Source organism: Mustela nivalis, assembly GCF_964662115.1.
Source record: "Mustela nivalis genome assembly, chromosome: 2".
NCBI classification, from domain to species: domain Eukaryota; kingdom Metazoa; phylum Chordata; class Mammalia; order Carnivora; family Mustelidae; genus Mustela; species Mustela nivalis.
The window spans coordinates 20,806,964-21,383,679 of NC_139021.1; the positions used below are offsets into that span (position 1 = coordinate 20,806,964).

Here is a 576,716-nt window from a genome sequence, read left to right on the forward strand (position 1 = left end):
AAAGTATCGTAAAGAGCTTTACCCACTTTCGAGCCTCTGTGTATGTATAAGCTTCCTTTATTCTTGTCCTTAGCTTGAGATCTTGTGTTCTCTCAGTTTCCGCTGTTATTTTAAGTATGTTGTCTTTGCCTTATTTGTGACAGCTTTTTAAAAAGATGCCTATTTTTAAATGAGATATTCCTAAAATACAGGTCAGGGACTCTCTACCTGGAGAAGTTTTCCCTAAGAAGAACATAAGGAACTAGTGGCCGTGGCTATTTGTGGGACATGTAGAAATGTGGAAGAGGACATGTTTACTTCTTATTCTGTAACCACATGTGTGGACCATTTTTGTCTCAGAGCCTGTTACTTTTATTACTTATAAATGGATTAGGCATAAAATACCTACATTCATCATGACATATGCCATTCTAGCAGGTGTTAAAAATGTGAACGAAATATTGGTGCAGTTTATATGTTTATTGTAAACGAATCAGCAGTTTCATCATTTTAAGATACAAGGCTTAAGGAGTCCAGGAGTCCAGCATGTGTAGCGTGTCACCGGTGCCTGTAAGTAAATACCAGTCAGTGATTCGTGCTGGGGTGGACAATGGCTGAGCTGCTTTTGAATCCCAGGCTTTTAGCTTTGAATGGCACGCCCCCCACCCGGGGAGCATTTTAATAATATAGAAGGTGTTTCCATCAATGGATCAAGAGAACCACATGCATCAAAGCTTTTTCATGTTGTTATTTCGTGGTTTTTCGTGTTTGTAACACATTTCACATGGTGCGGGGCCGCCGTGATGATTCCAACTTGCTAACTGTCCCCATCTAGTGGTCCCACCACACGGCACTCTCCGCAGCTCCAACTTTTTTCTTTCTCTTGACGATAATGTCGTTTGTGTCCGGTGCCTTATTCCCATGCCAGTCAACCCGAGCGCGCTTCTAATTTGTCATTAGCCTTTCCACACGGGCTTGTTTGTTTTGACTTGCTGCAGATGGCTCAACCATTGTTAGACATCTTTAAATCTTTCAACCTTTAAGTAAATAAATGCTTCGAAATGCATAAAATAGCTGGACTCCACCTAGGAATGCTCAAAAATGCAGTCAGTTCCGCCGAACATCTTTGTGTACTGTATTAAGGTCAAAATTGGTAAAATAGACTTAAGTTGGCCAAGTTTACTTCCTGGTCGAGTAAGTGTATAAACGCTTAAAAACCTATATAGTTTTTACGAACACGCACTACCTGGATGTAATCTGTAGCATTAACACATTAACGAAAAACACATGAAAGAGACGGCCTAAACAGTCCCGTGCCTGTGGGCTTTTTCCAACTTCAGTGGCATCAATCACCTGAAGGGTTTGCGGAAACACTACTGAGCCCCTGACTCAGTCGGTGGTGGAGCCTACTTTTTTTTTTTTTTAAAGATTTTATTTATTTATTTCACAGAGATCACAATAGGCAGAGAAGCAGGCAGAGAGAGGGGAGGAAGCAGGTTCCCTGCTGAGCAGAGAGCCCGATGCGGGGCTTGATCCCAGGACCCTGGGATCATGACGTGAGCTGAAGGCAGAGGCTTTAACCCACTGAACCACCCAGGCACCCCTGGAGCCTATTTTTCTAACAAGATTCCAGATGATTTTGATTCTGTTTTTCCGGGACCACATGGTGAGAACCATTGCTAGCCCAGTTCTGTCCCTGAGCGCACAGAAACACTGCCTTTCCCCACTGCACCCATAGTGACGTGGGGACAGATGGCTGTGTCCAGTCCATAGGCATGCATACACCACTTCCAAGTCTAGACACAAAAACTCCCTGCATTGTCTTCCACCCTCTCTCTCCCCTTTCCTAGACCTTGTGGAGGCTACCTATTAAAGATGGTGGCCTGCCATGGAGGTTCCTCAAAAAGTTGAAAATAGAGCTACCCTATGACCTAGCAATTGCACTACTGGGTATTTACCCTAAAGATAAAACGTAGTGATCCGTAGGGGCATATGCACCGGAATGTTTACAGCAGCAATGTCCATAATACCCGAACTATGGAAAGAACCTAGATGTCCATCCACAGATAAATGGATAAAGAAGATGTGGTATATATACACAATGGAATACTATGTAACCATAAAAAGAAATGAGATCTTGCCATTTGCGACAACGTGGATGGAACTAGAGGGCATTATGCTTAGCGAAATAAGTCAATCGAAGAAAGACAACTATCATATGATCTCCCTGATATGAGGAAGTGGAGATGCAACATGGGGGGGTTGGGGGGTAGGAAAAGAATAAATGAAACAAGATGGGATAGTGAGGGAGACAAGCCGTAAGAGACTCTTAATCTCACAAAACAAACTGAGGGTTGCTTGGGGGAGGGGGGTCGGGAGAGGGTGGTGGGGTTATGGACATTGAGGAGGGTATGTGCTATGGTGAGTGCTGCGAAGTGTGTAAACCTGACAATTCACAGATCTGTACCCTGGGGCTAATAATACATTATATGTTTATTAAAAAATTTTTTTAATTAAAAAAAAAAAAGATGGTGGCCTGCCGAAACAGAAGGTACCTGGATCTGTGAGTCTGTGCATAGAGGAAAGCTGCCCTACTCTCATAAAATTGTCAAGTGAATACACCTTTGTTGTAGCAAGTCGCTGAGATTGGGGGCAGCATTGCCTAACTTACCCCATGTACATGACTTTCCTGTGCTCGGGAGATGAACCATGCCCAACTCTGAGGACACTTTTATTATGTAAATTTGAGTGGAGATTACATTAATCTACCATATACTCTCCCAATCCAATGTATATATATATTTAACTTTGTTTATACATACTTAGCCGGAAACCACATGTCAGTAGGCCACTAAGATATTTTTGCCAGTCCTTCAGGACATCTCTTAAATCTACCTTAATACATTTTGGGTGAGCTTTCATGTGAAATTTCCCACCTGCTTCCGCTTCTGGAACCCCTGTATTCTTGAATTCTCAAAATAGTTACACCCACCAAGTCCTTTGCCTCGAGTTGGATGAGACCAATGCACTTTTCCCTTCAAAGTCCATTACAGGACAGCTCTGCCCTACTCTGTCCTTCTTCCTCCCCTACCTAGCTCTCTGAAAGGGATCATCCCAGAATTTCTAACTCTAAGTTAATTAGAACAGATTTTCTCCTCAGGTATCTTCAGAGTCAGGCCATGGACCCCAAATGACCCACCTCTTTCATCACAGTCCTAAGCCATGAGACCTCCAGAAAAATCGCTTTCATAACTTTACTGCTGGTACTACTTTTGGTGAATGTGATGCACCCCCCTTTCTCTGAACCCTGCCTAGACATGCCTGTCCCCCCTCCTGCACCTGCCAGGTGAATCTGACCACTTGCCTACTTGGGTTTCTGCTGGTCGTTGGTAGCCCATTCGTCAGGTGGTTCTCCTATGTAGACCTCCGCGTACATCACACTGCATGACTAAAGTAGACTGTAATCAAACTCTTTTCCTTCTGTTGTGCAGATGCTATATCATCGCCCTTGTTACTATGTTTTACACACACAGAATTGGACCAACAGCAATGATTTCTCCCAAATATGTCTTATGAAAATATGCACTTCCTTCAACTCTTTTCTCACAAACTGCCCCACCCCGTCCATGACATGAAATCAGAGTCTCAGGATTACAGAAAAGATTCACATTTTATTTTTTTTTAAGATTTTATTTATTTATTTGACAGACAGAGATCACAAGTAGGCAGAGAGGCAGGCAGAGAGAGAGGAGGAAGCAGGCTCCCTGCTGAGCAGAGAGCCTGATGTGGGGCTCGATCCCACGACCCTGGGATCATGACCTGAGCCGAAGGCAGAGGCTTTAACCCACTGAGCCACCCAGGTGTCCCAAGATTCACATTTTAAAGCAGTGTATTATATGTTGGCTGGTTGAATTTAAATAAGGAAACAAGAAATATAAAGTAAAGCTGTGTCCATTTTTCTGATTATAAGAAAACGTACATTTATTGAAGAGAATTTTGAATTGAAAAGAAATTAAGAGAAGTAAACAAAGAAAAATTCATCTTTGATATCAGCCTCTACCCAAAGGTAATCTGTTATGTATTTATGTAATTTATAAGTGTTTTTATTGATTGCCATGCTATTTATAGATAAGTGGATACTGAATATTCAGTTGTATGTTTAGGTCATGATTTATTCAAACAATCCAAACAAACGTTGCTTCTGATTTTTTTTAGTATAAATAATAACAGAATGAACATCCCTGTATCTAAATCTTATAGCCGTTCCTGGTAATATTTCTAGAGTAGATTCTCTGCAAGGAAATACCTTGATAGAAGTGTATGAACAGTTGAGGTACAAAAAAGAGCTAAGATGTCTAAAAGTGATTATGTCTGGTAAGAAGTTTGCAAGGGTGGACAGAAATGGGCAGGTTAATGCTGTTTTCCATTTTAAGTACTACATTTTACTTTTTCTGCTTTTGTATTATGATTAAAAATAAACATCATATTGTGAAAGTTATTTTTTCCCACGTATAACACAATTATGCCTCAAAAAAGAGTATGGCTTTTTTTAAAAGTTCATGTAATATCCCCATATGAACAAGCTGACTTTTTGAAAATTTATAACAATTTATCCTCCCATCAGGAGTGTGAAACAGCGCCCTTCATGTAAAAGTCTCTACAAACTAGATATTTCTTTTTTCTTTTAAATATTTCCTAATTAGGTTTAAAATGACATTCAATTTAAATTTGCATTTATTTTACTGATAAGGCTGAATTGCTTTCCTATCTGATTTACTGGCCATTTAGATTTCTTCCTTTGGCTTTAAAATGAACATACCAAAGCTCATACATTTGATGTATGCGGTTCCAGTGAAATCAGTCACTTTAGAACATGGTATCCTTCTACCAGTGACTAGGCCATGGCTTCAGTATTTGGATAATTCCTTCTTTGAATGACCATCAAAGTCAGAGTGACATTCTTTTGGATCTCCTTAGCATCAGTTACCTTGTCAGGTTAGGGACGCATGACAGAGCCCCTGCGTGATGATAACCTCAGTTTTCTTTGTGTTCCTAAACCATCCGTGAAGATAACTGTCCTTGGAGCCCTGAGAACATGAGCAGAATAAACACCTGGCTGTCGTACAGCACCACAGTCATTTGGATAGACCTTTTATGGAAGGCTTCTCCCCACCTCCACCTCATTTCATAGACTTCATATTTAATAGAGTAATTAAAAGTTGTCCATTAGTAGACATGTCAGTGTGTCATGCAGCCTTATACACATCTCCTGATACATGGCAGACATGTAAAAATTGGATCGAGATTGTAGACTAAGCATATTTTTGACTAGAATGTCATTCATCCTAACAATTTTTGTCTGGTTTATTCAGTGTTCTATCCTAGACAGCTAGGAGAGTTCTTAGCACACACCAGGCAATCAACCAGTATTTCTTTCTTTTCAAGATTTATTTATTTTAGGGGCACCTGGGTGGCTCAATCAGTTAAGTGTCTGCCTTCGACTCAGGTCATGATCTCAGGGTCCTGGGATCGAGCCCCACATCCGGTTCTCTGCTCAGCAGGGAGCCTGCTTTCCCCTCTCTCTCTGCCTGCCTTTCTGTCTACTTGTGATCTCTCTGTCAAATAAATAAATAAAATCTTTAAAAAAAAAAAAAAGATTTATTTAAGAGAATGAGACTAGGGGGAGAAGCAGAGGGAGAGAAAGAAACAGAGGATCTCAAGCAGATTCCTGCTCAGTGCATAGCCCCATGAAGTGCTCAATCTCACAACTGTGAGATCATGACCTGAGCCAAAACTGAGTCAGGCACTCAACTGATTGAGCCACACAGGTACCATCCTCCAACCAGTATTTCTGGAGTAAATGAATACATGATGAGAATATAAGTGAATGGATGAACCAACCAGCACTTAACCACTGGACTTCAAGAGCCAAGCCTCGTTTACCTTATTTTGTAAGATAACACATGATGGCACATTATTCTCTCGAATAATACTGGTGAGAAATACATGACGAAAGCTGAGGGGCCGGACAAAGACCAAGCTTCAGTTCTGACCGTAGCTCCCTCGGGGAGCGGCTGTTAAGTCATTCACTCCATCAGTGTTTATTGAGTACCTACTATGTGCTCTGCACTATTTCTCTTCAGCTTTATTGAGGAATGACTGACAGGTATAACTGCCTGTCCTTAAAGTTGTGCCCGATGATTTGATAGACATTGTCAAGATGAAAACAATTAACACATCCATCATCTTCCCAGGTGACTCCTTGGGGCGGGGGGAAAACGCTTAAGATCTCCTCTCAGCAAATTTCAAGTGCACAGTACAGTATTATTAACTATAATCACCACGCTGTATGTCAGATCCCCAGAAATTATCCTCTTATAATTGAAAGTCTGTTCCCGTTGATCTACATCTTCCCATTTCCACACGCCTCGTCACTGGCATCCACTTTTATACTATTTATATGAGTTGAGCTTTTGTTCGGATTCCACATAAGTGAAACTGTGCAGTTTTTGCCTTTCTCTGATCAGCTTATTTCACTTAGTACTGTGCCCTACCATTCCAGCCACATTGTCACAAATAGCAAAATTTCCTCCGTTTTACAGCTGAGTAGTAGTCCACGCTTTCTTTTTCCATTCACTCATCAGCAGACACTTGGCTGTGTCCATGTCTTAGCGATTGTGCCTGGTGCCGAAATGAGCTTGGGGCACAGTATGTCTTTAGGATACTGATTTCATTTCCTTCAGCTATAGTCCCAGGAGCAGGGTTTCCAGGTCATATGGTAATTCTATTTTAGATTTTTTGAGGAACTGCCACACTTTTCCCTATGACAGTACCAGATACATCCCTGCCAACAGTGCACCACTGTGCTGGGTTACAGCATCTCTGCTCTCGGGAAGAGCACAGAGGCATACTCTCCGTGAGGGTCCATCAAGTTGAGGTTAATTTTGGAAAATACTGGGGGCTCCTCAGTGGCCAAAGCTGCAGGCATCCTGGAGGTGTCTGTGGTCACAATGGCGGGTAGGGCTCTGAAGGTCCCAGGAAGCAGTGGTGGCCGAAAGCTGCACAGGCAGGGGGCAGCAGCAATGGACCCCAGAATGGCAGTCTGACCCTGACCCCGGGCCTCAGGGGACAAGGTGCAGAATAGTAGCAGCTCGGCCCTGGTGATCATGAGTGGGATCTGTGACTCAGGACCCAGAGAGCAGCACACAGCCGCAGCATGGCCAAGTGCTGGGATGTCAAAGCTTTGAAACGGGGCCGCATGGCAGGCAGATCAGTGCTCAGACTCAGGACCAGTGAGTGGGGCTCAGAGCAACAGCCACACATCCAGGTGATGGCAGCTCAAAGCCCTGACCCCAGACTCAGCTCTGGTTCCTGTAGATGGCAAAGTTCTAAGCATCCCAGTCCTCTAGAGGAGGGCACAGTGGTCACTCAGGCCCCTGAGGGCAGGGCTCTCTCCTCAGTGACAGCTCCAGCCTGGGGAGGACTACAGGCAGCTCCATCAGCTGGGTAATCCTCTTCCTTATGGGGTGCAATCCCCTGGGCCCCAGAGATGCCCTCCTGGTGCGGAGGTGCTCGGGTCTGTGGAAGGGAAGACGTGGGGTGAAGTAGCTCCTGCACGTGGCTCCATGCTCTCCTTCAGTCAGTGACCTTCTCGGGACTCTGGGTGCTTCTTCGCTGCAGTCCTTTGCTTTCCCAGAGCTGTTTTCATCCATTTGAAGTTTTGGTTGATTGTTTTCACTGGGGAGGTGCACCTTGGAGCCTCCCCATCCGCCATCTTACTAATGTCAGCTTTGCCATGCACTTGGCGGAGCACCTGCAAAGCAGGATGACCTGCGCGCCCTGCCCCCAGGGAATATACCATCTGCTGAGAGATGGATAGCCATCCGATGTTCTGGAAAGTTGGGAATAAGGGACACTGCTGAGTGCCTGGCCTAGAACAGGCTTGCCTGGACGGAGAGCTCAGGGAAGCCGTCCTTCTCGGGAGAAGGGATATTTGAACTAGACACTAAGGCAGAGGGAACATTTTGAACACAAGTTCAAAGACAAAAAAAAAAAAAAAAAAGAGCTCTGTGCATTGGAGAAATGGAGGAAGAAAGGTTATAGGGAAGCACTGAGAGGGTGGAGAGCATTGAGGGAAGAAGCTGGAGAGAGGGTCTTTACTGCTGTTTGCTGTGGGAGGAGGGAGGGATACCCTGACCTTTGCCAGCAGTGTGGGCTTAGTAGCACCTCCCCACCTGGTCTATCGTGAGTATAAAACATATGTGTACCTCTTTGCTTAATGTCAGGTCCATAGGAAATGCTCAGTTAGGGTCACTTTTTTTTCTTTCTTTTATTACTCATATTCTGAGTTCATGAAAAGCAAGAATTTGGTCTTATATTTCAGTGGCTCCCGTTTGTGCCCATGCTGGCTGCGAACTGCTTGGTGAGTGCTCGGTACGTGACAACTGGGTTTCCAGCAGTTAGGTTTCTAAGCAGTCCTTTGCATGCCAGGATTTTATATATATTTTCTTACATGGGTTTTTACTTAATAAAAAATTACTTTAGATTTGTAGTAATAAATTGAGTTTCCAGCATCTGATACTTCCCTATGTGGAATTATGCATCTTTGTTATCTGCCGCCATTTGGGGTTTGTGTAGTCTGGACATGGTTTTATTTTCCAATAAGTGGAGTATTGGTTATTTCAGAGCTTCAAAGCATCTCTAAGATTTAAGATGATGAAAAATGTAATCTATATATATTGAATTGCAACGTGTTATTTGCATCATAGCATCTTCTGATGGCTATTAGAAAAGCATATAAATACAGAGATTAAATGAATGCATAAAATAAAAATATCCTTTCACCAATAATGTGCCTCTCAGACAACAAAGCAATAATTTAGATCTCTGACCTTGTAATTCAGCTGATTAGAGAAATCTAATTCTCTTTTTATTTCATGTTATATTGTATCTAATTGATGGAGAAGTCTAAGTGGATCAATACTCCAAAAATTGACTTGGACATACTCCATTTCTTTTGTGTCTAGATGACTTGTATGCCCTATTTTCCCAATTTTCAAATGGAGAGAGAGGGAAAAAAGGGTCTTCTTTTTTATAACTGCTAAAACGGCCAAGTAAACTGATTCTTTCTCTTTCTCTCCCACATAAGCACATAGTAAAGTTTCTGCTCTTTACACTTGGCTGACAATTCCAGTGACAATACACAAGCCAGGAGAGAATGCACCCTGACCCCCATCTTCCTTTAGGGGACGAGCCTAAACAGTTGTAAAAACCACCTTGAATCAGATGCACGCTCTTAGACCCAACCCAGCTGCTCAGAGAGCAGATCAGAGGGGAAGGTACAAAGTATCACCTTCTGTTACAAGAGCCTACTTGGGTTTTTTCTTTGCCCCCCCCCCCATTACTGATGGAAGAAACAAGGTAATATTTACACCTCACATTTACCTGCCAGCGCTTATGTTCTTGTCTATTTCATCCTTTGGCCTTTATTAAGAAGTTAAGTTCCTGTCGAGTCCCCCTCTTGGTCCCTCATACAAGTACAGTTCTGCATACTGGCTTGTTCGTAAATTACTAATGTCACAGCATAAAGTCCCATTCGGAAACAGGCCCTCCTGACATGTAGCTACTGGTAATCTGAGCTGAACTACAGGGTGCCGGAAGCAGCCCCGCTCTCCCAGTGAAGCAAGGCTCCAAAGCTCTTCTCGTGCCAGGGAAACAATGAACTTCATGTTCCGTTTGCCCACAATGATGCTTACGTAAGTCAGTCATGTTTGTTAAGCCCATGTCAGTCCGTTCAGCCTGCTCGGCTCGGAGAGAGTCGTAATGTATAGCCGGGCTCCAGAGATTGTGGGCAGAAATGAAAAGATTTGCACTCATCGAACAAGAAAATGGCATTCCTGGCTGTCATTCTGGAAGGAAGAGCTTTTCTCTCCGACGTTGCACAGCAGGCTCTGCTCATGTTCCCGAATGTCAGCTCACGCCTCAATGCTGAGTGAGTCTTTTCCCCACCTAACTTGACAGGCGGATGTGTCTGACATAAAAGCAGGCTACTCTCCAACTGGGAAGCTAGGACACCCCAAATCTGGGGCCAGTTCTGTTCAACTGAGGAGGTTGTACCGAATCTTACTTTGCTGTGGGATCTATGATCAGCTTGGAGAGGTGCCTCTGATGCCAAGGATACCAAGGGTGAGAGTGTTTGGAGAGAGTTGGCTTGTGCCTGCAGACCTGGTGAGGGGCCTGCTGTCTCACCGCACGAGCCCTCCCCTCTCCCTGTGACACCTCACACACGGCTGAGGACCTAAATGTGCCCATCGAGTGTTGGGAGAAGGTGTTTGGATTGCCCGCAGAAATGGCCTCCGAGCCCCAGGGGTCAGAGCTAGCGTCTGTCAGCACCTATGGTCTGACTGCATGTTGGGGGTATTTTGCATTTCACATCTTCAGCTGGTTTCTAGCAGCGCACATCTGGCCCTGATTTTCCCCAAAGTGTTAAAAAAAAAAAAAAAAAAAAAGAGGCAAACTGGCTGTGGTAGTCCTAAGAAGGATATAATTTCCTGAGATAAATCTGCAGAGAACATGTATTTCAAAACCAAACGTAAATTGACTTACATGTTTTCTGTTTTCAGTTTTATATATTGGCTTTTCATTCACAAACATTGATGAAATGCCTAGAGCATGCTACCACTAAAGGTGAGCAAAACAGACATTTTTCTAGCCCACGAGAAGCTCACTGTCACAGTCCCATTCCATTCAAGTATCATGAGTCATCAGACTTGACTGTGTATAAATCTATAGCCTTAACACTTCAAACCCACTATTCTACGTCGTCTGAATACATTTGGGCTCTAAATTTCAGCATCTTGTGTGTCAAAGAAGGGGACTGCATCTGGGAACGCTTAAGGTACCTGGAAGACATTCCACTGGCCTTGGCCATGAGCACCTGTGTGTCTTGTTTGGAAGCTGCTTCCCATTTTTGAGTCACGAATCCTGCCGAAGTCAAACAAAATAGTCCCCAATCTGCAAGGGTTTATGTTTTCACATTTCTTAATGGAATGAAGATTAAAGTCCAGCTTGGCCTAACAGTGTTGCAGAGCAGAAATAGCTATTATTGTACTGTTGCTATTTTTTTTCTGTGAATCTGTAAATACTGCTTTTGATCCAAGGATCGCATAATGTGTTTTATTAGATTTATCAAAATCCACTGATTCTGGCATGCCACAGCTGATAGTAGGCAATAGATTTGGGTTTCATCACCCAGTAGCATTTTTCTTTTTCTATAGGCCCACATGCAAGAGCATAGATAAAAAGAGATGCACATTACTTTTGCGTGGTAGAGCAGGGGCCACTGAGGGTCCATTGCCATGTGCCCAAGTAGCTGTCATCGGAGAGTCAGCTGCTCCGCGTCAACCTGACTGTGTTGCCGGCTCCCTGTTCACAAATTCTGAAGCCACACTGTTGCGGTTTCAAGAAGCAAAAGGCATGACAGTTGGCGTAACATCTTTGATGTTCCTCTAGCATTAGGAAAGTGACCAACATTTTTCTGGGAACTAAATGGGAATAGAGGATAATAAGGAAACTTCGGGAAGTTACTGAATATTTTCTTTCAGAGCCCAAGACACGTGAAAATCAGGCCTTTGAAACATCAAGCCGGAACCTGGAAACTCTCATGATTTGGTTTCATTAACGATACCAAAGAATAATTAGACCATAAGGGGAATTCTGTTTTCCATTCCCCAGAGACCATGATTAGTAGGTGACTTTCCAGGTCATTCTTTTTTCCACTTCCTGTTTTTTTTTTTCCCCCTTTAAGAAAATTGCTCATGATGGGAATGAGTAGGGTGGGGTACTCATGCGTCCTGAGCTGGGCGGCTGACCCCTGGGTGTGCTGCTGGGTTTTTATTTCGATCCAGGAGGCCCCGGCTCTCCTGCACGCCTGGACGGGGACTGTCTGTTCTCTTCATGTAGGCCGCCAAGATGATAGAACCTGGGGATCTTTTCTTTGCATTGTTAATCTGGGAAAGGGAAAAAAAAAAGTTGGGGAAAAAGGAAAAGAGAAGATATATGTTTCTAGATAAAGGAAGTTACTTTATTTGTGAGTGTCTCTAGCAAAGAGACACAGTGAAACACTGTCACAAATGGGGAAGACTTTCAAGGTTTTCATTATACCAGGAACTGTACACAATTAACTTGAGATATAAATATAAGCCAGCATTTCAGTTAAGCTGCTTATTAAAATAATTAGGCCAGTGAAGCGAGGAGCGTGTAAGCCAAGGAAATTGTGAGGTTTGGCTAAAACGCTCTCACTGCAAGCATACACAGAATTGAATGAAAAAGCTGTAAAGCCATGAGTTTAATAGATAAAAACTGTCCTACAGTAAAAGTCAAAAGACAACCAGAAAAGGACCAAATGTGTGTGTGTGTGTGTGTGTGTGTGTGTGTGTGTGTGTGTGTATACACACACACACACTTTTTTTTTTATAGATTCATAGTTATAGAAATCCTGAGCTGGAAGGCATTTTTGAGAAACCATTTCTAAACTGGCCACCACCAAGTCCCCCTTTAAAACTTATTCTTGCCTGTGAGTTTTACTTTTTGAAAGATTCCCTTTACAATTTGTGCTTATTAACTGCCAATTAACTTGATTTCCCACTAAGTAAAAACATGATCCTCCAATTAGAGTATGGATTAGCACGAAATAATGAGTGTTACCTCTTTCAGTTAATATAATTTAAGCAAAAAGCAAATAAATGTGACATTTTGATTATCCTGTATAATCTTATTATGGGTAAATGTGTGATTTCTGTGAGTCTTTTTTCTGAAAAGTAAAAATAGGGCAAGAAGGCCCAAGGCCACCTTTGAGGTGAATGGTTGGAAACCACTGTCTCTTCTGGCCCCTTTATTGCATGGTGGGTTTGATAGCTCAGCCTCAGGCCATGCACTTTTGTACAAGGTCAAGGCAAAAATACAGGTCTCCCAATTTTTCATCGAGCCCTCTCTGCTGAACCGCACCGCCATTTTATAAACTTGTGAGGCTGAGGAGTTTTGAGTACTGTTCATTCCAATTTTAGAAGTGCTACTGCGTTTGAAAGACCATAGAAATAGCCTGGGGGTAACCCATTTTTCTTCTCAGGATTTTTCATTAGGTTTTTCTTAATATCAAATTGGTAACTTTTTTTGAAATTTTTGGACTCCTGTGCCGTGCTGTTACATAAGGGCCATCCTTTCTACTCAGCTGCGCCACTCTAACAGTTTGCAGATCAGCGCATCTTCTCTATTTGAGTCCTTTAGTATGAAAAGCACCACCCCCAAACCCTTCTGTTTGCTCATGTAATCAGGTAAGACCAGAAAGAGTCAGAAGACCCCGCTCTTCAATGACCAAGTGCGTTCAGATTGCTCCTTTCTGCTCATGGTTGAATTTACCATCCAATTCCATGCTCTGTATTGCAAAGCAAGCCGGCCAGTAACTCACATGTGCTCCTCGGGGCTTAATAACAATGATGTGAAATGTATTGAAGTCATGCTAAAGTATGTTTAGAACTGTGTCCTTCCACAACTTTAAGGAGAATAGAGTTGACATTGGAAAAGTCAACACATGAAAAAAAAATTGCCACGCAGCCAAGAATTAGAATAGGTGACAGCAACTTAGTGAAGCGTCCGCAGCCCCTGAGTCTGGTGAGCTCTGCTGTAGGCTGGGACGCCGTGATGGATGGCTGGTCCATCACACCTGGCGACATCCTATTTTTAGACTGCCCGAGCCCACGATGAATGTGTGGAAGGCTGCCATGACTTATTAAAACCCTTCGTGAAATGTGGGCTCGCTGAATGTCACATGAGCCCCCCATATCAGTCAAGTCACATTTGGAAAACAGAATGTTGAGCTGCCTGCCATTTTGAGCTGCCACCGCCAAGGCACCTCGGGTATCCCGAGGCGGCTTCTGGGGGACAGTTGCGAGATCTAGCAGGTGTCTCTCTCAAACTATCAATTAGGAAAAGAGCAGAGTCAGCTGTGATATATTAGATGGCCCTAAGATGGATTGCTCTGAAAAATCTCATATTGGCAAGAGTAATTCAAGTTGCCAGGAATCCAGAGTTTGCCGTGTGACATCTCTAGAAGTCCGATGAGGTTTGACTGGTTTACTCTGCTAAATGAAACTGCTGAGATGGCTGTCGGGAGGTGATTAATAAAGTGCATAAATCTTAACTATGGGAAAAGATGAATCGATGCTTGCATATAGTGGAAATGTAATGAAGCCAAATTGAAGCCACCAGGATTTGCTAATAGATTACAGGAAAACAATATCGTGTTTCGTGTTCCTCACTGGTCGTCTTTGGTTGGTCTCCTTTTGAAGATGACCAGGAAGACGGGTTTGGTTTTATTTTTTATTTATTTCTTTTTTTAACACATGAGACCTGAAGGGGCAACAGAGCAAGAGAGTAATCATGAGTACATACTACTGGTATTTAACATTTGTCATTTATTCCCACCATGCTAATGGAGAGAGAGAGAGAGAAAGGAAGGAAGAAAGAGAGAGAGAGAGGAAAGAGAGAGAGAGAGAGAGAGATTGGTTCATCATCCCTCAAGGCTGCTATTGAATGCTGTTAGTAATCATATACAAAGTTTTGGGAGTTTTCAAAGTAATTAGAACCCCAGAGCAAATGAACTAGATGAGCTCTCATCTTTGAAGTTCTTTTTTTCCAACTAAATAGCTCTGTTCTGCTACAATTATATACTGGTCATTATAAAATTAAAAATTATTTTAAGTGAATGGATTTTTTTTAAAGAAGCATTTGTTTCTTGCTAATTATTGCAAACTAATTGTAGTTTAGGATGGTCTACTAGAAATCTGAAATCACTGCCCTAGAGCCCCAGTCCCTGATAGCTGCAAGTTGAATTCCAGAAGGAAATGCAAATGATGGAAAAGAAGGTCTAAGGCCTTCAAAATCTGAATTTTCATAACTTTGAAAAGATCTGACTTTCTGAAGGTCATTATAGACAGCTGTGCAGGGAGATGGCCTAAAATACCTTTATTGTCACATGGACCTGAATTTCATTCCAGCACTACTAGAACCAAACTATGATCCCTGGAATGTTGGTTAATGTCTCTAACCCTCGACTTTTGCATCTGTAAGTGGGGATGCTATCTACCTTGCAGCCTTATTTTCAGAATGAAAATAATATTTGTGAAATTTTTAGCACAGAAGCTATCATCATAGTAACTGTTGTTATCATTGCTTATCATCATTTCTATTGTTATTTTTGTGATAGGAAAATGTACTACTGCTTAGAGGCTAGAGCTTGGTCTTAGGACAGTTGGTTCCTGGCGTCCTGTTTCAGTGTTGTTTTCAATAGCAAGCTTGGATCTTCCAAGAACAAGGGATTTAAGTTCAACAATCCAGAAAAGCAGAAGTTTTCCATGTTTCTTTCCTATCCTTGTGATCCAAGGCCAGGATAAGCATGGGTAGAAAATATGACTATACAGGCTGTATATCAATTAGGGGCTTTCCCAGAAACCAACAAGTTCTTAAAACCCCACCCATTCATAACTTCATGAAGTTCCACACTTTGCCAATATCTCCCTAAGACAACAGGAAAATAAAAATATAAATAGCAGTAATAGTAAATCAGAACATTGAATAACAAGAAAAACCCCTACCAATGTGCATTGTCTGTGACCCTTTCCCCCTAGTCCTCTTTTTCTCACTGTTTATTACAAATTAATATAATGAGTTATATGGTAAGTAAAAACTGGGCACCAGCTCTTTTTCTTGGGCGGTGGCGATGATGAATGTCAAGGTCGAGGTTTCCTCGGACTCCTTGCTTTATCCCAACTCTTTTCATCGATAAACTATTTCTTCGTACTGTCCTTAACTCTTTTCTCTGGCTGCTCATTTTTTATTTTGTTGTTGGTTTAGAGAACATTCTTCCTCTGTTTCTTGGTTCCAGATACTGAGTTTACCGATCATTTCTTATATTCCAGACACAAGGTGCTTCCCATAAGTCATCTTAATTAGTCTTTAAAACAGCTCCATATTAGAACTGAGGGAAAAAAAACTGTAAGGTCATAGAGATAGTAAATGGTAGAGCAACAGTTTCAGTGAGTAATTTCAGGCTCGTGAAACCAGGCTACCCTCCTGGCCTTATTCAGGAATCTGAATGGTGGTGGGCAGACTGGTGGTTTCAGATGGAATACCCACCAGAGGAACCAAATTTTGATTCTGAATGTAGAGCTTACGATGGATACTGACACTGGGGATCCTTAATCGGACTTATCCAAATCTCTCTTACCATTCTCATAGAATCTACCCAAGTCTTCTGGTACATAGGTTGATCAAGAATCACAAATCTGGCTGACACCCAAGCTTTCTTCCTTCCTCCCTTGACCCATCCCCTTCCTACTCACCACCTTCTGGTCCCATTACCCTGGATTCTAAGTTAAATGGAGCAGGAGAACCCTGCCAGTGCATGACACATTGCCTCAGGGGTAACAGAAGAAAATGTTCTCATCGCTGTAGAGTAAGGGAGTGGTAGGGTTAGCCTTTATTACTTTTGTTAAAGATACTGGAAGGAAGAGGTTGGGTGGATTTCAGAAGAGGGAAGGAAGAGAGATTGATGAGAAACAGGAAACCATATTCAGACACGAACAGGCCCCAACAAAGACAAGAAAATTGCCATCCCTAACTGCATCTTGGACAGAAAAGCCCAACACATCTTTCTAACATATGCTTGCCCCCACCCACCAACCCCAAGCATTACTGTTCTACAACCAGCCATTCCGTGTCTTTCTCCAAGTATCAGACAAGGGTTCTCACAGGGTCATGTTTTTACAATAGAAATTGCTAGCAACTGTCGCGCACCCACCCTGCGCCAGGTACTGGATTAGGTCCCATTCCGTCTCTGCAGTAACTCTGTGAAATTGGTAAATCACTGTTCCCAGCTTACAGACAAGAAAGCCAAGGTGGAACAAATGTAAGCACGTTGTCTGCTGTCACACAATTGGGAAGGAACAGATCTGGTGTTGAAATGACGCCATGTTGTCCCCAAAGCCTGTGTCCATTTCCACGATGCCACATTACCTGTGCCAAGACAGTTTTCCAAACATGCCATTCTAGATTAATAGGTCTTCTGGAGGGCTAGCAGTAGAAATGGGAAAAGGGTTTTAGGGAAGTTTGTTGATGCTGCAGCAACCTGAGAAAATAGCATTGGTTTCTTCTTATTATTTTTTTTAATGGCAGCATTCATAGTTCATTAAATACAACAAAATCTTCAAGCTACTATTTGGATTGTTTGGCTTTTTCTGCTTACCTGTGTCTTTTAAAAAAAATTCCTATGTTCTCCCAAAGTGTATTTGATCACTATTACATGGGTGCTATCAGATTTCTCATGGAAAGATTCAAGACTTATGAATGCCCACTGGGCAGTTTGGGAAAAAAAGATTACAAACCACTCAGAACTGTGAGATGCAGTCCAGAGGTCCACCCATGCAACTCGTAGTCCAGGCTCTTTCTTGCAACCATTTCTATCACCAAGAGAAGATAAATTGAATAGGAAAATCAGGAGAATCCTGCCTAAGTATAAGAGGATAAGCCAGCACATAACCCAGATTTCTGAACTTAAATGAAAATTAGAAGGAACTTCAGCCAGGTCCCTTATCTGCCTGGAATCATGTAGTTTCAGCATCAGATGATTTTTTTATCCACTCCTTCTCCAAGATTCTGCTAATGCCCATTTTCTAGAAAAACAATGATGGTGAGTGTACATCACCTTTGGTAATTGCAAGAGATTTAATGAATTTTACACCACCCTTTCCAGCCAGTCTTGATGCTTCTTTTTATCTAGATAGAAGGGGTAAGGGGAACTATTACACACTTCTCGTGGATGAAGGTTAGAAGGAACAGCGATATGTTGGGCAATCACAAGCATTCACTTGTCAATCTGCTTGCTCAGATGTTCCAAACAGGATATGCAGATTCTTGTCCAATTCAGTGGGAAAATTTATAGAATTCTGTCACTTGGAGTAATGAAGTCATCCTAGCCAGTTCTGCCTCAAGCAAGGTACCCGCCCAAACGGCCAAAGACAGAGGGATTGGCTTCTTTCATCTACCTTTAAACAGTGCAAGAAAGCTAGTGCTTTCCTCATTTTATCATAAAGAAGACAAAAAGTGACTATCAAGGTCACCTCTAATGCATCTAAAGGAATATATTTGGAAAGGCTTCATTGAAAGAGCTGGTAGGAGGAAAAAAAAAGTTTGGTAGGTAGACGATTTGGCAAACTTTTTTTTTAATTTATTTTTTATTTATTTTCAGCATAACAATATTCATTATTTTTGCACCACACCCAGTGCTCCATGCAATCCGTGCCCTCTATAATACCCACCACCTGGTACCCCGACCTCCCACTCCCCGCCCCTTCAAAATCCTCAGATTGTTTTTCGGAGTCCATAGTTTCTCATGGTTCACCTCCCCTTCCAATTTCCCTCAACTCCCTTCTCCTCTCTAATTCCCCATGTCCTCCATGCTATTTGTTATGCTCAAGTCACCTTTATTTTACCCATTTTATTGACATGAAAACTATGACTCAGTCATCTTTGTTCTTTGAAAGTGAGCTAATACATCTTCTAGAATGTGATACATAATGCTTTAGGGTGCCACTGAGCATCTATAGATCAGGAAGCACTAGGTCTCCGTGCTTAGACTTTATGGATCAGAACATAACCACAACAGGGGAAGTTTCTGAATGAAGCTCCTAGATGATGAGACCAGAATGGAACTCTGTAATCCCAAGGCAACCCCTATACCATATTCATTTTCTATATTCATCTCCTCTACCCACACATTTGCTCTCTTGGAGTCTGTTACTTCTGTTCCACTTCATCTCTCTAGGTTCTAGCCATATTGACAAGACCCAGTGGAAACCCTCTGTCTTTACAGAAGGCCCATCACCAGAGTCTAAGATATACCTCCCTTCCCTATGATTCAGTGCTTGGTTTTTCTTACTTTTGTCTTTAGTTTTGTCTCACAGATTCGTGCAGGTATGGCCAGTGGGTTCTTCTTCCCAATCTTGACCAATTCAGATTGGATATAGCTGATTAGATGAAGATTTCAAGACCATCTACCAAGTCTGTGCAAAGGATCCTTGGTGGATTAACAGCATCTTTATTGGGTGTACAAGTGAGGAATAGGACATTTGGGTCATGTGTCTCCCCTTCCAAAAATTAGCCCTTAAGTACCTAAGGAATAAGAATCTCTCTTTCTTGCCTATATCCTCTGCATATCTGGTGTGTTTCTGACCTCATGGTAGGGACTTACATGGTATTTGTTGATCAACATCCCAAAAGTTGCAATCAACACAATAGGGAATAAGTTCCAAATGAGTCTGGAAAGTAATATCTTGTTTTTAACCAAGAGACAACTCTTCCCCTAGAAGGAAAGTGCCAATACTAAGTATTTTTCTTTGTGAGTCCTAGCCAAATATAAAGTGAAACTCCACATGCAACCACACTTAGAACTAGATTTATTTGTAATATGTTTAGGCTTGTTGGAATTTCTATTGTTTGTATATTTAATCCATGGTACTTTTTGTCCAGTTCCTCTCCCTGGTGCTTCATTTTGGCTTAAATGGTATGCTTCAAGGGAAAAGGGAACAAATACAAAATATATCTGACTGATGAAAAAATAAAATGAAAATATGGCGGGGCACCAGGGCTAATGAAAACAGCCTGCCTGATAAAAATAGTCATATTTGCTTTGAAAACTTGCACCTCTTCCTGAGCTTCTAGAGGGAACAACTGGGTGGTGTCCACGGAAGCATCCGAATCCTGATCTCTGTCGATTTTTAGCAAATTCCAGCAACATTCAAGATTCATTCTCATTTCATAAAAAAAAAAAAAAAAAAAACCCTCCCTATAGTTACAGTACTTACTACTGGGGTTAATTGGAATTTCAACTTCAACGATTTCTGAAAGCTTAGAGCAAAATGTATGTTTGAAAAATAAGAGAAACTTGCAGAGGACAGACAGGTTGGGTTTACAGAGGAGTTTCAGGTTCTTTAGATCATAGGAGAAACAGGCAGCAGCAGGAGCCCAGCATTTGACTGCTCAGTGGATACCTGGCACCAAAATTTCTGGGGAGATCAGAGACGGGGGAGTCCTTACCTGGCTCAGACCTCACATCCTTAGGAAAATGGAAAGGACAACGGACATGGAATGAGAAGGCCCAAGTTCAAGTTTCTCCCAGATGTGACATAGCCTTGCTTTTCCCTCTGAAAAAAAAGAAATAGTCATTTTAACATACACTACGGGGGTCATGATGGCCAGATAAGAAGATGGAAGCCAGAGGACGTGATAAACTATAACCACGGCAAATTATGCTGTTACCACCCAGTGTCACTCCAGCCCAGTTGCTTAACCCTTTGTCCCAATAACCTGCTTTCAAAGAGAGATGGTTAAAGTCTTTCTCCAGGGATATGGACCTCATTTCCACCAAGAACACCTGAGGGATACAACTCCTGTGTGAAATAGTGGCTTTCTATACCTAGATGGCGGAATAGGAGATACAGTTTGACAGGACCCCCTGGTGAGAGTCCTAGCCTTTCATGTATTTTAATGGATGTTGAGCAAACTTTAGGGAGGGTAGAGGAGATATGGGTGTAGAAATTGGGAACTGGTTTCTAACCTTCCCTGGAATCCTACTCAGTAGGGGGTCTCCTGAGTGAAACTAAGGGAGTCTATGACTGATTACCCTACTGACATCTCAAGGCCTGAATCAGAGCCCCTCCTCCTTCCAGGGCAGATTCCTAAGCTAGTTCTAGATGTTTTGTGTCATTTACAGAGATGATTGGCATATAGATGAGAAACTGTCTCTGGTCAAGAGATTGTTAGTTTTTACGAAATGTCAGCAATTTATTCTCAAAAATGCCTCGTATCTACTAGAAGACATCCATTTATTCACCTAACATCTCAGAATGCTTTCTGTGCTAGGAATTCACAATAAAGTGGTGAGCAAGACAGAAAGAGTCCCTGCCTCACAGCATTTGTCCCTAGACCCACAACCACTACACACAGGAAAGCCCTTGAACAAGAGGGACCTCCCATCTGGACATGTGTGATGCTGCGTTTTAAAAGAGCACTGGATTCGGAGTCTTTGTGGAGTGTCAGTTCTTTCTCTCTTACTAACTCACCATCGGGACCTTTCTTTCTCATCCTCTGCTTCCTAATCTGTGACACTGGAGGCCGAAATGGAGTTCTCTTAGGACCCTTTCATTTCTCGAATAAGCTAATTGCTTTACCTTAGGAGAATCTCTGCTTTGCTTTCCCATATATTAAAGAGAAATAATGACATTCTCCCCACCATCACCACTAGCTGTTTTCGAAACCGAGTTTAGGTGATAGGTGAATGTGTTTGAACTATGTGGGGGTCAACATCAGGCGCTATGAAGACTCTTAACTAGGATGCGATCACTAAGCTAGGAAGGAGGAGGACAGCCTTGTGATTTCTTGGGGACCCAGAGTGTACACACCTGTCACCTAAACTAAAATCTTGGAGACACCTGCCCTGTACAGGTGGCTGACATAGCCTGCAATTATTAGAAACTCTTCTGTCTAGAGGACCTAGAGTGCTTGAGGCTGAGAAGTCTCTGTTGCCTAATGAGAAAATAGCCTCCTGCCACCATTTATGTGTGTTCCTTAGGAGCTAGGCTCAAACTGGCTTCTTCTTGTTGCTAAAAGAGCACTTGAACCTTTTCTTTCCCTTTTGCTGCTGTTTGGAGCTTGCTTTTAGAAGCCAACCTACGCTGTCTTTATTGTCCCTAAGCTCGAGATTCCAGAAGCATAGCCCTCTCCGCCCAGGTCCTTGAGTACCATCAGCGGCATGCAGACCACCTTTGCCATATTTCTATTGAGGACTGCACTACAGAATCACCCCAGAGGTATCAGTGATGCTAATTTTGTCCTTGGTTCTATCTCAGACTTGAGTTTACCCTGCCCTTGTAGCCTAGAGTGGGTGATGCAGCTGGTTGGACATCCGCTGTATGGGCTCTGAGTAACCGTGCTCCTCTCGGAGTTGCTTGGCTACAAGGTGGCACTGGGGGAAGGCTTTCCATTTGCCCCGACACCATAACAACCAGACTCAGAAGTGTATTTTGACTAAGAATGAAGACCTCGTGCTAGCCTTTACACAGGGATTTGTTTTCGGAATTCCTCGTTCAGCTAAAAAAATGTTATGACTATTGATTTTGTGGTTTATCTAAATGCTTGAAACAGAATAAAGCCTACAAGCATTTATTGTACTTCCCCCACCACCATGGCCCAGTCCCATGTGTGAGTGGAAAGAAAGTACAAGGGTCAGCTCTGAATCTCCACAGTGTCCTTTAGAGGGGAATTATTTGCAGACGAGAAATTTGCCAAAGTAAGTCGTGCGTCCATGTGTTGGAATGCGTGCTGCTGTCTGGGCTCAACTTGTCTGCTTACCCAGCTATCTCTTTGGTAAAGTGAACCTCACAGGGCCAAGCAGTACATCTCCCCTTAGCTGCCCCAGAAAGAGACAAAGCCATCTCAGGGAACAGGGAACAGGGTTGTGCTACACGGAAATCAGCAAAATACATCAAATATGCTTGTCTTAATGAGAGTGTTAAAATAGATTTTTTACATGTTCCCTCTTATGTATATAAAACACTGACGATGTACCCCACAATGTCAGAATGAGGAGATGGTGGGGGATTAACTATTTCAGTTCTGCATCTCACAGCTATAGTCTTCATTACAGTTCAAAGCATAATTCAAATGTGGCAATGGGTGATTAAAATCAAGTTTAGAAAGATACAATGTTTGGTTTTTCTTTAAGGTTTCCCCAAGTCACTCTGGCCCATGGAAATATTCTCTGTCTTTAAATAAGATATTTAAAGAAGATATTTCCATCTTCTTTCTCTGAGCTATTTTATGACCTTCAGTTGGAAATTATGTACTGCTTTAAAATACCTGGATGGGAAGATTAAATTTGCTTAAATGTTAAAAAAAAAAAAAAAAAAAGATAGTGTTTGCATCACTTCGCATGTAACCATTCCCAATTAATGTTAATCACAAACATAGTGTATGATCATTGCCCAATATTAAAATACACAAGGCACACCCAATTTGATCTAGATTTCCTCCCAGTTAGAATCATGGGAAAGTGTTGGGATGTTTTTCTTTTCGTGTGTACTCAATAATAAAAGACTATCAGTCTGATCAGTAAAAAGTCTTAAAAATAATAAAACTAACAGCAGCTGATTGTAGTTTATCTTTCAGAAAAACAGTTGTTCTATTTTCCATTCCAGGAAGGGAAAAAATTGTCAGGGGTGAACTCTTCTGCACGTTTTGATCACTTGGAATTCATCTTCGTTTTTGCATCAGAGGCTGAAGCAGCCCCAGACCCAGATGTGCAATTGATTTTTGTTCAATTTCAACTCTGGGGAAAATTACACAGAAGTGCGTAATTTTTTCCCTGAATGCCCAGATTATGTAAACACACCCATTTCATTTTAATAACAGAACTAAGGACATCCACTGGGAGAGCATCTAATACTTTCCCCCCCTAGAAATCATATTTTGGGGCAAACCTTGCACAAAAAATGATTTAGAACCTTTTATAACCCAGGGAATAACATCTTACGAGCCACATTGCAAACACATATGGCTACATGTAATGGAAACAATGTACCTTTACTTCTTTTCACTTTATACTGCCATGTTGGTCTCTTTGATCATGTATGAAGCCTTGAAATAGAAAACTTGCCTGGCTTGGTTTGCATTTGTGATCACTGACCTCTAAATTAAAGTGATTCAAACTCTAACCCCTTCCCATATGGCTTGAGCATGAGTTGCCTGAGTATGTTGCTTCCAGCCTGATTTTGAGGAGAAATGGTTATGCTGGCGAGGCAGCCCATGACCCATGGTCCGGTGACATGACTGGTGAAAATGGGCCCATGTGCCATCTTTCTGGTTTCTTCTCTAAGCTGCCCAGATGCTGAAGTTCTTCTTGGACCCCCTTTAGACATTTTGAGTTCTGCTGGGGAGAGGGCAACATATAGAAAGACAGGGAGAGAGAGCCTTTTCCTCAATCCTTTGCCTCTGGTGAGTTCCACAGTGATAAAGCAGAGAGAGAAAATAAGATTAGCTTATCTATGGCACTCTTGGGTCATCCATTAGACTTGGCAATGTGGCCTTCAGTAACAGCTTAGGCTTAGCCTGCAGGGCTGTATGGGCTCTTGAATAAACAGATATATATATATTTTATGAGATTGAGTATAGGAACTGACATCTCCAGATTTTATGGAGGGCTTAATTACTCTCAGAGGTTTAAAGAATGCTCAATGGGAGATACTTGGTCATTTTTACTTTTAAAAATGAAAATTAAAAATAAAAATTGCTTGACACTAGGACCCAAACAAAGGCTTGCTTTAAAAGCATTTGTTTGAGTTATCACTGTTTATGTTTTCCCACAATCTGGACTCTTTCTGGAGTCAACAAATACCATGTTTGCTAACAGAATGAGCGCTAGCAATTAGCAGAGTTCTAAGTGATGCAGGGTAAATAGCTGCATTGTTTGCTGTGAAAATTACCAGGGAAAGACTAACCAGGATTGCTTTTACCAGCTCCATAAAAAATCCCCCAGAGCCTTCTGGAGAAATGCAGCATCATTCAGGAAAGGGTACAGACCGTGGAATTAGACAGGCAAGAGTTGGAATCCCAATTCTGTAATTTAATAACCTTAAAATGTGGTCTCAGGTACCTCATCCATAAAATAAGGGTAATAATGACTATTGCATGGAGTCGTTCTAAGGATTAAATAAAGTGAGTATATGAGCTAATACACATAGTGGAAGGAAATCATTTTATTAGGGTTCGTCCCTTTTGTTTCCTTAATTCCCTGAGGAATATCATCTGAGAGTTTATTTCTGCCAATTTGCAGGAGACATACAAATCAAATATAGTACTTTATCCCCTTTGTCCCAGGCTTGCATAAACCTGTCAAAACTACCCAAGGAAATGATTGCACCAGCACCAAAGTGTGGTCTTCCATTTCTAGCAAGATAAATGACCAGATGTTTAGAGAAAACCTTCCCGGTTTGCACTTAAATACACATACACTAGATGATAGATAAATAGGCAGACAGATACAGAGATTGAGAGAACAGTCCATGTCAAGAAACATCCAGAAATCTCTGCTTCACGGGGGTAAGCAAGTCCTACAGCTGCTATCTTGTGGTCTAGGTGTTAGAGCTGTGACCAGTGTGGGAGAGAGCAGGGCAGGAGTTAAAGCATCCCTAAGTGGGATGGGAGGTGGAATGTTTACAAAAAAAAAAAGACCCCAAAAGAAGACATTCTTGGTAGGTGAATTAGGGGAGGGAAAAAAACCCCACACCACCGAAGAGTTGCTGTTCACGACTCCAAGTGATAGAGGGTACCTGTAGTCTATAATTTCTAAACTTGGAGATGAAAAATTGGAAAGAGAGAAAAACTTCAAATACAAAAAACTTCAATAAGAAAGAAAAGTGGTAATAAAAGAAATATTGAAAAGTGGAATAGATACCACAAAATAAAGTTGTAAAAATGAATCCAGATATTTTAGTAACTGAAAATCAATGCAACTGTATTATCCTTCCCTGTTAAAAGACAATGATTATCGAACTAGATTAAAACACACAAACACACAAACACACATGCACACACACACACACACACTCTCACAATCTCACAAAATCCAGCCACATGTTGTTTATAAGAGGCACAAGATGGTTAAAAGTAAAGGTTAGAAAAGGTATTCCAGGCAAACATTAACCTAAAGGAAGCCTTCATTAATATAATAATATCAAACAAAAGCAATATTAAATGCAAAAAATAATACACTAGAGATAAAGAGGTGAATTTTCTCGAAAGTTAACATTTCTCAGGAAATATGTGTTGAGTTTATAGGTAATGAATAGTACAGCTTCATTCTTTTTTTTTTTTTTTTAAAGATTTTATTTATTTATTTTACAGAGAGAGATCACAAGTAGACAGAGAGGCAGGCAGAGAGAGAGAGAGGGAAGCAGGCTCCCCGCTGAGCAGAGAGCCCGATGTGGGACTCGATCCCAGGACCCTGGGATCATGACCTGAGCCGAAGGCAGCGGCTTAACCCACTGAGCCACCCAGGTGCCCCAATAGTACAGCTTCAAATATTAAAAGTAAATTAACAGAATTACAGTGAAAAATATACAACTCCACATCATAATAGGAGATTTTTACTTAACAGTATTCAGTAGAATATGGAAAACTAGAATGACACAAACAATAAGCTTAACCCTAAGGACATACATAAAACACTGTTCCAACACTTACGAGTAGAAATTCCATTGAGGGAGACACAGAAAATTTATAAAAATTTAATCATATTGTAAGTCATAAAGCATGTCTCAACAAATGGTAAAGAACCCATTTTATCATTAGAATATAAACAAATCAGTTATAAAAATAAATGGAGACAGGGAAATTTTAAAATCCACTTTTAAATAACCCATGGGTCAAATAATAAATCATAATAGAAACTATGGGAATGATAAGTACTACTTAACAAAATAGATGAGATGAAGCTAAAGTAGTTCTTAACAAGAAATTTATAGCCTTGAATGTTTATATTTTAAAAAATAGCTATCGACTGAAAAATTTAGAGAAAGAGCAGAATAAACCCAAAGATAATGAGGAAAAATTAAGATAACAAAAACTAATGAGGTAGAACACAAAAATAGAGGATCACCGACATCAAAAGTCCATTTTCTGAAAAGAATAATGAATCAATAAGATTGAAAAGAATGAAATTGCACAAATAGCATAAAGGATGTAAAGGCATCGTTAATTACACATGCACGTGAAGTTAATTAGATAATAAGGCAAAGTTATAAACTAGGCAGATAAATTTGAAAATGTATATACAATGGACATTATAAAAATACATATTTATTGTCAAAACTAATTTGAGAAGAAAACTGAATGATCCTTTAACCATGAAAGAAATGAAATTGGTCATTTTTTTTTTCCTACTGGAAAACACTGGAGCAGAAGGTCTGCCATAGGAATTCTGCCAAATAGTCAATCCAAAATACATAAAGTCCTTTAGACAACAGAAAAAGTGGGAATATTCCCAGACTTACTCTACAAGGCCAATATTAACCTTGGATCCAAAACTTGACAGAGTATGAGAAAATAAAAGTACACACCTTTCAAAAATCTAGAACACTAACAAGTAAAAAGAGCATTAGCAAGCCAAATTAAGCAATGGATTTTAAAATGACATACCATAAATTTTGGTTTATCCCCGGAAACAAGGTTAGTGCATTATTAGAAAATTATTTAATGTAATGTATCGTATCTACTAATTAGAGGAGGAAGCCATTTGTCATCTCAGTATATACTCAGAAAGAAAATCTTTCAGTAAATGATCATTCAGTAAATTTATCCGTGATAAAAATTCTTAGCAAACTAGGAATAAAATGGCACTTTCTTAACCTGATAAAGGAAACCCTCAAAAAACTCACAGCCAACATCGTATTCGATGGTGAAATATTTTTTAAAACCCCTTTAAAATCAGGATCAAACTGAGGATGCTAGCTCATGAGTCCTAAAGACACATGACCTCGAAAATAACTTTGTATGCGAGGAGACAGGCAACCAGCATGTTCATAGCAGCTTTGATTTTAATAGCAGAAAGCTGGAAATTACTCAATTATCCTTTGACTTAGAATGGATAAATCAATTGTGGCATCTTCATACAGTGGCCTTCTATACAGCAGGAAAACAAATGGACCGGCTCTATGTGTGTCCACATGGATGAATAATATTAAGCAGAAAAGCCAATCACAGAATACATGTACAGTATCATTCCACTTATATGAAGTTTATGTAAATTTCATAAGTAGGCATATTTCAAAGTATGTCATATATATATATATATATATATAAAAGAAAAATAAGGGAATGATTTATATATATAAAAGAAAAATAAGGGAATGATTAACGCAAAATTTAAAATCTTGATTACATTGGTGGGGAACAGGGTGGAAAGGATACAGGAAGGGCTTGTGATAATTTTCCATATCTTGAGCTGGTAACAGATGCGTTGTTGATTCCAACAATGAATCATGGCTTCCCAGACTGGTAGGAGAGATGTGATAACTTAACCCTGCTCCATTTGGCTTCAACTTGGAACGCCTGTGACCCCTCCCCACCCCACTTACCCAATAATTATATTCAACTGATGCAGTTACTCATTGGCCTGCTTATAGTATAAATACCTCTTCTTTATCCTTGTTTGTTTTCTGGGTTTTTTGTTTTTGTTTTGTTTCGCTGTGTGTCCTTTCTATAATCCAGGACTTACGTCAGTGTTGTTGTCTTTTGGATTATAAACTCAAGTGTATGATCTAAAGAGAATGACCAAGAATGTACAGAGGAGATTGCAAGGAAAGACTATCTTATATCTGTATCATTTATTTCCCTTTTAATAGCCAGCCTCTAAAAAGTAATAAAATTCAGGACACAGTATGTACTGTGGCTTCCTAACCTCTCAAAAAAAAAAAAAAGAAAGAAAGAAAAAGAAAGAAGAAAGAAACAAATAAAAATGAGGAATGTTTCCATTCGGTGTGCTGCATGTACAATGCAAAAATTGTAATCCAAATAAACATTTAGAAAAGAAAGATGAAAACTCAAACAAGATCATTCTACCCTCTGGGAATTCACCATCTAACTATGACATACACATAGAGTGAGATAGGAGGAAAGAAAGTGGGTGGTAATGGTATTGCTGACACTAATGTCTGTTCAGGAAATAGAAATATATAGAAAGACGAGTCAGCTAGTTCTTGGGCATTGATCAAAGGAAAAAACATAGAGAGGAAGGTCACTTTATTTTATAAAATCCTCCTTCTGACGTTAGGTGGTTACAGCTGGTCCACCTCCACTGCCCCCAGGGTCCTGGGGTATTTTGGCTAAAGCCATGGGCATTGAGTTTGCAGTGCCCATAAACTCAAAGGAGGTTAGTGCTGGAAGGGATACGACAGAACAGTCATGCGAAAAAACTCAAATACATTTAAGAAGTGGAAAAGTCATGGGATTTGGGGAGGTAACCTAGTGATGTAACCAGAGGAGGAAGCAGTGATAACTGCAGAAAACTTTGGAGGACTTTCCCTTTCCCCACTCTTACTAAAGGCAATCGCTTCCAGAAACTTCCTTTATCGTGCCAGCCACACTAAATATGTCTGCTGGCCCATGGAATACCAGTTTGTGAGCTTTAACAACTCCTATTGCACAGATGGGAGATACCAATAGAGATAGTGATTTACCCAAAATCACGCAAAGAGCAGAGGTGAGTCTAGGATCCAGAGCTGTTCAATATGGTGGACAAAGTCTGAAACCATGAGGGAGGAAGCATGTGCATGTGTTTTTATGCGAACAATTTTTGTTAGCTGGAATAAAACAAGAGGAGTATAGAAGTTTTGTAAACAGAGAAGTTTTATATGGGGGGGTTCAATAAAAGAGACCAAAAACTTGATTGAATAAAACATCTTGCTTCCAGCTCATTGCATCCATGTCCATATTGATCAGCTGTAATAGAGCATGACAGAGGTATTGATTGACTGAAGCAATTCTCAGGTATTTGGGACCTGAAAGCAGCCCTAGACTTTTAGGAAGGCAGTGCTCTACAGAAGCCTGCAATTAGGAAAGTGAAGCGGGAAGGGGCCTGGGCATGAAGTGATCTATATTTATATCTATCAAGTGACATATTTGAAGCAGAAAGTGCCTCATTTTCTTCACCTATAAGTTAACAGATAAGCATATGTTGGTGATTGTCTTGTAAAGAGCTGTTGATGAAATGCCTACTTAAAGTATGTGCCTGGGTTTTTTGCTAATATTGATTTCTAAAACACTGTCAAAAACAATGACAGCAGGGGCACCTGGGTGGCTCAGTTGTTAAGCACCTGCCTTCGGCTCAGCTCATGACTCCAAGGTCCTGGGATTGAGCCCCACTTCGGGCTCCCTGCTCAGTGGAAAGCCTGCTTCTCCCTTTCCCACTCCCCCTGCTTGTGCTCCCTCTCTCGCTGTGTGTCTCTCTCTGTCAAATAAATAAATAAAACCTTTCAAACAAACAAACAAAAAACAATGACGGCAGGTTGGATACACACTTCTACATCTGTCGTCCACTTAAAAAAAAGAAAACACCGAAAAACAACAGCAAAAGCAAACGTTAAGGACACAAATCTGTCAAGATCTGGGAAGCAGCAGGGAAGATGGCAGTGCACACATTTTGGAGGCCAGAAAGCAGACAGGCCGGTGGTCAATGCATTAGCAGACCCAAGCTATTTACAGCTGAGCTAAAAAGAAGATCGTTGAAAAGTTAGAGAAACAACCAGATCCCCCAGACCTCGTCTCCCACTCCTTCCACTCAGTTCAGGAGACTGCCATGCTCCCAGCCGAGCGGACGGCTGAAGCTTTATTCCTGAAGAGGATAGAACAGTTTCTGGGAATGGAGTGCATCAGGCACAGATGAGAACAAGGGTCCGGAAGCGACTTCTCTGGGAAGGGGAAATTGACGGAGTACCTAGTAGGAGACGTCCTAGCAGGATATTTACATAAGTGGGAAAGAGTTTGGGCCTAAGGGAGCCATAAGTATTTAGAAAACCAAACACATTAAGAAACAAGATAATTGGGGCGCCTGGGTGGCTCAGTGGATTAAGCCGCTGCCTTCGGCTCAGGTCATGATCTCAGTGTCCTGGGATCGAGCCCCGCATCGGGCTCTTTGCTCAGCGGGAGCCTGCTTCTCTCTCTCTCTGCCTGACTCTCCGCCTACTTGTGATTTCTCTCTCTGTCAAATAAATAAATAAAATCTTTAAAAAAAAAAAAAAAGAAACAAGATAATTTTACCTCCCGGGAAAAGTGGGCAGGCAGGGGAGGAATCGTGATGGTAGTTTACTCCGGGCTCAGTTTTGGGTAACATCTGAATACTATAATAATGTAAACATTGCATCTTGATTTAATGAAAATGACCATCGTGGGGTGAATAGGGGATGGGAAGAACATGTGCCCTAGACGTGGAGAGAGGAAAGAAGTTGTCCCCTTTTCATAGTGTGAAATCAGATTTTTTTAAGTTGGGACATTTTAATTTTTTATTTAAATTTAAGTTAGTTAACATTTACTGCATTATTAGTTTGAGGGGTTAAGATTTAATGATTCATCGGTTTCATATAACACCCAGTGCTCATAACATCACGTGCTCTCCTTCATGCCCATCCCCCAATTACCCCACCCCCCACCCACCTCCCCTCTAGCAACCCTCAGTTTGTTTCCTAGAGTTAAAAGAGTCTCTTATGGTGTGCCTCTATCTCTGTTTTTATCTTGTTTTATTTTTCCTTCGCTTCCCCTATGAACATCTATTTTGTTTCTTAAATTCTACATATGAGTCAGTCCATTTTTTTTTTTTTTAAGTAGGCTCCACACCCAGTGTGGGGCTTGATCTCACAACCTTTGAGGTCAAGAGTCGTGTGCTCTACTGACTGAGCCAGCCAGGCACCCCTTAAAGTTGGACACTTTTTTTTTTTTAAGTAGCAATGTAAGTACGTGATTTAGAGATAAAAGAAGTAAATGCCAAAATAATCAGCTGTGGGAGGAGGGAAGTGGGTGGAGGGCTCTTGGAGGACGTTTCTCATAACAAATCTTGTAGAACAATTCTTTAAAATTAGGCCTAGAAAACTTCGATATAAAATTCACCAAAAAGTAATAAAAATCCATATATTATTTCTTGATTTCAAACTGATTAATAAAAATAAGCTGGACGTATTGCTGAAAAGCCAACTTAGTGTTTGTTCCCACAGCCAGAGGTGAGGAGGAAAGAGAATGATATTCTTTCCATCTTCATGCTTCTCCTAGCAAACCCACTCCGTCCACATGCTGTTCAAGTGATGCCCTTGGTGTGGGGCGGATGAAATGATGGATCCTAGCTTAAGGATAATGGGAACCAGATGGCCTCAGCCTTCTCAAAACATCTCATTTCCAATTGCTTTTATTTATCTTCCACTTTTGATTATACTTCTTTAGGACACTGTTTGGGTCTTACAGATAGTTAAGAATTATTTTCTGAGAATCGTAACATCATTAGACTTGAAACAGTCTCTCTTACCAACTTCCTTCAGAATAAATCGGACATATGCCTTTTTCTTAAGAAGCCCGAGTGGGGAAGGGACCAGTCGCTTCTCACTTTCCCTGGTGTGTCTTACCGCCTTGGATGCGGAGCTCCTAACCTTTTTTCAGTCGGGAGGCTTTTAATCTCATTAAAGTGGTGGGCTGGCTCTTGAGAAAAATTCCTGTAGACAGATTTTACATACACTTGCAGAGAATTACAGAGTCCCTGATGCCCATTCATGGATCACTTAAGTGTTCATGAACTTGTTAGGAGTCTGATCCGTATCACTGGCTATACTAATAGATTCTAAATAAGTGTTGAATCAAATGAATGGACCCAAAGAGAGGAACTCTAGTTCCAGCTGACTTGGTAGGTGAAAACAAGGACACACAATCAATGCAGTGTTTTATTTTATGTCTTTGATTTTCCTCTTGGAATATGGAAAATTGGTTTTGAATCTCTTTCTCGCCTTGCTCTTTGGGCTCTGTCGGTCCTTGTATCCTTCTCCATTTATCCCGAAGCAGTACAGAAAGAATGTCTTCCCTATTACCTAGACTCCCGAATTTCTAGCCTCAACTTGTAAAAACTACTCTCAACCGTACGTGTTGCTATTCTAAAATCAATCAATCAATCAATCAATCAAGCTCCATTATGCCCAGTTTGTCCCACATGTTCAAGGCTGTCATAAGGCTTCAGTGGATGTCTGGTGAAAATGTGTTTCATATCTCATAAAACCTACATCAAGATGTCAGATGCCCATAATTAATGACGAATTCCTCTTCAAGACATTGCTTTACCTATTAGCCACCTGGAGCCGTCTGGCCAAGTCCTAATCCATTAGGCAGTTGCAGACATTTTGAAGATGTACAAGTCCTAAGGAGAGTTGAGAATACTTGGCAAGTTGAGTAGTGATGAGAGCGCTGGGACGACCTGCGCCCCGGATGTTTTCATTAGGAAAAATGTCCATTTCCGCTCCCTCGGGTAATCAGCATTGGAGGGAACGGCAGCCTTACCTGAGCCCTGCCTCGTGCAGGATAATAAAACTTGCCGTGGCCATGGGAAGAGCTATATAGTAGAGGTCATAGGAAGGTACTTGAGGAATTAACCTTACTCTGTTGCTGGTCCTTCCCATTCTCCGAAAGGCGGTCATGTCTCCATTGAAGTCCTCACCTCGCAGTGCTGCCAACCCCATAAAATTTCATCATCATCCCCTTCTTCATCAGCTGGTTCTCCAGCCAGGTAAGAACAGCTGTGGGGAATGTACACTGTCTCATGCCTCGGGTTTGCCCTGGAAAGACTTGGAACGTCAGGCAGACGCCCATGGCACAACCCCAGAGATTCCGGTTGTCACTCCAAATACGTTCAGCTCATTTTCTTCCTCTGGCCTCTGCCTTCACCTGTTTCACCCCCGCGCACAGGGCCACCGTCTGACTTTCATGGTAGTGGTTATCCTAAGCGATCAGCTGTGAGTATCCCAAAGACTGTGATGGGTCACCAAGTTGAGTAGAATGTTCGCTGTTTTTTTTTTTTTAATTTAAATTCAACTAGCCAACACACAGTACATCATTCGTGTCCGATGTCGTATTCAGCAATTTGTCCGTTGTGTGTCACGGCCAGTGCTTATTACATCACACACCCCGCTTGATGCCCACCCCCCTCCGCCCCTCCCCTCCAGCAGGCCTCAGTCTGTTTCCCATAGTTAGGAGTCTCTCATGGTTTGTCTCCCTCTCTGATTTCTACCCATGCAGTATTCCCTCCCTTCCCTTATGGGCCTCTGCCCTGGAATGTTTTCTATAATAACAATTTTGTCTTCCCTTTCTGGTTCTAAAAACCCAAAGACAACTCCAGTACCTGGTTATTGGTGTCATTACATTGAACCACAAGGACACCTGTTAGGGTGGAACATTCTGTAAAGATGGCCTGAAATCCAGGTGTGAGCATATCCTTTAGCGGCTCTCAGGAAGGGCAGGGGGGGCAGGACGTGGCATGAGTGCTGATGTCACCGAGACCCCTCTAAGGGTGGTGGAGGCCCCAATGGAATGAAAGCCAGCCGCCGGGGTGGTCACCCATGAGCCACTTCCCTTAGGGACAGCGAGTTCACTAGGAGATGGTGTTGATTTCTGTAGGGCGTTCTTCAGAAACAGAGCCAGAAAGTTGCACTCACCCCGAAAATAAAACTGAAACTTACGTTCAGAGACAACAGAATGCGGCACTATTTCCACTGCCACGGAATCTAGCTTTAGCTTTCACAAAGTAAAGGAAGTTTCAAATTACATGATTAAAACCATCTTCTTGGGGTTTAGGAGAGGAGGGGTCCATGTGTTTCCATTTCATGCAAGACTTTTAAGGAGTGTTTATGCGTTGGCTGTCAGCGCCTTGACGGAGCATACCCTCTCCTTTCCCACCGCCTCTCGGGCTGGGCCTACTGCTCTCCCCTGTGCCGCACTGCCTCTGGGCAGGACCCGCTACTCAGCATCTCCTAAGCATTTACACGGAAGATCCTTCTGGAATATTCTCAAATGTGCTCCTCTTTCTCTTTGCTGGGGTCTTTCTCGTGAAGGGCTTCTGCTCTGGCTTCAACATAGAAGTCAACTTCCTCTAAGCTAGCAGCCATTTCCCCTCATCTTTTGGTGGCATTTGGGACAATACTACAACTAAAAAGCCAGCCCTAAAACCCGTGGATTTTTTTTTTTTTTTTTTTTGACCTCCAGGCCTCTGCACCTTGGAACGGAATTCCGTTACTTTGCTTAAACGTGTGTCTGAAGAGTTTCACACTTCCCACGAGCCAATGCTTGAAACAATGTCAGAACATAAAAGCATCTAATAGTCCTTCCCTGTTTTGTCCCCACACTTGACAATGAAAGTCTCATCTTTCATACCCTCTGCCATTATGTTCATATATAAGAATTAAGATGAGCATTTTGAGTATTTCCTTTTGCAGAATTTCCTGCTGAACATCTTACAGCCTTTCTCCCCAACATCAACTAGAGGAAGTAGGTACATTTTACAAACAGAGAAACTAAGACAAAGCATTTCATCCAGACTGGTTTAAAATGACCAAGAAAGGGGCATCTGGATGGTTCAGTGGGTTAAAGCCTCTGTCTTCGACTCAGGTCATGGTCCTAGAGTCCTGGGATCGGACCCCACATCAGGCTCTCTGCTCGGCGGGGAGCCTGCTTCCTCCCTCTCTATCTCTGCCTACTTGCGATCTCTGTCAAATAAATGAATAAAATCTTTAAAAAATGAAAATAAAATAAAGTAAAATTACCAAGAAAAATAAGTAGAGAGGGAGTAAAGAAATGAAACAAGAGTGGCAGACGGCGACGGTTGTGGAAACAGAGTGGTGATCTCAGTGTGGTTTCAAAATACTATTCTCGCTACTTTTGTATATGTTTGGAAAGGTCTGTAAAGTAAAAGTGTTAGAATTATAAAAATAAGACTCCTTAAATTTAACCCTTGGGAGAAAGAGCATCTCTTCTGTATCTACCCCACGGTTAAGATTACTGCCCAGCCCACCCCCCGCACTATAGAAAGTGCTCGCAATAGCTGAGCTCTCTGCTAGAAGTCCATTGAAACCCTGGGTCGTGCGTTTCCAATCATTAGCACCTGCCCGTGGCCTTCAGTTGTTCAGATTTCCTCCTGAGCGTTCCATGGAAGCCTGTGTTGTACCCCAGGAAGACATAAGGGGATGTCATTTCGAATGCCATGAAATCATCTTTTTTGCACTGTTCCGTTGTGATAATGTGTGTGTTTCCCCGCAGCTTCTCTCCAGTGTACGCTGCTCCCTTTCCATGTTATCGGTGCCGCCACCTCATTCTCTTGTTGTTAACTGAAGAATTGTTCGTCTCTATGTAGGCTTCAGATCTGCATCTGCTTTATGTGGTTCCATCTGCTCTGCATTGTAGTTTCTTTGTAATATATTAGGTGCTGGGAAACATTTAAAGAGACAGTCAAGTGAGTGTGAGCCTTGAGCTTTCTCCGTCTCTCTCTCTAGCTCTTCTCTCTTAACAGAAATAAAAATGGTGTTTGTCACCGGGTGGAAATCACTTTACCTTTGGAAATTTGTGTACCTGCTTTTTAAATATTCTTTTTTTTCTCTCTCTCTCTCAGTCATTGTAAATTTTTTTTCTCTTTCCCTTCTTCCTTAGCATCATCCCTACCCACTCTCTCAGAACTCTCAGAACTAAGTGATTTGGTCTTCTTGGACAGATTGAAATGAAAGTTAAACACTCCACACCAAAAGGACTGGTATATAGTGGACTGAAAATCCAAGGTGCCCTTGGGTCTGTGTGTCTCTCTTTCATACTCTGGGTGAGCAGCTCCCAATCAGGAAAGGGCAGCATCCAAATTCTGGCTTCTGAGTCAGCAGAGGTGGCTTAAACCCCACCTCTGCAAGTGGCCTTCCCCTGGCTTAGTTGGGTTCCCTGTAGAGCAGCACGATGGTACCCACTTTGGAGTATTGTCGTGAAGATCACCTTCCCGAAGTTTCTAGCACAGAACCCATCATCTATTGCCAAAACTTCAGAAATGGTCAGTAGCTATAATTACTATTAACTCTACAAGTCACTGACAGCATGGGAAAGTGCTAACTATGGACCGTAATAGCTACAAAAAAAATAATGTGTTTTCTTGGTTGCCAAATTAAGTTGAAACCAATTTTCACATTAACAGCAGGCATTTGCTAACTTAGAAAACACAGCTACCAACGAGGCTCCAAAAGAAGGTCTTTGACGCTGATGCTCATTTAATGTGTCATATTTGCTTTGGGTGAAAACTTTTGCTGAAATGTGAGAGGCTTGTTGGATTTTTTTTTTTTTTTTTCCTTTCTTGTCTACCCAACTGTCATCATGTGCATCCTCAGAGGTGGAAGTCTTCTGACCGGGGCTTAGTTAGGACAGGAGTTTCGTGCTTTGATTTTGTTTTGTGTTTGAGGTTCGTAATGAAGAGCTCAGAAGGAGAATTGTTAGATGCTCTAGGGGAAACACGGACGTCACCGTCTTTCTGTTTTCTGAAAGTTGAAAACGACAAAGAACAGCAATGCTAATAAGTGGTACTGTGTCTAGTCGAGTTCAAAAATGTAATTCGCTACTTCTGAGGAAATCAAAGCCTTTGATGAGAGGAGCTCTTTTGACAAATGAAAAATTCTAAGAGTGATGGTAAAAAAAAATTTTTGGTAACATCTGTATTCGTGCATTTGCATTTTTAGCAAACATTTGTTGAACATCTTCCGTGGGCCAGGTATATTGTTAGGTACTGGGATGTTAAAATGAGGAAACTTATTGTAAAAGGAGAGAAGTGGCTTGGTTAAATTCTGTAATTTTAGGAGTGTTTTCAAAAGGAGCTCATTGTGAATGTATGGACTGGGTTTAGATAAAGTCACAGAGGATGGTGCTGTACCCCAGCCATCGTGACAGTGGGGAGCCGTGACCGCCCCTTGGTCTCAATGATCAAGGGGAAGAAGGAGTAAAGCCTGGAGCCTGGAGAGAGGCTGGTAGGCAACCGCCACCTCTAGGGCACACATAGGCCTCATGCAGTGAGATCTAGGCAATCCAGAATGGCCTGCTCTGGAGGCAGCTAAAGAGGATTAAGCCCTCCACCCCCACCCCCACCAGAGGGGAAGAGAGCGCCCTTGTGTGTTTCACAGAGGTCAGCCTCCCCAAGCACAGACCAGAGTGGAGAAGGATCTGGAAAGGGCAGAGGGGAAAATCAGCACAACGGGACCTCCTTCGAGAGACTCAGTGTAACAGTAGAAGGCACAAGCGGATAAATTTACTACCCATAATAATTAACATGGTATGCTATTTACAGAATAATAAGAGAGCGCAGATGACAAAGCTACCAGCTCTGGTCCTAGGGAACATTCAGTCTGGATCTCAAAAAAAAACGAGTCCAAGTTCGCCAGATGACAGAGGAAGAAGGAGGACTAGCACAAGGGGCAGAGGAAAAGGCCAATCTATAAATCACCCAAATATGCAAAGCCTGCCTAGAAATCAGGTGTGACTCCAGCGTGAGGTATACAGGACCCGGGGAAAGATTTGGGATTCTGCAAGGCTTTGTTTGCACGGGTGGAGAACATGGCCCCGAATCCCTGCAACAGGTGATTCTTGTGCCCAGCAGGCTGTTTGAGGGCAGGCGTCTCTGTGCGAGCCGTGCCAGGGACAGCACTTGGCACACGGCCCGTGCTCGAGAGCTCTTTGGAAAATGAAGGAACAAGTGAACCTGAGTCCCAAGACTGCATTTTAATTTATTACAATTAAATTTGATATTGATTAACAGGGACTACTATTTTGAGTCTTCCCTTTTGGTCCTGGAAATAAGTAGATCTAAAGAGCAGCAGTTTTGTGGGGCGGGATGAGGAGTCAGGACGGCTGTTCTTTGCTGGAAACACTGTTTCACCCTCCGCATCTCAGCCACCCAGTCTGGAAAGTGAAAATCGTGCTCACTGCACGATAATCTCACAATAATCGTGAGATTATTGTGGAGATCAAACAGATCAAAGGTGCCTTGACAGGTATAAAGAACTTGACAGGTAAGACGCAGTGATGCCTCCTCCTCCCACATAAGTGAATTTTTCAAATAATGCAGTGATGTTCCATTAACAAGGGTTTCTCATTCTCAGCTCTATCTGCATTTGGGCCCAGAATACCTGGGGGGTGGGAAGCTGTCCTATGCATTTAAAGATATTTTTGCAACAGCCCTGGCTTTTGCCCATCAGCCATCGGTGCCCACACCCCCTCTTCCACCCCAACGACTGGTTGTGATAACCAAAAATGTCTCCAGACGTCCTGATGTCCCCTAGAGGGCAAAATTGTTCCCTGGTTGCGAACCACTGCCTTGAACATTCCTTTTCCTTACCCATTCTAGATGGAAATCTTTCTAAAATATGTTGGTCACATCCTTACCCGTTAAACACAGGCTCCTGAGTCACTACAGGAGAATACTGGCTGCAACCATCATAGAATCTTTAAAATGGCTTAGCAGTATTTGCTCACGCCCCTGGTCTGCTGTGTCGTGTCGTTCCTCGTGCCTGCATTTCATGCATTTTTCTCTTCCCTCCCTCTCTCCCCGTGAGGCTGACAGCTGTCATTTTCCCGTAAGCATTGAAGTGTACGAATTTGCTATTTCTAATCTGCTCAGGATTTAAAAAGCAGTTAGCCAGCTTTCTTAGAACGCATCTAAAATGAGAATCAACAGTCCCTGAGTTAGGGTGTGCAGGAGCCTGCCAGATGGACTTGGTCCGTGGGAGCCTTGCAGAGGCCTTCCTGTTCTCACTTCCCAGCTCCTCTGCCGTCAGGGACGTCTGCCAGGTAAGCCTGGTGTCATCCTGCTTATTAGAATATGACTGGAGGATGTTAGGAACATCAGCTTTCCCATAGCCTCGATTTCGGATGAACTAAGAGGGGGTGGGTGTCTGATAACAGTTGAAACCTGCCTGCCAATTGCAAAGCAACATTTCGAAGAACAATGAGTCTTTGATTTTTCCCACCACCTTCCTCACTCCTGCTTCCGTCTAGAAATTATAGGGAGGGCAGTACATCATTCGGTTGTCTACGAGGCCGCACAGAGCCTGGTATCGCGTACGTCGATAAGACATCGGTGATACCTGAAACAAAATAAGTCTAGGGTCTGAGCCCTGGTCTAGTGGGGTGGTCCTGAGCACACAGTAGGCCGTGTTTGTGGGAGGAACCCCATCCGGGAGGAACAAGAACAGAACCCCACTTTCCAGTTGTCTGTGGGGAAAAAAAAACTCCTGTGAGGTGTGGCAAGCCAAAGATAAGGACTTCAAAACTCCAGATGAGGCAAGCGGTTTGTCGCAAAAGCACAGGCTAATCTTTCATGTCACAGATAAAGAGGGAGCCCTAATAGGCCCAGAGACAGGAAAATAAAATGACTGAATGTCAGCGTGTTTCCTCTTCTGCCACAGCTCTCTTTAAAGAGCACTGATTGGGGATGGCCGCGGGTTCTGGCTCGCAGCACCAGTCCGCCTCGCAGCACCAGTCCGCCTCCCTTGATTTCCTCCTTTGCCAGTGCTCATGTTTTTCACTGGGCGCGAGGGGAGGTTAAGACTCTCCGTGTCTGCCTGACACCAGCGGGTAGCATCTCAGGGGTCTCTGACAGCTCACTCGTCCATGTTGTTAGGCTATTTCTGTCTCCTATAGCACGGAGTGATCCGTCACACCAGCATAAAGCAACCTGTGGGAGAACTTTTACCCGAGTGCTATGCAAGGGCCGAGGAAAGCATTCCGGTTCAGAACGGTTCTGTGCATCACGAGAAAGCGATCAGTGTCCAGTAGGACTCTAAACACCGCCGGAGGAATGACGTTCGACTTGCTACATTTTCTCAAGGTCATGACTGGTCTTAACAGTCCCCAGGGGTGACAGGTTTCCAGATGGTGATTCTGGACCAGCCAGACCCTTGAGAAAGGAGGCCAAAACTGCCCAGTTTCCACCGGAGAATATGAAACCTGAGATCATGCTGATAATGAGATCACCCTCAGAGCTTGTCCCGGGGTCCATGCTAACCCCAGTGTATCTCGTCTCCTGAAGGAATGAACCCAGGGGTGCTGTGACTTTCAGATTTTATCCGTCACTTCTGTAAGGAGTTCCGCTGAAGCCATCCAAACAATCCGACCAGGCCGAAGTCAGGAAAATGGCCAGTCCTCAAAATACAAATCTTACAACAGAGTAACCATCTATTTGTATTTTCAAAAAGGCAATGAAAACATCTCTCTATTTGCCTTGGGTTCTGCAGTCTCGACATTTCAGATAGGTCACTGGTTAATTGGGCTGGGTTAATGGCTCTTTTCATTATGGTGACTTTTGCCCATCTTTCTGGCAGAAGGGGCCTGATTAAATCATGGGCGGCTGTGGGTGAAAGATATTGCTTCTGTGGCATTTAGCCTCCCCAGAGACTATAGAGCTTGGGGGGAGGAGGGACTACATGGAGTGACTTTGGAACATGGCGGAAAACTTAGCTTTGTTTTATCTACGTTCACAAGAAAGAGCAGCAGTTAGTGGTTCTGAGTGCCTTTTCTGAGGAGATGATTACACAGAACCTGCGGCAGTTTCTTGAGGCCAGTGTGTCTAGAGTGGGAGCAGACAGGGGAGTGGTGTGAGGTGAGTTCAGATGAGGCAGGGCTCGTAGTAAACTATCCGGAAATGAGGGATGAGGGCCGATGCGTAGGCCAAGGTGGGAGCAGAGCAGTTGGTAAATTCTGGGTTGAATTCTTGTGATCTGCTCGAATCCAAAGTATCCTTAAATTTACAAAAATTGAAAAAATTAAAATTAAAAAAAAAAAATTGAACAATGAGTCTGTGGCTCAAAAGAGATGCAGAGATCTTAAAGCGATCCTGCTGTCCAATTCATAATCACGTAGAGTCCTTGCTAGGTGCTCACCATTTTTCCATCTGTGATTTAAGAGAATCTCTCCAAGCCTTTGAGATGTGTATTATTATCTTTATTTTGAAGATGGACTGATGAGGGCTTTGTCCATGTTAGCCTTAACCTGCTTTGGGTTGAAACTTGACATGTAGTAGGGCTTTATTTGGGAATGGGAGAACTAAAACTGGAAAAGGGGTTTTCTGATTCTGTTTTGTCCATTTTCTACTACATGAAGTTCTTCTTATCCTGCATAGGTTAAATTAGTTTTTGAGTTCTGGTCTAGGAAACTAACCACCAGGAAGAGGCCTGTTTCAATGAGGGAAAAAAAAGAAAAGAAAAGAAAAGTCTTCTCATAGTAAATGTAAAACATTGTCAACACATAGCCCATTTGTAACTTGTAGGCTAACCACATATGTTTGCACTAGTTATAAAGACTAAGTTCTCTGTATAGTAAGTAAATACGTGTGTATATGTATATGTATATAATTACTTATTTACTTATGTATCCTATAGCCACTAAACCCAGAAAAATTCTGAAAGAATAGATATCAAAACATCAACAAGAGCTATCTCCAGGATTTACGGTCCCTTCCTTTTATTTATGTATGTGTTTGTTTATTCCTAATCTAAAATGTCTTCCTATCATGGGAACGGAACACAAAGTGTATTTCTTAGAGACAAGAAGTAAAGAAGGCACACACCTGGCTCATTCTAGATTCAGGTGTATTTGATCTTCCCGCCTCCAGTTTGCTCCTCCTTTCGTACAGGTTTCATCACGATGATGCAGCTTAAGCGATCAATTTGAAGGTGACTCTTCCCAAAGTTTGAGCAGGTATCAAGATTACAAAAGCATCAACTCAATAAAACTGGGGCCCATTGTGATCCTTAGGATTGAGAGAACCTTTGGGGAAGTCACTGCGGGGAAAATATGAGAAACCAGAGGGAAGGAATAGAAATACCTGATCTTTAAGACCCTCAGTGGGAGGCATCATTTTGAAGGAGGAGATGAGCAAGGGGGAAACTAACACCAGAATTGTCGGTTACAGCCTCTGAAATCAGTCTGGGAGAGGAACAAGGGGCAAATCTCAGAGAAGGGCCCTCGAAAGACAGAAAAACACAGGCCAAGGAGACTAAGTAGACAAGTTCCGAGCTGTGTGGTGGAAAGTTTGAGGAACGGCACCCACATGCCCTGGGCCCTGGTGTGTTCGAAAGGCTCGTCACGTGGTGTGATCACGTAGGAAGCAGAGGGACTCTCGTGACTCATTTGTGATGGGAAGCAAAGGGGTGGGTTGAGGGTGGCGGTTGTGTAGGAGGAAGGAGCAAGGCCCCCAGGACAGAAGGAATGGAAACAATTTAGATACGTGTTATTAATTATTGTCTCCAAAGAGCCTGGTGTGGCAAGACCAATGATGACATAGGGGATATTTCTTAAATCCCTCCCAACATAGCTCACTGTCTCCTTCTATGTGGCATGAATCATCATCTCTGGAACTTTCTTGTTTCCAGCAAGGAGGCTGCAGCACTGATAAAGGCTGTTGGCGGGATGTTACGTCACCGCCATTTCTGTACCTGTGGTTCACCTTCCAGGCAGCCCCGGCCTGAAAGACCCCAGGGTACAGGCATTCGATGCAACCTAATACTTGACATACAGGCGGTTGATGGAAATGATTTTTCAAAACCTGTTATATTCTGAAACGAGTGGTTTCTGGCCCCCTGCTCCCACCATCCTCCTCTACATTTTTTATCTTTTGCCCACAACAGATGTGGCCGATTTTCACATAGATGGAATCTCTTTGACTGGCAAGAGACTATGGTTTTAGCTTTATTATTGTCATGGTGGTGGTTGTCATTATCATTTCAACTTCACCTATTTCTAGAAAGTGAGACAGTTTTCTTTGATACAATGGAAACCTTTCAATGAGATTGAAATGTAAGAACTTTTTAATAGAGGGGACAGTTATAAACTGTAAGCCCAACAGTTGTATTTTCCATTCTGGGTATTGTCTTCTTGGTGCACAGCAGGTACACGATAAATGTTTTAGAATTAAGAATAGTGGAGGGTGCCTGGGGGGCGCCTTTGGCTCAGGTCATGATCTCAGGGTCCTGGGATCAAGCCCCACATCGGGCTCTCTGCTCAGCAGGGAGCCTGCTTCCTCCCTCTCTCTCTGCCTGCTTCTCTGCCTACTTGTGATCTCTGTCTGTCAAATAAATAAGTAAAATCTTTAAAAAAAAAAAAAGAATTAAGAATAGTGGGTCTGATTTCACATACTATACCTCTCTATTTCCTGTTAGTGTCCTATCCATAGGTCAGATTATCTTCCTCTTCTGGGGCCTGGCCTTGGTTGACAAATAGATGAGTTGGTTAATTCATTTATTAATTCAACTAACTGAACACATGCGAAACATCAGAGATTATGTGGGGCTTGGAAAATGTATCCCCAGTCTGAGCACACATCTCAGCCGCAGGAACATAAACATCCCCAGTTCCTGCTGTCACCAGTTATGAGTCCCAAGGCAAACTGGGGACCTACTATGTGCAAGACAACCTGCTAGGCCATGAGATACAAAGACTATATGGGATCGCCTCATAAGTACAAGAAGAAAATGGGGCATTTTCGTTTAAAATAAGAACACATAGCGGAGGGTGGGAGGTAGGGGAACCAGGTGGTGGGTATTGGGGAGGGCACGGATTGCATGCAGCACTGGGTGTGGTGCAAAAACAATGAATACTGTTACGCTGAAAGGAAATAATAAATAAATAAATAAAAGTTATGAGTTTAAAAAAAGAACACATAGCATAGAACTTTATCGTATTTTACCATAGATAATTTACTGAACCATTTGCAGAAAAGTGGCACAAAATATGTCTTGTCATTATTCGCATTTTGGCACTGAGAAAACTGAGTTTTATAAGTTAATGTGTCATTCTGGGTTTTCCAGAGGAATAGAACCTATAGGAGCAGAGGTGGTGGCGGCGGCGGCGGTGGCGGAGGTGGCAGGGAGGGGGGGTGATTTACTATAAGAAATCAACTCACACAATATGAAAGCTGGGAAGGCAAGCTGGAAGCCCAAGAGATCCAGTGGCCTAAGTTCTAGGCCAAGTCAGGAGTCCGAAGGCAGGAAAAGACTGATGTCCCAACTCAAATGGATTGGATGAGCAATACGCTCCCTGGGGAGGGCAGTCTCTTTTACTCAGCCTCCTGATTCGCATGTGAAAATCTCATCCAGGCATACCCTCACTGACATACCCAGAAGGTGTTGAACCAAACATCTGGGCGTCCTGTGACCCAGCCACGTTGACTTACGAAATCAACCAGCACATGGGACTTAACCCGAGATTGCACGCCCATGAAGAGGAAGTGCTAACAGCCCAGTGCCCTTCCACAAGGCTTCTCATGGAGATAGCAGCCATTCCCAAGCACACACAAAAGACTGGCTATGTTTGTGTGTATGTGCGCTTTCTATGATTGGCTCACAAAGAAATATCCAGCCGGCGTCCCATCTCTCGCCAAAGCAGCTGCATTGACCAAGGCAGCTTTCCCACCTCCCTGATACGAACTTCCAGCCTCTCCCCCACCACCATCAGGGCTGCCCGGAGGTGCCTGTACTTGGTTCAGCTTCTCATTCCAGGGAGCTCCTCTTTCTTTCTCTGTGCTCCCCGTCTGCACACCCCAGGGCCACATTCCGTAGCAAGTCCCACAGGCCCAGGCCTGCGGTGGAGACTGGCAGAGCAGCCAGGGTCCCAAAGAGGACAAAGGGTGGGACTTGTCTTACCTCTGAAGGCTTGGCACAGCCTTCAGCTTGCTAGGAGGAGGGGACAGCGTGGGCCGCCCGTGGGTTGCCCGTGCCTGGTACAGTCGCTGGCCCTTAAGAGGTGATCAGTATTTGCTAGATGAAGGGAAGAGGGGGCAGGATGGTGTGGGGGAAGAGAAACTGTGCAAAAGGGAGGAAGACCGAGAAAAGGAAGTAGGAAAAGAGAAGAGGTAAGAGAAAGGAGAGGGAAGGAGAAAGAGAAATGAGAAGAGTCAGAGGGGAGAAAGGAGCAGGAGCCCAGAAAGCAAGCAAGGCAGCAGAAGGGGTGCTGGAACTGGGCGGGGAGGGAGGGTACCTGACCCGAATCCAGATAAAGGAGTAGCCCCCGGGCCCAAAGGAAATGACCCTGGACAAGTCACCAGCCTTTGTGGACCGTAAAGGAAGGAAGGCTTTAATGTGTGTCCGGAGGGGATCGGACCTGAGCCCCTCTCTGCATGAGCTCCCCTGCCTCCACGGTCGGGTCTGGTCGTCCAGGGATCCACAAAACCGCCAGGCAGCCGCCGCCCTGACCCAGCCCCTCTCTCTCTGTTCATCTTCCCTAGTCTTTACCTCTTACCAGGTGCACGAGTGCCCTGAATGCACAACGTAGGGAGGGGAACAGGACGACAGTTTCCATAGGAGCTGAATGGCAGCACTTGGAGAGACGTGGAGGACAGATCTTCATTTAGCCTCTTCTTTAAAGCCAAGATACATGCACACGCGGACATCAGGGTCCGCCCTCTGCAGTGCCCAGGCAGAGCCCGGCTCAGAAACTTCAGAAAGGAGAATGTAAAATGAAATATAGATATTTATAATTGAAGTATCTCTCCCCCTCCTATCTCTCTCTCTCTCTTTAATGAAAATGCAGCCAACTGAATATTTAGTTCCCCAAGGAAGACTCAGCTGTCGATTACACTGTGTGCATGGGGAGACACTCTAACAGAAAATGATGCCGGCTCGTGGCTAATGATCACCTTGCTCAGGATCAGTACAAGACAAGGTCTTTGAGGTCGGCCCCTTTTGAGTTTCGAATTAGGTATTAGGTGCCGAGTAGAGCTAAAAGCATTTCATGTGAGCCTGCAAACGCAGTGGACGCTGGGTCCAATTTTATACATGTACAGGTATATCAAATACACTTAATTTCCCCCATTGAAGGTGCTTGCTTTTAATTCTGCGGCTGGCAGTGCAGAACAGGTTTGAAGACTAAATTTCCATTCCGCCAAAGAAGTAGTTGGGGATAGAACTTCTAAAGCAGGAGTAACCCAAAAAGCAAAGGTTTTTGGCGCTCGCAGAGAAGGTGGGGGTAGTAAGATCCAGGGAGCAGTAGACAGAGGAGACCCCGTAACTCTCAGTAAACAACACAGGGCTGGGGAGCACAGACCTGGTCTTTGACTCTAGAGCTGAGCCCAGCTTAGCAGGAAAGACAGTTGATTGACTGACTTGCTCTCAGTGTTTTGCCTGACCAGCATTCCACACTTCAAGCCCTGGGCTATTTGGGGGGGCACGAGGGGAACTGAGCAAGCTAGGGTGTTCCCGTGCATCGTGCGCCCGCTGCGTGATGCGTGTTGTTCCGGGTCCTTGATATAAAATACTCTACTTCATCCTTATGTAACCCTCTTATTCTTTCCAATCTAAACGTTAGGGAAGTGAGACTCGGAGTTTAAACAGCAGGCTTAAGGTGATGAGCAGGTGTTTAATGAGCCAGGGCTCTAACAGGGCCCTCCAGCTCTGCACTATGCCCCCCTACCCCAGCCTCCTGCACGGACCAGGGACTGGACACTCAGAGGGCGCGCGGGCCTCCCGGCGTGCCCCGCCTCCCGACGCAGACCACTCTCCGTGGGATCGAGGCCATTCCCATTCAGCCTAACTGGCTGTCCCTCCTGCCCCAAAGGCTGGACATGCCACCTAAACTGAGACACAGGGAGGTCTGCGCAGCTTCTCCTGCAGCCTCCCCTCAGGCCTCCCACCCCAACACCAGGAGAACGGAATGGCCTTTGGGCTAACAGGCTCTGGGTCACCCAGTCAGTGATGAGGCCAGCAGCAGGCTGGACCTCAAACCTCTTCCACCCATGACTCCATCAGAAGTTCACAGTGTGGTTGAAAAATCATCCTATTTAAAGTTCGCATTTCATCTGTGATCTCTGTCAGGGACTGGAGCTGCTGCTTCCAGCAAGAGTGAAGAGAGCCTGTGAGCGTCTGAACAGCACCAGAAATCCGGGAATGGCTGCGTGTCTTTTATTAGCGAGAAGCTAGCTGCCATTAGAAGAATCCTTCTTGGGCGCCTGGGTGGCTCAGTGGGTTAAGCCGCTGCCTTCGGCTCAGGTCATGATCTCAGGGTCCTGGGATCGAGTCCCGCATCGGGCTCTCTGCTCAGCAGGGAGCCTGCTTCCCTCTCTCTCTCTCTGCCTGCCTCTCTGCCTACTTGTAATCTCTGTCTGTCAAATAAATAAATAAAATCTTTAAAAAAAAAAAAAAAAAAAAAGAAGAATCCTTCTTGCCTTCAAAAATACAAAATATTTTCAGAGTTGCTGTTGTTATAGGACTTCTAAAATGATTTATGAGAATAGAAAACTGCTGGTGAAGAAAAATATGTGTGTGTATGGATATATATGTATATTCCTTTTCAATAAAATGAAATAACTGTCGATGCAAGTAGTATTTTGACAATAAGAGCAGTTCCATTCAACGGATGGTCCTTGAGCGTGAACAGATTCTCATGTATAAAGAGGTGCTCATAGCTGTATTTATCTTACAATGGATTTGTTTTAGTGAGTTGAGTATTTTAAGGAGAAGCGTATGTTAAAAACTTTAAAGGGTGTTTTAATAAGAGAGATTTCTGGGGCTTTCTGTTAGTACTGATCATATTTTAATTGGCTTCCATTTGTGGAGCTTACATTTCAGAAAAAGGCGTATATCTTCTGATGTTTAAAAAAGCAAAGTCACCTACTAACTAATGGTGTTATCAGATAGCGGTCAAAACAGACACTGGGCTAAGACCAGGTTGGCCGTTATGCAGTCTGATTGCCATCAGATCTGCCTGCGCCCACGGCAGACATCAGAAATCAGTCGGAAGCACCTAACTAACGGGCACCTGGGGGGCTCAGTCGGTTATGCTTCTGCCTTCGGCTCAGGTCATGATCCCAGGCTTTTGGGATCAAGCCCCAAGTTGGGCTCCCTGCTCACTGGGGAGTCTGCTTCTCCCTCTTCTTCTGCCCTTCCCTCCCTTGTGCTCTTTTGTGTGCGCGCGCGCTCTCTCTCTCAAATAAATAAGTAAAATCTTCTAAAAAATCAATCTGAGCAATCTTCACATTCTTCTCAGTCCCACTCCTCATGAAGCCACCAACCCAGTGCTGTTGGCCATCAGTCTGAACCTGGGCTGAGGGTCCTTTTGCCTCTCCGTAGCTGGAGCCAATGTCCATACAAGAGTAGCCAAGAGTAAGAACAGGATTCCATGTAGAATAATAAAGACTGAAATAGTCACTGTGGAAATCATACCGTGTGATCCCTGTATTACGAGCAGAAGTGGCTTTCAGTGTAGGAAAACAATGGTTCATTTGGAGTCAGGCTCTAAATGGGTAAGGTAAGGAAAAGATAGTTCCTACTGTGTATAAATTTCATGTTATCCACTGCTGAAATGCCCTTACCCCATCTATCTGCAGAGACACTGTCCCAGTCGGCCACTTACCATCTTACCTTAACTTCTGTAAGAATCTCAGCCAACAGTAAGCTTGGCAAAGGCAGGGACTGTGTCTGTGTGCCTTGTCATTCATTGTAGTGAGTGCCTAGTACCGTTTGGCGTCGTGAGTGAGTATGAATGAGTTTATCCCCCCAAGGAGCTCCCCATCTCTTCTAATGTTATCGTCTACCTTACAGCTGTATGTAAATCAAGACATCACTCTCCTGCCTAAAACCTTATCTCCTTTTCACCCACTGAGTGAAACCCAAACTGCTGTCCAGCCACAGTGCCAACCAGCCAAGCATTGCACTTTATCATCTAGTAAGACTAAACTTTGACGTTCCCAGCAAAGATCATACAGTTCGTGCTTTTGTGTCTTTGCTTCTAAGATTCCCTCTGCCTGAAACTCTTCCCCACCTAACTCTAGTTCATCCTTCAAAGCTCAGTTAAAATCATCAATTACCTTCATCATTCCCTTTGAAATGCTTCCTTTGGGATGCCTGGGTGGCTTAGTTGGTTGAACATCCAACTCTTGATTTTGGCTTGGGTCATGATCTCGGGGTCATGAGATAGAGCCCCATGTAGGGCTCCCCACTCAGCGGGGAGTCTCCTTCTCTCCCTCAGCCCCCCCCCCCCCGCTAGCACTCTCTCTCCCTCTCTCCCTCTTTCTATAAAATAAATTAATATTTTTTCAAAAAGAAATGCTTCCTTCTATCCCAGAGTTGGAGTCAGTGCCTCTCCTGTAAAATCCCATGTCACTCTCTTCATATTTTAATTGTAGCGCTCACCTTATGATATTGGAATGATCTCTTTTTATATTTCCTTAAATCATAGTGTTTTTGCTGCATGATACAGAAAATCCAACTCAAACTAGAATATATTGGTCCACATACATGAAAAGAGGTAGCAGGCTTCAGGTATAGTTTGATCTAGAGATTTGTAGAATCACTGGGCCTCGTTTTTATATATTTCTTTTGGCCCTGTCTTCCTGGCTTTAACCTCAGATTAGCCCTTTATGGTATCAAAGTGATTGCCAAGTTTTCTCACTGGTATCCAGATGAGAAGAATTTCTGTTCTCCTCCCCAGCCAATGAAAGTTCTGAGGTTTCACCGACTGAGTCTGTGAAAAGACGGGTGCCCATCCTTAAACCGATCATGAGTACAAAAGAGGTGGGAGTCTGCTCACTGGCCAGAACTCTGTGGCTGAGAAGTTCAAGTCCTTGTAAGCAGGGGTAAGGGGAGAAGATACTTTGGAGGCCATCAGCAACATTCAGTGTAATTTCCAATTAGACTAGGCTCCCAATAGTCTTGCATTCCCTGCCATAGTCATCTTTGGGTTCCCAGCATGTAGCACAGTGTTTGCTCTATGCAGCGTAGGTCATCAATCCGTATTCGCTCAGCTAAAGGAAATTGAGCCTTCCTGGAAGTAAAGACACATCTGTATCCATGCCCCTCTTTATCCACGGTCCTCTCTTCCGTCCTGCAGATTCCACCTCCATGCTGACCACCTCCTACAGCTGCTTCCCGCCCTTCCACTAGACGAGCTCCGCTTGAAAATAGTCCCCACTTCCCTTATCCTGGTTAAGTTTTCTTGATCAAATTCACCTTGAACCACACCCACCCCCATCCCAATTGCAAAAAGACCTTCCTGTTTAGAGGCTCTCAGAAGTTTCCCTTACAAGTTGAAGATTCTGTGATAAATGCACAAACATGTCACCCCAAATGAGGGAAATATCAAAAGAGAATGGTTTGTCAGCTGGTCCTTTTTTATTGAATATTCCCCAAAGGTAGCTGCTGTATACCTCCTGATTGTTTCTTCAAAAGAAGGAGGATAGCAGAGTACAAAGAGACTAGACTTTGCAAACAGGCCTGGGTCAAATGCTGGTGCCGTCACTTCTTAACTCTGTGCAATGTTGGGTAAGTGATTCAATCTTCCTGAGTTCAGCCCCCTCCTGTGCAAAATGGGGATAATAATACTCGCCTCCCAGGATTGTAATAAAGGTTAAATCAGATGAGCTGTGTAGTGGGGCTGGGACAGTGCACAGTCAATCGATGGCGCTTTCCTCCTCTGTCTGTGCCATCCAGAGTGCAGTCCTGGTACACCTAACTTCAGCTCCATAATTCTTTCCAGTTTTCACATGATGCAGGCTGTTGAGGAAGCTCATCATTACTGAGGCTTGTTCTGTCCTCCCAATGTCTATGCATGGGAACTGGAGATTCCTTACCAATCTTTGAGAATTTGTCCAGTCCCCCCTTCCCCCAATGGCTGGCATCTGCCTACGTGGGCATGCCCTGGTTTTGTTGTCCTGGAAAAACAGAAAAGAGCTTGCCAGCTGTGGTCACTCTGAAGAAATAGATAGGATGGCATGAACGTCCATCACCCAGGAGTCTGAGGAGCTTTAAGCATCCTCAGGGTTTCTCCATCTCTAGGCTCTGGCTCCCACACATGCTGTCTCCCCGATATAAAACTCAGTGTCGTCTCCTGGGGCCAAAAATAAACTTTACTTAAAACTGTGGCAGGGAAGAGAAGTTCTTTATCGACCTCAGACAATGTCACATTTATCATTAGAGATCCTGTTTCTAGAACCCCACACAGGGCTGTTACCTGGTTATGCCTTCAGAGCTTCTTACTTCCTTTTGGTTCCTGTCTAGATAATCTCTTCCCACTGTTTGCTCCACTTTCCTTTTGGGAACAAAACAAAATCTCATTCAGGGTGTTTTATCATCCGTTTTTTGTGGTTTTGACTACTAATCTCATACCCTGTAGAGCCCATCAAAAAATTTTATTGAACAAAGATTGTTCCCTTCCTCAGAAGAATTCTAATGTCAGCTATTAATAGTCATTATTAATAACATATTCATCTCATATATAAATGTGAGTAGATTTTTTTTTCCTGCAAAATATATAGAAGGAGCCATCCCATGGCAAGGACTGCAAATGTTCTAAAATTCTAGTGACTACAAAACAGAAGCCAGTGGCTTTATTTGATATCCAAAGAGGAGAAGGACAGATATTTTATGTGTTCCTTGCCAGTGGACTTTTCACAGGGAAAAAAGACTTGGCAGCTCATAGACTAAGACAACATTTTCAACACTTGGGTTTCTTGGGGGAACCAAAAAAAAATAAAATAAAAAAAAAATCATTACCCCAGTGCGCCATTTTCTCTCTCTTCCTGCAGAATCCTTTCTTTTAGTAAATATAATTGCCGAATCTCAACTCTTTGAAGTTTTGCACCCTCTCCATTTTCATGAGGACAGCCAGAAGTGAGAAATTTTTAAAATTGTAAGTAATCTCTGCATCCAGCGTAGGGCTCAAATACACAAGCCCAAGATCAAGAGTCACATAATCAACCAACCGAGCCCCCCAGGCACCCTCCTTATCTTTAGGGAGTCTTAAGTCTCTTGCCTTTGTACAAACAGAATGTATCCTCAGAAGTCAAAAAATAGAACTACCCTACAATCCAGCAATTGCACTACTAGGTATTTACCCAAAGGATACAAAAATACTGATTCAAAAAGACACATGCACCCCAAGGTTTATAGCAACATTATCTACAGTGGCCAAATTATGGAGACAGCATAAATGTCCATTGGATGTCGATAAACAATGAAATATTAGTCATAAAAAATCTTACCATTTGCAAAGACGTGGTTGGAACTAGAGTATTATGCTAAGTGAAATAAGTCAGTCTGAGAAAGATCTACCATATGGCTTCACTTATATGTGGAATTTAAGAAACAAAACAAAAGTGAGCATAGGGAAAAAGAGAGAGAGAGGGATACAAACCAAGAAACAGACTCTTGACTGTAGAGAAGAAACCAATGGTTACCAGAGGGGAGGTGGGTGGAGGGCTGGGTTAAACAGGTGAGGGGGATTAAGGAGTGCTCCTGTCTGATGAGCACCATGTGTGCTCATCTATATGGAGAGTTGAATTCCTATATTGTACACCTGTAACTAATATTATGGTGTATCTTATCTAACTGGAATATAGACAGAAACTTTAAAAAAAAAAAAAAGAAAGGAATATATGTCTATTATGGAAAGTGTAGAAGATGCAGATACCAAAAAGAAGAAAGTAATAGTTGAACCCCATTCCAGAAGTATACAGAAGTAACCACTGTGATTATTTTGTTGCCAATGCTTTTAACATTTCGGGTGCATATGTTCACCTAGGTATATAATTTTTATATTATTTAACTATATTACTTGGTTCATGGCATACAGTGTTTTCAGGTCTTTCAAGGGACTCTTGTGGGGTTTACCTCTCCCTTCTTTTTCCAAATTTCATTTCTAATCCTACCCCCCCTCCCACTTAAGGAAAAACTGCAGTGTGTTTGACGTATTATGCATATAGACTGTTGTTTTGTGTGAATGTTTATAATCCATGCAAATGAGATTCTGTTATAGAACTCCTAGTTTCTCTTTTTTTCCATTCACTACTATTTTTGATATCTCTCCATGTTGCTATATCTTCATCTAGTCCCTAGTCCTAAATGCTGCCTAGCATCCCGTCACAGTTTACTTAGCTACAACCCTACATAGGCTTGGGTTGCCTCATGTAAAGACTTGGGAAGAATTTTTCTGCTCTGGACCAAGGATGGAGATTCCTGGGTCATAAGGTACCTTTGTGTCTAACATCAGCAAGTGGAGTCAGATTCCTGAGGCTGAACCAGTGTGATTCCCTCGGGAGTGGTTGTCATAAGCCTGACTTCTAATTGTGGCCAATCTGATGGATGCAAAGTAGTATCTGGCTCTTTTAACTCACATTTTCTGATAAAGATGCTCAAGGAATTTGAGCATAGCCTTCCATACTTCTTAACCAGTTTGATTTCCCCATTCTAAGATTGGACGGTTTGAAGGCTTAGATTATTTAGGATCCTGCCTCTTGTTCTATTTATTTGCCTGACTTTCTTGTAGATTTAAGACAATATACTTTGGGGTGCCTGGGTGCCTCAGTCAGTTAAGCGTCTGACTCTTGATTTTGGCTCAGGTCATGATCTCCGTGTCTCGGGATGAAGCCCTACGTGGGGCTACGCACTTAGTGGGGAGTCTGCTTGAGGTTCTTTCTCTTATCCTCTGCCTCCCCACTCCTGTGCACACACACTCTCTCTCCCTCTCGCTCTCTCTCTTTCTCAAATAAATAAATAAATATTTAAGAAAAAAATGATAATACCTACTTTAAGGTTTTTGACATTGTTTATATTTTTACAGTCTGTCGTCTTTGTGTTAACTTTCTCTCTGTAGTGTTTTTTGCCAAACATAAATTCTTATCTTTTTTTCGTCCTTAGAGCTTGATTTATATATATGGTACATATCTTTCCAATGTCATTATTTTCTGTTGGGTGGAGGTTGCTGGTTAAACCTAGTTAATTTATTGTAGAGTTTCTTGTTATAACTGGAATGTTTATATAAGTGAAAGTCATTTAATTTATTTTCAGAGTACTTTTATTACTATCATCCCATTTGATCTTTCTAAAAACCCTGAAAACTAGGTGAAACAGGGATTATCCTCTCCATTTCATGAACAAGGAAACTGATTTGACTCGGAGACATGGAGTTTTCTGCTCAAGTTCACGTAGCTAATTGGTGAGCAAGTCAAGATCAACAGTCAGACCTCTTATCCCTGAGCAATCTCCCTGTGAAGCTTATTAAGAGCTAGGATTGTTTCCAACAAAATACAGTCATCTTAAACTTCTCCATGAGATAGTCAGTCATTGGCAGCCTGATGAGATCGTCACATCAGAACATATGTTTTTAAAAGATCTGGATTGACCCGTCATTTTGGTCTAAGAAATGAGCTCCATGGTCTTCTCAAAAAAGGTAGAAGTGTCATGTGGGAAGGGGGTCACTCATCTCTTTGAACGCTGTTGCGGGCGATAAGTTGCCTCATTGAGTCCTGTTCCAAAGACGGTGACTGCAGATGAATCACGGTTTTCAGGGGAATCTGTCTTCCTCACCTGCCCTCAACTTAGAGACAGGATCTGCACCCTAGGGCCAAGAAGAGCATAAACATGGGTACGTGGATGGAAGCAGGAAGAGTTTCTAATCACTGTCATGTCAAACAATGTCGTCCCAGAAAATGAGTATGTAGTTCATTTTGACCTCAGTGCAGACCATACAAAGACAGATTCAAGAGAAATGTTGGCTCTGGCCCCTACAATCAATGAATACTGTCCCAGGGACGGGACTGATGAGCTGGAGGTCAGGTGATTGTTTGTAGGGGAAGAGGAAGCCCAGCTCTGGGCTCCTGCGGGTGAAGGGAAAGGTGATAGAGTGAGGGGGTGATGGGGGACTCATTCTTCAGGGCGATCTTAATTACATTACAAAATGCTGTTCATCAGCACTTTGTGGACAAGGAGAAGAAAGTTCAGTTGGCTGCTGCTTGGTTAGAGCTTTTTTAATCTTGGCATGTCCTTCAGCACCACGGGCAATAGCAGGCCAAACCGGGGTTCTCTGAGCATGTCTTCCTCATTAGAAGGTTCCTTCTCTGTAATCCAACTAAGCAAAGCTTATGTAGGTACTTCAAGAAGAATGAGTATTTCAAATATTTGCCAAAATGAGGTCAAAAGATTATAATAGCAATAATAATAATGACTTCCAAATACCGCTTGCCATGTGCCAAGCGCTGTGTTGAATGAGCATCATTTTATGTACTCTGGGGGGGGGGGGCAAACCGTGGGCATCAGTACTTTTACTCTCCCCCTTTTGCAGATGAGGAAATTAAGGCTTAGGGAAATGGACTGAGTCCCCCAAAGTTTCAAAGCTAATAACTGGCAGAACTGGAGTGCAGATCTAGAACTGTCTGAAGGTGAATTTCTGTGCTCTCAAATTTTGTATTCATTATTTCTGCAAAACAATTTGCCCCCCCCCCAAATTTAACTGTTTAAACAAAGGTTATTCTTTCTTGCAAGGGTTACAAATTTCAGAGTGGCTTGGCTGGGCGTGTCTGGGTCAGAATTGCTCATGAGGTTCCAGTAAAGTGTCCACCCAGTTCCTCTCCATGTGGGCCTCTCTGGGGAGCTGCCTGAGTCTCCTCCATAAAATAAAGATATCCTCAGGGTTTCTATGGCGATCAACTGAGACAACCTGTGAGAAAGTGCTGCAGAAGCTGAAGTAGCAATAATAGTGTATGATTTTAACACCATCTTGCACAGTGTATTTAGGGAAGTGGAGCTACCCCCGACTCCTGCAGAAGAATGACCAAGATCAGGCCTCATTCACTCCATGCCTTAGGCAAAAAGCCCAGCCCCTATGAAGGGCACGTTAGAGTGAAGAAGATAAAGAAACCAAGCTTCTGCACACATCCCCCATGAGGCAATTCACAGTGGTCTGCCTGGGATTCCCTGCTTTCCCTTGTAAGGGGCAGAAGAGGGGAAAAAAGATGTTCTCATCTACAGAGACCTGGTAGCTGCTAGAAAGTAAGCAACCCCTTTTGCTTTCTAGCGCAAGATTATTGGGATTTAAACTCAGGTTGGAAGTAACAAGTGGTCTGGATAGAAAATGAAACCAGAGGGACGCCTGGGTGGCTCAGCTGGTTAAGCAGCTGCCTTCGGCTCAGGTCATGATCCCAGCGTCCTGGGATTGAGTCCCACATTGGGCTCCTTGCTCAGCAGGGAGCCTGCTTCTCCCTCTGCCTCTGCCTGCCATTCTGTCTGCCTGTACTCGCTCTCCCCCACCCTCTGATAGATAAATAAAAATCTTTAAAAAAAAAAAAATGAAACCAGAGTTTAGCCTAAGAGAAGAGAATATAGATAGAAAGTCTTCGGTGTAAGACAGACCCATTTATGCCCATTTTTGTGGTGGGGAAACTGATGCTCCTTGGAGTTCTGTAATCTGCAGAATGACATACTTTGTGTGTAAAGTTCCAAGAAGACTGTCCAGCACATAGGAGTTGCTCAAAACAGAAGTTTAGGGGTAGTTTTCGTTAGAACTATCATCATTCTAATCTCATGTTTTTTTAAGGAACTGTCTGAAGATGAATTTCTTCATCTTTGTTGTTTTAAGGATCAAGTGGCTCAGTTGGTTAAGTGGCTGCCTTCTGCTCAAGTCATGATTCCAGGGTTCTGGGATCGAGTTCTACATCAGGCTCCCTGCCCACTGGGGTTTCTGCTTCTCCCTCTCCTCTGCCTGCTGCTCCCTTTGTCATCCGCCTTCTCTCTGTCAAATAAATAAATGAAATCTTAAAAAAAAGATAACATATCCTATTGCTTATTAGATTACAATCTCTGATGAGAATAGTATTTTGTCTATCTTGTGTATCTATCTTAGTAAAGTATTCCCAGCATCTATGAATGGACCTTACACAAACCTGGTATGTAGGAGACACTCATCAACTATGGTGGATAGTAACCAGCATTTTCCGCATCATCAACACCGTCATTATCATCACCACCATCAGCACTCCTGTCCCCAAGACATAAGATAATTCAATAATGTTCTCAGTCTGCGAACATGAGACTTAATTCCTTTTTGCTTTCTGGTAACCTTCATTCACAGAGGAGTCTGTGTCTCTTTCCCATGGTAACAAAAAAGATACTCTGCCATATTGGTATTACGTTGTTATGACTCAAAGCAAAACAAAAACCAAAGCAAAAACAAATCCCTAGGAAACCTTAACAAGCCCTGTCACCAGCTTCATCATCGTATGTTGGAGTTAGAGCCCCTGGTATTGGATCCAATCTCTACTACTTACTTTGTGGCCCTGGGTAAGTTACCAACCTTGTCTCACCCTCCATGGACTCATTTATTAAACTAAAAGATAAAAGCAACCAAATACCAATATGGCTGTTGTAAGGAATAACTGAGATTCTCTTCGCCAGATTTCTTGCATGCATCCTTTCCGTGACAGGTAGATGCCCAGTAAGTGTCTATAGAATAAATGGATTGACTGAGTGAATGCTGTAATTTTATTCCTGACTTCACTACTCATTGCAAAACTTGAGCCTGCATGAGAGGAAGAAGAGATCCTTCCAAACTCTGGGGAATTCTGATGGAGTAGAACATACAGGTTCCAGGACTCGGTATAGCTTTGGGCAGGTCTGATTCAGAGTCTCATGGGTCTTACCCACAAAGTGGGAGAATTGATGACCACACTAAATGTGAACGTACCTAAGGCCCCTGGTCTACACATTGAAGATATAGTTAATCATGCTTAGTGAACAAATCCTTTTAAAAGACCTCTCCCCACTTTTTAGACCCCACTTTCTAGGATCCTAGAGCGAGTCCTTTGAAGTGTAATCATCAAGGGAGATAGTGCCCCCACCCCTAATCCCTGATCTCCTTTTCTGGGAGAGGTAGGAGTCTAACTTCTTTGGGCCCTTGGGCATATTACTCCAAGTTGTAAAACTACCTCTTGTCATGAAAATACTTTTCCTTCCTTTGGGTAAGGACAATTTGCAAACAAAAATGGTCTATGATTCTATACCCAGCTCCTCTGACATTCTAGCTCGTAAAAACTCTCCCATTTTTGTTTCAGTGCAGTTGGTCTCTCCATCCTATTCTGGTCTCTCCATCCTATTCGGATAACCTTGAATAAAGTCATCCTTCCCTAAAAAAAAAAAAAAAAAAAAAAAAAAATATATATATATATATATATATATATATATATATATACATATACACATACACACACACATACATGCATATATATATATATATATATATATATATATATATATAGTTAAGATGGTACATTTTATTGTATGTATACTTTATAACAAAATGTAAAAAAAAAAAAAAGAGGAAAATCGTAACTGGCTGGAGTATTAACTTTCTGAAACTGGTGCCAAAGCTTGAGACAATATTGGCTAGCATATCTGATCCTTTACTATGTGCTAAGCATGGTCCACATGTCAAAAGCATGATCTCATGTCACTCATAGTGCTCCTGTGAGATAGAATTATTACCCCTGTCTTCCAGATGGGAAAGCACAAGCTCAAGCTCATGTTTGCAGAAATGGGGTTTGAACCATTCGTAGATGCAGGCAGCTCAGATACCGCCCACAGAGAACTTTAATAGAGAAGGTAATACCGAGAGCCCTGTCAGAGTTTGAGAAAGGTCTTGGCTCCTTCTCTTCTTTGAAGCTCCAGTATATTGGAAGGGAGGGTGAGGAAGGAATGAGGAAAAGGAAGACTCAGAAAAAAAAACAAGAGGAACACACAGTTACCAATAGTTTTCTGTTTTGTGTTTTTTTTTTTTAATAGTGACTTTTAATTGTTATATTGGCATGATTCTAATGATAACAAAAATAGTTTATGGAACAATGACATCCAAACTCCCAATCAAGCCCCCACACATTTGGGAGGGCTGAGCAGTTTCAGCCTCTGCCTCTTTTTTCCCACCCCCCAGTTTTTCTTGTGGAGAGAGGTTCTAGCGGCACTGTGATGTCGCCTCTGGGGGCTCCTCTTGGCATACCTGTCGATTACAGACAGGACATCTAGGACCCCACAGCTGGAGAGGAACAGCAAGTCCAAGGTGGCCATCATATCACTAGTTTGACAGGATAGAGCTACCAGGACCGCATCTCAGGAAGGGTCGCTCCCCCCAGTCCCGTGGCGTGAACTTGATTGATTCTTAAAATAGCTGCAGTATTAAAATAAATAATTAATAAGTCATAGTCATCATAATAGTAGTAGCCGCTAACACATAGAAGGTTTATCATATGTCTGATGATAAGCACGTTATATCTAGCTCATTCATTCCTCCCAACAAATCAGTCAGATAGGTATATTCATTAATCGTCATGTTCTTAAATATGAGGAAACAGCTGCACATAGAAATTAAAATAATTTGCCCAAGGTCACAGTTTTTAACGTTGCAGAGGCAGAATGGAATTACAGAGAGCGGAGCATTGACAGTGGAGTTGAATGGAATAATTCACGTAAACATTTCACCCAGAGCCTTCCAATAACCCTAGGAAGAAGGTTGGGTCTACCATCTATTTACCAATGGGGAAAGCATGGTTTATGGAAGGAAAGAAGCTGGCTGAAAACACACAGCTCAAAAGTGGCGGGGGGGGGGGGCGGTAGTCTGTCTTAGGACAAAGCACAAATGCGAATTCTGACCTCTTGCCTTCTTGGGAACTGATTAGAAACCGAGAAGGTGAATTTCTGACTCTGTTGTGTGAATCATTTTGCTCGCTTTCTGTGCTGTGAACCAATGTTTTTTGGTTTGGATTTTTCATCCAAGTGAAGCTTAGGGGAGGGTTCCAGTCTTCAAAAAATATGTCTTTTCCTCTTAAGGGTCAGCTTTAATAATGAATTAAACAGTTCTAGTCAGTCCCTCTGTCATATTTCTCATGGAAGATGGTGACTGTTTGTGGAGTCTTTCGTTGTCATGAGTTGTGATTGCTTTTTGATAAGCTTTCCCTGTGGTAAGGCAGAACCACGCCAGGCAGCCCAGGCAGGGTTTTCCCCATAATTGTGCCCATAATAATCCACCATTTTATATTTATTTCATCAGTTTCCACAGTTCACAAGAACACCCATAATCTTAGATGCAGTAATCAACTGTTTCAAAATTGTCCCATCCTAAATTTAGGCCCTGAACTTGGTAATTTAGCTAGAGAGCTTCACTGTTGAGTACCACTCTTTCACGGATGAAGGAAAGTGCTACTATTTGGGCTGTATTTAATTCTTATTATTTCGCAAGTTGAACTGGATACCACGGAGTTTAATAACGCGGGGTATAATTGCTTTAATGCTGGGAAGGCGCAAGGCCGCCTGACTTCCCCAGTCTTTGCTAGGACCCTCTCACAGATGGGATGCTGCCGCCCACTGGGGCTTTTCCGCTTCAATATTTTAATAAAACAAACATGGTTGCAGTGCGGGATTGTGGATGGATCAGCCAAGGGTATAAAGTCGTCACCAAACAGCTTTTCATCTCGGCTAACGTGCAATGGTTGAGCACTTCCCTGGTGTTAAGCCCTGTAGCATCAGCTTATTCAAGCCACAGCAAGCCTCCAAGGCAGATTCTATTCCTGCCACATTTACAGAGGCTCCAAGGGATCCTTTATAGCAGGTCACATCTTCTGTGGCTGGAACATCTGCTCCAGAGTCAAAGTGCACAGTTCCTGCTACGTTGTCTTCCCAGCATCAGCTGCTTTGTTCTTTTTGCAGGACTTAAGGAGAGAGTGAGGGTCAGAGGCAGAAAACACAACACATAAAGCCTTAGGAGGAATGGAGAGTCCCTTGTGAGTCGTGAATGCTGGGTGTCCCTTTGCCTGTCCTTCAGGTGGGCTGTCACAGCACTAACTGCCAGTCAGAGTTTTGTCCTTACCTCTGTGTGTCCCCTCTAATCTACTTTTTCAAAGGATTTATTTATTTGAGAGAGAGAGATGTGCACAGGGTGGGGGGGGGCAGGCAGAGGGAGAGAGAATCTCAAGCAGCCTCCTCACTGAGCGTGGAACCCCACGTAGCTCCCATCCCAGGTCCCTGAGACCGTGACCCAAGCCAAAAATCAAGAGTGGGGTGCTCGACTGACTGAGCCACCCAGGTGCCCCACCTCCAATCTACTTTATTTTTAAATATTTCATTTATGTATTTGACAAAGATCACAAGCAGGCAGAGAGGCAGGCAGAGAGAGGGGAGGAAGCAGGCTCCCTGCTGAGCAGAGAGCCTGATGCGGGGCTCGATCCCAGGACCCTGAGATCATGACCTGAGCCGAAGGCAGAGGCTTAACCCACTGAGCCACCCAGGCGCCCCTCCAGTCTACTTTTTAAATATGACCCCAACACCCAAGAGCAGAATGAATTTTACCCTGAAGTATGAAATGTTTTATGAAGTATCAATTCCAGCTGCCTAGATCCCTTTTGCATTATAGTGAGACTCGCATTGGATTGCCCGATGAAAAGCCACGCTCCCTTTATCAAAACGTTTAAACTGTGTGGACGCCAGTACGCATGTGAAAAAATAGATTTTTGGTAATTGTGTTCATTTAAAACATAATGTGTAGGATTTTTTGCTAGTAGACTGAGAGTGACATCATACTGACCCTAAAATATAAGGCTTATGCTTTTGAGACAATGGAGCCAATTTTAAGATAAATGGTGGTACAAATGACAGCTTATTTGGATAATACCTTCTGATTACCAAGAACTGGGATGAATTCTAAAATGTAAACATATTTATCTAAACATAACTTGGAATTCATTGGCCAAACCTTGAACTTTTTGATGATACTTACATGAGGAAAAGTGGTTAAAAATCAATTCTGCTTCTAAAAGTACTTATCAATCTAGAAAAAATTGGCTGTGTTTTTTGGAAAAGTATTTATAATGTCTTATTTTGTAGCAAAAGTTTTATTTTTACTTAATTGTCCCCCTAACCTCTGAAACTAAAAACAGCAATCACTATACACGGCATATATTATTTTGCTCATTGCTTCCCCGGATACATATTTTCATATCCGGCATCACACACTAGGGATACAGTAGGCCTGCTGGATGAGTGCCTTTCGTTGCAGGTGCATTCCACTAGGGAAGACAAATTATGAACAGAAAGCCAAATCAATATGTGTCATTTTGGATGATGATAAATATTGTGATGAACATAAAACAAGGTAAGGATGTAGCTTCACTGGGGAGAGGAGCAGTCCGCTTGGAAGGCCTTTGACAGAGGTAACATGCCAGCAAAGACTAATGGATGAGAAAGAATGTTCCCAGCCCTTTCATATACAGACTTCTCACCAAAAATAATTGGACAACCACCAGTCCTACCTAAAGAAAAATCTATGTCTCCTACCTTCTTCCCTGCCATTTGTGTTTTGTTTTGTTTTGTTTTTTTCCCTGACTCTGTTTTCTTCAGAAAATATTCATCTATCTAAGATTAAAAGATCTCAGTTCATCTTCCCAAAAGTGAGGCCAGAGCATTTGCACTTGTCCTGCAGCTGAGCCAAATCTGAGTGACCCGGCTGAGGGAGCCAGGTCTAGGAACTAGCTGGAAGCCTGTTTTTAAGGCCCTTATGTGCTTGGGTCCGCCTCGTCCTTGGGACTCTCCCGATGCCTTTCTCCCTGTGGGAGGTACCTCCACATTTAACCAGCCCACAGTATCCCCTGATCTGCCTCTTTTGCCAGGACTGATAGTGATGTCTGAGCTTTTGCATTCACCGGGCTGGCAGTGGAGAGTCCACATGCCATCGGGAGAAACGGTATTTGCGCCGGGCTGCTCTCCGGGGCATCACAACCCTCTGTCTGCCTTAAGGAAGAGAAGGAAGAGAAAGGAAACTCCATTTGATAGGATTCTCCTAAAAGGCAGCCACTATCCTAGATTCTTGATACATCTTACTTTATCTTATCTTACCTATGTACCTAGGAGGCAAGGATCCCAGCACGCTTCAATCTTGTCTTCAGAGTCACCCAGGTCGTAAGAAGTAGATCTGGGATTTGTTCCTATTTCAGGTTCCAGAACCATCTCATGTTCTTAATACTATGTGGATCCAAAGGCTGTCCCTTTCCCTTGCCCCAGAGGGAAATGATGCATGGAATTCTCCTACTACTTGGCACATCCAAAAACCTTCTATCTCCTTCTCAGAGTCCCTGCCTGGGATATCAAATGGGATATCAAAGCTCCAAATTAAGGTTTCAACTAAATAAAATTCCAGTTTCTGGAATACAGTTTCCAGTAAGAAGATATGTCGGGCAGTGAACCAGCTACCTAAACAGTGGGTGCCAAAACCCTATGGGCGATTTATGGAGAAGTTGAAATAAGGAACAAAACAAATACATCTAGACTTTACTGAATTCCTTTCCATTTGGGAGGAAGAAAAATATTATTCTCTGCAAATGGAAAAAATGGATTCATTTCTCTCTGCTATTACATGGGTCCAGCTAAGCAATAATGCACGGCGAAGCCAAATGCTCTGATCGGTTTCTCTGAGCTGTTATTAAAGTTTGCAAAATATTGCTCAGATTCTTCCTGGCAGGCTTTCAATATTGTCTGTTGGAGCTAGAATCAGACTGGTCCTCTTCATTTCTGTTAAGCTTGCCGGGACTGGTGATCCCACTACACTAATCTCCCAGTGCCATGGTCTTCCTCCAGCATAGGCTGGGGACCGCTTCCCCCACCCCCAGAACCAACACCCTCTGTTGCTGCTCTGATATGACTCAGTTCAAAATGACTAAATCAACTTTCTCCCCCCACCCCTTTTTTTTAAACCAATGTACGTGTGCATGGGCACACACACACACACACACACACACACACACACACATACACTCTGGGCTTTCACGCTGGGCCTGAATGAGAATGGGGAACTATATAGAACAGTCTGACTTGTAAAGTATTCCTCAGTGAAGTTGGGGTCTGAGCCCAGGAATCTAGAAGGGACATGCGACTTTTTTCCTCTCCGCTGATCTGGCAGATAATCTGACCCCTACAGCAACATCCCTTACCGCTACCCAGCTTTGTCCCTGACCTCACTCTGGCCCCACTGAGCTTGTTGCATTTCCTCACACACCCAGTGGACTTTCTTGCTGTGGGCTGTGCTCTGATGGAAAGGTCCTTCCTCTCGCCCCTTCTGATGAATTCCAGTTTACCCTCTAGGTCTCAGCTCAGATGGCATTTCTGCGATCCTCTAGGAGGACGGTGTAGAGGCCCCTGTCCTGTGCCGCCGTGGGGAGTTCGTCTTGTCACAGCCTTGATTGTGATTGTTTTCCCCAGGGCAGCTGGAAGCTCTGAGACACAGACAAGGTCTGTCTTATTCACAGACCTGTATGAGAGCAGGCTAACTGCAGTAACACGCAGTGTCATGGGTGAAAGCTCCAATGTGATAGACTTATTTTTTCATAGATCACGGTGTTAGGCAAGTTTGACAGATGGGCAGGATGGCCATCTTCCACGCCGTCATCCAGCTCCCCAGGCCAGCGGAGGCTCTGCCACCATCAACAGGAGGCTCTCAAAGTCTCCCTAGAGGTTTCCACTGTTCGGTCCAGCCAAAAAGAACAAGAGTGTAAGGAGTGCCTCCTGGGAGGCTTTTATGGACCGGGTCTAGAAGTTTGTACATCACTGTTCACGTTCTGTGGGCAAGAACCCAGTCACGTGGCCACACCTAATTGCAAAGGATGCTGGGACCTATGGTCCCCGACTAGGCAGTAACGCCAGTGAAAGTTATACAGAAAAGAGCACAAATGTTAGTGGTTAGGTAGCCATCGAACACACAGTAGCTAGTCAATAAATAGTCTCTAAATCAATCAAGTGATGAGTGAAAAAACTAGGGCAAAAGACACCCCTCACGTATGCTGAGCTGTGGTATAGGACCACCCTCTCTCGTGGCTGCTTCAGATGAAAAAATCTACACACCACCATTGGCCGGAAGGCATGTGGAAATAGGATTGTGTTAGTGGTGTTCTGTGTCCACCAGGAGAATAGAAGGGCCTGGCACAGTACCCAGTGTAGAATTGATGCTGCATGAACACCAGTTGAGTGAATTAATGGTTGGGACTCAAAGACTATTGAGATTAGAAGTGACTTAAGTATCACCATGTTTACACCGTGCTGGCTTCCAGGCCCCACAGCACAGGAAGCCCACTCACTCCCAAAGCAGCACCTGCCCTCTCACTGTTCCAAGCTCCTCTCCTTCACTGACCTGAAACTTGTGTCCCATCACTATCCCCATATTGGTACTGGGTCTGTCCCTCCAGAGCATGCAAAGCCTGTGTCCTCCCAAGGTACTCAAACTTGGATGAACATCAAAACTACCAGCGAAGCTCTTGGGAAACTACATTGTCCCAGATGGCATCCCTAGAATTTCTTTCTTTCTTTCTTTCTTTCTTTTTTTTAAGATTTTCATTTATTTGACAGAGAGAGATCACAAGCAGGCAGAGAGGCAGGCAAAGAGAGAGGAGGAAGCAGGCTCCCCACTAAGCAGAGAGCCCGATGTGGGGCTCGATCCCAGGACCCTGAGATCATGACCCAAGCCCAAGGCAGTGGCCTAACCCACTGAGCCATCCAGGCGCCCCATCCCTAGAATTTCTGACTCAGTATATCCTCTATACTGTTGAGGAATCCATGGTTTGAGTAACTCCCCATAATGATCCTGACATGTATCTAGTCTAGAAGACCATGTGTCTGGGAGTTCTCTCTGTGATGGAATCCTGCTTCCATCTCTGACTAGCTATAGTCCCGAGGGCAAATCATTTAGCCTCTTTATTTGTCATCCCTAAAACTGTAACGAGAATTGTACCTATGTCATGGGGTTGTTGGGTGGACGGTATGAGCGCTCCCAATAAAGCCCTTGGTATCACGCCTGGATCATTGTAGGCCCTTTAGACAGAAATGACCATTACGACTGTCCCTCTCCTGATCCTTGTACTTTCTTCCTCTACCTCCTTAGTGACTTCTTAGGGATATCAAAGCAACCATTACAGAACCCTTCTTCTCCAGGCCACTAGCCCTCTGTTTTCTTTTCTTTTTTAAAAAAATCCCTTCCCACAAGACAAATTCCTACTTCTTCTCTCACTAACAGATTACATCCCAGGAGGAAGTGTGGCATTTCTGCACCCCAGAATTAGCAGATATTGAAGCATCTGATGCAATAAGTGTGATAATTGGGCTTCAGCTCTGAACTTCAAATGACAGTCACCAGTGGTCATAAGAAAGCAGCCGTACACTCTCTCTTCTTCTAGGGAAGTCTTCCCATAGGGGAACCCAAGCTGGGCAAGCATCTGTGATGAAGGGGAAACCAGAGAGAGGAAATGGAAGCTCATTTTCTGAATGCTTTCATCCTCAGATGCTTAGTTGAGAGTCAGAGCCTACCGAGGTAACTCATGAGTTCCCAGAGTTTGTTGTGGATTTTTTGCTGTTAGTCACCATAGTCAACGCCACAGGAGCAGAGGTAATGAAAATGGTGCCTGGGCGGGCCTAAAAGTCCAACGTGAAGTTAGAAACGAGGGGGGAGAACAGGCCAAATGTAAAAAGCAAAAACGAACCCTCGCTAATGACGAGGTGTGGTGTGGACTTTGGGAAGACAGAAGTCAGAGACAAAAAAGTCTGGACTGTGTACAGGAGACACATTTTTCCCAAGTCTTATTAGACCGTCATTGGTCCCTTCCTCTCCCCGCCCCCTGCCTGTGGTTAAAACCTGTCCTTATACAGTTGGGGAATGGAGAGGTGAAATTCATTTATAATTGTAATAGTTCCATTAATGTTCTTTGTAAAGTACAGAAATGTTCACTTCCATCCCTGTGTGTGAGAGGTCACCTAAATATCATATACTTGTCTAATAAATGAGGACAGGAAGTCTCAGAAAGGCAAGTGAGACCCAGTGTCATACTTCTATGTTGTGCCAGGCCTAGGAAGAAAACACGCGTCTTCTGATTCCTGCTCCAGTGTCCTTCATTCCACATGCTGCCAGTGGCTTCTGAAATGTTCCACTCATTCAGCCTCTCACTGTTCCCCAATTTTTGCACACACATTCAAAGCTGCCATGTTTTTCTAAGTAGCTCTCATCCTTAATTTACATGTCAGCCCTTCTGCAAGTTCTTGACTCCAGCATGCTGGACCTACTTGTTTCTCTCTCTGTGCACCCACAGAACTTTGCTTTTTCCTAAGATGGAACACAGATATCACTGGGTCCTTTTTTTTTTTTTTTTTTTTTTTTGCAAGACTCCTCTCGCCACACAATGATGACTTTCTTGAGGGCTGGGACTGTGTATATACTTATCTTTGTATCCCCTGCGTCTTACACAATGCATAGCGTATAGTGGAACCTCCACGAATGTTTGCCTAATGGTTGATAGATAGATAGACGGATGGATGGATAGAAGGTCTTTCAAGGTTGAAACTTAAAGAAATATATGAGAGGCCAGCCTGCTGTCAATAGAGGGTTTTCTTGACTTTCTGATAAAGATAGAATCCTTCTGATGTTCTTGGTTTAGATCTGCTACCATAATTATTTATTCATATTCTGCCAGAATTCCCATTGCTAAAATATTCATTTGATATCAATCTTCGATATGGCCAAAAGGGAAAGAGCTTGTCCCAGGCAACAGTATAGCAGGAATAGCAGTCTTTAGACAATCAGAATTTGAATCCTGACTCATCAAGTTATTGAGTATATGGAATTTTTTTTAAGATTTTATTTATTTATTTGACAAAGAGAGAGATCTCAAGAAGGCAGAGAAGCAGGCAGCGGAGGTGAGGGGGTGGGTGGCGGAAGCAGGCATCCCGCCGAGCAGAGATCCCGATGCAGGGCTCGATCCCAGGACCCTGAGATCATGACCTGAGCCGCAGGCAAAGCCTTAACCCACTGAGCCACCCAGGCACCCTGAATATATGGAATTTTAGTAGTAACTTAGCCTCCCTATACCTCAGTCGCCTCTTCTGTGAAATGGAGACAATCGTGGTCTGCCCCTCCACTCCCCCATCCCCCCGACCTGTACAAATAGTTTGTGAGGATTAAATGAGATAATAAATATAAAACACTTAATATACACCAGCACTTTGGGCAGTGCCTGACACAGAGTAAGCACTCGGTACAAGCAAACTCTTCTATTTTCCTGCTGCATGCATACGAATCCCGTGACCCAGAAAGTTAGCTGAGTAAAGTCTCTATCTGCAGTCCCAGAAAACCCAAAGGGGTGACTGAAGCTGCTCTGGGGAACCGATCAGCTGTAATTCATGGCATCCTTAGCCAACTCCCTGCCCTTCTCCGAGCCTCGGTCCCTTCCTCTGTTCTCTCAGAGCTGCTTTGATGCTACATGAGCCTCCAGATCGAGCTTCCCCCTGACCTTAGCCCATCCTGTGGTATGACTTGGACTGTAAACTCCTTGAATGCAGGGATAGCTTTATACTCCAGGCCCAACATGTTCCCCTGGAGTCCCTTCATAAAGTTCGGCTGAGTTGAAATAAACTTGCCTAAGTTGCTTAACATGCTCTTTTGGGGACCTAGTCAAACTCCTGAGCCCTAAGCTCCGGAAAGGTTCTGGCCCATTACCCCCATTCCCCTGCAAGCGCTTAGTGAACTTAATGATCCTGCTGCCCCGCAACGTGGCACCAAGCCTACCCCCTCCCAGATCGCTCCCGGATCCTCCCTGGGAGCCAGCGGCCTCCGAAAGCCCTGGCAGCGCAGCTTTTCCGGCAGCATTTGGGAAGTGAGGCCAAGTTCTCTGTGAAATTAATGAAATGACTTTCTTTTAGGTTCTGGGCAATCCAGTCTCATGTTCATAGACAGAAGGCTGTCCCTGGAGTCCTGAGCTCTTTAGGTTTTATGTCTGTGCCTCCCAGCCCAGCACCCAAAACATTAACAAACATTCAACATCTGATGAATGAATGAATGAATGAATGAGGCATAGTTTTTTTGATAGCATCAGCCTCATAATGTGTAGTGTTTACCTGAGACAGGAGGAAGACCAGCCAGAGCTGCTTTAAGCTGTTTTCTGATAGCAAGATGCCTTGTCCCATGAGTGAGTTTATGACCTCTATAAGCAAAGGGCAGCGGGGAGGGAGCAACAAAATCTTTTGGGCATTTCAATATATACTCTCTCCAACCCTCTGCCCTTTCCAGAAGTCTCAGTTGAGAAATATCCGTAATAGATGAGCGATGATAATGTCATTGCCTAACAATTGATGGAAACAGATATAAACCCAAAATGTTTTTAGTGCCAGAAATACTGTTTGCTCAACAATAAGTTACATCAAAGGACTTAAACATTTCCCACAGAGGTCAGCAGTTCTGTAAGCGAGGCACTGAAATTCATACCTCAGCCAGACAGGCGCTGTGTCTGGCATGAAAAAGAAAAAGTCAAGTCCGTGAACGGCGATTCCCAGAGGAGGCAATTTTGCCTTTTCTGATCATTGTTCAGGTGTGTCATTCTCCAAAGAGACAGCCTCTGTAGGCTTGTTAGGCCTGTTATAAAATTTAAAAAGCTTTGTTTTAAAATTTATAAATCCTTTTTTTTTTTTTAACTCCTGGAACTAAAGACGCAGCCTGCAGGCGTCCATCCTGTGAATCTTAGAGCCATGACTGCTTCTGCAAGCGTGGCTGTTGCTGTCACTGGCTGTGTCTTAAAGCAAACCACGTGGACTGAACTTTCTCGTTGGCTTTCATTGTGATTTTTCAAGTATTGCCCTTTGTCGTGATAGCACCTGTTAGCTGAGATTCATGATTTTGGAGTCAAAGTATTTGAGATTAGCAAGTATGATAATAAAAAAAAATTTTTTTTAAGGGTCACCTGGCTCCACAAATAAGTGAAACCAGATGATAATTGACTCTCTCTGCTTGACTTATTTCACTCAGCATAATCTCCTCCAGTTCTGTCCATGTTGATACAGAAGTCTGGTATTCATCCTTTCTGATGGAGGTGTAATACTCCATAACAAATAACACGGAGGATATGGGGAGATGGAGAGGAGAAGGGAGTTGAAGGAAATTGGAAGGGGAGGTGAACCATGAGAGACTACAGACTCTGAAAAACAACCTCAGGGTCCTGAAGGGGCGGGGGTTGGGAGGTAGGGGGAACCAGGTGGTGGGTATTAGGGAGGGCACAGATTGCATGGAGCACTGGGTGTGGTGCAAAAACAATGAATACTGTTACGCTGAAAATAAATTTTAAAAAAATTTTTTAAAAAGAAAGTAATAGTAACATTTGAGGGCTGATGCTTTTTCTTCTCCTACTTTGTTGAGTCATTACAACCTATAACCTGTGTATGTTAATGTTGACATGGTATGGATGAGGGAGGCATCAACTCCTGAAATACAAGATAACGTACTTATGTTGTGTATTTTTTATGGTCTCTCCTTTCATTAGAATATGGGTTTTAGGAATGAGAGAAATGTTTTGTTTTTTTTTCTCTAATGTTCATTCACGTATCCCAAGCTCAAGAACAGAGCCTAGCTCATAGTACGCCTTCTATCCATGTTTCACTGGCGGGAAAATGGAGGTCCAGAGCCACACGTTGATTTACTGAAGATGGACGTGGTGTGCACATTGGCAAGAAAGACCAGGTCTCCTGACCGCCCGCCCAGTCCTTTGTCTAAACCCCAATTCAATCTTGGCGCACTTTTATTATGCTATAAAATGAATAACTGTTTATGAGTTCATTCCCAGGCACATTATTGCTTTTATATCACATCAAAGAACTTGAGACAGGGGAAAGATATAGCCCTATCGATTTTTCGCAGAAACTTAACTTTTCCTTCCTCCTTGGAATCCATGCTCAGTGCCTGCTTTGAGGACGGGAGCCAGTCGCTAGCAGAAGACCGTCTCCAACACCTCCACCTCCGCATCAGGCCAGGGCTATCTTAGAGTTTGGCTTCAGAAATGGTGAAATCTGTCATTGGAATTGAGGGCCCTTTTCTGTGCCTATCTGCCAGACTCCCGTGGAACCTTAGAACCACCCGAAGTCAGAAAGCTGAGGGAAAATCCAGATGCTGGAAGAAGTAACAGGGGAGTGACAGACCCCTACCTGAGTCAGGCATTGAGTCCATTGGTCTAGTGTAGGCAGGGAGAGGTCCTGAACGGTGGCTGAAAAAGGAAGTGACAATTTTAGAAGTAAGGGTGTATTAAAATAAAGGGACTTGTGTGTGACTTTCTGAAAACAGGAAAGACTTCCGAACCTGATGGGAGGGTATATTCATTCGAGCACGAACTGTTTTCTTATCACCAGCAACACACCATATATCCTTATCCTCGTATTAATATCTTCTCATTCTGTTAAAACTGGAATATGTCACTTTTGTTAAAACACGTGTAGAGAGATTTTTCTACTTATGATGTGCCTAGACTACCCTGCTGTCCTACCCATCCACAAGGCCGAGGGCCAGAAGGGAAGGGCTTAGCTGAACTTTTACCGAGATAGGTCACCCAGGTACATTAGATCTATGACCTTGAACTGATTAGTACCATACTCTATTCAGGGATGTACCTTGGTCTTTTAGGGTAATGATAATAAGTATGAGTCCTCATAAAGTTCTGTACCCTTTAGAAATAATTTTCTGCTGAAGTTTATATTATTATAAATTCATCCTTTAGTTAGTTATAGCAGAGATTCTTATTTTCACTTTGTAAGTTAGAAATCTGAGTTAAAGTGAGTTAAGCTAAAGACATGCCTTAGGCCACAGAGCTGGTAAATGACAAAGCCCAAATCCAGGGTCCACTGGCTTCTCAGTTCTTTCTACCCAGACACTCTGCCTGCTACCCACACCATACCTCTAGCTGTTTGTCCTGTAGGACAGTCTCAGATATACGTGGAAACCACCAAATTCTCCCCCTCGCAACAACACCCACTTCTCTTCTTCTTGATTTTTTAACAACTGACCTCCCCCCACCCCGTCACCTAACCTAGAAAACTTGGAGTCCCCCTTTCATATCCATCCTGTCTCCTAACCTCTTAGAGCTAACCCAGCACTTTTATTTTAGACGCATGAATCAAAATTCTTCTCTCGTCCCTGTTGTCGAAGAACCAGGCCTTCATCTTCTCTTGGTTTGCCAACGTTAATATTGAATGGTTTGATTCATTCAATGACTCATCATCGAAGCTGTGCTGTGTACCAGGCACCATGCTTGGTGATGGAGAGGCTGTTCTGAGCAAACATGGACCTTGTTTACATGGTGTTCTGTTCTCTAATTAGTAGCAATCAAATAATCACTCCAACATATATAAAGGACAACTGTGGCCATTGCTGCAAAGCAAATCTATGATCATCCTACCAGCAGTGCTGGTACAAAGTGGTATTTGTAATCCACACACAGGATTACGGCACGCCCTCTGCTCTAAGAGCTTCCTGACCACCCATTGTCTACATGATAAAATCCAAACACATTAGCCAGGTTTACGTGCCTCTTCATGATCTGGCTCTGAACTCTAGATTAAGTTGTAAGCCACTGCACCCCATTTCTCTTCCACCCCTCACCCAATTAACTTATCCTATGACTAAGCTGTTCTTCACATCTTGCCATTCCAGAAGCAACTCTGTTCCTCCATTCTTCCACATCGTGTCTGGAGCAAAACTCTCTTCCCAAAATGCTATACACAGTGATAGCCTACTCAGCCACCAGACTCCGTTTAAAGGCCCCTTTCCACTCCCTCGATGTAATTAATTATTCCATATGTTTCTAGCACAGTTTCTGCACCACTCATACAGCCTTATCCCATTGGAATATAGTTAGTTCCTTCCTCTGTTTACCTCTCACCTCACCAGATGGTGAACCACTTGTGGGCAGAGATTGTTTTAATCAATGCACGTCTGAATTTATTGTCATGTGACTGCATGAACCAGACCATAAACACATAATAGGGGAGACAAGGATTCTGTCCGTTACCTCTCTTCACTATGGGTCTTCAGTTTCTCATGAGCACTCCTTTGTCTCCAATTTAGTTTTTTTTTTTTTTAAAGATTTATTTATTTATTTATTTGAGAAAGAGAGAATGAGAGAGCATAAGCAAGGAGAAGGTCAGAGAGAGAAGCAGACTCCCCGTGGAGCTGGGAGCCCGATGTGGGACTCGATCCCGGGACTCCAGGATCATGACCTGAGCCAAAGGCAGTCGTCCAACCAACTGAGCCACCCAGGTGTCCCTCCAATTTAGTTTTGAAAAGTTTTCTCTCCTGTTAGTGATTACAATGTGTGTGTGGTTTGATTTTTGGGTTGTATTGTTTTGTTTTGTTTAGAAATGGTGTGCAAATAATTCCAGAGGGTTTTTCTTAATAGATTTTATTCATTTACTTGATAGAGAGAGAGAGAGAGAAAACGCACACATGTGCAAGCAGGGGGAGGGGCAGAGGGAGAGAGAATCCCAAGCAGACTCCTAGCTAAGTGCAGAGCCCATCATGGGGCTCCATCTCCCAACCATGAGATCACTTTCCCAGCCAAAATCAAGAGATGGCCAATTCCAGAGGTTTTTACATCATCATATTCTACTGTTATCTTTTCCCTATGCGAGTCTCTAACCCCTCCTGCTTTTTAAGCCTCTGGCCCAAGGACAGCATTTGCATTCAAAGGACAGGATTTGCATAATCCTTGGTTACATGATTATAAAGTGACCATATCAAAATACTGAAAAAGTGTTCTATGGGAACACTTTGATCTGTTTGTTTCATGGGGACAAATTATTAGGAAGAGATAAAGTGACTGTCAACTGTTTCTATTACCTTTCCAACCTTAGCAGAGTCTAGATCTTGTCTCTCTGTGCTTGAATCACCATTGTTGCCAATTGGTTCCCAGGGTTTCCAACAGGAAATTGAGAAAAACATGAGAGTAGTTGAGAACAGTTCTTTGATAAACTGATTTTACAACGTGATAAGGATGGCAGAAGAAAAATGTAGTGATTAACTAAGAACAGATTGTTGGGAAGGAGGTAAGCTTTTATCAAAAATGTACACTTCTTTTAAAGACCTACAGATTTCTAGGATCTGGCAACTGAAATGAACCATTTCCTAAAGACTATAAAAGTTTTATTCCACAACCTCACAGTCACAGAAACCAAGTCATAAAATGTAAAATTACGGCCAGATTATTTGTGTGGATCAAAATCATGGTTAGCTATCTTCGTAACTTAGAAAATAAAATTAAAAAAAAAAAAAAAAGAATAGCCCAGCACAATTGCTCTAGAGACCAAGATATGACTTATTTTTCCATTACTGAAGGCTGTGACAGTGGAATTATACATCAGCAAGTATTCACTCGCACCCACATGTGTGCCAAGGGACACTCATTCTCTCATCGGCAAAACTCCAAGGTCAGCCCTTCCCTCCTTGAGCAGCTTCAGCCACTTACCTCCTTGAGCAGCTTCAGCCACTTACCTAGAACACCAGACAGGCATTATCATTTTCATTGGAATGTTGTAACTTTCCAAAGATATGTAAGGACTTGAGTGTTGGTAATAAGGATGCTAGTCTGGGGGTGCCTGGGAGGCTCAGTTGGCTAAGCGTCTACCTTCAGCTCAGGTCATGATCCCAGGGTCCTGGGATCCAGCCCCACATCAGGCTCCCAGCTCAGCGGGAGCCTGTTTCTCCCTCTCCTTCTGCCTGCCATTCTGCCTACTTGTGGACTCACTTGAGCTCTCTCTCTCTCAAATAAATAAAATCTTTTAAAATAAATAAATAAATAAGGATGCTAGTCTGGTAAACCGTGGAAACTCTGACTAAATTCTGCTTCATGTATCCATCCCTGTGTCATGTATCCATTGCTGTGTCGTGTCGTGTATCCATCACTGTGTCGTGTATCCATCTCTGTTTGCATCCACAACTTAGTTGCTCAAGACAATAACCACTTTATTGTATCTCACAGTTTTCAGTGTTAGGGACTGGCTCAGGGCTCAGCTAGGCAACTCTTCAGCTTCACATGGCCTTGACTCTGGTTCCTATGTGGTGTCCTGCTGGTGGCTGGGCTGGCCCATGACAGCTTTCCTTGCTCTTCCTGGTGCCTTGGCAGGGATGGCTGGACAACTTGGCTCCGCTGGGCCCTCCCCCTCTCCACAGAGTCTCAAGGTTGCTCGACACCGTCTCTTCTACCGAGGAGTCAGACTTCTCAAGAGACCATGTAGAAGCTGCCCATCCTTTTCCAGGCTAGTCCTAGAACGGGCAGTCAGAGGCCAGCCTAGATTCGAGGGAAGAGGAAATCGACCCCCATCTGTCACTGGGAGGGAGTGTCGGGGAATTTGTAGCTACCTCTGACCCACCAGAGAGTGTAGGCAAAATTACTGTGTGTGCTTGACATGGGATTTGTACGTTAGATGTATAACCTAGACAATACTGATCATTTGTTCATTTGGTTATTTTTATTTAAAGTTTTTTTTTTAAGATTATATGTATTTATTTGACAGCAAGAGAAAGAGCACAAGCCAGGGGAGCAGCCGAGGGAGAAGCAGGCTCCCTGCTCAGCAGGTGATGTGGGGCTCAACCCTAGGATCCTGAGATCATGACCTGAGCCGAAGACAGACGCCGGGTGGCTCATTCGGTTAAGCGTCTCACTTTGGATGGGGCCATGATTCTGGATCCTGGGATGGAGCCCCGTGAGGCTTCCTGCTCCGCATCTCCCTCTGCCCCTCCCCTCCCACTCATGCTGACCTTCTCACTTGCTCACTCACTCTCTCAAATAAAATATTTAAAAAAAAAAAATGTTTTAAGCTCTTGTTGGTGTGAATAGCACCCTGCTATTTCTTGAAAGAGATTGAGAAGAAGTACAGAGCACGGTCTCTCCCCTCCAGGACTTTGCATCTAGGTGGGAACACAATACACACACACGCAGCAAGCAATTAGAATATGTGAAAATATAATTAAAGTGGCAGAAGGCGCATCACAGAATGCACAATGTGTCCAACACAAATGCCCACGGGGCTCGGGTGAGCACAAAAAAGAGAGAGGTGGGCTATCTCGAGAATTCTAGGAGGTGTGATGGGAACTGGGGAGAACTGGGGAGTTCATGCCATATATAAGGAGCGGTCTGTTCAGCTCTAGCCAGTGACTGTCGTTTGAGAATGTAGGACAACAAGGCCACAACTGCCAATTTTTCAAGGACATATAAATCCAGTTTTTACATCTTGGCAATTAATTCGCATTTGGCCTATGTACCACTAGTTTTTAGCCTCTAAAATGGGTAATAGATGCTATGATGACTTACAAGATGGAAGAGACGGGGTTAGACTAGAGCAGTGCTATTTACTGTGGGTTACAGACCCATGGCAGGCTGTGGACTGTTTATTACTGATTCACCATGGAGTAATTGAGACTTGAGAAAAAGCATTTAGGCTCTCAGGGCAATTTAACATCCAAGCCTGTCATTGGTGCACTTGTCTTGAGCTCTGGTGTTGCAGAACGTGGACTGTGAGCCATGTTTGATGTGAACTGTGTACTAGGCTTGCACAGTACGACCGCAGGGGACCATGTGCTGGAATGCCCCCCCCCCAGATGGAAGCTTAGCCCTCAAGTAATAGGTCGAGTTGGGATAAGCTTGAGGAGACAAAAAGCTTTTCTAGGCATTAGGAATAGCATGCCCAAATATCAGAGTCCAGAAAGCACCAAGGTCTTCAGGGGAGAGGTTACTTGTGAGGAATGTTGAGGAAGGTGGGTTGGTTGGATGGGTAGTGACTACAGAGAGCTTCAGATGAGGAATACAGGTGGCTTTGAACAGAGTCAGGTATCACTTATTTCCTAGACTACCCTTTCCTCTCTAACTCCACCTTCTCCACGACCAATCCACAGAGCAGCCAGCATTTCCTTATATGAAATCCAATAAACCTTTTTTTGCATCATTTAATACCTTATTCTATAAATTATTCTTCTATAAGTATATTGTACTTCCTTCCTTAGATTTTCAACACTTTAGGAACAAAAATTTCCTTATCTCAGCTCTGAATCTCCTTCAGAATCTAGCACAATCTCTTGCCCATAGTGGATAGTTTTGTTTGGTATGTGCTGGTAAACAAAATGGGTAGTTTTTCTGGGGAGGCTCAAGGGATGAGAGTGTTTTGAAGAGATTAGCATAGAAGATTAAACAGTTAGAAACCAGATAGGAAACTACTGCGGGGCCAGAGAGGAATGCTGAGGCCAGGAAGTAGAAAGGACAAACCAACGCAGGGATGTGGGTAGTGAAGGGATATTTACATGCAGTGCACGGGAGCCTTAGCAGTGGGGTCCTGAAGTCTCACACCACGTTCATGTGTGCCTGATACTGTATCAAGAAACAGTTAGAATACACTCCAATACTTGGAAGTTTTCCAGATTATCAAAATTCACTCTTTCAAGTATCTAAATATGTTTTTTAAAATCTCTCATTGTGCAGGTCAGTTTAGTATGTTAGTTACTTGTATGAAAAACTACACAGTAAATATTTTAGGCTTTGTGAGTCATATGATCTCAGGAACAACCACTCCGCTCTCCCATTGCAACGGAAGAGCCATCACAGATGAAACATACATGAATGGGTGTGGCTGGGTCTCCATAAAACTTTATTTACAAGAACAGGGAGGAGGTTGGCTTTGCCTAGGAGGTGCTAGAGTTTGCCAGCTCCTGTTTTAGATTATTAACATTGCCAGAGCTTAACATCTGAAATAGAGGAGTTTGGCTGTAACTTGGCTTGCAAAACAAAATTGTTCCTGGATAGAGAAGTTCGATTCTTCTAGCCCGATCGTTTTTCTGCAGAATTGTTTAAATGCTTCAGGCAAATTCTCCTTGCATGGAAACAGCCAGAACCCCTTGTTGAACCTCTCCTCTGAGTAGTGGTCCCCTACAGCCTCTGGCTCCACCTCCGGCCATTGCTCACCTGCACTTACCACTCCTCTCTATGACGTCCGTGTGCCACAAGGTACTGTCTCCTACGCCTCTGATGTCATTAAGAAATGGGAGCTTTGCCATCAGCCGCAAGCCATGGGGAAGAATTACAATTTCGTAAGTGCTCTAGCTTGAAAGCAAAGATAAGCAACAGCTATTTGTATTGAATTCAGCACGAAATGTATGTTCCCTTCCCCTCTTGATTTCCAGAATAAATTAAATACCGCGTTTCTCACATGCAGACCCATGGTAGATAGCATCCTACAGAGACGCCTGTTGAACGGCTTCCCGCTTCAGTGATACTCAGGGTTTCTCTGACACAAAGAAGATCCATCTTCTTAAGCCCCTTTCGTTGAACGTCGCACTGCAAGATGAAACACTTGACAGCATGGCCTGGTTAGCCATAGCTGTCGCCACCAGGGGCACACACTCTTCCCATGAGCTTTCATGGGCTGTGGAAGCCATAGCCTGCCCATACAGGCTGCGGGATGTGGAAGCAGAAGACTGTGACATCCTGGCATTGAAAGGGCACAACAGTGTGAAATATACTCGGTTCCTGTCTAAAGTGACATTGGATCAACCAGACTTCTCTCCCGATGTGGAGCCTTTCTGTCATAAGGATGTGATGGATTCCACTCCCTGTGTTTTAGTCTGTCCACGAGGTAATCTGTGTCTACTTGAGATTCCATTCTGAACAATCTGTGACCGATAGGAACGAACCCCCTGAGACTCTAGCTTGTTTCCGCTAAGAACAATAGTTCCTTGAGGTCACTACCACATGTGTCAAAGAGCTTGGGAGTACCGCAAGCACATTTGCATCTAATTCATAATGTCCACTTCCAAATTCCAGCTAAGCTTTAAGATTTTGTGTGTGTGTGAGTGTGTGTGTGTGTGTGTGTGTGAGAGAGAGAGAGAGAGAGAGAGATTGAAAGACTGAATGTTTTCCACTCTTGAGTGTTCTTTTTTTTTTTTTTAAGGATTTTATTTATTTATTTAACAGAGATAGAAAGAGACAGCAAGAGAGGGAACACAAGCAGGGGGAGTGGGAGAGGGAGAAGCAGGCTTCCTGCTCCTCAGGGAGCCCAATGTGGGGCTCAATCCCAGGACCCTAGGATCATGACCGGAGCCGAAGGGAGACTCTTAATGACTGAGCCACCCAGGCACCCCATTGAGTGTTCTTTATTTCTTTCCTGAACCCACCAGAATTGGCCTAGACCATTTGGCTCTCATCATATAGTTAGATGAGAGCTAAGGAGTAAGATAGTAAGAGCCCTGTTTGGCCCCTAATTAACTCCATTATGCAGAATAATTATGCAGGGGCCTCTGACCAAGGATCAGAAGATCGAGTTCCACTTCCACATCTTACTCTTTAAGATTCTAGAACAGGTCTTGCTCAGGACATCTGTGAAAATTAACAAGGTAGTGAATTTCAATGATCTGTTGCTATATAACAAACTGTTGCGTATTTTAGAAGCTCAAAACTCAATAGTCATCATTTGGATATGATTTTGCACGTTGGGCAAGGCTCAGCAGGGACCTCCTGTTTTCCCCCACAGGCTCCCAGCTGGGGCTGGAAGATCACATCCAAGATGGTACGCTCAGTTGGCTGGCAACTTAGTCCAAGTAGTTGGTTGGTTGCCCAGCTGGAGCGTCCGTGAAGAGCCTCAGTTCTCCTCCTCGTGGGCCTCTCCATGTAGCAACTTGACTTACGTATAGCATGCTGACAGGTCTTAAGGAGGAGAAGAAAAGTTTCCAGTCCTCCTAAATATTACACCTAACTGGCCCAATGCCATTTCTGTCCTATTCTGTTGACAAAGCAGCTATAAGCCTGGCCGAGATTCATGGGAGTAGGACAAAGACCCCACTTCTCAGTAGGAAGTAGGGAGACGGGATGCAACAAAAAATTTGCAGCCATCGTGTTTGGAAAAATACTTTGATTTCTATATAAATCCTTCATGATTTTGTGTTTCTGGAATGTAAATTGTATCTATCAGGAGTCAGATTTAAATCCAGTATCTAATTTTTTTTGCAAAAAAAAGGAGGTCTAGCCTCCTTGAACCTTTGAGATTCACCACATTCTCCTTCTTTATTTAAAAGGGAAGGTGAGATTTGTTGGGCATCTACTGGTTGTGAGACCCCTATGCTCTTTCATTTACCATGTTTCACTGATTCTCAAATGCACTTTTTCATATCTCCACATTTCTGAATTGTACATTTTACAATCTAGGCAGTCGTATAATCATTATAGGTCAAATGGCGATTGTACATGCATGAATTTGGCTCTGATTGTTCACATTTTCATCACTCACTCAAGTTATATATACTGTTAGTACTTCACCTGTTGAGTTTAATTGCTATTTAAAATGTCTTTAGAAATATTACACTACAATTTGGCACTGAAGTGAAAATTTATCTTGTAGGCTGAACGTCATTGAAATAGGATGCCACTAGGGAGGCAAATGTTTGACATCAGAAAAAATGGCCTTGATTTCATATATTTCTGCAAAGCAGCAATGGTGAGCTCTCACTACCATCTCAGATCAGAGCATATCACAAGTAGATGAAAGCACATTGTGTTTTATTACTGGAATGCATGCAGAAGGATTGCCTATAATACACAAAAGACAGAGAAATTACCAGGTTCTTCAGAATAAATGAAAGAATTTCAAAACAGCAAAAGGCTAATCTTGTTCCTTGTCTAGGGCTATCAAAAATCATTATGTCATAATTTAATAAGCAGGGGTGGGTTCTTTTGTTCTTTTTAGTGGTATGTTAAAAATTGCATCTTGGGACACATGAGTGGCTCAGTAGGCTCAGAGTCTGCCTTTGGCTGAGGTCCTGATCCCAGGGTCCTGGGATCGAGTCGCACATTGGTCTCCTTGCTCAGGGAAGAGCCTGCTTCTTCCTCTGCCTGCTGCTCCCCCTGCTTATTCTCTCCCCTCCCCCAACAAATAAATAAAATATTTTTAAAAATTGTTTATTTTGGGGTGCCTGGCTGGCTCCATCAGGAAAGCACATGACTCTTGATCCTGGAGCCATGAGTTTGAGCTCCTCATTGGGTTAGAGATTCCAAAAAACATAAATAAGCTTTAAAAATAATTGCATCTTGGAGCACATGGATCGCTTAGTTCATGGGGCGTCCAACTCTTGGTATAGGCTCCAGTCATGGTCTCATGGGTTATGAGATAGAGTCCCATACTGGGCTCAGTGGGCCATCTGCTTGGGGATTCTCTTCCTCTGCCCCTCCCCTCCCATGCCTGCAAGCACACTCGCTCACTTGTGTGCACTCTCTCTCTCAAATAAATAAATCTTTAAAAAAATGTATCTTGTATTCGATGAAAAGTAATAGTTCCCACAAAAATGTCTTTTGTTGTTGTTCTTGTTCACTCCTTTTATGGGTGAGGAATACACGAGTTCCCTCCCTTTCCAGATGAAGTAGCTGTGGCTTGGTTCGGTCACCAAAGCTGTGGCTTGGCGAGGTTCAGTAACATGACCCGTCTCAAAACTAGCAAGTGGAAGAAACCATTATTTTTATTATTCTACACTGACTCCTTCAGATTGTTGAGCAACGCAGGTTGATGATTCTGGAAAGAGAGGCTTGTTGGGCCATGACACCCATCCCACCTCCTGTCTCCAACAGATTTCCGGAATATGGATGAAATGCTATTTGCAGTTCCTCAAAACCAGACTTGAACTCTCTCTCGAAAGGGCTTTCATGGGGCTGGGCTCGTGCCCAGGATTCCCTCACATTCCTGCTGAGAGGAGTGAGTAATAAAAATAGCTAATTTGTACAGAGAATTTTAAATGCTAAGTAATAAGAGGAACTGCTCTAAAATGAGAAAAACTTAAAACAAGAACTATTTCCCAACATTGGAAGACAGGAGTTGGTTTCGGGAAGACATGACCACACTCTGGTTTTCAGGCTGTGTGTTAAACATCCTTTGACCCCTTCCTAACGGGCGCCATGGCTTGGGCCCCTGATGCTCGCTGACCCTCTCTCCCTCCCTCCGGGCCAAGCACCCCTGTGAGGTGTGTGCGGGCATCCACAAAGACCTCCCTCCCTCTTCTGCACTTCCACTGGAAAGCGGGGAGGTGGCAAGGCTATGCGCCCCACCATCATGACAGAAACCCCATCACTTCTAGTACAGTCCTAGCATTTGTTGTATATTTGCTCAGGTTCAAGACTGTGCTGAAGGCATTGTACACAGATGCGCAGAATACGAGCCCCGTGAACGTGAAACTTCCCCAACTATTAGGGGAGATGAGGCTTGGGCAGACTTTCCGGCCACATCTGCCAGTGACATGCAGCATGCCCCTTCTTTCTGCTCCCCTGGAATCTTGTATGGCAGCAGAGAGGACATTATATGGCAGTGGTTTGCCTGGGTGCCTATATCCGCGATGTTGCACATCGGGCCAGGAACAGCGGTCCAGAAATGAAGTTGTTTTTCCCATTTGTTCATCCATTCATTCAGCAAAGTCATGTGGAGGTTCCCAATGGAGAGAGATAGGCTTTGTGAGAATATGTGAAGCCTTCCTAAAGTGGCCTGTGAGCTGGCCTTGCCGGAAGGGGAGAATTTGAGCAGGAGGATGGAAGGAAGGAAGGACCCTACAAACCAAGGACAGGCAGTGCAGAACAAAGGCCACCGGTTCCTGTGTCAGGAATGCAGAGTGGATGAGGCTGCAAGGACTAGCTGAAGCATGACTGCAGGGTCTGGAGTAGTGAGCCACGCACGGTTTCCAAATGGGATGCCATGGAACAGGATCTCCCTCCTCCCTCCGAGCATTCTGGAAGTAGCACTGCTCTGGAGAGCAGGGACGGGGAGTCTAGGCCGCTTCTCCTAAGAAAAATCTGCCTGGGGGGTTGTCTTCTCTCTTGGGAATGATGGACCATGAATGGTAGCGACAACAGATGCTAGTCTCCTCTGCGATGCCACTTCCTTAAGGAGGTGGCCGTGCGTCAGAACTGGGAACCAGAGTGCCAGCTTCCAGCCTGGCATCAGTTACTAAGGTGACCCAAATGCCCCAGCCCTTAGTTTGCTGGGTTTCCAAGTGTAGCTGATAATCCTATCTGTCTCAAAGCTATGAGACGGCTTAAAGGAATGAGGTCCAGAAACGCCATGGGAACAGTAGATCTTGGCACATAAGCGTTCCACGACTGTTAGCTATTACTATTCCTTCTTTTCTGTGTACCTTGCTTGGTTTCCTCATCCAAACAGAGATGATAATACCAGTCCCAGCCCATTGCTTCTAGACCCTAACAGAATAAAATGCAATTAAATGTGTGAAAGCAACTTGGAAGTTAAGTGCTGTGCAGTGGCAAGGTGGTGGAAGGGGTGTTAATGACCATAGGCTTGGCTGGAAGGTAATCCCAGGGGCAGGAAGGTAGGCAGGTCGGGTCTCTCGAGGCTGCTGGCGGCAGGTTCGTTTGGTGAATGTCTTTTCTAGGTGCGGTATGCCATAATGAAGGCCTGAGCATTCGACTGGTCCAAGATGACATTAAGATGGGAACAGGAAAATTTACTAAGCAAGAAATAAATAAGGTTTAAGCCCCGAAGCCTTGCAAACGTAATTTCAAACATCATAGTCTTGGACATCTGGGCTCCATTACCTGAAATCCCATTAAACCTCCAGTTTCATAATTCTGTGTAGAACCTAGTCAATTGCAAGATCCTGCTGATGGCCACCAGCCAGTTCAAGCAATTAATCACAAGGGTCCCCGAGCAGGTTTGCGACTCATGCCAAGCGGATTCTTTAAGTGGAAACTGTGTACACAAAAGAAATAGCCCAATCCATGCAGTTTCATAGCAACGCACTTTGTAGCTCTGCCAACACAGAGAAATTATCTATTATCATTAAGACATCCAAGCCTCATAACTTTTTCCTCAATGGAAATTAGTACTCACCAGCCCAGGGAAGATCCCCCAACCTCGTTAGCTGTAATATAGGCTGTAACCTGGTTAGAGCTGATAAATCAGTTTAGACAAAACTAAGCCCTCCTGTTCCCCGACCCTCAACATTTTCTCATCTGGGGGAACTCAACTTGAACTGAGCTCATTTTCTTTTTGAACTTTTCTAGACTCCGTGTCTGTTTCCATATGCTCCGATGTTCCAGACCAAAGGTCCAAAACACACGTAAAGAAATAACCTGGGAGCCTGTATTCAGAATCCTGCTAGGCGTACCCGAGTTGAAAGGACCTGTAACAAAAGAATGATTTCTTATAAGACTCGTTGCTTGGTTTTGCCAACTCAAAAGGGTTTATGTAAACGAGATAATCCTCTACACTTCAGAATGTTTATAAAGTCTTTCCTAATTACACTATTTTGTTTATAGAACGATTCTGGGAAAATGATGGAGAACAGAGAGGAAGCCCTGAGCCCTTGCAACAGAAAGCAGAAAGGAGAGGTGGGGATCAGAATAAATTTACAATATGGGTGAGGGGATCTGTAGTTTCACCTGGTTTCTTAGTTTGGGGTTTTTTTCTTTCCGAAATTTTTACTACATTTCTCAGGCTCTTTTCTACGCTACAAAGCTGCTTTCCAGTAGAGTAGCCACCAGGCACATGTGATCATTTAAATTTAAATGAATTAAAATGAAATAAAATGTAAAATTGGTTTCCTCTAGGCGCTAGCCAGATGTCAAGTGCTCAGTAGCCACATGTGGCTAATGGTTACTATATTGGGCAAAGCGGACACTAAACATCCCCATCCTTGAGGAGAGCTCCGCTGGGCTGAGCTGCTGTAGATTAAGAACTCTATGGTTTGCTGCTCACAATGTGGTCCACAGACCAGCAGCACCGGTATCACCCGAGAGCTTGTTACACCTGCATGATCAGCATTTTAACAAGATACCCAGGTGACTCATACGCACATTAAAATGTGAGAAGTACTGTTGTAAAATACCCTTCCACGCTAAGACTCTGTATGGTGAAATCCATCATTATTATCAGCACTACATGTTAATATTTATTTAGCTTGTATGGTATTAATTCAAAAAGACACTTTTGCCCCCTTGAGACTTGGCATGCAAAAGGAGAAGCACTAAGTATACCTTGTATACGCCTTTAGAAATGTGCTTCTCTCGTCTCTTGTAAAAGCTAAGGATCTGGAGAATTATTTTAAATATGTTTTTTCTGAAGATGTGAATCTTAGCATTTTTCCAGTGAAGAAACTACTGGATTGCTCCACAGAGAAGCCTTTGGGATTAAAATAAGATTAAATAGACAAAGAGGGATATAGATGAACTTCAGAAAAAAAGGAAGGACAAGAAACTTGACTTACTCAGTTGACGTCAGCCTCTGGGAGTGAGGTGGGAAGCAGAAGCAACGGGAGAAATTAGGAGACAGTCCCTCAGAATATAATCTGCCAACCGCTCCTGCCATTGTGGAGATGGAGGGGAATGTCAGTGGCAACTTGGATGGAACCTCAAGGCATATGTTCATGCTCTCGCATGACATTCATTATTGTTTGTGCCAATGGTAGAGTTTTCTTCTGGAAGGTTCTGCGGGCTTTTACAGTGGCTGTTGGAATTTAATGACTTGAAATGCTTACCTCTGTCCAGTGCAAAGAATGGAATCACTGGGCTACCTCCTACTAATTGGCTGTACAAACACATCCCTGCTGAGAGCATCTGGCCTGATGATACTTTTTCCCAGAAAAGCATCAAATCAGATCCCTATGGTGCAAGATGGCAGCCGCTGTTGTCAGCAGTTCTCATTTCAAACGGTCATAAAGTGGGTGAGGTTTTTGTCATTTTCCTGGGGAAATCATGCCCTGAGAGCCTGAAGTTATAGGTGTCCTGGGTTATCACAGAGAATTTGTGGAGTTCAGATGCATGTATATACTGAAATTTCTTTTTCTTTTTAAAGATTTTACTTATTTACTTGACAGAAAGAAAAAGAGAGAGGGCACAAGAAAGAGGAGGGACAGAGGGAGAGGGAGAAGCAGGCAGCCCAACACAGGGCTGGATCCCAGGACCCTGGGGTCAAGACATGAGCTGCAGGCAGATGCTTAACCAACTGATTCCCCCCGCCATGTAACCCTACATGGAAGGTCCTGAACCAGCTCTCATTAGAGAACAGTACTATGGCCCCCAAGCAAATTCTGCCCCTACTTTTAAGTAACTACTAACCTTACTCATGTAGCTTAGACAGTACGTTCATTCAACAAACATTTCAAGAGCCCCTTTGATATTCTAGGCTTTCTTCCACACACTGCAGAAGGAATAGAAGACATATTCTTTGGCTGAAGAAGCTTGGGGTCAGGAGCAGGGGTGCTTAGAGAGTGGTCCTAGCAACATCAGTGTCCCTGCAAGTTTGTTAGAAATGCACATTCATAGACACACTCCAGAGCGACTGAATCGGATTCTTTCCATGTGGGGCTCAAAAATCTATGCCTTACCAAGCTCTCCAGGGGATTTCTTCATAGAATAAAGTGTGACAGAGCGCCTGGGTGGCTCAGTGGGTTAAAGCCTCTGCCTTCAGCTCAGGTCATGGTCCCAGGGTCCTGGGATCGAGCCCCACATCGGGCTCTCTGCTCAGCAGCGAGCCTGCTTCTCCCTCTCTCTCTCTCTGCCTACTTGGGATCTCTGTCAAATAAATAAATAAAATCTTAAAAAAAAAAAAAAAGAATAAAGTGTGACAAGCATTTGTTTATAGACAGACACATCATCAGGTGATTCTAATGCAGTATGATACGTACAGTGATACAGATATGAAACTCCACGAAGCCCAAAGCCCCCCAGGCAACACTGGGTATTTTAATAAATACTCAATGGAATGAATGTTGCTTGCTTGCTTGCTTGCTTGGTGCATGAATCAACCTGTACAGATGAAAGAAGACTGGGACAGTGGAGCATGCCTAGGTTCTGGGACTTTGAGTGGGCTGGATGGCTTGCTCAGGCCTCACGGCTCTTGTCTTGTCCCATTCTAAAATCCGATGTTTGGATCGCTGCCCTGGATTCTAGCCACGATGGTTGGTATTTTATTACATGAACCAAACAAGACTGTAAACCAAATTTCCTCTCGGTCTACACACTTTTCTCTATCTGAAGGACAAGTAACTGCTGTTTTAGTATTGGGGAAAGGACATCGTGCTTCTGTGGAATTGTGCCCGGCGGGCCGCAAGAGAATCATAGAGGTCTGCAGACCTCCCCCTGGACATTCTGAATCCGTGGAAATGGGGAGAGGCTGGACAAGATTACGATTTTAAGAAGCTCCTTAAGATGAATCTGATGCAGGCAGGTTTGAGAACCTGTGGCCGAAATGCCAACGTGGCTAAACCCTGGAATCCAGAGACTCAGTTTAACCCACAGGAACCAGAGTTGACTTCTGTTAGGTTTTCAGCTGTGTAGGGTAGAAGAGCAGCTTTACTTGTAGCAGAGACAAATACAGTGTCTTTGTTTGGCTGAGGAAAAGGAGAAGGACAGCTTGCAGACAAGTGCATTCTTTCACTCGTGTGTGTGTGTGTGTGTGTGTGTGTGTGTGTGGCTTCATCTCTCGGCTTTCTAAAACCCCAGAGAGAGGTGACAGCCCAAGCCAAGGAGGACTGCAAAGCCAGCTGCAGGAAGACTCCTCTTCTGGTATTTGGAGCCACTAGAGGGTGGGGGGGATGGAGGCCAAGGCCTTGCTACCCCATCTAGCTATAAATACTTGCCTGAAAATGTTCCCCTGGGGCCTGGGAACTGCACATTTCCTGCTTAGCACTTCCAGAATCAACAGGCCCTGACATGTCATAACCAGATCAGGGGTCATAGCCTGGCCTAACGCACAGTGTGTGTTCACCGACTTCCTTCATCTGTGGAGTGAGGTCACACAGCATCTACCTGCTTGAGGTGCTACACAGTAGCTGCAGGTCGTTAACATGATGCCAAGCATGTGGTCGGTAGTCGGTTAACCTTGGTGCTTATTATTATGGGCATTGTTGTCTACAGACTCAGTGTTAGTGTTCTCCAGAGAAGCAGAACCCGTAAGAGGTCTTGGTTCTTCAACAGCAGATAATAGCAATCTATTTGTATCTACCTATGTCTCTCATTATTGAGAGATAGACAGATCTATCTCTCAAGTGCACATGGGGAGAGAGAGTTGTTGGATGAATGGATGGATGGATGGTTGGACGGATAAAGGAGTTGTTATAAGGAGCTGGCTCACACAGTTATGGAGGCTCAGAAGGCCCAAGATCTGCAAGCTGGACACCCAAGAAAGCTGATGGTATAAGGTATAGTTCACATCTGACTCTGAGTTCAAAGTAAGAAGACCAGTGTCTCAACTCGAAGACAGAAAGACAGGCATAGAGAGTGAATTCTTCCTTTCTTGGCTTTTTTTTTTTTTTTAAGAATTTTTTTCTTCTTCTTTTTCTTTTTTTATTTTTTTAATTCCAGTATAGTTAACAGTGTTTTATTAGTTTTAGTTATACAGTATAATGATTCAGCAGTTCTATCTGTGACTCGTGACTCAGTGCTCAGAAGGGTAAGTGCACTCTTAATCCCCTTCACCTATTTCACCCATTCCCCCTCCCCCTCTGATAATCATCCGTTCTCTCTAGTTAAGGGTCTGTTTTTTGGTTTGTCTCTTTTTTCTTTGTGCATTTGTTTCATTTCTTAAATTACACATATGAGTGAGATCACACGGTATTTGTCCTTCTCTGACTTACTCACTCAGCGTCATCCTCTCTAGATCCATCCATGTTATTGCAAACAGCAGGAGCTCCTTCTTCCTGGGGAATCCTTACTCAGCCTTTGTGCTCCTCAGGCCTTGCACTGATTGGAGGGGACCACCTTGCACTGATTGCCCTCAGTCTGCTGATTCATATGCTAATCTCATCCTGGAACACCCTCAACAGAGCACACCCAGAATAATGTTTAACCTGATATCAGGGCTCCCTGTGGCCCCGTGGGGTTGACACCTACAGCATCGAGGTAGTTTCCCGGTTACTAGGGTTTACGAGAAGTTACAAGCTAGTTTGTCCGCATCCTCTGTTTTCTCACCCGTAACCCGAGTCCTCTGCCAGGCTGATCCTCATTTTGCCCAAGATTTGGACCTCGATTTTCATGCAGTCAGGGGGTTAGAGTTAATTTCTTAGTCATACTCTCAGGGGTCAAACACTCCCCCCAAACTATGAGGGTGGGGGGGGGCGGGGGCAGGGCTGAGCTTTATTGCCACATAAATCCCCCTTTGCTCTTTTCTCTCCTGACTTCTCCCCCACATGCTTACTCATTAATTGAGCATACCTGTTTAAATCATCCAATCTTGATTCATATAATGGTGTACCTGCAAGGGTTCTAAAAGTTAGAAATGATTTAGTGTTAGAGGTTTTGATTACACTGAATATAAAATTAAATAAAGTGAGCAAATGAAGAGTAGAAGGAGTGAGGTTTGAACTCAGCCTTACATCCTGTGCACACGGCAGGCATGCTTACAGTTGGTTTTATCTTGGCCTATTTTGGGAGTGATATATTTGGCTCACAACCAGGAAGAGAAGATAAACAAGGACCTGTATTCTCTAAACCAGCCACAGCACTATTGGCAGGTTGGGCTGGATAGTTCTTTGATGGGGGTGAGCCAGTTGGGGGAGGTCTGTCCTAACGCAATTCTAGGAGGTTTAGTAGGGTCTGGGGCCTCTACCCACTAGATGCAGTAGTTACCCCCTAGTTGCAACAACCAGAAGTGTCTCTGGACAGTGCAGATGTCCCTTTGGGGTGTAGGAGGGATGGCATCCAGTGGAGAATTACTGCGCTAAACCTGGGAAAGATTTCAGATTGTTAAATAGGAATGCACAAGCTTTCTCGGGGTCAGACCTCTAATTTATGGCATTTTATGTATAGGTTTCCCATTTGATGAGCTTTCCTTTACACACACACCCAACTACTTTCTCTCCAGCATTCCTATTGGGAGTTAAGGAATTTGCTTTCTTATTGAGTCAGGAAAGCGTTGTGGTGAGAGCAGATCTAGGTTCTAGTCTGGGCCCTATACTCTCTAGAGTTAGGACTGGGAAGAGTTAATAAACCTGACCTCATTTTCTCCAGTTGTATTAAGAAGATCTTATAATTCAGGCCTCAAAGATGGTGGTGAAGAGCCAGGAGTGACTGCGTGTAGAACTTTCGTTGGCCCACTGTACCGGCTCAACAAATGTTAGTTCTGCTAACGCAACTGTGGCTCTCACAGCCTTGGAATGTGCCTCTCACACCTGACACATCAGAATGCAGTTTAGGTCCACTCCCAAAGTCCTCTAACTTGAGTCACATAAAAGACGCTTTCAGGTAGAGGAGAGGACCCTTTTATTTATTTATTTGTTTGTTTGTTTGCCTAATTTATGGGTCCTCCTTTTGAACAGAGGACACTAAATAACCCCTTTAAGCAATGGTCTTACTGCTTTCCTTCAGCCCAGGAGAGGTAAGGCTGCCTGTGTACCGCATCTTTTCCTCCCACCAGCCTCTTGCGGCTGGGCTAGGGAAGAGGTGGGGCTGGATACACTCAGTCCCATGTCTGTTCTTGAATCCTCTGCCAGGCTGACCGTTGCCTCTCTGGCCCTTCCTGCCTTTGATGTGAAATCTTATCATGGAACTGTCCGTCAATGTCTGCACTCATTTAGGGGAGAGTGGAAGCCAGGGAATGTTGATTGTGGTCTTGGCAGGCGAGGAGAGTGTTACCCTTCTCCTGAAGGGTGCAAAGGCTTGACATTACCCCCCCACCCCCCACCCCCCCACACCACCCTCCATGGTGTTTCTTTTTCCCAGCCCCCAGCTGTGACGTTGGAACATTGCCTTATTTGTATTTCTTGTCGCTCTAAGGAATTTGGGGAATGTGTGGTGATAATAATAATAAATAGTAGCCATCACTCAGCAGATATTTGCTATTGGCCAAACACCATGCAGAGTGTTTTTTCTGTGAACCCCCGTTATCATTCCAGCAACCCAGAAAGGTGGGGATTCCGATCACCATTTTAAAGGTGAAGAAACTGAGGTCTGGACAAATTCATGTTTTCAACATAGTATGGCTGGAAAACGGTGAGCCAGGGACGTCAACCCAGATCTGCCTGATTCCAGAGCCCGAGCCCTTAATCATTGGACTGAAATGCTTCTCTGCTCATCCCAGACTCTGGAGCCACTGGATTAGGAGGTGATTAGTTCCCAGAATGCCTGAATCGTCACGTTGACCCACCGAACAGAGATCTGAGAAAGAGCCCTTTACCAAGTGTTAGCTGCAGAGCCATACAGAGCCGGCACTGCCACGCACACGTGTCTTCAGTCCTTAGGGGGCAAGAAAGGAACTGAAGTGATCCCCCTCTCCATTACGCAGACCTGAGCTACAGGATGAAATGTCCTATAAAACTAGGCATTGATTTAAGCCAGAAAGAATGAAAAGGGAAAAAAAAACTTGTCTTCTCCAACATCATTCCTTTCTTCATTAATTTCACTATTCATGTAGCACTCTCTATACACCTGCTGCTTTGCCCTGGGAAGACACATGCTCAAAAGACATGGCACCAACTTCAAAAAATTTAGGAGAGATGGATACAGTAAAGTGTTCCTGGTGGGTTTGGTTTCAGATGCCATGCTGGCTGATGGGGGCTGCTGTCAGCTACATGTAGGGGAAAGATGGCTTCATAAAGAATGCGACATGTAAGGTGGTCTCGGAAAATGGAGGGCTAAGTGTTCACTAGTATTAGAGGGTGTGCGAAGAAGGCTCCCTACCCAAGAGGAAAGGCTGAGCAAAGGCTGTGAACGAGTCTGTGTATATGGGGAGCTGGAAGGAATCTGGGATGGCCGAAGCCCAGGGGATGGAACCCAAAAAGTACACCCCTTCCTCCCCTGAAAGAGCCAGAGCCATCAAATGCAATTTGATGTTGCCAATTTGCATGTTGACCTCAGGTTGCTTCCCTATACCTGAAGATACCATTCCAGTTGCAGACCAAAGAAGTCTCGAGCAAAGGGATGACAGCAGAGCCCTTACCTGTCTGTACCTCTGTGATAGGAAGACAGTGGCTCAAGCCTTGCCCCTAGGCAAACACCTTTTTGGTGTTTGAGTCAACAGAGGCCCCTTGCTGCCTCATAAAGCCCAACTCAATGCGGTGACACATTCAAATGAAAGACAACTAAGCACAACAGCATCAAAGAGCACTGAATTCTTTACTGATTCCATGGAAAGATGGTCAAGGGGGCATGATGCCATAGCATGCTCTTCTTCTTGGCCAGCCCTTTTCTGAAGGCCAGACTCACAGGGCAGCCTTCACTTTGAGTCCCCTTTGTCACTCCCAAAACTCCCACTTTGTTTCTCAGTGGCTTCTACTGCTGTGTGTGTCCATGCCTTAGAGGAGTAGCCCTCTGTTCTTCCTATCATCTCTGTCTTTGTCATATAAATTTAAGTCTTCAGTTTTCTTCTGTGTCCAACAAGGCCCTTTATTGTGCTGAGTGGGCTTATGGTTGTGGATAAACACAGAAACCTACTTAGGAGAGAGGAGAATGGGAAAGGTTCTGAATATTTATACTTGACATATGTGTCCCAGTCATTCCTGCATGTCACTAGCATGGGAAATACCTAAGACTGAGTACAGTACTTGGGTACTGAGTACAGTACACAAGCTGTGTGACCGTGGTGAGTAATACCTCTGGGCCTTAATTTCCTTATCCATAAAATGGGACTATTCCTACCTATCCTAAGAAGTGCACAGGGGAACCACAGTTGAAAGAGCTTTGAAATACAATGGGCTCATCTTATGTTCATGTAAGGTTATTAGAGCCTCAAACTAGACACATCCGCTTTCTAAAGGCTATTACAGATTCATGTGAAAAACGTGGTTATTTAGAAAAGCAACAACTATGATAAGCCTCATTATCAACTCCTAATTCAGGATCCAATATAGAGATCCAATATAATTAATGAGGTTCCCTATTATCAGTAATTCACTTCTAAATTTTATGGTTACTCTTAAAAATAATTTTCTAAAGTCACACATTTTACCAGAGCTGATTTTTTAAAATTAGTTTCAGAGGTAGAGCTTAGTGATTCATCAGTTGCCTGTAATACCCACTGCTCATTACATTACGTGTCCTCCTTAATGCCCATCACCCCACCTGCCTCCCCTCCAGCAACCTTCAGTTTGTTTCCTAGAGTTAAGAGTCTCCTATGGTTTGTCTTCCTCTTTGATTTTGTCTTATTTTATTTTTCCATCCTTTCCCCTATGTTCATCTGTTTTGTTTTAAAATTCCACATATGAGTGAAATCATATGATATCTGTCTTTCTCTGACTTATTTTGCTCAACATAATACCCTCTATTTCCATCCACATCTTTGCAAATGGCAAGACTTCATTCTTTTTGATGGCTGAGTAATATTCCATCGTGTATTTATATACCACATCTTCTCTTGGTAGACATCTCGGGCTCTTTCCATAGTTTGGCTATTGTGGATGTTGCTGCTATAAACACTGGGGTGCAGGTGCCCCTTTGAATCATAATGTTTGTATCCTTTGGGTAAATACCTAGTAGTGCAATTGCTAGGCCATAGGGTAGCTCTATTTTTTTTTTTTTTTTTTTTTAGGAACCTCCACACTGTTTTCCAGAGTAGCTGTACCAGTTTGCATTTCCCTCAACAGTGTAAGAGGGTTCCCCTTTATCCACATCCTCGCCAGCATCTGTTGTTTCCTCAGTTACTAATTTTAGCCATTCTGCCAGTATAAGGTGGTATTTTATTGTGGTTTTGATTCGCATTCCCCTGATGCTGAGTGATAGTGAACATTTTTTCATGTGTCTATTGGCCATTTATATGTCTTCTTTGGAGAAATGTCTGTTCATGTCTTCTGCCCATTTCTTGACTGGATTATTTGTTCTTTGGGTGTTGAGTTTGATAAATTCTTTATGGATTTTGGATACTAGCCCTTTATCTGATAAGGCATTTGCAAATATCTCTTCCCATTCTGTAGGTTGTCTTTTAGTTTTGTTGACTGTTTCCTTTGTTGTGCAAAAATTGTTATCTTGATGAAATCCCAATAGTTCATTTTTGCTTTTGTTTCCCTTACTTTTGAAGACGTGTCTAGTAAGAAGTTGCTGCGGCAGAGGTCAAAGAGGTTGCTATCCATGTTCTCCTCTAGGGTCTTGATGGTTTCTTGTCTCACATTTAGGTCTTTCAACCATTTTGAGTTTATTTTTGTGTATGGTATAAGAAAATGGTCCAGTTTCATTCTTCTGCATGTCACTCCCCAATTTTCCCACCACTATTTGTTGAAGAGACTGTCTTTTTTTCCATTGGATATTTTTTCCTGCTTTGGCAAAGATTAGTTGACCATAGAGTTGAGGGTCCATTTCTGGGTTCGCTACTCTAGGGCTGATTTTAGCAAAAATCCCAAAAGGATGCTATCCTGTGTCCGGTTCCCAGAAATCCGTGTGGATCTTCTAGGCTGCACTATTCCCTGGCAGACTGACCTGGACAGATGATTCATATTCATCTTGGTTTCTATTCCCACTTCAGTGTGACTGGAGTGTTATCTCTTAATAGAACTTCAAGGTAGTTATTTTGGAGTTCATATTAGTATTAGTATGGATGCTTAGGCTAGTCAGTGCTCCTTCGTCACATCTGCATTCTTGTGAACCTAATTTTTGTGGTTTTACAAAATATTTAAGGCAACAATAATAAAAATCCTAGTATCTCCATCATTTCACTTAGAGTTCTTTTCTACGCATATGTGTAAGTTTTGCACTGTAGTGTATCGTAACTGTTTACCACATAGCTACGTGGTAGCTAATAGCTAATAAAATCATCATAATTATTACTTTGGTAGTCACACAGGCATCCATCTTGTTAATGCACCGTCATTTACTTAACCTACATTTCAACAATGGGAGACTCATTCTCCAATTTTTCCACTATTACAAATAACCTTTAGGTTATATATCTTTGCATATAGTTTCTCTCATCTTTTTAGATTATTTCCTTAGGATACACTTCTTGAATGAACAGTGACTCAAAGAATGTGAATTTTTAATAGTTTCTAAATAAATTGACATTGTTTTCCCAATTTACAATGCCATCAGCAATATATTAGTATTCTACTTTCATTATAACCTTATCAGTAGCATTATTATTTTTATATTTAGTATGCTTAAATAGTACCTTACTTTTGTGTTTGCATTTTCTCAAAAATAGCAAGTTTTAATCAGACATTTGCTTATAAATTGTACATTCTCTCAAAAAGCCTCAGTAGTTTGTTGTTGTTGTTGTTATCTTTTTTTAACATCAAGAGCTCTTGGCTTTCTTTCTCTGCCATTGCCCAAGAGTTTTGTGTATTAAATAAAGCTGATGTTGGTATGTTTCTAACAAAACATTCAGTGGCACTCCCATATCAATAAATAAGCACTTGTGTATAAGGAACTATGTGGAGACTCAGATAAAATGATAGGAAATTTATAAAATAAAGAGTTGCAAAACCCAGAAGATATATCTGCACCAAAGTCAAATGCAAGGTTGCCATACAGGTCGTTCAATCTCTGGTCAGACTTTGATGACCTTCTCTGGCCCTGACGGGCTGCTCAGCCAGTCTCATTTTTCAGCTAGCAAACTCAGGAGCTCCAGCCATACTGCTTCCAATGTTTCCTTCTAAGTTTTATCCCAGGAAAGCTGCCTGATAAAGAAAACCACTATTATCACCCCACCTCATACACACACACACACACACACACACACAAATGTTTTCATTCCACTCCCAATCTGATCCTGTTCCCAATCAGGTAAATACATGAAACTCCATAATGTGCAAAATGGTTTCCCAAATCACAGACCAGTGAGGGACGAAGCCAGTTCCAGAGATCTGATTTTGCCTTGCCTTCCAGGCACCTTCGCCAGTCCCTGAGACAGATGTCTTCCATGTCCTGCCAAATGGTGGAAGAACATTCCAAGAAGATAGACCACCCTAAATTTGTCCTGGAGTTGAGCAACTATTATCTCTGTTCGAGATCTCTCTTTGACCTGAGGATGTCAGAGTTTGTTTGAGTAGGATAATTGCTACATACCAGTAACTGGGAACATAAAGAAATGACTCACTGTGTTTCTCCCTTTTCCTCTTACAGCCTCAACCGAGGGTTCTCCATAAACGTGGTTAGCCTTCCAAGCTGCTGTCCTGCCAGTTGATATGAACGTGGCCTGTTCCTCACAGAAAGACTAACTCATGGCACTGCCAGAAGATCTCCATGGAGCACTGACAGATTAACCAGATTAACTGAAAAAACTCCCATTCGGTCAAGATCATGGGCTTTGGAAAATCTTAGTTTGCTGTGGATTTTAAAATGAGGTGCATAATACACAGTGCCAACTTGCTCCAAGTGGTCATTGGCAGACCATTAGCTGGAAAATTGCTTCCAGTTTTCATCACTGTGCATAACTCAAGCTCCCTTAGGGGAGCTGTCTGTGCCCTTCACTAGAAGTCCTATTTTAGCATGGCAACTACTGGATTATTTTATTATGTGTGCAGATGGCATGATGTGTTAGACAAAAAAAAATCACAGCAGTTCTGCAATCTCAGTGGAAGCGTTCACGATACTCTGCCCTGGTAGGAATGTAAACATGTCTTGATTATGTTAGTTACGACGTCTAAAGGTATTCTCTCCAACTCTTAAGCACTTTACATGAGAACACGACACCAAAACCAATCAGCACGTCCAGTACATGTGGGAAAACAAGTATTCTCTCTCTCTCTTTTATAAATCTTGTCTTCTTTCTGGCTCAGACTGTCCAAGACAAGCTCCGCTCCCAACGTATCCGCAGTCATCTGCAGTACATTGGGGTAATCATGGCCATGATATCGTTCGACTTGACCTGTTGATACTTTAGGCAACCAGTTGGGTTTCTTGCTGTGCCAAAGGGGAGGAGAAGAGGTCTGGTGGTTGAAGTATCTTAGGTCTTGGTTCCTGGTACCGGGGCCCAACTCAGCACATCTACACTCAGACAAACACAGGAGGCTTCTAGGTGGCCAGGGTACACATTCACTCCCTCTACAGCAGAGTGTTTTCAAAGAACAAAAGGGGGTGGCTCTTTAATCAAAGACTGTGGTAGGTTGAGGGAAAGGGCAGCAGAATACAGTTTACCTGTGTGGTCTGACTTTACAACTTTAGAAAACTTTTTAGGTCAAATTTAAATCACAGCTCTCGGAAGAGGGGAGGAATAGCAAGTGTCCCCCTGCGAGCCTGAAGAAGGAAAAGGGCCCAGTCCACCCCAGGTTGCTGCCTCAGTAGGGAACCTACTAGTCCCCTTTAATCCTTTCTGGGATTATATCCACAATTAATTTTTTTTTTTTTTTTTACTATGTCTTACAACAAAGCACAGTCAACCCAGTTATTGCTTGTCTTTGGGCATTAGAGAGACGCCCATATTGGCCAACCCTACCTAATGCTTTAGCTTTTTTTTTCCCCCTGGAAATAGAAACTTGGCTGAGTGGAAAATTCAGCAGATATGTTCTGCGTACCCACAATCCTAGTCTGGGACTGACAGGTGTCAGAGGCTTTTCTTTAAACATGTACCCACACTGGGATCCTGCTAGCACAAGGAAGTTTGGCATTTGCGGGGGTGGGGGAGCGGCTGTATGCACACTCATGGTCTGCTCTCCCCTTGTGGAGGGGGTTGGATCTCAGGAAATGCACAGCACATTGGAAAATGCCCCCAGCTGAGATCTGGAAAGTTGACAGGAGAAGAGAAAGAGACCCAAATATGCAGGTGAGTCATCCCGTAGGAGTCATCCCTTCAGGCTGTGTTGCCGAAGAAGGGGGCTTCCGAGAGGGAACTCGGAGGAGTGTCAGTCATCATCAAGATCCGGCCTTTCATGGGTCAGCACCAGGACCGTCAGGCTCTCACAAACCATAATTCTTTACAAATCCAGAATCGGGCAGCCAAACCGTGACTGTAAGAGCCCCTGGAGAGAACACTCCGCTCTCTCCTGCACACCCCCTGAGCATCTGTTCCAACAGCAAGGCTTCCTTCTTCTTTCATCCTTTCTTTTATTTAGCAAGGAGCTAAATAAAAGTGTTGAGCACCTACTACGTGCCAAGCGTTGCATTGGGATATCAGTAGAGTACAAGGCCAACTCTCCATGCCCTTCTGAAATGGTATCTGCTCCCCCTAGACAGTGCCCCCATCCTGGCTTTCCCACAGTGCAAACAGAATTGAGACAGGATTCACCCCTCACCAGAGTAGGCTCGCAGAATGCACATGGCAGCAGGCAGCCCTCTTGGCCAAGGAAGGAGACAGTAGAGGAAGAGGTGGTACAGCATCAGGTCACATGTTACCATCCTCGTGTACAGCCAAGCCTTCCTGGGCCCAGCCTTGTCTTCCTAAATCAGCTTTCAGTTGAGCTCCTGGCTGTTCACCCTGGTCATCCGTGTTCCCCTCCTCCATACAGGCACAACCTGCTGGTCATGATGCTGGGTTCTTTGAAGCTCCAGTTCTCAGCAGGGTCCTGGAGACCCAGAAGAGGGCCTCCGGAGTCCAAAAGAACTCTCAGGTGCTGAGGTCCTATAGCTGAGAATTCATTGGTTTATGAGTTCAGGGTCATTCCGAAACTATGACTAACAACCCTGAAAGACTGAACACATCTTATGGTACAGATGGTCATTAAATGATGGAGGTTCATCCTTCCTTCCTTTGGCTTTCGCAAAATATGTTCTGAACAATTAAATAAGGAGAGTTTCCTATGCTTTTTTTTTTTTTTTCAGTCGAAAGTGTACTGACAGATTATTAAAGGGTGATGGGTAAGGGTGGAGATGGGGAAAGGCAAACTTGAAGACCATGAAAGAACCCAGTTGAGGACGGCATCTCTATAAATGCCTTAATTCCTGACGTACCAGGTATTTGTGTATGAGCTGCGACGTGTTTTCCAAACCGTCAACCTCATTTTGAAATCATCTGGTGGGGGTGGGGGGGATGGTTTTGGAAACATGGCGGGATAAGAATCTGAGCGGTCACTTGTTAAACCAGCAAAATGGAGAAATGACCTCCTTCCCAGCCTTCGGGGTCTTAGTACTGTGTTGATCCACAGTTTCCCCGTCATTACTTCCTGCTGTGCTGTCCCTTCTTCCCAAGATATGTGGAGGAAATGTTACCTCCCAGAAGTTCAAGAATGTCTGTGAGGAGTTTTGTTTAAGGAGGCAGCGGGAGACCAGGAGGTAAGGGATAAATATTTTGATGTCTAAGGGCTATAAACTGTTGATGCTTAACTTTTCCTTTTACTTAAACCTCTGCTACACCTTTTATTGAAAGGCTGACTCCCATACCTGTGCAGGAAAGACACTCTTGGGAGTGAACAGAAATGAATAATTATCAGACTCTCTGGGGTGCCAAGGGGATTAGCTTGTTTCAGCTTCAGAACCGAATTTAAAATAAATGCAGAGCATCGGTGGTTCTGCGAGGGCGAAAAGCAAATCACTTCAGTAGTTTAAGACATACCTAGGGGCTAGAGATCCTATAAACTTTCTTATGGGTAATGGCGTCCCTTCAGACCCCTGCTCAGGCTCTATGAGCTGTGTAACTGCACATTTGACTTCTACCTCCAGAACAGGGGAAGCAACCCCAACTTCTCTCCAAAGTCACTCCTCAGCTGTTCAGACAAGGTTAACAGTCCTTATTCTGAGGGAATTCTGCCATTTTTTAACACTCAAGGGGAAAAGGAATATCAACTCTACTGAAGTGTATAACCTGAGGAGAGACTCCTCTAATGGATTTAGCCCAGTGTTGCTTGCGAAGGCTTGCTTTGTCTGCAAATGTCACACGATTGATGTTGGAAAGGAACAATAAAGTCTCTCAGAAAAGCTTCCAAGACCCCCTTAGCATTTTAACTTTACCCAAACCTCCTCTTTTCTGTGCCATAAGCAGCTTCATTCTTTGTGATGTTTTCCTCCACATTCTTTGGAGTAATTTTGTTACTTGACAACTAGACTTAAGATTGCTATAGACTCTTTTTGAAAAATCTAATGTTTGGAAATGACAGAAATTCTTTTACGCCTTAAAGGCTGTTTTTATTCACCTCTCCCACAACCCTCTCCACTCCACTTTTTTGCTTTTTTTTTTCTTGCTTTTTTTTTTCTTTTAATCTTTCCTTTGAAAAAAAATTCCCTGGGTAGATTTTGAGTATTCGCTCAAGAACTCGAACGGAAAAACTTAGCATTCCTCCTTTCCCCCAGTACTGACTAATAATTCCTTCTTCTGCTTGATCTCGGTGAGGGCTTGCTGTCCAAACAGCAGTGGGATGTGCGTTCCCGTCTCTAGGGAATGACCGATCAAAGCTGCTCATCGAAACAGAGCCCATGAGATTATGAGGGAGGATAGACCAAGAGGTGCTTCTGCTCAGGGCACAGCTGGGGACTCTATTTCAAAGACAAGAAGGTCCTGCTTCTCTGTTTCTTTAGCTCTGCATCTCATCCCAGAGCCAGAGAACTGTCTTAGGAATTCTGCTTCATCAGTGTGCGTGATTCCTGGTACCACTGCACACCTTCGGGTCAAATAGAGCCCCATTTCCATTATTTTGCTCGGTGACTTACTCCTGTGGAGAGATAGGGACATTCTTTGGACAGTGAATCAGCTGTGGGAAGCTTGAGGAAAAAGTTGGCCACATGCCCATGAAGGTTCTGCCACACCTTAATGAAAAAACAAAGTAGATCCTTCCCTGGAGATTCTCGTGTGGGAAGGTGTCTAAGAGGGATGGTATCCATTCTGGTTTTCTTCTGGCCATCACCTTGGCCCTGCAGGGAATGTTCTGGGGGTGGGGATAGGGTATGGAGCACCATTTCTAGGATCTAAATTGGAAGAGGAAGTTCACCTATAAGATAAAAGTTAAGGGGAAGTGCCAGTGAGTATGGGACCAGTTTTAGACCTCCTGGCCAACAGCACAAAGATTGACAAATGACTTCCTCGGGATAGCAGAAAATGGGTGTAAAAGGCTTTGTAAGATTAGAGTTTCGAGCACCATGTAGGGCGATTTTACAATCTCAAAGAGCTCCAAGCGTTCTAACTTCAGAGACTCCCTTCCCCAATTACATCAAGCACAAAAAGGCACCCACAACGTACACCTAAAAAAAATTTCAAAGTAACCCTATAACTTGCACCGAATTGCAGTTGACTGGTTGCCATAACGTTAAGTGTTGTAGATACATTCTTTGATTCTACAGTATTCTTTTCATATTTCAGAGCCAATGGTTCTGGGATTTCATTTCTTTAACGGCTTGTCTTGTTGCTGCTGTCATTGTTCCAAACCTCCAACATTTCCAGGAGCCTTGGGAAGGCTCTTAAACCCAGGCCTTTTTGCCTCCAGTGCAGAGTGACACAAACAGCCCTATCGACGTGAATGCCGCTGAGACTCCGACTTTAATCCAGCTGGAGACGCTAACTCCCAGAACCAGGAAGACACTGAAGACCCCACTGGTTGCTTTCTGCGTTACTTAGAACCTTTCACAGTTCCATTGTTTGGATCAAAGGAAATAAACGGGCTGTTCTCCACGTGGCTTTGCCCCGTTAGCACACACAGCACGATCATGGGTGGAATTCTAAGCTGGGTGTACAAGCAAGAGCTTGCAGATCTGTTTTGTGTGATTGCATCTAGACACCACTCTCCCCAAATTCTACAGCAACATATTCACGAGCTTTACTCTGTCAAAACAAACAATTCTAAAACAAGAGATCCTTATTAGGTCATTATTTCTCCCGCAGTGGGAAGACTGGTTTTGTGACATAACTCTGAAGAAATACTTGCCTGCCATTAAACGCGAGGGTCTGGTGGTTGCCCTGTTCCACAGATTGATGGGGTCCTTCTCCCATCCCACAGAGGAAGTTGGCCTGGTCTCCCCCGGAAATAGCACAACGACCATGAAGCTCTGGGTAGTCTCCCTATGCATGCCTAATTTTAAGAGTACAATTTGGACTGAGCCTGGCCATGGTCTTTGATTATGTGACCCCCTAAATCAATTTGAATTCTTCACACAAATATAAATATATATTACATATATTTTTCTTTTTTTTTTTAATTGCCCACCATCCAGTGCATTTAATGCGTCTGCATGGGAGCTGCCTGCTGGCACTGGCAGCTTTGAACAGTTCCCATACCTATTTCCCATACAGGAGAGGACCGAGAACGTTTCCCCACACACCAGCTGCAGAAGTTTGGAAGTGTGTGACCAAGTTCTTTTCACATCAACAGGCCTCGGTTTATAGGAGGTAAACTAAAAAGAGAATGGGATGGGGTGGAGAGGTGGGGCGGGGCTGGAGGGGCACAGTGTGGTGTTCGAACACGGGAATCTTTGTCTTTTCCATTGTGTTGCAACTCTCCTCTCCAGCCACCAGAAAGAGCTGCATTAGCCTCTCCAGTGAGTGTTGCCCCCCCCGCACCGGGGGTGGGAGGTCATTGGGGTTCCACTCCCTTAAACTCACATGTAGGCAATTTGAGGTTCTCTGGGTCTGGGAATGGTTTGTCCACCACTACTTTTCCTCCGCCAATAGAAAAATGCTATCCCTACAAGGGCGTGTTTGACGAGACCGTGGCTTGGCTAATGAAATTCACGGTGCACTGAACTGAGTAACGTTAGGCTCTGGCACTGTAAGTCCCAGTCATGACTGACCCAGAAGCAACCAGTCCGCTGAAAAGCCAAGCCAGCGCCCATGTTTTGAAACTAATTCCACTAAACCTCTTGTGCCGTTAAACCATACTACTGTAGTTCCAATTAATCTAGCTCTTTAATATCATCAGCCACTAAATGAAATAACTGTACCCCAAACTTGAGAAAAGATCAATATTGTAACAAAATCACATTATTAGCAGTAAATCGCACCTGAGAAAAGAAAATATTGACCTGTTGTGGTTTATACTTGAGTTATTCTTAGGCCTTTGTGGATCTGGCACTGCTCTGAGAAAGGGGAAGACGAGGTTTTGAAGTCAAGAATACTAGGATTCCGTGGAAATCAGCCATCTCTCTGGGCTTCTGCTCATCTGTCCTGCATCAGCAGACAAGGTGGTTCGCAGGCTGGAATGAGCTAAGGGAGGGTATCTTGGACCCCTCATAGAAAGCACAGTGAACTGCACTTTAATTGTGAGCTCTTTCTCTTTCTGTTTTCTCCTGGTAGCTGGTATTCCTGAGAGCCCATCCTGGGTTTAGAAAAGAAAGAAGGATAAGAAAGTAACAATCAGCTTATTGCATATGCACACAAGCTTTCTCTAATACAGGGAAACTGGTCTGCAGAGCCCACGGCCTAGGTGCCCGTGTATCTCCACTTCTCTGTTACCGTTGACCTAACCAAGGGAGAGAGTCTCTGGTTCGGCTTAGTGCAGGGGAAAATTGCCAATCTCCAGGTTGGGGAAGACCAATGAAAGTGTGAAGTTGACAAGCTGAGGTTCACAGGAAGCAGAGAGCCTCCTCGAACGTCATTGATGAGCTTCTGTATATTAGTATTTGTCCTAGGCAAGAAAGAGTAAGAAAAATCACACGATGTGAACTGAATGAAAGACCGGTGCTCTCAGTAAGGTGCGAGGGGAGAAAAATCTCATGAAAAAACTGGTTCACGGTTTTACAAACACTAACAAACATGGCTATAAAAGCACATTTCATAATACAAAAGCCTATATAGAGGGTAAATTTTTATAGCTTCCTTAAGTGAGTAGTTAAACCAGCAGTCTGAATTCTCTTGGTCCCCAAACAGTGGTTAATTAAATAAGCATTTTCCTTATCCATTGCCCACATCTGTGGATTTTTTTTTTTTCCCTCTATGCACCCTACAAAAACTCCCAGGACTAGGCTTAGGAGAACTCAAGCAAGTTACATGGTAAAATCAGAGTGCCTTTTTCTGTTGGATGTTCACTTTGGTTCCCTGGGTTCCCGGGGCATACAATGTTTAGAAACTTTTTTCTCTAAACATAAGAATTATTGTGCACCACAATCTTGAACCAACAATTTCCATATCTTAAGCAGCTATCAACTTGCCAATTCCCTCTGGGTCTCCTTTATATTTTCTTATAATGTTTCTTTCTGTTTTGGGTTGTTGTCAAAAAGAGTTGGGGGGCATGTTTCTTTTTAAATTGATAGAAATGAAACTGTACAGATTTTTGCCCCCTTGTATCCGTAAGCATGATCTCTATCGGGCTTGAAAATCTGCTTTATCATTTTGTATATTGGACTATTTTGTATTCAGCATTACTTGATTCCTTATGTGCATGGCAATGTATTAAAATATGGGATTTCTATTACCGTGTAAAAGTGTTTTGATTCTGATTTTCAACATATATCCTTGGAAAAAAATTACATTAAACTTTTTATTTCTGTTTTCTTCAGCTCATCAGCTCTGCAGAAGGAAAAGAAAAGTTAACAGCATTTCACTTTCCCTGTGTTAGCTAATGATGCAATTCATGGTGGAAAATTGTCCTCAATTATGCTGTGTTTCCTGGAGAAATAATATATGTGAAATGAATTGGTGGCCTCCCTCCAGCTCCCAGCACACAGAATCCCCCCAGCAACAAATCCCACCAGCGTGATTACTGTTATTGTTGAAGGCTTTAGTGTTGAGCACAGCCAGGCAAAAGACACAGTTCTCTTGGTCTCCAGATATGGAAAGAGATGGGACAACAGAGCTTGGCCCACCAATTTGCTCTCGCCCCAGAGAGTCTTGAGTGCCTATAAAAGCATGATTGATGGCATTCCCCAGCGCCCCGGTGCCCTCTGTCTCACGGAGTGGCCCACTAGAAGCTCTCTGTATTTTATCAGTAGAAATACTGACCTTCAAGTAACACCCGCCCAAGAGATCTGCGGTCCAAAACTAGTTCTCCGACACAGATGTGGCACGGCCGGATCTCCATTTCAGCACACATCTGGATACACTCCAGTCTTGACCACATAGGGAAAGGATGCCAAATATTTTTTCTCAAATGAAAACAAAAAGATTCACTGAGTAATACAAGCTACCAAGTAAAAACAACAGACGCTTTTACCTAAACTACCACGTTCACCCTTCTTTTTCTCAAGCAGACACCCTAATGCGTACTTAGAGACACTGTGACTTTACAGAATATGACGAATTGCTTCCACTTGTACTATGGAAACACTTCTTTCCCGAAGGAAAAAGCACTTATACGTTGCATGAAGAAGAAAGGAAACACCCATTGCCTCTTTTATTGCATGTTTGCTGCGAATATAGTTTTGGGGGTTTTCATCCCTCCCCCCCGCCCTGCAACACACACACACACACACTCACCCACCAGAAAAGTTCTCTGAAAGCACAACTCGTGATAATCTTTTTGGTTGGCTTGCTGACTCCATGCGTCAACCTTCTAAATCTGGCTGGGCACCTTCTAACTCTAAAGGCACCATCTTCCGCCACTCTTAACTCACACATTAAGAGCATTGGATAAGAACATGGAAAATGGAGCAACACTTTGCCATTTAACCTCTCGAGCAGAGGGGGAACTGGGGCCCCAAACCCGAACGTTCTCTTTGCCTTGACCGCTCTTGGCTCATTTCTGACCATTCCCTCTCTTCTATTTGTCTCTCTTCCCACCGTCATCCTTTTTCTCTGCCTTTAACTTCCTGCCCTCTTTCCATGTCCTTGTCTTGAGTCTTTCTTCTGCCTTACCCTCCTCGCCATCGCATCGCCTTCTCTTTCCCTTCTTTGATCCCATCTCCGTCTCTCCTCCAACCCATTTTCCCCTTCTTGTTTTCCTGCCCCGTAAGTAGGGCTGTCATCTTCTTGATTTGTATCTGCATCTCTTGGTACCTAATAGTTGCTACACAAAGCTTAGATTTTGGTGAATTAAACTTGGTGTCCTGTTCTTCTCAGCTTGCTTCCCTCCTTCCTACTGAGCCCAGCAAGCCATGCTAACACTCCAATAAGCTAACTAACTCAGAGTAATAAGGACTAAAACCAGGTGTCCCTTCTGAGGTAGGAGAAACTTTGGGTAGCAGACCACCTAGGCAGCTTTCAGAAGCCCAAGCCAGGTGTAGATACTCCCCTAGATACCATTTTGCCAATACAAAGGAACATTTCCCTGCCATCTCAGTGTTTTGGGAACTCATACTTGCCCTGGCAAACATGGTGGCCATATTTGGATCAGGTATAGTGATGTCATGAGAAGCTCAGTTGAAGCCACCACAATCATTTATTGCCCTAAGATTATTCAGAATTATCCAATTCCTCCATGAGACCGAGTACATGTATACTGCGGTGTTGGATATTTTATCTCAGACAAAGTTATCCCTGGCTGACGGTTTTATTTCTGGTGATTATGAAACCATAAGGATTATTAGCACTTTCCCCCTTCACATATACGTATTTTTATGGCATATAGCTATACGTATACTGAAAAATAGCTTTCCATTACTTTGCCTGATTTTGTACATATATTGAAAAACCAACTAAAAATAAGCTTTAAGAAAGGCAACCACATTCTCCTGGTTTTGTATGGCACTGGGGAGGTGTAAGGTGGGAGTAGATAGTGAAAACTGCAGACGCTTGTTTCCCAAATGAACATGCCCCCATATTCTCATGAGAAATGGAAAACTTGCTGGGCTTCTATTTTTCTCTTGCATCAATGTCTTTGGGGAATCTGAATATTCTTAGCCTCCCCCCAACCCGCCGCCCCACTGCCCAGTTCCTGCTAGGAATTCCAAGAGAGGAATACAAATATATCTGAAAGCATTTCCAGACTTTAGTAGGTCCTTCATGAAACTTCCAAAGTGGGATGTGTGGGTGTTGGTATGGGTAAGTGTTACACAGAAAATATCTTAAAAGTCCTTCTCCCCGTCTATGCAGCCCTCATCGTCCATCCGTCCGTCCATCCATCCATCCATCCATGCCTCCCTTCCTTACCCCAAATCCTTTTCGCTCTGCCACTCTCAACTCCCAGCCAAGAACTCTCCCAGCTACAGGAAGTTTCTGATTCTCACCTCCTTCTGCACCCTCTTTCCTTCTATTCCCATACTTCTCTTATAATCTCAGCCCTTTTCCATGCGATTTCCCCATTTTGCCTCTCCTGCTCTGTTTTTCTCTATTACCCTGATTCCGCCTCCCAAAAACTAGTAAGCATTGGATCATTTTTTTTTTTAAGTGAACAGGGGAGGGGAAAATGTGATAATACAGTATTTTTCTTTTTAATTTTTTTTATCAGCCATTGATGGCTCAAATTCTACCTCCAGAAAGTAAGTCTGATGGCACTTTAAGGTTTCTTTTGTTTGTTCCTTTAACAAATGTCAGTGGATCTTGTGCTATTTATTTGCCCCATGTGCCAGGAAACGTGTATGGTGCTGGGCTAAGTGTTGGTGACTCAGAGACAAATGTATTTTTTCCTGCCCTTAAAGATTTATACATCCTAAGAGAAATAAAGAGCTCAACATATTATTTCTTCTTTAGGAATCCCTTATTGAAATGCGGCTGTCTCTGGAAGGATAACTTATACCCCACTCATTCTCAGATGCTGGGATTGGGGAAAGATGGAAAGTTCCACAGTCAAGTAAGCGCTAAAAATATGATTTACGACTTCACCCCACTCCTAAAGACATGTGATACACATTAGCATATTAAAGGCTCTGAGAAGTCTTGTAGGAAATAATCATATACCTTTGTTTGGTGCAGTATTTTCCAGATTTGTTCAAGCATCAACATTTTCCCTCAGAGAATACTAACAACCCATAGAACAAGCACTTTTGGAAATGCTGACATGTGCCAACATTAACTTGATAACAATATGTTATTTCAACCAGGTGAGTGTGAAGGCCCTCCAAAAAATAAATGGTACAAGAGATGGGGGCCAGATAGTGGGCTAAAAATGAACTTGCTAATGTGTATCAATAAAAATAATTATAAGGGCACCTGTAATTTTTTTATTATTATTATTTTAACCTGGTGGCTCAGGTTAACCATCTGACTCTTGATCTCAGCTCAGGTCTTGATCTTGGGGTTGTGAGTTCAAGCCCTGCACTGGCTCCACACTGGATGTGGAACCTACTCAAAAATAGTAATTATTATTATTATAGAACAACTTGTGAGCCTATCATATCCTAGCCCTGCCATTACTCATGGATGGGAGAGAGAAAAACAGTGGTGTGACTTGGACCAATACTCACATACCTCTCAATTTTAATACTTTTTTGGAATAATAGGGTTTTGGAATAAGTGAACTCCAACACGGCTTCTACACCATAAAATTTTAAGCCCAACGATAACTTTGCCCTGCCTTATCTCCAATTTTGTTTTTAAAGAGAAATAAGCATACATTTAAAAATCTAAACACTCCTGTCCACTGTAGCTTACTTTCCTTCTCAAGATTGAAAAAGATTTTGGGGGAGGGGGTGCTCCTGGCTGGTTCAGTTAGTGGAGCTTATGACTCTGGATCTGGGGGTTGTGGGTTTGAGCCCCACATTCAGTGTAAGGATTACTTAAAAATAAAATTAAAAGAAAAAACTATTTTTAAAAAGGCCTTTATTTTTGTCTCACAAGCATTATGCAAGATTTTCAAAGGAAACAAGCTGGAACATAATTTGAGTTACTGGGCAAACACACAGGCCCACAGTTGGCAACCTCACCAGCACGAAAAGGTATTGATTTTGATTGGTTAAGCAAAAAAAAAATCTTTAAAAGATATTCTTGGACACAATGGAACTGGGAGGGGGGTAGTCAAAGAACTTGAAAAAAAGAGTAAATGGTATCAAATTTGACACCTTTGTTATTCTTCCTTTTATGACACACTATTCAAAATTAAATTAGAGGAGTTAGAGACTGAATTCAGAACTATATTTTAAATATGGATACAGAAAAACTCCCACTAGCTCCCGAGAGGGATTTCTTGAAAGTTTCTGTATATGAGCGTACATGTGTGTATGCGTGCGCGTGCACGTGTGTGCGTGCGCGGGCGTGCACGTGTGTATGCGTGTGCGCGTGCACGTGCATGTGTGCGTGTCCACATAGTCCATGATGGAGAAAGGAAGTGGAAAGGAAGCGGTAAGGAGGAGGAGATCAGGAGAATTTCCAACAAAGGCCAGATTCTCCTTAGGTCAGATTGACTTCCTCTCTAATCCTGGATAAGACAGGTGAATTCCTGCCCTTATTTTTCCTTTGCATTTGTCTCTATTACATTCCAAAATCATTCGAATAATCTTTTAAGTTTTTAAAATATATTTTGTTTTATTTTGAAAAATAAAAATTGTTAATGAGAATCGGTCCTGATGAGTATGTGATAATTGTGTCAAAATACAGTTTAACTGACAATAACAAAAACAACGGCTGTCTTGACTGAGTCCTCACTACAGGTCAGGCATTCTTTGTCTTACCTCATTTAATCCTTAGTACATTCTCTTAGGTATTATTATTCCATTTTAATTTAACAGTAAAGATCCAAGGCATTAAATTCTCAGACATGACCCTACAGCTAACTTAGCTATTTCTGAGTGGGAAGTGCAGAATCTCAACTGTTAGACATACACACATTTACTGAGCACATACTGTATATGAGGCACCACCCTAGACAATGCCTTGCCCCAGTGGTCCTTGACCTCTTCAAAATCACAAGTGTTTTTTAAAATCTGCTGAGAGTTATAGAGGCTGTCATCAAAAAATGTACCCAACACACAAATCTATACATTCATTTTCAGTAGGGTCAAGGATCTTCTGGACCCCATCCCATTGTAAGAACTGCTTTACCTGAGAATGTTGTTCAGAAGAGGAGACACCTAAGTAAACGGGCATTAGGTGCATTGCCCTCATTTTGCATTTTGAAGCTTCTCCGTGCTTCCAAGGGTGTCCAGAAGGCCAGCTAACTCCATTCTGGATGTACGTAGTAAAGGTACTGCTTTGCCCAGTTTCTGTCCCAGTGTGTGAAGTTGAAAATGTAATGAGCATATCTGTGAACAAAAATATTTTTTGTTATTGTCCTTGGTAAAAAAGGAAGCAAATAGACACACTCTTTCAAATGCTGATTCCAACATCTGTCCTCCAAAATCAGTATTAATGTATTCTCTTCAAATTAGGGACTTTTGATTTTCCATGGATAACAAGAATATTAGCTATGCCTTTTTTGTGCCATTTCTGTTAAAATTTTAAACACCCTTTCGTTCAATGCGTTGTTCAATTCAGCTGAGGTTGGGGGGTGAGATGTCTATTAGTAGGAAACCAAGTACATATCCTGTGTCCTCATATGGTATCATTTCAAGCTTGTCAATTCTTTTTTTTTATGTTTATATGAATGCTTTTACTTATTCATAACCCATTTACTTCCACAAAGTAGTTGAAGCAATTCACAAGAAAATATACCATAAAATAGAAAGCTATAAATAAACTATAATCAGGATCAGAGAAATTGTAGGGCAATTAGAATATCAAGACAAGGATGTAGGTTGTAGTCTATATACTTTGGCCATCATTATTAAAGAGGGATCATAAATTTCACGTCAACCTTGGAGGCAATCAAAGAGATCTGTTGCGGGATTTATAACATCCATAAAAATAAACATGGGTGTCGAGTGGAAAAGAATACAAAAGTTCCGTGAATTTTTAACATAAAACAGAAGAAATTGTACTCACTGCTTAGGGCTATGCCTCCAACCCCCCCAGGAATATGAGTGTCGTCTTTTCTGATGATGAGGGTAAAAAAAGTTGGTCAAGTACCACCTTGGGGGAAGTCAAATTTTCTTTCCCACATAAGTCTGAGAAAATTTTCTTAATGTATTTTTCTAGATGAGACACCGAGTGAAGCAGTAGAAGTAGTAGAGTGAAGCTATACAATAAAGATTTTCAAATAGTTGCTTCTCAGGATGTCCCTCAAAGGCAACAAAGGACACAGCAACTGTGTGCAACTGTGTGCAATCCAGTGGAAGAAATTCTGTGGCCCCAAATCATGTGGTTTCAGTTTATGAGCTCAAATCTTAAAACTGCCCATAGGATTGAGAACAGGGAATGAGCTAGAACCCTTAGCAACCAAACTCCATCAAAACAGAGTCATGGTTGGAACGCTTGTCATGTGGCAGGCATTCCAACCATGATGCTTGTTTGAATGAATTGTTTTACTTTTTACAATGACGCTCTAAGGTATGGGCAGTGGTCACCACTCTTGGTTGCAGGTGACCAAAGTCCAGCTCAAACTACCCTACGGAAAAAGGGAGAAGGAAAGAGAGAGAGAGAGATTTATTAGAGGGTGTGTCTAAAAGCCCTGGGCTAGATGGAGCCTGTGGGTCTATCAGCAACCACAGGGGATACCTTCTTTTCTGAGTGGGAAAACAGCATCCCAGAGTACCAGGTTTCTCTTACACAACCATCAACGCCAGTTTAGAGAGGAGACTCTGATTAGCCATTTGGGGCTCTCTGGCCTTCTCTTGGCTCAGTCAGTGTGTCTACGAGGATGTGGCCCTCTGATTGGGTGGCCTGTTGCGGGGGAGGGTGAGTCCCTCCACTGACAATATCACAAGAATCTCCTGGAGTTGGGGGAGAAGGAGAATTGCAAGAAAGAATGGATGCAGGGCAGACAAAAGTGCCACACAGACTCTGCAGTAGGTGTTATGATCCTCGCTTTACAGACGAGAAGATGGGGGCCAACGACATCAAATGGCAAAGCCCAGATGAGATTGTGAATCCTGCCATAGGCATAATTGGTTAGGTTATGATGTGGTAACCAGAAATAAAACCCCAATGTAATGGCTCAGTGCATCAAAACTTGAGTTCTTACTCCCCTTACAGGCCTGACTCAGACTAAAGTTTGGAGAGGTTCTGCTCCCCACAGTACTCAAGGACCCAGGTCAACAGTGAAGGTTCTAGCATCCAGAAGACCTGGATTCGAGGCTCCTACAGCAAAGGAAAAGAGATACATGAAACACACAGACTGTGCTCACTCCCCAGGATGCGGCACATGCTTCTGCCTAACAGCAAGATGGTTAGGGAATGGGCGGGCGGGGGAAATGGAAAGGCTCATGGGATGTACATGGGTATTTGTGAGTATTAAATATCTCCGCCATTGAGTTCTGTCTGACTCCTTTGCGTCTTATATATCGTACGTCAGTTGTATATTCCTTAAGTGCCACAGAAGCAAATGGGAGTAGGAAGAATTTCTGGGCAGCCTCTCACCCTAGCAACCATGAATGAGAAAGGGACGGATATACTAGACCCTCCTGTGATCCTGCGAGAAAGAATTGAGAACACAGCAGGCTGACAGAGGCTGCCCAGCCCCCTGCCTTCCCTCCAGGAGCCACAGAGAAGGGGGCTGGCGTGGTAACTGATTGCTCTGTGGGACTGGCCAGAGCCAGTCCAGCCAAGAGAGAGCCTCCCTCAGGCTGCCAGGTTCTGGCCTAAATCTCCAAAGCCATTGTGCTTTGAAGCTGCAATTGTGTTTCTGAATTTAGCTTTTTACATGATTTGAATTCCTGTCTTTAGAGACAACAGCAGGCTGTGATGGTAGATGCAGGAATTCAAGGGCATCTGGATTAATCTGGAATAATCTAGATAAATCCTTGCCTTATTAATACCCACTGTTTTTATGCCAAACGCCTACTTAACTCCATATCTGCAAGAGCCAGACAGTGAACCCTGAACACACACTTGGCCTCTTCTGGCCTCAACCAGAATCTGACTGAAGAGGGGGTGGTAGGAGGCCTCTTTCACCTGGACCCCACCTAGGATGGGGTCTTCAGAAGGTTCAGGAGGAAAGCTCAGGCCAAGAGGAAAAAGAAAAAGAAGGTTTCCAGAAGACAGTGCTAAGAGAAAACAGGACTTTTAACTTCTTGGCTTCTCTTACCGTGAACCCTACCCTCAGTCTCATGGCCACCATCTGAGATGTTCCCAGAGGCTTCATTATTGAGCACCTCCTATTTTCACATACGGTATCTGTGGAGAGACTACAGACTCTTACTGACTATTCCAAACACTCCTGGACATTGTGCAGGGTGAGACCGGCTGACATCTAAGAAGTGTCCACAGAAGTGACGATAAGCCCCCGGTGCTTGGGGAAGAGCCAGAAACAGCCAGTGTCTTCTTCCATCCTGCTCTTCCCAGCATCCGAGAGCACTCTGAAGACTACCTGTGCCAGACAGGGAGAGATGTTCCACGTCATCAGACTTTACATGTGCAAGAAATAAAATCTGATTGTGCATGCTGAGACTTTCGGATGTGTCTGCTGTGGCCGTTAGCATTCATGAGCCTAGTGCAATGTGTAAAAAATCTTCATGTTTAAAAAAAAAAAAATACGGTATTCTCTTTGGGAAGGTACTTTGTTCTGAAGAAGCTAATACTTTGTACGTAATTCTTACCTGCCTCTCCCTTTCTCAGGACTCTTCTGTTACCGATTCCCAGCCCGGTGCAGGTGAACTTCAGTTTTCTGCTTTTCCTTCCCCATGGAACATGGCGTCATTTGGCTTAAAAGAAGATGTACCACTTTGACATTGATGATAATGTCAACTCTGGTATGAACGACATTAAACTTACCGCGCTTATGCATCTTCACTCTCATCTCAGCACCCTTGCTGTTTTGTTAATATATACGTATTCATATAAAATAATAAGATAAAAAATAAGAACATATTCATAGGCTTTCCTGAACATACCTGCCCATCCCAAACTCAACCGCCGGTCGACAAAAAGGTTCGATGGCTTCGTGTTTTCTGATTTGTTTGAAAGTCTGACTTCAGCAGAAGTCCGGGGCTCGAGGGGTTTGGAGAAGACTGTCTGGCAGTGTGATGACACCAGATGGAAGCCCATAAACCTGTGAGGATATGCCTCCTGGGCTTCTGCGGGGGCCTTCCCAGCCTCGCTGTTCCGCACGCCTCGCAGGCTCACATAGCACACCATTACCTCACTATCTCTTTCTCAACATTTGGTTTTTTCCTGAAATGTCACATATGTAGAGAAGACTTTTTTCATCACCCAGGTAACTGCTCTCCCACACAAACAACAACGAGAACAAAACAGTGATATAGGATGTCGGGGGGGGACAATTGAGGCAAATTTCAATTTCACATCATATTAAATAATGTTAGTGTCTATTAGTGACTTTTTTGTGTGTCATCATGACATTGTGGTTATAGGGGTACATACCCTGTACTTGGGGAGTATTTGCTGGACTGTTCAGAGATAAAGTTACATGATGTCTATAGCTTCAAAGGTTCCAACAAGAACAAACACGTATGCAAACAAAGACGTGCACACATCTGGAAGAGGGACAGAAGGAAAATGTGGCATAACAGTGTGGACTTAGGCAATGAGAAAAGTGGGTGTTCGTTGCATCTTGTTATTTTAGCTTTTCCACAGATCTGAAATTGTTCGAAAGAAAAAGAAAAAACAAAGAGTCTCCACTCCCATTTTCTATCCTTTGTCACTGTTTTCTGTAGAGCACCTCCAGCTCTCTGAAATTATGTTCTTATTTATTTCATCAGTAAGGATCTTTTTCTTCCACTAGAATGTAAGCCCCTGGGGGCAGATTTTTGTCAGTCTGATCAACCAGTTCACCCCAAGCACCTAGACCAGAGTAGTGCTCCACTAATAGTTGTTAAATGAGTGAATGAATGACCCTCCAGATACGCTTGGCCTATGCCATGTCCCAGCCTCCTTAAGGACAAATCAGGGGAAAGTATCTTAAAACACCTCCAGTCCCCTAACAACCCAAGGACCCCCAAGACAACCAACCCATCAGCAAATCTGACCTGAGTGTCCACACACAGCCCCGAGGAACTACAAGAACAGGGATATTTCAGTCTCAGTGAGAACATCACACAGGCCCACATGCAGCAAAGAGAACTGGGAGGGCCCTTTCACTTTACAAAGACACTTTAGCGACATCACCCACTAAGCCCTCCGGTAAATCCTACAAGACAGGTGGAATTCACAGGGAACCAGAACACAGAAGGGCTTTCATGACTGGCTGGAGGTCTGACAGTTTTCGTTGGCAGAGCTAAGATTTGAACCCTGCTCTCTTGACTTGGAGTAGTTAGCCGTTTTCACTGTATATCAGACCATCTGAAAATAATAGTTACTAACAGGAAGCCATTCTAATTGCCAAATGAGTTATATATATATATATATAGATATATATAGATATATAGATATAGATATAGATATAGATATATAGATATTTATATGCATGTGCATATAGATATACAGATACGTATATCTGTAGATATAGAGAGATAGATGTATGTATATCTATATCTATAGATATGTTTATCTGTATATATAGATAGATATAGATATGTATATCTATACACACATACACACACACACACACACACACACACACACACACACCCCAAAACACATCCCAAATCAGGAGGGAGACAAACCATAAGAGACTCTTAATCTCACGAAACAAATTGAGGGTTGCAGAGGGGTAGGGTATGGATAGGGTGGCTGGGTGATGGCCATTGGGGAGGGTTTGTGCTATGGGGAGTGCTGTGAAATATGTAAGTCTGATGATTTACAGACCTGTACCCCTGGGGCAACTAATAAATTATATGTTAATTTAAAAAATTTTAAAAATCTCATCCCAAAATAGTTCATTACATAAAAGAAAACAGAGATTGCTTGTCTTAAAGGCAGACCCTTGCAATGTACAATAACAGCTGCTTATTTTGTCATTGAAATGGAGGTTCTAGGGACACTAGGGCCCTGGTTTTGAGCTAAGCCTGGGTCCTTTAAGGCAAGTGCTTCAGTTCCTTAATCCACCAGCTTGCCCTTCTGCACTTCCGCCTCCATAAAGGCGGTCAGCCTGTTACAATAGTGGCCTCAGAGCTCTAACATCACACCCAGACAACACCTGACACCTTGTAAGCTACACAGAGCCCTGTCTCAATCAATACTTGAATGGAAAGCAGAGACTGAAAAGAAAATTCAGGCATTGCAGGGAGTAGAGCTGCTCGCTCAGAAGGTTGCACTCTTAACCGTGAGTCAATCTGCCCCACTTGCCTGATAGGAAAGGGTGTCGGGGGTGGGGGGCAGTGTTTAAAAGCATTGTTCTGCCTTATTCAAGGAACGGAGAGCCTGACTCCTAGGAGCCGGCACTTATTAAAAATCCAGTAGGACCTTCTGGTTAGACTAGAATGCCTTTTGATCATGGTTCAACTCAGGTAATTACATTCCCATCCAAACTTCCATGGGTCTCCAATTAGCTCAAACAGACTTGCAGAATTTGCTATAAAATAACGTCAAGCTTAATCAATGCAGTGATCAAATAGATACTTTATATTTTAGAAACCTATGTGGAGGAAACTGACTTATTAGAAAGTCTACATTTAAGGTCTGTTTGGAGTGTTTTCCTTTCTTTCTCTTTTTTAAAACTACCCTATTAAGATATAATTAATATACCGTCATTCACCCATCTGAAGTCCACACTTCAATATTTTTGAATACATTCACCAGACTTTTCAACCATCTACCACAATGTAATTTTAGAACATGTTTTATCACCCACGAAAGGAGCTCTGTAGTTCGCAGTCACTCCACATTCCCTCCAAACTTCCCCTTCCTCCAGGCCCCGACAACCACTAGGCTATTATCTAACTCTGTAGATTTGCCTGTTCTGGACACTTGGTATGTATGAAATTATACAATGTGTGACATTTGTAATGGGCTTCTTTCACTTAATATAAGACTTTGAAGGCTCATCTGTATCACTGTGGGTCTCAATACTTCATTCCTTTTTTATTCTTAGCCAGGGTGCCAGTGGATGGATATGCAACACTGTGTCTAGCCATTCACCAGGGGATAGACACTGAGGTTGTTTCCACTTTGACCATTAAGAGTAACGCTGTTATAAGAATTCATCTACCAGTTGTGCTGACATAGACTTTTGTATACACCAAGGACTGAAACTGCTGGCTTATATGGTATCTCTATGCTCCACTTTCTCAGGACCTGCCACACTGTTTTCCAAAAAGGCTGAAGCTTTTTACATTCCAGTTCCCAGGGTGTGAGAGCTGCGGTCTCCCCACGTCCTTCTCCCTACTTGTTACTATGAGACCTGGTTGCAGCCCTCCTTGGCAGTATGAAGCGGAATCTTAGTGTGGCTTCGACTTGCATTTGCTAGTGACTGATGATGTGAAACATTTTTTCATGTGCCCATTGGTCATCCATGTATCTTCTTTGGAGAAATGTCTGTTCCTATCCTCTGACCACTTTTTAAATTTGGTGGTTTTTTTTTTTTTTTTATTGAGGTATAAGAGTTCTTATTTATTTATTTATTTATTTAAAAGACTTTATTTATTTGAGAGTGGTAGAGAGAGAGCACAAACACGCAGAGCAGCAGGCAGAGGGAGAGGGAGAAGCAGGCTCTCCGCTGAGCAGGGAGCCCGATTCAAGGCCCGATCCCAGGACCTTGAGATCATGACACTAGCTGAAGGCAGACACTTAACCGACTGAGCCACCCAGGCGCCCGGAGGTGTAAGAGTTCTTTTTGTGTCTTGGCTATAAATCCCTTATTGATACATGATTTGTAGATATTTTCTCTCATTCTCTTTGTTGCCTTTACGCTCTCTCGGTGGTATCATTAGCTGCACAAAAATGTTAAAGTTCAGTGTCGTCTAATTTATCTTTTTTCTTTCTTTCATCACTAGTACTGTTGTTGTTCAGAACATTGGAAAAACTCACTTTTTCTCCTGTGTTTTTCTCCTTTACTTTCATATGAATACCACATTCACAGCATTTCTGACATCAGATGTGTGAGTGGGAGGAGCGGTTTCCACAGCAAACATTTCTCTGACTCTAGCTGGCTGTCCTACCATTCAACTCACTTCTGACACTATTGCCCAAGAGATATCATCAGATTCCACAAGCTAAGGGCTCAGGCCCACAAGACTGCCCACTCGTCCAATACCAGTCACAAGTTCATGGTGTTACTTGTACTTCTGACTGACTGACCATAAATTGGAGATTCCCATGATCCCCTCCTTGGGTTCAGTTAATTTGCTAGAGATGCTCACAGAACTCAGAGAAACATCTATTTGCATTTTCCAGTTTATTATAAAAGATTATGATAAATGGAGCAGTTGGTTGAGTGTCTGCCTTCGGCTCAGGTCATGATCTCAGGGTCCTGGGACTGAGCCCTGTGTCCGTCTCCCCACTCAGCGGGGAGTTGGCTTCTCCCTCCCTCTCACTGTTTGTACTTTCTGTGGCTCTCTCTCAAATAAATAAATAAAATATATTTTTAAGAAGATTATGATAAATGATACAGGTCAACAGCCTGATGAAGAGATGCATTAAGTGAAGGCTGTGAGAACCCCAAGTGCAAGGGCACCTGTCTTGTGGGGTTGGTGTGGGTCACCCTCCTGGTACATGGATGTGTCCACCAGCCTGTGTGTCCACCAACCAGCCTGGAAGCTCTCCAAACTCTGTGCTTTGTGGATTTTTCCTTACGCTGGCATGGTTGACCATTAATTCAATTCCCAGCCCCCTCTCCTCTTCCCAGAGGAAAGGGGATATGGTTGAAAGTTCCAAGCTTCTAATCATGGTTTGGTTTCTCTGGTGACCAGCTCTCATTCAGTAGCTTACCAAGCATTTCCTCATTAGAACAATAGATGCTCCTATCACCCTGGAGATTCCAAGGGATTTAAGAGCTCTGTGTGAGGAGCCAGGGTCAAAGACCAACATTAGAACCAAAGATGCTCTTCGTGCTCTTATCACTTAGGAGATTACAAGAAGTTTTAGAAGCTCTGTGTCAGGAATAAGAAGCAGAGACCAATATATTTTTTCCTTTTATTTCATAGCTATCTTATCCAAGAAAATGCTACCTAACTCAAGGTCATGAAGATTTACTCCTGTGTTATTTTTAAAGACTTTTATAGTTTCAGCACTTACATTTAGGTCTACGATCTGTTTTTAGTCCCATCTTTGTGTATGATATGAGGTCAGAATCCAACTTCCTTGTCTTGTGTGCGAATATTTGGTTGTCTCAGAACCAGTTGCTGAAAAGATTACTTTCTCCCATTGAATTGTCTTGACATCTGTGTTGAAATCAATTAACCAAAAATGTAAAGGTTGGGTTTATTTTTACACCAGCAAGCCTTATATACTCCCCTATAAGTTCCAGTCAACTAAGTTGACTTGTTTTACTCTTTGGGAAATATCTGATATGTTCCTAGAAAAGAGAACTTGCAAAGTATACATTGACCCAGAGAGTATGACATCTTAAACTTTAAGCCAACCCCTTCCATATTTTATAGGGGATATTAATTTTCAAATCCCAATATTAAACTACTATGTCTGTAGTAATTATCAGGATAATAAGAGTCAGCCTATGTTGGCCCTGGGACTGTGCTGAGCTCTTTGAGTATCTCTGGCATTTAATCCTCCTGAAAAGATAATGAGTTCAGTGCACACTCATCTCCTCAGACAAGGAAACCTGGGCTTCAAGGGGGTTTGGTTAGGTTTTGGCCTCACACAGCTAGGAAGTCACTTCTGCATTTCCAAATGTCATAAGAGTGGACCACTCTCTGTATAATGGGTATAATTGTAGAGGTTGCCTACAGGTGACAGAAAAAAGTTTCGATGTTCCCTCAGGGTCTGGGGCAAAGACCCACAGTGGCTAACTCAGCCCTGAAATGTCCCTGAAGGTCCCCTGTTTCATCTTTAAAGTCATGCAAAATTTTCCAACTCCGTGATATGGGTATTTATTTAAACTACCTAACACATGTGCCTATTTAAAATAAATCTGGCCGCTGAAGGTAATATATAGAAGTAGGAAATTTCTGTGTTGATGTCTCATCCTCTTTGTTCTTTTAATTACAATCAAAATGTTTTAGAAACTGTACATATTCTGTCTTTGGAAACCTTCTAGAACTATCCTTAGGTTCCTCTGAAAGAGCCCTTAGGGTCACAGGCTTCTGCTGTGACTGATGGACTCCACGTGCTCCTGAAGCTTGTCTATAAAACAATTTCCTTTAAGCAAATCTTATTTTCATACTGACTTGCTTTATACCAGTGAAGATGTATTCCCACAGGAGCAAAGAACTGTAGCCCCAACATGTAATTTTGAAACAATTGCATCTGCAGGAAAAGCTTTCCAAAATCACATATTTTTTTTAAAGTGTATCATTTTTGAAAAATAATAATAAAGCCAAACTAAGTTGCAAGGAGAACGAATCATGTGCTAAAGCTCGAAATACTGTGCCAACATCTGCATTTCCTTGAGGAGTAGCTTCCACAAAAGGAAATCTGTGTAATGTGTTCTCTGGGCTTTTAATCAATCAGTTACTAGTTTTAAAAGATTTTTTAAAAAGTTTAAATGCTGGGGCGCCTGGGTGGCTCAGTGGGTTAAGCCTCTGCCTTCGGCTCAGGTCATGATCTCAGGGTCCTGGGATCAAGCCCCACATCTGGCTCTCTGCTCAGCAGTGAGCCTGCTTCCCCCTCTCTCTGCCTGCCTCTCTGCCTACTTGTGATCTCTCTCTCTCTCTCTGTCAAATAAATAAATAAAATCTTAAAAAAAAAAAAAAGATTAAATGCTGAAAAAATTTTAATGCATTAATTAAGGGTGATCTCTTCGGTAATCCATGGTTAGAGCCATTGATGTGTTTGTTTAATATTCCCTGTATTTTCTTCATAGTGAGAATGGGTTTGTTCTGCATACGTACATCTGCATAATCAAATTCTTTTCTCTGGGACTTAATTTCCACAACTGGTGTGCAGTTTTCTGACGCAGAAGAGGAAAGGAAAGACTTCTCAGTCAGCTGATCTTGAAATTTAACGATTTCTGAAGGTCTTTCCTAAACCTACCAATTAAGCTTGCAAGGGCAACGAAAGGGATAACTTGTCGAAGCAGAATTGCCCCCGACCTCGGAGGGGCCTGGCAAGCTAGAGAAGCAAACAAAGCAGCAATCTGTTTGGAAGAGGACTGAAATGTGTCTTAGGAGGAGCACATCCTAAGAGAAAAGAGTCAGAGCGTAATAGGAAGGCTCCATTAAGAAGGTTTGGGCCCAGCAATAAATTGACAGTGCTGGCAAATTAGAGAGCAGAAGAGCTTTTAATATAGTGACTATTAACAAATGTGTCATCAGAATGTCGGAGACCAACAGGGCCTGGTGCAGTGTCTCAGGGCTAACAGCACAGGGGAGCCTGTGTGGTCACTGGAATGTGGACAGAAAGGACAGGGCTTGTGAGAGGGAGATTGATGGCGGCCGTAAATACTATGACCTCATTCTCTTCTCAGCCTCCTTCTTCTCCTGGTTCTTCCCATTGGCGGAACCCAACAAAACACCAGAGGCCAAGGGAGCCCATTGTTGTGTCCACTTGGATGTCGATGCCCTCCAGCCAGAGATGTCCAGGAACACATCTGCTATTCAACAATTAATTGGGTTTATTGCTCGTTACTACAGAGAAGAATGTGGGCCATGGAGGACACTGCTAAGTCTTAGTAAGGGGACATTAGGACTTATTTCTAGGATGGGGGCAGCTAATAGGTAATCTGGGAAAAGAATGAAGAAGGAAGAGGCGTTGCTCTGGGCTGGATGCTAAGTAAGGCAAAAGCAACTCACTTACGAATTACCGTTTCAGATTCCACTCATCGCTTCCTAATTCTAGGTAAGATTTATGCAGATACCCCTTCACAGAATTATCCCCACTTCCTGACAGCATCCCCTTCTTCTAACTAAAATGGTGGGCCATTTTTGTGGCTTAGACAATATTCCGTTTTTGTCTGTTTTTCTGTGTGATCACTGAGTGGACTCGCTGTCTTGGTCCATCCTGGTCCCAGAGGGGCCTTGTCTGATGTCGGGGTCCTATGCTAGTTTCCATGCTCAGCTTCTCCACACCGACCCTGGTGTGTGCTCTGGGAGGCTGATCCATGAGCAAGTCAAGCAGTCCCTATTTATTCTCCAGAACCCAGCCTGCTAACAGTCGACTCGGCCTTGGGGTTCTCTTGTTGAACGTAAAACTTGCACAGAACCTCAACATCAGTTAAGGCCATGGAAGATGCAAAGTTCTGAGTCCACTCTGATACTCGTCATCAGCACACGTCTCTGAGCCCAGCTCTCCATAGGGAAAAGTAGAAAGCGATAGAACTTTGGAAAGAAAAGCCACTTACAAAACAGTAGACCTACAGAGGTTTGCCTGGGACTGTCTTCTACCAGAATATGACACAAAGGGGAAAGGGCCTTCACCCCCTCCTCCCCAGACCCCGGCAGGTCACTGGACATGGTGCAACCAGGCATTTAGAGGGTACAGGTGCCTTTGGGACGGTGTCTTGCAGAAGAGCAGAGGGAACTGCATTCCAGCACATGCTGGGGAATGAAAGCTCAGGAAGCAGAGGAGCCTCAGCAGGGACGGATGGGCCATGAGCATGGAAGGAACGCCCTCTGGGGACACCCAGCTACAAACAGGAGACTTTGCAGGAAGCCAAGGTCTTGAACTATGTAGGAGAGAAGGTCCAGAGGAACTTGGACTCACCACTATCATAACTTTTGTCAGTATCCATGGGCTGGTGAGGCTTAGAGTAGCTTCGTGTACATATTTTTAACCACGAAGCAAACTCATTTTATATGCATTTAATTAGAATGAGCCTCTTCTTGAGTTTGGCAATGATGCACAATGCACTTTTAACAGCTTTGTGCAGCATTCCCAACCTGTAAATGTGAATAATCATGCTTACTTATTTATAAAGTTCTTTGAGGTTTTTGGATGAAAGGCTCTTTTAAAGTACAAAGCATTAATTTTTTGTGACAGAGCATGATACAAGAAACGAACATGAAGCGGTATAAAAATTTTTGTGTTCTTTCTTGCTTTAAGTTTCAGCTGCTTTCTTCATGGGAACACAAAAGCCAGTCTCCAACTGGAGATCTGGTGTTTGAGATAACAGAGCTTATAAAGGACTATACGTATAAAATCCTAGATAGGCTTGAATTGGCTACTCCTTTTGATAATGCAAGAAATAAATGGATAGACAAGGTATTTTGTACAAATGAGCTCATTTCAGTTAAGTTGCACTGATAATCTTGAGTATGTAAATGGCCATCTATTTATAGACTCGTTATATCCATTTTTGACCAGGGCGAGCAAGTGAAGCGGTAGCAATAGTCAATCGTTACAAGTAACTAGACCACAAGAGAAAAATGTTCCAGTTGCTAGGTGATGACTTTCAATCTATCATTTTAGGCAATAAATATAAGATGAAGTTATGAGGAGAGAAGCTATTCATAGCTAAAACTCTAGCTAAAATGGCTATTATTTATTGCACGGAACTGAAATCGGATGAAGTTGAGAAACCCAGCGTATAAACCGAAGCCAAGATGCTACACGAGCGGACATACTTCAAGGACGAATCCAAAGGTAAAGAGAAAGCAAGGATTTAGGGGAGGGTAGAGAGGATAAAAGGTTTAAAATAAAAATGGACTCGGTTCTGTCACGTATTATCATTTTCAACCCCTAAAAATAAAAGTGGAAAAACATTTTTCGAAACTTTCCCATTTCTGAAAAAGAAGAAGTCTTTCATTCCCTCTCAGTGACTTAGCAGGGGGCAGAAATGTCTCTGGCACGATGGCATAGGCAAATGCTCTGTAAGACCCTGTGGGCCTGCCCTCCGAGAGCACAGAAATTGGTATGGAAATAGAGGTAACGCAAACAAAATGGTCAGAGAATAATGCGGGCATTGAAAACATTTGGTTAAAACCTATCTTGCCCTAAGACAAGCATTTAATCAGCAAGGAACTGTGGGCTCTATTGCTGGTTCTAGAAGCCTTCGCTGTCTCAAACACAGCTGAGAATTACAAAGCCGATGAAAAAGCCTCCCTCGTTACCCATTTACTTTAGCAAGCCCAATAATCTAGAACAGCGGTTCTCATACTTCCGTGTGCATCAGAATTACCTGGAGAATTTGGTAAAACACAGCTCGCCGGGTCCCACCCACAGAGTTTCTGACCCAGTAGGTCTGAGCAGGAAAATTTGCATTCGTTGCATATTCCCAGGTGATATCCTGCTGCTGATCCGGGGAGCACATTCTGAGAATTACTGGTCTGAAACATTGTAAGTAAATTTAAAAGCATGAAAGAGGATACTAATAACAGCTAGCATTTACTGTGTACCCACAATACCACCGTGCTTCAGGTCCTCCTGGGTGATGATAGGTAGATAGATAGGGAGGTAGGTAGATTGATAGATGATGGATGGATAGCTAGCTAGCTAGATGGCTAGATGGATGGATGTCTGACGGATGAGACAGAGACCAAGGGAAAGTTTCTCATTTTTATGTGTAAACAAACATAAAGAATAGGCATTATTCTCTCTATTTTATGGCTAAAGAACTAGAAGTAGGCTCCAAGAGGTTAAAACACTTGCCCATAGCCTGTAAGAGGGAGAATACAGACTTGACCCCGGGCTGTCTCAGTCGAAGCCCTTGTTTTTCTGCCATCCCATTCTGCATCTCTCTGCAATCACCGACTCACCAAAAAAATAAATAAATAAAAATTTAAATTTAAAAAGCCAGCTTACAGTGTTCGAGGAGCTTAAAAAGCAACCAAAACCAAAAGGAAAATCACAAAATGCACAGCAGCCTGGGCTCTTTAAAACAAGACGATCCAGGGTGCCTGGGTGGCTCAGTGGGTTAAGCCGCTGCCTTCGGCTCAGGTCATGATCTCAGGGTCCTGGGATCGAGTCCCACATCGGGCTCTCTGCTCAGCAGGGAGTCTGCTTCCCTCTCTCTCTCTCTGCCTGCCTCTCTGTCTACTGTGATCTCTCTCTGTCAAATAAATAAATAAAATCTTTTAAAAAAAAAAAACAATTAAAAAAAAAACAACAACAACAAGACAATCCAGCCTGCCCCTCTTCTGGCTGAAGACAAGGGACCAGTGGTGAGTGGCATGGTTTTATGACTTGGGGTGACCCTTGACAATGGTGCAGGTAGCTGGGCCTCCCGCACGGCTTCCACGGTGTAGCAGCAGAAGCGGAAACTGGCTGGTATGACCTTCCAAGTCCACAGAAGGGACAAGACGACATGCTTCAAAATTACACTTCCTCTTTGAAAGGCTCCCTTTCCCCCCATTGACCTTCACCCCAAATAATAATGGTAAGTGGAAGCTGAAGGGGTAAGAGCCCTAGAAAGTGCCTCCAGACCCTAACAAACACCAAAGAATGGGGGGCACGGGCTCCTCCCTCCCTGCCCTCTCTCCACGTGAAGCGGGGTGCTTGTTTCTTAAGCCAGTCAGTTTCTGCTCTCACCTCTGTAGAACCAACATATCCATCAGTCACCCAGAGCTGGAAGTCAATTCTGATTTCTTTCATTCCTGCCAATAAGAGCACATTCCCTATACCTATGCTAACACCTTTACTGAGGTGAAGTTGACAAACAATAATTGGGCTCCTAGTGTGTATACTTTGATCAATTTTAACACACACACAAACACATATGTATCTCCATGGAACTCCCTAGATAGTGAAAATCCCCATAACCCCTGAAAGTCTTCAAAGTTGTCTCAGAATTGGCTTTCCAGCTGTCCCTGTTCTTGTCATCCCAGGAAACCACTATCTGCTTTCTATTACTAAAGGTTATTTTGCACTTTTTAGAGTGACATAGTCTTTTCCTGTGATAATTGCCATTTATGTTCTTTTGTGAAGCATCTAAGTCTTTTACTAAAAGTACAATTTATTAAATGAACTAGTGACAATAATCATTATTAATCATTTATTATTATTATTGAATTGTCTACATATCCTATATAAGCCCTTGGCCAGATATATGATCTGCAAATGTTTCCCCTCAGTCTGTGTCTTGTCTTTTCATTCTCTTATAGTGTCTTTGAGGAGAGGCTCAAAATTTGGTGGAGTCCGATTTACTTTTTTAATAGATCATGCTTTTGGTGTATCTGAAAGTTTTTTGCCTAACTGAAGATGACAAAAATTTTCTCCAATATTTCCTTCCAGAAGTCATACAGTTACAGTCTTCACATTCAGATCTGTGACTCATCTTCAGTTAACTTATTTTAATTTATTTTTTATTAATATATAATGTATTGTTTGCCTTAGGGGTACAGGTCTGTGAATCACGAGTCTTACACAGTTCACAGCACTCACCATAGCACATACGCTCCCCAGTGTCCATGACCCCAGCCACCCTATCCCTCCCCACCCATCCCCCAGCAACCCTCAGTTTGTTTCATGAGATTAAGAGTCTCTTATGGTTTGTCTCCCTCCCTGGTCCCATCTTGTTTTCATTTTTTTCCATCCTTTCCCCCTGCCTCTCAACTTCCTCATATAGAGAGATCATATGATAATTGTCTCTCTCTTCTGTTTCATTTATCCTAGCAGTAAGAGTCTCCATTTTTATTGCACCTCATTAATAGTTTTTTTTAATTTCAACTTGGTTAGATTTTTGTTCTTTTATTTCTCCAGAAAGGGATTTTATTTCTCCAGGAAGGAATTCTCTAGTATCTTCCATGTTTTTTTCGAGCCCAGCTAGCACCTTGATAATCATCAGTCTGAACTCTAATTCTGACATCTTACTAATGTCCGTATTGATTAGATCCCTAGCCATCAGTATTGCCTCTTGTTCTTTTTTTTTGAGGTGAGTTTTCCCACTTTGTCATTTTATCCAAATGAGAATAGATGAGTGAGAGAACAAAGTGCCAAAATGACCCCAGTGACCTCAGAAAAATATATACTAACCAAATCAGAAGAGACGCAAAGCTGGTAGGGAGAAGAAAGGAGAGGGAAAAAAAAAAAAATATATATATATATATATATATTAGACTAATATATATATATATTAGACTGGTCTATTAGACTGGTGAATAGAACAGAGCCACACACTTGATTTGGGGTGTATTTTGGTCTGTTAGAAGAAACTGCCTCCCGAAATTTAAAGAAAGAAAAACATATATATATATATATATATATATATATATATATATATATATATATACATATATATACACAAAAATAAGGGTAGACACAATGAAGGGATGGAATACTACTTTAAAGATGAAAACTAAAAAAAGATTCTAAAAAAGGAATTGAGAAGATAAGAAGCTGGTTGAAAAAAAGAAAAAAAAAAAAAAAAGGAAAGAATGTGACCAGGTTGGAGACCAGAACAAAGCCATGTGCTAGACTTAGGGTATATTTTGATCTGTTAGAAGAAACTGTATCCCAAAATTTTGAAGAAAGAAAAGGCTATGTGTATACAAAAAATAAGGTTAAATATAATAAAGGGATAGAACATGACTGTAACAATGAAAATTAAAAAGGATTTTTTTCAAAGGTATTGATAAGATAAAATAGTCTAAAAAGGTTAAAATAGGAAGATTTTTAAAAATTTTAAAAAATAGGGATGCCTGGGTGGCTCAGTTGGTTAAGCAGCTGCCTTCAGCTCAGGTCATGATCCCAGCGTCCCGGGATCGAGTCCCACGTTGGGCTCCTTGCTCAGCAGGGAGCCTGCTTCTCTCTCTGCCTCTGCATGTCATTCTGTCTGCCTGTGCTCTCTCTCTCTCTCTGACAATAAATAAAATCTTTTAAAAAAATTAAAAAAAATTTTAAATAGAATAAGAAAAAATTAAAATTTAAATTTAAAAAATTAAAAAATTAAATTAAAGAAATTTAAAAATTAAAATTAAAGAAATTTAACTTTGAAAGACTAAAGAATCACAGGGAAAAAAAGCCATGAATTCTGTATGTTGCATTCCCCTAGCTCTGGAGTGCCACAGTTCTCTTTGAATCAGTGAAGTTGGTCTTGGCAGATGTTCTTGCTGATCTTCTCTGGGGAGGGGCCTGTTGCAGTGATTCTCAAATGTCTTTGCCTGAGGCAGAATTGCACCCCTTGCCAGGGGCCAGACTAAGTAACCTACTTGGTCATGCTTGGGAGTTTTTGTTCCCTGAACGCTTTCTGTAGAGCTTTGGAAGACGGGAGGATGGTGGCCTCCTAGTCTCCATCCTGGAGGAACCAAGAGCTCAGGGGCCCACTCCTCAATGTGCCTTTAAAAAAAGGTGGTCAATCCCTCCCATCTCCTGGTCTCCAACCACACTCTGATCACCTGGCCTGTGACCAAGCATTTCTATCTCTGGAGCACAGCCCTGTTTGAAGTCTCCAAACCCAGCAGATTCCTGCTGCATGTTCCTGCACCACTCCTTCTGGAGGAGGAAGGTGAGTCTCCCTGGATCTGCCACTTGTGGGGTCCCTGCTCAGAGAGCAGTGGTCCAACTGTGCTTTGGATCACAGTTTAAGGTAACCCCAAGCTGAGAGCCCCTCCTTGGCTCCATCTCTACAGCTGGCTTCTCCACTCTGATACCTGGGGTCTCTGCTACACCCAGATGACCCTGGTTTTTTGTGTCTCCATGGGTCCTGAGACCACACTGTCCCCATGAGGATACCACCCACCACTTAACCACTGGAGAGCGATATCCCTCAGTGGAGCAGACTTCTAATTCTGATTTTGTGTTCTGCAGCTCTATCACTTGCCGGGAGCCAGCCCTTCCCCACCCCCACCCCCGCTGTCTATCTTCCTATATATCACCTTGGATTCACTTCTCCGCACATCCTACCTTCCAGAAAGTGGTTGCTTTTCTGTTCTTAGAATTGCTGCTCTTTTTCTCTTCACTCTCTTGTTGAGTTTGTAGGTGTTCAGAATGGTTTGATAACTATATAGCTGAACACTTAGTTCTCCTACTCCTCTACCATCTTTTAGTTAATTTTTGTAATATGGCTCAAGATGGAAATTCCTCCTTTTTTTTCCTTTTGCATATGGTTAGAAAATAATTCCACACCATTTAAGAGAAAATCTGTCTCCACTTTTTTGCTATCAGTTGGCCACAGGTGTGTGTCATTGGTTTCTGGACTCTTCTATTTTGTACCACTGACCAGTTTGTCTATGTTGATGTCATTATGATACTGTCTTGATCACTGACTCCATGATATGTCTTGAGATCAAGAAGTATAATGTTTGTTCTTTACTTTGAAAATTGTATTGGCTATTCTAGGTCCATCATATTTCCAAAGCTTTTGACTGGGATTGCATTGAATATATAAATCAACTTGCAGGAAACTGCTATATTAAAATACCAAGCCTTCAGATCCATGGGGATAGTATATCTCTCCATTTTTCAAGTCTGCTTAAACTGACTTTGGCAACATTTGTGGTTTTCAGCAATAAGTATTATTCCTCTTCTGTTAGATTAATCCTTAAATATTATAAGTTTCACCTTGTTGGGTTCTGTATATTTTTATATGCCTATAAATATTTGGAAACTTTGTTCTGGAATGTAGCTAAGTTACTTGGAAATTGGAAATGGTTTGGTTCTTTTGGAGTTTGCTATAAAGCTTTGTTAGGCAGAACCAGAGCAGCACTCAGTCCAAGATTAATTTTTTCCCTACCAGCAAAGTGAAACCCTTCTAAGCACTCCACATTATGCCTTATGAATTATGACATTTTCTATTCCTTGTATGATCACTCAATCTTCCTGGTCCTAAGTGAGATCTTAAGGGCTTCCAGGTGGTTTTTTCCTGGCTACAGGGAGCTTCCTACATGTACTGGCCATTACTCAGCTCAATACACAGGAGGATCATCTACAAATGCAGAGTCCTCTCTGCCCAGCCCGCTCTTCTTATCTGTGCTCCCATGCAACTCTAGGGGCTTGGGAGACTGGCCCTATTACTGCCATCTTTGTCTCCCCAAGTTACAGATACCACTGGGATCTACCAGAGTTCCCTTCCCTACCTCAAGCCCTAGAAGCTCCTTCCAAGCAATAAGTTGGGGCCATCATAGAGTTCCCCTCATTTGTTTTCCAGCTTTCTGAGAATCCTCCCCTTCATTGTCTGATGTCACCTGTCTTAAAAAAAAAAAAAAAAATGTTTCATGTATTTGTCCATTTTTTCAGTTGTTTTAAGAGGGAAGACCAAACTAGTTCCTGTTATTCCATCTTGGCTGTAAGTGGAAGTCCTCTATGCCCTATAATTTTATTGTGTTTCTCTTTTATCCTGTATTTTCTATTCCACTGCCCCCATTGTTGCATTGTAAAAACAACAATGAAATAGCTTCCCTTTATGAAAACCTGCTATGTGCCAGGGCCTGTATCACACCCTTCATAAACATTATATCCAGCAACCATGACTACAGATTGGGCTTATTTTTTTATTTACAAAATATCCCAAACATTTACACAAGTTGGAAGTGATACAAATATTCTCACCACCTAGAAGTGAAAATGCTAAACTCTTGTGGTATTTGCTTCAGTGAAAGCAAAGTTTCCTTTGTGATCTATTCCCAGGACCGAGCCCCAACCTTCCGTCCCTTGAAGTAGCCAGTGTTCTGGAGTCGGTATTCTTCATGTCCATGGATTTGTACATCCAGTGTGGGTTTTCTATGTCCATTCACTGTTGAGGAAGCTGAGGCGCAGAGAGGTGAAGGGACAAACACAGGGTCGTTCAGTGTGTAGCTGGAGGAGTTAAATTTGGAGCTCGGATCCCTCTGGCCCAAAGCCACATACTTCCCAACAGGTGTGCGTTCGTCTTCCTGAAGGTCTGTTGAATCATAACGGTTCCCAATTTTGATTGCTATCCCTGCATTAAATAGAAGTTTCTCATCTTGACTTTTCAGCCTTGGCAAGGCATGAATCGCCTGTCTCCAAGACACTAATTCCATGTAAACGTCTTCAAATCATACAAAACCATTTTTTTTTTCCCCTGGTAGTAATGTGACTTTTCTTGTGTCATTGTCTGTATTGTCCCCTCCATCTGGAATGTTCTCCTCTCCTCCTTTCTATAGGCGAAAAACCAAGTGGATTCTTCATAGCTCATCTGAAAAAAAACATTGATACGGTCATTTTTCGTATCTGGTATCAATGAGAGAAAGAGCGATGACCAGTGGCTATTCGAGTCTTCGCTCCTTCCCTTCACCTTGGTATTGGTCATTCAGAACCCTATAGCAAAGTATTTTTCAAATCTCTTCTTTCAGCATTTTTCCATATTTGTTAGTATTTTGTATACGTGTCTTACCTCTTATATGTTGTAACTTTATCTCTAATACTATGAATGTCTAGTGTAGAACTTCTATACATAATGGGGCCCAAGAAATGCTTATTAAATTAAATTACACACTCAAAATCTGGATATCCTGGGAATTGACAAATATTGTAGTATTTGTTTTGAATTTATGTCCACCTTTAAAAAAGTGCTGGGTATAAGAGATTTCTTACACGGGTACATACACAGAGTGCTTTTTTTTTTTTTTTTAAGATTTTATTTATTTATTTAACAGAGAAAGATCACAAGTAGGCAGAGAGGCAGACAGAGAGAGAGAAGGGGGGAAGCAGGCTCCCTGATGAGCAGAGAGCCTGATGGGGGACTCGATCCCAGGACCCTGAGATCATGACCTGAGCCGAAGGCAGAGGCTTAACCCACTGAGCCACCCAGGTGCCCCACATAGTGCTTTTTAAACATCCAATGGTTGGGCCCACATGGTGCCTTGATAGCCAATGTTTCTGCAGTGAACCTCAAACACACGAAAGGAAATCTCAGCTCTGTCCTTCCACCCACAGAAAATGGCACAAACATCTTAAAACAAGTTGGCTGAAAGACATTTGGATCCAAGCAAGTGGTGTTCAGCCAAAGTTTCACACTGATGCAATGTGATATTATCTTATACCACAGGTGTCTTGTTCTGGGCTGGCCTGAGTAACTGTATGCTGTTAACATCATTGCCACGGAAAGGGCCACTGAAATGAAAAGGGTTGCCATCCATGGGTCTTTTCCTGGTTACCAAGTTGTGGAGTAAACAGCTGTTTGGGCTGAAATAATGGATACAGTGGATTCCCCAGCTAATTCGGTGAGCATTGACTCCCATTGTATAATTCCCCTGCTGGGATACTGGCTTTGAGATCATTCATTACATAAGACAGAAAATAAGTCTTGTATTAATGCTACATATTATGGGGCAAAAAGTATGCTTTTTGATGCAAAAAGAATTTGGTGCTGGAAAGCAATGCTTGCATTTACTTCTGGGCTTGTGACACAGAATTTCCCTCAGCTAGTGGATTAACGAAAGAATGAGAAGGAAACAAATACCTAAAGCCAGAATAAAAATTCCAGATCGCTTCACCTTATTCAACTGTGTGTGCATGGACACTGCTGATTCGGACATGTATGATTTCCTTTTCATTACTCAGCCTCCTAGAAGCTGGCCGGACTAGAAATGTGCTACAGCATGTTGGGAAAAAGTAATGAACTCTCTGCCTTAAGGACTATCCCCATCCCATGCTCTACGGACTGGGGATAGCCCCCCAGGAGTCCCTTGAGGCCCTAGTCCCAGGAGCAACTTAGTGTCATGCTCCTGGGAGCACATCTGTTTTCAGTCCAGACTGGGGTGTATCGGCGGCATCCTGCGGGTCCCAGGGCTTGTAGATGAGCGAGCACTGGCTGAGGACCCATGGTGGGCCAGAACCGACCTCGCTGGGCTCTACAGTAACTAGAGCAGGATGACTGCTTTGGCAGCTTCACAGCTGAATAGAACTGTGAAGAACTTTAAGATAATCTGTGAGGAACTGTCTTGAGGCGTGGCCCACCCAAAAAAGGAAACACGTTGTTTCAGCCACCCTGTTCCGAAATGATGTATCTGGACTAGGTGCTCTGAATTAGATTGTTATTTTAAATTTAGAGCTGGGTCCGTTCTTTCTTTTTATTTTAATTCATTTCGGAGAGAGAGAGAGGAAGTAAGAGCATGAGCAGGGTGGAGGGTCAGAGGGAGAGGGAGAAGCAGAATCCCCTGAAGGAGGATCCCCAACATTGGGCTCAATCTCAGGACCCCAGGATCATGACCTGAGCCATAAGCAGATGCTTAACCGATTGAGCCACCCAAGTACCTCAGGATGGGACTATTCTAACTTCAGTAAAATGCTCTAGTGTTTTCTATTCAGAACTTGATAAAATTTTTAAAAAATGAAAAGAATTAAATAGCCTTTTTGAACCCATACCTTAAAATAGATTAGATGTAGGGGGCACCTGGGTGGCTCAGTCAGTTAAGCATCTCACTCTTGGTGGTCCTGAGACTGAGCCCTGCATCAGGCTTCCCTCTCAGCAGAGAACCAGCTTGCCCTCTCCCTCTGCCCCTCTTCCTGCTCATGCACACACGTTCTCTCTCTCAAATAGATAAATAAATCTTAAAAAAATAGATTCAATATAATACACAAATAGATACTAATAAGTAAATATATGTGTGTTGATTATTTATGTATATATAGTATTACAGTTTAGTAACTAAGCTATAACTAACACACAGAGCTAACTAAAACCCAATTATAATGTGAGCCATCTGGTTAATGGTGTCACCCAGTGGGATGTCACCATCATGGTGAGGTCTAGCTCTTCTCAGTTTATCTCCAGATTCTAGGTCTGCTTCTCCAGTCCCTTTGGTGATTGGAACTGGCCCCATGCTAGACCATTTGCTTAATCTTTTATTCCAAGGCTGACATATTATTACACAGAATTGTCACTCTCTTTTTCTGTTATTGCTCTTAAGGTTCAGGTTTTAAATTGTCACTAGATAGTTCCCTATACCCCAAGCTATTACTATTCCTAATTTACTATTGCACATATGCGTGCAGAGCTGGACCATAGGATGCTCACTAACCTCCGAGGCCTGCTCTGCACTACTGTCTGTTACACATAGAAACTCTACTGAAAGATAGTGGTATAAGGGATCCTAGAGGACACGCTGGACCTCGAGAAGGGAAAGAGCAGCTTCCAGGCTAAGTGCTCTCTGCAGAGTTTTCTGCATTGTGCAGGAGTTATTGATGCTCTTCTTTCTTCCTGGGGTTTCTGTGAGCAATCAATACATGCACATTTATGTGTGGCCTGCACTATGAGAATGTGATGAAGAAAGCACCATGGAAACATCGAGAGAATGATTAATTCTAAAAGGACAGTGATGTTTGAGGGTAACAATTAGAAATTTTGGTCTCATAAAATAAAGTAAAATGAACAAAATGCATTGTAAAACCTTCAGAAGGAGGGGAAAAAAAGAAATTTTGGTCTGGCAGAGGACATATGAAAGGGCATTCCAAGCATATGGAACAGCAGGGACAAACATATTCAGTTACTGCAGTGAGCGGAATGTTTAAAGAATGTGTGGCCCAGTGTGATTGGGGTAGAGAGGGTTGAAGCTGGAAAGGGAGCAAGATTTCAGAGGTCCTTGAATGCCATGATAAAGATTTGAAGATTGTCCTCAAAACAAAACAGAACCAAACAAACACCTATCCTTCAATTTTTGCTTAAGCAGGGTTGGACATAATCTAATTTGCTTTTTCCAAAGGAATTTGACTGCAGTGTAATAGATAGCCTTGGGAGGTGAGAGACGGGACAGTGACAGGCAGACCAGGTAAGATCACTGTGGTGATCCACTCGAGAAACAAGAAGGTTCTCAAAGAAGGCACCTGAGAGAGTGAAAGAGTATGTCTTTTCAGGTTAGATCACCGAGACTTCAAACAAATGGGATAAAGGGATTAAAATGAAAAGAAGAATCAAGGGTGAAGTTTAGGTTTCTGAATCAGGTAACTGTGTAGGTTGTTGTATCATCAATTCATATTTAAAATAGAAAGGGTGGATACATTTTTGCTTTGGAGGAATATGGAGGAAGGGGAAAGGTAGAGATTCCACTCTTGCTTAGAATCTTTGGCTCATGGCTGGCCTTTGGTCATCATCCTTCTAAAGCAGTAACAAGAGGCAAGGCAAGGTCATTTCTGTGGCCAACATGAAGAATCAAGCATAGTTCAGCCAAAGCAAGGCTCCATGAACCACTCTGGTAACAACCAACACCTTAGTATGAGTCCTTTTAGGTCTAAGCTACCTGAGAGGATTGACCTTTCCTCTCCTGTTAGGAGGGAGATACTGGCCCCAATTCTTCACTCATTTCTGTGTTCATACCCTTTGCCATCTATCTTTGAGTGCCTCCTATAGAAGACAGAGTGTGTCTTCTCATGACTTTGAGTTTGATGAATGAGAGGTTAGTAGACAGGATGCAAGCAAAGACCTGAGATGTGCTTGTGCAATGGGACTTCCTTGCTCTTTTATATTTTACTTTTCACCATTAGAAATACTTTTCCCTGGGTGGATATTTCCCCTTTACCCAGGTTCTGTGAGAAATATTCAAGCAACAGAGCCAATTAGGCCACTGCAGCTTGAAGCCAGACTGCCTAAGCCCACATGAAGAAATAATTACGTTACACCACCATTTTTCAGCGTGTTTTGTTACACAGTGAAAACTAACTAATACAGCTATTGGGTGAACTATACGGTTATGGGTGGTGATCCTCTCAGCTCCTGTACCAACCCTTCAGCCAGCTGGGGTGAGAGTCTGGCAGAGCCCCCAGCACATCAAATCCTGTTCTTCCGAACAGAAGCTGCAGTGGTAACAACTAAAGTTAGATCTATTCACATTTATTTTGTGACCTTTTATGGATTTTCAGCCACCATTTAAAGAGCATCCATTTCTGCAAATGAATGGCATTTTCTTATATTTTACAGATGACTGGAACAGAGCTTCCTCTACCAGGAGTAGATTTTTCCATACCTTTCTTACTTTTGAATCAAGAAATTCTTCCTCATTTGAATCTCCGTTTCTTATTCTATCCTAAGCCTTAAATTCTTTAATTTTGTGTGTTGGTGGGGGGTTGGTAGGGAGGTGGAGCTTGGGCTTGGCTAGTCTTGTTTTCCAAAAATGTAGAATATCTGGTCAGATGCCAACTTTCAATTCTTGAAGAGAAGTATTAAGTAAACTTTGGCCTTTCTTTCTCTGGGTAAACAAGCCAAACTCATTTAACCTTTCCTCAGAGGTTCAATTTGCTGATTATTTGACTGTTTCTTTGCTCTTTTCTGAACCTTTTCTACTTCGTTACATCTCTTCTAAGTTATAAAGACCAAAGTTGGACATGGTCTTTACATCTGAACTGGTGCTTAGTACCTTTACTCTGGCTGGGGTCCTTGAGAACGTGCCAGGTCAGAAACGTCAGGGATTTGCTCTCGCTGTGCTGTAATGGAGGGTCTGTGCTCTCTTTGGGATATCTGGCCACCCCTGGTAGTCCCCAGCTTGTGCTTTTGGCAATGGTTTTTGATACCCAACGTCTTAATCTGTATTTGGTCCTTGCCAAGATCCCTCCAAGTTGTTGATGATTGCTCTTTTTAATTTTTTATTCCTTCTGCTGAGACTGGGATCTGTAATTGAGTTAACAAATGAGAGCCACATTAAATAATTAGAATGAACACACAGCATTTGTATAATACTAGTCAAAGATAGTATCATATTTAGGTAAGCACTAAGTATAAATAACTTACTAAGATACATGAGAATAAATATTGTTAGGTACTAAGTAGAGATACTACACTAAGATAGTTAAATACTACCATAACTTCACAGCCTGCCCAAAGGAAAACTGCAGACTGACATAACTGGTCACTTTCATAAAGGGAGCTTCTCAAAAAATGAGGTGAGGAAAATTAACAGCAACAACAGTATGTAAGAATAACAGCTAACATGTATTGATTGCTAATAGTATTGCAGGCACTATAATATTTGCCTATCTTAAGTTTGGTTCCCCACAAAAAAGACTCATAGACAAGGAATTAGTGTGAATGGTCAATTCAGTTGTGTTCCCAGGACAAACCAAGAAGGGAGAGGAGAAGCAGGACAGAGAAGAAAAAGAAATCAAGTAAATATGCAATTTCTGGCAAATCCCACTGTGGAGCAATGTCACTTATAGTTGAGAATTATTGCTATAAAGTCATCAGGTTGTTGTGGTATTGGTGGCGAAATGGACAGATAGATAAATGGTAAAGAATAAAGAATCCAGAAATATATACACAAATGGCCAACTGATGTTCACCAAAAGGGGAAAGGTGGTTCAGTTAAGAATGATAGTCTCCTTAACAAATGATGCTGAGACAAGTGGCTGTCAATAAGCAAAAAAATAAAATAAATGAAAATAAGGAACTTCAGTACATACTTTTTTGTACAGAAAAATAACTAAAAATGAATTGTAGGTGTAAATGAATAACTGAAAACTATGAAACTTCTTAAAGAAAACAGGAGAAAATCTTTGGAACCTTGGACTGGACAGAGCTTCCTTAGATAAGCACAAAAACACAATCCATAGAAGAAAAAATTATATTGTCCTTCATCAAAATTTAGGACTTATGCTCTTTGGAAGACTCTGCTAAGAGGAAAAATCAAGTTACAAACTGAAGGGAAAATATTTGTAAATCACATATCTGATAAAGGACCTGCACTCACGAGATATAAAGAACTCTCAACATTTAGTTATAAGAAAACAAAATTTTCTTTTGTTTTCTTATAACTAAAAATTGACCAAAGATTTGAAGATATATAGATGGCAGATAAATGTTCAACATTACTAGTCTTCAGATAAATGCCAATTAAAACCAGAAGGAGCTATTGTTTCACATCTACTAGAACAACTGTAAAAAAAAAAATACACACCATCACAGGTATTAGTGGGAATGTGGAGAAAATGTAACTCTCATGAATTACTGGTGGGAATGTAAAATGGGACACCCACTTTTAAAACTGCCTTGTGATTTCTTGAAAAATTAAGCATGCATTTACCATGTTACCTTGCAATTCCATACTGGGACACTGAAAAAAGAAACAGAGGGGGTGGGGGAAGGAAGGAAGGAAGGAAGAGGAAGGAAGGAAGGAAGGAAGGAAGGAAGGAAGGAAGGAAGGAAGGAAGGGGAAGGAAGAGGAAGGAAGAGGAAGGAAGGGAAGGAAGGAAGAGGAAGGAAGGAAGGAAGGAAGGAAGGAAGGAAGGAAGGAAGGAAGGAAGAGGAAGGAAGAGGAAGGAAGGGAAGGAAGGAAGAGGAAGGAAGGAAGGAAGGAAGGAAGGAAGGAAGGAAGGAAGGAAGGAAGGAAGGAAGGAGAAGGAAGGAAGGAAGGAAGAGGAAGGAAGGAAGGAAGGAAGGAAGGAAGAGGAAGGAAGGAAGGAAGGAAGGAAGAGGAAGGAAGGAAGGAAGGAAGGAAGGAAGGAAGGAAGGAAGAGGAAGGAAGGAAGGAAGGAAGGAAGGAAGGAAGGAAGGAAGAGGAAGGAAGGAAGGAAGGGAAGGAAGGAAGAGGAAGGAAGGAAGGAAGGAAGAGGAAGGAAGGAAGGAAGGAAGGAAGAGGAAGGAAGGAAGGAAGGAAGGAAGGAAGGAAGGAAGGGGAAGGAAGGAAGGAAGAGGAAGGAAGAAAGAGGAAGGAAGGAAAGAAGGAAGGAAGGGAGGGAGGAAGGAAGGAAGGAAGGAAGGAAGGTAGGAAAAGGAAAGGAGGAGGGAGCGGAACATATGTCCACACAAAGATTTGCACACAAATGTTCACATCAGCATTATTCATAAGAGCTAAAAAGTAAAAGCAATCCAAATGTCTACCAACTGGTGAAGAGGTAAATAAGATGTTTTATAACATATAATGGAATACTCTCCAGCGCATAAAAACAACAAACTATGATAGATGCTACAGCCTGGATAAATTTCAAAAACATTGCGTTCTGCTAACTGAAAGAAGCCATATGCAAATGGTCACATGATTCCATCTATATAGAATGTACAGAAAAGGCAAATCTGTAGAGAAAAAAAATCTGTTTCATTCAGTCCACTATGGCTGGGGGTGGGGGGTAGGAATAGGAATTAACCACAAATAGCCATGAGAGATTTTTTGGTGGGAGGGGGGTGATGGAAATATTCTAAAACTGGATTGTGGTAATGGTTGCATAGCTGTAGCTTTTCCAAAAAATCATTGAATTGTACAGTTAAAATTGGTACATTTTATGGTATGTAAATTATACATCAGTGAAGTTGTCTTTTAAAAAGATCATACTGTATATATAATTTTGCATTCCATTCTTTTCACTAAAAACCATACCATCAATATTGTTAGTGTCATTAAAGACAATTTCTTGAAACATCTTCCTCATAATCGCTTAGCATTTTTTAAAACACACACACACCCCAAGTTTATGTAATACTTTCCCTTTAGATTGTAATTTTTAAAATAATGTTTTGTTTCTTTTTTTTTTTTTTTTGTGGTGCATATTAACTGTGTGACCTCAGTATGTTAAGCTCTCTCAGCTTTCATTTTCTGATAGGAAAATGGGCATAAATAGTACTATTCCTACTTCTTGGGTACAATATGGTCATTCTAAGCATTGTATAAAGTCAAGTATGAAGCACTTAGCCTGATAATGGCAAACACCAACTAGAAGTTAGCTATCATTACTGCCATCAGCAATCATAAAACCTGAAATTCATGATTATTCTTCAGAATAGAATCATAGAAATGAAACTTCAGGAGTCATTTTTAAAATCACTGTCCTTGGGGGGCACCTGGTTGGCTCAGTTGGTTAAGCATCCACCTCTTGATTTCAGCTCAGGCCATGATCTCTGGATAAATGAGCTTCAGCCCCACCTGGCATCTGCACTCAGTGGGGAGTCTGCTCAAGATTCTCTCTCTCCCCCATGCACCCTTCCATGTTTCGTTTCTCTCCCTCTCTCTGAAATAAATAAATCTTAAAAAAGTAATAATAAAAGCTCTGCTCTCTAAATTAGAAGTAAGCAAACACATTCTTGTTTCTGCCCCCTTTTTTCACGGATACTGGAAACCAAGAAGAGTTCCTTGGATTCTTGCCCTGATGCTTCTGAGAGTTCCATGATTCTAAGTGTCTCAATCTCTCCAACCAAAACCCATCATTGCTGTGATTTCTCTCCCAGTGGGGGTAAACTGGTGACCTTGGATAAAAATATCGGACAAAATGACAATAGTAAATTATATTCTTCCTCATAGGGAACATAGTTGCATTTTCATAAGGATCACTGGTGTCTCAGTAAATACAGAGGGGTCTTTGGGATTCTCTACTGATTGGGAGAAACATTATATATTCCAATCATAGACCATTTTGCATGTGGTTATTGCTGCCCGAATTCCTTAGCGCAGTGTCCAAGACTCTTCATCTTCACCCCTTCTTTATATCTCCAGCTCTCTTTCTTGCTACCACCTCCCTCCAGCGTAACACTAAAATCCAACCATAGGCCCTGTCTTAGCCCAGAATGTGCTGTTTCCTGTCCCACAGAGCTCTGTCCATGAGGTTTCCTCAGCCTGAACCCAACCTAGGCATCTCTGCCCCCTTCGTTTGACTAACTCCTACTTGTAATTCTGGCTCCATCTTAAATACTACATCTTCTTGGAAGCTTTCCTGTCCCCGAGTCTGCATTTGGGGCTCCACCTTGAAAGCTCTGGTGGCACCCTATCATTACGCTTGCTGGATTTAAATTGCCTGTTTATTTGCCTTCTTCCTGATCACATCACATGGCAGCCGTGGGGTTGCCTCACTTTGATCTCCCTTCAAGAAAGAACTTGCTATTTAACTGTGAGGAGAGCAGTTAGCTGAAAGCCTCCAGCTGTTAGTGTCTTCGAGATCCACCTCGACTTTCAAGTTGAGGCTTTGGTGTTTCGGGGCAGCACCAACCAATAACTGAGCATAAGGGGGTACTGGGGCTAACACAGGGCTTCTGGTGGGAAATCTATGGGCTGCCTGAGACTTTGTCAGCTCTACGTTGTGGTCTGAGGCTCTCTCTCCCTCAGCCAGAGGTCAAAGACATTGATTGTAGGAGAGTCTCTGAACTTTCTTCACCCCATTCATGGGGTAGAAAAACCCTGATTTTGAGTCTCATCTTCTCAATCTCTCTCTCTCTCTCTCTTTTTTTTTTTAAAGAATTTTATTCGTTTGACACAGAGAAAGAGAGAGAGCACAAGCAGGAGAGTGGTGGCGGGCAGAGGGACAGGGAGAAGACTCCTCACTGAGCAGGGACCCCAATGAGGGAGCCAGTCCCAGGACCCAGGGATCATGACCTGAGCTGAAGGCAGATGCTTAACTGACTGAGCCACTCAGACACCCCTCTGTTCTCTTTACTCATAACACAACAAGCAGATTCTCCACTGGCTAGAGAGAATTTGCCTCACCATACTTCCTCTCTCCTCCTTCCTTCTACGGTGTCAACATCTGCTTTTGGGGAGAAAGGTTTTCCTCACCCTTTCAGTTCCAGGGTGTTACTGTCCAATACCTCTTGCTCCCCTCACTTTATCACTGCATCTACTCTCTGGTTAACCCAGTTAACACAGACTACAAACACTTTGAAAGTGAGGGCCATATTTTTATGCAAATTTTATCTTCAACTCCCAGAACCATACACAACAGGATCTCAGTAAATAACTATGATCGAATGAATGCTCAAGATAGTGTTCAACACAAGGTAATGTCTTGATCTTGTACAGTTCACACATGCTGATCAACAGTCAAGAATATTCTGATTTGGGGGCTCTTGGGTGGCTCAGCTGGTTAAGCGTCTGACTCTTGATTTCAGCTCAGGTCACGATCTAAGGGTCATGAGATCAAGCCCTGCATTGGGCTCTGCACTGGGTGTGGAACCTGCTAAAGATTCTATCTCCCCCATCCTCTGCCCTGCCTGCTCCCCAATGCACTCTCTCTTTCTCTCAAAACAAAAAAGTCTAAAAACCAAAAAAGAATAATCTGTTTTGAAGACTCAGATTCATATATGAAATGCATTGCTGCAGGAGTGATATAATTGTGCATTTTCAAGTAGGTATTTTCCAATGGTTGGATTTATGCCAAATATGTAATTTACCCTTTAGGATAATCCCATGGGCTAATGTAGCTGAGTATGAGTCATAATAGATATTTGTACTTAAAATTACACAATAGCTATAAAATTGTTATTTATTATCAAAATAGCAAAATTTAAATATTATTGCTTATCCTTGGAAATCTCATCTAAATGTTGTTTTATAGAATAAAATCTAAAGGCATTAAAATCTTTCAAAAGCCAGGCCCTATTCATTTGGTACGTATCACGCTACCATCTGTATGCAGTGTGTAGCTAGCTGGCTCCCCCAGTAGATGGTGAACTCCTTGAGGGCAAGCATACAGTGCACTTCGCTATACCCCGTCCCTCCCACCCTCACCTAGCCCCCCGCATCTACAAGGGCTGTTTGTACTGAATAGCAATGCATTTCACATACAAGCTCCATTACTTGCTGATTGTGACCTTCATCTTCCAAAATTCATCCTTGTTTCTCCCACCTTTACCCCTCTCATAAGAACTAGTAGAGAGATAAGGAGAGATTTCCTCTCTTCTCTGTCTTTGCACTCATTTTGGTCCCTCCTTCTCTCCCCCAACCTTCCTTCTTCCCACCAATCTCCGCCCCCCCTTCCTTCCTTCCTTCCTTCCAATCCCCAAGCATTTATTAAATGTCTACTATGTTCCGCACTATGCTAGGTGCTCTGGAAGCAGCAGTGAATAAAGCAGACCAGGCTTATGTCCTCCTGGACTCTCATAGTATTATCAAAAATAATAACCCAAATATCAAATATGTGCAATAAAGTTAGAAGTGAAGGGGAGTAATGGGCAAAAAAAAAAAAAAAAAAAAAAAAAAGTCTCCTTCCCAGACGATATCCATGTAAATCCCTGAAGCCTGTGAATGTGACCTTATTTGGAAAAAGGGGTCTTTGAAGATGTGATGAAGTTAAGGATCTTGAGGTAAAGAGACAACACTGGGTTATCTGGGTGAGCCCTAAATGTGGCCCTGCCAACATTGTGATTTTGGACTTCTGGTCTCCAGAACTATAAGCAAAATCACTGCTATTGTTTTAAGCCAGAAAATTGGTCATAATTTTTTACAGCAGCCACAGGAAACACACACAAGGGGAGGTATAACCAAGGTCCTCTACTCTAGGCTGGGGGACCCAGGAAAAGATTGAGCATAGACTATCCTGCTAATGTCTTCCTGCCTTCTGCATTCTATAGCACTTTAGAATATTGTCTCATTTTCTGGAAACGACGTTCTTTCTTCTCTGGTTGGCACACTCCCACCTTTCTCTTGTCCAGAAATTTGGAAGTTAATTCTTATAGGCTTGATCTGAACCCCCTTTGCTATAGATTCTCTGAGGTCTACATTCCACATTTCTAGAAAATCAACACAAAACTTCTTTAGCCTGGGTATCTGTAACACAGATAGACGTAAGTTGTTATGGTACACTTCGCCAGCAGGTGCTATTGTGTAACTCAGCATACCATGATATGGTGCAAGGGGCATAGGTATGCATCATGGGTCCTACATTTCAATTCAGCTTCAGATGCCAGTTGGTCATGTGATGAATGGTCAGACAGGTTATTTAGGCTTAAGTGTCCCTGTCTGTGAAACAAGGGCTTGGGAGGGGTTTAACCTTAAAGTTCTCTTCTGGCTTTAAAAATAATCATAATTCTATAGTCAGATCTTTTTACAATTGTGAAAAAATCTTGTAAATTAAGTTAGGAGTCCTATAAAACTAATACTGTAAATAGGAAGTGTACAAAGGGGCACCTGGTGGCTCAGTCAGTTAAGCATCTCAGTTAAGCATCAGAGATCATGACTTTCTCCTCAGCTCATGATCTCAGGGTCATGAAATCAAGCCCCACATCAGGCTCTGCAGCTGAATGTGGAACCTCTTAAGATTCTCTCTCTCTCTGCCCCTGCCCCCTCCCACTGATGCTCTTGAAAGAAAGAAAGAAAGAAAGAAAGAAAGAAAGAAAGAAAGAAAAGAAAAGAAAAGAAAAGAAAAGAAAAGAAAAGAAAAGAAAAGAAAAGAAAAGAAAAGAAAAGAAGTCTGTAAAACATATTACCTAAAAGGAAGAGGACTTGAACTCATAGGTACTGGGTGTTTGTTGGTTTCAGCCAGCCCAAATGATTCCCAATATCAGATATACAGGTAATCACAGGTCTTGGATGTGCCCTCAACACACACGACTCAAAGTCAACCTTAGGGAATTCACTGGTTTTTGTTCTTAATGTCATGAGTTTCCTAGTCTTGTATCCATGGGTAAGCTAAAATGAGTAGTATGAGCTAAGTTATTCAACCAGAAGTGGTTCCATATCACACTTCTTAAATGATATTGGCAAGAAACAGGGCCCAGTCCATGCCTGCTATGGATTATTCATCATTCCAACAAATATCTGTGTCTGTGCTCTAGGCAGACCAAGTCTAAACATGCCTCTTTTTCCTTCACTGTCCTCTCTCTTTGCACCCCCCACACAAGGTATATGACACAGGATAGTATTAGTCACTTATGTGTATTAGTAGAAATTCATCAAGCAACTCACTTCTTTGCCTGACACTGCAGGAATCAGAAATGTACAAGGCATATATGGTCCTTGCCATCAAAGAGCTTCCTTGTGCAAAAGTAGCCAAGCGTTGTATTGTAAGGGCCAATACAGGCATGCTTGGATTTGTCATAGAAGCAGAAAATATGAAATAAATACTCTGGTCTGTTACACTGGAATCTAGCCCAGATAAGCTGTCCAATTTACCATTGTGTTCCTAGTACCTTGTCCAGTTTGCACAATAAAGTAAGCACTCAACAGATGTGAATTTAATAGATAAATGTATGGTCTAAAGTGGGTAGAGATGGTCAGGGAAGGTTCCAGAATAAGAGAGACTTGAGTTAGGGTTTGAAGCATTGAGAGACATTAGATGTTACAAGGCAAGAGGGCTAATCTAGAGGAATAGAAGTGAAGTTGCAGAAGCAGACCCGGCATAGAGATAAAAGTAGGATTTGGCTGCAGAGTTAATGCTGAGATGGGTTCTTCAAAGGTTAGTGTCTTTTCAGTTCATGATTTCTACACAGTTGGAGTCAGAGTCTGTGTCTAACATTTGTTAGTTTGGGCAGTGGAAATGAGAGGTTCAAGGACCTAGGAAAAAATGCATGGCCTCCCACTGTGGCTGACTTGCAAAAACTTTCCAATTAGGTGCCAAAGTTTTTATGTGCTTCTACAATCTCTGAATATATAGTGAAAATCTTTAGTTGGGTGACAAGATTGCTATGGATCTCTGCTATTGCCCCTAAAAAGGTCTTGTTTCATGAGGTTGTCATCCTAGAACATATACCACTAAGAACTGTCCAAGGAGAGGCTTTTTCCCCAAGTTTTCCAGCAACAGTCATAAGGGATGACCTGTACCATGTTCAAGACCATGACTCTTTCTAACCCTCCTTTATTCTTCTCCTTAGATATGGTTCTCTAGATCTGAATGCCCAAATATGGTCTTTCTTCTTTGTTCACATCCTAATAACTTCCATGGAGTCAAGTGGAATCACAAAGATAGATTAAGTATGATGATGCCCCATTTAAGATCCATATGGTTTCCTTTACTCACTGAATTGGAACTAACACTCTTACTCTTCATGCCAAAACTACCAGAGTTTTTTCCTATCTCATTCCTGTCCCCTTAACCTACATCTCCACTTCTGTGTTTGTATTTTTGCCTCATGGAAAGTTAAACAACAGGTTATCTGTTGGAAGGCAGCTTGTTGTACAGGACATTGGCTCAAAAATGAAGACCATGGTTTGCAACTAGTATTATTACTGAGGAGCTATCTGGCCCCCTCCTGCCTAGGCTTTTTCCTAGGTAATAATTTTCTCCCTGGTAATACAGGAATAATAATACCTCACCCATCATCCTCACAGAGTTATGAAGAAGAATCTAATGAGATCATACACCTGACAGCCTTTGCAAAATGTAAGACACATTAGATGTAAAGATGTTTTCATTTTTGAGTCTTCTCTAAGCATATGGCACTCTCAATTTACTATGTATTTCTGTTCCATTATACAAATTGCTACTGAAATCCCAAGACTTTCATAAAACCTTAATCAGGAAATATTGACAATATCTCTTGAGTTTCACAATCTCTTAGAATTTCTAGAACTTATCTTTTATGCCAGTCCCTAAATTTACTCTTGCCCCTGTGATCAATACTCTGGGGAACTCAATAAATGTCTGTGGAATTAATGCATGAATTATTCAGCTTCTGTTAGTCAGGAGTATCTAGGCTGTGCTGCAGTAACAGGTAAGCCCTGAAATCTCACTGGGGTAGTCCATCAAAACTCATGTAAAATCTGATGCAGGTCAGTGGGGCAAGACAATTTCTCTGATGACTCAGAGGTTCAGAGTTCTTCTGTATGTAAATCAAGACAGGGTTTCCAAGGTTTCCTGCAGGGAAGGAAGAGAAAGATGGAGAAATCTCAGTGCTCTCAACCGCCCTGTCCTAGAAGTGACACATGGCATTTCCACTCATAACCTGTTGGCCAGAACTAATCACACAGACCAATCCAAACTGCAAAACAGGCTACAGAATGTAGGGGAGCAAATGTTGTGGGCTGACTTCTCTGTGACACAGTGCCCTCCATCACAATAGGTCATTGCCTACTCCATCCCAGATCCTGTCCTCGGCACAGGGAAACTGCAATACACAAGACAGGGAGACCTCCAGATGCTGCAGAGGGGATGCTGAGGTGGGAGTGTGGGAGAGTGCGAACCCACTGGCTGGGCTCTAGTATTCCAGCACTACGCACTATCTATCCTTCTACTCCCGTTGTTCATTCTTCTACTTCAGCTGTGCTGTTTTGGGGAGTGTCCAAGTTTTTTAAAAGCATAGGACCGGACCATTCTAATAGACCTGTGCTCGTCCCTGGGAAATGGGACTTGCTTCTCTTGCTTTAGCTCATGTCTGTTTGTCATGAGGTTAAGAAGCCTCTGTGGTTTCAGTTGGGAGGAGGAGGGAGGGAAGGCAGCGCCTTCCAGCTGGACTTGTTTGGGTTGGCACAGTCTCTGTAAGCAGCCGCGACTCCAGAATTGCTGGAAAATGTGCTTATCACCCTAGGGGGTTGAGCAGGAAGGGAAAGGCCCCAGCTGATAGAGTCTGAATGAGAACTAATGGAAAAGGGGCCTCAGCCTTTTGGTGGATAAGCAGGAGGAAGACGTGGGGGTCTGGCTTCAGGGTATGAGCAGGCTCTGATATGGTCTTCTCTATCCTTGCCAGCAGAATGGAAGCCATTGTTAGTTTCCATTGGATGAATGGAAGAAGCATGCAGCTATGTTTCCTTCTCCAGTTTCTTGTGACGGTCTTTTTCTTCTATCACTGAAGTTTCCTTCACTTTCAAGGAAATATTTTTTATTATTATTATCTACCAAAACCCTGACACCAGTCTTTGAGCTGACTTCACCCAACATTCCTTGGTCCTCTCATGCAGACCAGTGTTTCCTGAGTCCCTGCACTTGTACTTGATACTTTTACTAGAATACAAGATCATCCATTGCCATTCCTCTCTCTGTCTCCAGTTTTCTTATACCTCACGGACCAGAAAGCTGAAAACTTCACGCCCCAGCCTGTCCTCACTGTTAAGTCTAGATGCAATTTAGGGTTTGCCAATGAGATGTACTCTCCTGAGGCTGGTCAGTGGAAAGGAGGAGGACCAGTCCTCTTCAGTGTGGGTGTTGGCTGAGGCACATTCTCATCAAGTGGGAGCGTTTGCAGGGACCAGGACAGCTGGTCTGGGAGCCAGATTTGACGCTGTGGAGCAGCGGTGACAGCGAGAGTGGTTTTCCTGCAGTTGAGGGGCGGGCGGCTGCAGGAGAAGTCGGAAGCCTCTCCGTGGCCCCAGTTTTTAGTTCCTGCCTTCCTTCCTACAATTTCCTGACCATTTATTTCCCTATTTTAAATCCAGTTCTGCTTGAAATACCCAGAGTGGTTTCTATTGCCTGCACTCATTTCCTACTCTATGCAGTGCTCTTATACACTCTCTCTCTCTTGGATTTGCACCGACAACAGCCTGTCCCAAGTCACCCACTCACAGGTGATCACAATCCCTATTCCAAGACCCATGCTCTTCCCACTACTCCATGCTCCCTTCTCCCTGATTGTTTATATTCCAAATCAAGTTTCCTTCCATTCACTGTGTCCCTGATTCCCGTATCCCAAGCAGATGTCCATTCCATACCTCTTCCTGTTGGCTCATTCTGTCTAACATCGATATTTACATTTTCCCTCTAATCTTATCTCCACGAGAAGAGAGGAAAGAAGTTAGCTTTTATGGTCAAGAGAAATGCTTTCTATACTTTTGCCACCACTGCTCATGTGTATTCTTAATATTTGTTGCGGGGGTCACTGTATTAACCTATAGAGTATAAGATCACAGTAAAGAAGGGAAACCTTTGTTTCTAAATTTAAGCTGATGCTTCTTCTGACACCCTCATAATTCAATAAGGCTATAGGGTAATTATTAAAAGCACTCGTGAGAGATGAGAGGCACATTCTGGTGGAAGAGGAACCACCAAAGAAATGAGGGAGGAAGATGGGAAGAAACCATATAAGAATTTACCCATACAGCAAGCCCTGGGTTTTCTTCCTTGAGACCTTTGCAAAGATCACCCCTTTGTTTTATTTTCTTTTATGAGAGAGAGAGAGAGCACAAGCAGGAGGGAGAAAGAATCACAGGGCTCCATCCTGAGATCCTGAGATCCTGAGATCAGGACTTGAGCGGAAACCAAGAGTCAGACGTTCAGCCGACTGCACCACCCAGGCGCCCCACCCCTTAGCTTTATTTTCCAGGTCTCTAAAGTCTCCTGCCGTTGTTCCCCAGCAGACATAAAAGTGAACTCCCCCGACACACACACACACACACACACACACACACACACACACAATTACACACCTGGAGCCAGGCTAGGGGAGTGAGATCCAGGAGCAAAGATATCAGCTGTGCATACCACCAGTTTTCCTCAAAGGGAAACTTCTAAGTAATTTTCAAAGTTTAAAGGAAACTTGCCAATCTGGAAGCTGCTGGAAAAATCCAACATTACACCTAATTTCTTTTCAGTCTAAGGGGAGAGACTTAAAGGATGGAGAAGCTATGGTTCACTGGATGGAGAACACCAGGGAAATCAGAACTCAGTCTGATCAACAGGAAAAGCTTCTCTAGGTGGCAAAGTCTAGTTTCCCTAACTTTCAGTAGATCTGTTCCCAAGTGCTGGCCCTGGTGCCCCCTTTTCAGTTCATGAGGACTGGTGTGAGGATCCACAACGAAGCCAGGTTCCGACTGGAAGCGGGCAGGTGAACAAAGTGCAGGTCTGGAGGTAGAAGGAAAGGGAGGGAGAGGGTGTTGTGTGGGCGGAAGGAGGGAAGGAGGAGTGAGGTCCCAGGAAGCACAGCGAGAAAGAAAGCAGACGTCAAGCACATTTCTGCCAGGGAGAGGTCCCATCCGAGCCCCTTCAAATCCTGACCTGATAAACACTTCTCCTATTCAGTTCTCAGATCTCTCATTTTTGCACTGATCAACGGGCAAGTCCTTTAGAACTGTTGGCAGTTGTTCCTGTGCCTACTTGGTTTCACGGTTAGGTCCCAGCCCCTCCAGTCTCTGTGTGGTCTCTGGACCAGCAGCAGCCCCTAGGAGCTTGGTAGAAAGGCAGACTCTCGGGCCCCACTCTGGCTACGCTCAATCAGAACCCACACATTAACCAGATGGCCCTCTGATTCCCGGGGGCATGAAAGACCGGGGAGGGGTGCCCTGCAAGTCCGGAAATGAAAGAGGAGAAGCGAGTGACAGTGGGTGGGAGAGGGAGTTTGTGAGCAGGAAGCTGGTATAAAGGAGTGTGCCCTTGCCATAGGCTCTACTTTTCGAGAGCCCAATGGAGGTTAGGCAGTCGATGGGCTGGCGGTGGGCCAGTGCAAACCAGGAACACCTGGTAAGACCCTAAGCCCGTGGGTCTGAAAGTTCAGCGTGCCTCAGAGTCCCGTGGAGAGCCTGAGACAACATAGATCACTAGTCCCTCCCTCCCTCTTCCAGAATTTCCGATTTAATAGTTCTAGGGCGGGCGCAAGAATCTGAATGTTTATCCCATTCCTAGATGATGCTGACCGTGCTGATCCACGGACAACACTTTGAGAAAAACTCCCCTAAGCCATAAAGATAATCATAACAGAATATCCCTTCTACAAATTATTTGGGATAATTATGGTCTCCAACCCCCTATTGAATTTGCCATTGGAGACCAGACCACTTTACAATGACTTCCAGAAAGGGCCCCTCGTGGGAAAGCCCTGATGCATTTCGACCAGCTGTGTTGGGTTGAGAGCTAATGAGGAGGGAAGCTAGCTAGAATGGTCCTACTTTCCCAGCCGTGGTATCCAGCACACCCAGAGACAGTGGGTTGGTAAAGAAAATTACACAGATGCAACCCGGAAACTGCCATTTCACTGGGGAAGGTTTTGCCTTTTCATTACAAGAGAAAGCTAACATTTCTCATCCTTCCTTCCACCCAAAGTAGGCACACATATAAAACCAAAGTCAATTTCTTACAATTTAGTAACCTCAGTACCAGCCAATTATATTCTGGGACATGAGAAACAGCTGTTGTAACATTAGAGCTCGAACAGTTCCATCTCAGCTATTTAAAGGGATAAAAGAGCCAATATTTTCATTCCCCTGTGATATTATGAAGACATGATAAACAACCAAGACTATAGTATTAATTACATTAATTTGGAGAGGAGAGAGACCACTTTAATTGCTCCAAGCTGGAGAATAATTTTTTATGGGCAGACAATCATTCCATAAATTCACATTAGAAAGGGTACTTTGTCTTTTTTCTATCAGCAGCAAAACTTCTGGAGGCAAAAACAACCACCGTCCCCATTTAAGATGGATTTCAATAGGAAAAAAATGCTCACTGTTGCTATGTATTATTTATTGAACTCTGACACATTGAGTTATCTGATAGAAACAACCATAGGGAAGGCATTTGTCTTGAAGTAATTCATAATCTGAAACAGGAAGTAGGATTAACACAGCTAGATTTAAATACTTGTTCACACATAGAATGGGTCTAGAACGTGCCGCCTTTCTGCCAGGGTGGAGAGAACCAAATGAATGAGGGACATCAAAATGCTTTGAAAGCTGTAAGGGCAGAAAAGGAAAGAGAAAGAGCATTTATTGAGTGTCTTCTATGTGAGGCACTGTGCCAGGTGCTTGACTTATATAATCATATTTTCATATTCATAAGAAATCTTAGGAAGAAGAATAAAAACATTAAAAAAGAGACTGTAATAAATAGTTAACAAAAATGCCAGTTTTGTCAGTGTGGAAACCATTCCGATAAATCATATGACTCCGTCTAATTAATGGAATGTGCACTAAAGGTATCCTCTCTCATCCCAAAACACACACTAAATATTTGTTGATTAATAAGTGATCCCCTCCTGAAATCACCCGAACATATGCTGTAGTTTTGGTAATGAAACTATACCTAAGTACATCTGTCTGCTAAGGTTTCTGGGTTAAAACCTACTTTTGGCTCCGGCAGTTGCAATGGAAGGGGAGAATCTGAGATGGTTCCAGGACATGGCTCCTAAGAGCTGTTGAATGTAGCAAGCGTTACTGTAGATTTGGACTAGCCATTTGTAATTTTGTTCCCAGGGGACTCGTTCCCGGTTTCTAGAAGTACTTGTTCTAGAAACTCTCTAAAAACACTGCTAACAGTGTTGCCTTTTGCCAGGCCCCCCCACCCCACCCGCAGTTGCTTCCAGAGTTGCTATGGAGCCGTGGTGGAAAGAGGTCTTCCACTCCTCTGAATGCTCTGGAAATATTTGAGGATAAGAGCAATTCAACACCCCATTAGTAATACACTAAAGAAGAAGGGATCGGAAGAAATTGCAGGAGCACGCTTGGACTGTGCATTCATTCCTCAGTTGCTGGAATTGGGGACACTGCTGTAAATGGGAGCACTCGCTGGAGTGCGAGAATATTACAAAGTTCTGAACCCTAAGATTTCTTTTTATGTAGGAAGATTTTCATAGCTTACATGTGCAAAAAGGGGATTGTTTGGGCCAAACGTGGAGCAACTATCCAAATACAAAAAATCATGCAGTAAAACTGTGTATATCAATATGAAATAATGTGTGAAATAGACGATTTCAGTTGCAAAGCAGTATTATTCAATATCATCTCACTCCTATTCAGAAATGCGAAAACATGAATGGGAAGATGTTTGATGATGGAACTGCCTGCAGGTCATTTGTATCAACTCCTTGCTTATCTACAGTTTCCAAATTTTCTACAGTAACATGTAACTTGTAAAAATAAGCTTTTTTCTGAACAAGTGTTATTTTTCTTAGCATAAGAACAATAAAACATAATATTTTTTGGAAGCTTATGACTGTGCATGGTGCATTATTCTTTTTAGGTCATTTTCCCCTCATAGTGGCATTCTGAGGGAGTTCTTTAATAAGAAGAGGTGTTCCGCCCAACAAAGCAAACGGATTGAGATGCTAATTGCAGAATCCATTTCTTTTTACCATGCTTCGGTCATCTGGAAATTCAACTCTTCCTAACTTCCACCTGTAGCCTCCATTTTGGAAACAGAGAGTAAAATTAGGAAGAATTGTCCAGGAACGTGCTGGTATAGAAAAGATAGTGACTGTAGATATAGATACGACTATGCTTACACCTGCCACAGAGTCCAAGTTACTGAAGCAAACAGCTTTTTCTAAGTGAAAGCAAATGGAAGATCATACAGATAATAGTAACATTGCTTTCCAATAAATACTTTTAATTTTAGTTTAAATATACAAATGGGATGGAATAGGGTATACTCAAAAAGCTAGACACACTGTAGCCCTGAAAAGCAGCTCTACCCCAAACCAATACATCTTCCAGGCATGTCCGTACCCAAATGACTCCTCTCCCCCCACGTACTATTTTCTCTCGCTCTAGGAGACCCCAGGGAGATGACAATATGACCCACATTTCTTTTGGGTTTGTTGTTAACCTGCTTTTAAAATCTTAATTTTCATAAACAGAAAAATAACTGCAGAAGAAACTATCTGAGGCCTATCCACTATCCATTTTTCTTGCCTGCTAACATAATTCCTATCTTGTCTGGGTATTGAGCAGTAACACACTAGAGAAAGTAAGCTCCGCTCGGATAGACTATTCTTAGTCTGAGTCAGTGTGATGGTTCAGTTTGACTGGGCTGCGGGTTGCCCAGATGTTTGAGGAAACTGGGTGTGTCTGTGAGTGAGATTAACATTTGAATCAGTTGATTTAGTAGAGCAGATTGGTCTTCCCAGTGTGGGTGGGCCTCATCCAATTCATGGAAGGACTGACGAGAGGAGCCAGAGGAGGCAGAGTAAAAACAAATTCTCTCTGCAGGACTGTCTTCTCTTGGCGTTCAGAATCAGGCTCGGGGCTGTGACTGGAACATACACCATTGGCTCCCCTGCATCTCCAGCTTGTTGACTGCAGATCTCGGGACTCGTGAGCCTCAGTAATCACACGTAAGCCAATCCTTAGAAGAAATCTCTTTATAAGTAAATATATATTTTAATATAAAAATTATATTTTATATAATAGTATATAAATATAAACAATATAAATATATATTTATATATTAAATAATATTTATTAAAATATAAATATATATTAAAATATATATTTAAATATAAAAATATATCTTCTATCGGTTGTTTTAAAATACACATATGTAATCTTATATATATAATATATTAAAATATATATTTAAATATAAAAATATATCTTCTATTGGTTCTGTTTTAAAATATATATCTATATCTCTATATATAGATATCGTCCATTGGTTCTGTTTCTCTGCAGAACCCGGATAAATACAGCCAACCATGGTCATGGTATTCTCTTTTGCTGGTCACTGGAAACCATGTAACCTGTTTCTGCTCAATGAAATGTAGAGAGAATGCTGGGGAGGAGGGGGATGTTCTGGAATAATTGTCCTCTTTACCAAGAAAGAGAGCAGCAGAGACGGAAGCTGCTGTGGTTCCCCTTGCTTCCTGCTCCTGGTTGAGGTTATGTGAAGACCAAATGCTTAGAGCTGGTGTAGACATACTGTAACATTACTGCAGATTTCATGGACACGTTAAAAATGCCAAAATGGTGGCAGTGGTGGGGCGGGGCCAGACTGGCTCAGTCTGTAGAGCATGCAACTCTAGATCTTAGGGTCATGAGCTTAAGCTCCTCATTGGGTATAGACTTTACCTTTAAAAAAAAAGTCAGAAAAAAAGGAAAATAATGGCAGAGTGGGAAGCCAGAAAACCCTGATTCTTCCTGGTATTGCTGCCCTGCTTCCTCCACCAATGCCAATTTCTAGACTACCTATTAGTGAGAAGCTAGTGGTAAGACTTCCATTCAAGCCCCTTTGAGTTTGAGTGTGCTGTTACTTGAATCAGAAACTAGCCAGGGCACAGAAGAGTGTAATTCTCTACGACTATCATATTTTGTTAGCCTGATTTTTAAAGTTTGCTCTTGATCAATCATTTCAAGCTACAAAATTACAAACTTTAAAAAATATATCATTTATTGATTTGTTTGTAAGACTCTGAAAGTCATCTCTGCAGGAGAATAAGAAATATATAGAAAAGTGGATCCCTTCCACCAGTGAAGATGTGCTCACGTTGTGGTTGGCTAGATACACACCTGTAGTGGGAGAGGGGGCCCCGGGCGAAGGACCAGGAGAAGACTCCCTCTTTTCTGTTGACCGTGGCCCTGTCGGTGCCTCCAGATCGCTCTCAGACTTCAGAGTTATTGAAGGAAACATCCTGTCAGCTTCGAAAGGGTGAAACTGGTTTTCTTTGGAAGTATAGTTTCATAGTAAATTTCATCTTTTCTTGTCCAACAAGAGAAACCTTTATTTTAAAAAGTTTCACGTGGAAAAGCAGTTTATTGATGACATTGGCCATGAAGCCAGGGTAGACAGGCACGCACACCCAGCACCGGGCTGTGGCAGCTTGCTGCGGAGCCCGGCCACCCCAGACTCCTGGAGCAGGGCCAAGAAATGGCAGGATACAGAACTTGGTGACCAGGAGGCCACTTCATTACTGTAGGCATATTCATTCTGGGAGAGTTAATGACCTCTCCTTAGAGCCAAATAAATTGAACACTTGGGTGAAGAACTTACTCTTAAAAATAAGGCCTAGCCAGCAGTAAGCCTAGTGAGAATCAGGCAAATGGGTTCACAGAAAGAATGTAATAATCCTAAGTGCTACCTTCTACTGATTCTAAGCAACTCTGAAAAATGAGCGAAAATCTACTCATTATAAAGAAAATCCCACTCTTTTGGCGGGTGTCATTTCAAAGATGATTATCAGGTTAATTAATTTTCACATGCTATTTGTTTCCAACTCTTTAAAAACATCACTTAAAAAACTATCTTTTCTCAAGACACTTAGCTGGCTCAGTTGGTAGAGCGTGTGACTCTTGATCTTGGGGTTGTGGGTTCGAGCCCTAAGCTGGATGTAGAGATTTCTTTAAAAAAAAAAAAAACAACACTTTTTTTTTAAAAGATTTTATTTATTTATTTGACAGAGAGAAAGATCACAGGTAGGCAGAGAGGCAGACAGAGAGAGAGGGGGAAGCAGGCTCCCCGCTGAGCAGAGAGCCCGATGCGGGGCTCGATCCCAGGACCCTGAGATCATGACCTGAGCCGAAAGCAGAGGCTCAACCCACCGAGCCACCCAGGCGCCCCATTAAAAAAAAAAAAAAAAATCTTTTAAAAAAGTTTTTTTCTCTTCCTAACCCTCTTAGTATATTGGCATTACATTAAATTAGGGATTCACTCCGTTCATTCATTCAGCATGAATTTAAGGAGCACTGAACAGTGTGTCAGGCCCTGTGCTGGGCGTCCAGGAGACAGTGAAAAGTAGATCATTCTTGTCCTTCTGAGGCTTCTAGTGGTAAATCAACAACTGAAATAAGATGGCAGCAGCATTACTACAGCATCTTGGCCAAGCAATGAACTGAGTAACTGACCTTTCTTAACAGAAACATCCCAATCACCATAATGCTAATGATCTGATTTAAGGCCCTAGTTCCGCACACACACAAATGTCATACACATATAATACATGTCATATGTCTATCGTTTTCTGGAAATGGATTTATGATGGAGGCAGGAATGACAGAAGGCACTAACTTGGGGATAACGTGCTTGCATTTTAAAGAGACTCCTTCCCTGGCGGTCTCCGGCACGTTCTCCGCGACGTGCCACCCTAAGAAAGGCGGATGTTGAAAACAAGCCTGGATGTCTAAGGGACTAGGACACTGAGTCGTGTATGTAGTGGGAGTGGTAGAATGCACCAAAAGCTGTCGGAATGTGACAAGAGGGCATTTATTTTAAGGGCGTGGGGAGAAAAATAAATTAGGCTGCAACTGGATTCTTCAGTCAGGGGCAGGAGTTGAGAGGTGCACTGCGTTTGTGTGAGGAGTTTTTTTTTTTTTAAAGAACACCCAAGTGGAGAACAAGGAGATATAATTTTTCTTGACACGCCAGTGTACAATAAGAACATATATTTAGTAACATTCGCCTCCCTGCACCCTGAGCAGCTGTTCAGCTCCGGCAAACACTCCTCCTTCCAGGCTGGGAAGGGGAAGTGTGCTGCTCGAAGTTTCTGGAGTTGCCAGAGAGCTCGAGGCTGTGGCCCTGGAGCTGCCCCCTGCCGCTTGCAGGCAGCAGGGGGTCAAGCACAGCCTTGGGTTGAGAAGCAAGACTAAGTTGTTCCAAGGGAAGGACCAACAGAAGAGGCCAGTTTCACTTGGGCGGGAAAAGCCAGTCCGCTCCATTGGGCAGTCACTCTTTGGTCGGGCTCTTGAAGACCCCGGTGGGGTTAAGGTGCATTCCTGTCATTGCACTTTCTTAAAAGCAGGGATCAGGAAAGAGAATCTCTAAAAACTATCTCTCTCTGCTCTGTGACACTAACTCACTAGGCCAGGTTTTTGGCTGTCAGGGAAATGTTTTCTCTCTCTTGGTGAGGAGACCCTCGGACACGGGAGACGGGCTGTACCCACTTCCGGTCAGGCCATCTTTACCCGAGGAGTGAGAGTGACATCCCGGACATCTGGTTTCCTGGGTTGATAGTCCAGGTCTTGATGCTTTTTGACAGAGCCTGGGGGCGGGGGGCACAGGTGACCATGAGGAGGTCGCATTTGGCAACAAGGACCGGGGTGGAGAGAAGCCTTTTGTAAGTAAATGTGGTATCGGGGATAGGTCATCGCTGGTTTGCTCATTCCCTCCCTGCCTGTATAGCATACTGGCCGCATCATCATGTCTTAAGAGCTTGGTAGAAATACAAGTTCTGGGGTCCCACACCACACTACCGTGGGAGGCAATATCTAAGACAAGGCAAAGTGATGGGATGTCACATCCTAGAGGAGGCTGCAGAAAGACTTGGCTGTAGTCCTGGATGCACTCTCTCCCTCACTTTGACAGAAGCCAGCTGTCTTGTTGCAAATAGCTTTTTGAGGAGGCCCGTGGGGCAAGGAACTGATGTCTTAGGCCAACAGCCGGTGAAGACCTGAGGTCTACCAACAGCCATGCGAGTGAGCATGGCCTTGGACGTTCCCCAGTCAAGCCTGGAAACGGACAGCAGCCTCTGACGTCCCCCAGCAGCCTTGGGAAGGACTCTGAGGCCAAGAACCCAGCTAGGCTGGGCCTGGGTTACTGATTCACGGAAACTAGGAGAGAAGAACCTGGTGGTGTTTTAAGGCTCTCTTTTGGATTCATTCGCTCTGCAGCAACAGACACTAACACAACTACTGAATAGGAAACTCTGGGAGGTGGGGGGGGGGCTGAAATATGTATTTTGACATGTTCTCCAGTTGGTTTTTGTGCCCAGCAGTTTGAGGAGCACGACCGTGACTCAGTGAGGAGTGGAGGCTTTGGCGCCCGCCTGCCGGGGTTCAAATCCGAGCTCGACGACTTCCGGCTGTGAGAGCTCACGTGGGTTACATAACCTCTCTGGGCCTCCATTTCTTCTGCAAAATGCTGTTAACCAGAGTACATATCTTTAGGTAATATAAAGAGGATTAGTTGAGGGCGCCTGGGTGGCTCAGTGGGTTAAGCCGCTGCCTTCGGCTCAGGTCATGATCTCAGAGTCCTGGGATCGAGTCCCGCATCGGGCTCTCTGCTGAGCAGAGAGCCTGCTTCCCTCTCTCTCTCTCTCTCTGCCTGCCTCTCCATCTACTTGTGATTTCTCTCTGTCAAATAAATAAATAAAATCTTTAAAAAAAAAAAAAAGAGGATTAGTTGAGTTAATATATTTAAAGCATTTAGCATATTGCCTGGCAACAGTGAGTACAACATAACCTTAGGGAAGATCCGTTCAACAAACATGTAAAGGCATCAACTAAGGGTCAGGCATAATTCTAGATGTGGGAGTGACAAAGATAGTAAGACATGGTCTACTTCTCCTGGGATTATTGCCCCAGAAGGGACACAGGCATATAAGAGAATAAACACAATAATGGCTTCAAGATGCTGTGCTTGAGTTCCGGAGCCCAGCAGATGTCAGTTCTGTCGTGAATGAGGGCAGGAAAGAGAGGGTTACTAAATGGGGTGCTTGGAGGGTCGGAAAAGAATTAAGGATACAAGCTTCATTCCCCACAGCGCCTAGCCTCAGTGTTTCTGAGTCTCCCCAGCTTCCATTTTATGTGCAAAACTGACAAAGCTGTCATCCAAACAGCTTCCTTTGACAGAAGCTGCTTGAATGCAGGGCACCAAGTTCCAGCAGCCTAGTTGATCTGGCCTTCAGATGTTGGCATCTGCTCTTCATCTCTCTGAAAGCTGCTCTGCTCACCCGCTCCCTCCGCACCCACCAGTCCTGGCAAGTCCTTCATGCATCTGCTTAAATGCCTCCTCAAGGAAGTCTTCCTGGTCACGCTGTTTAAGTCACGCCTCCATTTCAGGGCACTTTGCGTTTCCTGGGCAGCCTGTTTATTTTCCTGTTCACCATCCTTTCCCTGATCAGCTTTTACTCTAAGGGCCAACACGTGGTCTGTTTTCCTCACGTGGTGCATGCCCAGTGCCCACCCTGGGACATAGTAGGCATTCAATAAATATTTATCGAGTGGACAAATGAATGAATGAACATGTCCTTTCCAAGCCACTGGAACACTTCAGCATGATTTGCCGAAATGCCAATCTTAATCATGAAGGACATTAATTCAAATTCTGGGAGACAAAACTGCTGAAAAAACAGAATGTGAAACCAAGTCACTTTTACTCTAAGGGGCTGCTAGGGCATTGGGAAGGGAGGGTGGGGAGGAGGCCATTATACTAGTTAACATTTACTAAGTCCTTTCTCCTAGATGCTGGGCACTGAATTGCTTTAGATAAATTATTTCGTATACATCTGAAATAGTTATTATCATGGGGAGAGGTACAGATGGGGAAACCAAGGTTTAGAACCCTTAATTAATTTGCCCAGAGTCCCAGCCAGTCTGGTGTAGACTGTGATTGAATCCAGGTGGTCAGACTCCAAAGCTCTTGTTTCCAGGCCTCCGTTTCATTCCAACTTCTCTACTGTCCTGCGTCCAATGGAACGTAGCTCATTAAGTAACTGTTTTGCACAAATAGAAGTGTTTACAATTGAACAACTGTGAGACTGACGCTATAACACCAGACAGACAAGGAAATATCAGAAAGATTCTCCAGGTCACAGCCAGGAGACAGTCTTCCATGAGCTCGGGAACTGGACTTGGCCAAGCTGGAAGCTCACTCTCAGTGACCCCTTCCCCCATCCGGGGGTCCCCCATGCCGCTTACGAGAAAGGAGGTCAGGACTGCAGGGGAGGGTCCCACCACCTCCAATTGATGTGAGTGACCTCACCCTCAGAAACAGGTTTGGTGGTCTCTTCTTAGACTCCAAGGGATTAACATTCTCCTTGTCAAGGCAGCATGTAATTTATAGCAATGGCAGTTCCTGTTGCAGGAGTTCCAAGAGCAGACAAGCCAGTGGGGGGGGTGACAGGTCAGATCTGAGCTTAGATGGAGAAGTTCCTGGGGCGGGGACGGAGGGGACCAGAAGTAGCAGGGGAGAGAAGGTTTACAAAGCAGTGAGGCCTGTCAGCAATGTGCCTGGAGCAGTCTTCATCTGGAGGTTCCCAGTAGTAACAAGTCCCCACAGGCCTCAAAGAACAAGAAAGGAACCAGGCTTCTCCAGGCTTAAATGGGACTAAAGTCTGCATTTTTCCCACGTGATAAGGAATTACTGGGCCAGCAGCTAAGGTAGGCTAACCCAGGCTAAAATCCCCAATAGGGGAGAATAATTAGAGAAATCATGAATTATGCTTCTATGGGCAATTCCCTTCTCAAGGCTTACTCAAAGCCAGAATGTATATTTTTAGTCTGCTCTGTGACATTTAAATATTCAGATTTTCAGAGAGACAAAGCTTACGCTGAAATTTACATATAAATATATCAAAATATATTTCAACACGAGTCTTCTTTATACCTTTTTCTGATAGTTCCTGAGCTATCTGCACTTCCACAATGCGATCAATCTTTGGGAAATGAAGAACACAAGAGTGTAAAGAGACAGAAGTTGTGGCAGACTTTCTGGGAAGTTGATGTCTTAGGGTGGACCTAAAGTTGTATAGAGTTTATAATTAGAGGAATGGTTTTGTTGGTTCAGACTGCAAGTTTTTAGAAATCCCCAGTCATGCAGACTTTTGTAGATGCGTGTGTGCATTTTTACTTATTTAGAAAGGTTACAGTCTCCCTGAAATTACTTGGAGACTTCCCCTTAAGAAGACCTCAAGAATCTAGGGTTCATAGATACTGGAGAAATTTGATCAGACTACCTTGGAGTATCCAAGACACCAACCAACCATTCAGACCACTACCTCTAGAGTTCATCTTCTCACCGTGCTAATAACAAGTTACCCCATATACTATACATGGATCACCACCTTTAAATGATTTTTGACAATCATGAAATGCACTTCAATCACTGATATAGGACTGGACATGATTTAACCTCCCTCCAGCGAGTTGGCAATTACCTTAACATCCTACAGGGTCTCACAGTTATCATTGTGGGCATCAGTAATTATTGTATAGTAACCTAGAAGCTCCAGATGATTAAAAAGAAAATCTGCTGACAGAATGTAAGCAAACTTGATTCTACTGCGTTGAAAAAGAAAAAAAAAAAAGGAGTCAAGGGAGCATTGACAGACTATTGCGTAACAAAACGCATTACAGTCTAATGGCAAAAATTGGCTGGAGTCGTGGGTGACTTCCTGATTTCACCATCTTCCTGGGCTGGCATTTCCATCTCTCATTTTCTCTTCGTTGCTCATCTATAAATGGATCTACACGCAGTTAATAGGAACCCACACAAATTTAGCCACTTCTTCCTCTAGTTAATTACACCATGGGGCCATTATATTACGGTCATTTCTGTCCATGTTTGAGTCTGTGGAGGGTTGGGCCCGTGTGGCACATGCGTGGCTAAAGGGATCCAAGTCTTTGGAAGAAGCAGAAGCTACCAAAACCAGGTGGCAGGGCCAGATGTCGGTGTCTTCCACCAGGGGTCAGTAAAACTCCTGTAAGACTCCTGGGATGGCATCCAAACTTTGGCAAGGCCAATGTCTGGGTCACTCTGTCCCTCCAGAAACATTCACAAGAGGATGTCCTATCACTGGGAATAGCAGTTAGTTCCAAGTCGGTAAACACATGCAAAAGGCACAGCTAAATATAAACATCTATGGGTTGGACTCTATCAAGTACTGGAGTAAACATCAGAAAGAGAATTCTCAATTTAAATTTGCTGTTTTGATAAATACGAAGGAAAGCTATCTTGCCCAATGAGAGCTCACAGGCTAATTGTCCAGTGACTAGGGCTTTACAGGCTTGACTCTGTCAGTTTCTTCTTCCCTTCCCGCCTCACTCTGCCGGCATACAGTAGTTGTTATCACAAGGAACAAAGACTTTCAAAAGTCTGACTAGATATATCAGCTTGACTCCGTACCTCCACTTTCGCCTTCCTGTCAGCTAGAGGGAGCTGTGAAAACTGGAAATCACATCATATTCTTTCCCTGTTTCAAATCCTCCAAGGTCTACCCACCCTGCAGAAAATAAAATCCCAATACTTCACCCACCGGCAGGGCCAAGGCCCGCTCAGTTTCCTGCAACTTCTCTGATCTCTTCTCCTGATCCTTTCCCCTGCACTCTGCACACCCCAGAAACAGTAGCCTTTTCTGCGGATGCTCTAACTCAGTGATCCTCAGAGTGTGGTCCCTGGATCTGCGGCATCAGCATCACCTAGGAAGCTGTTGGGAATGCAAAGTCTCGGGTCACGCCGCAGATCTACTGAATCAGAAACTCTGGGTTGGGGGGAGTGGGAAGCCATCTGTGTTTTAACCAACCCATCTGGTCATTCTGATGACTGCTGAGGTTTGAAAACCAGCTCTAATTTTTCAAACTCACTTCCGCCTCCAGACCTTTGTGCTAGCGAGGCCCTTTACCTGGTGCACCCTTCCCAGGGCCCTCGCCTCTTCATTGAGACAGCAGCTGAAATGTTAGCTCCTCGGAGAGACTTTCCGTAGCCTCCCTAGCCTCCTATTCAATGTGTAGCTCCCTGCCCTTCCTCACCCCACTCTATGCCATAATCCTTTGATTCGAACTATCTGAAATTATCTTGCCTATTTCTTTACTTGCTATTTTATTATCTCCCCCATTAGAATGAGAGAAGACACCTTATCTACTTTTATTCCCTGGATCCCAATTGTCTAGAAATGTGCCTTTCACATATGAAATTCTCGATAAAAGTTTCTTAAATTCATGTCTATGAGTTTTTTTTGTTTTGTTTTGGTTTTTTTTTTTTGATCAAGCTGTCTTGAAAAAGGGAGATAGATTAAATTCTCTAAAGGAAGCTGCAGTGTTGTGGCAATACCCAGGGATGGCGTCAGAAGAAAAAAGTCAAATTCTAAATTCTCCACTTGAAAATCAACTGACCTTGGCTAAGTCCTTTAACTCGGTTAGGTTATTAACTGCGGACATTTAGCAATGTCTAGAGATGGTTTTGTGTCAGCTGGAGAAGCTGGTGGGAGTGGAGCGTGCTGTGGGCCCAGAGGGGGAGAGGCCAGGGATGTGTTAAACAGCCCACAGGGCAGGGGCCAGCCTCCTGCAACGAAGAATTATGCTGAGCACAGTGTCGGCCATGCCCAGGCTAAGGGAGACCAAACTAGAGCCCTTCTCATTAGTAAAACATAGATCATTTTCTCTTTCTAATCCATGGCGTGCTCATGATGCTTGAGGATAATAAGTCTTCTCATGAAAGTGTTTTATAAATGACAAAGGACTATAGACAAGTAAGCCTCAGTGTCGAGCCCCATGCCTTATGCAGAATGGATGCTCCAAAAATATTTGTTCCATGAATGAATGAACGAATTGCCAGGAGTCCCTTCCCAAGATTGAGCTTTGGTTTTCTCATTTGTAACTGAGGAAAAGGATAGTACTAGTGCGTTGGGGACCTTATGAGGTCACAGAGACACTGTGTATTGGTCTACGCAGGGCGTCTCAGACTGTTTCAAGTAGTAAGGTATCACGAGGTCCTATCCTGTGTTTTCTGGATGGGACCCTCAAGGCCTGGTGTTCAGAAACAATATGCTCTGGGTTTCCCCAGGTTCTAGCGCCGGTTTCCTGGTCGGGAATCTCTCCAGTCGTCCACAATGTCCCAAATCTTTTTGCCCTGCTTGTCTTTTCTCACCTTCTGCAACCAACATATATCCAGCAGGGTTTCCAGCCTTTTTAGGAGCTGGGAATACCTACTGTCAGAGACCCCACATCACCTACACATGAAAGTGTGTGGACATCAAATGAAAAAAAATTTTTAAAAAGAGTATATAGCTTTATGAAGATTGGATTGTCTCATCAGTCACCCTAAAGTTACATTTTAGATAACTTAAACATGAATTAACTTCAGTATTTTAGTTTGTTTTTCCATTTTGGAGTTAGTTATTTTCTCTGATAGCAAATATAATTATAGGCCTTTAAAAAGCATTTGTGTCTTGGTGCTTTATACACTAAATAAGTCTTCTTCGCTTTTTGTCCATTGGTGGGTTTCTATTCTTCCCTTTTCCTGTTTCCTTGAAATAGTCAGTGACCATTCCGGAGTCTATAAAGCATCTGGAAATAGTAGTGTGTTTGGTGGGTGATAGTTCATGTAATTGAATGTTGTCAACTTACAAACATGATCTTGTATCCGTATTTGTCCAAGAATGTGATGACCAGACCTCACGTTTGCTCTGTGCATTGTGGACTGCAAAGGGCTTTCTCATACATTATCCATTTGTTCTCATTTGATTCTCACAGTGGTCCAGTGAACTGAGCATGACAGATATTAAAGTTACTCTTGATTTTACCAAGAAGAATCCAAAGCTTAGGGAAGTTTAGGGACTCGTTCAAGGTTATAGAGAAAGTGTCAGAGCCAAGATGATAATCCACATCTCCTGAATTTCATGGGTGCTATGCTATTTTCAGGTCTTTAGTTGGCTGTGGGGAAAGAATTATTCCTGGAAAAGGAGATTAAGCAAGACTTGAGCACTGGGATGACTTTGGGTGGTGTGTGTCTGTGTGTGTGTGTGTGTGAGTGTGTATGCATGCACGTATGCGCGTGTGTGTGTTACAATAGAACACTAGCCTCGAATATTCTCTATTTGTTCTATAGACAATGAGATCAAATTAATTAATTAGTTCAACACATACTTATTTAGTGATGAGCACTGTTGCGGGTGCTGGAGGTATAGCAGATAACAAAAAGACCACAGCCTTGACTCATGGAGCTCATGTATAGCAGATAAGTGATAAATTATTAATCAAATATAGCATGATGGGTGTTGATTACTGTTAAGGAAAACAATAATAAAGCAGGGTGGGGGGGTTGAGAAAAAGGGGGAGGGATTGCTATTTTATTTAGGTAGGTCAAAGGTGGCCTCAACAGTAATGTGGCATTTGAAAAGATACTTAAAAGAAGTGAGGGAGTGCTAGTCATGTGGATACTGAGGGCACACTGGGAGAAATGAGGATGTGCAAAGTCCCTGAGGCAGCAACTTGTTTGTACACATGAGAAACAGCAAGGAAACCAACCAGCCTGGGGGAGAAAGAGTAGATTGGGATGGAGGGAGAGTTTTTGGCAAGATATGAGGTGAGAGGCATCTGAAAAGGAGAAGGAGGACAGGGAAGATCCTGAAGGATCTTACAGGTCACTGTGAGGACTTTGGTTCTTATTCTAAGAGAGACAGGGATGCCTTAAGGACTTTGACTAGAGGCCTTACACGATCTGATATACAATCTTGGAGGATTTCTGATGTTTTGATTGGCCCTCTGTTAAGATATTCCTGGTTAGTAATATTTCTACGTTGAGCAAGAGACTCGATCCTGCCATGGGGCTTGGTGGTGGGGTGCGGTTTCTTTTCAGTCATGCTCAAGTGCTGTGGTGAAGTCAAATTTTAGTAATTCATTCATTGTTCTGATCAGTGGTTGAGCTCCACCTAAGTGCTGGGAGCCACCTTGGGCTTTGGGGGTTCAAGAGTGAGACAGGGGCCCTGCTCTCAGGGAGCTTCTCCCACAGTGAAGAAAGACCGACAGTGAACAAGTGAACCAGTAAAAGATTTGAGCTAGTGAAAAGGGCAACGAAGAAAACAGAACAGAGGGAGGTGAAATGATGATGCCATTGTAAGGGTTCCTTTAGATTTCAGTCTGATTTTGAAGCGCAGAACTTAGGCAAAAAAAAAAAAAAAATGTTACACATATGAAACAATTTACAGTTTACAAATTCAAAGGTGGCCAAAAAAAAAAAAAAAGTGTGAGTTATTCTGACTTTTTAAATGAGAAGCTGAGGTTCCATGAGATTAGGCCACATGCCCAAGGCCCTAGTAAATGGCACATTTGGGATCTGAGTCCAAGTGTTCTCTAATTTTCAGTACCAAAACGTTTCTCACAGTGTGCACCACTATGAAATAGACAGTAGGGCCGGGTAACCCTGGGGCATGGGATGAGGGAGTGAATGAGCCGTGGTTAAGCAAGACAAGAAGCATGTGCCAAAGCCGGAAGAGAATGTGAAAGCATAAGGACGGTAGCTGGCTCCCCCTAAGGACACATAGGACCACGGATAGGATGTAGGGAGGGGATGACATCCCCACATGCCCAGCTTCCCCTAGGACCCAGATAATGTGCACCCTGATCTCAACAGAAGGATCCCTGCCTTGGATGGCTGCTCTCAGCGACCCCAGGCTGGGTAGAGCCCAGGGTCTCATGAGGCTTCAATCACTGCATTCAACTGCATCATTGTCATTGCATATGGGAGACGACTGAAACCTCATTTCTGTCCCAGGCCTCTCCAAATTGTGCAGGGGGTGCAAATCAAACCTGGAAAAGCTACCTCATCTTTGGCCATTCAGAAATAGGGAGAGGCTTCAGGAATGTACAGTAATGTCCCACCCATGCCCTTTCTCCCCTTTATTAAAACAATCTAAAACAACAAATGTCTAAAATTTTCCACTGGATCATTTCACCCTGCCTTGTTATAACCATGCCCTTCGTCCACGCCCTACTGGAGTTTTTTTTGCAGCCTGAGGGAGGCTGGGAAGTGTCTGTCCCTAGCTCTCAGTCACTCCCATAATAAACAATCACTAAACAGCTTGCTGCCCTAGGCAACTGTTTGTCCAGCTTGGCCAGACCCTGTGGACTTCAGCTAGGGAAAAGAGGGTGGGAGATGTTCTCTGTAAAGCAAAATTCAGGCTCTGAGGCCAGGGAGCTTGGCTTTGACCAGAAACCTGGTTTGGGAACTGGCGCATCTTTGTGGGACTGGAGGACACCTTTAGGGAGACTGCGGGTCTTTCTCTAAGCTGTCTAATGAAGTTCCCTGGGGGTAGCTGGCGCTTGGGGCTGCAGTGTGGGAGGACAGTTGCAAGGACCAACCATATTGCACTAACTGGAAATAAGGTCATTTCCTGCCTCAAGTTTCCCGTCTACAGCTGGGACAGTTGGCAGTTCTACTAGTCATCCATTCCTAAGAGACATCTCCTTAGAAACCACCACCCCACCACCACAAAAAGAGAAGCACATCACTTTAGGGACTGGGACCAGCTTAACTTAACCTGTTCCTCTCCAGTCATTATAAAAATCTCTTTTTTCTGTGATTGGAACTCTTGGAAGCTTTCTACAGAATAGACGAAGGGGCTTCAGGGGCGAGGAAAGGTTTGCACACAGATGAGGATTTAGAATAGATGTCTCAGGACAGAGACACGAAGACTTGCAACGATTCCTCTTGATTGTAATATTTCCTCTGTATTTGGGGGAGATTGGGGCGTGTCCTTGGGGGCAGAAAAAGCAAAGCTGGGCTTTGTAGGGAACCAGGGACCCGTTTAAACGCTTGATAGGAAATTAAAATACTGATCCTCGGAGGGGCGAGGGTGGGCAGGGAGAGAGGCTGATTCTGGTCGGCGGTCGCGTTCTATGAAGTCTCTCGCCTCCCACCCCTCGGGCTCGCCACGCCGCTCCATTTCGAACATCTTTCCCCAGGAACTCGCACACTCCCTGCTCCGGGAGGCGGTCCAGGTAGGCAGGCAGGCAGGCAGGCAGGCAGGCAGGCGAGGAGATGGCATTCTCGGGGGCGCCCTGGGAGCGCCGGCCGGTCCCCGCTTCCCCAGCCGCCCGGTGCCCGCGGGCGCCTCTGGGCGGCGCTGGCTCCCGGCGCAGCAGCTGCTGGCGGTGCGGCCCAGGCCCGGACCCGGTCCCCGTCCCGGTCCCGGGCCCTGGTGTGGCCGAGCTTCCCAGCCTCTGGGCCGTGGGGCTCGCACCGGGGCGCCCCGCGCTCCGCCCGCCCGCCGAGACGCCCCGGGCTCCCCGCGCCCCCGCGCCCCCGCGCCGCGCCGGCGCCTCGGCCGGCGGCCGGGGGTTATGAATGGGCGCAGCGGAAGCACCGCCCCCCCCGGACGTGACGCTCGGCCAATGGCAGCGCGGGCTGCGTGGATGGATGAGGTCAGCGCTGTCGTGTCGGGAATGGAATGTGTAAGTGTAACATTCAGAACCGGGTAACATTCGGCGACCGAACGCGGCGGTCGGCGGCGATCGCGCGGGGGCCTGCGAAGCGCCGCTCGGGGCCGGCACTGCCCGCGGGGAGGACGCGCCGCCGCCGTCACCCAGCGCCGCCGCCGCCGCCTCCAGCCGGGCCGCCGCGCGTCCCGGGGGCCGGCCCCGCGAGCGCAGGAGTAAACACCGCCGGAGTCTTGGAGCCGCTGCAGAAGGGAATAAAGAGAGATGCAGGGATTTGTGAGGTTACGGCGCCCCAGCTGCAAGATGCACTAGCCGGCTGAACCCGGGGATCGGCTGACTTGTTGGAACCGGCGTGCTCTGCACGGGAGTGTGTGGATGAGTTGAAGTTGCTTTCCCGGGGCTCGTTTTCCACGCTGCCGAGAGGAATCCGAGAGGCAAGGAAATCACTTCGCCTTGCCATTGATTGGGCATCGGGAGCTTTTTTTTTTTTTTTTTTTTTCTCCCCTCTCTTTCTTTTCCTCCGTCTTGTTGCATGCAAGAAAATTACAGTCCGCTGCTCGCCCGCCCTGGGTGAGAAATATTCAGCCCCGCTTTCTCCCGTCCATTGTGCAAGCCAAAGATGAAAGACCGAAGGGGAGAAAGTTAAAGAAATCGCCCACATGCGCTGGATCAGTCCACGGCTTGGGGAAAGGCATCCAGAGAAGGTGGGAGCGGAGAGTTTGAAGTCTTTACAGGCGGGAAGATGGCGGACTGGAGCTGAAAGTGTTGATTGGGAAACTTGGGTGATCCTCGTGTTTATTTACAACCCTCTTGACCCAGGCAGGACACATGCAGGCCAAAAAACGCTATTTCATCCTGCTCTCAGCTGGCTCTTGTCTCGCCCTTTTGTTTTATTTCGGAGGCTTGCAGTTTAGGGCATCAAGGAGCCACAGCCGGAGAGAAGAGCACAGCGGTCGGAATGGCTTGCACCACCCGAGTCCGGATCGTTTCTGGCCCCGCTTCCCGGACGCTCTGCGCCCCTTCGTTCCTTGGGATCAATTGGAAAACGAGGATTCCAGCGTGCACATATCCCCCCGGCAGAAGCGAGACGCCAACTCGAGCATCTACAAAGGCAAGAAGTGCCGCATGGAGTCCTGCTTCGATTTCACCCTTTGCAAGAAAAACGGCTTCAAAGTCTACGTGTACCCGCAGCAGAAAGGGGAGAAAATCGCCGAAAGTTACCAAAACATTCTAGCGGCCATCGAGGGCTCCAGGTTCTACACATCGGACCCCAGCCAGGCGTGCCTCTTTGTCCTGAGTCTGGATACTTTAGACAGAGACCAGTTGTCACCTCAGTACGTGCACAATTTGAGATCCAAAGTGCAGAGTCTCCACTTGTGGAACAATGGTAGGAATCATTTAATTTTTAATTTATATTCCGGCACTTGGCCTGACTACACCGAGGACGTGGGGTTTGACATCGGCCAGGCGATGTTGGCCAAGGCCAGCATCAGTACTGAAAACTTCCGACCCAACTTTGATGTTTCCATTCCCCTCTTTTCTAAGGATCATCCCAGGACAGGAGGGGAGAGGGGGTTTTTGAAGTTTAACACCATCCCTCCTCTCAGGAAGTATATGCTGGTCTTCAAGGGGAAGAGGTACCTGACAGGGATAGGGTCAGACACCAGGAATGCCTTATATCACGTCCATAACGGAGAGGACGTGGTGCTCCTCACCACCTGCAAGCATGGCAAAGACTGGCAAAAGCACAAGGATTCTCGCTGTGACAGAGACAACACCGAGTATGAGAAGTAAGTGGCTTGGCTGTCAGGCCTGCGCTGGTCCGCCCTGGGCCCTGCCCACCTCTGCCAGGTGTGCGGTGGGGGGATGGGGTGGGGCCGAGGGGCCCTCTGGCCTCTTCGCTCCGCTTCCCAGCCTGGGACTGAGCAGCCTGCTTCAGGCCTGTGGCTAGGAGCGGGGGACCGAGAGTTCGAGCTCCTCTGGCAAACCCAGGAGCCCTGTCCTGGGCCAAGTAGGCGACCGTGCCTCCCTCTTGCTTGGAAACCCTTTAGGGCCATGTATCTTCTGTGAAAGGTGTGGGTTTGAGCCGAGTTCGGAAACGGTGCTTCACCAGTGGGTGCGGGAGGGTGTCTGCGAGGGGGTCGGGGGGCCCTGAAGGGTCTCTGAATCCACCCACGGTCTGGAGACCTTCCCCCCTCCAGATCGGTAATTTATTTGCTTTTCTCAGGAGCAGGGGGACTGCTTTCCCGGGAATTTCCCAGCCTCCAGTTGTCAGATTTCTGTACACCTTAAATTTACGTTAGCGGTGGAAGTGTTTTAATGTAAGGGACTTAAACTTTCTGTGCCTGTCTTCTCCCTACCTTCCATGGCATTGACTTTTGCAAAGGGAGACCTTAAGCTGATCCTGGCCTGTGATCTTTCATTCCTTCGTTCGTTCATTCATTCATTCATTCATTCATTCATTCATGTATATGTGTTTGTATGTTTGTATCCTATATCCTACCTAGGGAGAAGCTGTTTTTAAAATCTGGGCCTCAGCCCCGCTTGCTGTAAACTCCAGTTGCTAATTTAGATTTCCCTTTCCCTTTTGTCTTTATTATTTGCATGTCAATCGGAGACTGTTACTCTTTGAATGGGCTGGAGATGCCTCCTTACCCTCTGTACTGAGGCTAGTTTTGTCCAGTTGCTAAGTAACTGAGTCGGATACTTTGTAGCCTTTCTTTCTCTTCCTTTTCCTTCCAGTGGCAGAAAGTGACACATGGGATTTGGGGTCAAAGCTAGTTTCTACAAATCTGCTTTAACCTGAGCTTGGCGGGTCTGCTTCCGAGTGGATGGGGTCGGAGCCCTAGACTCTCACTTATATCTGGCTGTGAAAGAGTTAGTGAGCTCCTACAGTGCATTTCCACGTTACGCCAGTTAAAAACCAGAGCAGCCTTGTGCTACCCAGGGAAGGAAGGGGGAACCTCTCAGCTGAGTACAAGAGGAACTGGCAGAGGTTGGCAGATTTTGCAATTGATTCATGAAATGCAGAATAGGGGAAACGCTTTGCAGACCTGATTGGCACAGGAAGGACTGTAGTGGGAAGGCAACCCTGAAAATGAAAGGTTTGATTGTTGTCTGTGGATTTCCTCAGACACTCGGGCCTCTGTAGGAGTGACTGGAAGGGAAATTAAAGTCCTCCTATACGGGAACATAGACACCAAAGGAGAAAGTATCAAACACTTGGATTCCCCAACCCCCAACACCTCTTGGCCTTCCAAGCGTAAGAGAACCCGAGGCTAGGGTCAATTATGAATTCAGATTTTACTCTTCTTCGGGGGGGGGGGCGGTTATGTGTGAATGTTGAGTGCAGTTGCGGTAGATTAAAATTTTCTCATAAGAGAAACAAACGATGGTTAGTAATAAACCGCTTTGTTTACACGACATTTACATTGACCTATTCCTGTGGGTGCTTGTAAGAAAAAAAAATGCTTATAGCCTTTCAGGAATTCCTTTGTCTGGCTTGTGCTACAGTAACTCGAGATGAAGTCTCACCTTTTGGTGTCTTCTAAAGCAGCCTCACCGAATTTTGTGGAAGGATCGCTGTGGTCCTCATTCTTCTAAAGGAACTGGAACTGAGTTGTCAGTGTAGGAAATCTGAAGGATACTTTTATTTGGGAAACACCCTTGATCCCATAAAACGATCATCTTTTTTTACCCTCGTATTCCCCCCCAATAAATATTTAATCTCTACATTCCCTGTTGAAGCTTTTTCTAGAGCTTGGCAATGGAGGAAGGAGGGGCTGGTTTTGTAGAACCTCTAATTTTTGCCAATTAAATCTAACTAATTTTTGGCCTCTTTGGGATTGGGCTAGGAAATCTGACACCCACGCTCTTGTTTTGGGTTTAAAGACCACAAGGGGTCAGGCCCTTAAGATTGGGGCTCATCGGAAAAGTGGTCTTTAGTTAGCAAGCAAGTTTGGTCTTTTATCCCGAGCAGGGATTTCTTCAGCAGAGTCAATTCTGGATGATTTTTCATGTTTCCCTTTTTTTTTTTTTTTTAAGATTTTATATATTTATTTGACAGACAGAGATCACAAGTAGAGAAGCAGGCACAGAGAGAGGAGGAAGCAGGCTCCCTGCTGAGCAGAGAGCCCAATGTGGGGCTTGATCCCAGGACTCCGAGATCATGACCTGACCCGAAGGCAGAGACTTTAACCCACCGAGCCACCCAGGCATTCCTCATGTTTCCCTTTTGCACACTTTCCAGCTCTAACCTTGTTCAGTGGGTTGGGATGGTGCTGTAGGACGTTCATGTTCATTAGCCTGGTCTACCTGAAGTTTTAACTCATTCCTCTCATTGGGTTATCAGAACCTGTGATCATTGAGAAACGGTGCTTGCAAACATGATTGTCTTTTACTTTTGACTCTGAAGCCCATGAAGATGAAGACTGAGCCTGGAAACAGAGCGGCAACGCTCATGCATCGTGAGCAATGGCGTGCTTTGCTTGGAACCCACAGCAACCCCTTTCCACCCCGTTTGTTGTGTTCTGGAAGTGAGTCTTGCATATATGTGCAATGTAGAGCTCCAGCCTGGCGCTCCTCTCTCTCTTCAGGGTCTTTGAGAAGGGCGTGATAGTGACGTTAGATCTGTGCAAGTCCGGGAAGTCTGACTTCTCATACTTGACTTTTGATTTGTTACCTCGGACGGTAGTTATCCTTTCGTGCAATGAGTTTTCGAGTCCTTCAGGGATGCTCTGTGCTCTCCATTTGGCAATGGCTTTTAAGAACACCATCAGTTTCCATCCGCTTCTCTTCATTAGCAGGTGCCTCTGAGAAGTCTTCAGTGTAATTTGCAGCTACTAGCAGCCCACAGTATAAGTTTGCTTTGGACTTAGGAGGTCTAATAATTAGATTGAAGATTTATGGCATCGTGGCCTAGTTCGGGTGCTACAGAATATACACAGGTGTACCAACTGAAAAAAACTAGTTGCCCTTCATGATTTAGCCTTATGTGATGACGAAGATGTCGCGCTAAGTGGTTGAGGACTTCCATCTCACATGTGCTTTCTTGGAAATCGGACATTTATTACTGAAAGTATAAGAGTGGCATGGAATGAGAGGAAATACTTTTCTCTTGTAATAGCAACAGTTTTGAGCCAGACCTCCAGGATTATATTAAAACATCCATTTTCATGACACCCATAATTAATTTTCATCAGTTGCATATATATATATATATAATTTTTAAAAGATTTTATTTATTTATTTGACAGGCAGAGATCACAAATAGGCAGAGAAGCAGGCAGAGAGAGAGAGAGAGAGGAGGAAACAGGCTCCCTGCTGAGCAGAGAGCCCAACACGGGGCTTGATCCCAGGACCCTGGGATCATGACCTGAGCCAAAGGCAGAGGCTTTAACCCACTGAGCCACCCAGGCACCCCATCAGTTGCATATATTAACAGATGTAGGTGATAGTGGCTAAAAAAAAGTCGCTGCAGTGATTATATGATTTGGAATAAGGCTTTAGAGCAATTCTGTTTTTTCACTCCTTTGAGTTTCTTATGCGTCCTTACGGGAACTACTCTGTTTTTTTATTTTATTATTATTATTATTATTTTTGCATGAACTTCATAGTTCAAATTCCTTCAAGGGGCATTATTGTGAAGCTTCAAATTTGGCTTTCTGAAATAGAAGAAAGAGAAGGAAATGAGAGGTGGCTTCTATCTTTGACCCTCCAAGGAGAGCAGTGGTGAATAATTTAAGCAACTCTTCTGGGAACAGGCAGGATTTTGTGCAGGCCTTTTTGATATCTTTTTCCATGTTTGCTGAAGCTCTGTCTTACAATCTTGGTATTTTTAAGGGTCCTGAAGCTAAGTGATTGATCATTCAGCTTCCAGGATCCTCTTCCAGGATCCTTTACAGTGTGAAAATGGAGGGGTAGAATGTTTGTGGGACTTGCATTAAGGTTAAAAAACTGATTGGTAATAAGGGTGGGTAGCCCTGGGATGCAGGCCGTCCAAATTTTCCGCATTGACATATAGCAGTTCATCGTCAATTACAGATACACTTGAAAGCTCTCCAGCAGCTAGGAGATCCTTTCTATAGTTGCTTCTTGGTGGGGGGGGGGGGGGGCTTCTCTTGGAATACTTTGGGGAGATGAGGAAGACCTTGGACAAACTTTGATAGTAAAAACAAACAAAAATGACATGGATGCACCATTTGTCCTAGAATTTCAGGGGTTGATACACAGCTCCATCCTCAGACTTTCAAATTCTTGCTCTCAGTCCAAGCTTCTGCTCTTCATTGCTGACCAAGGTGTTGGTCCCTGGAGCTGTTGGACCTGTAGTCAAGGAAGGAGGTTTTTAGACCTTTCAGTTTGGCCGTAAGGGACTTAGGGAATAGACTGTGAATTAAGTGAATGATAAGGTGAATACAGGTGTGTTCATAGAAAAAGAAAATGTGAACAAGTGGGAATTGTAAATGATTATTTATTTATTTCCCGCCATCCCAGACTGTATCAGCAGACCCCTCGAGCAAGTTCATGATGCAGCAGTGAACCTTACGGTGAATGTTTTCCTCCTCTAAAATGAAAGGTGGAAATCGTGCTTCTTAGGGTTTAAATGTAAAATATGAGTGCCTCTCCACGCCCCCCACCCCCCAGTTACATGATAGCACAAAAGCCTTTCTAAAATAAACCATACAAGCACAGTTTAAAAATAAAGATAGGGAACATTATGCAGAATTGTGAAATTGGCAAGTGTGTCTTGCGCCCGTGTTCTGGTTCTCTCTGTCACCTCTTTCTTAACCTCTGACTGAACTTGCTTTCTGGAGAGGACCTGGGAGCCTCATTTACAAGGAATCCCCCCAATAAAGGGAGGGGTGCTGGGTGCTACCTCTGGGGACATTTACCTGTTGGTTGAGTCCAGTTCAGCAAACGACTTGGTTTAGAGTAGAATCTGACCTAAACTAGGTCATACAGTGAATGGCTTGCTAATAACGCCTGGACAGGCCCTGCCAAGGGGAGGCCACGTTGGTTCCCCTGACTGTGCCAGCGGGTCTAGGTGGCACACACTTGGCAGAGGGGAAGCTGTCACATCCTTGGTGGTGATTGTTGTCTTTGTCTGAAGGCCTATAACTCTGCCTCCCCAGGATGCTGCCAGAAAATGACCTTGAGTATACTAATACCACACCAAAGGTTGCCCTTGGCTGTCCTGGCCGCTTTGCTCACAGCCACCCTGCAGGGTGTCCTGCCAGGCCATTTTACAGGCGTGGACACTGAGACCAGCTCCGGAGATGTGGTATGTGTCCGGCGACACAGCTTTGGAAGCAGCTGAACTGAGGCTACAAGCTGAGCTTTTTCATGCCGGTTCCCGTGTTCTCACGGAGGCCTGCCGCCCTCAGAGTGAACCAGGTCAGGCTTCGTGGTCACTGGCTTCCCCGGTCTCCCGAGTGTGTTCTGTACTGAAACACCAACAGTGGGCTCGTGTTGCCATGAGCTCGGTGACTAACTGCTTTTGCTTAGAAACTCTTCCACTTGTGACCAAGTTCATGTACGGAACAAGGACGCCCTCAAACCCGGGAGATCTGTTGCGTGCGTGTGATTTGAATTTACCTTCATTAGCTCATCTCAGCCTTTCCACAACAGGGTGAGGTGGGATAAATCCTCTTTTCCCGGATTACAGTGCAGGCCTGGAGAGGGTAAAGGAACGTATGTGCTGAGTGAATCGAGGCGTTGTAACTGGGGGCCTTGGGTTCCCGAGTTTGTTCTTTTTCCCTCTACAAAGTGTTACCACCTTAAAGAATCGAATGAAATTTCCACCTGTTCCCATGTTATTTATTAGTGAGTTTGGTGTGTTTCAGGTGTTTGTGTATCATCTTTTTTTTTCCCCACTGCTTTTTATTATTTTATTTTATTTTAAAAAAGATTTTATTTATGTATTTGACAGAGAGAGAGAGAAGGAATACAAGCAGGGGGAGTGGGAGAGGCAGAGGGAGAAGCAGGCTCCCTGCTCAGCAGGGAGCCTGATGTGGGGCTCAATCTCAGGACCCTGGGATCATGACCTGAGCTGAAGGCAGACGCTTAATGACTGAGCCACCCAGGCGACCCCCCACTGCTTTTAAAATAAATAACATGTTTCTCAAGGAAAAACTTTGGCTCAGAGGTGTGATCAAGGTGGCTTCTAATTTTGAAGCATTGAACTTAAACTCTTCCCGTTATAACTTGGCCTGTGCAGATTCTGATTTTAATTCTCTCCTAGAGCTCCTCTAAGCAAAGTGAGGAAAAGGACTGTGTGTGACCTTTGCCCTCACGCATTATATGAGCCTGCAGTTTGCACCCCCCCCCCCCCCCCCCCCCCCCCCCGGGTTGCAAGTGAGCTGTGAGCCAGGACAGGAGTGACTGTTGCCCTGGGTAGACAGGTAAACAGTGTGTTCCGGTAGCAGTGGGAGACCCAATGGAAGATTCCATTTCTGACAGAATGGGCTGGGATTCTGGAACACACCACACACCACGGCTCCCAGTTCCTCCAACTCAACAGTGCTTCGAAAAGTATAGAAGTTAGTTCCTTTGTGGAAAATTGGGAAAAGAGAGAAGGTACAAATGTTAAAATAATTTTTTTTCTCTAATCCCCTTGATAAGAGCTCCTGTTTTAAAAACTAACCAGTATGATTAAGCTTCCGTGTCGTTGGCCTGTTAGAGCGTACTTCTGTGCCTTCATGATTATATCATTCTGTCTCTGTGTATCCAAGTACCTTGCATAGATGTGATAATTATCATTTAATTAATAGTAAGTAAATAATGAATCCAACACACTTACCTTAAGAGCCTTGTTTGTGTCAGACGCACAGGCATTGGACCTGGGGCTGTAACACTCCTGACCCTTCTTCCCATTCTGGTCTGTCGGGTTTGAAGTCAGACTTCAAATGTATTTTTGCATGTTGCTTTTTTCTTACCATTATCCAAGAACATTTTCCACTTCTACTAAATAGGAAAATCCTATTAAAATATTAAAACAGGATTAAAAAAGTAAAATATTAAAATAGGATTTTAGTGGCTGCATGTTTTTTTCTTTTTTAAACAAACCCATAGCTTGTATCATGGTTTATTTCACCATTTATGTTTTCTTAAGAGATTTGTTGTTTCTTATTTTACCTTTTTGTTATTATATAAATAAGGTTTTTTCATGGTTTTATTATTATAATTCTTTATCTTTTTTATGATTGTAAGTAAGTCTGTGAAGACGCTCCCTTGAGTATTGGGTGTTTGTCTTTGCCCCGAGTTAGGTCACACCCCAGCCCAGTCTTTCTGAGAGAAACAGCTATTTCTGGGGTGAGGCTGAGCACCCATTCAGTGAAGTGCCATCATGAAGTGACTGCTTAGATAAACATTTGTAGGTGTTAATTGGTCCTGCAGGGGGTCTTTGAAGCTCCCACAGTTTCTGTTCCCTTTGAAGTTTTGTTTTTGCCTGAGCCAAAAACCCCCTCAGCCTTCTTTCTCCTCACACCATGTGGCCTTCCCGGGACTGCCGAGTCTGCAGGCCTACCCTGTGGAGATGTTGCTCCCTCAGCCAACTCTTCATCAGAGCCCTGGTGCCATTTTCCCTGTGGTGTTTGACTCCATAGCGCCCCTGAGGTGAGTTGGGGCAGGTCGCTTGAGCTCTGGGCATCCAGTTCAGGTCTGGACTCTTAAGTGAGAACGAGCTCTTCTAAGTAGTTTACACACGGAGACCTAAACCCCAGCAAGCAGTTCATGCCTCCTTGAGTTCTGGGCTTACTTCGCATCTCATTGCTTTGAGCCGCCAGGCCCTGTGTGGGGATACACGTCCCTGTTCTGTCTCTAGTCTTCTTGGAAAACCTCTAGAAGACAGCCTGGGACCCTGGGCCAAGGAAGGAAGGGACCCCCACAGATTCCTGGACGAGGTGCTTAACCTCCGCCTCAGTTTCCACATCTGCAAGTGGAGATCGAGACGCTTGCCTCACGGGGTCGTGAAGGGGCTGCGCTGAGGTGGCCTGGATGAACATTCCTTGTCGATGCCAGTGTATTCGATAGGGTGGTGGTGGTGTTAAAAACCATCTTCTTGCTTTTTTCTAATCAACCACAGTGGTTTGCCTAGTTTCATAACTTGGCTCTTCTTAACGAAGCCACAGAAGTAACTCTGTTCCTCTCTTCCTTGGTGCCTAATCCCTGGGAAACCGTGGTCAGGCCCTGGAAGCATTTGTGTCCTTGGGCCTCGGAAAGACCTCCAAGGGACCTCCTCAGGCTGGAGCTGGCAGGTGGCCTGGAGCAGGGAGAGGGTGGCCTCTGGGGTAGGCAGGCATTTCCTCCGCGAGCCCTGGTCGGCTGCTCTTAACAGCGCAGGCTACCCCGCTCGCAGTGGACTTGGGCACCCTCGCCGAATGAGGGTGACATTGGATGGCCTTGTCATATGAATGGAGCTCAGTTCCTCATTAGCCTCCCTGGGCCCTTTTGGCAGCCCCTTAGGTGGCAAAAAGCAGAAAACTACGCAGGCCACTTTCACAGGATTTATGTGCGGGGACGTGGAGCAGACACCTGATCTGGAACCACTCTAGCAGGTTTCAGAACTCAGCACAATACCTTTCTTCCTGCTCTGGGCCTTTATATCGCCCTTGGCTGGCACCACTGTCCCTGTGTGAGTCTTCCAGCTACTGCCCAGTCTTCTCTGAAAACTCTTGTCCAGGCCCAGGGAGGAACCCAGCCCGGTAGGCTTTACTGACCGGCCAGCTTGACTCCTTCTGGAGGATAGCCATTTTTCCGAGACCACATCTTGGGGATGGTGGTGATCTCACCAGTTAAAAGACTGCCCTGCTACACTGCCACTTGTGATTTCATTGGCCATCCTTTTGCAAAGAACAGCCTAAAGTTGCTTCCTGGAACGGGGGACTGTGGTTAGGGGAAGTTGGCTGTGGCAGGCACTGTTGAAGCCATATCCTGTTGGCATGACAGAGTTGAGCCCGGTTGATGATCATGATAATAGCAGTAGCAACTAATACTGCTTCAGAGCGTTCGGTGTGCCTGGTCCTGGGCAGTATCTTCTTCAGGCTTCCTTCCCCTCCTAGCAGCAAGGTACGCATTTTAGAGGCATACCCGAGACGCAGGATCTTTGCAAGTGACTTACCTAAGAGCGCACAGCTGGGCTTAGGAACCGGGCCCAGCCTGGCTGCTGAACCTGAATTTCTTCCCATATCAGGTGCCTGATGGTCTCTGCGCAGCCGGACTGGATGTCCCAAAGGCCCCACACTCACAAGCAATAGTAGGTTGGACCGAGGAGCACTTGGAATTCTCCCCTAGGATTTATTGAATCTTACTGTAAAGGGACAATTCTTTCTATTTCTTTCTTCTTCTTCTTTTTTTTTTTTTTTTTTTTTAAAGATTTTATTTATGTATTTGACAGAGAGAAATCACAAGTAGATGGAGAGGCAGGCAGAGAGAGAGAGAGGGAAGCAGGCTCCCCGCCAAGCAGAGAGCCCGATGTGGGACTCGATCCCAGGACCCCGAGATCATGACCTGAGCTGAAGGCAGCGGCTTAACCCACTGAGCCACCCAGGCGCCCCCTTCTTCTTTTTTTTTAATTTAAATTCCATTAGCCAACACAGAGTACATCATTAGTTTGGGATGGGGTGTTCCATGATGGCTCGGTCCCTTAGAACACCTGGTGTTCACTGCGTCCCGTGCTGTACAGGCACAGTTCTCTCCCGTTCGGTGATCTGGTTTCTCAGCCCACAGATCAGCAGCAGGACATGTAGAAAGAGAGGAATTCCTACAGACAGATCTAGGAAGAAGGGACAGCTGACGACCTGAAGGAGAGGAAGTAGGCCAGGAAATGATAACATGCTAATGCCCAGAAGGAGTCAAGAAGCATCGCCATTTGCGAGCCGCTGGCCTGGTGCCCGGGAGCGCGTCCTGTCGAGGCCCCCCCACACCCCCGAGTGTGGCTGCCAGCCGAGCCCTACCGCCTAGCGCCTTGCCTGTCCCCTCCCAGAGCTTCCGTAAGTATTTGATGAGCTGCACCACAGTAGGGCGGTGACCGTGAGCCATGGTTCCCGTGCCCTGTCCTTTGTTCGAGAAAGTAGAGGAACAAGGAATGCATTTTATAGCTTTTATAACCCTGATGGTTGGAATAAAAATAGTTCGCTGCTCCTAAGAATAAGGTCTCCATTTGAACACTTGTCTGCTAAGCCCAGCAGGCTTCCCAAGGGCTCTAGAGAACGTGGGGTGTCCTCTGAGTTAGCACTGGTGTTGGCTGCTAACTCAGATTTCTTGGGTTTCATGACACATATCAGGACTTTAAAGTTATGAGAAACGGAAAGTTTCCTGGTATTGCGGTGTGGGCCCATGACGGGGGCTCCTTCTGATTGACTAAGACCCAGAATGACTTGGGCCGTGGGCTCAGGTGAGAGGGTGGCCCTGGGCCAGGGCTGGTGCCGGGGGTGGCACATGCAGGTTGGAGTCTGGAGAAAGGAGCTGCCCAGGGGAGGGGAGGGGGCGTCAAGTCTCTTACTTCGGGTTCGTCCTGGCAGGCACGTTGGAGCATCTAACCTTACCTTGCTTTGCTTTTTTTCCCGCACTCCTGGGGGTGCCCAGGATGGGAACTGATGGGTGGAGGTATAAAACGGATTTCACGCTTCCTACATACAGTCTAGCACCCTGACAGATTGGTGGAAGTCATCCACAGCACTGACAAAAAAACAACAACAGGACCGTGCCCCTAGCCTAGCCGAACTTGCCTTGGAGGCTTCTCAGAGTCCATTCACTTGATAATCAATATGGGATGGTCCAGTTCCCCCAGTGTGGCCATCCCTGGCTCGGTGGCTGAGCCCTGTTTCTCCTCCTTCCTCTCTCCATATACCCTCTTCTGCTTTTCTTGGAAAGCTGTCTCCCTGCTCCATTTTTCTTCTTCCAAAGTTATTTCCTGATGCCTCAGTCTTGGTGCGATTCTCACGATACTGTGTTCTTTTTTTTTTTTTTTTTTAAAGATTTTATTTATTTATTTGACAGAGAGAGATCACAGAAGGAGAGAGGAAGGGAAGAGATCACAGAGAGAGAGGAAGGGAAGCAGGCCCCCCTCCGAGCAGAGAGCCCGATGTGGGACTTGATCCCAGGACCCTGAGATCATGACCCGAGCCGAAGGCAGCGGCCCAACCCACTGATACTTGGCTGTGGCTTTGGTTTTGTATTCATTCAACTATTTTTCTCTTTCCTCAGTAGATGATACAGGGGAGGATTCGTGTTTGTTTTTCCTTTCCTCGACAGATACCTACTGAGTGTCTACCTTGTAGCACTGGGGATTCCACAGCGAACAAAACATTCCTCCCTTCTAGATGCTGGCTGTCTCGGGCCACCAGCAATGGCATGTATTAGAAGGTTCTAGATGCTGCCAACGAATGTAGCACATGGAAAGGCATAAGGCCGTGGGTCTCAACCTGGGGAGTTTCTGAAAATGGGGTCTGGGCCCTACTTGTGGCCAGGTAGACCCTCGAGAGTTGAAGTTCCAGGTTTTTGAAAAGCTCACTAGGTGATTTGAGGGCACCGTGAGCGTGGGGGTGAGGGAGGCTTTTGAGTATTAAATACGGAGGGAAGGAAAGCCTCATTGGGAAGGTGGCATTGAGTTCAGTGGTCCTTCTGTCTTCACAGCTGAGCAGCATGCCTGACCTAGCCACATCAGGCACTCAGATTTTGTTGGGTACGTGAAAACAGTTTCTGTTTACTTGACCGATAGAACTATTGCCACAGCTGACTGTGTATGCAGAGTACGGATTCTCTAGCAGAAACGCTCTGGTGTACCCCATAGGCCTCCGCACACGCCCTCCAGGTTCATTGGATCATTTGCTGATTTATCCGGAGTTTCTTTTCATTTTCATTATCTTTTTTTTTTTTTTTTTTAATTTTTAGAAAAAAAAAATTTTCTTTTAAGTCATCTCTACGCCCTACATAGGGCTCAAACTCAAACCCAGAAATGAAGGGTCGCACGCTTGGCTAAATAAATGAGCCAGCCAAGTGTCCCTTTCATTTTCACTTTCTTCCAATAAACTTTTTAACCCCCAAGGTAGTTTTTTTCCTTTTTCCTTTCCTTCCCCTTTCCCTTTCTTTCCTCCCCTCCTTCCTTTTCTTTCTTTCTTTCTGGTTTCTTTTTACTGTTTTGTTGGATAAGAGCATCAGTGAAACCAAATTAAAATGAACTGAAGGGGTTTGCTGCCTAATACGAACCCAAAGAATTTATTGCTATAGGGGAGACCATTATGGTCTTTTTATTATTTAATACTAACAGTCTGTAGATATTGGGACTTTCTGTCCCTCCTTCATTGCAATTTTTCTCCCTAATAGATGGTTGAATATAACTTTTGGCTTGCTTTTTTTTTTTTTTTTTTTTTTTTGCTCAGGTTACATCCAGATTCTGTTAACTGCTATTGAAGCATTGCCCCAGAGTATATAATAACATAGTGCTTAATTGAACTATCAGGCTCCTAATGAATTCATACTGAGATTTATCATTTAATTAAAGAGCAAAGGGGGAAAAAAGCAAAGGGAAGGTGTACAATTGTTCCTCCCTCTGGCCTCCATTTCCTGTGTTTAAAATCTCCAGGTTTGTTTGTGTTAGCTTATCTATGGGAGATCACATGCAAGTGCTCAAGGTTTGGTAGGTAACATGGAGGCTGTACTCTATTCCAGTTACTTCTGATAGGTCTTAAAAATTTATTCAGGTTTGGTGGCAGTCATACGGCACTTGATTAAATATGAGTTATGTTTTATGTTTTTTACAAAGCTCGGTGAGGTCATTCTCCAAAATTATTTCTGGATCTCTGTATGGAAGCCAGTCTGAAAATCTAATCACAGGGAATCTGATAACTGAAATGCTTTGGCTTTACCGAAAGGCAGAGAATAAATTTTTCTTGAGAACACCATATCTTACATGCTACATGCTCCCTTAAAATTCACACTGTGTTAAAGAAACTACCTTTAACCAGTACCTTTCACGATAACTGCATTTTTAAGTACGCAGGTGTAATATTGCAAACGGGCAGATGTAGGACAGTCTTTTATTGATTCAAAGAGTAGAAATGTATAATATTTTCTGTATTTAGGTCGTAGAGTTATAGTGCATTAAAAAAACAGCATTTTATCTTAAGGTAAAACTTAAGTACCTCGATGTTTAGTATAGTTAAAAAACAGTAGTATTTTCCTGTATTTACTTTAGGTTTAGCCAGGTGTAAGAAGTGACCCAAGTGGGATAAAAGAGGCCAAAAGTATTAAATATCAAAAGAAATCCTTTCTTTAAAAAATTGAGATATAATTGACATCTAACAGTGTATTAGTGTTAGGTATATAGCATGACGCTGTATAAGTTTCTTTTCTCGTGATGAGAATTTTTAAGGTATTTCTCAGCAGCTCTCCAGGATGCTATATGGTACTATTAACAGTAGTCAACATGCTGTATATTGCATTCTTGGGACTTACTTGCCTTTAACTTCCAGTTATAGACCCCCTTCATTCATTTTGCCCATCCCCCACCCCGTCTGTGGTTCTCTGTATCTATTTTTTTTTTTTTAAGATTCCACGTGTAAGTGCGATCATACTGTACAGTATTTGTCTTTCTTTACCTCACTTCTTTCACTTAGCATAATGCTGTCAAGGACCTTCAATGTAGTCGGAAATGGCAAGAGTCTCTTCTTTTTTGAAGGCTGCGTAATATTCCGATGTATAGCTTTACCACATTTTCGTTATCCATTCATGTGTCAGTGGACACTTAGGTTGTTTCCATGGCTTGACTATCATAAATAAGGCTATCAAACTAAATCTTAAGTTTCTATAAAAATAAGCTAAGAATTGAGCATCCTTAAATCCTAAGTACAAAGTAGATATTCTGTGGGGGAATTGGTGACTGTTTCATCCTCCTTGGGGCTCAGTTTCCCTCATCCGGTTTTCTTATGCAGAGACGTAGGAGCTCATTGCTGATTGTGACTACAGTCTTATGTCTGTACATTGGCCACATGTTTGTCTGAGGAGACCAGCTTGGTGTTCAGTCATGGTATCAGATGGTTTTGTCTGGAGGGCGAACAGTAAGGTCATGGAAATACCTTAAAGCTTCAGTGTAACTCTTGCATTATATAGATAAGGAAACAGAGATCCAGGGAAGTTGGGCAGTTTCCCCAAGGTCATGTAGTCCGTTGTGACAGAATGAGGAAGGGAAGATACATCTCTTGACTTCCAGCCAGGTGTCCCATGGAAATTATGCATGTGGGCTCTGGAGAGTAGTGGCTTGATTTCCAGCGGTTGCCTCTGCCACTAACTCTGAAAACTTGGGCACCTTTCTTCTCTGCTTCAGTTTTTGCACTGATAAAATGAGAATAGTAATAATTCCTCATAGTGGTGTTCTTATGAGGATTACATGAATAACATACATATTTGCTCAGAATGGTGTTTGGTACACAGTAAGCTCTCCATGAGTAACCACCGTTCACCATTGTCATTGATTTGATCCATTAAAATGCGTTAGACTGGTATCATTTCAGACTTAGCATATGTGTTTGTCATTGTTTTCATTTCATTTCTTTTATTTGACCTGTTTATAGCTCATTGTATCGTAGCATGCCATGTGATACAGTAGCTTGCCAGTCATATAGATGCTCAAAGTGGTTTGGCCCAGAATTCTAGCCACTTGTTGTAACTGTTGCCAACATACAGTGGATTTTCATTTCAAGTCATTAGTATGACTTTGTGTCTTTAAAAAATTCTTTCTCCTTTTACAGAAGCATTCTGTTTCCCACTAGTTCTGTGAGGCCAAGCAATCACATGGGTCTTCTTGTTCTTGCCTCTTGAAAATGCATTAAAACAGTGACAGATGTGCCAGTAGGATCACCTGAAATGACTTTCAGGTGATTGTCAATGCGAGATAGAGAAGATAAAACTAGTTTTTCTTCTCCAGCAATTCAAGTAGCCAGCGGAGGGATCCCATCATAATGGGGGTACTTAACAAGTCAGGAAGCAATAGCAATGATTAACTTTCTACTTGGCTGTTAACAGTTGATGACTTTTCCTTTAGGATGGCATTACCAACAGCAGCAAGGCCTGTCCTTGATGATAAACTTCTAAAGGCGCTCTGGGTAAACATTAGGGAGGAAACCGTAGCCGGTGTTTTGAAGGTCTGGGAGGGTTCAGACACAGTGTAACTTGCGTGTTCATCCTTTCTCCCAGGGAACACAGATGCCGTTGATAGACAAACACATCGCAAGAGCTTTTCCATAGTACCATTTTTGCCACCAAATCCAGATGTGATCTGATTCTTACTGGATTCCACATGGTAGCTGTGATTAGGATATACCGTGGGTGATATCAAACTTCATCATATCAAAACAAACAAACGAATGTGTTAGAATGGTATTATACCCTTGTCGAAAATCATAGAATAACACAGAGACTTCTCTAACAGCAGCTTTTGCAGAAGAGACTCTGGTGAATGGCTCACTAAGTGTGAGTAAAGCAAGGCTTTCCGCCCGCACCCCAAATTTGATATTGCTTAGTCTGACAAAGAGCAGGCATATATTTCATGCACAGTGGTGACCGTGGGCCTGTATTTATATATGGAATAAATATTCAAAATCCAGATTTTTTTTTTTAGAAATATTCCTCAGTCAGGTGTAGGATATGGTTTTCCGCTAAGAATCACGATGTTCTTTTTAAAAACACTACTTCTTTCACGCCCCTTTTCTTGTCCCAATGTCTTCTTATCTCCTCTCCACAAAATAAAAACCGCCTTTCTCCCAGGAGGCTGACTTGTAGATTCAGATAGCAGAGAGATTAAAAAAAAAAATAACCGTATTGTATTTCCAATTAACTCATTTAATTAGATGAGGTGAATTAACTGGATTTTTTTTTTTTTTTTTTGACATGTCTCTGAAAGTCTAAAATACTGGCTTTTGGATTTCCCAGGTAGGGTGGCTTGGATGCTTTGTCACTTGGCTCCTACTCGGGACCTGGTGTAAGACCTGTCATTTGAAGGCTGTCATTTGAGTCCCCCTTGGGGGTATAAAAATGGTCTAGTGATTTTTCGGATAGCAGAGCATCAATCAGCGGGCTGTTTGGCCTGCCCTTCCTTCAGCCCGGGGCTTTCTCTGGTTATCAACAATCTCATCAGCAGAAGGCTCCATTAAGCATTTCTCTGTCCACATGGGGCAGGTGAGATGATCATCTAAGGGACTCTGAAGTTCTTCTCTCTCCATTCCCATTCTTTTGCCCTATGTAATTTTAGCGGTCTGGGCACGCAGGCTTTGAGGGTCCTCCTCCTGTCCCGTCATGACACGGCCTAGAGAAAGTCTAGAATTTAGATTGGGGCAGTTTTCAACCTTAGGTCATTCTCCCTTGCATTATAACTACCTCGTTTTTTGTTGTTGTTGTTGTTGTTTTTGTTTTTTGTCTTTTTTATTTTATTTTATTTATTTGTCAGAGAGAGAGAGGGAGAGCGAGCGAGCACAGGCAGACAGAATGGCAGGCAGAGGCAGAGGGAGAAGCAGGCTCCCTGCCGAGCAAGGAGCCCGATGTGGGACTTGATCCCAGGACACTGGGACCATGACCTGAGCCGAAGGCAGCTGCTTAACCAACTGAGCCACCCAGGCGTCCCTAACTACCTCGTTTTTATCTCTCTACTTTTCTATACCTTATGGGGCATAGCCGGCTTATTCTCTTCTGGCCCCTAGAGTTCACCCCCCCCCCCCACAGCAGCTGTTTGCTTGACAGTGCCTAGTAAATGTCACCGTATTTGATTAACTTATCCTCCTTTCTTGAAGTCTAGAAATTACTGAACCAAAACGGATGGAGGAAAGGCTATGGTATATTCTGGAATTCTTCATCTTCATTGAACGCTTCTTTTAGCACATGTCTTTTTCAAACACAGATCAAGAGGGCCAGACCCCCTCCATGCTAAACAAAAAATTGGGATCAAAGTATACAGCATCTCCTTCATGGTGGAAAAATTCAGCTGGTAGGCTCTTTCTCTCTACCATGTGCCTCTAAATAGCTTTAATCACAAAGCTGTTGGGATATTTCATACTTTATATTCTACTTTGAATCAAATTGGTAAGTCCGCTGTAAGTTGTAAGTTAGTGGTAGTCAGATACAAATCAGGTAGGTCATCATCCCAAATGTCAGTCGGCTCCTGGAGAACGGAGACGGTGTGTTTTTCTTTAATCTGTTTCCCTGGCATCAGCACAGTTCCGAGCCTGTAGTAGATCTTCAAGAAATACTTGTTGATTGAGTGTCTTTTGGTTATGGTGGCCTGTTAGTGCAGACTAACGGAAAGACTTCTGGAACTGAATTCCTTGAATTCTTTAATTTTGTTGGGAATCAACAAACCAAAGGGGATGTTGATTTTTAGGAAAAAACGTTTAGACGAATTTGTCCTTGCTGTCCCCCACCTTGAGGTTCCACCTAGTAGGAGTAAAATTAGAGACTTAGCAACATCAGGTGATGACTTGCAGCTTTGAAATAACTGGTGTCTTTGATGGTCATTTTAGCTGTGAGTAGGTTCCTGATTAGAATTCTGTAATATCCCCAAAAGCCTGCTTTATGGAACTTGAAGTGCCGCGCATGGTCTAGGAGAAGCCTCAGTTCTTGGCCAGCTTTCGTTCCTGTTGCTTCGAAACTCGCTTCGTTTTGGGGGAGCAGACGGAGAGCGTGAAGTCATTGTAGAGAGTCGCGGTGGGACCGGGCACCTCCACCGGGAAAGGACCGGCGGCACCTGCCATCTCCCACTGCACTCGCAGGATGGATTTTTTCCCCCATTCTTCCTTTCCCTCAGGGGCTCTCTGGCTGTTGTCGGGGAACCAGCAGAGGGACGTTGTGGCTGTCTGAAGGCCTTGCCCCCGGCCGGAGTCACACCACCTACGTTGTGCTTCTTCCTTTCCGTTACTTGTTTTTTTTTTTTTTTTTTTAAAGATTTTATTTATTTATTTGAGAGAGAGACAGTGAGAGAGAGCATGAAAGGCGAGAAGGTCAGAGGGAGAAGCAGACTCCCCATGGAGCTGGGAGCCTGATGCGGGACTCGATCCCGGGACTCCGGGATCATGACCTGAGCCTAAGGCAGTTGCTTAACCAACTGAGCCACCCAGGCACCCGCTTTCCGTTACTTTTATTTTAATAACAAACTCTTCCTCCCTCTCGTGATGGTTTGTACTCACAAGCATGCCCAAGCGCACGTGTGTACACACACACACACACACACACACTCACACTCACACACTCTTCCTTTCCTGTCTCCCCCTTATCCTTCGTCAGGCCTCCTCCTGCCATTCAAGTCAGGCTGTTCAAGCTTCTAAGAGTTCTCATCTTGGAAACTCAAGTTTACATTTAACTTTGAAGATAGATCCACTCAAGGGTGACAGCGTAAACTACAATCGGGTGATGTTTTGGAGAAAAAAAAAATTCTTTTAGAATTCAGATTGCAAGTTGTAGAAGTAATACTTGAGCAGTGTTCCAAGTTCATGTGTTATGGAGAGTGAAAGTTACCTATAACACGTCCCCCATTTCCTCCCTTTATATACATACATATAATTCTCTTCCTAACTTCTTATCTTACTTAGTTACATAGCAGGCATTCGTATCGGTACACACAGATCTCTCACTTTAACAGATGAAGGTTAGATATAAAAATCATATGCAGTTTATTTTTTTTTCCAGTTAACTGAGAGACCAAAGCCCACTGAGAGTAAAGACTTAGTCTCCTGGGGAGGAAGGACTGAAAGCTTTGCCTTCATCAGGACAACTCTGAGATTCAGAAGAGAGTTGGTGGAAGTTGGGGCATGACCCCTTCAGTTAAGCATGATTGGGAAAAGCTTTGTCAGTATTCTTTGTGGAAAGTCAGTAGCCCCATACAGTTGCAAGCCGTTTCACATTCCTTCACATAGTGCTTTCAAAGTGTCTGTTTATTGTCTCTCTTGGCACTTGCGCGTGCAAATCAGGACTGGCCGGACTCTCGGGAGAGCGAGTCTAGCACCAGGGCTGACAGTGGGTCTCTAATTTCAGCAACAGCCAGTAAGAAGACAAAAGCAGGGCACCTGGGTGGCTCAGTGGGTTAAGCCACTGCCTTCGGCTCAGGTCGTGGTCTCAGGGTCCTGGGATCGAGTCCTGCGTTGGGCTCTCTGCTCAGTGGGGAGCCTGCTTCCCTTCCTCTCTCTCTGCCTGCTTCTCTGCCTGCTTGTGAGCTCTGTCTGTCAAATAAATAAATAAAAATCTAAAAAAAAAAAAAAAAAGAAAGAAAGAAAACGAAAGCAAAGGGGGAGAAGAGTAAAAGAAGGAGACCACATTTTCCTCATTTGGGGACCAAAATGCTGGTGCTGAATTTTCACTTTCTGATTAGAACTGACAGTTGAACAGATATGATTTATTTCTGAGGTTGTGTGTCCATTGCAAGAGGAAGAAGCTGTCAAATTTTAGTTTGTTCTTTTTCTCTGTCTCCCCCCACTATTTTTTTTTTTTTTTTTTTTAAGCGTGGCTGTATTAATCAGATATTGGCCACTGTCTGACACGTCCTTCTCTGGTCAGTGTTTGCAGATCAAGGCTGCCAGAGATCACCATGCCAGAAAGAACCACCCCAGAAATCACTTTGCATTTTTCTGATGGAGCAGAAATGAACCTGGTTCATTCCATCTCAACAGCTTTACCCAAAAGGCTCAGAATGGACCACTGGTTTCATAAAAGAGGGCTGAGGTGGAATCTGGTTCAATATGATGCCATTAAGACATGTAGATTCCCCCCACCCCCACCTCCAGGTTTTATATTTCCATGAACATTGGCCTTCATTTCCCCCCAGAGGAGTCTGTGATAACCTTGTTTCTATCCCTTGTTGATTTCAACTCTCAAGTAATAAGCAAGGGAAGGATTCTGGGAATGTCCTTTTTCTCAGCTCAGCGGGAGAAGAAGGGGTGTTCCACAATTGTGTTTGATACATTTACTTTCTACCTGCTGGCTTCAAACAGTATTAATTTTTATGTGCTCGTTGTGCATTGTGTTTAATTAAAAGCAGTTCTATTCGCAGAGGTACTTGTAGGGTTTTTTTCCCCCTGAAATGAATAAAACAAATAGGCATCTGGTATTTGTTTTGTATAACACAATCCCCATAAAATGAAGAGTAATAAAACATAATTATCTGTAAAGGCTTGTTTTATAAGCCTGAGAATGGGCTTGTTTCTACCAGGTTTTTAAATTCCACTCATACGATAAAGACTCTCTTTGTACATTAATCCATAACACCAGTAACAACAAAAGCTTCCCAATTACATGTGTGAATTCAACTTATCTTTTATTAAACAAATGGGTTTCTTTTTTCCTGTTACAGTGTGCATGATAAAAGTTTGTAATCACATTTCTTGTATACCGACACACTAGGTCGAAGGAAGGTTCTGTATTCTGTTCAATCCGTATAGCTTTAATTCTGGTTTTTCCCTATACTTAAATAATTTTGTAGTCTTTTATTGAATTTTTTAGGTCTCAGACCACTCTGTGGATTCCAAGACCTTTCAGAGAAATATACATCAAACTTCTGCATATAGGAATAAAGTTTTTTCGTAAAGTTTGTGAGCATTCTGATCCTTGGTTAAAGGATCTGCTAATTATTTTGAGAAGTGTGCTTATCATCCGAAGCTAAGATTTTAAGCTTTAGTGTGTGGATATCTGATGAAAGAAATCTGGCTTTGTAGCATTTGATTTAATTTCAGGGTCGGGCTCCTTTCTAGGAATGAAGGAATCCTTTCATCAGAGATGAACAATAATTCAGAATGTGCGAAGTAAAAAAATTATTAATTCAGTGGTCGTGTTGCTGTCCGATTAGATGGCAGTGCTTACATCCCTGGGGGCTCCTGTTCCCAAGACTGTTTTTACTGTTTCTGTCCAGCGCCAGGCACGAGCCTTGAAGTGGCAGATTCATCCTCTGAGGTGGTGTGTCCATTGCTGCAAGAATGAAAGAAGCAGTAACAAACCCACGCAGCCCTGTATTTCACGATGACAGTTTTATGCGGTTGTATGATGTTGCTGAGTCTCGTATGTGATATCGACCCCTTTCTTTTGAATCAAAGCACAAGAGTTTTAAGGGAGGAGGAAGGCTTCGTCGAGAACGGAGTCGAACACAAAATCAAGCCCCTGCATGGTCATCCCATCCTGCCTACTATTATACTCCCGGCTCACAGGAAGTGGAAGTACATATATGTGATATTTATATCCAGTTTGACGAGTGATTTCTAATTTTAGATTTCTAACCTTTTTTTTTTTTTTACATGACCCTTTTCATTGAAATCGCACCGAGACGTTCGTATCATTATGAACGCACGCCGAATAAAGCAGACACAGCCACTTGATCTCTGCCTTCGTGTTGGCGTCTGTCGGAGAATGGATAGCTGAAAATAAGAGCATCAGTTCCTCCTCGGAAGGGAGGCTGAATATTCCAATTCGAGATCAGTAGTCACTTTGTATGCTTTATTTGAAATACCATTTTTGAACATACTTGGCAACTTAAAGTGCCCAATTAAAAAGCGCTATGGAAAGAGGAAGCCTGTGGACATGCAATTAGTCCTTGGGATTTAGAGCGTTTCCTTAATGTGTGGAAGGCCGTCGTATGAAATCGCTGGACACAATAGCTTTATGCCAGGTGCTTAGAATAGAAGGTTTTCAGGATGGATTATTTCTGTCCTCTTGGTCCTAAAATGGCTTACCTAAAGAGACTCCCAGCTCCATAAAAGTACTGGTGGTGTGAAAAAAATTCGGTGGTGTGCTTTCATAAAATTTTAGGCGGTTGATGACTACAACTAGCCACCTAAGTGACAGGTAATCTTGATTATACAAGAGTGCTTGAGTTGGTGGACTCTGTTTTATTTGATCCGCAACCTCCTCCCGCCTTTTATTTTATTTCATGATTTTCAAGAGATGAGGGTTGGGTGCCGGAGAATTGGCCAGGTTCTCTGCTGTTCCTTACTAAAAAACAGAGCCTGCCTGAGTAGAGCCCAATGAGCTGTATATTCTGAGATTATTTATAGTGTTTATGATAGACCCCAAAACACAAAGCACTTAATAGCCTTGCTTATTTACAAGTCAGATTCATCTAAGGGGTATTATTCTTTTATTTTTCTGGTGCTTGAAGTGCTCCTTTAAAATAGATTATTGGAGGATACACAGGGACACAGATTTGTTGGCTAGGAAAAGGCAGAACGGATAAAGCTTTCCCTTCTTAAAGCTCTGCGACAACCAAAAAAGGTCCATTTTATTTAAGTACAAACACTGCTTTTTTGTGTAAGTGAAGTCACTCGCACACACACACACCTAACATAGGTTAGGTGAGTGTACGTGAACTGAGGCGCTTATGTCCCAATTATATAATAGATGCATTCCATTAAAGTTTGCAGTCAAGTGAATGTCTATTAAGTGAATTATTTTTCCCTAGTGACTTCTGTAAAAATAGCGCTGTCTTCCACGAGGCTGTGAATATCGTATGTTCTCATGTTCGACTACCAAGGAGAAGGAATAGAAAGGAAAAGCCCTTTAAATACCATAAATATAAAGAAAACACTAAGTTTCTGATAAGGCTTCTAATGACACCCCAAATATTGCCCTTTAAGACAAAAGGGCAAATACGCAGTTAGCATCCCAGCTCAGAAAGCGGTACTCCCTTCTCTCCCCCTCTTCCCAACGATCCCATGGGGGAGAGAACAGTCACCGAGGTTCTAGCAAGGAGGTTATTTTAATAGTCTCAGCATCCTGTCTACGTAGAAACCTGACATCCAAGTTTTGTTTTGTCAACTTAAAGATGTGACTTGAAAATAACCTCTTATTAAACATTTCGTCCTATGGCCTCATCAGTCTGTTACAATATCTTTGCAAGAGGAGTGTTCGCTATGTTATTTAATGCTCCACAGCGGACACATCCACACCCCCTTCGCAGTAAAATGTTTTTCTCCAGTTCCGTTCGGTTATCTGCTGTCGTGAGGCCACATGGATTGTCTGAGGTGCTGTGCATTGGGTCCCCTGCCTGAAGGCCGGATGTGTAGGAAGCACTAACCGTATCCCGAAGGTGCTGTGCTTGACACACGCTCCGTCCTCAAAAGCTCCACGTCTCCATTTTACAGATTCGGACAGTGAGGCGCTCAAGACTTGCTAGATGACTTGCCTGGGGTCACCCAGAGAGTGAGAGTCAGAGTCGGCATTTGCCCTCCACTCGGATTGGGCCCTGGAAGCTGGGCACTGAACCTAGTGGCGTGATCTCTGCTGAGCCATGTTTCCAGAGTCACCCGGGACTGTGCACAACACTGCTGCGGGGAGACTCCGCCCCTTGAGGAGCCGGACCCTGGGCATCCGTGTCTTGAAGCTTTCGCAAGTGACAAGCCGGACAGCGACTGAATCGTGTTGCATGCCCCACACAGTGTCTGGTTAGGGTATTGAGGGCCTGGATGATCTGATCCTCACCGCCCGGAGCCCACCTTCCAGTGAGGGAAACACGTGTGCTGCGCACACCCCGTCCTGAGCAAGGTGCATGAGGATGGGCGCTGGGTGGCCTCTTAGTCTGTTCCGGCTTCTCTTACAAAAGGCCATAGCTCGGTGCCTTATAAACGCCAGAAGTGACTTTCTTGTGGTTCTGGAGGCTGGGTGTCCACGATCAGGGAGCTGGCATGGTCAGGTTTCGGTGGAGGGCTGCTTTGGGGCTGAAGCCTGCTCCCATCTCCCCATGTCCTCACATAGCAGAAGGCGGGGGTGGGGGGTGCCTCTTTCTTAAAGGCCTGGATCCCACTCAGCAGGGATCCACATTTGTACTTTAATCACCTCCGAAAGGTCTCTGTCTCCCAGTTCCATCATCTTGGGGGTTAGGTTTCAACGTACGAATCTGGAGGGTGTTGGACACAAACATTCAGACCACAGCAGGAAATAGCGACTGTGCTCTGTGAGGATTCTGATTAGAAGGCTTACAGCAGAACAGGCAGCATCTAGAACATAGTCACCTCAGCAAGCGCTGTGGATGTTGGTTCCAAAGATGGATTGCGTCCTTCCTCTGTAAACCCTACAGTCAATTACCAGAGAGCCTTGGTCCAGGTTCTCGTGAAGATTCTAGTCAGGAATCTTGAATCTTCTCCCTTCAGTGTGTCTGGGACAGCTTGGGTGATAAGACCGGTCACTTTTCTATTTCTTCGCTTTTCTCCTTAGAAAACCGCTGTTGAGTTGCTTGCTTCTGTTCTGGGCAGTGAGGACACCAGCGTGGGACGGGTTCTTCAGGGGCTAACTAAACGAGTCTGGGTTAGGAAGACTCAGGTTGAGGTATCGGCGAAGGCTTAGGCAGAAGGCTGACCTAAATCATGATTCTGGGATTTGGTTCTTGAATTCTTTGTACTCAGAATATGAATTAAGGCCAGGCTGGCTTTGACAACCAGAATCATTCAGCACTTATGGTGACTGTTGGGTGATTGGCCGTATTATAAGATATATTCCTAACAGTGGGCACCTGATGGAGGGCATTAAATAATACACTGTTCTCTGTAAGTATCTTTTAATTGGGAAGAGAACTGTTTTGTAGATTTATTCATTGGTGCATTGAAGATACATTTATTGGGTGCTTTATGTATGTCAGACTCATTCAGAAGTCTAAATTTCAGACTTGGTTCTTTGATCCCTAAGTTTAGAGCTTAGCTGAAAGTATCGTTATCTCTCAAAAAATAATTCTATCAAATTATGCCTAAAAGGAGACGGAAACGTTGTCTCTCCATCCCCACCCCCCCCCCCCCCCCGCCATTAATTGGTCTTGTCAGTTTTAGGAGATATAAAAATTTCTTGAGCTGAAAGTACCACACTCCACAGGCATATCCTAGTAACACAGATTGAGAAGCCGATTAGAAGAGAAGTTTAATCATTACCGTCAGCCTCACTGTTCTGAGATTTCGGGTTTCTTTCCCTTACCACAGACTTAATTCTTTCATCTCTGTTTTCAATTTCGGAAGAACTTTAAAATGAGTGAGGGAAATTAAAAGGAAGTTGGGAAGACCAGCAAAGATGTCATTGGTGGTGCGGGTAAGGGTGACTTGTGACAAAGTTATTTGAAGTTGGATTTAAAAAAAAAAAAGAATGTGGTCAGCTCAGTGTGTAATGACTTTTAGTCAGAAATGATGTTTGGGGTCACGTTATCTGTGCTCAGAACTTTTTTGATTGTGGAGAACACTGGTACCTTACATTTTCTTAAATTAGCTCATCCTTTTCTTGCTAAAAGAAACTGCGGGCATTTGCTGAAATATCCTCATTTTAGTAGAGATGATCTTACTGTGACTTTACAATGGTTTCATTTCTGCAGAACTTTATTCACTTTGGTGTGATGGAGAAATTCCCGGCAGATCTTATGGCAAAATAAAGGTAGGATTTTCCAAAAAAAAAAGTCACAGGGTTTCCAGTTGTTATCTTTTTTTTTTTTTTTAAGATTTTATTTGTTTATTTGATGGACAGACATCACAAGTAGGCAGAGAGGCAGGCAGAGAGAGAGGAGGAAGCAGGCTCCCCGCTGAGCAGAGCCCGATGTGGGGCTCGATCCCAGGACCCTGGGATCATGACCTGAGCCGAAGGCAGAGGCTTTAACCCACTGAGCCACCCAGGCACCCCAAGTTGTTGTCTTTAAGATGCAATCTCTTGGCATCTAGTTTCAGAAACACATTTTGCCCCCAGGTGTGAGAGACCGTGCTACTTGGGACAGTGGCAAGACTTAATACGTGAGAATTGTCCTCCTAGCCTTGGGTTTATGGCGCATGATGTGGAGGTTTGGAAATAAACACACCCCGGGGCACAACAGTGTCTTAGTTAAGACATCTACTATTTTTAATACATTTTGCTATTTTTGGCCTGGTGTGTTATCTTGGGGTAAGGAAAGTCATCCACTTGCCTTCGTCTGGGGTCATCTGTAGCCGTCAGTTCTCTGTAATGGACTCGATGATGTTAGGGGTTCAAAATAACTGAGAGCTAACATTTCTTGCCCTCACGGTGGTGGCTGCAGCCCTCTATCGTTTTTATGCTGTTCCTCACACTCCTCTGTTACGAGAAGCTCCTGGCCCCTCCCTCTACCCCCCCCCCCAAGTTAGATCTCCTAATTTAATACACCTAGGTAGTGCCTGGCCCAAATCCTGTAATACTTTGTTTTGTCCTCAGCTTTTGTGATGGTGTTAAGAGGAAGGGGAGTAGTGGAGGGATTGGGTTAAAAGAGGAGAAAAGGGAGCCGGAGCTGTTGTAACCCCCCAGGGACAGGGTAGGAGATTGTTACTACATTAGTGGTAGGAGGGCTTCTCTGGAAAATAGGATGGTAGAATTAAATGGGGCTATTAAAAGCGTGTCAGCATCAATTCATTAAATCACGATGGCAATTTCTTTATGAGCCCCTTTGGTCTCCTCTTGTGACTCTGTATTTTCAGGGAGTACGGAAGTACTACCATTACTTAGATGCCTACTCTGTTCTTCCTTCTTCGAGGGCTGGTTCTCGGATGAAAAGATTTATAGAAGACCCCCCAAATATCCATTTGCACCTGTAGACATGGGGACTGGAAATGGGGACGACCTGGTGCCACGTTCCCAAGCAGTCCTGACCTTGTTAAGCAGGTACGAGGGAGGAGACGTGTGCTCGAGGGTACAACAAAAGTGAGTCTTGTGGAAAATTTTGGGTGAGAACCTTTTTATTCTGAAAGACTACTGAATTCCCATTTGGCAGGCTTGTGCGAAAAACTGCAAAAATGTTTCCATTTAAGGAAAACAAGGTGTTTTCAAGATCAGTTGGCATCTGCCTATCTCCTGGTTTAGTGAGGACTTCTCAAGGCTTGAGTTGAGTGGGTAAGCATGTTTGATGTCAAACTGTGTGGTGAGGGGTCAGATCTGGCATCTCCGGCCCTGTCACTTAACTGTGTCATCCCCTTACTTCTTCGTCAGGAAAAAGAGGATTCTAGTATCCATCTAATTCTTGCTCCTCTGTTTGATTAAACAAGACACCAAATAAAAAGCATTCAGCACAGTGCTTGGCACAAGGGACTCACCCCCTCAATATTAACAAGGTTTATTATCAGCTTCATTTTAGGACCAAAAAAACCTCCCAACCCACCCCCCAAACATAGTGATCTTATCTGTCTCTTGAAGGGTAAGCCAGTGAAGGAAGCTGAAGCCAGAAGAAAGGGTATCTTACTGGTGGAGCCTGAATTAGGATCAAGGTCTTCTGCCTTTTCCCTGGAGCCTGGTGCTTCCCATAGTAGGGGGGTGGTTCTCCATTAGACAAAGGCGGGTGTGCCCCTAAGACTTTTGCCTGGTTTTCCTGGGTATCACATAGCTCCTAGGGGTCATATGAACTTTTCCATTCGGCCTCCATACCTTCTCCATCCCTATTATTATATATGGGGTATGATTTTTATATATTTAAGAATGAATTTTTATATATTTAAGAACCTCGATTGCCCTGGTTCTTTTGGAGGCAAAAATTTCTGCACTTTTGAAGGTGTTATCATTGTCTGAGTTTTCAAAGAACCACCTTCAGAGAAAAATTCACAGTTTCTGATTATGCTTGAGGACTGCAGAACAGCATTTGAACTAGAAGTGAGAAAGAAGAGCAAGTATTTGATTAAAACCAATCTCCCTTAAAGACTAATGTCTCCGTCTCTGTCCGACCTTCTTCAAGGGAACTTCGGTGTCTGCTGCTGGTCAGGTCCAATTTATTGGGAGGTAAAAGAAAAGGCAATCATTTTCTTAATTCATTTATTAGCTTCCAGACTTGATAGAGTGAATCTAAAAAATGGCATTAGATAATAGAAGAAGTTTAAGTGCTTAAAAAATGTCTGGCGTGTCTCGTACTCGCAGGAAGCAGCTGTGATCAGAGTTCAGGATGGTAGGAAGTTCTCCTTGATAACAGGCGGGTGGTATGTGTCCACTGGGCAACTCAGGAGGCACAGGGGATTTGAACTGCCGGAGACGGAGACACATCCTCTGTGCGATTTTCTGCCTTGCTTTTGTGATTATCTGAGTTCTCTACTGAACAGACAGACATTCGTATTTCCAGCTCCAATTCCAGCAGGTGCTTTTTCCTGGGGCATGCACTGCCCCAGGCCATACCTCACCTGACTTTGTGGCTCACTTTGATCTTGAAGAATGTGCTACGTATGGCACCTTCTTGCCTTCCTTGGCCTGTCGCGGGCCAGGGGCCCCTCTCATCGGGATTCCATAGCATCCTTCTGGCCATGTGGTGCGTGTCACAGGGGCACTGTCGTCCTCTGTTCAGTGCTCTCTCTCTCTCTGGCTGCTCTGTGAGCTCTGTGGGGACAACAACCACTTTCAGTCCTGCGCCCAGCAGGGTGCGTGGAGCCCCCAAGTGAATGTTCATTGACTGAATGAATGAATCCCTTTCTGCCAAAACCTGGCTTCCCTGAATTTATATGGCCTGTAACCTTTTGTAAGTGAAACCATTTCTGTACCATTAGCCATTTCTGCTCTTCCTTTTCTCCTGAAGTCATTTTTTATTTTCCCTGTAAATCTTGTTGTATCCACTCCCCAACCCCCTACAACCAGTGCGGCTCATGCTTTTTCCTTTCTTAAAAAAAAAAAAAAAAAAGTTTGGAGAGGTGTGAAGTACAAGATAGATAATGTGGGCTAAATCCAGGGCTATTCAACTTGACTAGACTCTGAACCTTCCAGAACATTGAGAAAGTAATTAGTGGGAAGGAAAGTGTTAGAAGAGATGGCTTCAGTTCTTTGTATGGCGAAGAATGTTTCTCCTTGGTGATGAGGTGGACATTGTCACCCTTCTGAATAAATCTTAAGCGAAGTACAAAAACACCAGCAGGCGAGACAATGGCGGGCCGCTCTCCTTTTGGGATGGCAGTACCTCGTGTGGGTAAGTTTAGAATTGGGTTTCCTGTTCGGGGGTTTTGACGAGTCATAATGTTGAGTGGCAGGCTAACCTTTGAACTTTCTGTGTTTTTCACATCAAAAGGAATTCTGTGCTATACCAAAAACCTTTTATGCAAGGAATTAATACTCTTAGGGTACAGAGAGAAGTTAGCAGCAGACTCGTGGAGCAATGGTGGAAAAACTAGTACCTTTCATTTGCTCAGTTTATTTGGATTATAGTGGATTTTTTTTTAAGATGGGGAGGTCACATTTCTCCAGTCTTTCAGCATGTTGCTTTTAATATCCTTAAAATTATTTTTCTTACACAAGCCTGAAGTTGACGAAAGGTTTTTGTTTTGTTTTGTTTTTGGTAGCTTGTTGAGTCCCCTGATTCTCCAGTATGTCTCATTGTGTCATTTTAATCATGAAAAGGTTTTCCCAGGAAGGGCATGTTTTTAGTAACATTTCTGAAGTCTGTGACACCTTTTAGAGTAAAAACATGAATCCGTTAAGTGGGTGCATTTTGCATGACTAATCTTTTAATGGAATTAAAAACCTTAACTTGTTTTGGCAGCAAATTTTTGCATGTAGTAGGTTTAAATATTGAATTGAATCCCCTAGTCCTTGTATTTTCAAAGTCTAATGTGTTTCATTTTGTCTTTCACTGAGAGTTGCTGGGGGAGGGGGAGGCGGAATTGTTTTTGCTTTTTTTTTTTTCCTTTGCCCATGTGTTTGGTTTTCCTGTTCTTAATTTTTTTAAACTAAATACATCCATTACTCAGTGTTTCCCTGTTTATGAATAAGAGTGATTTAAATCTTTCCAGCATGGTTTTAAGTGATGCGTATTGTGACTGGCGGTCACCACTTGTTTGCCTTTCTTTCTTTATTCACCTTTCATTTTTGGAAAGATGACTTACATATTTATTAGGTTCAATGTCTTCCATAATGATTTTTGGGGCTGAGATTCCCCCCCCAAGAGCCCCCCCCCCAATTTTTTTTTTTCTTCTTAACCTAGGAAGGCTGATGATTAAAATTTTAAAATGAAAAATCTAGTCAAATGCCCCACATTCTTTAACAGATAAATATATAAAGAAAGGCTTGGAAAGGGAACCTGTGGAGTCACAATGGCCTAAGGATATAACAAATTTTGTTTTAAAAAATGCGCAAAACTAAATCAATGGGAGACACATTTGGGTGCTAAAACTATAGAGATGTAAAATATTACTATTAAAATTAGTCTATAAATATGTTGCCGAGCCTATACGGAATGACCACTTCATTTATGACAGAAGCATTTTGGTATTTACAAATGTTCTTTAATTTTTTTAGAAACTACAAATAAAATCAGATTATAGGCTGTAGCACAAGTGTTAATTGTAGCTAGTGTGAAAGCTCTGAGTTATTGGGGCACCTGGGTGGCTCAGTGGGTTAAAGCCTCTGCCTTCGGCTCAGATTATGATCCCGGGGTCCTGGGATCGAGCCCTGCTTCGGGCTCTCTGCTCAGTGTGAAGCCTGGTCCTCCCTTTCCCACTCCCCCTGTAGAGTTCCTTCTCTTGCTATGTTTCTCTCTGTCAAATGAATAAATAAAATCTTAAAAAAAAAAAGAAAAAGAAAGTTCTGAGTTATTAATAAAAATATAAGGAAGTATGGGCCTGGCAGGAATACAAAGTGGAAAGGTGCCTGTTTCTTTTTTTTTAAAAAACTGTGAAATAAATTTATTGTTATTGTATTTGATATTTATTACCAGAGTCCCTATGTTAATTCTGGTTTTATTGCTTTTCAGAATAATTAAGATCTAAATCATCTCCTGAATTCTGCTTGATTTTCCGACTTCTTTTGCTTTGTTCATTTCGTCCTACAAATACTGGTTACTTTCACGAGGCTTTGCCTCGTGCTGAGGCTACAGTGAGTAAATAACCATTGATAACCCTGCTTTTAGACCTCTCCCAGGATGGGGCCTTGAATAGGAGGACTTATTAGTTTTGCTGTAAAAGTTTATTGGGATCCATCCTACAATGCCATTACTGGGGTATATGGCTTTTCTTTTTTGGTTAAAATACACATTTTGCCCTGTTTTGTGAGAATTTATTTGCTCACGGTCGTCTCTGTGGAATCATTATTAGGGAGGCTTCTGAGTTTGATCCTGGGGATTGTCCAAAGCCTGGTGGTGGTCTGGACGGCATGAGAAGCCCGCAGCCAGAAGCTCAGTGCTCACTGGTGACCTCTTCTGTGTACAGCAGAAGCCTGGACATTCCTAGCGTACCCCCTTGAAAGACGGTTCATTGCCTTCTAGGAATTTTGGAAATTGTGGAACCATTTGTGTCTGTTTTTTTTCTTTTTTTAATCAATTATTTACTTACTTAAAAAAAGATTGCATTTATTTATTTTTGCGAGAGAGATGTTAATTTTCAAAATAAAACCTAAAAACGCACTTTTGGGAAGAAAAACGAACATGTTTTAGTGCAACCACTTGGGACTTTTCCATGTGTTGGTTCCTTAAGTAAAAATTCTGCCTGGAAACTGGTTTACATTCTCCTTCCCTTCTCTCTAGTTTCCATTGGAGCATTGCTTTTGAATTATTTTAACAGAAACGACCCCCTCTCCAAATAAAATCTATGTAAAGTCTTTTATTATTTTCATTAGTACTCTATTTTTATTTTCCTATTAATTTTTTTTTTTAATTTGCTGCCCGTGTGAAAGCAAACAAAAATTATGAAAGCAAAATTTCCATGTGGTCACCCAATTTTAGATTCTGAATGCAAGGTAAAAATAATTTCAGGAAATAATTGATTTTTCTAAAGGAAGGATCTGTGTCTCCAAAAGTTCTATCAAACATTTATTCAGCAGACACTTTTTTACAATAGTAGTTCATGTTAATTGAACATTTGCTCTGTGCCACACAGTGGGCCTCCTGAGGGATCTACAAGGTCCCCAAACTTCTTGAGCACCATGGTAAGTAAAGCCCTTGGCCTCCAACAGCGTGAGATGGAGGATGCACCACTGGGGGAGAGAGGGAGGCAGATGGTGTAAAGGAATATTTACTGAGTGTTCATAGAAGTGCACACAGAGGTGCAGAGAGCAACAGAGACGTGGAGATATTCTGAAAACTTTTTAGTGTTTACATTTGTTTTTAAAACTCATGGAAAGCAGCCAGCACTATCTACATCCTCAGGAATGAAAGTACATGAAGATTATAATGGACAGTGTTCCAAACTCCACAGTTGACACCATTCCCTTCCCCTTGTAGAATGGGAAAGTAAAGGGGAAAGTGAAATTTGTTCTGGGAACCTTATCAGAGAGGAGAGCTTTTACATTTGAAAGCAGCCAAGTTTGTGTTTTATGGACTCTGAGATCATATATAATCCTTGTGTTATCAACTGGTGACTTTTCTCTAAAGATTTTTTTTGGAATTACTTTATGTTTGGTTTCAGGGATATGCTTCCCTCTCCCCTCAGTTATAATAATGGGAACATTTAGATCTTCCCCCAACCAAAAGCATAACCTTGGTTGTATTTATTTTCTTTTTTCAGTATATAAAATGTAAAAGAAAACAGAGTACGTCTCCCCTACAGTATAAATAATGACTCCTTCTCTCCCAAAGGAACTTACTTCTTTGTTTAAATAATGAGAAACTTGTGTCCTTAGTAACATTGTTTAGTATACATTGTGCCTCCCAGTGTCCTCCCGACCCTTCCTGAAAATGAATAAATTAGCTTCTCTTCCATTTGTACAGCTGGGGTATGAGATGTGGAGGCAACACACAACCAAGATTCCTAAAGGGACAGAGGCTTGGGTCAAGCCAGGCCTTGACCTCTGAGTTCCTCTCTGTCCTTCTTCAGGGACAAATACTATCCAGCCTGGTCTCTCAGAGCCCAACACTCTGGGTCCTTTCTGAAAGATATTCTTACAGCCACCACCAGAAAGATGTTTCAGATCAAAGATGATTGGACCTCCCATTTCCTTAGTCAAGATAGATGATCTGTGTCAAAAATTAGGACTCGTGGAGTGCCTGGGTGGCTCAGTCATTGAGCATCTGCCTTAGGCTCAGGTCATGATCCCAGGGTCTAGGGATGGAGCCCTGCATTGGGCTACCTGCTCAGCGGGGAGCCTGCTTCTCCCTCTCCCCCTCCCCCTGCTTGTGTTCCCTCTCTTGCTGTCTCTGTCAAATAAATAAAATCTTTTTAAAAAAAGAGAGAGAATTAGGACCCATGTTTAACCATGACTTTAAAACAATAACATCTGTAAGATGTTAAGCATGCCAGAGTAAGTGAGGGGAAAATTTTTTTATGAGAAAAATGTCCTTTAGGAGCGTGGGGGTCATTGAACACCCACTTTTTGAGTAGTGTTTTATCACAGTCATTGGAAATGAATAGGACTGGTATCCACACCCACTGGAATGGGTCTAAATAAAACCGTGGCGAGCTCAGCTCTCCTGGAGCCCAGCCTCCCGTGGTCTAGATTTTCATATTCTTCTCAATTTGCCCCAGAGCATGCTGTGACCCTCATCCATCTTTTCTGCATTTAACAAAGTTGTAAAGGGATTTATATGCTTTCCATTAGCCTTAGCAAAGCTGCTGTCATGAATATTTAATGGCGAGCGCAGTTTGTTTTCTTTTTCTTTCTTTCCCAGCCTCGGCCCTCCACCCCTCACCCCTCCCTTAGGCAACCCGGAGAAATGTAAATATCTCAGCCCCGGACCCCTGGTCGGGTCCCAAAGGAGCGCTGGGCTCGCTCAATTCAAAGCCTTGACCCCGTAAGGCAAAGTTTTTTTGTTTTTTGGTTTTTGGTTTTTTTTTCCTTTTTTTCTTTTCTCTGCACCGTTTCCCCCTCCTCTCGGTTCCTCTTTCTGCAGGAGTTGGGGTTCCGTGGCATGGTGGCCCGCAGCGGCGTGGGGACAGCCTTGCGTGGGGCTCTGCCTGCGCGGGGTGTCCTGAGCCCGGTGCCCCAGCTGCCGCCCGGCCACCCCAGGCAGTCCCGGACGGTCCTTTCCTTTGAACTTCACTGAAACACAATAGCTACCCCGCACCTTCGCTGGGGCTCCCTCAGACGCATTCCTGACCCTTCACGGGTCGCTGGTCCCTTTCTCTTCGCAACAGCAAAAAGGGTGAATGTCTGGGACAGAAGATGACTTTTGAAGACACTGAAAGATTTACCGTGTCTAGAGCAACCTCTGAACTTTTGTGGTTGTTATCTCAGAAAAATGCGCTTTTCCGATTGGAAGCTTAGATCCCCCCTTCGCCTCCCCTCTCCCCTCATCCCTGCCTTCACCGTGGCATTTCTCCACCCCTCCCCCCACCTCCCAACCCAGCTCTCTCTTTCTCCTTTGAGCCTGGGCTGCCCTGGGCCCGCAGAGGTAGAGGATTCTACAGGTGAGGATGGAAGGGCCCCGAGGAGCCTAATCCTTAACCAAAGGGGAAGGTCAAGCGCAGGAAAGCTTCCTTCCCCCATTGAAGTCAGACTCCTTTGAATGCCTGATTCCCCAGGTCCCTGCCCTGAAGGATTCCTTGAAAGAAGCTGCAAGAAAATCCAAACAAAACGTTTAGCACAGTATTTGGTGATAGTAATTGCTCATTAAATGTATATGTTCTAATTAATATTACACACATTTACTCTTTTTCCTGAAATTCTTCAGTGTGGTCTCAAACATTCATATGGGTTCTAAATCTTGCCCACTTAACTAATTGTAGAGTGGAATACATGTTAGAGCAACTGAGCTGGATTGTTTTTTTTTTTTTTTTTTTTTTTTTTTTTTTTTTAGTGTGTACAAACATAGCTTTCTTTTTTGTACAGTTAAATGCAAAGCTAAAGAACGTGAACACGGATTTACCTTTACCGGCTTCAGACGTGCCCTTTTCCCGTGTATTCTGGGCCTCTCTCCTACTTCTTCTATCTGTTGGATCAGAGTTTAATCTTAGTTTCTTTTGGTGTGATTTTACCAACTGAGCACCTTTTATAAAATCTCAAAAGTAATACTCTTCCTGATCCCGAATGCAAGGTCTTGTATTGGCACCTCCCGCCAGTCTCCAACCCTCTCCCACTTCCTCTGCTTAAAACAGTAAAAATGCACGGTGTCTCCTCCTCCCCTTTAATTGCAGACACTATTAAAAGACGTTGTAACATGACAGCAAACACCAGGTCCCAAGTGGTATCTAATCCTATTGTGCTTCCCGGTGAAACTTAAATTGTAAATCTCCTAGTGAGCTAGGCCTGTGTGTTAAGATTTATTTTGGGATATCAAGTGGCTGTTTCTTATAGGAAAGAGTAAAAAAAAAAAATTGCTGCAGCTTGGGGGAAAATCGCCAAACAAATGTTAGAGGAGTCTGCCTTAGCCTGCCCTTAGGCATCGGTGTATAGTAGGATCATTCTGTTTGCTTGCCAGTGAGGATACCGGTAGTAATTGTTAACCCCGTAAGCTCAGTGCACTAACCATAGCGATGCATAAGGCTGTTGAAGGAACTGAATGGGAATGTGAGTACGATTTCTCTCCTGGGAGCCTGTGCACCTGCAAATCCCTAAAAATGTATGACAGGCGGCGGAAGTGAGTGGGTCCCTCTCTCTGAACGAGTTCTTTTTACTAGATCCTTACGTGCTTATCTATCTCGGATGAACGCCTTCTGCTGTGTGCTTAATTGATGGGAGTGTTGTTTCATTTCTCTTCGGGTTACCGAAAATTAATTAGTTAGCGTGTGGGTAACCTTATCTCACTAATTCATAGTGTAGTTACAATCAATGAGAATCTCTGAAAGATTTCTACACGGGCTACTAATTACACTTCTCCTCTGTCCTGTTCGGTAGACTTAACCACAACGTTTACAGATTTCTATGTTAAATTTGTTTGTTTTTTGTTTTATTTTGTTTTAAGATTTTATTTATTTATTTGAGAGAGAGAGCGAGCACGTGAGCTGGGGTGCAGAGGCAGAGGAAGAGGGAGAAGCAGACTCCCCACTGAGCAGGGAGGCCAAGGTGGGGCCACATCCCAGGACTCTGGAATCACGACCTGAGCCAAAGGCAGACGACCTGAGCCAAAGGCAGACGCTTAACCAGCTGAGCCACCCAGGCACCCAAATCCATTAAATTTCTTGTTAATGGACTTGGCCTCAAATTCCAGCAGATGAGATGGCTTTGGATTCTGCCCCTGAAGTCTGTCACATCTTTCTTGCTCAGCTTCAGACTTCCCTCAGATTTGGTAAGCATGCGCGCCGTGTCTGTGATGGCTTTGTTGACAGACCAGTAGCAGGAAGAACCCTTTGGCGCATCTCTGTGGACCTGCTTGCCTTGAGTTGACTTAGACCCATTAATAGGTCCCTTGGGGTCAGAGTTCCCACTGACAGTATTTTCCTCTCCATTTCTTTATCATGCTATGAGGCTGACTGGAAAGATCTTGTCAAATGTTTTGCTAAAATCCTGACATACTTGGGAACAGATGTTGGTATGATTAGGCTGGATGAACAGAAAACACGGATAGCCGGATCCTTTTCTCGAATAAACCAATGTCTGTGTTGCCTTTGATTCATCCCGTTATGTTTCCTGTAAGTAAGACTTTCAGTGCAAATATTAATTGATGTTAAGTCAGCAAGTGCTGAGGGTCTGGTCACAGGGGAAAGACAGAGGGAAACAAAAGGGAGCTGTACCTGGGGTAAGCCAGAGCCTTGCTGGGTCGGACCATTAGGTAACAGTGTAAGGTAATGTATAATAAAATGCTAAATTATGTGGAACAGATTATAGGTATTATGGAATGGGAAAATAGACTTACATTCTTCTGTCTTGAGCGGGTCTCAGAATTGTTTCATGCAGTCTCTCTTTATTCTGAGGCAGTTCACTGTCATGGAGACTTCCCTTTCTTGAAGCGTTGACAATTGTTCGTATTTTCTGAGCACCTCTGGTGATGTGTCAGGGGGCTAAGAATTGTCGTGATACCAAATATTTGATCCTTACCACCCCCCTCTGAGGTGGATGTGATTTTTTTTCCCCCTCCATTTCACAGATGAGGAAAGTAAGGCGGGGTGGCTAAGGGATGGCTAATCGTCCCTCAGAGTGAGTTCTGATTAATTCCTTCCTCTTTCTGCCGTGAGGGAAGCCAGGAGGGAGCCTTCTGTGAAGAGAGTCTGGATTTGTATTCTGGCTCCTTTTTACCTACTTCCCTCTGTAGGCAGGACCTTGGGCAAGTTGCTTAACCTGCCAGAGCTTCTCAGCTGGAAAGCAGAGCAGGATTGTTCTAAGGATTTAAGCGCCTCCTATGCAGTGGGTGTGCAGTGAGTGGGAGCTGCTGTTGATGACAAGTCCTGATAAGAATATCATTATCACATTCTCCACCCAAAGAGACCTGTTAGAATTGTACAGAAAAGGAACCTGTCGGTCTTGACAAGTTTTTAAAACCCCTGGACCAAGTACAGCATTAGTCCTTTGTGGAACATTTGCAGAATGGATGGCTGGAAAGACAGACTAGGACAGGGACCAGGAGACTTCCCGGAGCAGGCAGCCGCAGAAGCACCATCATTTTCCAGTGGGGTCATTTTCTTCCTGACTCGTCATTTATTAATTGAAACAATCCCTTTCTTAGCCTTACCCTCTGCCATTTTGGGACGGTCATGGTCAGCACCGGACTTCTTCTCTTTGGGAAACACAAGCAAACAAAGCTCTCTCTCTCTGTCGTGGAGGTGGAGATTTGAATAGTAAATACCCACTGCCTCCGTACTCCTGCCTTGTATTCCAGAGAATACTAAAGGATGTTGTACCATCACGGTGTCAACACAAACAAGAACTATGTAATTTCACCCCATATTAATACATTGTCGCCTAGCAGGTACTGTCCTTAGCAATCTATAAAAATGGCTCCTGAGACCAGGCGCAGGCACAATTATTTATTCTTCAATTATTTATTCAGTCCGAAGGAAGGGAAAGCTCACAGACACTGCAGAATGCACTACCTACCAATTTACAATAATTGAATGACGGAATCATTTGCAGACTGAAGTAGCTTTTTATTGACACTATTTTTATTTACTTAAATTCTTACTTTCACAGCTTAACTGTGTTTACTACACCCACTTAGACGACCCAAATGAGAGCCTGTTTTGTTCATAAAAGCTACTTCTAAACAAATAAATTAGCATTTAGGCTGAAAGGGTCAGATCGTAAATGGAGGTTTTAAAACAGTCTCAGGAACATTCAAATCACTGTCTTAATATTTTATATGGTTTTGTATTTAGATTGGATATTTTATGTAAAGTCTTTTTTCCCTTTTTAGTGCTCGCGCCTCTTGAGATCCCTTTTCTAGCTGGGTGGGAGAGAAAGTTACACTAAGGCTCCATTTGCATTAAGTAATTTTAATTCAATTTATGTCAGGGGGGATTACCAGAAAGTTCTTGCCTTTGTCTCTTTCTTCTCCACTTAACTAGTATCGATAGGTGCTGTTCTGGTGATTCTAATATGTTATTTGTGTGTGAGAAAAGAGAATTCACACGAATTTGTACGTAGCAGTTATAAAAAGCAGTAGTTTGGACTTCCTCTGAACTTTCAGAGATTATCCATGTTTATATTGATACTGGAATCAAAAAATGGAATCTTTCCCCAGATGGTATAGCTTTCTTCAGAGATCAGTTACAATGTTTCTTAAATCAGTTATTTTCAGTTTTGATTTTTCAGCTCTCAGGTAATCCCCAGTTAATCCTGCCTTCTGAGATTTCTGAAAGGAAAGTAACTTTAATTTACATTAATTTAAAAAAATCCTGGGGCGCCTGGGTGGCTCAGTGGGTTAAAGCCTCTGCCTTCAGCTCAGGTCATGATCTCAAGGTCCTGGGATGGAGTCTGGCATCGGGCTCTCTGCTCAGTGGGGAGCCTGCTACCCCCCCCCCCGCCCCCGCCTCTCTGCCTACTTGGGATCTCTGTCTGTCAAATAAATAAATAAAATCTTAAAAAAAATCCTTATGTGAAACTCTGATTGATTTGAGAGGATTGACTACATAAAGAGAAATCCTACGAGAAAGAACTTCCAGTGTTTTAGAGATATTTTTTGAAATAGCCATTGCCCTTACCCTAGGTGTATGTGTGTTCACTTATGAATAGACATTTATGAGACACACAAACACATAGACAAATTTATGATGTGCTTTTAGAATCTTGGGTCTGTCAGAGAAAAGTAAAATAAGTAAAATAAAAGTTTTTGAAAACATATTCCTGGAGTAAAAGGATATCATCAGGGTTTCATTTCTATATAAATTAAATTTACTGAAATTTGAAAAGAGTCCACATTTTTTATGGTTACTTTAAGTTTGGACATAACCAGATACATCTGTTGACAATAGTGAGAGTATAAAAGTGGTCACATTTTTTTTGCTTAAAGCCTCATTCCCATGGGTGAAACGGGTATGTGAGGATAGCATTCGGTTCCTGAGGGTCCTGTCAGAATTAAATTAGCTAATATAGCACAAACCTTTCTAGTGGGCCTGGATGACAGGTAGCCTGTACGGAAGGATCACTAATTATTACATTACTAGAGGCGGGCTTCATGCTGGGCCTTACCATGAATCATTTTGTAGTACTGCGCATGGTACAGACTGGCAGATTAAAACAAAACAAAACAAAACAAAACAAAACAAAAGACAAAACCCTCGCAAATGCCCATGACATCGCTCCAAAGTATTTCTCAGTTCTTCTTGGAAAGCTGTTTCCTGGAGGTAAAGTTGGCCATCCGGATGACCTATCTTGGTGTTCACTTGATTTCTGCGATGCTGCTCAGCCTGTCCATCTCCACTAACTCTAAATCTGTCCTCCTGCCAAGTACACACTGGGCCACTTGCCGAAACACCTCTTGCTTTATTTTCAGTGAAGCGAGAGAATTCTATGATTTGCAAGAGGGAGAGAATGTTAGGTTTGCAGTGCTGGCCTCCAGCAGGAGTTCCGGGACAACCAGCTCAGAGAGGAGGAAATGGAATCCCAGTAACAAAACACAAGCAGCCCGGACACAGCCGTGGGTCATGTGGGCAGGTGGCCGTTCATGATTGATGCCATCAGAGTGCCAACTATGAGGCTCCCCTTTGGTTCTGTGTGAAGCAGCCCTAAGCTAAAAATGGCAGGTTCTTGCCTCTCTTTGTGCAAAATATTGCAGGTGGGAAGTTGACCTCTGCCACATAATACCGACAAAGACAAGTCGTGGGCAAGTGGAAAGATCTAAGTCGCTTATTTTCAGCCTCCTGTGCCCTTTCTCATTGTCTTGGGTTACCTCACACTACTTGCTTCTTTCAGCCTGTCCAAGCTGGGTTTATATAAGTAAGACCTGCCATTGAACGAACACTTGCTATGAGCCAGACTTTGTGCTGTGGGGGAGGGCGGGGGTTGAGGGGAAGACTTTTCCAGCAGGTTAGCTGGGCCTCCCTCACGTGCCCCGCGTTCCAACATGGCGGGAGTGGAAGCCACAGGGCTTTTGAATAATCCCAACAGCAGCAAAACAACAACAGGAGTAGTAATAATATAAAAGGTGCTCCTGGGAAATGTGAGCCAGATCTCTTGTTCATTGACTTATCAGAAATATTCACCTTTAAGATTACATTATAAATTGAGTGTTTGTTGTTTATCAGGCATGCACACTTGGAATAATGTGTTTTGGGTAAGTGTTCTGCCTCCTAAAGAGGCAGTATTTATTCAGATGGGTGTGGTAGGCGACTTTATCATATTCGGTGTTTCTTTATCTGTAATGTTACATTAGCCAGTCATGTTACCCTATCACCCAGGTGGATGCAGAAACCAATGTACTTTTTCAAGACAGGATTTGGGAAGTGTATCAGTATTTTTGAGCTTTCTTTCAAGAGGCCACGAAGAGGCTGACCACTTTGCTTTAGGAATTGTGAAGAACTCGGACCCCGGAGCTGGAGCCGTGGTCCCGGTCCAGCTGTGGCACATATAAATTCAGTGGCTGCACAAACTTGCTGCACCGATTTACTGAGCTACAAAGTGAGAAGAATAGTATCTCCGTACAAAGATGAAATGAGAGCGTATTTCTAAAGATCTGAAGACATTGCAGTGAGGCGCTCTCTCAGGTGGTCAGAAGTGGTAGAGCAGATGCTCTGAAACCAAGCATTGGTGGCCCCTTACAGATGGTGCCACAGGCTTACCTTCCACAGGAAGAATAAATGACTTCCTTCCCTTTCAGAGTGGGTGCTCGGTTGCTCCAGCCTTACAGGCACGCGGCATGTGAATCATGGATCAGCACAAATATTAGCAAGTTGGGAGAGAGCAGAAGTAGGCCCGTCTCAAGATAAGGTCTCTGACTTAATACGCAATTTCTAAAAACCAAGCCAGCATTTAACTGGCCTTATCCCTGCGGAGATAAGATCTCTGGGTAGTTGCTTTGCAGTTTTAGTAATTAGGGGAAGATAATTCCCGTAATTTCCAGTTAGTATTGATCTGACCGCTGCTTTGGGGTGAAACCCCTTTGTGTCAGTGTGATGTCCTCAGCTGCGGTGTGTGCACTGTCCACACCTAAGATGGAACTCAGTTTTATGCTCTGTTCAAACTGGAGTGAACCGGGCAGAGAATAGGGAACAAGCCAAACAGTCATCAGCCAGTGAACACGGCAGAGCTCACGTCCCTCTTGCTAGCGTGTCCTTTCTCATTCTTTTGTGTCACTTCCCACTACTTGCCTCTTCAGGTCAGTGCACGCTGTGCTTGTTCAAGTAAGAACCGCCAACCAGTGAACACAATGTAGGAGCCAGACTCTGGTTGCTGGGGCGGGGGAGCTAGGTACTCCAGGGCGAAGGCCTCTCCAGCAGGTTAGCTCAGACCTATTCCTGTGACATCAGTGTCCCAAGAAGGCTGTAAGTGGAAACAGCCAGGCTTCTCACAGTTTAGGCCCGAAAGCCTTGCCTTGTCATTTCCAGCACATTCTTTTGGTCGAAGCAGGCCACCTGACTCAATCTGGAGTCCATGAGTGAGGGGACCGGTCAGTGTCAGGCATATAGGGAGAGAACTGCCATGGTCATGTCACAGACAATCTCCCAGAGGCTTGGAGATGGCACCTTTTCCCCATTCGGCTTCATCATCTAGGAGCAAACATTGGTTAGACAAACACTGGATGGCAGAGCGTCTTGGTATTAGGTTTAAGTGTTTTGTTTTGTTTTTTGACTATTTGTTCAGAAAGTTTAACTCCCATCGGCAAGGAGTTGATTATCTAGCATATCGAGAATCTCTGAATTTCAAACAGGTGCGGCGGCTAAGCAAGATGAACTTTTAAGACTGGTCAGGACAGTAGGCTTAGTAGAACTAGAATGGTCTTCAGACTCTTGGGTTTATTTTCTTCTCATCTTCTTCTCAGGAGCTCGTTTTTTTTTTCCCCACCAAATGTGATTTCAGACCCAAGTCCAAGGTCAGGTAGGTATTTAGCTTCAGCCCCTTTCTGCAGCCCCTCGGCCCTGTGGCAAGAATTGAGACGAGGAGATGGAAAGCATGATGGAGCACTATATTTGATCTTCCTAATTTCTGCCACCCCCCCCCAGATGTGCTCAAATTCTTAAAAGCCCATCCTTGTACTTGGTTTGCAGAATGCGTGATTAGAACCACCCTTTCTTGAGCGAATTCCCAAGGTGTAGGTTCAAACATAGAGTTTTTCCCACTGCCCCCCCGAATGCTTCAACAGTATGCAGTTTTACAACACATCCAAGATTCTTAGATTCATTTGGTAAAGGTTCTGATTTAAAAACTTTAACATTTTTTCTCATTTGAAGCTGGAGAAGAAATAGAGAATGGACACTTTTTTTTTTCTTCACACAGTTTTGTGAAATCATGGTGTTCTTGGCTTTTCTGGTCTGTTTGTGGCTACCATTTTGTTCCCCACTTGATCTGTCCTTGTGTTTACTTGAGAGAGCTTCTGGAATGCAATCCATTGGCTTCTGGAGAATTGAGTCTTTTCAAAGACTCCATCTGGAGCCATATTTAAAAGCCTGTAGCCCCCGTCTTCCTAAGTGTATGATGTTTGTCTGTGTGAGTGATAGGAACAGAAGATCTGAGATGTTAATACTTCAAGGAGAAACTTTGGTCTTCTGAATTGGGCTTGTGATCGCCCAGGTGAGTCTGGGGGCAAACTCAAGGCCAGAACTTCTAAGGAGGACCTGCAGTGTTATTCCGAAGGGGGTATTTGGTCTGTCCTGGTTGAACAGACTCTTCCTTATTCCCACTGAGAAATAGTAATTTGTTTCCAAGACTCCAGAGAGCAAAACATCTGCATGTGGTGGGAATATTTGCACAGGTACTAGGTGGTCACATCAGTCCGTTGCCATGTTTCAACTCTGTCCACAATGTGATCCTGTGATGAGGGGGCTTCAGCAAAGCTTAGGAAAATGCCTCATCCATTTTTGCGCGAGGTAGAAAAATAACTAAGTAGCTGCTTTCAGTGAGCCTCGCCAGCCTTACTGAAGTGTACACCTTTCATACAAAAACCTCTAGATGAACTGCGATGCAAAATACGGGTTTGTGATAAATTTGAATGATGTGTGATTGCCTTGATTAGCACTATAGTTACGAAGCAGATATGCGCTTCTTTGTTTTAAAAGGGAACTTGAATTTTTTTTTTTTACTATAACTGCCAGTTGCTTCATCTCTACCATCTTTAATATGTTCAAAAAAATTTTCTCCCACCTCCTCTGTGCTTGTCAGTGATGTCAAGTTTAAAAGTAACTGAAGTTTAAAAAAAAAAAAAACTATAGAAGCCATCATCTGTCAGAAAGTTTGCATTTAATTTTTACTTTTAGGTAGGGAAGCAGACTTTTTTGGCTTCCGTTTTCCACATTTGTACTTTTGAGTTCCAGGAAGCTTGGCGTCCCTATTACTTTGAGTTTATGGATTTGTTATGACCCTAGTAATACTTATGAGGTGGTTGGGGGTGGGCGACATGGGTGAGTCATGGCAGAACATTAAGCGGAATAAACTGTGTATTCTTATCTTTGACGGATGGTCTAGTATGCAGTTTCCTGCTTTCTTTAATCCGCATTTAGAACTTTTCTTTCTGAAGCACTGATCCGATTAGGCCATTTTCTTGTTTAAAAGCTTTCTATATCTGCCCCTTTGCTGTGGGTAAAACACTGCAGCTCCGAGACATAGTTCTTCCTAAATTGGCCCTAATCATCCTCGCCAGCTCGGCCTCACTTCTGTTAGTCACGAGTGTCTCATATCCCTGGGCTGATAATATGCTATTCCTTCTGCTTTGAATACCTGGAAAACCCCTTCCTTCCAGCAGCTGGGAACATTCCCTTGTTGATGTAGATAGACTTAGGTCAAGTGCCTTCATTTTGTGGAGTCTTGTCATAATGCCCCAGGTAAGGCTGGGCAGCCCAGTTCCCCCTCAGCTTCTGGAGCCCTTGAGCCATCCTTCCGTAAAGCAACAGACGCCCTGCGCTGAGAAGTCTGGGTCCACAATTCTGTCTCCCTCTCTGGACCGTCACTTACTCCTCTTTGGGCCTGTAGGCTAACCAGGGCTTGACATGTCATAGGCTTCTGCCTAAATATTGAGCAAGTCTGTGAATGAGCCTTCATTGTAGGTTCCCAGGCACCAAAAGATCTTTTCATAGAATCTGAGTTAATTGGGAGGGATTGTTGAGATGCAGAGCTCATAAAGATCAAGAAGCTGGAAAAAAGTCATTGAGCACGTGATGTCTCTTCAGTTAACCTCTAAAAATGAGCAGAAGCTACCCGAGGTTGGGTGTCTTTTACAAAAAACTTTTGTTAATGAAGCTCTAGCATTACAAACCATTTCCTCCTCTCCAAGTTTCTTGTGGCATTTCTTTCCTTATGATGGTAATAATATCTTGGAGTTCTAAAATCTTAAATTTATAAATCCAGTCAAAGCATTTTTTTTTTCATTTTACCTAGTTACTCAGATTCTTGTCTTTATAAGTGGGGATAATGTCCTTGCTATTAATTTATCTTGAGGGGGACAAAATGGAAACACAAATCTTTGGAGGTGAACAACTCTGAGTTTATTGTCTGTGTACCAGAAACCAGCCTGTGCTTTTAAAATCTTGGAATGCTCCTTGGCTGAGTATCTCCCTTAGCTTGCCCCTCTTCAGATGACTTGTCGTTGAATCGTGAGGTTCCGGTTAAACCAGGTCCTTTCCAAACTTCCCTAGAGCCCTAGCCAGTCCTCCCCCGATCCCGGGGTGTGCAGAGTCAGTCATGGGGGCATTTGTCTTATTCTCTATTGGAACGTTTGGGTAGAAAGTTGAAGGTATTAAACCTTGTGGGTTATGAAATGGTTTTAGGTGTCTAATGAGCCACACCATGTTTCTACACAGACGAACAGTTTTATTACCCCATTTTCTAGCAAATGTATTTGCTGGTTACTCTTGAACCAAACTAAACACAAACAGTCTCCAGACTTCATCCCAAAACAAGCCCCGAAGTAAAGACTCTTGATTTTCAAACGTCTTGATGTACAGCCACTGGAGTCCCCTTCCCCGTTCGGGTTCAATGTGCTTTCCATTCTGGTGTGAATTGTCTTTGCTGATCATAATAAAACAATAACGGTAATTGGAGCCTTTCCTGTGCCTGGCCCCGTCGAGTGCTTTCCCCCGCCGCGCTTGCTTCTCTCTCACTACAGTGCTCTTCTGATGCCTGATTGTAGGTCAGAAAACCAGGGCAGCGAGGAGGGCCGTCGCTTTCCCCGGTGCCGGGCCACGGTTGGCAGAAACGGGCCTTTCGAGGAGCTTTTGCTTGTCTTTCTGATGCTCCTGCCTTCTCCTCTCGGGCTTGGGCATCCGGCCTGCAAAACACTTTGCTTGAGAACAGCCCTTGTGCAGCCGTTTCTGCTTTTTCCTTTTGCTGTCTCCTGATGTAAAGAAAGAAAACAAGACTGGCCAGTATTTTTAATAATCGAAAGCGGATATATAGATCTTCCTTAAACGGCTCTCCTTGGGGGAGAGTAAGAGACGTGCTCCACGGGCTCTGACAGGGTGATTCGTCCCCGGAGCTGCTGAGCTGGGCAGTGTTATGGCCTGCTCTGGGACGTGTTGCTACAGCCCCTTAATTGCTCAAGATATGTGCCTCTTCTGAATCACCTCTCCTTGAACATAAGATCTGTGCTACACTGTGACCTGGAAAACGTAGGCATTTCTGGCAACCCCAGATGTAAATGGCCCTCGCCTGCGGGAACTGCTGAAAACCCCAAGTCACCAGCTCAGAGGCATCCCAGGATAAAACAGTTGAGGGAATGAAGGCATCACACAAAGGCTGTATGTCTTGGAGCCTTGAAGGCTTGAAGGCCCCTGAGTACACACTTCCTAAGAATGAATGCAAGTTGGTGGTTGCAATCTCGAATGTTCTCAGGGCCTAAGCAGGTAGGGCATGGAGTGCGCAGCGGACACTGAGGTGGTTGCCACGTGGGAAAGTGGGGCTGGGGTGGAGAGGGGGCAAGATTGTCCGGTCTTTCAGGAGAAGTTGGAAATGTGGCATCTTAGGGGAAATCTTGGTGGTTCAAATGCTGGAACCAGTTGAACCTTTGGAGAAGTCTGAGTGCCAAACCGAACAGAACTGGGCCAGAATCAGCTTTCAGGAACCAGCTGTTGACAGCTGGTTCAACGTATGTTGATAAATGAATTTATTGGTACTTGGGTAAGTAGAATCTGGGATGATTTATCTTTGGGGTAAGAACAGAACTCACAGGAAGGAAGTTAGTTGTTCATCATTACTCAGGAGTTCTTTGTTCAACTAGCATGATATTGGAAACTTAGCCATTTGGGTGCACAGTACAGAGCTGTCTGCCGTGATGGTCAGATTTGGCACAAAGACCTGCAGGGCTCAGTGTGGTGCTGCTGTGCAGATGGGTCATACGTGTGGGACTCTAGATGCACATTCGTTAGCGAGCAGTTTTCTGGTCCTTGGGTGTCATTGCCCGAGATTCCACGTGACTCCACAGGTGGGATTAGTAGTATACACAGGGCGTGTGGACTGAGCTCTTTTCTCCAAACAATCCTCTTTATTAGACATGTTTCAAAGAAGCAGAGCCATGGTGAGTGTTAAGGTTAAAGTGTTAATTTATAGAATTTGGCCCTTCATCGAGTATGAGAGGAGCTGGGGAAGTAAAAGTCTTGGTGCGGGGGGTGGGGGGGGCAGTGTCAGAGGGTTAGAGTTAGAGAAAATTCCATCTGGAGGCTATGGAAAAGGGACGATGAAGGGAAGCACATGAGCGGTGTCTGAAGGCCATTGCCTCCGTGTCTGTCATTCCTGCCTCCGCCATCTATAGCCAGGTATCTGGTGGTGGGCTGAGGCCACCGCTGGTTTGGCAGGGCTGTTATTGAGAAGACAAGGGCGTGAGAGCAGAGGGAGGCAGGGACAAGCGGGGACCCGTTAGGCACCTTCCATCTGTTTTACCAGCTGTCAGAGAGTCTGGACTGGACTTCACTTCCGTTTTCAGATCTCACACACGCTCCTCACCGGGCTAGCTAGAGCTGGACGCCAGGGGGAAGGGTATTTTGTTAAGTGGAGTTCCCAGTGAACCAAGTTGACAGTAGTAGCTTCAGCGTACTCTCCGAGTAAGAAGGATTCCATCCTTAGAGCCGTATGTACCGAGAGCTGCTCGATTCTCTCCCCTGCTCCTGAAAGCCTTCCCCCTCCGAAACACAGAACTTGGGTAACAGGGTTTAGGACCCTGGCCTTGGTCAGGTCAACGTAGGTGTTTCTCTGTTTGGGATCCTCTCCACATTCAATTAGCCATTTACATGCACATTAAGGGTAATTATTTTATCAGATCTTTCTTCCTGGAAAATTTAGGTCTGGTGAGTTAGAGCAATGGGGGTATTGAGAACCACTGTGCAGAGAAGCAAAGGGGAGGAAGACAGAAGCTTTGGAGGTTGGTTTAAGGGAAGCTGAATGCAATTTTGCCTTGGGTCCAACCCATGTAAATCTCCAATCTTACCCTTTTGTCCATCTGCCTATCTGTCTCTCAGGCAGTCCATTCATCCATTAGTCCATATGTGTATCTGTTCCTATCAACCCATACACAAATGTCTACTCACATATTTATCTACCATATTTTTATCTAGTCTATGTCAGGCTATATGCATGAAGATGAGAAGTTTTACAATGGAAAGTTTTATGGGTTTTGACCCTCTTATGTGAAAAGTGTTCTGTATCAGGTAAATATAATGATCCTCTTTTTAGAAGGAAATTTCATTTCTAGAAATGCTCACACAAAATAAAGCAGTCTTCGATGTCTGCTCTTTTCAGCCATACGGCGAGACAATTGGTTTCTCTCCATATGAAGAGATGGTGGGGTAATTAAGAACTCCTGCTCCCAAATTTGTCCACACTCTGCCTGACGCCAGAGTCGTTCTTAGGGAGCTACACCTTGGTGCTGAAGGGAAACGTCTTTGTAAGTTTATGGCCGGAGCTGGCAGTTTTTGCCCAAGTATGAGCCGTTCTTGGGTGATACTTCAACGTTTTATTGATGTTTTGGCTACTTGTACTTCTCGACTGGCAGCCGTGCGACTGCTGAACAAGAGGAGGTAAGTTACTTGCAAACCTCGGTTCCTTTGGAAGTCCTGAAGCGTAGAAACTGGTTCCCCTCTTATTGTGGCAACTGGACTTTATCACCTGACTCCCAATTTCGTATATGTTTCTTGTAAGTTTTCCTTGCCACAAAATATGACCAAACTCCATTTTCCCTCCTCATGTTCTATGTCCCTGGTGTGTATTTATGTGTATGTATGTGTGTGGGAGGGAGTTAACGGGGAGTGGAAGTTTCGAGGGAGATACTGTCATCAAGGAATATTCTAAAGCAGCTAAACATTCTGGGTAGTCATAGCCTTTTGCTCAGGTGAAGATCATTTTAGATTTTTTAAGAGCACAGACATTTACTGAATTCCTCCTCATGCCAGGCACTTCCCCGCGTGCCTGGCCATCTTAGGTACTCGGTAGGAAGATTGCCTCCTGGTAATGCCCAGGTGCGGAACAAAAGAATGGAAATTAAACATTCATGAATTCAACCCATTACATTCATTAATTTGGCACGCATTTATTGAGTACCTAATATGTGCCTTAGGCATTGGCCGAGTACCAAGGATATCAGTGGGGAGCAGAAGGCTAGTCAGGTTAGAGCTTGCCATGTGGCTGGAGAAGAGATAATCAAATGGCCACATAGGTAAGGATATTTACTATGGTAAATGTCTGAGGGGACCTAGCAGGGGCGATGGGAACATGAATTGGGGACCTCGTCATGGGGGGTTCGGAAAGGCTGTTGAGAGAAGGCAGGGGTTTGAGGAGCAGATGCACTGGGAAGAGAGACGGTCCTTTCGGCCATGTCTGCGTGAAGCTGTCCCACAGCCCTGTGCATACTGTAAGCGGTAAGCAGAGCACCTTGAGGGAGTTCCTGTTCTGCTTCCTCCGTTTTGGGAGCGCAAGTCACACCCCCAGGGCTTTTAGGAAGCAGGACAGAGCTGGCTCTCACTCCAAGGAGCTGTTCTCCAGGCTGACCGGCTGCTTCCTGAGCTCTCCAGGACACCTGCCAAGCCCACGGGGCACTGCATTCCAAGCGGGGGTCGGAAACCCACACAAAGGTCCCCTCCGGGTTCTCTCCTCGAGGAAGATTCCTTGACACTGTGCCCTGTTGCACTGTTCTTCCGAGTCCATCAGTGTCTGTGCCCTGTGCCCATCATCGCCTTGTGGGAAGTTTACTTTTCTAGGTGGGCCACCCCAGTGCAGGGTTCCCTCCTGGCGGTCCTTGCAGATGGTCACCCCGGCTGAAATTACAGAGCACGTTTCTTCTCTGCCCAGGCCCGCTTGCTTGCCTTCTGAACACTCCCTTTTCAGACTTGCCTGCACATGTGCAGGGAGGTACGCGCGGTGGATGTTAGGGGCTGGGCTGATGGAGGGGGCAGGTAAGTAAACCGGTGTGCGAGAGTTACTCATCAGAGCCTTCCTGGACACCAGTTGGGTTTCACCGAATCCATTCATTTCCTTCTTTCTGATGAATGAACAACCAGGTGACTCAGAGTGAGCCTCTAGTTAGGGGATCGAGGCAACATGCCCTCACGAGTTCTATCCTATCAGACCTGGGGGCAAAGCTTGTATTTGGTGTGTTTTTAGGCACAATGGGTCAATTCTTGTGAGACTTTTATTAAAAGCCCCCCCACCCCCACCCAAGATGCATGTCTGAAAAAAGTTTAAGAAGCACGGTGTTATTAGATCGTCTTCTGTTTGCTGTCTGATTTTGAAGTGGTAGTGTGATTATTTTTACGTAAAATCACTGTAGAGGAATTTGGCAGAAAGAATAGGAATTTCTGTTACAAGGCATGGAAAAGCCTAGTCATTTTTCTCAACAGAGACACTCATATTAGCAGTGATCATATCACAGAGTTATTGAACACTGACCACACACCGGGCAGGAGGTTATGATTGCGGACGGCTTATCCTCATCATTTCATCTTTATAACAACCTGTGAAGGAGGGTCTGGTGTCTTGATTTTACACGTAAGGAAAGTGAAATAAGGTTAAATTATTAACTAAGGGAAGAGTCCAAATGACAAGCCAAAGTCCTCTGTCCCGGAAGAACATGCTCCCCGCCCTTTCTGCGGTGTGCGTCCGAGAGGAGAGCGTGCTCGTTGCTGGAAAAAGGGTTCAGGTTGAACACGGTTGTGTGATCTGGCAGAATTTTTCTTTGGATGCAGCCGTATTTAAAAGAGAACGGTGACTTGTACACGAATGTGCATAGCAACTTGCAGTATCCCTAAACCAGACACAACACACATGGCCCTCACCGTTTGGATGGCTGGACTGTGGCATGGCCGGCCATACAGTGGGATAGTATCCAGGAGTAAGAGAGAATGAACTGTCGAAGAACCCTAACATGGGTGAGTCTCAGATGGTTATGCTGAATGAAAGAAGCCAAAGGGAAAAAAAAAAGTATATGGGCTATATGATGCCTTTTATGTAAACTTCTGGGAAATACAAATTAATTTACAGTGACATAAAGCAGATCAGCTATTGGTGGGGTGTAGTTGGGGGGTAGATGGGGTTGGTGGTAAGGAGAGGACCAGGAAGAAATTTGTCAGGATGATGGGTATATCATTAACTTGATTTTGGAGATGGTATCGTGATCACGTATACGTCAGACTTACCGTAGAGCACATTTTAAATGTGTGGTTTATGGCATGTCAGTTGCACCTTCGTAAAGCTGTTAAATTTGTCTGTGTATATGCAGTGGGGGGAAATCAAGGTGAATGATGTGTTTATGGGTGGGGGTAATAAAAGAGAAATTTGTACGTTGCGAACCTCCTTCTCAGAGTGATCTCTGAACCTCAGGGATCAGTTTCTCAGTGGCTGTTTATTGAACACTCTGCCAGAGATACTCTGGGAGAATGGAAGGTTTGTGTGAGACACGAGCATTTCCTGTGCCTGGCACTGCGGCCCATTCAGAAAGAGCCTGAGCGTGGTGGTCAGCTGGAACTTGAATCCGGGCTCTCCCACTTCTGTGTTGGAATTTCTTTAACGTCTCTAAGCTTCAGATTTGTCCTGGGGGGAAATGGAGAGAACAGTGTCTTTCTCTGAGGTTGTCTTGAGGGTATCAGTAAATATCAAATGCTTGGCCAAAGTGTGGAGCATACGGTGGGAACGCGGTCTCAACGACCAGGGTTATCAAACATGTGAGCCGGGGGTGCATTTTAACTGACTGACTGGAGATACACATTCTATGGGGAGGAAATACTTGCTGCAGACTGGTCTTCTCAGGCAACACTTCACTTGAAACAGCTTTTGGAACTTGAGCAGGAGTTAGATGAAGTAGAATGAGCTGAGTGCAAGTGTAGAGATAGGAGTACATCAGTAGTTAATTTCTTTGGGGGTCTGTGTGCAGGGAGGAAATAGTTAATTTCTTTGTGGGGGGTGTGTGTGTGTTTAGGGACCTCCCAAAGTCCTCTTTGGGAAGTGGGAGGAGAGCAAGAAAACCAGCTTTAAGAAAGTTGGTCTCCTCGGTAGTTTTGGGTGCAAAGAGTCAAGACTGCCAAGTGTCCCCTGGTGGTGGGGGGGCACTGAGGACCACTGCTCTGGCGGTTAGACCTGGCCTCACTGAAGACAATACTTCATTTCTACATTGGAAGGTGGAGAGGATTGGAGCTCATACAATAACGGAATAAACCGTTCTAGCTGTAGAAGTTTAGCGTAGAGCGATTTCCGGCATCGATCAGGAGTCGGAACTGATTGAGATCCCAGTCCCGCCAATTACGAACATTGCCTTTGCCAAACAACCTCCTTGTACTTCAGTTCACTTATCTGTGAAATGGGGGACAGGCAATTATAGTACCTCCCAATAGGGTTGTTGTGAGAATAAATACATTGTGACTGAAACCATTAATTATTTACTTAAAGGAAGCAGCCTACCGTGTGTCCCCTTTATTCAAAAGACTTTGAAAGCCCCATCTGGGAAGACAAGGAATCCTTTCTGCCTCGAGCAGTCTTCAGTTGATTTTTAAAATGCCCGTCTCTTGAAAAGACCTGTTAAGAATTAGCCTGAAATGAAGGTATTGAAAGAGAAGTGTGGAAAGTGGTACTTTGTCTCCAAGCTGATTCTTCTTCCGTGGACCCACTGAGAGGTCCTTATGTTACCAGGTAAGAGCCAGGTATCATGGAGCAGAGCAGAAAATAATACATAGGGCATGAAGTGGCTGGCTGTCATTGAAGTGAGTGGCTGTCATTGAAGCGAGTGGCTGTGTGCTGTAAAGGAACTTCTCGGAGTAGCCTTGGCCCCAGAGACATCTCTGTCTTCTCGGCAATGAAGGAAGACCATCCCAGACACGAAGAGCAGACCACGAAAGGGCCTTTTGTGCCAGTGGGACCGCTCAGGGTCACTGGAGACCTCGTGCAGTAGCCAGATTGTCTGCTGTGACCATTTCCCACTGAAGCCTTCTGTTGCTTTTACAACACCCTCGTTGTAGCGGCTGCTCAGGAAATGCTATTAGGGATGTGTCAGGCTTGAACAAATGAGAATTTCCTCCCCGCCACCCCAGCTACAGCAGGAGCAGCGTCGAACCTGGCAGGATGACGGATGCCGTGGCTTATCAAGGTCAGGAGTGGCAGCTGGCCCCATTGTCCCACATTCAAAGAAGGATTCCCCAACACTGCAACACTCTGGGATTCTCACCCAAATTCCTCAGCTGCACACACACAAAGGGCGTGCCCTGTGCTGGAGCGATCTTCCTGGGGAAGGCAGATTATTTTAAGCCCTCATGGTGCTTTCACTACAGAAAGATGGGCTTCAGCTAGCCTCAGTAAAGGGTATTTAATAAAACTTGCTTCTTTTTTTACTCGCCTAATTTCACGAATCTAAGCTGCTTTGGAACATCATTTGAAATGTTCCAAAACAAAGTGAGAATCATTTGGCCCCATACTTCTCTGCAGAGGGCGACTGTTAAAAGGGTTTGAAGATTTTTCTTTTTTCCCACCCTAAAGAGCTGAAGCTTGTTCTGTGGCCTAACATGTATTATTCTGTAAATACAATGCTTACGTGAGCCCAGTTGTCTTAAGAGTACGTAAAATCCTTCCAACAATTTAAATTCATTTGACATGCTTGCTGACTTGATGAGGGCTAGAGCTGATTCAAAGGGGAAAAAACGGTAGAAATACAAGTAACCCAAAACAAAAAAGCAGGTAAAGCAGACAGTGAAATAAAAGCAAAATGTCTGTCCATGTCCCGTCATTCAGACCAGCTGATCGAGAAAAAGTAAGGGCACAGATTTAAAAACTTGAATGCAAATATCAGGAGGAAATGTTCTAAGGATTTTGGGGGGACAGCCCTTCCTAAACATTTCAAGCTGCTTGACAAAGGATCAGAACCCATCCCGTTAACCACTGGCCAGTGTTTTGTGGTACCTTAGTCTCTGAATTTTAGGACGTTGCCTTAATCACGCTCACTTGTAGGTCTCTTTACCATTGCTCGGGGTTGGACGATGGTAAGGGTTAGTCAACATGATTCATTTATGACTTTGATGCAGAAAGACCCTGAGGGCAAGGACTCCCAGCTTCTAAGTCTGGTCTGTTTATTCCCCTCAACGCTGTTTCTGACATTTAGCAACGCCCGCAATCCTGTGACATACATTTGCTTTACAGGAAGCATGTGTTACGGGAACCCCGTTTCCGAAGGCCAATGGGCAGGCCATTTCTGCTTCCAAAAGGTGGTTACACTTTCTGTTGGGAATGCATAGCAGAGAAGAGCCAGTCAGCCATGTGGAGAAACAAAGCCAGAGGAGACAGTGTATTTTCAGGAGCAATTTAGTGCATGATTGATCTTACTGATACTGTTAGGGTAGTGGTTATAGCTGACTGGGTCTACCCAACTGGTCAGCACTCTGTGTTTGGGAAAATTCTTGGGAGAAAACACATTGATTAGATGCTAAGTTAACTCCACACTAATGTTAGGAAATCAACCTGTCGTTGCTAACTTGGAAAGATGTTGAAGTATCCTCTGTCTTACTAATCTCTGGCCAGGGTCACCTTCTTTCTACTGTAATTTTCTTGTCCCGTCAGATCATCTCTACTTCTTTGATTTTTAACTGGTTTTATTTAGACTTCTTTACCCTCTGGAATATCTGAGGAGCAGTTGTGCCCAGGAAGCAAACTGATACTTTAATGATTCTTTTTTTTTATTTTTAAAGAATGAATTTCAAAATTGTATCCTAATGTGCGAACTAAGTCTGTTTTAATGAAACATCACTATATCTGAATGTATGGATTCTTCTTTCTCTGCTAGTGTCAGTGGCAGGGATATTTTATTTATTTATTTATTTATTTATTTATTTATTTATATTCTGTATGGTGTGATGGAGAAGACACTTGGCCTTTCAAGAAGTGGGAATGAGGTCTTAGACATTAAACAACACACAACCCCTTCCTCGGATTTTTCCATCTAATTCCTGGGACAGTATAATCTCCCTTCCTCTCCCCCACCCCCTTATCTATGAATGGGGGAAACTAAGCCTAAGGATGGTTCTCACATTTTTAAATAGTTAAAATAAGCAAGAGAAGAAAAATGTTTTGTGATGTGAAAATTCTATGAAATTCAAATGCCAGCATCCATAAGTAAAGTTTTATTAAAACCCACTCTTGCTCATTCATTTCCTTACTGTCTCTGGCTGATCTCCCCCAGCAGTGGAAGAGTTGAGTCATTACAGCAGAGAGAGACCTTATAGTCAGCAGAGCCGGGAGAGTTGACTCTCTGGCTCTTCCCAGAAAAGTCTGTCCTTCCCTGTATGGACACAGATGGAAAATTGAGAGCCTCAGGATCAGAGGGTACAGAGCCCGTGCCTTGGTTTCCTCAAAGGTAAAATGGCTACAGATTTTCTACTTCGAAGGTTTTGGTGAGGATGATATGAGATAGTGAGTGTAATGTAAATTATATATATTTACACACATATATATACGTAAGCACGCACACGCACACACACACATAGAGTTGGCTCTTGAATAGCGTGGATTTGTGCTCGCTTTGGCAGCACATATACTAAAATTGGAACGATATGAATAGCGTGGATTTGAAGTATGTGGATGCACTTACACTGATTTTTTTTGGATATGTGCATCTAGTACTGTACATGCATTTTCTCTTCCTTATGGTTTTCTTAATAATAGTTTCTTTTCTCTAGCTGACTTTATTGTAAGGATTCAGTATGGAATACATATACAAAATAGGTGTTACTTGACAGTTTATGGTATTGGCAAGGCTTCCAGTTAACTGTAGGCTTTAGTAGTTAAGTTTCTGGTTAAGGTTATACATGGATATTCAACTGAGTCGGGCGTCCCCAGCCCCCATAACGTTCAAGAATCAGCTGGGTGTGTGTGTGTGTCTGTGTGTGTGTCTACACATACATACTTTATATGGATTTATTTTGTATACATATGTATATTATAATGGTATATTATATATATATGTATATATATAATGGCTATGTATATATATGAAGTGGAATAATCTGTAATTATCTGTATCTGTGTAACAGAGATGTAACATGCCCTCCTGGGCACTCAGTGTTTGTGTCTTTCCTTTTCAGGGTTACCAACATTTCAAGTTCGTTTCCTTACCTTCTGTCCCGTGGTCAAACAGAGCCATAGCAGAAAATGCCTCTGCCAAGTAGCTGAGGAGTCAGGGACTCCTCTTTTCTTCCCACCCTCCTCTGTCCTTTATTCGGTGTCTTTCTTTCCTCCACAGAACTGCCAGCATTCAGCCCGGGGAGGGCAGCGAAATGTCATTTTACCTTGAGGCGAATGGGTATATAGAATTGGTCTTGACCTTGAATGAGAGAAAAGCCCGTGAGGCAGCATCCAGTCAGTGGGGCTTTAGAGGAGCCGCTGGGTGGCAGGAACGTGGGGCCTTGACCTCTGGTGGAGAGTTTCACACGTGACACTGAGCTGCAGATGGAGGGGCTCCCCCCCTCCAACACCCGACCCCGGGCAGACAGCGGAAGGCGGGGGGGGGAGGGGGTAGCCCCAGCCACCGCGTGGCCCCCTCCCCCTCCGGAGCCCAGTTCTTTCTGTTAACACGCTTCTCGTTAAGCCCATGTGGTTGCTTTCTAAACTGCAGATCCACGGGCCAAAAAGAAAGAAAAAGCTTCTCCGCGTGAAGATGAAGGTTCTTTGGCACTATCTTCCTCTGTCTCTGAGGGAGCACAGCGAACAGAGAACTCCCTTCTTTCTGACTTAAGTTACACATATTTTTTTCCCCTCTTTCTTGCTTTCAAAGCTGGCAGCCTCATAAGAGCAGCATTCAAGGAGCCCGAGCCAAGGATGTGGGGCGTCATGAAAGGAGCATTTCTTGTCCTCCTGGCCCCCTTTTCCCTTTGTGCTGTCTCTACCGAGTATTCCGAGGCACCTTGCGAGGTCGGAACCTTGCCAGCAGCTGGTCTCTGGATGCCGTGGGTCGCGGTCGCCATCCGCTCCCTGTCTGGCCAAACGAGTTCGTTTCTACCGTTTGTAGAAAACAAATTCTAATCAGTTTGTCTCACACTCATGTGGGTTATTAGTACCTATGGCAAGTCGCCTGCATAAGCGGCGAGGGATGCCGATGCTGGGGGCGCGTTACAGTTTGGGTTTTAATGGGGATTTCACTCAGACTGATGAATGGCGTGCCCACTTGGCCTTTCACTTCCCTTGCTGTTAAAAAGAAAAAAAACAGCTTCAACCTTCCTATCTTTCTCCTCTTTTAAAAAATATTTTCACGTGACCCGCCAGCCCCAATTAGTTGTCTGTAACGCGGGGTGGTAGTGTCATTCCTAATCTTTTATTATAACTTGTTTGGGAGTTTTCTGGTGGGGGGGGGAGGTAAATAACAGAGCTGCTTTAGTTCTTGTTATTGCCTTATGATGATAGTCTGGAATTATGTTATAGATTGTGCTTGGCTGCCGGCATGGTGCTTGGGTGTGATTAATTTGTGCAGCTTGCCGTTGGATAAATAATATTCATTCCTTGGATCCTTGTTCAGAAGGGATTAGCCAAGTGAACTGGAAAACATGCCTTTGCAGGAGAGCTTTTGCTGTTCGTGATAATCAATGAACAATCTAGTGGCTGATTTAATTCAATTCTTACAGAACTAGCTGACTCATTGGCTCTTGATGCTTCTTAACTTCTGGGGCAGTGTTTTAATCTTCAGTTTCTTACACATATACCCATATTATGGTGCACATAGTTTAGAACTTAACATTTCCCCAGGGACCTCGCTCTGAGAATTCAAAATAAATACCTTGTGAAGTGGGTTTCAAGAAAATTGTTTTTCTGATGGGTCTGTTTTTTCTTTCTTCTAATGGAAAAAAATGGCTTTGAAAAAGTAAAATAAACTTAGCTTTTGTAGAGGGAGGATTAAAACAAAGTAAAACATAAAGCACGTGACACCTGAGAGATTTAGGTGGCACAGAACTCTCAAAGCCCGTACCATGGCTTTGGGTTTTAGTCTTGCATCATTTATAGGGTTAAATAATTTATTGTTAAGCTTTTGCCCTGTGGGATGGTTGTAGCATGTTCCACCAGGAGGCAAGGGTTTCTGTTCAAATTTACAGTTCACTTGATTTATGTATCAGATGAGTGCCTGCAAAATAGAGGGGTCAGTTTAGGAAAGCTTTCTTCTTTCTGTTCTCCTTTGCCTTTGAATGGTTTCCTCCTGTCTTTTGTTCATCTGAACAATGCACTGACTTGCCCTGTGGAGGGGAGCTGGCTAGTTGCTTATAATTGTAGTAACATGTCTTTTGGCTACCGGGGAGTGACATGGTAAAGGTCCCAGGTACTGATATGTTTTTCTTTCCTTTTTTTTTTAAATGCCTTTATGGACCAGACCATTTCCCCACCTCAATTTTAGCCCAAGCTTAAAGGACAAGTGAATGTAAGGTTGCACGATCTAACTAATAAACATACAGGGTGGCTGGCTCAAATTTGAATTTCAGAGGCACAGCAGATAACTTTTCAATATTGAATATGCCCCTGTATTTTATCTGGCAACCCTAAGGGGATGTTGGGTCGCTAGGTTTCCTGAGGACCCTCAGGTTAGATTGGGGATGCAGAGATCATTGCGACTGGGATACAAGAACGGGAAAAGAGGGGCACCTGGTTGTCAGTCAGTGGAGCCTGTGACTCTTGATCTCAGGGTTGGGAGTTCGAACCCACATTGGGTATAGAGATTACTTAAAAGTTTTTAAAAAATGGGAAGAGAGTGCCATTTATTAGGTGTTTTTTAATATTAACTCCTGTGTAGCTAATTCTCAGCAAGTGAGATGAGTGTTAAAAAACGTTTATTATCCCTTTGGGGATGACAATAGCATACGTTCGTTGAGTGCCTTCAGGAACTTCACTGTATCCTCATTCCGTGCAGAAAATAACCCTTTGAAGGTTGAGCGCTATTAGGATTCCCACCAGACGAAGAAGTAGCTGAGCTGAGGTCGTGGGGCCCGTAAGGGATTGTCTGGAGTAGAAGAAAAAGGATGCACGAGATAGGTCTTGCTCAGGGTCGCAAAGTTAGTAAACAGTAGAGCTAGGATTCCAATGCGGGACCCTTCCTCCTAATGGTTTTACTTTGGCTGCCCATTGGCCTCCCTGGGGGCGGTGGGTGGGAGCATCAGAAGCCACAGATAACCTGCCCCCCACCCCGAGATCTGAATTTACTTGGTCTGAGATTGGCCTGGCTCTCAGGATTTTTTAAAACTTCCCTAGGCGATTTTAATGCGCAGCCAAGGTTGGGACCAGCTGCTTTACCCCATTTTTGGAGTAAAATGAATGACTCTCCTTAGGAAATCTAGCTGCTCTATGTGGCCATTCCTTTACCTCCTCCCCGTCCTCCACAGAAACTCACCATTCCAAATCTGGCAGCTAATTTTTCATGGTCTTTGTTGCCTCAGAATTATTTTCAGGAAGTCCTGGTGAATATATGTTGGGGTATAAACAAACCACAAAGAAAGACCTCTTGGGGGTATTCTGCTGATGGATTTTTCTGAGCGATCTTTTCTTTTTTCATTCCCCCATTATACTTCCCGGAGGAGGGAATATCCCTTTGTTCTTCATTTAGCTCCAGCTGGCTGCCAGGCTGGGTATTTGAGGAGGTTTACAGATTCATAAAACTAGACCACGACCCTCCAGGAGTTTTCAGTTTTGGAAGGGAAGTATATAAGTGTAATTCTAGGTTTAATTTTCTAAAAGTCACTTCAGAGGCATACAGGATATGGGGGAATTCAGAGGTGGCGTGGAGAAGGGCCCCTGCTCTCCGCAGCCCCGGTTCGAATGCCCGCGCGTCCGCTTAGCCTGTGCCCTTTCTGGCTCCACGCCCTCCTTGGCACATCAAAGGGAGGCCGGAGTCGGTCCGGGCCGTGGAGCGCACACTGCCGCCGCCGCCGCGGGCCGGGGGAAGGCGCAGACGGCGCGAGCTGCCAGCTTCCGTGCTGTCAGCTTTCCAGCAAGCCTTTGCTTCCACTGCCCAGCTAAATAAAGCAGGAGAGTAGGTTCCTAAGCTTTCCCTATTGTTTCTTGAAATCAGAGGGCCAAGAATTTTCCTGAATCTGGTAGCTGGTGGGGAGTCAGGAAGGTGCATGAATGGGAAACCAGACGTACTTCTGGAAGATAACCTATGGCCCCGTAGGAACTGGAGTGGGATGAAGGGACCCGGAGACCCTCGGTTGGCCAAAAAAAAAAAAAAAAAAGATTTTAAGTCAGAAGGCATAGGGGCCTTCACTGGCTAGAACCCAGCAGGAACAGGAAGGGGCGAAGGCTTTTGGTACAAGGACTCAAAAACATAGTACATATGGTGAGTGGGGGAGAAAGGGTGACAGCTTTCCGCCTTGATGGTGACATTCACAGACAGACAGTACAGGAGGAGAGTCTTGAAGGGAAGAGGATGGGGGCGCCTGGGTGGCTCAGTCGGTTAAGCATCTGCCTTTGGCTTGGGTCATGATCCCAGGGTGCTGGGACGGAGCCCGGCGTTGGACTCCCTGCTCATCGGGGGTCTGTTCTTTCTCTGCCTGCTGCTCCCCTTGCTTGTGCTCCCTCCCACCAAGAGAGAGAGAGAGGAGAGAGAGAAGAAAAGGGAAAAGGATGATGAAGTAGGTTCTGAGCAAAGTCCTCCTGCAACCTTCCTCACAAGCCAAGCAGCAGTGCTGTAGGATGTACACGCCGAGATTGCCCCTTTAGGGAGAATCTTACATTTCGATAATTTATGCTGGTTTAAGAAAGGCCCATGCCACGGTTCCCGTCCCGTCTGTCCCTTATGTTGAACTTGGGCTTTCTTGCCCTGGTCTGTTTAGTGCAAGTATTAATACCTGGCAGAGCAAGTCATGAAATCTTCTATTGCCATTTGACCGATGGGGCAGTTTCTTTATTACCAGACAATTCTGCAAGCAGCAAATACTTCCGGTGTCCTGAGTGTACTTATTTCTGGAGGGGAGTTAGAGTAATGAGACATTTACTAATGCCAGGCTCAACTTACAATTCAGAAACAGAAGGCAGATGACTCGGGAAGACGGCTCCCACTCATGATTTTTAAGGTCATTGGAAAGCTTCCGTTTTTGTTGCTAGCTCTGTACTTTGCGTATGATATGTTGAGCCTTTTAAAAGATTGCTAACACTTAAACATTTTATCTTTGCCAGTATCGCCTGGACCAGGGGTTGGCAAACTTTTTCTGTCAAGTGCCAGACAGTAAATATTTTAGGCTTTGTGGGCCCCACAGTCTCTGCGGAGACTGCTCAGCTCTGCTGTGGAAACGCGGATGCAGTCGCAGACAATATGCAAACAAACGAGACTTGCCATGTTTCAATAAAGCTTTGTTTACGAAAACATGGGGGAGCCTGGACTTGGCCCTCAGGCCACACACTTTTCTGACTCCTGGGATAGATAGTGTATGGGCCTTGGGGGAAGAGCTTTCAATTTGATCTACAAGTTCTTAGCTGCGTGATGGCCCCTCCGTTTTATCAGCTGTAAAATGGGCTCAGGAGAAGAAGGAACCTCATAGGCGTTATTGTGATTTTAAAGGAGCTCAGACCTTGGCCAGAGCACAGGAAGGGCACAAAAAGGTTAGCTAAAGGGGGGAAAATAAAACCAACCCAAACCCAAACAGTGATGTTCCATTTTGGTTTGCATTATATACAACCCTGTTGTTTGATGGCAGTCGTTTTCAGGTAAGACAGACAGAATACGAAGCAAAATTTTTGCAGGGCCCTTTAAAATCCGAGCTCTGCCCAATGAACAGATAAAAACTAGTTATATGTTGGCTTTTTAACAGACTAGAAAAACTCGATGAGGTCACGGAAGCGCCACATGGCCAATATTGTTTATTCTTTGGATGGTTTTTCTTCTTGGAAATTCTGTGTCATTCCCTTTCTGGGAGGGAGTTAGACTTTGACCCAATTTTTGGCGTAGATTCAGGCTCCCCTCTCTTCCCTCACAACAGCACAGGTGTAAGGAATAATTTCCGGAAATGAAACATAACAAACATATATTGGGCGCCTGCTGTATGTTCACCTTGAATGTGGTGTTTTCGATTATCCTGGAGCTTGCTGTGGAGTGAGAAGGGAGAGAACGTATATACAGGAACCAGCCGGGCACAGTGTGGATATATGTAATATTACATAAATACATGAGGGCTTGTGTGACACGTGTGCGTACATGTGTGCACGTGTGTGTGTGTGTGTGTGTAAAGGGCTGAGGAGATTCAGCCCGAGGAAAACAGTCAAATCAGATGGTATTACCTTGGTGGATGTTTCTTGGAGAAAATCTGGTTGGGGCCTTGGGAACGTTGCATAGATACCATTCCTAGGAAGTAATTCGGCCCCGTGCCCCACAGGCATCAAGTTGATTTTTGTGGGCAAAGTGTCTCCCCATTTTGAAAATGGCATGGAACCACCAAAGCGATGACACAGAGCGTGGAACTTGGTGGTGACAGCCCATGGGGACAGTAATGACTTTAGGTGTTTAGTTTCCCTTCACACTTCAAAGAACCCCAAAGTGAGGGTGATTTATTTATTCATGAAAACATGCCACACGCAACTGCTCCTGGCACCTGGGATCCGTGTTGTGGGTGGTTAGGCTGATCTGGTGCGAGGATCGGTGAGGGTGGCACCGCCTAGAGCAGGCGTCTGGGGCTGCGGGGTTCCCCGCCGTCGGCCCAGCGTGTTGAAATGGCGTGTGCCCTAGAGTCAGAGGTTGGTATCTTCTGCGTAAGTGAGCAAAAGCAGTTCTTGAGGTCTGCCTGTTGCCCTGAATTTGGCTGTGGGGCGTAAAAGCAGAGCAGCCGAGGGACAATTGAATAGACATAAACCAGGGGATGTTATTCCACAGATGGGGGCTGTTCAGGTAGCCAGATGTGAGAGTGTCTGAGTTCAGCAAGGCTCCTGTCGTGGTGTTGTATGAACTTGATCTTCAAGTGTGGGTGGAGTGGTTATCAGCTGTACCAGGGCAAGGAGAAGAGGAAAGGGCACGCCTAGCAGGGCAGTAGCTGGGCAAGGATATGCTGGAATTAAAGACTAAGACGGCTCCGGGGGCCCTACAAGCCCTCTGTGCCAGGGTGGGGTGGGGTGGGGAGTAGGGAAAGGCTCATGAGAAGGTTCATTGATACATACCGGGAGGGTCATGAGAAGGGTCACTGATGCACCTACTTCTTGACATTCTTTGGTGCAGGGACCACAGTTAGATTTCTTGGGGTCTCTTCTTGTGTTTTAAGTATCAAGAGACCTGTGGGTGTTCCCACGCTGCAGCTGGAAGGTATCTTCTTCATTAGGACGAACACAGGAGAGAGTAGGCAGGAGGTGCCCCCTCCATGCGGCTGGCCAGATCGCCTCACCTAGCCCTGAGCCCCGGGAGGGACGAGAGGGACAGATGTGATATTCAGCCAGTGTACCCCGCATCCTTCTTTTTGGTAGGAAGTGGTAGGAAGTGACATTTTCTCCTTTAAATAATAGGTACCATTTCTTTGAGGCATGATTCATGTGCCAGATACCATTGGAATGGCTTCAGCTCTAATCCTCGTTTTGGAATTCCAACCTATCCCGATGAGATAGGTCCTCTGAGCCCTGCGTGTGACTTTGAGGTAGAGCCCTTACTTCTTCTGTGGCTTGCTGTTATCTCCCATGCCTAGAAAGGTGCCTGGCCCCTCGTAGCTGCTGAAGTTGGAAGGGTGGAGCGAACCCACCCACACGTCATCTAGCCACGCCATCCTGGTTCCATGCTGCAGTTGGAGACAGAAATGTATGGTTTCAAAGGGTGGCTTCTTCCTCTCTACGGTATCACCTCCCTGACGCCTACAGGTGGAGATCCCGCTGTGTTTTTGGTCCTGAGGACTTCTCCTTCATGGTCCTGTTGTGGAGAGTCCCACACAGACTTCTGGTCACTCTCTAATTTGTTATGGATAAAAAATTCATAACAAATGAAGTGATGTTTAGAAATGGTTTTGTAGTTCATATGTTAGCAACAGTGTGTGTGTGTGTGTGTGTCTGTCGGTCCCCGTCCTCTGGCAATGCTTGCTTTGTACCCGAACTGGGTCTCTTGCAGTAACGCGTCACCCAAACTGACAGACTGGGCACTTTGTGGCTTGGAGCATGAACTCCGTTCCTGGCCTCTGGATGGGACCTAAGTCTGGGCTGACCCCAGCGCTGGAAATTTAATGGCTCAGCTGACAGAGCCCCAGTGAGCCATTAGCCGCTGCTCCTTATCAAACAAGGAGTTCTTTCCCTTCACAGGCCTTTTCTAAGGAGAAACTGGAAAGTTCTTTGCCTCAGGGATCTTGTGGTCTGCTGGAGGAGATAAAAATGGAAATGGGGCCGACTGGAGAATGTGGAGAGAGGACAGGAGGAGGAGTGCCGAGAAGAACGTTGAGGTCGACCATCTCGGGTTTCTCTGGTCCTTGGATCTGAACGAGCACCACGATTTTCTGTCTTGTTCCAGTTGTAGCATAGGCGTTCCTGAAGGAAGCATAAAGGAAACTTCCGTTCATAGAGCTGAACATGGCACTGGTTCCGTAGGCTTGCTCTCCGGCTTATGGAGGCAAAGCAACAACAGACAAAGGGAAGGAGAAAATGCAGAGAGGTGTGTTTGAACCCCTCAGGAACCCAAACAACTGTGTCTAGCATCTCCTCCTACCCTCATCTTCCAAGGTAACCACAAGATAGTGAAGAGAGTTCTCCACAACCTTCCATCACTTTGATGACGCCGGATTCCCATCTCTGGGGAACAAAGACTATGGGGGAAGAGAGTTGCTACAGGGGGTTAGCGTGAATCTATAGTTTGAGGACTGGGAGTTAGGCCAGCAGTTTTTGTTTTGGTTTTTTTTGTTTTTTGAACGATGGAGCAATTTGTTAAAAATAATGTTTAGGAAAAATACATCCAAATCTTGCTTCTCACCATAATGAGAAAGAAGGTACAAGAGGTCAAACACTGGTTCTTTCCGCTTCTCATTTGAAATGTTCATGAGCCAGAAAGCTTCTTCATTAAACAGCAATTTCAACATTGCAGGACTCTATGTTTTGGGGGCTGTTGTGCTGTTAACAGAATTTTTGAAATGTAGCCACACTTCAGGGTGAAAATGCAAAGCGAAAATGCCAGCATGGACACAGTAGCTGTGCGTTTACCTGCCTTCCTACCTTCGTGGATTTGTTTTGTTTTGTGTGCATTTATTTTTGGAAAAAACCCATCTCTCTGCCGAGTCCCTGGTCTTATGAGCCCAACAAAGGTAGACCCTTTCAGAACCTTTCGCCTTCACTCCTGGTTTAATGTAAACTTTTGATCCTGCTTCAGTGTTCCAGGAAAACAGTTCATCAGCAAGTTCTTGAAAAATTCTCATTTTTCTGTCATTTTTGACTAAATTTTACCAGATGGCAGTCTTCCGGTTGTGCCTCCTGGTTCTTCATGTTGAAACAGAATATAGCCTTACCCTCCGAGTAAAAGAAAGAATTAGCAAATAAATGATCTGGCCTGTCTAGCCCAATGTACTTTTTTTTTTTTTTTTTAAGATTTTATTTATTTGACAGAAACACAGTGAGAGAGGGAACGCAGGCAGGGGGAATCGGAGAGGGAAAAGCAGGCTCCCCACCGGCCAGGAAGCCTGATGTGGGGCTTGATCCCAGGACCCTGGGATCATGACCTGAGCCAAAGGCAGATGCTTAATGACTGAGCCACCCAGGCGACCCCCACCCCTGTACATTTTTTTTTTTTTTTCTAAATGAACTTCCACTGCGTGGAGTTAAGACGATGCCACAAAAGCTGTTGAGTTATTCATTCATCCCTACCAATATTTATTGAGCTCCGATTTCCAGATGGCTAGCTACAGGGGAGTGAACGAGAAATTCAAAATCACTGCCCTAAAGGGGGCCTCCATTCTTCTTGTCGGAGTGCGGGTGTAGAGAGAAGATGGATAATCTAATAAATTAGCAGACTGTTTGAGAATATAGTAAGTTCTGTGAAAGACCTAAGTGGTCCACGAGAAAGGGAAGAGGCTCAGAAGGAGGAATCTCATGGTCAGTGTTCAAAGGGTCCTTTTCTGAAATGGATGAGAGCCGTGGGTGGGCAGACTTATTAGGATCTTTTTGGGGTAGGTTAATGAGCGGCACTGGTAGATGAATGTTTGTCTCCTGACCCTCCTCCCTGTTCATGTTGAAACCTGGCCCTCAGTGGGCTGGTATTCGGAGGTGGGGCCTTTGCAAGGCGCTTCGGTCATGAAGATGGAGCCCTGATGGATGGGACACCCTTAGAAAGGACACCCTGGAGAGTCCCCTTGCCCCTTTCCAACACATGAGGCCACAGCAAGAAGACAGCGTCTGAACCACGACGTGAGCCAGACCCTGAACCCTGCAGGAACGTTGACTTTGGACTCTGCAGGCTCCACCACGGTGGGAACTACATTTCACGTGTTAGGAGCCGCCCAACCTGTGGCATTCTGTTAGCAGCCCGGGTGACGAGGTCAAGGAGCAGTGACTTAAAATGAGCCTGACTCTAGCTCTCAGCAAACAGAAGCAGTTGCCCGCACGGTTGCTAAACGGACCAAAGACAGACACGGCGTCCTGGGGCACAGTCCATGCTCGGTAAACAGGAAGGGCTGTTAGGAGCATTAGATGCCCTATTTAGAGGTCCTCCGTGAATTACAACTTGGGGACGTGGCTGATTGGAACCGTTTTTAAATTAAAATTAAATCTACCGGATTTAATTTGGGGTCAGCAAGGGCCAAACACAGAAGGTGGCTGAACGTGATCCCTCCTGCTTGATACGATGATCTCCCCCCCTCGCCAGGGTATGCTGCAAAGACCCCAGCGTGCGGCAGGTGCAGCCCCCACACCTTGCAGACCACTGTGAGCTTCTCTTGAACTGAGTTCAGTCCATTCAGCGGGCAGAGCAGCCTCCGATGGAAGTCGTTGTTTTGAGAACTTGGTCTCTTTTCACGTGTTGCACGTTTTAATACTGTTAGGATGTCTTACTTTCTCCCGCTTCAGAACAAAATACTTCTGGGACCCGACACTCCACTTCTTCTTTCTCCAGCTTATTTTCACTTCCTTTAAAATCTCTTCCCAATCCAAGGAGAGATCTCGCATTGTTTTGTAGGAGGAAAATGGTCAGACGGAAAACTAACCCACCTAAGGATATGGAGCCCACGGGATTTTGAATCTTTCCGTTTGCAGTGGAGAACTGCTTTTTGACTTTAACCAATGTCTGAAGCTCCTAGGGCACACTCAGTAACGTGTGTGTGTGTTGCCTAGAAGCAGTGGAATCACGAAGGGTGAGTGTGTGTGTGTGTGTGTGGGTGTGTAAGAGAGACGAAACACGCGTTTCTCTTTTATGGTTTGCCCTTAGAGGGGAATGCTTTCAAGAATGTTCTCATCTGGGGCGCCTGGGTGGCTCAGTGGGTTAAAGCCTCTGCCTTCGGCTCCGGTCATGGTCCCCCGGTCCTGGGATCGAGCTCCGCATCAGGCTTTCTGCTCGGCAGGGAGTCTGCTTCCCCCTCTCTCTCTGCCTGCCTCTCTGCCTACTTGTGATCTCTGTCAAATAAATAAATAAAGTCTTAAAAAAAAAATGTTCTCATCTGAAAACTGTAAGGTGTTTGAGGGCAGACATCAGTGTCTTTAGATGCATGTGTGTGTGTTCACATGTCCGGGACTGTGCCAGCTCGTGCCTCACCTCTCCTGCCATTACCTGCTGCACACCTGTAACTTTCTAAGGGCGGTGAGGGCTAGTTTATTTCACATGGACATTTTTTTTTACTCTGGTTATCCTGGAGGAAATTCCAAAGAGTCATATGCATTGATCATGAAATTAGAAAATGTGTGGGGTGCCTGGGTAGCTTGGTTGGTTAGTGTCTGCCTTCCACTCAAGTCATGATCCTGGGGTCATAGGATTGAGCCCCGAGCCCCACGTCAGGTTCCCTGCTTAGTGGGGGAGTCTGCTTCCCCTTCTTGTGCTTTCTCTGTCTCTCAAATAAGTAAATAAAATCTTTAAAAACAAAAAAAATTAGAAAATGTGACTTGTAAAAGGATGCCAACAGAAGAATTTAAATCCCCTTTCCCTTTTTCCCTGGAGCATTTTCGAGGCCAGTGTTTTCTACTGTAGCTGTGATACAAGTTGCACCTGGGGAGCAAAATTTGGTTTGTAAGGTTTTTTCCCGGATAATGCTGATTGATTCGGTCTGTACCACTGACTTGTGGTGATTCTTGGGATAAGGCAGATTGGGGACTCACAGGAAGATGAAAAAAGGGGACTAAGATATAAGTTCACTTGGAAGGGTGCTGCAGGAGTGAGCATTAGAGTATCGGAAAGGGGGAGTGGTCCTGGGTGCTGCTGGGTGTGTGGGGTGAGGGTAGGAAGATAAAGCCTATGAAGGCCTTGACAGACACTCGCTAAAGGCGCCTGGGTGGCTCAGCGGGTTAAGCCTCTGCCTTCAGCTCAGGTCACGATCTCAGGGTCCTGGGATCAAGCCCCACATCGGGCTCTCTGCTCAGCGGGGAGCCTGCTTCCCTCTCTCTCTCTCTCTCTGACTGCTTCTGTGCCTACTTGTGATCTCTGTCTGTCAAATAAATAAATAAAATATTTAAAAAAAAAAGAATTTTATTTCATTGTGGGCCCAGTGCTCTGACCTTATTCATCATACATATTTTTTTGTCCTTATTGTCACAGTCTTGTTTATTAAATTGAAATTCATTAAATTGTTTATGAAGTTGAAACCTTATAAAATTAGGTTGACCCCTAGAGAGAAATTTTCCCGTAAATCTACCTGATCCGACGCAAACAAAATTACCACCATAAGGGGTTTGGTGAATCAGATGACGAGTGCTTTAGAATCACAGCTCTGGTTGTGGGTGAAAGGGAAAGTAGTGGGGAAAGAGATGTGACACAATTTCAGCGTCCTGGGCAGGAGGTGAATGAGGCTCTGAACCGAGGCACCAGATGATCTAAAGCAAAGGAGGCCGCCGGGGGATGGTGGTGCGTTGGCGAGCAGAAAAGGTGGAAGGAATCCAAGGGACCTCTGAGATTTCTGGCTCTGGGACTGGCTGGATCACTTGGGCATGTAGTGGAAGATATGTGGCTGGGGACATGTCTCCTTTGCGATGTCCAGGGGTGTGTGTGTAGGAAGATGACTGTTAGCCTGCTGGAAATACAGAAGTGCAATGTGGGAGTGAGTTATTTAGAAATATGGATTTGGAAGCTATGGATATGTGGGGCAAAAATGAGATTTAGGGAGACGGAGGCATTAGAAACAATAGTAAAATGGGCTGTCACTGCTTAAGTATTGCTCTTTGCAAGGCTTCACCAGCTAAGGGCCGGCATGTAGAGTTCAGGAGTGGAAGGGAGATGGGCGACGTATCGGCACGGGGCAGAGACGGGGGAGAGGCCGTTCCCCCGTGGATTCACCAAATGTAGCTTCTCATGCTCAGAACTCCCAAAGGAGCCATCATATCGTGTTTTTTAACTTGGGAGAAGTCCAAATACAGAATATTTACAAATTTAGGGAAACATTCAATTTAGATTCTGAGTGTTGTCATTCCCTTCGCTATGTGGTGGGAGAAATCGTGTTTCTTGAGGATACATTTTTAAATGTACCACTGAAGAACCGTGACTATGATGAATTTTGGATTTTTGATATTGGGTGTGTGTGTGTGTGTGTTTGAATCGAGTTCATAGAAGTAACATATGAAATCATTCATCTTCTGGGGTAAGTTTTGTTGAAATTATTAAATAATTGTGTAAATTATTTATCTATTTATGTCTCTATTCTAGATTAAGAAGGCTTGCATCATAGTTTTATTTATTTATTTACTTACTTATTTTTTTGAAAAAGATTTTATTTATTTATTTGACACACAGAGATCACAAGTAGGCAGAGAGGCGGGGGGGGGGGAGCAGCAGGCTCCCTGCTGAGCAGAGAGCCCAATGCGAGGCTCGATCCCAGGACTCTGAGATCATGACCTGAGCTGAAGGCAGAGGCTTAACCCACTGAGTGGGCCTCCCAGGTGCCCCTGTATCTTAGTTTTAAAAGGCTGAAATTTTGAAAAGGGCAAATAAATAAATTTATTTTTAAAGTTTAAAATAGTGGTGTTATTTATATGTACGTGAACTTGTTGGCAGATTCTGACAGCTCAGGTCTGGAAAGTGCTCTGATCTCCCATGGCTTTCCTGAGGGGACTCAGTGCCCCCGAGGTTCAGCCTCCTGTTTGCAGGTGAGGGTAGCAACCAGCATTGCTCAGGATAGTTTGAGGATTAAGTTACACTGGATGAAAAGCCGGAGAGCAGTTGAAACCTGCCCAGGGTCGGTATTCAAAAAATGTCCTTCGCCTTTCTATTTTCTTCCTTTCTTTCTTCCTTCCTTTCCCTTCCTTCCTTCCTTCTTCTCTTTGGGAGGAAGACAATGGGAAGGGCAGAAGGAGAGGAAGAGAGAGAATGTCAAGCAAACTCCACGCCCAGGTGCAGAGCCCCAGGTGAGGCTTGATCTCATGACCCTGAGATCCTGACTTGAGCTGAAGTCAAGAGTTAGAAGCTTAACCGATTGAGCCACCCAGGCGCCCCATCATTCTCTCCTTTTTGAAAGAAATCATACTGTTTCTTTTCGGACTCTTTTGTAACTCTCTGTTTTAACATGATACTTACTGTACTGTCAGTAACCATGTTTCCCAGTGTATCTAGTGGACTTTATAATTTCTAGTTCGGATTTCTCATTAAAAAATTTAAAGCTTTTTAGTTGTAGCAACTCATTTTTTGCTGCTGACCCCTGGCAGGGCGGGGATTTCTGTGTCTGCTTTTCTGGGGGCAGCCGAGTCCCTGCTGTCCAGTAATAAGTTGAGCCCCTGTGTCCCAGTAGAACATGACGAGGGCCATGTTTTGGCCGTTGGTGGCGTGATTTCTCCTGCCTCTGTGGCCTGCGGCCAGGGTAGACTTAGCGAGGCCCCAGTTTGACCGGGTGGTGCTTCTGAGTGTCACGGCGGCGCCGACACACAGACCACACCAGGAAAGCAGCAAGCGAGAATCTTCTCCAGGGCTCCTTTCAGAGATGGTCCTTTTCAGAGATGGTCATCAGGAGCTCTGTGGCTTCGCATGTGCGCATGAGGCGGAGGCCCCGTCTCCTGGGTGTCTGTGCGATCTGATGCCATTTGGTTTTCCACCATTGTCAGGGCTGCTGTTGTTTCTGTGTCTAAAAATGTAGCCTCCAGTAAACAGCCTACCGTCCACAACTCTGAGAGATGTTATCAGCCTTTATCACTTTTCTCTTTGAGGAGAAGGTAGGCTCTGCTCAGGTTTCAGAAATGTTGTCCTAAGATAGCTGGAAGGAAGTGTTTGAAATGGCACACAGGCTTGTGATTCTGGTAACCAAGGAAACGTGCCCCCGATCCAAAGCCGCCTTGAGAAAAAAACTGATAGTACCTTTGGGGATTGTCTCAGAATCACCCACGGGGTTCTAAGGGGATTTGAAATTAAATGAGGTCACTTCCAGAAAATGTATCTAGAATTAACAAAGTACACAAGGAACCGCCTCTTTAAAAATATGCCATTCACAGGATCAGACTAGTCCATTCTACCCTCTGAATAATCTGATCTCGCATCCACTGTAATGGATGTTGAATAAAACTTTCCTCTGCTCTTGCCTTATTACTTGTATTATTACTATCATTGTTACTAGTTTGCCTCCTCTTCCCAATTGATCGCTAGATTCTCCCCACCCCTTTCATAACAGTCGGTGATTAAAATTACATAGTGATGGTTCAGCTCAACAGCTCCCAGCTTTCATAGGATTTTGCTAATACAGGCATCTTGGGTGGAATCCGAGAAATTGGAGTTGATTGAGAAGATAACCATATACAAACTTTTCTTTCAATAGATGAATAATGGAATTTCTAGGGAAAAGTTACTTGGAGACAGAGGTCGTGCCTTGAGTCTGAATATACACCTTTTGGTCACGTTCTTGACACAAAGACCTGAGCATTGGTACAGATTGTGTCGTATGATTACTGACACCATTTCAGCGTTTCTTTATGTTAACGAAAGACTTCTGAGTACTGGACAGCAGGAAAGAAATACAGAATTCACAAACAGCCAAAGGAGGAGGAGGACAGTTCTTTGGAAGGCCAGGGTCTTTGTCTCATAGGCCGCAGTGGTCGGACATGCTTTACAGTGATACAGACAGGTGTGGTGGTGTTAGAGGATACGGAATAGGCAGGTGTTTGATGAATTGCAATGGACACAAATACCTAAAGTTACCTAACTTCTGGAAAGACTCTCGACAGCCGGATGGGTAGCAACCCCTGCCTTAGATTTCCTTGTGGTAAGCTGTATAAGCTGTAAATCGAAATCGTGCTGCCTTTTTCTAAGGAATATGTTTCACAATTAAGGAGGTTGAAATGGGGGAAAAGTGCACATAGGATTTTCACTGGAAAGCACATTTTAAACGTGATGCCTGGTTATTAATTAAATTATATTCCTGGGATTAAAATTTCAGGTTAGCTCGAACATTACATTGGCCCTCCCTGTCAAAGACACTGTAGAGCCTTGAAGAGATTTTTAGATTCTGGATTACCAGAGTCCTGAGAATTCTTGAAACGAATCTGAAGCACTGGTTCACATAGTGCAGTGCCTACCAGCATCACCCCCCAAATTTCTGATTCACTGAGTCCAGGGTGGGGCCTGAGAATGTGCATTTCTAGCAAATTCCGAGGAGTTGTTGCTGCTGCTGCCATTCCAGGGACTGTGCTATGAGGGCCACGGAATTAAAGGAAACCCAGCTCTTTCCTTCACTAAATAGAACTGTTCCATTAATTTATTTGTTAATTTATTTATTGAACACTTATGTATCAGCATTTGTCCCAGAAGTACTCCATTTAATTTGGCACTTTTTATTCTCCACCTGGTTGCTTAACCCGTCACCTACAGGCCGTTTCATCTCAGCTAGAACATCATAAGCAGTAGTGTGCTGATAAATATTTCACGCCTGGCTTTATGTTTGAGGAGGAGACCTCATTTCAGTGTTGCTGGTTCCTGTGGTGTAAATACCCCCATCGTGGCCCATTTAAAGTTACCAGATATCATATCCACCAGTGTGTGAAAAATGCCTGAAATTTAACCATCATCTGTCTTCACACCACCGACTCCTAAGGAAGTATCCAAGGTCGTGTCGAAATGTAACCTTCAGAAGAAGGAACCCTTGTGCGCCATTGGTGGGAATGTGCACTGCTGATGGGAATGTAAGTTGGTGCAGCCATTATGGAAAACAGTGTGGAGGGGCCTTAAAAAAAATGAAAAACAGAAATATCCCATAATCCAGCAAACTCATTTCTGGGTATATATCCAAAGGAAATGCAGTCAAGTTTCTCAAAGAGGTATGTGCACTCCCATGTGGAATGAGTCATTATTCATAATAACCAAGATATGGAAACAACCTTGGTGTCTGTCAGTGGATTGAAGGATAAAGAAAATGTGTTATGTATATGTAATGAAATATATGTGTATCTATATAATATATATAATGAATTATATATAATGTATATATAATGAAATTCAGCCATAAAAAGAAGAGATTCCTATAATTTGCAAACGCATGGATGAAACTTGAGGGTATTATGCTAAGTGAACTAAACCAGAGAGACAGATACTGCATGGTATCACTTATATACGGAATCTAAAAAACTCATACTTTCCCTCTTTTGTGCAGCTTTATTTTTTTCTGCATTTTTTTCTTCCGTATCCCTTATTCATTCTTCTGCTTCTTCCTTCATTGTGGCCATTATATCCAGTGAGTTTCGAATCTCAGGTAAAAAAGTCATACCCCTAGAAACAGAAAGTAGAACTGTGGTTGTCCTGGGCTGGGGGATAGGGAAAAGGGGAGATGTCAGTCAAAGGGTATATAAACTCTCAGTTATAAGAGGAGTAAGTTCTGGGGACCTCAGGTATAGCATGGTGACTATAATTAATAATACTCTATTACATACTTGGAATTTACTAAGAGACTAGATCTCACGTGTTTTTACCGCTACCAAAAAAAAATTTTTTAAAGTATGTGAAGAAAGGAAACTAATTTTGTGGGGCAGATTCTTACCATCTCTTCTGAGGGGCAGGTATGGAGAAAGATGAAAAATAAGCCCTTGGTTATACCTGAGGGGGTTAGATGGAGAGGAGTATACTCAAGGCACAGTAGACACTACAGTTCAAAACTCAAAGACTGGCTGCCCACAGAAGCATCTTACTCGCTCTGAGGCCTTTTAGTTTTGAATTAGTTGCTGACTTTGAGATTTCTTGCCTTATAAAAATTACCCTAAATTTCTGTCTTTTATTGAATGAGACGTAAAGCAATGGCAACTCAAGGCCCAGATTCTTTCTCAACAACCATTGGCTGGAGCGGAGTCGCAGCTGCTTCCTCCTTTCCCCACACCTGGTTCCAACCAGGCAGGTTCTTCTGGGCCTTTCCCCAGGCCCTCAGCTATGCCTCATGTGTGGGACCTCCTTTTTTCATTTAGCTAGCTCTGCTGATGGGCACCTGCTCCTGTGCCAGATGCATCATTTGAGGAGAATATGCATTATTCTTTCCTGGTGCAAATTCTGGTGGGGGCAAGGGAAGCATTTGATCATCTTGGAGGACCTTTAAAAATTTAACAGTGAAAGCTGTTTCTTTTGTTCCTTCCTCAGTGTTGTCACGATGCTGCACCCCCCCGCCCCGCCAACCCCCTTTACTTTGGGAGTGGGAAGGAAGGAAAGAGGAATTAGCCTTTCTAGAAACAGAATCCCAGACCCAGAGAACCCTCTTATTTCTCTTTCTAAGAGACCTGGGATCTACATGAAGTTCTTCCCGATAAGAGAACACATGCTCCTGGGTGGTTTAATTATTGTTTATAAGGTAGAAACACTTTCCAAAATCCTGTTATTTATTTGTCACTCTACAGTTTCTTTTCCCATTTTTCTCTCAGCATCTTGAGTCTGCCCTGCCCAACTTGGCTTTTCTATCCTTAGCTTTTCTCAGTATGGGAAAACCCAGGTCAAAAGAAATTTCTCACACAATCTGACCTGCCTGAACTGCTCTGTGGTGATTTTATTTGAGGATGATGCAGTGAGGGAGATGGCGGAAGATTCTCCGAAAACCATGGGTTTAAATCTGATCATTATCAGATTGAGAGCTAAATATTTTGGCAACTTTCATGAGGAAATATGCCTGGGAATTTTCTGGATAAATATCATTCTTAAGTTTTGACAGCATGCAGAATTTAGGCCACCCACATTGTATGGGGCATAGAACTGTTCAGTGAAGTCTAAATGATGTGTTTCAAGAGTTGGGTTGAACTTGTAATTTAACCTAGGGGAGAGCAAACAAATACTTGTGGGAAAATATTTGTGCTGGGAATCAATAAGGAATGTGCACAGAAGTTGCCTGCACTGTGGGAACACTGGTTTGCTGTTGAGATTAGTGCCGGATGGCGTTGGTCGGTAGCAAGCAGGGAGGAGCAAAGATGTTGACTCTTGGTTAGGCACGTTGACCTGCGGAGAAACACTGCCACTCTTGGCTTATCACGTACAAATCAAGTCTTGTCACAGACAAGTGATCAGTAAGATTTGTTAAGCATTCTCTTTGTGCTACGTGGTACAGTACAGGAGTTTAGCAGCCATCACGCTGTCAAGATCCTCACTTCTGAGATGGGGGAACTAGGGTTAGGGGTCTCATACATGAGTGTGAAGGAGGTAGGATTGGGTCCAGCTTTGGCTGACTCCATATTTTGAATCACATGTTATGTGTACATGTCATGGTCCTTAGAAGAGGATTCCTTGTCAGTTTTATTTTTTATATTCATAAATGTTGAATCTACAAATTCATCCCTGCGTTTCTTAGTTTAAACTGGGTACACATAATTCTGTGTGTATTGCTTTTATACACTCTATCCAGTGAGGCATGAACATACTTTAATTTTATTTCTTTAAAAAAATGTATTTATTTGAGAGAGAGCATGCACACATGCACACACGTGTGTGGGGGGAGGGGGAGGGGGAAGGAGAGTCTCAAGTAGATTCCCCACTGAGTACAGAGCCAGACCCAGAGCTTGAGACCCTGAGATCGTGACCTGAGCTGAAGTCAGGAGGCGATGCTTAGCGGACTGCACCACCCAGGTGCCCAGAACCTATTTTTATTCTTAATTTTAAAATGTATTATTGAAGTGTCGTTGACATCATTGTTATATTTCAGGTGTACCACATAGCGATTTGACAAATCTGTGCATTACTCATTGCTCCCCATGCTAAGTGTAGTCACCATCTGTCACTCTGCACACCATTATTACAATAGTTTGGGTCATATTGCCTATGCTGTACTTTTCATCTCCCTGACTTACTTATTTTATAACTGAAAGTTTATATATCTTCATCTCCTGGACCTGTTTTGCCCATCTTCCCACCCACAACCCCTCTTTCAGACACCAGTTCTCTGTTTTAAACAGTCTGTTTGTTTGGTCTGTTCATTTTGCTTTTTAGATTCCACATGCAAGTGAAATCGTGTGGTATTTGTTTTTCTCTGTCTGACTTATTTCACTTAGTGTAATCCCTCTAATTCCATCCATGTGTTGTAAATAGCAAGATCTTATTCTTTTTATGGCCAAATAATATTCCCTTGTACACATACCCCATCTTTATTATCCATTCATCAATTGATGGATACTTGGGTTGCTTTGAGATCTTGGTTATTCTGAATAATGCTGCAGTAAGCATTGAGGTGCTTATATCTTTTTGAATTAGTGTTTTATTTTCTTTGGGTAAGTGCCCAGTAATGGAATTACTGGATCATGGGGTGTTTCTGTTTTTATTTTTTGAGGCAACCTCCATACTGTTTTCCACAGTGGTTGCCAATTTAAATTCCCTCCAACAGTTCTCTTTTCTCCATAGTTTCTCTAAAAATTATTGTTTCTGTCTCCTTGATACTAGCTACTTTGTCTTTGTTTTCATTATTTTCTATGAATTCATCATTTATTTAGTTTTCTGTTGGTTGACTTCTGGGTCGTTTGCAGTGTTTCGCTCTTCTAAATAGTACTGCTAAGAACTTTTCTGTGTCAACTTGTACCTATCTTCTGAAGTACATCTACAAGACTTCTTGTGTATTACTGGGGAGATTTAATGATCGTTAAGGTATTAATATCTTCAACATATATGGCTCTTATTCCTTGAAAAACTGTTGACGGGATGAAAGGCTTGTGTTTATCGTGCTTCAGAAAACTGAACATCACAAAAGTGTGAAATATACAATGGAAGGGATAGACCTTAAGGAAGCTGGGCAGTGAAGAAATTCTTAACACCAGTCTCCTCTGAGACAGAGGACCCTGAACATGAGGGCAGCTCTGGTCACTGTCATGAAAATGGAAAGGAAGAGGTGGGTGTAGGAGACCTAATAGAATCACTAGGACTTAATAATTAACCATGTTGTAAAGCAGTTGACTTTAAAGGCAAAGTTTATTCATTCAGAAGTCTACTGGGGGGCGCCTGGGTGGCTCAGTTGGTTAAAGGACTGCCTTTGGCTCAGGTCATGATCCTGGAGTCCCATAATCGAGTCCCGATGGGGCTCCCAGCTCCATGGGGAGTCTGCTTCTGCTTCTGCCCTTCTCCCCACTCATGCTCTCTCTCAGTCTCTCTCTCTCTCAGAGAATTAAATAAAATCTTAAAAAAGAAGAAGAAGAAGAAGAAGAAGTCTGCTGTGGGTCAGATTTTCTGTTGGGCCTTGGTGAAAAGGGCACAAAACAGAGACAAACTGTCTCTCCCTTCCTGAAGCTGACAAATACTGAGAGTGGGAGAAGGAGAAAGTATAGATCAGGAAAGAGGCAGTTACGGCACAGGACTCTCTGCGGCATAGGAGATGTCCAAGGTGTTATGTATGGAGCACCTAGGAGGGACGTGTAGCCAGAAGAGTTACAAAAAAGAAAACTACTGCAGGAGCTATAATACTTGGTATCTTTCAGAAGTGAAAGTAGTTTGGTGTGGCTGGACCACAGTTTTGAAGGTTACTAGCCATTTTGACTCTGTGGGATGATATCTCATTGTGGTTTTGATTTGCATTTCCCCCGATGATTAGGGATGTTGGGCGTCTTTTGATGTGTCTGAACAGATTTTGATTTTTGATGAATATTTATTTACACGGGCACATATGATGATGAACATGTCTTACTGCGTTACACATTGCATTATGCCTTATCTTTCTTTTTCTTTTTTTTTTTTTTCCCTCTTATAGTGGATTTAGCCACCAACCAGCCATATACACAAAGAAATACATATTTTAATCTCCTTTCTTTCTTTTAGTAAATTTGGGAAACACCAGGTTTTCATACACCCACCTAAATAAAGTAGGCAGATTTTAATATTCTGTAAAAAAGCATAGCATCTGGTGAATGGAACATGCTGGGATTTTCATTGAGAATTCTCGTGTGCGTGCATTTTCTGGTGATAATTTGATGCTCCCTCACTTGACCGGAAGTGTGCTTTTTCTAAAGGCTTGCTTTCTCCTTGAGGTCAGAAGTGTCCTTGCCCTTTCCCTGACACGGTTCTGGGCCATCAGCGGAGTAGGGTAGCTCTGGGAAGAGAGTGCCTGCTTCCGGGGCCCAAGCCAAGGGGCCTTCACCATCTATCCAGTGTCACAGGCTTTCATGGCTTTAGATGTCCTCACCATAAGGGCCTTTGAGGGTTGGGGCCACAACTCTCCCTCTGACTCGTCTGTTACAGCTGCATAATTGGTTGTAAAACTTCCACTGGAGGTGAAAACTCATTTTGGCAACCATTACTTCCCACTGTAATTCATTTAAAAACTGCAGCGTTTTTATTAATGGAAGAGTGTGCTTCCGCGTCAAACCACCTGGCTCATATGTGTTGGTAATTGCATATTGTTGATAACCATAAACTCCTGGATTATACCCATAAAAGCTAATAGTTCCCCAGACAACCAGAAAGGGCACTGGAGAGTGGATACAAATTCAGCCCTTGCTCTTCTGCCATTCATTTAGCCATGGTTATTATTATTTTTTAAAAGATTTTATTTTATTTAGTTGAGAGAGAGAGAGAGCAAGTGAGAGCATAAGTGGGGGGAGGAGGGGCAGAGGGAGAAGCAGACTCCCCATTGAGCAGGGAGCCTGACTTGGGGCTCGATCCTAGGACTCTGGGATCATGATCTGAGCTGAAGGCAGAGGCTTAACCAACTAAACCCCACACAGGCCCTGTTTAACTCAATTTAAAGTAGTGGGAACTGAGCAGAGTGTTGGTAATGCGTTGAGAAGTTGGTGGGGGCGGTTACTGAATAAGGGTGATTGGAGATTGCAGACTTTGTGTCCATGTGGCCAGTGCTTCCCGGAAGACCGTCGCCCAGCACAAACCTTGTATGGTCAAAAAGGAATCTGCTCGCCTTTTGGTTCCACAAGTCGTGTAAGCTGATACTCGGAGCACGCGCTTGTAGAAAGAAGGGGATAAGGGTGATCATCAGAAGGAGGGGGCTGGCGTCCGGCTCTGTCCCTTAGCCGAATTCCTCTGAGCCCCAGCCCTTCCCTTCAGCGACCTCAGTGTCTGCCACCCGTGCAGAATGTAGCTCTAGCTTTAGCGCTATGGTGAGCGTTAACCAAGATAATGTATATATGGGAAACTCCTTTGCAAACTTGAAAGCGCTCTTTAATCACGAGGAACCTGGACACCTGCCCTTTCTTCATTTCCTGACGAGACAAATGGACCCAGGGGAAGTATCACTGTAAAAACCATTCTCTGTACTGGAATTTCTTTCAAAACACCAGTCCTGAGTAGTGCTTGTAGTGTGCCTCTTTGGGGTTTTTAAAAAAAAAAAAAAAAATTTTTTTTTTTTTTTTTTTTTTTTTGGTTTAAAAAGTCAGTTCATGACTCATTCCCTGGGGCTTGGAGTACCTTTTTTGGCAACCCTGATTCCTGTGGCTGTGCATTGAGTCATTAGTTTGGACAATCTGATGCCCGAGAAGATCCTGTTCTTTGTGTTCCAAATGAACCCTCTTGGGTTTAAAGGCAGCACTGTCCAGAATGTGTGACTAACGGGTCACTGAAGGTGTTAGACGTGGCCCAAACAACCCAGTGAATCAGTGACTGACCGTTGTCTCCAGTGGCCAGCACCAGCTTTCTTCCCAAAGATAAAAGGCCCAGGAAATAATTAAGTTGACTGTAACAGCATTTGTGGCAGAGCTGGAAATCAAATGAAAATCAACTTAACTGCTCATCTTCAGGGGATTTTTTTTCCTGGAGGCTTAATGTGGGTCACACTCAAGGGGAGGAGGGTGGTGACTACATTCATGATTGCAAGGAGAGAGCTAGAAGTTTGTTTTACCCTTTTGCAAATTTAACAGTTTACATTAAAGACCTGTACGTGGATGATGGGTTTGTTGTGTTTCATTAAAATAAAAGAAGTAAAAGTGGAGGAGCTGGAAGAGAAAAGAGTCTAGATCTTTTTAGATCATTATCAGGGTTATGCCACAGACTCTGAGTCAATAAAAAATAATAACCCAAACTTTTCATCTTGAGATTCTGATGAAATAAACACCACGGACGGGTACATTGTTTTATCTCCCTCCTCTACTCAACTGAGGGAGTCCTGGACAGGGCAGGTGAGAGTTACCTGTGAGCTAGTTGCTAGAAATTCTTTTAGATCAAGAGGGTAGTAGAGTTTGGCATTGGCCCCTGGGTCCTTCGTTATACAGGTGGAAACCTCCATGTATTTTCATTATGGTAACAATGGTGGGTGGTGTTTCTTACCGTAATTTCTGAATAACCGACCCCTAGCCCCTGTAAGACAGTCCTGACAAAAGAGAACCATCTTTTGCCACCTGTCCTGTGGCACCCCGTTTCTGCCTGAGCCTTTGTCTTCGTGGTTTTGCTGTCTGCAAACCCTCCTCCAGCCAAAGATTGATGTGCCTGGATGATTTATGGCAGTGATTGTCAGGGACTTTTGAAGCCCATCCAATTGCAAGATTCAGGTTCTCATTTCTTGTCATTTATGGCACATTTGATGAATTCTCACCATCAGCTGACATGTTTCATAATTGTCAAAACTTTGATTGAAGTGGTAATTCTGGAAAAAAAAAAAAAGTATGAAGGGAAAAGAAAAACAACAACAACAACAACTCCTTCACCACATTTATCGTCCCTGTGCCCAAAACTGCTCTCGCTGAGGTTCCCAACCCCATCATTTTCCTAAATGCTCAGCCACTTGCTGACCTTGCAAACGACTCCTCACTCTTCTTTTACAGTCTTGGGCCTGCGTTTGCTGGGCCTCGTATTTTGCTTGTTGGGGCCTTTTCTAGTCCAGATGGTGAAAGCTGTTGAAAGTGGCACTTTGGAGAAAATTTTGAAGCTTTCTTTAAGAGTCTTCAAGGTAAAAAAAGAAAAAAAAGCCTTTCAAGATACATCTGAGTGGGGCCTGCCTAGATAGTATCACGCTTTTTCCGTTATCTCAAACCTGGTGTGGTTTGTTTTGTTTTTGTTTTTATTCCATAAGCCAACATTCTTTGGCTGGAATGCAGGCTCTCCGGGTCTTTGGCTGCGTTTACAACCTAGAAAACTGTTCCGCACTTGGAGCTCTCCCTAAGGTTAAGCCGGCAAGATCAGTCAGGACTGGATGTGGTTCTTTAATATGTAGAGTGATTTGTCCTTGTCACATTTGTTCTAATAGGGCTCACCTCAGTCCTTCCTAATTCAGTGACAGGTTTTTTGTTTTGTTTTTGTTTTTTTGTTTTGTTCTGCCTTTTTTTTTTTTTTTTTTTTAAATAGCAACGGACTCCTTTTCCTTCCCTCTCTTTCCCCAGGGTACGGTGACAATGAAGTCTCGCCTCTTCTCGTAACTTGTAGTTTCTTGGTTTCCTCCCCCAGAAGCAACAAATACCAGTTCTTTTTGCATCCTTCTAGAAGTATTTCGTGATATGTCAGGATTCACACACACACACACACACACGCACACACACACAGAAACACACATGCATACAATATTCAAGGTAGGATTGGAACTCATACATCTGGGCTTCTGACTCTACTGTTTAAAACAGATGAACATGTAGGGCTCCCGGGTGGCTCAGTTGGTTAAGCGTCTGCCTTTGGCTCAGGTTGTGATCCTGGGGTCCTGGGATCGAACCCCGCATCGGGCTCCCTGCTCAGTGGGGAGTCTGCTTCTTCCCCTTCCCAATACCCCCTCCCCCTTTTCATGTGCTCTCTCTCTGGCTTTCAAATAAATAAAATCTTCAAAAAAAAACCCCACATCAACACCTAGCATCTCCTTCCTGCCATTTTGGATGAAAGACAATCCCCGTCAACCCCGAAGTGCTGATGACCTCGAGTGATCTGGTTCCTTTCAGACTCTCCAGCCTCATCTAGCGCCATTTCTCTCTTTCTCAGTTCCCTTGCCTGCCCCTTGTTCTGCTTGTTTCTCAAACAGAAGCCTTCCCTGGTTCCTCGTACTCCCCCGATGACCCTGCTGTGCGAAGCATAGTTTCGCGGACTGTTCCTTTATAGCACGTACCACGGTGTATAAATTCTGTATTTGTGCAACTCTTCCACGAGCACTTCCTCCCTTGTATTAAACTCCAAGTTCGATGAGGACAGAAACTTTTTTCTTTCTTCTCCCTTCCTTGTCTTTCTTGCCCTTTTATCCCTGGAGCCTGTGCATTGCCTGGATATATAGCAGGTTCTCCCTAGATGATAGTCGAGTGATGGACGAGTGAATGAAAAACAGTTGGGGAGCTGGGCGGGTGAATGAATCAGTGATGTAGAAGCTTCCTTCGGGTAGCAAGGAAACGCTGGCTTTTCGGGAAATAGTTGCGCTTCTGTATCCAAAAGCGTTTTTTATCTCTAGGTTCTAGACATATCTTGTTGTTGTTTTTAACTACTTGCTAAGAAGTCAGCTGTCCTGGAAAGGTTGATCATAAAGCACTGTCAGGAAAAACCTTGGCAGTCGTATTTGGTATTAACTCATAGTGCTTACACTCTCTCATCTTTCTTGATCTATTTTGTTTCAGCTGTGGTTTATTTTTTCAAACAGGAATACCCCCTCTTTTCATTTCGCAATTTCTCCCACATTGTTAATTCTCAGGGAGGTGTCTAGGATCCCCAAAGGGGAAGATCTGAGAGAAGAGGAATGGGAAAGTGAGTGACTGGCGGCCAGACTCACAGCCCGCTGAAGGCAGGAGCCACGGTCGGATTGGTGCACGCGCCCAGCATGTGGCAGGAATTAAGTGCTTAATGCGAGGTGTGGAGCAGAAGTGTGACAATGGACAAACATGCTCGAAGGAGAAGAAGGAAGGGCACTGCTGATTCTGGAACCGCCGTTATTAACGAGCCGCACAGTTGCTGTGCTCAAGTCTTGCTCTTCATGAGCTTCTAGAGCTGTGTGTCACTTACGGCTATGGTCCATTTTTCTTCCAAGTTGATCATCGTTTCTTTCCTGTTTGGTGTTTTCTTTCTTTCTTTCTTTTTTAATTTTTAAGATTTTATTTATTTGAGAGCGAGAGCGAGAGAGAGCATGAGAGTGGAGAAGGTCAGAAGGAGAAGCAGACTCCCTGCAGAGCTAGGAGCTTGATGTGGGACTCGATCCTGGGACTCCAGGATCACAACCTGAAGCGCAAGGCAGACGCTTAACCAACTGAGCCATCCAGGCGCCCTTCCCATTTGGCGTTTTTATCTATAACACCTCAGTGTTCATCTTTGGGCTCTAAAACAGAAAGAAAAAAATAGGGAGAGTTTGGCGCTGGGGCAGGACAGGGAATAGGACTAGCTCTGCGTCTGAACTTGGTGTCCATTCAGTTTTGAAGGCTGAGGATTAGCTGTCAGTGATCACCACAGTTTCCTTGTAGCCCAGAGTCAGTTCACATTTCTGTAGGTCCACTGGGGGCATCTGAAGTGGCGGAGGGGGAGGGAGGTGAGCCCTTCCTGCTTTGAGCTTTCTTCTAAGCACAGCCTGGGCAAGAGGAGTGTTTTCCGCCCTTTCTCCCTCTGGGTTGAGTGAGGCCGCACCGTGCTTAATTGCCAGTGGTTGGGGACATTCCTTCTTAATAAGAATTCTTGACATTTCTTTAATTAGCCCATTGTTTGTATACCAGTGATGTTACTGTATGTGGAGGGCTTGAGAGTCGTTTAATCTCTCTTAAGTCAATGATTTCTCCTTGTTTACCGGATTCTCTGCAAACTTCATTCCTCAGCCAATGGGAACGTCCGCTTTACCGTGATTCATCGCAAGTCATGAAGCTCTTTTGCTCTTTTATGGAACATTTTGATGAGTACGTGTTTAACATTCGGTTATTTTCTGGGAAATCATGGGACCTTGCCTTGAAATTCTGTGTGCTTTATGACTTGGTTTATGACACCAGACGGCAGCGGCAGACTTAATCCTCTAGCCACCTGGCTTTCTTTCCTCCTACTCTTCATTTGTTTGGCTTCTGACTTTTGATAAAGTTCTCACACATGAAGATATGCCTGGGTGCCAAGACTTATGCTTGTGCACGTTACAGGGTTTCAACATACTTGACCGTCACTGGTTTCCCCAGGCTTTTTTACCTCCGTCAGTGGTAGGACACTCTTTCTGTCATAAAAAGTAATTGGTTGTTTCTTTTAATCTGCTCAGCTGCATTCCAGAAAGTAATAAATCTTTGAAATCATTGAAATAATGAGCAACAATTATAGACATTGCTGGGGTGACCTTGGGAACTAATCCTGAGGGAAATTGAGAATCTGTCCTTTTTTCTACACTCCTCCCCTCGTTCTATTTTTTTTGTTGTTGTTGCCCTTATTATAGATTCATATATATCAACTTCCCAGATAACCAAACAAGTTACTGCTCTTAGGTAACATAATCTGTACCTAATATGAAGGCTGTGCCTGACATTTCACGGATGGGTCAGTTTCCTTGGAATTTTATGAGTCGGGAGGCTTACTGAAATTCTTGGTTTTCAGCCAAGTTTCTATTTCACTGCAGGTAGAAAACTTGGACTTGACTCTGCATTCACTTAAATAGGTTGATCAGGGCAACTCCAATGATCAAGAGGAGAGTGTGGGTTCCCGAAAGCTGAGAGCAGAAGGATGAGGACTCTGGAGTTGGAGGATGAAGGGAGGCATGTAGAGTCTGGGCAGATGCAGCGTGGAGCCGTTCACCAAGCCCCAGAGCGCTGGCACGGAAGGGTACCTCTCTGAGCTAGAATGAGGTGGTTTATTTCAAATAAAGGGAAATGGAAGGTCTTTGCTTAGAGGACAGCGAGCATATCGAGCTTATTATCCCAGGCACCTGTGCAGTCTGGCACGCCAGAGCTGCGCATTCAGGAAGGATTTAGGCAGATTGCAGTGATGTCTTCTCGACATCCGGGCAGCCTCCAGTCGACACCTCTGACCTCTGAGTACACGACCCATAGCCAGTTGATTCTGTTGCCCAGATTATGTTTTGATGCCCTTGTCCCACATAAAGTCTGGTGGAAAGCAGAGTTCTGGTCCAACCCAGGGTGACAGTTTTTAATGTTCTTAAACTTGGCCATCTTCCAGAAGTCTCCATTTAACAGTACTTATATCTCAGTACCCGAACTTCTGCAGCGAATTTTTATTTGAGTCATAAATTTTTAATGTCAAAACCTTCCTGACAATTATTAGCTAAATGTTTAGTCCAAAAGAGAGATTAAATACATATATGTTATAAGTTAAGCTACCAAATGACTCACCCCAGGGAGGATTTTCAGGTTAAAAATAGTTTCATAAGACTTTGGGGAGAGACACTCGAAGATCTCATATTTTAGTGGTCCCAGCAAAACCTGTGTAATACATTATCAGCTGCCTGCCGTATGAAAAATGTTCATAGAAGCAACTCAAAGTGTATAGTTAGGCAGTTCTTACCAATTAAAGCTTCCCTCTTAAAAAAATTTTTTTTTTTAATAAAAGTTCATATTTGCACAATAAATGATTTATAGAGAAATTTTAATGTGTAAGCTTTCCACCGAGTCTAACTGAAATTAGAAAGCTTTGAAATGAACTCATAAATATTGTTATAACATACAAAATATACTGGAAGCTGTAAAATGTACAGCAGTTTATCACAGAAAAGTTAAGCTACATTAAAGGATGTATATTTGGTTTAACTCTGTCTTCCCCACGTGGCTTGGCCATACCTTTGTGTGTTGCCGAACAACGTGCAAAGTACCTCTTAGGTATATCATTTTATTTGATCCATGTAACCAACCCTGTAAAGTCAGGGGGGTCGGTGTTACCATACCCTTGGTTAGAGCCAAGGGACCTGTGGTCACAAGAGGCTAAGGGACTTGTTGGAGGGCCACCGAGTAGCTACGTGAGGGCTGGGGCACACCCAGACTCTGTGCCTCGCAAAGCCAGAGCTCTCTCCCTTCAGCCGTGCTAACCCATCACACAGTACCATTCGATCAGGCACAGAGGCACAGTCCTGAAATAACCTCAGACAGTGCTTAGCGCCGAAGGGCATATGCTGTGTTTTAATCAAAGAAGACGACGACAGCCAGGATTAGCTGCACTGTCCCTGGATTTAATGCTGGGTAGCTGCGTATTTGAAAAAGGTCTGTATTTGCATCTTTGATCAGATAATACAGTAAGCATTGTTTTAGGGAGGATTACCGTAACATCTGTAGTGTGTTTTAGGTAACACAATTAACGTAGCTCTTGTTTTACCCTCTAAAACCACCTCTGACCTCGGACACATACATCGATCCCTAGACCAGGGTTGAATCGTAGCTCCAGCGTTACAGGCAAAGGTATATAGAGGACAGACCCCGAACTGTCTCTGATTCGAGCAACGGACGGGGAAATTTGTAAATAGAATCTCGAATGTCAGAGTGAACTCTGAGGAGTGTCAGAGGGCACTGTCTACATTTTATGTTGCTGGAGGAACTGAGACCAACCAGGTGGGTCGATGGCGTCCGTCGATCATTTCCAAGTGAAATTTTATTAAAATGCTCTCCAGACAAGTGTTTTTTATGAGGATTACTAATAAAACCTAAAATACAGATTTCAGGTTCCCTTCATTTATGTCAACAAAACCGAGATTTTTTTTCCCCCCCAAAGCTGTTGGAAGAACGTTAAAACGATAGCCGCCAATAAAGCTGGAAGGAAAGCAGAGACTGAACAATCCCTCAGATTGGTGACCGGGGCTGAGCGGGCGGCCGGCGTTGCTGGGAGCCCTCTTCCAAGGCTCCAGACATGACACTCCGAAGGAGCATTCCTCATGCATTGGATGTACTGCTTCTGGTTACTTAACCCCCATTTCTTAGAAAGCAGTGGTGGTGGGAGTGAACAAAGCGGGGTCTGGAACCTGGGTTCCAGATCCCCGATGGGTTCAAATCCTGATTCTGCCACTTACCAGCGAAGTACGTAACGTTGGCCAGTCGTTGAAGCTTTGCAACTATAGAAAGGGATACTGACGAGAATCCATATCAAGTATTTGAAGTAGTGTGTGGCCCCCAAGGCTCCCCACTCTGTTCAGATCCCCGGATCTGGTTGGGGATGGCGGGGAAAGCGAGATAAAGAAGCTGGCCCCTTTAAGGCATGGTGGGAGACCATTCCTCTGGAAGATTTCGGGATTGCTTTCTGGGTCCAGATGAAGCAGGCTGAGTAGTCACGGGAAATGAATCTTTCCTGCGGTGGGGGCCGGAACCCACCCTTTCCCTGAGGCTCTGCTCACAATTTAATGTTGGGGTTGCTCATTATTAATCATTATTCCTGTTCTGACAAGCAGGTGTCTGATTCACACACACACACACACACACACACACACACACACACACAGTCTGTCTCCATGCACACGTGCACATACGTGCACACATACGCACGCACACATCCTTTTGAAGAATGTAACAGTCCAGAGGACTATTAAGGGTTACATGCGCTCAAGACTTGAGTCTGCCTCGGTATGGAAGTTTGAGTCTCTCTCCCTCTCTCCATCTCCTTTTTTGTACGGCATCACCTGAACTGTTTCCTAAGTGAGGGGGAAAGGAATCCGTTAAAGGGAGAGAAACGAAAGGTTTCAGAAATGAAGAGCCGTGGATTTCTAAAGCCACTCACATGGTGCCAAGTGATCTTGCGTCTATTTCTTTAAGTTCCTTTCCCTCCTCTCTGCCTCCTGACTTCCGAAAGCACATTGATCACTTTTTACAGCTTTTCCATGATAGGTGCAGTAGTTGGTTTTTTATTGAACCATAGATTGCAGCATTATAAAACACACTCATTCAGAGGAGTAATGAAGGCCATTTTTAATTGCACTTGGGAAGCGGGGCGCTATTATTAAATTATACCTGCCTCTGTATTGGAAGGAAGAGAGAGGAAACCAGATCATGTTTCTCCCAGGGAGTTGAGGTTTCCCAGAGCTGAAGTGAATTCAGGGCTGCATGACAAAATTTGGAACTTCGGCCTTTTGGGATTGTGAGTCAGCATTTCCCCAGTGCTGTGATTAACCTCACAGACGCACAACTGTTGCAGAGCTAACGACCAGGAGGTTCGTGATCTAAGGTTATTCACTGGTAGGTGACGGACTGCATACAAAGAGGACACCACGGCACACAAGTTTTTAGTTAAAAATGTTGTGTGTCTGCCCCATATTAGTTTGCTAGGGCTGCCGTAGCTCAGTCTATAAATCTGATGGCTTCAGCAACATAAACTGCGCAGTTCTGGAGGTGGGCGGGCCAAGATCAAGGTGTCAGCAGGCTTCCTTCTGCGGGCTGTGAGAGAGGATGGGTTCCCTGCCTCTCCCCTAGCAGCTGGGGGTTTCTGGCAGTCTGGTGTATTTTGGCTTATAGAAAGGAGGCCCCAAACTCTACCTTTAACTTCACACGGGCCTCCCTCTTTCCCCTGGTCTCTCTTTGTCTTCTCTCTCCCTGTGTGTGTGTGTGTGTGTGTACGTGTACGTGTGTGTGTGTACGTGTGTGTGTGTGTGTGTGTGTGTGTATCCTCCCAAATTTCCCCTTTTTATAAGGATATCATTCATTGGATTAGGGGCCCAATCCTGCTCCAGAATGACCGCGTCTTAACTAATTACATATGTCATAACCCTATTTCCAAATAAGATCCCATTCTGAGGGTACTAGGGTTGGAACTTCATTATATGAAGGGGGGGGGCAATTTTGTCCTGTAACGTACCCGTAACATACACTTGTAGTTCTCTCTCTGTTGGGGTGTGTGTCTGTATATCTCATAATGTTCTGCTGTTGGTGTTGAGAAGTTCTAAGAAGTGTGGGAATTAACTGCAAGAAAAAAAAAATCTGTGCAATGAACAGCACTAATTTCCTTCTTGACATTTCAGGGAATCATTTTGGAAAGTGAAATTGCTCTGAGCCGATGCATGGAAAATCCTGTGCAAGCACTCATTCCTTTTGTTGCATTCCTCCAAAGATTCCTTTGGCAGTACTGCGTTCAGTCCAGATGCCTTCCACGTCCGGTGGTTTAGGCATGTGTGTACACGATTGTGTGCAGGGTTGTGCGAAGCCAATTACGGTTGGAAACAGTTGCTTAGCCGGCAATTAGGTTCCTCGCAGTCTCGAATTACACTGCTTTGCATTAAGACTGTGCAGATTTGAGTTGCTTTGGTAATTTGCAAAAGCCATTTTGAGGTTATAACTAGAAATATAATCTTCCAATTAGGAGGTTTTCTACCCAATACCTGTTTTGTTCATTCGACTGCAGACCCATTTTAGGTATTTTTCAAAACCAAGGGCAGGAGTGTTTGTATGCCAACCAGGGAGGTTGGAGATCCAGAGGTGGAATCCTGAATCCATCTCTAGTCCCCAACCCCGGATTTTTTGAGGACCCAGGTGTGGTTGTATTATTGTTTACTTTAGCAACTCAGATAAAACTGAGCATCAAATAACTCTTCTGTTGCATATAAAACCTGAGGTTTTGCAATAGACAAAACGTTTCAAAAGCAAGATCTGTTGTTTAAATATGAAGCAGTATTCTATTATTAACCCGGGCCAGCCAAGACGTGCTCTTTCATTAGCATACAAAAGAAAGGAGATTGCATGAGGAGAATGAGGTAGATTTTACATAGTGATGTTCTGGAGTTTTAAAATTCATCCTAAGGTGATCAGATTCCCATACAAGCAGACAAAGGGATAGAAGAATTTTGAATTCAAGATGATGGACAATTTCTCCTTAGAAATATGATCGTACCAGTCCAGGTGGGGTAATGGGATGCTAAATGTTGCATTCCTCCCCCCTCTTTCGTTGGAGAATTTATAAACATCTCGCACAGACAGACAAGTTCCCAAGTCGCAGGACTTGGCCGGATGATTTTTCGAGTGTCCTCCCGTGTAACCAGCATGCAGGTTGGGAAGCAGAGGCCTCTGGAGGCTGCTGGGTCTCTCTTCTGGTTGCTAACTCTGAGTTTCGATTGTTTTGAAAACGTGGTTTATTTTCTACCGGCAGTAAATGTGATCGTTTTTGAGAACACGCTTCCTTCGTGGGGTTTCTTCAGTTGTGGGTTTGTTTTGAGTGGGACTGTTTCCATGCGTCTCGTCCACACTGCCGGAGTTGGGGGTTTGCCCCGTAGAGTTGTGGCTTCGGGCCGCAGGACACGGAAATGAAGGTGGTGGCAGCGATGGGGTCCCCTTGGCTGCTTGTGCACCTGTGCCAGGATCTCGTCCCCTTTGCCTCACCACTGTGGTTCGTTCCAGAGCTGCTGTCACTGAGTCCCATAAACTGGGTGGCTTTAAATGACAGAAATTTGTTCTCTCACAGATCTGGAGGCTGAAAGCCCTAAAGTAAGGGGTTGCCAGGGTCCTGTTCTCTCTCAAGACCCCAGACTTCTTTCCATGCCTCTTCTGGCTTCTGGCGTAGCCCCAGATGTCCCCTGGTTTGTGGCAGGATGGCTTCAGTCTCTGCTTCCTCCTTCCTTCCCTGTGTCTGTGTGTGTCTCCCTCTTCACAAAACCGTCTCCTCTCTGTCTCTTTCCTTTTCTGACAAGGACTCCAGTCATAGTGCCGGGGGGCACCTACCCTGCTCTAGTGTGACATCTTAACGAATTCTATTCCCCATGAGCCCAGTTTGAAATAGGATCCCATTCTGAAGTATTGGGGTTGTGGTGTCAGCCTGGGGTTTGGGGACACAGGTCAAGCCGTAACATCTAGTTTTCCCTCCTTCTTGGTTGACACGTCACCTTCTCTGGGAAGTCTTCTGTGATACGGCTTTGATGTCCCTTTTGACACCAGAACTTCCTCACTGTAATAATGTTTTAGTGCATCTCCAGATTAATTCTGTGTTTTTACTCTCCGTTAGACTCCGTTAGGGATCATTTAGGATTATTTTAGAAATATTTTTTCAGGTTCTTGTAAGTGTTATGTTACAGAAGTCAGGAGACCTTTATGCATTTTGATGTAACTCAAGATACTGGTAACAAAGTCATCTTTATCATTTCTCTTTTGGGGGAAAAAGGGATAGACAAGAAGTAAAGGCAAAACCATGGGTGAAACATTAACCCCTCTCCCAAGTTTTTGTCAGTGCGGACAAATACAGTTTCTGAATCCTTGGCTAGAGATCACACGACTGTGGAACAGATGTGGCATCCAGCGCTTGGGAGGACCGTAAGCAGCTTACCGATCCGGCCGTTTAAAGACTGTTTACTGGCCATGGTAACATTACTTCTGGTTGCCTGTCTTAATTCGTTTTAGATTAATCTGTCTTGTAGTTCGAAGGGAAATGAATTGAGTCAGTAACTTCAGGAGTTATGTAAAATCTGTACAGTGCTAAATAATTGAATGGGGTTTTATGTACGGTCTTGAAATTGGAATGTCAATTTGACACAAATTCTTCAAAACAGAGTGTTAGATGAGCTGATCTGTTCCTCATATAAAAGCTCTGAAACTTCCATTCGTGTCTCGCTCTAGAGCTTGTCATTCCCCTCCCTCACAGCGTCCTTAGAGCCCATTTTCATTTTCCTTGAGGATGTTAACTTTAGGAAAGCGGAGTCTGCCAGTGTGGCTTCTGGACCTGGAGTTGAGAGTTTGGGGTGATGGTGTCCAGACTTTGGGCGTGCTGACAGGTCACCCAGGGAGTTTGTTAAGAAGGACACTTTCTGTGGCCCACTCCAGAAACTCTGATTCAACAGGCCTGGGATTGGGTCCAGGAAAGTTCTTTGGAACCTCTAGTGGTTCTAGTGCTGACGTCCTCAGACCGCATGTAAAAGAAATGCTGGTTTAGGCGACCTGAGGGGAAGAGTGTGTGAACTCTTGAGAGAGGAGTCAAGATGATTTCCCTTTAAATATATTTATCACAACTAAATATTACCCTTTTTTTTTTTTTCCTTTAGTAGATGGCGGTGTTTTGCCAACCCAAAGGAAATAAATTCTGGAGATTTTCCCAAGATCTGTGGGAGAAAAGCTAAAGTGTCATTTTTACCCCCCCTCCAGAAATGTGTGTGTGTGAGTGTGTGTGTGTGTGTGTGTGTGTGTGTAATTCTATGATCAATCCCTTTAATCCTGTTTTACAAAGGCAAAATACTTAAGGCTGAAAGAGTAATGAAAACTAACGTTTGTTGATCACTTAAGAAATGAAGCAGCAGCAGTATTCATTGTTAACCATCATTATCTTTATTTCATTTACTCGGTAGAACAGCCCTGTGAGGTGTCACCACCACTTAGAGGTAGAGAAAGTAAGAGGTCGTTTGGGTAATTTGTAAGGATAACACGTTTAGTTTGTGGTCGAATTGGGATTCACACACAGCTCTGACTGACTCCAAAACCCATTGTCTTTTTATTACAATAGGTAGATTTAAGGTCTTTCCATGTCTAGTGTTGGCAGATAAAATACAGGATGCCCTGTTTAAAGTGAATTTCAGATGAACAATGGATATTTTTAGTATGGCTCAGGAAGTATTTGGGACATGCTTCTATTAAAACTTTACTGGGATATACTTACACTTTTCAGAATGAGTGGGCATATACTTAAAAAAGTCATTGTTTATCTGAAATTAAATTTAACTGGGCATCCTCTAGTTTTATTTGCTAAATCTGGTCACCTTGTATATGACTACTGGGTTCTGTCTTCCTAACTTCTTCTTCTTCTTTTTTTTTTTTTTATATTTTATTTATTTATTTGACAGACAGAGATCACAGGTAGGCAGAGAGGCAGGCAGAGAGAGAGAGAGCGTGGAGGAAGCAGGCTCCCTGCTGAGCAGAGAGCCCAATGCGGGGACCCGATCTCAGGACGCTGAGATCATGACCTGAGCCAAAGGCAGAGGCTAACCCACCAAGCCACCCAGGAGCCGGTGTCCTCCTAACTTCTGACTCCAAGTCCATTCCCTCCTTTCTAAGTGCCACATTCTATCCTAGTATCCTGTGTTCTTCCTTCTCCTCTTGGGCGCTAAAATGAATAGTCTGTCCATTCTGGTTTTCTGTCCATAGGTAGGTAAATCACAGCTTAGGTAAGAATAGGATCTGCTGCAAGTCAGAATAATAGGATCTGTCTCAAGTCAGAACACCTGGGTGTAGCTCACACTGTCTTCACCATACCATGGGTATTTTCATTTTCTTAATTTAACTTAATTTATTTAATTTTCTTATTATATTATATTAGTCACCATACAGTACATCAGTAATTTTTGATACCGTGTTCCATAATTCATTGTTTTTATATAACACCTAGTGCTCTGTGCAATATGTGCCCTCCTTAATACTCATCATGGGGCTCACCCATCCCCCCACCCCTCTTCCTTCTAAAACCCTCAGTTTGTTTCCTGGGGTCCATAGTCCATCAAGGTTCATTTCCCCCTCCGATTCCTCCTCCCTTCATTTTCCCTTCCTTCTCCTAATGTCCTCTACGCTATTACTTTTGTTCCACAAATAAGTGAAACCATATGATAATTGACTTTTTCTGCTTGACTTATTTCACTTAGCATAATCTCCTCCAGTCCTGATCATGTTGATGCAAAACGGGTACTCATCCTTTCTGATGGCTGAGTAATACTCCATTGTCTATATGGACCATATCTTCTTTATCTTTTCATCTGTCGAAGGGCATCTTGCTCTTTCCATAGTTTGGCAGTTGTAGCCATTGCTGCTATGAACATTGGGGTGTATATGGCCCTTCTTTTCATTGCATCTGTACCTTAGGGTAAATACCCAGTAGTACCATTGCTGGATTATAGGGTAGCTCTATTTTTAACGTTTTGAGGAATCTCCACAGTATTTTCCGAAGTGGCTGCACCAACTTGCATTCCCACCAACAGTGTAAGAGGGTTCCCCTTTCTCCACAACCTCTCTAGCACCTTGCCTTGTCCATTTTTGTGTAAGGTGCAAGGTGGTGTCTCAATGTGGTTTTGATTTGAATTTCCCTGAGGTCTAAGATGAACATTTTTTCATGTGTCTGTTAGTCATTTGTATGTCTTCTTTGGAGAAGTGTCTGTTCATGTCTTCTGCCCATTTTTTTACTTGATTATTTGTTTTTTGGGTATTGAGTTTGAGAAGTTCTTTATAGATCTTGGCTATCAGCCCTTTATCTGTAGTGTCACTTGCAAATATCTCCTCCCATTCTTTGGGTTGCTTCTTTGTTTTGTTGACTGTTTCCTTTGCTCTGCAGAAGCTTTTTATCTTGGAATAGTCCCAAAATTTCATTTTTGCTTTTGTTTCTTACCCATTTGGAGACGTGTTTTGAAAGAAGTTGCTATGGCCGATGTCAAAGAGATCACTGTCTACGTTCTCCTCTAGGATTTTGAAGGATTCCTGTCTCACATTGAGATTTTGAAGGATTCCTGTCTCACATTGAGTTTTTGAAGGATTTTTGTCTCACATTGAGGCTTTTCATCCATTTAGAATTTCTTTTTGTGTATGGTGTCAGAGAATGATCGAGTTTCATTCTCTGTACAGGTGTCCATCATCTACTTAATTTTAGAAGAGCAGGGGGCAGAGTGAGGTACTTCCTCAGTGACGATGGGAAGAATCAGGCCACCACTCAGTCCCAACAAATTTAGGGAAAGGCTTTTATTTGGAATATGATTAGAGTCAGAGCTGCAAAGGTGAGTTTAAAAAAAAAAATACTTCCTGCAGTCAAGTTTTTTTGAGAAAAATAATTGTTTTTTTGGCTAATGTTAGATTCAATGCCCGATAATCATTACATTCCCTGTTAATGCTGGATGAAGTGCCTGTTAGGTGCCAGGCAGTTTACAGACCTCCTTCTCAGGGGCTGCCCTGTGAGGCGGTCGTCGTTAGCAGTGCCAGGTGGAAAGGCGTGGAAGCTGAGAGAGAAGGTGACACGCGGGGCGCCCCGGGGAATGGCAGTGACACGCAGCCCCGTTCTTCACAGTCCTGTGCCACCCCCGCTCGCCGGGCACAGCCCCCTGCCTGTGGACTGTCCTGTCAAGTGGCCTTGTAGTAACCAGTGCTCTGGCGGCAGAGTCCCCCAGCCCAGGAGGGTTTGGGGAGCCCCAGCTCCATGCGCTCATGAGGAAAGTGGGGGCGTCCCTGTGGCCACCAGCAGTTCGCTCCCTCTAGTAGCTTCCCAGGGATGGGGCCATGCCAGATGTGCCTTGGGACACCTGTGGCAAAATGAGAGGCCACTGTGACTTCTTCAGGATTTTGATGGTGGCCCGGGGAGGGGGGGAAATACTGTCAGCCAGGTCCTGTTCACAGCGGAAGCTTCCAGCAAGCTTCTGAACGCCGGATGATTGCAGACTTGCTTTGGACTTAAAACTGGCTTCAGGCATGCAGGAAAACAAAGGTTCCCAGCTTTTGGTGAGAGCTTTTGAAAGTCTGCATCTATGAGTTTCCAATTATTAGTAAATGATAACGAAGCACTTTGAAGAAAAGAAACACGTCCACGGTAGTCGTTCATGCTGTTGTGAAGAAAAAGCCTGAAGATGGAGACTAGGACCTGAGAGGTGCCCGGCCTCGTGCTCCTGCCCTGCAGGTGTGGGCCTCCCCCCACCCCCCGGGGTCACCTGCTTCTGATGTTCTCTGGTCCTCTCTGGTTCTCTGATGGCAGCAGACATCCTCTCTTCTGGAACCATTGGTAAAAACAGACACTTCTTATTAACAAGCAATTGAAAGGCTTCCTTGAAATAGATCAAAGATACATTTTTTAAAATCAAAGATTAAAGACAAATCTTTAAGGTAATATTAACTGTGTGTCACAGGCAGCGCAGAGCAAAACCTGGTCCTTGAAAACTCAACCGAAAGCCTTCCGAATCAGAAAAGGGGGAGACAGCGCAGGGAATTTGGGAGTCCCACAAACCAGAAGCGATCACTACCTGTGATCTGTGATTGAGGGTAAATTGTCTGAGCTTTCCAGGACTTCATGTTTCCTAATCTGAAACCACACTGGGAATGCTGGTCTCAGAGAATCGTAAGAATTCAGCTGAATATTAAATACAAGATACCAGGCATAGGGACTCAGACCCATGGTGCGCTCGGTACTTTTCTTTCTTCTCCACATCATAATAGGGTAGTGGGAAATGGATTTTGATTTATAGACACCTCATTTTATAGGCTTTCTTAAATTTAAAAATAGCTATTGCATAATTCCAGATGTTCACTCATTGGTGTTTATAATAGAAGGATTCTGTCAAAGTATTTTGTCAAATACGGCAGTATTCCAGGTACTCCTTAAGCCCCTTGGGGATAATGTATTAATGGGGCAGGTGTCATTCCAGCTTCCATTCCCGGTAGGGAGATGGTTAATAGATCAGTAGATGGAGTGTGCTTTTTTTTTTTTTTTTTTAAGATTTTATTTATTTGACAGAGAGAGATCACAAGTAGGCAGATAGAGAAAGAGGAGGAAGCAGGCTCCCAGCCGAGCAGAGAGCCCGATGTGGGACTCGATCCCAGAACCCTGAGATCATGACCTGAGCTGAAGGCAGAGGCTTTAACCCCCTGAGCCACCCAGGCGCCCTGGAGTGTGCTTTTAATGGCAGGTGTCATCGTGAGGGAAAGGGACATAGGGGATTTAGCTCTGGTGGCAGGGAGGGCTTCCCCGAGGAGGTGGCTGCTTTGCTAGAGCTGACCACTAACCATGACAGCCGGACACCCCTTTCCCTCATGGAGACTAAGTTTTCTTCCGTGCGTCTTTCTGGCTCTCTCTTTCCTCACCCCTCTTCTCTCCATTATGGTTGTCCCCCCCCCCCCGCCCCCAGCGTCACATTACCGGACAGCATAGAATTACCCACAGAGAGCTTTCGTTAATGTTGCTCTGTGTCGGAGTGTCACCGGAAACCTCAGCACCATGAGAACCTGCCCCTACAGAAGCTTCTAGCAAAGGGAGAAACCGAAGCCTGAGACGATATAGAGTGAGAAAAAGGGAGATGCGAGCTTACAGAGTTCTTGAAACTTTCATGAGATTCCGTAGACCCATGACAACACCTGGGGGCCCACTGTGTTGCTTGAGAGAATTGATGCCTTCAGCCGAGCTAATGGAAGACTCCTTGATGGTCCTGAAAGCTAATACCAGCGCTAACTGCGCTAAAGCTTCTCCTTTTAAATTAGGTGTGATGGATTTCAGGAGGTCAGTGCAACACATGCAAGTCAAATTTATGTTGGTTTTCTCTGTAAACAGCCACAGTTGGAAGTCTCCCAAGTTGGTGGTCCGAGTGTCTTCTTCTTGTTATTTTGCTGAGATCTGGGGAGAGGTGAAGTAGAGGTGGGGGTGGGGGTGGTCAATAAGCCAAGTGTGAAAATACACATGGATCCTGCTGACTCCGAGTCCCAGGAGCCATCTATCAGAGGCAGATCATGGTACCTAGGGGTAAAGCCTGCTCTGACTTCCGGTCTCTCTCGTAGGTATGGAGCCTGCCCCGGACCTGCCCTTTCTGGTTCTTAAGCCAGTTCCTCACTCTTGACCACCTCCTGCCTCCTGATACACTTCACAGCCTCTTCCCCTCTTTGTTTTGTACTAGACATGCTTCTGGTGCAGCAGACACAGCCCCGGCATCGGGGTGGTGTGTGCGATACTCTTTGCCATTCCAGAGTTTGCGAACGTTGGCTGGTGTCCGGTCGCTACTTACTTTGACCTAGTCTAGTCTCTTTCACCCTTTTCTCAATCTGCTCCTTCTGTGGACCAGAGCCATGAATCACCTACGGCCTCATTCTCTAGTACTGAAAATAGGGACGTGGGAGCCTGGCCAAATTGTTTATGTTTCTTCCAGGATTGGAGAGGTAATCTGGGAAATGTAGTTTGGCTGCCAAGAATCTGGCATTTCCAGGACACTTTGGTGGTTCCTTAGAATAACAGAGGAGAGTATTAGAAACCAGAAGGTGTTGTTATTTTCCCCAAAGCAGCTCGGAGGCCACTTGCACCAGAAAGGACTCGGCAAGCTTCTGAGGTTGCTATTGTGCTTTGGCCTTTGGGACACCTGGGGCTTCTGTCTCCTTAGGCTGAAGTCAGTGGCCACCTCATTTCATGTGTTGATTTCCCCAGTCCTAGGGGATTTCTGCCAATAAACCCCTCTTCCACTTCTTAAATGTCCTGAAAGCGCTGCCACTAGGAATTTATTCTATTGATGTACGTACATAGACAGGAGATGACCTGTGTAATTAATAATAGTCACACCTAACACTTACTGAGTGCTTACCCCATTTCAGGAACTAAGGATTTAACAACTCAGAGAGAGAGCGCTCATCGAGTCTTTATTTCCAGATAAGGTAATCCAAGCAGGAAGAAGTTAAATAACTTGACTAACATTTTTTTTTTTTAATACCACACTTCTGTTTTTAATAACAGACTGGGAACATCCTATTCACTGTGTGTCTGATTAAATATAAGATGCTTCATCTGTGCCAAGGAATATGATGTAGCCAGAGAAAAATGGTAGTAAATACCTTCATGTGTTAATATGTAAAAATCTCCACAATATAGTGTAAGTGAAAATAAGGGCTCTGTATATAGAATATAATGCACTATAATTGTCTTTGGGTTTGGTTGGAGGGAAAATGATTTTTTTTTTATAATATCCAAGAGATAAATGGTAATATTTATTGTAGGAAGGGGCCAGACTGGCAGGTGAGAGACATGAGAAGAAAGGAAATTTTTGTTTCACCATACCTGGATATTTTTTTTAACTACATGAATGTATTTTCTATCCATGATTACCTAAATAAATGTAAAATAATAACAGTAAAAGTCTCTGCAGCACTATTATGGACAAAACATAAATGAAGTAGCCGACTTTGTTCTTAAAATAGCAACAACATGACCTGCCCCATATGTTTATTGACCCATGCACTTTCCATACATGATTTGATTCCAACACCCCTTACATGGTCTATGTTATTAGTGCTGTTCACAAGTGGGAAACTGAGGCTCCCTGGAAACTGCCGTGTAAAGGCCCCAGTTCTGTCAGGAGGTCTGGCTAGTTCTGAAGCCCCATGCAGTTTGATTATTCCATCTTTCTGGATCCTTTGCACCTGTTTCAAAGTGCACCTGGGCAAAGCAAGTTCAACTAATTTGATCAAATTACAAAACCCCATGTGACTAGGTTGGTTTGAGGGCTCAGTGATGAGTTGGTTATGCTTTAAAATGTCCATCTCAAAATATGAGACCCTTGATCATGTTCTTCTAAAAGGAATGCTTCTCTAGTATTATTTTATTCCTTATTCCTTTGAGACCTCATTTTTTAAAAAAATATTTTATTTATTTATTTGACAGACAGAGATCACAAGTAGGCAGAGAGGCAGGCAGAGAGAGAGAGGAGGAAGCAGGCTCCCTGCTGAGCAGAGAGCCCGATGCGGGCCTCCATCCCAGGAACCTGAGATCATGACCTGAGCCGAAGGCAGAGGCTTTAACCCATTGAGCCACCCAGGCGCCCTGAGATCTTATTTTTAAGAATAAGACTGGGGAGTCCTTTTGTGTGGCTTTTCTGCTCCAGATTGTTCTGGCAAGATTCAGAAACTGGGAAAAACGATATCCCAGCGAGGAGGTGGGGAATGGGTGGGCTTTCAAAGATTTGTGCCCCTTCATGAAACTTTTGGCAGACTTTTGTGTGTATTGATTCGCATGGGGGCCTTTTGGAGGGGGAGGTGAGGGGTAGTTGCGTTCCACGTTAATGGATGTTTAGGTTTCCCTGAAGTTGCTCAGGGCGACAATAACTTCATTTACCCTCAGAGGGCGTAATGATTCTTATGTGACAGGTCTGGAAACGTTTTTTCTGTGGCCATCAAACAGTTAAAAAAAAAAAATTGAATTCATTACCAACTCTACCGATTGGGAAGTTTCACATAAAAGTCTGGATTCAGTGATTTTGTAGAAAAATCAGCAGGCCTGACAGCGCTAGACTTGCATTTCCACTTGGCAGCAGTCTTCCAGAGCCACGAGGGGTGTTGTGTTCTCAAGTTTGCCTCGGATCACACTCTGTGAGTCAAACCCAGTTCTAGTCTAAATGGCATCGGCTTGGCCTGAGGAGAAGTGTGTTCTAGTTTCTTTTCTCCCTAAAGCAGCTCTTAGAGTGCTGCATGTTTTGCTGATGATGGAAATGAGACTCGGAAATATTAAATGGCTTCAGCCCATGGTGCACATGAAAGTGGGTTAGAGTTAATATGAAACTTGAACTTGGATCATCTGACTTTAAATTACTTTCTCCACCGAACCATAGTTGTCTCCCATTATGGTTTTATTTGACCTTCATAGTGTTACTAGAGATAGGTAAAGTAGTCTATCCATTTTTCAGATGACCAAACCAAAACTTGGTACTGCTCTGTAAAAGGAAGGTGATGTGCCAGAGGGCAGAGCTGGCTTCCTGGCCTCAGGTGTCCCGAATCCAGACACCGTACCCCTTGAGTTGGATCCACAAACTCTATAGATCTGTATGAATTCTCCGCTTCGTCGCAGCCGAGACGTTAATGATTCTAACATACCTGATTCCAAACAGAACCAGGAAAGGTGGAGGGAGCCTCATTGTTGATGCTGTTTTAGAACGAGAGGAAAGTTCCTAGGGTCAGATGTGAACAAGGATAACACATTGTTTTCTAGAGCCCTATGAAGTGGGATGGGGACCTCGGTGTACCCACCGGGAAGGGTTTACAAAGACGACACTTCAGTACGTGTTAACGTTATTTTAACTGTGTTCTGACTTCTAGAGTGAAAGGGATGTTGTGCCCTATGATACCAGTTAGAGATGGCTGCTTGGTGGAGAGCTCTTATAAGCCCCTGTGTATTGATATTGGGATCGCATTAATTAAGGCCTGTATTTAAATTTGTAAGGTGGAGGTTCTTTGCCAGAAATGAAGAAACACAGAGTGTGCTCTTTACCTAGATGAGGTTGCCTGTTGATGAAGCAGCCTACAGTCTCCACTTAGTGTAATGGGGAGGAAGAGTGCAGAGAGGGGGCCCCGCATTGCAAAGATAGTAGATACCATACTGGAGCTCCTGGACTCAGAACCAGACGGCCAGCTTTAAATCCTGGCCCTGTCATTTACCAGTTGTGTGACCTTAGGTCCTTCATTTATTTGTCTGTCTGTCGCTTCCTATTTTCCCTCCATAAAGCAAAATTAAAAATTCATAAGTCATAGAGTTGTTGTGAAAATTCAATGAGTTACACGTGAAAAATACTGAGGACAGAGGCTGGCACACCCTTTATAGGGCACAGGGATCCTGCTGCTGGTGTTTTTCATCATTGTTGACACGCCTGTTTTTGAATTGCTCTCTTGTAGCAAACAGAGCTTGGGATCTCGAGCCAAGAAGGTGGTGGGCACAGAATAGGCACTGTAAATGGGCCCCGTCTGGGGCTTCCTCCGCTAAGCCTTATTATGAGGATGTTAGATGAATCCCTTGTAGTCTGTCTAGCTGCAGATGAGTCTGGGATACCCTTCGATCACGAGAAACATTGTTAAGTGCTTGATGATCTGGGAGGCTGGGAGAGCCCCTTGCCTACAAACCCCTGGCTATCAAAAGGCAGGTGACCTTGGGGAGGAGCATGAGACTTGACCTTGAGTTCTGACCTTACCGTTCCCCAACTCACTTTTATTTCAGGGCTTGGTCTCCTTCTCCCCCCTCTGAGAGTGAGATAAAAATATCATCTTTCAGGATCTGTGTGGGGAATAAATAGATGATGTTTGGTAAATGCCCAGAGAGTGCGGTGGCCTTGGAGATGCTCAGTAAGTGGCCACGGCTCTCAGTGTTATTATCAATGAAAAATTCTGGTCTCAGATCCCGGAAATCAAAAATACTTTCCCCTAACTCCTTAGGCAATATTTTTTTTTTTGCCTAAAATCATACAGATTGCATATTACTTGGAGAATGTGGGTAAATGAATTGCAGCCAGGCAGGGGGTGACGTGCTTGAGGTTAAGTCAAAAAAGAATTTCCTGGGTCTGTGAAGCGAGGGAAGTTCTCCGTGATCGTGGTGGTTAGAATACAGAGGAACCGAAACCCCGTCTGCAGGACCAAGGATAATGCTTGCAAGCGGTTGCAAAAGCAACAGATTGAGCGACGGACTGAGTTTAGTCTGACATCTCTACCCTGTGCTCTGGGTCCTTTCTTCCTTTCAGTGCTTTAAAGGTTGGGAGTATCCGAGCTCTTCCTCCCCAGCCAAAAACAGTTTCATTTTTTTGTCTGTATTTTGTCCACGCTCTCCTGCCTCCTTTTGCTGATTCATTCAATAAGCATTTAGCTTTAGGAGCGGCTGTCTGGCTTCAAGAGCACGTGACTCTTGATCTTGGGGTTGTAGGTTTGAGCCCCACGTTGGGGGTAGAGATTACTTAAACTCTTTAAAAATGCAAATAAATAAATATCTGGCTTCTGCTATGTGTTAGGTTGTGGAGGTGCAACAGTAAGACACACTTGTTCCCACACACATCTACATCTATCTATGCATGTGTGCACGCGCACGCCCGTGAATCCCTCCCTTTATAGAGTCTCCGTTCTAGTTGAGAAGGACAGAAAGTTTTTTTTTCCAGAATTCGGTGATACATGTAGGTTGTTGTTCTCAGCATTGTGGCTGTCTCCTCTTTTTTTTTTTTTTTCTTCATCTCTTATTTGGGAGGCTGTGTGTTCTGTTTCTCCTCTTTGAGGGACTTCAAGTCGGTGCAAAGTTCACAAAACGCTTCCCACTGTTCCTTAGAGGGCACTAAAGGGTTTCAGGAAGCAAGGTGTGATCCACAGTTCATTCCAGATTTTGCTAACATATGAGGATACAGTGGTGATGTTGCTTTTCTGTTTGTTGTGCTAAAAGCGAAAGTAGAGATAAGCCCACAAAACATGAACATATCCCTGTTTGAAGCCAATAACTATGAAATGAAGTATATTATGAAGCGATGCTGGGGGGGGGGGGAAGCTATGCTGGAGGTCAGTTTCACATGTGTTCTGTGACTCTGTAACTAGTGGGTTGGTATGTTGAGCAATATTAAAGCTGGAATCAAAGTGGAATAAATCTATATTGTGACCAGAACATGTATGTCAGATTATAGGAAATAAAATTTGCTAACAATGGAATTAAACTTCAATTTAGATTAAATGGAATTAAACTTCAATTTAGATTCAAAATAGATAAGATCAGCAAAGTCTTTGAGCTTACCATGCGTTTGGCTGGCCGGTAAGAGAACTGGTGGTATTCTTTTCCATTTCTTTGTTTCTAGCTTATTGACTCTCAACTTGAGGAGTCCAGATTCCCATAACCATTGTGCAACAGGTCTAATAGTATCTGGAAACTAGAAAAATCTCGTTTCTTAGTGGCTGGTTGGAACTTTAGAAAACATACAAACACATTTATTTAAGTCTCTTTAATGTGAAGATAACAGTTAGCAATGTGTTAGAAATGACATCTTTTTTTTTTCTAAGATTTTATTTATTTATTTGACAGAGAGAGATCACAAGTAGGCAGAGAGGCAGGCAGAGAGAGAGAGAGAGAGAGAGAGAGGAGGAAGCAGGCTCCCTGCCGAGCAGAGAGCCCAATGCGGGATTCGATCCCAGGACCCTGAGATCATGACCTGAGCGAAGGCAGTGGCTTAACCCACTGAGCCACCCAGGTGCCCAGAAATGACATCTTCTTGAATGGAATTCATGCTAAGGGAAAATGTTTTTGAAAATAGTTTATGGGTGTATTTCCATTGCTAGATTTTGTTACTGTTGAGAGTGAAGTCTCCCCTTCCCCCTCAAAGCTTTCCTATCTTCTCATTTTAAAACATTACAAAATGACTATTTTACTTTGTCTAAAAATCTCCCAGCAAGAATCTCAGTGGTTTCCTTTTTAGAACTCATTTGTTAAAAGTATAAAAATCCAGTTTCTTTGGTAAGTTTTCAAGAACATTAGGAAAGTAACAGTATATTAGCGAATCTCAGTAGACCCTTTATTCTGAACTTGTTGGGTGGGATTTACTGTCTCAGTCATGGTTATTTAAGTGTAGCCCCAAATGCACTTCTCTTTAGATTTACTTTTCTTTGGTATTTTTTTTTTCTTTCTTTCTTTCTTTCTTTTTTTTTTTTTTTTTTGGAGAGAGAGAGGGCTGGGGGAGGGGCAGAGGAAAAGCAAACTTCCTGCTGAAGGCAGAGCCAGACATGGGGGTTCCATGTCAGGACCCTGATGAGATCATGACCTGAGCTGAAATCCAGAGTCAGATGCTTAACCAACTGAGCCATCCAGGCGCCCCTCTTTGGCAGCTTTCGTATTGCAGCCATAATCTCATTAATCCCAAGTGTTGGGGGGAAAACTGTGAATTTCAAACCTTATCTTTAAGATAAAATTTATTTTAAAATATTTTTGTATCTTAATTTTGTTCTTTTTATTTTTGTACATTTCATAATATGTGTTTTTATTGGTAGAACACACACGTATTACCTAAAAATAAACCGGTATATAGGAGCTGTATGCTCATTTTATTTTATTTTTTAATGAGGCACTGGGTATACAGTAGGGAATTAAGAAAAGTGGTACATGAGATGATATCCTATGAATGCCAAAGGGTTAATAATACCTAACTGTAGGGTGTATCACTCACCTGGCAGGGACCTCCCAGGAACAGGCTCATTGGATGTTTTTTTGTAGATATTTTATGATGACATGCATTTTTATTATCAAGTGAAGAAAAACATATATGATAATGGGGAAGGATTTCGCCCATCTTAATCCATCTTTTCAGATCCCCTTCTCTAGGATATGCTGAACTCCCAGTTTTAATTACATAGACTGGGCGATTTTGCTATATATGGGTCAGATTACCTTCTTAGAGCATGGAGAGTCCCCCCCCCACCCCCCCACCCCCCGCATTCCTTCCCCCTCCCTTGGTCCCCACCCTCTCTCCCTCCCTGTCCTTCCTGGAAATAATCATGCAACCCCAATATCCATGATATGATGATTTCCAAGTGCTCTGTTTCTAGTTAGAGTTCCTAAGGAATTTTAAGAAGGCTCTGGGAAGTGGCACTTGGCCTCTGCTTAGCTTTTATTCAGATTGGCTCCTTGCCAGGGACCCATAAGATCAATGATGCGTGTAGTGCCAAAGGGCGGCCGCAGGGTCGCAGCGTATTTATTGCTTGCTGGGGCATGTTACTGACCAGTTAGAAGTTAGACAGTGCCTTCTAACAGCAGCTGGGACATTGCTTCGGAGCCAGGAAGACAAGAGATCACCTCAGGCCACTTCCGTTTACACGAACAGGTGTGCACGTGGAAACAAGGCTTGCAGCTCTCGGCATCCTGTCTATCTGTCAGGATTTCAGCTTCCTGGGTCATGGTGGGAAGGTTTGCAGACATGTCTGTGATGCTCTGCAGATTCTGACTCAGCCTTCAAGGTGGACAGGGATTGTTCATTTTGAAACCTCTGTAGCTACAGCAAGTTCACTGCAAGGTTTTGCTTGCGTGAGATGTTCTGGTTCATGTTTCCTAATGCTGATGGATCCATCTCTATCTGCTGTTTATCTGTCTACTACTTCTATTCTTTAAATACACGAACCTGTTTGCAATTTTCTTTCCTTTGAAAGTATAAGTTAGCATTAAATGAAGGAGGGACAGGAGAGATTTTGGTAGCATTTACTGAAATATAAGCACACTTTGCCTGTACCTCAATGAATAAAGACTTCCAGAGGTGCATTAATCAGGAAAAAAAAAATCAAACTATAATAATATAATATAATAATATATTATATTGCATAATAACCCTACATAATTATAGGTTAAATATAACATGATATATTTAACCTATAATTATATGTTATTATGTTATGACATAAAAAGATATATGTATTTCTATATATAAATACGTATGTATATGTGTATTTTTAAAAGAAATATGTAGTGAAAATGTCCTTTTCACTTTATGTTATATTCTGAAGCCCAACTCTAAAGATTTATATGCTGGCTGTGAAAAAATTAAAAAAAATATATTTGAAGTTTTAAAGAACTTTTCTTCTCTCTGGGTGCCTGGGTGGCTCAGTAGTTAAACGTCTGCCTTTGGCACAGGTCATGATCCCAGGAATCATGGGATGGAACCCTGCGTTGGGCTCCCTGCGAGGTGGGAAGCCTGCTTCTCCCTTTCCCACTCCCCCTGCTTGTGTTCCCTCTCTCACTGTGTCTGTCTCTGTCAAATGAATAAATAAAAATCTTAAAAAAAAAAATCTTCTCTTTTTTTCTTAAATGCAAAAAGTACTATTTTTGTGAATTATCAAAGGAGGAAGGAGAGGCTGGAGCAGGGAAAACATGAAGAATTCAGACTTCAGGGCCCCAACAAGGAAAAACCAGTGTTTCTCAACGCATCTCCCCTACCTCCAAAGTAAGGTAATAATTTCATTCTGGTTTCTCAAATTGAAATAGCATTGAGGATCAGGTTTGTGTAAGCCACATAAAAGTTTTTGATTCGGGGGTTTTCCTAACCACTGGCCTGATAGTGGAAATTTTTAGCATGTTAGGGGCTCTGTGCTGTGGGGGGTGTTGAATCGATGGGCATGGCATTAGGAGTGAAGAAAGAGTGTCTAAAAATTAAAGCACAGATACATTTTGTATTCTGCTGTTTAATGACATTTAAGGAATCTATAATGATGACCGGCGTGTGTCTAAGTGAGGAACGGGAGTCAGGGTGGGGACACGAATCTCTGTGACCACCCCATACTTTGCGCAGTTCTCTGGGCGTTAAGTAGTGGAGCATTTCATGTCAATTTAACCAGAGCCATCCTCCTGTAAAATTGGAGTCAGATATTGACTTGTTTGTTAGTTGGGCATTCTTTGGTCAAATTTTCATTGCTTCAGGTAATGAGGGGAGCAGAATCTGGTTGTTTTTAACCCTGAAGTTAGGGATTCTGTGAGTTATAAATAAGTCTGTCAAACACTAAATTAGAACAGCCAACTTTATAAATGATCGTACTGTTCCGCGACCGTTGGCTTTTCACATTCTCCTTTCAATCTAGTTGGTTTTCTGTGTGCCAGTCTCTCATTCCAGAATTTCGGAGAGGATGAAAAGAAGGCAAATTAGCCTTTACCCAGGGCCCAGTCAGCCCTGGCCTTATGTCATACAGGACGTACTTTCTCTCCTATCTCAGAACCCTGGGGTGTTAGCGATAAGCCCCTCCCTTTCACAAGTGAAGCAGGTTGGCTTCTCTGGGCCGGGCCACCTTGTTAGGGCACATAGTCAAGCTGGGATTGGAAGGTAGGGTCCTGCTTTAGGGCTGGACCCATTCTGCTTCAGTTTCATGAATGTGGGTTCATTTGGACTCCTTCGGGATTTTACCAATTAGTGTTTGGTCTCAGGGCCTAGAAGCCTTCATCCGTGTTTGACTCTCTTGTATCTGCGTGGCAGGCACAGATCACTTTCATTTGTATGTTTTTCTATTTGCAAGATCAGCAGGATCCTACCAACAGAAGCAAACTCCCTCCCTCGAAATGCAGAATTTACCCATACGCGTCAATCACGGTGGGTTCCCTCTCTCATAGAAGATGCTTTGCAAAAGCATCCCACTGTCAGTCACAGAAGGTACTGTAGGGAAGGGCTGCGTGGTCAGCGTGACTTCCCTGGGGACCGGCGGAGCTCCTTGGGGAGCAGAGGTAACCCCAGGTGAAGCCACCAGAACCATAGGCTGAGGGGATGGGTGATAGGTGATGGGGAGGGAGTGCAATGCAAGCGTCCTGGGCTACGGAAGCTCGTTAGCTTGCTAAGAGACTCGCTTACTATCTCTTATTAAGAGATATTTGAGGAGGCCAATTGCAGTAAAATAAAGGGCATCCTTTCCCAAGGAGGACAGCTCAGGGCTGCATGTGTGTGTCGTTTGAAGAGCCCTCTGGGAGAGCTCTCCCTTGGTGGTGTGTAGATGGCCTGTAGAAGGCTTGGTAGGGAAGACTGGCGAGGGAGGTCAGATTCTGTGCCACTTGGGAATAGTCACCGATGAGAGCCTACGTTTTGTGGAGTTACTTAGGAGGAAGAAGGAGAACCACCATTACTGAATTTGGTTTTCTTTTTTAATGTAAGTTTGGGGTCTTGAGATCAGAGTCATCTGTGGAAGGCATGAACTTTACTATGGGAAAGAACTGGAAAAGCATATGAGCTCCCCAGTACTTGCTGCACATTTGCTCTGTGACTTTAGGTCCTGTGCGATCACACGGGCCACTAGGATGTCATGGAAACAGTATCGGGCTGGGTTGGCTCTGTTCATGGATTGGCCAGTGTGTACCTTGGGGTACAGACCCTGTGCTCCTCGTTTTGTCCTCTGTAAAGTGAGGATGGAAAGTGTTGAAATGCTTGCCTGACCCTAAGGTTGTGTGTGATCTGTTGCCTTTGCCTTCAATAAGAAGGGAGCAGTCCGGACAGTTGATTAGCCCAGTAACCATCCAAGCAAACTGCTTCCCTTTGTACATACTTGCCATGGGAGGGGAAAAGATTTAAACATTTTAGGGCTTCATGTGGATTGGGCTATTAGTGGAACAGAAATTGTGCTTATTAACTTATAACAAATATTGGAATAAGCTGCATCTTGAGCTCATGCTTTCAGGCAGAGGCCTGCATTGGCTCTTTATTATTCTGTGCCTCTACTGAATGATGGAACTGTGTATGCCAGTTCAGCCAGTTCGGGTTTTAATTTTTCTTGGTCTCTTTCCCAGAGCAAAGTCTGTTTGAGTTCACGGTGTTAACCCCTTGTCTTTCAGTTTGCGTAAGGGATTAGGAAACTGTGACCCAGGCCCTTTATGGAAAAAGTTTGTCAATCTTGACCTGTGTTAGTGATCTTGGCTTGATTTTTCTATCTGTGCATTTATGGCAAATAACTGTAAGTCTTTCCTGAACACAGGTCGGGTAGATGTCTAAATATATGTCCCTTCCCAACTGAAAGTTGGGAATTAACCCCTTCCCAGTGTGTTAAGGACGATTTGGAAAAAACAAACACAGAATGGCCACCAGAACACAGAGAGGGCCAGTGCCTAAATGGTAGGATCACCACTTAACTCGCATAGACAAACAGAAGGGAGCTCTCCCTCTCTCCTAACTGTGGCGTTGCATTGCCCTGCACCATGTCAGGAGGGGCACCATGTTCTTCGGATAGCCTTCCCTCTTTCAAGACTACCGCTGCAAAAGCCAGTGTGGGTAGGAACATGGAGAGGAAACTGCCAGCCTTTTGGCGTCTTACCTCTCGGTGTGTGCAAGGGCAGGATAAAACCATAGCGACGTGTTCCAGAGGGAAAGAGGTGTTCCATTGACCTGCACTCCAGAAAAGCCCTGGTGGAAGTTTCCGCGGCTTCTCCTCTACCATGTAGATCCTCAGCCCGCTCGGGAGAGAGCAGGTAGTGACTAGTACTGAGTGCTCAGTTCCTACAATAAGCCATCTCACGATGACTCTTTGCCGTCTACCTATTGCTTTTCTTTCCCCTTTTTCCAGTCCTGCTTTATAGAATATAGAAAGAATGTAGTTTTGCAAAGGGTCTTGGAAGTTGTAATGCAGAAGATTGTTTTTCCAGTTACTGGGACTGTATCACAAATTACTCTGAAATGTACTGGCATAAACAGACATTTATTATGTTGACGGATTCTGTGGGTCAAGCATTAAGACAGAGCAGAGCAGAGATGACTTGTCTCTGCTCTGTGATGAACGGAGCCTCAGCTGAAGAGCTCAAAGGCTGGGGTTGGAATCATCTGAATCCGTGTTGGCTAATAAAACTTTCTGTGATGATGAAAATTTATCGATGCTGTCCAATATGGCAGCCAGGGACCACACAGGGCTGCTGAGCAATTGACGTATTGGCTAGTGCAGTTACGGCGCTGAATTTTTACTTAATTAATTCAGATTTATATTGCCACGGGTGACTACCATATTGGACTGTACAAATCTGAAGGCTTGTTCACTGAGCTAAATATAAATATGCACTGTCTAGTATGGTCACTGGTAGCTACTAGTTGAGAATTTAGTTTGGGCTTTCTCCATTGGAACACCTCTATGTGACCACTCCCATGTGGCCTGCTCTTCCTCATCATACAGTGGTTGGGTTCCCAGGATGAGCTTCTTGAGAGAAGGAGCTAAGGAACCCAGCATTGGAACAGACTGTATCGCTTCTACCATATTATATTCATCAAAGCAATTACAAAGTCCCATCCAGGTTTAAGAGGAGGGCCAGTAGACTCCGTTTCCTCATGACAAGTGACAAGGTTCCGGAAGAGCATTAGCACTAGCAATACTGTTCTAGTGATTTCTGGAAAATACAGTCTGCCCCAGTGGTTCAGGGAACCATTCATTCATTCACTCTTTCAGCAGCCACGGAGCGCCTACTCTGTGGCTGGCATCAAGTTAGTTAGGGGATGACAGCTGAGCGTGATGAAGCATAAAGAAGACAGGGTGGGTGGGGAGGGCATACGGAAGTACTTCCAAGGTTGCATCGTACATACCGTGACAATATGTAGAAAGCGGAGAAGAGATGAGTACCTCGGATGCATAAGAATCTCTTTGAAGAAGCAACATGGAAACTGGATCTTTAAGTCAGACTAGACTGACTTGAAGAGTTTACCAGAGAGAAAGATGAGTAACTTAGGCAAAACGTTGAACATATTCCAGAGGAGGAAAGGCACAAAGCTAAGCTTTTCCTGGGGATGCCTCAATTCTACAGTGCTTGTTTAAGAAATAAGACTTTACAGTTATCCTGCCAACCACATCCTTTGTGTTTGAGTGTGTGTGCCCACCCACACCATGCAGATGGAGGACCAGCCGCATACCTAGCAGGTTGCCAATCCAGAAAAATCCATAGCCCAAGGGGATATCATTGATGAATTACAGACAAGTTGCCTGTCAGCAGGAAACATGGATTGGATTAGAGAATCCTCATACCATGCTGGCTTTTCTAAAGAAGGACAAAGATGCCTGGACACACACGGTCAGCGTTGAAAACCAATATTGATTGGCCCCTGCTAAGAAGCCGAGCTGGAGTGGGTTGGAGTCTGATGTCAAAAAGTGCTGGGGTGTGGGAAACCATTAACTGTGCTGATTGACCAGAATAAAAGCTCCATCTATTTTTAAGATCTCAAAAATGAAGGTGAAATATTTAAACGAGCGGAGGGACAGAAGTGATGGTGAGAGCCCACGGCTGGGCAAAGGGCCTCCCTCCCCATTGGCCTCCATTACTCTGGCCAAGGGACTTGGATCGCACTTCTGCATAGCGTTTTTCTGGACCTCTGACTATTTCTTAATGCTGTGTGAAGTCCACACTTAATTGAACAGGAACATCCCAAAAGCTGATGTTCTTCAGTGGCGTTCAGATTTAGGATTCCGACTGTCTGCAGGGTTCTTAATAAACCGGTAGCAAAATGGCCTGGCTCTATCTGATTGCATCTGACTGTCAACTGAGTTCGAAATATCTCCTTCACTGCCAGATGTACAAGATAACTGTAAACGGAGTGTTTTCTCTAGCAAATTAGGCTTGCTAGCTCCATGGATCTAGAGTGACTGAAACAGCTTGTTAATCAAGGGATAAGTCTGGAATTGGTTCAGCCATTTCTTTTAAATACAGGACTTTAGAAGTCGGCTCTAGAGTCCTTTTGGTGAAGATTTTCAAATTCTGCTCCATTCCTTTGAAACCTGTGATTTGCTTGCCCTTCTGGAGCTGTATTCTCAATAGAACTTTCTGCAGTGATGAAATAGTCTAAACATTCCGGATAATCATTGACTGCATGTGGATACTGAGTACTTGAAATATGGCTAGCACAACTGAGGAGTTCAAGTTTAAAATTTAATTTAATTTAAATGTAGCGATATGACGCAAGGGACTATCCCATTGGGCAACACGGTTCTAGGATCTGTTTTTAGAAATGGTATTTCCTGAGGTCAGCATAAGAGCTTTGCTAACTCACTGTTTTTTTTTAAGTTTATTTGTTTATTCATTTTAAAATTTACTTTTAGTAATCTCTACACCAAGCATGGGTCTTGAACTTACGACCCTGAGATCAAGAGTCACGTACTCTTCCAACTGGCCAACTCTCCAACTTCTTAGCAGTATCTTAATTCAGGAGTCATTTCCTTCCCGCGGCAGCTGTCTCTGGAAGAAGCGCGGTGGGGGTGCTATTGGCAGACAAGGGCTGGGACCTGGGGTGTGATGGGACAGGATTGAGAAAGGACTATCAGGCCAGCATAATACTCATTGTTTGCTGTAGCATTCACTGCAAAATAACCAGGGTATAGCTAGTGGGTCCAATAGCCAAAAAAGTTTGGGGAAGGCCTGGTTAATTGCAATTACGTAAGTGTCCTTTCTGAAGCTTTTCTCAGCCTTAAATATGCTGATATGGCTTGTGTCTCTCCAGAGGGCACCAGCTACATCAGTACCAAATATATTTGATCAGAACAGACCCCTTTTCTTTTACGCCGTTCTGTGAAGCCTGCTTTGGGAAATATGGATTTTTAGTGATGACTGCCACAATACACGATCAACTTAAGGTGTCTTATAGGCCATGAACCTGTCCTTTTCTGGATTTCTGTAGAGTTTAAAACCATCTTTTGTGTTTTGAGTCTGATTATTCCTTCACTGTGTTTGCGTTGTTGGTTAACTCTTCCAGTCCACAAATACCCAGACTGGCCTGGCTTCACTCTAGACCCTCTAAGGCCAAGGACAGAGGTGTGTTCTTTGTACAGCCTTCTCCATTAGACCCGGGGCAGAAACAACCAGCGTTTGCGCAAAAGGCCTGACTGCAGGTGTCAGGGAGCAGGGCTGTCCCATTCCTTCAAAGTCCTTCTAGCTAGACTAAGTGTCAAACTGACATGAGACAGAAGAACAGGAAAAAAAATCAAATTTAATTTTGTATGGACAGGGAATTCGTGCAGACATGCACACTGCAATGATAGTGAGGCAAAAGGAGATCTATATATATCACTCTGAACTCAAGAGAAGGGGCTATGGGTTTGGGAATGTAATTCACAGGAAGATGAAAAAGAGTAAACATTTGGTAAACAAATGTTTGCTGGTCCACTCGTTAGCAACGGGACATAGAGGACTTAGATCAAACAGGCCTTGCAAAGTTCCTCCCGGTTTGCCATACTTATCTCCTGGGATAATTTGGTTGTCTATGGCAGTAGCTCTTTTCCTGGCCCAGGTGTTCTCTCTAAATTCTTTTTAGGCACTTGGGTGAGGGTTGGAGGGAACACCGAAGATTTCCTGAATCTGCTGGGTTTTGATTGCTTTTTAACTCAAAATCATCTACCTGCCCAAGTGGCACATCTTGGGATGGCCTGCCTTTGGCCTCTACACAGGAGGGCGTGGGACTTTGTACCTCAACTACTTCTATGCCTTTGCTGTTGACTTTCGGAATGGTCGAGTTCAGTTCTTGTGCCGGAGAGATGCTGGTTATCTCCTCCGGCTGTAATTACTCCCTCGCTCATCTTTTTTCTTAATCCTCACCTAGACATGTGTAGGAATACATGCTTCCTTCTCCAACTTTTTTTTTTTTAAATAACGTGATGACCTAGCAGGAGACAAACACAGCAGAGCCTAGCTCCCTGTTCATTTAATCAAGTGAGTCCCTAAAGGTGGAGAAAAGAAAAAATGCAAAGCTGAAGGAGATCTGTCTTGCCCTGGTCCTGCTCGCTCTTTCTCCCCCACCTCCTTCTTTAAAAACCGTCCAACAAGTTATCTGCCGAAAACATCTGTCTCCCAAAGAATCAATGTAATTTGGTTTCTGAACTCGGCGTGTCCCCCTCTGGTTGGAAGGAAGAATTTCTGCCACACGACAGAAGTGAAATCAGCCAGATGCTGTCTGGGAAGCTGAAATATTGAGTTTGATGAGATGACAAAGTGGCAAAAAGTGGTGGTTTTCTTCTTGACGGTGTCACCATTGCCGGGTAAGAAAGCATTTCGGAAAGGAGAGACTGGGAGACGCGGGGTCTACAGCTGTCTGTCCCCGTGTCCCAGTTACTGTGGGCACACTTCCCATGGAGCTGGAGCCCTGTCTCCTCCCTTGGCCTCGAGCTGATTATCTTGTCAGGAGACAAAGGGTTTGCAAAGTAGGTGCCAGTGAGGGGTGTCAACAGCAGCTCTGCGGGGAGCAGGAACTCAGAAGGCCTGGGGAGAAAATGCCAGGCTAATGTATGAGGCCTGGAAGCTTCTTCTTTGTTAAGAAGATTCATGGGTCTCTGAGGAGTGGAGTAATCAGGGCAAGGGGAAGATTTTGGGCCAAGTCTTCATATCCGATATCCATCTGCTTAAAAAAAATTTTTTATACCTAGTCAAAAAGAGGAGGTCCCGTTGAGCCTTATTTGAACAAATATTTGCTCTCCCTAATTATGTACCCTGAGCAGCTCTCCTGAATGTTTAATGCAAACCTTAATATTTACAATAGCATAAGGAAGAGTTTATAATGTGTTTGGGAGGCTTCCGAAGTCGGGGCAATAATTCTTCTTTGCACTTACATGGGACTTTTCTTCCTGGAGACCTCTGCCGTATTTACTTTAGCCACTGTTCATAGAAGTGACGTAGGGAGATGAAGCCCCAGAGAAGGCAGGCACCCTTCTGGGCTGCGGCCAGCATGTTTTACAGGTGGTGAGACGCTTGTCTTTGCCAGAAGTTTTGTGTCAGTCACAAGCCTGTATTTCTGAGCAGGAATAACAGACAAAAACTAGAGATCACAGGTGCCTCCGGATACGACTGGCAAGTGTCCTGCACGGGGCAGGGTCAGACTGGGCTGTTGACTTTGATGGTGGTATTCTGGCTGTGTCCCTCCTCTGTGACAAGCGCCATCCATCTCTGTTTTATTCTCAAGATTTAGTGAGTTTGAGTAAGATAATACTTGAAGAACTATACTGGAGACATAGAGGCCTGGAAGAATTGAATTTGAAACCTTCTATTCCGTGTAGGGACCTTGGAAAGGAAGGTTGTTTAACTTCTTGGTACCTCAGTCTTCCCATCTGTGAAATAGGCCCAATAGACACCTCTTGCACATGTTTGATCTGAAGATTAGGAAGAGTTCGAGCTGGGCACCTGGCCCGGGATGGGCTCTTTTGCTGGAGTGGTACCTGTTGTTTCTGTCATCCCCTAAAATTAAGCTTCTTGTCACCTGCAGGCCACCCCCTCTCATTTTGCAGGCCGACTGAAAAGAGCTTCTGAAGTGATTTCCAGAGTTTTCTCTCCATGCGATTCCTGGTGCCCAGCACACCGCAAACTGGACAGTTACTCTGGAGTCCCCGCTCGCTGCCAAAGAGGAGATGAAAACAGGACAGGTTCTGCTTCCTCCACGTACGGTGGTGAAGCCACGGGGGCATGCCCACGGCCTTGGAAATCTGTAGGAAATCACACTGTGGGCAGGGAAGACAGAGTTTAAAATGCACCTGTGTTATAGTTGTTATTTTAAGTAGTTGCATGAGAACAAGCCAATTTTCGGGGGACAGTCCTTGTCTTCCTTCTGCGCGGCCACTAGCTTGGCTCTGCGTTGGAGCAGCAGGAGTGTGGGCTGCTCTGTCCACAGGGAGCAGGTTGGCCTTGGGCAGGAGGCAGGAGCTCCTCCCATCGCCTGGTCTGCAAGGGAAGAGGCAGGCGTTGCTGTTCCTGCTGTTGCCAGCCTCTGCTTCTGACCCGCAGGTGGGGTTTGGGAGGAGGGCAGCCTCCCTCTCCATAGTCAGTCCTGCATTCTCTGGCAGCTGCCACGTCTTCCTGATAATGCAGTGCTTACCCCTTCAGCAGCGGTTCTCGTCCTGTGGTTTGTGTTTCTGGTGGAGCAGAAACCCCTGGGGTCATTGTCGAACCTGCCCACTCGCGGCCTCACGCCTGACCTCCTGCATCAGCATCACTGAGGCTGGACCCAAGAGTGTGTGTTCTGATGAGCTCTGTGTGCGAGCCTTGCGCACTCTAAAGTTCGGGGACGTTTCCGTTTCAGGAAATTTGATTTTGTTTTTGGAGTAATAGTCACTCGTATTTGTTGTAGGTTTCTTATCGGATGCTGCTCAGGGTTCTGCATGTCATAACCATGTGGGATGGATTCTGATAATATACTTGTCTTATCAGTGGGTAAACTGAGGCATAAAGGATTTCAACAGGTTACTCAAACACCGATTAGAGAGTCAGGATTTTGGGGGCGCCTGGATGGCTCAGTGGATTAAGCCTCTGCCTTCGGCTCAGGTCATGGTCTCAGGGTCCTGGGATCGAGCCCCGCATCGGGCTCTCTGCTCAGCAGGGAGCCTGCTTCCTCCCTCTCTCTCTGCCTGCCTCTCTGCCTACTTGTGATCTCTCTCTCTGTGTCAGATAAATAAATAAAATATTTAAAAAAAATAAAGAGCCAGGATTTCAACTCCCGTTCCCAGCCCTTGTCTTTCCCTATTTCTCTTCAGCGTGTCTTACTAGTGAGATTCCATGAATGAATGCACCTTCCAAGTTTAAACTGAGTGCAGAGTGATCTCCTGTTATGCAAAAGCTAACCAGTTACACACAGACTATTTTAAAATCGAGCTTTGCATTTACATTTTACATTAAAATGTAAAATTTACATTTTACAATTAAATTTATATTTTACATTAAAGCCTCGCGCTTAGCTGGGGTTTTGACGTCAGTGTCCATCCCGAGTAAGTTATTTTTCGGGAATATTCTCCCTTGTTCACTTTGGTAAATCAGACCCTGTTATGTGGCCGTGCTTTTCTTGTCAACTTTTCTCTGCTGTGCTCTCGCCATCCTGGGCCAGCTCCTGGAATGTTCTCCGCTCAGAGGTCAGCACCCCTGCTCACCGCTGTTCTGCTTCCTGGGAGGCTGTGTGAAAAGACAGAGAATCTGGGGTTTTCCCCCAGTGTCTGGAGGAACCATTTCTTTTTCTTCTTCATGATTTCAGGTTAGTGTCTGAGAAAAGTTGGCCATCAAAATAGGACCAGCCTAAGCAGGTTTAAAGATAAAAATCAGTCATTCCATTCATAGTGCTTTCTTCAGGTTCCTGTTGCTTCCAACGCCAGCCAGCGAGGAATTTGCTAAATAAATGACCTCACAGGTAACTTAAGGTGGAGAGAAATTTGCAGTATGTATGGACCCAGGGTTGTTAGAGAGTATTATTGAGGATAGGATGGGCCGGTGGAGGTTTCTACCAGCGTGTTCTCCTTGCATCTCGGGGTCTGAACCTTTACCAAAAAAGCTCTGCTTGTGGGGTGCCTGAGTGGCTCCGTGGGTTAAGCCTCTGCCTTTGGCTCAGGTCATGTCTCAGGGTCCTGGGATCGAACCCCACATCAGGCTCTCTGCTCAGCAGGGAGTCTGCTTCCCCCTTTCTCTCTGCCTGCCTCTCTGCCTACTTGTGATCTCTCTGTCAAATAAATAAATAAAATCGTTAAAAAAAAAAAAAAAAAAGCACTGCTCGGGCCTCCTGCTGACTCACAATCGCGTTTCTGAAAGTAGCTTTGTTGGCTTAAACTTCACCAGCATCGTGACCACATTGAAAATCCAAAGCCTAGGGCTCGCTGTCATATACTGAAAATCCAAAGCCTAATCTTTATTTAACAGTAATTTTAGGGGCGCCTGGGTGGCTCAGTCGGTTCAGCATCTGACTCTTGATTTCAGCTCAGGTCATGATCTCAGGGTGGTGAGATCGAGCCCACAATGGGCACAGTGCCTGCTTAAGATTCTCTCTCTCCTTGTGCTTCGCCCCCACCGTGTGCACAGGCTTTTTTCTTTCTCTCCCTCAAAATAGATAAGAATCATTTTTAAATGACTAGTCGTTCACCCTACACATTCGCAAGTTAGGTTTGTTTGTGGCAGCGTGAAGATTGAAGACCAACTGTCCCATTAACCACTTGCCAGATGTTCCCCGTGTCTTGCTGTGCATTTTACAAGTTGTTTATATGAAGAACTCTTCAGATTTTCTGCCGTGTTTTTGGAAAATGAACCCTTGATCAATATGCAGTTTTCTCTAGTTTTCTCGTTATTTTGCGTTTCCTCCCTCTCTTGAAAGGAATGGGTATCGAACACTCCTCAGAGATGTGCCATGTGGAGACTTTATTTCCATTATGTTCTTGATTGATGGGGCTTTGGTCTGATTTTTTGGTCTTATTTTTAGTCTTAAAGTTATTCTCTACGAAAGGAAGAGGTAAATAAAGGCACTTTTGAGGGGAGACAGGGACACCAGAAAGTTTGACTGTTACGGAAGACGAGTGCAGACCAAAGAGAAAGACCAGTTTCTAGCTGCCCTTTTTTTTTTTTTTAAGTTATTTATTTGACAGAGAGAGACATAGAGAGAGGGAACACAAGCACGGGGAGTGGGAGGGGGAGAAGCAGGCTTCCTACTGAGCAGGGAGCCTGATGGTGGGCTGGATCCCAGGACCCCAGGATCATGACCTGAGCCGAAGGCAGATGCTTAACGACTGAGCCATCCAGGCAGCCCAATTCTAGCTTTCTGTCAAAAGCAGAAAGAGGCAGCTTTGAGCAAAGCACACGTGCGCGTGTGTGTGTATGTGTCTGATCTGCACGAACATGTGTACATACATATCTCTTTGTAGGATTTATCTTAGACATTGCAGAAAGACCTTGATGCTCTTTTAGTCCTGGAGTGGATGTGGGAATATTGACTGTGAATTGCTTTCTTTTTATTTTAATTCAGAATACTTAGGGTCACAAACTACTGAACTATTTAGTACCTCTATGAAAGGACTAGCATAACACGCAGGGGCCCCCTTTCCTTTTTCCTCAAGAGGAAAGTCCAGTAGGTTTGTGTTCAAGAAGAGATGTACACTCCAAATCGCAGAAATGAGGACACAGCATCACGTTATATTGTTCAAGCCGAGGAAGACTCGGCGGGAAGACACCCAGAGCTGTCCTTTATTCCAGTATGATGGAAAAGAGATTTGTGAGTTGACTGAAACTTTTTAGAATTGTTTAAATCATAAAAATGATAAATTAGCCAAGAAGCCAACAATTGACGTCATCTTATGTTTGCATAAATTTTGACTAAAATAATACAAATGTCATCAAGATGCATCATTCAACCCCTATCAGGCCATCTCTATATAATTTATAAAGTTAGAAAAAGTAGCTCAGATGGACAGTTTATTTCTTTAAATTATCAGCGCAAGTATTTTCTAGTATTCTTCTTGAAATGACCTCTTCATTTATGTCCTATATTCTCATTTCTTCGAAGGCAAAGGATCTCTTTGTACTAAGAGCACCCTGAAGGTACAGATTCAAAGGCATGTTTTCTTTTGGCTTTTTGCCTCACTGGGAAGACTTTCTACTTCCAGGGGCCCCATTCTAATGCTCTTCATGAATGGAGAAGTCTGCAAACATTGGGCTGTACGGAGTCTCCCTGAGGGACTGGGTGACGGGTGCAGTGCTTCCTAGGGGCTTTCTCCCTGCTGTCCCGGTGGGGACAGCATGGGGACTGAGAGGGCAGCCGCCTGTAAAGCCAAAGGGAAGGTACGGAGAGAGATACATGGCTTGTGCTTTTGGGAGCTGCCAGGATAAATGAGCCCAGGCTTGGAGAATGTTTCAGAATTATCAGACCACTCCTTGTCCCCCAAAGGTTTGGTTGGGCACACATGGGTTCTTTTTTTTTATTAATTTCTTCATTCAGTGGTTCAGTGTTCCAGAGTTCCAAAGAGTGGTTCACAGAGTTTCTTCTGATGCTTGGGGAGCCCGGCAAGCAGGCACCTTTCTCTCTTGAACGACCATCTTGTGGACCATTCTCTGAGAGGTGGGGAGTCAGAGCTGTGGGGACTCACCCATCCCTAGTGTCCTCAGTGTATCACAACATCCCCGGTAGCTTTACTCCACCTGTTCCAGGCTTTTCTGGTTGTTGGGGGGCATTTTTGAGGTGGTGGAGGGAGGTTAGACAAACATTTATCTATTTATTCATTCATTTATTTATTTTTTGAGTGCAGAAGAGAGTCCCTCAGCCAGTTTCTAATCAGCTACGCGTCTCCTTCCGATCCTTACTTACCAAGACTCTCTTTCAAATCCATGTGGCCTCGCTCCCTGCATCCCCGTCAGAATGTGCTTTTTTGGTGCGTTCAGCCAGATCACGGCGTTCATCTGTTGAAAACCTGTCAGTGGCTTCTCATCTGGGAGATGTGCTTCCTGCCCCTCAGGCCTCTCTCCTTACCCTACTGCTTGCTCAGCTCACTGTCCCTGTAGACTCGCTTCCAAGGTTTCCAGCCTCCCGGCTCCCTCCTGGACCATTCTCCCCAGGACATCTACATCTACAGCACCCTTCGGGCTTGCCTTGCACCTCAGTCACCCGGAAGCATTCCCCGATGACCCCGTCGCAAAGTGTCTGCAGCCCCTGTGGCCACCACCCGGCCTTATTTTTCCTAATTACCATTTGCTTATCTGTCTTTCCCCCTGGAATAAAGGAGGGCGCCATGAATGGAGGGTAGTTCTCTGTTTTGTTAATTAATCTCTCCTTAGCACCTGGAACAGTGCCTGGCACGTCGTAGGAGCTCGGGAAGTATTTATTGCAAGTTGGTTTTTTGGTTTTGTTTTCCATTTCTCAATTACATACTCTCTGAAAATTACCATAGGAGGGGGAGCCAGAGAAGGCAGATCCCGTAAACAAAGGAAGGCAAGATAGATAAATTCAGGGTATAGAGGACCAGGCAGGATACGTAATCATGACTAAAAAAAATACCTCTACTTAAATATTATTGTTAGGTCTAAAAACAAGAATACATCTCTTTCTGTAGCCCTTTGCAATAAAGACACCCATATATGAAATCATTTGATTTCCCCTAAAAGGCCCTATAAAAATGGTATTACTTTATTTTTTAATTTTTAAAAAAAGATTATTTATTTGACAGAGAGAGAGAGATCACAAGTAGGCAGAGAAGCAGGCAGAAAGGGAGGGGGAAGCAGGCTCCCCGCTGAGCAGAGAGCCTGATGTGGGGCTCGATCCCAGGGCCCTTGGGATCATGACCCGAGCCGAAGGCAGAGGCTTCACCCACTGAGCCACCCAGGCGCCCCTACTTTTTTTTTTTTTAAATGCATATAATGTTGACCTTGTTTGAAGTAGGACAGCATCTAGTCCTACTTTTGAGGGCAAGAGAGGGTATTGTAACCACTGGTAGACATTTAGAACATGCAGGTGAAATGGGGGTTACCGTGACTGAGTTTTGCATGTTGATATTTGCAGTTTTCTGATTTTTTTTATTATAATATTGAAGGTGGATATTCATGACTCCTTCTCCCCTGCCCTGCGTGGTGTTAACTTATGTAGGAGAAAAGAAAAGACAGGCCTTATTAGCTTCCTTCAAGGTAACTCCAAATCTTGGGTGATGGGAGGTGTCTTAAAGTAAGACTATTTTATATGGCCTTGATGAAGTGTCGAGAACACTTAAGTCAAAAGCAGGAGACTGGTTCTGGCTGGGGAGCACATTTAAATTTGTTGTTTTTTTTTTTTTCCCTCATGAAAACATCATTAATTTTTGAATAATGGAGTGGGGGGTAGGCAGAAAACTAAAATGACCGGCGAGATTTCCAGGCGCTGGCACCCACACATCTTATCCTAGCTGTCTGGTCGAATGTTAGTGTGGGTGTCACCCTGAAGAGACGAGTGCTGATGTAATTAAGGCCCTAAGTAGTCGGCCTCATAGGAAGGTAGGAAATTATCTTAAGTGGATCTGATCTAATCAGATGAGCCTTTAAAAAGGGACTGGACGTTGACTTATGAGAAGATGCCAGCCGTGAGAGGGATTCTTCCTGAGGGAGCTTCTCCATCGCTGGCTTTGAGCATTGTGGGGTATGAGGTGTGAGGGATTGTGGCAAGACATGCTTGTGGCCCAGGAGTGGCTCCAGACCGGTGTCCGGCAAAGAGATGTGGACCTCAGTCCTACAACCACCAGGAACTGGATTCCACCACAGCCTTCTGTGTCGGAAGAAGACCCCAGGCTTCAGATCAGAGAGGAGGTCTGACACTTTGTGAGACCTGCCCCCCTACCCCGCTACACCCGGCCCTGAGCAGAGAGAAACCAGTCATTTGGGGCTGGGACTTCTGACCTACAGAACCGCGCATTAATGAATGGGTGTTATTTTAAGCCGCTGTGTTGATAGTAATTTATTATAACAGCAATAGAAAACTAATATAGAGGGAGATCTCATCCATATAAATCTTGGTGTGCGGGGGGGAACCCTGGGACTTTTAGAAGCAAAATGCAGTTTGCTTTCTGAAGGAAAGTACTTCTCCCAGATAGCTAGCCCGCGCAGCTGGGCCGGTGGGACCAAGCTCATGTCGATTCCCTTGTTCCTGGTGGAATGAATAGATAAAAACACTCTTGTAATTAGTAGATCAGCTGTTTATAAATTAATGGGTAGCTCCAAAGTACTAGAGAAGACCTAAAATAGTTTCTGCCAAGTGTTTTATCCAATCTTGGAGTAGCCTTATGCATGCATTATAATTCAGCAGTTTTTTCTTCGTAGACAGTACAGGATTTGTTCCGGACCCCCCTCTGTCTGAATCCTGTAGTTTCTGGATGAGTAGGAATAGAATGGATTGTGTTGAAGGAAAAAAATCAGTAAATAAAGCATCGCAGCTTCCCAGTGTTGCTGGTTTCGCATAGAGAGAGCCTCTGACGACCATCAACCATCGTGAGGTTTACAGGTGTGTTGCCACAAGGCACATGAGGCCCCTTTCCTAAGACTTGGGCGAAGCTTCTTTGCACAAGACGGTGTGTCTCTGCAGGCAGAAACCTCATGCTGGGAGTCCCTCTGAACCGAAGCCGCGGCCGCGACCGTGGGCTGGCTTTTCATGAATGACGGCGCGGTCACAGGAAGGCAGACAGCTGCTCCCTGAGCCACCGCACGCCGCACGGGGCTGCCCTCCCAGCAGGAGTGTGTGTGTGTGTCCTGCCGGCTGGGGACTGTGGTTTGGCCTTTTTGTTTACAAGAGAGAGGACAGCAGCCTCTGTCCTCCAGCGGCTGTAAAAACAGGGTTGGAAAACCAGAGCGAAGTTTCCAGTCAAGAACTTAACTACCCTGGAAAAAAACCTGCCCGCACCAACAAAGCTTTCTTAATGCAAGGCCATCTGCGTTCGCACACAGCAGCCCTCTGGGTTAGAACCCAGGTGACAGGAAAAACGTCACGAGAGTGGCTGTGTGTTAGCAACCTTTCCGAGTGGGATTTCCATATATTAAGTTGGCAGAGGGCCTAGTGGTGAGAAACCGGAAACTGACTGAAATGTGGTTTGTAGGGTTTGTGATGAAGATTTTTGCAGTGGGATTAATTATGCACGCTGGTTAAAGGAGCCCCATCTCTGAAGGTCTCCCCAGAGTGAAGTAGGTGCTGGGTATCTGTCTGGCTTAGTATGACTTGAAACTTGGGGGGCTTGGGTGGGAAGGAGAGGGGTTCATCGTGTTTCGGGAACCAGGCTTCGGTTCTCTGGGGAGGACTGGTGAAAATATACCATGATCTCCGCTGTGTTGGAGCTTGGGCTCTCCTGGGGGAGATAGAAAATACCAATTATTTTAAATTGGAATTTAGATATAATAATTGCGCAGCGTAACCTTATCATGAGAAATTTTGCTGTGAGATGGAAGAAACTCACAGAATGTAGTGATACGGGGTGGTGGGGTGAGCACGATGGGGGAGCACGGTGACAGTGAGACACAGCCATCAGAGAAGGCCTCTTTAAGGAGGTGGCATTTAAGCAGAGACAGGAATTCAGGATGAATCAGCGCGTGAAGAGTTAGGGAAGAACCCTCCAGATGGGGGGGGGGGGGGCGGGAAACAGTCAGAGCCTGACTGGGGAAGAAGTCTGGTATAGTCAGAGAACTCCAAAGAGACCAGTGTGGCTGGAACAGTGATCGATCCCTCGGAGGATGTCACCAGATGGGGATAGAGAGGTTAAGTTGGGTCTCCTCGGCACATGGTCTTCAGAGTTTTACTTTAGTGTCAGAGTGCTGGGGAGCCATTGAAGGTTATACAGTAGGGGAGTGCCCTGCTCTACTGTGCATGTCAAACCTATCTGCCTACTTTTATGAAGAAGGGACCATAGATGGGAAACAGAGGCAAGAAGCAAGGTGACAGTGGAGGCAGATGAGGATGGATTGGACCAGACCTTTGACAGAAAGCTCAGCAGGACTTGGTGATGGACTGCCGCGGGAGGTGGGGAGTGGGGGAATGAATAGGGGTGGGGGGTGGGCCAAGATGATGATGCCCAGGCCGCTTTTTTCCCTTTCACTTTCCTCCTGTCCTATCTATTATCATCTCCGGAAAAATAAGAATGGGCTTATGAGATCATTGCTTTGATCAGTCAGTGCCAGAACCCAGTGGTCCAGAATTCTGTGCTGAGCTTCTTAAGGCCCCTGGACATAGATGGAGAGTGCCGACCCCCTGTGAATTCATGCCATAGCCACGCCGTCTAGACAGGCAACCCCAGTCAGCACCGCGGGGCTTTGCTACCTTCTCCATCACATCTACAACCTTCCCATTCAAGACTCGGGTCCTAGTGCATCCCTGAAAACACTTGCAGTAACTCGTGGGACTCTGGGGGGAAATGGTGGGAGGCAGACGTGTAATGAAACAATTTAGTTAAGTGGGAATTTATTTTTCTAGCTTTTGTATGTCACTCACTGAAGGTGTACAGCGGTCCAAATAAAGGTTGTTTTGTATGTATGTTTCCCCATGGCACTGTGTTTTATTACAGAGCTTTGGAAAGATGAAAAGAGTCACTTTACTCATTCAAAGGTAGAAATTAGGGGTGGAAATTTGGAACATTTTGTTGCGGAGATGATGCATTTACTGTTAACTACGTGTTGCCTGGTCTAGTTATTAAACTGTGGAGGGGCGCGGTCTTTGTCATGTTTTTGTGTTACTCCCTTTTCCATAGTCTGCCATAATACTCTGGTGTCTTCTCTTGTCTAGAGTACATTTCTCTCTCTTGTCTTTCCTTTTTTTTTTTTTTTTTAAAGAGAGAGAGCATGTGCGTGCGTGGGGAGGGGGACTGGGGGAGGAACAGAGTGGGAGAGAGAATCTTAAGCAGGCTCCGTGCTCAGCACGAGCCTGATTGGAACTCAATCTCACAGCCTTGAGATCATGACCTGAGCCGAAAGCAGTTAAGAATCGGACGCTTAACTCTCCGAGCCACCCACGCACCCCCATTTTTTTTCTCTTTTGGTATTTTTTAGGCATCAGACTCAATTTTAGAACTTCACCTACCTGCTTCACTGTGACTGCCCCCCCCATTATCATAAAAATATGCCCTTGGAATCAGGAATGAAGGGGACTGGAGACTAAGTGATCCCATTTATTTGTTTGGGTTTTGTTTTTTAATTTTTTAATTTTTTCAGTGTTCCAGGATTCACTGATTATGCACCACACCCACTGCCCATTTGGTTTTTAACCCATCCTAGTCTTCTCTCCCTCTTGGGACCGGGACCTGGGGGACTTAGCCTGAGATGGTGAGGAAAGCATGTCTCTTGAGTCCACGCTGAGCTTTGCCGGTTGCCAGCAGTGGGACCTGAGCTTAAATCACCCCAGAGCTCTGCTCTGTTTCCTCCTGTGGAACGCAGCAATGACGCCTGTCCTGCCTCTATCGCAGGTTTGGGGTGAACACGAAGTGGGAGGGGAAGGTCAAACATGGGGTTGGCTTGGTTGGCTGTACAGGCTGTGTTAATAACACCCGTGGGGGTTGCTGTCCTTTTCCACTAGCTGGGGGACTCTTCGGCGTACTGCAAACCAGACCGAGCCTTCTCAGAGTCTCTTCCAGGGGTAACCACCACTTTCCAACAAGCCGAACACTTTCCAAAGGGCGAAAACAAAGTGGGAGTGAATGCAGCTGTAGCACAGTGGAAGGAAGATAAACCTTTCTGGACTGTAGGACCAGTGGGACCAACTGTTGGACCAGTGACTGTGGGAAGGTTCAGTTAATTGTTTCTGTATCTTAGTCCTCCCGAGGAGATCTCTCCCCACCCCATCCTACCACAGCCTCATGTAGAAATGTCACTCAGGCTGGTGTGCTCCCCCCCCAAAATAGTTTAGACAAATTGTGATTTTTTTTTTTTAGGGAGAGCATTTCAGATAAGAAGTACTTTTTTTTTTTTTTTTAAAGATTTCATTTATGTATTTGACAGACAGAGATCACAAGTAGGCAGAGAGGCAGGCAGAGAGAGGAGGAAGCAGGCTCCCTGCTGAGCAGAGAGCGCGATGCGGGGCTCGATCCCAGGACCCTGAGATCATGACCTGAGCTGAAGACAGAGGCTTTAACCCACTGAGCCACCCAGGCACCCCCAGATAAGGAGTACTTTTACGGAGTTGAATGTGACCTCGAGATTCTTTTATGTCTCCTAGCATTTGCATTAAAATTCCAGAGGAGTGATCTGCTAGCTGAGGAAGCTGATGCGGAGGGGATGGAGCAAGTCATTAGCTCATTATTCAGTTTTTATTTTGTAACCACTTGGAATAAGTCTCTGTGCAAAATCGGAGTGTAATGATGTGGTTTTAGTTCGGGCCAGATGTGGTTGTTCAGATATCAGTAAGCGAAGGGGGGTTGCCAGACGTTCGTGTTCCGCTGGGCTTCCTGTGTTGTTGCTGTTGTTGACTCAATCGGACAGCACGGCCCTTGACGTGAGGGATAATATTTCCATTTATTCCATTGCCCCTATACCTTTCATCAGCAAAGAGGCGCCCACACGGCGTGGGACCAACTGGACGTTGAGAGGGATGCGTCCCTCCACCTTTCTCCAAACATAAGGTTTTAGCCAGCGAGTTAAAGCAACTTCATTATTCCTTATTGTGGTCAGGAATTCGGTTCCTTGAAATGAAACTCCTATCACTCTGCCTGTTGCCTCGTTTGCTCTTTCGTTAGGTGCCTGGGTTGTGCCTGGTTCATCTTCAAGAGCTGTCAGTGGGGAAAGAAAACTTAGTGGCTAACTTCAGATTTGGGGTTTTTCTTTTGTATCCTTTACTGTATACCTACCAGGCCATGGATCTTGGATATTGACTACAGAGCTGTTGACATGGATCTCATACCCTCTCTCACCTCATCATTCGTATGATCAAGGCCAGGCCGTGATGGAGAACCCAAAAACCCAGCTGAGGGACTAATGGGCACTTCATTTCATGCAAGGATTTCTCTATTTCTTCTACCACCTGTGCTCCTTGCCCCTTTTAGATGTGTTATTTGTATTAGGTCCACAGATTTTAAATGGCTTGTGGGCCACTGTGAGCCTCACATCATCCTTGCCTCCCAAAGTTATCATCTCATTCTAACGTCATCCTAACATCAGGCAATTTCTCTTCCTGCAAGTACTTTCTCTTACTACTTTGCCATACTGTGTCATGTCCCTAATGAATAGGCAGGCATTGGATATGTGAAAAATCTCAGGATGAAGGGTTCTTATAAACCTTAATGCACTGTGTAACAATGTGTTACCTGAGAGATTAGTTCCAAAAGGTACTGCTCACTCTCTCCAGGGATAACACTAGATAACACTAGAACCGTAATATCCAAGGCCACTCCCCACAGGGTCATGCCTGGGATACCAGTTCCCTGACATCTTTTTTGCTAGGAGTCCTCAGCGCATCCAAGAAAGTCCCTATCCCTCTCTCCCCCACATCAGCCACCTCTCCGCCACCAGCCCTTCTGCTCCTACTGTGCTATTTCAGGATTAAGTCTGCCATTTGAGTTGTTAAATGTATACTGATCAAAGCCCTCACTGAAGCATAAACCTTATGCAATGCTGTGCATGTATGCACCTATGTAATTACCACCAGCTTCAAGATCTAGAACATTCCCAGCACATGGTAACAGCCCCCATGCATTCTGTTGATACTATCTTTTGCATGATTTTTAGATTTCATAGAAATGGAACCATGCCACATGGACTCTTTTCGCTCTAACCTTTGTAGTTTGGCGTCATGTCTATGAGATTCACCCATGAGGCTGTGTTTATCCCGGTTTGTTCTTTGCTCCTGCTGTATTCCATTGTACGAATATGCATGTTTACCCATTACTATTAGGGGTGAACATACCTCTTGTTTCCAGTTTGGGGCTCCATATGACTGTAGCTTCTGTAATCATTATTATATATTATCTTTTGACAGAAATACTTTTCCCCCACCATTGGCTGTCTAGCCATAAGTGAAATCGCTAAGTAGGAGGTCTTTCATACGAGAATTTCAGGAGAGAAATGCAATTTGATATTGAGAGTTATGTTTCGTAGTAAACTTGGTGCGATCTATTTTTCCACGAGTTGGGAAATCGCTCTCATCGAGTTCTGAATGCCTTTGGCTTGATCCTTTGGAGAAACCATTTCTCCATTTTGAACTCGATGCTGGGTCTGTTCACGATCTGTCTTAGGCACTTCTTTGAGCTCACGTTACTCTTTTCTCTATTACCTTCCTTTCCTTTCCAGGACTCAGAGTCTTTTTGAAAGAAATAATAACATATGGCGCCAGGGTCAACACTGCCAGAGTCTTTCGTGTAAAATTACTCCCGGGTTGACATTGAATTGCAGAGGACAAGTTTGCCGAATTATATGAAGCAAAACGAAAACTAAAGCAAAGAGGTTAATTTTTCAAATGGGTTTATTTGGGCAACAAGCATTTATGGAGCATTGTATGAAGCCATCACTCTGTCAAGTACCAGAAAATACAGCCATTATTTGTAAGGAGCTGGCAGCTTGGTAGTGGGAGGTGAGGGGGTGTGCAGAAAACAAAACCAGTGTTCTTAATGTCCTTTACGTATTTCTCTGCCCATGAGAGGGGAGGGTGGCGGTGTGAGAGCAGCATCGAGGGCATCCGCATCAGCCTGGGGACTCCGGGAAGGCTTCCTGGAGGAGGAGATTTTGAAGGAAGAGAAGAATTCGGGTATTTTGGGAGACAGGGTGGGGATGAGGAAGTTGTACTCCAGGCCAAGGGTCCAAACAGCATATATAAAGGAATGGAGGCATGAAACAGTATTAGCCATCTGGCAGCCATTTTTAAAAACAGTTTTCATTCCCTTGATGGTGTTACTGCTGTATACATTTCTGAAATACTTCTTTTGGAATGGTTTTCAGAGCTGATTTTCAAACCACACCAGAAAATCATTGTTGATACTTTATAGCTTTAACCCAAATGGTCTGCCCCAGCTGGATGTCCACCAGAGTTGTCTCCTAAACACTCTCGGCTCATTCCAAAGAAATATAATCTGTCTTCAGAAGGTTTTAAGACTTAACCACTATTAAGAACATTCAAAAGCTTGCGTGTCTCAGGACTCAGGAATCAATTCCAAAACGTCACTTGTGTGCAAAAAGCACTTATCATTAGAATAGGTCTATAACCTCCACAGGTTCAGGTTCAGGTTCAGGTTCCCAAAGACTCGGCTTTCAACCAAGTTTCTATTTGAGAGTTTTTCCTTAGTCAAAATTGGATCATTTTATATGGCGAGAGATGTTGGATGTGCCTTATTGTAAGCCCAAGTGCCTTTTGAAGAGGAACTTTATTCTTGTTACATTTTAACAAGCCTTAAACGTGGTGAAACTGGCTTGGAACCCATAGAAACAAGGGTCCTCTGGGAGGAGCAAAAGCAGACTTTTGCTTTACAAAAGCAAAAACAGGTGATGGTCATTGGTGGTATCAGCCCGATTTCGGCCAGCAGGCAGATCCGTGAGGCCATGGAGCGGCAGGGGAAGGCTGAGGTAGTGTAATAGAGCAGAGGAGAGCGCCCAGGAGCCTGGTGAGTCCTGGAAGCTGGCCCAGCTCAGCAGCCATCCGTTAAATGTCTTGCCTCTAGCCATATATTTTGAGTCGACCTTTTCTTAGTTCATTGGCTCCTAGGACATGTAAACAAAAATAAACCAAAAGCCTTCCTACTGTCACTGTAGGTCTTATCTGTTATTTTTCCATGTTTTTAATCAGTCTGAGTTATTTTTGAAGATGGGGATTGTTTTCTGACCACGTGAGGTGAAAGGGGATGGGAAGAATGATAAACTTTTCACCTTATGTAAAGACTTGATTCAGTGAGAGGCTAAACACTGGGGCCGCTCTGCCCCGGTCTCCAAGCTTCTGTGGAGTCCCGCTTGTCACATGTTTGTTTCCACTAATTCAAAAGTTGACTCGAGTTGTTATCTTTAACTTGGCTTGAACAGAAGCACATCTACACCATGTACTTCCAAGTAATTAGGTTCCCAGACCAGTGTTTGTTAGCATCTTTCTTTCAGCTGTATTTGCAGACTTCTTCTGTAAGGTGTCAAGGCCGCATACTAAACTAGCATTACAACTGTTAATTTGCAAATAGCCAACACCACATTTGGGGATGGCGGTCCTGAAGGCTGCCAGAGTTTTCCTCCATTCTTCACGCACGTTGCACATCTCACGCGGTGTTGGTTCCAGAATGACCCCGAGGATGAACCAATGCATCTGAGCCAAGACAGTTTTCAGTAGAGCAGATGTAGTGGAAGGGGGAGGGGGGGAGTCACCGGCGATCTTCACTCACCTGCCATTTCATCTCTTGTCCTTGCATCCCGCGTGGCCTTCACTCATTGTTTCATGAGACTGTCCACACCCCATCAAGGAGGAGCAGCAACACTTAATTTCTTTCTTTTTTTTTTTTTTAATATTTTATTTATTTATTTGACAGGCAGAGATTACAAGTAGGCTGAGAGGCAGGCAGAGAGAGAGAAGGAGGAAGCAGGCTCCCCGCCGAGCAGAGAGCCCGACGCGGGGCTCGATCCCAGGACCCTGGGATCATGACCTGAGCCGAAGGCAGAGGCTTTAACCCACTGAGCCACCCAGGCGCCCCAACACTTAATTTGTTATAAAAGTGAAATGTTTCCAGTGGTTCTACAGGTTCTCCTACCACATCCCCCCCGCCCTGCCCCATAGGTTGTGTCTGAAAATGTCGTTAAGTCCCACGGCAATGTCAAACCAGGTCTTTTCTTGGTTTTCGAGATCTTTCTTTGGCATCCGGTGAAATGTATGAAAACAAGTGGAGCAAAGTTATTGGTATTCGACTTCACATTTGCCACCGTAATACGTGTGCACATGTGTGTCGTGCGAACACATACCTTCTTTCTCACCTGGATTAGAAAGAAAGTGCTTGGAGTATAATGACATTGTTCCCTGACAGCTTTTTACCGCTTCCTGCCATCTGAATGAGATTGGTTTCATTTTCTCTCCCAGACATTGACCTTTCCTAGGTCTACCTGTTGGTTTCTCATTTTATTTGTGTCCAGCACCCCTGCCACAAATTTGCTTTTCAAGTAGAAAACAGTAAATATTCCTCTCCAGTGTTCTATTGCTCTGCAGAAGAAATGGGCAGAGGCTGTAAAATACTGTGGACCACACGATGGATTCCTCTGCTGCTCTCCAGAAATCCAGGAGCCGCTTCTAGTGCCAAAGTTGATTTAATGTTTGTGTTGCTCAGCTTGTTACGTGTTATGAAGGGTCCTCTGGGTGATCCTGAACATGTTGGCGGAGACCTCAAGAATGTCTTTTTTATCAAAAAAATCGAGATGGGGTAGCATTTGCAGAAAGACCCAACCCAGATGATCATCAGGCATCTGGGATTTACATGCCTGTTCCTTCAGTGGGTTTTGGGGGGACAAAGGAGGAATGCTGAGCAGTCTTTAGCTTTTCATCACTGATACTAATTTCAGTGGCTTTACTTCCTTGCAGTTAAATCATTAACAATCGTGAAGAGTCTATAAACTTTAGATTTAATCTTCACGAAAAAGTGAAACTCAAAGAGTAAAAGCCTTTGACTATAGACTGTTTTTCTATTTTATCCTTAAAACTGCCTTTTCCCCTTCAGGTTTTGGTAGTCCCCTTGGTACTTCCAAGAAGTGTGTGCCACAGAATGATTCGGATCTGGGAACGTGTGTCAGCAACTGTTTTGTGACTTTTAGCTCCAGCTGTGGTTTGTGGCTTGGCTGGATTTTATCCCGTAATTTCCACTCCACGAATCTGCCCATTACTCAGCCTTCCGGGGGAAGGGGGGAAATGGAGTAGTATTGGGGACGGGGATGCAAGCGAGACATTTTTCCTTTGACTTTCTATAGCAAGTGAAGCAATTTGGTTGGAAATTAGCGAGGTGGTTCCAGGCCACTCCCTTTCTAAACAAGACAGATGAAGGTCATTTTGCTCTTTCTGGGAGCTGAAGACAAACCTGCATGGGGTAAGGACACCTGGGGGCAGGGACTGGGGCCGAAGACCTCTGTATGAAGGACCACACTCAAGGTCCCTTGCCTTTCCTAGAATCCTGTGAGGTAATTCTTAGTGCCTTTATTGAAAAACGAAGATAAGCCGTGGTGACTCTGTCTAGAAGTAGCAGAAAGTGGCCGAATGAGAACGCTTGTTTTTCAAGTAGAATCCACTATGGGCATTCCCTTTCGTATGTGTTCTCAGTTCATTTAAATCGGATTTGCAAGGAATTTGGGCTCCATCTCTTCCAAGTGGATAACCACCGTGTCATGACGCAAGCATCCAGATCACCAAGAACGTCAACTAAACCAATTTCTCAAGTGTGGTTGTGGACCGCTCACCCGGAAATTCAGGGTCGGGGTGGGAGTAGGGGTGGCTGGAGCGCCTTGAAAATGCTGATTCCTGGGCCCTGCCTCAGACCAGTTAGATCAGATGTTGTGGGAGTGGAGGCCAGGCATAGGCACTTGGGGAGAGTCGCTTGTGTACTGCAATGTGGGAGCCGTGCGATGCAGTCATTTTTTACAGAGTTCTCCCCTCCCCACCCCCCACAAAGGCCTTGGGGTTAAGGATGGCTCCCTGAGGATGTCTGCAAGCTGCCAGGATGTGAATTCTGCCTGAAGAGCATCTGTTTTTATCTCCTGCTTTTACATAGAAGGAAGCTGTGGTTTACAAGGTTTCAGTAACTTGTTAAACTTCTCATGGCTTCTTTGTGGTAGAGCGGGGACTAGAACCAGTGTTCCTTCCTTCCTCCCTCAAACCCTCTGCCTCCAGCCTTTTAAAAGAAAAATCAGCTAATCAAGGAGACTTGGATCCATTTCAGTCCTGTCGCTGACCCTACACTCCACAGAAAAGATGAGCCCTGTGAGAACCACCGTTCTGATTCACACTCATTTGAATGTTGAAAAAAAAAAAACACACCAACTGCATTTCTTCAGAGTTCTCTGTAGGAGGTGGAAGGATTCGATAAGCTGGCTGAAAGGGGTTCCAGCTGGGCCAGGCGTGTGCCCGAGGGCACATGCACACACACTCACACACAACCCTACAGCGGGGTCTGGCACATGTGCATCATTTCTGCAAGATGTTCATGAGTTTTTTAGTATTTGGAGATGATTTCTTTTCTTTCTTTCTTTCTTTCTTTCTTTCTTTCTTTCTTTCTTTCTTTCTTTTTTAAAGATTTTGTTTATTTATTTGACAGACAGAGATCACAAGTAGAGAGGCAGGCAGAGAGAGAGAGAGAGAGAGGGAGAGAGAGGAGGAAGCAGGCTCCCTGCTGAGCAGAGAGCCCGATGTGGGGCTCGATCCCAGGACCCTGGGATCACGACCTGAGCCGAAGGCAGAGGCTTTAACCCACTGAGCCACCCAGGTGCCCACCCTGGCGATGTTTTCTTAAACTCGACTTTGAAACAGTCACCATGGCCTCAGAAGTAAGAGAATTTGCGTCTCTGGGGTCCCCTTGTATATTTTAACGTAGGCATTTCACTTTTGGGTGCACGGAGGGTCTCAGGCTGTGGTTGACATTTTTAGTTTACGGGGCTGAACACAGGGATTGCTGTGTGGTCCTGCAGGAACAAAATGAGGAAGAGATTACTTTAGCAACCGTTCAGTTAAGAAACAAATTCCTGAGTCCAATTTATGTATTCTTATTTGTGATTTCTCATTGACCGAAGAGCGTGAAGGATACTTCTTGGGTGGGGAGCCATGGGGAACACACCAGATCACATTTGTTTGCGTTTTCACTTTGGATTCCGAATAATGGGGCTTCTCAAAGAAGGCTTGGACCCGGCCCCTAGGCCTTCAGTAATAAATATGGGTGCTTTGTTTTGTTCCCAGATTGTTTGATTTGTAAGTGTTGTCTTTCCATTGGAGGTGGTAAATGCCTTTGGACTAGGTCTGCTTTGTCCATTTTTTGTTTGTTTATACACTGTCATAGAACCTGTTTTCACTCAATAAATACTTTGGGCCACGAAAGGAGGTACCTATTTGTTTTTTTCTTTCAATACGGTATTTTTTTTTTTAAAGATTTTATTTATTTATTTGACAGAGAGAAATCACAAGTAGATGGAGAGGCAGGCAGAGAGAGAGGGAAGCAGGCTCCCCGCTGAGCAGAGAGCCTGATGTGGGACTCGATCCCAGGACCCTGGGATCATGACCTGAGCCGAAGGCAGCGGCTTAACCCACTGAGCCACCCAGGCGCCCCAATACGGTATTTTTGAGTGCCTTCCGTGCTTAATGTTAGTTATACTCTGTCCGGATTACTGAACACAGTTGTATACAATAGGTAGTTGATAGTCAAATATTTATTGTTTTGCATAAGGTAGAATGAATGGATAGGGTTTAATTAAGAACATGCACTTTGGGATGAGGCGGGATTTCTGATTCCCAACGGTGATCCTTACTGCCCCTCGTATGATCTTAGACAAATTACTGAATGAACACCATCTTGTCTTCGTTTCCCAGGAGTTAATAATCACTTGGCAGTGTGATGACGATTAAGTCACAGAATGCATGAGGAAGCGCTCAGTAAATGCTAAGTGCAATGGCTAGTATTATTCTGAGTAAGAATAACAATAGCAGTAGGTCCATTTTTGTTTTGTTGTTTAAATATATTTTTGAAGTTTTATTTATTTAAGTAGTCTCTACACCTAATGTGGGTCTTGAACTCACAACCCCGAGTACAAGAGTGACATGCTCTTCCGACTAAGCCATCGAGGTCCATTTTTGAAGGGAGTGATAGTGCCGAATTATTTTGGTGCTCATTTCATTTTGACTTCTGACCTTTGGAAGGAACAGGTAGGCTTAATTTCTGGGTTTAGTTTTGTTTTTTTTTCTTCTTTCAAAATTTTGTGGGTTCAGTTCATATCCGTATTTTATGATGTTTCCGTTTTAAACATATCCTCCCAAATTAAACCAAGCTGAACTTACAAGCATAGAAGCATCAAGATGTCCGCTCCTCTGAGAGAAGTTTGTTGTTGTTGTTTGATGACCGTTTCTTCTTAAGTTTTTGGTCTGAGGAAAGAGCAGCATTTCCTTGGCTGTGGGCCCAAACAAAGAAAGAATAATAGGAACTAATAACTGAATAGAAACGGGGAGTCTGTGAGTGAAGGGTTGGTCATCTCAATGGCTCTCTTCTCTCAGTCATTCCCGGTGCATTCTGGGAAAGTTAACTGAATTCAAAACACTCACCTTGACAGGGTCACCTTTAAGTGCCAGGCGCAAAACTATAATGAGCTTCCTTTCTCATAATTCTTCTTTTCATGATTTTCTCAGCTGGATTCTTCAAAGGATTATTTGGAAAGACCTTTATGGTGTGTTATGATTTAATCAGATGTAGCTCGAATTTCCCAAGATGTGTTAATTATCATTGCCACACAAGTGCAACAGAGGAAGCAAAATGTTTTTCATTTGGGCAGGTTGAGGGTTTGTTTAAAATGTACTTAGGGCCATTAGGATCAAATCAAAATATAGTGCATGGTAATTATGCATGAAATAAAAGATTACCTGCTGTTTAAGTAGCCAGTTTCCTGATAATATTGCAATAAAGTCTTAAGAGAAAATTGGTTTCCCAATAGCAGTAGAACACCTTATTTAAGGGACAAAGTGAACTGTATTAGATTGAAAACTGAAAAACAGGGAAAAGAAAAAAAATCTTCTCATGTACATGATCAGTGGATCTTCTCAGTGTTAAGGAAAAATTATTGTTTTAGTCTTTCCCTTGATCAAAATGGAGAACGATTTGTTTGCATTTAGGGAACAGTGAAGGTGTGGTGTATTTCAGGTTTGATTAAATCCAGGAAAGAATACACATCTCAGGTAAGAAAGGGAAGGCCTACGTTAGCCTTCGTAGGAGAGAGTAAGAAGCGTGACTTCAAACCAGTCCCAGAGTTGAAGCCTAGCTCCCGTGCTTGCTGGTTTCATGACCTCCTTCCCCCTCCGTACTTAACCTCCGTCCCTCAGTTTCTTTATGGTCTAAGTGGGCATGTCAGTACAATAGACCTTTCTGTAAAGATTAAGCGGGACAAGGTATAGAAAGCACTTAGAAGCGCTTATTGTATAGTAGTGACGTTTATTGTATAGTAGTGCTTAAGTTACTATTAGATGTTGTTATCATGTCAGGTAGGGCTGTGGCTGATGAAAAGGAGTCTGGAGAGCAAGAGGGGAAAGTTTAAGCCTTGAAACCCTGAACAGTCATGTAGCACACGTAAGAGAGAGCACTCGTTCTGTGTTGGAGCTAGACGCTGCTTTGTGGTCTGGTCGTGAGGAGGTTGTTACAGTTTACAGCTGGGCACCCGTGGGATAATGATGCTTTTATACCTTTTTTTTTTTTTTTTTAAGGATTTTCTTATTTATTCATTTGACAGAGAGATCACACATAGGCAGAGAGGCAGGCAGAGACAGAGAGGGGAAGCAGCCTCCCCGCTGAGCAGAGAGCCCAACGCAGGGCTCGATCCCACGACCCTGAGATCATGACCTGAGCTGAAAGCAGAGGCTTAACCCACTGAGCCACAGTGGGTTTTACCTTTTAAGGAGAATTAAATGACCATAGACCTATTCGTGGTAATTTTGGCTAGCAAAATAGGTAGTTTCTGTTTGTTTTGTTTTGTTTTGTTGTTTTGTCTTGGACCTGCCCTTGATGGAGAAGAAATGCTTTTCTTGGTTATTCCTCCAATGGGACATTTGGACATTGCCCCTCTGTTCATGGTGGGAGGAGTTTCTATTTACTCCCTAGGTCTGAACCATCTGTGTGAATAGTTAACACATACTTAGGGTTAAAAATTAACCAATTACAGAAAGTCCTTTTTTTTTTTTCTTTTCGAATTCTGGAAATGTTGCTCTGTTTTGAGCATTGGAGGAAAAGTTCAAGAGATTTGATTAATATTTATTGAGCCTGTCCCATAGTTGGCAATGAGCTAGTGCTTTCACCATCTCTAGTTTAAAATAACTGGAAGAGAAGTGGAAGAAAAACATTCTTACTATCCCTGTATCCGGGAAGTGCCCTTTACATTCTGTGGTTTAGGTACGGTCTTCTCGATTGCACCATATTGATTGACTCTGTGGAACCAGAGGCTTCTGACCCCAGAATGCCAGCATCATCTTTGGTGGACTTTGGAGCTCATTTCCCCTTGTTTGCCATGTGACCAATGAAAACCGAAACAGAGATATTTAGTGCTGTGCTGCTGGGGGAGTCCTCTAGTTGGCAGGACTGATCTGGCTCTAGGATGTTAATTGAATAGCAGCAATCAGCCCTCGTGATCTTTAATATTCAAATGTAGCTGATGGATGCCCAGGATACCAGACCTTTGGTAATTGAATACAGAATCATGCTGTACTCAAAACTGAAGAAAAACAACACATAATTTAGACCATGTTTTATGGTCTGTCCTCAAGTTCCAGTGGACCTACTGGTTGTATCTTTCCACGGTCAAGTTCACTCTCAAGTACTCCATTATCTCAAGCACAAAAGCACAACGTGAAGGATAAGGAGAGTAAATTATGGTGAATTCATTTCTCTCTGACTCTCCCCTTTGCTTCATTTGTTGAGCCAACAAATACTTAGCTGAATTGGCCCTACTCTTCTAGGCATCTGGAATGCAGTAGGGAGTAAAACAAAGATTTCCATGTGTGTGAAATTCACACTCCTGAATCCAGGTTGTTGCAATTCTTCAAGGTGTCTCTTGCCTCCTGGGGTTGTATTTGGCATGAAGAATTAAACCGGAAGGCAAAATACTCTACAAATCATATTTTGGTAAAGAGACCTCTCTGTCTACCCCCCCCACCCCCCCATCCCTACCACACTCAGACACACACACACACACACACACCCCTTGGTGGGAGGAGGAAGGGAAGACAAGATTAAAATATACTAAACATGGCAGTGTCTGCTGTGATCCTACCAAAGGTCTGTATAACTCCCTCTCCAGTCTCAGTAATCGGTATTTTATAGAATCAGCATTGACTCGCTCGCTCCTTGTTGCCCTCAGTGGACAGTTCCTCATCTCCCTGGTACCAGAAGTTCTACCTTCTCCATAAATTTATGATGATGGCACTTTTTATTTCTTTCTCTTTCATGTGCAGTTAAGTACCCTGCAAGCCAGTGTGGTGGCTGACCTCAGGGGATCCTTATAAAAACTCAGCAGACAAGAATTGTAAGCACTTCGTTGGAATTCTACTAATTCTGGAGTTGGGATCGACTGGGAGGGTTGTCTAGACTGAAGCTTATCTTTGCTTTACATTGCTATCTTCAAAGATAATGTAAATTAAGAGGATAGAGGGGAAATATTTAAAGTATATAAGTAAACAAATGATAAAAAAGCACTGTAATTCCCCAAAGCAGTTTCTTTGAGAATGCACAATGGTTTTGTACTTAAAATTAATATTCCATATTTTATAGCTTTCACCAGCTTTAATCAGCGTAACCATTTAGTCATAATTATTAGGACTTTCATCAAATGAACCTGATTCCCCAGGGGTGGCAGGAGGAGGTAGGCTGTATGGAATAAAATCAGTTTATATTTGGGGTAAACAGCCATGTTATACTCTTGGGAATAAAGTAGTTAGCAGTGGCTGAATTTGATTTGCCACATTTATAGCTGCAACATAAGCAGTTTCTGCTGCTCATGGCGTCGATTCCTAGAAAGAAGAGTATTCCACATGGATAACGGATTTCAGAAGCGACGGGGTAGCCTGCAGTACATTCTGCTACCAGGAGGTGGCGACTCCTTCAATTCAGGAGCCCGAGACCCTGACCAAGATTGAGATTACCTGGTAACTGAACGAGGGCGAAACCAGTGACCAGAACTGACAAATGAGCACTCTATAAATGGACACGATTTGAGGCAACTGAAAGAAGGAATTGATTGCCTTGTTAGCTTTTTCCCCCTACATCGATCATTCTTAATTACAATCTGAGGTCTCACTTACAAAACAGATACTGAATCACTAATATATGGAGAGGCTACTGAGGGCGGAAGTCAGACTTCACTCAGAGAGTGGGGGAGCCATTTTTTAAATAGGCTGTATGCCCATCGTGGGGCTCGAACTCACGGCCTTGAGATCAAGCACCCCACATGCCACCAACTGAGCCAGCTGGGCACCCCTATGACCCCTTTCAGCTGTAAGATCTGTAGTTCTGTGCAAGGCAACCACAGGGGAAAGGGTTGTCCACATACCATTTCAAGCCCCCAGCAGCTCGCCTGCCATTTAAAGGGTCTGTTCCCAGGTGCATCTTGCTGTAGGGACTTGCCATTTCTCTTGAATGCTCCCGAGAAAGATCTGTCTTTCAGGTGCAAGGCCAATGCTTATTTTCCGTGAGAATATTTGTCCTCAGCAGAGTACAGCTGAATCTCACTTTATATCTGAATTCTGAAACTAAGTGCATGTAAGTTGCATGTTTGCAAATAGCATCCAGTTTGAAAAACTTAAAAGCTTTTGGAAATTCACATGGGTAGACTCATAAAATGTCTGCTCACCTCCAGATGATTTCTTTTGGTATATTCAGAGTTCTGCATGCCAGGTTTGCTTAAACTCACTATAATTTTATTTGACCTTTTTTTTTTTTTTTAAAGATTTTATTTGTTTGACAGAGACAGAGAGTGCACAAGCAGGGGAGCAGCAGGCAGAGAGAGAGAGGGAGAAGCAGGCTCCCCAATGAACAGGGAGCCCGATGCAGGACTCAATTCCAGGACCCTGGGATCATGACCTGAGTCAAAGGCAGATACCCAACTTAATGAGCCACCCAGGCACTCTACAATTTAACTGCAAAGCATATTCAAGTCCGTGATAAATGTCAAAGATACCTGTTTATCCTCAGGCGTGTAGGCCAGGGTTCTCCTCCTGCCCCCAATTCTGTATGCTCTTCCTTTGACATCTGCTTCAAACTCAAGAAAGCTCTGGACAAGCAAATGCCCTGAAATTTCATTGGGGTTAGAGTCTTCTCAATACCAAAGCAAATGGTATTGAGATTATTTCCCCATTTAAAAAAAAAAAAAAAAGTTTGCAATCATTAAGTAGCGTATTGTACCTCATTTGGCTTCCTTTCCTGGTGGCTGGAGTCACGGGGGTAAGGGCGTAGCCTAGAACATCTTGAGCACATTTCAGCGCTGTGGAATTCTTCCTCATTATTATTTGAAAAACAAAGGATTCCTTGTAGCCCTTCAGTGCACTAACACTCGCATGATTTGCCCCAGGCCTCTCATAAGTAGCAGTATCCAAAATTAAATGTCTAATTTCATTGCTGAAACCTCCTTTGTCGGTCCTGTATCCAGGGTACTCATTATCAGTTCCCCAAGATGGCTGCCTTGGGCAGTCGACTCTGTCAAAACCCAATTGTCATTACACTGTTTGAGTTTGGGGGCAGCTCGGTGGCTCAGATGGTTGAGGATCTGACTCTTGATTTCAGCTCAACACGTGATCTCAGGGTCGCGGCCTGGAGCCCAAGTCAGGCTCTGCACTCAGCAGATTTTTTGAGATCTTTGCTTGAGATTTCTATCCCTCTGTTCCTCCACACATGTGTGCTTTCTCTCGCTCAAATAAATCTTTAACCCAAACAAACAAAGAAAAAAAAAAAACACCTTGTAGCTTTACACACCTGCCTTTACAATTTTCTCCATTTGTTACGCTTGGTGAAAATTCCTCGTTGCACAGATCTGGCTGGCTTCTTGTAATTATGTACGAAAGAAGTAAAACTGTTTTGTAAGATTCATTCATCTCCCTGATTTCCTTTTCTGTGTAATCTCACTTGAGTACCTCTAAGATGAGGTGGTGGTGAATGATTTGTCTTTCACTTCAGTGAATAAAAACCAGAAGAGTCCATTCGGTTTGGAGCTTTTTGTAGATTTTTGAAGAACGCAAAGGCACAGTGGGGGTAAGATGTATGTGTGTGGGGGGGATGCATTTGGGTTACTTATACGAAATAGTATTAAGTTTTACCGTGGAAAACACAAATTTTATTCAATGTGTAGATAAGTCCGTAAGTTATACTTTCTATTGTATTGGGTATTTATTATGTGTACCCACTGTGCTAAGTCTTGTGTTCTGGTCAGTGGTCATCATAGCTCAGTGAGACTCTAAGTAACTTGACCATGGTTATAGAGAAAGTAAGTGGCAAAACTGGGCATCTAGATATGCCCTTAAACATCCAGGCTCCTTCAGCCTGGGTTCCTAACCGCTGGGCTCCGGTGCCGGGTTCAGTGTGACTAGACAACTGTATCGTGAGGAAACGTTGCAGTGCATTTGTATGAGCCTGGACTCTGGAGTCCGACAGACATGGGCTCAGTCTCATTCTTTTCTACTCTCTGACCTCTAGTGTTCCCATCTGTGAATTGGGGACAGCGGCTGTTTCCATGGCAGGTAACTAGAGGGTTAAGTCAGAGAGTCGAAGGTGTTCTTGCAGCATCTGTGTCAAGCAGGTGACGACGGTGACACGGTGAAGGCGATGAGGGTGGGGAAGGTAGCCTCCTCAGTGACATGTCCCCGGCCCGAGGTAGTGCCCCCACCTCTGTACTTACAGCTTGAGGGCACTTCTGACACAGAAGGATGAAACCTCTTTGGTGTGGAGGGAACCAGAAGCAGAGCGACATAATGGAAGGCAATGATGGGCACTAGCGAGGCCAGGGAGGGAGGTACGAGGTGGGGGCCGGGCGCTGTGTGCCAGCTGTGAGTCCCGTGTCTCCTACGGGAAGACGGCCCGTCCCTCGGCCAGCTGTCCACAGTGCGTGCAGCTCTCCCGCAGACTAGCCCTTCGCCAGCCCTTCTCCCCTCACTCCAGGCACCACCGAGTTCCAATTTTCCCAGGTGCAAAGTGCTGCTGGTTGGAGGAGGTGTCGAACACTAGACCCCAGAGTTCATTCATCCCTGGGTCCCTTCAGCTGATGACCCCAGCTGATCTGAGGAAGACCCAGACCCTTCGATCAAGGGCAGTAATGGGAAGTCAGTGTGGATAAGTCCGTCCTACGGCTGGTTCTCAGTGACTTCCATGAAGAGATTTCCGTGTGGAGTGAAATGGGGCCGCTTGATAGAGAAGCCAGAGATGGGGAATGCAAGCCCCTAGATGGAAATGGTAGATACAGGCCTGGGGTGGGGGTGGGGGTGGGGGAAGATCGTCGAATCTATTTTTAACTGAATAATTTAAAGTTTAGTAAATCACTTCCTTTTGACTGGGTGCATTGAGAAGAGGGTTCTACTAGCCGGGACTAAAACTGGTGCCTGTGGGTCATCATGAAATGCTCAATAAATATTTGCTAACCAGTAGATCAAAGATTAGTATGTTGCTCTGATGTTAAGATTTTGAGAGTATAGTTTCTTATTGTTGCTGATTTAATTTGGAAAGCAGATACACAGCCTGAATAATTACGTTAGACGTAACAGTTTCATTAGAGGGAAAGGTGAGGTTTTAGTCTAGGTTTAGTCTAGATTCAGAGACTATTTGGACGGCTTAGTTCTGTCTTAGTTTGTGTGTGCATTCGGCATCTCTGTCTCTCCGTTACCCAACAGTGAGGCGGGAGGGGGAGTGACTTGCGTGGAAGTCCAGCGTGAGGCACACGCTTGCTTCCTTTTGGAGTTCCTGTTCTCTTTGGAAGGTTTAGGGTCATCTGGGGAGCGGTGACCGCCTGCCTGTGCGGGGTTCACTCTCTGGGTCCTCTCCACACTCCGGCATTGTTTCTTACTTTGCTCCAACCTCTCTTCTCCGGTGTGCGTTAAGGTCTGGATACTTTCCTGTGGGATCGGAATCTTGTTCATGAGCGACCCTGCCCTCGAGAAAAGCCTCGAAGGATCCCCCCTTCTGCTTTAACGGACTCCCCATTTCAGTCAGCCTCTAAACTTTTGAAAATAAAGTACACCTGTGCAGAAGACTGGTTAGCAGGAGCTCTTGATGGTGTTTGGTTTTCGAGGGATCGGAAGCAGTCCTGTGTCCTCCCTTTCCAGAGTAACCAGATTCTGCTTTTCCTAGTCTCGGTTTTAGAAGGAGCCGATTGGGACGGCTGCAGAGCTCAGATCAGTTGAATAACCTAGTGGTGATAGTCTAGGGCGGCCCATTTCAGCAGAAGCGTAGTTAAGTTATCTTGAACGGCCCAGCCCTGCTTTCAACTTTAAGGTGGAAATGAGTGTTTTTATCTTCTTTAGAGCCTGGGCAGAGAGTGAAGGAAAAGAATGAACTTTTTACCCTCCTTCTACCCCAGACCCTTCATGAAAAAATAAAAAGCAAGTACAGATAGGCCCGCACTCCTTGAACGTGTGCGGTGTGCCCTGAAAATGTCTCACCCGTTTGCTCTGCAGGACAGAGTGTAGTTGTTTTGAAAAATTACCTGGGGGGGGGGGTCCTTGAGGAGTTTGTGTTTCTATAACCACTGGCCTACACACACACACACACACACACACACACACGCTCACATGCACACACACGCATACATGGAAAACTGCCTCGTTCAAATCCCTAATCCTTTCAGATGCGATTAGGACCTACAGGCCCAATTTTACGGTAAGACTCAGGCCTGACGAAAACGTTGCCTGCGTGGTACGTAGTAAGCACTTGCCTCCTCTATTCTTTCGGTAGAAGTTTGGATTTTCTGTTCTACAGCGTGGTGGGTTATGCCCCATCCCAGAGCCAAGCATGGGTACAACTTGGACTGGATATCTGCTCTTCAAGGCAAGGAACCAGAGGCCCAGGGAGTGGCGGGGACCACTTCAAGGCAGGGCCAGGGCTGTGCCAGAGCTTTCTCCGATCCTGTCTCGGGGTCCATCTCCTGAGGATCGGCAGTCTTTCTGCTCTGAGCCGGGGCAGCGCGAGCTCATTGGCATTCAGGGAATTATTGGCGGTTTGGATCGGAGGCCCTGGCATCTCTACAGACAGTTTAATTTGGTGGCACTGGGTGTTGCTGGTTGAATAGTCTGCAACTTTGTCAAAAGTAATGGATTTAACCAATTCCCTGCTTTTATCCTGGTGTCTTAGCTCGCAGGACGGTCAGCTATCATCAGGTGAAGCAGAATACTCGTAAACACTTGCACGTGGGATTTTCTGCTTTGCGTACCTGCTCCGGTTCCTTGGTCCTCACGAGCCTCTCCCCCTCGGTTTGTGTATCTCTCTTTGTGACTGCTAACGCACTGTTGTTGCCGAGACACAAAGCGAGGTGAGCCACTCTTCTGGAACTGTCGGATGGCTCCAGTTACACAGGAAATCATGACTGTGTTATCACAACCTGGGAAGGGGAAACGGCCTGTTTCAGACTTGCCACTTCGTCTCTCGGGGTAGAAATTGCCTCGGTCGTGGGACTGAATTCTGCACAGCACTTGGATCTTGAGCCGCCCCCCGTGTACTTAAGTCCCCGGATTCCCCTCTTTCCCCATGGGAAATACACACCTGTTGGTAGGCAGCCCTCGCCCAGTCTGCGCATTGCCCCACACGTAAGAATCTTAAAGCTCTGTTCTCTGTCTTAAAATTCTTTCTTGGAATCATTCGTGCCTGCCCCTGGGCTGGTAGTTAGGGTCTTCCAGCGGTAGTAGGGAAATACGACTTTTATTTTCCATTTTGCTCTTTGAGAAAAAAAATCCATACTTACAACTTCGGGACCTTTCTCTCTAGTGTCATGATTTATTAAAAACCACACTTGAGAGGTAGAAGGTTCAGACTATCTATAAACAGCAGAAATTCTAAAATCATTTTTGAGGTACTTTTTTTTTTTTTTAAAGATTTTATTTAATTATTTGAGAGAAAGATATCACAAGTAGGCGGAGAGGGAGAGAGAGGGGAACAGGCTCCCCGCCAAGCAGGGAACCCGATGTGGGGCTCCATCCCAGGACCCTGGGATCGTGACCTGAGCTGATGGCGGAGGCTTAACCCACTGAGCCACCCAGGCGCCCCTTGAGGTACCTTTTAAATGAGCTGCTTTTGTTGTTACTTGAGATTCCATCTCCTTGGAATATTGTTCATTGTAATGAGAGAACTAGTCATAACCAGGCTACTCTTGGGATGGAACATTGTTCTGGGTGAGGCTGGGTTGGGTGACTCTGTGCTCTTGGTAGCACATTTGTTTTAAATAATCCACAGATGCAAAGGGTTTGAAGAACGGAGTTTTAAATTACAACCCTGCTGGGCAGTGCTGGTGTTGAAAAGAAGCCTCCAGATTCAGGCCAGCTTTGAACCTCCGTTCTGTTCATTGTTTGTCTCATTTAGCAAGGGCCTAGGTGGGTTAATGGACCTGAAAAGGAGCACAGAGGTAGGTGGGGAGCTCCACAGTTGGCTCATTCCAAGGTTTGGCCACCTCCGTGGGATTCCAAGTACTTTGTACCTTTCTGCTTTGCTAAGTCAGCACTCCAGTCTGGGCCATAAGCTGATATTTCTCCTCTCCTCAGGGCATGGCAGCTGCTAGAAGCGGTGTCCTCCGTGGCAGACCCGGAACCCCTTGGCAGAGTCCCTCTCCACACCATCACTGGGGTGTGGAAGAGCAGCCTCCCCCGACAGGCTGCCCCAGCCTGAATCAGTGGGAGCTGGTGTTAGCCTTCCTCCGAGCAGATGGCCCTGGAAGGGAGGAGATACTCAGTGTGGATTCTTCTAGAAAGGAGGGTCCAGGACAGCAGTGGCTGTTCTGGAGTGATAATCAAGATGCCTGCCACAGCCTCAGTGTCTTCAGTGCTAGAATAAGGATAACAATAGTGCTTAATAGGATCATTGTGAGAACCCGGTGGGTTAGTACATAAGGCACCTGAGAGCGTGCCAGGCACGTTGGAAACATTCAGTAAACGGTAGCTGTGGTTAGTACAGTACTGAAAGCCTTATAATCCATTGGTTTTATAATAAACATTAAGTTTAAAAAAATGGGAGAGGAATGAAACACTTGTGGGAATGACCCAACTCCAAGGCTGCATGACAGACGACGGTCTGGACCAGAAGCATAGGCATCACTGGGTCTGGGAGATCTGGGGCTGATCATTTGGCGTACTGGGCCAATAAGTATATGGGGGTTTCAGGAAGGCATTGTCAGGAGAAGTGTGCCCTCCCCCCCAACCCCGGATGGACAGGGTCCGCAGGAGCCGAGTGTGACCGCTGAGCGAGAGCTCAGACCAGTGTTCAGGCTGTGGCTTTCCTGGGGTTCCCAGCACTGGGGGAAGAAACCATTGTCAGAATCATGGGAGCAGAATGACTGCTCCTCCCATAGTCTGGGGAGCCAAGCCCAGTTACACTAACTGGATGGGTTTATGAGGAAAGGTGGAAGCAGAAATATGTATATTTGTGTAGCTTGCCTAAGTGACAGCTGGGTTAGAGCTGGAAATCAGATAAGCTACAAATCCCCGGAAGGCTTGAGAAACAAACGCGGGAATCATTATTTAGGGCACAGTGGGGACAGTGGGTAAAATGGAGAAAAGCGAATTAGTTAAAATGCACACATCACACATCTTTGCCAGTATTAAAAGCTATTTGTATTGGGTTTTCTAACTATCTTACTCAGTCCTGTATTCAATACAGCTGACAAGTATGTCCATCAGTGGGTAACATACTCTGAAATTGACCAGCCTCTTCGGTGCCCAGAAATCCATCTTCTGTTCTGCCATGGTGGAACCTTCTTGAAGCCAGTGCTCACCAAACAGGGGGAAGAGATCCCGAGGCTTCACTGGAAAGTGTCTCCCCACCCACATTTTTGAGAGCTGATTGTGTTTTCCTGCTAAATGACAGATTCCTTTAAGGCACTGTTGCCCTTCCCAAAATTTGATCCCCATGAGCAGAGAACCTGGAATGAGGTCTCTACTCTGTCAGTGTTGACGGAGGAGGCTGGGAACGTGGGGACCAACGGTCTTTTAAATATGACGTTAATTTTGTATTCAGATAACATTTTACCATTTCACTATTTCTTACCTGCACTGCTAATGCACCTGCTATTGAATAAAGACAATGTGGCAATGTGTATTAAGAAAGAAAGAAAAAAAAAGGATTCCTTTTGAGTGACGTGGGGCGGGTCCTAGGATTATTCTCTGACAATCACAAAAAAAAAAAAAGAAGCAAAGCACTGGAAGCCATGGGAGCCGTGCTTTTGTTTTCTGAGAGTGACTTCATTTACCCTTGGATTAGGTCCAAACCTCCTAGACCAGGGGTCAGCAAACTTTTTTCTTTGACAAACCACATAGTAACTATTTCTGGTTTTGTGAGCTGTCCGGACTCGGTTGTAACTATTCACTTCTGCCCTTGTAGCATGGAAATAGCCAGAGCCGATAATGATGTTCTCGTAGTTGACTTTCTCGTCTTTCTTTTAAATTATTATTATTTTTTCCCAACCATGTAGAATAATGTGAAAATGATTCTGAGTGTGAGGGCTGTACCGACAGAGGCTGCAGACCGGACTTGACCTTGGGGTGCAATTTGCAGAGCCCTGATTTAGATGGCTGTCTCCTACTTCTTAGTAGGTGTGCTGTCTGCAGAGGAAGTAGTCTATTTTAAAAAAAAAAAAAAAAAAAAAAGCTAATTTGGGGCACCTGGGTGGCTCATAGGGGTAAGCATCTACCCTCTGCTCAGGTCATGATCCCAGTGTCCTGGAATCGAGCTCAGCATCAGGCTCCCTGCTCAGCGAGGAGTCTGCTTCTCCCTCTCCCTCTCCCTCTGCCTCTCCCCCTGCCCATTCTCCCTCTCTCTCAGAAAAACAAAAACAAACAAAAAACCACACAGCTAATTAAAAGAATCAAAGCATCAGATTTCTTTTTTTTTTTTAAAGATTTTATTTATTTGACAGAGAGAGATCACAAGTAGGCAGAGAGAGAGGAGGAAGCAGGCTCCCCGCTGAGCAGAGAGCCCGATGCGGGACTCGATCCCAGGACCCTGAGATCATGACCTGAGCCGAAGGCAGCGGCTTAACCCACTGAGCCACCCAGGCGCCCCAAAGCATCCGATTTCTATATGCAAGAGCTGTTTCTGATTCCTGAATTTAGGAGGAAACTTCTTGGGGGCGGGGGAGGGGGACAAAAACAGGAGACCCAGGGCACTGCTGGCATTTTGCCTGGAGGCTTCTCACTTTCATGCATGGGCTTTTTGCAGGACCTCTGGAGCAGTGAAGGGGGGGCCACTGAAGTAGGAAAGAATGCTAATCATTTTAAAGAGATTCCCATTCCTACTGACTCAGGTCCATTCCTACTGACAAGGTATTTCGGTTCTTCCCCTAAAATGATCTATTAATAATAGTACTATAAAATGTTACCTTGTCTCCAGCTTTCCACTTAAACAGAGGGACTGAGGAAGCAACCCTCATGGAAGGTTCCCATTAGTAAAGGATCTCAAATAGGATTAGATTTTTTTAGATTTAGATTTTTTTTTTTTTAATCTTTTTATGTGTGGTGATACTCTTAGTTCTGACGTTGATTTAATTAACCCTTATCTTAATCAAGGCCGAAGGTTCAGTAACATTCCCCCCAAATACACATTGCCCTTTTTGTTAAAAGTAAAGAAATGCACCTTTTTTTTTTTTTTTTAATGTTTTCATTTTGGTTTCTCCGCGCACAGAGTGTGGGGAGCCAGTAAAATCCTCCTAGTAAACATATATGGGAATAGACTCAGTATCCTTAAAGCTCTGGGCTGGTTTACACTAAAACAAGGTGAATTTGAATATTACTTTTGAGCACAATTCTTAGAGCATCCATTTAATGGTCCAGTATTCAGATTTTTTTTTTTTTAAACCTCTTTCAGTGCCTATTTTTTTAAACCTGTTTATTACCCTGGTGTGCTCATCCTGATTCCTTCATGTCAGGATTACGTAAGCCCCAAAGGGAAGATTCGGACCCGACCATGATGCGAGCCCAAGATAGCCTCTTGTCCTTTCCTGATCACTTTCATTTAGCTGTCGTGTTGTCCTATTTTGACAAAGTAAAGATTCATTGTGGCAGGAGCTTAAATAGGAATTGGACTCACACCCCATTTCCAGGAAAAAACAGGAACAGCAAGCATTATCTGATGTAATTAAAGTGTGTTGAACCCTGAACAAAGTACCCAGCGTAAATCCCCATTTGGCCCTTACAGCCAGCTGGCTTAGAATCAGTGATATGAATTACCTGCTGCTTGGAAGGTCTGTGGCCTCTCCAAGGTCATGTTGTAGATTGGATGGCCAGCCTAATAGAGATTTCCTTGGTAATAATTTTAGAAGAGCACTCAGATGCCCCCCAGTCTCCCCTCTCTGAGCCCCAGTTACCTTGTCCACAAAATGGACATAATTTCACTTCCCATGTGAGATAGAAGTTGGGTTTAAATGAAGTATCTTTAAGTATTTAGCACAGTTTCTCAGATTAGCATGTCCTCAAGACTGAGTGAGTGTTACCTACTGTTCTCTTTCCTTTTCTGAACACCCCCCTCAAAAAGTCTTAATTAGTAAAAGATGTCTCTCTCTCTCTCTCTCTTTCAAACCACATTGAAATTTTTACCATTTAACCTAGTTCCTGTTTTATATTGTTGGGAGCTTTCTATCATATTATTACTTCCATATAAAAGAGCTGAGCTCTAATTTCAATTCATTTATTTCGGTTTTGTTTTTGTTTTTTTTCACAGTTAACTCATGAGGAAGCCCAAGAGAACATTAGTTTTACCTGCAAATTATAAATGTAAGCTCTCTTTCCAGCCCACTGTGATTTTTTTTTTCTAATGCTCTCAAATATTTCCAAAGCTCTAAGTGTGTAGGCTTATGATGGTTCCATTGACTTCAAGTGGATGTTTGTTATTCAATCTAAACGCTGTTCAGCCAGCTCAACTGCCTTTTCTTTTATCCAACTTATTTTTTTCTTCTGGCAATGATCTTAACAAATTGTTGACATATTTAAGATAATAAGGATTAGAAAATTGATTGGGAATTTACAAAATCATCTGCTTCTGAGGTTGAGAATGAGTGTTTGGGTTCTTTGTCTCCCAAGGATACATTAACCTATCTCTTAAACACAGTCAACAAAGAATATTAGCGTCATTAGACAACATTTAAAATTCAGGCCTCTCCGCCCTTCCAGATCCAAGTTGGAATGGAGCTGTCTTCCACTGGGGAATAATTTGTCTCCATTAATTGAGAACAAATGTGCATGGGTGTTTTAATTACACAGTAAATTAGGGGAATTTAAGATGCAGAATATGTGAAAGCCAAGAATTCAAAACCAACAACTCAAAAACATAAGTAGATAAACAGGGGGAATATCTCAGCATACGAGTGCAAGCAGGTCCCAAGATAAAGAAAGGGGAAAAAAAACAAGATCAAGACAAATTACTAGGGTTTTACTAAAGCTCCTTTCAAGCGGAACAATTCTGATTTATGATTACAAGCCGTTGTTGGCTGCGCGTGGCAGGTGGAAGAAACCGTATTCGCAGGGTTACTCCAAGGTGTCTGGCTTCAGTAAGTGGCCTTGTATGCATTCAATGGAGAATAAATATTGCGGAGTTCCTAGATGAATTTAAACTTTACAGAGCATTCCCAAAGCAAGTATACAGCCTAGGCCCGTGGAACCCTGAGAGTATCTGCAAAACTGTATGAGGATAAGCTGATGAGGGGACAGGGTCTAGAACTTTCCTTAGATTCTCACTGGAATTCACGCTCCTAAAACGTAACAGAGGGGCTGATAAGCAATATGGCCACCCGTGGAGTTTGTTCCCTGGAGGTTTTTGTTTTTTTTTTTTTGAAGATTTTATTTATTTATTTGACAGACAGAGATCACAAGTAGGCGGAGAGGCAGGCAGAGAGAGAGGAGGAAGCAGGCTCCCTGCTGAGCAGAGAGCTCAATGTGGGGCTCCATCCCAGGACCCTGGGATCATGACCAGAGCCGAAGGCAGAGGCTTTAACCCACTGAGCCACCCCACTGCCCCAGTTCTCTGGCGTTTAAACTAACAAGAAGTTGTCTTCTCATAAATTTATAGTTTCTCTTTTTCTCCCTCAAGCAGGGTTAAATGACTCCTCTGTTCCCCGCCCACCCCCAGCCCTGTCCTGAGGGCTAGAATGCTTTCAACCAAATTTGGTGCTTTTTAGCAAGATCTGCTAGTTTGTTACCGATTCAGAGCATCATTTTTTCTCTCATTCTTCTTACCATATCCCAATTTAGGTATTTCGCTTTATTCTCTTTTTGAAAAAAAAAAAAAAATTGCTCTGGCCATACGTGTATTTATTGTAAGCCATTGTAAATCTTTTCTGGGAGCAGGGAGCATGTCAGTGACAGGCCTCCTCAAGACCTCAGAGCGCTGGTTATTGATTACACAGTAAGTAGGGTGGAGGCTGTTCTTCTGTCTGTCTTGAGGGCGCTGGGAATACCTACATCCTCTCATTGTCTTGAGAGCAACTGGGAGAAGTTCACTTCAAATGAGACGCCCAGGAAGGGAGGAACTGGGACTTTGACCTTTCAAGTGAAACTATGATAATTTCTGCCTTCCTAGTTCTTCTTTAAGCTGAATATTCAAATATGCTTATTTACACTCTTTTTTTCAAGCTTTCATTCTGGGCTGTGTCCTCTGTTGCTGGTTCCCCGAGTAGACTTTGAGCTCCTAACAATGAGTGTTATCATGCCTGTTTATCGGTTGTTCTCCACAAAGTAGGCAAGAATGTGCTCTAAGTTAATGATCAAGACAGTAATCTCTCACCAGTGGGAGTAATCAACTTTTGATTTTCCTACCAAGGAGCCTGACCTCGTTTGCTTTGCGGAGGATCCTAACCTGAGCCCCATTGATTTGTTTGTGGTTAAAGTGTCATCAGCTTCCCCAAAAGTTTCGGAACTTAGTGACGAATCTGTGCTTTCCCAAGACAATTTGCTGGGCCAGCGCCTGAGACACAGCCCTTTTTAAATAGAAGTGATCAAGTTTAAGTCATAGTAGCTGATCCCTGAAAATTGTAAGATGCGGATGTGTATTTTCCATGTAAACATTATCTCAAAGAAAAGGGTAAATTTAGAAAAATGTCAAGTATAACTTCTGTGTTTGAGCTCTGAGCTAAGGGCTAGATCCCGAGGCCCCTGAAATACAGAACATTCTACCCCTGCAACTGGGGCGCAAGTGTATTTACCCACAAAAGTGGCTTCTTGTCCTAGTTTATGTGGATTAAGCACATCTGTGTATCATCATGTCTGCTCTTTTTTTCTGCCTCAAATCCTAAGTGGAATTAATAACTTATTATGGCCACTTTCAACAAGACAGAACAGATCTCTGCTTAAAGCTTATTAGGAGGCTCCTTTGTAACAGTTCCTGGCTCAGGTAGCCCTTTTACTTCTCAAAAGTATGTCCTATAAATGTTGCGAAATTGGCCGCAGAGTCTTCCATGGTTTCCTCTGCAAAATGCTGATGAAGCAGTTGTGGAAGAAGGAAGAAAGATGGGTTCTGGAGGAGGAGCCAGAAGTCAGTTTCTTGTCTGTTCCCCCATGTAAGTTTCACTTTCCCCAAAGGGGTTGGTGGAAACTCCCTCAGGACAGTGCCAGGTAGCATGAGGGCTGGTGGTGAGGTCCACAAGGGAGCACGAGAGGTTAATACTCATGAAGCCGTGGGCCTCCCACTGTCCTCCGGGTCAGTGCCTGTTGTTTGCGGAAGCTAGCCGCAAGCCCGTTCCTGGTCCTCATGCCAAAGCCCCACTGTTGAAGCATTCGCCTGCTTTCTTACGATCCCTGTCTACACGTTGGCTTGTGGGTTGTTTGTCTCCCTGGTTGTGTCTCAGCAGGCCTTGGCCTGTCTGTACCTTCCTTCTGTGTGACTGGCTTCAGGAACAGGCCCCGAAGGGAGTCAGGATTAAGCACTGCGCAGCACTTACCTAGGGCTTTCCTGTATGCTAAATGCTTTGCATTCCCTTTTATTGGTTCTCACTCAGAGCACTGATGTAAAGTGAAAAATCATTACTCAGGCTTTAACGCCAAAGGGGAAACTGAGATAGGCACGTCAAATGTGCCTCACAAACCAGTCCTGGTTAAAATGGGCGCCCTCAAAACCCCAGTCCTACTTGCTTACTTTCGGTTCATTTCCTCGAATAGAACACAACATAGGAACCGTAGACATCGACCCTTGTCCAATACTTCGTACCTAGACTCTCATGGTGAAGTTCAGTATCTCAAAGGGGAGAGTGGAGGTCTCCCAGGTCTGCTAAACTCAGCGCCCTCTGTCCAAATGGCCTCTGAGGGGACTCTCTGGAGGGCAGCGTGGCCACAGCTCCAGGGCCTCTAAGTGCTGAAATGGAGCCTCACAGAGAGAAAGACGGATGGCCTGACTGGGGACGGTAGTACACAGGGACTGGGAGCTCTGATGTCAGTTCCTGGCTGTGCCAACATGCCGACTGTATGCCCTTAGTCCCTTAACCTGTTCAAGCCTCAGTTTCTTCATCAGTAAAGTGGGGATGGGCTCCTGTCTCTTATCATCCTGCATATAGGTCTGGTCCATAGAAGGGCACAGTGAGTTATGGCAATAGTATTTCTGTTGTTATTTAAAAAAAAAATCAATAATTAGGGTGCCTGGGTGCCTCAGTGGGTTGGGGCCTCTGCCTTTGGCTCAAGTCATGACCCCAGGGTCCTAGAATCAAGCCCCACATTGGGCTCTCTGCTCAGCAGGGAGCCTGCTTCCTCCTCTCTCTGCCTGCCTCTCTGCCTACTTGTGATCTCTGTCCAAAAAAAAATCAATAATTGTACCTTGAATCTGGGAGAGTAGGTTTGAAAACAAACAGTATCAGTAATAAACATTGCCTCTCTTGTAGTGGATGCGTTCTTAGTAGGTATTCCAGCCATGGTGTGCGTTTTTCCAATTGGAAAGTCAAGGGGTGGTTCTCTGTCTTAAAACCTTTCATGGATGTCTAAGTAGAGGCTCTGCTCACAGTTTAGCTGTAGTAGGGCCAAGCTGTTATCTGATGATTTCTTACTTCTTTACATTCTTTTTGGGAAAAAGAAGTCCCAAATCCACAGCTACATAGAGTGGCAAGAGAGGTGTTAAAAGTAACTGAGCCCTGGGTTCCCATATGGTCTTTGGGACCTAGAGGGCTCCCTATACCCATTTCCTTTCCTGTAGCTAAAGTTAGAATTGGGGAAAGATCAACAGCTTAAAAACCACCACAACTTCCTGATCTCCCTTACACCCCTTATACAGAAAGGAGCATTTCTGAGAAACTGGAACTGAACTGATAAAGGAGCAGTCATTGAGGGAACAGCGCATGGAGTGGGGGAAGGGGCGTGAAGTCATACATGGGAGCTCGGTGACATTTGCTGGGGGTGCTAGAAGCCAGGGCAGGGGTGACAGCAGGATAAGGAGGCATAAAGAAGCAGGCGAGCATCATCGGTGATAGGGCTGTCCTGTTGCAGCGACGACCCATCACTGGCCCAAGATCTCGCGGTTATTTCCTATGGCAAAACAGAAACCAAGTCCACACGGTAATACACATGTAATAAATGTCAGTGTGGAAAGTGACTCATCATTTCACCTCAGATCCTCCTGTGCCTTGTGCCATGTGCGCCCATGTGTGGGATATACACGGCACATGTGTGCGCATACACACATACATACTTGATTTTGCAAAAATACTACCATTGCTTCTTAACGTGCTTTTTTCGTCTCACAGTCCACTAGAAGCACTTTTCTATTCCAGCAAATACTCCTCTGCAAACGTAATTTTTTTGTATGTAGCCAGGTAGTGTTCCTTGACATAGATGGACTATAATGTACTTATCGAAGGATTTAGTGTTGTTTGCCATATGCCTCGTTCTAATCAGTGCTGTGATTATAATAAACATGGGATTTTTTTTTTTTTTTACACACCTCAAGTATTTCCGTAGGAATCGCCAAGTTGTGCCCCCACAAGAGTGAACTTCCCAGTTCACTTTCTTACCAGGAGCTACTAAGGATCTATTTATTATCGCTTCTCGGCCTTTTGGCTAAGATCAAGTGAAGGGTCTATTTATTCAGACCCTTGTGGGTATCAAGTAATTATCGTTAAGGAAAGAAAAAAATTCTTGCCAACCTGTTGGACTAAAAAAGGGAAACTTGTTTTCATTTGTGTGTTTGTGATTACTGGTCAGCTTGCAAATCTTTTCATATATTTATTCACCATATGCATTTTTTTCTTTGGTGAGGGGCCCGCTGGTGCCTGTTGCCTAATTGTCTATTATGATGGCTCCTTTTTTCTCTTATATGAATTCTCTGCATATTTGATCTATTATCTCATTGTTGGTCATAAATCCGGGTAGAATTTTCTCAGGACAAGAAGATGATCTTCCAGGAAAGGGAGTATCCCTGGGGACGGTAGGGCCCTCTGTAAGCAGGAGAAAAAGAAAACCCACGTAGAGCACATTCCTTGTTTCTTCACAAATCGGAAGCTGTGCTTTGGAGACAGCTTGGGGATCGGTTGCTTTATAGAAAGGGGATAGGCTTCTACAAGGATGAGGTATATGTACTCAGCGGAGGTACTCGAGACCAAACAGTCAGTGACTACTTTATTATTAGACCATTAAGAGCAGCTAGTGATTCTCTACCTCTGCCTTTTAATAAAGACAGAGTCATTGAAAGCTGTCTCTGCAGAGCAGTTACTGTATAGTGTCGAGATACTCATCATTTAAATCTGGATGGTTTAGGGCAGAATATCATGTTTACATTAAAGATTTCATAAAACCACTTTTAAAATTTGCCTAAATAAATGTTTCCTTAAATACTCTGCAAAGGAAAGTCAGTTAAGCTTTTGGTTAAATGGCTTAAAGCTTCTACATGAGTATTTTCCACAAATACACATTTAAGAGAGCCACTAGAAAATTAGATTTGCACTATCTTGTTCTAGCATAAATGTGTATATCAGTTAGTTTGGGAAAGATCTGTGTCATCACTGGAGAGTCTGTGAGCCAGTGGCCTCATGTTCTGTGATCCATGGGCCTGGGGAAACTGCGTATTTTCCCCCTCGATCACTTGATTAGCATGTGCCTTGCTAGGAGTTAGACCCCTAGGCCGTCTGGCTTTATCTTCTGTAATTCTTGCTGTATGAGATTGTTCAGCAGAACTTGGTGGATTCTTGAGATTAGAAGTTTTCTTTTTAAAAAAGGAAAATGATACATTTATTTGAAATAGAGAGTATAAGCCAGGGGAGGGGCAGACGGAGAGGGAGAAGGAGCTCTCAAGCAGACCCCACGCAGAGTGTGGACCCCAATGCAGGGCTTGATCTCAAGATCCTGAGATCATGACCTGAGCCTAAATCAAGAGTTGGATGCTAATCGACTGAGCCACCTAGGCACCCGAGATTAGAAGTTTTCTTACCATGTACTCCTATCTGCTGCTGTGCTGGGCTCTGGGATAGCAAAGGAATGGACTGGATCTGCCTCTGTCCTGAGCCATTACAATCTCCTAGGGAAAGACCCAGAAGAGCTGTGTGGTGAGTAATGTCTCAGGCGTACAGGTCAGTATGACTATGATCTATGGGCGAGGATGCAGAAGAAGGTGCGGTTCGTTGGGGGTAAAGTACTAGCCGTAAACTGTGAGCTGAGTTTAAGGGGATGGGGAATTGGGACTTAACCCATCAATGTGCCCTCTCTGTTAAAATGAATGAGTTTGGACATTAATGAAGTCGTGAGCTTTTGGACACAGACCTAAATACGTGAACAGTTAGGTCTGGCCCCTTGAACAGTTTATCGTTTCTGTGAGCCTCAATGGTCCCATCTGGAAATAGGAGGAGACTATGTACAGAATGTGTAGAAATCAGATGGTGGGACTAGCCCTGTGCCTGGCAGAGGAAACGGCGAGCGGAAGTGGGGGAGAGGGACAGTGGCAGCATCGGCAACACGGACTGACCCAGCAGGAGAGGGACGCGCGCCGCTCGCCCATCCCGTTTCTCGCCGCGTCCTGCACTGGGTGGTTGTGGGGTCTACTACCCTGTGGTTTCATGACAAAATGACCGGGGGTTTGAAGGGAGGGGCCAGTGAGTTTTGTGTTTGGAGCTTTCTCAAGGACGTGCTGTGGAATAACAGAGGATTTAGTCCGAGGGTGTGAAATGTGTCAGAACAGAGCCCTTCTGTGAAATGTGTCAGAACAGAGCCCTCTCAGGAGGCCTGCGTGGGGTTTGCTGGACCAGGTTCATGGACGACCGGCCCTTCCTGCACGGTGTGTGGCGAAGGCCTGTGCTCGCTGCTGTTTCTCCAGCGGCCCCTTCTGCGTCCGCCCCCTTCCTGGTCCCTTTGCCACAGCCCTAGATCCAGCCTCCCTGGAGTTCACCCAGACCACCCGTCTTTAGGATGACAAGCCTACGGCCCAGGGATTTCTGCCCTCCGTAGATGATAGTAAGTAACCAAGTTGCAGCTTTCAGATTTTGCAAGTCAGAGACTCTGAGGGCCCCGTCCGCCTCTAAAACTGTCCAGTGGCTTTGCGTGGCTTTCGCAACAAAATGCCCAGTGTCTTAACGTGGCGTTTCGTAGGCTGCCTGTGTTCATCAGGTGGCCATCCTGCCTGCAACCCCCACCCCCCTGCCAGAGGCAGGGCCTTAGTTGGGCGTTCTCTTGCAAAGTGATTAAGATTGAGATAGTATTATGGTTTGGTTTTGTTTTTTAAGATTTTTCATTTATTTTGAGAGAGTGCACATGCAGGGGAGAGGGGCAGAGGGGAGAGAGAGAGAGAGAATCTCAAGTAGACTCCATGTTGAGCACAGCGCCCCACGCGGGGCTCGATCTCACAACCCTGAGACGCAGACCTGAGACAAAACCTAGAATCAAGACACTTAACCAGTGGAGGCACCCAGGTGCCCCCTGAGATCGTATTCTTTATGGAAACCAGGAAAGGCGTGAGGGAAGCAGGACAGGGCAAGACGAGAAGGGAGGCAAAGGTATGGGTTTGTGGGTTCAGCTGTAGTCTGCCTGCAGCCTGGGGAGCTCGACAGCCTGTAGAGGCCCGGCTCCAGGCTCCCCTCTGGGTGGGGGAGGTAAACACCCAGGCCTTTCCCCTAGAGGTGACAAGGCTGGCTACCAGGACAGCTCTCTGAAGTCCTTAAGGGCCAACACACATGTCATAGGGAAGATTGTACTTAGTCAAGCAGAGGGGATCTGGGTAGGATGCCAGCGGCTTCCATTTTACTCACCCTTCAGACTCCTACTGATGCGTCAGGACCCCACCTGTGTGAAGTTTTCCCTGGCCCGGAAATCTTCATTCTGAATTAAGGATGTTTTTGTCTCTGCCTTTGCTTATCAAGCTTTAACCGGTGCCACCGTGGATTGGCTTAATGTCCCGCTCCCTGCTAGGCTAATGAATTTCTCGAGGGCATCGCATGTTTTCCGTCGCCTTTAAGTAGACACTCTCCAGACCCCAGGACGGCTCCTGTGTAGCTGTTTAGTAAAGGTCTTTTGAATTTAAATGAGCTAGAACATTCTTCCAGGCTGCCTAGTGTTTTGGCTCCAAGGGAACTATTCCTCCAAGCCTGTCCAGTTTGGGGGTCTGTGGGTTTTTTCCCCAGTAATACTAGCTGAGCTCCTGCTCTTTTCTCTGCACAGTTCCAGAGCCATTGAGATTCTACCTCCCTGTCTAGGTTCTCTTTCTGGGCCAGCAGTTTCTCCCACCTGCACTCCCTGCGCACATCGCCCTACTTCCTCCCCAGTCAGCCCAGGCCAGCAGCTTGCTGTCCTCCACTGGCTACATGGGCTGGGCCCCAAGGGAGATGAGTTGAAACAAGCATCACTTCTTGGATGACACTCTGGCTGCCACTTAGAGTCTGGCAGTGGGTGAATCTTGGCTTGTGTCATTGAATGTCATGGCTTATTGGTGTAGCTGTGAAAATCATCTGGAGGACAGTTGAGGCCTCCTTGGCGTACCCCTTTGGCAGTCACCATTTCTGGCGATAGAAAAGGGTTACCACTTTGTAGTCTGGTCCAGAACTAGATTCTGAAAGATGCGGTCCATGGTCAAATGGAAACATTTGTTCACTCATTCACTTACTCGGTCTTTTTATTCCTTGGCTTTTATTGTGTGCTGGGTCGGGGTGGGAAGGAATAAAATGTGGTCTCTGCGTTCAGGGAATTTCTAATAATCCAAGGAAGGCGGTGGTTTGGAGACAGATGGGTACACAGTTTGCAATAATCAAAGGAATAATAGGATATGCGCCACAAGAAAAGAAACATACAAAGCATTGGTTAGGAGTTTAATCTCTGAAGCTGGAGGGCCCCGAGGTCAAATCCCAGCTCTGTTATTTATTAGCTGTGGGACTTTGGGCAAGTCATTTTTCTAGGCTTCACTTTATTCATCTGTCAAATGGCAAAAAACCAGTAGTCTCCACCTCACAGGGTTTGTGAGAATTAAATAAGATTATCTGTGTAAAGTATTTAGCTTGGCACAATTGATAAATGTTGGCTATTATTAAGAATGTTACTGATGGGCCCACTCTCACAGAGGGGAGGGGTCGACAGAAGAGATGGCGTTTGATTGAAGGCTTGAATTCGCACAGGTAAGAGAGGCTGCCTAGGAGAAGAAACAGCAGGGGGGGGCCAGTGAGGGGGTAATTTATTAGGGAATTAGCAAGTGGTGTGGACTATCTGGGAGGTGCTGATGAATGTTTGATGGGTTTTGGTGGGTGCTAAGGCTGCAGAGGTAGGCTGGGGTCTGGTACCCTCCAGAGTGTGAATACTCAATAAATACTGCCTCAGTTTCTTTGATCTGTATACCTTGAATAACTTCGTTGTGTTGTTCATGTGTTAACATTCATTTATGTTAAAGAATGCTAGTGGGCACTGGGTCCCAAATCATCTCATTACAAAATGAAAATAATGATGAGCGTATCTCCTTTATGAGGCAGGGGTCTGGAGAGATCGGTGGGCTTCGTCATCCGGGTCCTGTGCACCAGCCCTAAATCCCAGCAGGCCAGGAAGTTCTCAAAATGGGACTCATAGGACAACGAAACTAAATTTTAAATTTTTTCTAATTTTTTTTAGAAGAGTTTATTTATCCATCTGACACAGAGAGAAATCACAAGTAGGCAGAGAGGCAGGCAGAGAGAGTGGGGGAAGCAGGCTCCCCGCCGAGCAGAGAGCCCGATGTGGGACTCGATTCCAGGACCCTGAGATCGTGACCTGGGCAAAAGGCAGAGGCTTAACCCACTAAGCCATCCAGGTGCCCCGAAATTTTGTCTAATTTAATGAGTTAAATTTAAGTAGCCCCGTGGGGCTAAGGGCTACATAGTGTAGAGCCCCCCAACGTAGAAATTATTTAGGGTAGCCCTAGAGGGAATGTGCAAAGATAAAGCATTGGTTTAGGATTGGTGTGGGATAAGGAGAGGTTTCCTACAGAGGCTTCTGCTGCTGTGATTCCAAAAGGGAAGGGCCATAAAACGAGCTTTTTTTTTTTGGATCCGTATTATTTTGGAGAATAGTCAGGCCCTCTATGACTAGGGTACACCCCGCTCCGTAGAGCGCCTTGAGGAGTTCCAGGCTGATTAGGGAGCCGCAGGAGCAGTTGTCATAATCCGGCTGTGTTAATAAACTACAGACCACAAGCCGCTGTGTGTTCTCTCCCCCATCCCTCCCCCTCCTCCCTCGCTCTCTCCTCGGCCTCTCAATCCAGTGCTCACTCTGCTACATCGCGCACCAGTTATTCTTCCACCCAGCCTCAGCCTCTAAACAAATGGGGAAAATGCTCTGAAACGCGTACTGGGGGAAACCTTACAGCCTTTATTGTGCGAGAAGGGCTAATGAGGAAACCGTTTGACAAGAGCTTGCTTTGTGTCCTGGCTTCTGGCCCCCAGCCAGTTGATTTGCTTGCCGGGACGGCTATCTTCAGGCAGGCAGAGTGGAGCAACTGGGGGTGGGGGGGTCGGGGGGCAGCGTGAAGAAACCCAGACTTCATAAATCAGGACGATTCAGCCAGATTCCATTTGAATTGAATCTGGGCCAGGGGCAGGAGCGCCATGGAGTGTCTGCATGGAAGCTGACACTTTAATGATTTGATTAGTTTAGGAAGAATATTTTTATGGGTTGTGTCGTCAATTACATGAAGTACTGAGTGAAGTTGTTACATTAGGGTGAACCTCCATTACCTACCTCGGTTGTGTTCAAGTCGTCTACGCAGTGATTTCAGCCCAAGACCCTAAGGGTAATCTCGTGCAATCCTCTTAAAGAAAGCACTGTTTAATGACTAAAGCTGTTAATCATATTAAATACACAGGGCCGCTCTGGGAAAAAAAAAATGCCAAATAAGCATAAAGTTAAGAAAGGTTTTTGAATTAGCTAAATGGGGTTTTTTTTTGGGGGGGTGTTGTGTTGGGGGAAGGGGATGAAGACAGTAAGAATAGCACCAGGGATGACCCTGCTTGTGGACCGTCCCCAGGGTAGGCACTGGGTCCAGTGAGTGTATCGGAACGCTTTGGGCCGCCCAGTAGAGACTGTCCAATTCCAAGCCGTTTAAAAATAAGAAATTATTATGTCACCTAAAAAGAATTGAGAGAATGATAGATGGTTCTAAAGTGGCATGGCTTCTTGTGTTCCGTGTGAAAAGCGGCAGTCCTGAAAGTCAGGGTTCCAAGCTGGCATCTCTACGCTTCTCTTGGTTTTCTCTGAGTGGGTCTTGGGTGGTGACGTTTAGGTTGAGAAGTAAAAGTAGCAGCTGCCCCCATCCTTCTTGTCCAGGGCGGATTTCATCAACCAGTGAGGTGTCTGGGACGTGAGGATCCCATGTCGAGGTCCGGTGACGTGTCTGGGACCTGGGGATTTGGAGATTCTAGATTTCTTATCCCCTTCCCCGCTGCCGGAGGCACTGAGGAAGACCAGGCTCCAGCCCCCACCTCACCAGTGGCCAGGCAGGGAAATTTCCAGTCTCAGAGGTTTTTGTTTAAGGAGAACATGGATATGGAGGTAACCCCCTTGCCTCCACCACCTACCTGTTTTGTTTTCTTTGCACAAGTCTCAGTGGGATTAGGTTGCCAAGTCAGACCACCATTCGACTTGAGTAAATATGGCGCCCGGTTTTCCAAACAAAGCTGTGTAGGGTGTTGGGCTGAACTGAAGAAGGAACCACTCTTTCCTTAGCCCTTCTGTTGACCAAGGCAAGATTTTAGAAAAGCATCTTCATTCATTCCCCTCTTCCTGGTGTTCTCTAAAAACCAGAAGCAGGGAGCTTAGAACATAGCATTGAGCTGTAGAGAGTGGGTTTCCCTAAATACCATACCTGCCTGTAAGGCTCACAACCTAGTGTTTTGACACTCCAGGCTCTCTTTGTGCCGCATTTCTGTGTTGAGACTAGTTCAAAGGTCCAAAAATTTAAAAAAAATAAAAATAAGACTGAGTTATAGAATTACATATTTGCATTAGGAAATAGTTGGGAAAGTAATTTGGATGGCACAGGATTGTATAATTGTGATGGTTGACGAAACAGGATATTGGGCAGAAAACAGATCTGGGTTTGAGCAGCTGAGTAGAAATGGGCAGCCTGTCCGTGGCCGTGACCCTGTTGGTCCCCTGCCCACTTGAGAGCCTGCTTCCGTAACCATCTTGTCACTTCACTGTCACCACAATCCTGAGAAGTTCACCGGTCCTCATGTCAGAGATAAATTGAGGCAGAGAGTTTAGCAAGCAGTAGTGGATGTGCAAGCCCAGGTGTGTTTTGGTAACGAGTGCTTTCTCCCTGCTGGTGCTCCTCAGGCCGGTGTTGTGCTGAGTCCTAGAGACGAGCACAGTGGCATGTGTGCGATCGATTCAGGGACAAGGGCCCGGAGTGGCTTGGAGACTCCCAGCCTCCGCTGTTAATCGGTTTTTATCTTGAATTTCAACACACCCACTTCTGTGGAGGAAAGGATTCTGTGCTTTGATACAGAAGCAAAGAAAGGAGCGCGCCCTGGGCTGCCCTCCGGCCAAGGGCTTGGAACAGGTGCATGGTGGTTATGGAGGGCTTCTGGCTTTTCTGGGGTCCCCGCTGGGGGGCTCCCTGTGAGGTCACTGCCTTCCAGCTTGCTTTTCTGTAGGAAGCTGAAAGGAAGGGGCCCTTTGAAGAGATCCAGGAGAGCAAGGAGAGCCATCAAGATGATAAGGAAGAGAAATGGAGTGTGACATTCCTTTGAGGGAATTTCCCCAGAGGGTACTGCCTCTACTTCCACACTAAAGCTTCCTGGGAAATAGCTTTCCGGCTCTGCTGATGCCCTGGGGGCCTCTTCCCGCAGCCTGCTGACTCCCCAGACTCCTCAGTCTCTCCTTCCTAGAGGCTCAGAAGCTTGCCTGCCTCCCTGTTCTCTTACAGAGCCGGCTCTGCCTCCCTTGGTCCTCTTTCTGAAGACAAGTAACAGGGCTTGTCTGTCACCTAGGAGAGTAAGCTCTGTGCGGAAGCAGATAGATGAGAACAAAACAAGCTCTTCTGGACCCTGTCCCTCGTGTGTGTGTGTGTCTGTGTGTCCGTGTGTGTGTGTGTGTGTGTGTGTGTTAATAAAAATTTGCAGATGTGTCCCAGACCTAACATGTTGTGAAACATGACGCCGAAGCCATGCCCACGGGAGAAGGCACAGGATGTCCCAGGTGGGAAGATAACCTTTGTCCAGAGTCTGCATCAGGAAAGGAAGTCCTGCCAGCAGGCCTGGAGCAGAGGCTCTCAGAGCTGGGGCAGGAAGGGGAGGGATCATTGCAGGGTGAAGGGGGCGGCCTCAGGTGGGGCAAGGACCAGGGGTGGCCTCCTGAGCAAGGCCTGCGAGCAGGTCTGGACTTGGTCATTTGAAAACAAAACAAAGCAAGCAGAGGAGTGTGATGTGACAACACTGAGAATGGGGGGTCGTGGACAGAGTCAAAGACAGGGACACATGTGCCCTCCTCCTGTGCCCTGTGCCCGCTCATTTTCTCCTTTCTTCTTTTGTTCATTCAGAGGTGATTATTACTTAAAATGGAAGCCATGGTCCAGGCACATGGGACACAGCTGTAAATGAGACCAAGAAGGACCAGTTCTCATGGGGATTATGTTCCGGTAGACGGAGATAACCAAATCAGACAATCCCTAGAATGAAGTATCCCAGCTGGTGAAAGCTATGCAGAAAATCAAAATAGGTTAATGGTCATGCTAGGAAGTGACTGATCTGCTAAAACAAGGAGATCTGTCTGAGGGGGACTTAGGGGTAAAACATGAGTATGGAGTGGCAGTCTTTGTGAAGGTTGAGGAAGATTCTTTGTATCAGCAAGTGAGAAGAGCCAGTGCAAAGGCCCTGAGGTAGACAAAAAAAGTAGTATGTTCAGGGAACAGCAAGAACACCTCCGTGGCTGGAGTTGAATGAACACGGGGAAGAGTGTTCATAGTGTTTGTTTTACATCCCAGGTGAGTGTCCTTGAGCAAATTTCTCAGCCTCTCTATGCTGCTGTGCCCTTGGGCTTCACAAACTCGAGTTTGGGTTCCACAGATGTGAATCCAAGTTCTCTTTCACTTTATGTTGTTCATTTTGATCATAATCTTAAGAACAGTCATAAAAGCGTTTTCTGGGTCATCTTGATGATCCCAAGTCTGAGCAAAGCTGTGGATTTCACAACTGTTGGTGTTTGTCTTTGCGGTTGGCTTGTGCCAAAATGAAGTTTGGGCACGCTTCGTGCAGGAAGATTTTCTCCATAGTTTGAATACAAAAAAGGGCAGGGCAAGTGAGTGAGCCATCCTAGATACTGAGGCGTGTGCACGCCCCACTCAGGACCCCAGGCCAGGTGGTTGGTACATGCACACGCCCTGAATGGGGTCCACTTCCCCATCTGAGCTTGTGCCATGTTGGTTGGAAACGGGCTTAGCAGTCAGATGCTGTAGCTTCCCCCCACCATCCCCACTCCCGGGCTCAGTAATTGGATCAGATACCATTTAAGGCAGCTTTCAGTGCCTCAAAACTAGCCTTGTCTTCCTTTGAACCAAATACCTTTTCAGATTTACCCTAGTGACTGCTCAGTAAAATCAGCAGGAAAAGATTGCTGCCTGGTCTACATTAAGTTGAAGTCTGATTACCTTGAAGACCTGCAAACAAAACTTTGAAGTTCTTAATAACTTTGTCTTCGATCTGTTTCTGTAGAAGGAAGCTAAAGTGCCCAAAACACAAAACAAAACAAAACAAAATAAAATAAAACACCCTTAAATACGGAACCCAGCCAGAGCTCTGTCTTGCTAACTCAATACGGACCCGCGGGTTTTAGCAAAACAACATGATTTCAACAAAAATAATTTAAATTTCTCTGATTTTTAAAAAATTTGTATTTGTGCAGAAGGAGGAAAGTTTCAGTTAAAATAATGTAAGTAAATGCATCTACTTAATGCATTCTCCATGTGGGCATTTCCTTCTGCAAATAGGGTCCACAGTTCTTACAAACCAGCTGCAGAGCATTTCAGGTCAAAAATCCAAGATCCAGATGGGACGAGTGCAAAGCTTTGGGCTTCTGACTTCCTCTCCTTGAGGGGTGCATGCAGTTACTGCTGTGATATCCCAATAAAGGAGTGGGTGTGATCAAGGAATGGGATTTTGCAGCGAGAAGCTGTTGTTCACCCGTGTATCTGGAGTCAGGCCCCTTTGGAAGCCTAATTTTGAAAATCACCATCTTCAGCCTCCCTGCACCTTTTAACTTGGTTCCTGAAAGACTGATAAACTTGGTGAAACGATCACCTTTGTATCTAGCTAATAACCACTCCTCTAAGTGGTTTTTCCTCTACCCTCCCTCCCTCCTCTTTTCTCCTTCTGTTCCTCCTTCCTTCCCTCCTTTATACACACGCCACACACACACAGACCTGTACTTTGTAGTTCATAAACACGTATCCATCTCTAATACGTCTGTTCCCCCCGTTCCTAATCACGAGTCCTCTGCAGCCCACGCACAGGAAATGGACCCATGCATCAGTGTGTTTGGCTTTTGGAGAAAACTTTGTCAACTTGTCATGTTGCTTATATAAATACAGAAATATATATTTAAAACTCAGTAGACATTTGGCCATCCCATTCTCTTATTCTCTCCCACATCCTCTAGCCCAGTCCGTTTTTAGAAGTGATTTGTTGGGGGTGGGGGGTAGACCAGACGTGGATATCCAGAGATAAGCCTCCCAGTTTTCCCGAATGAAGAAGTCTGTGTGGTCTTTGACACCTGGATTGCGCGTGGCACTGTGCTGCTCTTTTGGCTGTACGGATAAAAGAATTAATTTGCATTTAATTGCCTAAATCTGTCTTCATAGCCTGGGGAGAAATGATGGTTTGTCACTTGGTGTCACTCTTTCCCCCCCTTCCCCCCAGTTTCATTTGGTGCTTCGTCGTTTCCTCTCAGTGCGGGAGCATCTCAAGGAAAATGTTGACTGGCCCACGGGTGGGGGTGACAGTGAGTGACAGGTAGTCTCACGCGGCTTGATTAATGACAAAAATCGCCCATTTGGCCAGCTCCTCCACGTTCCTAGCAGACACGAAATGAGAGAAGCATGTTAATGGTCATGCAAACCTGGAAGTTTGGAATTGCTGGGAAAATCTTCATCCTTGATGTGTTACTTCAACCTGACCCCTATGACCCTAACAGGAGCTGTCCCAGGAACTCCGACATGGTGACCTACTAGAAAAATCTGTTGGGCCTACTTCTTATTCTTTGCTTTTTTTTTTTTTTTTTAAGATTTTATTTTGACAGAGAGTGACACAAAGAGAGGGAACAGAAGCAGGGGAGTGGGAGAGGGAGAGGGAGAAGCAGGCTTCCCGCTGAGCAGGGAGCCCGGTGTGGGATTGGATCTCAAGACCCTGGGATCATGACCTGAGCCGAAAGCAGATGCTTAACAACGGAGCCATCCAGAAGCCCCGTTGTCATAAGTTTTCATGGGTTCATTCATTCGACAAATACTGAGCTCTGAGTCTGTGTCTCCTAACGGCTTCTCCGGCTGGACTGTGAGCCTGACAACAGAAGGGGAGTGTAGATTGTTTGCTCTCCTGTCCCCTGTGTCTTTCCTGTTGCGTAGCATGATGGTGGTGCTCATATTCATACCCGTGCACCGAGCGATTGGGGAAATGCTCAGAGCACGTGAAGCGTCCATATATTTAGGGCCCCTGCCTGCAGATCGTCTCGTTTGAGTGTATGTCCGGGATCTTCGCTACGTGTGCATTTCCTCACCTTCCTGGCATGCGTGTCTCTTGAGCGGAGCCTCGCACGCACTGCAGTGCAGAGCAGAACCTGGGCAGGCTTCACCCGCAAACGGACAGCACTAATGGAGCTCTTCCTGTATACCCTGCACTCTGTACACACGGCGCGTGTACGTCCGCACTCATTCCCTGCTCTCAGCGACCAAAGAGCTCTATGCCTCGGTTTGTACCCCACCTGGCAAAGCCAAGGATCAGAAAGAGTCAGACCCAGCTCACGTGACCCGCCGAAATAAAGGAGGCTTAATTAATCAACCTGTGGCTCAGTTATCTCCGTGTTTGTTTTGGCCTTGGGCTTCTGGGTCGTTTTAATGGGAGCATAACTCAAAGTCTTTGCCCTTTTCATGCCTACTTTAATCTGTGTCACAGGGACCTGCTCCATAAAGAAATAGTCACACTTTTACTTTAGTCTTTAAAATAAAAAATTCCTGCTCTGTAATGCATTGGCTTAATCTTTGCGTGGCTGAGTATGGGCCGTTGTCCCAAAAGACCCCGTGGGCTCTGAGCGCGGATGTCTCCAGTCCCGTCTGCCGGACACGCAGGCTCCGGCCGAGGTTTCCTAGATTTGAGGGTGACCAGGTGGGAAGGTTAGTGTAGCTCATTTCTGCTGGATGTGAGGTCGGAACCAGTTACCAGCAAGGTGTCTCAGCCTCCCTCAACTGTGGTGTTCTAAGTAAATGTGACTGCTACAGTTAAAATCACTATTACTGGGGCGCCTGGATGGCTCAGCAGGCTGAAGCCTCTGCCTTCAGCTCAGGTCATGATTCCAAGGTCCTGGGATCGAGCCCTGCATTGGACTCCCTGCTCAGCGGGGAGCCTGCTTACTTTTACCCCTCTCTCTGTCTGCCTGCTGCCTCTCTGCCTACTTGTGATCTCTGTCTGTCAAATAAATAAAATCTTAAAATAAAATAAAATAAAAAAATAAAAAAAATAAAATCACTATTATTTTGTGAGCCCTGTTTGATATTTTTCTGGAGAGGCATTCCTTCCCAGAAAGATAAAAACAAACAAAACCAAAAAAAAAAAAAAAAAAAAACCAAAACAAAAAGAAACGGAAGGTTTTCAATAAAATTGAAATAAACAAAACATCGGAATTTTTAGATTCCGCACCTAGTGGGATATGGATTCTTTTATTGCCTTTTTGGTTTGTGTGTGCACACGTACGTACACAAACGCACTCGGGCAGCTCTGTGTTTCCCGCATAGCGACCGTGTGCCCGACCCTGCGCAGAGGCGATGATGTGTAGCAAATGAGCCAGCCAGGTGGACAGGCTTCTGCCCGAGCTTGTCGGGCTCAAGAGATAGGACTGGAAGCAGTCAAAACAGCAGTGGCCTCAGTTTTATGCTGTCTTCCACAAACTGTTTATTCTTCGGGGAGTCACCCAAATGTCCAGGCTCTTCACCTGCAAAATGAGGCTGTTGGCCTAGATGTTCTCGATCAGCTCCCAGCTCTGCGGCATTGATGCTGGGGCCTGTGCCCAACCAGCGAAGACCAGCAGGCGTCTTTGCTATCAGTCACGTTCAGTGGGGAAGCTGCCCTGGCTGCGCGAGGCCTCTCCTGAGCAGACAGTGCGCCCTGTTCTGCCTGGGGTAGGGTTTTGCATTTGACCATGGCTAATAGGAAAGGAAGCTGTTCCTAAACCAGCGAGACGAACGTTTGCAGGTCTTAGCCTGCAGGCAGGGCCAACTGCACGGTTTACAGGGTCTCACACAAAAGAAAAATGTAGACCCCTTGTTCAAAAAATCGTTAAGAATGTTGAGACACCACAGAGCATTAAACCAAGCACGGGATTATTCTGGAAACGCAGAATTCCTGTGTCATTGCATCGTGTGCACAGCCCTGAAACCAGCCCAACCTGCGCACGAATCTAATGAGAGACGGGAGGCTCTTCCTCCTTTGGAAGAACGAGGTTAAATGGCTACGTTCCTGTTTTACAACATGTTATTATTTTTATTCTTACTAGGATTATTTTAAATGACACCACCCCCATGCCCGTCTTCTCTTATAAGAATATAAACTGCTCAAGACAGGGTCTGCAGTTTCCCTAATTTATGTTTCCTCCAGCCAGATGACTGGCTCGATGTGTGTGTGTGTGTGTGGAGTGCAGTGAATGCAGTCTTCATTTGTCGTAAGGAGAGATGGTGATCCCCGCACCCCCCCCCCCCCCGCAGAGATTCCTTTTTTTTCCCCCCTTAGGGAAATGGGTGTGATAAATCCAACTGAAATAAGGGAGAGTAACCTTGAGTGAGGGATCTGTGGAAACTGAGACACAGGCCATTTGGTGCAGTGCTCTGAAACCGAACCAACCCTGCCCTGGGTAACGGGGACGAGACCTGTGGACAGTGAGTTGCTCCGTCGTGTTTTTAAAACAGCCCTTTCGGTGCAACACAGACCAGTATTTTTGGTGCTGGTTGGGACTTTGTGAAAGATGGTAGCTCACTGAGGTAGAGCTGAGCAAATCAGAAAATGAGACGGACAGGCTTGCAGTGTTCGTAATTCTGCATTTATTCTGCGTGATATTGTAAATAAATGGTTTCCTGTGTAAGGGGTAGTTATCACCGTGTACAGCCTACCTAGCAGAGAACCCGAAAGAGGGCTCACCAGAGGAGCTGTAAATTTGCCCGTGGAAAAGGCTGGACGTTCGAGTGTTGGTCCAGGCTCTGTGCAGATGTTGATGAAATGCATTGTGGCATTTGGGGCTTTAGTTGCTAGTTTTCTTTTAGAATTTTTGGCAGGTCTTTAACCAGGAGACATCAGCAGTGCAGTTATTTTCAATAACCTAGACTCTCCAGGAAAATTTAGAAATCTGTCCAAATAGAAGGTAAATAAAGACGTTTGTAGGCAAAGCCTTTTCGGTAAAGCATTTTTGTGGGGCGTGGACCTTCCACACCGACAGAGCTGAACCGTCTACCCTATGTTGCTTGTTCTGTCTGACCTCCTGTGTGTGGCTTGGGTTTCAGCCACCCCCCCCCACCCCCCAATTTCCTGGAAGCAAGTCGTCATTCGGAGCTAATGCATTTAGGTCCTTTGGATTTACTCAGTGATTTGGGGCACTTACTGATTTTTTTATGGGCTCCATAACCAGGCCCCATCACTGTGGCCCTTTCCCTCGTCGGGACGGTGTACAATCACCATGAAGCCTGAAGGAGGAAACAGCAAGTGCGAGGAACTCGGGACCCATGTCTAAAGAGTCGTCATTGATGAGGAGGCCTGATCTGGGGTGTTACCTAGTCTGTCTCGTTTTTTGTTGTTGTTTGTTGTTTTTGGGTTTTTTTTTTTTTAAGATTTTATTTATTTATTTGACAGACAGAGATCACAAGTAGGCAGAGAGGCAGACAGAGAGAGAGAGAGGAGGAAGCAGGCTCCCCACCAAGCAGAGAGCCCGATGCAGGGCTCGATCCCAGGACCCTGGGATCATGACCTGAGCCGAAGGCGGAGGCTTAACCCACTGAGCCACCCAGGCGCCCCTTGTTGTTTTTTAAGATTTTTATTTTTAAGTAATCTCTACAGCCAGTGGGGGGCTTGAACGTACAACCCCGAGATCAAGAGTCCCATGCTCTACTGACTGAACCAGCAGGTGCCCTACCTCTCACCCGGTGTGTGTTAGAAGGAACTGACTTGAGCTCAATCCCGAGGATTACAGGCCACGAAGCAGTGGTCACCTCAACTCCTTTTGGGGACCAGGAAATCTTTTGAGAATATTGTGACTATAGAGCAGGGAAGGGATAGAGGCACATAAAAGTTCTACCACCTGAGTGACCTAAGGAACAGGGTCAGAGTCTGCTGTGATCCTCCCCTTGCCCTGGGATTGTCCTGAGGTGGTGGACCTGTGTTCCTGTGGGAGGCCCCCCATTCTGCCTTAGTGCAGGAGCAGCGACGCACCCCAGTGATGGGAAGACTGGAGTGAGGTGGGAGCCAGCCAGCCTGGGTTCGAGGGCAGGCTCTTGGTGCACACGTGAGGTAGATGGCTTAACCCTCTGGGTCTTCATTTCCTTAGCTTTGAAAGGAAGCAAAGCAAGCAGCTCAGAGAGACCTCGTGTGAAATGACTGTTGGAAGATACTAGTGTTGGAAGATACTAATTGACAGTTGGAAGATACTAGAAAACTAGTTGTTGTTTTTAAGTAATCTCTCTGCCCAACATGGGGCTTGAACTCAAGACCCTGAGATCGAGTGTTGCCTGTCCTACTGCCTGAGGCCAACCAGGTGCGCCTGCAATTTCCTGTTTTTACGCCCAAACTGCCCCCGATGTATTCTCATTTACCCGGACTCCTGTGCCTTCCGGAGCTGGAGAAGGCTTGGCAGTGCTGGGAGCTCACGATACCATTTGCGGGCTTTTTGAGAAGAAGAGAGGTCTCTGCAGACTTCACTCTGACCCCGAATATGCTGCCACGTTTACCCTATGAAATGCTGTGGCGAAAATGACCAATGAGACTGACGCAGCTCCTATCCAGATGGCCCTGACAGCCTTGCCCTGTCACATGAGGAAAGCTCTAGAACACAGCTTGGGTGAGGGGGCGTGACAGGTATGGTAGGCTGCCCTTCTCCGTGGTTTCCATTGCCACAGATTCAGTGTCCTGTGGTCAACTGCCGTCCGGAAGCTGTTGATTCTCCTTCTGACGCACTCCCAGAAAGTCAGGAGCGGCCCAAGGCTACATCAGGTGCCTGCGTCAGTCATTCCCTCCCAGAGACATTTCATCATCTCCCATTGTCAGAAGACAAAGGGTGAGTACAGGACAGAAAGATATTTTGAGAGGGAGACTCTTCATTGAACTTTTATGACAGTATAATATTAGAATTCTGTTTAATTATAAGTAATTGTGAATCTCTTACTGTGTAAATTAATCTCTATCATAGGTATATATGTAGAGGAGAAAACATATTACTGAACTGTGTGTGCGTGTGTGTGTACAGACACACACACACACAATCTGTAGTTTCAGGTATCTTCTGGGGCTCCTTGTGGATAAGGTTGCCAGGGCGGGGGTGGTGTGGTGTGGAGAGCTACTGTATTTATAAAACATTTCAAAAGCGTTCTTATTTCTAGTCTAAAAGATGTCTGCTGTGGAATTGGGATGGCTTTAATATAGTCCCTAACTACCTAAAAGATTTCAAATCTATCTTTTGGGCTATCTTCCTCCATGGAGACATGTCTCCATTTATAATAAAAACCATTTAGGAGACAAAATAAACAGAACACATACTTAGGAGTTTTTAGATTATGAGGGAAATAGGTTGCAGTTTTGGGCCTCTTACAGGAGTAAGCCCATTACGTATCAAAAATTGTATATATTTCAAGGGCCATTTACTTAAACGCTTTATTTTAACTTCTGTCTCTGATATAAAATCACCTTTAAATTGGCGGATGCCAAGGTGCAGAAGAAGGGGGTGTTACCAGCTCTGGGTTAGGGTTTATGTCTTTATAAACCTTATGGGACCAGATTTTACCCCTGTCTCACCAACCCCTTCCGGCGCCTCCGGTCCCTCCCTGCCCTTCTCGCTAAGGCTGCTGTGTAGAAGGCAGCGTTTCCCTGGATCTCCTACTTACTCTACCTGTTTTGGCCTGCAGTGATAACTGTTTTTCTCTAAAACGCATGATGTAACCAAGGAGGCCAGTGTGAGGTCACTAGTATCCACTCGGCTTGGTAATTACTGGCAACTGTTGATTGCCTTTGTGCTCAGATTTGGAAAACTGTTGCATCAAGGTGTAAACAGATGATTTTCTTTTAGCTTCTGTTAGCCGTACAACCTAAAGGGATTCTACTCCTTCACCATTACTCCCATTGGCTTTTATACCAGCCAAAAATACTTCCCTCTCTCTTTACCCCTCCCAGAACTACTCTGGAGGATAGCTGATGACATGTAAAGTAAATTTCTTAATAGCCTGGGATGTGAGCTATAGCTCAGATCAGTCCATTCCCTGTAAATACCCCAGTAGCTCTAACCCGTGCCCGGCACAGAGAGGGCATATGATAAATATATCACTAATAAAGTAGAAAAGGAGAAAAGAATTGTTTCCAAATCAGTCAGTGTTAGAGTGGGCTAAATGAATCACCTATTTAATTTCTTAAAATGCAGTTTGTGATTCAAGTAGCTTGAAGTCGTAGAGTCTAAAATTCTGTGTGTCCTCCCTGCTGTGTGATGTTCTGTGTGATGTCGGTTCCTCTGATCCAAGGACCTCCTTGAGTACAAGCGAGGCAGTGCTGGGACCGGAACCCACTGTTTTCACTCCCAGTCGGGGAGTCCTTTCCCACATGTCAGTGACGGGGAATGCGTGGCCCTGTGTTTTCCTTCTCCCTGTCACATTGGTCAGCTCGTTCCTGCTGAGTCCCCAAGGCACAGCGTCACCATCATTCACCCTGGGGTGCTTCACGCCCCAACTAGCCGCTTGAGTAGAGCTTTGTTCGAGATCACACTTGGGGGAGGCGGCAGAGAGGGTCATCCTCTGCCCCGTTTCTCACGCCAGTCACTTAAACATACCGATACTACACAGCCCGGTCTAGCATCTGCGTTTGAAAATGTGGCCTCTGTCCTTTGATGAGTGCAGTGAAGTTTCCTTGCAACCAACAATAGAAACTGACTCTGGCCGAATTCACCAGAAAAAAGAAATTAGTGAGAAATACTGCCTAAGTTCCCAGCAGTAACAGGATGGTGAGGAGTCGGCTAGAAATACCGGTGAGAACCCTGCCTGAGTTCTTCCCAGCAAATCCCAGATACGGTAGATCCTGGACATTGTCCCAGCTGATTGTTGAAGGGCTGCACCTGGCTGGCCACCTGAGGTCCCATGTCTGACCCCACCCTGGCAAGGAGAGAGAGAAGCTGGCCTTTTCCTTCCTCTGCAACGAGAGGCAAATCCCGCCCCTTCCCAAAGCCTTTCCCAGTGGAGAATTCCTCCATCACAGAAGATGGGATGGGTTATTGGGCCGTCAGAAAGAGGACACATGTCCCCCATCACTCTTAGGCTCATGGTAGGTTACTTAGGGGTTTCTCAGTGAAACTTAAGTTGGCCATCAGCCAGCGCAAGTAGCAAGCAGCCTGCCTCTCTGTGCTTGTGAATTCTGACCGCTGCTGAGAGTTTCTCACTACACCATCAACCCTTTGGGAAAGTCGCGTCTATGTGTGAGAACAAATTGCCAGGTTCCTTTTGCATTAGACCTTGCGAGATAAAATCAGTTGCCCTCATCAAATGGATGGAGGCGTGTCCCTTTCTTCTTGAGCAAGGGAGACCTTTGGGGATCGCAGGAAAGTGTTTTGGGCTGAGTGCTAAGGGCTGTGTAGTTCGGGTGGCCCAGGACAGTTAGGAGAAGACATGTCTCCTTTCCGAGAGCAGCCGCCTCTGAACCAAAGTGGCTTCTTTCCTCCAGCAGCAAATCCAATTGGCAATTGAACATTTGCAGTTCTTACGGGGATTTAAGTGCAATTTTAAAGCTGCAATTTTTATAACTGGGGTAAAGAAAAGAAAACAAATCTGAATAAGGCTAGATAATCCTGTGCAGGGTTTGAGCGTACAGTCCTGTTTCTTCTGTCCTGAATGTTTTCCAGGCAGAGGGGGAAAAAAATTTTTGAATGTTGAATATATGCAAACATTACAATCAAGGATAATTGTTGTGTCTGTATGCTCTGACTCTGATTTTGCTTTCTCTTTTGCATCTCCTGTACCCTATAGGAAGATGATCACAGACATAGAAATAGAATTTGCATTTATATAAATAATGCCCAAGCTGTTCGGAGGACAGGCTCCCTGTCTAGGGCAAAATGTTTCAAGCTGGCATTTTCTCCTTTGAATCTGGGGCTGGCTTAGATCACAGAAATAAGGCCTTTCCTTTGTAGGGTATCAGAGTTTTCTCAGCACCTTTGCATCTGTTCCTTGATGTGGTCTTTACTCTAACCCCGTGAAGTCGGCCGGTCCGACGTTATTATTCTCATTTTGCCGGTGAGGGAAGGAGGCTCCAAAGAAAGCATCCAGATTATAGAGATTTCTAGGTAATGTTTCTAATGACGCCCTCCAGTAGATCTGTTGTTACTGCCTTCTAGAATCTGAACTGCTTGCCGTTTTCTCCCTCTGGTGGGCAGGGTGGCCTTTTATGTTCTGCGCGGGTCTCTCTCGGAGCAGCCTCGTGAGACTTAATGAGTAGTGTGTGTAAGGTGCGCCAGGATCCTCAGATAAGAGGAGTCCCTGTTAGTATTTATTAGGAAGGAGCAGAGCCCCTTGAAGGGCCGCTGCCTTATTGTTAATGGCCCTAGCCAGAGCAACTCCAGGTTCCTGGGCTTTGCCTAAAGCCTTTAGTAGTCATTATGGTCAGGAAACTCACCCCTACTGAGATGTTACTTTATATGCTGTAAGTGCATTTTTAAGACAGAGAAAGGAAAATAGAAATCATCTTTTTGATGTGGAATGATAAAGGACAGCCTGGGACTGGGATGCTCTGGTCCATGAATTTGGAGATCGGGGCTTATTCTGAATTTTGCATCTCCCAGGCTTTAGGGCAGGGAGGGGGGGATGGGTCCATGCTACAGGTGGGGTCGTGCTGAATTTTTGGAGGCACAGACGGGAGCACACTGGGCTCTGTTCTGAACCAGCCACTCCTGTTATCCCAGGACAGCCATGGGTTAGTTGTTTAAGGCCACAGGCCTGTTTCCTCCTCCCTGGAGAAATCCCGAAGATGATAGAGCGCTGACCGACTTCCCCAGGTGTTTGGAAAGAGTCACTAGGGAATGGTGGTAAAGACATTTTGGATGTATAAAGGCACGCTGGAAGTACTAACTGCAGTAACTAATAGGAAAGCAGTAGCCGGGGCGCCTGGGTGGCTCAGTGGGTTAAATAAGCCTCTGCCTTCAGCTCGGGTCATGATCCCAGGGTCCTAGGATCTGGCCCCGAGTCAGGCTCTCTGCTGGGCAGGGAGCCTGCTTTCCCCTCTCTCTCTCTCTCTCTGCCTACCTCTCTGCCTCCTTGTGATCTCTGTCAAATAAATAAATAAATAAATCTTAAAAAAAGAAAGAAAGCAAGCAGCCCCTCTTACTTCCCAGGAGATTTTGTATGGTGGTGATTTTCCCCCGTGTTTTCTTTGCTGGCGCTGCTTAGGAAATAACGCGGGGTGGGGGAAAAACCCTCTAGGCTAGGATCCAGGAATGTGTTACTAATTGGTAAATAAGTCTGCTGTTAAAAATCTCACTGATGCGGCTAAAAAGTAGAAATTTGATTTTTCCCCTCTTCTGTTTCTTCCACTCCCGTCTCCTTTCCCTCCCTTATCGCTGCCACCACATCAGCCATCTACACCGTGGAACGATTTTGCCCCGTGCGAATCGGAGAAAAATGAACTAGACTGTAAAGACTCTTGATACGGAGGAAATTAATTTTTTTTAACAACATCCATTGTTTATAAAATAAAATATTAGCCGACCTTCCAGAGAACACAGACAAAGTCATTTTGCCATGACTTTGAATTTGGACTTGAAACATAAAGTAGTTATTTCTTTAAAAGTCAGGTGCCCTTTTAATTTTCACTTTAATGAGCATGAACCTAAAGAGAAACTCTTTGATTCATTTTTCTATAAAGTGGCGTTTTTGGTTCTCCAAGGACATGGGGAACAAACACAAGAGTGTCCACGGTCGAACAAAGGGGTATTGAATGTAGCAAACCTGTAGATTTTTTATTCTCAGGCACTTTAGATAGTTCACTTAGGGGGGCTGATTGTGGATTTGTTCTCATATTCTGCTGTGGGTCTAATGCATTGTGGTATGATTGTTCTCACGAGTAATAAGATACTTCCAAACACAGGCACTTAAAACGACAGTTTATAGTTTCTTAGAATCCTGTACATGGACTGGGGTTTGGGTCCATTCCGTGGGGTGTCAGCTGGGGTCGCTCGTGCAGCTGCGTTCCGCAGACAGCTCAGCTGGGGCACCGTGGTTCACCTCTGTGCAACCTCTCTACAGCAGAACTCGGACTTCCCTACAGCAGCTCCCAAGGGCAGATTCCTAGAAGGCAAAAGCAGAAATGCGAGGCCACTTAAGGGCCACACTCAAAATAGCGTCCCATTTTCGGCAGTGCTGCTGGTTAAGCAAGTCACAGGACCAGCCCAGATTCAGGAAGAGGGAAGCAGATTTCAGTTCTCAGTGGGAGAAGCAGCATGCCCGTTTGGGGAAGGGAGGAATTGACAGAGACTGTCAGTGGAGACGAGCGCATGCGTGATACCAAGGCAGCGTGGTCACTGCTCTGTACACGGGACCCTATGTCTGGGCGCCATCGATAAATGGAGTTCCCTTGGGGTAGGAACCGTAGTAGTCTTGGTGTCACTTAGAGGACCTCATAATATGACTCGTGCGGGGCAGAAACTCACTCCTGTTGAAAGACCATGCTGTGACGTTTTAGCAAGTTGAGTATGATTTAATCAGTCCTAAGAAGTAACATTGCTGAGCAGTAGGAAATACCACGTTCATGTTTAGTGTGGTGATGTGTCTCGTTCCACTCTCTCATGCTGCCGCAAGCTGCGTTACAAGAGCCTTTGAAGCCCAGAAAGGAAGTCATTTGGCAGAGAGAAGTGCTACCTGGTGGTTTCAGTAGCATCCCTGGAAAGAACAGAGGACTCCCCAATTTTGACATCCGCTATGGCAGGATCCCTGCTGCCAGCCCCCCAACAGAGGGCTGACCAACCCTTGGCCATAGGCGTATCTCCAGAGAGGTGTAGGACTCCTGCTAGGCACTCCCTAAATGCTAAGTTGGTGAGTGAGTGAAGAGAAAGGAGGGACCGTAGGTCGTGTCTACAGGTACCGGCACCAGGGGAGGGCTTCTGGGATGGAACGCATGAATGTTTGTCCAGGCACAGCCTCACCACCTGTTCTGTCTCCTCTACCGACCGAGACCATTCTGCTAGACACACAGAAGGGACATCTGTAGCATATTCTCCTGAGCACGTGCAACTGTGCGCACCTCCTATCCCATCCGCTCTGTTAAATGACCGTTAGACCATCCATCTCAAAACATCCAGGTGAGGAGTTTAGGGAACCCTATTAACAATGAAATCTTAGAGAAGGGTCAGTGGGTTTTTAGATTTTCCTATGAGTTTTAGGATAAAGATTTTTAAAAGGACTATAGCTTTTATGTTGTGGTAGCTTCTGAAAATCCCTTTCCTCCTCCTCCTTGTGTGTTTCTTCCCATCAATACTATTACGAAGGTCATTCCTTTGGTGTCGTCTAGAGAGAAGGAAGTGATTTTGATAAGTGTTCTTTTTTTTTTTTTTTTAAGATTTTATTTATTTGACAGAGAGAGAGACAGCAAGAGAGGGAACATAAGCAGGGGGAGTGGGAGAGGGAGAGTTCTGGCTCCCTGTGGAGCAGAGAGCCCAATGTGGGACTCGATCCCAGGACCCTGGGATCATGACCTGAGCCGAAAGCAGACGCTTAATGACTGAGCCACCCAGGTGTGCCCTGATAGGTGTTCTTGAATTATGTGTATTCCCTCTTATTCACGATCCTCTGAGATAACGTTTTTCTTAATCACTATTGTTAATAACATTTGGACAGAAATCTGAATTCTTTGTTAAAAGTGCTAATTTCGTACTTTTTATTTCTCACTTTAACTTTTCTGCCTTCTTGTGCCATTTTAATTACATACACATTGTCAATTCCAAAAACAGAGTGTCCAGACCCGTGGAGGCCTCCATCCTGATAACTCTAAATCTCTGAAAGAAAGAAAAAGAAGAGGTCTAGCTGGTTTCTGAGAAATCACTGTGTGTTTGTGTTTGTGTGTGTGTGTGTGTGTGTCTCCATGTGTTCGCACAGGTGTGCGTGTGTGCATGCGAGCTCATGCTCTGGGCCCTAGAGACTGGTATCAGAATGACTTTGACCTAAAAATGCACTCTAGATTTTAGCACACCTCCAGGAGAAGAGAGTAGAAAACATTTGCTGCATGGAATTATCTGTCCCGTTACCACCCAGGTGTCAAAGAAATGAAGCTTTCCTATTACAAGATTGCCGTAGATCACACCAGAGGATGACAGCCTCGTTAACATGGATAAAGTTATTGTAATTTATGTATAAATAACTTTTCTGTGTCAAGACGTAGTATCATTCAGTCCCTCCAGAATAACATCTCTTCCATGAAAAAAGCGAACTGCTAAAAAAAGCCATTTCTGTCAGAGGAATCCACAGAAGACAATGGTTTCCTACTATAAAACCAGCTTTGACACAGCCCACAGCGACTCGGCTTTATGGTTGTAGGTTTTTGCCTTCAGCATAAATGGAATATTTCAGGTCTTATCTCAGATAGTGATTTGCTGTATTGTTGGTTTTGGTACACAAATTAGCTAGGAATCAGTTTAGGGCCAGACCAAGTATAAGGACCTCCTGGTGTTCTCTGGAAAAGGGACCATGTTGAGTGAAGAAAGTCTCCACTCTTGATTTTATATCCAACTCATGGTCCTAGTTAAGAGGATCTTCCATGCGTCTTAAGTGGCCAGAGGCCCTGGAATGGTTGAAACATCTAAGAGAGATCCTAAACTGCCATCAGTGTGTTGAGGCCCCAAGAGTGGAAGTGAGCCTCGTGGTAGTTACTGAGGCATTCCTCTGGTTTGAGGCTAACTCCTGGTGAGAGACAGGCAAACAAGGTGGACTGGGACCTTTAACATAGGCAGGGGTTCCCTTGGACTGCCCAACACCTTCGAACAGATGCTCCGTTGTCCCATTATCATCTTGAGCTTTACCGCCCCCATTGGGATCTCCTTGAATTGGGCTGTGATAATCTGGAACCTATCAGTTTTTACATGATAGCCTGACCTCTGTTATTATCATGGTTTCCAGATATTCATACAAATTCAGGGAGTGAATTTTTCTTAACATTGGTTTTGACTTTGGGACATTATATTTATATGCTTTCTGGTGGCCATGTTGTTTAGTGGCAGACATTTCAGTAGTTGGGGTCAGGGTTCAGTCTCAGCAGGATAAACTTGTCAGACTTTGCTGCTTCACCTTGGCCTCTCCAAACCAGGCCTCTCAGTGTGGACACGGTCGGTGCAGGAAGCTTAGAGAACCTTGAGGCCAGGGTTCACAGGCCTGTGTCCTGGCCCTGTAGTACTCTTGCTTATGCCCCTGGTTTTCTCCTCAGTAAGTGAGGCCAATGAAATGAATCGTTTTCAAGACCACTTCTCTGCCCAAAGGAAGATTTTTTTTTTCTTCATTTTTTAAACACAAAACTAGTATTTGCTCATTGAAAGAAAGAAATGAAAGGAATCAAGTGAAAAGCGGAGGTTGCCCCCCTTCCTTAGGTCTAAAAATATAAAAGGAGAAATTGCTGGACTTGAAAATTCTCGTGATCATCTCTAAAAATGGCGTCATGTGTCCCTGTAAAGTTGTCTAAGGTATCCTGTAGTGTGCTGTGCCACAGGCAGAACTATTCCTGGGGAAGGGCTCCTCATTCTAGTCTTTGTCTCTCTGTTGCGACTAGTGCCACCGACGGCCAGTGATTGGAGTGTCTCTGGTTCGGACATCTTGTCTTTAGCAGTCTTTGTTTCTTTTTCTTGTGTTTACAGAGTAGCTCTCTTATCCTCTTTCTCCTCTTCTTCCTTCCTGCTGCCCTCATTCTTCTCCTCCTTCATTTTACTCCTCTGCTTGTCTCATAGAGTGTCCTAGAAATAACTAAATACCCGTTGGTAGCTCCCTGTGAAAGAGCATGTTGGTGTTGTAAACTGTTGGTATTTTTTTTTTAAATAAACTAATTCCATGGGTCCAATCCACAAAGTGCTCACTCTATATAAGATGTCACACGGAGTCCTAGAGAAAGGTATGATTATGTGGTATTAAATTCAAATTTGTGGCTGGCTGGCTCAGAACGAAATGAAAGCTGAGGGAGAGTTCTGGTATTCTGGAAAGCTGGCACCCTCTGCTTAGTTGAGAAGAGGAGACAGATGTTAACGATGATGCTTTTTTTGCAAGCTCTCCCAAAGCGTATGGGAAATGTAAAATTTGGATCCACCATTTGCCCTCTCCCCAAGGCCAATTCCCTGAGAGGGCTCCCCATTTGCTCTTGGCTCTCGATTTGCTTTCTGCTTTTTGTTGACAGTCATTTGCAGACTTTTGCCCTGTGTCTTCGTTTATGGTAGACTCAGTTACCTCTGGGGTAGGGAGTGTGAGTAGCTCATTCAGACTGCGTGGATTTCATATCTAGGGTTATTGCTGTTGGAGGAATCACATCTCAGGGTCTCTGCTTTCTTCTGATGGTTGGTGGAGCGTGTTTGCCTGCATTCCGGTGGCACCTAACAGCAAAGCTCTTTTTCAGGCGCGCGCGCGTGCGCGCACACACACACACACACACACACACACACACACACAGAGTACTAATGGTATCATTCCACTAGTCCAGGGTCCTACAGATCTTGCCACAGTCTTGTAGGAAGGGTTCTCAAGGTAGAGTCAAAACAGTTGTATTACTAGACATTTCTAAGCCTTGGTTAACTCTAATGTCACATGAGAATTCTGACAGCTTGACAGGGTTGGTGTGGTAGTTTAAGGTCCAGAATGTGTGAAGCAGAGACAGACTCCCATGTCATTGGTTCTCGAATCATTTCCTTTCCTTTCCCCCACCAAGTCTTCTTCCTTCCTCTCTCTGAGACAGCTCTTCTCTCTTGCTGTCACAACAGCGCAGTGCTTCTACTGCTGGGCTGTAGTTTCAGGTCACAGGAAAGCCAGACTGGCTGGGTTTCCGGTGGCCTGCAGCTCTCGTAGAGGGCATCCGTGGCGTGGCCTCGTCATGGCCAGGGCCTACCCGTGCCTCACAGAGGGAAGCAGCCTGCTGCTCAACACACTGCAGTTCTCATGGCGCTCTGTTTGGGGTGTGATTTGCGTTTTCATCAGCTGTCCATCTTGACCCCCCGAGGCTTGACTCATGCGGTTTCATGGGGGCTTGGGAAAACGGTGGCCCTTCTGTTGGCAGTCTGGCCGAGGCATTTAACCCACGACGGAGACATCTTCCTAAGAGGAATTAGAAGGCACAGTGCACTCATCTGAGGGAAAACACAGGAGGCTCCACGCTGGACATCCTGGAAATGAATTCATTTATATATTCTCTCCAGCAGGAGTTTCCAGGAAAGAAAAATGATCTGGGAAATGGTGACAGTGAATATAACCTCCTACTGTGATTTTTTTTTTTTTTCCTTTTGGAATGATTAATAACATAATGTTATAGACATAAGAAATAAAAATAGTAGGTTTTTAGGAGATGGAGATCACCAGCAATTATAGGCTACAAATCAGTCTTTCCTGTTTTAACCTTTTATTTTGAAATAATGTTATCCTTATAGGAAAGTTCTGGAAGTCGTATAGAGAGTGCCTTCCTATCCTTCACCCATCTTTCCCTGAAGTATACGTATTACATAACCGTAGTATAATTATCCAAACTGAGAAATTAGCATTGGTACAATACCGTGAATTAAGCTACAGACTTTATTTGGATTCCATCAGATCATTCCTTGCTTCTCTTTCTGTTCCCGGATCCCATCCAAGATCCCACACTGCAGTTAGTCCTCATGTCCCCTTCAACTCCTCCAAGTCTGTGACTGTCCCCAGTCATATTTCTCATGACATTGACGGTCACGCATTCATTTTAACGTGCCTTTTCAGTCCTGCTCTCTAATTTGTTTTCTAGTCAGCATTATTGTACTGTAGTTCTGTTTTTCCATTTAACATCCCAGTGTAAGAAACTTTCAATGAATGGCATGTTAAGTGGCTAGAATTTCGGTCTGCTGTAAATGTTAGGGTTTGGTCAGTGATTCGGTTCTTACAACCTAATAATCCCAGAATGAGCAAGCAACAGGACTGGTAGTTTTCTCCACCAGCCTGTCTTGCCCACCATGAAACTGAGGTTGATGGAGTGACGGGACATGCCAGGGATACACACAGACCTCGAGGGTTAACGGAGACCCCATGCCCCGGTGCGTTGATATGTGGGGACCTTCTTTCTCTATCCAGGCATGATCACAAACATGGCTCCCATCCCCAAAGTTGGAGATGGGCTTTAAAGGTAAGGGGAGCATGGCGTTGTCCTTGTTTTAAAAACCTTCCTTAAGACCTGGAAAGTTTTCCCATTGTACTTGGAATTCAGTCCAGTCCTGTTGTCTACAAGGTTCTCAGAGACCTAGCCGTGGCTTGCCTCCCCACCACATCTGTACTCTTTGCTCACCTCCCTCATGAACTTCTAGATACAGGGGCCATTTCTCTTCCTCTCTTCCTCAGACATTCCAAGCTTATTCTTACCTCCCACCACAGGGCCCTTGCACTTGTCTTTCCCTCTACCAGCATAGCTTTCTGCCTAATCTTCACAGGGCTACTTCCATCCTTCTGCTCATTCTGGCCTCTCTAATATTCAAGGACAGGCTCTGCAGACAGGCCTTCCTTGTTGTCCTTTTTAATATGGGGTGCCCCCATGTCACTTTCACTTGCTACAGACTGACTTTCTTTCCTTCATCTTTTACTGTTGCAGATGACCTCTTACTTGTTTGTCTCTATCTCCCAGTAGAACAGGAGCTCCATGAGAGTAGGAACCTCCTCCTGCTCCAGACTGTACCCCCTGGGGCCAGAACCCATCTCTGGGCATCTTAAAAAGCAGCTCAATAAACAAGTTGACCAAGTGAGTACGGTTTCTGAGAGCAGCAGTCACAAGAAGAGGAGCTCTGTTCTTACCTCTCTTCTTTGGAATTTGAAAAGCATTTCCTGGGTCCTAGTCAACAAGAATTTATTGGAGGTCTCTGTACCTCACAGCATAATAGCGCTTTTGTTAAAAATGCCCAGCCCCCCCCCCCCACTTTTTTTTCCTGTTTAACTTGAATAGACAGCAAAAATGATGAGCATTTCAAAGGCATTTAAATTAATGTCAGCACTGCCCTGGGCCTTTGGTGTGTTCTTTTCATGGAGAAGCCTCCCCTTCCCTTAAAGGTGTTTTAGGACACCTCTTTCCCAAACATTTGGAGTAGAATTAGGGTCTTTAAAGGATAATAAAATGCCATGGTTTAAACACATTTCTATTACTTTTGACAGCTCAATTATTACCGTATTGCCGTAAGAGTGGCAATCCCGGAGCCTTTAAAGGGCCTTTGCCAGCAGATCAAAAGAATGGAAGAGCCTTACTTTGGGATTCACAGTCTGAAACAAAAAGGCAGCTCTTCCCTTCCTCTGGCCTGTACCTCCTCCCCGCCCTCCCCCACCCCTACACTTCGTGTTGTTACATCTGGGTGGAGACCTGTTTTGTTTGAGAGTTGGGCAGGCTTTTTATTGTTTAATTTTTTTTTCCTTTCTAATAAAGTTTACTTTGCCGACTCATTTGGCATGATTTACTGGGCCTACTACAGATAACCCTGCTGCCGCAGCTAGAAATGAACAAAACATAGGTAACGGTGAGCTATTCTCAACTAAGAGTAAGACATTAAGAAAGGCCAAATGGGGCCATTCAGATGCGATTAGAAATGTGAGACGATCCTTTCTTTCTTACAAGGAAAAAAATCATTTCTAGCTAGTGTTACCAGTCCATTTTATGGATGAGGACATTGGAGTTCAAAGAGATCAGGTACTAGTAGGCAATGAAACGTGAACCCAAGTCCTTTTTTTTTCCTTTAAGATTTTATTTTTAAGTAATCTCTGTGCCCAGTGTGAGGCATGAACTCACAATCCTGAGATCAAGAGTCTTGTGCTCCACTGACTGAGCCAGCCAGGCCCTCCCCCTTTTAAAATTATAAACGTAAATGTTTGGGTCGTATTCGTGGGCCAGCAGGTGTTATCCTTGTTTATTTCGTGACCAGTATGAATGATGAGTAAGGTCTAAAAATGGTTTTTGGTTGTTGTTCCCATTTTGCACTCACATTTATTTCAAACGCACAAAACCACCAAACTTGGGCTGAGCATGAGCTCCTTGAGAAGAGGGACCAGATACGGACCCAGGAAGTCAGGGGTCCTGCCGCCTTCCCTTCTTGTCACCAACGAAGCCATTTGTTAGTGGAGGGCAGGAAGTGTCTCGTTAGGCCACAGTTCCCAAAACCTGGCTGGTTCTCAGGTTTTAATCATTGTCTGAACCTGTTGTAAAATGAATATTTTAGGAACAGAGTTGTGTGAGATATAGAGCAGTTTTAAGTGTCATTTATTTCTCCCCCCAGGTTTGGAGCATCATTCTCTCAGTAGAAAAAGTACCATTTCCCCATTATTCTACATTACCGATAACATTTCTTTGTGTGAAAAGACTTTGTACATGTTCTTTGGGCTCGTTTGTGGATATCAAGCAGACATTGCCTGAATTACTGGGAAATTAATGTTGGCTAAAATGAGCCAGAAATTTGTTTCCTTGAAGTTCATACCTATTTGAGAAAGAGAAATGGCATCCACTTTGATAGATTGTCCCTTGATGTCACAGATGATGAAGAAGTTGGTGTTTGACTTCTTCCAAAATGTTTTATAATACTCTCTCTTACTATCCAAGTGTGTTTCAAAACAAACAACCGCACTATGTGGCTGGTGTGTTTTATAGGCTTATAAGTACCTGAATTTACTAATAAGCTAATCAGCAAACTTTATAGGTTGCTCTAAAAAGTGAAAATATCCACCCCCCCTCCCCAAAAGAAGTGAGAACTTTCTAATCGTGGATAAATACTTGCCAGTTCCTTTGTTTAAAAAATGTCAGTTTAGGGGCGTCTAGGTGGCTCGGTGGGTTAAGCCTCTGCCTTTGGCTCAGGTCATGATCTCGGGTCCTGGGATTGAGCCTTGCATCGGGCTCTCTGCTCAGCGGGAAGCCTGCTTCCTCCTCTCTCTCTGCCTGCCTCTCTGCCTCCTTGTGATCTCTGTCAAATAAATAAAATCTTTAAAAGAAAATGTCAATTTAACCAGGAAGACCAAGTGAAGTGTGGTATGACAGTGAACCTCACAGCACGTTTTATTAATTCGTACGTAATACGGCTGAACTAGTGGCTTCTAAAAACAGCAAAGCAAGAGGATATTTCTCATTCAGAGTATCTCATTTTCCATTATTAATAATTAATAGAGCTTTTCATTTTTAAGTGTCAGTACTGAAAGCACCAGTGTGCTCAGCAGTATGCAATTACAGAGTGTTATTTTAAGGTAATGGTGTTCCCACTAACAGCAGAAGTCAGAGGATGGGCAGGAAACACACTTATTATCAGAAAGGAGCTTTCTGGATTGTTTCCCCACCATTTGTACAAGATTCTGTTGGTAGGTACCGGGACTGAGCATTTTAAGTGTTTAAAACCTCTGGAAATTGGGGGGTGGGGGTGGAACAGAATTGTTAATGGTGAAAATTGCTAGGCCCTTCCATGGGCTGGTGGGTATTGTTACCGGTCTCTGTTTGGGCAGAATCTGGCTATTGGTTGGCTTGCCTATGTGAAAACATTTGCTTTGCTGAGGCAGCGTGTTTGGCCTGAGAATTATTTGGGGTGGGTATACGGAGGAGGATGTCAAGAAGAGAATGTTAGGTCTTCTATTAGAATTCAGGGCTGTTTTTGGGTGAATACATTATGTAGAGTCAGGCATGGTCTGGGGAATCCTAATACAAAGGGATGTGGGAGATGTGTTACAACAAGCAACCCGTCTTGTTTGTTTTCTGCACTTGGATTTCTTCAGATTTTGAATAATGACAGTTCTATATCAGCCAGGTAACAAAGAAGAGGTTTATGGAGTGGGATAAGAGCTGTATGATATGACCTCTGGCTTCTGATCTCATAGCGCTCATACCTGTTAATGTCACCATCATTCTCCTTAAAATAGATGTAAAACATACGCTGTACTTTCCCAAAGAGACAGGGGTTTTCCCTGTAAAATATTTTTCATTCATTGGTTTTTCAGGTGCCCATGGTACACTTTTTTTGTTGTTTTGGTTTGGAGGTATTCCCGTTCTGTATAAAAAGTTTCACATACAGGGGCACCTGGGTGGCTGAGTGGGTTAAGCCTCTGCCTTTGGCTCAGGTCATGATCCCAGGGTCCTGGGATCGAGCCCCCGCTTTGGGCTCTCTGCTCAGCAGGGAGCCTGCTTCTCTCTGCCTGCCTCTCTGCCTACTTGTGATCTCTCTCTCTGTCAAATAAATAAATAAAACCTTAAAAAAAAAAAAAAGTTTCACATACAAAGTGTGAGTGTTTTGTGCTCTGAGGACTTCCATAGGAAATAGTACACATGTTAGGGCAGATTTTGGAAATGTGCTCTGAGGTTATAAGGTCTTAGAGAGCTGTCCTTTGGGAGGATGTTTATTTATGGGCTAAGTTGATAGATTTCAGCTGATGGCGACTCAGAACAATTGGTAGTGGCTTCCTGGGCTGCTGTGTTGAGGATTCTGAGGGCTCCTGAATTCATTGGGAAAGAATGCCATCACTTACAGGTATCAGTCTTGTTGTATGTTCTGCCACCACTGGTTTATATATTCTTCTTCCATCAGACCAGTCCAGCTGTGGCTTCGTCTAAACCAGTATTTAGATGGGTTCTGTACCAATGTTCCAAGAATTGAATGAATTAAAACTCATTATTTGTCAAGGGAAAACCAGGGCCCCAAAATGTTAACTTGCCCAAGGTCAGCCTCCAGTGTTAGATTTTTTTTTTTTTTTTAGATTATTTATTTATTTATTTATTTGAGAGAGAGAATGAGAGAGAGAGCATGAGAAGTGGGAGGGCCAGAGGGAGAAGCTGACTCCCTGCCTAGCAGGGAGCCCGATGCGGGACTCGATGCCAGGACTCGAAGGCAGTCGCTTAACCAACTGAGCTACCCAAGCGTTCCCCAGTGTTAGATTTGAATCTAGATCTCTTGAACTTCACAGGAGTTCTTATAGGTACGCTTGGATCAGGTGGTATATTTATGAACCTTCTTGATTTAAATTCTCCTTTGCTCAGAGCTGGAGATAGAATGTTCTTGTAGTTCTTTTTGAAAGGCATTTAAAAATGGAAGCATTTTTATGGAAATATAATATACATACAAAAAAGTCCACAAATCAGAAGTCGAGGACTTGACCTGTTTTCACAAAGTGAACGCACCCTTGGTAACCACCACCTAGAGGAATGTGCTTTGATATCACTTGGAGTAGAAACTCTCTATAGAGTGATTTTTTTTTTCTGCGTACTTTCTTTCTCTGTCTTCCTCCTCCTCTTTTCCCTAATACCCCTGCTGCAGCCCCCGCAACCCCCCATCCCTCCAGGCTCAAGTGTGGTTCCTTGGGCTTCTTGATCACAGAACTTTGTCTCAAGGACTTCCATGAAGCCATCTGAGCGAGTGGAGGGGACAGTGCCCTGAGGTGCCCCTTGTCTGGGTATCACTTATTAGAGAATGAATATGAGAAGTAACAGGAATCACGAGTGCTGATTTAATTCTACTTCAAGTCACATTCTCCTTCTATCATACACCTGGAATCTATTAACGAATATAGTCATTTCCCTCTACACAAGTAGATCCATACAAAGAAGCTGAAGTTCAAAGAGCTTAAGTGACTTATGCAAAGTCATACACTACCTCGTAAATGGGAAACTTCTTTAGACGCCTCCATTTTTCCTTAAAATACACCATAGCTGCCTGCTTTTACCTTCACTCTTTGCTAAACATAAGTTTGCAGGCTTAAAAATAAAATTGAATTAACAAAGAAGTACATCGACACCGGGTTTGTGATAGGACCTGCTTTTTTTAATTCCCTTTCTTTTTTAGAATAAGAACTGCGATTCCAGATAATTGCAGCCCTGGAAATAGGGCTAAGTCCCATATTTTAAGGAGCTGTTCTCACATTTCCAGCTCTCTTAAGAGTGGGTCTTTGCAGCCTTGTTTACTAGCATTGTTACCTTAAAGCTGTTGCAACTGATTTTCTTAGCAGGACCAGAAGTTCCTGAGTGTGTCTCAAGTTGTAAGACTAACTTCTCTGTGCGAGGAGGGGGAAATGGGAGATTCAAGGTCATCAGAGATGGAGAGTAAAGGTTAACACTGCCCCGGTCCTTCAGGAATGTCATTTTGATTCATGTGGAATCCATGATAAATCTTTACCCATTTGTGGGTTGTTTTTCATTTTTTTTTAAAGGTTTACTTATACATTTTGAGAGAGAACAAAAAGTCTTAAACAGACTCCACGCTGAGCACAAAGCCCCATGTGGGGCTCGATCTCACGACCCTGAGATCACAACCTGAGCTAGAACCAAGAGTTAGATGCTTAACCTACTCTGCCACCCAGGAACCCCTACGCATTTGTATTTTTCAAGAGTCAGTTCTAACTTGGGTGATCTGACACTTAGGGGAAATTTCGAAACTGCTGCAATCTATTCATAATAAACTTAGAGTTTTTAAGTGGAAAATGAGTGTTTTCTTTCCTCCTCTCACTCATCAGGGCGTTTTGGCTCATCAGTGGAGTGTGTTCTAGGGAACACTTGTCTAGGGAATCCGTGGAACTGAATGCACACCCCTCTCCTTCTCCTGCTCCTTTCCTTAACATCTCCTGGGAGTGTTGGAGGTTTTGTGTGGAGAGCTTGCTTCTTCCTCTTCTTAGTTTGAGCCTTCAAATATAACTGAACTTAATAAAATACCCTCAAATAGGCAAATACCACAAGGAAGATACATGGCCCATGCTTCCTTTGTGCCGGGCTTCATTGTAGACAAACACAGTGTCGTGTGCATATTAAGAGTTTAACGAATACCCTTAATGGTGTGAATGAATTCCCCTTTATAAAGTTAGAGATTTGATGGGAAAATCAAGGAACATCTTAGTGACTAAAGAAAGAAATTTCTTACTCCTGAATTGTTGAACGTATTTCTAATCTCCCTCCGTATGTCTGACAATGACAAGGAGTCTGTTGAAGGGTATGTGACATAACCTGAGCTCCTGGGCCTTAACAGAGGGGAAAGGAAGAAATGAGCAGGAGAAGATAGATAATATATTGTTTCACCCTCAGGAGTCCCCTCCGTTCCCCACTTTGCACAGGGTTACCAGAGGCTAGAACATTCATGTGTTTTGCCACACACCCTGTTGGGTACCTTGTTTCCCCTGTAAGTGCTGGGGAAGCTAATTACCCTAACAGTGCTTGGCCGAGTACCATAAAAAGCTCTGGTCTTGCCAGGTAGTCTCTCGGAAGACCCTGGACCCAACACTTCTGGGTCTCCTTTCTGGCAGATCAGAATTCCAGTTTCATGAGGACTTCTTACGGGGGCCTCTCCTTCCGTATAGGACTGAGTCTTTATGGAGTTTATTCAGTGTCTACATCAGCAGGATTTTAATGGTCTCGTGGGCTTTCAGGTCAGGCAGACCTGTGCCTGAACCGTGGATGCTTCGCTCTTGAACTGTATGTCTCTGGGCATGTTACTTAACTTCTGACCTTCACCAGTAAATCCAGGGATGGGATTACCTACTTCCAGAAGTCACGACGACTTGAGGAGAAGTAACTACCCGTAATGGCGACCACTTTCCCTTCTCCTCTGCTTTCTCTTCACCCCAGTTCCAGGAGCTGTCAAATCTCTTACTGCGGAAAGTGAATCACCTGAGGGTTGTGGGATCCTGAGTTCAGAGGCGGTAGACTGTGTTGTGGAGGTCAGGTCTCTGGCTAATTCTAGGCTTCTGCGGATGCCAGGCCTAAGGAGCAGAGTCTGCTCTGCGTGGTGGACTGTAGCTCAGCCAGATGGGGTGGCTTTTCCCTCTTTGGTCAGTCATGGGAGTGACTCAGCGTAGAATGGATTTCTGCTCCAGAATGAGACTTGTGGTGAACACCGGCCTCCGACGGTGCATTCCACGGCATCAGCCCGGTATCCAGCCACTCTCGGTCTTGAACAGGAGTGAACTCAGTAAGCAGCCCTATTGTAGGTATTCTCTGCCAGACACGAAGAGTACAGTACAGCAGTTTTCAGCTTGCTTTTAAAAACAGAAAAGAGCTTCCTCATGTTTGTGATATGTAAAAAGTATGTAACATTGATAAAATCCCATGTCTTTGAAGAGGGACAGTGTTCATGGTGCCTTAGCCTTGGATCTGCTTACTGAGTGTCTCATCTCAGGTGTCCCCTCTGGCCGTCTTAACTCATCTCCAGGTAGGTCTTCATCCTCCTCATGCCCCCATGGAACATGTCTCTTGTGTAGAAATGCACTGTTTAAGTGTTGGCTTAGCCCACAAGGCTCAAGCCCCATGAAGGCAGGGATCTTCCTGCAGTCTTAGTGGTGAATCCGTCTCTCTTCCCAACACCTAGTATGAAGCGGGAGCTGGATCTGTTTCACTGTGGCTGACCTAAACTTCCCCCCACGCCTTAGAGGGCTCCGTTCCTCTCGTAACTCCAGTCCGAATTTAGACCAACACTTACGAGCACAGGTAGAGCGCAAGGGAAGATGCTTTGACATAGAGCATTCCTTGCTCAAATTGCCACATATAGAGAACCATTTTCCTCAGACATATACTTTCCTGATTCTCCGGCCCCTGAAGGCAGCATCAAGTACAAAACCCCGACAGCTGATAAGCTTTGACTTTATGTTGGTTGCATTTATCTTGCTGCGCCTTCGAAACATGGGGGCCTGCGTTGCCTTTGAGACATAATCTTTGGTCTCCCCCATCCCTCTAGATTGGATTAATAGATTTATGTGGCTCTTGAACACAAGCTGTCTCAGAAAGCTTGTGTTTTAACCCAGTAGGAACCCAGCTGATCCTTTCAAAAGCAACTTTTAAGAGAAACTGATGTCCTGTGAACATGTTAGCGAGCTGTCACTGTGACTTTGTCACCGGGCTCATCTCAGAGCAGCTGCAGACTCATTTGGAGATTGCCTGATTATTTATACACCCAGATTTCTCTCCTTTCCAGGGGTAGGCTGAGACTGAGCTGTCTCTTAAGTATGAGAAGACACGTTATGAATGCTCTGTCATTAAAATAGGTCACTTTTCTCTTAATGTTTTCCGAAATCTTAAAGCTACTAGAAAATTATATTTCTACCAGCTTCTAGAGTTGTGAAACTGTTCTTTAAAAAGCTTGCCTTTCTAATGTCTGCAGATGTGAGAGCAGTGTGCTCCACTGCACTTGCCTGTGTGTGTGTGTGTGTGTGTGTGTGTGTGTGTATGTAGACAGAGCATGTAAATTTAATCCTAGTAAATGCCTGTTCCGAAGACGGTCTTCTCTCCAGTGTAAACACATATTTATCAGTGTGGGATAAATGCATTCAAAAAATAGAGTAAATGGCCTTTTACTCAAATTGCATGTATTTTTTTTTAATAGTGAACACTTACTATCAATCTCTTCATTTTTCTCCACCTACAGATTTGGAAGGTTAGAGAAAGAATGCATTTGGGGGCCAGTTTTTCTGAATCAAAACAAATCAGGAATCGGCAAGATTGTCGTTCCCTGACTGGTTACTGACCTGATTGGTATCATTTTCTGAGCTTGGGAGAGCCGTGTTCATTCATTTTTATTTTCCTTCTGCAGACTGGGTATAGTAGGTAGTGTAGCGACCATCTACCATAAATAAATTTCTGCAAGATAACACACAGAATTGGGATCTGTGCTTGCATTTGTCTGTTTTGTTTTGTTTTGTTTGTTTCTTTTTCCTCCCTTACATCCAGCTCTGCCTGGAAAGGCCATTAGTGTGCTTTTTAGGAGGTTCACCATTGTAACTTTACAAAGCTTCATGTGGCCCTCAGCTGTTCACACATTTTATGGAACCTGCTGAGGTGGCAACCCGGGGGAGGAGGTTGGAAGACAGCTTATCACGGAGATATAAGTTAACAATAGCTGAATTCAAAAGATATGACTAAAATCACACTTGGAAATCTGAGGACACCACGATGCTGTTCAACAGACCACGTTTCTGAGCGGCCTTGGTCTCATTTAGCATTTCTGTGTCAAAAAGTTCCAACCTCGTGTGTCCACCAAACTTGCAAGATGGAAACTAGGAAAAAGAGTGAATATTCGGGACATCTTCGAGATGGTCACGTCTGGGACCTTGCGCCTGGGATCCCAGAGGGAGACATTTTCCCTGAAGAACTGGGTCTCCCCCTCTCCCCATGACCTCAGAGACAAAGGGAGTCCATGCAGCGACCCCCGCATGGCTAAGATTAGAAAAGACCCAGAGCCTGTGTGGCTAATTTGAAAGTTTGGTTGTTAAAGAGCCTAGATACCTCTGCATCTTGGTGTCTCTCCAGATGGTGTGGATTCCTGAGGAGATGATAAGGTGTTACAGAAAGAGTACACACTTTCGAGTCAAGGCCAATTGGGAGACCATTCCTGGATTTGCCTCTTTATAATGTGGGTATTATAATAATAACCAGAGCCACCTAGAAAGCACTTTCTGTGTGCCAAGCTCTGTGATCAGTATTATTCTTACCGTCACCTTATGAGGTAGGTTCTTAATTCAAAAGGAGCAAACTTAGAAAGATGTCAGGTGACCAGCCAAGATGACCCTTTTAGAAAGTGGTGCCTGTGGGATTGAAACCAAGGTGTGCTTTAGATGGAGAGCTCATGTTCGTTCTTTCTTTTCCTATTATTAAATTTTTTTTTTTTTTTTTTTTCGAGAAGGAGCAGGGGGTGGGGCAGAGGGCGAGGGAGAGAGAGAACACAGCAGGCTCCGTGCCCAGCACAGAGCCGGAAACAGGGCTCCATCTTGCGACCCTGAGATCATGGCCAGAGCCAAAATCCAGTCAGACGCTTAACCGACTGAGCCACCCAGGTGCCCCTCCCGAGCTCGGGTTCTTAACAGTATGACCACACAGATGGTTACAAGTGTTCATTGACCTGATAGTTGAACGGTGCCTGGCATTGGGTTCTGGCGCATGGTAAGCCCACAGCAGAGGTGAACCTGGAGCTTCCATTCCTCAGGGAAAGCAGTTGAGCCCTTCGTTTGCCCCCGAGAGTTAAGACCACTATACCCTGTTGCGAGACAACCAGCCATTTCCAAAAATCACCTCCATTCAGGTGGATGATGGGCGTGGTCTGTGTCCTGCTGGATGCAGTTTAATATTCTCATATATATATATTGGGGGGAGGGGGTTGTCAACAGGCCATATGTTACAGGTGAAGAAGCCACGTGCGGCTGGTTGTGTCCTGAATGGAGAGAACAGCCAGCGCTGGTTGAATTCTTTCCATTTTTAACTAGCTGCTGCTTTGGCATTGTTGAAACACAACCTTATTAGCCTCCTATTCTTTCCAGTTGAAAAATGTCGTGCGGTTGCAGAGCAGAGAAATTCATGGACAGAGAGCTCGCCCTCGGGAGTCGGGAGGATGCTGAACGCTGCCGTGAACAGTCATGATGGGGACAGGAGCTGGTGGGTCGAGGCCAGTGGAGGGAAGTTCAGCACAGAAGTTCACTGCTCTCCTTTGGGATAACACTCTGTGAAAGCGAACCCTTGGTTTAAGGGCAGTGAATTTCCAAGGCAGCTATCCTGTCCCCTGTCCTCGCTAAATGTAATTAAGAAGACTTTGAAGAAGCAATATTGTGCTAAAGCCTAGATAAGAACCGGCTCTCCATCCACTTCCCCAAATCCCTAAAGCCTCGTTTTATTTTAATATTGTTCTTCTAGATTCCACTTTGCTGCTGTGCTGAGGGGGCAGCAGGTTGGGAGGGTAAAGACGAGGCTTCCTGGGGAAGCAGAAACCCTTGTGGAAACCCGTTTTTAATCTGGATGATGGCTTGGTAATGTAAGCAGTGAGTTGGCAGAGGAACGAAAACTGTAGGATTAATGGCCTTGAGCTTAATTCCCAGATACCTTTTAAAAGGCCAGCTAACCAGCTGGCTTTGTCCTTTTGCTCTGCGTACGCTCCCTCCCACATCCCCGGTGTTTTCTCGTATGTTCTTTTTGGCCGATTTTTAACTCTTCTCTGAATCTGAATTTTAGCACCAGAGCATGTGTGTGAGAGCTGTATGCATGGGATCATTTGCATTGAAGATGCTTAGAAGTTAGTATACAAACAGGAAAATCGTCTCATAAAATAAGAGATGATTATTTGTGTTATAAAGTAATCTGTGGGATATGGGGATACAGTTTTTAGAAAATACAAACTCGTACTGGGTCTGTGCTCACGTGCATGTGTGTTTGTGCCTGTGTGCACACAAACGTGAATTTCTACGTTTATACCCTGGAAACCTTGTGTTTTCTGTGTAAGTACCAGTAAGACCCAACAAACATCATCAAGTCTGGCAATGGTCTAGACAAAATATAAAGACATAACCTACTTCACATTTTAAAATCTTACTACTTAACTCGAGCGCCCACTTATAGGCCTCTTAGAAACCCAGGCCATCTTTAAGACAGAGAGGCCAGGATAGAGGTAAACTGTTACCTTTGGGGATGTGTGCCGTGTGAGCTCCTGAAGACATGCGTGTCCCGGCTATGAGCATTGCTTTGAGTGTGAATGGAGACTCGGGGCAGGAAGCAAAAGGAGTGGGACTTAACTTCAGCAGACAAGAATGTGATTAGTGTTTCCAGCTTGAAACCTTTGAAGCAGGTCAGCAGGAAAGGAAAAAGCAGAGCCAGTTGGACATCAGAGAATAAGAACATTCCTTGTTGCTCTGCTTAATTCTGGAAGACTTTGAAATACCAGTCCCTATTTGTTTGGTGGGTAAACATTCTCATTATTTTCCGTAATTTGCATTATGATTGGAAGGTAATTAACGACTTGAACGTTTTCATATAACACTTAGACCTGGGTGGGTCTTAATGACTTCCCTTCAGTCTTGCATGAAGTTGTTTACTGTTTGATTTCTGAGTGCTTGAAACTCCTTATGGTTCTGGCTGAGAGCAGACGCTGCTGGGCCCATGTATTTTACAATATGATTGCATTAAGATCGTCTCCATTCTTTCTGCACCGGCCTAAAGTCTGCCCAAAGCGGGCCCTCGATCAGTGAGAGCAGTTCTTAGATTTGTTAACCAAAACGCAGGAGTCTTTTTATAACTCTTGCCATCATGACTGGTGTATGTCTGTGGACACCTTGTGATATTTTTGGACTGTAGCGTGCTAGTCCCAAATCACAGATAAGCCCCCGTGTAGACTGTATTAGAGCTGAGCCCAGGCAAGCCGGGATGTTATCAAATCACTCTCTGTAACTTCACAGCCTTCCTTGGTTTACAACCATTTCCATCATGTCATCTGAGATTTCCCATCGGCAGTGGATTAGTTCAACCGTCCAGAGGTTTTCCCAATCTGATACAGCACGCGCACGGACCTTACAAACCTTGTGTTCGCCGGTCGGCGCCTGATCCCGTCAGCCTGTTGATATTCAGTTAAACTCACATCTACACACTTCCACGTTTATTTTTAGCTCCTTGATCGCATCCGGTCATTTTTCTCTGCTGCCCTCTTCCCCTCCCCGGATACGGAGCCAGGATTAAGCTGGACAGTCCTGATGAAGGAGGGAGCATCACTGGGGGCCTGTTTCTTACTCTGTATTTAATTTGCCACCGTCAGGGATCAGCCAAGATGTCTCTGCAGGGAACGGAGGTGGCAGTCCCGGGTAGAAGCACAGATACAGTCCATTCTTCGCTTTGAACCAGGGCCCTGGACGAGGTGGGAAGGACGTAGCATAAGTAATTCATAGTCACTTTAAAGTCACTGCCAGCAGGGACATGCTTCTCCTGTATTACTTAAAAAGGAATCCAAGGCGGAGGGGGGCGGGGCGGGCAGCGAGGACAGCAAGCCATCTAGGACCATAAGTTACAGAAAGGGCTCTTGTCTTTGTTCTTTTCTCTCTGGACTGATTCTGATCATTTTCACCGCGTTGTGCGGTAAAGGTGGAACCAGGACGCCTGTGCCCGGACCAGTCCCCCCCGCTCACCTGAGGTCGGCAGTCTCATTCATACCTCCCCCGGCCGCCACAGAGGGAGGTACCCCAAGGGGTGTCTGCCCTGCTGGGCATTGTCTCATTCCCCCAAATGCAAGTAGAAGTCCTACAAGGGGGCACGAGCTGTACCCGTTCAGAGCACAGCCAGGGTGAGAGCAGAAGGCACCGGGGATTAGGGTCTGGCTCAGATGTGAGGCACCATGTGCGGTTTCCCCGCCTGCTGGAGTGCAAATATCTCGAATTTATGCGCGATACCCCACGGAGGTCAGCCTGGATGCTGCTTGCCTCACTGCCCAAATTCCATTTTCACCCAGCAATCGTCAGAGGATTCCAGAGACCTTTTGTTTCTTTGTGCCATTGTCCCGGTGAAGCCTCCCATATGGCCTTGGCATGGGACCGGTTGATTGAACCCTGCGGTGGTAACAGCACAGCTTTGGCTGTTCTTGGAGACCTTAGGTTTGATCCAAAAGGCTTTTCTGTGTCTCACCTCTTGAAAGATTAGAGAACGCTAATAGTTTTCCTTTTCCTTCATTATACTTACACTCTTGATTATTTATTTAACATAGAGATCACTTAGGAAGAAGGATGGCATATCAGAGCCATTTTCGTTCTGCAGGAAATGACCAGCTTGAGAAAAGAGGAGAGGAGAGCCTGTCATCCATGCATCCATCAGTCCATTCTTATTTTCAGTACACACACACACGTATGCACATACATGTACATGGAATACACACATATGTATACATGTGTACACATACACACATGTATGTATGTGTGTGTAAATGGGGCTATAGTGTGTTAGATTTTTTTTTAGGAATGTCCAGAAATGAAACAGGCAACACAGGGTTTTGTTTTTGTTTTTGTTTTTATTTGACAGAGATCACAAGTAGGCAGAGAGGCAGGCTGGGGGTGGGGGTGGGGTGGAAGCAGGCTCCCTACTGAGCAGGGAGCCTGATGTGGGGCTCCATCCCAGGACCCTGAGATCATGACCCGAGCCAAAGGCAGAGGCTTAACCCACTGAGCCACCCAGGTGCCCCAGGGAACACAGTTTTGAACATAGAAGATTATAATACGTCTTGGAATTGCATGTCCAAAACCAAGTTCTTCATGTCTCCCTGTTCACCCTCCCCGAGGTTCTGCCTCGGTAGTCACCCCATCTCAGTGGAAAGCAAGGATTTTCGCTCGCAGTTGCTCAGGCCAAGGCCTTGGTGTTGTCCTTCACCCCTTCCCTTCCTTCATAAACCACGTCCAACTCACTGGAACACCTTGTTTGCTGTCAAGTTTAACAACTTACCGTCTCCATGGCTCTCTCCCGCACGCACGCTGTGGTCACCACTCATGTGTTGACTGTTGCAGTAGACTCGGTCCCTGCTGGACCGAAACACCACACAGGGGACGGTCTACCAACAGGTCCCCCTCACAGTTCTGGAAACTGGAAGCCTGAGATCAGAGTGACAGCGTGGTCAGGCAGGAGCCCTCCGGTGGGTCACAGATTTCTCACTGTGCCCTCACATGGTAGAAGGGGCTGTGGATCTCTCCGGGGCCTCTTTATAAGGACATTAATTCCATTCATGACCTCATCACCTGCCAAAGACCCCACCTCCTCATGCCCTCACACTGGGCATTAGGATTCCAGCAGGAGTTTTAGGAGAATACAGGCATTGAGACCAGAGCGGCTTCCTAACAGCCTTCCATGCTCCTGCCTCCCGCATTTGCCTCTCTACAAATTCTCCTCCACAGAGCAGCCTCCAGAGAATTCTTTTAAAAACGTTAAGTTGGTTTAAGCATCTGCCTTTGGCTCAGGTTATGATCTCAAGGTCCCAGGATCGAGCCCCGTGTTGGACTCCCCACTCAGCCTCTGCCCCTCTCTCTGTTCATTCTCTCTCTCTCTCTCTCTCTCTCTCTCTTTTAAATACATAAAATCTTTAAAAAATAATAGTATTCTTTTTTAAAAAGTCAGTTATTCTCCCTCCTCTGCTCCCTCTCCATTCTCCTCGGTTTCCCATCTCTCCGTGGGCTCTACTTCCCTTCCCGTGACCTGCCAGGTTGTCTAGTCTGATGGCATCTTCTTTTTTTTTTAAAGATTTAATTTATTTATTTGACAGACAGATCACAAGTAGGCAGAGAGGCAGGCAGAGAGAGAGAGAGGAGGAAGCAGGCTCCCCGCTGAGCAGAGAGCCCAATGCAGGACTCGATCCCAGGACCCTGAGATCATGCACTGAGCCGAAGGCAGCGGCTTAACCCACTGAGCCACCCAGGCGCCCCTGATGGCATCTTCTGACGCTTCTCTTCCTCACCCGTGTTCTTCAGATGGTCGGACTAGCAGTGATAGTGGTAGTGGCGGTGATTTTCTACCAGGTTGAAGCTGACTCTTGCTGGCTTGAATCCTCACATCAATGAGCCTTGCGGGATCATTCACTTCCCCGGGTGGGTGCATTTAACACCTTGCTCACGAGCCCAGAGGCAGCACCTAGCTGTGGGTTATATAGTTGGAGTGGGCTGGAATCTTCGTGCAAAGCTCAGGAGATGGTTAATTTGGAAACACAAGCCACTGTCAGGGGTCAGCCTCTGCGATCAGCAAACCTGTCTTAAGAAGGCATTTCTTGCTTAGGACAGCACTGTCAGGCCTGTGTCCCCAGGTTGGGGAAAGCCCTTCTGAATATTTTCTGTGTCTTGATTAATAAAAAGCCCAATAAGCACTGTGACATTTGGTGCTGCTACTTCATCCAAGAGCGCTCAGTGACTTCTTCTGACTCCTAGGAGGAACATACTTAAATATATCGAATGCAGGGCCATGATGTTGATCACACCCACTCTGTCTTCCTGACTTGGAGCCCTTTTTTCCCCCCTCAAGGGCATTTCCAACAAAGGAGTATAGCTTTCAGATTTGTAAACTGCCACCTTATTATCCTATTAGTCAATTACAGCTGCTGAAGAGCGGGGAAAGTGACAGTCTGGCAGATTACAGCAATTTATTTGCCGTTCTCAGTCTTGTTCAGCATATCATCAGGCTGTTTAAATTTAATGATAAGACTTTCACATGTGTTTTAGAGCAGTTAAAGTTGTAATCAAAATGTTTAGGGAAACCCCCACTGACCCGCCAGAGAGCTGCCTTAGTGTGGCTCGTAATGCCTTGTTGTAATCTTTATTAGCAAAGCTGCCTCTAATTAAGAAAGGCAAATATAGGGCTTTTTGGTGTGCATATGTACAAAGCTCGGGAAAGATGGAGGGACGGAAATTTTTTACTTTACTTTTAAATAAGCTGAATACAGATAGGCTCCAGGTAACTCGGTCCCCCCGAGAAACTTGATCGAGCCTGTGGGAGTGGAAGGGATTAAGCTGTGAGGTCAGGACAGGTCTGCAGCGTGGGACTGGGAGTTACTTGGAGGAAGGCGAGCCTTGGGTCATAGAGGAAAAATAACTGCCCTTTCCTGTTTGGTTCTCTTTCAAGCTACAGGCGACAGTTTCTGCAGTAGGGGCTGCGATGAAACAAGAAAATGTCTATAAAAAGAAAAAAAAAAAAACCAGAAAGAATGCTTAGATAGAATCTTTGGATCTTAGGCGACAAGATGAGATATTGGAGGACCTGTTACCTTGAACTCGTTCACACCTCCAGCTTCAGTTGGTGGACGTGAGGAACTGTTATTAACTGAATAATTGAAAGACTCAAAATACACGCTGTGGGGTAGGAAGGAAACATGTGTACGATGGATTTGGCCCAGGGACATTCTGTTCTATGGCTTGCACTGATATTTGCGTATTTTAATCCATAACCTACTAGATCATAATTTCCTTAAAAGCTGGGGGTTTTCTTATGTGATTTCACATCCCTGAAGGACTTCTACGGAGCCTGGCTCAGGGGAGCCCCATACATCTTTGATGAATGTCAAAGGTTGTACATTTTATCTCAGTGGTGATCTGCAAGTTCCTAAAAGTCAGCAATCACTTTTAATCCCTAACTCCATGGCTATACAGAGGATATGTGCTCTGTAGACCCGTTCTGATATTGCTGACGTATTAGATGTGTTCCATCTCTCCATTTACCCCCATTAAAAAGGCATGTGGTGCATTCAGTGGTCCTTTATTATGGAAGGAACTCAGTGTCCCAAAGATATGAAATCATCATTAGGTCAAACTGCACAGAAAAGTTCAAACAACCCCACTGTTCTGCTTGACAGCTGCAGTATTAATTAGAGTGATAAATAGCTGTGAATGACAGAAAACTCAAGGAACGAGTGCCTCAGCCAAGACAGATGTTTGACTTTCAGTCACCTAAATCTAGCCACTCAGGACGGGCACGCAGCCTCCATTTTCATTAGGGACCCAAGCTCGCATTTTGTTTCGCCACCTTATTCATTAAACACACAGCTTTCACCTTGCAGTCCAAGGTGGCTGCCCCAGCTCCAGCTATCACGACTGTATTCCATCTCTTGGAAAAGAAAGGAAAGGGATTAAGAAGTGCCCCTCCCTTAACATTTCCTAGAAATTACATGTTCTACCTCTCTTGGAACTACAGGAGCTAGCTCCCTGCAAGCCACCAAGGCTCATTACTATGTGTTTGGATGGACCCAGTGAACATCATTAGATTAGGTTTTTGCCTCAGGAAAGAAGACTGGTTCTTTAATAGTAGAAAGAGAATGGATTTGGGCAATCTGAAATTCGAAAGTAGTCTGCATTACTTTTACTAGTTAAGGGTGCAGAAAATAAGCGCTGATTGACAACAGATGTTAACTAGAATTTAAACGAAGTGTAAATCAGGTGTCTTGGCAGTCAAGGAAGGCAAAGGCAAGGAGGTGGGACTTGAACAGGTCTTGGTAGAAAGATAGAGCTTGGATAAGCAGAGGAAGAGGGAACCCAGACAGAGTCCACTAAAAAGACGTACACCAGCTTCCGGTTTCTTTAGATGCATAGTTTAAGAGTGTTTCTCTAAGACGCAAGAATACGGAATGGACAGGTACCTGGAGGTCCAGCAGGTACTTGTTTTTTTCTAGACCATTTACATTTACAGGACCCTTATCTAACTTATATTGCCCTTTCTATATATAGCGTCTCTCTCTCTCTCTCTCTATGTATATATATATAGGCTGTATGTGGTGATAGCCTTCAGGATTTTGCCGAATGAGAAATATCATATTATTTGATTCAGCCTGTTCCCCAAGCTGTTAAACAACCAATTTAGAAGGTCTGAAACTCATGCTGTTTCCATCTACAAGGATCATGAATCTATATGAATGTAACTGTATTATTTAATCTATTATTATATCAGCTATTATTTTTATTATCACCATAATCTTAAGACCGTTCGTTACAGCACAAAATGATAACCTCCGTGCAGGTGTCTTGACATGTACTTCTAGCTTCATATGTGTGTCTCGGGACTACAAGTCTGCAGAATGTTTGCTTTCAGTGTGTTCTTAAAAGTAAGTATTCAGAGGAGTGGCATTGTATTTAAAGAGGATAGTCTTATTCTTACCCATTTTTGGACAATAATCTTTCAAACTGTGGATAGTTGGTAGAAAGAGAAGTCAGATAAGCAGTGAGAGAAAGAGAAATTGTTGCACGAAAAGAATAGGGAAGCATTTGGAGACATCCTGAAAACACGTTCTGCTTGGTGCTGAGTCCTAACAAGATTTCTGGAAGGTTGACTATGGCATCATCTGTGTGCGAGGAAGAATGAAAACCATCCAAGTCGTAGAAATAAGTATCAATGTGAATGAACCCATAGATCTGTCTAGTGAATTGTTGGCCAGTGGATGTCTTAAAATGTTAAGGTATGGACTGGAAAATGTAACAATATTTATTACACCTCACAAAAGTAAGACAAGGGAGACCTCTTTTCTTGAAGACAAAGCTTTCTTGGTCGAACGGTAGAGCGAAGGCGGTCTATTAGTGGCGCACGCTCCCCTGACGGACTTCATGCCGGTTGAGCAGATGTGTAGTTGAGGCACAGAGAGATCATCAACATGCCCAAAGTCACAAAACTAGTAAGTTGCAAACCAGTCAGCTTTCCAACTAGGAAGATGGAAGCCCTTGAATAATTTTACCCATTTAAGCACCTCCTCAGGGCGGGTATGTTCACTTTGGGAAACTTAGTAAGATAAACATAATTGGCTCACTTAGCCTGAGCTTGAGGAGAGACAACAGAGGGAAAAGCAGAGACCTAGGAGTTTCTGCAGGGTCTTGCCAAGTGACTGGGGAAACATCTAGTTTCTAGCTCTGAGGTGTAACTTTCCTCTGGAATGTAACATTTTCTGTGCCAGCCAGTCTGTGGGTGAATCAGTCACCTGTGGTGAGTAGGGCTGACAGTTGGGATGAGTAAATGTTTACGGAGTCAACAACCGAGGTACTTTGTCTTTAGGGTAGGAATGCTCACACTCCTTTTTGTGTGGAGGGCACAATAGGTAGCTACCAAATATTTGTGGAATCAGATTGACAAGTCGCTTGGGTAGCGATTCTGTCAGAGCTCACTGATAGGAGCTGGGAAAACCCGAACACGGAAGAACCCCCAGTGAGGGCAGTGGGGGTACGAGGTAGTCCATTCGGTACTACACCCAGGAGGATTCTGTTGCTAAAACACAAAAAGACCTTGATTCTGAGGCAAGCTCACCCAAAAGGTATAATTTTACAGTTAATGGAGTTGCCCTTTTTTTTTTCTTCTCTACATTATGTGTCAGGTATTTAACAAATGCATCATCTCATTCATGGCTAATAACAACCTTACGAGGTGTGTATTAGTAGATCCATCCTATAAACATGGAAATTGAGACTCAGAGGTCACACAGTTGAATCTGTACACAGTCACAATCTTTAACTGGTGTTTGAAACTGGGTCCAGTGGACTCATACTTCTGAGTTCATTCCTCCATTCCCTTGGCATCTCTTCCCAGTAGTACACGAAGGACCCAAAGGCCAGCGTCCTGGAGAAGACTAGGAATTGCATCTTTAGGGAGATGGTGGAATTGGGAAGTCTCCAAGTATACATGGGATTAGAGTGGCTGGTGGGGGAAGGAAAAAAAAAGAATTCTTTCCTATTTTAGTAACTAAAAAAAAAAAGCCCTGAATTTCTTTGAATATGTGAATGGCTATCAAAAACACAGCGTCAAGACGGGAAGGAAAGTCTTGATGGTACCAGTTAGTTTGGAAAGAGTCCTGTGAAGAATTACCAGGGCTACGCCTACCTTCCTAATTATGAATTGATAGTCTAGATGGTTTTCTTCTGTTTTCTATTTTCAGGAAAAAAAAATATTATGGGGTTCCTTTCCTTTCCTCCACCAGTAGTCATGTCAATGTTGCTAGAACAACTTTAGATGATAGGTATTAAGAGACATTGAGTTAATATAACAATTTGATTTTACTATTTAATTTACATGTAAATCTCTAGGTGAGTTCTCATCGTGTAATATTTACCTAAAATATTTACTTTCATACGTACACACAGCACTTTGTAGGAATGCATTTAAGATGAGTATTGATTTATTTGGTTTGTTCTTTAGTGGATAAGCCTTTGGTATTGGAATGAGTTAGAAGGGGGTCATTACGTTAGCTCCCTCTTCATCCCAAAGAGTGTATCGATGCCATGCCTTGACACCATTTTCTGTACTTTGATAGTGTGTGGCAGCTGGATGTTGTCAAAATAAATAATTATTCCTAGCTGGTTTTTTAGATTCATCTCTAATGTAGCACTCAGAGGTTTAAAAAAAAAACAACAAAAAACAAAAAACCTCAGGAGACCTGTATTAACTGGGAAGCCACTTTTGTGTTGCATTTCGATCCATTTAAGCTAAAGCTGATTAGCACTTTTTGAAAAGTGAATCTAAATCCTTGTGCTAATCAAAGGACATTGAGCCGTGTTGTTACTTTGGAAAACCAGAGGGAAGAAGGGATGTAATGGTAAGTTTCTTTCTTATTAATGATGTACATAGAGCTTGGTTCTGTGCCCACTCCCTACCCCAACAAACCCCTCTCCTAAGTGCTTGTTTAATACAGTAACCCAGCAGGGGAATATTTAGGTGTTAGTGGGATTCAGGGTACTTTCATTTCAGTGCAGCAGGGAAAACAGAAAAGAAGGGAGGGAGGGGCTGTTTCCAGCATGCTGTCAAGGGAAGTGTGCAGACCATTATACATTAAGGACACAATGGTAGTTTAAAGCATGATGTGTTTGTGAATTTGGTGCATATGTTTACTGTAATTAGCGGCTGTTCATCCTTGGGTGCTGTTTTAAAATGCAGCTTTCATTATTATTCAGGTGTGGTGGGGCCCATGGGGGATTGCAGTTGCTGTTGAAAAGATTGTTTGGTACTGACCATTCCCAAGGGGAGGGGCATGCGCTGCCCCTCAGGGCCCTATGGGGAAGCACCTGGTTGGTCAGGAGGTTGAGGGAATGAGGGGGGGAAGCCTTATTAATAGACTTTATTGTGGTTTCTGCTGGAAGGAAAGGGTGAGGCAGAGTAAACAGGTTTGGGATTGGCTAATTTGAATAATTTCAGCAGACTCCTGAACACAGGCAGTGGTACCTGCCTAGTTGTCTGGTACCCTGGCCTGGGGTGATTAGGGCAAGGGAATGGTGGCAGGCATGGGGGGTAGGAGCCTGATACAGGAGGTAGTTGGGGGTATGGGCTCTGGACTGGCTGCTTTGCATATGAAAGACACATGCAGACTTTTTCCTATCTGTAGGCATTAGCAGGCTGCAGACAGTAGAAAGGGGCAGCCCTTCTAGAGTATGTAAGACCCCAGATGTCAAAAGCATTGGAATCAATCGACTTGGGTAATACCGGTGGTATGAAATTGACAGCTCTCATACATTTGGGGTTGGTGATCACTTCTAGGAAAATCAGTCATCTGCCTCTGCCCCCTCCAAGTGGGTGTCAATGCCAGTAGCTGGACAGGTGCAGGTGAGGGGGCAGGGGCAGTAAACTTGACTTGTGACTGATTTCACTCTTCACCAAGCAGTGACAACAAGGAGGTACTTGCTAATCCCTTTCTTCCTTAACTTGGGGAGGGGGGAGAACTCTTGGGAATGCCAGACACCTCTGTTTTCCGGCTGTCTGGTATGGAGCAGCTGATGCCAGGAAATGGGGTGGAGAAGTGAGAGGGGCGTATGATAATATTTACTTTAATTCTTTTCATGCTTGAACAGATTTAAGGAATTTTCAGAGCAGAATCTTGTTTCACTTGTATGGCCATATTATTATTATTACTTTTTTCAATTAGAGTCACTTATTAACCTCTACTTTCATAAACAGAAGCTGCTGAGTCTCTTTGAAGGCGCAGAGAAAAGATTTATTGCCCCCTCCAACCCTCTCCAAGCCACCAGTGCTACTCAGAGCTGGTTGAGAGGGTTAAAAGCTCAGAGTTGTGAAGGCAGAAGCAGATTTGGACCTTCGTGGCATGAACACTTTGATGTCTTCTTACAGAGAATGTGCCGTGTGAATCCAAGATCTTACATGTGTGTTCAAGACTGACTACAATTTACCTGCTAATGCTCTCCCAGTGATGTCTGGCCTAGACCAGCTGATCTGTGGTCCCCAAAAAGAGCCCCTTAAAGCCTAGCCCTCCTAGAGACTTCTTCAAGGTGCATTCCATTGTAGCCAGTGCTTAGCTAGGGAACTTTCCTATGGATAGCTCCAGTTCAGGTTTGTCTAGTTGTATGCTATGATGGTAACAGGAGCCAAGAAAGCCAGGAGGAGAAGTATGGAGAGAAGTACCTTTGGAAAAGAGCCTGAGTTGACTGAAATGTTAGCTGCAAGCTTTTGGAATGACCAGTGGGTGTTTCATAGCTGTGATGATTTTGATGGGCTGTTATTGCTTTCACTGAGAGCATCATCCAAAAGCAATAAGAAAATAAGCTCTGTCTGGTGAAGAGTAGTTCCTGAAATTATTTGAAAGTGGATTGTAATCTCAGGAATAGTGGTGCAGAGTCCAGAAAGAAGTTTATAAAGGAAGTAGATGTTGAGCAGATGATGCCAAACAAATGGAAAGTTAAAAGTTGATTTCTTTTTTTCAAATGCTGGGTGCCCAGGACCACTTTTTAAATTTTCTAATATTTAAAAGGCAAATCCAAGGCTGTTTCTTAGTTGGGATCGAGGACAACATGTGTATCTTTGGGTAGGCTAGCTGGATTAGAAGCCTTCACTGAAAATGGAGTGTTGTAGTATTTAGTTCATTGCTATTCTTCTTCCTTTTTTAGTCTTTGATATACCATGGGCTTTGACTTCTCTTTCTCCCAGACAGAAAAACCATTTTAAACAGAAGTTTAATGCCATATCATTTTTATACCCAGCTCATCTAGCCCAGTGACAAACACAAAGGACTGACTTTGTGTGGTTAGCCTGCCTCAGAGGAAATGAGTCGACTTACAGCACCTCTAAAGCTGCAAAGTAATGAGCTCTGTCCTTGTTTTACCCTGAAGACTTTACTGAGGCTACTGGAAATTGGTAGAAGGACTCTTTTTTTTTTTTTTTTAAGATTTTATTATTTATTCATTTGAGAGAGAGACAGAGAGAGCACAGGCAGTGGAGGTGGGGGAAGAAGCAGGCTTCCCACTGAGCAGAGTCCCTCACAGGCAATCCCAGGACCCCAGGATCTTGACCCGAGCCCAAGGCAGATGCTTAACCAACTGAGCCACCCAGGTGTCCCTGGGGTGAAGGCTCTTCACAGTGATGACCTTAATAGACAATAGGAAATTAAGACAGGTTGCTAGACACCTCTCCCCCTGCCCAACAAACAAACAAACTCACTACTTGCTACTTAAAACAAACTAACAACAATAAAAATTGAACTCCCCTGGTTTTATCTGGTTATAGTTTCCATATAGGCTTCAGTCTTGAGGTACGTATTAAGTGGCAAAAAAATTCGCTTGAGTTTATCACTGTTCACCTTTCTTAATCGTATTTCTCAAGGGAATAATGTTTGGGGAAGATGCCTTATGCTAGGACCATCCCAGGGAAGTCTCTGGAAGAAGACCTGTATTTGTTCTATGCGGCAGCAACTCGAGTTCAGGAGGAGCGGTGGGCGTGGTTTTGTGGTTTCCTTTTTTTGCAGCTCATCACTTCAACCACAAAATCACTGCCAGCCTTTAAAAGGAAAAAGCAATATTGGCCAACCTACATTTTCTTTCCTTTTTTTTAAGGACAGGCAGTGACTTGGGTTTTAGAGAGCAGCCAGCTTAGTTGTCTTTGGAGTTCCTCAATATAGTCTTTGCAGAAATGTGGCTTAGTTTCCACGTTGCTACAAACCAGTCGTCTGGCGAGGGTTGGCCTCTTTCCTGGAACCACAGAAGTGGTTTGCTCTACCAGTTGACTCATGCCGCCTAACTCCAATGTCACCATCAAAAACCAGCACCACTCACCAGCTCATGCGGCTGCAAGATTGTGAATGCTGAATGAGTGGACAGTGTTGGTCAGCTTGGCTTAAAAAGCAAGAGTCATTCATTCATTCATTTGTCCATTTGGCTAGTATTTATGGAGCCTACCCAGATGAGCCAGGCATGGCTTGGGGAGCTGTGCATACAGTAATAAACTGAACCAGCAATTGCAGACTTTTCCTTTCTCTCAAGTGTCAGAGGGTCAATATTTTCGGCTCTACCATTTCTGTTGCAGCTGTGTATTTCTGCTGTTCTGCACAATTAGGAGCAGTGTACAAACAAGTATTGGCTGTGTGTTCTAATGAAACCTGAACTAGACCATAATATTGTTGCCCTAGTTGAGCATACATTCTAGTCACCTGCATTTGACTTCTACTAGGTAGTTCTATTTTACAGGGAAGATCTATTCCTAAACCCCTCACCCAGTTCAAAGCAGAAAAATTCAAAACTTGACTGACTGAGCGAGCCAGGCACGCCATGAATTTTTAATCCTAAGTGATAGGCTCTCCCGTTTTCAGCTGAAAGAATACCAGCACAGATCTTTTTTAGGACTACATCTTTTCAGGAGGGACCAGAGACTGTGCTGAATAATGTCTGGTTCTCCTTTGTGTTTCTTGGGGAAAAACCATGAGATCTTCCTTCCCCCTCGGTGACACTTGCTCACTCTCCCTTTCAGAGAGTTTAAACGAACCTTGTGTCTGCTGGATTTCTTTAAGTGTCACAGAACACCATCACCAGGCCTTAGAGTACCAGAAATCAGCACCGAAAGTTTTATTGCAGGGTAGGAACCCATGCGGCTAAATGCGGAAGTTTATTCCTCGGCACGTTGCTAAGAAACCAGAAGGGCTAGGATGGTCTTTTGAATTGTTCGGGTATGTCTTTCCCCTAATACGATTCCATTTAATTGCTGCAGAATGAAAATTCAAGAGCCCCGTGTTGCCCCAGCCCCGCCGTCTCCTTCGGCCTGGCGGTGTAACGCATCACATGGCTCTCAGAATTTACTAGCTGCAAAGTAAAACGCAATCTTCCACACTGTAATTTCTCGAGTTCCTTTTCCTTCATGTGGAAGGGAATGATTGAGGGGGAAAAGAAATTGTTTGACATCTAACCACAGAAGGAAAAATTAGTCTCCTCTAACTTCTCCGGGTTCTGTTTTTGTTTCATTCTCCATCCTGTGTGCTTCTGGTCGGGCGAGGAATTACGATGTGAAAGGGAGTTATTTCCCTTCAGAAGATTCGGTCACAATTTAATAGTAATCACAAGTTTGGGAAAATTGAAGGCTTGGAAATGTTTTCTACATCTTTTTCGGTAGTTGGCTTCGCTCCGATCAACGCTACAACCTACCCATCATCGATTGTTTTGTTCGCCACTCCTGCCTGTGGGATAATAATATATTCCTGCCCGGCTGACCTCATGCTGTGTTAGTGGCTTTGGCCAATGAAATGTCACCTGTCCCAGTCAGGAGGAGAAGCTGGAGGAGCCATCGAATGGCTCTGCCTGTCTCTGTGCTCCTTCTGCTGGGAAGACAGCCATGTCATCGGGGCAGGCTGCCTCTAGCCTGGGTCCCCTGGTGTGGATGCGGAGCGTAGCCCCCATGGGACAGTGTGGCCGACCCGCACGGGTCATGTCGTGGAAAACCATCCATCCAGGTGCTGAGGTCCTCTGTCACCTCAGCTGTAGACTTTCACTGAGGCTGATGAGTGCCACCCTTAGATGGCCCAGTCTGTTTGTCTTACTTCTCTGGTTCCAGAATGGAGTCATGGAAAGATTGTAAACCTGGACGTGTGTGGTTGTGGGATGAAGGGGAGGGGGGCTTTGAGCCAGTGACCTTTAGAACAATGGTTGTTTCTCTTTGCAGGGATCGGTGGCATTTTTATCTTCTTTCCTTTTTCCTCATTTTCCTCAGACTCGCCCTTGAGAGAGTTTAAACTGAGTCACAAGCAATCTGGCCATCTTTATGCCAGAATATCTGATTTCTAGAGGATTCTTTGTATAGTTAATGATGAGAATAACAGCTCCATGTGGATGAGAGTTTATTTTCAGTGATGGATCTCTAGTACTTGGTAGCATACAGTAGGTGCTGAATTAATGAATTAATTCATTAATTAATTCATTAATGAATTAATGAACCCACCTCCAGTTGGTTTCTCTTTTGATTTGAGTGCAGCGTATAGTCAGAATAGTCACCTTCCTTAAGTGGGCCTCTAATAGAAAATCAGATTCTTGGGGCGCCTGGGTGGCTCCATCGTCAAGCGTCTGCCTTGGCTCAAGTCATGATCCCAGGGTCCTGGGATCGAGCCCCGCATCGGGCTCTCTGCTCTGCGGGAAGCCACTTCTCCCTCTCCCACTGCCCCAGCTTGTGTTCCCTCTCTCGCTGTGTCTTTCTCTGTCAAATAAATAAATAAAATCTTGAAAAAAAAATCAGATTCTGGTTAATAAGTTGAGTATTTATTTTTCTCAGTAAAGTCCTAGACACTGCAAGGTTAACTCACCAAGATTCACAAACCTCAGTTGATGATAACCAGCGTATCATCAGTTACTTCAGATAGTGCCTTTGCCTCACTTTGGTGAAAAAGTTAAAAAAAAAAATAGTTGAAAGGAAAAGTTGATTCTGAAGGAGTACTTTTCCAAAATAGCAGTTTCTGTTTGACTTGGGTGTTCCGATAACTGAACAGGATCGGAAAAGAAATGTACATTACGTTGTTTTGCTCATGGCCCCTCTGAGCCGCGCCTCCCATCTAAGGGTGAGGGGCTGGTGACTTTTTGCAGACGTAGCGCATTCACGCGTTTCCTCTGCTTTGTCATCGTTAGGCTGGCTTTAAGTAACGTTACTGTAAAATTTCCCACTGAGAAATTTCAACACGAAGAGGTTTTCTGATCTCTTTAAAATAAAATGGTTAAAAATAGACCTTGTGGGAACAGTTTTCCACTTCAAGAACAAAATCCAAGCAAAAATGTTTTAATGCAGATTTGGGACCTAATTATTTTTTCTCACCTCTGCTTAGCTGTGGTTGTGCTGCAGTGGGAACAACAAGTCTCAATTTTATAGACTCTGGCCAGCGAGGTCCTCTACTTCCTGTGGTTTTGTATTGAGTTGGCCGGGGCTTACTTCCCCTACCCCTCCCCGGGGCTTTTCTTGGAGCAGTGGGGCCAACCTGGAAGCCCTACATCAAGTTCCCCATTAATTCACTGACCTCCCCGTATGAGGCCAGCGAGGGCCTCGCCGTGTCGGCTGTGGTGGCCTTTGGTGACTGCAGATGTTGACATCTGTACTGGGCAAAGTTGAAGGACTGATAGGACAACAGCGTGCAGGAGAGACAGTAATTAAGATAGGGGTCCTCCGTATGCTGGGTCGCTGGGGCTGCTTAAATCAAGCCTCTGTGACTTGGTTAGTTTGCCACACCTGCAGGGCCTCACTCTGACTGGCTGTATCGTTTTCTTTTTTATAATGTCCTCCCCTTAACCACAGCCTAGGAGCCCAGGGCCCGTGCCTTACAGTTTTCCTTGTGTTATTGCAGCTCTGCTACCTTAGAATAGTACCTGGGACTTACTACATACTCAGTAAATAGGTGTTGAATGAAGAATGAATGACAGACCTATAAATAAATCTCCAGCTACCGGTCATCAGTCAATTTTTTTTTAATAAGATTTTATTTATTTATTTGACAGACAGATCATGACAGACAGATCACAAGTAGGCAAAGAGGCAGGTGGGGGGGGGTGCAGAATCAGGCTCCCCTCTGAGCAGAGAGCCCGATGCAGGGCTGGATCCCAGGACCCTGAGATTGTGACCCGAGCCGAAGGCAGAGGCTTTAACCCACTGAGCCACCCAGGCGCTCCCATCATTTTAATTCTACATCTGTGTCCAGTTCTTTACTTGCTGTTGGATCTGCTTCCCGCCTGTACCAGGAAAAGGACTCCTAGCAAAAGTTCCGACTGTTCAGATCTTCTGCAATGAGATGCTTCCCCGTCACCCCTATTCCTCCTCAGTAATTTTTACCCCATGCCCCAACCTCTAGCACCAGGTAGAAAATCCTTTTCAAAAATGGCACAAGGATCCCAACTCTGTTTTCGTGTCAAGGAATGGAACACATTTCTCTTAACTCCCACTGGACCACATGTGTGGGGCATTCTTAAAAAGCAGTGTTACAAGAATCCTTCTCCAGCCTCTGGGTCTAGAGTCTAGCATCTTTTAAAATGAATTTGAATTTGAATGCTTCTGAAATAAATGGCTCTCTGCTTCTGCCTGTTTCTGCAAAGTGCTCGCTTCTCGTGTGCTCGTGTGCATTCTCTCCTACTGCACAAGTGTATTTTCTCCTTTCCCACTCCTGCTCGTCCTAGCCCTTTGAGGTTCCTGTCCTTTCAAGTGTCAGTACCTCTGGATCTGCCCCCTGGGAATGAGATGCTTCTCAGTCTCACTGTACCCTGATATATGGTGTGAGTACACTTCCAGCATTTGGTATTTATCGCCTTTTATTGCCACTGTTTGATTAACAGTTAGGTGGTTAGACTCTTAGCTCCTCTAGGTCAAGGCCCGAATGTCACTCATCTCTGTGTGGTGGGCATCTCGCATTGTACCTGGCACGTCTCAGTGCCGGAGAATACTTGTTGCATGAATTGAATTGTTGATGTTCAGAAGAAAGCCTCAGTTGGGTCCTTATCATTTGTAGCATCTGCCTTTCCGTTAGGCAATTGCCTTCTTCACCACCTGGGAGGTTTGAATTTAGGGCTTGATTGTACTTGCGGCTGCATAGCCATAGCCACTGCCCACCGCTTGTGTGGGAAGCAGCTCCGGACAGGCATTTGCTGAACCGGAAGCCTGAAATCCTGGGTCCTGATACATGTTTGATCGGTTTGCTACTGTATTCTTCCCTCTCCTGGTTTTTCCTCCTCCCCTCCACCCCGCTCCCCCTCCAAGTGGGGCTTGACAACTGATTATTTTGCTCCCTTAAATGTCATAGAAATATAGCAAATAAAAGAGTGACCCTGACCAGTCGCTAAACACAGTTGGAACATTGCCTAAAACAGTTTTGCATGTGGAATTAGCAGCGAGGGCTCTGAAATCCCAGCTGTTGCGTTAGAAGCAAGAGGCTGGACGGGACCCACACAGAGGCTTTTTCCTTCTTTCTCCTTTACCGTGAACCGATCATCCTGGGTAGAGAGGAGTACCACCATGGCTGCTGACAGTCTCCCTAGATGTCTCATCCGTGGAAAACCTGACCAACATCTTAATATTTCTTCTGCAAGCTGCAGTTTAAAATCGTTCCCTCTTGCAACTTCTCTATGCAGAAAGAAGGCTGACTCCGTTGTAGGATCTTTTAATGGACCACTGCAGAGAAGAAATTCAGGGAATAAAGCAATGTTAGAAGCCGGTTAGAGAAATTTGTAAAATGCAGTCAGTCACCTGTATCTATAATTGGACACTAAGGAAGATGGAAAAGGAATGTATTTACTAGTTTCTGTGATCACTAGTATTGGAATCCATTTGGATGAGAGAACTTCTGAGGTTCGTGTTGTCAGTGAAGCGTGGCCTACATCTTTACGGACACGTGAGTAAGAGTTAGGAGATCGGTTGGAGGGAAAGTATGATCGCTCATTTAGCTAACGACCCAGGGTAACTGGGGGGGAGGGATAGTTGGATAAATTGTATGTATCCACTCATGATTATGCATTATGAAGTAGTCAACCAAAACTGTTTTGCACCTCTGCATTCATTTCTTTTAGAAAATAATGATTATTTAAAATTTGGGAATTTCTCGCAGACTCAATTGGACCAACTCATTTCCAGCTTTACTCAGGCATTGACTGACACGTAAATTAATGCTGAGGTTAACCAGGGTGAAGAGGACTAAAGTGTTTGGAGCAAAGGAGGTACCTGGGAAATTCACCCAGACCACTGCTAACCTTGCATTTGCTCCCTCCTGTGTTTCAGGACAGAGGGCGATAGGCATCGTGGGTTGCATTATCTTGGCATTCCGAACAAACAAACCAGAAATGCAAACCACAAGTACCAAATGAATCCTTTTTAGGTTTTGATGAACTATCACCTGTATACACGGATCTCAGAAATCACTCGGATCCTATGGACGTGCACATCTATAGATAAATTTTCGGTTCTCTTTTTACAAGTGACAGAGAGGTCAGCATTGGTCTTAACTGTGCTTGCTAATTTTCTCCCAGTTTAATCTCTTCCAGGTCAGCAGAAATTATAAAAATGTTTTGTGTTCAGAGATTTCCCTTTTAGGGAGCTATTTTGAACAGACCAACCCAAGTATTTACTGTAAAAATTCTAGGGCACCTGGGTGGCTCAGTGGGTTAAGCCTCTGCCTTTGGCTCAGGTCATGATTTCAGGGTCCTGGGATCAAGACCCACATCAGGCTCTCTGTTTGGCGGGGAGCCTGCTTCCTCCTCTCTCTCTCTCTGCCTGCCTCTCTGCCTACTTGTGATCTCTGTCAAATGAATAAATAAAAAAAAATCTTAAAAAACAAATTTTAAAGCCCTCCTTCTTAAATTCTCCTTAGTCTTTGTACAAAATTCGGAATTATATAAAATCCTATCTTGGCTTCCTCAACTTTAAGCTGGGTATTTCCTTTTGTTTTTTTCTCTACCTCAGTGTCTTATTTTAAGGGCTTAGAAGTCTTGGAAATGGAGTGAACCGTAGAAGAATGTGTATTACAGAAATTAGATATTAAATTGAATCATATGATACTGCCATTTCTTTCTTTTCCATATTGCTTATATTAAAAGCAGTTTATCTTTTGAATAAAATACCAATAACCAAAAAAATCAACTTTTTTTTTTTTTGCCTTAATGCTACACAATTAGTAGCTATCCAACATCTCATGGTAAACATATTAAAATCCACACTTGGTATTTTTAGGTAACAAAGTGTGCATTGAGATGCTCTTCCTTTTGTAAATGAGGTAATCCCCTTAACATTTGATAGTGTTATTCTCAATTCTTATCTGTAGCTATACAGTCACTGAGCTGAATAAAATGTTGCAATGTAGCAATTAAGAACATGCCATCTTTTTTTTTTTCCCTTTAATCCACAAGTTCAGTAAATTATGACTTGATTGTCTGAGTAAACAATGTTGCCCGCTGTGGCTGCGTTGTTGTAGAACAGAGTTCTGCATGCAAATTAACAGCAATTCGTAATTCCCAGTATGATGGAGCATACTTTTTGTATACCTTACATTTCCCTTCTCCCACCCCAGGAAGACCGATTCAGATAAACACATCGTTGCATTGTCCTTTTTCTCCCATTTCTTGGCCACTGGCAAGCATGCCCACCCTGCCAGCACTGCCCCGGGGGACACTGGGGGAACACGGCCAGGAAACACGCTTGAGTGGGCTTCATCACCCCTCCGCTCTCTCTCCGTTGCATTCAGCAATGCTTCACCAAGGCATGCACAACTTAATCAGGCTGGAGGAAATGCTGGCTCGCTTTCTCATTAGGGGATAGAATGTTTCCTGGACCCGAGGATGCACAGTCATGCTTGCATTGGGGTAACCTGTGGTATTTCAGTGAGGTCCTGCTCTGGTAGTACATATGGCTCACTGTCAGATAATTTAATACCCAAGAAAATCTTCCTCGAATAAATTAGAATATATTTGCAAATTAATTGGTTAATTAGATTTTAGACATCTCTGGGGGACTGAGCTGAAACAGATGTGTGCAGAAGCCCCTCACAGAGCAGGGGATGAGAGTTTCTTGCTCAGATTTCTGAAGGAAGAGTTCTTCTATCACTCGATCCTATCGTTGGGGTCAGAGTATTCCAGTACCCGCATTGATGCAGAAAGCATTGGAATGGCGATTCTTTCTTGAGGTTCATTGTTCCAGGGATGTGCTCAGATGGTCCCATACACCTCAAATGGCTGTACAGTAAAATAAAGTACTAGAAGAGCTGATTCTTGATTATGGTCAGAAAACCATACGGGGGTCCAGTATGAAGGTCTGAAGAAGGATGCTTTTAAATAATTCTGTAAGACACAGGCGATGCATATGAAAATGCCATTAAAAAGCAAAAACTTGAGCTCAGGCCTAGGAGTTAAGAATCAACTAATATTTATCCATTCCCTTTCTTTTTCTTCTCTATTGCTTTACTCTAGAATGGAAATTCAGTTGGCATTCCTCTGAGTTCTGTTTATAATATGTGATTTTTCTAACTGAATCATTAAGGTAGATTTCATGTTCTGTCTTTGTTTTTTTTTTCTCATGAAGCATTTATGGTGCACCTGCTGGGTGCTGAGATGGATGCAGGACACAAAATAGAATGACATAGTTCCCTACTTTCAGTAGGCTCCCAGTCTCTCGATGATTTGCGGAATGGTAAAATTGGTTTATATTTTCTAGCACTTGCAGTGGGAAGAGGCAGCCACTCTGGAACAGGTTGCATAACAGGGGGAAAAAGTGCAGAGCTGAAGATTGTTTATAAATGAGCCCCATGTCCACAGTTTGGAACTCAATGTTAGCAGAGTCACTCTTTGGGAACTCGTAGAGACTGTTGGAGGATGTGCTAGAAATTGGCAACACACCGTGTATCCGAGATACAAACATCATCATTGGGCCCTTCCTTCTTCTTTCTCTGTGCTGCCCACTTGTTACATTGTCAGCCCCCAGAGGACAACTTTGTGTTACCTGTGCCTAGAAGAGTCCTTAGCAAAGAACAGACTGGCAGCGAATGTTGAATACGAACAGATGCCCAGATGTAGTGATTCTTGGATGTTTGAATAAAGGAGACCCACACCTGGAAAATCATCAGGGCAGGTTAGGAGCTGAAGGTGGATTTTTAATGGGACCGCGCATCCTGTTTTACCCTGGTTTGAGATACGTCATACTGTCATAATTAATTGCTTCAATTTTAGTTTTGCTTACGTGTTAAGAAAATGAGTCATCACAGATATAATTTATAAATAATTGGGTCATCTTTGAATAAAGTTTTCCGTTTTCTAAATCTGATTTTTTTTTTAAGTAAGAAGCACAGCCTTAAAAACGCAAAAATGGGGGCACCAGGTGGTTCAGTCAGTTAAGGGTCCGACTCTTGATTTCAGCTCAGGTCATGATCTCAGGGTCGTGAGATTGAGCCCCATGTTGGGCTCTGCACTCAGCCTGGTTTCTCTCTCTCCCTCTCGCTCTGCCTCTTCCCTTCTTTCTTGCTTTCTAAAATAAATAAATAAATCTTAGAAAAAAAAAAAAGAAACCCTCAAAAATGATATTCTCATTTGAAATCAGACATGCTTTAAGTTTTGGGGGTCATTGCTTCTTGCAGTAGGTATAGTAATGTTACCTCATATTATTTTCTTTCATTCTCTCCCATGGTAACCAGTTTTTTTCCTAAACCTTAGACAATTAATTCATAGTCTAAAGTACCATTGTATATATTTTTTTAATTTTTAAAAAAATTTAAAACTCAAACTCATGAGCCTGAGATTAGAGTCACACACTCCACTGACTGAGCCAGCCAAGTGCCCCAAAAGTACTGTTATATTTGCTTTTATTTTCTCAGAGCTGTATTTTTTTTAAAAAAATATATTTTTTTTAAAAAAAGATTTTACTTATTTTATTTGACAGAGAGAGAGATCACAAGTAGGTGGAGAGGCAGGCAGAGACAGAGGGGGAAGCAGGCTCCCGGCTGAGCAGAGAGCCCAATGCGGGGCTCGATCCCAGGACACTGAGATCATGACCTGAGCCGAAGGCAGTGGCTTAATCCACTGAGCCACCCAGGTGCCCCTCAGAGCTGTATTATTAAATATTTTATTTAATTTCCAGGCATGGTTTTTGATTGAAGGAGATTGATGTTTTGGAACATTTGGAAGCTTATGGTAATTGAATTCACTTGAGACCAGAACATTCCATGCGTCCTATACTCTGGAATGAGAATTACCTTTTAGCCAATCCTGAGTGGGTTGAAGAGATAGACTTCTGTTTATAGGCAAGATGGAACGTCTTTGGAATTTTCTATTGGAATTTCCATCTGAATACTACGGATTGGCAAATTGGGTTTCTTTCATTAAGTTCTGCCTCATTCTGGATGTGAAGGCAGGTACGGACCACATTCTGGATGTAGAAACAGGTATGGACAGATGAGTTGAGGGTCACAGAGCAGACTAGAAGCCCTGCGCTTGGAGAGAAGCCTTATCCACAGGAGCAGGGCGGACCCAGGGTGGGCATCTTCTGGTGCTGGCAACAAGTCCAGCCCACCAGGCAGAACATACACAGCAGGGAACTTAGAGTTGTGCAAAAGGTGAGATTGTTGGCAGGCACTTGGCACTGGGGAGGTCCTGAGAGCCCCAGGGCAGGTGAGTGGAAGATGTCTAGGAGCAGATGTATGGAGAGAACGCTGGGCTACTTTCCGTCATCTTTAATGTGGTCTGACATCGGTATCAGGCCTTACTTCCTGGGCTAGGATTTTGGCAGGGCTCCAGCATTTGTTCTGAGACATGTTTTCATTGTAACATACCACTTGTTAGTGAGGATGTGTGGAACGATATTTTATTTATTTGTGTGTGTGTGTGTGTGTGTAAAACGGTTTTTTCCTACAGTACTGCAGATGCTACCAAATTAACTAAAAGACCCTGACCAGAGGAAGCAGTCATACTGGCATCAGCCGCTCCTAGCACCATACCTGGAAAACTGCGCTCTAGGGAATGTGGTTTTGTGTTGGTGGCTTATACTTAGATCGCATAAGGTGGTTCACCCTAGCTCCATTTCCCGGGACCAGAAGTGCGGACAAAGATGCTGTTGGCTAGTGGTCGTGGCTCCTGGAGCCATTATCTTGAGCCCAGAATATAAAATACGGACTTGGAGTCTGGAGCAAGAGGCAAAAGTCCAGTTATAAGTAGTTGAGACAAATGATTGAAAAGAGCTAATGGCATTGGTTGTGTCGTGAGTCCCTCAGCTTGAACCCAGGCTTCTCGGGGCTTCTCTCTCAGAGAAAGGACTGGTTCTAGAACCTTGGGTTGAATTAAATTGCAGTGGTCCTGTGTTTGACTGTGGGGTTTTTGAAGACTGCAAGGCTAGGGGACCGGCCAAGGTATATGCTGGCGGATACCAATTGACCATTGTGGGCCTGGAGAAGGATAAGTATGGCTATGTTCAGAACAACAGCCTCCCAACTAGCAGGAGAGCTTTTTAAAAAATAAAAGCTAAAAGAGGAAAGAGAAGAAGGAAAAGAAAAGGATATGTTTAGACAAAGTAGGTAGGTTTGGAGGAATCAAAGTCTCTCTGAAGACCGTTACATCCAGACTTTTTACCTCCAAGCCTCCAATCCAGCCGGGGTGCTGGTGACTGAAAATCAATATTTTATGACCATTTGCTATTTGGTGGGGTGTTTGGAATCACTAGTTAATCCCATTCCAATTCATAATGGGCAGGTAGCCAATTCATACAAAACACCTTGACAATCCATACTAATTGGTTTGTCTCCATGGAGCAGCCAGAATTGACTTGCCTGTGGAGATGGACGTATCCTTCCATCCAGCCTTTCTTTCAACTTTCCTCCTCTCCTCCACACACCACACACCACACACACACACACACACACACACACACAAGCACACACGCACACACACATACCCACACATACGTGTGCGCACATACACAGTCTGCTAGAGTGATTTTGCATTTAAATAGCATCATTTTTCCACCCATCTTCCTGGGCTATAAATATCCCCAAGCTTTCTTTGTAAAAGAGGGACTGGATTAGAGGTAAGGAAAGTAAACAATGTCCTTGGGACATTTTCAGGGTCATTTATATTGTCAGAGTTGGTTTCATTGCCAAGAATAATAGAAGGGAAGTTATCTGTGAACAAAACAAAATGCATTTCATGTTTTGGATGGCCAAGGAAACAGATTCCTAGACAGAGATTCATACCGCCTAGTAATAGTTTCAGAAAGATCTACCGACCCACGAAACCTACAAGTCCACAGAATCATCTCCAAGGATGGGCTCACTATGTACTATTGAGAACCTCCCCCAAAGTACAAACATGTACATTTACATAACTTTTGATAGCTGGATCCTAAATAAATAATTTCCCTTTACACCTGCAAGTTGGCTTTATCAAGCACTGCCCACCTGCCTCTGGGCTGGTGTGCACCTTTCTAAGGGGCAGCTGGGATTAATAGCATTCCCACCATTTTGTTAAAGGATCTGTTCAGTTAGCTAGCTGGGAATGCAGTGGTACTTCGTAGCAGTTAATTTGGGGCTCTGGAGCTGGGGTAAATCCTGGGGGTGTTCCTTACCAGCTCTGTGACCTTGGGCAACCATTGAACCTTCCTGTGCTTTCAGTTTTTCGTCAGCCATTCTTGGGGGAAGGTCTCTGCTTAATTGAAAATTATATCTTATAATTAAATAACATCTTTTTAATAATCTTCAGTTTTAAATGGCTTAACTTATTTATACATTTGGGTTTTACCTAAAAAAGGGAAACCTCCATATCATGATAACCTGTAATACTTTCTTCCTTTATTAATGTGATACTGCCCACACCTTTCTCCCCCCCTCCCACAACTGAGGGTAAATTAAAGCAGTATAGCTCATGCAAACATTTGTCAGCCCAGATGCTTTTCTAGAGATTCACTGTGTACAGACGCCTGGTTATTTACAGTTTGTACAGTGCGTGCCATCATCTCTACGTACAATGGATTTCTGTCGAATACCCGCTCCTAGTAAGCCTTGCTGGGAGTTTTGACAGTCAGAAATACATAACCTTGCCCATAATTATCTGTTTGTGGCGTGTGGCAGGTAGGAACAGTGGGTATGTAGCATTCCAGCCCCCTAGAGTCCAAGAAGGACACAGGAAACAAAGTTTTCATGAAGTGTAAGACAAAAGGAAGTCATTTCAAAGGAAGCCCGTTGGATACATTTCTCGCTCTGTAATGTGAAGGCTGGCCTGCAGACCGCTGAAAGGAAGATGATCTGATAGGCTCACCCCTGTCATTGGGGAGGTTTGGTTTGAGCCCCAGGCCTCCGTGGAAAGTCAAATAGGAAGTGAAATTTACAAGGAATGCTAACAAAATCAACAAATGTTTGCGTGGGATTCACAGCGCAGCTCAAACACTCCACCTGGCCCTGCAGACCTTCATTGGGCTTCTGTCATGGTAATTCATCTCTTACACAGAGGAATGAATACTAGAGGCATGAATCCATAAAGAAACCTCAGCTTCTGCTTCTTCTTCTTCTTCTTTTTTTTTTTTAAAGTCCTTGTATCTTTGGAGAGAAGACTTCCCTAAACAAAACATATGAGGCTTGGTAACCAAGAACTGCCCTCTGGGGTTTCTTATCACCCATGTGCATAAAGCATAAAGCATGTCAAGGATACTTATAATTTAGGGTGAAAGGAAAGGGGGTGAACCTGTTCCTTGGTCTGGGAAAGAATGGAATTTTTAAATTTCAGATTTTTGTGTTTCTGCAGTTGGTTTGGAACCTGCACTTGAGGACTTTTTAAAAAAACATGTTGCTGTAATCTGTCTTTCAGCATTACTCCTCACCCTTTTGGAGGATGGGGTAGGTGTGGAATTGTCTTGCTATTGTGTCAGTGTATTAAATTCCTTGCAACTTGTTGCTTTCTTAAGAGCTTGGAATACAGTGCAGCCAACTCAGACTAGCCGGCAGCATGTTCAACATGCTTTCCCCAACATGTTCAACAACTTCATCTTTTGGAAAATTGTATCCAGGGAGGAAAGGCTGACTGTGATTTATGCTGACTCGGCTATCCTCTGCACTCCTTATAAGCGTGTCTGAGATACCGCTGGGCTCTACCGGGTTACTTCCAGAACTGGCCTAGATCTCTTCGCAGCAGCCTTCTTCCTCAGCCTGCGTTGCTGACATGTCTGGAGTGTGATTTGAGGGTCTGCAGGAGCAAAGAGCCAGGATCTGGAGCCATCTGGAGCCTGGGAGAGTAAGCACAGAGTGAACATCTGTTTGAGACGTCGTGGAGATGTGTAGCGCACTGATTTACAGTCCTTTGGGGAGCCTGTGTACAGAACCCAGACTCTGGAGGAAGCTGGCGTCTGGCAGGAGTCGGGGTACACAGTTGTGCTTGATTATCAGGACATATCATGAGTCTGTCTAGCCTTCTATTGGAAGCCAAATTGTAGATTCCTTATTTGAGGTGACATCAGTCATCCGTGCCACCACAAAACAAAAATGCGAAGAAAAGAAAGAAAAAAAGGCCTGGGCTCACACGTCAGAATATACACAGCAATAATGAAATACAATGATGCTTCTCACAGTCTTTAGAATGTAGACGTTAAGAGCACGCCCTTTGGAGTCAGACCACAGAGCTGTGTGACTGTGGGGAGGTCTCTTAGCCTCTCTGTGCCTAGTTTTCTCTTGTAAAAATGGGATGGTAATAATAGTATTTACCATTTAGTGTTCTTTTGAGAAGAAAATGAGGTTTATTTATGTAAGGAATTTAAGGAAATAAAGCTGGTAAGTGAAGCTCTGTATAGTTTTTTGCCTAGAGGGCATGAGTGTGCATCCAAGTCTGGGACACCCACTGCCTTGTTAGACGAGTGCCAGACTGACTTTCCTTCTTCTGTCTTTAACTCTGCCGCCACCACCTGAACTGGCTTGGTCTGTCTCCCTTGTTCCTTGAGTGTGTCAGGAAAGTTCGAAGTGGGGGGCTCTGTAGCAACAGCTCCCACTTGCTGAGCTGTTTTTTGTTTTTTGTTTTTTTTTTTTAATTTATTTGACACACAGATCACAAGTAGGCAGAGAGTCAGACAGAGGGAGAGGGAGAAGCAGGCTCCCCGCTGAGCAGAGAGGCCGATGCGGGGCTCGATCCGAGGACCCTGGGATCATGACCTGAGCCGAAGGCAGAGGCTTTATTTAACCCACTGAGCCACCCAAGTGCCCCTGCTGAACTGTTTTTTCCGCACACTTTCTGGGACACTGGCTTGTCTTTGGCCCTTAGGCCTGGTTCCGTTGTTTCTTCATTAGAAAGGGCTTCCCTGACCAAATCATCTCCATTTCTGTGTCCCCTCCCCCCGTAACTGCTTTGATGCCCACCATGTCTTTTTTTTTTTTTTTTTTTTTTTTAAGATTTTCTTTATTTCTTAGAGAGCGAGAGAGGGAACAGGAGCAAGGGGAGTGGGTGAGGGAAAAGTAGGCTTCCTGCTGAGCAGGGAGCCCAATGCGGGGCTCCATCCCGGGACCCCGGGATCATGACCCAGGGTGACTGAGCCAACCAGGCCCCTCGATGGCCACCCAGTCTTGAGCATCTTCAGATTTCGTAGCTACCCATGACCTGTGTGTGCATTTTAACAGAGTTTGTACCCACAGGAGAGGGCGGAGAGGCCCCATTTCTGTTTGAGCCCCCCCCCCCCCCGTAGGTTCGCATCTGATCCAGGATAGTGCCCGTGTTTCATAGGCATTTGGAAAATACTAGTTCAAAGTTTGAATAAGTAAGGGACTGAGCGAGCCATGTGCCTTACAGAATACATTCCCAGGGATGTGGGCAGAGCATTTCTTCCTCGTGAGCTGGCCAGTTCTCATTCCCCAGTTCGACTAAACTCTGCCCCTTCTTGTGTACTTGGTACTAGACAGGACAGGGAAGCCCGGGAGATCATCAAATGCCTCTTCTGGAGGTGAGCTCTGGCCTCCCCCTCCCCATGGATACTCTTGACTCTGGGGGCCAGGGAGGAGGAAGCACCTTTCTCACCAGGCGAGTTCAGTAGGGACACTTGCGTGTGGCTCTGCCCCCTCTACTGGTTGAATGGGGCGTCTGCACCCTTCCTGGATGGCCTTACCCTGTGCCGGGAGTGAGGCCGGCCTTGGGGCGGTGCTGGGGCTGATCCTGAAGGCAACAAAATGAAAAGTGAAACACAGTTTGTTCACGGAGCGCACATTTTGGCATCTCTCGCGCCTAGATTTCCATCGGCATCACACACATTCTGTTGCGTGGGGTTTGCAAGGTTGAAGTTAGAGTTTCACGCTGGTGCCCACAGGTTAAAACCTGTCCTTGAACATCGCTGTGCAGATTTCGTCGTTCCCCGCATGCACTACGGAGACCAGATTTGCAGCGTTTCTGGATACCTTCAGTGCAGGATAGTTCAAGGGGATAGGGTCATCGCACTTTTTTCGGTCTGATAGAAAAGTTGCCGGGAGAAAATAGAATCTCCTTGCTCTTCTTCCGTGTGCGCACACACACACAGAAGGGCTTAAATTGCTTATAAGGCCCAATAAATAAATTAGAGGGCACCTGAGTGGATCAGTCATTTAAGCCTCTGCCTTTGGCTCGGATCATGATCCCAAGGTGCTGGGATCGAGTCCCGCGTTGGGCTCCTTGCTCAGCAGGGAGCTCTCTTCTCCCTCTCCCTCGCTGCCTGCCACTCCCCCTGCTTGTGCTCTCTCTCTCACTGTGTGTCTCTCTGTGTCAAATAAATAAATAAAATCTTCAAAAAAATAATAATAAATAAATTGGAGACAGTGGAATTTGTCGGTTTGCTTAAAGAAACATAATTATTTTAAAATGACAAACTGGTCCCTTTGTCAATAAATGTTTTATGTCATAGCTCACATGCCTGGATACCGTGTGTGAATTATGAATTAGCTTATAAGCAGACGTAGCAAAGGGTGCCCAGCAGGGCTGTGGGCTGAGGGCTAAGGGGGTAGCGTGTCCGACTCTCTCTGCTGCTGTTGTGCTGGGGGCGCAGCTGTGTGAACATGAATTTAGGAGGGTATTTTATAGCTTTTTTATAACTTGTGCTCACTTACAAGGATTTATCGAACATCTCCATCAGGAAGTACCTCACGTCCCACCACCCCGCTCCAGATCTCCACCTCGACGTAGCAACAACATGAAGCTGTCTTAATTTTAAGTTTTAAGGTCCCTTACTCTCCATTAAGGGTTTTTTTTTTTTTTCCTTCTCAAAAATCATTAAGTAGTCGCTAACTTCTTCCTCCTCCTTGTGATTCTGTAGTGTCCGCTGAGTCCACCGAGGGGAAGGTTGTGAATGCTCGCAGAATTTTGTGTCTGTGTGTTTCATTACTGGGTCATATATCGTGGAAGGATTTCATGATGTCGAGTACACTGAACAGACCAATAGCTTACTGCAGTTTTTCTTGGTCCAGGATGATCTCAAACACGTGAGAGAGTGCCTAGTACCGTATCAGAGCAGAACCCTGAGAGAGATAGAGAGAGAGAGAGAGAGAGAGAGAGAGAGAGAGAGAGAGAAAGCCAGACAACAAATGCATTAACCTATCCAGAATGCAGCAGTTAAGAAGAACCTAGAAAGAAGCCATTTTAAGGTCAGGGTACTTGGAAGGTCTGCATGTTAAGGTTTGGTAATACTTTGTTGGAATTACCTGTTGCAGCAAGCACCGCAGTCTTTACAGTGTTAGGGCTGCGAAGAGATCTCACCTGTGTCTCTTTCTTCTCAAGACATCAGGTACCGCTGTACAAAGCACAGCTGATGGTCCCACAGGTTCTCCAGCTTCAGGTTTGGACCAGCCACATTTGATTTCCAAGGGTTGTTACGATCTGGCGGGGTCATTCTGGGGCCGAGTATCGAACCTCTGTTGGCCTCCGAGCTCAGCAGCGTAGGAACGTCAGGCTTTGATCCACTGGGCAGAGAGCCCTTGGCACAGTGCTTAGCATATCCCTGTGCTCTCGGCTGGTGCAGTTGCTCTGTTCTGAGCATTATCATGGTTCCTGCATGGGAATTTCATTCATTCATTCATTCATTCATTCATTCATTTTTGCTGGGAGCCTTTCCTTGGACTCTCACCATCAGCTTTCTTTTTTTTGGCAGGTTTAACTAAAAGAATGCAAAATGTGTTTTGTGAGGCTGGACTCTGTATATAGATTGTCCCCCAATCTTTTTTTCCAGCTTTTTTTTCCCCCCTCAGGGATTAGCAGCCTTAAAGATCCAGGTGGTGGTGGCTTGCTCTGGTCTGGCCTCACAATACGATCTTTATTTTGCTGTGTTGGGGGTTCTTGGGTAGGTCCTATAATCCCTAAATTAGTCCAGGAGGCAGATGCATGAAAGCCACGTCTTTGTTGGGCAAAACCCAGTGATGGCTTTTCTTTAGTTCCTGGCTCCTATTCAAGCTAATGCCTTAATGTCTGAAATTCCCTCTTTCACCCCCTCACCTGAAGGAGGATTAAATCAGCAGGAAGGACACATCATGGGGGCAGAGAGATGCCTTCAAGGGGCCTCTCCCCCGCCGCTGGCCCTGGGCCAGGCCCCCCAGCAGCCAGCCCTCGAGGCCCAGCAGAAGCCAGCCCCTGGGGGCTGCCCCCAGGCGAGCCCTCCCAGCAGGAGCCGGGGCTTCGTTCTCTCAGCCCACTTCCCCTGCCCGGTGAAGCTGCCGCTTTGTGCGATTATGTCATCTCTGCCTTTTCTCTCATGATTTCCTTCACCCTAGAGATGTTCCACGTTAGGGCAAAATACAGGCATTCAAGCTGCTCGTAGCATTTAGGGAGTTGGGGAATTTGGCTTTTAATTACTGTGAAAATATGATTATTTAGGGACTCAGCACAATCTCTACAGAGTTGTAGAATTCTGTGGCAACAGGAAAAGGGGCTTATGAATAAGCGGTATGCTAGGTGAGTTGGCCGCCCCCGGTGGGGAGAGCAGGGGAAGGGAACGGAGCCACCCGCAGGAACATCCGGTCACCCTCATCAACATGTGAAGGCTCCTTCCTGCTGCAGCCTTCCCATTTGTAACGTGGGTTCAGACCTGCTGCCTGGTGCTGTTGCTTCGCATGTGTGTGGAATCTAGAATGTTCCGTACCATCGACATGGGTAACAGAGAGAGCTTATCCATTGGGACAGGCTGACTTACACCACACTCCTGTTTCCAGGCAGCGAGAAGCCTCCACCTTGGTTTTGTACCAACATTGTAAGAGTTAGTCTTGGTCACAGCAGAGTGTTTTTCTGACTTGGTGAGATGACTGGTCGTCGCAAGTGTATTTCGCTTGCCTGAACGTATTTTAAAAGTTGTCAGCGGTCTTTGCACCCCGGCCATCTTGGTGGCCTTTGATGGCCACTGTCAACTGTCAACACTGCTCTCAGTGCTTCCTCTCAACCCCAGGCATGCTTGACCCTTAGGTCTCCCTTAAGTCTCAGCTCATGCCCCCCTCGTCCTGACAAGGTCAGTGTCTTCTGTGTGCTCTTGAAGTACCATTAGTCTCTCCTCTGAATACTCGTTAAAAATTCTTTAAAATCAGTCTCCCCAACAAGACTGGAAATTCCGTAAGGGAAAGAAATGTGATGATGACGATGACGGATTTCTGCTCACCGTGTCTTCCCTGCTCCTAACGATAGCATGGCTGGTTCCTGGGTAGGCTCACCGTGTTGTTGGTAGATGGGTGGATGGATGAGTAAGTGAAGGCGTGAATGAGCTGTCAGTGTCTCCTGCAGTGATTATGTCTCTTCCCTGTCCTGTTCATATGGGACTGGGGATCTGTACATAGAGGAGCGGTTCCACATGGTTTTCTAGGTAACTGTAAGGTGTGTTGTGGGTCTTGGTACCAAAGCCTTGCAGTGGATGGAGAACATAAAATTATATAAATTCTTAGAAAGAGGCCTTGAGGTTTCTATGGTCTGCACGTGGTCCTGCCTAGGATAAAATACAGCAATTCATCAGCCATTTGTTTCTTACCTGCTCTGTCAGCTCTCCAGGATTCTGGAGAAATACTTGAGATGGGAGGTGACCCCAGGAAGGACATCTTCTCTAATTCAGAGCCAGATAAAAAAGCTGGTGCAGTGCCAGGCCTATCTCCAGCCAAAAGACCGTGAATCAGTCCAGGAGTTTCCTTAGGGGTTCTCATGGTGTCCCTCAAGACAGAGCTCACTTAGCGAGTCATGGGACATCTCCAAGAAGCATTCTAGAAGCAAGACATTGTGCTACTGTATGATAATCCAGGCCCTACGGTCAGAATACCTGAGTTCAGGTCCCACCTGCTTGCTTATTAAATGAATGTAGACAACTTAGATAAATCCTCAATTTCTTCTTCCATAAAGTAGGAGACATAATATTCCTTCCCTCACGGGGTTGTCAGAAGATTAAATGGCCAGCTATCAATATGTTTTGCAGAAGGTTGGGCATGGAATAAGTTCACAAGAAATGTTACTTCGAATTATTATCATCATTCTCATGGATAGCAAGAGTTTCCATTGCACTTCAAGCCAGTCCCTGAGAATGCCCGTCCGTCCTACCCCGTTCAGCCTACACGGGGACCCACGTTGTCCCCCGCTTGCTCTGCCCACTCGTGTTGGGCTCGGACTTGCTACGGAGACCCAAGCACAGTGTCCAGGAATGGCCTCATTTATACTGATTTCGCCTTCTCATACTTTAACCGCTAAGTGTAAAGGCCAGCTCGAACCCCCTGAAAATCCGTACCATCTAGTGATTCATGGGGAGTGTGTCCGCTGCACACAGGCATTAAATTAAATAGCGCTGACGGGGTGTGTGTGTCCTGCCAGACGGCCGGGCTTTCTGGAATCACGTAAGCACTCTTAATCTAATGGAACGTATTATGACCTCAGCAGCTTCTGCATAAAAGTTAGAAGAAAAAAGATTTTAAACGTGGCACCACCTAAAACCCCCATATGGTTATTTAAGGCAGCTTCAGCACTTCCTCGGAGACTGGGCTCCGCTAAATAAATAGCCACTCCTATTACGGAATGATTTTTTTTTCCCCCTTTTAAAAAAATTCCTTCTTTTATTTTTAGATTTTGGATGAGATTGGGACTCCAAATCTATTTTCAAGCTGTCTCTTTCTCCGCTGGCTCAGAACGCGCTCAAACTCACCTTTTTTATCGTGCTTCGGCCCCTGGTGGTGGTATCTTGGGCAAGTTACTTGACCTCTCCTGACTTTGCTTGTTTTCATCTGGAATGTTTGGAGTGGACGATCTTCACGGTGCCTTCCAGCTGTTAACTTTTTTTTTTTTTATTTCATGATTTCTCTCTCTCTTGTTATTACAGAAAGCACTAGTGTTTTGCCGTAAGCACGAGATAGGAAAGTATTCATTGATCAAGTTGAAAAACCTCCACTTTCCACATTCCAGGACTCAGACTTTGGGCTCAGAGAGTTTTAATCATTTTCAGGCAGTTTTTGGTGCTAAGGGTGGTTTGGGTTTCACTTCTGTTTTTCTGGGGACCTTATTGGGCATGTGGCCATTTGATCTGAGTACAGATTACTCTGTCTTGACACACACCAATGCCCTTACCCTTGGCCTGTTCGGTGAGCCCACAGGCAGGACCTCAAGGCTGCCCGAGTCACTCTTAGTGAACCAAACTGCCTAAAATTCTCCAGCGGTTGTCTTTTGGCACTTGGGCACGAAGTCCTCTCCATGTGCGTTTCAAGGTTGTCAGATATCATTATCTCCCAGTATTAAAATTTTCAAAGAAAGGAGGCAGTGTGTTTGATTTATAGAATAATTATCTAGCTTTAGCTCTCACTTGGTTTTGGCAGTGGTTTTGCAAGCGCCCGAAAATTAAATCCATTTTTTATGGCGCTACAAGGTATTATCTCACAGCAAATGATAATTAAACACCTGTGAAATCAATTAGCCCTTTAAGCAGGAAAAAAAAAAAAAGTTTTCCAATTATGTTTTCACACCTCCAAAACTTTTATAATCCCAAAACCAACTCTGGTGGAGAGGGATGTGGTCGATGGGAATGGCAGGGTTAACTTCCCGTAAGGATCATCCCTAAATGTTGATGTGACTTAGCCCCGAGGAAGGCGGTCTGGGGTACCTGCTCCCTTCCAAAGAAGACTCAGTCGCCTTTGGAACTGACTCTCAGCGGCTGTCTTATCTGACACACAGCTGAGTTGTCAGTTCCTCTACAAAGGAAGTTACTTGCTTTGTGTTTCGATGCCAAGTTTTACTTGACGGTTTATTTAAAAGCCAAGATACCTTAGTGGAAACTAAGCAACACAACGTTCCATGTGACAGAATTGCTCTCTCTTTAAGGGCCCTGTAGCCAAGAGCTCTGAGCCATCTTCATTACGGATGCATACCCAGAAAACGGACCGATTGGCTCATAGCTGAGAATTAGCACAGTGGAGCCCTGGAAATCGTGGCTGGCTTTCCAGACCCTTCCAAGGATTGTGTGTGTTTCATCATTGGCTTTGGTAACAAATTAGCTCGCCCAGATGCTTCTTTTGGAAAACGATCTGCACTTCTGAAGCACTGGATGGGTTTGAGGTATAGGCCATAATTGAGACTCAAAAAAGAGGGTCGGAGGGGCGCCTGGGTTTCTCAGTCAGTTAAGCATCTGCCTTCGGCTCAGGTCATGATCTCAGGGTCCTGGGATCGAGCCCCGCATCAGGCTCCCTGCTCAGCAGAGAGTCTGCTTCTCCTCTCTGCTACTCTCCCTGCTTGTGTGCTCTCTCTCACTCTGTCAAAATAAATAAAGTCTTTAAAAAAAGAAGAAAAAGGACAAGAATCAAAACAATACCTAGCCTTTGACATTGTCTACATCATGACCTCCTCATATACAAAGACGGTTCCGGGAAAGCGCTTTCCTTGTGCTCCCCCACATTCCTGCCCGCCTCCGTTTACATCAAGTTCTCAGGGGCACTTTAGTTTACATGTAGTTCTCATGTACTCTGTCGCCTTAGATCCCCAGGAGACCTTGTTTGATCGGCAAGGTGAGCATGATCGGTCCATGTTATAAATGAAATGGATTTCGAACCAAAGTGCCTTGCTCGCCATCAGAACCAGAAACTGTAGTTTCTAATGTTTGTTCACGCAGGTTTCCTCCTATCCCTCTGCATAAACCTCTCTTAAAGGCATTCTTCTGGGGAAAAAAAAATTTTTCTTTTTTCTCCAAAGACATTTTTAATGAGATTTTGCTTTCATGACAGATGGCATTTAGAGCCGCTGATGAATCTCGACATTAACCAGAGAAATGAGGCTGATACTGCACACACAGACACAAAAAAGACAGAAGAGGACTTCTCTGTGTTCTTTTAGAAAGTTTTCCCGGGGGTTATCCTGGCATATGTAGCCAGCACCTGGGACACTTTGTGACCTCATAGAATGAGAGAGAGATCTGGCATTCATTCAACAACAAATATTTCTTTAGATTACTATAGTCCAGGCACAGGTCTAGGGGCTGAGTCCCCAGTGGTGAATAAGAACAGGTTAGCTCCTTTTCTCGTGGCGTATGTATGACATTTAGGGAGAAGGCGAGTGAGCCATCAAATAGGCAGATGGGCGAGTTCAGACGTGGTGAATCCTAGGACGGAGAGGAAACAGGGCAGTGGGACAGTGAGTGCTGGAAAGGCAGGCTGGTCTGTGAGGGCTTCTCCGAGGAGGGCCTGTTTCTCTGAATGCTGATTTGCGTCATGGGGCGGGTTGGCGAGAATATTCTAGGCAGAGGGCAGAGTGAGCACAAGTCCAGGAGATGGTGAAGAGCCCGCTGTGTGCAGAGAAGCTGCTAGCAGGAGATGGTGAGTGAGGAGAGGGGCAGTCTGAGCTGGGGGCGGGGGCCAGTTCTCATGCTGTCCAGTTGGCCACGGCAAGGGGTATGCTGTGAGGACCCACTGGGGCGGGTTTCAGCTTTGGAGTTAACATTTTTTTTTTTTTTAAGATTTATTTACTTACTTATTTGACAGAGAGAGAGATCACAAGTAGACAGAGAGGCAGGCAGAGAGAGAGGGGGAAGCAGGCTCCTTGCTGAGCAGAGAGCCTAATGTGGGGCTCAATCCCAGGACCCTGAGATCATGATTTGAGCTGAAGGCAGAGGATTAACCCACTGAGTCACCCAGGTGCCCCTGGAGTTAACATTTTAAGGGTATTTTTGGTGACTCTGGGAAAACTGGATTGAACCTATAAGACTGAACTTATTCTGACCTGAAACTAATAGGAACCAGAGTATGCTTCTCATTGTTCTGTTCCTGTGGAGATCTAAAGGAGTAGAATTAAGGAGGTCTAGGAAAGAGGGGTGTGGGGAGACTGGGTTTCCGGTGTAATTACAAAAACCATTGGGTGTTTACACCTTTGTTTCCTCTCTGCTCAGCATGCAACCTGGCACGTAGTTGCTGCTCAGGATTTTTCTGTCCAGTGAACAGGTATCAGAGCAAGAAGGCATCTTCAGGGCCACCTGGTCTACCCCTCCCCTATTAGAGCACTTAAATTTTCTTTGTTCCATAGGCCCGTCCCCAAAGGAGGCCACCTAGGAGTTGGCTCGTTCCGTAGCTGCTTCTTGGAGCAGCAGGCAGTGGGGGTCTGGGCTGAGCAGAGCCAGCTGAAGGAGGAGGGCGAGGTGACACGGAGCACAGACTCTCTCCCCCAGGGCACTGTTGTTCTTCTGCCAAAGGAAATGGCAGGATCTGGATTTATGGGCCTCTCCGGTCTCCCCGACCAAACCTTTATGGGAGGGTGATCTGGTAAATAAACATTATGTGCCATCAGGTCCCTAACCGCACACAGATGTTTACGTCCCACGGCCATGCACCTGTACGTTTATACATTCATGTACCCGGAAGGGAGAGGATAAACTTTTCATGGCCCGCCAGCTTCACGCAGCGTTCATAGGATGTCACTGTCCCATCGATTCTCGAAGATGCACCCTCTTCCCTTCCACAGACTTCTGAGGCCTCCTTCGATGCAGCGTGAAGGGCCCAGAAGTGAGCTGGCCGGGACTGTCCGAGTCAGAAGGTAGACCTCGGGCAGAAATCGGAGCGGAGTCAGGAGGGTGAGGTGGGCCAGGCCAGCTGTCCTTTCGTTAACTGTAATTGATTCTCAAGGTGTTCCTGGATCACCGAGGTGCCAAGACCAGACGAAAGGCTTCTGCGCTCACCAAGAATGCAGGGCACGTCCTGTTCACCGCTGGGGAGTGCCCGCTTTGGTGACGAGAACAGCCCAGCAGGAATTCCAGACATCCTCCTAACCAGGGCTGACTGAGTCTGAGTCTGGCCAGGCAGGAAAGAATGTCTTGGCTCAAGAAGGGAAGTGGTCAGAACACTGGGTCGAGCCCAGTTTTCTTTGGGGGATGGGGCGTCCTTGCCACTGGACCAAAGCAGTGTTTATGCTCAGGAAGCCAGGAGGAGGTTTCTACCGTGTGTTTGCTTTTCTTCAGCTCAGACGTGGAGGAGAGCCAGGACAGGGTCCGCTTTGAATGGCGCTGCACATGCATCTGACTCGATTGGCTCATGATGCTCTATATCGGGCCCGGGGAGACGTATTCCCCACCCTCACCGGCGTGCAGAAGGAAAACGACACGTTTAACAAGCTGCCGGGCCTTTAGAACTAAAATGGAATACAAAAACGGGTACGAAAGGAAGACAAAAATAAATAAGCAAAAGACACTGTTGTCCGTTCTCTGACTTGGGCTCAGCCTCGACCCGGAAGTGAAGATCGTTCTAGAAAGATCAGGCCTAGCCATGAGCCCGGTGCACTGTTAGGGCCAACTAGAGGCGATCGTCGTGAAGAAGGGCTTGAGTCTCTCGGTCTGCCCTTGCTCTCGCAGCCCCTGCGGCACAGCGGAGGGCAAGACGGTGGATGGCGAGCGTCTGAGCATTTGCCGTCCGTTTTCTATTTTTCGAGGGGCTGCTGTGGGGGAGGGGCTGGTTCAGCAGAAGGTCGGGCTGTGGCCGTGTCTCCTGGAGGCCAGGGAGAGAGCAGGGTAATGGGCAGCTTAACAGAGCACGAGCAATGGACAGGTTAACCCTGGGGCACTGTGTGAGCAGCGAGAGGGTCTCTGGCCAGGACTCAGGGGTCCGAGGAGGCTTCCTCCGGGAGTGCAGGAAAAGCAGAGGAAGGAAAAAGGGGTGTGTTGGGGAGAGGACCCCCTGCTCCCTGAGACTCATCCCATCCCTGAGGAGTAGCTGCCGTTTAGGACAGACGCTCCGCTCCGTGCTCGTGTTCTCCGCTTCGGGCGCTGCTCCCCTTGGCCGGGCTCCTTGGCACTGAGCCTGGTGAAAGTTAATGGTAAGATAATGACCTCGGGCTTCCCACTTGCCCTCAGGCCTGTTGCAGACACTTAGCTCCTGCAGCCAAGACCTTGGGGTACCTCTGACAGACCCATTTAATTCCCCTGAGGTCATTGTTGCTGCTGGTTTTTTGGTCATCCCTCCCTTTTCTGTCCCCCCATACCTGGGTCACGCTTTATGTAGCATTTCCAGAAATGCTTTCTTTCTAGCCAGAGAATTGCTGAGACCCATGGGTCCTGGAGTGGCATTGGTCTTGGGGCCGTTTGGAATTTGGCTTTGCTGAGCACAGAAGCTGGTGTGCCCGTGGCCTCCGTCAGCATCCTGAGATCAGTGTCACCCAGCCCTATGCAGCAGAAATCTTTCTTCTTCACCTTTGCTGCCACGATGTCACTTCTTCCTTCTCCGCAGCTCTTGAGAGACGACAAGAGAGCGTATTGTGGGTTCTGTACGGTACGCGCTCTCGCATGAGCCCCGTAAAACCTTTGTTGCTCTACTTCCCCACCTGTAAAGTGGGGCCATTTCACATGTTTTTGTAGAGCTAAAGTGCAATAACGAGCTCAGGTGGTTGCCCTGTGCCCAGGAAACGTGTAATCAGTGTAGGGGGAGCAGGGGGACCGTTATTGTAATTGTCACCTTTAGGGGCACCTGAGTGATTCCATTCATGAAGTTGAATGGTCTTGATTTTGGCTCAGGTCATGATCTGAGGTTCATGGGATCGAGCCCCACATCAGGCTCTGTGCTCAGCAGGAAGTCGGCTTGGGATGCTCTCTCCCTCTCCCTGCCTTGCTCCTCCCCACGTCTCTTGTCAAATAAATAAGTAAATCTTTTAAAAAATAATAATAATAACCATTACCCTAATGGCTGTCCTATTTTATTACTTGCTTTTACATAGTCGTTGTTGAGCTGCTATTTAATGAGCAGGAACCAAGATGGTTCTCTACCCATGTTGATGGAAGTGGTGCCCCGGTAGGCGCTGGATTCACTTGCTTACACAGGTCGTGATGACCATGCCGTGCAAGTCCGAAGTTCTGGGCTGTCAGTATGTGTGTAGATGCTCTGGGGGAGTTTTGACCTGATGTGGGGTTAGGATCCAGTGTATTCAGACAGGAGTGCTTGATTCCAGGTGTCTTTTTTTCTGACTCTCTCTTCCTCCCTGTGGGGAGCTGGCATGACCCTGCCTCCCTCCCAGCGTGGCTGCGAGGCTTCCACGGGATCATGTGTGCGTGTGTGTGTGTGTGTGTGTGTGTGTGTGTGTGTGTAAGAGTCCACGCCTCCCCGGGGACCTCATGCCCCAGCCAGAGCCTGTGAATGTTACCTCCCTCCCTTCCCTACACGGAAAGGAGCTTTAAATGGCCAATGGGATAGCCAAGAAATGTGCAAGCCTGAGTGGATACCCGTCCCTCATCGCAGCCAACCGCTGCCCTCTGCAGTGCGCAGCTCAGGACCAGCAGCTGCAGTCCTCCTGGGGAGCACCATAGGAAAGTCCTCACCTGGGCCCCCTGAACTTCTAGCAGCAGGTGGTGCTCAAGGCCAGCATCGCCTGGGAGAAACAGCACCAGGTCCACACAGCGAGTGCCTTCCAACCGCAGGCTGCTGGGTGTCCCCAAGGCTGCCGCCCCTCTGGGCCACCCGGTCCAGCCCCACACAGGGGTCAGCGCTTAGCCCTTACCTGACACTGGGACACAGGGGCTCATTCATGGGCACAAAGGCTGTGCAAGTCAGTGGTGAAGATACTGAGGCTTAGCGTGCCCTGTGAATTCTCAGACTCCTCGGGGGCCTGTACCTCTCTGTCGGCATGCTCGCGAGGCATCCCAGCCGAGCTCTGGGGCCGGCTAGGCCCATTTTCTAACTCCAAGGTATGTTTCTCTGTTCACATTTATGTCTTGAGCCAATTTCATGTTATCACATGTTATGGACTTTGGGTTTTCCCAAAAATAATGGAAATTTTATGCATCGAGTCTGTCGTTTCCAGGAGAGGGTCTGCGTTAGCAAGGCTAATAAAAAACAGAGCACCGTCTTGGACTGAAGTGCTGGTGGGACATGACACCGAGTTTTGAGTTGAGGAGAAAGGGCCCTCTCAGTGCTAGCCATCAGTGGCTCATGCTGGAAACCAGGTGAACGGCCCAGGACTTCGCTCCATAAGAAATGTATTTTCAGGGGCACCTGGCTGGCTCAGTCAGCGGAGCGCGCAACTCTTGGATCTCAGGATTGTGAGTCTGAGCTCCATATTGGGTGTAGAGATTGCTTAAAAATAACATCTTATAAAAGAGAAAAAGAGAGAAAGAAATATCTTTGCAATCCCTGCCTTTGTCTGAGCTGACCCAAGAGGCAGCGTGATGTGGTGGAAGGCAGAAGCCCTTTAGAATCAGAAAGCCTAGAGTCGGAGCCCTAATGGCCCCGTCGCTGTGGCCTGCATTGTTGGACAGGTTATCAGTTTCCAGACACTGGGAACGTGTCACTCCTCTGCTAGGCCCTTCGGTGACTCACGACCACTGCATAGGATCGTGTCTGAGCTCCAGGAGATACCACACAAGAGTTCTCCCAGTGGAACAGCAGGGTCACCCCCCCCCCCACACTCCCCAGCTCCCTGTCCCCCAAACTGTGGTAGGTCTTCTCATCTTGGTGTTTGTTCCTGCTATGCTGTTTCTGCCCGCCACCCCCCGAATGCCCACTGCCTCCTCTCGGCCCTGCCAAGCTGAACCTCGCTCTTCGCTTAATAATCATCTCTGTTTCCCTTCCCCCTGCTTCTCAGTCTCCCCACCAAAGCCAGGTTGTCACTCTTGTTTCTCTTTGCATCATCCACCTCACGCCTCCATCCGACCGCTAAATACCAATCACTGATCATCATATCCCCTCACTGAATAACAACAACACATCTGCCTTTTCACGGGGCCGTCAGTTCCTTGAGTAGTGTCTGACACGCGGTAGGCATGCAACTAATTAATGTTTGTTGATTGAATAAAAGAAAGCACAGAGGAGGCGCTGAGGAAGTTATTTTATTTCCCTTCTCCCTGCGTACTTTATGGAACTACAGCAGTCATAAATTGCTTTTGTTTTCTTTCTTTTTCTCGTAAGGGACGTGATTCAAACCTGGGTGTAAGCAAAGAAGATTAAGTGCTTATGAGGATGGAGACCGGAGGGAACAGATAGCATAGACGTTCAGTTACTTTACAAATAAATACTTGAGACAAACTGTAGCAACATCACGGGGAGACTGGAATTGTATGACTACAGAGATGAGAGGCCGGATCACTTGCTTCGTGCCTACCCTCTTTGATTAGCAGAAAACAGGCTCTCGTAGCAACTGTGCGCACTACAGAGGAATTGTGGGTCGCGCAGGAGGACCAGTAGGCACCCTGCACCAGCAGCATCCTTGTCTACGCAGCTTTTGATAATAAGGCAAAATCCTTTCAATTAGAAGCTGCTGCTCTGTTGTGATTCCCAGCTTCTGTTTGCTGTGTATTTTAAAGGGTCTGTTCCACATTTCTCTCTGGCTCTATCTTTAGGGAATCTGTTCTTTCTTTGCTTTCTTTTTTCTTTGTTCCTTTTTTTTTTAATGTTTCTGTTCCTCTCATCCTGATGTCATTCACAATGACCTGCAGTTGCGCAGAGCTTGGCAGTGTATAAGGCATGGACATGATCTCACTTGACCTTCATGACTTTGACGCACAGAGAGCTCCGTTTGCACAGGAGCCCACAGAAAGTGGGAGATGGAGAACCCAGAGTCCTTCAGCCACATCTTCTCACTTTTCAAATCAGCTCTGTTTTCCTTTATATTCTGTTGCCTTCCATGAGCCATAATGATAATAGCTGTCATTTATGGATTGTTTGTGATATGCCTGTGTTGGAGTTCAGTGGTATCATCTAAGCCTCGTACTAGAGGTGTCTCCATGTTTTGCCAACCAGGAAGCCAAGATTTAGACAAATACCTTTCCCAAGACCACTCAGCTTGTAAATAGCAAAGATGAAATTTGAACCCACGTTTGGCTGTGTCTAAATCTACTTACTCACTAAGCTTCGTATTACTAACCTCTTAACTCAGAGTTTTTTTTTTTTGAACGCTTAGCACAGAATTTAGGATGCATCCTAATTACCCAGAGGGGCTTGTTAAAACAGGATTCTGGGCCCTTCCCCTGGAGTTTCTACCTCAGTGGGCCATGCTGAGGCTGGGAATTCCCATTTCTGCCAGTTTCCCAGGTGGTGCAGTTGCTTCTTCTGGTTGGAGGAACACATTTGGAGCACCCCTGCTCTCGCGTGCTACACCCCCACCCCCGGGTACACTGAATTACTGCCAGCAAAACTGTGTTTCATATGGAGGGAAGGACTTCAATTATGCATTATTACATGGCCCATTTTAAATGGGGTGTATCCCATCCATTATTCAGTACAGCTTTAAGGAGAAAATTATTATGGCCATAAGTGGTTCCTGGCTTCTAGGTTAAATTCAGGTCATGTCATTTTATTGCATTTTTTCTTTGCAGTCATTTATGGAAACTGTTGTAACTTCTCTGTCACCGCCTATACAATGGGGAACTTAATGCCCATCTGAAAAGGGTAACAAAGCCATTTATTAATTAAAGCTGAGAGTTCTCTGAGATAAATTGCCTGCCTTATCTGCTTACCTCCTTGCTTGGGATATCATGTGTTAATTATGTCTTTCTTTGAAGAAGTTTATGATTTTGATGTGATTTACGTTTCTAAACGTAATCATGGAGAATGAGTCCCTTCGAGAAGACGGGTCCCCCTTACTTGACCCGTCTTCTGCCTTTCTTCCTCCATCTCTAACCACCAATAACCACTCATCTGTTATCTGTTTCTAAAATTGTTATCTCATGAATGCTATATAAATAAATAATGCCGTCTATATCCTTTTGAGATTGGCTTTTTCACTTAGCGTGATTTCCTTGGGGATGTCATGGGTATCAATACTTCATTTCATTTTATTGCTGAGTATTAGAGGCTGTGGATGGACCAGAGTTTGGTGAACCATCCACCCAGCGAAGGACATCGGAGAGTTTCCATTTGGGGCTGTTCAGGATAAAACTGCTGTGAACGTTCATGGGCAAGTTTCTGCGTGAAAATAAGTTTTCATTTTCTCTAGGATAAATGCCCAAGAGTGAAGTTGTTGGGTTATATGCTAAGTGTAGTTTTAGTTTTAAAAAGAAACTGCCGAACTTTCCAATGGGACCGCTCCGTTTTCCCTTCATACCACCAACACATGAGGGTTCCAGTCCCTCCCCGACCTCTCCAGCAACCGTGCTCCGGAGCATAACCATCCTCACAGGTGATTTGCATTTCCCTAATGGCTCATAATCAATGCTGAGTATCCTTTTACGTGCTTATTGGTACTTTGCGCATTTTCTTCAGAACCATATCTAGTCCATCCTCGATATGTTTTCAGGTTGGATTGTCTTTTGATTATTGAATGTCAGAATTCTTTACATATTATGGGCTGTCTTTTCACTTTCTTAACGGCTGCTGGAAGGAGAGGGAGCCCAGTCGTCTTGACTGAACTTGCCTGAGTTGGAGCTTCTAGAAGGTGGAGATGGGAGGGGTCCGTAAGGGAGCAGGTCATGGCTCAAATGTCACAGACGCTCACTGTTCTTGCCAAGATCGGGTAGGTTTTCTTGAACAAATGTTTTTCCATTTGTCATTATATCCTTAGGACCGTTTCCAAAACATTATATGAATGTTTTTGTCATTTTTACCCGTTAAGTTGTTGTTTTGCTTGGGAGGGTACCCACAGAGTTAGTGCCTCACTGTGCGAGGCCAGCCTTCTCGAATGTACTGTGTGATGTAGACACCTCTGGGAAACATGACACCCTCTGTTCTCATCTGTCTTTCTGAATTACCAGATGATTCTCTGGTAAGTCTCCCAACTGGAGTAGGATCTTCTCTGTACAACATCTACAGGACTAGAAGAGGGCCTGAAACATTGTGTTTCTTGAGAGAGTGACTCCAAAAAAAGAAAAATTCAAAAGAATGTTTTAAGCATCTAGAAGGAGGTGGATGGGGGGGTGTAAGCACATCCAAATGGAGAGGTGCGTCCATAGCAGGGCTGAGCGGAAGGGTTCCTAATTCATGTGTGGCCCACCCAGAAAGACTGACCCCTTGCAGATTCATGGGCTGAGCATGGTTAGAAATCTGAAAATCATTGTTTGAAGTTTTATGTGTACATGTCCTGGGTGTGTCTTCATGTGTCTCTAGGGATACACAGCCATCAAACATATGTCTTACACACGTGAGCAGATAACTAGATACACGGACATACATACATACAGATACACAGACACTCATTTATACCATGGTTATGGAAGCCTTTGGAGAAGTGGGATATTCTGAAAGGACGTTCTTTCTTAACTACGAGTAACGTAAGAACAATGGGGTGTTCAAACAATCTCTCGTCATTTTGCTGATAAGGAAACTGAGTCCCAGAGAACTTCTGTGTTTTGTTCGTAATGTCACAGCTACGTAGGGGCAAGAATGTTCATCCCATATCTCCCGTTACCTGTTGCGTGAACGAACACAAGTTTTAGTCGTGTAAGCTTTATCCCTTGCATCAGCAAATCCTTCTTTTCTATCTCCACTTAAATATCAACACCCTAGAATAACTGTCATTTGAATTTCTGCCGTAAGTTTTCTATCTTTCCTCTCCCTCCACTCCTTCCCTAAAGTAATTCTGCAGCTGGCAACTTTGAAACTTGTTACCATCTAGAACATTAATAGGGTTTTACATTTTTAGCAGCCTAATGATGAGGCTGTAGGACCTTCTGTGCTAGTCCCTCAGGGGTTTCTATTCTGGGCATTTATTAAACTTTGCTGTAGTCTGAAGTATGTTTGACCTTTTTATATTACAATTTGAGTTTAAAGTTTATATGAATGTGTGTGTGTGTGTGTGTGTGTGTGTGTGTACACTTATTTCCCTCTTCATTCATTAGGTAGAGAACCCAACCTTTTCAACAATTGAATTCGAAGATACTCATCAATTATTTCCCTGTGTTTGCTGAGCAAAGAAGAAGCCATTACCGTCATAATTTAATATTTCTTATTTAGCCAAATTTGAGCCCTCTTAAAAATCTTTTCTACTTTCAGGTCTATTTTGCAGTTTAATTAATGCAGCAAGGGTTTTTATTTTACTCTCAATGGAGATAATCTTAATCCATTCACGGTGACCTTTTCTTGTGCAAATTAGTTGTACAAGCTTGTTTAAGCAAATGGTCCTTTGCCTGATGTCTCTTCTTAATGACGGGTTTATAATTGAAAATTGGCTTACTCCCATATGCCTAGTTTGTATGAGAATATAAAAATAGATGTGGACTTTAAAAATATAAATGTATATATCAGTATCCCAAAACGAGGAGGGAAGAATCCGATGCCTGGAGGCTATGATTAAATTAGACTATTAGAGTCAAAAAATGCCAGTGACATATGCTACTGTCAAAGTCACACCTGTCTGCCGAGCATTGGAACCTCTTGAAAAATGAGAGTGATTTCATCTTAGCTCCGAGAATCCGCGCTTTCATAGGACAGGAGCCATTTCTGGCTTCCCAAGTTTGCTTAAACACATAATGAACCTGCAACTGCGTGTTTAGGAATGTGTTTGTGGATATCCCTTTTAAAGTGATAGCCCTCCACAGAATGAAATGCTCCTTGCTTTTCCAGCACTTCGCCAGCAGAAAGAGACAGCTGAGGCTCATGTTATATTTTGCCTTTTTTCAAGTGCAAAACCCATGTGATAACTGCCAAGTGGTATTTGAGTAAAAGTCACAATCCTCTCTTGTGCACCCCGGTTTTCTGTGCCCTCTGTTTTTGGTTTTGTTTTTTTTTTTTTCCCCTCTCTCGTTATTTTTATTTCCCCATTTCTTAGACCTACTCCTTCTGGCTCCCTTGTCTTACCCCTCTAGGTCTTGTCCGCCGTTCTTGTAACAGGAGTGTTTGTTGGGCATAGCTGAATATTCTTGGTTCAGTGTAGGAGAGAGAGAATGTTGTTTTGTGCTGGTAATGGAGGTTTCCTGAGTTGGTTTTAATAGCATGGGGTGGGGAACAAGGACCATCCTAGCTTTGCGGAATGACATGGCCATTAAACAAGAGGGACGGGTTGTGATCTTTTTCTCTCTCTTTCTCTCTTTAAAAATAAAAAAAAATTTAAAAATTTAAAAAATAAAATAAAATAAAATAAAAAACAAGCGTATGGGAACAAGACATTTCATCAAGACACAAAAATCTGATTTTTGGAAGCCAAACCCAGGCAAGCCAAATTGCTCCTGGGATGATGAGACTCGTCTTTTATGTATTGCTTGCAAAAGACCCTAATTGCTTTGTCCCCCGTGAAAGCTCACATTCGCTCTCCCTCGTGCAGCAGCCCCGCTGCACCCAGGGAACGTGAGAACTGCCCGCCAGCCAGCGTATTTCCTGAGTTGCTCTGGGTAATTTCATGCAGGTGTGAACCCACAGATGTTCGTTCCTCCCCCCCACTCCTAACGGGTCTTCGTTTGCTGATTGTTCCTCCTCTCCTTGTAGGTATGATTATCGGGAAATGCTGCACAATGCCACTTTCTGTCTGGTTCCTCGTGGTCGCAGGCTTGGGTCCTTCAGGTTCCTGGAGGCTCTGCAGGTAAGAGACTGAAAGCTCCCCGGACTGGGGCCGAGGACTGAAGTCAGGCGGGGAGGGTTTAACCTCAGCCCTTCTGCTGGGATCTAAAAGCCCTGCAGGGTTTGCCTTGACCACCTGAAGTCTGTTTTCCCAAGAAAGTCTATAACACCTTTAACAAGGGGAAGGGGGCAGGAAGAGGATTTACTCCCTGTCTTCGGACACGAGTGGATTAAAGGGTTTCACCACCAGGGACGATGGGTTCTTCAGGGACAGGTTTGCAAAAGGAGGGCAGATCAGAACGCCCGACAGCGGCCTCGTTGGGCTCCTGGCAGAGACACTGCCCTGCCTGGAAACCGGTCTCAAGAGTTGGCTTAAGAAAATGCCTTCTTGGTGGTGCTTCCTAAAAGCAAATTGTCTTTTCTGCCCACCTCACCAGTTGTCTCTTGGCGCCTCAAAATTCTGAGAGTGATGCCCAGGGGGTCACGCTGCTCCCTTTGGCCTGCCTATCCCAAGGCTCTGCAGCTCTGGAGCCTGTGTGGGAGTCTGTTCATTAATTAGTCCACTCTGCAGAGAGGCCTCACCTGCTCCGACACCTGTGCACACTTCCTGCCCCTTGGGAGTGGCACTCAGCCTTCGTGACCTTGAGAAGAGCCTGCTCTCAGCTGAGACTCCTCCACTCCTTGCCCCTGGCTTCTCTGTTCTTTCCCCCTCTACATTCTGCACCTTGCCAAAGTCCGCTTTTTTGTGCAGTGCTCCCTACTAGCATACGTCATTCTGTCGTGTCCTCCAGCGGAAGAGCTTCCTGCCCCTTCAGGCCCTTTCCATTATGTCCTGCGAAGCATACAGTCACGCATGTTCCCTTCGCCTCTGTGAGATGTCGCATGAAGCAGATCGTTCTCAGCTTTGGATTAGTTTTCTGGACCCTTAGCCTGGCGTTTCTTGGCTGACAGATCACTGTGGGAGCGGTACGTTGGTCCGCTCATGGCTTGGCTCCCTCCACAGTGAACAGACAGGTTCCGGCTCAGATGTTTGCACTGCAGGGCCTCGGGAATGCCCGGTAATAGCTGGGCCATGACACGCTTCATCAGGATTGCCAAGTCCCGTTCTGCCCTCTGTTGTTCCTCGTCACGGTGGGCTAAACCGCTCTACAGCCAGGCCAGTCCCATGGACAAAACCATTTATATTCAAGGTTGGCTTTAGGCTAGGATGTTGTTGGTGGACGATTTTGTTACATCAGTAAAACTTCTCGAACGAGGCCAGTCGTCTCCGTGGAAGGAAGGTCAGCCAGACCATGTGCTAGAATAGAAACGGGGTTTTGGCCTTCGAGGGCAAGACTGGGAAACATGAAAACTCGTGCGAGCTCTCTCTTCTTCTGGCCCAAGCCGCCTAGTATCCTTGCAGGGACCCCAGGCAGAAACCCCAGTGCTTGAGCTTGCCGTGATGTTAGCTCCCATCGGAAAGGCTCCCCCTGGCGCTTCCCTCACGTTCACGAAGCCCCCTTCTTCCACGCAGGCCGCCTGTGTCCCTGTGATGCTCAGCAACGGATGGGAGCTGCCCTTCTCTGAAGTGATTAATTGGAACCAAGCCGCCGTCATCGGCGATGAGCGATTGTTATTACAGGTAAGGAAGGGGCTCTGGCCTTCAGCCCGTCCGTGGATTACTGCTGCCCCCATCCAGACTTTCAAAGAAGATGAATCCAAAAGGTCAGCTCTATAAAAGAAATTTTATCAGGAGAAAATTGCCTGTGTCATGGCGAATATGAAGTCATTTAATAGGACACTGTTCGCTTTCCCACACAAGACCCACCCGCGTGCGGGGAAGGTGTTTGCCAAAGGGGACGTGGCAGGTAAAGGACGTGAACTTGAATGGTGGGACGAAGCGTATAGCCATCCTCTTCCGCTTCCTGTTAGAAATTGTACCAGAGCATTTTTGTACCACCCTGCCACTTCATATTCCTTTTCCCTGTTTCTGTGATTGCCTTCAGATTAATTGTCAGAAAGAGGGCGGTCTCTAGGGTTGATTCTTATAATTAGTGTTATCGTTGCTCAAGTGAACCAGTCTGGGGGCCTGAGCAGCATTATCTTTAACATGTATATTTAAAAGAGCAGACTCTAATAAAAAAAGATCGTTTAAATGTATTTTTTGCCATTTGGAGTTCTTTATTTTATTTTTATTTTATTTTATCGCATCAAGAATGTTTAGCATGGGATTTGCCTTCTTAATTTTTTTTAAGGTTTTATTTATTTATTCGACAGATCACAGGTAGACAGAGAAGCAGGCAGACAGGGGGAAGCAGGCTCCCCGCTGACCAGAGAGCCTGACAAGGGACTCGATTCCAGGACCTTGACACCCTGACCTGAGCCGAAGGCAGACGCTTAACCCACTGAGCCACCCAGGCACCCATGGCCTTCTTATCTTTTATGCAGAATTGTTACTGTTGACTGTGAGGTCCATATGTTAGACATCTCTGGAGTTTATTCATCTTCTTTAACTAAACTTTGTGCCCACTGATGTCATAACACCCCATTTCTTTCCCACCCCCAACCCTGGCATTCCACTTTTTAATTCTGTGAACTTGACTATTTTAGATACCTCATGTATGTGGAATCAGCAGTGTTTGTCTTTCTGTGACTGGTTTATATCCCTTAGCATAATGTCCTCAGGGTTCTTGTGGCCTGTATTGCAGAAGTCAGACTTAATAATGATTAAAGTGACCATAGTACCCAAATTAATCTGTAGATTCCATGCAATCCCTATGAAAATCCTAATGGCATTTTTTTTACAGAAATTGAAAAATAATTTTAAAATCCATATAGAACCTACAAAAGACCTCAAAACAGCTACATCAGTCTTGAGAAAGATCAAAGCTAGAGGTATTATATTTCTTAATTTCAGAATATATCACAAAGCTACAGTCATCAAAGTATTGTACTGCCATAGAGAAAGACAGATAGGCCAATAGAAGAAAATAGAAAGCCCAGAAAGAAATCTGCTCATATACGGTCAACTAATGGCCAACAAGGGTGTCTAAAGAGAGTCTGAACTTCTCATGAGCTGCCTAGGGAGAGGGATATGATACAGAGAAATATTAGGGCAGCGATGGTCAGTCACTAAGGATTTCTTTTTTTGTTTCTTTCTTCTTTTTTTTTTTCTTAAAGAGCGAGCACGTGCAGGAGGGCTAGGTGGGGCAGAAAGCTGAGGGTGAGGGAGAAAGAGACTCACAGGATACGCACTGGGGCGGAGCCCGAGGCGGGGTTTGAGCTCAGGACCCTGAGATCACAACCTGAGCCTAAATCAAGAACTGGACCTTTAACTGGCTGAGCCACCCAGGTGTCCCCACTAAGGATTTCTGAAGCCCTTTTGTGCAATAATGTTTTAGGTTCCACATAAACTGCCGTACTCCTTTCTCTAAAAATTACAGAGTATTTTAATGTTTTTCATGGATGGTATTATATACTTTATCTTGAACTACCACAAATATAGAATGACTTTTTTTTTTTTTTTAATGTCCTGGGCTTTTTTTTTTTTTTTTAAATCAGGAAAATTGAGTTCCTAACTCTGTCATTGATTCTGCTTCAACTGCTGGCCAGTCTGCTAGCTGGCTGCTGTAACCCAGTTTTCTTCCTATAGTAACAGTGAGATACCTGTACCCAAGAGGGCTGTGAATTAGGCAAGCCAGGCTGAACACAGCCTCCAGACCATTCCTTCCCTCTGGTACTCAGGGATGTGATCTCCTTGGCCCCTGGAACCTCCAAAACAAGAGGAACGCGTGATCTAGCAGAATCCTCGCTGGGCCAAACGGTGTATGTCAATAACACCGACTCATGAAAGGCCAGACAAAAGGGAGATGTGTAATTCTTTTTTTTTCCATGTTGCCTTTTTCTTTCCTTTTATGATTTTTTTAAATAAATCTATCATCATCAAAGGAACCTTGGGAAATAAAAAGAATAAAAACCATCAGCCATCATTTCTCTAATCGTACACCAGTGCTCCTGTGAATTTGATGGGAATGACTTGGAAGGAGGTCTTAGGAAATCATTCTAGGACACTTCATTGTAGTTGTCTGCTTTCTGCCATTTCACTAAAGCTGGCGTGGCTTTTGCCTTCTGAAGCAGTTGTTTGGGCCTGACTCTGAAGATTCTGTTTTCCATTCTACCCTTACCCAAACTTGCCGGTGTTTCCCGTTCTCGAACGCAGTCTGCCTTAGCACAGCTGCCTCCATGCTGAACCGCGACTGCGCGTTGTTGACAATCGTTATAAAGAGCTGGCACGGAGCCCAAAAGTCTGCTCTGGGAGATGTTGTTGTTATGTTACAATTTTTCGTTTCCTGTTTTAGAACAGCTCGGATGTTTTTATTTGCATATATTCTTGTCGTTGTGTCACCAGGAGAGCTGAATGTTGCTTTCCTGTATCTATTTTGGGAGATTCCATTAGTTTTGTTACCAAATGTGACCTTTTATTAAGACTTCATTGAGTTCTGCAACGCAGAGCCATCCGGCCAAATTGGAATTAATTTATCACTCTCGCATACCTGTCTCTCGGGACAAGCAGATTAATAGGCAATAGCCAAACGCCACGAAAACCTGGAACCCTATCTTTTCAGTCAGTTGGAATTCTCTTCCAGAACACTTTCCAAGAGCTATCATTTATATTGTACGTACAAATGGGGCAGTGTATATAGGTCACTTGATGTCCTAATGTCAAATTGTGGCTTGTAAAAAAAGGGGAGCGTATGGGTAGGTTAATGTGTGATATTCCCTTGGGGCGCCCAGCTCTCGGTTTCGGCTCAGGTCACGCTCGACATGCAGTCTGCTTAAGATTCTCTTCTCCCTCTGCCCCTTCCCCCCACATGCTCTCTCTCTGTCTTTCTATCTCTAGCATAAATTTTTAAAAAAAAATCTTTTGTAAAAAATACGTAATATTCCCTTTAGTCATTCATAAGCATAGCCTACCTCGTTTTCTGGAGACTGTAGTGACAGTTGTTTTGGGCATTTTTCTAATGGACTGGTTTCTTGCGCTCACGACGAAACAGTGAAGTCAACCTATATGACTCTTAGAATATGCCCCTGACATTCAGAAGAAGGCATGATGAAAATTGAGCAGGGTAACTTTTTTCTAGTCTTCTTTGGCAATGTAGGTAATTTTCTCAGTAAATAAAAATAAATTGTCCTTGACTTACCAAGGATCCATGTGTGACATGGATAGTTTCTCTACCTTCTCCAAGGGTATTTTACTTCCACTTGACCTTGAGCTCTAATTTCAGGCTAACATTTGCCTGCCAGTGCTTCTCCTTTACCCATAGCCTGCATACTCCTTCGGCATTGGGCATCCAGATACACACTTGGGGCCACAGATTCAGGGTCTGCTTTGGGATATTGCCAAAGCAAGTGAGCTATAAAGCTATTTCATTGCTTCTCTGTGGAATAGTCTTGAGTCAAAAAATGTGCTACCACCTCCTTCCCCTCCAGTGGAAATTCAGATACAGCCGTAGTCACAATGCCATAAGTAACTTTCTTATTAAAGCAGTTAACAGAGCATTCCCACTTCAGCCCAGGCCCCCACGTCTGTCTGATTAGTTACGCGTTAGCGAAGCAAGCATGCAGAAAGAGGTGAGCGCAAGAGGGCAGTTGCTAATCACAAGGAATCTCCTCTTAGAGTATACAGACTCCATAAATGAAACAGACCTTGAACTGTAGGTGAAGATAGGGAGCGAGCTCAGCAAACTCACCAGAAACCCAGGAAGTACGTGTCCGAGCTCCAGATCCAAACAAGTTCACGTACAGATACTAAGCAATTGGTCCAACATTGAGTATCATCACCTTATGTCACTCTTCTTATTAGTAATAATAATAGCAGTAGTAATAATTTGCTGTGTTAGGTAAGCTTCCCATGTTCTAGGCACTGTGCTAAGAAAGCACTTTCATAATCTCCATTACCACCTTCTGATGTTAGTACTGTATCCCCTTGTGGTTAAATGAAGAGATGGAATCTTTGAGAGATCAAATAACTTGTCCAAGAGCACGGCTAGTAAATGGTAGAACCAAGAATTCCCACCTTGGTCTAATTTCTGTGTCCCTGTGCTTAACCATTAAGCTATATTGCTTATAAAAATAATGATATGCCTAGGTGGGTTCAGCTGGCCATGTTCAGTTCAACTCTTATTTCTTGAATAACTGCTGTAACTATGTAAAAGCCATTCTTACAGCCTTGAACTGTGTAGCTGGATGGATAGGATGTAGATCTCACCTTTAGAATCATGTAGCCTGTTAGAGAATGGAGATGGCAGGACGTGTATGAAGTTTGACAGATCGTGGTAGATTAGGGTAAGTGCAAGAGCCAAAAAGACAGGTCGGGGAGCACAAGAGTCCTTGGGGTAAGGTTGCAGGTGTGTGCACTTAGAAATGACTGTCCAGCTACAGATTAAACGGAGAGGCTCAGAGACATTCCTTTAAAAGCCTCTTTGTAGATCATTCAGAGTCTCTGGCATGGCATGTCTTGGAGCGTTTGGGGGATAATGTCTTTCAGCCTTTCCCCAAAGCTGATAGCTCCCTTCTGGGTAGAATGTGGTCCTCCAAGTAGAGATTGAGAATCTGTGGGACCCTAAGCAACTGATAAGCTGTTACCAAGTCTTAGGGGGGACTTGAACTTCCATGCATTAACGGTCATTAAAGCTGATCGCCAGTAAGTACTATTTGTGCCTGACACTTCTCAAGGGCATTTCAAGTTAGGGGTTGGTAAGTTTTAGCCAATCCATACATTAAAACTTGAATGTTAAGAAGTATAAAAGCCTAACCCAGGTGGGTTATTTCAATCCATTGGCATCTCGTTGTTTGACAGTTATGGTTATTTTGTGTTCACCTTGTGTTACAGATCCCTTCTACAATCAGGTCTATTCATCAGGATAAAATCCTAGCACTTAGACAGCAGACACAATTCTTGTGGGAGGCTTATTTTTCTTCAGTTGAGAAGATTGTATTAACTACACTAGAGGTAAGTGAGACCCCTTGGCTCTTGGTCTTGAATAATGGCCCTTTATACATTTCTGTTGGCTTTCTCTTCTGTTATTGGTGAGGCGTAATTGGTCAAACCGAATTTTTTGTCCTCGGATGTGTCAATTAACCCTCTTTTACCTGCTCTGCCGTGCCCAAACAAATCCCTCCATTCCTCACAAAACTCCACAGAGGAAAACGGACATGAGGAGGAATGACAGTCCTTGACACAGCAGTTGGCTCTGTCTTCCATCATTTCAGCGATATGTGGTTAATGGCTGTCCTCACGTCCTTCACACTCGGTGGCCTCAATCGGAGACCTGTTCCTGGAGCCTAGTTAGAAATTAGATAGTGACCGAGTAGGGGGAAATCTTTCTACCATTCTAGAAATACGGGCAGTTTACTGGGTACCAGCGGCATCAGAGGTACCCCAAGATCAGTCCTCAAGCCGTACCACCGAACCAACATCGATTTCACAAGGATATGTTAAGAAAATTGGGATTACGCTTACCTGGTGCAGAAAGTGTTAAACCCTATGAAAGCAGAACATCTTCTAGGCCTATGTGTGCCCCTTGTTAGTTGCTTTTTTTTTTTTTTTTTTTTTTGTTTTTGAGGCAGGAGGGGAAAAAGAGAGGGAAGCATGGAGATGATTAAAACCTTTGGAAGTAGAACAGATAGTGATGGCCTGAGGCTACAGCACCGTAGCCCAAAATGCTAAGAGAAGAGTTAGAAAACTGCACACTCCTGAATTACAGACTCGCAGGAAGGAGAGCAGAGGTCCTCTCATGAGACACACACCATTAAGCTGATTCTGAGGGGTTCCCATAATACTGCAGGGCCATCTGTGGCGTCACTTTGGGATACTTGCTTTGGAAAGGTGTTTACTGTGCCCAAAGCTAGTATTATAGGTAATGTAACCTGCTTAGATCTGGAGTCTGAGTAGTACCAAGAAAACTGAAAATTACCCTGTTTTGTCCACACTTCTGTTCTCTTGTCATCCTGGGTACCAGACCCTGTGCTGCTCATGCCCTGGGCACAGTGGAGCATTTCCCTACCCCCAGCCGAGCCTGGGCTCCTGCTCTGGTCGGGGTATCTTCTCAGGAATGGTACGCGCTTTTTTTTTTTTTTTTTCCCCCATCCCAGAAGTAGGTGAAAGGGGCTCTTCAGGAGCCAGGTTCCTGCCATGGAGGGGACAAGGTCAGAATGGTCTTCGGGGGCTTCCTTCTTGTAAGCAAACCTGTGGCTCCTTAAAATCGGTTGCATTTGTTCATCTGTTCATAGCAGCAGGTTTGACAATGTAATAGATTTTACTCTTCTGTCCTGTCATCCGTCCAAGAACCTTCCTAGACCCTTCTTAAGGAAAGTTGAATGTCAATTGTTTTTCCTTGTGGAATGAGTGCTTTTTATGAAAAGAGTACATGTTCATTTTAGAAAATAATGGAAAATACTTAAAGCATAAAAATAAAATAATCGACCCCTACAAAATCTACCCATATATATTGACATATATATACACACAAACAGACACATACATGTTTGTTTTTTTCTAGGCAAATTGATACACATGTTATAATTTTTACAATCTTTCAGGGGCGTCTAGCTGGCTGGGTCAGCAGAGCCAGTGACTCTTTAACTCAAGGGTGTGAGTTCAAGCCCCATGTTGGGTGTGGAGCCCACTTAAAAATAAATCAGTAAATAAAGAGGAGTCTTTCTAAATTTAGTTTATAATGTGTTTTTTCTCCTTACATTATAGGTAATGTAACCTATACATTATTTAATGTACTGTTAACATTGTCTCATGCTGTTAGATTTTTCTGCAATTATTTTAATGACTATATAATACTCCATTCATGATATCACTTAATTTCTTTCATTATCCTCAATTTGAAGACATTGACATTGTTTCTGGTTTTTCATTACTAGACACGTTGTTGAAGCAAATAGCCTCAGCACTAAATTGTTGCGTAGGTTCAAGATTACTTCCATAGGATTAATTCCTTCGATTCAAAGTCCTGGTTCAAAGAATATGACAGATGCTAAGATTTCTAATAAATTGTCAATTTTCCTGCAGTAGAATGAAGTTAATTTATATTCCTTCCAGCATATGTGAAAGGACTTGTTTTTATTATTTCTGATATTTTTCACTTTCACCAATATTGTATATTACATCTTTCAAAATGATAAATCATTATTTTCTTAATTTATATTTTCTTAGGATATTAGTAAGAATGATTTTGCCCATATTTCTTAGGCACCTCACAAAGAAAGAAATAGAAATGGCCATAGAGTTGTCCCACTTTCTCTCATTAATTTTTAAGAGCCTATTGTATTAGAAATACTAACCCGTTGACTCTTCTGCTACACATATTTCCTCCAACTTGTGGCATCCCTTTCTATTTTATGATGAGGCAATCTCTTCTGTGGATTTTCCATTTGCTACTCTTCAGAAAGGACCTTTTGATACATAATGTATACATACACATTCCCTTAGTTTTTCTAGTACTTTCGTGGTTAACTCTTTAGATTTAGCTATTTCATCCAATTTACTTTCATATATATGACCTGTACTGAAGAGTCTATGTTTTTTCTTCTTTGACAGATTGTTGTGTAGTTTGTCCAGACATCCAAAGTTTTCATGCCTCCATCTTGTCACATGCCACAATTTTGCACCTCTGGGTCTGATTCTGGTCTTGTCAAGATTCTGTCCACTCTAAAACACGAAGGCCACATATTTTCATTTTTTCTCCCTTATTCCCTCCTTTGGTGGACCTCCGTTTATTGAACTAATCTCCTATTGTTGGCTGTTAATGTTGTTTCTAGTTGTTTGTTTTGTATAGATCTAGATACAGATGTCTTTATCTGAGCAATGGGTTTCTCCATGTATCTTAGGCGACATCTCTGTTTCTCTGAGACAGAGTCCTTAAAGTGGGATAATTACTAGGCCAGAGTCTAGGTTCATGATCTGCTTGCCAAGTTACTCTCCAAGAAGGATGAATCAGTCTGGACTCTCATACACCGTCTACGGGGAGACCTTGTCTGGCGGCCCTCGTGTTAGTCTTAAGGATCATAATTAAACCACACATGCATACCAATGACTGTGCACATTTGCCAGATAAAAGGTGGTATCTCATTAATTACATTCCTTTTGAGTATGGTTTATGGTATAGAGCTGGTCTCTTGCCTGTTCAGTTAGCAGTGCTCAGTTATCCTGTAAGAACAGTTAGATGTATTATAGTCATCAGAATAGAATCTCAAGTCAAGTTGTTGTCATCTCTGTGCTGGAAAGGCCTTCTTCCCCTTGGATTTAAGCCATCCAGTTCTTTAGCGACACCATTGTTTTGAAAACAACTATGAACCATATACTTCATTCAAATTTATAGCAACTGTCAAATCTCCTTATATTGTTCCAAGATTGGATTGTAACAGTTTGACCCTTCAACCAAATTGCATGAAAGATACCATCCAGTTTCCCTTTTTAATTCAGAACTCAGATTACCCCAGAATTCAGTGTAAATAGAAAAGCAGAGAACATAGCAGAAAATGCCATCCGCATACATAAATAAAGCCAACGTGTTTATGAGAAAGACTTAAGTATCCCATATCAAAAATGGCTACCTGGCTTAGAGCTTAGATGATATAGGTCAGTCTGTGCTGGAGCTCCTAAGTTATGAGGATAATTCAGAGTTACCCTTAGACCATGTAGATTTGAGGATCCTTTGCTTTCAGGATGTTCTACACTCAGACTCTGAAACACTGGGTTTTAATTCCTTGTTTGCTATACGGTAGGCTACAGGAAGAGGATGACTTGGTGTTTGGAGACTATGAGCCTTCATGTTGTAGGTGATGCTTAGACACTATTGGAAGCAGGACCCCTTCTCTCCAATGCCAATGTCAAGTACTCAGTACATTACAGTGCGCTGTACTCTGTCATACTTGGGACGTGGTCTGCTAGAAGCTTCCTAATTCTGCATCTTGGAATTAAGGAGTTACTGAGTCAGAGCTAGGCTCTTTGGAGCTCTATTTTTGTGTGTTTGTGTGTGTATGCAAACTGAGAAGTAATGATGGGGACAGTGATAAAATGTTGCAGAGACAGCGTTCCTTCATAGATCCCATTGTTTGTCAGAATATTCCACAGCAGCAGCCTGACACTAATGACTGAACCATGGGAGCTCAGTCAGAATCAAGGTGAGTGAAAGAAAAGTGCACAAGATTGTAATAATGTGTGGAAAGAACTAATGGTCGTTTGGACAGCACATTTTTAATGGAGTTTTGTGACGTATGCTCCGATTTTTTTCCTCTCCAGTTACCTAACAATGCACATTCCAACCTTGGTATTGCTGACGCTGTTGTGTAGTGGAATTTAAAGTCAGGGCAATAATGGAAAGAGAATGCTTTGGCTCAAAGTGGGGCATATGGGGGCACCGCGTGTGTGGGGCAGCCTTGCGTTGGTCAAAAGACCAAGTCAGGGCCACACAAAATGACAGTAACCTGTAACCAGTAGTCCATTATTCATAAAACACATGGCGCATAAAAAAGAAAAATAAGGAGCCTGTCATTCTTCCCTTTGAAATCGTATTAATGAGAAATACTATCCTTCTCAAGGGTGCTAGTTCCATCTATAATAAAAAGCTTTTGTACTGTGTGTGTACACGTGTCTGTGTGTATGTTGTTGATTTTCTTTATGGCCGAAAAGATGTCCAGCTTCTAAGTGTGATGTCTTCTTCCACAACAATGAAGAGTGAGCTCTCGTACTCCAAAAGGATCCTGGGAGCTGTCCAGGGTAGCATTAGGGAGAAGGGGACATTTGGAGGACAGAACAACTTTTCGGTTTGGTGAAATGAGGTCCATACTCTTTCAGACTTCTGAGAAGGCAAGTTGTTACAAACCCTTTAGAAAATGTTTGTCAGTACGTACAAACAGCCTTAAAAATATTTGTACCCATTGACAGACTCCTAAAGTATCATTTCTAGATGTGGAAAATTTTAATTCACAAATACATATAGCCATTGTTTTGCATGAAAAAATTACACTGTTGTTGGTCATTGAGGATAAGTAACCCACAAATACTATTAATATGGAAAGATACCTATGATAGATAGTATCTGTGATATTATAGTGGTTTAAATTGGAAAAATCTATGCCTAGAAAATGAATGCAGGAATGAAAGTTATTTTTAAGGCAAAAACGTCAAGTCTTAAGTGTAAAAACTTAGGCGGCTACTCCTAACAAATTCTGAGAGGTGATTATAATTTATGTGATATTTTGTTGTTTTATTACAAATGAGGAAAGTGAGACATAAAAGTGGCAAATTGCTTGACCCAGGTTAAATTAAATATTTGCAATGGCCCTTGTACCTTTGCTGATACCTTCCTATAGAGATTCATTTGAAGAGAGTGTGACATGCTCATTGCTATCTTAGAAGAATACCAAAACTTGTTGTATCCTTGAATTTGAAACAATAACAATGTTGTGCTGCTGAGCCAGAAAGAGTATGACAATGAGGAGGATTCTGCTGAAAGATGGTGACCCGTTTTGTGGCATCCCTTAGATACTTGTCATTTGTATATGTGTCAGATTTATGATGCTGTCTACTTCCAATTTATTCTGTGTCTTGGTATCCGAATTCACTTAAGTGGCCACATGTTGGAAAGTACATAAATTCAGAAAGCCAAAAAAGTGGATCTAAATGAAAAGCTATAAGGGAAAATAGATAGTAGATTTAGAAGATATAAATAACATAAAACTGGGATAAATGGTATTTGAAGTGAAATTGCTCGCCATGTGAAAACTCTTTACAACCACAAGAAGTTTCTCATAATTAATGCCTAGACAATAGCATTTTAACACGTCTCTGTTGTCCCACAGAAAGTAAATGTTACTGTTTTAGCCAGGTTCCTAAACTCTCCACCAAATTAGAAACTTCTACCTAGCCGCATAAACAGTTTTGATCTGGGGGAAAGAGAAAAATGCAGAAATCATTAAACTAAAATATTTGAGTTCTCCAAATTACCTCCTTGCTTCCTTCTTTCTCTCTCATTAAGAAATGTAAACATGATAAGGTTTGCAAAAATAAATGTAGCTCATTTTATTACTTACCTACCACTATGTGGGATGAGATGGTTGTATTAATAACCTTAAATGATAAAGCTCCATTGAAAATGGTCTTTACTGAAAGTCACATTGCAGTAAATGGGGCCCTGGAAAATAATGATTTAGGTCTTAAATCTCTTGAAGACATGGCAGGCTTTTTCTTTTTTTTCCTTTCTTTCTTTTTTTTTTTTTTTTAGTACAGGAAAAAATCGCTGCAAACATGAAATCCTGTATCAAGTTAATTATTTGCCAAATCATATCTTAATGATTGGATGGTATAATTACAAGAGTCTGAAAGTCACAGAGAGAAATCTGTAAAGTGGACTAATCACATTCATCTGACAAATGATTCGGGATGGGAGAATGTTTGACTCTAAATGTAGAATTTAATGATCTGCGAGGTCCCAAAGTCCAAAGAAACTAATGAACTAGCATGGCTATTAGTCTTCATATGCCATGGTTCTTGTTCTGTTATGTGAGATGTTTTGAGCCATTGTTAACTCGCTGCTCTTTGAGAAGAAATGTAGAAAAACTTCAGCTAAGTAATACCCCAATGTCCTACAATTGACTTTCTAAGGAAAACGAAATATGACAGATAAGTCTGTCTCCTCAATGAAAGGAACAGATCGGAACTTCAACAGTTTCTAGAATGTTCCATGCTTTCTGGCCCCTCCCAGCCTGGTCTCTGCCTGCACATCTCTATGGACCGAGAACAGATCTTCCTGGCATGGATCTAGAACCACAGCTAAATGCCCAGCCATCAAGGAAGCTGTTCTACGCACTCTGCTTTGAAATGAGAATGTACCTATTATCATAGAAAGACAAGGTGGAATTTATGCTAAAACTGAAGTTGAATTAGAAAATTTGATGAGCTGTCATTCATCTCTTTCTCTCTCCTGCTTTCTCCCATTGCTCTGTCACTCTGTGTCCGGGACACTTGTATCAGTGGGGAGTCTGGGGATAGAGTCACTACTCTGAGGGTTATCATTCCTCACACTGGAACTGAACATGCTACTTACCAGATACCGTCAAGGTCTTCTCCTCCTCACCACGTCCTGTGTTTTTACCTTCTAGATTATTCAGGACAGAATATTCAAGCACATATCACGTAACAGTTTAATATGGAACAAACATCCTGGAGGACTGTTCGTACTACCACAGTATTCATCCTATCTGGGAGACTTTCCTTACTACTATGCTAATTTAGGTAAGTGAGTTCCTTCCAGAGCGCCGCCCCTTGTTTGTCCTCCAGATGTTGTCCAGGGACTTCAAAGGCCCTTGGTTTCTCCATCCTGCAGCAGGGTCTTTCTACCAGCCTCCACTGGAGACGGCTGTCTAGAGACCGATCCTTACTGGTGTACCAGAATCAAAAATTATAAATGCAGCAGAGCATTGCAAAAGGAAACAACTCCTTTCTTATCTGAGCAGCTGGACCTCACATACAGTAGACTCATTTCTTTGTGAGAAATAGGCTCCCCAAATTACGGATCATTTTGAACATGACAATGGGTCTGCTATAATTTCACGTCTCCTCGTATATGAAATGGAAGCAGGAGAGCACTCCCTAATTTTTTTTTTCTGCAATTTCAACTTTTCTCTCTCCTACCAAAGAAAAATTGAATTAATAAAGGGGAAGGAGAAAGATTGAAGAATGGACGACAAGAGACAACTCTGTGCATCCATTTAACATTTATTGTGCCTTGTCTTATGTGCTCCATTAATGCAATGCAAGGTGGTAGAAATAAAACGTCAGATGAGATACAGTCTTTGCTCTCAAGCAGATTTTCTTTGTCTTATCATAATGGGGTGAAGGGAATGGACAGCGGGACTAAGCTGTCCAAAAGGCTACCATTACCGCCATAGACACTCTGTACACGGAGCCCAACTTGTGCTAGCATTTGGAAAATCTTTGACATTTCCCCCCATTCACAGTTCCGAACTGGAGAAACTCTGGGAGAGTAAAGCATCTTTCAAGTTCATGTGGGAAAAAGACTCTAGATTTTCCACCCTGTCCGGATATTCTCCATAACAATCTCACCTTTTTTTTTTTTTTTTTTTTTTTTTTTTTTTTTTGAGTTGTGCATGTTGAAACTGATAAAAAGAAACTTAAAAAGAAGTCATGGCCTAAAATACCAATCAGTGACAAAGAACCCTTTAAGCCGGGAGAAGGGGGGGTGGGGTTATGGGCATTGGGGAGGGTATGTGCTTTGGTGAGTGCTGATTCACAGACCTGTACCCTTGGGGATAAAAATACATGTTTATAAAATATAAAAAATTAAAAAAAAAAAGAACCCTTTAAGCCAAACCAAACATACTATGAGGACTGTTTTAAAAGCACTGAATGGCCCACTTAGGGTAATGTATTTAGAATTTGGTAATTTTCAGAGTAAGGCCATACTCAATAAAAATGCCTGCAGATTTCCTGCAGAGCAGTGAGATCTCTATGTGGAGGGAGCATGTTAGAAGTGTGCACATAGTGCTTCCTAAACTAGTACAGGAAAATGTAGACGTGATGATTTGTCCTCACCAGGAGAAAGGAAACCCCTCCATCCTATTTCTTGTTCTTTGGCAAAGTTTTGCATGTGTATCTAGAAAGTGGAGAAGTCAGCTTCTTTCTAACATGCAATTAAGGTACCAATTGGACGATCTCATTTGCTCTACAAAACACTCGCAGAATCCTTTAATAGACATTGTCTGGTTCCTGCCTTTATTCTCTCGACATCAAAGCTTAACTCGAATGTCACTGCGCGCTCTTGTTTGCATTGACGCTACCAAAATGCGAAATTCCTGGGTCTGAACTAGTGAAGTTTTTAAAAAGCTTTTAAGTGTGTCTCCAGTTTCTCAGTGAGTTCTTCTGGACAACCTCCTTTCGGGGGGAGAAGCCATCTCGCTGCTTTCTCTTCCGTGGCTCCTGCTTGTTTCACGCGTTTCCACCCAGGGCTTCAGAGCGCGCAGCCGGTGGAGGTCAGGGTCCTGTGCTTTTTTCCTTCAGATTATGTCAGCGCCCACAAAAGAGCTGCTGCTCCAGAATAATGGTGATGGGGGTGAGGGCTACCTGCAAACACATATTGAGCACTTACTGTTTGCTGGGTCCTGTTCTGGTAGCCTGGTATGCATTTACTCCTATCATTCTGTTCTCCTAGCGGCCCCATGGGTTTGATGCCCACTTCCTGGCTGTGGAGACCCGGAGGGGAAGATCCCACCACCAATGGGCACAGGGAGTCCCACCTAGACAGCAAGGCTCTGGATGCTGTTCCTTGAACCTTTGTTGCTTGCTGGTCATTATTGGAAATAGCATTAATCACGCCAAAAAAAAAAAAAAAAAAAAAAACAAAAACCGAAAAAAAACACCCTAACTCCATTATGAAGAATAAGAGCTATTCAGATACCCAGGAGAGATCCCGTTTCCTTAAATCCACCTTAAGACGTTAGTGGCTGGAGTAGATTCTGCTGGGAGTAGAGAGTGGTGGGGGGTGGAAGTGTGTCCAGACTTCGGTCCTACACGGAGATCAGAGGTGCATCCCCGGGGGGAGTATTAGGCTGTCAGAGGAAGAACCTCCGGATGGACATGAAGCTGTAAATTATCAAGGTCTCAGGCCACAGTTAACTAGCTGCTTTTCCCATTGTTTTTGTTCTGTCAGGACAGGAGAGGCGAAGGAAAAATACGCGAGGCGGGAAGGTTAGCTTCAGGGCGAGGCAATGGATAGCTTCAGGGCGAGGCAATGGAGCGAGGAGGAATGGTTTTCTGAGTGTCGTTTTCTAGGGTTTCATGGGGCTCCTCTCCCGCTTCTGTTTCAGGTTTAAAGCCCCCCTCCAAATTCACTGCGGTCATCCACGCGGTGACCCCCCTGGTCTCCCAGTCCCAGCCAGTGTTGAAGCTTCTCGTGGCTGCCGCCAAATCCCAGTACTGTGCCCAGGTGAGTGGGGGGTGGCGGGCGGACCGCAGCCCCTCCGCCGTCTCCAGCTCCGCCCACCGGAGCCCCCCCCTTCCCTGCTCCGCGCCCCGGGACTCATTCAGCATCAGGCCCAGTTCCTCCCCTTTCGCTTGTCATGCCTTACTCCCTTTTCATCAGTGGAGCCAGCGGTTCTTGGAAGTGAAATTCAGCGCAGGTAAGGGGAGGGTTACAGAGAGATGTTTCGCTGGGGCAAAGTTGAAACATACATATCAACACAGTCTTTAAAGAATGCGTAAAGGTGTTATTTTGTTGTTGTTGTTTTTAATTTTTTTTTAAAGATTTTATTTATTTACTTGACAGAGAGAGATCACAAGGAGGCAGAGAGGCAGGCAGAGAGAGGGGAAGGGAAGCAGGCTCCGTGCCGAGCAGAGAGCCCAATGCCAGGCTCGATCCCACAACCCTGATGAGATCATGACCTGAGCCAAAAGCAGAGGCTTTAACCCACTGAGCCACCCAGGTGCCCCCATTATTTTGTTTTTAAACATGCCATGGGCGCCCAGAAGACGAAGTTTCAACGGAAGCAGCAGACTTGCCGGTGTCAGGGGGTGTCTGCTTTTCTCTCATGGCACCCTTGACTTCAGTATAAAATCAGGAGAAGACTCTGTCTATTACAGGATTTTCCCAATCAGTGTCCCTCCCATACGCTTTCCACAGTGGCATCGTGATTTGTAAATCAGGTTGTACAAAAAGGCTTACAAACTTGGAAACAGTTAAAACCTGTTGAAGTATGCCTTTCCAAACCGAACACATTTATCGAGAAGTCACATAAAATTAGCAGCCATTGGGGCACCTGGGTGGCTCAGTGGGTTAAAGCCTCTGCCTTCGGCTCGGGTCATAATCCCAGAGACCTGGGATCAAGTCCCGCCTCAGGCTCTCTGCTCAGCGGGGAGCCTGATTCCTCCTCTCTCTCTCTCTCTCTCTCTCTCTCTGCCTGCCTATCTGCCTACTTGTGCTCTCTCTTTGTCAAATAAATTCTTTAAAAAAAAAAATTAGCAGCCATTCTGGAGAATCCACATCATGAACTCACCATACCGGTTCCAACTTGGATTCTCTTCTCTCCCACAATGCCCGCAGGAGCACTGCTTCCTAGCCAATGTTCCAGAGCTCCTTACCCATTTTTATTTAATTTGGTCATTGTTCTGTTGCTCATCGAACGATGTCAGAATTAAAGAACCTACTTTTTTAAGATTCAGCAACTCTGAAATTGACTTTTCTCCCCAGCTTTCTCCTGCCCCCCTCGATGTAGTTTTTTTCAGGTTACTCTTTTGGTCCTCTCTCTCTAGTTGTTGAGGTGACCAGGTTCTGGAGATGGTGTGTGGGGGCGGGGGGAGGGGAGCTCTCTTTAAAATTCAAGTTTGAGGTCTGCCTCTCTGCTTTGCTTAGGCCTCTTTCTGTCTCTGAGAGGAAATTGGGGTGGAAGCCTCACTAAAGCCAGCCTCACCAAGCCGAGCCGGCTCATGCCCCTTGTCTCTTTCAGATCATAGTTCTATGGAATTGTGACAAGCCCCTACCAGCCAAACACCGCTGGCCCGCCACGGCTGTGCCTGTCATCGTCATTGAAGGAGAAAGCAAGGTAGGAAGGGGAGGGCAGAACCGCCCCGGGCTGTTAGTTTCTCTGTGGGCGCGGGCTCTAGACGGAGTGTCTGGCTCTGGATTCCTTTTTCTAAAATTATCTGCATCCCCGAAAAGCCTCAGCTTTGACAGCTGTCGGTTCTCAAATTGGGGAACCGTGGGTCCTAACACCGCCTCTGGAGGGGATCTGTGGTCCCGCATATACTTTCCTTCTCTGACCGTCGGTTTCCTCCTCGTCTACAGAACAGAAGTAATGACACATATCCCTAGGGCTGCTGCTAGGGTACGATGCCTTGAGGGCCTGGCATTAGTGATTCTCGTATGAATGATGGGAATCCAAACAAAGCTGCTGATGGCAGTCACGTCTGAGGTTTGTTTAGCTGGTTCGTCCGTGTCAGTTGTGTCTTTCAGAACAGTGGTTCGTCCTCACATTAATCTTGAAGAGGACATCTGCACTTTAATTCCAATTGGGTGTCTCCACCAGGGACACGCGTGTGCTGCCTAGCTGGTCCCTTGCACATTCTCCACTTCATTTTGCCTAGAACTGAATGATCTGCTCATCTCTCAGCCTTAAGGGACTCTGTTTGCTAATGCTTGAAATTCACATTTGAGGCCATGTGTAACTGGCCTTGGGCAGTCTTACCAGTCCTGTTCTCTCCCATTGCTTCCCCCACCCAGACCCTGTCCTCTCACCAAATTGGATCACTCACACTTCTTTAAATTGTACTGTGTTCCCTCCTGCCTCTAATTCTTGTCTTTCCCTTTTGCTATAAGTCTTGACCATCCCTTCTCAAAGCTTTCTCTTTGTTATCAGAATGTCCATGCATTCTTGAAGCCCCTGTTTCCGAGCTACCTCCTTCTTCTGCTCTGGGCAGCCAGGGGTGAGTTCTTTTTTCTCTAGCTTCTGCTCATTGCTTTCTTGTAGATCATATCTGTTGTGAAGAAATTAGCTGCCACTAAGTGGAACAGATCGGTGAAGCATGTCCTCTAAGAGACATCCTTGGTCAGTACCCGCAAAAGCAGGACTTGGGAGATGGTCTCTCACTAAGTAAAACATCTTTGAGCCAGAGTAAAATAATATCAGTTAGGGGAAACCATTCAAAAATCATCATTTGGGTTACTACAAGGAGCAATCTCCCATAGTTCAACGTGACGCGGTGAGAATTACAGCTATCAACGTGGGCCAGGGGATGAACATTATCTGTCCATTTCCAACGTATGCCCGGCTGCTCTGCACTGCGCCCCGCGCTGTATGTTGGAACACCGTGTGCGATGGGACCCAGAAAGCCCCAGCATTCACAGGGGCTGGAGTCGAGCAGCCTGGTTATCCAAGAACTGCTTCGTAAGCATTTCCTGAGTGAAGGTGGGAATTAGAAAATCACCTGCTTCTCAGCGTGGATCTTACTTACCCTTACGAAACCCGTCTCACTATAGATGTGGTTTCACTAAAGGGATGGCATACAGAAGTCTCCTGCCTATGATCCCATATGTCCGTCTCTGCATTGCCAGTGCCCAAGGTCCCAGATCGTGCTCAGATGGATGCTGTTGACATTGGACTTGGGAATTCATTGTGTGTGTGTGTGTGTGTGTGTGTGCGCGCGCGCGCTTCCATGGGTGTCTAGATCTTCTTCTGGTAGATAAATCTTCCTTGGAATATGTCAGGAAATTGAAACAGGGTCTAGTTAGACTGACTGGGAGCAATTCTGACTTCTGTGGTTAGTATTGCATTTTTACACACAGATTCAATGACTGATTTTTTTTTACTTTGATTCTGTGAGTAGTCCCAGTTTCTTTGTGTACAAGATGGGGGCTCGAATAGACATAGCTTGTAAGAGACTTCACATTCTCCCAGCCGTATCGATCTTTTCTCGGCCTTTTGGCTAAGATCAAGTGGCGTACATTCTCCCAGCCATAGCGGTGTCTGGGCTTCTGGCCATTTGCTAGGTCTTGGACTCCACGTTGGCCGCTGATTCCAGTGGGCCATTCCTCTTGCCTCACTCTCACTGCCCTGGGACTTACCACCTAGTAAAGCATTTGCGTTTAATGAAGTATTTCTTTAGGCTCTGTTTTTTTGGGAACCTTGGCCCAGACTTGGGCCCTTTTGGAGGAGTTGGTGAGACAGTGCATTACAGGTGCTTAGCCCTGGGCCTGTGAGGCACCCAGGAGACACCAAATGTCCACTACTCTTCTGGGAGGCACTGGAACGTTACAGTTTGTATCATGGGCTCAAAAATGAGTTATTTAAGTCTCTGTGCCTCAGTTCCCTTTAGTAAATGGAAGCAATCATAATACCTAAAACAGGATTGCTAACAGATCAAATGGCACAACACTAGACTTGGAAATGTACTTAGAAGTGTGGATACACACAGTGGGTGGTGGAGACAAGATAACTCTTGTATAAGTATAATTACTTAGGGATATTTCTCGTATTCCCCATTAGACAATAAACTTCGTGCATCTTGGTCATTTTCTATCCATGTTTGCTAATTCTAGAAGGGGTTGAGCTGTTATATGGTAGCTAAATATTTCTTACGTGCGCTAAGAAGCAAAACCCATTTCACTCAGGATTGACTTTCTGAGTACACCCGTTCCTTTTCTGTTAAACCATCAACTTTCGGAATGTGGCTGAGGCAGGGTATTTGGAAGAGAGTGTCTAATTCAACACTAGAATTGGAAGTGGCTGGGTGATGGGCTCCTAACCTCTGTTGATAAAACAGGTTCAGAAAAAGGAAATGGATCCTTTTCTGAAACCAGCAGTTGGGAGCGTAATGGGGAGGAAGTCATAGGTCCTGCTCTTTCCCCATTGTATGTACATTTCCATATCTAGCCTTGAGTTTGGAGTGGATGTGTTCGCTGCTTTGGCTGCAAAATTCTGTTTTGAATTTATAGGCCTTGTCTGTGCAGCTCTCCCCCATAGACTTAACAAGGGAAAGGTCAGGGCATCACTAAGCTGGCAGCTAATGGTTTCTGTGTTAGTCGGCAAACATGTAAACAGTATCAGGAGAGTTGCTTTGGGCTGAGATTTCTGAGCACCGTGTATATGGGGTTGCTGATCGCTTTATATTTTATTTCATTTTGAAAGCCTGAGAAAGGAAAAGAAAACTTGACCCAGCTGACAGATGTGTAGGAGCAGACCCTGGAGCCATTTCCGCTGTAGATACATCCCTGGAGCTCCCAGAGATGGAAAATAGTGGGCACTCCCCATCCTTTAATGTCAGAAGCCCTCCAGTAGCTTCGCGGGCGTGGAAATGGAGTCTCATAGGTCAGCTGTCTTGTTGTTTTAAATACAAGCTTGAGCTTCTTGGGGCTGGGGGTCTTCAGATTTGTGGAGAGCATACTCTGGGCAGCCTGGTTAAGGGTCTTGCTTTCCTCTTTGTCTCTCGTGTCTAACTGCTGCTTTCCCTGACCTCTGTGCCTTGAGAGGGGATGGCAAATGTGCCTTTTCTCTCGGCCTCCAAGTGCGAATGTAGAGAGGCTATTGTAGCTGTTGATAAAACTTCCAGAGTGAATATGAGGTTGCCTGATGTTCCCCCCGACCATTCACTTTCTTATTTTATTTTATTTATTTGAGAGAGAGACACAGTAAGAGAGCATGAGAGGGGAGGTCGGAGGGAGAGGCAGACTCCCCATGGAGCTGGGAGCCTGATGTGAGACTCAATCCCAGGACTCTGGGACCATGACCTGAGCCGAAAGCAGTCGCTTAACCAACTGAGCCACCCAGGCGCCCCAGGCGCCCCCCCCCACCCGGTTCACTTTTGAGGTTCCTTCTCGAACCTGAGACAGGTGTCACATAGTGGCAAACATGCTCTACAGAACCTCACCAACGGGGATGAAATGCCGGTGGGTTCATCCTGAGCAAGACACCTAAACTTTCTATGCCTTAGCTTGCTCAGCCGTAAAATGGGTTTATTATAAAGGAGAAGCATGATAATGTGTATAAAGAACTTGGAACATGCCTGGCACATAGGAGATGTTTTTCCAATGTTAGTTCTTACCATTGTCATGGTTAGTCATTCTGCAGTACATTCAGAGGTTCAAGGTGTGACGGTCACAGAGAAGTCTCTCTAATCTTTTTTTTTTTTTTTTTTTAAGATTATTTATTTGAGAGAGAGAGAGAGAGAACACGAGCAGGGGGAGGGGCAGAGGGATAGAGAGAGAGAATCCGAAGCAAATTCCACACTGAGCACAGAGCCCCAGGTGGGGCTTGATCTCAAGACCCTAAGATCCTGACCTGAGCTGAAACTGAGAGCCAGACGCTTAACCGACTGCCCCGAAGTCTGGTCTTAATTTCTCCAGTGGGTCCTCTCATCCCCAAAGCCCTCGCCCTGGACACACCCGCACACACCTCACCATGCCTTATGCTGGAGTTACCAAACTTTATTCATACACTACCTTCACGGTTTGCTAAATCCATATACCACATGTGCTATTTTGTATTTAGTATTTGGCTATAAATCGGCTTGCTTTTCGTCTCAGTGAAGTGATTTTTCAATAACTTGACTACTACTTGTTCCTGCTGTAGCTGCGGATACAGGCGTGTATATTTTTTTCTACTCTATGCTAACATCGATAACGAGAATTTTTGTAAATGTTTTTCTACACACCTCCTAAAACAACACGGCCTTCCAGTGGCGTGTATGCCGCACTTGGACTCACAGCTCACAGCTCCATCCGTCCACTCTCTCCAGGCCTCAGAGTGCCGGTTCTCTCCCCTGTGCCTTCATATCCACTGAGCCCTGTTTCTGCCTCACTTCCGTTTAAATCTGGTGAATTCCTGTCCATCCAGTACTACTCCAGTGTCATTTCTTCTGTAAGGCCTCCATCTGCCCTTGCAAGCAGCTGGCCGCTGCACCTTCTGCTGGCCACAGACCGTCTGCATCTGGACATCTCTGTGGACTGTGAGCTCCTCTGAGACCAGAGAATATGTCTTCCTCACCTTTGTGTACTCCCTTTGACTGACAAGGTGTCTGTACACAGTAGGCGCCCAATAACGGTAGAACAAATGGCTCCACACTGATGGGAAATGGACGTCTTCAACATTGAGGGGGGACGTGGTGGCAGAACATTCTTTTCGAAGGTGAGGATGGGGGACTTTTCCTGAAAACAGGTCTCTAAGTTTACCTCTCTTTTCCCTCATGCCTTCCCTGCTGCCTCCTTTCCGCCCGCTCCCAGGTTATGAGCAGCCGTTTCCTGCCCTACGACAACATCGTCACAGACGCCGTGCTCAGCCTCGATGAGGACACTGTGCTTTCAACCACGGAGGTAAGCGCCCCCGCCTGAGGAGTGGGGTGGGGTGGGGGGGGGTCTTCAGGCAGTTGCCCCAGGCCCCAAGGTGCTAGCGCTTATTTTGCCCAGGCCATGACCATTTGAAAACCTTTTTCAGAACTTCCTATGGAGGGTCGCCTGGGTGGCTCAGTGGGTTAAGGCCTCTGCCTTCGGCTCAGGTCATGATCTCAGGGTCCTGGGATCAAGCCCCGCATCGGGCTCTTTGCTCAGCAGGGAGCAAAGCTTCCCCCTCTCTCTCTGCTTCCCTGTCTGCCTACTTGGGATCTCTGTCTGTCAAATAAAGAAATAAAATCTTAAAAGAAAAAAACAAAACTTCCCACAGAGTCGGTTATAATGAACCCAGTTCCTGTGAGTGCCTCGCCACCACCTGGCTCCCGGAAGAGCGCATTTTCCCCTCCCTTATCTCTGCTAATTGGCTCCTCGTTTGCATGGCTGTGCCTGACCTCTCCCTCCGGCCTGCCCTCCTTTTGTTCTAAACAGCACAGCAGAACCCAGAAGAGTAGGGGGGCACCTGCTTAGCGTCATCTTGAGACCGCGGCGCAGAGCAAACAGCCCGTCCTTCCCCAGTGATCTGAATGCCCGTGGCTGTGTGCTGCCTTTCTTAGGGTACACTGTTCCGGGTTCTGAAGGCAGCCTCTCTGCTTGGTTTAAAGTGCTCATTTTCTTTCACCTACACGAGAGCAAACGGTTGTACTTCAAGACTGAGACGGGAGACCCCTGCTATTTCAGGGGTTCAGGTATTTGTGCCAAACATAAGATTGCACAAAGAACGTGTGAGTGAGGAGGAGAGAGAGGAGGAAATAGAATGATAGGAAACCAATTTTTACAACTCGAAGGAGTATTGATTCTCAGAAACCTCACTGTAAACCATCGAGGGGACCAAAGACAGTTAGTTCTATAAAAACATTGTATATCCAAAATGCATTATTAACGGTGGCTGCTAAAAAGCGTGGCGTCCGAGCTACTTGTAGCTTTCCCTTTCTTTTCCCCTCTTATTCATAATCATTTTCTCTTCTATTTGAACCTCTTTGCTTACCAGCGTGCCCTTTCCTGGACGCCAGCCCACGTGGCTGGCACTTCATGTCTACCTAGGCTAACAGTCCCACCGTCTCCTTCTCGAAATCCACAACGTTCTGTGCAGGACAAAAATGCCCTGGGCCTCCCGCCTTCTCTGCAGCCCAGGCTCTGTACACACTCAGTCAATGAATGACTGAAGGGCTGCACACTGTGGGAGCTAAAGTGTGGATGTGCAGCCAGTAGTGCCCAGCGCAGGTCCGCAGGAGAAAGGGGTTCGGAGTCGGGGGGCGGGGGGGAAGATAGGTCTCGTGTTCAGAGGGAACGGCAGCCAGGGACTGCGGGGTGGGGGACACTCCAGCTGACACGTTTCTGCTGCTTCCTGCCAAGGGAGCGGGCATCTGAGGAGCACATTCACTCCCCAAGTACCTGTCAGGGAATCTCTGTGTTCTAGTCTCGGTGCTGGGCTACTTTGACGACACTGTTCCTGCCCACCGCCCTCCGCGTCCTAGCGGCACTTGGCATTCAGGTCAGGTGATTCCAGCAAAGGGATTTCAGATGACTTAGGAGGATGGAGTTAAGGACCTCGAGGTACCTGGAGACTGGCCAGAAAACGCAGCAGCTCCCACCCCCAGCTCTGAAGGAAATTAGTGCTTCAGAGTCCCTGAGTGTTGGAACTGGGGACCTGCCCTACGGGACCTGTGACCATGGAGGGATGTGGTGACTGCCCGCAGTTCTGGTGTCAAACCCGGAGGGGAACAGGGGGGGAAATACTCCGGCCGCTCGCTCCCTGTCCCACCTCCGTTTTCCTGCAGGTGATTCCCAGTGACCTGACCCGGTCCGCCAGCAGCCTGTCAGGAAGCCTGGGCTGTGCCATGCACAGCCTTCCGAAGTAGGCCTTGGCAGGAAACACAGGGAGAGTAGCTCATCGCCAGAACAGGACAGCGATGGCATATATTTAAGTCCTTTTCCCATGACGTTAGGTCCTCACGCAGCTTATGTCTTCCCCTGGGCAGAAAGGAGGCAAGTCCCCCCTGGAGAGTAGTGTTTTCCCCCGTCCCACAGTCAGATCTCTGTGATGTTTCCATGGGGCGGGTGAATTTCTTCACCAACACGAGCCATTCCAGCCACTGGGTACGTGCTGGGAGGAACGTGTGACCTCTGTGAAGTAATTAGAAGGCAGTGTGGATGGAAAGCGATATGTAGATTTAAGAGGCTGGTGGTCTGCTTCGATTTTGCCTGCTGATCCTGGAGTGATCGTTCACGTAAGATGGCCAAGGACAGAGGACTTGTCCTTTTTTTAAGTGAATAGATGGTGGTTCATTTTATTTCCTCTCTAAGGAGTCTCCGCTTGTTTAAATGCCTCTCTGTAGCGTTAAGGGTACATTTTTAAACAGCATTCTGTAAAGGGTATTAGATATAGTTGGTCACAGTTATTTACATTTATCTGGATTGCTGCAAACTCTCAAAAGAAAACAGATGTTGGTTTTTAAGAGAAAAGGCTGTGAGCTGACCTTTGCCTCCTTTGATGTGTTAATGATCTTTGGGAAAGCAGAACTATCACAAGAATCGGAGTTTTATCTGAATTTACTTTTGAGTTCTTTTGAAATGACTTGAAACAGCTTTGAGATAGTAAGAAATTCATGTGATGAAAAAAACCCCATCGGGTTCTCTAGGAGTTGCCAGGGCATGTGTTTCCTTTTCAAAGAACCATGGAAAACCCCAAAGAGCGCTGACAGCCAGGCTGATTGTTTGACGATGGGCTGCGTGAGATGCCATCCCATTGAGTCCCAGTGATGGCGTGTGGGTTATCACAACCCAATTTCCATCTTCCGGCAAACACTGTCCACTCCCCTGCTGCTGGCTTTGAGATGCCCTGTGCCCCAACAGATTTTCTTCTTCTTCTTCTTCTTCTTCTTCTTCTTCTTCTTCTTCTTCTTCTTCTTCTTCTTCTTCCTCTTCCTCTTCTTCTCCTTCTTCTCCTTCTTCTCCTTCTTCTCCTTCTTCTCCTTCTCCTTCTTCTCCTTCTCTTCTTTTCTTCTTCTTTTTTTTTTTAAGATTATTTATTTATTTATTTGACAGATAGAGATCACAAGTAGGCAGAGAGGCAGGCAGAGAGAGAGAGGGAAGCAGGCTCCCCGCTGAGCAGAGAGCCCGATGCGGGGGCTCGATCCCAGGACCCTGAGATCATGACCTGAGCCGAAGGCAGAGGCTTTAACCCACTGAGCCACTTGGGTGCCCCCCAACAGATTTCCTTAACGTATTTTCCAACACCCTACCTTTTTTCTGAATGTTTCCATTTGGGAGGAGGGCAAGCTATAGTCTTAAGGCTCTCTTATCTTGAGTTAGAGGGCCAAATTAAATTTTCATAAAAATTTGAATATGTGACTGTTCACAAAAACAGTGACTTCTAGACCCAAAGGATTCAGAGATAAAAGGACCTTCTCACAGATCCCTCAGGCCAGGGCTCCTGAAGGATGGTGTGTGCCCCATAGTTTTGCATGGGTCATCACAAGCTTATTTCAGCGATTATATTTACTGTTTGTTAGAAAACAATATAGCCAGCAACCAAACCTGTGGTTTCACTGACAGGTTTACCTAGGATGAGGCTAATGGGGGTGGGGGGGGCAAACATGGGGAGTTGAAAGAACAATAGGAAAGAACTGATTGTATGGTGTGGGAATGTGGCAAAAACGGAATGATGTTGTGCAAATGGTGAAAGCTTGGGGACCAGTGATCTTGGCTGATTTGCTTCGTTCTTTTAATTGAGGTGACATTCACAACATGAAATTAACCATCTTAAAGCGAATAATTGAGTGACATTTACTGCATTCACGATGATGGGCAGTCATTAGTTCTGTCTTATTCAAAAACATTTTCATCACCCTAAAAGGAGACCCACATCCACTCATCAGTCCCTCCCTAGCTTTTAGAACCGCGCATCCGTTTTTTTTTTGTTGTTGTTGTTTTTGTCTCCACGGATTCCCTTCTCCTGGGCATTTTCTACAACATGTGGCCTTTTGTGGGTGGTTTCCTTCAGCATGCTGTTTGCACTGCTCATCCCGTATTCTCAGTATTTCATTGCTTCTTGGAGCCGAATGATACTTCATCATATGGACATACCATGGTTGGTTTATGTATTTGTCAGTTAATAGAACCTGGGGGGTTTTCACTGTTGGCTGTCACCAATGGTTATTGTTTTTCAACCTCTGGGAGGTAGGAACCGGACTTGGCACCATCACTATGTTCTCATCCACCATCACGCGCCACAACTGGGAATATTTATGGAATAAATGAAATTTCCATCTGCATTGCTTATGGAGAAGAGATAAGGAAGTTGGCAGCCTGAATGTGTAACCTGTATAAGAGTTCAGTTGTTCTCGGTACTGTAGCAACAGTTAATATGGAAACTGCGGTCACAGTATGTGCCAACTTTGAAGCCAGGTGGCTTGGTTTAAATCTTGACTCTGCCACTTAACTAGCTCAGGAAAGTCACTTAAACCTCCATATGCCTTAGCTTCCCTCTCTGTACATTGAGACTATAAAATTACCTACTTCACAGGCTTATATTGTGAGGAGTACACGAGTTAAGATGTTTAAGTACTGTAACCAGAGTATTACATACATGAATATGAGCATTCTATGATTGCATTGTTACTGTTTTACTCTTCACTGTTTTGTTTCTGTTTTACTTACTGTGTACTTCTTTGTCATTCATCAATCACAGCAAGTCCAAAATTTGCTCGCATATTTGAAAACAGATTATTTGCTAATTATAAATGTCATTTTTTGAGCAGCTTGAGAAGTACCTACTTTGGGTTCTTATAAGCACTGGACAGTCACTTACCTGCATTGCCTTTAAAATAATCTCGTGTTGGGGCACCTGGGTGGCTCAGTCAGTTAGGCATCTGCCTTCGTCTCGGGTGATGATCCCAGGTCCTGAGATCGAGCCCTGCACTGGGCTCCCTGCTCAGTGGGAAGCCTGTTTCTCCCTCTCCCTCCATCGCTCCCTATGCTTGTGCTCTCTCGCTCGCACACTCACTCTCTCAAATAAATACATAAAATCTTTTTTTAAAAAATAAAATAATCGTGTGGCTTTGCTTGGTCTCTTCCCCACTTACTCTTCGTGATTTTTCATCGTGGACGCTTTTTGTAGATCTCCTTTTTACTGAGCATCTTCCAACGTTACGATAGCTGCTCTGAATTCCTGTTCGAACTTGTGTGGTTTTTAAACGTCTTTTCTCTTGCTCTTAAAAGGATGCTTTTATTTTAGTCACTTCAGCTTTGCTGTATGCTAGTCATGCCGCCTGCTGTCTGTTCACGCTCTGGATGTACATAGGAAATCTCCCGTTTATAAAACAGATGCGTTTGTGCCTCGCGTGAATCAGCGGTCACGTGCACCCCGGAGGGGAAGGAGGGGAAGCCAGCAACTGCTTTTTCGACTTGTGTTTTTGCTTGAACAAACTAGATTCTAAAGGACATATCAGCAGTTTCTTTTCTTCTTTCGTTTCTACACTAATCTGAAGTTTCTTCAACAGAAAACATTAAAATGTACATAATTACGGGGCAAAATGTCAAGCAGTCAGTTTAATTTGCTGATGAATACACGGAATTAATGTTTCGCAACAGTCCTGGGATTTCGCATCACGAATTAGCAGGGGGAAGGTAATGTTTTGTTGACATTTGTTAACACTGTTGATTGCTTGTTTGGCTTGTGTTCTGCCTGCAGGTGGATTTTGCCTTCACCGTGTGGCAGACCTTCCCCGAGCGGATCGTGGGGTACCCCGCGCGCAGCCATTTCTGGGATAACTCTAAGGAGCGGTGGGGGTACACGTCCAAGTGGACGAACGACTACTCCATGGTGTTGACGGGAGCTGCTATTTACCACAAGTGAGGAGTTCAGATGTCCCGCGGGTCGACTTTTACCTAGCTCCTTCTCTCGTAGCTTCTGGCTGTTGCATAAAGAGGACCTTGGGCCAAGGCTCCTTTACAGCATTAACAGAAATTAGTTTGCATCGCTGTTCACGCTCTGTCAGGGTGGCCAGCATGTGTCTTTGAAACCAATAAAACCCCCTGGCTCACGCATTTCCAGAAATAATGGTAGAGAAACATCTTCAGGTTGTCTGGAGTTGGACACACTCACGTGTATCGAGTAACTGAACATTGAGAATAACAGCAACAAAAGGACATACTTCATTGTGCAGCCCCGGGCGTTATTCTAAGTGCTTGGGATTTACCATAGAGTTTAAAAAAAATTTTTTTTTTTTTTTTTTTTTTTTGCCTAAGTGGGTTGTCCATTCCAACAAGGGAAGGACACGATATTCATAATAATTCTGTAATAAGTTAAGGGGGTGAGTTATAGAGCAGAAAGGCAAAGTCGAGCAGGTCAAGGATCATGAATGGTGAAGGTAAAGGGGAGGTGTGAGGGTGCCAGTAACCCCTACTGAACAGGTGAGATCAGAACAGAGACTTGAAAGAAGGAGAGGAAATCATCCAGGAGGATTTTTGTAGGAAGAGTGCTCTAGCATAGCGAACAGCGGAGCCATACTGTTGGATAAATGCCCTGAACCAGAGGGCTGGAGGAACAGCAGGAAGCACCAATGTGCCGAGAGTGGAATGAGCGGAAAGCGGGAGAGCGGGGTCATGGGGCCCCACATGGCAGGACCTCGCTGCCCATGGTGACGACTTCACTCCCCTTGGAGTGCCGTGGGAGCCAGTATAGGGCTCTGAGCAGAGTGGAGACATCTTTTTTATATTTTAGGGATCCACGCTGGGTGCTGTGTTGAGAGCAGACTATATGGGGGGGCAGTGTAGAAGCAGGGAGACCTATTAGGATGTGATTGAGATCTAGGCAAAAGATGATGGCACCTGGGAGCCAGAAGTGGTAAGTAGTGATCGGATTGTGGCGTGTTTTGAAGATGCTCTAACAGATTGGATACAGAGTTTGATGGTTCAGGGTTTTTTTGGTTTTGTTTTGTTTTGTTTTTGACCTAAGGAACTGGAAGGATAGAGAGGCCATCCAGAGATGGGGAAAGCCCTTATGGGTGGATTTAGGTATTCGGGAAAATACAGGAATTCAGTCTTGGGCATGTTGAGACATCCGAAAGGGTATGTTGGAAAAACAGCAGGATTGGAGATACACACTTGGGAGTTGTTGGAATATATTTGGTGTTTAAAGCCAGGGAACTTGGGTAAGACTGCCAAATTAGTGAGTGTAGATGGTTAGCGGTACTGACTCAGTCATGTTCATCCATTCTTCTGCCTAGTCTTTTTTAGTAAAGAATAGAGAATCTTGCTATCTCAGGGACAGAGTTGGAATGTATAAGGAATAAGCATTTAGGTGGGTTGAATCTTGATCTTAAGACGCTACCTTTTAAAAGTGAATTGTTTCCCCTTTCTTCTCTGCCACTAACACTCTGTAAATGTGATTCCTTCAAGTTATTTTTCCTATAAGTAAATGCTATTATGTTCCCTCTTAAAAAAGAGAGAGAGAGTAGAGTAAGAACTAATTCAACTTAATTTTGGGTCCTCCATAATGATTGACCATCAGATTAACTAGGGTTTTGCTCTAACAGTATAAAAGTAATATGGTTTATAGCCCACAGAAGTGGAATAGTATAGTATAGGGTAGTATTGAATATGGTTTGATTAAGCCAGTAGTTAGGATATACCGATTACATGTAAGTAACTTCTCGGTTTCTGACCAACCATGCTGATACTGAAGTCGGGCTGGCCAACCAGTATCTCCATTTGTGTGGCCCTCTTGTGCCTTCTTTACTTATCTGCAAAGCAAGGATAATTATAGTACCTGTATCATAGGTTCCTTGTGGGGATTATAGGGGACATTCCTTGCAAAGCAGTTTCGAACATCACCTGGCATATAGTACAGACCAGATAAGTGATGGCTGTGGCCATCATCATCCATGATGTGTTTAGGGAATCAAACAATAAGTATAGGTTTCCTGCCAAAGAAGACCGCCTGTGATTATACAATAACGGACACCTCTGAAACCTGTCTGACTTTTACAGATATTATCACTACCTGTACACCCATTACCTGCCAGCCAGCCTAAAGAACATGGTGGACCAACTGGCCAACTGTGAGGACATTCTCATGAATTTCCTGGTGTCTGCTGTGACAAAATTGCCTCCAATCAAAGTCACCCAAAAGAAGCAGTATAAGGAGACAATGATGGGGCAGGTAAGACTAGAACTCTCCTTCCCTGCTTTGCTCGAGGGTGGTTCAGCCTGAGGTAAGGAGGGTTCACTGCTCCTCTAGGAAGGAAAATGAGGGAATTTTAAGAAATATCTAAAAGCCCCAAGGGAGATATGTTTGGCACATGGATGATTGGGAAGATGTAAGTTAAGGGTATCTTGCTGTCGAGAATGTAAAAGCTCTCATGTGGCATGAGCAATATCAACCTTCTCCAGAATGTAAGACCTACAAAGAATTTACGTGAATTTATTGTAGGGGCTTGATTTGGTGAAGAGCTCATAGTATTGTCCTCAAGACAGTCTTCTGGTGGTTGCCTCTTGAGTTGGGTGAGCATGTTGGTGACGGACCAGGAATCACAGTCCTTGATTTTCCCCTAGAACTAGCACAGAGGAGTATACACAAGTCGGCTACCCCCTGATGAGTGAGCTCATCTGCAAAATGGACATGGTAAAAATTGACCTGACAGGGTTGCGATACCAAAGTATCAAAACTTGTACAAGTATCAAAACTTGTATGAAAGTAAAATATTGTTGTCACGTAGGTTTCGTACTAAAGACATTTGGCAAGGAAATCTAATCCAACTTTCTCATTTTATGAGTAAGAAAACTCATAAAAGAGGTTTCTCTTTTAAAAGTAAGAATTGAAACATATATACTGTAAGTCATTTAGTATTAGAGACAGAAGTGGGAGTTGAATTCCAGGCTCTGTTCCTTCCTCTGCTCCTTATTTTATACCCCCACTCCTGTATCAGGCTGATCTGGGTATGCCGAGGCTCAGCCACCTTCATTCATCTTGGACAAAGCTTGCTTCTATATAAGAAGACATAAAAAACCTGTAGACCGTTTAGATCCACCCAAGTTAAATCATGGAGAATGCAGCAGCATTCGAGTCAGCCCGGAAGGACGTACTTGAGGGTTTAATCAGTTTAGTTCTTTGGGGTTTTCCATGTGCCTTGTTCTAGTCATTATTGAAAATCATGATCAGATCTAGCTTTGGCAAAGGGAAACTTAACCAGACCTCATGTTAACACAATTGACGGATTTTCATTCACTAAATTTAGGAAGAGCAGAAATCTTGCAGGATCTTAAGTTTAGAGAATTTCCTAATTCAGTGTTTACAAACGGGTACGGATTATGGGGCCCTGGCCCAGATGCTGGTTATAACAGAGCTGCTGTCCTTACTGAGCAATGAGTCTAGTGGAAAATTTTATTTCCCTCTAACTACTAATAGAACAGGCAAGAAGATTTACAAGAATTTTTCACCTTTAAGGCTAACAGACTATTCCAACTCAAGCAAGATGTATTGAGTGGCTACTGTGTGCCAAGACATTTTTCTCTGTGTCATTTAAGGATGCAGCATTCCTTTAATATTGTTTGCTCAGAGAGTTCTGTGAACTTCCCTGAGGTTATACACTCATTTCTTTTAATACAGTTATCAGAGTGAAACTCTGATAACACATGGTTCCTCAGGAATTTATTCTATATTGTTTTCATAGATTTGCCCAATTCTACCAAACCAGTATTTCACATATTTGGGGACAAACCTAAATTTAGCCTTAGATGTAACTCGATGTGTCTAGTTAGATATGTACTGTATGTACCCCACTTTTCTGTTATGCATGGATGATGTATGACTGGCTAAAGGAGATCCTGTGCAATAAGACTATGTTTTTATTACGTGGGAAATATATCTTCTCTCATGCATTGGTTGACCCAAAATAAACGTTAAAATCTACAGGCAAAAAATGATCCTCGGATGATTCAAAATTCTTTTTCTTTTTTCCCCCCATCTGTAAAAGAGAATAAGGATAAGCGTAAACTCTTGACACTGGTCCATTTGCATATGTGTGCACTTGCCTGTGGATAGGGAGCCTGGCCCCATACCAACTTAGGAACAAAATGAGGTCCCTTTGGGACTGTGTGCTCTGATACACACTCATCTGGTTAGCTTAATTAAGAACTTCCTCTGGCTTACCAAGTAGCATTCTCTTAGTATGAACGGTAAAGGATGGAACCTATGCTCTGCCCCCTTTCTAGCCTTAAATAAGAGTAAAGTAAGTTCCTGGCACCTGCTTCCTCGTCTGTGCGATGGGGATAGTGTTAGCCCACTGGGGCGGTCACTTGACCAGGTGGCTGTGATGAGGCTCAAACGAGCTTCACGGAAGCACTTGACAAGCAGTGTTTTGTTTGTTATTCTGCTGCTCAGAGGTAACTTGACATTCGTATTTGCCTTCAGTGGTTCCCTTCAAGCATGTTGACACTTAACGGTTTTTAAGTGACTCTGAGTGATTCGCACAGTGAAATGTACCTTCCTATGAAAGCATTTTCTAACAGTGCATGAGAATAAAAACACCTTGAACACACACACATGCATATAAACATCATTGTACAGTTGCCTATTGATAAAGGAGTCTGGGGGGGGGGGTTTCCCCCCAAATCAGGTAGCTTCCTTTTTCTTTATTTCATAAAAATGTGGTTTGAACGACATGATGCTTATTTAAAGTTCAGCACTCAAGTTATTTAAGGCTTTCTTTTAATGCAGTGTCTTCTACACGATCTCAAAATATTTAACCAGCCTTAAGGCAAACACAGAGAGCTAAAGAGATGGTAGCCATCATTTCTGCTTACCCAGAATCAACCAAGTAAACCGGAAGGTTTTAGAAAACTGTCTTCGAACCATAAACACATTGTGAGTCATAGTATTTGTTCACAGGTACAAAGAGAAGTTTTATGTGTACTGACCCTAGGAGTTGAGGCTCAACTCGTAAATCATTCCCAGACTGGAGAATCAGTCAGTGTGGAGCTTTGTTTGTATGTTTTTAACGTCAAGGAATGTAGCGTATCTTGGGAAAACCTGGCAAGGCTGAAACTCCCGATTGGTGCTCGCGTCTTCCCCTGTGCCTGGGAAGGTCGGTCCAGACCCCGAGCTCTGCCGCTTGCCCTTGAACCTGACTTTGGTTATCTGCAGCGTTCGCATCGTACCTTGCACATCTCTCATTGTCTTCCTGGTTTGTCTCCCTTTCCCCAGACTTCTCGGGCTTCCCGCTGGGCTGACCCTGACCACTTTGCCCAGCGACAGAGCTGCATGAATACGTTTGCCAGCTGGTTTGGCTACATGCCGCTGATCCACTCGCAGATGAGGCTCGACCCTGTCCTCTTTAAAGACCAGGTCTCTATTCTGAGGAAGAAATATCGAGACATTGAGCGACTTTGAGGAATCCAGCCAAGTGGGGGAGGGGAAGCGAGAAGGGACGGGGTCAAGCTGCTCTCTCTTCCCAGTGCAGATCTGCTCAGCAGCGGAGCCAGATTGTGCCAAGTATCCAAATAATCTAAGATGAACAGAATGACAAAAAAAGAAGAAGAAAAAAATAGGCCAATGAAAATTCGACTCCTGGCTCCGGGGACTGCACAGGACTGCTCCAAACTCACCTCACTGGCTTCTATGTCCCAAGACTAGGTTGTGTACAGTTTAATTATGGAACATTAAATAATTATTTTTGAAATGATTGCTATGCAGGTTTAAACTTTTTTAATGATCAAAACTATTAAAAACCAGAGTTCTTTCTTTAATCAAAATTGTGTTGGTTGTGAATATTTCAAAGCTGCTCCTCTTCTTCCCACAAATACCCTTGCCATTGGTCATGCCGGGTCTCCTGCGGCTACAGATGCTCAGCCTTCATGGAAGACCCAGGAAGTCACTCCACCCAGTGTCAAGAAATGACCAGGCATAAGTTAAGACAAGGGCACTTTGTTCCACTTTGCCACTTTGAATTTGCAGACCCATTTGAATTTCTGTCTCTAATATGTTGCTGCATGAGAGAAGGTGTTATGACCTCCAGGTAGACAGGGGTAGCAGAAAACTTTATGTCTCAGAGAGACAGGTGGGATCATCTTTTGCCTTGTGGGGCGGTGGGGAAGAGTTAGGACTAAGAAGACACTAGGTTGATTAAGAATGTTCCGTTTACACAAGGAAACATCCAGAAAACCCACCAGCATTTTAGTGAGGTGGAGGTATCTACCCACAGCAGAAACCCAAGGCTCTTCAGGGATGTGGGCTCCATTATGCCTTGAACCATTGGCACAGGGCTGCTCAGCGCTGGCGGAAGGCTTTGGTTTAGAGACAGAGGGACCGTGAAGCTGTCGGTGGCAGACCAGGAGTCATGAGACAAGCTCTTCATCTTTGTGCAAACTTCGAGTTTCAGAGGCTTCTCTGTTGAGAAAGCAGTACTCACGTAGAAATTCTCCCTGTTGAGTGCGAGCATTGCTGAGAAGTCCCCAAGGGTGGACCTCGCCACTGGAATCCTGAGACCACTTTGGTTCAAGGCTTGTTTCCAGCAAGATCTTGGCAAACAAAAGAATCAGAAACAAATGTGACTACCGTTTTCTTTCGCTTTAATTTTTAAATCTTTGGAGAAGCCCTGTTGTGCTTCTTGTTAAAAAGAAAATTTCTATCCCTAAAAAGGCTGCTTTGAGTTTCTGATGATTGTAAAACTGCAAGTATAAACAGGAAAAAAAAAAAAAATACACACACACACACACACACACACACACACACACACACAAATATCCCTTAACTCCCTTGTAAAAGATAAAGATTTCTGATACTAAATGCCTTTTTCTACTTGGAAGAGACGAGAGAGAGCAGAGAGGAGGTACATTAGTGGGTTCTACTATCTCTTATTCTGAATAAACAAGAAGCACTTTAGGATTTTTTTTCCCCCTAAACTCTCATAGAGCTTATAAATGTATTTCTAGTGTTGGCTGGGAAGAAAATTCCATCACAGAATTGTGTTCAAATCACTCCAAGTGCCTGGCTCAGGTCAATGGGTGCCATAAATCCAGGAAACTTGAACTCATCTTGCTTTAGAGACGTCTGGAAGGGAAAGGGACTGGCAAGGGAGCAAGGAGGAAGAGCCCCGTGGACAGGAGAGAAACTGGGTGTTTCAGAGGTCCGGAGAGGTGACACGGTGCTGCCTGTGTACAGAGCGAGGGCCAGCCTGCACATCCTGATACCGCTAGGAGTGGTGTATGGGCAAGGGGGCTCAAAGGGGGGCTGTTCTCTGCAGCCTCGTGACTCAAAACAGTTCTCAAAGGCTCTCTGTCCTCCAATGTGACGCAGCCTTAGCCCACTCTTGAACACAGGATATTTTCTTCTAAGTGGCTGTGATTCCCTCTTAGGTATCTGTTGAAAAAGAATTCTTAGGTCTATGGTCCTTGCACTGGTTTCTTCCTCTGAAAGGCCCAGTCTGATGGGTTCGATGTCCTTTAAGCTGCAGCTCCCAGTGACTTCAAGGCTTAGCAATGAATCCTCATTCATCTGGTCTTTGCAAGTTTGTATTTAATTTTTTAGGACTGCCAAAATATTCTCATATCTTCCTCCTTTGCAAAAATGTGAATGCAACGTTTTGTTCAACCCCCAAGCCAACTTTGAAACACCTGTTGTCACTTGGCTGGCAGAGCTGTGTCCCTAATTGTACCAGTCAGTCACATGAATAGATTCAGGGGAACCGCTTTGCCAGATTTACCTGTCACAAAGCTCACAGGGCATATTCTCCATAAACAGTGTGTGTTAACGTGAAAGAAAGAAAAAAAAGGTAATTATAAATGAGAACAGGATCTGACAACTCAGTCACTTTAAATCTCCATGGTTTCATTTCATGTCATTGTCTGAGCAAATCTCTCTGGGATGCTAGCTGGTGTGTTCTTTTCCCATTTGGAACATACAGCTGGGAATTGAACAATGCTTAGCACATCCGTGAGGCCCAATAGTGAGATGTAATTTTAATTCACTTGGGCAAGAGTTCTGTTTCACTGAAGCAAGTTGACAAATCAGAACCATCTCTGTGGGGTGTCATGAGTTATCGCTCAGTCAAGTTTAATGATAACCAGGTGTCCCTAAGTGGGCCAACATGAATTGGGAAGAAGCCACGGCCAGAGAGTGCGGTGCCAACCCTGTGACGAATTATATGCAGAAACTCCACAGAGGACTAGTCTCTATAACGATTTCTATGCAACCATCTTTTTCTAGCTCTACGTTAGTACATAGGATCTTAATCATTTTTTAAAGCTGGCTTATGTATTTATAAAAAAAAAAAAGGCTTATAAATATCAAATCAAGTTTGCTATCCATGGAGTAGACACCCTTGGTTGAAAACCAAGATGGGGGTTGTAGAGCAAAGCCCGTGAAGTCATCCTTGTGGTCATGTCCCAGAAGATCACACCGCTGGGCAGAGCAGCCCACTTGTCAAAGGATGCTTCAGAAGAAAGTGAAATCTCTCCTACCTGGAATCTTAGGTGCACCATAGGTTCATTTCTTCTTACACATGATGCTCAGAGAAGGACCAGTCTCGGTTGCTTCCTTCCGTGTTCCTTTTGGAGTAATTCCGGGGGGGGTGGGGTTCCTTTCCAGTGAGGTTAGCCTTTATTTTTGTGGTTCTGGATACCTGGTCACTTGAAGGACTTTTATGCCAGTGGCCTTTCAGAAAGGTTACTTAACTTTAATTGGCGGTGAGATGAATGAATAGGAACAGACCCATATACTGCCTTTTTTTTTCCTTTCAATGTGAGCTCTTGATTAAAGAACTAATGAAATTTTAATCAAGCCGGTGTGAAGGCCAGGAGTGGGGAGAAGACAGAGCGCTCTGCCGGGTGAGAATCTAAGACTCTTGCCGGACAGGCTGAATTAAGGATGCCAAAACCAAGGCAAGCTACCAGGCCTGAAGGTGTCTTGCGTTCCCTCTGGTGTCTGAGAGCTCTGGTTTTAAAAGACCAGTTCTGGGGCGCCTGGGTGGCTCAGTGGGTTACGGCCTCTGCCTTCGGCTCAGGTCATGATCCCAGGGTCCTGGGATCGAGCCCCACATCGGGTTCTCTGCTCAGCAGGGAGCCTGCTTCCTCTCTCTCTGACTGCCTCTCTGCCTACTTGTGATCTCTCTCTGTCAAATAAATAAAATCTTTAAAAAAAAAAAAAAAAAAAAAAGGACCAGTTCTGACCATGAACTCTTAAATAAAAATGTCCCTGCCTTCTAACAGTTAATATAATTGACATGTGGCCAGTCCAGCAGGCCTTGAGTTGCTGAATTTATTTACCTAGTTTCCATTTTCAGATGGCTTTGTCATTCTTGGCCAGATTTAACCAAGAAAGTTCTTTTACTGCCGGCTTCATTTTCTCAGCCATGCTTGAGGGGGACGAAGCTGTTTTGACTTTTCAGTGCATAAGCATGAATAGCAGAGGTGCTAAACTTGTCTCCCTCAGTCTTAGAACCTCAGTGTGCAGACATTAGATTCTTCTTTCGACTCCGGGTCTACTTTTTTTTAAACAACGAGATCCAGCATTCTTAAGAACACAGTCTCCCCTATCACATCAGTAACCCTGTCCGGAAGCTGTGGTTGGTTAAAAAGGCTGCTACTTACGACAGAATCTCAACAATGAAGATGACTCCCGAAAACTATCTCCCCTTTTTGCCTTTTCCAGAAATCAAAGAATTGTATCATCATGGTTTTTCCTCAGTAGGGACTTGTCTGTAGTTGCCATTAAAGCCCACCGTGTTTCACGTCGGGTGCCGAGACGGGCTGTCCGCATTTGGACCTCCATCACCCCGTTAAGCAGGTGAGGAGGTCTGCGTTATCGTCTGGAACAAGAGGCAGGTAACAACCATCCAGGAAGCCCTCTGATTAGCATGGTCTCACCCTTGTCTAAAATCAAGTCAAGCTAATATTTCAGTCATTCTAGTTTTGTCATCATTTGTCTTTTAGGCCTCAAGGGTCATTTGATTTCCGCCATAGTTCTCTGCCCTACAGGACTAGGTCCCTTTCCTTTGGGTTGTAATTATTACTAACTTAGGGCCGTGCAAATGAGTACCGTGTAATGAGCCGTGTATGTTTACTTTGAGAGAAAAACATGTATAGGAGTTCTTGAGGGGTAGAAGAAAGGCACCGAAAACTGGAACTATTTTAGGTGGCAAATTGTAAAGCAAAAAAGAAAAAGAAGAAAGTATACCTTGTTTTGTATCCTATGTACACCTGGGACAATTTTCTAATATGCTGCCATTGTCTTTGTAGTAGCCCTACGGGTCTTCTCCCGAGTGTTTACCCCATTTGTGGTAGACTATTAATTACTTAGCGCAAGGAAGCCCTGACGTATGTTGGAGAGAGTGTGTGCGAGAAAATACAAAGCCATAGATCTTGATTTACTTCACTGACCTGTGTAACTTCTGTCTGGGCTTTGCCATTCGAGATAGACTGTTTTATAGCGAGTGTCACCAAAGACTTTTTCCTTCCAATTTATAGAAGAAGGAGAAAAGAGAAATTATTAATAAATGACGTGACTTTGCATCGGCGTGGTTCTCATTCCATCTTTTCTGTGGACCACAAAAAGGGGTCCGTTCTCAGGGGGATTCTGTGCACTGGGGAGCGGGGGGGGGCAATAAGGTGGGAGCACGTGTGCTGGGGGCAGGTCCAACTGTCCCCACCTGGATGCCGCCCAGCGCCCAGCCTGGCAGGGACCTCGGTGCTGCCAGCAACAGCCATCTTCCGGGCCAGATGCAGCTGGTGCTGTTGGAAGGAGGCCAGGGCGAGTGGTGGTGACATGCCCAGTTCCCAGCGTTCCTCCACACAGACGCTGGGACAGCGTGGCTGGGCCGGGCCCAGAGCATCTGGAGCCTGACAGCTGTGGCCATTACCCCCCTTTGGTTTCAGCTACTGTGGAGAGCTCATGAATTACTGGCTGGCGAAGCATTTATTAGACTGGCATTTCCCAAAAGAATTTATAAATGGTTCCAGGTGTGCACGCAGCGCCGAGCATCAGGACCATGGTAGCCAGGTTCATCCAGTAACGAACCTTCTTTCCAACCCCGCATCCCACCTTCCCTTCCAGGGGCGTCTCCTCCTTCTCTCGCTCGGCCTCTTCCACCCTCTTTCTTGGGGCATTTTAGAAAAAAAACATCCGCCACCAAGGACACCTATTTGCAGGGGAGCAAATACGTCAAATTGCACTGGGGAGGGGGGGCGGGGGCGGGTGTTGATTTTGTTTTCAGATCAAAGCTTTATGTTTTGTATTTCGGTTTGTCCATCTGTAAAATGACTTCAGAATATTGGCAAGCATCTTCTCAACAACTACCGTCTACTTAGCCCTGTGCGAAGTGCATTGAAAAGAATTAAAAAAAAAAAAAAAAAAATCCTACTCCCTGTCCTTAAGCAAGGGAGAGAGAAGAGAAGTCAGGGTTGGGTTGGGCAAGGCAAATCCTCCGAGAAGCTTCAACAAGGAATTCACCAGGTCCCAGGTTCCACCCTGGAATGGGGTCGTGTCGGCGCTGCATGTAGAATCTGGCCTCGAAGTGTGACTGATGATCGAATCCCCGGTGTGAGAACGTACTAGAAGGCTCGTTGGAGAAGCAGCTTTAAAATCCAGTCCAACCCTACCTCACAGATGTTTCAGTGAATGCCGTAGCATGCCAAAGTACCTTGAGCAAACCCACTTAATAAATGAACGATGGTGTTGCTTTCAAATCCGAGCATTTCCGCCAAATCTGCTCGCGACAAGAGTTGCTGGTGGACACTTGAGGCGTTCCATATTGGCCACCCTTAACGTGGTGCAGTCTTTCCGATTTGAGGGACTCAAAATCTAGGCGGAATGAATCTGGCTGTGTTGCCTTCTGTTTGGGGCACGACTACGCTTTGGAGGAGATAATCAAGTCTACTTGGGTCCAGCGTTTGTGGGTTGGGTCCTACAGTGGGTCCTACATTTGTGTTTACTTTTGACCTCGCTCAGATGAACTGCTCAAGCGTGATGGTGAAAGTCACAGTCTCTGGAACACGACTACCTGGGTTTGAACCCTGCTTCTGCCCTTGATGGTTCTGTGACCTTATGGAAATTTCCTGCCCTCTCTGTGCCTCATTTCCTCAGATTTGTACTGATCTGAACCTCATAGGGTTCTCCTGAGGATGAAATAATTAAATATCAAGTTCTTTAAGGAGCATCCAGTATGTAATAAGAAGTATGTAAGTCTTAACCTAGTATTAATAGTTAATATTTTGCCAAAATGGTTTATTTTAAGAATCTTTTCATTGACTTGTTGAAAAAGAAACATTTTGAGTTTCGTGTTCAGGATATTAATACTGACCCAGATTAAACTGTGATCTTTCTAGTGTCAGGCATCTCTTGTTTGCAACTTCAATTATATTTTAATGTCTGTCCACATGAAATCATCCTAGCATCCAGGAACAGACAATTCATCAGCAGAAATTACACAAAGTCAAGTTTTATTTTGTTTTGTTTTTAAGATTTTATTTATTTATTTGACAGATAGAGATCACAAGTAGGCAGAGAGACAGGTGGGGGGGGAAGCAGGCTCCCCACGGAGCAGAGAGCCCAATGTGGGGCTCAATCCCAGGACCCTGAGATCATGACCTGAGCTGAAGGCAGAGGCTTTAACCCACTGAGCCACCCAGGCACCCTCAAAGTCAAGTTTTTATAGTTGTGCTGAACTTCTTTGGGGAATGGTCTGGACTTTTTTTTTTTTTTTTAATTCTCATTTAATGAAATACAGTTAAGATGTCTCAGGACTAAAATGAAGTTTAGGTGATAATTATTTGTGTTTCTTTCCTGATGGCTTTAATTACATAAAGAAAGAGAATATACGCTTGCTAGTATGTAAATGATTTGCCGAGTTTGAATTTCTTTTCCAACCTAAACTGCAAATAACCTGGTTTCCTTGGCTAAATCCACTTGTAAATCAAATCTAAAATGTGTCTTTAATCAGAGAGGCTCAGTGATCCCATTTCAGAGTAGAGAAAAAAGGTTAAGCTATGAAGAGGGGAACTTGGAGGCTATTTGAACGGCTCCCCAAAGACCCATATATACATGTTATTTTATAACATGCTTTTTAAAAACTTAATATATAGCGAACATATTTCTGTGTCATTACATCATCTTTAACCATCAAACTGTAATGAATGCATAGTACTCCATTGTATAGCTATTCTATATTTTCTTTACCTAATTCCTAACTTCTGGAAACTTAGGTATTTTTAAATTTCTTACGTGATAAATATTATAATCACCATTTGATTGGGACACCTGGGTGGCTCAGTGGGTTAAGCCGCTGCCTTTGGCTCAGGTCCTGATCCCACACTCCTGGGATCGAGTTCCCCATCGGGCTCCTTGCTTGGCAGGGAGCCTGCTTCTCTCTCTGCCTCTGCCTGCCACTCTGCCTGCTTGTGTGCATGCTCGCTGTCTCCCTAACAAATAAATAAAAATCTTAAAAATAAAAAATTGATCAATGCAAACCATGCTATGATAAATATTCCTAAAGAAAAATCTTTGTTCACATCCATAACCAATCTTTTAGGATAAATGATAGACATTAAATTAGCAGGCCAAATATTATAAACTTTTTTTTTAATGATTTTATTTATTTGTTTGAGAGAGAGAGAAAGCACAGAGGGAGGTAGCGGAAGAAGAAGCGGGCTCCCCGCTGAGCGGGGAACCCAGTGCAGGGCTCCATCCTAGGCCCCTGAGATCATGGTCTGAGCCAAAGGAAGAGACTTGACCGACTGAGCTATCTGGGCCCCCCTTACAAACATTTTAAAGACTTTTGTTACATATTCACAAGGTATTTCAATATATTGTAATGCCTACTGAATGAAAGGTAAGTTAACCTGATAAAAAGCTATCTAGAAAATCTCATAATTGCAGCTTGGCAGCCATAATGTTTTTAAAAATTGGGGTCCATAATGGCAAAATTAACAAAGGGTTGTCTTCAGTGGTTTAAAAAAAATTTTTTTTGACATCATTCCTTTGGAGGGACTAAATTACTGGTGTTAGCCCTCTTGTTGGATGTTGGAAAATTTTTTCTAGGTAACATGTCCCTTATGTCCTGTCTTGAGGTTGCAATAGAGAGTAAAAATGAATCTCCCTTCTCAAATATTTTCTCTTTCCTTCTGGTAATCTCCATATCAACTGAGTTGTTTGTTTTGTTTTGTTTTAAATCTGACAGAAACGCAGTGAGAGAGGGAACACAAGCAGGGGGAGTGAGAGAGGGAGAAGCAGGCTTCACACCAAGCAGGGAGCCCAATGCAGGGCTCGATTCCAGGACCCTGGGATCATGACCTGAGCTGAAGGCAGATGCTTAACGACTGAGCCACCCAGGTGCCCCATCAATTGAGTTTTAATAAAGGCATTTTAAATATTATCATCCATGGGAGCTAGTGTCTCTCATTTACCAATAGCACCTCTTTTTCCTCTTTCCCTCTTCAGAGTCATGATTTCTATCCTTGTTCCATGGGTGGGTATGCCTGTCAAGTCATTGAGACCCGGTTCTAGATCTTCTGTTGGTACTTTAAAAAGAGGTACCCTCTTTCCTCAAGTATTATGTGCATGATACAATGCAGTAAGCTTCATTCTAACAGTATAGCAAGGCCAGAAGTGTTGGAGAGTAGGCATTTCACATGTCTTAGGAAAGACTTCTTGGAAGATGTGTGTTTATGTGAGGCCTTAGGAAATAAGTAGCAATTTAACTAACAGAAAGAGTGGAAAGGACACTGATTATAAAGGGACATGAACTCAAACACCCTCCACCAGAAGTATGTCCAGAAGGAAAAGTGAGCATCGGATCTGTGTGAAAGGCATCATCATCACCCAGAGACGTGGTTGGTTCGGTTTGACGTGACTCAGGATGACTGCGAGGCCAACGGCAGGTGCTGTCAGCAAAAACTAAAGGAAGTAGCTAATAACAATAATAATAGCCGTAGCTTCATTGAATCTCATTCTCTTTTCTCCTAAGGCAAAATTTTCAGTGCAAAACACTGGAATTGTGGGTCATATCTGATTCTACTGCACTCACCAAAGTATGGCGAGGGTAGCAGAAAGCATGCTTTTCTCAAAATCTTTAAGAAAGGTCTGGCCCTGAAGAGTTTCGAAATGGAAAAATTGACTTCATTTTCTGGTTAGGATGTAGAAAGTTACAGGAGATTGTCATACTCATCCTTACCATGAATGTAAGTGCAATAAGTTACAGTATCATGGACATTTAAAGTTCAGCAGAGAGCTGCAGACGCAAAGAAATTTCAATGAGCTAAATCTTAGGAAGAGACGATCCATTCCCCAGAGAATATCCTATGGCTACTTTCATCCTAGCAACACCAGAGCCTTATGCCATCAGAGAGTGGAGTACGGAGACACCAGGTGAATTGCTAATGAACTTTGAGCGGCCCTGTACAGGCTTGCATGGGGGACTCAAATTCCGAGGTGACCCAGTCACATACTGAGCCACACCTACCTGCTGATTCTTTTCCGCAACAACCTTATAAAATGGATGCAGCAGGAAATGCAGGACAAGAGAACTCAGAGAACTCCTCTTGATACATACTAGGTCTTTGCTGGCTGGAGGACTGCGTCCACCCATATCTGAGGGAAGGGAAGGATCCTGTCCCAGCATGTAGAGGACCAGCACCGTGCAAGGCAGTGGCCCCTGGAGGTGGGGAGAAGAGCAGGAAAGCTAAGATTCCCCCGAAAGCACACAGGATCGAGACCCCTTCAAGATTCACTGGACTCCCACCGCGTGCATGGCCATGACCAACCAAAAGCTTGTGTAGGACAAGAAAGTTAAGACAAATCCCTCTGAGTTTCATGGACCCTCACCAAATGAAGAGCAAGAAACTGCTCAAATTTTGGAAACAGGGCGTGAAAGCCGAGAGGATGCCTTCAAGGTACATAGGGCCTTTATCAAAAGCAAGTTAGTGACTTATGGGGGCGCGGGGGCAGGAGAGCAGAGAGAAATGTCCTGAAGTATGCAGAACCATCTGCCCGGTAAGAATGTGAAGAAAAGGGAACCCTTGTGCACCGTTAGAACAAATGTAAATTGCCACAGCGACTATGGAAAACAGTATGGAGGCTCCTCAAAATAGTAAAAATAGAACTACAGAAGTCCCACTAGTCCCGTTAGAACTGGCAGTCCCACTCACAAGTACCTGAAGGAAATGAGATCACTTTCTGGAAGAGAGATCAACACCCCCATGTTTACTGTAGCATTATTTACAAGAGCCAAGAGAGGGGAACCACATAAGTGTCCATCAATGCATGAATGGATAAAGAAAATGTAATATGTGTACATATAATATATAATATTTTGTATGTTATATATATTACATATAGGTAATAATCATATATGATATCACTGATCTTAAAAAATAAGGAAATCCTGCCATTTGCAACAACATAGATGAACTTTGAGGATGTTACGCTAAGTGAAGTAAGTCAAGCACAGAAAGACACACACTGTATGTTCTCGCTTATATGCGGAGTTGAAAAAAACCAAACTCATAGGAATAGAGAGTAGAATGGTGGTACCAGGGATTGGGAGGTTTGGGGTAGGGAGATGGGCGAAAGTAATCAAAGGTAAAGACTTCCAGTTATCAAATGAATGAATTTAGGGGATATAAGGTTCAGCATGATGACTATAGTTGACAATACTATATTGTATATTTGAAAGTTGCTAAGAGAGATCTTCAAAGTTCTCACCACACACACATACAGAAAGGCAATTATGTGAGATGATGGATCTATTAACTAAATTTATTGTGGTAATAATTTTGTAATATACACATAGATCAAATCACTACATTGTACTTACATTACATCATACACCTTAAACTTACACAATGCTATATGTCAATTATATCTCAATAAAGCTGAGAAAAAAATAAGTTCAACATGTCAAAATCGATGGCTTTTAAGAAAAGATTGGAAGTGATCTTCTTGACCTTGGCATTAGAGTAAGCTAAAATTTCTAAGGATTAAAAAAATAATTATCAACCATAAAGGAAAAAAAAGTTGATCTTCGTTAAAATAAATAGTTCTTGTTTATCCAAAGACACCATTAGGAAATTTTTTTTTTAAGATTTTATTTATTTATTTGACAGAGAGACAGCAAGACCAGGAACACAAGCAGGGGAAATGGGAGAGGGGAAAGCAGGCTTCCTGACAGGCAGGGAGCCCGATGTGGGGCTCAATCCCAGAACTCTGGGATCATGACTGGAGACAAAGGCAGATGCTTAACCATCTGAGCCACCCAGGCGCCCCAGGAAAATATTTTTATGAAGTTTGAAATAGGCAAAACTAATACTCTGTGATATAAACAAGAACAGTGGTTGTCTCTGGGTTGGGGCAGAGGTGAGAATAACTAGAAAGCAGTATGAAGGACCAGCCTAGGGTGATGAATATCTTTCCGTATCTCGAAGTAGGAGATGATTATATCAGTGTGTATAATTTTCAAAACTTAAGGGTTTATAGACCTAGTATCCATGTATTTTATTGTATGTTATTTATAGAACTCAATTTTTAAAAATGTTAAAAATATGTAAATTCGCTAGCATGAATAGGGTGTGAAGATTCCAACCCTGGCTAAATGGGGGCCTCAACTATTAGCCAAAGTAGGGCTTTTCCTAAAAGCAGAGTGGGTACATCAAAGTGAGACTTCTGGAACTTAGGAATGTAGGAACATAGGAATGCTGCTATGAGATAGGAAAGCAATTGTTTTTCAACTTTTTTGCATCTCAGACTCGTTTGAAATTCAATCAGAGCTATGATCTTTGGCCCAGAGACACAGATAAGCTACACACACACACACACACACACACACACACACACACGCACACAATATTTGACATAATATAGAAGAGCTCCATGAACTCCCTGAAGGCTATCCATGGGCACCTGTGATTCCGGTGACACCAGGATAAGAAAGCTTCCCTAAATCCTCAAAGCCATTGAGAGTCACAGCACAAAAAGCCTACCTTTTACTAAACAAGACAGTCATGTTTCTTAAGTGCTCTTTGCAAATACCAGGTTGCAGTTCCGTAAGAACATTTTATCCTCCAGTTTATATGACATCTCCACTAAATATAACACGTCAAATCCCACCAAACCTTCTGTGACTGTTTGCTATCCAAACTGGTGGGAGCGGCCAAGGTTAATAAAAATTATCAGTTACCTGTGGCCCTGAAATGGAGTTGAATTCATTGGCCTGAGGATTCGTGCTGGGAAAATGAACCCAATTCTAGTCAAAGGATTAACCAAGGAGAAGATATTACCAAGAATACGATTCACGACACAGAACTGCTTAGAAACAAATGCCTGCGTGACCATGATACGTCAAACGGCTCCTGAAGAAGGGAGGAGAAGCCAGGGCTGTGGGCTGGTAGACATTTTGCATCTTTGACAGATGTGGAGAATTATCTTTGACTAATTAATTTATTTTTCTTAATGATCCCAAATGCTTGGACTAGCTCTGGTTTAGACTATTTCTGAATGGGTATTATCTGACCTAGTTTTTCCAGTAAATGGATATGATATTCCACCCCCTTCCTGAGGTGAGGAAGAGAACATTCAGATTTTTTAGAGTATCATATCTACAACCTGTTTCCAACTTTTTTGAAGAAAAAAATCTCTGAAACCGAGCATATCTCAGAAGCATTTCATGCGAGTTTCTTCCTTTCACTCCCTTACTTCTTATTTATAGCTTCTAGATATTGGCAGGAACAAATTCCTACAGCTATTTTTTGCAGAACATTGTCTAAATGCTTTATTTTGAGGCTCCTTTTTCCTCACCCATCAACTCATAGTGTCTGTAAAAATAAAGCCTTAAGCTGCTGAAAGGCAACAGCTCTGCAGTATATCGCTGAATCGTTAATTACAAAAACAACTACCCTCACGTTATTTAGTTGAACACCTTAGGCATTCGACAGGGATGCTAAAAATTACTCCCAAGATGGCCGCCCAAAAGCCAATGACCCTTACATCATCCAGGTTACAGGTCCTCCCCACTACATTACTCCAGGTGGGTTGTGGCTATTACATGAAAACTGGGATAATCTTATTCGGTTATGATTATTCTGTTGTAATTTTGGAGAGTGAAACCACATTCTTCTGTGAGGTTAGGACCTCACTTGAGGGGAGAGGCCATGCATGATGTGAATAAATAAAAAGACACAGGAAATGGAAGCCTGTGGGTAAGTCCTGGGGAGACAAGAGTTAGGGCCTATCCTTCTTGGTCCTGACTGGTGGTTCCTGAATTTCTCTGGCTATCAGCTCTACCAAAGGAGATTTACAAACATACATATATTTTTAAGCCCACGCCCAGAGCCTGATTCAATAAGCCTGGGTTGAGTTCTATCATCTAAATATTTTAAAAAATGACCAGACATGTCTTTTAATTAATTAATTAATTGATTAATTAATTTAATGAAGGAGGGAGGCAAAAGGAGAGAGAGAGAGAGAGAGAAAATCCTCAAGCTGACTCCCCACTGAGGACAGAGCCTGACACAGAGCTCAATCCCAAGACCACGCAATCATGGCCGGAGCCAAAATCAAGAGTTGGACTCTCCGGGCACCTGCGTGGCTGAGTGGGTTAAGCCTCTGCCTTTGACTCAGGTCATGATCCCGGGGTCCTGGGATGGAGCCCCGCATCCGGCTCTCTGCTCAGCGGGGAGCCTGCCTCTCTACCAACTTGCGATCTCTCTTTCTGTCAAATAAATAAAATCTTAAAAAAAAAAAAAAGTGTTGGACTGTCACCCAACTAAGCCACGCAGGCACCCCATCACCGTACATCTCTCACCCATGGTCACATTTATTATTACTTTCTATACCAGGGGCCATAATCCTTTTGTGTCATCAGTACCTTTTAGAATCTGATGAAAGCTATGGGCCAATTTTATATTAAGAAAATAAAAATAAAAACATGAAAAATGCATATACACCCAAAAAAGTATGTGGAGTGGTTAACATGCCTAATCACATCTCTCTGCTGCCTAAAAGCACTAGAGAATTCTCTACTGCCTAGGATTTTCAGATTCTCAAACTCTTTTACATGGTTTTCTGGGTTTCCTATAATCTCACAACTGGAGCCTCTTGGGTCCTTCTAAGCTTCCTTTTCCTGTTTGTTTGTTGGTTTGTTTGTTTTTTGTTTTGTGGCCTTTGCTCCTGTTGTCCCTGCTGCCTGGGATCCTATTGTATCCTTCCTTTATTCTTTAAGGGTAAACTCAGCCAATACTTCCTCCAGAGTTTCTGACCCATTCTCGCCAGCCCCCTCTCCAAAGTGTTTCAGGTCCCTTCACCTATTCTAACTTAGCAGCTCGTGCGTTTTTCTTTCATAGCACATACCACGTGATGCTGGAGCTTTCTGCTTAGGTGCCTGTCTGCCACAGATGGGGAGAGAAGTGAGGGAAAAGAGGGTATCTTGTCATTTGATGGACCACTGAATAGACAGAGTTGGGATTTGGGTTCTTGGTTGGACCTGGAATTATTTGTGGCACCTTTATCTTTTTCTAGGTTCTATACCTTCTCCTTCCTGGGCCACGTCCTTCTGCCCTGTGGAATCCCACACTTTTGAGTGTGACCTGATATATTAGCTGCTCAAGTGCAGTGGAGTGTGTGTAGAATTCTCTCAGTGGGCTCTTCTGGGCTGGGGCTCAAGCTTCCGTGAAGCCTGAGTATGGTTCTAATTTCTTCATTTGGCTCAATTGCTTTCCTGCTGCAAAACCTGAAGAGGATAATGATTCTCAGAGCCAAAGGATCAGAACCAATTGCCTGGAGGGCTGGGCTTGAAGAAAGCAGCCTCCGGTGCCAAGGCATCTGCAGGAAGGAGCTAGAGCTTCCCCGGAGTGTCCCCACATCGCCCCCAGAGACGCTGCGCAGCTGAAAGCACAAGGTTGGCAGTCGTGATGGCTTCCTCTTGGGATGCTTGTCAATAACTTACTGAGCTTTTGTTAAGAGTAATGTAGCTACTTTAAAGAGCAGAAAATGCAGTCTGTAATGAAATAGTGACTTCTAGTTGGAGTAGCCCCCGTTGTATTTAATGTACAAAAAGGGGGCAGAAGGGAGGGGATTTTTTTTAAAAAGATTTTTCTTTCTTTATTTGAGAGGGAGATAGTGAGTGTGTGTGCATGAGTGGGGGGAGGGGCAGAGGGTGAGGAGCTCGTAGACTCCCTGTGAGCCCATCTGGCCAATCCTGAGATAATGATCTGAACCGAAGTCAGATGTTCACCTAACTGAGCCAGAGGCACCCCAAGGGGATGTTTTTTATACAGAAAGACCCTCTTATTGTTAGTAACTTATTCTTGAAAGTTCTAGGAAAGTCGGAATTCCTTGCCACTTCTAATTTCTAGCAAGAATCTCACTGTTGGGGCGCCTGGGTGGCTCAGTGGGTTAAGCCTCTGCCTTCAGCTCAGGTCATGATCTCAGGGTCCTGGGATGGAGCCCCACATCTGGCTCTCGGCTCAGCAGGGAGCCTGCTTCCCTCTCTCTTTCTCTCTCTCTGCCTCTCTCTCTGCCTCTCTCTCTGCCTCTCTCTCTGCCTGCCTCTCTGCCTACTTGTGATCTCTCTCTGTCAAATAAATAAATAAAATCTTTAAAAAAAAAAAAAGAATCTCACTGTTGAAAGAAACTAAGCTACACTTGTGTAAGGGAAGAGGTTGTTAAGGCGGCTAACCATTTTCTCATCTATTTGGCTTGTAAGTTTTAAAGTTTTTTCAGATAGGAAACAGTGAGGTAGCTGGACCCCGGTATGAGCAAGACCTTGTTCACGTTCTAGTTGGACCACCGCAGTGGTTGTATAGTTGGACCACTGTAGTAGTGGGTATAGTTGGTTGCCTATCTCATATTTTCTGACTTCCTCACTAATACAGTAGCATTTTTGTGGTTCAGGAATATGATTAATTGGTTCTAGATACTTCTCTCTCCTTTTGCCAGTGATTGGTCCACGAATAGGCATGTGGACCCAAACTGGGCCTCTGAGAAATGAGGAGAGGTGTGCTGTGGCATTCTAAGAAAATTCTTGCTCACCCTTCATGGAGGTCTTCTTAAAGTGGCTCTTACTATTAAATGTGAAGTCGGAGCTACTATCCCATGGGTATGAAAGGCGCTGCCTTCAGGTGACCCTGAATTGTGAGAGTCTGGCACAAGGAACATGAATCCTTGTGCATACTTCAGAGCTTCTTAATAAAATAACCCAGATTATGGACCATTTCTGGACTTGCAGGTCTGTGAGCCAGTCAGTGTCCTAACTGCTTACAGCTGTTTCTGTCCTTACTACTATTGCTTGCAGCTGAAAGCAACTTAGTTGATAATAGCCACTGACCAGTTTGGGATTCAGGCAGCCTGCTTCACCACACTGGCCTCGGTATCCAAACCCAGAAAAGGAAAAAAGCAAAAGGAGTGGCGAGTTTGGGGAAAGATGGCAGCAATCCACCTGTCGAGTTGTGGGGCTTGAGACCAGCAACGTTGACTTTTCTCGTGTTGCATTTCCTCTCAAAGCCATGGATTCTTCCACACAGGCTGAGAAGTGACTAGCTGAGCAAGACACAGTGGCGTGACCACAGAATTGGCATCTTTTGCTTTGGAGATGAGAAGCGGCCATCTTCTTTTTCTGTTCTGGATTCCTAAATGGCCCTGGTCCTGGCTTCTTCTATGGGTGTTAGACCAATTCTGTTGCTGGCCTATATTGTTGTCTCTGCTTCAGTGACTTTTCACACAAAGTGTTCTCTGAGACTCACTGAGGACAGAGAGCTGGGAGTCCCTGAGCTTCCAGACCTGCTCGTGTGACGAGTTTCTCTAGTCACAATAAATGTGTGCCTGGATGTTGTCTAAGACCTCCTTCCATCAAAACCTACTTTTGTCTAAACTGCCAGCTGTTCCATTTATTCTTGGGTTCATTGAACAAATAATTACTGAACACCTACTGTGCGCCACACACGTTTCTAGGCCTTGGGGATCGTATTAGTTTGTTAGTGCTGATGTAACAAAATATCACAGCCTGGGTGGCTTGAACAACAGAACTTTATTTTCTCATGGTTCTGGAGGCAAGAAAGCTGAGACCAAGATATCAATTGGCAGGACTGATTCCTTCTGAGGCCACTCTTCTTGCCTTGTTGGTGGCCATCTTCCCTTTCCGTCATCACTTGGTCTTTCCTCTGCATTGGCACATGTCTTTGTCCAAATTTCCTGTACTTAGGACACCAGTTATATTTGATTGGGGCCTACACTAAAGAACTCATATTGGAGCATGAAGCACGGGACTCTTGATCTCAGAGTTGGTGAGTTCAAGCCCCATGTTGGGTGTAAAAAGTACTTAAAAATAAAATCTTGATTTTATTACTTCCTTGAAGGCCTTATCTCCAAATACATTTATATTCTGAGATACTGGGGTTTAGGGCTTCAACATATGGACTTTGGGGAGGAACACAATTCAGGCCACAATGGATGGGATATGCTGAGCACAAGAAACCCAAGTCCTGAGACACAGCTTCTTTTGAGGGTAAGCCCATGATGCTGTCTTAGTTTATTTCCTGAGCCACCTCTCAGCGGAGTAGAAGACTGCAGGGTAGCAAACAGAGCAGCAAAAGAGGTCTCCCAGACGGGGTCTGAATCCTTCCCTCTTCTTTGCAGGGAACTCTGATCCCTTACAAATATATGCCATTACTCACTGACAGTACATCCTATTACTGTTTTTGCTGATTCTATGCAAAGTGGTAAATTTAGCTGAGGTCTTTCTGAGTTGTAGGTAAAACGCATTTAGAATTACAGATGAAGAAATAGCAAGCTGTCTGCAAAAATGTATTCAGTGGCAGGAAGACTATAATCCATGGCGATAATGTTCACCTGTAGCCATAACACAATTATAGATCACCTTCATTAAGCGTTTGTTCTATTCCGGGCTTTGTGTTCAATTTGTTACGTAGGCCACCTCGTTCATCCACAAACAAATGCCTTGACATCATCGTTCCCAGTTTTTAGATGGGAAAAATAAACACTTTGGGAAGTGAGGTTACTTAGCGCATATTTGGGCCCTGGTCTACCTGGTGCTATCATCCACGGAGCAGTATTGCTAAGGAAAGGTGGCACTGAGTTTTGTTTAAGGAAGCATGGAGTAAGAAGTGATAGCTAGTGATGTTTGCTGAACTTGAAATTATATAACTAGAGCTGGAAAGGACTGATGAGCTCATCCAGTCCTTGCTCAAAGACATACCTTGGGTGAATTAAAAAGTTAGAACTATAATTCTGCTTTTCTGATTCCAAATCTAGTATTCTTTACTCTAGCCCCATGAGGTCCCTCTGATTTTTCATCTACCGCATAATAATAACACAAAACCATATTGTAATTTTTAGAGTGGCTTGGTGTTCTCAGAATGTTTTCACCTACTTAAATTTAAGACAAAACAATGGGCTTTAATTGGCTAAGCAGGAAATGCCCTGGGCTCTTCCAGGCAAAGAGAAATTTAACCAGGCTGAAAGGAAATGTCTCAGCGGTCAGATTGCTCAACAACTTGGGGTTGTTTTTATCTCGGATCCCAGTTGGAAAGATTGACTAGGAGGAGCAGACCGCAACTCTCTTGGTCATCCTGTTGAGCCAGAGAACAAAACTTTGCAGAATCAGGAACACATGGATTCAGTATAAAGGGCAGAACTACAACCCGGAGGAGACACAACAAGGATGCAGTCCCAGGGCAAAGCGAGAAACGGATATATCATTAAGATTACTTGGTAACAAGCAACAGAATCCTCTTAGGGCTAAAACGGGGCGGGGCGGGGGGGTGGGGACAAGAAATGTATTATTCTGCCTTAAGGTACCTCATCGCTTGGAAAGAAAGGCTGAAGAAATCAGGCTTTGAACAGAGAGGAAGCAGGCAACTCCAGATTGTCTCCAAAACTAGAGTAAGTGAATAGAAGCCGTTCTTCTGCTGTGGTTCCATTTTGTTCTAGAATTAAAATCCCAGAAGAGGAAGTACAGTTGGCCAAGCTTAGCATCTGTGCCTGTTGCTGACCCGATGGTGTGGTTAACAAAAATACCTATAGAGAGAGCCTCCAAGAACAGCTTTGGTTGCCCTGAGAGAGGGTACCTGTATTTCCCATCCTGCCCACTGAGAAGACAAAATGATCTCAGGACACTTTTATGCTCTTTAAAGTGACTGGGGACCCCCAAAGAGCTTTGGCTTATGTAGATATCGTATTAGAAATGAAAACTGATAAATATTTTAAAATTTATTTACTTACACATTTAAAAGAAAAGAAACCCCTTTCATTTTTAATGTAAATGGTATATTTCAAAAATAAGAATAGCTGTATATTCTAAAGCCAGAAACAGTAAGAAGAGGAGTTTTGTCCTATATTTTTGCAAAGTTCTTCATGTCCGGCTTAATAGAAGACCGCTGTTGTGCTCACTCTGTTGTGATAATTTATTTTGCTTAATGTATTCGAAAAATGCACAGACAGCCGGGAACTTAGTGAGCCAATAGCCTTTCACATAATTTCGGAGATTCTTCTTTGATATTATACCAAAACTCAACAAATAGTAGCTTCTCAAAAATGTAAAACTTTTTGAGGTGCCTAGGTGGCTCAGTTGTTGAGTGTCTGCCTTCAGCTCAGGTCATGATCCCAGAGTCCTGGGATCGAGTCCCCGCATCGGGCTCCATGCTCAGTGGAAGCCTGCTTCTGCCTCTCTCACTCCCCCTGCTTGTGTTCCCCCTCCTGCTGTGCCTCTCTCTGTCAAATAAATAAATAAAATCTTAAAAAAAAAAAAGTGAAACCTTTTTAATAAACTTTTCTTGCCCAGATACTTTAAATTCCATTAGTATCTCTTGCACTTTGAATGGGTCTTTGAGCCTCTCATGATTTTGTATCATCATGCATTGGTCATTTGGAAAATATTGGTTCACTGAGTGTATGCAGATCTTCCAAATATTGACATGCTTTATTTATAATATACAAAATCATAGTGATGAATATCACCACCAATCTCATGAGAAAAACATTTAAGTGTCGGGACATTTACAAACTCATGGTGGGGGATACTAAGATTTCTGTTAGTTTTTACAGGAAATCTTAGATGTTATTAGTAGCAAAAATACTATTCGCTATTTTCCTGGAAGTGACAGGCTCCCTTCATTCATGTTTTTGAGGAAGTGTCTGCCCAATCAGTACTCAGGTCTAAGTAACCATAGTTTGTCTGCACGTCATCCTTGTGAGCCAAAATGGAATTGCCTGGGGGGTTACGGGAAAAACCAGCTAATCCAACTCCCACTCAAGCAACCGCACAAATGCTTTTCCTTGAGACAATGATCATTATTTTGCCTGCAGTGGAAGTGTGTGATGGTGTTCTTTCCGTTTTCCCATGAAGAGTATTAAAATGATGCGGACCCAGAGGTCAGGGCTTATTAAGCTAACAATTCTCACGGCAACTTCAATGATATTTTTTAAATGAAGGTGGCTTTAAATATGTTGTTACTGTGTGGTGGTGAAGAAAGCAATCCAATGGCTGTGAGAGCCGTTTGCGGGCGCCCATGTGGTGGTGCGTGGAGGTACCAGAGGTTTGAACTCATTGCTTTTTTGCCACTTTTGATTTGGAGATAATTTTCAACTTTAAAAATTTTCAAAAATAAAAGTAACACAGAGACCGTCCATATATTCTTGATTCTGATTCACTATTTTCAACTTTCCATTTCCTTTATTATTTGCCTCTTCCCCCCACCCCCACCCTTTTTTTTTCTTACTGTCAAATCATCTGTGGGTGAGATACATACATCGTCACCATTTACCGCTAAATATTTCAGTTCCTATTTCCTAAGAAGAGAGTTGTTCCCTTCTATAACCACAGCACAGTTATGAACCTTATAAAGTTACATTAACAAAACAATTTTAATGCCCATATTCCAGTTTTGACAATTGACCTAATGAGGTTATACCTACAAGATCCAGTGTGGAATCCAGTATCAAATTTAGTTCTTTTGTCTCCTCCACCACCTTTAATCTGGAATATACCTCCACAAACTTCTTTTTTTTTCTTTTAAGACACTGATCTTTTTTCTTTTTTTTTAAGATTTTATTTATTTATTTGTTGAAGAGAGAGAGAGAGACAGGCAGAGGGAGAAGCAGGCTCCCTGCTGAGCAAGGAACCTGATGTAGGACTCAATCCCAGGACCCTGAGATCATAACCTGAGCCAGAGGCAGATGCTTAACCCACTGAACCCACAGACTGCTGAGAGTCCCTGAGACACTGATGTTTTTGAGAGTAAAAGCCACACTTCTCCATGTCTTCATGGGAAAAGGAGAAGAAGAAGAAGAGGAAGAAGAAGAAGAGAAGAAGAAGAAGAAGAAGAAGAAGAAGAAGAAGAAGAAGAAGAAGAAAGAAAGAAAAAACAAACCCAGCCCCCAAACAAAAACTTCATTATGGTTTTGCCTAATGTTTCACTGCAATAAGATTCAGAGTATGTGTTCCAGGCCAGAATCCTGCAGAGTATCATTTTCAGGAACCACATCTGGAGGGCTGCCATCGCCATATGTCTTTCGTTGGTAATGTCAATAATGTTAATCGTGATCACCAGTCAAGGTGTGGTCCAAGCTCTTGACTGTGTAATTACTATGCTTTATCTTTCTCCTTTACCACAGGAAGAAGTCTGAGGGGAGACACTGGTAGTCCATGCAAATATCCTACTTCTCGTCCAAATTCCCTCTAGATTTGGCGTTTATTGGTGATTCCTGCCTGTGTTATGATGGTTGCAAAATGATGCTCTAACTCCAGGGCTCCCTCCTTGGTTCCCCATGGGCCATGGCACTCTACTGTAAGCTAGAGCTCTCTTTTCTCCCCCTCTTTTGTACGTATGTATATATGTCTCTCTGTCTGACTGTTTCTCTGTTCATTCATCAGTCTCTTGTCTATCTTCCATCGATAGGAACTCATGAACTCTTAGTTTTTCAATTATTTATAATACATTCCTCTACCTCATTGTTTGGGTGCAAAAATTGACCCAGATTTGGCCAGAGGGAGCCTTCTAATCTGTTTCCTATGTCTCTGGGATATGTCCCAATCACTTTTTCTTTCTTGAGTCCTTTCTTACTTTCTAGCATAGGTGTCCCTGGCTCACCCCGTGCCTGCTGTGCACTCCCCTGGCTCAGTTACTTCTTCAAGGAGGCTAGATTCTTTCTGGATCCCTCTGTTTTTGCATCATCAGTGCAAATGTCAAGTGAAAGGGGCAAGTGGACTCTTCATGCTATTACAAAAATAGTTTTGACCTCTTAGACATTCTGAAAGTGTCTCAGGGACTCTTAGCAGTCTGTGAACACTGAGAATTATGTCTGAATATAAATTATGCTTAAGTTAGCCAAATGATAAGGTATTCATCGTTTATCTTGTATAATATGGGTTAAATTCATTTCATTGAGGAGCTAAAGATCCCCTTTTTGTAGCTGTGAGATTTTGGTCACCTAACTTCTCTGGGCTATATTTTTATCATCTGGAATTAGAGATGATATTACTTCCCAGGACTGCCAGGGATTAAATGAAATAACTTACCTAAATGCTTCCATACAGGGCCTAATATAGAGTGAATGTTTAATAAACTATGTCTTTTTTTTTTTTTAAAGCTTATTTACTTTTTAAGTAATCTCTCCACTCATCGTGAGGCTCAAACTCAAGACCCTTTGCTGTTCCTCCTTCTCCTGTCCTGACTCGTCCTCCTCCCATTTGACTCCAAGTGAAAGAACAGAACTTTGAGGCTAAGCAGGTCTGGGTCTGAATCCCCTTATTCATTACTTGACTTTGGGCAAGTCATTTCCTGTCACCCAGCTCCAGTCCCTGCTTCAGGGCGTGGGAAGGGCCCTCACACACAGAGAGCCACTGAGATGATTCACTGGTGTTAAAATCCTCCTTGCATTGCGAGGTACACTGAGATCCGCAGCCCGGACTCTACGTTCGTTTGCTTTCCTCTCCCTGACCCACAGCCAGAGTTTTCTCCTTTGCCTGCTCCAAGCTCCTTGGCCTCTGTCTGTAGGTTATCCCATTTCCCAGATGCTCTTTTGTTTCCACTCCTGGTTTGCTCTGCCAATGCCTCCAGCAGACCTACAAATTCCAGATGCTGAGAGAAAAGCCCTTGACTCGGGCTGAATGCAGAAATGATATTCGCGCAAATGCAGATGGCACATTAGGTACCTGTGGGGAGCTTGTGTATTGGATTGGAAACAGACAAAAACAAAATTTCTTGCCAAAAAATGGGCTCCCAGTATAGGGCAGGCGGGAAGAAGCAGGGGCTGATGAAGGCTCACCGATGGTGACCGAAGCCGGGATCTCTCGCCCACAGCCTAAGTGCAAAGCAGAAGAGGGAGCGATTTACCCGAAGGACATGAGAGGGAGTGCAGCACCTCGGGGAGACCGTATCTTGGAGATACATCCACAGGATGTCTGATCACCTGCCTTGGTGTCAGACAGTTATGTGGGTTAAATGGGCCCAATCTGGCAGGGAGTGTACCAAGTCAGTGGGGAGTTCTGAGGGTAGATCAGATGCACCACTAGGAAAACTGTGGGCTTTGGAATCAAACATGGGCAGAGGCTGAGCCTGATGATATGCTAGGACACTGCATCCATCCAGACGTTTCTGAAGAACAAAAAAAAGTCCAACAGGTACTGTGTTCATCAAGACTTTGTAATAACCACAAGGTAGGATAGACGACCCCAGGCTATGGAGCGGGAGCTGTTTCTGTCCAAGGATCCTCTCGGACGGATAGGTACTTGTATTTCTGGGGAAATCTTTCCTTGTTGGCACTGGTTTCTATTTTCAAACCCTCAGTCCAAGTGCTCATATGGACTCACAGACTGCTGGGGCTAAAGAGATCCTTTGAAATCATCTAGTTCTATCCTCCCTGCCATTTCCTGGCTAAGTTTACTAAAGCCCAGAGAGGTATACTGAATTCCCCAAGGTCACACAGATAGCTAGAAGCTAGACTGCCTGACTTCCAGACCTGGACTCTTTCCTACTTTCTTTTTTACCTATCTTCTCAAAAATTACAAATTCTGTACTCCTATACCAAACACTACTCATGAAAAATATTTCTTAGGTGCCACCGTCGACATTTTTGCTCGTGACATCAGTTCGCCCTTTGGGGAGGGTCCTACTCACCTGAAAGACAGGTAATAGTTTAAATACAAGTTATAGTTCAGCAGAAAATAGTTCAAGGTTATTTATACATTCGTTTAATGGGTGTTTATTCATCACCTACTATGTGTCAGTTTACTATGTTAATTGCCATGCTTTCAGTAATGAGGAAACAAATAAGCAAACAAAAAAACCCACATACAACCATAGAGAACAGGGAGACTGAATGCATATGTATACAGTAGAGAAAGGCCTGGCATCCATGGCTGGCCATATATTTAATGTATTGTTGAGGAATAAAAGGAAGATGTTCTATGACGGTGGGAAGTGGTTATTTTTGCCATAAATTAGTCAGATCTTTATAATGTCATATTTGGCTCATGAAAACTGTAGAAGAATCAGCAAAAAAGATTATTACAGAGATTTTAAAAATGACTCCCATACTTCTATAAGGACAAAAATAAATGAGAGTGAGGTATTTAAATTGGAATTTAGAAATCTAAAGATGACTTGAAACTCACTCATGTATGTGCACTGGCCATGCTCTGTCTTCATAGAGAACATTGCAAAAGTGTTGGACCTAACACTCAAGGTGAGAAATCTGGGCTCTGGAATCTGGACGGAAACCGTAGAGGAGGGGAAGGCTCCTTTTCTTGTTGGTCAGTTCTCTTTCCAGCTTCTTGGTCAGAAACTGTTATGGTTGGATCTTTTTATTCTTTTCCCCAAGTTTCAGGCAGATCCATGAGAGCCCTGAGGTCTTGTGGTCCCTGAGCTCCTACTCTGCCCGTCTAAACCTGTCCACAGGCACGGACCCATAGCAAGAGCTGGCCCCCAGGTCTTGGTGCCGTGAGTCTATCTGATGACCAACCCCAACCATGTTCCGCTGCACAGGGGTTTAGGATCTTGAACTCAAAATATGATTCTGGGCTTCGCAGGATCAGCACAACCCAAGGTCTACTGAATCACAATCTACAGAGTAATGTAATCCCCGCTGATTTCCATGCACAGTAAGTTTTGAGAAGCTTTGCTGTAGGATAGAGGCCATCACGCTAGCCAGACTTGACATCAAAGCTTGTCTCTGCTCCTGTCTGACTCTGTGACCTTGGCTCAGTCACCTACTTTGAGACTCAGTGTCCTCATCAGAAAAATGAGTCCAGCAGTTCTTACTTCTCAGGCTTTCAGAAAGACCCTTTCTGGCTACTTTATTTTACATGGATCCTTCCTATTATATTTACCTCAGTAATTTATTTTTACTTTTTTTTTTTCTGTGAGAGCAATTATTACAACTTGAAATTACTGGTGTCTATATGGGTTTGGATGTCATTTCCATGAAGGCATGAACCATGCTATCTTGTTTCTTCTGATATCCTTGGGGTCTCACACAGTGCCTGGCCCTAAAGTCTGCCCCAGTACTTACGGAATAACTATTACAGGATTAAATTAGATAATGCAAGAGAAACATTCGCTCAACGTCGACTTGGAGAAAATGTTCACAAATGGTAGTGAATGATACAACTGGCTGCACAATTTGTGGAGCCCAGTGCCAAATGAAAGCGCAGGGCCCCTTGTTAAAAAATTATTCAGAATTTCAAGGTGGTGACAGCAGAGCAGGAAACCAGGCAGGAGGCCCTCCTCAGAATCAGATGCTTTGCAATTGTATGCTTTGCACACCCAGCAAGCTGGCCCTGGGTATTGACTGTCTTGCTATTATTGTGGCGATTCTGTGGGAGATGATGCCAGTCCCCAGCCCCCAAGGATGGGGTATCTCGTCTTTCTCCCTGAGATGTGATGTCCTGGCCCAGAGCCCCACAGCCTCATGTGACCTTTCTGCACTCAGCTTTTCCCTCCTTCGCCTCCTCAGACAAAGAGACCGGGGGATCACATGAAACTTGAGAAAGGACAAAATGGACCCCGCCAGGTTGGCCAGCCCCTCAGTATTCCTCACAGCGAAATGCTGATTTACACCTGATTGGTAATCGTGGCTGTCCTTGGATCAGCGAAAGTTCTGCAAATGTGTGCTAACCAGAATCGTAAATGAGTTTCCATAACGCACGTACACGTAATGTATGGCTTTTAATTTACTTGATAATGTAAAAATACAGTCTGAGATGAGGAAGGAGGCAGACGGAGTCACTCAATTCTAATGTAACAACTTTTCTTTATGAGAGACTGAAAACAAGGGCAGGGCTCAGAATATAAAACAGTCATGAGGAATTGAAGCTAAAAGCAGGAGAGATGAGTTCACTAGAAAACAACCCGCCTGGCCTGGTTCCAAGATCTGCTGAACTGTGGGGATGTGGTTACTAAAAGCAGAAGCGAGATGTTTCCAGGGGTCCCAACCCTGCTGGGAAGGGTTGAGAAGGACAACCTTGCTGTACTAACTTTGTCTTTTCAGAGGTTCAGTGCCTTTCGCTGGGAAGCAGGGAACATCACCCACCTCCTGCCCATCCCACTGATGTTGAAAAGAGACAGAAGAACCCCACTCTTGGGAAAAGTGCTTGGTTTGACATTATGGAACACACAAACAAAATGCTGTACTCCGTAGACCACAGCACTATCCTGGCAGTCCAAACACCTAGTTTCGGATTCAAATTTTCTTAGTAATTGCCTATGGTCTCCACTTTGGAGCTATGCAGATAGAACTGGGTGAAATGTCCAAGCCTGTCACGATCTGGCTGTGTAAACTTGGACAAGGTCGTAACGCTCCCTGAGCCGCAGTGTTCTCATCTGTCAAATGGGTTGGACTTGGTCCTGGGAGTATTAGCGCACCTGACATGTAGCAAGTCCTTAACAATTCTTTCTTGGCTTCGCTTTTCTGCTGGTTGGGATAATAATACTTAGAAAATTTCACAGCACTCTCCTGCTGTAGGATATTCCCGTGGGCTGAATTTGAGCTGAGGAATCTGAATTTTCCCCATGGCCCCTCTTTCATGTTCCACTGGCCCTAAGTTTCCAGTAGTTTTCCAGTTTGGATGCTATGGAGTCTTTTGTTCCAAGTTGTTTGTTACCTACTCTTGCCAAGAGGTTAACCTGTAGCTGTGGTAGCTCTCTTAAAGAAGTTTAGGCTTGAACTGAAAGACTTCAGAGATGCTTTGCCCTACTGGGTGTACCTCTAAACTGTACAGCTCAGGCAACACACAAGTCCGGGACCCTCAACACATATTCGGCTGGAAATGCAAGTATTTCTTAACATTTCTTTCAGCCTTAATGATTGTGCCATACTGATAATGACCCTCTATGTCTGCCATCTATTATTTTATTGTGCATAATTCTCAGCATTACATGTAAATGCTTGGTGGACACAAAATCATGGTGGCTGCACAGTTCATGATTTCCCTGGAAGCTGTGTGTGTGTGTGATTTCCCAGATCTTTTAGCAACAGACACCACCCTACTCTAGCTAGCCTTGAAGACCCTGGACCTAGGTTGACCTAGTCACCAAAGCTTCCCCATCAGAGTGAGTGGGTCAACAGATGGCCATGTGACTCAAGGCAGGCCAATTTTGTCCTTTCTCTGGATTTTCCCAACAAACTCTTTCCTTGTTGGTGCATGGCTTTAGAAATGAGACAGATGGACAGTGGTACAGAGCACCCTGATGGTGTTCTAGCCAGATCCATTCCTACCCTTTCCAAGGTTTGAGGATATGAACCAATATGCCCCCTTCCCTCCCTAAATCTTTGAGCAATTTGAGTTGGTTCCTGTCACTTATAAACAGAAGTCCTCATTATGTAATTGAATACAAACATCCATATGGATAACCAACAGAAGTCATTTCTCTTGGAGTTATGGTAACAGACATGATATTACAGAGGCAATAGAGCGAGGAGGTACAGTGATTAAACAGAGGCTGATGGGAAAAATTACTCTTGCAACAATGTTAGCGGAGAGAGGAAAGAAGGAGATCAGGCATAGTAGATGTGATATTGTGATAGAATAAGAAATATGTATTTGGTCTTTCTCCCTGGTTCTTGGCACAGAACTTCTAGAACCCTCGAATTTCCAGAATCCTAGGGGTGAAAGGAGTGTCTTATTATTTGCAGTAAGCCCTTTTCCACCTTACCTGAGTTTGTGCTAATGAAGTGACTCTCAGTAGGCTCCTGGATAGCTTCTAGCTGGGAGCTGGTTGCCATAAAAACCAACCCTGTGGTTAGAGGGTTGGAACTTTCAGCCCCACCATCTGACTTCTGGAGGGTGGAAAGGGACTGGAGATTGACTTAATCACCAATGACCATTGATTTAATCAACCATCCCTACATAATGGAACCTCTATACAAATACTACATGAAGGGGCTCTGAGAGTTTCTGGGTTGGTGAACTCATCTTCACACCAGGAGAGTGGCACACCCCAAACTCCAGAGGAACAGAAACTCCTGTTCTTGAGACCCTTCTGAACTTTGCCCTATGTACCTTTCCATCTGGCTCTTTACTTGTATCATTTATATTATCTTCTAAAGAAACTGAGCTACTGAATAAAGTGCTTCCCTGAGTTCTAGCAGTTAATAGAGCCTGAGGAGGGGGTCATGGGCACCCCAGATTTATAACTGGCCAGACAGATGTATGGGAGGCCTGGAGCAGCATCTCAAGTATGAGTAGTCTTGTGGGTCTGTGCCTCTAACTTACATGGTCTGACACCAACTCCAGGTAGTTAATGTCAGGATTGAATTAAATTGTTGGACAACCAGTTAGTATCGGGAGAGTTGAAGAATTGGTTGTTGTTGTGGGAAAAACCTACACATTTGGTGTCAGAAACGATCTGGTGTTGTAAAAAGAGTAAATCTTATTAGTAGGGTAGCAGGCTCAAGGGAAGGTATGTTTTTCGGGCTAGAGGAGAGCTTTAACTGCCTGAATTATCTCACTGCTCTTTCAGACAGGGAGGGAATAACAAATGGAGTACTATTCTAGGAGAAATGCAGAAATAACCAATTCTAGGAGAAATGCAGATCTCCGTGCCAGAAGAGGAGGCAATGTTGGTCAAGAGGGAGACACTTCTACTTTGAGAGCACTGTAAAGGAAGAGGTGAAAATAGAGAAAATCTGAAAGATGAAGGAAAGTCAAGGAAGCTCACACTGGGGTAGCCACAATTTTCTCAGTGCCAGAGAAAATTTCCAGAATTAAGTTGCTATTTGGACAGGGGTGGGGTCCTCTGGGGCTGGTGCTATGTTCCCCTTCTGGAACACCCCAAGAGTCAAGGAAAGGGAAGAATGGGTGTTAGCAGGAAGATACCTAGGTAATGGAAAGGACTTTGGGATTGATGTCTGTCTTGTAACTGATGGTTTGGCATTGACTGACGTTATCTCAAGCTCCCTCCCATGGCAAGGGTGCCTATTGAGGCTGTGGAGATGTCTGTGGCACATGGCTATAGACAAAAAGGTTCCTTCAGAGCAGAGGAAACCAATGGGGTGTTTGCCCATGTAATATTCTTACACCTCCCAAACCATGAGGGACTGTGGACTCTGAGAAATAAACCAAGGTTTTGGAGGGAAGGGGGTGGGGGGATGGCTGAGCCTGGTGGTGGGTATTAAGGAGGGCACATATTGCATGGAGCACTTGGTGTGGTACATAAACAATGAATTCTGGAACACTGAGAAGAAATAAAATAAAATAAAATAAAATTAAACTAAATTAAAAAAAAAAAACTGCTCTAGTATTACCAAGGGGAAATTTTCTGATATCCTGGTCCTCCTGGGATTCTGGTGAGTGACTGTCTTAGCAAATTCCCACTACTATGGCTCTTTATTATCATTGGTCCCTGAGACAGCAGACTCATGTATCTAGTCAGGACAACATAAATGTAGAGGATAAAAGGTCTATTTATAAAGTCAGGTGGACCTGCTTTTGAATCTCATTGCTGCTTCTGATGACCTCCCATAACCAAAGTTATTTAGCCCCCTTAATATTTTCTTATTCATTGGTGAAAGGAGAGATTAAAGTACCTACTTAGTATGTTATGTGTATTCAATGTGATAACATATGTAAAGTTCTTAGAATATAGCCTGGCACATAGCAGCTAAATTTAATTAGACAGCTAGTGAGAAAATCCAGAGTTCCTTATTCCTTCTTATATAATAAGGATTGGTTGGTTGTTTTTGATTTTAAGATCACAAAATTCCAATGTACTTGGACATTTCTTTATACCATTAATCAGGAAGGTCAATTTAAAGCATCCATTATTAGCTTAATTTTTTAATTCAGTTATTTGTCAAAAGGAAAATCACTAGCTCTCTCTGGTCAATAAGTTTTGTCATCTGCAAAATCTAATCCGTTGGTGGTGACCACCTGAGATGTGGTCAAGAGGATTTTCTCAGCCAAACTGAAAGGAATGGTGTGATTGATTAGTGATGTCTGCCATGGACATGGTTAAGGGTAGTGACTTTACCAGTTCCCTGTATGTGTTGACTCCGCACAAACCCAGATCATAGGTCACAGGTGCAAGTTATTGGCCAAGGAGTGTTATATAACTTCCAGAATTGCCAATGCACAAGGTGAAGGTACTGGCTAATTTGAAAGGCTAGAGAAGCAGCTGTCATTAAACCCAAGGTCATGGAACAGTGGTTAGCAATAATGAGAAAAAAACATTGCAGTCTGCTGTATTGTACTTGGGGAATGACAGTGCAGCATGCATGTGTAAATCTGGAGCCTCTAGAATTGACAGGTTTAAGACTGTGTCTGCATGATCTCAGGGAAACTGTTTGCAAAGTTTAAAAAAAAAAAATGTGCCCATCAACTGGTTGCTGATGTCGGGACTTGTCTGCTTCTCATCTGTTCCTTTCCCCAGCTAGATCTACTTGAGTTCCACCTGCAGCTCAGCTGGTACCCTAAACCCTAAGCCTAATCCTTCCTGCTGTCAACAGGGATTTTAAGAACTCTAGAAGGCTTCTAGGTAAGCCAGTGCCACCCATTCTGGTATCTAAGCCAGTTCTGCCCTGAGTCTGGCCATGTTGCCTTGAGCTCTCGAGGGTTGGGATCCACCTTTCTAATGTCCTTGAATGCAGCTGGTTGCTTCCCTGAAGTGAGTTTTCTTTCTGGATTCTATGTACCCAGGCTGTCCTGGTACCTCTTGCTTTCAAAGGTCAAAGCCTTTCTTAGATTAGAGCTGACATCTTATGAAGGAGGCTTTTCACTTCCACGGTGTCAGGATAGGCAATGGAGATAATGTGCCCTTTGAAATCAGCTAGACCTCGGTTCATTTCAGCTTGCCTTTTTCTTAATTACACAGCTTTGGACATCTGGACCATTTCTCTTGTCTGTAAAATAGGGATGCTAATAAATATGGCAGGGCCTTATATCTTGGAGGAAATAGACAGGTATGTTGAAGGACCTAACATCCAGTAGCTGCTAACACATGAACAACAAGGAAATAATATTAAATATAGTTCTTACTTATTGAGAACTTAGCATATATGAGGCATTGAACCAAGTACTTTGCTTATTTTTCTCCCCATAATGAAATTAATACTGGGCTCCACATTTCATAGACAAAGAATCTGAGAGTCCTTAACTTAGCCAAGATTACCCAGCAAAAAAAGGGCAGAACCTGGATTTGAGCCAAGATCTGCTTGTCTACCTCCAAAGCTTTACCTCCTTCTATCATACTTTACTGTCAAAAAATAATCCACTCATTTGGATGAATTTTCCCCTGTTTTCTGAAGCTAGGTTTGTCCCAGCCATTTACTAGACCCTTCTAGACATAAATGATTGCAATTTTCCTCTTCCTACTCCTCCTGTTCCCATGGAGCATTTTATGACTGGCCATGTCACGAGTTATGACATCCTCCAGTCTATTATACCAAACAAATTTGAGTTTTAAAATATTGAATTGGTTTTAGATACAGCCATGGGAGTAATTTAAAAATCTGGGCTCCCAACCAACAAAGTAATTTCCCTTTATTAATGGGAAAATAAACATCTCCTGTAAAGAATGTTTTTTTCCTTCCATGGCCCTTGTCCTCAGAAATACAGGGCTGGGTAAGCATCAGTCATGCCTGAGGATATCATGTGAGACTAGGTGAGCAGGTTGTGGACCAGAGCAAAACTTACGGAAGTGTCTACTTGATCCTGCCCATTGAGTGTGTTTCCTGCTCCCTCAGCTCCTACTGAATATTAGCTCTGTCTTCTTATTCAAGGTCAGACTGGAGTCATGGAGGAACCCCCATCTGGGGTGTTTTTAGAAATAAATGAATTGTAAGGAAGTTATTGAAATTTGGCCCCTTGAAATACCAATGACTATCAGGTTGGTCTGACAACAGAGAAGAGGAAAAGCTGTAATTTATTGATCCAAATATTGTTCCAAGGACTTTGTATATATTATCTTATTTAATTATCCAATAATCCTATAAGAGAGTCATTAGTATTTCCATTTTTACAACACGGTGGCTCAGAGAAATTAAATAACCTGTTGTAGATTAAACAGTTGCTAAATAATGGTACACCACAACACATTTGATTATAAAGGCACATCTTTTGAACCCAAGGTTCAAATAGTGAATAATAAGTGTTAACTCTCAAAACTCGTGTCAGAATTTTTCATTGATTCAATACCTATTATATCAGATGCATAATTAGAATCTACCCAAAACCGATGTGAGTTTACAGCCAGAGCCTGAAATTGAGAGACGCCGTTCAGCTATTTGCATACAAATAGACTACAATTATTATGAAGTATGGTCCATTATGGAATTCGGTTTAGCTTGCATTTTAGCTGAAACCATAAAGTCAGCTAGGAAAGAGTTAGCTTTATCAATTACATTTTTGTGAACCCCGTTTTGTTTTTTAAGGTTTCTAAATTGATATGCTCAAGGAAAAAATGCCCATCGGCTAAAATTACATAATCAGCATTGTGGGGAATGAGATTGAAGTTTCTGAAAATCTGAATTTCTTTCTAAGGAATATGCCCCAAATCTCAACTAGTATGTTGCTTTTGGCTCTGATCTCAAAGAGCCAAAGCGCTCTCAAGACAGCTCTTGACTGTCTACTCATGAGAAAAACTTTAGGTAGCATAATCTCCCTGGGGCATCAGAAGATTCCTGAACTCCAGAGTCATATTTCTGGTTCTTTCTCTTTTTGTTTTTGGACAAAAAATAGAGCCATTCTGCTCTAAGACTACCATAAGAGATAATGTGTGGAATTTGGTTAAACAGACATGGGTCTGAGAAACAACTAAATCATTACTTACCTGTCTGTCCAGGAGCAAATTCTTTCACCCATCTACATTCTATGGCCTCCTCATCCAACTATGAGGATTATAACTGATATCTCAAAGAGGTGCTGTAAGAATTAAATAAGATAGGGGCTCCTGTCAATGGACAGATGGATAAGGAAGATGTGGTCCATATACAATATGGAGGATTATGCCTCCATCAGAAAGGATGAATACCCAACTTTTGTAGCAACATGGATGGGACTGGAAGAGATTATGCTGAGTGAAATAAGCCAAGCAGAGAGAGTCAATTATCGTATGGTTTCACTTATTTGTGGAGCATAACAAATAGCCTGGAGGACATGGGGAGATGGAGAGGAGAAGGGAGTTGGGGGAAATTGGAAGGGGAGGTGAACCATGAGAGACTATGGACTCTGAAAAACAACCTGAGGGTTTTGAAGGGGTGGGGGGTGGGGTGGGGGGTTGGGGGAGCCAGGTGGTGGGTATTAAGGAGGGCACGTATTGCACGGAGCACTGGGTGTGGTGTAAAAACAATGAATACTGTTACGCTGAAAAGAAATTTTTAAAAATATTTAAAAAAAAAAAGATAGGGGCTCCTCGTTGGCTCAATTGGTTAAGAATCTGACTTTTAGTTTGGGCTCAGGTCATGATCTGTGCTCAGCATGGGGTCAGCTTGGGGTTCTTTCCCCTCTTCCCTCTGCCTCTCCTCTTTACTCCTCCCCCCACACCCCTCTCTCTCTCTCTCTCAAATAAATAAAGAATTAAAACAATAACATCTTAAAAAAGAATCAAATAAGATAATAAATGTGAATGTGAAATCTTTAGTACAGTTTATGGTACACAGTAACTCACTCTGAACACAAATCATTGCAACTGTTATAGGATTATTTTTAATGTGCATAACCTAACAAATTCAGTGACCCATGTGGTCCAGTCACAAGAGTGGTATGTCACATTCAAGGAAACAATCTAACACCTCTAACACCTAAAGGCAGTTAAAAACAACGGAAATCTTCTATTTGCATTTCTTGGAGAACATCAAAGAGAATCCCATTACTAAGCCACCCTAGCACTTTGTAGCATGACTTTTTCTTTTTTCTTCCAATTCCCTTATATCCTGTAGCTGTTCCAGTGTCTCTTTCTTATAAAGCTCAGCTCTAAGAAACCCTTCCTCTGTGATAGGCTATAAAGTTTTCTGATCTTTCTTCTCCTTACCCCTCTTTCTATCACTTTGTTATGTGGGTTGACTTAGCTTCTCTCAGTAAGCAAAAATCCTTCCCTAGCAGGACTGGGAAGGAGTGGGAACCGAGCAGGCAATGCAGGATTATTTTTATTGGACTGGAGGTGGAGTGGGGGTGGCTGTGATCTCAAAGACTAATAGCTTTAGTTCCACCACATAAATTCAATCTCCAGAGCAAGGAAAGTTCTGGCTTCTAAGCTGCTCACCCTACACCTGAAGCCCTACTTGATAGGAAAGTTGGTATGTTGGACCACAAGAGAGGGAGAGATGGGCAAGAAAATCCTATGACAGGGAAAGATCATTCTACATGAGAAGTAAATGAAGGACCTGGCAAAAGGGAAACTCAGGGATGATATGACAGCTGCCTCGTAGATATCCATAGATGGCCGAACTAGAATCAAGAGAACTTGGAGAGTGGACTGAAGAGTGTTCTATGGTCAAAGCTGTTGGAAGGCAAAATGAGCTTCCCTGAGAGGCAATGAGTTCTTTCTCACTGGAGCTATTTAAAAATAAGACTTATGATGTCCAACATCTGAGGAGGGTTGCAGAAATCACAAAGATCTCTTTCCATGCTGAGATTTAGAATTCTATTAATCAGAATGGAGTTCAATACATACTTCCAATGTCAACAATTGGTAGCTCCTAATCTGAAGTCCCATTCATTTATGGCAACAGAGGAGTGTATGTTTTGGTGGGATTCTGTGTTCTAGTGCCTTCTCTGGTCCTGTCTTTTCTTCCCTTGGTTTTAGTAGCATAGTTCTCATCCATATCCCAGTCCCTGTCTAACATCTATGAAGTGGTTGGTATGATTTTAAACCTCATTGCTCTCTTCTTGCCAATCTAGAAGGTTATAGGAGGCATGGGTCCAACAGAACAATATTACGGCATGGGTCACAGAAGGACCATTGGCCTGAACCTTAAGAGTTTTGGGCTCTTGGCCAGGCTCTGACACTAAATTCTGTAAGCCTCACCACATCCCTGGGTCTCCATCTCCTTATCTTTAAATGAGGTAGGATAAAACTTCTTTCTAAGGTTTGCATGTTTCTTTGAATTCATGACACTAAGGGCCTAAACTCTCCTCCAGTGCTAGTGCTTGGAGAAAGCTGGAAATTAATCTGGGGGTCTGAACTTCAACTAAACAAAGCTTCCATATTATGATTCCTCCTAACCACAACCATAGCAAGACTGTAATTTTATTTCTAAAATCTGGTTTGGAATTCTCCAATGTTACAGGCATGCAATGAATGTAAAATAAACAATTACATATCTCGTCAAGGGGTATCTGCTTTTTAAACTAACAGCAAACATTTTTTTTTTTCTGTAGAAAAAGGTGGCTAAAAGTGTAGTTTCAACCATCTAATGAAATCAAAGGAGAAAAATTTTTTTCTTCCATTCACATAATTACCAAGATCTATGCACACTGGGTAAATGTGTTCTGATTTTCTATAATTCTGCAGCCGGTTGCAACTTCAGAGATCAAAAATAGCCTTTAAAAGAGAAACTTTCAGGCTGATTCCAGGAACAGGAATCAAGCTGAAGGAACATGTTTAGTACCTTAGCTCTTACTTCTAGGAAGGTTTGCTTCTTTCTCTCATTTAAGATGTCTGGAGTATTGACAAAAACTGATGAAGACATAAGAATTAAGCCAAGTTCTATAGTGATAGGTTGGGGATATTGCCAATTTCTCACTGTTTTACCATCAGTCACTGACTGTCCTTCAAGGACTAATTGAAGTTGGTGAAGCTTCCTCTCTTACATTTTTGCCAACTCCTCCTTCTTCTTATCTAGTTTTATTTCTGGAACATTTTTCTATTGTACTTAACTAATCCTAAAAAAAATCCTATGCTATATGATTCCATATTGCCAACATCAGGCTGTAAGTTCTTTGAGGGCTGATCATATCTCAGTGATCTTCATATGTTCTATAAGAATATATATGAATACAAGTAACAGGAAAAAATTAAGTTAATGTAAACAGTAAGGAAATGTATGAGATTCTATAGCTGGAAACTCAGACATACAGCAGTGTTATAAGTTGAGTTAATCTGTTAGTACTGATCTTTTCTCCCTATAGTTCTTTTGGCCCTTGCTTTTATATCTTCAGACTGGTGACACGACGTGAGCAGCAGTTAAGTACTTCACATCCGTATAAGTCACATCCATATAAGGCCATAACCAGAGGGAAAGGAATGTGTTTTCCTGTGATGGTTTCTTCAGACCACGGAAGAGCTTTCCCAGAAGTCCCCAGCCAACTCTTCTTACTATCAATGACATGTAGGAATAAGTCACTGGCAAGATGAATGAGTGTGTCAAGACTGGCTTATGTGAATCAGTTCCCCTAACCATATGGCTGTTATCCCAGGGAAGACTGCAGAGAAGAGTGGGGGACTATAGGGAAGAAATCACAATGCTCTCCAATGCTACGTCCAATGCCTAGCGCAGGATGTGGTACTTAGATTATGTCAAAATGTGTTTGTGGAATGAATAAATGAATTATCAGGCCCCTCTACCAAAGATGCCCTTCACAGCAATACTACCTTTGTAATCAGCTCCCTTTACTTAATTATATAATTCCTATAGCTCTTTGATAATTTCATATGTGTTAGTCTTGTCTCATTAGATACCAGCTACCTAAAGCAAGATCTGTGGCAAATAAGGATCAATTGATTGAATGAATAATGCTTTCTTGGTGTCCTTTGCAGTGTGGAGAACAGGAATGGACGTGTCATACATGTAGTGGGTATTTGTGAATTTTGCTCCCTAGTAAAGAGCAAGGCCTGTGTTTCTTTGATAAGAAACCAGTTAGAAAGGGGAAAAGTACTTTTTGTGTTTGTTTTAACAAAGGCTCTGTGAAGCTCAGTTTAAATAATCTGGAGACAACAAGATATTAATCGCTGGGTCAGAAATTCTTAGCACTTACTATAGTGCTTCACTCTTCAGTAGGGATGATGTTTCTGCATACTGAAATAAGTGCTCTTTTCTCCATCTGCTGGAGTGAACGTGGCTTGAGTTTTCAGGTGTAAAGCACCTGGAAGATAAGCAGCAGGGAGAGGATGAGCTGTGCCAGGTTGACAAAAGTGTCCACATGCCCTAGAAGTGGTAGAAATATGCTTTGCAGCTGCTAACATTTACTAAGCAATTCTGTGATGCCACGCGTTGTTTTCATTGCTTTTCATGTAAGCCATTTTGTCTTCTCAACAATCCCAGGATGTTGGTGCTATCATGAGCACCATTTTGCAGTTGAGAAAATTAAGGTTTAGAGAATTTAAATAGCCTTTCCAAGGTCATACTGTTCATAAAGGGTGGTGTCAAGATTTGAATTCAGGGGAGGCTGGTTTAGAGTCTGTGCTCTCATCTACTACTGAAGAATGTCTCAAATTCGAGGCTAAATACGAGGAACAAGGAAAGGTCATCTATAAGAAGAAAGACTAGAAGGTTAAAACCAGGACAAATAGTCCAGGAAGCAAGAAATGATGTGTTAGAGCAAATGGTTCAGGACTTGGTTGTGAATAATACAAAACATTGAATGAAGGCCTTCTTATAGATGAAGCCAAGTGTATGGTATGTAGAGAAAGTGAGTTTTAATGGCTTAAATAGTTCAGGAACTGGGTGGTCTCTTCCTTCATACAATTTATGAGCTAGCTGAGAAGATAAGAATTATATATGGAAAATATTAGTAAATTATGTACAAATGTAGATACTGAAGGACAACTGGGTAGGCATCGTGGACCATGCCGAGATTGTATGAGAGGTCTCTCTTTCTCAGCTGTCTCATTCTGTGTTTAACACAGATTGGATTCACAGACAAAACTTGAGTGTTGTTTTCCTGAAATGGGAAGTTCCAAGTGCCAGGGGGCCTCTTTCCCTGTGGTCTATGGAGCTATCTTTTTGAGCAGTACTTTGAGAAAGCAGGAGCGGAACAGCTCTGGCTTGCCTGGTTGAAGCATGTCCAGTGGTGCCATATCATGGAAGCCTTCTCAGCCTGACTGCTTGTTGGATGCTGTTCATGCAGGCCTTCTGCAAGAAGGCTCGTTTCCTTTACTGTATTTGGCTAAGACAGCACTCCTGTGGGTGGCTTCAGTATTAAGTTTGGAACAGAGGAAGTATTACAACACATGCCAAGAATTGAATTTTATTTTTAAAAGCTGCTTTTTACAGAATTGAATATATCTGTGACCCTCCCTGGTTACAGCAGACCCACACATGGGAATTGGTGTAGGGTGGGTGACTTGGGACTTTTTTAGTGACAGGTATGTACTCAAGAACTATTCTCAAGGGGCACTGCTTCCTTTTGAGAGCCCTTACAAACTCTCAGGCTCTTTCTTGTGGCTTTTCTTCCTGTCTGTTTCTACCAGTGTATTTTAACATCATGACAAGTGTTGTGACGGAGGTATGTTGCTTTGCTTTGTGAAAGAGAAGGTGTATTTTGTTGTTTCACACTTGAGTGTCCTGTTCCTCTACCTGAGCACCAGTATGGAATAGTTCAAATGTAAATCTGGGAAGTGGGATTGATGGAGCAAACCAGGACCTCCAACAGCTTGGTCTGTGGCCTTGGGAAATGCTTTCACTTATCCTCTGCTTCAGGCAGTCCCTGATAACCTAAGACGACAGTGTTCCCTGGGAGATCTGATGAGAGAAATGATGGAGCATATGAAACACAAGAGAAGTCTGTATGAAGGCAGACTGAGAAATGCCACTAGGACCATTATCCTCCTATTCCACCCACCCTTTCTTCTCCCTTCATTTTTTTGTAGCTGTGACAGTGCCCTGATTTGGGGAGGATGAATGCCCTGTTGACTTAGTGGCCAATGGGTGGGAATTCCAGATCTCAGGAATTCAAAGGCAAAGCTGACCCCCTAACTCTGAGAGGAAAACACATGTCTGCTTCCTCGACTGCAGTGTGGGGATTCTCATCTACTTTTGTGAAGGCTGGAGGGCAAGATCAACATGCTAGTGTTGCTGTGGCATTAGGGAAGTATGACAAACTGCTATGGCTTATGGGTGGTCTACCTTCCCCTTCCTCAGCTTTGGCTCCTCGAACCGGAGGCATCTCTTTCCAACAAAACAGTGGAGTGCCAAGCTGACTGCTTAGAAGGGCTCTGAAAGCATCACAGAGTAGTGTCTTCGTCAGACACCTGCCAGGACAAGCTTTGCTCAGGATTGCTACCCAGTTGGCTGTGTCCGCCTTTGAAATGCGCTTTTAGTTAAGTGATTGACGTATTTGATTTTTGACTTGGCTTAACATTGGGTATTAACTCAATGCTCTGTCTTGTCAGCTGTTAGTCAGTGCTCTGCAGAGAGGATTGAAGCGGCTTTGGAGGGAGGTCCTCATTGGTAAATACTGCTGCTCAACACTTTTAAACACCAGTTTGAGACGTCTGTTCTTACCCAACTACTTGAAATGGGAGGGGTGTGAGGTGTAAGGAGAGGCACCTCTGCTTCTTCCCTTGAAGGCTTAAATCTTTCAAAAGTCTCAAGTGATTTCAAGGATACTTTAAGTTGATACAAAAATTACCGCACGCACACAAATACCACAAAAAGGAAGAGCCTGAGTATGCTTGGAATCCAAAAATCATATTTACCAAATGAAGGCAAAAGGTTATGTGTTGTTTTCATTATTATTTGTATATGTGTGTATTAACTGTTTGATACCCAAGCCCTAGGAAGGAAAACATAAGGGGTTTTCATGCCAACACATGGCACATTCTTGACATGTCACGTAATCTAGCCTCGTTCGCCCAGAGTGATTACTGGCACCTGGGACGCAAGCCTCACTGGGTAAGGACTCTTCCTTTTCCTGGCCCTATCTCCTGTGAACGTAAAGGACTGTGACTATGACAGGATAGGGTGGTGTTTACCATGGTGATTCCAGATTTCTAATGGGGCTGAGGTGAGTGTGTGGCGGTTGGAGACAAACCAGTAGCAGGAACTCCTCTGAGGTACATTGTGTTGAAGAGAATAGATTTCTTTTTCTTTCCTTCCCAGGGGAGAGACGTTATCTGATGTTTGGCAACTACATCCCAAAAGAAAGAAAGAAAGAAAGAAAGAGAGAGAGAGAGAGAGAGAGAGAGAAGAAAGGAAGAAGGAAGGAAGGAAGGAAGGAAGGAGAGGAGAGGAAAGAAAGAAGAAAAGAAAAAGTCTTGGGCAGTTGGGAGGACAATGACTAGAGACAATGGAAAGGTTAGTAGAATTCCTTTATGGCTGCTGGTAAAGAGATGCCAGGCCCAATCTACAGGCATACAATTTCAGTTAAGCAAGTTGAATAAGCTCTGGAGATCTGCTGTCCAGCATTTTAGCTCTAGCCAACAATAATGTCTGTACACTTAAAATTTTGTTAAGGGGTAGGTCCCATGTTCTATGTTCTTCCCATAATTAAATAAAATTTAGAATAAACAAATGCATAAAGACAAAGGGAAAGAAAAGGGAATGCAAGGCCCAGGTTATAGAGGTGGGGCAGCCTTGCCTTCCTGGTGTGGAGGCAGTGTACCATGGATGGATGCCTTGGTAGTTGAGGACTGATGGTGCGCTAATTCTACCACTTATTGGCTGGAACCTCTTGGGCAAATGACTTAACTTCTCAAAGTCCCCATTTCCCCATCTGTTATATGATGTTACTTCTTGTCTCAGAGAGCTATTATGTGCATAGAATGATATTCGATATAGGTAGACCTCAGAGGCACTGTGGATTTAGCTCCAGGCCACCGCAATAATGCGAATATCACAATGAAGGAAACCATGAATTTTTTTGCTTCCTAGGATATATAAAATTTATGTTTATACTATACTGTAGCTGGCTAAGTGTGCAGTAGAATTACGTCTAAAAAAACAATGCACATACCCTAATTAAAAAAATACTTTATTGCTAAAAAATGCTAACCATCCACTGAGCAAAAGCGAAAGTGAGTCATCATCTCACAGATCACCATAACAAATATAATAATAACAAGAAAGTTTGAAATATTTCAAGAATTACCAAAATGGGACACAGAGACATGGAGTGAGCAAGTGCTGTTGGAAAAACAGTGCCACAAGGTTGCCACAGACTTTCATTATGTAAAAAATGCAATAATCTATGCAGTGCAATAAAGCAAAGACAATAAAAGGAGGTATCCTGTGAGTCTATCCATATATAGCCATTGGCACAGTCCCTGGCCCTTAGAGCTAAATAAATGATGCTTTTGCAGTTGTGGTTAAAGGATAGCCTTTTGGGGGGAACAGCAGGGCATGAACCAGGCTTCTTGAACTCTCAGCTTCTATCAGAGGTAGGCTCTCTTTCTCTTGATGGTTCAGAACAGTGGGTATTGGACTGGAAAAGCAGAGTTCACTCACAGCCTTGTTTGGTGCTGTGCTCCAATCACAGTTCTGATTATCTAAGGCTATATAACAAAGAGAGCCCCGAACAGTAGCTTAACATGGCGACATTTATTTATTTATTCATGATTCTGCAATTTGCATGGGATTTAGCAGAACGAGCTCGTCTCTGCTCTATGCAGCATTGGCTAGCATGGCTCATTTGTAGAGGGTCAACAGGAACTGGAGGGTCTTCTTCACTCACTGTGGTTCCCTCAGCTGAGATGGCTAGTGAGTTGATGCTGGCTGTTGATGGAGAGCTCAGCTGGGACTCTCAGTAAGGGCCTTAAGTCTCCTCCATGTGGTTAATTTGAGCTGATCACAACATGGTGGCTGGGATTTGAGAGGGTGTGTCTCCAAAGCAAGCATTCCAAGAGACGAGTCTCTCGTTATGTCATGCTTGCTAATGTCCCATTGGCCAAAGCAAGTCCTGTGGCCATGCCTAGTCAAGAGAGGGGAGTAGAGGGTGGGGAAAACAGGGAGTCATTCAGGTCCATTGCATGTCAGTATGCATGGTTTATTGGTGGCCACCGAAGTGAGGTTTATGGAAAAAAAAGTGAGAAGTGAGAATTTATCAGCAAAATTCTGTGAGTTTAGAGCAGGTTCTCTATCGACTAGCTTTTATTCTTTGTTATAATAGATTCCTATGAATTATTCTTTGAATCAATGCACACAATCTTCAAATAGTCCTGGAAGGTGCCAAGCAGGCTCTGTTAACGTGCTGATCCCTGGCCCTCAATTTCCCTAAATATAAACATATTGTAGATTAATGTGCGAGGAGTCCAGGGCTGGGTGGATCAATGATTTAGGTCTAAACCATACAGTTTCTTGAGCCTGAGGCGAACCATCTAAAAATGTCTTCTGACCGGCTCACGTTCCTCTGTTCTCACGTCCCTCTGCTCACCCTGCGTGAACAACTTCTTAAAAATATTTTATTGACAAGGAATGAATTTTCTGAAACCAGGAGCAGAACCATTGTATTTTAATGATAGGTGCGCATTACCTGAATAAATGAATCGAAGTCTTTATTTGCAAGAGGAAAAAAAATCCATTTGGTGATTGAAACAACTTGCTCTTTTATAGCTTGTAATATTAATTAGCCTCCCCTTTTATCTCCCCTTTTAAAAAGAGCATGTTTTAATTGTTGCTTTTTCCATATCCCTTGTTTTATGTCTGCCTTTTCCAAATTGATACAGGGCCTGCTAGTAAGATCTTAAAAATAGGCTTGCATTACTTTTGAGAAAGACAATTTTCAATTAATTATAAATGATTTCATTTCAAAACTCAGAAACCTACTGTGAAGCCTGAACCTAATACTTATCTTCTCTAATTACATGAAGGAGAATGTAGAAATAAATGTGGTTGAAGAAGTAATTGGCATGCTCGTATCAAGGTTATTGTTTTAGCCCAGTTAGGCTTCCCAGGGAATGTGCTCAAGTCTCCACTGCCACCAAAAGCTTTTGAATTCTTTGGCATCATGCAGGTTTAGGGGTGGAAACATGCAGATGACAAGTGGGGCACCCACAGGCACACCAAAGGAGGGGAGGACAGAGCTGCTGTCCCTGGAGTCCACTCCAGATGTCTTTGTGTAGATCAACTCGTACTTTGCAAATGTTCCATGGCACTGATTTCTCCTAGAGCAAGAAGCAGGAAAATAACCTCAACAGTCCCACACAATCACAGTTTTGTTGCTTTCTCTCCTTCCTTCTTCCTCAGCCTCCATCTTTTGTCCTAGATTTGCCTCAACACATACAACCCCATAGCCTGGGCTCAGGAATGAACTAAGACCTTACAAAGTGCCTGGTACCAGGCAATGCTATTGACTCACCACACCTCCCAACTCTAAGAAGGAGATGTCATTGATCTTCTTCCATAAATGAGGAAACCAGGGTGTAGAATGTTTATGTGATTTGTCTGAAGTCACCATGCTTGGTCCTGATCTCCATTCTCAAGTTCATCTTTCAATTATGACTCTATTGGCTTCCATGGAAATAAGGAGAACGTTACCAGGACACATGAGGCTAATTTCCCTGTGGTGCCTTCTCCAGGGAAAGACACTTTGGAGTCAGCAAGGGTTTTGAGAAGTTGGTTTTCAGGGCAGCAGATGCCACATGCTTTTGACTGTCTGTGTGACCTTGGGCAATTGATTGCACTTTAGTGAACCTTGGTTTTCTTATGTACAGAACGAAAATAAGAATACCAGCCTCAGATAGGGGCACAGTGTCATGGTTAAGATTATGGCCTATTTGGTAATAAAAAGAAATAGAATTCTAACAGAAGGTACCACATGGGTGAACTTTGAAAACATGATGCTAAGTAAAAGTAACTAGTCATAAAAGACCATACATTAAAGATGTGTTTCTATTTATATTAAAAGTCCAAATGAGGAAAATCTATAGAGATAAAAAAGTAGATTTCTGGTTGCCTAGAGCTGAGGAGAATGGATGGAGAGATACTGTTGAAGGCTTTGGGGTTTCTTTTGGGGATGATAAAAATGTTCTAAATTTGATGGCGGTGATGGTTTCAAACTCTGTGAATATTCTAAAAACCACTGAATTGTACACCTTAAATGGTTGAATTGTATGGTGTATGAATTATATGTTAATAAAGCTGCTTAAAATAACAAGTGTGTCCCAAGAGACAGAATCCTTGTCTATGTTCCTATCCGAGCTCCCCCTGGTTGAATACCCATGTGCCTGCGGCCCCAGTAAATAAGTTTATGCCTCCACTTCCTCACTGATAAGATTGGGGTCATATTATCTACTCTAAGGGGCTATGGAGAGGTCTTAATGCCTTAAAATATATAAAGAGCATGGAACAGTGCCTGACACCCGTAAGTTCTTCATAAATGTCTTTATTCCTGTTCTCGCTATTCTTATGATCATTGTTGAGTGAGTGCAGCCTCTGGCCTCTGAGGAATGCCCAATAAGTGGTAGCCACTGCTAATAGCGACCAGGTAGGGGTAGGGTTGTAAGGACTTCACTATTTAAGAGAATTACCTGACTTTTAGGAATTCCACAATGGGTCCGCTTTTGAAAAGTCAGGCATAATGAACCTAAAACACACTGCTCATCCTACCCGAGAGGCCAAGTTTTGGGTTCTAGTGCTTCTCTCTTGTCTCCACACCCTCCATCACGTCATGAGAAACTCGGTGTTTTACAGTCATCATCAGGAAAGCCCCTGTGTGACCTCCCTCTTCTTGTCGGGCCCCTAGAGGTTTTGCGTAAGGTGCAAGCTTCCACTCCTGGGCTGGGCAGGGGAGCACTTGTCCCTGGAGCTCCCTCAGGAAAGAGACTGTGAAGCCTGCCTCCCAGCTTCTCAATATTCAAATTCTTCAATGCTGACTTGCACTCACTTCCAATCTGTTCCTTTTCTCTGGCTTTGCTTCAGGAAAACTTTAAGGCAACATTTTGCCCAAGAATGATAATCAACTCAGTTGAGGCTACGCATAACACTTACTGCTTCTGTTTCCTTCAGATGAACTGTTCTGTTTTATTCTTAAATGGTTAGCATTGTTTCTCAAATCCTATCAGGAGCTGGCGGTGCTAGAACCTTCCCTTAATGAAAATAAAAGCAAACTTAATCTTAACTAAATAATACTTGTACCTTGAAATTACGTAAGTGGGATATTTTTTAATGCCCAACATGAAGTTCATCTAGGACCCATTATGAATCACGCAACACCAAAGAAATTTGAAGGATGAGGAAGAAAGAAGATGATTAGACTCATGAGCGTAGTTTCTCCACTGTGTTTGTGAAACTTCTGGGAGATGGACACGTCAGAGTCAGGGGAGGAAGTGGACCTCCATAGCTCCTTAAGAGCAGAAAGATGGGGAACCATGGGAAGACCATGGCTTTGGCAATGCTCATTGCTTTCCTCGTCCTCTGCCAGTTGATTGCGGCCCACGATCGAAAGACCTGGACCTTTGACTGAACTGCATTTTCTTCTTTTTAAAGGGGCGAGTTTGTGTGAAAGTCTCCATTCCTCACATGGCAGGTCTGAATCATCACTGGAGCCGGATCCGTCATGGAACGCCAAGAGCCTAATACAGGCTGATGTGTTGTCTTGGCCAAGAAATCTGGGAAAGCGGCATTGTGATAAAGTTGCTTCTTATTTGACTGCCTTTCTTTTAAAATAGAAACTTCTGTTACTCACAGGAAGGTGCCAGAGGCTGTTTGCGTCTCCTTTTTCTGTGCAAAAGTGCTTGATTTTTAAGCAGCCTATTTTTATCATTCTTTCCCACACTTAGCAGGACTTCATATTGTTGTTTGGAGGACATTGGAGTAATGCCTTCTGAACTTGAACATTAGGGGTAGGCTATGAGGCTGAGGGTAAAGGGATGGACCGTGTGCTTTGCTTGGCTTTTATTCTATTTGGAAACTGGAGAAGAAAGACACATTTACAGTGAGAATATGAGTAGCTGAATGTAAAACCCGCTCTAGATTTCCTCTGAAAATGCATTCATTTCAAACACTTGGATTGAGTGCTTCCTAAGGGCTAGGCGCTGTGCTAGGTAAGCTCTTGGGAAACTGTAAAAATAATTAGACATTGTCACTGAGCTCCCATGAGGAGCTAAGAAGGAGGTGGTAAAGGAGACGAGCATGTAATCAATACTGGCAATGAATTTGTTATAGTTCCCATACGGGCGTTGTACATAAGTCATGGCTGGAGTACAAAGAAAAGGGTGGTCCGTTCTTCCTGGGAGGTGTCAGGGGAGTCTTTATATTGGAAGTGACACTTTGGAGCTTTAAAGAAGACATGTTTACCTCCTGGATGGGGGTGGAGGGCATTTTTGCTCCACTGATTCATCCTAAAATGACATCAGGGAATTTGTGTAATGCAACAAGGATTTTCCACAATAAACAATGGTAAGGATAGTGCTTCACTATCATTGGATCTCTGCCATATCTGAGGATGGGAATCAAAGAGAGATAATAGGGTTTGTACAATGTAACAAGATAGGGCAGTGGCACTCTCAGCGCTTCGCATGGGATCATTTGTTTTGGGGGGGCTTCCCTGTGCACTGTAGAGTATTTAGCAGTAACTCTGGCCTCTACACACTATATGCCAGTAGTACCCCACCTCCTCGACTTGTCCTAACTTGAAACGTCTCCAGAGATTGCCAAATGTCCCCTGGAGGACAAAATTACCCCCAATTAAGAAATAATGGCCAGAAAGGCAGGTAGGACAACTGTGGACCTGAAAAATGGTAAACTCATTAAGAGAACTTTAGAAATCTCAGACACTGGCAGGCCTACAGAGGGTTGCCTGGGAGAACTGTTGATTATTTTTATATAAATAACTCTTAGGAGCTACTCACCTGGGGAGTAACATAAAGTATGAGAAGTGGCTTGGTGATAGATTAACACCCGTGATTCAAACATCTGAAAATCATCAGTAAATGACTTTCCACTCATAATTGAAACCAGTGTTGATTTCCTCTGTCTGTGGAGGATAGATCTCTCCCGATTGGCAGCCAAACCAGCTTTGCATTGTATTCCATACCAACTTCTCTGAAAGATACCAGGCTTTCTTTGTGAGGTGACCCCGGAGTCTCACCAAGTAAATTTGACTTCTAAGCCAGACCATCACAGACATACTCAGCAACTGTGTCCACATTCATCTGGCCATTTTTGCATGATTCGGTAAGATACCTGCAGAGAACACTTGCATTGTATTATGCAAACATTTTAAGGTCTGAGCACTGAGATAGATGGCTCTTTATTAGAACCCCGCCATTATGAAGCATACAACTGTGAGGGACACATAGTCCCTCTTATGCCAGAGCTCAGGGAGCAAAGATTAGAATTCATAGTGATCTTAAGTGAATTAACATCTCTAGGTCTCAATTTTTTTTTCCCTTTGTAAAATGAAGTGATATAAATACATACCTTCTTACAGTGTTGGTGAGAACTGGAAAGAGCTCAACCAAGTAAGCCAGCAGCACAGTGCCTGGCCTTCAGCAAGTACTTTATACATGTTAACTGCAACTTATTATCATCAATATTTTAAATGCTATCACAATATGTCTGCATGCTCTGAGAGCATTGAGATGGGATCCATAATTGAGAATTGGCAATGAGAGCAAGAAAGTTGGGAGACACTCAGTAGGAGTTCTGAAAGAGGAGACATTAGAAGCTGGGCAGAGTGAGAGAGACAAGGGTCTTCAGCTCTGCTGTTCTCTCTGCTAAAATGACCATCTCTAGATATCTGTAAGACTTCCTCCAGCAGAATTTTGGTCATTGAGGTCTTCCATCCACATTCTATTTGAAATTGAACTTCTCATTGTATTATGTCCTATCTTTCCTCTTGCTCTATTTTTCCCATTGGCACATGTCACCATTTGACATCTTACCTGTTGATTTTGTTTATTGTCTGCTCCTAGGTAGGAGTTCTGAAGACAGAACTTTTCTTACATTTATAGGGCTATATAATAACCACCATCTAGATTCTAGAACAATGACTGGCACAGAGCTGGATTTCAATAAATATTTGTTAAATAAATGAATTCCAGGCATGTGGGTAGAGCATGGAAGTGAAAGAGAACATCTGTTTAGGAAAATGATGGTAATTTGGTATAGCTTAAATGTAGACTATATGCTTTGAAAAAGTAAGTAATTGGACTGGAGAAGTAGGCTTGATCACAGAAGGCCTTCTTTGATCTTGGCCTTTGTCCTGAGGAACTGTTAGAAGGTTTTAAGGGACTAGTCATATTGTCATTCTGTGAAGCTCATTCTAGCATGGGTGTGAAGAATGCAAAGGAGAGGAAATGGGTTAAGAACAGTGTGCGCACAACTCTTGACTGTTAAGGTCAAAAGGGATGAGGTCCTGAAACAGACATAGATGATATGGATGAGGAGACGTCTTTGAAATGAGGAGGTTGAAGTGGCAAGCTATAATGATCAGTGGATAAGAAATGTAAAAGAACAGCAAAGAATCCAAGATTATCGCAAGTCTTCAGATCGGGCATTTAGACAACCAAAAAGCAAGTATATGTCCAAGACTTCATCCATCTGATGCTCTAGTCTGAGACTTTGGATCTGGAGTGAGGCATGCAAAGATAATGCAACTCTGGGATGTTTTAAGCCCCATGGTCAGCAGAAATGCCTATAGAAAGGCAGAGGTAGCTACCCTGATGCCATGTTTCTGATTGTTTTCCTTGTCCTCTTACTGCTTATTTACCTTCTGGCTCAGCCTTTGTCTTGGTTTGGATTAGTCCTAGAAGCTGATGCTGAGCCTAGGAATTGAGTGGGGAACATCAAATGGAAGGCAAAGAAGACAAGAAAAAGTGTCCTATCAAGCAGATTACCACTGTGAGCAACTGGGGCTCCATTCCGTGGGGACTTCTGGGAGATTGGGTAGAAAGTAATTCCTAAAATAGGCTCCTAATGCCAACAGTGCCAGCATTACCTATGAACATGTTGGGAGTGCAAGTTCATGGGCTCCACTCTGACCTGCTGAATTAGAATTTCTGGGGACGGCACCCATTAAACTATTTACATTGTGTTAGCCCCATACGAACAGCAAAATACTGGGTGTGGTTTCCTACTAACTAATTTCTTTGGGCCATTAAAAAAAAAGTAAATGGGGAATAGATGGTTATACTATAACCTTGAGTGAATTGATTTGGCATTTTAAGTATATAATAATTCTGTGCAATGAAGTGCTTTCCACAATTATGCCCAAATTTGGCTTCCAGGGTAAGGCTTTCAGAGCACTGTGGGAAACTTCGAAATTGGCCTTATTCTATTTTTTTCCCTCGCTGGGACCCACTTCACCAGCTGTCACATATTTCTTCTCACACTGAGACATCTTTTCCTTGTGTTTGACCTGTGGTGAGTTGGGCACCATTTATGAGGATCATAGGAAAAAAAGAAAACAAGAAGAAGTGCATATTGCAGTTGGCCTACTTGAAACAAGCTGAGTGACAAAGACCAACTGGCTCTTGAAGTGAAGTTTTAAGTACACTTGGTTAGTTTCAGAAAACTTCTTAGACTCAGGGGTCTTGAAATGAAGATGTAGGTTGTTGCCTAAATACCAACCCAGGGACTGGTGTGGGAAGATTACTGTTTAGTGGTTGGCTCTTCCCTTTGTGATCTTTCACTGAATTTCTGTAAAGCATCTGCGTGGTAGGATTCGGTAGGGGACCTGCTCTCTGGCTCCTCACACCAAGATTTCACTTGGTTAACCGGAGGTTAGTACGAACGTTAACACTACATATTTGCAGATGGCACTTGTGGAGAGAAAAGCTAATCCCCAGAAGTAAATAACACACATCCGAGAGAATATTTCTCTACTCTCACTTAACGGGGCTTCTAACATCCCAAAGTGCTGTGCTTTTATAGATGAATTTTGGAATCAGGAAAGGGAGGAGGAGATGCCAACTACTGGGGTGGCTTGAAAAGTCATAGGCATCCTCTCTTCCCCCAAATCCTAATCCTATCATTTTAATTGAAAGAAAATCTGTCCATTATTCTTTGAGCATCAAAGCCAAGCTCTCCCCAGTGATGGTTAACAGTAGTTAATTCTGTTGGCAACTGGATCTCACTCTCTCAATCTCTTATCTTTTTCATTTTCACTCTCCCTGGGGGATCTCCTCACTCACAGGGCTTTAAATACCATCTATATGTTGACAAATTCTAAATTTATATCTTCATTTCAGTCATCTTTTTTTTTTTTTTCATTTCAGCCGGATACTCTGATATCCAACTGACTGCTGACAGCTCATGTGGACATCTCCTAAAACTCAATTTATCTAGAAGGAAGCTCTTGATCCTGAGATCCTGAAGGGACTGCTTCTTTGGTTTCCCATTTTTAAAAAATGACACCTGTATCTATACATTTAATCAAGTCAGAAATTTGGAAATGATCTTTGTCAGTTTCCTTTCCCTCCTCCTTTGTAATCTCCAATTGCTTAGGGTTGTTAATTCTGCCCCTAAGTTGTATCTTGAATCCACCCACTTTTCTCCATCTCTATTGCTCCCACAATGGGCCAAGGAGTGGCCTCTAGATTGGACTCTCAGCAGCCTCTCTGCAATCCATTCATTATGTGGCTGCCAGGTACTCTTTAAAGTCACAGAACTGACCATGTACCCTCGCCTGCTTAAAATCCTTCAGTGATTTCCCATTGCTTTTAAGAACAAGGTCTAAAGATGGAGAAGATCCTCTATGATATACTTTTTCCAGCCTCATCTCCTCTCTGTGTCACTCACATTCTTTCTTTGTTCAAAGTCTTTATCTGCCCTACTCTCAATCTGGGTAATTCACAGTTCACTCCAAATGTGACTTTCCTGAAGGAGGCCTTCCATCATTCCATTGACCAGGTTAAAATCGTCTTGCTCATAATCTATTATTTAGTCAACTTTTCTTTCAGAGCATGTATCAAAAGTACAGCAAATTATTCACAGTTATTTATTTACTATCTTTTGCCCAGGCCAAGCTCTAAGTTCACAAGGACACAGACCATATCTTTTGTTTACTGCTGAATCCCTAGGACATTTCACAGAACCAGACACTGAGTATTCATGTGTCTGGTAAACAAGTGAATGCATTATATTAGCAATAGTTAAATTTCAGGATGTAGATGGTGGCAAGAGAATTGGTATGTCCAGGAAGTCTCAGGAGAGAAAACTGGCATGATGAACCAGCATAAATAAGATTTTGGAGATGGAGAAGCTAAGACTCTTCCCTCTTCTATTCCGTACACCAAACTATAGAGAAGAGACAATAAGGATCACTAGTCATATAGGACAGAATTGTCTATCTAATAATGCTGAGCAAGACTTATTCTTCTCCTATAATTCAGAGCTCTTGGTAACCTTGCTGGAGAAGCTTACCTACCTAGAATCTTGGCCTAATTCACACACCCCATCACTGGTATAAGATGGAGGTGGAGATGAAGGAGATGGAGGAAGAGGTTGAGTTGGAGGTGGGGGTGGAGATGGAGAGAAATACATAAAGAGATAAGGATAGAGGAAGAGAGAGATCCTATATGGTAAGGAGGCCATCCCCACACTGAGACAAGAAGCAGAAAAGAAAGACACTTTCTGCCTATAGGTCTAAATGTCCAAGTGAGCAAGAGCCCACTTTGAGGGGCTCCATGAAGGACAATTGATGAGCCTGGCTAATCTCTCCTGAGGAGAGAGTGAACCAGGAGCTGGTAAAACAAGGGAGCTAAATGCTTGTTCTCATATGACCCCCATTATCAGCAGACAGCAAAAGTTCTAGTGAGGACAAGTAATAAGGTTTCTCGCCTTATGGCCAGGAGATTGAATACTATGAGCACCTATGGAGAGAACGCTAAGAATTTTCTCCTTTAATCTATGAATGTGATGATATCTCTTTGCACTTTGTATCTGCATTCTTTATATCCCTGATAATATTAGATAGTTATTATCTCCTTATGAGTCAATGCCTCCTGAAAGTTTGAGCTTTTGGAGGAAAGACCATCTTTTCATTGTTGTAACTCCTAGGTCTTTGCAGATTTGGGCACATTTGATACTCAATAATATTTGTTCAATGAATATGAATGTAAAAGAAAAATGGTCAGGAGCTGACGATGATGTGGTGGTATTTGTATTATTCATATATTACGAGGCTCCCTGTCATTGTCGGTACTTATGTAGCTCCCATACTGTTCTAATCACTACAGTTAGTCCCTGATCATTATAATACTGTAATTCTCCAATTAGTACAGGAGTATTTATTTTCATACCCCCCCCCAAATAATCCAGGGAGAGACAACAGGCAATCATGATTCTAGACATGCACTGTCCACATAGATTTGCAGAACCATTCTAAGCTTGTGAAAAAAATCTCTGGGGCTTCTTGTACTATTCACAAATAATGAACCAAAGTGACTAACCTTTTTGTGTGTGTCTAAATAAGAGTATACTTTTTATTTTCTAACCAAGACTTTTTGTGTGAGAGTGTAAGGAGACACTTTGAAATTAGAATAACTAGTACCTTGCTTTTAATAAGGATCTAGAAATAATGAGATCATAGAACCAGCATGAACTTGATGCTACACAGCTAATTTAGTCCAAGAATTTCTATGTTACATAACTAGACAAAGAGCTTAAGCTCTACTGAGGTCTCTCTCTTTCTCTCTCTAATGATGGATTTACCAAAACACAGTGACATATGATGCAGCTGTTCTTGTTTTAAACTAAGAACTATGTTTTTCCCTTTGCTCTGTAATCAGTGAGATGCATCAGTCCCCAGACAGGATCAACCAGTGTCAAAGCAGGAGTGAAAATATACACATTTTCCACATAACACTTCTTAAAACCAACAGGAAACTATTCAGAGATTTGAGACCAAACATTATAATAGTAAGATTTCTAATATGGGGACTGAGTTGTTATGAGGGTCACATCGGGGTGTTTGCAAAGTGGAGAATTGTTGCATGTAAAGCAAAGAGAGAGAAAAATATATATTAAGCTATTCAAAGTAGGGTTCTCAGTTTTAGGGACTTATTGGAGATTACTTTTAGATATTTTATTAGATATTAAATATTTTAAAAATTTATAGCTATTAGCTATTTTTAGATACTTAGATGCCTTAGAAATTAAAGAGGATTGGGGGAAGACTTGTGACACTGAGCTATATGAGCCTAGATTCTGTACTTATGTGTGTAGGGTGAGGGATGAAGGTCTCAGAGGAGCCTAAAAGAAATTCAGGATACTTGGGCTATTTATAAAGTGGTGGGAGCAATAGGCTTCAGCTATCTATTTATCTGAAATGACTTATATGAATTTAGGAGGGCTTCTTTTAAAAAGTGATTGATGCCTTAGTCTATGAAAGGCAACAGGGTTGGGAACATGAGGAAAATGTCTGAGTGTCTGCATCCAGACCCATGGATTCATATTTGTGCCCTATGGTGCTGTGGGTGGTATGCATACAAGGGCTACTTACTGCTAAATGTTGGTGGTCTCATTTTGACCAGTTAGACTTGAAAAGAAAATAGTCCTGTTGGAGAAATCAGGGATAATGATATGATGGTGACTGTGAAAAGGGGGTTTATCTCCCTACTTCAGAAGGACACTACTTTGACATTATAAAGATTTGCTTAGGATACAAGGAATTAAAACTTGGTGTGGACGTCACTATTGACAAGACCCTGGACCACTTGTTTAAGATGAAAAAAGGAAGAACTTAGTAGAGACCTGATAGTCTTGGAACTCTATGGCACATGAATGGCCTACAGTCAAAACTCCATCCCAGGACCAAGACAATTTGCACTGAGGTCCACACTTAGCATGTCACTATGAACATACTTTCTTTCATGAAAACTCTTTGTTTGTCTCCTGAAACTCCAGTGCAAAGGTTAAAAACCACCACAATCGATGCAATTTAGGATGGTCATTGCTGGTGATACTGGAGGGAAAAGATTCATCATGGAAGTTGAACAAATGTTCTACATAGATTAAGAGTACGTCACAATATTGAGAAGGGCCTCGGTGTTCTTCACCATCCTCTCCAAACAAGAGGATGTTGATGAAAATATTAAAAATGAGGGCAGTTAATGGACCACAGTGCTGGGTACACAGCCTCATTCTTCTTTTTTTTTTTTTTTAATTATTACTTTTTTTTAAATTTCAGCGTAACAGAATTCATTGTTTTTGCACCACACCCAGTGCTCCATGCAATATGTGCCCTCCCCAATACCCACCACCTGGTTCCCCCAACCTCCCACCCCCTGCCCCTTCAAAACCCTCAGGTTGTTTTTCAGAATCCATAGTCTCTCATGGTTCATCTCCCCTTCCAATTTCCCTCAGCTCCCTTCTCCTCTCCATCTCCCCATGTCCTCCATGTTATTTGTTATGCTCCACAAATAAGTGAAACCATATGATAATTGACTCTCTCTGCTTGATTTATTTTACTCAGCATAATCTCTTCCAGTCCTGTCCATGTTGCTACAAAAGTTGGGTATTCATCCTTTCTGATGGAGGCATAATACTCCAGAGTGTATATGGACCACATCTTCCTTATCCATTCGTCCGTTCAGCCTTATTCTTCTTTAGGAATGTTCCAACATACAGTACTCCTGAGAGAATTAACCTATCTAGTCATTAACATTGAAGACGTAGAATGGTATGGGAAAAAAATGACTTAGGGGAAGGGAACACTTGATGAAGAAGAAAGTGCAGGAAGAGAAAGGATTGGAAGGATCCCAAATTTCATTGACATTACAAGTTAGCCTAGGGCAAGCTTTGCTCACAACCATCCTGTTTTCAGTGCTCACAACCATCTTCGGTGTTCCTCCTCAAAATGCAATGTTACCTTCTCTGACCTCATGAATTCAGAGTAAAAGTATTCCTGCAAAACTTGAAAGCAATATATTACAACACAGTGTGGATTTCACAACATGGTTGGCTCAGGGTTTGTGCAGGCCATTACATAGATCTTTCATCCAAAAATGACAAGGAGCTTTATACCCAGTCTATATTCTTCTCTACTTTTTCCAATGAGTGGAGAGAAAGGTAGAGATGGCTGGCTGGTTAGAAAACAGAGCCAGGGCCAGAAATAGAACCTAGAAGTCTTCTTTTTTTCTTCACACTCTTTCTAAAATTACGGAACTGTTTCCTTCCTTCTCCTTGTCCCATTGCTCTTCCCACTTGTGACTGTTGTTCACACCAGTGCTTCACGGAAATGACTTCCCTGGAAGTAAAAAAGACAGAATTGTGAAAGTAAAGTCCTGAATTTTCGACAGACTATATTCTTGGAATGCCAGAGTAGGCTATTTCTTGTTATATAGACAGATGTTCAGAACTCATATGAACATGTTACAAGGAGCGTTATACTCACATCTAAGTCAGTTATCACTGGACTTAGTTTCCTTATTTTAAAAATTTGGTTTTATGACCTGAAGAAGTGGACATAAGATTACATTTGTGGTAGGGTTTTATTAGGATTAAATGAGGTGATTTACATAAAGTACTTTAGCTACTTTTTATTTTATGGCTGTAGACTAAAGGAAAAAGAGGTACCACACTGCAAACTTCAATTTAACACAATTGAAATAACTTCAGTGTCATAAATATTTCCTGTGTAACTATTTAAGGAAATGCCCTCAATTCCTGGGAAGAGGAGATGATATTAGCTGAGTTGTATCAAGTTTTGATTTTATGTGGGTAATTCTGGGAACCACTGTGGAGGAAAATAATACACCAATAACAGTGTTGGTACCATCTTTATTGGATTTTTTTTTTTTTTTTTTTTTTTTTTAAACATAGTGTCTCAGAGCATGGATTCTAGAGCTAAAACTGCCTTGGATCAAATCCTGCCTCTGGCTCTTCCTAGCTATGTGATCTTGCCAAGTTTCTTAATTTCTTCAAGTCGTAGCTCCTTCATAACAGTACCTACTGCATAGAGTTTTTAGTTTTTGTTTTCAGCTCTGTTTTCTAACCAGCCGACCATCTCTACCCTTCTTTCTACTAATTGGAAAAAGTAGAGAAGAATATAGACTGGTGATTTAAGACACTCAATTCATGTAAGACATTCAGAGTCATATGTGGTTTGGTGGTAAGTGTTCATTTTCAGTGTTATACTATTGCCTCATTGCCTTATTAGTTTGACAAGTCAGGATGCACTGCTCTCTAGAAGTTGGCTATCCATCACAGCCTCACAGGAAGAAGAACCTTGCTGGGTCACTGTGTTCTAGAATCTAGTTCTCCATTTACATGTTCAGACTTGCAGTTATATCAATGCATTGAAACTAAACATCTGAAGGCAAGCGATGCCTGGGTGGCTCAGTTAGTTAAACGTCCAATTCTTGATTTCAGCTCAGGTCATGATCTCAGGGTCATTGGATTGAGCCCTGAATCAGGCTCCACAATCAGTGGGGAGTCTGCTTAGGATTCTTTGCCTCTGCTCCTCCCCCGTCTCTTTTTCTCACTCAAATAAATAAATAAATCTTTTTTAAAAATCTGAAGGCTGATTTATTTTTATTTTTTTGAAGATTTTATTTATTTATTTGACACAGAGAGAGAGAGATCACAAGTAGGCAGAGAGGCTGGCAGAGAGAGAGGGAAGCAGGCTCCCTGCTGAGCAGAGAGCCCAATGCAAGGCTTAATCCCAAGACCTTGAGATCATGACCTGAGCCGAAGACAGAGGCTTTCACCCACTGAACCACCCAGGTGCCCTGAAGGCTGATTTATTAATTTGTCACAATAAATAAAACTATTGTGTAGTGTAGTGGTTAAAATATGGACTCTAGGGTTGTGTTCTAACCTTGTGTTTGTTCAGACATAGGTGCCTGTTTCAGGGCAAGTTACTTATCTTAGCTGTTCTTGTGTCATCTCCTATAAGATTAAGATAACCCTAGGACCACTTTTTAAGGAATGGTATGAGGATTACATACTATATTTCATGTAAGTAACTTAGTAGATGGGGAAAAATTATTTGGATCTGTCAGCTTACAGGCTCTCCTTTTCTGTGTGCTCCTTTGTGAGCACTCAGAAAGTCATTTCTCAGCTTTTCTTGCAGTTAGATGTGACCATGTGCCAGAGTTCCAGCCACTTAAATGTGGACACACGCGATGCACATCAATTTCAGATTGGCTCAGCAAACCTGCTCTGTGCTGTCTTTGCTCTCTTTCTCCACCTACCCGCTGAAATCATGTTTCTGCAGATGTGGGGGACAATGGTGCCAATGATAGGAGAGCCTGGGTTCCTGATTGAACGCGTAGATTAAAGCTTCCCTGCTCTTTCTCACCCAAGACCCATACTTGACAATAAGTGAGGTGCAAATTTTCAAACTTTTATTGGGTTAGTCCTCTGAGATTTGGGGTTTTTGAAGCAGCACTTTTAGCCTACTGCACCGTAGCTGATCCAAATGATTAGCAAATGTTACTTAATAACCATTGCCAGCAATCAGACCATCATGCTTAAGGTCCCATTCTCTCTCCTTCTGTGGTTCCACATGGGAAATTAAATAAGGCCTCTTTATATTTTTCAAAATATTTATGAGCAAAGGGTCAGAGGAAAGGAGTGTTTGTACTCAAAAGCAATTTTATCCAGGCAGCAATGATACAAACGCCACATCTCCCTCAGTAATGAACTCCTTTCTACTAACCATAAAAGTCAAGACGTGGCTGGGTCATTGTTGATACATTTGCTCCCTTTAGAACAGCCTTTTCTAGAAGACATGTCCGTCAGCCCAACTGTGTTTGCACATCCCTTCTTCCAATAAGATTCAATGTACCTGATGAGATAAAAGCTCTGAGCAAGTTACCAAGAATCAATATTTTTTTCCAAAGTTGGTTTGAGATATCCTCATATAACTTGTACTTCCTTGACACTATTCTCTAGTGAGCTTGACTGGAATTACTAAGAACTGATTGGTCAACATTGACAGATGTCTCAAGTCATATTTTAGGCATCAATTTTAGTAATGATATCTTCAGGGTAACCTCATTTTTAAGTTCTTTAAGTCACCTCAATTTTGTCCATACTATTGCCTCACTGTGTTGAATTTCATTTATATTTGTGCCCTTCAAGCTTTCACTGAGGCCAATTGACATCAATGGACATTCTTTTACATCTCAGCATTCCTAGGTATCTGCCAGCTCCCAGGCTTATTTGAGGTTGATGCTTGCAAAACCTTGACGATCTCCATGTGTTAGCTGGCATGATTCGTTGGCCCAACACAGTGGAAACAATGGATTCCTAGATTTGCCATCTGGACTACACCATTGGTTGAGTGAGAGAAATCTCTCTAAAAGGAGAAACACGATAAACTTATGCCCTCTCATTACTGTAATTCTGTATAATACAAAAATTACATATTAAACACCTATGAGGTTCCAAGAAGTAAGAGTATAATTATGAATAAGTTGCTGTTTTGTCTGGGGGACCCACAGGGTTGCGGGGAAGAAAAAAGCTTATTATTATATTATTATTATTGTTATTACATGACTTGTTTTTAATAGCTAACTTGTTTTTCTTTGCTTAAAGAATGCCTAATTAATGCACAACTTTTGTAGCTTTTAACTGAGTACAGCTATTATACAGTGAAGTATATGAATCTCAATTCATATAATGCTCAATAAATTTTTACATATACACACACTGATGAAACTATCATTCAATTCAAAGTATAGAACGTTCCCAGCGCCCCAGAAGGCTGGTTTCTTGGTATCTCTTATTAACCAAGACGCACCATCCAAAAGGATACCTCTGACATTATAGTTTAGTTTTGTGGCTTTAAATTTCAAAGACATGGATTTATATGAATCTGCTTGTGTCCAGCTTCTCTGGCTTAATATGATCTATAAGATTCATGCTACTGAGTATGGCCATAGATTCATCCATCCCGCTCTGGGATATTTTTGCTATTTCTAGTTTGGGGATTTTATGATTAAGAACAGTGAACATTCTTGTATAGGCATTTGTTGTCTATAAGCACTCATTTTGGAAATCTGTATATATAGGATTAGAATTGCTGGGTCATACGGACACATAGGTTTGCTTTAGTAGATACTGGTAAGAAGTTATCCAAAGTGTATCAATATTTCCTCCAGTAGTACCTGAGAATTCTAGTTGTTTTCTATCCTCACCAAAGCTTGGTTTTGTTAGCTCTTTAGTTTTAGTCATCCTCATGCTAGTGTAATGGCATCTTATTGTGGCTTTAATTTTCATTCTCTTGATGACTAAGACATTTATGTGTTCATTGACATTTGTATATTATCTTATGTGCACTGCCTTTTAATGATTTTGCCTTTTTTTTTTTTTAAAGATTTTATTTATTTATTTGACAGGCAGAGATCACAAGTACGTGGAGAGTCAGGCAGAGAGAGAGGAGGAAGCAGGCTCTCCGTTGAGCAGAGAGCCCGATGCGGGGCTCGATCCCAGGACCCTGGGATCATGACCTGAGCTGAAGGCAGAGGCTTTAACCCACTGAGCCACCCAGGTGCCCCAATTTTGCCTTTTTAAAAGTTGGATTATTTATCTCTTTTTCTTATTTGTAGGGATTCTTTACATATTTGAACTATGAATATTCTGTAGGATTTATATATTATATTACCCTTATAATGTCTGTAGGAGCTATAGTGGTGGCTCTCTTTTTCCCCTAATATTGTATCCTCTCTCTCTCTCTTTTTGATAAGTATTATTTGGGGTTTATAAGTTTTGTTAATCTCTTAGAAAACATTTTCTTTGACTTGGTTTCCTCAGCTGCCTTTCTGTTTTCTATTTAATTGATGCCTACTTTTGTTGTTATTACTTACTTTTTTCTACTTACTTCAGATTTAATTTTTCTTCATTTTTTAGCTTCTTGAAATGAAAAGTTACAGCATTTGTTTTCAACCTCTTTTTCTTTTCTAATATATGCATTGTTTTAGCTTTATATCCCACACTTTAACAAGTAGTAGTCTCATTGCCATTTAGTTCAAAATAATTTCTTATTTTCCTTATGACTTTTCTTTAACTTCACATATGGTTGCAGGTTTGCCTATTTTTCCTTTCAGTTCTGTCAACATTGCTATATATATCTGGAAACTATGTTAATTGTATAAAAAATTCAGAATGCTGTATCTTTCTATTGAGTTGTCCCTACTATTATTATGAAATGCTCTTTTTTTTTTTGGCCTTAAGTCTACTTTATCTGATATTAATGTAGCATCAGCTTCTTTTGATTGGGTTTGCATTGTATAGCTTTTATTATTTTTCCACATTTTTTGTGGACTTTTATATAAGTTCTGTTTCTTACATACAATGTGTATATTTTTATTTAATCTAGTTTGACAATATATTCCTTTTAACTTGATTTTTGAAAATGATTTACATTTAGGGGTGCATGGGTGGCTCAGTTGGTTAGGCGACTGCCTTTGGGTTGGGTCATGATCACGACGTCCTGGGATCAAGCCCCACATTGGGCTCCCCCTACCAGTGTGGAACCTCCTTCTCCCTCTTCCACTGCCTCCCACTACCCCTGCGTGTGTTCTCTCTCTCTTTGTCAAATAAATTTACAAAAATAAAATGTTTTCAAAAACCATTTACATTTAATATAATTCTATTTTTTTTTAAAGATTTTATTGATTTATTTGACAGACAGAGAGAGCTCAAGTAGGCAGAACCACAGGCAGAGGGAGAGAGAAAAGCAGGCTCCCTGCTCAGCAGAGACTCAATCCCAGGATGCTGGGATCATGACCCTATCTGAAATCAAGAATAGGATGCTTAACCTACTGGGCCACCCAGGCATGCTGATGTAATCCTGATACAGGTTTTATACTTATCACCTTGCTTACTTTGATTACATCTGGGTTTTTTGTTGTTGTTGTTGTTCCTTCTTATTTTTCTTGTTTTCTTTTGGATTAATCAAGTATATATTTTGTAAATATGTGACATGTTTTAGACTGTATAAGATATTAATATTGTTTGTACTTCAAGCAGTTATTATTAATTTTTACATTAATAGTTGTTGCCAGAATTCTTCTGAAAAGCTTGGGGTCAGGATGACTCCAGAATTAGTTTGCTGCTAGCAAAGGACTCTGCTTCATGCTTGATGAAGGGGGACATGAAGAAGAATGAGGAGAAGGAGAGGCAGAGCGGGAGTTAGTATGATGGCAGAAGGCCAAGGATTCTCTGATATTGTTGCTGAGTGGACCTAGGAGACTCCTGGCCCTGAGGCCTCCACCTCGCGTATCCCTAGGATGTTGCTGGAGGCTCTTGGTCTAGCAGGAAAGAATTCTTGGAGAGACCAGACCCAGCAGTTGAGCAGTGAAAGTGGGAAAGTTATTAAAGTGAGCATACAGTCTTGAGATATGAAAGCAGGTGAGCTCAAGAAAGAGCTACATGCCCTAGGATTTGGGTTGCTATCTTTTATTGATGGTTCTTAACTAGTGGTAGAATATTATTTGGGGAAGGGATTTCTTGGGAGCCAGATTTCACACATTTTCTCCTTTACTTGGTCAGGGCTTCGGGCCTTATTTATCTTGGGCCTCTCTGGTTTGAGCCACTTTCTTGTGCCTTTGTTTTTGGAGTGCTGCCAGGGCAGGTCTCTAAGTTTGCTGCTAGTTGACCCTGACTCCTCCTTTGCTGGCTTCCTCCAAGCATCCTGTTAAAAACCTAATTAATTGCTTACTCTAACTGTAGGCTTTCTCCTTGAAATTGCCCATTGCCAGATATTTTGTAAATAATACAAAAATATCAAAGTACTTGCTAAATGTATTTTTTCATAGGATTATTTATTTATTTAGTGATTGTTCATTCACGTGTATAAACCCTATAAAACAACTGACTATGTATCTAGGTACTGGGCTGGTTGCCTAGTATAAAATGATGAAAATAACGTAGACACAGTTTCTGGTTTCAAGGAACTTATAATCTAGAAGATAAAACATATGTCTACATAGAGATGAAAAAGTTCTTGTTTGGTTCAGACAAATGGTTTGGTAATTTAATTAAGTCACCAGCATCTCCAATATCTCCAATAGATTTCCATCAAATTTAGAAGAAAAATCTGAACCTTTTATACAATCTGCTACTACCTGTCTCTATTGTTTTCCTTTATGGTCACCACTCTCACCTTTTTTTCAGGACACACAACATTTGTTGCTAACTCAGACCTTTTGTCTTCAGAGTTTTTTCAGTTTACAACATTGGTCTCAAGCTCATCACCATGCTGATTCTGTTACATCTTCAACTCTCAGCTCAATTATCACTTCCGCAGACAGTCCATGCCTGACCACTCTATCCTAATTTGTCACTGCCCACCCAACCAAGTAAATTTCATATCACTTCAACCTGAAATCATCTCATTTACTCATTCATTTTGTGTCCCTTCTATTAGGATGTAAGTGTCATAACAGCAGAGCTCCATCTGTTTTTCCTCATCTCTATATCCCAATTTCCTCCCATATGGTGGGTGCGCAATAAATAATTGTTGAACACATGAGGCCTTAGAGTAGGGGGTGACCCTCCACCCTCAATAATCTATGCCCACTTCTTTGTGGTTCCTTCATTCCAAGGCCTTGATGGTTCCTGGTGCCAGGATTCTGGGGGAAATTGCTTTGCATCGACCATATGAAGAATTTGAGGAATTATTTGCTTATAAGAAAGAGTCAGAAAGATGGAAGGGTTGGAGTTAAGAAGACAGTGAAAGGCAGAGTACTGCATTACCTGACTCTTTTTGATGCCCTAACTTCCAAATTACGAATGCATGTGTACCTCATATTGGTTTTAGAAATCAAAGAAGATGCTGAGCTTCATCCCAAAGTGGTAAGATGATGGACACACACAATAATAGAGAAAGGTGAAGCTTGAGAGAGCAAATCAGGAGATGCAAAAGCCTTGGGAATTAGCAGAAATATTGAGAAGTATACTGTACGTAATCACTAAGATAAATCTTGAAGAACCATTTGATGTTTTGCAGGTAGACAAAGTAGTTGTGAATGAAGAGTGTTTCAGGAAGAGAAAACAATATGTATAAGAGCATAGTGGTGTGAATCAGTCTTCATATTAAAAATAATAATTCAGCTGAACTTCACTGAGCACCCACTAACTGCCAGGCTCTGGTCCAGCAGGGAACAGCAGGAGTTCAGAAAGGCTGGGGTGCAGGCAGGAGCATGGGCTAGAAATTCAGACCATAGGCTCTGGTGTCTGCCAGACTTGAGGACAAATCTGTTTCTTCTACTTCTCTGTTGTGCAAACTTGGGCAAGTTATTCAATCTCTCTTTGCCTTGGTTTCCTCACCCATCAATTCTTGCTGTGAGGATCCACGAGAAAATGTATGTAGAGCATTTTGCCCAGTGCCCGGTGTGTGACCAGATGCCAGCCACAAGTACTTCTTCAACATTGTTAATGTGGTATAAATGAGTACTGTTATTTGTTGTGTGTATCCGAGATAAGCTTTTTGTAAGCACTGAGAGATCTTCCAGTGAATCATTATAAGGAAAGCGAGAAGCTTTTTCAAACTCCTCTCCTGGGAGCAGGGGTGGGGATTCTTGATCTCATTCTGTAGGTTACAGGAGAATTTTCACACAGAGACAGCGCACATTTGCCCCTCTCCTGATGGGTGGGGATTGTTGCTGGGTGGATACATCTGCATCCCAGCTTTTTGGGGTAAAGTGGTCACTCCCTACTGATTTGTTATCATGCTAAATGTGTCTCCTCCCTTCCTTTCTGGAGCTTTTGCAGCTGTTCCTGGAAGGAGACCCAGTTGAAAGGGGTTGTTATGGATCAGGAACAGCTGGGATCTTTAATGATCTGTCAGCAGCTCCTAGCAAAGTTCCAGCACCCTGAGGTAATGGTGGGGATAGGGAAATCGTTGAGAGGAAGAGCTGATTATGCAACAAGCTGAAAGCCCCTTTGAAATCAGGTGACACAGCTATTGAGAGGCTCACACTAGAGAAGGCCCTAAGGAAGGCTGAGGAGAGAACTTCCTCTCAGAGGATGACCTGAGGCAAACAAATGAGATCCTGTGGGAGATTCCAATATGGGCAATGGGGGAGAAATCCCAGGGCCAGGAAATTACAGGCTCATAATTAGCCGGTCAGAGCAATCAATAGTCATGTCGATTGTCATTTGCTTGCAAATTGCACACCTGGTGTCCCTCAGAAAATCTTGGCCACTAGACTTACATTACTGCTTCTGATGGTTAGAACAGTAATTACTCTGTGTCCCATCAGTCAGCGCAGTATCAACCCAAAGATCTTTGCTATCTGGATTCCAAAACAGTACAGAGGCCTCAGCAAGTTAGTTTGGGATGCTAGAAGCAGAAGGGTAGTTCCTCTTGCATTGTCTGATGATCCCATGTGTTGGGTTTTCAGGAAGACTGATAAAAAGCTAGATCTCAGGCCCTGAGATTTAGTCCTTGAAGGGGGTTGTACTTTAAAAATATTCCCAATGGAGCACCTGGGCAGCTCAGTCAGTTGAGTGCCTGCCTTCAGCTCAGCACATGATGCCAGGGTCCTGGGATAGAGCCCACATTGGGCTCCTCTCTACTTAATAGGGAGCCTGCTTCTCCCTCTCCCTTTCTCTCTGCCTGCCGCTCTGCCTGCTTGTGTTCTCTCTCTCTGTGTCAAATAAATAAATAAGATCTAAAAATACAAATAAATAAAAATTTTCTAAGACCTGAGATTACCACCCTAAGTTTTCAGCAACCCCCACTCACCTTTTTTGTTCTTGTTGCAAGCAACAAAAAAACCAACTCAGATTAATAAATGAGAAAATTTTTATGTCAGTGGAAATTTAAGTCAAAGGAGATTTTGTTTATTGGTAAATAAACAAAGGACAAGCCTAGCTCAATCCAGAGACTCATGATGTCTTCAAGACTCAGTATTTCTCTATTGTCATCTCTTAGCTTTACATTTTTCTGTCTTGATCATTATGTGGGAGGTTTCCCCCAAAAGACGGCAGAGAGAGCTGCCTAAGCCTTTATTCTACAGCTGCACAAACACAACGTGGAGGAGGAACTCCTTTCCCACAGCTTTCAGTGTAAGACTGCTAAGGGACTCTCAGCTGAATGGCACTGTGTCCATCTGGGAATCAGTCCTGGTTCCTCTTCCTAGCAAAGCCTGAGTCATGTCCTTGAAAGGGGTCATAGGGTCATTCCCATATGAACTACATGAATAGAAGTAGGAGTGTGGTGGTTCCCTAATGGCAAACTGGGGTGCAATAAACAATGTAAATGAATGTATGCTGGGGAGGTAAAAATTACAGATACCTTACTCCATCCCTAACCCAGATTTCAGATCCATGTTGTTTTTCTAATCACAAGTCCCCCAGTAGAATGCCTAGGATGATTGAACAAATATTCAGCCAGTACTTAGGTGTCAAGATCCATGGGAGGCTCTGGAAAAGCAAACATGAGTGGAACTTTTGTTTGGTGACTGAGACTCTACTAGCATGGGAGTTTCTATAGTGGTGAGATGGACAAGTATCATGAAAACACAGACGAGGGAATATTTACATTGATTGAGGGATGGCAAGGTGCTAAGAAGACTCCCTTAGAGGTCACTGAAGACTTTGAATCTTGAAGTTTGAGGAGGATTTTGTTGAAGGAACTGAAAGCAAGGGAAGTATTCCTAGCAGGGACACTGACTTATGCAAAGGTATAGAGGCTCATAGTAGTAAAACACAGACGAGACAGGGCAGGGAAAGAGCACTTGTTAGATCGTAGCAAAAGTCATGTGAAGTTGTAAATTCCCAAATTTGAGCAGGGCTATGTGGTAGGCAGATTCTAAGATGGTACCCAGTGATTAATACACTTTATAATCTTCTCCTTTTTGAGTGTGGATGGAATCTATAAATATGAGGACATATTACGTAGTGATTAGGTCATGTTACATAGCACAGTTGACTATAAAAAGTGAGTTCTGGTGGGCCTGGGCTAAGCACATGAACCCTTTAGAAGCAGAAAGCTTTCTCCAGCTGGTAGCAAAAGCTAAAGATGGATATGGTCCCATGGGAAAGAACTGAGGGGGGGCCTGTAGAAGCTGAGAGCAACCCCCAGTTGGCAGTCATCAAGGAAACAGGGACCTTCATCCTACATCCACAAGGAACTAGATTCTACCTACAACCAGAAATGAGCTTCAAGGTGGATTCTTCCCAAGAACCTAGCTCAGCCTATCTAGCGCCTTGATTTTGGTCTTGCAAGACCTTCAGCAGAGAACCCAGCTGAGTTTGCTCATTTTTTTGGCAATAGAATTGTGAGTTAATAAGTGGGTGTTATTCTTAACTGCTAAGTTTGTAGTTATTTGTTCTGCATCAACAGAAAACTAATACAGGAAAGAATAATGCAGAGTTCATCGTTAGATTGTACCTATTTGATTCTAAGACTCTCCCAGAGGTATAAGCTCCTCAGGGCTGTGGTTGTGCCTATTTTATTTATCAATGTATAGCCAGCAGCTATCACTCTGCCTGGTACATAGAAGACAGAAAACAAAAATCAGTTGAATGAATGGATACATGAAGAATTCATTCTAACCATTATTAGATGCAGCCTTCACTCTGTTGGTCCTCCAGAGATGCTAGTGAGCATATAGCCCATCTGTGTGTGCACTGCCCTGGTTGCTGGGCTGGATTCCCAAAAACAACTCAGCTCACAGCAGCCAGGTGCCCCATTGCCTCAGCCAACAAATTATTTTGAAATCCCAATCCTACACATGGCACTGTGCTCGGCTTTCTGCAGGTAGAACCCAGAGGCAAAAAGACGTTCATCCTACCTTCAAGAAGTTCACTGACTTACTGGGAAGACAAGATCATCAAAGAGAATATGATTGGAGGTGGTGTGTTATGGGAAGGAAAGCAAGGGATTTGTCACGAGAGGCCCTCGGTTGAGGAGTTGGCTCTGCTGCTTACTAGCCCCGTGACCTCCCGTTCTCACATTTTCCTTTTGGGCCTCAGTTTCCTCGTCTCTCAGGGCACAACAGTAATATCTATTTCTCACAGCTGTTGTGACACTCATACAAAATGCTTGGGAAAGTGGTTTGCAAACTGTGAAGTTTTTACTCCACGTTAGTAAAGAAAGGCGATCACGGGAATGTTAAAGATACCCTGGGACATGCTGGAGAGAAACCAGAGGAAGGCACTGACTTCAGGGAACACTCAGGCAAGGCAAAGCACTCCAGGAAGTTTTGCGCAAAGTCTGGCTTGTGCTGAGATTTAAAAGAAGTCATGGGTGTGGTTCTGTAGGAGGAGGAAAGAACATGGAAAGTGGTGGGATGACTCTGGGGCAGAGTTCTATCTGGAATTTATTTTCTGAACCACTCAATGCTCAATCCTGAAAGGCTCTTTTCCTGCTGGGAGCCAACTGTGTTCAACAGGCTACAAAATTTGGCAAACTAAGAACACAGAGACCTTGGATTCTTGTATTATTCAAGGATTCCTCCCCCCCCCCCCCCACACACACACACACTGGCTGGAGAATCCAGTACTCTTCTGCAGAGTTTGGAGAATAACTCTGATCTTAAAAAAAAAAAAAGCAAATTTCTTCATTAAATTGCCGAGTACTTTCTTGGAAGGCTGGTGGGGCCAATCAACAAAGTCAAACTGAATTTCTTTCCTGCCGGAAAGGGAGGCCTAGAAGCAGAATCTCCTTGTATGGCATCACTAGGGACTTGCTCCAATTACCCCCAGACTTTCAGTTTGAGGTAGTCAGGAGGCAAAGCAGAGTCCTAAGTTCTTGGGATGCCAAGTCCTTTTCTGCTTGGTAACCTACTAACTATGATAGTGCAGGGAAGTGGACAAGAGGGAGATACAGAAGAAATGTTTTAAGATGACTGTAGGATAATAATAGTGGTCAGAAGAGGGCAAAAAGATATCCAGAATGGTGTGGCTCCCAGGCAAAAGTTGGGGGCAGACTGAATCTAGGAAGAGACACCAGCTCCAGGATGGTGATGGACATCTGTTGGATTTTCTGTTTTATATTCCTTTCCTCTTCCTCTGGTAATATAACCCTTTTCTTTGTTGGGTCTTTGATGCAACTTAACTAGCTGTCCCTCTCGTCTAGCCACAGGGGGGTGGCCATGTGACCTCGTGTGTTCAGAAAATACCCAACCTTCTTAGCCATAGTGACTCAAGAATGGACACATGTTCTCGGGCAGGACCAATCAATCAAAACATTCTCTGATCCCCTTTTGACATAGATCTTAGGGAATATATATTTTTTGTTGGGCTGCTGGGGTTGCTAGGCTAGGTCTTGGGCTGCTAGATACCTTCATGAAGAGACACCATAGAGAGGTACATCTAAGACAAGGAGAGAAACAAAATAAGCTCTAATGACTTATTTTGAACCTCAGGGTCTAGCACTATCTGAAATCACTGATTTGATTGTCTTGTTACATGAGACTAAAATTTCTGTTTGGCATAAGTCACATTATCAAGCATCGACGCTTGCAATTGAAAATGTTTTAAACCATCTAAGTACCAAACTCAAAGATCAAAAAGCTTGGCATTAGCCACATTAATTCATTAGCCTAGAGCCATGCAGGCATTAAGTATGAGACAGCATTCTAAATGTTAGCAGGCGACCAAAATCCATTTATTCACCTATTAATAAGTAGTACTGGGGCGCCTGGGTGGCCCAGTGGGTTAAAGCCTCTGCCTTCAGCTCAGGTCTTGATCCCAACGTCCTGGGATCAAGCCCCACATGGGGTGTCTGCTCAGCGGGGAGCCTGCTTCCTCCTTTCTCTGCCTCCCTCTCTGCCTACTTGTGATTTCTGTCAAATAAATAAATAAAATCTTAAAAAAAAATAAGTAGTACTGCAGTCTATGCATGAATCAGATGCTGTGGACGCAGAAGTAACACTTTTTTTTTCCTTGGGAGGAAGTCACAATTGAAGATGATATGTAAACAAATCAGTAACGTCCGCACATGTTTTAAAATTTCTGTTCAGAGCACCATGCTTCATGGTGAAAGATAGTTTCCAAAATCACATAGAGATACAAAAATTTGATTCAAATGTCTAAAACACAGTTCTAGCTGTTAATGAGCTTGCTGTTAAAATACGAAAGAAGGGCTTTCCGCAAAACAAAATGAAAATCCAGGGGCGAGAGAGTTGTCTGGAGTTGAGACCCAGTGACAGTGGTGTGGCCAGCTGTTCCGGAGCTCAGACAAGGGAGAGATCCAGGAGTGCTTACCATTCACTGAGGAAGCCTTCATAAACGAGATTAACCTTGGAAGAGGCTTATAAAACTAGGTTGAATTCTGATTGGTTGCTATAACGCAGCTGGGGACTTTAAATCTGCGGAGAATCAAGCCAGGAAGAAGATGGGCAGGCAGCACCAGCCAAGCAGATCAGCCTTGCCCGGTGCCTGGGAGCACTTCAGGGGAGGCTGAAAAAGTGCCTGAAGTGAAGATTTGTCATTAACAAGACTGGGATATTCACAGATCTCTTGATATGTCTGTATTAGATCAGATTTACTTTCATCTGCAATAACAGAGACTGAAAATATACGTGATTTAAATAAGAGAGAGGTTTAGTCTCTCTTGTCATTTTGGGGCCAACATGGTTTCTCCAGGGTTCAGGGACTCACGCCACTATTCTCTTGATGTCAGCTTTCCAGAGGGTCGTGCCCTTGCCCCTTGCCCAAGATGGCTGACCATTATGTCTGAGTCTTACACAGAGAGTGGGAAAGAAAAAGGGGAGAAAACACACTCCTTCTCTATAAAGGCAGGCCCTAGAAATACATTTATATCCATTGGCTAGAACTCAGTCATATGGCCACAGTTAGTGACAAGAGAGGCTGGGAAATGTAGTTTTCTTCTCAGCATCCATGTGTTGAAACCCAGGGATTCTAGCCTTGAGGAAAAGAGAAGCATACATTTTAGAGTATGACCAGGTTATGTTACACTCTCCTTCCCAGGAGGGCCTTGAAGAAACACATGCACTGAGATTCTTGTAAAGGGCTAATCTGCTTTCTTTCTACTGTCCAGCCTCCTGATGAGACTGGGGAAAATAGAAGGAGAAGACAGAATGTTTGTTAAGCACTGTCCTAGGAACTTTCTGCAGTACATTAGTCTTTTTCCACCATTATGAAATAAGCATCATCACCTGCATTTTATTTATTTGTTTATTTGTTTGTTTTTCCTGGGAGGGGGGAAGAGGAAGATGGAGGGAGAGAATTTTAAGCAGGCTCCATGCCCGGCACAGCACCCAGTGGGGGCTTGATTTCACAACCCCGAGATCATGACCTGATCTGAAATCAAGAGTTGGATATTCAACTGACTGAGCCAACCAAGCACTCCTATTTTCTTCCACATATGGGGAAATCAAAATTGAGAAGATAAGCCTGGAATCTGCATTCAGATCTAACTTCAAAAGCCCAAAATATTTCCATTGTACAACCATGTGTTTCCCCACTATTGTCCACTACAACATTTTTTTTGGTGTGGGTTAATTACTTTAGTCACACTAATTAATCAATCAACCCATCCCTTCAGCAAAAGCTTTTTAAGCACTCTGGATATGTCAAGTTTAAGTCCCTGACTTCTTAGAGCTCACATTCTAATTGGGGAAATATTCATTCATTGAAACAAACAAACGCTTACTGTATGCTTATTATGACTAAGACTAGTGTTACAAAGACAAATACGCACAATGCTTGGCAAATAGTAGTATACAATGAATACTGAATTAATTAAAGACATAACCCTGAGGGACCTCAGAGTTCTTTAGTTCAGTTTCAGAACAATATGGATTTGGGAAAGGATGTGCTAAACATCATTATCTTGGCTACAGCTGCAAACCAAAAGGCCATCTTTGGATGTTTGGGCTGTGGAAGAACTGCTGCAGTCAGGTCTGTCTTCTCAGTGTTTCTCATGTACATTCTCTTTCTCTGAGTGACCTGAAAACCAAGGACATACAGAACCCAGGCAGGAACCTGAACTTGGTACCTGAACTTGGAGCCAATGGCTAGCAGATGCGTTCACTTCTTGGGCCTGTAGGAGTTTGCCTTTTGTACTAAAAAACCTGGTCATGATTTCAGGGTGACTAAGGACAACTTAGGAAGAGGAGAAAAGACAAGAACCCTTTAAATACATCTGTATCAAATCATCCCTGGGTTTAATATTGAACACAAGGCATTCCTGAATCGGATGGGCCCAACATGGGGGACATGTTGCTGAATACTTCTGTTTATTACTCTCTTGTTTTCCATCCATCGCCTGTCTCCCTCCAGGGTGCTTTGAACCACATATGTAAGACTTATCTATGCTGGAGGCAAAGATAATGATGGTTTATAATGGAGATTTCTTAAAGGAAGATATGAATTTTAATGTCTGGATGGGTGCCCAAGTGGGGAAAAAAAAAAGTATGAAAAGAAGAAGAGAGCAGAAATAGAATGCCTCTAGAATGGAAAATGAAGTGGGAGAGTGTGTGGGATTCTCATTATTCTAGGCACCTCTATGGGGCTGCTGGCTTTTTTGTGGGATGATCACCATCTCTACTCCTATCTGATGGTTGAGCTGTTGACAGTTGGCAGGAGAATCTCTGATTCTGAAAGAGGAAAAATGGAGGATGATAGCAATTGTTGTGGAACTTGACGCCATCGAAGACCCCATCTTCAAATGAGATTGTATTTTGAATCAGAGGAATAACTATATGTTATTTCTGTAAAGACAGACATTTAGTCACAATGTGGGTGCACACCTCTGTGTGGGTGCCTATAATAGTATCAAGCTTGGCATATCTATAGAAGGAAAGAAAAAGATTTAAATCAAATAAAGCAATCAATCCAGATGTTTGCTCCTAAAATCAATGCTAACATTAACTGAGTCACCTCAGAAAGTTACCTGTGAAGCGACCACTTAAAACATATTATGAGAATTTCTTTCTCATTTTTAAAGATTTTATTTATTTATTTAATTTGAGAGAGTGTGTGGGAGGAGGGACAGAGGGCAAGGGAGAGAGAGAATCTCAAGCTGACTCCCCACTCGGCAAGGAGCATGACTTGGAGCTCCATCTCACGAAACTGAGGTCATGACCTGAGCTGAAATAAAGCACTGGACACGCTTACCTGGCTGAGCCATCCAGATTTCCCCTTTCTCATTTTTTTAAATACCCTCATAGCCACAGCCTATGCCCTTCAATAAGGTAAATCTCTTCGCTTTCTAATTATTCTTTGTCATAAAAATATATCGGCACATTAGAAACAGTGGTAAGAAAATTAGAAAAAAGAAATACAGCTGATATGTTGGCATGGAAAAAAATTACTTGCATTCTTTGAAATATAATAAAATGACCTATGTTAATTGTAAAAAACTGAGAAAATTATGATAAATACAAAGAAGAACATAAGAATTTTCCTATAATCCCAGTACTCAATGAAAAACACTTTTAACATCTTTTTGTTTTATTACTTTTTTTTATTGAAGTCTAGTTGACATCTTCCAGGCTTTTTAATGGCAAGTTTGATTACTTGCTCTCACTGCTTAGTTGGGAGAGGATAAAAATGTAATTAATTCTCCTACTTCTACTATTTCATCCCTTCCATTTTTATCCTCTTCTCCCAACACACACACATACTTCTGAGAAGAAAGATTAAAAACCACTCTTTCCCCTTTGTATTCTAAGGTTTAAGCTTATCTGTGTGTGGGCTTGTGTGTGGGTTTTCGTGTGAGTGTGCATGTGAATGTAGATTCACTTTGAGGAATGGAGAGTAATGGTTTATTTGGGTCTCAGGGGTCATTGAAGAAATAATCAACCAAGGCCTTAGCTTGGAAGATTAGACTTATCATAGAATTAAGACAGAATTTTCCTACATGGAGAGGACAATAGAGCTTTAAGAATGGAGTGGTCCTAGAAAAGAGTTGAAGTCCCTAAGAGAGATAGAGAGAAGAGCACAGATGCCTTCAGGGTCAGAGATCTGTGCCCCTCTCACCTAGCACTCCCCCGCTCCTGAGTGACAAAGCCTCTGTGGTCTATTCCTGGAGACAGAATACTAAACATCAATGTTTGGGGATCATTAGTACCAGCCTCCCAAAGCCAAACCAATGACAAGTCCATTGCTACGAGCACACCCCCTCTCTCACCTCCAGACCTACAGTCCTTGTCAATATCAAGGGGTACTTTGAGAAGTTGGCGTTGGATAGCTGAGCATGGTCTAAAGATGGGCCCTTTTCCATTTCTGGGTACCACATAAGCCCCAGGATAGTAGGAGGTTGTAGAGGAAGGGGTGTGTGTGTGTGTGTGTGTGTGTGCTCGCACATGTGTGTGAGAGGGTGGGCAATAGTCCCTGACACAGTTCTTCCTTTCAGCCAGGCAGGATGGGACTCTTGGCCAGATTTCATTCCATTTAGAGAAATAAGGAAATGTGATAGTTCTTGCACCTGTATGGAAGGAGAAAACTCATGCCTCATATAGATGTGTTTTTAAAACACAGTAAGAATGGAATCACACTGTATAATTATCATGATCATTCCATGCTGTTAAATATTCTTTCAGAATATAATTTAAAATAGCTGCATAGTAACTCACTGTGTAGCCAAAGTAGAATTTGTCCACTTCCCTAGAACTATTTATGTGGTTTCCACTAGTCTTATAGAAATTTCTGACACTGACAATACTTTTGCTGTATATCTGTGCTCATGTCTCTTATTTCATTAGGATAGTATCCCAAAGAATTTCTAGATCAAGGATTTTACAGAATTCTGAAGTCTTTGGACTCCCAATACATGTTGATAACCTGCCACAGACAGAGAGCATAACTTACTCTTCACCAGTGCGGTAGGAAATGGCCCATTTTCTGGCACTTGCTTCAGTTCTGGGAAGTAACATTGTTCAAATGCTGGCAGTTGAACCAGTGACACATGATATTGCTAAATTTTAACGCCACTTTTTAAATTAAAGGCAATTATTTCTGTTAATCATTCACCTTTGGTTTCAGCCTTTTGACTGATTTGTAGATCTGATCCTCCCTAATAGATCAGCGTTTGCCCTGCAGACAAAGCATGTTGTCACCGGATGTGTTGTGGGCCTTCTGGTAAGATGGCTCCATCTGGATGCAAAGTCAGGTTGGGGGAGGGCCCTGGGGAACAGTCCTGGCTTGGCAGCCACCTCCCAGCTATGATTCTCCATCACAGAAGAAAAGACATGCATCTTGGGGGGGCAGCTAGGAGTCTTTGTGACAACTACTTGCAAACTGTATGCACCTGGAAGGGTTACTTCACGTCTCTGGTTCCCCATGGTCTCATCTGTTAGATGAGAAGAGAATCTTATCTACTTCACTTAATTGTTGGAGGGCTACATGGGATAGTTCTTATAATGCACGGAGTACAGTGGTGACAGAGTAAGATTTCAGGAACTGTCAGCTGTTGTTATAAATAAATATCAAAGTCTTTATTTGGGGATTCCTATGTTGGGATTAACCTTTTTAAAATTGCAAGCATTGGGGCGCCTGGGTGGCTCAGGGGGTTAAAGCCTCTGCCTTCGGCTCAGGTCATGATCTCAGGGTCTTGGGATCGAGCCCCGCATCGGGCTCTCTGCTCAGCAGGGAGCCTGCTTCCTCCTCTCTCTCTCTCTCTCTCTCTGCCTGCCTCTCTGCCTACTTGTGATATCTCTGTCTGTCAAATAAATAAATAAAATCTTTAAAAAAATTAAAAAAAAATAAAATTGCAAGCATTGTCTGCTTCACTCATCCATACATATGAGTGGTGTGTTTATCCTAACAAAATTTTTGTGTTTAAGAAATGTACGCTACAAAAATGTTGAACGTTTGAAATAGAGAAAAAGGAAGAGAAAAACAAATCCTAAAATTGAGATTCTTTTCTGTATTCTTTCTAGTTCCTTATTGACATGTGTTGGCATAGGTACAGTTGTTATGCATGTGTAATTTTATACATATGCATATTTTATATGCATTTATATTAACTTCATATTGATATCTGATCTTTATATTTGTCCTTTTTCCTTGAGTGACTGTCCTATAGTTGCTATGACAATTCCATTAATACTGGATATTTGGAAGTATTTTTAATTTTTGATTATCATAAATACCATGACTATAAACATGATCTCTCCTTGATGTTTTCCATATTTTGATTTATTCAGCATTTAAGAAAAGAAATGCTTTGCCAAACTGTATTTACTAACTAACAATGCCACCAACAAACTAAAAATACCTTTTACTGAACTCCAAGCAGCAAGGCTTTCTAGCTTTTCATTATGTATATTATGGAAACTTGGAAAAAGTAATCTCATTGCCTTTTGATTTGCATTTCTTTCATGACTTGTGATAAACAGTTTTCTTTTTTACTTACTAGAGCTGGTTATTCTTCCTCTTTTGTGATTTTTTTTTTTTTTTGGACCATTATGATAACATTTTGAATTGAATTATCTTCAAACTAGTTTTTTTTCTCTACCTCAGAACATTATAAAATTGTCACCAATGATTACTAGTACTTACCTGTGCGCAGATCTGTCCAGGCACTTGGTGCAGGTATGATAATGAGGGAGAGCTGGAATGGACAGCCACATGCAAAGGACTGGTAGCGAGACCGGGTTTGGTCAGTAGAGAAGATGCAGCCCAAAAGGAGGACATAAAGAAGCTGAACAACTTCTCGGATATTTATTGGCATTTGATTTATTTTTTAGTGAATTGACCATTTAAGTCCTTTGTCCATTTCCCTAGTTTTTTAATGTTTTCTGTAGATATTTAAGGTTTTTTTTCTTTCTTTATTTTTAAAATAATCTCTATGCCCAATGGGAGACTTGACCTCATGACCCTCAGATCAAGATCCGCATGCTATACTGACTCAGCCAGCCAGCCACCCCTCTTTATATATTTTGATTATGTTTTGTTTTATATGTGTATGAGAGAGTCAAAGACATCTATTATATCTCTATATAGATTGGAATAGTTTTCTAGGGCTCCCATCATTAAATGCTTGAGCAACAGGAATGTATTTTCTCATAGTTCCGGAGGCACACCCAAGATCAAGATATCTATAGGTTTGTTTTTTCCTGAGGCTTCTCTCTCTTTGGCTTATAGATGGCTTCTGTGAAATAAAGAAGGAAAAAAAAAAAAAACACCACACAACAAAACCAATATTCTGGCCCCTGGTTCCTGACACATAACTCCTAAACCCTTGTAGTTTTCTAAGTGCTAAGAACACTAGGAGTATCTTTTGTTCTAACATTTGGTTTCTGACCCTGGTTTCTGACACAAGTCCCTATATCCTTTGGAATTTCCTGGGAGATAAGAGTATCATCTGTTACAATGAAATGACTCTTGGTGGGTTCCTGGATAGTTTCAGGAGGAGGGCTGACCACCAGAAAGATCAAATTGTGATTAGAAGGCTGGAAATTTCAGCTCTACTCCCATCCTCTGGGAAGGGTAGAGGGTCTAGAGACTAACTTACTGATTGACTATATCTACATCATGAAGACTCTATAAAAATTCCAAAATTAGAGAATTTGAATAACTTCCAAGTTGGGGAACACATGAATGTACGAGGAGGATGGAGCACCCCCACTCCACAGGGACAGAACTCCCTGAACTTGGGACTCTTTAAACACTGCCCTATGATCCTTTCAACTGACTGCTGTATCTTTTTTCATATCTTTTACTGTAAAATAAAAACGGTAAATGTAAATGTTCTGAGTTCTGTGAGCTGTTCTAGCAAACAATCGAATTAAAGGAGTGTGTGGTGGGAAACTCTCATTTGTAGCCAGCTCAACAGAAGTTGTAGGCAACCCAGGGACCAACTGCTTGCAATCTGAGGTCGAGGGTGGTCTTAAGGGACTGAGCTCTTCACCTCTGGGATCAACTCTAACACTGGTTAGTGTCAAAATTGAATTGAATTGCAGGTTGAATTGAATGAAATTGGTTGATATGAGGGAAAAAACCCCCACACATCTAGTGTCAGAAGTATTTTGTGTGGGAGTAAAAGAAAAACACAGAGATTTTTCCTGACAACTGCCTTTTCACAGTGTCTTGAGAGGGTCCTCCCAATAGGCAAGTATGCCCCTGGTGTCTGTGCTCGATTCCTTTCTATAAGGAAATAAGTAAAATTGGATTAGAGCCCACTCTAAGGACCCCATTTTAACCTAATCACCTCTCTTAAGACCGTATCTTCAAATACAGTCACATTCTTAGCTACTGGGCATGAAGACTTCAATATATAAATTTTGGGACACACAATTATACCCATAACATAGATATAAATCTATATGCATATATGTATACATGTATAAAATATCTTTTCAAATCTATTCATATCTTTCCACATAATACTTACTTACATTTTTATTTAGTTATATCAGGTATCATAGTTGAGGTACCCAGAAACAGAGGCTGAAATGGAAATTTGTCTACTAATGCTTTGTTAGAGAAAGACTCCAGAGAATGGAGATTTGTCTACTGATGATCTGTTAGAGAAGGACTCCGGAGAAAACTGCAAGTGAAGGGAGGGAATGAGGAAGGGGATGAGGAACAGGCAAGGATACAATTTGGGGTCAGGTCTAACCTCAGCTTCAAGAAGGTGAGGAAAGAAGCTCCCAGCCACTTTGACTGAAACTGACAATGGGCAATTCTCCAGAGAATCGATCACAGCAGTACTGCAGAAGCTGGGCTATGGCACGAGAGCAAAAAGATCCCAGGGGACATGGACCAGGTACCAATGGCATCTACCACACAGCTTTTGCTTCATTCTTCCTAACACTTGACTCATAGGTAGAAGAATGGTCTCCAACATTAGCTCATATTTTCTTCTAATATCTTTGTGGTTTATGAAAATCTACCTGGAATTATTTTTTTCAGTCTAGTGTGAGGTAGAGATATAAAATGATCTTTTCCTAATGAGTTTTTTTGAACACCAGTCACTGAAATAGACCATAGGGGCCTCATGGGGCCAGAAAAAGCTGGAAATTGCTGTTTGGTACCAACTTGGGTATAGAAGTTGAGAGCACGGGCTTTTGGAAAAGGTCTTATTTCTAGTTCCTTCGCTAGTTCTCCTTGGTCTAAGATTAAGTGTTCATACCAGCTCTACCTCCAGAATGAGAAGGAAATGGAAAGAGGACTGATGAAATTTGGCTGTAAAGAAGGGAGCTCGTGTTTAGCCTTGACTTTCAGCTCAAGCAGTGAGGTCCTACCACCATGTCTGATGTTTGTTGGCGAGAGGGAGTACATGATGTCTGCCTTCTGGAGTTGAGACTGAAAATATGGAAGACTAAGCCTCTCTTACTGGGCCTATGCTCATAACGATTTGTTTTCCTCCTCAGGAGCACCAGGGATTCCTGGCTTCAGTATTCCCAAATGGACTTACACAGTCTCTCTACTCTGGAGATGTCCTTGCCCCAGAGGTTGTCGCTACTATGTTTTTCTTCCTTAAGGAAAACTCTCTGCCTTGACTCCCTGTGCATTTTCTTCCCTGGCGGGTGCTGAAAACACACACCCACCCATCTTTTCTGAAACGTCTAACTCCTCTGACAAGTGACCTTCCTTCCAATCTTGGCAAACCCTGCTGAGTCCTTAGTTGGCCTCTTATTCTGTTTATATTTGAAAAAGAGTTGTTCCATTATTTATCTTAACTTCTCATAAAATCTTCATTTCATTCTTGACTTCACTTTTCTTATCATTTTGGTGCATTCCCTTCACCTCCAGCAAACTTCCCCTTCCTCCTTGGCAAGGATACCTGATGTGTATATTTTTATAACTCCTGTGGCTTTTTCTTATCTCTGATTACTTCATGTTAAATTAGCTCAGTCTGGCTGGGGGCACTCACACACATGATTGCTTTAGTAGCACAGCGACCTTGCTGGAAAGGTCTCCTAGTATTGCTGATGAACTATCTGAAAAATGCTGACTTCAGCTTAGTGTGCAACCATGTCAGGGATCAGAGAGGGACATATCCCTGACTTCAGTCCTGTAATTTGCTTGCTCAGTTGAGTCTCTCAGAAGCTAATGTCACAGGGAATAAGTCTTACTAGCGATAGTAAAGGAGGAAGAAGGGTTACTTTCCATGGTAAATTATAGCATATGACCCTTAAGTAGGAACATAGTCAGAGGTTGATGAATTTCCAGATTGAGGCTGAGGTTCCTTTGAATCAGCCTACAAATGACTTTGTCAAGGTCAGAGTCAAATGATCTTTGGATCCAGCCGGTGGAGCATTTTGGGGGCAGCAGGCAGGCATCTTTCCTAAAGCTTTCTGTCATGCAGCTCCAGTAGGTTAGAAATGTTTCAGATGAGTCCAATGTAGGCTGTTTGATCCAGTCTCTAACCATTTAAATCTGTTTTACTCATTCATTCATCTTTCGTTTATTTATCCTTATGTAACAAGTCCAGGCTAGCTCTGGGCCCAAACTGCAAAATCAGTAAAATCTTCTGTGCCTCTAACCTCCTCCTTAATTGAGGTGCTCTGCTTCTGTCTTCCATCCTCAGGTGCTAAGGGCTACCATATTTCCTCTCTCTTTTACTAAATGACCCCTCTCCTTCCTCCTAGGCATTGCATTGCTTCTCTTGACTCTTGCTCCTTTTCCAAAACATAACCTTCCTTGGGTTTATTCCCACAGAGCTCTGATGAGTGACTAGCTGGACAATCTGGTTAACCATTAACCTGAGGTGAATTATGGACTTAACTCAACTGTGAATGAGAATATGGGAATTTACAGCATCAGGGAGTGCCAACATGGCAGGCAAGTTAAGGGGGTTGATGAAGAGTATACAAGAGTCTGAATACTGTCAAAGCATAATTTTTTGGAAGTTGAAGAAACGAGTTTCATACAAAATACCATGAATTTATGTCAAAATGTATTCAGTTCATTAAAGAGGGAACCAATAATATGACAAAACTAATTTAAGGAAAAATAGAGGAACTAGATATTTATAGACCACGAACAAAGACACTTAGGATAAGATTGATAGGTTGGAAATAGGTTGCCAGATAAGATACAAAGCTTCATAGTGTCCTATAGGGCAATAGGAACGTAACCTCAAGCATTATCTTTACTGCTGGACAGAGATTGTTTGCATGTGGACTGGATAAAAATGTACATGTTAACTAGTAAAAGTGCTGAGCTCTAATCAATAGCAAGGAAAAGGTCAAACAGAGGCATATTCCCCTAGGCAATTAAATGATTTTTGGGTAGGCCTGTGAAACAATATTGTAGCATGACACTGGGAAGGACATATTTTCTTTTTTCCAACTGTTGGAAAATAGATGTTTTATATCCATGTATGTGTATTTTTGAGCTTGTATGTATGTGGTTATATATATATATTTTCCAAAGTCTGCCCTGATAATGACCTTTATCGCCTCTTCTAGGGGAGACTTTCTGTAAATGGGCAGAGAGGTTCTTTTAAGTCATGGGGAAGGAATCCTGCACCACCCTTCTGGATTCTTCAGGTTTCAGCACCCAGATTTTCTCTGGTCTCATTGTTCTTTGTTGTAAAGGCAGGACGTCCATGCAGCTCCTTCACTGGCTGCCTAAAATAGCAGAACTCCAAACCCGTGCAGAATCAGTATTTTCTGTTGGGAATCTGGTAGCCTACAAAGATCGTGTAGCCAGTCTGTAGAGGGTATGTGGAGGTGCAGGAGAAAGATCTTGTGTGTGCTGCTGGTGGCAGAAAGGGCATCTTACCAAACTCTGGGTTTCTCAGGCACACTCTGCACAGATGGCTCGACTGTTGGCTCTGTCCTTTATGAAGAGCTGTGGCTGGCTCTCTTCTTGGGAGCCTGGTGGCCACCTTGAGCCATTTATCCTGTAATTTCTCAGCTAAGGATGTTATTTTCACCTCCCTATCGTCCTTTCCCCTTTTCCATCCTGTTCTTCAATCCCTTAGTTGGTGACCAGCTTAGTAGGTGACCCACAGGGACTGTGATGCATTGAATGCTGTCACTCAAAATTTATATATTGGGTCCTAATTTTCAGTGTTCCAGAATTTGACTCTATTTGCAAATGGAGTCATTGTAGATGTAATTAGTTAAGATGAAGTCATCAGTGTGAACTCTAATCCAATATAGTGATGTCCTTATAAAAAGGGGAATTTCTCCATATACACTATGGAGTATTATGCCTCCATCAGAAAGGATAAATACCCAATTTTGTATCAACATGGACAGGACTGGAAGAGATTATGCTGAGTGAAATAAGTGAAGCAGAGAGAGTCAATTATCATATGGTTTCACTTATTTGTGGAGCATAACGAATAGCATGGAGGACATGGGGAGATGGAGAGGAGAAGGGAGTTGGGGGAAATTGGAAGGAGAGGTGAACCATGAGAGACTATGGACTCTGAAAAACAATCTGAGGGTTTTGAAGGGGTGGAGGGGTGGGAAATTGGGTGAGTCTGGTGGTGGGTATTATGGAGGGCACGTATTGCATGGAGCAGTGGGTGTGGTACATAAATAATGAATTCTGGTACACTGAAAAGAAATTTTAAAAATAAAAAATTTTTTAAAAAGGGGGAATTTGGACACAGAGATGGACAGACATACAGAACTCCATGCAAACATGACGGCAGAGGTTAGGGTGATGCTTCTAGAAGCCAAGGAGCACTAACGATTGCCCGCAAACCACTCGAAGCTAGGAGCCTAAGACCCACAGAACAGATTCTCCCTCCTCTCTCTCAGAAGGAGCCAACAACCCTGGCAACACCTCGATTTTGGACTTCTAGCCTCTAAAACTATGAGACAATCTGTTGGTTAAGCCATTTAGTTTATACACTTTGTAATGGCAGCCCCAAGAAATGAATACTGGGACCATGATTCCTCTTCTGTCCCCCAGGCACCAGAGCAGTTTTCTCCCAACAGGTTCTGTAGAGCTAGAAGCTTCTCTGATAGACTAGGCCAAGCCAAGGGGGCCTTCAGGCTCTTCTTTCAACAGAGCAGCTCTGCATCTTGTGTTTCTCTTCCCTGAGCCTCCATGTTCAATTTCATTTGCCAAAACAATTCATCTGCCAATTAAGTTAGAAACCCTAGCAATGAGGGTTTCTAACAATGAGGACCTCTTTCTCCAACATTTTATGACCCCTCCAAATGTTCTCATTCTAAGTGTCTTCTTAGTCTGTGCCATCGTACAATAAGTTCCTCTGATGGCCAACTGTTTGTAAGGCTGAACAAGGGACCTGCTTGGGAAAATGCAGAGTCAGGAAGGGGGAAGTCCCCAGACACTGAGATAACAGGCTTGTTTTTCCATGCTACAGAAGGCTGGGTTTCCACCAGGCCCTTCCCAGAGGGCAGGGCCTGTGAGCAGCATGGCCTTGCAGGGATGGTTTCCTGTGGCAAGAGGAGAATGACAATGGCGAAGAGCCTCACTATGAGATGACGCAGCTCAACCGCATGTTGGTTTCTTAGCTGGCTTGGGGGTCTGCCTCACCCGACTGGTCTAGGGTCGCGCTTACCACCTTTGCTATCACCTGGTGATTGCCCTCCTCCCTCCAGAAGCAGGGGTTCCTTTGCTCCATCACGTGATGGATGCTTAGGGCCACTGCCACTGTGGGCTGCTTCGGACTTTGAAGCATACTCCGACCTTCCTGCTGGCCTCTTAGAAATCTTAACTCTTTTCATTGCTCCCGTGCTTTAACGACTCTGCATTACCTGTGTAGGGAGCCGTTTGTGAGGATTTCCAATTCAAGGGCACATTTGTAACTATACCTGTGACCAGGGGAGCCGGCAGTAACGAGCTGAGAAGTAATGAGATCAAAATTAGCACTTGTACCCTGCGTGATTCTATGCGCTTTTACAACAACCCTATTCGGTGGGCGCTATTATCCTCAACTGACAGGTGATGAAGTCGAGGCTCAGAGAGGTTAAGTAAGTTGCTTAATGTTGCATGCTCGATGAATCGCAGAATAGGAATCCAGCCCAGACAGCCTGGCCCCAGAGCTCATTCTGAAGTACCATGTGATACACCTTTAGTGAATATTCCCAGTAAGAAGGCCAAGTTACAAGCTCAGGAGACTGTGTTTGCATGGGTTTCTGAGGTCTAAGAGAAAGCACTGAAAACAGTGAAGAAGGTGCAGGTTGATAGCAATTTATAAATTAACAGGAATGTTGCCCGTTACATAAAAAGCATAATAAAGACTACAGTGAGTACTGAACTAAATTGTCATCATGATATTTTTTACCAAAACAGATAATTACAGCTTCCCCTTGGGCTTGGTCCAGCCTAAAGGAAATGTTAAAGTATCAAAAAGGACAGTAAGGTGGTTCTACATCCTGAAAAAGGTGATAAATATTGGGGGGTTTGTGGGACTCAGTCTGTTAAGTGTCTGCCTTTGGCTCAGGTCATGATCCCGGGTTCTGGTCCTGGGATCGAGCCCCACACTGGGCTCCCTGCTCAGCGGGGAGTCTGCTTCTCCCTCTGCCTCTCCCCTCCCTGCTTGTGCTGTCTCACTCCCTCTCTCTCTCTCAAATAAAAAAATAAAATCTTTGTTTTAAAAAGGTGATAAATATCCAATATGTTTTATTGTCATTTCTGTATCTAATTTTCCTGGGAAGGTAGAGCCTTTGCCAAGAATTTCCTAGAAATGAATACAAACAGAAAATTATTCCCTATACATAGTGCATATTTTTAGCATCATACTGGTAATATGGTCCTTCTTTTCCAGGTTGTGGGATTGAACGGCTTTGCTGGAATGATAGCCTTTGTCATTCACAGGGTTAGCTGTCCCAATTCCTCCTCTGGAAAGAGATTTTCAGTTTGATTGGCAGGATCCAGGCTTGACCTACATGCTGGGAACCCAGGTGACACTTGATTGATGGCCACAGCTGCCTGGCTCATTGTGTGAGGGTCCTTCTGGCTTCCCTGCCATGCTGGGCTGTATAACTTAGGCTTTATTGAATGCCATTCTTTGCTTATCCCTGGGTTGGTGGAAAGTGCAGTTTCCAGCTTCGACACAGGGTACGGTGAGCTCCTGTCTGGCCAGGCCGTGTGTTGGTGAAGTCATTGGAGCTCGAGTCTCTGCGGGACTCCCAATGCTGGGCTGACTGGGAGGTTAAAAGACACAACTGCTAATAGGCCCTGAGAGCGGTGGTGTCTCCCTGGAGGCATGAGGAGCTCGCACAGGAAATCGATATGGCAGACATTATCCTGCATCTACTGCGGTCCTTTTCCACCAAGACCAGATAATGGGAGGGATGTCTTCAGGGTACACTATTCATTTTACTTGGAGAATTGGAGGTGAGACCAGAGAAGGCAACAGTCCCTCTTTCAGCCATGGACTTTTGATTATAGAACTATTGCCCAATCTGTTCTTCCTCACGGGAGATCTTTAAAAAAAACTATATCCTATGCGGAAATTCAATATGTGAAACAGAGAGGAGCAGACGTAGAGAAGCCATTGAAATCTTGCTCTGTATTCATTGGTCTGGCTTGAGTTCACCAGCGGGGACAGACAGATGGTGTCCCTGCTCCTCTGCCCAGGAGTTTTCTTCTGGAGGCTCTACAGAGGATTCCTCAGATGGCCTGCAGGGGTGCGTGGAATTGAGGGGTTTGAGACCCCCCTTGGGGCCACTCTCAACTAATGTGGTTCTAAGCACGGTGGAAAAAGACTCTAGTTCCCCACCACTCGGTGGGAAATACTTGTGGTGAGTTCCACACCAACCTTCAGAGGTTCTCCAACAGCCTCTACTGTCCTCAGAGAAAATCTACTCATTAATACACGCTTTGTGGCTCTTTCTTCCTTTCCAGCTTCATTATCTGTATCTGTGCCTTAATCCTTTTCTCAGAGTCAGAATTTGGGGCAACCAAATCAAGACAATGGGACTTGCTCTGGTACAGAAAGGATGAGGAGCCCTGGGCAAGACCTCTTGGCTTTCTCATGTCCCTTCCTCATGGCCCTGGCCCCACCTTCCTCATGTAGTTGGTCCCTGAACTCTTATGGAGCTCCAGGTACGCTAGGCAAGAGCTAACTATCTCCTTTTCAAACTGGAAAGACCCAAGGCAGAATTGGTATATCCTTCCAAGTCCTGCCCTTTTTCTTTCTTTCCTGATCTTTGAAAATGGCCCCATCACTCCTTCCTCAGGGCCAGCAACTTGAGTTTGATCTTGTACTTCTCATGGCCCATCGGCTAAACTCTCCTGGCCCCTCCCTATGCAATTAGCTGTAGGTCCTCCTAATCTACCATCTGAATAGTTGCTGGATGCCTCCTATCCTAACTCCGCTACCATACTTACTTCAGACACCACGTGTCGTGGGTTCTCCTTGGTAGATACTGTTGGTGCCACAGCAAGGGTCCCCTTGCAGCTGCGATGCCTACTCCCTCATGTGTAGTGAGTGCGGCAGCTAACAGCTTATATCTGTTGACTTCTGCAGAGAATTACCCTTAGCTCATGATCCATCTAACCCAGGAATACTGGATGGCTATACTCTCTTACTCCCTAGCACCTAACGACGGACTGAATCAGAGTACATATGATGCCCATCCCCTTGCCTCAAAATGGAACAACTCTGTGGTGCAATTTAGACTCCAGCCCACCCTGTGGGTCAGCTCAAGGATAAGCTTTATCTGGGACTATATCCTTGCTATGTGTCTGCTCTTTCCTTATCTTTTCCCTTCACTTATCTATTTTCCTAGAGAACAACCCCTCAGCAAATCATATGCACCAGAATCTCATCTCAGGCTCTGCCTCTGGGCAGCCCAACCCAAGAATCTTCACAAACTAGACAGCAGGGAATCTTTATAAGACACTCTCCAGTAGGATCAAATGCCTGGAAAATTCTTATAGGCAATGTCATCCATCACTTGCTTCCAACCCTCTTCTTTGGATTGAGTTTCCCATGTTTCCTTTTTGCTGCCCTTTCCTGAGTTTTCTCCTTCTCCCCTGCTCTTGTGACTTGAAAACCCGGGGAGGGGGGGGCATAAAATTTTGCTGCTACACTGTTGTTAAGAATTTTGGTCTCTATTTTCAAGATACTGATATCAGTCTATAGTTTCCTTTTCTTGAAATGTCTTTGTCTGGCTTTGGTGTTAGAATAACGCTGGCCTTGATGAACAAAGTAGAATTGGTTTAAATTATTCCTTAAATATTTGGTAGACTTCACCAATAATGCCACTTGGGCCTAGAATATCCCTTAAATTCTTTTTCTTTCCTTTTCCCCCTTTTAGTTAATGGGTTCTGCCCACTCTCTACTTTGTCTAGGTTCAACCTTAGGGTATGAAATTTTCTTAGCCCCTGGATGCCAGGGACTATGCTGTCCCTTTTAGGGGGACAGGGCTATTCCAGTTCTACTCCCATAGTGTTCCATATGTGAGTCCCACTTGAATACTCTGTAGAGTAAATAGTGGTAAGCATCTAGAACTTTCTGCTCTGGATTCTCAACTCTCTCTCACTGTTGCTGCCTTGAAGCTTCCACTGCCATACTTGGAGATAACTTTGGAGTACTAATGTGGCCCATGATAAGCTGCACCTGCCAGCTCTGGGCACTCTGTGTGCAGCCATAGCTGATGTGGGTTTAAGATCTGGGTCCAGAAAACCCATGGCCAGCAGCACTCCTGCGCAGTAAAGAAACTCAGCAGAGAATATACCACCTTGCTCCTCTCTAGTGTCAGGAAGCACTAAAATTTAGTTTTCAGTTTGTATTTCATTCTTGGGTCTTAGTGAAGAGGTCAGGGAGATGACGGTAATGACCCAAGTAGTTTGAAGACAACCCGCTATTTTGGAGAGAGGCGAGAAATACTTGGCTACCCCTCCAGGTACAAGGAATACCTACTACTGGAATATCAGTATTTTCTGTCCAGGGTGAAACACTTCCTAAGATGTGGTCTACAGTGTCAAAACCCTGGTTTTAACCACTGTGTATCTGGCTTTGCCATTCCTATCTTTTTCCCTTCCCAGCATTCAGCCTCCCTCCCAATCCAGAATGTCGCAATGGCCCTGGTGTAATACTCTGAGACTTATTTTCCACATTTATAAAGTGATAATGTTAAAATATGTGGATTCCAAAGTCCCTTGCCATGCTAACATTCTGCATTCCTGAGACTGACATGCATGTGCCTTACATTTTCACCTATTTAAAGAGGGGAATTTTCCATTTCCCTTGATGACTGAGTCTTGATATTTCCTTGATTGTTATAACAGACTCTGCAGACACACGGCAAGGACATAAACATCAAACAAATATACATTTCTAATGAATTATTTACACCAGGATAAGCATTAGTGCAAGTGGTTTTGTTGAAATGGAATGATAAGTCAAAAATCAGTGCTAGATGAATGGAGGGGAATCTTTCTTCATTTCCAAGATAGTGGGAAGGAAAAAAAAAATTGCTTGTAAGAGTAGAGGTTTTAAGGACTTTTGTACAGAGAGGGGAGGCAGCCTAAAGCCATTTTGACAGAGACGATCTCCAGATGCAGGATGTGGAAAAAGAGAAAGATTAAGATGGAGTAAAAGGAGTGGTGCATTTGTTTGTATGGGTGGGCTCTGGATATGGGCTCTGGATATGGGCTCTGGATATGGCCTGAGCATAGCAAAAGCCATGGGACTGCTCACTCTGGGCCATGCTGAGTCTGTACTGACGTGCTAGAGAAGGATGCACTTCATAAAGGTAGGGAGCTGAAAATAATAATAACAATGAACATAAGTATAGACCATATTTACTGAGTGCTTACGATATGCTGGATTTGGGGCTAAGTTCTCTAGGTGTATGATGTTGAATCATCCCAACATGTGGATGCAAAAGGTAACATCATGGTTTCCCCTTTAGCCACGAAGAAACTGAAGTGTATAGTTGCTAACAGTCTGTCTAGGGCCATGCAACTATTAAGTGTTGGAGCTGGAATTCAAATTCAGGTTTGTTAACTCTAATGTACTATACTGATTCTGATGTATGAAAATAAATTCTTTTTTTTTTAAGATTTTATTTATTTATTTGATGCATAGAGATCACAAGTAGGCAGAGCAGCAGGCAGAGGGAAAGGGAGAAGCAGGCTCCCCACTGAGCAAAGAGCCTGATGTGGGTCTCAATCTCAGGACCCTGAGATCATGACATGAGCCAAAGGCAGAGGCTTTAACCCACTGAGCCACCCAGGTGTCCCCTGAAATAAATTCTTATATAAATAAATGATATACGTATCTAGAACAAATTCAACCCTGAGGATATTCATTGAGCTCTCTGGCTGGGGTGACTTGAGTTCATAACCTTGAAGTTTTCCCTTTTCTGCACGTGGACTATTTAGGTCCTCGAGACTTTCTGGATATACAATTTTCTCAGAAACAGACTATCTTCTTCTTGCTGAGAATTTTAACTGGCTAACTTCATCCCTGATAGCCCAATATTTTGAATTGCCATGAGTATGAAGAAATATTGATGCAGTTTTCAGAAAAAGAAACGTTTTCTATTGTTTTGTATTTTTTCCTCCCTCCCCTCCTTTCCTTTTTTCTTCCTCCTTTTCCCCCTTCTGTGCCAATCTGAATAAAGTCTGACGTTGCTTTTCAGATGCTAAAACAAGTCTTGCCTTCCAGAAGAAATAACACCTACAAAGTTTCACCCTGAAAGGATATCAGAAGAGAAATTTCAAATAACCAGATTCAATACCATTTCTGGTGATAGCATTATCAACAATTGAGCTTTTTAAAAAAATGCATTGGACATTGCACTTAGCATATACATGATCTCAAAGCACCTTTTGGAAATAAGTGCTGTTATGATCACAAGTTTAAAGGAAATGATATTATTATCTTCATTTTAAAAAAGATAGAGGAGGGGCACCTGGGTGGCTCGGTCAATTAAACATCTGCCTTTGGCTCAGGTCATGAATCCCGGGTCCTGGGTTAGAGCCCCGCTTCAGACTCCCTGCTCAGTGGGGAGCCTCCTCTGCTCTGCTCTCTCTCATGCAAGCGCTCATTCTCTCTCTCTCAAATAAATAAAATCATTTTTTTAAAAAAAGATGAGGATACGTCACTTGCTCAAGGTCACACAGCTAGTAAGTGGTGGAGGCAGGATCGAACCTAAGCTGCCCAATTTGAAGGACGGTGGCCTTCTCATAATATCATATCACATGCCACCGGAGGAAAAGCCAGTCCTGCTAAATCTACAGGTGACATAAATAATGGCGAACTATTCGACATCTATCCATACCTTTTTGCCTTCTTTCTTCTACTCACTCATCCTAAAAGTACCTGTTATGTACAATTTATTGGCTTTCTTAAAGAAAAGGGAAACCGCTGCTTGGAGTTCGGCATCTCTCTTCCTCCTCTGTTATGTTTCTAAAGAGGATAGAACTAGGGGCAGAATGCGCTGAAAGAGGAAAGTGGAGAGCCTTGTTTCTCCAAGTAATGAAGATAGTATGTGGCACAAAGAGGCAAAAGATTAAGAGGCTGGGCGGGGCCTTACAAGTGGGGTCAGAATGATGCATCTCTTATTCTCTGCTTCTTGGCACTTTCCTTTAATGGGGACAGGAAACAGGGTATGAGTCACTAGGTTCGTCCCACCTTCTTCTTGCAGTAGCAGGCTCACAAGATTTCCCCTTGCAAACCCTTGCTTCTCCCGCTTCCCTCTCCCTGAAGAATAGTCAACAGCATTCTGTACTTACTATGACCAGGCACTGGGGAACACGGAGTTTCTTCTCTTAAGTAGCATTCAGTGAGTGATAATTTTCTCATGTTCACAGGACCATGCTTTCCACATGCTGGTCTGACAACTGGATTCATCAGAATCACCCAGAGAGATGTGCAACCATCACTTTATCTTTTTTGAAAACCATGCAGCAAAGCGATTGGAGACAGACTCTGCAGGCTCCCTCGCTGCCTGGGTTCAAATCCCAGCCGGACGCGGCATTGGTCAAGCTCCTTAGCTTCTCTGGGTTTTGGTTTTCTCATCATAAAGCATGATAATCATTAGTTCCTAATTCTTACAGTTATAATGAGGATTTAGAGAGTTAATAGTATGCATAAAATACTTAGACGCTAAGTGTCTGACAGAAAGTGCTACAGATCAGGAAACTATCAGCAATTAGGAAACTCTGCTCACATGGACTGGATGGCAACTTTTGGGCTGGGGGCCCAGGATCAGATTTTTTTTTTTCCAGGTAATTCTGCCTCTAGGTCTCGTTTTAGACCCACTGATGTGGAGTGTCCGGGGAAATATTCTTAAATAGGAGTTCTGTGTCCTCTCCTAGTTCTCTTTCTCTCTTTGTAACCAATTGTCTTTACTCCTTTATGTCCTGTTGGAATCTCATTTCTTCCAAACATCTTTTTCTTGTCTGGTTTCTATTGAGGCCCCCCTCTGAAGATCTGATGTTGAGCTGGAGCCACTACTCAGAAACTAGTGGCTGATGAGGCCCTTCCCTGCATTTGATCCATCTCTGGTTGTTACTCACACAGTTGTGTTGGACCTGTGACATTATAAATGCCTTGGCATAGACCCACACCTATGGGGTTGCCCATAGTCAGAGCTCAATAAATATCAAGGTTGGTAATGACCGAGACACATGGTTTAAGCAGGTACTCTGACTGTACCTGTCAGGTACAAAACTTTGCAAGGGCTCCATCCAACTGATAGAAGTACTTTCTTGATACCAGCTGTGATAAACAAGTATTCTACTTTAATAAGTCCTAAAAATATGAAATCAATGGGAAAAAAATCACCTCGTGAATAAAATGTCACGTATTTTCTTTTACTTTTATATATCTAGGACTCATTGTCTATGTGACATTAACCACACAGAATCAGGAGATAGTTCTAAGAAAGACAATAAAATAAACACGGTTGCAAAAAACTATAATATTAATGACTTTTACAGGAAGGACAATGACTTTAGAAGATACAGATTAGCTTCCTGGACAACAGTGAGCTTCTTTTTTTTTTTTTTTTTTTTAGATTTTTTATTTATTTATTTGACAGACAGAGATCACAAGTAGGCAGAGAGGCAGGCAGAGAGAGAGAGAGGAGGAAGCAGACTCTCACTGAGCAGAGAGCCCGATGCGGGACTCGATCCCAGGACCCTGAGATCATGACCTGTGCTGAAAGCAGAGGCTTAACCCTCTGAGCCACCCAGGAACCCCAACAGTGAACTTCTTAAGGCTATAGAGAGTCGTTGATCTTCTCCTGTTTTAACCAATGAGTCTAGAGGGGGTTGCCACCCTGATTTGTCCAGGGTATGGGCACAAGACCCATGCTGGGTGTTTGGGCTGGCTTATAAACAACAGATCATTGTTTCTCAGACTTCTGGAAGCTGGAGGTCCCAGATCAGTGTGCCAGGCAAGCTGGCTTCTGGTGAGAGCCCTGTGCCAGGTTGCAGATGGCTGACTTCTCATATCCTTAAATGGCAGGGGAAAAAATGGTAAGAGAGCTCTCTGGGTACTTTTATTAGGGCACTCATTGCACTTTTGAGGGTTCTACCCTCATGACCTAGTTATCTGCCCAAAGCTTCAGGTGTTAATACTATCACACTGGGTGTTAGGAGTGCAACCTATGAATTTGGGGTGCACAAAATTCAGACCATTGCATTGGTTGAAAAGAGGCGTTCCCTGGGAGTTTCTGAATTGGAAATGCAGATGAGGATCATCTAGATCTGTTATGGGCATGACTAGCCTCACACAGCTGGTGGCTTAGAGAATAAATCCAGCAGGCAGAGAGATGCACTGATGGGGATAGTAAAAGGGAGATACAGGGTCATAGCAGCATGGATGCCTGGGTTAGTTCTTACAGCTTTACTCCATCCCCACCCTCTGCACTGTAGTATGCGAAGTTACTGCTTTCTATTTTTTGCTATGTTAATATGAATTAGTTTTGTTTAAATGTCATGGAGTTCTGACTTGGTAGAGCGGAATAAGTTTAGAGTTGAGAACCTGTAAAACTCATTCTTCTATTAATATAGTTGTATCAGTGTAGATGTTGGGAGTCCAAACAGCACTACACTGTTGTTTTACAGGGAAGCAGAGGTTAACTAACATCCCTAGACACTTTTCAGATAAACTACTATCTAGTTATATTTCCACCTTTCTGCAATGGGCAGTTAATTCTTTTGAATAAATGTAAGAGTTCCATCTTGGTGGTTATAACTCCATATTTTAACTTAGTGAAATTTGAAAGTTGACTTTTGTCATCTAACATGTTATCTCTCCCTTCTGAGTTACTGTAAGCTGCAAATTTGGTATATGTGTGTTTTATGTCTTAAATGTATACAAGTTATACATGTTTAACATGTTGAAAAAAGTTGAGTATTTTTGACTTTACAATGTCCCTTCTAGGCATTAATCCTCTTCCAGATGCTTAAGAAGGCAAGTTGAAGGGTGTCCTTTGCAGAATTATTATAGAGAAAAATGGGAATAACCATAATATCCCATAATTAATAGAGAAATAAACATGTGGTATATTCATGCAATCAACTACATGACTATAATTAAACTACAATGCTAAGTATGAACACTGTTGCATAGCATTGGTTGAACAGAGGCTGATGATGAAGAAAATGTGCAGAATGATCTGTATAATGCAATATTATAACAAAATGTTATATAAAAACATGTTAAAAGTGGCCAATTCTGGACAGTAGGAGCTGGGTAATTATTATTGCTATAGACTGCATATTTACCCCCCAAATGTGTAGGTTCAGTCTTATTTCCCAATGTAATGGTATTTGGAAGTAGGGCTTTGGGGAAGTGGTAGGTCATGAGGGTGGAGCCCTCAAAAATGGGATTAGTGCCCTTATAAGAGAGATTCTAGAGAGTTCCCTTACTTCTTTCTTCCATGTGAAGTTACAGTAAGAAGATAGGCCTCCATGAACCAGGAAGCAGGCTCTCACTAGACACACAATCAGCTAGCACTTCGATCTCAGACTTTCATTCTCCAGCATTGGGGAAAATGAATGTTTGTTGTTTAAGCCACCCAATCTATGGTATTTTGTTATAGTAGACTGGATGGACTAAAACAGTTATATGATACTTGTGATTATATTTTTTATTAAAAAAATAAAATATAGTCTTTGGCACTTTCACAGCAGTGTCCACCAACATGATTCACCTACTTAATACATTTATCAAAAAAAGCAAATGAATATGACCAGTTTATCATTCTTTTTGGGCGTTAAGGGAGATTACATCTATCAAGGTCCCTTGTGGTTGAATCTGGGTCATGTGACTGGATTCCGGTCAATGGAATGTAAGTCTGGCCATCAAACTTCTTACACGATCCTCTATATTATCTCCTCCCTTTCATAGTGACAGTGGAGGCCAATGGATGAAAGGAGTTACCACTCAAAATACAGCCATACAGGACAGCTGTCCCATCTACATCAAACTGATGTGAATGACTGATAAGCCTCAGTTGTGTTAAGTCATTGGAAACCATGGGATTATTTTTCAGTAATTAGTGCTGCTTATCCTTTTGAAGCACTAACTTTTCTACAAAGATTTATTTCTTGAGATAGTATTAAAACATTAAAGGAAAATAAAACAGATAATGTCATGCTATCCTAAATCAGCTTTTAACATTTTTCCCTTTTCACATTCCATTATAAACTATAGACACACTTAAAGAGAGTTGTAATGAACTTGCTGCAAAATAATTTGGAATAATTATTCTCTAAGGACAAGATTTCTGAAGAAATCTTTTTCCCTTCTTTTGAGCGTTTCTTTTTTTTTTTTTTTTTCCCAGATACGTTCTTGAGGTATGGACATATTTAATTTTTTCTGAAGTGATTGTATCAATTTGCAGTACCATCAGCAATTTTCCTGAACTATTACAGCATTAGCTTTTAGCAATTTTATTTTTTAAAATGAAAATTGTTGTACCTTTCTATATTTAAAAATATTACAATCTGCTTTGGGAATTTCAGACAGTACAGAAAAGTTTAAGGAAGAAAGTAAAAATCACCCATATTGCTAACTGTCTGGTACCTACTGATGACATTTTAGTGTGGAGCCCTTGGATTGTATGTACGCGAACACCCACACCTGTGCATGTGCACAAAAAGGTTACTTCTAAATATTCTCTATATAACCTACCTTAGCAATCTATTATGGATTTTTTATGCCAACACATACAGATCTCTGTTATTTTAAATATGAGCTGATCTTTTCAGAAGTCACTAGGCAATGTGGCTATTTAAGTTCATTAAAATCAATTAAAATTATATCAAATGAAATTAACTTAGAAATTCAGTTTCCTCTGTCCCACCAGTCACATGTCAAACACCCAACAGCCACATGTGAGTAGTGACAACTGTACTACACGGCACAGATATGGACCATTTCCATTAACTCTGAGAAGTCCGTTGTACAGCAGTGTTTTACATTTATAAAAGTTTGCATAGGTTTATCAAACAAATCTCCTATTCTTGATATTAAGTTATCCCCAGCTATTTTTTTCTCTATTCTAAACAATATTGCAAAGAATATCTCTGTTGTGATCTTCAGGCAGATCCATGATCACTTTCTAAGCTTCAGGGTGGGACCTAACTCCAACATAATGGCATGTGCTGGTCTCAGCACTGACCCAGCTCTTGCTACACTGAGTTCCTGATTTTCTTTCTTTGACTTTGCGACCTCACTGTTAATCACATCTGGATTCTGTCTTTGTGCTTTGATTTGAGACGGCTATCATCAAAATATGATTAACTGAGTGCTTAAGTAGTAAACACTTAATGCTCACAATTCTGGAGACTGGGAAGTCCAGGATCAAGGCACTAGCAGATTCTGTGTCTGGTGACAGTCTGTTTCCTGGTTCAGGAGTGCTGTCTTCTTGCTCTAAGCTCACAGGGCAGAAAGGGCACCAATCCCACTCATCAGAGCAGGGCCTAATCATGTCCCAAAGGCCCCACCTTCAAATACCATCACACTGGGACTTAGGATTTTAACATATAATTTTTTGGGGAGGGATACAAATATTTGGCCTATAAGCAGATACTTTGTCATCTCCCGTTTTAACTGTTGTTTCAATAGGAGTTTTTAATCTTTATGGTCTCTATGTGTATAAAACAATTCTTATTTTCTTTCTTTTTACTCCTTTTTAGAAGTAAGTTTTCAGAAAACATCCTGCTCATTTACCTTTTACTTCTGTATAAGTCAGTATAGGCTAGGCTGTGCTACAGTAACAAAAAATACCTCAAATTATTAGTGATTCAGAACAATAAGATTTTTATTTTTCACTCATTATAGCAATTGGCTGGGGCTCACTCCTACAAGTGGGAGAAAGAGCTTGGCAAATTTATGCACTCTTTTTCTTAATAAATATTTTATTTATTTATTTAAGATAGAGACAAAAAGAGAGAGAGAGCATGAGCAGGGGGAGAGGCAGAGGGAGAAACAGACTCCCCACTGAGCAGGGAGCCTGACATGGGGATCAATCCTGGAACCCCAGGATCATGAACTGAGCTGAAGACAGACACAACCCACTGAGCTACCCAAGTAGCCCTCAATGCCTAACTCTTAAAATGGCTTCCCAGAAGGGATAGACTTGACTTCCCCTCTCATTTGAATGATCAAAACAAGTCACAACAACCTGCCTAACTCTAAAGGGGATGAGAAGTTCATGTACCTGAGAGAGCAACCAGGGTACTTGGTAAAAAGTAATAAGGATGCATCCAATATTTATTTTGCTAGGGAATAATAATTTAGTGAGGATAATAAGGCCTAATGGATACTGTGTACCAAATATTATGGAAGTATTTTACATAGATGCCTCATTTAATCTTCATGATTTTCATTTTCAGCACAATGATCATCCTTATTTTATAAATGAGGCATAGAAAGGTTAGGTATCAAGGTTGCACAGCTACTAAATGGTAGAATTGGGATCCCAATTCTAGAAACTGCATGCCTAAATGCTTCCTACATTATTTCGTGTTATTTTTTCAATTCATACTGGTGGCTTTCTCTTTTCTCATCTTTGAATGGGCAATATTTTATCCAGACCTGCTGTCCCAAAATAATGCATAGATAAACTTCCAACTATGGTTATTTGGGTGTGACCTGGCTTTTTCCCATAAAAGGTAAGTAAAGGGCTGGATGAGGCAATAGCCTATAAACAGTGAGTCCATATTACCTAAGAAAGGTAGCAAGGCCCCATGAGCCATTACCATTGAAAACCTGAGCATTTTGCATAAATGTTCTCTTTTGAAACTACTGCAGAAGCAGAGGCTTCACTGAGCCAGGGGAGTCTCCAGTCCCCTTGGGGAGATTCTTTCTAGTTGTCTATTGAGCTTCAGACTTAGGGCAAAAGAACACTATTAAAAATAACTCAGTTAAGAGAAAAACTCGTTGAGCTGTGGGCTTTCTGCTAGATGTGACTGCAACTAGACACTCCCAAACAGCTGCCTTTTCTTGTTATTCCTATTGATTAATCCTTAATTCTCCTATGGTATGTCTTTGCTTTTATATCTTACCCCTTTAAATCAGGACTATTTCCCCCTTCAAGCCCATATTCACCTTACGAGTGCCAAGTGGTTTTCCAAATATGAGCAAACGACCAGGGGTGGCATGATGATTTCTCTGCCTTTTTTTGTCAACAGGTCTGTGCATGTCCCTAGCTATGGAGAGATTGACTCCAAGTGTGGTTATCTTCTATCTGCTCTTAACCTGCTTAAGGGCCCTCCCCTAATTCCCCATCCCCTTCCTTCCTTGAGCTGCCTTTGAGGAAAGGTAGTTACTTCTTTCCACTGTTGGTACTGGAGCTGGCAGGATTCCCCTTTGTGGTTCATATGTTGTTGGCACCATTCCCTGGGTCACAGAGGGTGTCTTTGTGTTAACCCCCGTATCTCTCCTCCTTGGTCATTTCAGTGACTTCCCTGGAGGGGGAAGTGGAGACTGTGTTTATATTGTCATCCTTCCTGTAAGTCTGGTTTTTATTTTTTTCAAAATTTTTTTAAACTTAGCAGATGTTAAAAAGTTGCTTAAATTTGCATTTCTTGATTACAAGTTAGTTTGAACATTTTCTCAGACATTTGTTTCCTATTTGTATTTTCTCTTGTGTAAATTTTGTTTGTTTGATACTGGATCATTTGGCTATTGCAGTCCCATGAGTAGTTTCTAAAAATATATGTTGCATTCTGAGATCATTAAGGAAACATTCCTTTTTATCATGTTGATGCAAATATTTTCTTTTTAGTTATGCTTCTTTTGCATTGTATATACATTTTATAATGGCTTTCTGTCTCGTTGTCACTCTCCAGAATTGCTTTCTTTCCTAGTCTGTTTACCTGCTTGGTGCCTGACTCTTCCCCTGGAATGTAGGTTCCTTCAAGGCATGGGCACAGGCCTATATGCTGTGTTCCGATTCACCTGTGCACTGACTTTCCAGTACCTAGAATAGTGCCTGGCACAAAGTAGTTGCTTAATAAATGTTTATTATATAAAAATAGGCCTTTATTGCTTCAAATCCTCCAAAGTGATCATCTTTTCTTAATGGTATAAATGTTTAATCTGTTTTTTCCCAGATTGCTTGATTAAATGAAAGCCCTTAAGAGTCTTTAATTTTACTGGTGTACATCTACCTTGTTTTCCCTCAGACTATTGTCTTAACCCCATACATTATTTGACATTTCCTTCTTTCATTTTTTGGTACTATTTTAAAATCATATATTAAATTATTATGTTCCACAGATTAAATTTCCTATTTTGAAATATTACCATATGAGTTTTATTATTATTGTTTAAAATAAGATTTAAAACAGATCTTTCAAGTCTTATTTTTCCTCGTAGTTTTTCTTTTAAGAATATTCCTTAATAATTGTATTTGTATTCCTTCAAGTTAATTTTAGAATCATTCAGAGGTCATTACTGATGGGTCCTCATAATTCCTACCACCTTTTCTAAGTGCCTACAAACTAAATAATTGTTAATTTGGTTATGGATTGGCATAAAAATTCTTAGTTTCTTATTCCCAGCATCTATCTTTCCTGCCTTCTAAAACTGAACAGTCACTAGGTCTTGTATGTTAAGTGAGGAATCATTGAACTCTTCAGAAACCGACATTGCACTGTATGTTAACAAAATAAAATTTAAATAAAAATAAATAAATAAAACTCTGAATAGTATTTTCCCATTTCTGAACTTCTGAAGCCTCTTGCATTTATCATGATTGCTTTAATGTTCATAGAGGCTCTGAGATTGCACCTGTGAGTTTTGTTAGTGTCCTGGAATGTGATTCTTTAGGGATTATTGATTAAAACTTATTAAATGAATGAAGGGCTTTTATATGGTCTTCACTGACATCTTAAATTGCAATATCCACCCCATATATATTCCACCCTTCTACTTTAATGACTTTAACCATAGTTAAATCAGAAAACAAACTCCTCTTTTATGTAATCTATGTAGCTATCCATTCATTTTCCATATTATTTCTTTTTTAAGATTTTATTTATTTATTTATTTGAGAGAGAGAGCAAGCAAGGGGGTGGGGGGGCAGTGGGAGAGGAAGAGAGACTCTCCAGCAGACTCCCTGCTGAGTGTAGAGCCTGATGTAGGGATCAGGTTTTCTTGATCCTGAGATCATACCTTAGCTGAAACCAAGAGTTGGATCCTTAACAGTCTGAGCCACCCAGGTGCCCCTCCATATTCTCCCAATCAAAAATGCTTATGTTCCAGGTTCAGTACTAGGCTCTGTAGATTTTTTTTTTTTTCTTAGTGCTAAAAGGAAAAAAAAAGGTAATGAACCTTGCTTTCATGTAGCATAAAAGCTGAAGTTTTCTTTCCTTTCTTTAGCCCTAAAAACCACTAGAGGAAGGGAGGAAAAGGGAGAAAACCACTGGAGTTTCCTAGCCTTCAGATTTCTAATCAGAACTGGTGACTTTCTAAAGACACATTTGAATTCTTTTCCCCCAGCTTTGTCATTTGTTCCACATTCATCCAAAGTGGGTAGTAATTTGTGGGCTCAAGGAACCTTGTCAGACTTTCTGCCACATCTTGGATATACGTTTCAAGACCACAAACCTACAGCAATTGCTTTTTCAGGTCTGAGGCCCATGGAAAAAACTGACCAGCCACCTTGATGAGTCACTTCCCTTTAGGGAACTAGCTGTGTTCTTCCCCGAAGTCTGAACCTTTAAATTCTTCCTGGCAGTCAGTACAAGGTAGTCCTACTTCATCTGGAGGTTGGAAATTAATCTCTAAGAGGAAACTTGGTATGCTGTCCTCACTTAGTTTTCCTTCAGTCTTATATTCTTCTTCTCTCCTGACACTGACCATTCACTTCTCTAGTTAGTACCAGTGGGTATGCTTTACTGCTTTCTGTTCACATTCTTTCTACCGTCCATTTTAAGAAGTTATCATCTTCTTTTAAAAGGGTAATGTGGCAGGTGCCTGGGTGGCTCAGTCATTAAGCGTCTGCCTTCAGCTCAGGTCATGATCTCAGGGTCCTGGGGTCAAGCTGCACATCAGGCTCCCTGCTCAGCAGGAAGCCTGTTTCTCCCTTTTCCATTCCCCCTTCTTGTGTTTTCTCTTTCTCTGTCTCTGTCTGTCAAACAGACAGATAAAATCTTAAAAAAAAAAAAAAAGAATAATGTGGGAGGGTATATACCAAAGAGCAGATAATAATATACTAGATAAAAAGGTCTGTGATAAAAAGAGTTTTATTAGCAGGCTGCCACAGAAATATATAGAAGAGTTATCAAATTTAGATGAGGTGTGTTGGAGAAGACTTCCAAGGGAAAATGACCTATAACCTAAAACCTGAAGCAATTCAAAGGTGGCATGAGGATGGGTCCAAGGTGTGGTTCTGGGCTGGGGGAACAAGGGAATACGGATATCATATACTATGAATTACAGTAAATCTAGGCTCTATTTCATCATGAATAAATTGAAGTGAAATCCACTTAAATTCTACATTTCTATCCAGCTATGTATTGGAATGACATTACCCTACAGACTAGAATACTTGAAGTCCAATACCCAAGGCTGTGTTCTCCCTCGACAGTACTTGGCTGGAACCACCAATATAGGTCTTGATGACTTCCTTTTTTGTTTTCATAAGTGACCAACTTTCTCCCTTTCTCCATCTCCAAACCTAAGATTTATACAATCTCAAAGCTATGATCATGCATTTAAAGACGTTACTTCAAAGTTCTGTTGGCCTGAAAGCCATCCTCCCCTCTTCAAGGGTATCTACATATGCATGTTCGAACCAAGAGTGCTTATTTTGCAATACAACATTCGGAAGGCAATTTGTTTTTTCTGCTGCTGAGAATCACCTAACTGTGACTTTCCAAATTTGTGTACTTCTAACAGGTTTGCTTGCTTTTCTGTAGACAGAAAGAACATAAATTTAATTAGAAGTCAAAAGGATCTTCTATTAAAAGGACCACTATACAACAACAGTGGACAAGGACTGAAAATATCTAAACCTATTACTGAAAACATCCAAGCATAGTTTGATGATTATCTATCAGAAATGCTATAAATATGATTCTAGCAGTTAAGGGGAAGTTGCTTCCATTTTACAAAGATCTCTTAAACCTTAGACTCTTGCTTAAAACTAGTGGAGAAGTCATCAGAAGATAAATACAAGTTGATACAGTTCAATGGCACATAATCTGGGGAAATGAAGATGAAAATGTTAAAAACAAAAGATCTTAGAGGCTATTGTTCCTACTCTGTAAGAAAACATAGCTTTATGAGATTCCTGGTTCAATAATACTGCAGAAAAATCAGGTCATGCCACACTTAAAATACCCTTAGATGGCCTTTCTGGCCAGTCAGAATTAGTGGAGAAATTTTTAATAATACTCAGATCTATTGATGTTTTATGCACTGAACTTTCTTAAAGAAATCAGGAGACAATATACCATTATAAAGTATTAGTTCTACTTCTCTCTTCCTGACATAAATTTTGATCACCCATCTTTTTTTTTTTCCTTTTTTTGGAAATAAAACCACTTTATAAAATGTCATCCTTGAGAGTTTTGGTCAATGTTTTCAGGGCCAGTCATTTTGGTTAGTCATTAGATGTCTCTGTGTCATTTATGTCAATATATGAGAGTAATTGACCAAAAAAGTTCATTGACCGATAATGTTGATCATTCATACACAAGTGTCTAGACATTTCTGCAGTAATATTTTTTTTTAGAGGAATGATTTCCCTAACTTGCCCTTTTTAGCTCCTGAGAAGTAAGTTGTTCCTGAAAAATTACATGACCTTTGACCTCTCCCCAGAAGGGAGATGAAAAGTGACCTGTCTGTGGTTAACCACACAGTGGTTTTTTGGTTATGAACTCATTCAGAGTTGACTTGCCAATGTTTGGGTAATAGTTACACAGAGCCCCGAACACTGTGGGTGCACTGAAAGGTATCTGGGAAATGTAATGTGCTTTAAATTACCAAGAAGTAATTTGATCTGAATAAGGCAACTCCAAAGAGAGCTCATTATGTTTCACCAAAATGCAATTGCAAACTGTAATTGGATTTCTTTTTAAGATGAACAGCAAACCCAGGGAAGTGGTGCATTTATCATTTTTGTCAATCCCTTTCTAGAACTTGAGCACTAGGGGCGATAGCACACAGTGTCACCCCCTCAGGAACAGAGTGTATTCTGTAACTCAGACCGGGTAGGCAGATTTTGCTCTTGTTCCTCTCTTGTACACAATAGCCATTAATGGGTTTTAAGCAGAAGAGGCGTTACTCAGTGGACATTTTTAGAAGGTTAATCTGAGAGCAATATTTGGAGAAGACTGGGGGTCAGAAAAGAAATTGGAGGAAGATAGGATATGAGACTGTTGTGCTAGTCCAAACCTAGAAAGTTAGGGGTTTGGACCTGGATAAGGGTGGTGGGATTGGAACAAAAGATGTGGGTATGAGTAATAATTTAGTGCCACTGCACCCACAGCCTTTGATAACTAGTTGCATATTGGTGTATGCTGGAAAGAACCCTCGTCTACGTATTAGGAAGAAAGAGGTTTTCAGGGCAAGGTTGAGGCTAAGTTGTCGATTTCACGAAATAAAGGAATTGACCTAGCAAACTCCAGTTCCTTTCCAGGCCTAAGATTTTGAAAATAGGAAGATTTTAAGGGATTATAAACTTGCCCTCAGAAAGAGTAAAAGATACAGTTCCCATTTGGTATCTTCCTGTTTGGTGTCTCACTGGTACCCAGGCACCCCAAAAAGATCCCTGGCTAATGGAGGCCCTCAGTTTGAAAACCATATCAACATTTCTGATCCTTCTCTAGAGTCAAAGATTGTCTGTCTTAGATGTACTTATATTGGTAGATTGTCTCCTAAACTAACTTATAAACTATAATGCATTTTTTTTCCTGAGATAATATTTATCTTTGTATAGTAGCCCAATTTCAGAAATGCATTCCGTTTAGACTTTTCAGGCACACTGTGAGGCATAGAAACATTGGGGGTGTCAATACACCTTTTCGACAGATGAAGAAACTGAGACCCACAACAATTAATTAGCTTGTACAAGATCACACAGCTGATAAGTGGCGAAGATAGAATGAGATGTAGGTTTTCGTACTCCAAAACCATTACATTTTCTACTCTATGCACATATTCATGGAAATTTTAAATCCCTGGACCAGAATATGAAGTATTTTGGGGCCAGGGGCATTTGAAACTATTCAAAGATCACCATTTGGCTTGCTTTCCTACTTTCAGATATAGTCCCTGCAACCATCTCCTTTTGAATCATTCTGACAATATTCTACCTAGTAATCCATAGCAATAATGATCATAATCACACTTTCTCCCTGACCATCCCAAAGAACGTTTAGTGTATTAATGTTGTTAATTAATCTTCATGACATCCTGGCAAATGAAGCAGACTGCAAGTCGGATGTCCCACTTGGCTGACTGGGAAGCTGAGGTAGAAAGCAAGGTTACAGAGCTGCCTCAAGGTGAGAATAAATCAGCAGAGCCAGTGAGCCAAGAATAGCCTTTTCTCAGCTGAAGCTTAAAAGTCTGTTGGGAAGGGGCTCTTGCTATTCTCCTTAGAAGATTACTGTTCAGACACCAGAAGAAAAAAAATGTCACTTTAAAGCCAAGCTTTTCTTTGCTTCGTTATTTTTCAGGGCTTTTGAATTCACTATTTCTCTTCTGCGGGGTTCCCACCCTTCTGCAACAGAGGTGACTCCCTCTTTCTCTCTTCTGGGAGCACATACCCAATCGTCCTGCAGATGATCATTTCCTTTACCCCTGGAGTGCCTCCTCCCTTCTACCTTCTCTCTGGCTTTTCATGGTTTTTCTGGAATTTGTCCATGGGTCTTTGTTTCCTTTACTTGGGCACCTAGAATGGAGTCTTGTCTTTGCGGCACACAATTCTCTGTTGGGACGTAGAGTATTTATTTCCAAAGCTGTATTTCAGTATTTTATTTTCATCAGATTGAATGACTTCATCTGTGTTAAAAATGATGATCGTGTCCATCATCACGTGCTCAGCCCAAGCTCTGCGTGGTTTCTGTGGTTACTGCAGCACTGGGAGACTGGCCCGTGTAGCAATGACTGATTGCCCTGTGGTGAAGCTAAGGGGGAGAATGTTGTTTCTCTGTGGCAGGGAGTCCAGTTACACTGGGGGAAAAGGAACGGGATTCCTGGAGGCTGACAGGAAGATCATGGGTATCTGTGGGAAAAGGAACAATTATGTTGCTCTGTTGTTGGGAAATGTGGTTGTCTTTAACCTTGAGCTTGACCAAAGAATCCTTTATGATTTACTTTGACACTGTATTTAAATTCCCCACAATAATTAACTATCTTTCAAACATCACCAGGAAGTGGGTTATCAAAATAATATTACTCTGATGGTAAAAGTATCTTTAAAAGCTTAAGCCACTTAGCTCAGCAAAGATACAAATGCCAAACAAAGCCCACGCCAGAACATTACCAAAATATTTGCTGGTCCTTTTTTCAAAATCAACTGTGACATTTTCTGAAAAGTTTCATGTGATCCAGTTGAGTGGTATAGAATGGGAAAAAGCCCAAGTAATCTTTTTATGAAGTACTTGCTCAATACTTACCTTGTGTGACCTGATACAAATGAAATCATAGAGGAAGAGATTAAAATGCTGGCACAGTTCTGGCAGTTTCAGAGGCAGGAATAACAAACAAATGCTCTATGTGTTGCTACCTGCCATTCCCAAGTTCATGGCAGACATCACTAGTGGATCATACCCCTCTTTCCCTGATGAGCCCGTTCTCAGATCACAGTCTTTTCCATAATGGCACAACATAGCTGCAATGGAATGATGGGACTTGGTTCTCTAGTTGAAAACCTATTAACATCCCTGGTTTAGAGCAAGATGAATTGCCCCCATTTCTTCCAGAATAAAGCCAAAGAAACAAGGTTAGGGGAGTGGACAGGGGGCAAGTTGGTGTTAACTTAGTTAAAGTATTTTCCAAGAGATCTGGGCTAATCTGATGTCTTGGGCTGTAATAGAATTATCTCTGTATTTAGAACACTTAAAAATACTGCATCATTAACAAAAAAAGGTAATTAAAAATACCAATGCTTCACCTTTGGAATTAGAACCTTGATAATGCAAAGAGTTTGAGGAAGGTTTGAAGAAATGTAGTCTCATTCATCTTGGGATAGTAGAAATTAGATACACTACAGTTTTGGGGGGTCAATTTAGGGGAGTCCAAAACAAAAACCAAATGCACATATCACTTGTCCTAGTAATTCTACCTATAGATATGTTTCCACAAATATTTAAAGATATGTATTTTTAGGGTATCTATTGCAGCATTGATTTCAAAAATAAAAATAAGCGTACAGTCTATATTTGTTTCACAAGACTACTCTGCAGACATTCAGAAGAATGGTAGATGTCATTGTTTCTTTATAATCATTCAATTCCTTTTCATCCTAGCTATGCTTCATGGCTCCATTGGCTTCAGGCTTGGCCATATAATATGTTTTGCCCATGAGATGTGAATCAGTATGATATTTGCCACATTCTAAAATGTGATTGCCTAGCTTGGCTAAAGTCCTTGTGCTCCAACTTTTTATCACATGAGCATAATGTTACATAGTGGCTACTTTATCAGATTAGATTCCAAAATGAGAAAGTGAGTTGAACAGAGCTTATTGGGGAAGAGCTAAGTGAGCCCAGCTAAGTCAAGGGATTCCCTTGGAACTGCACTGATCTGTAACTATCATGTAGCATGAGCAATGAATAAATTATTCATTGTAAGCCACTGAGATTTTGAAGATGTTTGTTATACAGCATTACTGCAACAAAACCTGACTGATACATCTAACTTAGAAAAAGTGTCAGGAATAAGCTAAGTGAAAAAACTATATAACCTAAAAACATAATCAATATAATTGACATTAAAAAAATCTGTCCAACCATCCTTCCATCCATCCAGCCATCCCTCCGTCCACTCATCCATCTTTGCCTGTATATGTATAGAAAATATTTTAAAAAGATGTACAGAGAACTGTCAAATGTCTATATCTCTGGAGTGGTTGAAGGCAGGAGGGATAGAGGGATAAGGCATTTAGTATTTAATTTGTCATCTTTGCGTTTTTTATCAAAATAGGTTACTTTTAATAAAAAATATTAAGGCAGGTTTTCCTTGTTAGTCTTTCCTATTTTGGATATTTGTTCTAATTTTGACTATTGATTTTATTATGTCATTATACCTTTATTATGCCATTATATTGTGAGTTTTGGTAGGGATTCCACAGGAAGTGTTAAGCCTCTGATAAACAAAACAAAAATGAGTTCTGCATTCATTCCTTAGAGACATAACTTGAGATCTACCCTGAGACTAGTCCTCAATGCTGAGGAAGCAGGTAGAGAAGAGTGAAGGGTTTTTGGCAGTGATGAGTTGCTGCCTGGGTTTGTGTTCCCAAGTCACCAGGACAAAGACAAACAAAAGAAATTTGCAAGTGACTGACGAGTGTGTTCTCTCTTCTCTCTCCCTCACTCTCATCAGATTTTACCCTTTTCTCTGTGAAAAGCAGGGACTCATAATCATTGTGTTTAACATTTTTTTCTAATTTAAAAAATAATTTAAAAAGCCTAATCCCAGACAAAACTGAGAAGGAATCCTTTCCCTAGTGTATCCCAGACCAAGAAAACCCATCTTCCCTTGGTACTATTCCTTTGTGATGCATATGTGGAAAAACAAAGATCTCTTTTCCCTTGAGGCCATGGTTCCAGCAGTTTCCTCTTCATGGAATATCCCTCCCTTCTACCTTTACCTCCAGAGCTCGGGATGTCACCTCATCCAGACACCCGTTCTGCCCCCGAGGCCAGGTAGCTGCCCTTCTGTGTGTCTGGGTATCACAGCATATATGAGAGTAAAGCTATCATGTTGGGCAGTCAATGCCCATTTACTTGTTGTCCTTGCCATTGGGCATCATGGCCTATTTATCACAAGATGCCTAGTAACTCATCCCGTGCTCGGGTTGCAACACGTGCCCAATAAATATTTGAATATTTCTTCGATTGACAAAGTGTGCTGATTTGACAAAGTAATCTGTATTCAGATGTTAATGTCTAGTTTTTTAGGAATTTTTGCCTAGTAAAAATGGGCAGGAATTTTAGGTTCTTCCATTAGCAGGCTCTTAAGGCATCCTATTAAAACAATTTTTACATTTAAATTTTAATTTAATTTAATTTACTAAATTTAAATTTAATTTAATTTTAATTTTAATTAAAAAAATTTTTTTCTTTTCTTTTTGCTTTTTTTTTTTTCCTCCAGAGCAGTCTTCTGACTCTTAGAGTGACCAAGTATCTTGATTTGGCTGGGGCTGAGGGGTCCTGGGATTTGGGACTTTCAGTGCTAATGCAGGAATAGTTGGGGGCCAGCTGGGATGGCTGGTTACTCTCCTATTAGATCAATCACATAGGACCCACCAGTTCTTATGCAAGGATCTAGGCTGTATCGTCTTCCTCGCACAAGAGTTCAGAAAGAATAGCACGAATAATATGTTATTGCCAGTCTTGCTATTTCTCCTGCCCCGCGGGGGATAATCGCATCTTCATTTATGACACATAAAAGAATGTTGATTGAAATCTCCCATCTCTTCCTGCTGTGTCCGCAGAAGGTTGTCAATCCATGCAAGGAGCTTATTAAGAGAAGAGCGTCAGTACTTGGAGGGCAGGGGCTCTGGCTGTTTTTATAGCGACAGGATCGGCGCTGAGCCAGTGCTGCCTTCTTAACCTTCTCATACCAGCAGCGGTGATGAGAGAGAGAAGGGTTTCAGGACCATGAGCTATACTCCAGGTTTCTACAAATTATGCAATCTGGCTAAGAATCAAGGGCCCTCATGCAAACACACCTCAAATAGTCTTCCAAGGGATGCTGATGTGCTACAGCAAAACAGGCAAGCTCCTGTCTCTGCTGCGTCTGCAGGTTTCTACCAGAAGTCAAACTGCCTTCCCTGTCATGGGCAAAGGTTGGCTAAGGCCAGCTGGTGGGCACAGCTGTGACTTACGGGGATTTTCAAATCCCGACTCCAGCAGGAAATCAGTTCTCTGGCTGGCAGCTGTGCTCCAGCTGTGATGGGGCACAAAGGACTCTCCCAGAAGACAGCTGAGACTGAACCAGATTCCCCGCTCCCAACTGCTCAGTCTTCTCCAGAACACCGAAGTTTTCTCCGGAAGCATCAGATTACATCAAATAGGGGTGTTTTTCCAAACTGTGGCTTGGCAAAGCTTTGACCTCTTCGCGGTCTTGTATCTTTTCTGTGCTTTTCTTTGAGCTTCTGTTCAGGGCCAGTTAGAGGCTTGGGTGAGAAGGAGCAAAGAAAGCATCAATTCGAAAAGAGCAGGGGTGTATTACCATGTATTCCGTCAACAAATATCTTTACTGGGCACCTATTCACGGCTGGGTTATTCTTGGTGGCAGTGGACGCATAATGAGCAATTATGTCTGCGATTTTCCTCATTTTTTCTGTCTACCAGGTGAGGCTCTGACAGCACCCTGCCTATGAGGACCAAGCTGGTGTCCACAAACGGGATGTCTTCAAAATATTTTTTAAAAATCACATTACAGGATAATTGTTAAAATTGATAATAAAATGGTAGAAAAATCAGTATAAAGGTAAGATCGTGAGATATAGGGAGAAGCGGGCAGAGGGAAAGACATCAAAGATTGACCGTGTAGCTGGTTGCTTCTTCCTTTCCTATCCTCACCCTAGGCCTGCTCTCTTGATGTTATTACTTGGATAACCCTCTTATTCTGGGAATGCTCATGATGTCTACCTTTGTTGGCTTCTCGTGTGGCTCTGGGTAGAGCTGACTCCTTAAAATGGGAGTGGTAACCTTGACTGGTGAGACTGAAGACACCATCTGTCCCCACAGAAAGAAAAGAAGGAATGTCTTAGCTACTATTACTGAGTAATAAGCCACCCTAAGACTTAGTGGGATAAGACAACTATTTTATTTTGCTCACAGATTCTGTGGGCCAGGAATTAGGACAGCACAAAGCAGGGTAATAGACGGAGGCTAGAATCATCTGGAAGCATCTTTACTTTTATCTTTTTATTTTTTAAAAAAGACTTTATTCATTTATTTGAGAAAAAGAGAAGGGGGGAGAGAGATAGGGAGAACATGAGTGGGGGGAAGGATAGAGAGGGAGGAAGAGAGAGAGAGAATCTCTCAAGCAGACTTTGTGCTGAGAGTAGAACCCAACAGGGCTCGTTCCCAAGACCCTGAGATCATGACCGGAGCTGAAACCAAGAGTTGGACACTCAACTGATTGAGCCACCTAGGCGCCCCTATGTTGATCTTTAAAGGCTGATGTTGACTGTCCACTGAGACCTCAGCTGAGGTGCTGGCTGGAGCACCTCCCTGTGGTTTCCTCTCCCTGTAGTCTCTCTGCATGGACTAATTGGGCTCCCTTACGGCACGACAGCTGTTTTCAAAGAGCAAGTGTTCCCAGACAGTAAGAGGGCATGGCATTCTTGATACATCCTCCTGTCCTATTCTACTGGTTGAGGCCATAGCAAAGTTCTATCCAGGTTTAACAAGGAGGAGACATAGACCCCATCAGTTGATGAGGAGAATGTTAAGGTTACATTGGAAGATGAGCTTGTAGGATGGTAGGTATTGGTATGGTCATGTTTGGAAAGCACCATCAGCCACATCTTTCTAAGTTAAATTTTGAGAAAAGAGGTTAGACTTTAGGTAAGGTTGGGGGACTGGAAGCCATTAATTTTTTTCTTTGGAATTCTTCTGACTTTCTGAATAAGCTCTGCTGATTAAGCCTCCATTCATTTGCCCCTGCAATTCACTAGGCCATGTATGTACTTTCCCATCTTCTTTGTTAGGCATTCTTTGATTTGATATCCCAGACATAATTCTGTTGGCACTTCATTGCCAAAATCTCTTCTGATGAATCAAGATAGAAATAACCACACATTTCTCTGTTCTCCAAATAATGGCTAAGGCTAATATGTAATGAACATTTTTCTATGTACCAGGCAAGTTCCAAGTAATTTACATATTTTTTATTTATTTATGATTTTATTTATTTATTTTGACACAGAGGGAGAGAGATCACAAGTAGGCAGAGAGGCAGGCGGGGGTAGAGGGGGGAGGAGAAGCAGGCTCCCTGCTGAGCAAGAGAGCCCAATGCGGGGCTCAATTCCAGGACTCTGAGATCATGACCTGAGCCCAAGGCAGAGGCTCACCCACTGAGCCACCCAGGTGCCCCAGTTTACATATTCTAAATAATTTATTCTTCCCAGTAAGTCCATAAAGTAAAGGACATTATTATTCCTCATATTTTACAGGTGAAGCAACTGAGGCACAGAAAGATGAAATAACTTGGCTAAAAGTGATAGAACCAGGAGCCAGAACCACTATGAGGAACGACAGGAAGAAAGACTTCAAAATGATGTTTATAGAAAATATTTACCAAGTCATTTACCCAAAGGTAGGAAGTAGGAGATGAAACTAAATTCCCAAAACCTTGGTCAATTCGGTCCTTTCGGGAATTTTAGGCACTCTTCCCAATAGTATGAGTGAATCAAAGATCCGATTAAGATCGGATATCAAAGTACTAACAGGAAAAGTTTTCTTGCAATGCAAACCTGCTTTTAGAAGAGGAACAGAAAAGAAGCCTGGAACACACAATTTAAAATCATTATTTTAGAAATGTTTCGGTGAGGTCTGGGAAGGGTTAAGGATATGATCGTCTCTTTTCCTTTTCTCCCCATGGTAGAAAAGTAGAATTTTAAATAGCTCCTCTCCCCCTGCTTGGCAGTATTCTGACTTTGGAGGATGCCTCTAATTGCTCAGAAGCACAGCCTTCTCTCCTTGAGAATCCTGGCAAATGATTTAGGGATTTTACTGTTTCTTTGCAGCTTTGCTTGCCCTTCCTGCCATTCTCCCACCCAACACACATCTGTGTAGTCGCTAAGGATGAGTGAGAGTTTATTTGACCTCAAATTCCAGGCACACTTTTCTTTTTCTTTCTTTCTTTTTTCTTTTTTTTTTGGGAAGAGTTTCTAAAGTGAAAGGGGCAAGGGCAATGTTTCAATGTCATTGGGTCATTTTAATTTTTCTTGAAAGAAAGTAATGTTAACTGTAGTCTGATTACATGAGTAGTTACCATCAAATATGCATATGCCTGATTCATTTGGAGGGAATTACCAGTCAAGATGCCAGGGATTACAGAAGCTCCAGGGAGGGGAAAACTCAAACTTCTCAGATGCAGAGACTTCATCCAAAAGTAATCCTGGACTTTTATTTCCTGTAAGAGGCTTTCCGAAGCCTGTGTGGTTTCATTTTTCTGCTGCTACTGTTGCCCCAGACCTGAATTTCCCCTCTAAAGTCTAAGTAAGGTTATAGGAAGCCATGAGCCCTTTCTAACTTTGGAAATTGAACACTTGCTTTTTCCCAAAGATCTACAAAGTGACCCAGTATCCAAGAGGCAGGTTAAAATGCTTACTTGACTCTTATTGGAGGAGGTCATTGAGAGGACGTGAGGGCTAGGTAAGCTGTGATCTGGCTTGGGTTGATTAAAGCTCAATAGTGTCTGCACCACCCTTGGAACGGATGTTTTTTCCCATAGTAGGAGCTGTTCCAAGTTTGTAGCCTTGAGAGAGTGAGGTATTGTTGATACCATCTGGATAGTACACTAACTGAACCCTGGTAAGACTTCTATATAAATGTTTAAAATTCTGGTAGGGAGGGTTAGAAATCTACCCATCTTATAGATGTCCAAAACAAGCCTGGGATGTAAGTGCCTCCATAAACAGGGGCCGGTTTATGAACCAACATTCCATGTGACCAATTTTCGCTCTTTGTCTCCTAAGCCCGAAGTTCTCAGGAAGGGCAGTCATCTGCATACCACATTACCTTATAATTCATCTTCTTATAGCTTTATTCTCTATTATTTGTCTGTGATCGGATGGTGGAAGTTTGTAGAAATAATGCTTGGAAGCAACTGCAGGGTTTTGAGACCGAATATGTCAAAATTTAAGATTTATAGAATTTTCAATGAATATTCCCTAAGGGGACCATTAGCTTTCAAAAGCGATCTTTATTGACTACCATTTTCTTCTTGGTGAGTTTCAGTCCAACATGGCTTCTCAGCCATTTTTGTGTACCTCCTTTTTGGCTCTTTGTGAAATGATTGATTGGAAATTTGTCCTTTGGGCTAAATATCATCGACATAGTTTTGTTTTCTGTCTTTTTTTCTGTTCTTTGGGATCTCAAGTAGAATTGCAGATATAATCACATTGGCTCTGCCTGTGGCTACTTCCGGCTCAAGTCAATCCAAAGATGTGCTTTTGGAGAAGGGACATGTGGCATGAAACGTAAATTGCTGTGCTCTGCTCCTCAGCCATCAAACATCCTTTGTTAACATTCTCATTTTCCATTAAATGAGCTATTGTTGCTACAAGTCAGTGGTTCTACTACAGAATTTGTAGCACAATAAACAAAGTGTAAAATGTATGTAATGAGGACTGCCTCTAATTTCCCTTAATTGCACATTGAATTACAGCCAGCATGACCCTGACATCAACATTACTTCCTCAATACATAGCCTTGATGTACAGCAAATTTTTCTTCCATGACAGGTTTATTTCTTTGTTGAAGAACTGTTTAAGAGGTATTTCATTGTATGTTGCAAAGATGTAATTGGGCTCTGGCTGGTTTATTCACTTAATAGGTGTGATAATAATTATATGTCACTTTTTGGTATATGGGTTCCTCATTCCTTTCCAGGTTGATTGCTTTATCTAGGAGGCATCTAATGGGGTTGCTCCAAAATAATATCTGTGGGAAGATGAACTGCAGATTTATTTCTCTCTGTAAGCTCAGGGCTTTGGTGTGTTCAGAAAAAAAATGGCAGCTTTATATCAAACAAGGCTCAAAAAAAAAAAAAAAAGTGGAATGTGCACCTAAGATTACTTTTACTTAATATTTAAAGTATATTTTTCTTGAATGGCAGGGAAAATCTCTAGAGGTATTGACTATTTACCAACCAACTACTGGACACAAAAGGAATGATGTGCTTTGAAATTCAGTTCCAAGACAAACGTTCGTGGTAGTAGATACTGTCTTCATTGTATTATGTAATCCAAAACTATTATTATTTTATCTTTTGTACATCCAACATTAGTCCTAACTGCTCATCCACTTTGAATATTGTTTTTCTTGTTCAATTTTTGTTTCTCCATTTGCTTTTTTAAAACTATATGTTGAGCCTAAGGTGTATTTATCGTATCATTTAGAAATATCAACATATGTATTGAGAATGGGTAGAATTGAGGGTAGGGAAGATGCAAAAGTTTGGAAGGGACAGTTGATTCTGGGCATAGCACAGTAGGACTCAGTGAATAAATCTCTAGCAGCAATCTGATCTGAAGGGTCATTGGCTTGGGTGATAACAAGGTGGCATTGCTTTGAAAAGCAGCGGGTTGGGTATAGTTACAATGACATTGGTGATGATAGAAACATGGTTGGCTGTGGTCATCAATGGTTGACTGCTTCAATAAACTTGTTATTCCATATATATCTTCAGTGGTGGGAGCAACAGCAGCAGTAACTGTCATCAGAACAAAGCAGTTGCCCTGGTGTCTTCAGTGGATACCGATGGCCATTGACATTTCTGGTGTCGAGTAGCCGAAGATCCCGCCATAGCAGTTTAAAGAGAGTGGTGAGGAAAAGAATTAAAACACTGTGGTTTGCAATTAAAGTAGTGTTCCAAGGGCAATACCTACTGTAAATTATCTGTGACTGGGTCTTGGGTATGGGATGGGGAAGTTTTTTTTCCAGTAGAGTTGATAGAAGCAAAGTCAAAGAGTAATAGTACATATTGTATAAGACTGTGGTATTAAATGCAATAGTAGGTATAAAGCACATAAAACAATGCCTGGCATATATTAAAAAATAGCTAATTTTATTAATATAATATGATGATAATATTATTATTACTATTCCCTCTTATTAAACACTTATTATGCCCGGGGGCTGGACTAATGTCTTTACTTATCTAAGATGAACAAAAGTTTTTATCACTCAACTTTAGTTTGTATTTGGTATGGACTGAATTGTGTCATTCTCAAAACCATATGTTAATTGCACTACTGGGTATTTACCCCAAATATACAGATGTAGTGAAAAGAAGGGCCATCTGTACCCCAATATTTATAGTAACAATGGCCACGGTTGCCAAACTGTGGAAAGAACCAAGATGCCCTTCAACAGACGAATGGATAAGGAAGATGTGATCCATATACACTATGGAGTATTATGCCTCCATCAGAAAGGATGAATACCCAACTTTTGTAGCAACATGGACGGGACTAGAAGAGATTACGCTGAGTGAAATAAGTCAAGCAGAGAAGAGTCAATTATCATATGGTTTCACTTATTTGTGGAGCATAACAAATAGCATGGAGGACATGGGGAGTTAGAGAGGAGAAGGGAGTTGAGGGAAATTGGATGGGGAGGTGAACCATGAGAGCCTGTGGACTCTGAAAAACAATCTGAGGGTTTTGAAGGGGCGGGGGTGGGAGGTTGGGGGAACCAGGTGGTGGGTATTGGAGAGGGCATGGATTGCATGGAGCACTGGGTGTGGTGCAAAAACAATGAATACTGTTATGCTGAAAATAAATTTTAAAAATTAAATAAATAAAAAAAAACATATGCTAATGCTCTAAGCCCTAGTAGGACTATATTTGGAGATGGACCCCTATGGAGGTAATGAAGGCTTAATGAGGTCAAAAGTGTGGGGCCCTGATTTGATAGGACTAGTGTCTTTATAAGTAGGGGAAGAGACACCAGAGTGAGCACAGAGAAAGGGCCACATGAGGGCACAGAGACAAGGTGCTATCTTTAAGCCAAGGAGAGCGGTTTCACCAGAAACCAATCCTAGAAGGACCTTGATCTTGGATTTCCAGCCTCTAGAACTGTGAGAAATAAAATTCTGTTGTTTAAGCTACCCAGTCATTGTTACTCTGTTATGAAAGTCTGAGCAGATTTCATACATACATTGAAAATAAACATAAAGCCAATCTTTCCTCCCAAATCCTTTATTTCCCATAACTCCATTTATTTTCTGACTTTACTTTTTGTTTTCCTACTCTATTGATGGGGAGAACAGTTAGTCTTGTCAATAAAAGATTTCTTGGCTTTCTGGTTTTTAACTAACTGTTTGTTTAGGTTACAGCCTCCCCACCACCACCCCCTCACCTGCTTTCCCAAGATAGAACCTGGGAGTAGAGGAACACTTACTTCTTCTTGAGGTTTTGGCCATGAAGTCATTCTGGTCTTTTCCTGGGGAGGAGTTCGTGCTGAATCCATTATTTCAGCAATGTAAGGGCCTGGTGATTTCCTCCATGTTTGACTTGGGCTTCACTTTAGCTACCTCTGGGATTACTGGTTCTTTGGAGCTGGCTATGACTCCTGTTGCATTGCTAGGTCTCCTGGGAACTTTAGATCCTCCACAGACCTTGGGAATAAGGTGGGGGCAGGTCTGAGGGTAGACGGTAGAAGAATGCTCTCTGGAGCACTTCACCTGGCACTTTTCTAGGTCATTTCTACTCTAACGATTAGATGCCATGTTTAGGTTGCTGCCACATACACTCAGGTCATCTGTAAAAGGCATGAGCTCTGGGGAGACAAGGAATAAGCACCCTACTTTGAAATCCCTGGCCCCCAACTAGAGGTTTTTAGATACCCCTCCAACATTGACCTCAAAGGGACAGGAAAACAACTTCACTTAGCTCTCCAATTTCTCCTCTTCTCCCATTTTGAGGCTCTATCTTTTCATTTTCCACTTCAAATCTAGTAATAGAAACTGCCCTTCAGTCCCATCTTCCCCTTCCCCAACTCAAGGCTTATGTTAAAACCCTGTGCTCTGGTCTTTCTAGCTTTGGCTCCTGGTACATAAAGCTCACTTTCTGGAGTTCAAAGAACACATGTCATCAAAATCTTAGATTCTGAAAAGTAAGATACTTGTCTTTAGTTTATTACCCTACCATAAGCAATATAACTCTATCTTTTAAAACTCAAAGCCAAGCAATGATTTATTTGATCTAGGATGCTCTACCTTCCCTCTGGAACACTGAATGCCTCAAGGATGACAGGGAAGTGAACAATAATTAAGGGTTTAAAGAGAAGGCAATGTACTGGTTAAATATTTTCAAACATACTCTTCCTGCTATACTCTTCTCTTAGTAAATCTTTCCACACTCAACACTTCCCCTAAAATACCTTTAGCTTTATCTTGGTATCTTCCTCCTTTCAAACAAAGTGGGAGCTATGGTTTGTCTACATTCTATCTCCATCTCCCCTCCCTCTCTTTGAAAGAGTTCAAACACAGCAGGCAGAGCTTTTAGGGGCAGTAGGGGTAAGCCTTGGAACGACCTTGAATGACTAGAGGGTGTGAAGCAGTGTTTAGCTAGAAGAATCAAAGATTTAGAGGAAGAAAAATCTAGATCAAAATCTAGAGGAAGCAAAGGCTGTTACTCTGATCCTAAACCTCATCACTTCCCAGACTGACCATTTTGTCTCTGGTCTCAGAAAACCAAAGAACAGCACTGGCTGAACAGAGTCCACCAGAGAGCAAGGGCAGGTTCCAGGCTATGAACCCAAGCTTGCTTCTTTGTATTCCAAATTATGGGTTGTCCTTCCAGCCTGACTTTGGAACCTGGTTTCTGTCTCTAAAACATAGTCTGTCTGAATCACTGAACTGAAGATGTGACTTGTAGTTGCTAAATTACCCTTTCCTTTCCAGAAAAGGTTTTGGTTCTTTCAGAGATTTAGATTTTAAGAAATGGACTTTGAAATTGCCTCCCTTGCTCATCTTTTTCTTCTTTAATTTGATTATTTCTGCATACTTCTTCAGTAGGTAGAGAGAGCAGAACTTCAAGTGTAGAGTTTGTGATTAGTCTAGAGTCCCTACTTCACTACCTGGGGAATGACTGGGAAGATTGACATCCTCCCAGAGAAATCCTATTATTGACTATATTCAGTGTCTAGTATGGTAAAGTAAGTGTAGAAGAGAATTATTAAGGATGGGTATAGTTGTGAACTGTTGGTAGCATCCCAGGGTTTTAAGTATTCTAGGATGATGTAGATGCAGTCATTGAGATCTCCAGACTCCAAAGAGGGCTACCAAATTAAAGAGAAAACTGATGGACGGGAAGAGGTCAGAGGTAAGGAGAGGAAGGTAAGGATCTTTTGATCAGAAGCACTGGCTGGAAGTACACAAAAATCAAGATTTTGATTTCACAAAAATTAAGCAGAACCAGAATCTATTCTACTTGAATAGATACCAACTTAGGTTACCCAAGGCTTGAAGGACCCAACTTTACCAGAATAGAGGAGAAAGGAAAGTGGCCAGCCACCAAAGGCTAAGCAGAATAAGATGTTTAAAAGGCAAACCAGCAAGAATTAGAAGCCAGGACATTATATAACACTCTTCTCCACAAAATTATTTGCCCTTGGGTAGAAGGTGAGGTGCAGCAGGAGAAACTTTCGAAAGAGTGATTTTTTACCCCAAAGCATCTTAGATTTGAATGGGATAAAAATGGAGAAAATTATACTTTAAGTTGGCTTTATAAAAATCACTGAATAAGAATGGACTGTACTGGAATGTGATAAAATATATCTTCTTCTATAGACAGACTGGAAGTTTATACTTTAAGTTTAATTCACTTATTTTAAAAAAAGCTACTTTTCCCCTCAAATCTGAATTTTATACTTACCCACTATGCTTCCTTGATATTTTAATCAATCCTATAAGGAAATTGGGCTCAGAGAGATGAAATACTTTGCTTAAGGTCACAATTAACAATTGGTAGAACCAAGGTTTAATTTATTGGGTGCCAAAGTTTGTGGTTCTAACCACTGTGCCTAATCTCAGAATTATATGATTATTATTTTTATCCCTGTACTGTTTGTAGTCCCTAGGAAAGTGTGCCCTGAAAAATAAGAGTTATAACTACATCTATTACAAATATTCATTTGCCTTTGTCTTTTATTCCCTTTCACTTCTTTGACCTCTCTGACCTTGTCCCTTTTGTTTTATTAGTCTTCCATTTTGTTCTTCTCTTACCACTCCAGTGAGCCCCCATGGTTGACAATTGGTTTCTCCTGGGGACTTCTTTGCCTACAAGGAGCTATGTGGCCTTCAGGATATAAACAAACCATATCATATGGAGGTACCTAGCCTGGCATCTTCCCCCTAAAATAGATTTTTATAAATGTCAGATGGAACTAAAACATTTAAGACATATGGTGCATTAACTAAATGTTTAAACATTTGCCTTTAGCTGCGTGAACGTGTCATTGACGAGATGAGCTCAGTGAGCTATGTTGAAAAGCTTTGGCTGAATCACTGTCCGGTAGAGAATTCTATTTCTTGAATCTATTTAATATAAACCATCCCCAGATGCTTACAACAGATACCAAATATGTGTTATAATTTCACTGCTGAATGCAAATGGATATAAAAATGGAAGATCCAAATGGGAAAATGTATCTGTAATTTCAGTCATTACCTTTTATTTGAAATAAGTTCTGTAGGAGAAGGATGCAGAAAAGAGTATCATTAGAGCATCCCTACAGGAAGCAGGAAACATTCTACTATTTTCCAGAAAATCTCAATACTTGAATGCATGGTCAGCAAATAGGCAAGTGTGGGATGTGCTCCCCCACATCCATAGCAGACATTGTTAATCAATTACAACACTTAATTTTCCTGCTGAGCCTGCACTTGGCCTGAGAATTTTTCTCCACCCAGCACTCCAGGCAACCACTGCCAATTGATTCAAGTCGGAACTTAAAAAGAAACCTATTTGCAATCTCCAGGCACAGAACAATGATAGAGCAGTGGGGTGTTTTTATATCTGATATATCTAACGGATGCGATAATTGGAGGTATTAGGCCAATTTACTATTGGGATACTATTGGGATTGATTCCTTAAATTTAAAGTAGGGATTTGGGGATCCTTGGACTCTGAAAGAATCTGCTAGGATTTGTATTTGTCTCAGTCTTGTTGGATAAAGGACCAGTGTTTTTGTCTTTCAGGCAAACTGCTTCCTCAGATACCTATATCCTTTCCTCCTTTATACTCTGAGTTTCACAGACTCATTGAAAATGCTGAGAATCCTAGACCCATTTGAAGTGGAATGTGTCAGGAAGAACCAGAGATCTTAAAACTAAGATAATTGCTTAGATTATGGATATTACATAGAACTTCCTAGAGCAAAGAGATGTGTGTGTGTGTGTGTGTGTGTGTGTGTGTGTGTTTGTGTGTTGAGAAGACTTGTATGTTCTGATCTTATTTGCATTCATATTTCCTGCATAGACTGTGCATAATAACAACGACTGTTTATATACCTGATGAGGTATTAGGCACCAAGGAACATGCAATTTCATTAATCTTATGACATCCCTCTGAATTACAACATGCCCATTTTATGGATGAAAATGAGGCTTATACTGCTAGGAAACTTATCTAAGATCACTTCTAAGTACAAGTCTATTGGAAAAAGTATTGATGGAAACAGATGGCAGATTCTAAAAGATAATTGAAGACAGCTCAATGAAAGAAAAGATTACAGAGGTGAGGGTAGGATTATGGAAAAGTAAAGGATGGTTTCAAGGTCTTCAAAGATAAGAAGAAGTTGGAATTCTTTACCATCTTCAAAACAGTGTCCCTGAAACAGCAAAAACAGGTGTGTGGGAGAGATCCTCAGATGTGAGCTCTCTCCTTAAGGAGAGGATGTCCTTTACTGCCCAAACCAACCATGTCTAGGCTGGCTGGAAGGAATGGGGTAAAGGGGAGAGCCTGTACCTCCCGAAGTCCAGATCTAAGTAAAGTCAGAAGGTGAAGGAGCCCAGAGATGCAGTAGAGAGAGGTTGGCACAAAGTAGAAAATGAATCTGAGGGTGCATTGAGGATAATGAACTTGATGGTGGAGTGGCAATTAAACCCAATATTGTTCAGAGCCCATTCTCATGATGCTACTTTATATTTCACCCCTTGTCTGAGGCTTAGGGGTCCTAGAAATAACCACCAGTGCTTGCTTTCACTTCAGAGAAGAGAGGAAGAGACCTTAAACTTCCTGGGTACGTCATGGTAGTACACACTGTTCTTAGGCCCATAGCAAGTGCATGATGTATTTGTATTACTATTTCTTCCTCTTCCTTTGTCCAATTATCCATTTTTACACCTTAGTTGCTCGACTAAAATGATGGTACTTAGTGCAAAGGAGGTTGACTTGTAATTTCTAATGCTTTACTTACAGTACCTCATTTATGAGATATGAGGTGGGTGGGTATTTGTTCCTAGTTTCTAGAAGAGGAAAATGAGCTTCACTAATTTGAAAGCCAGTATTCTTCTAATACTTAAAGCTTCCACTAGCAAATGAGCAGCAGTAGACTCTTACAATATGTAAGAAAAAAGATGACTATTTAAAAAGATGGTAGCTATTTTAATAATTGTTAAATGTATGCAAAGATTACTTAAGCTATGAGCCATAGAAGGTTCTGGGACCATCACTGGCTCTGTTTGCCTTTCTCTTGCTCCCAATCCCTCCCTCTCTCCCCCAATCCTCCCAGTTCTGTCCCTCTTCCTCAGTCTTTCTCCCATGTTTCCCCCTTTATCCTTTTTTACTCCTCTTTCTATCATCTCCTACTTTTCTTCTTCACACAAGTCTTCTCTTTCCCATTGCCTTTCCCCATTATATATTTTTCTTCTGCTCCTCCTCTCTCAAGAGTGTTGAAGAGATCCAGCTTAGGGGCTTATGGCTGTAGGCTCTAAATACAAACTGCTTCGATTCAGGTCCCTCGTTGTGTCATTATTGGGATGTGACTTTGTGTAAGTCAGTTCATTGCTTTGAGGCTCAGGTTCCTCATATGCAAAATAGGATATCAAAATACTCATAGAGTTGATGGAAAAATTAATAATGAATGTAAAGGACTTACTACCACAATTACTGTGTTCCCCTCTTCCATCTTTCCAAGTTCCTTTCTGCCTTATCTCTTTCTTCCAAAGCTGTGATCCTCCATGTCGAAATGTTTGCTGACTTGTAAATTAATAAAAAGATGGAGGACTGCTAAATTCCATGGCTCAGGTTCTAGAAGAAATGTTCAGTAAAGCAGCAGGGATCTCTGGAAGGGTAGTAAGGAACGCTTCCAACTTTAAAGTTTGTTGTTCATGTGTATTTTCAAAATGTTTGGTTTTCTGGTTGGAGAGCCTTCCTGAAGGCAACGTCCCTGTTGCATTCAGTTGTGAGATATAAGCAGCAACCTCCAGGAATAGAGGGTATTACTGGAGAGGCACCCTTTTGGATGGGAGCCGCAAAGGCTCATGGGTTGACAGAAGAGTTGCATAATTGTTCGGTATTTAACTCTCCCTGGAATGGCTCAAAGAGGGAGCTATGTGAGAAGTGAACTTGTAGATAAATAACTCTGGCACAGAGCTCCAGACCATCTGCAGACATTGCAGAAATGAGCAGGGGAAGCCAACGAGCTGTGAGTGACAGAGATTAATCTTCAAAGTCACAAAGGCATGTAGTTCTGTTTGGAATTCAGGCAACACTGGAGAGCGTCACAGCCCCAGAACATTTCTTTGAGGCAATGAAGACATTTATCAGCCATAACTCTCAGGTGACTGCGTGTCCTGGAATCCTTGATACCATCGAATCAAAAAGAACCCAGAAGAAAGACACTTCCTTTTAAAAGGAGGAGAGGCAGCAAGAAGATTATGTTCAATTCTTTACTTAAAACAGCTCACCAACATTCCTGAGATGAAGATGACCTACCACATCCAGAGGGCTGAGAAGGACACAAAGGAGGTCACCACACCCCACAGGCTATGCTTCTTTCGGGTGGCAGACGGACTCCCTGTTCGGGATGAGTTAGACTAAAATTGTTAGACTGAAAGGGGATGCTTCAAAATTAAAATTGTGCTTTTTGAAACATTTGCTTATTGATCAATATATTTGTTTTTATAGTACATGTCCTTATTTGTAGAATAGTTCCATGGAAAAACCATTTTCAAAAATAAAATTCTTTCTAAAACATAGCATATATCCATTTATATTTAAGCCAAATAAAAAGGCCTGGGTTATTATCTTGGTTATTATGTCTTGGTTTTACATTGGTTATTATGTGATTATACGAAACATTGAAAGTAATGTAAACAGGATAACTATGCTTGATGTACTTTATGTATATTAATCAATTTCTTGACATTATCTGTTTCCAATGTCTCTGGTACTCTTAAAAATGTATTTTTTCAAATGGTCTCATTTTAATTTTTTTTTCCACAAAATTGCTCACCGTCTTCTTCTAAGAATAATTTATGGCTAATAAATTTGAAATTATTAGCATATTTAATTGACTCATCTATGGACCATAATGTTTTTAGTTAAGAACATTCTCTTTAGATACAGAAGTACCTGGTGAGCTAAGAGAAAAGTTGCTAATGGAGTATATTCTCAACTTCATTTTAAAAATCGAAGTGTGTAAATATGTCATCCCAAATATTTTCAGATATATACTCTTTTTGCCTCCATTTAGAATATTTCTCTCTCTCTCTTTTTTTTTAAGAGTTTTATTTGTTTATTAGACAGGCAGAGATCACAAGTAGGCAGAGAAGCAGGCAGAGAGAGAAGAGGAAGCAGGATCCCTACTGAGCAGAGAGCCCAATGGCGGCTGGGGGGCGGGGCGGGGACCATCCCAGGACCCTGGGATCATGACCTGAGCCCAAGGCAGAGGCTTTAACCCACTGAGCCACCCAGGCACCCTATTAAAAAGTTTTTAAGAAGTTACCAAACAATACCATAAATAAAAATTTATACATTTTGAGCATGTAATAATTGCTAAAATCAGGGGCACTTAGATGGCTCCATCAGTTAAATGTCTGCCTTTAGCTCAGGTTGTGCTCCTGGGGGTCCTGGGATTGAGCCCTGCATCAGGGTTTCCTGCTCAGTCTGCTTCTCCCTCTACCTGTCTCTCCCACTTGTGCACTCTCTCTCTCTCTCAGTAAATAAATAAAATATTTTTTAAAAAAAAAACCCAAAACTCTAAAACTGAAGTATTGGGAGCTATGCTCTACACATTCTGTGAAAGTACTCTCAGTCTTTATTTCCCACACATTTTACAAACACCTAATCTGAAGTTCCCCAAGTTTCCCTACCTCTGTGGCCTGGTGCTCTGGTGGCCTCAAGTCTCTTGCAGGCTGCAGCCGAGGCCATGGTGCCAATTGCACATGTGTTGCCTTTGCTTAGAAAGGACTGCATTGTTGAACACTCCTTCCAAGCCCCTAGTGTTCAACATCACATTGTTTCCTTCAAAAGGAGATATTATTGCATTGCAGCTAGAAAGAGTCAAGAGAAGAAAGAAAGGTCACCTCTGGTCATTTGCCAAATAGAGCCAAGTGTTAAATTCTGAACTCTCTTTTACGGCATGCATGTTCCACACATAGACTAGATGGAACTGGCAGAAGCAGGAGACCAAAGCAAAATCCTAGCAAATTCAGCATTTTTAAATGCAACTATTAATAATAATACTTTTATAAAAACAACAAAAAAAAATCCGAGACACATGCTAAGCCAGATGGAATGTCAAGATACTAGACATAAATAGAGACTGTTGGCGGCAAACCTGGTATATGCTTTTCCTACTTGGCAGTTAAGAGCTCAGTCTTCAGACCATCCTGCACCAAATTCTGGCTGTATCAATTAGTAGCTACATGATCCTAGGTAAATATCAACCATCAACCTTCTCATTTGCAAAATGAGGGCAAAATTATGTCTGCCTTACCAGGCTGCTGTAAGGAGAAAATGCACGAGAAGTGCATAAGCAAGGACCAGGTACACAAGACAACAGCTCAGGAGATGAGACCGAACTGTTATTATTACCATGCTTCTCCTACCAATGACCTACTAGGCACCAGTGCCATGGAATGATTGCTCCTCAGGCGAATTTTTTCCCACAAAAAATGAAGTAGAATCAGAAAGAGTCAGGGCAAACAGAAAAGGGAAGAAAAGTGGGTAGGTGGTAACGTGGAGTAACGTTCTGCAGTATTGGTAAGGTGGTTTCAGCTCGTGTCATTAGCTCTTCAACACAGGGGGAGAACCACTGCTTATTAAACACTTCCTCTAAGTCCAGTTCTGGAGCAAGACTTCACTCCTTCGCTCTTATAAAAACATAATAGCATTTTTACTGGTGCTTTCCCCATAGCTGTCACATTGGGGCAGTATCACCATCACGTCCGTTTTACAGAGGAGCAAACTGAGGCTTCATGAGGTTAGAGATCAAGAGCTCACACGAATGTCATCAGAAATAAAACACGTGCTCCTAAGTCCCTACTTTTTAACCACTGACTACATTTCTTTTCAGAAGTTAAAAAGGTCCCTAGTTTACCCACATCTAGAATGTCCAATCAACACCAAGTCAGATTTTATAAACAACCTCAAAAAGTCAGAAATCCATAAAAGCCCGTCAGGGATGGTTCATCTCTAAGTTTATCTGAACACTACTCTGGGCCTATTTGTAATTCTTACCTATTGGCAATAGTTCCATAAATAATGTCTTAGCCATAAAGCAGAGAGTAGCCTATGCTGCAGTGTAGGCAGATAACTTCCAGATTTCAAGAGCTTAAGGTAACGAGGGACTATTTCTCGGTCACGTTGCCTGCTTATTGCAAGTTAGCAGAGGTTGACCCCCTGTGGGGGTAACTCAGGGGATAAGACCCCCAAGATAGTCGGTGCCAGTTACCATCCAGAGGAGAGATCTTGAAGGTCTCACGTTGTATGATCCAGCTCACAAGTAACACACCCAGGTAATTCACTGGGCAAAACTATCTCCATGTTCCCACCCAAGCAAAAGGGGGCCAGGAAGTACAATTCTGCCATGAGCATGGAAATGAAGAAATGAAAATAATCGTCATTAACAGCAATCATCACTGCTCTACTTAAAATCATTGCAAATGTTGTAATTTATTATTCTCTCTTTTTGTAAAATGCCCCATTTCAAGCTTCAGGTGGTTCTCTCTTCCTAATACATTCTGTTATTAGATAAACAAATCCTTGTTCATATATTTTAATAAAATTCCCTCCTTGTTTCCAATGGAGGAACATGAGGTTTGAGAATCACTTCTGTCTTTTCTAAAAAGTTCTTTAAAAAAATGACATCAAGTCCTTGCTAACGGGAATTCCTTAAGGAAATGTGTCATTTTCTTGTCTAGAAGTCAATGAGCTCAAAGAAAAATAAGGGTAGGGCTGAAAGGATGTGGAATAAAAGACCCAGTTAATGCCTAAAAGATGCCAAATTGGAAAGTGTTACTGTTCCTTGTATCATCTATCACTGCAAATGGCTCAGCAGGAAAAAGACTATCTCAAGCTGGCAGTCTTGCCTTGGAAATAGATCATTTCAATAAGGGTGGCAGAACCGCAGAGCTCAACATGGCAGTGACATACCATTGACTTGGTTCAGAGCCGAATAAAGGTAAGAATTGAGGGGATGGAAATTCAGTTAAGTCCTAATCAAAGTAAAGTTCAATAAATCTGGGGAATATTCTTGTGTTGGATTTTTTGGGGGGGATTCCTAAATATTAATCAGTCATGAATTACTTCGAGGTTATCCATTCAGCTTTTAAAATGGATTGTCCTTTTCATAGAAATCTGTATTCAATGGTAAAGATGGAATTTAATGTCCTTGGCTTAGATTTACTTTATAGAAGTGAGCAGTCTTTCTTGGCTACATTCTTAGCACATCATAAAGAATGAGATTGCAGTGACATTTCGAGTGCATGGAGCTGAAGGCATGCAAGGTTAAAACTGGGAACAAATCCAGCTTTTAGGGCATTCAGGGCCACATACAGAAATTTCTTGATTGTGTCATTATTAAACTCCTATTTGGCAATCATGACGAAGGAGGATGATTCAATTCAACAAATGGTATTGAATACCTACCGATCTATTGGAAGGTGTTCTGCATAGATCAATGAAGTCTATGAGATAAAGGTACCATTGCCGTTGGAATGACACCATACTTGAAATTGCAAGGACAACGCAGGTCAGCAAGAGCCAGGCAGCGAACTGTGATAAAATAACAAACTGATGGATTGAGGTTATTGATCAAGAAGGTTTATATTTTGCAGAGTGAACAGAAGTCCAAAGCAAGTATTGGTGAAAAATCAATGACTCATTTTGATGTCTAGCGAGGTCAAAGCACATTTTAACTGTGTGTAGGAAGGAGAAAACATTTCAACCTAGTTTTAAGACTGTGTAATTCTAATTTCTGATTAGAATCAGTCTGCTGATGAATTAAGAAGTTTCTCTATGTGATGTTAAGTAAGTTAGTGTTCTGAGGTGTCCTTTGAGATCGTTTGAGATGGGGACAGGATTGTATGCTGGTTAGCAGCTCACGGTCTTCAGATGAGAGACTGACAATAACATCAGATGCTCTTGAATGAAGTATTTTGATGAAAAAAATATAAGGCTACATCTGAAAATACCTTATAAAAATTTAAACCCCCCCAATTATTATTTTAATATAACACATTAGTGGTATATCGAATATAAAAATAACTTTTAAAAAATTCCTGTATTGGATGACAACATACATAATTCCAGCTAACTGATATAATTATATCAATAACTGACAAAATGCACTTTAAGGAAATAAGAATTACTAGAGCTAAAGATGACCACACAATAATAATAAAATATTCCATTTTCCAGGATGCTGTCATAATTCTAAACTTGTAGCACTTACCAGCCTCAAATATATACAATAAAAGTTAATAAGACTACAAGGAGAACATGACTATTTCACTGTCCAAGTAGGACCATAGTGCTTTGGGGACCCAATTTGTCAACCAAGCACATAAGAAAATCAGTAAAAGTGTTGACGATTTGAATGGGACCTGATAGACATTTATAGAGTACTATAACCAACAATTGCAGAATACATATTGTTTCCAAGCAAACATCAAAGATTGATGAAATTTTACCATAGGTAAGCCACAAACAGATTCTTCTGAACAGATTTCGGAAGATGGACATCTACGGCAAAGACTAACCAGATGTTTACTCATCGTACTTTCTCTTCCTGACGCCACATTTTTTCTTTGCATCTAGATGGGAACATGGGATTCATTCCAGTTAGAGGAAAGCAGGTGACTGTGGTTATGGCACTGGCATACAGTCTACGTGATCTTGCCATATTTTCTCTCTTGACTTATCAGCTGGCTCAGTGTGGCAGGGTGTCCAGTGAGGCTGTGGTGGGCAAAGCTACTCGAGGGCTAGTGCCTGGCCCCCTAAGTTGTTGCTTAGAAGAGAGCCACTCTGGAAAGCCCAAATGACCAGTTGCCTTACGTGAGGAGAAAACTTCTGTGGGTCAAGCCACTGAGATTCTCAACAGCTCATCATATCAAGTAGCTGACTGAAATAGAATTGGGCAAATTACAGTCTCTGACAAACCAAAGTAGGTTAAAAATCTAGAATAAATAGTAATGAGGAAAAAATGCTATATCCTTCAAAGTCTAAAAATGCATTCTCAAACAACTCAAGTGAGCGAAAAATGTTGGAAATTAGAATGGACTTCAAACTGTATAATAATTACTAATTATCAAGATGTGTAGGTAATAGCTTAAAGGGTATTTATAGGAAAATGTATAGTCTTAAATGTTAACATTAAAAATAATGAGGGCTCAAACGAATTTGGCTAGTTTTTTTTTTTAAGATTTTATTTATTTATGACAGAGAGAGATAGTCAGAGAGGGAGCATAAATAGCAGGAGCAGAGGGTAGAGGGAGACTGCTACGGGGCTGGATCCCAGGATCCTGGGATCATGACCTCAGCCAAAGGCAGACGCTTGGCCGACTAAGCCACCCAGGTCATTTTAATTTCACCATTTTTTAAAAAAGATTTTATTTATTTATTTGACAGTCAGAGATCACAAGTAGTCAGAGCAGCAGGCAAAGAGAGAGGAGGAAGCAGGCTCCCTGCTGAGCAGAGAGCCTGTTGCGGGGCTCGATCCCAGGACCCTGAGGTCATGACCTGAGCTGAAGGCAGAGGCTTAACCCACTTAGCCACACAGGCGCCCCTAATTTTACCATTTTAAAGTGCACGTTCCCTTAAGTGTTCCGTACTATATTCACAGACATGTGCGCCATCATCACTAGCTAATTCCATAACATTTTCATCACCACTGAAAGAAATGCTATAGCTATAGGCAATCACTGCCCATGTCTACCTCCTCTCAGCCCCTGGCAACCACTAATCTACTTCCTGTCACTAAAAGTTTGCCTATTCTTGACATTTCATATAAATGGGGTCATACAATACAACCTTTTGAGACTGCTTTCATTTTGCCTAATGCTTTCAATGCTTTTCATAATGTTTTCAATGCTTTTTAAAAAATCTAGGTGATAACATATATTAGACCTTCCTCTTTCTTTTTAAAGATTTTTTATTTTATTTATTTATTTGACAGAGAGAGAGAGAGAGAGAGAGATCACAAGTAGGCAGAGAGGCAGGCAGAGAGAAAGGAGGCAGAGGCTTAATCCACTGAGCCCCCCAGGTGCCCCTAGACCTTCCTCTTTCTTATGGTGGAGTAATACTCCACTGTATGGTACGGATGTATCACACTTATTTATCCAGTCATCAGTGGATGGCTATTTACA

At 43.6% G+C, this 576,716-nt stretch overlaps 3 protein-coding genes and 1 long non-coding RNA gene across 9 annotated transcripts in view; 3 read left to right on the forward strand and 1 right to left on the reverse strand.

Moving 5' to 3' along the window:
• The window catches only part of SAMD12 (sterile alpha motif domain containing 12), a 378,982-nt gene extending 282,210 nt beyond the window's left edge, over nt 1-96,772 (forward strand). The window contains exons 5-6 of one of the 4 annotated variants that reach the window (XM_082721795.1): nt 33,298-33,394; nt 47,478-47,595. In XM_082721795.1, the coding sequence (XP_082577921.1) occupies nt 33,298-33,394; nt 47,478-47,508 (128 nt within the window). In that variant the 3' untranslated portion in view covers nt 47,509-47,595. Of the gene's footprint in view, nt 1-33,297; nt 33,395-47,477; nt 47,596-52,183; nt 52,288-96,262 lie in introns of those variants that run through there. The other 3 variants (XM_082721798.1, XM_082721796.1, XM_082721797.1) reach the window with 3 other exon arrangements.
• A 71,006-nt stretch (nt 96,773-167,778) lies between these two features.
• On the forward strand, nt 167,779-448,244 carry EXT1 (exostosin glycosyltransferase 1). Its single transcript, XM_082721794.1, has 11 exons — nt 167,779-169,593; nt 412,474-412,567; nt 414,059-414,166; nt 419,417-419,536; nt 426,700-426,832; nt 429,424-429,542; nt 431,059-431,154; nt 436,326-436,415; nt 442,183-442,343; nt 444,483-444,654; nt 447,697-448,244. The coding sequence occupies exons 1-11, from the start codon at nt 168,632-168,634 to the stop codon at nt 447,880-447,882; spliced, it is 2,241 nt and encodes a 746-aa protein (XP_082577920.1). The 5' UTR covers nt 167,779-168,631; the 3' UTR covers nt 447,883-448,244.
• LOC309860179 lies at nt 303,101-310,987 on the reverse strand. The gene is made up of 3 exons (XR_014309221.1): nt 309,759-310,987; nt 304,888-304,997; nt 303,101-303,524 (listed from the first exon to the last, which is right to left on the reverse strand). It is a non-coding gene; the product is annotated as an uncharacterized lncRNA (long non-coding RNA).
• LOC309860178 (uncharacterized protein) lies at nt 401,138-403,329 on the forward strand. Of its 3 annotated transcripts, none has more exons than XR_014309219.1 (3): nt 401,138-401,469; nt 402,608-402,679; nt 402,769-403,329. XR_014309219.1 is itself a non-coding variant. In XM_082721799.1 (3 exons), exons 1-3 carry the CDS (start codon nt 401,424-401,426, stop codon nt 402,923-402,925), a joined length of 345 nt encoding a protein of 114 aa, XP_082577925.1. In that variant the 5' UTR covers nt 401,141-401,423; the 3' UTR covers nt 402,926-403,329. The 3 variants fall into 3 exon arrangements, 1 of the variants encoding a protein (XP_082577925.1); XM_082721799.1 differs by having other exon boundaries at nt 401,141-401,469; nt 402,538-402,679; XR_014309220.1 differs by lacking the exon at nt 402,608-402,679.
• Nucleotides 448,245-576,716: the final 128,472 nt, after the last annotated feature.

Bases quoted from the DNA above. Each gene is read 5' to 3' on its own strand.
- EXT1 (XM_082721794.1), top strand. From the start codon at position 168,632: ATGCAGGCCAAAAAACGCTATTTCATCCTGCTCTCAGCTGGCTCTTGT. The intron at 169,594-412,473 runs GTAAGTGGCTTG...CTCTCCTTGTAG, and splicing joins GACAACACCGAGTATGAGAA to GTATGATTATCGGGAAATGC. The intron at 419,537-426,699 runs GTAAGTGAGACC...TTTACCTTCTAG, and splicing joins TTGTATTAACTACACTAGAG to ATTATTCAGGACAGAATATT.
- LOC309860178 (XM_082721799.1), top strand. From the start codon at position 401,424: ATGGTGAAGAGCCCGCTGTGTGCAGAGAAGCTGCTAGCAGGAGATG. The intron at 401,470-402,537 runs GTGAGTGAGGAG...ATGGCCCGCCAG, and splicing joins GAAGCTGCTAGCAGGAGATG to CTTCACGCAGCGTTCATAGG. The intron at 402,680-402,768 runs GTAGACCTCGGG...TTGATTCTCAAG, and splicing joins GGGACTGTCCGAGTCAGAAG to GTGTTCCTGGATCACCGAGG.